General features: G+C 40.6%; 1 protein-coding gene and 1 long non-coding RNA gene across 6 annotated transcripts; both read left to right on the top strand.

Annotated features, from left to right (window-relative positions):
* Nucleotides 1-61,352: 61,352 nt before the first annotated feature.
* Nucleotides 61,353-68,631, top strand: LOC134155059 (uncharacterized). Its single transcript, XR_009961412.1, has 3 exons — nucleotides 61,353-61,471; nucleotides 67,742-67,831; nucleotides 68,536-68,631. It is a non-coding gene; the product is annotated as an uncharacterized LOC134155059 (long non-coding RNA).
* A 197,936-nt stretch (nucleotides 68,632-266,567) lies between these two features.
* SORCS1 (sortilin related VPS10 domain containing receptor 1) lies at nucleotides 266,568-566,706 on the top strand. 5 transcript variants are annotated; one of them, XM_062601963.1, is made up of 28 exons: nucleotides 266,622-267,733; nucleotides 355,590-355,657; nucleotides 392,169-392,268; nucleotides 444,388-444,546; nucleotides 460,321-460,394; nucleotides 479,424-479,488; nucleotides 489,456-489,574; nucleotides 492,446-492,535; nucleotides 497,637-497,816; nucleotides 503,016-503,162; nucleotides 509,723-509,825; nucleotides 510,158-510,234; nucleotides 511,463-511,554; nucleotides 512,472-512,579; nucleotides 513,602-513,719; nucleotides 515,315-515,445; nucleotides 524,384-524,497; nucleotides 525,495-525,666; nucleotides 538,362-538,548; nucleotides 542,455-542,588; nucleotides 544,440-544,563; nucleotides 545,564-545,676; nucleotides 548,373-548,504; nucleotides 557,566-557,665; nucleotides 561,482-561,587; nucleotides 561,757-561,917; nucleotides 563,249-563,367; nucleotides 564,586-566,706. In XM_062601963.1, exons 1-28 carry the CDS (start codon nucleotides 267,104-267,106, stop codon nucleotides 564,640-564,642), a joined length of 3,780 nt encoding a protein of 1,259 aa, XP_062457947.1. In that variant the 5' UTR covers nucleotides 266,622-267,103; the 3' UTR covers nucleotides 564,643-566,706. The 5 variants fall into 5 exon arrangements, with proteins under 5 accessions (XP_062457950.1, XP_062457949.1, XP_062457951.1 ...); XM_062601966.1 differs by lacking the exon at nucleotides 561,757-561,917 and having other exon boundaries at nucleotides 266,568-267,733; XM_062601965.1 differs by lacking the exon at nucleotides 563,249-563,367 and having other exon boundaries at nucleotides 266,568-267,733.
* Nucleotides 566,707-576,716: the final 10,010 nt, after the last annotated feature.

The raw sequence follows: 576,716 nt of genomic DNA, 5'->3' as shown, positions 1-576,716 counted from the left end.
ACCTTAAGTACGAATTGGCCTGGATTTCACCTCTGATATATCAGGAAAACATATTCTTGTCTTAAAAGGACTTCTGTTGTTGAATGCAATGCAATAAACATAGGAATAAAAATCACAGAGTCATGTAAGTGCAGAATAAAAAAAAATCCCACTGTTTTAATGGACCTAAGGGCATCCCCTCCCTGCAGTGGATTTTCTCATCAGCCCTGAATGCAAAGAGAAATCCGTCATGGTACCATCCCATTAAATCTTTGTTTCACCATGCTCAAAACATATCTACCACCGGCATCTATGAGTGCAGGATGATATCAAAGGAGTAAATAGTAGACAGGCACCCATGATAAGCCACATCACACGCTACCCATGCTGCCAGGCTGCTCCAGGCTCTGTGTGAGATGAGTACCACTCTGGGGTAGGGGCACTACATGGATCTGTGACCAGGTGGTACTACTGAGTGAGCTCTGCCCCCATTAGGTAGATAATGCACTCCTCAAATCTTCCTCTCCTGAAGTACGTCTAGCCAAACCTGAGCAGATCCATAAAATCAGCTGAAGAGATTTCTGAAGGACTTAGGAGTGTACCCAGTCTGTGCAGTGGGGGGTAATTTGGACAATCAGTGGAACAAGGGTCAGAACTGTGTCTGAAGCAGGAAGCCAAAGGCAATAATAACTAATATGTATCCATAAAAAATTCATGGGAAATTTCATCTTGGGTAAAAGAGAATGAATAACTATGTTGATTAAGTATTAAAGTTCATTTTATTTTTAGAAGTACTTAGAAAATTGAAAACATCTGGGAACATTATGCAATTCTTTTTACGTAATATCATCCATTTGCATTTCATCAATGCCATCAGTTTAACCCTGACCTGTAAGGAGGCAACCCACAAGACCCATCCTCTTTCTTGCTGGGCTGCAAGCAGTGGTTGGGTTCAGGCACTTTGCTCTCTGTGGGAAAGAAGCATGTATATAAATCATAGAATTATAGAATGGCTCAGGTTGGAAGGGACCTTAAAGCTCATCCAGTTCCAGCCCTCCTGCCATGGGAAGGGATGCTTTCTGCTAGACCAGGTTGCACAAAACCCCATCCAGCCTTGCCTAAATGGTAGTCTATATCAGAGCACAATGCCTAAGCCCTTCTACACATCTGACTTTCAGCATCCTACCAGTAAAGTGTGGAAAGTTTGAGATGTGAGAACTGATTGATCTGTTAAAATGTTGAATCCCGGAGAATTTGCCCTGGGATATTCCATAGGACTAGCTGTGGATTCCATTAAATCACAAGCAAGAATCTTCCAGACAAAGCTTAGAACCTCAAAGATCTTCTGATAGGTAATGCCGTTACTGGGGACATATCACTTGGTATCTGGAGGTAGAAACTTTAGTGCCTTTAAAGGTCTGCTGTCCCTTCTGCAGTGAGAATCCCAGGTCTATTTTACTCAGGAGGTGATGTGGTATTGTTCTTTACATTTTTCTTTAAGGAGGTGGCACACAGAGCCACCAGGAGTAACGACGGCTCAGACTGGGCACGCACGGTTTTGTATCCTCCAAGGGGGTGACTCCTCCAGAGAGCAATTGAGAATGGGCAGGGTAGGTGATGTGGAGCTCCAAGCCCTCCAAAGCAGAGTCCTCCACAGGTCTCTGGCAAAGGGTGGAGCAAAAGGGCAGCAGCTTTTTGGATCGCCTTCCACCTCTAGATTGTTCCCTCTATATGGGAACAAATCCCTGTCCTGCAGGGAACTCTATTCCATGTCCCACAGAGTAATCACCTTTCAATGACAAGGCTCATCCTTCCCTCCCATGCAGAGCAGCTGCCAGCAGGAAGGACGGGGCTTCATTTGTGTGTGTTTGCAAGATAGTGGCATGAGATTAACTCATGTGGGATTTACCAGATGTCTCTCTGTGGAGTAGGCTGCTTTTGGAGAGCAAAAGAATTCTTCAGTCTCTGCCTAACTGGAGGAATGAATCATATACCTGTGCATGCTGCTTTCTTTGAAGGACAAGGTGCCCTGTGGAGATGAGGGTGTTCCTTTCTTTCCTGGAGAATCTCACATCCTCGGAGATCAGAGGAATGGGGAAGAGATGATGCACTGACTTTGCTTTATAGCCTGATTCCTTCCTATCTCTCTGGCAGGTCAGATAAGCCTGGTCTAATCTTGCATTAAAAAGTTTTACCAGTGCTTGCTTCCCCCCCCCCCCCCCCATTTTAACCTCCTTTGCCACTTGCTCTGCCAACAGAAGGCAATGCATCCTTCAAGTGCCTGAAAAAACCTGCTTCTCTGTTGAACAAAAGAAAGTAGATGGGATGAACCAAGAACTATCTGAATCTGAGCACAAAGTCTAATTGCAGCAAGGGCAGTTCAGCTTGCCACACTCATGCTGAGCACTGTTACTCAGCTCTTCATCGTCTTCTGCAGCACTGTCTGGGATGTCCACACAGAGTATGTGGTGCAGGTGGTAGCATGTGCAGGGACAGTGACCTTTGCATGGTGCCACGGGAGCTGAGGGCAGCACTGAGAGTTCCCCTGGAAGAGAGGTTGCTGATTGCCTTGCTGCACCTGAGAAGATGTCTGCATATGTGATGGAAAGCACCCTGCCCAGCGAGTGCTGCGCAGTGTCTGGAGCTCATGGTGACAGATGGGTTGGATGGGTAATGGAGTCTGGTCTTCCTTACTGCCATCCGAGACTCAGATTGATTTGTCCAGCTTGCAATGATGAAGTCATTAATCTTGGTGACACTTGCTGCACAGGTGGCACAAGAGAGTAATTCTTTTTGCACCTGCCAACAGACAGGTCAGATAGCAGGATTTTCACTGCTCATGAAAATGGTGGACCTGATTCCTAAGAAAGGCCTAAAACATAGCCACTAAAGGGATCAGATCAGGAGATGATCTCCCATTGCAATAGACTGAAGGCAAGTAGCTTGTTTCTTGTAGTGAAAGGAAAGCAAAGGATGAAGACTGTTTTTTAGGAGTCCATATCTTTCCCATGACAAGTCTAAAACTAACACAGCAATCCCTGTTATCCACTATACAATGATGGAATGAATCCCACAGGAGAGTACAGCAGGACAACTATCTGGCCAACACAAAAGCACAAGTGCACATCCTGCTATTCAATATAGTCAGCAAAGCTCTTCTTAAAGTGGAGGCATAATTCCAGGGCAGAGGTGCCTTATATCAATGCAGATCCTATTTTGCAATAATAGCATGATATTACATTGTAATGGTATAAAACACTTTTCAGTGACCTGACATTGCCCTTCTTCAGTGTGGCATCAGGTACTTCAGCTCTCTCGGTATTCAGACAACACTTAAGCTTGGTAGGAGTGGGCCTTAAGGAGGAATGGCTTGTACAATAGAAAGTAGAAGTTGTTTCCTAGGAGTTGCTTGTACCAAATGACCCCTTGTTTCTTTGTCATTTCCTGCCATCCCCCCGAGTCAGTACTGAACAAAATGAAACATGAGTCAATAACTTCTAAAACACAAACAACAAAGGCTATCAGGCTGTGACATGGAAGGGAAAGGATAAATGCATTAGAGGAAGTTCAATATTAAGCCTCTGTGTAAAGGTTAAATGTTTAATTTCTGTCCACTGACAATCTACCTATTTTTTTTTATCATGGCTATAACTCTGGAGGAATGAAGTTCAAATAACTGTCTATAAATCGTAGTACAGTCCACTTCTAGCAAGGTTAGAGTTAATAGATTATCGATCAGTGTAACGGTAAGTGGTAAGCTAATTTCTTCCCATCATCTCTCTTACTGGGTAGTTACTTTCTGGGGGCCAAAAGCATAACAGAGCTTTGCGTTGGATTAGCTTGGAGAGTTAAGCAGTATATACCTTCATAGATTCAGCCCAAGATACTATCAGAGCCCTCCACGATTCCTGTAATGATGCTGATGTTCAGACACTTTTCAAAGCTATTTTTTAATTTACCATTGAGACTGGCAAATCCTTTGTGGAGAGCTGGGAAAGGTCTGCAAACACTGAGATAAGAGGACTGTATCTCCCTGTACCGTAGCCCACCAACACCTGTTTGCACTTGACTGATTTCCCAGTTATACAGAATCTTTGCAGTGCTGTGAGGGAGCGTCCCTGGAAGACAGGTTACTGATAGTCTTGCTGCACCTGGGAAGATATTTGCATATGTGATGGAAAGCAGCTTTTGAAACACCAACTGCTGACAATTTTGTGGTTATAAAGAGGATATTAATGGTACTGGAAAAATTATTTGTTCTGTGCACTTCTAAGAATTGGGTGGCTGAAAAAATCGCTGTTCCAACACTGAAAGAACCCCTTGGACATTAAAAATGTCCTTGATTTATCCTGCTGTGTTTGTATGGCCCAGTATCATTTACAGCTTCCAGTTTTTCAGATAAGGAACCTTAAGCTTCTTAGAGTGTGCAAGAGATGGGGAACTCAGAAAGGGGAGGGAGAGGTGCCTGGTGCCACAAAGCACAGTTACCTTGTGGCAAAGCATCTGGCTTTCTGTTGGGACCCTGGGACTTAGATGGACTCAGATCACACTCTGGTCCTTTTGCATCGATTTGGGCTGGGTACCAAGAGTGGATTTGCTGTCCACCATTGATCACCCACTGAAAGTGGGATCAAAGCTTGTAAGTCTGGTGTACAATAATATGATTTATTCCTTATACTAAGGTGTCAATATCAGATCTTCATTTGAAAAAGCTGACTGGATGCATTAATGCTATGCACACATACAAAATGCTAAGGCAACTTGTACTTTCAAGAGCTTGCTATGCCATCCAAAGTGGTGGATGGATGTGAGCTATATTAACGGAAAGTATCCATGGAAAGCAGCATGGGAAATCAGGAATGACCTTTGCTCCACCGAAGCTCAGAAATAAATGTTTTTTCATCCTTTGAAAATTTCTGAGATTAAAACAATTTGTTCTAAGATGGAATGAAAAAATGAAAATCTTGATGAGGTTTTTTTTCCCCATCAAACCAATGAGCTGTAAATAAATACATAAAAAGATAATTTCAAACACTTCATTTTGAGCTCTTGACATTTTCCAACCTTTAATTCCTCTAAACTACAATTCCTCTTAAACTTCATCCCCTCTCTCCTTCCCCCAGTCCCTCAAATTACATTTTGTTGAGGACTTTCTGCCTGGCTCTGTTAATAAGGAGATGTTAATTAGCAACCTCAGACTTAACCAGCAGGCACAGAGCAGCAATGGTTGTTTGCATGGAGTGCATTTAGTTTCCTTCTCTCCATGTCAGGACCTCATAGCTGAGCCATCCTGGCACAGTGATGCGAAATGCTGATGCAAACCCATTTCTGATAGCCTTGGAAGAGGCAGGAAAAGCATCTCTGGCTGCTGCTGCTGATTTGGCATCACAGTTCCCCCTCCAGAAAGATTTTCCTGGGATCTACCAGCAATCCCTGACTTGTACCCCTTGTCCCATAGAGATAGGGACTGACCCCTCTCCTGGCTGTCTCTCTGGAGAAACAAATGGTCTGATTAGAAGACAGTTACTGTTAGAGGTGCAAAGCAGGCTATGAACTTCTACTCATAAGAAGTATCTTCTCTATTTGGCTCTGGGTATCACCACAGTGAGGATAAAAGAGATACCATTTCTCAAAGGGTCAGCCATCTTTTTTTGGTGGCATGTAATTTTCCTAGTGGAAACAGGTGCCTCACACACATGTACACATATACATACACATGCATACGTGCATATGCACATATATAACATGAAACTTGTGTTTGTGTTTGTATTTATGTTCATGCACACACGGAAATGTCAATGTGTGTTTTGTATAGACACAGGACACTTATTTGTTCACAAGGAAAGAAGGAATCAATATGTTTGGACAGCAGAAATGGATTATTCTTAAGTATTCTGCACAAGTTGAAAAAGTTTCTATTTGATGTTGAAGTGAGTCTTTTGTAAAGCTCAGCCCCATCACACTGGTTTGGCTGTAGCCAGCACAATGAAACACAGCTTTCAAACTTTCAGAAGTAAGTGTATGTTTTTCTGCATGTTCCTGGCTTTAAAGCAAGTTTACTGTGTGGAAGTTGGTAAGTGCACGTGGCCTTACTGAATAAAGATGAATACTTTTTGTTGCAGCTTACAATAACAGTGAAGGGGGGCATGAGATGCCCTTGCGATTGCAGACAACCTGTCTTTCCCATCCCAGACTAATTTCTGAAACAATTTCTCTGAGTAATTTTAGATAAAGAGGTGAAGTCTTGAGCACTTTAGTGAACTGTTAAAATCAATTTCTTGCTTCAAGGCAATTGGAAATTTTTTTCTAATGTTTTTTTCTTTTATATTTTTGCCCCCCCCCCGCAGTAATGACATTTATAAAGGAACAGTTGTTTAACGCCTCCTAAATGAGAAAAACTCAACCAACCTTACAGCAAAATTGGGCTGTGAAATTATCCCAAATATCACTGGATTGGAGATGGGCTGCAAATGGTCTTTTCCTGGCATCCTTTGAAATTTTTACAAACTCACGAGGTATACTGAGCTGTGTGTGCATGGATGAGCACATTTATACAAATGATGTACATGAAGTCAGCACCATGTACAAATCCTTCTGTTCCTTACTTGTACTTTTGAAATGCATGCATAGGTGCTGCAGAGTTTTAAGGCCCCTTTCTGCACAGCACCTTGATGTGGTCACAGCATCGCTGGCGTTTACTTCTGTAAAATATATCCAGATGTTTGCCTTGTGGCAAGAGTGGGAGCAAGCTGAAACAGCAGTGAAATAAATTTTGTAAGTAATAAAAAGCCTAATACCTTGTTCCTTTCTTCAGTCCCAATAGTTTCATTGTTTGCTTTGCTTGTCTTGAGGCTGCAAGAAGGAAACCCAAAAGGAGATTTTTTGATGAAGTGCCCCAAATTAATACCACTGCCCTGACACAGCAGCGGCAGCAGCGACATTAAAAAGAAGTAATGCTTAGCTGTGGAGTTTTGTTTTCAGACAGATAACCAAAAGGGATCTTGACGATATATTCAATTACAAGGAGACCTGCTGGTTTGAACAGCAGCCCAGTACAACATGCCTCCGCTGCGGTTGAAGGCACATGAGATTGGAAAGGGCTGGCAAGGAAGAGGGACAGCTCTTGGGGGATGCTGGCTGTCAATATCTCTGCTCCCTGCAGAGTCTCACGGCAGAGCCCTCTGGGCCATGGGGAAGAGCAGGGGGTGTGCAGGGAGCCACAACTGCTGCATACTTGCCTTTCTCTGTGCTCCTCTGTTATACTGTGGGGTGCTGGTCCTGCCACAGGGGCTAAGGGAGTGTTTTTTGAGTGCATCACAGAAACTCTTAAAGCTGCACAAAGTGACAGAGATGCCTCCAACCGTGACATGCACTTGTATCAGATGAAAGTGCCCAGGTATATAATCAGATGACATAAACTTTTTTTGGAGATGCTAGGATAGGCTCCACATGTAGCCTTCTGGTTTTCACTCTCTAGAAGTTAGAATCCTCCTTCATTTGTCTTAATTCGTAACTCCTTGGTGACTCTGTTCTGGATATCACCAACTCAGTCCTTGCTGACTTAACCAAGACATCATCCACCACAAAACCACCACCTGAGTTTCTCTTTTCCAGGAGTTTTTCTGGTTGTTAGCAGTGGGCTAACAAGTACCCATAGTCTGCAGAATCACTATGTTATTTAGTTACATTAAAGTAATCTTCTTAGAAAGGACTTATTGATGACTTAAATGTGCAAATAATATGCTTGTAGAACATTAAAACAGGTCTAATAGGGTAATAATAAATTTCTCTTTTTCAATATGAATGATTAGAAACTTCAGTAGTTAAAAGCTATTAATGTACTCACCATAAAGCATGAAAGTCCACCCTCATGAAACCCTAAATGACAGGATTGCCTATAAATTTTACTGGAGGTGGAAAGAGCAGTAATTACATGGCTGGCATTAGACGTAACACTTTCTGCAGAGGTATCAGCGGCAGGTCTTCACCTCCTGTTTTTAAATGCTATTTTTGGGCATAGCCAGTAGCAAGAGTATACTGTAAATAATATTGTTTTTCATGATGGATTTCTACACAAGCAGGAAGAAAGAGATTTTTGATTAAAAGAAAAATTGGCAAACAGTCAAGTGTAGATGGCTTTGAGAGTGGCAATGCAATAAAGAGCATTGAGCATCTGGTTCAATGTTGTTTGACTGGCCTGTGTGGATGGTGATGGGTAAAAAATCCATTAGCTGCTGGCAGAGAAGTAAGTCTGAGATATTGTTGAGGTACTAGCAGAGATGTATTGCAAAACCACCAAACCCACTGGCATTCTAGCTGATAAGATTAGTGGAACAGACAGGCAATTGGTACTCTCGCACGGAGACTAGTTTGTACCCATATAATCATCTGAGATACCGAATAAATTAAAACCTTTATGAGTTGTTTTCTTTTCCTTGTTCAAACTGGGCAGTGAAATAAGGTGCAGGTACAGCCAGGGTTGCTTCCTGCCTCCCACACAGCAATCATTTTGGGGTATCAATGATACATTCATTCTTCCTCTTTAGCCCTCCTTTGAGCCTCCCATCTAAACCAAGCCCGGCTCGTATTCAGTAAGACACTTCAAAGAAGTATTTCTGTCCTTCTCCAGTTTTATTACTGCAGTGTACTTCTTTCTGACAAAACATGTATTTTTACTTTCAGTTCTCGAAAGAAGTTCATTGGGGCAGGGTGAACAATTGTACTTAGCAGGACTCTTAGAGTAGCAGGGCCTAATTCTCAGGTTGGCAACTTCAAGGGTTTGCAACATGGATTGTAAGGGGAAGAAGATAGGTGGTAGCGCCTTCTGATTTCTAATCAAATAAATGGAGGATATTCAACACAATGTCATATGTTTCTGCTCGAACTAAAATATCTATGAACATACACCTCTTCTACCATTTGAGCTACCTGTCTGCTAGCATTTGGTCACATACATGGAGCAAACCAGAAAACAATCATGACCAGGAATACAGGTGGTTAATTAATGCAAAATACAGAACAATTTGGCTTTGAATATCAATCTTATAAAATATGCAGGTACATATGAAAGTACATGTTAAAAAAAAGGTTTTAGGCTAAATGTAAAAAGTGAAGATCATGACAGGTTGGATAGAAATGTCTCTACATATAACATTTCTTAGGCTTTATGATTTTCTTGTTTAAATGCTGAGTTCTCATTCAGCACAGAAGTCAGGGAACCTGTACTTGGGTGTGGAAGTGATTTTTGAGGGAAAAAGAAACATCATCCTGGAATGTTCAGAACCTCTTGAAATCCTTATACTCTAAAACTTTTCCTGTGATGTCATTGTATCACTATGTCATTATATCAAAAAGCCATCAATCCCCAGTGGTGAAACAGTTGGAAGGATTAAGGTCTTCTGATAAATAGAATGACATAAAGGAAACCTCCACTTGGAAGGTCTTTTGCAGAAAGCATAGATGTGGGCATGGTTCATTAACCCAGTATATCTTTCCCTCTGTCTTCTACATCACTACTTCAATGGTCAAGTTATACGGTGCAGACCTTGGCAATAAATGTTTTGCTCAGAATTATTCAAACAAATAACAGAATGTGTAAAAACTCAGCTCAGGCAAATATGATTTAAGGTCTTGATTTCCTTATTCTAAAAGAAAACTCCCCAGTGAGTGGTAAGAACTGGCAGATTTAGAAGACACATGCACAGACAGAGCTTTGGGGGATCAAACTCTAAGACTGTTAGAACTTGGTCAGAATTTAGAAGCATGTGAGAACCTGCTCAGAGTGAAGGAGACAATACCAATGCCTAAGGGACCACAGGGTAGATACCTGTTTATGATTTATGGTTTCTATCTGCCTGGAAAAGTGGCTTGTATGTTGCCCTAACCCTCACCGTCAAAAATGCTCCTTGTGAGGCTTCATCATCGATGTGATGTATGGTGGCATTACACAGCCCCTTTTCTTATGATAAGCACTTTCCCACTTTCTATGGTGAAAGACTCTTCTTGTGGGATGTTTCTGACATCAAAGATACCACTTGCACTGATTTCCAAGTTGAAAGTATCTTTCCTCCAATCCTGGACCACTTTGTCCCTTACCTGATAGATTTCTGGTTTAACTTGCAATTGTATTTATCTCTACAGAGCATATTGTGAGGTAGTCTGCATAATGACACTTTAAGCTAGATAAAGCTGGATGCTGCATATTGAACACAGCCAAAACCATGCCAGTTACCTTTAAAAACATTGTAGGATCGTTGGCAGATAAATGGGTAGCTGCTCTCAGTGATGTGATGCAATACAACTGCCATGAGCTCAGAGCCCTTGTATTGCCAAATGTCTCAGCATGCAATATGATTAAATACATGCAGCAGCCAACACACAATGGTCTTAAAAAAGGTAAAAAGAAAGCACCCGCTCTTGTCAGTGAATTGCTGCCTTGGAATATCTTGCACAGGGTCATGTTCAAAAGATCTGATGCTTCATCAGTCTGCAAATACATTGATTCCAGCCTTGCTGGAATTTAATAACATGGAAAATGTCCTCTTACCACTGCATTGGGGATATCATAAGCTGTAATTATTTAACGATCCTAATGTTTCAAGTCTCTTTGGATGAATAATTTCCTTGTTGAAAACTGAAACTTCATGTTAACCAAATTGTTCCTATTTGGCTGAGGACTCTTTTTTGGGGGAAAAAAAAAAAGGAACAAAAATATTTGTTTTATTTTGCACAGAAGGCATCAAATTTTTAATTTGATGGGAAAAACCCTGGCTGTGCTTAGCTTAAAAACAAATAAACTAAGGCAAATAGCATGAAACAAGTTATTCATTTTCTGGGTAAATAAAATATTGTACTTCACCAGACAGCTTGTGAAGGAAAACAACATCTGGGATCAACCAAAGGAATATTCTGATTTGATTTTTCTGTATAGTTAAAATGAATAAAACCTGCTTACAAAGCTGTGGGTTTCTGGTCCTTAGAGGGTGTTTCTGAAAGACAGAGGCTCTCTTCATCTCCTTAGCTAGTGTGTTGATTTGCTGGAGCAAGCTCCCTGAGCTGGGCTTACCATGGATGTTGAATGGCTGAAACAGTGTCTCATAGTGAAGTTGAACATTTGCATCCTTGCAGGTCCCTACCAAATGCAGAGATCAGTAACAGGATTCGTGTCAATTTGGTTTTCTAGCCTCAGCTACTAATATAATTTCCCTTACAGTCAATGGAGGGAGAGCGAAAAATTTCCAATGAAGTTTTATATAATCCCAAGACAGATACCTAAAAGATATTGGATCCTTCATGGATATCCCTCTTTGTATCTACCATGTAAGACCTTTGGACATGTCTTTTGGATGGGTAGAAATATCTGAGATGAATCTCATCTTTATGTATTATTTCTTATGCCAGGGAAATTCTTTGCCAGATATTCCTTCTCATTATTTTTACACTAAAAATGATCACCATTAGCAACCTGACATTTTCACTGAGAGGGTCTGATTCTCTTCTTACATGGATATAAAAAAAGGTGCATCTTCATTAAAGCCAACAGATTTTATCTAGTGTGAAGCTGGTCAAAGGCAGTGAAGATCTTATATGATCACTGTACACACAGTATGGGGAATGTCTGAGCACAGGCTTGGAAGGTGTTAAGCATAAAAAGCAATTCATCCATATACCTTTGCAGGATATGGCAAATAATTGTTTCCAGGCAACATGGAATTCACTTTGTATATAGAAAGATTTGGAGTTAATGGGTTTTATTCTCCTCTTACCCTGTACTGCATGGTATTTGCAGTGCAGCTACATCATTTTATTTACTGTATGGACTAGGACCTTTTTCCCCAACATGAAGCTGAGATTCTTGCTTTAAAAGATGGTTGAGAGAAAACAAGTCAACACTACCACTCCCTAAACTTTTCAACCTGTTAGCATGAGATGGGGAAAAGTTACAGGATGCCTTCTACAGCACCTTGCCCTTAACAAGTGATGATGTTAAATATGTGTGTCACAAAAGCTGTGGCATTTCAAACACTCTGATCCCTACCTGTGAAGAGTGTAGTGAAATGAATGAGTGAATCTGCTCTTTGTGTCTGTCTGTACAGCCAAGTAAACACCAATACCAAGGTGAAGGCCAGTGATCCTCCAAGTTAGGATGGGTATGTCGCATCTTCTCTCGGTTTTTTCTCCCCTCTCACCCTTTTGTTTTGTTTGCTCTTGCTCTTTGCGAACAGAAGCTGTTCCTGGCTATGAGTCTGCATGGGACAATAATGGGGTTATCTTTGCTGTTTTTTTTGTTACAGCAAATGAATCTCAAAGAGCAACAATAATAATAATGCAAGGCAGAAAAGGAAAATGATGGCAATTTAGGACAGCATAGCAGAAGGCTGAAGAATTTCATTTTTTGGGGACCTAGCTTGCAATCCTGTCCTTCAAATGTTAGACTCAGGTGTGCATCACAGGGTCTTCATGCAATGATTCAGAGCTGAGGTGTACGATAGACTAATTATACTGTTGGTTGTGGTCCAGTGCTGACTTAAATTTGAAACTTATTAGAGAGTTTATTGGATTGCCAACCCAAGCATTTCTTAGAATAAACAGTTTTGCCTTAATTTTGCTGAAACTTCACGTGCTTATAATATGATGGTTAAAGGCAATAAAATTTCATCATAGTAAATATCATGAGCTTTGAAAGTTCAGTAAGGCAGAACTAATACAGTTTTAAAGCAGAAGACTTTCCTCCAACACATGGAGTTTGCTGAGGAAACCAGCCCTTAGTCCAGCTGGAGGCAGAGAGAGCATAATGGATTTGGTCATAGTGTAACACCAAGATGATGCTGGGGACCTTGGCTCTTGGGCTGTGTCTATGGACAACACCTCTTCCTGCAGCGGCTCCTCTGCAGTGGTGTTTGTGTTTATAAGAGGGAAGAAGCCAAGTACTTGGAATCTTCTGCTCCTGCTGCATCTGAGACTCAGTTTTGACCTGGACTCAGTTCAGGCTTTATTGGAAAGGAAAAATCTGGAACTGGTTGTAAACCTGTGAAGTCGTCTGGATACATAAGCAGGTTTCTAGCTGAACAATAGCAAGCAAATTCTGATCCCATCTATGTATCTACAGCTTTCTGTGGTTCAGGGATTAAGCTTTTTTGTGTTTCTGTTAAAGAAGACTGAAAAATGGGGTTTCATTTGAGGAATTCCGATATTTAAGCACTTCTTACAAATTAGGATGAAAAATACAAAAAATCAAAACTTGGAAAACAAAAACTTCAAACACATATTGATCTATAAATGTCAAGTTGCACTGTTTTATTCTAAGACATTTAGACTGTCTTTGACTGATGGAATTTGTTTGAGTGTATTGACACCTTGGGATTTGGTTATTGGTGCCTGTGCTGGCACCAAAACATATTGTGGTCTTCAGTCCATACTTCAGTTACGCAGAAACGGATTTCAGTCCCTCATGGGGCTTGTAGTCCAATGAGGCCAAAGAATCTGCAATGAATGAAGGAAAAGTAATGGGGCTCACTCTGATCACTCAGGTGCGGAGTTATAGGTTGGCTTTGTCCAATCAAACATTTTCCTTTCCTTTATATAAAATTATTTTCAAATTATCTTTTGGCAGAATATTTAGACTAAGATGGGACTGAGTTCTCTGAGGTTAAGATTTCATCAGGTTTTGTGGTTAACATTGAGGCTACTTACACCTTTTCTGTCTACTATTCAGTTTTCAATGCAGTTTCATGTATCTGTTTATTTTCTGTTTGTGGGAGAAGTAAAACCATGTAGTCACTGTGCTGTCAAGGTTTTTATCCTAATTGGATGTAGTGAACTCATTTTTCACAGTTTGAAACAGATGTGAGTATATTTTTTGCTTTAAGCCCACCTGTGCCTTGTGAATTCCCTCCCTTTTAATCTGTCAGGTTTTGCAGTGGATATTGATATCAGCATTCATAACAGACTTTTGGAGCTGCTATAATAATGACAAGGATTGCAAGGGCAGGCCTCATCTTTTGGTAAGCTGGGTGATAGGATTAGGGAAGCACAGAAGCCTTCTACCCCCTCATTCACCAAAGCATGTTTGGTGTTTTTCAGCTTAATCATTGGGTCTACCAAAGAAATTATTTCTTTTCCACTTGCTTTGTCGCCCATTCAGTAAGACATCAGATACCATCCTGACTCATTTCAGGCAGTGTAGCAAAGATCATTATGGAAGTGAAAGATTTAGGACATTCCCTTTTGTTGTCCCAGAATAAAAATGTCATCAGCAAAATAAAATCCCTCTCTAAATAAGATTATCCTCTGCTTCAGTTACCTATAGTACCTACCCCACTTTTTTATAGTTTCCAAAAAAAATCTGCCCTAATTGCTTAGGTTTGTCTCATACAGATTTCAGGGGGAATGAGGCTGTTGAGCTTTCATATTTTCCAGGGACTCAAGCAGCTGAGCAGAGGAAGGGGGTCTGCAGAAGTCACCTGTGTTAAATGCTGAAGAGAAAGGAAAACAAGAACACAAGTATTGTGAGATCCCTCTCCCCTGGCAGGCATCTCAGGTCTACCCTGGGAACGATGGGGGTCTCACCTGGACATGTAGCATAAAGATATGTAGATACTGGACACGTAACATAAAGATATATAGATACTGGACATGTAACATAAAGATATGTAGATACTGGACATGCGGAGTGAGGAATCCTGCCTTGCTCAACGAAAATCAAGTCACGCCTGAGCTTTCACTCTGAAGAAGGAAACATTGCTCCCCTGTACCTTTTGCTGAACAAGGGATTTGCTCTAACCCTGGTGGAACCTTTGACTCTTGTCCAGGGTGTCGGAATTTGGGTACCATGTTGTGGCCAGGATTGCATCGTCACTCCTGGTTCTGCTCCTGTGTCTTGATGCTCTGTGCTTGCTGTCACATTCTAGGTACATTTCTTATTCAGAGTTAAAACTCCTGAGTGCAAGTGATCTGTTCTTATTGATTTTAAAAGGCTGAACTTTAAATAGCTGCTGTTTAATGTCCTGGAACATTAATATTAGATTAGAAAGATGTCCCTGACTCGTGGCCCTCAACACTGGGAAAAAATACGCATGAAACAATTCTGATCTTCCAGGATCATTTGTGGTAGTATATCCTGCAGTAATGAATTAACGCTGTGGTTAGCATTCCTTTTGCTGGGCTAAAGGGGACTAGAGGGGACAATCTGATCATTTTTCCCAGTTCTCCTCAATCTCAGGAAACTGTTAAGCAAAGACTGAAGTCAGAAGCACCCACAAGAGCATGCATCCTGTGTCTCCAGTCTAACAGTCCAGAAAATACTTGTCAGCATCCCATGACAAGCTTAAGACCTTTTGGGGACGTTAGACCAAAACCCGCAAAGTCTCCTTTGTATCACAGAAGAGAATAATAGAATCACGGATTCATAGAATAGAATCATAGAATAGTTAGGGCTGGAAAGGACCTTAAGATCATCAAGTTCCAACCCCCCTGCCATGGGCAGGGACACCTCACACTAAACCATCTCACCCAAGGCTCTGTCCAACCTGGCCCTGAACACCGCCAGGGATGGAGCATTCACAATTTCCTTCGGCAATCCATTCCAGTGCTTCACCACCCTCACAGGAAAGAACTTCTCCCTTATATCCAATCTAAACTTCCCCTGTTTAAGTTTTAACCCCTTACCCCTTGTCCTATCACTACAGTCCATAATGAAGAGTCCCTCCCCAGCATCCCTATAGCCCCCCTTCAGATACTGGATGGCTGCTATGAGGTCTCCACGCAGCCTTCTCCAGGCTGAGCAGCCCCAACTTTCTCAGCCTGTCTTCATACAGGAGGTGCTCCAGTCCCCTGATCATCCTCGTGGCCCTCCTCTGGACTTGTTCCAACAGTTCCATGTCCTTTTTATGTTGAGGACACCAGAACTGCACACAATACTCCAGGTGAGGTCTCACAAGAGCAGAGTAGAGGGGCAGGATCACCTCCTTCGACCTGCTGGTCACGCTCCTTTTGATGTAGCCCAGGATACGGTTGGCTTTCTGGGCTGTGAGCACACACTGCCAGCTCATGTTAATTTTCTCATCAACCAAAATGTATACCAGGTTGGAAGGGACCTGGTCCAATCTTTATAGGCAAAGCATGACCTAGACTTGATGTCCCACCACCCTGTTCATCTGAGTCTTAATAATGTCTAACAGTGGGGAGTCCACCTCTTCCTTGGGGACTTTATTCCAGTGCTTGATTGTTCTCACTGTGAAAAAATTTTCCTCTTGTGTCCCATCACAATCTCTTCAAAGAGCAGGAAACACCAGAAACTTCTGGTATTTCTTGTTATTTTCCTGTCTTAGCAGTTTTCTCAAACAAGTCTGAACTATGTGTTTATTATTATTACCCCATTTTCTGGTCCAGTAAGTGTGTATGTGTATGCAATATATCTATAATACATATCCATGTATTATATGTATTACGCACACTACCTTAGAGTGGATATGTATATGTGATTTATGTGCATGCATACTCACGTACATTTTAGCTGCTTTCACTTTTCAGTTAAGACCAGTTATTTTTTTAGTCAGTAAACTTTCTAACAGTAGGAGTGTGGCTTTTAGGTTTTATCATGAAATGTTCGTAAATGGTTCCAAATCTCCATTTTCTGCTGCCCCCCAATTCAGATGTTCCCTTCAGGCTCATTTGGCACACAACCATTTTCAGTGCAATTTAGTATACTACCTTTTAAAGCAGCAGGTAGACGGAGTCCTGGATTGGGTTGTGTATTTTCTCTGCATATGGCAAATGTGATCAAATTAGAGTTATTGCATTGTGTCACCAGCTAACTTTCAGGTACTTGAGGGGTTTTTCTTTAATTGTAGCAATCAGGCTTTATAGTCACATCTCACAGATGCAACCCCTTTTGAGTTTTTCCACAGTGTATTATTCTGCTCACTGAATAGTAACTGTTCCAGTAATCACCATATCTCACACAAACTCTTTCTTTCTAAATGTCATTGGTGACTGGAACGATCAAATGAAAGTAAATTGTGCTACAGAAGGACTTAGCAATTAAAAAAGCACAACAAACACCTCACAGCCAAGCAGAACTGCAAACAACTCATTATAATTATTCCAGCCTGTTTGAACCTGCCTTTTACTCACACACTCAGGCAGAGCTGCAAGGCACTTCTTCTCCATCACGGCTGAATCAGTCTTCTGCTGACTTCTTATAACACACTGTAGATAAGAGCTCTTCAGTGGTAATTTGCTTGAGTTCTTAACAAGGAGAGATTTTAGAAAGCACAGACTAGTGTACACAATAAGCTAAATGTATCTATATCTGTAAGTAAGCAGTTCAGAGTGCTGCTTCTTCCACTTTTTTTTCTTCCTTGTGCTTTAGAGACTGAACCAATTAAAGGGTTTGAGTGTGTTTTTTTCTCTTAGTTATTTAAGCTACAAGCTCACACAGTCTGCAAGAGGCTGTTTCCACAGCTGTTCTCCAGGATTTGTGGTTGTGAACCAGGTGGTACTGCAAAAGCCTGAGGCTATATGGTGTTTAGCATTGTGAGCTGTGCTGCTCCGATGGACCATAGTGGTTGACTGAGGTCAGGGCTCTGGCAGTGCCCCAGCAGAGTACCCCAAGTGATTTATAGTTATCACAGGATGTTTGACATGTAATTTGTGTTTGGAGGGTGCAGATAGATTATGGAGTGCTACTTTTAACCTGAGCAAGGGCTTTCCAGAGAGACCAACAGGAGCTCCTCCAGCAGTTTGAGGTCAAAGATGATGGGCAAAGTGAGTCACACACATGCTCTCCTGGGTTTTGAGGGAGTTTAGGTGTCAAGGGACTAATAAAGAGTGAAAGAAGAGGCATTTTGAGAGCAACATCTTGGCTCCATTGTTGTATTCACAAAATAGAGAAATTAGCAGTGTTACACCATGACAACAAAATGAGAAGGTGAGCCTAGCATTGCTGAGGCATGGCAGGGACATGTCTGCAGTTTGCTTTATGAATGGCACAAAAGGCAGTTTGACACTGATCTTTGCACATCATGGCTAGGAATTAAAATATTTGAGGAAGATCTTCTGAAAAGACGTTACCAAATGGTGGCAGTCAGGACGCACTGAGCAAACTCAGTTGTCCATGACAGGCGCTGCATGCCCATTTTAACAGGGACAGTAGGCAAGAATGGTTTAGGTTGTGCACTTTCATGGTTGGGATGAGATGAACCAAGGGGAAAGGTGGGTTGGTTTTGCAATGAGCTGTGCAATAGCTAATGTGCATCCATTTATTTGGACACTGCGGGTGAAATTCATCAGAAGGCCAGGTAGGATCTATGCACCACTTACATCCCACTCAAACCTTTGTGCACCAGAATGAGCTTCACCTTGTCTGACCCATGAAGATACGTGGATACTTAACCCCCTTTCCTTAAGACTTCATTTTTATAACTTGAAACAGCTAGATTTTTCTTTTTCAATAGTAACTTTCCTTGATGTACATCTGTTTCCAGTTTAATACTTACCAGTAACTTGACATGAATGGCAGAGATGTCTTTTGTCTGCAGTTTAATATGGAAGCAACTGAATAATTTTCTTTTATAAAGTGAAATCTATTTCTTCTCAAGTCTTCTGCAACCAAGGTAATGTTTGCAAAATGCTTTGAAGATGAAAAGCACTACAGTATATAAAGTATTATTTTTATATCTTAATCATCTATGCTTTTAAAATTAATATGAAAAAATCCTATGAACACCCAAATGGCCAGTAAAATGGATATCCTCCTTCTAATCCTAATGCTTTCATCTATGAATCCTCTTAATCTTTGAAATTAATTATCGGGATTAAAAATGGGAGATATATTTTCCCAGAACAATCAAATCATTCTGTTGCAAATTTTCATATTCATTGTGCATCATTATTTTAATTCCTTTTGATATTACAACACACATACACATGCACACACACACTCACATTCCTGGATATGACATATTCTGTTGCTTTAAACCAACAGAGAGATCTATTTTGTTGCCTGCTGTCTACAGCCAACAGTGACCCTGTGCAGCAGGAACCTCAGAAGGGAAGGGGGGGCTTGCATCCTCTGCCTCAGGGTCTCCTGTATGGGCAAGGGCCATGACTATTGTCAGCCAGAGCTGAGGAGAGTGCATTCATCCACACATCCAAAAGAACTGACTTATAAAAATGAGACCTTCAACAGACAGGGCATATTCACACTGCTGAATATGTGCCAGTGGAAAGGAATCATTACAGTTACAGAAAGACTTATAAAAATGACAAATTGAGTTTAGCCCAAAGTCCTGTTTCTTTTAGTCTTTGTGAAACCATCTAATTTCCTGCTTCAGTGTCAGAGAACCAAATGTGAGAGTACTTTAATTGCATTGGGGAAGTAAAATGGAAAAAAAGCCCTGATACTTTAATGCCTGACTGGTGATCAGGGCTAGCACACATATTCCTTGACAATAAAAGCAAGGGAAAACTCTCACTGTGGTTGGGTTTTAACACAGTCTTCCACAGACATTGCTGATATTAGGATCCACGCTTGTGGCTCATTTATGTTCAGTACCTACTGCAGGTTTGCACACCTGAGCTCTATTTCCTATAAACTGTTTACAAAGAGAAGTCCTCACACTGTCCAAATTCCCTGACCAGAACCAGTGGGAGAGAAGGGGAGAGGGAACTCTTTTAAAACATTAGTGTCAGTATGTTTTGAAGAGCCTCTACATGCAGCACTCACAACCTGAGGTTTTAAGGAAGTCAATTGAATGGTTCCCTAGGAAGATCTTGCTTTGATGTAACACAGAGAGTTCCTTTTTGTTGCAAAAAATGGCAAGAAGAAAGGGGACAAAGTGTGTGAGCTGAAAAAGAAGAGAGACTGAAATAGAGTCATATCACAGGTGCTGAAAATGGATCTTTTATTGGAGATCACAACAATACAGAATTTCTAATGCAGAAAGGATTTGAGAATAGAAAAGAAGGCATACAGTGTGCAAGAAAGGCACAAGGAGATGTGTCTTTTATTGCCCTTTAATGTTTTTCTGCCCCTCTCATCAGAACAAAAGGAAAGGTCAGGCATGATATGTGGAGATTATTTTGGCAATGCAGGCACTGCTGTAGTGATATGTGACAGACAAAGCATGGAGCTCGTCCACGTGGAAACCTGACAGAAGAATTGTTGGTTTAGAAAATGGCCAGTTGGCTGTGAAAAGAGGTGTATATGTGTGTGGGGAAAGAAAGTAAGACAGGGAAAAGTGGAAAGAGAACCACTCTGCAAAGAGCTGAAATGGGAAAAGCCTGCAAAGTGTTTAAGTTGGAGGGATACTGAGAGTGTGGAGCCATGAAGCTGAGTAGCATGGGGATGGCTGGGTTTCTGTGGGTTACACAAGAAAGTCCTTACAGAGAATCAGATAACTGCATGTGGTCTGGGGGATCTGGGATGAAGGCTCAAAATGTCTCAGAAATGCTTGGTTTGTTCTTGAAGAGTCATTGAAGGAATGAAAACCACGTTCATCAACAACTTGCTATGAATTATTTTTTGCAAATGGATATTACCAAATCTCAGATGCAGACTCTGAAAATTCACAGCTTTGAACTTAAAAAAAATAATACAATTTGGATTATAATTTGAGGAAATCCTGATTTTCTTCTCAATATAGTTACAACAGCAAGTGGCACAGACAAAAGACTTTTCACAGATGCCCTGGCTCTGGATGGTGACAAGACAGCTCAGTATGACCACTGAGTATTTTTGGCCATGGCCTTCTCTGTCTTATTGCTGGCCGAAGGCCAGGAGAACCAGGACACCACAGCATAGGATACAGGAGGGAGAGGGTGATGTTGAGAAATACAGCCTGGTGCAATGTTGCAGTGCCACCAGGAGCAAGGTGGAGTTTGGCTTTGGGAAGTGAAGAGGGAGTTGTGGCATGAGGGAGCGTAGCTGAATGTCCCCATGCATAGATGGAGGTGCCTAACCCCAATGATGTCAAGGGCAGCTGGGCAAAACCTGAAGACTCACATGAGTGTGTGGGGAGGGATGTACCCTTCCACCTGATCAGCAAGTAAGTGTGCTGCTAAGGGATATCAAAGGACAATGAAGGAAGGGAGTTCACAGAGCCATGACCATTTTCTAATTAGTCGTGGAGAGGGAAGGAAAGAAGGAGTTTGAGTAACCTGATATTGCCACATTTTCCAAAGCAGAAAGTTCCCGGTTATCGCTCAAATCAAAATGATAGAGCAAGTCACTACAAAACTGCATCTTGACTTCCTTTCCTCCTGCCTCTCAATGCAGAGAGAGGATTAGCTCTAAGCTCTGATTCCATGGTCAGTGCCTGTACTCACTTTATTGATTCACCTGTTTCCTACTGAGGCTGTGGAAAGTACAGAAAAGCTTATGTAATGAAAGTCAGGAAAAGGATCTGCTCTGATGAGATTCTCCAGAAGACAATACAAGCTCTAATTCCTCTGGTTTAACTTTCTACTTCCAGAGGATTTGCCAAGGTAGGAATTTAATTTTTTTCCATAGACGAATGTATTAATATGTAATAAAAAGCAAAGCCAGATGACACTTCTAGAGAAAGCACCATATTTACATAAACCTTTTGCTGTATTTGAACAGAACAAGATAAATCGAGGGGTTTAACTCAGATGTTTTCTTGTTTTCGAAAAAATAATAATAACAATAAAATACCCGAAAGGCTTCAGCTTCAGAAAATGGGGTTTTGTGTTACTCCATATCCAGTCATCTTGTGTCTTAAAGAATGCATTACATTCTCTTCCCTAGTAATTTGTCTCCTGATTCTGGCTTGTCTTCCTGGCTTGTGCTTGTTGTCAGTAACAGGCACTGGGAGATGGCTTACCGAGAAAGCAGTGCGTCAAAGGAGGCTTTTTCACCTCAGACTGTCTCCTCACACTCTGCCTGCGTGACCAAGACTAAAGCAGTTTTCTTAGCCTTTTCTGAACATTTTCACTCGTGAATGTTTGCTGTTCAGCCCTTTCTATAAGAGGCTCCCCAGGACCTGCGTAATTTTTCCGAGGTTTCTGAAGTCTCACAGTTTATGTGGACTGTTCTGAAGAAAACCAAGAGTTCACTCCCAGGGAAGCAAGAATGAGCTGTAGAACTTTCTGCTGGTGGTGTGTCTGCCTGATGCCAGCTCACTTCCCTTCCGTTTTCCTTCAACAGCCTGTCAAATGTAATCTCTGTCTGAGTGCTGAGGGTCACAGATTTCACCACAACAATAGTCAGAGACTGCAAAAGTCAGAGATGCCATGATACAGCGTCTCCAGCTTCACACACTAAAGAATGGTTTGACTTTAGAAATGCCCTCATGCTAACCCTTTTCACTGGTTTTCTGTTCCCCCCACTTGTACATACCCCATAGAGGTGAGAGCATCAATAAGAGACTGATCAGTTAAAGATCATTTCTTTTCTTACCATTTTGCTTGAAAGCCTGCACAGACACGTTTGCTAACTCTATTTTAGAAGGATATATCAAGTCTCCTACCAGGACTCTGCACAGTCTTTTTCAGTATCTCTTCACTTTCCATTTCCAAGCTTTTAAACAAAAATAAACCAAGATAATGTCAATAAATCATGTTCCCTCCTTTCTAGCTCAGCACCAGTGGAAGACTGTGGTAAGTTATCATGTTTTTAACTACAGACCTGTCTGGCTCTGTCATTTGTCTTGTGTCTCCCACTCTGGTCTGGTTTAAGGCTGAACATTAGCAAATGATGAATGCAGGGCTGTCTCTCCTGGTTTGTACTGGCATTATTAACCCATATTCTCTGAATATTTCATACTGTAATACATTATTAATGAGTTGCTGGAGTTGTGGCAATTGACTCCCAGGTTAGCTGTCCTGTGTGTGTGGGCAGGACAGAAATATTTGCTATTGATAGGTAATCTCTATTTTGTATTCTCAAGGATTTTCATTACCCTTGTGATTGTGAATATTGTAAAGCAGATTATCTAGTATAAATTGGCTATTTCACATGCATTTACACCATTATCTATCCTAATGATGTTTTTTTTTTTTAGGTGGCTATGGTATCATATTTTGATTTACTGTAATTCTAAGAACCAATTGTGTAATGTAACAACTGGCTGTAACATACAGTCAGCTTTCTGTTGATTAAATAATGTTCTATTAACTATTTTCCTCTGTTTCCTTATTCTCTATGTCTATTGTTTTATCCTTTTTTTTTTCCCTGTTTTTATGCTTTTTTCCCTTCAATACATTGCCTCAGAAAACAGCTGCTATAGACAGCAGCAATAGAAAAAGGCAGATCGTGTATTCCTCCCTGGCATGGGCAGCCTTGCATGAGAGAAATCTCTAGAGGTCCAGAGTTCAGTGACTCAGCTGGCAGAGCTGGACTCTGAAGATGTGATGGTTTCTTATTGTGTATGCAAGAGGCAAGGTCTTTGAATTCAGCCTGGAAGTGAGTAAAGATCCACCTTTGTATCATACTGAGTTTTACTGTCTGTTTAGGAGTACATATCACACAGCTGTATGCCTGATGTTTCTCTTGGCAACCCTCACTGAGAAGCAGTTCATAGTGGGTGCCAACACTATATGTACATAGACTATATGTACTTCCTGGGAAACTGAGACATGTCTCCTCTGATCTCCTGACCATGAAGCAGGCTTCATCTTCAGATTGGTATACATGTGATTCACATGGTGTGGTGATAAATGAGCATATTCTGACATATGTTGACTGCTGCTGCTCATCTGTGGGCTTTAGGTTTTCTTGTGTTCTCTTTCTAACTGTATGATTGCTGGAATGGGTGACCAATGCATTTGACAGCAAAGCATTTGACACAGTCTCCCACAGCATCCTCACGGCTAAATTGAGGAAGTGTGGACTGGATGACCAGGTAGTGAGGTGGACTGCGAACTGGCTGAAGGAGAGAAGCCAGAGAGTTGTAGTCTATGGGGCTGAGTCTTGGAGGCCTGTAACAGTGCCTCATTTATTATTTAATATATTCATCAACGATTTAGATTTTTATTGCAAGTTTGCTGATGACACTAAGCTGGGAGGAGTGGCTGACTGTGCTGCCATCCAGCGAGACCTGGACAGGCTGGAGAGTTGGGCAGGGAATAACTTGATGAAATATAACAAGGGAAAGTGTAGAGTCCTGCATCTGGGCAGGAACAACCCCAGGTTCCAGTATAGGTTGGGAAACGACCTGTTAGAGAGCACTGTAGGGGAGAGGGACCTGGGGGTCCTAGTGGACGACAGGATGACCATGAGCCAACACTGTGCCCTTGTGGCTAAGAAGGCCAATGGCATCCTGAGGTGTATTAGAAGGGGGGGTGGTTAGTAGGTCGAGAGAGGTCCTCCTTCCCCTCTACTCTGCCCTGGTGAGACCCCATCTGGAATATTGTGTCCAGTTCTGGGCCCCTCAGTTCAAGAAGGACAGGGAGCTGCTGGAGAGAGTCCAGCGCAGGGCAATGAAGATGATTAAGGGAGTGGAGCATCTCCCTTATGAGGAAAGACCTGGGTCTCTATAGTTTGGAGCTGAGAGGTGACCTTATTAGTGCATGGGGGAGTGGGAAGCAGGCTCTACTCAGTGGCAAACAATCAAGGGGTAATGGGTAAACTGGAACACAAGAGGTTCACTTAAACTTGAGAAGAAACTTCTTCTCAGTGAGGGTGACGGAACTGGAACAGGCTGCCCAGGGAGGTTGTGGAGTCTCCTTCCCTGGAGACATTCAAAACCCGCCTGTGTAACATTATCTAGGTGTTCCTGCTCCGGCAGGGGGATTGGACTAGATGATCTTTTGAGGTCCCTTCCAATCTCTAGCATACTGTGATACTGTGTAATGGCTGTGGGAGATCTCCAAGCAAACAACTGGCACAGATTTCAGGATTTTTATTGCAGAGACTGTACACTGCATTTTGTTCCTTTAAAAAAACAAAATGGCAAACATTTTTTACCCAGTTTAGGCCAAGAAATTCTCCAGAACTTGTCCTCTTTCCTCCCCTGAGCTCCTGTGCATGGTGGAACATGGTCTGTATCACCACTGTCTTCAACCTGCAGAACTGTTCAGTTTTGTGCTCCTAAAAGTTTGCGCTTAGATGCTTCAGTAGAAACTAAAGGAAGGACAAGAAATCTGTGCTGCTTGCACCAGCCTAAGAAGACGAGGTACTAAAATGATGAATTTGGAAACATGAGTACTGAGAAACGGAAAGATGTTTCAGTATCCCCGGTCATATGCTCCTTCCTCCTGCAGCAGAGGGGGCTACACTTCTGTCGTCGAGGAACTGTAACCCCAAAATGAATTATGTTGTCTGCAGCTGTTTGCATATGTACAAAATCATAACAAAGAGATCATCTCCAGGACAGCTCAGGGTCATGGCTGGAGGAGCTGGATTTTTCTGCAGAACATCTGCAGATCCCCCTGCAGTGATGATTACCAAGCTGTGTGTCATGTAATGAGGGTCTAAATATGACTGAGGCTAGAGGCACTGTAGGTAGATGGTTAATGAGGTGCTAATTGAGGGAGAAAAAAGTGAAAGAGGGAAATGAGTAAGGAGGCAGGTTTATCAATTCAGAAGAGTTCTGAAATTTGGAGTATAAATACAGGGTGTTTTTGGCTCCAGCTCCTATTCCTTCATTCTCACCTGTTCAGGAGATTAACCTGTCCTGTGACTCAGCTGGAGACCTCATTGTCCAGCATGACCACTCTAATGGTGCGTACATATGGAGCTCATGTACCATTTCATCTTGTTGCCAGCTCTGCTTACATGGAAGAAGGAAGCAGCTGATGGGGTAAATGTCTGTCAGGAGCTCCTGAGAGGAGCTGTGCTAGAAGTTAACTTCTAGCTGATTCTGTGCTAGAAGTTAACTGATGCCATTGGCTTGCCCCCTTCTCCAGGGGTCTTGGCATCCTCCTGACTTTGGGCTTCAGTGAAGGATGAAGTCTCACATGAAGTAAAGATAGGGCAGGAGAGGTCCATGGGTGGGCAATGTCAGAGCAGAGGCTCTTGGAGCTGCAATCACGTACATAAAAAGCCTTAGAAGTGAGCTGAAATACACCATCCTATACTGTAAAATCATTTAACCTTCCTGTTACTAGTCAGCCATGGCAGAAAAATGAGGATTGATACTTGTTAATCACAGTTTTGGGGGCTATTTGAGACAAGTCTAGGGGGACCCAAAGGAAGTTGTAGATGGTTTGAGTCTACGCTCAAGTCTATCCACTGCTATCTTTTCTCTGCTGTAAAAGCCTCACTGTAAAAGTTGCTTGAGATTGTAGTCTCATTATCTACCTATGCCCATTGCAGGGAAGATCACAGATTCTGTTTCCTTCTTCTGATGGTCTCTCAGTCTCTAAATTGCCCAGTAAGTCAATTATTGTGGGTTCCTCTAACCATCCCATTCCTGTGACAAGCATCTGCCCTCTTTCAACTCCGATGTTAAACGTTCTTCTTGCATTTCTGTCTTGCCAGTACGCTAGGGAATGATACATAGTTGAAAAAACCCACTATTTTCCTCCCTTCTTCTCTCCAATTTTGTCTTCTGAGAATGGTCTTGATGGAAATATTTTACTTGAATGTTGTCAATTTTTATATTAAGACATTATAGACTGTATACCAGCGGACTCAGTTTCTCAATATTATTTAATTTTTATTTGAAATGTTTGATTTTTAAAAAATATAACTAGGGACTAAAACCTAGCAATTTAAATTTCAGTAACAGCATTGGTTCAGAGTTTTCATATGCCATAAATCAGTTCCTGTGGTTTAGTTTCCCTTTCTTTGAAACACAGACTGTGTTACACCCCCAGTTGTTGCAGTGTGGGCAGTAAGATTATGATAATCAATGATCATTCTTTGATTGAATGAGGATACCCATACACATGCAAAATGCTAGCGTTTCATATATTCCTCATGCCTACAATTTCCTCTCGCCTTTCAGGCTGAATGGCACTGAGTTGCTGTTCAAAACAGAATTAGATCCTTTGGGAACAGCAGGATTTCCAAGGTACAACCATGTACAATGAAAGATGTGATAAGTGCTGAAGTTGTTTCCTAAGTGATATGAAGAAAATTAAAATTATACTAGTGCTGATGAAGGTGAGCAGCAAGCCTTAGATTTAAACAAGGAAAATGACAGCATTATCAGTCGGGTATCATGGCAACCAAGGAGCCTAGAATTTGGTGTCAACTTTCCAATCATTGTCTCTTTTCCTGGCATAGCAAGGTACATTTTCCTTTCGGGAATTTAATCCCTTCTCCACTGGAGGTCATTCAAAAATTTAAGCACCTGAACACACTCAAGAACTTAAGGAATCCAGATTGCTCCTGCATACCTGCAGCTATATATTTGTAGAAAACAAAAAGGAAAGAATCACCCCCAAAACCCCACAAAATTAAAACCACTCCCTCCAGACAGCTCTGTCAAAGCCTGGCAGAAAAATCACAGCTGTATAAGGTGCTTTGTTTGTTATTGCAGCATCCTGGTTGATACGAATTTCATGCTCAGTGTTATCCAGTGGCTGGAGTTAAAATACTGTAAATCCAGTTCCTCTCTGGAGACAGCAGAGGCCATTTTTTGCACAGTGAGGCTGAACCAAGGATAGGAGTAAAGCTAGAGCTCTACCATGAAAAGTCAGCTTTGAATTTTACACTTGTCTTCTTGTAGACACATACACATGCTCATGTCTGCATTACAGTCTGGGATGAGAGAACTGCAAAAGGCTTTAAAAGAATGGATTTAGTCAGGGACAACTTCTCTTTGTGGCAGAAAAATGAGATTATGATGTAAAATAAATCAGTGGCAAAATTAGAAAGCAGAAAGTCTGAGATCTGGAATACTTAATCTTTGACCTGTTCTTCAAATGATGACAAGAGCAATCAGGCTACACTGGAATCCTCTTACTCTGTGTGTGATGAACATTTAATGTATTTCTAAATTGCTAACTGGAGGGGATTTTTTGAGACTGGGTTCTTTTTCTGTCTGAGATAAAGACTAAGAACAGCTGCAAGATATAAATTGAAGACTATGGTTGATGCAGATGGGGTACTACCTCTTCCTAGCAGATCCAGGAGGGAACTAATTGCGTCCTTCAAATCACGTGTATAGACAATGCATGCAATTTCTTTTATCATATAGGTATCAGCAGTAGACCAGACAAAGAAGGTTCTTCAGTTTTCCTGTCTGGAGGAGTTTACCTGTCTAATACCATACAAGACAACAATGTGAGACAGTGCTATTACTTTTATGCAAAGCTTTTAACCTCAACTGTATGGCCTATGCATGATCTTTACTCTTCCATTTGTTTATTGAGCTTAAATAACAGATTTGAAAGCCTCTGAATTTTAGTCAGTTTTGTGCTTGCTTTTAAAACCTGATAAAGGATCGATTGAATACTGTTAAAAAAAACCCAGAACCCAAACAAAAACCCCAAACAAAAACGTGTTTGATGTATGATTATTCAGAAAGTCACAGCTGAGTTTAAAATCGTGTTTATACTGAACACATTACTAGGCCAGTGGGAATCGACCGAATTTCTCACCCCACTGCTAAATTTCACTGAATATGAGAGTCACTGAATATAGGTGCATAGACTTACAGACTGGTTTGGGTTGGAAAGGACCTTAAGATCATTCAGTTCCAACCCCCTTCCATATAATTTAATCAGTATCAACCTGGGCTCATCTCTTCTCCAGCAAAACAGAGAACTGGGACAGGACTGCAGGGCTAATTGTGTGTCACCATGGAAAGGTCTCTCACAGAATCTCTCCAAAAGCCAAGCTCTGATGAATAAAGTGGTAGGACACTTGGAATAGTGGCTCTGTTAGATAGGATTGCAGAGTGGTTATCTATGCCTGTCACTTGGAAATGCTCATCACAACATCATCTTCTGTTTCCAAATCCCTTCAGAGAGATAGTATGTGACATATAGTATGTGATACAGGATTCAAGCATCAGTTCAAGCAAAGTGATTTTGTTTCTCTGGAATTTCAGTGTCAGGAGCCTGCATGTGTAACCTGTGCTCAGCTTTATCTGGAAGTTACCAAACATTGCTGTATTTCTCTGGCACAGTGTTTCCGGTGCTTCTGAGTCTGTTGCTGGATATGCCTAGATGTACTTTAATGTGGAAAACAATGCTTTGTATTTAATCCTCCTCCCACACAGACGTGTAACTGCACAGTGTGATCTGGGACCTCGGAGATGGTTTGTGGTCTGAGGACAGGAAAACAAAAGCTGAAGGAGCTTGTTTATTTCTGGATGAGTGACAGAAAGGGCGGTGCTGGGAAGGATGCTGTTTGGAAAGGAGAGAGACATTAATGACATGAGTGGTTGTCAGACGTAATAGTCCCCCAGGGCTATTTTAATTAATGCACGGTGTCTCAGCCTCACATCTGTTGCAGTGTCACTTCCTCCTCCACAACTGCACCTCAGAGAGGGGTTGTGTGTATGAAAGTGGAGATTGGGAGCTTTGCTGATTGCCTTCCACGTGAGAGAAATACATACCTGCTATACCATCTAGCATTCCTCTTAGGGCTGCTACAGTGATAGGATGTATGGAAGGGAGCAGAATTTGGCCCTTTTGGTCCCCCAGAGTGTGTGTTATATCCTTTCAAGGGAGAAGATATCCCTTGGTCTGTTTCTTGTTTGACTTTTCCTTCTCATCTTTATTTAAGGTTCTTATGTTACACAGTATATTTATTGCTGGAAGTTATATGAAGGACAATAAAACCTTTCTGCTTTAAACATAATTACCTCCAAATCAGAAGCAGGAAAAAGCATGTTGTCTCCTATAAATGTGTTGCAGGTCATATGAATCATGTCAAAAGTTGGAATTAGGTAGGGAATCTTGTACAGCGAAGTGCTATATATAATTTCCACATAGGCATTTTCTCTCCAAAAGCTGAAGCCAAAGTATGCTTCCTCCCTGCCACCTCCTCACTTCAATGCCCTCCCCAAACTGCTGTCTGTTCAATGGCACCGCACTTGCTAGAGACTTTAGTCAAGTCCATGCCTCTGTGAAACAGACTGAGAGCAGAGGAGACTTCTTGCTGGTATGAGAAATACTGGACTGAAATAATTTAACAGTAAACATTATGCGACTAATCCTGCATCTCCCGTTTTCTTTTTGACCGGTAGAAAACTGGCAGCTGCCAGACATGGAAAATGATTTTCTAATGTGATTGGTCTGAACCATCCTGCAGTTAAGAGGGCTTTGTCAGTTTTTATTTTTTCAGAGATATTTTACTGCATTGGAAGATACAAAGTGTAGGAAAGTCTTTGCTCTGAGTTTGTCTGGAGTGATTGCCTTCTCTTTGTGACTGATTTTAACAGCAGTTAGCAAGGGAGAATGCTTATACAGTCTGAATTGGTTAGTGAGGAAGATGTAGGATGGATAATTTTCAGATAGATAATTGACTGTACTATCCCCTTCACAGACCTATCACAGGAGAATGAAATAGGGAAACAGAAAGCCTCTGCATTTCTTGCAGGGAGGTTAGTAGAAGGTGTTTTAGGTGAAGTTTATGCCATCAACTGCATTTTTCTTTTGAACTCTTCAGAAACTCAAACCAAAATTCCTAGTTTGTACTGTTACTGCTGCTGCTGGAACATGGTAATTTTTAGGGTATCTAGTCATGGAGGACAACCTGAACGTCCTACGTGCTGTACAAACACCAGCCTTCAGTGGATGAGGTTATAATTAAATATATTCCCACAGATCATGAAATATAACCTGAAGGGATTTAAAACAAACCCTTCCACCCTGAAATACAAGTCTGACTCATCTCAGCACAAGAACTAAACCATGTAAGTGGAGCTGAAAGCAAGCCAATGCAGAAGTTGTGCGGCCAAAGGAATGGCTGTTCAGTTGCGGGTGCATCCATCCCCCACAAGAGATATGTCAAACTCCTCCATCACACTGGTGGAAATCGAATCATGTCAGCTCAAAGATAAGGAGGTTGGTAAGCCTATTGCTGTCTCTATCGAGCTTCAGTTTCCATTTTGACTTCAGCACCCTGCTGTCAGCATTAAGCAGAAGTCTGCAATTTATCTCCCTTGTGACTAGCAATTCAGCTGCAGAGTTGTTCTCAACTTGTTCTCCATCTCCTTTTCATTTTCCCTCTATTAATGCAGTCGCCCTTCCTTCACCCCACTCTGGGGCATCCCATGATTGCTGTTGAAGGAAGACAAATTGATGTGCTATTGCATGGGTGGGCTTTCCACATTACTGACAACACTCGCCTCAGTGTGTGTTCCTTATGTTTTGGACAGTCCTTTCTCCCATTCCTCCTCCACTGCTGTGGAGAGGCCAGGAAGGCTGCAGGGGACAGAAGGTGGTTGTTTTGAGTTGTGGTAGTTTCAAGACACGTGGCATATCCAGCCAACAAGGTGTGAGGTGTGGGCCATGGGATCTGACAGTGAAATCCTGCTGAAATCCCAGAGATCCCTGTCCTAGAGGTCACCTTAGAGTAGTGACATCCCAGGTCCTGGAGACGGGCAACCCTGAGGCCTCTTCTTGTCCAGCAGCATGTTAGCTGTGCTGCAATACCTATTGGAAAGGTGTGGGGATTTTGCTGCTATCATTATAACCAGCCCTTGATAGACACTGACTGTCACTAATGTTAGCACTGAGGAGGCTGGTGTTTCAGCTCATGACACCATTCTGGGTGTATCTGCAATCAGGTTGGAGGTATTTTCTGCTGCGCCTGCAGTCTGACTTCCTCTTTCAGGAAAGGATGAGGATGAGTCAGTATCTTTCTCTGCTGAATTTCAGAGAAGTCTGTAAACTGGCTTGAAAAGGCTTCCCAAATTCAGAGAGCTCATATTAGCTGAGCAGCATCCCTGCTTCTGAGAGAACCTGATTAACTTATGGGCTGCTAATTTCCATGGAAGTATCTTTTGTGAACCAAATCTCCCCCCAGGTCCCTGCCTCTTTGTCAGCAAGCATCAAAAGCTTGTAGTGAAGCCTTGTATTACTAAGATTTCATTACTTACACTAAATATACTCCAGAGCATTTATTAATGTACTGTAAAGCAAAAAGAATAATTAAAAATAAACTAAGCTTGTCAAAGAAATAAGATGCATCTTAGGCTCTGTGATCGTAGCTTCTTTTTTTGATAATTGCCCTTGTTCATTTTGCCATTAATTCAGGGAGTGAAAGAATTGCAGTGCAGTCTGCAAGATATTAGAACAGTTTAATGATGCTTTACCTTAAAAAACAAGGGCCAGCACCTTCATTTTCATAAGTGGGGAGCCAATGACAGAAGCCTTCAAGTCTTTTACATCAGAATTTTAATATCTTAAGTGATTTCAAGAAGAGATTACAAAGGCTCAGACCACTGTTCACAGTCTACCTATTTGAAATAGAATCAGTTCTCAAAACATTTAATGACCGCTTTACAGGCTGAATGGGTGTTTTCTGTTAGGGTAACCCTTTTACTTCTAAAATAGAAGCTTCCAAAATTGTCATTCATAGCCCACATTGCAGGCTCCTTCTTGGCAAAACTTTTCTATGACTCTGTTAAGACAGTGACCAGAATAAAATAAGGACAAGGTTAAAAGCTAACAGATGGAGACCATATTCAGAGATGGTTGGATGTTCCCATGCCCCTATCATGACATCTTTAGAGCTGAGCCTGTACAGAAACAAGAAATGCATTTTAAATTAAATCAAGCTATTATTGTCTTGACCTGTGGAACAGAACTGCATTTGTTTATCTGTCTTTTAGTACCTCTGTCTGACAGGAATATAGGGAGAATTGCCTCAACCCCATTAATGCACTGAAGCTCATTCAGTTGCATCGTTTTCCCAATGGAAAATTAAGGAAATTAAGAAAATAGAAGTGTTTGCAGAAATTTTGCCAATACATGCAGATGGAATTAAAAAAAAAAGCATCATTCATATATAGTAGCTGTTGGGTTTTTTTTTTTGCTCTTATTCAAAATGGTCTTCTCATTTCTGTACTCCAGGGAAAGAGACATTTGCAACCAACCATGTTTGCAACCAGAAGAATAATTAGGAAGAACAACAGCATTTATCTCAGAGCTAGCAGTACATTTTGAGTTTGTTCTCTATGGTGTTTTTTCTTTTGTCCTGACCTAATGGGATGTGTTTCTCAGATGTAAATGATACAGAATGGGGGACTGTTTGTGGAGCAATTACTTTCCAGAAGATGTTTGCATGCTAAAATGCTGCTCTGTTGGTTAAGTTTAGATCATTAAGGAAGAGAATAACCCATCCTGTTCATAAAGATAGGCTTGAATGAAAATATGAGATTCATATGCACTGCCAGCTGTATGCTTTTTTCTGTTTTACCAGCTGAATTCATGTGTGGCAGTGAAAAGTCTTTTATTCCTACTTTACCAGTGTATCACTGCATGACCTTGAGGAAATGCTCATCTCTTATGTCTCCACCTGCTCAAGATCACCCTCCATTCATGAACCCTTTCCAGGAATACTACCTGTATCTTATAGAACAATATTTACTGGCAGGCATTGAAGTACCTAAACAAGTAACACAGGAAAAATTATGTAGGAAAAAATAAGTGGAGAAGGCATCTTCAGGCGATCCTAAGGCCAGAGGTAGAAATGAACACATTTCCACTAACTGGAGAGAATTTTGGTCCAGTAAACTGCCTTGTTGAGATACAGATTGACATTTTTCTGACCCTGGGAAGAAGCTTCCGCCATGACCTCCATGCAGTCTCTCAGGAGAATTTGCATGGCCTCCCTGCAGCCTCCTGCAAGGGATTGAACTGTTGTTCCCAGTGGTCTGATCTTTCATGTCTTTAGCTTCGACAGATAGAACAATGGATAAACAGGTCTCTTGGTCAAGGGAAATCTGATGCAGGGTTTCTCATTCTTGCCTTGTCTGACCAATAGAGGAAGGATGACTTCATCTTTTTGGTCCCCAGTTTGTTCCTGTGGACTCTGGAGTCAAGGTGCAGCCTGTTTGCTGAAGCTTCCTTTTTGGATGTCTAACCACTCTTCCCTATACTTTGTTTTCCTTTTATTTCCCTCCTTTGACACTTTTCCTTTTGGAGCCTGCATTAATATAATCTTTTTTTAGCAGAATCCTGCTCCATGTTTGCATAGTACCTTGCATAGTGAGATCCTGAGGCAACTGTAGCTGACAAAGACGATAAAATCCTTTGAGAAAGGGTAGCAAATTTGTTTCCATGCTACTGAGATGCTTCTTGTTAAACCTTGAAATCTTTTCACCTATGGGTATGAATGAGATGTGGTATTTTTAGTCACAGTTCTCTTAGGATGAATATGGGCAATAGTTCTTGTAAAGTACTGATGCCTTGACAACACAGTAAGCTCAGTCCCTTTCCAGTGTTTTGTATTAAAAAAAAAATTAAATAAAATAGAGTTCTGAGAGGTTAAAAGAGACTTTTATTTTCTTTGCACATTTATTCTAAGATCTGATGTTCCAGATGGGAACAGAGAAAATAAAAATGTGGAGACCCATGATTGTATATTTAAGACAAAGTAACAGAATTTTAAAATGTTTTGTTTTCTGGGAAATTAAATGCTTTTTTTTTTAAATTTTATCTTTATAATTGCATCTGCTGGTTCAGCTGGAGGAGGTGGTCTGCACTGGCTTACAACAAAGACAAGATAAATAGGTTTTTTACAGTGTGCAGCCAAATCAGATTTCCATGCCCCTAAGAAGGAAAGTACTCTAAACCAAGGGGGGAAATCTCATCTGGGGTCAGCATGGGCCCATGTTCAGACTTTCAGCTGTGGCTCCTCTCAAGGCTCTTGCAATCTGGAGTGATACAAACAGCATCCTCCTCAAGGCTGCTTGGACCTGTCTCCTTGTGCAGTCAATGAAGAGAAGAACCTGGAGCATTTCAGTTATGTACATGTGGTATGGAGCTGGAGCATGGCCCACTTCTCATTGCATACAGTCAGACATTCTCCAGTAGGCAGTGAAAGGAATTGATTAAAACCATACTGAACTTGGGTACCAAATCAGCCTCCTAAGGTCTGTACTTGGCTTTCCATGCTGGAGCGGTTTCTTTCTGGAAGCCTTCTGAATGTGTAAGAAATGGTTGTTCTTCTAGGGTCAAATGCTGATGTAAGAAGGGAGAGATGGGTTTATATAGCTGGCTGAGAAAGGAAAAACCTTTGAGGAATGAATGCACAAGAAACCTGCAAGATTTAGACATTGCAAGAATCTAAACTCTACGAGAAGATGCTCAGGTCCTTGGTTGGAGTTGTGGGCAGCACAGCAGTGAGGCTTGCAATAACTGAGAAAGGTAACGATGAGGAAGGTACAAAAGGTGAGCTTTGTTTTAACCTGTGTTTGAACCTGTGCTAACAGCCAGGTAGGAGAGAACCAATGGCTGAGACATAGGCTATGTGAGGGCTGACTCATGGTCGTACTCTTAAGTTTCTCTTTTGAGAAATCAGTGGAGACTTGTGCAAAGATAGCAATGAGGCAGAAGGAAGAGAAGAAGCAGAACAATTAGGGCTGGTTAAGAAGAAACAGAGTTTCCCTTGACTTGTTTTGAGTCTGGTCATCAATTAAACCCAGGTTATTTTAGAAAGAGTTTAAAAGTTCCCACTGCCACATGCTCTGGGGCCACTGGAATGAGATAAATTTTTCAGGCTATTCAGTTTCTCATGGATTGGTCTTTTTTTTTTAATGCATTATGTACACAAACCAGACATCTGTCCACACAGGGGTTATTTAGAAGTTATAGAAGGCATGTTTTCAACCATGAGATGATTTGACTATCCCCTTAAGTGATCAGCAGCCCCAGATTGCTCATCTGTCTTCTCCTCAGGAAGGGAAGGTTCTTTTTTACCCTATTTGCAAAGGTTTGCCTTGTTGCTTTTTTCCTTTTTTTTTTTTTTTCAGGCAATATAATCCTAAAGTCACTCCTCAGTAGCTGGGGAAGCCTGACAGGACACAGCAAGGAAGGAGCAATGTGGTCTGCAGGCTGTTCCAGGTAGTCTGTGTCCCACTTGCCTTTTCCTACCTCATTCAGTGTGGATGTGAACTCATAGGTGAATACACCTCAAGAGTTGTCACTCCCATTCCAAGACCAATGGGTCTTGTGTGTGAGATACCTAATGAGGTATAGCATTTCTAGTCCATTAGATGGCATGACAGGGAGTTGTACTGCCATAGCCAGGGACCTTGCCTTCCACAGGGCCAGGGGCTTTTTCTGCCTGAGAAGCCCCCAGTCTCTGGGCTGGTCTTAGCTGGGATTGGTGGTGTTGGAGAAGTCTGAAGAGCAGGAAGGAAGCTCTGGCATTTCCTGCAGATGTAATGCCATATGCCCTGGATGTGGTCCAAGATTTACAAGGAAGACACAATCATGATCTCCTACCTTGAGGCTTGAAGCAGAACAACTCCGTAGATGTCTGACTAGACTGCATGACAAACCCTACCTACAGCAGTGGAAGCGGTGTCCATGGACTAAGAGTCTTCATCTCAGCCTGTATAAAATCTTGCTTCACATGAACCTCTGTGGAAGAGATTTATGAATTGATAAGTTATTTTGTGGTTGATAATTTAATAGTCTCACTTAACTGCAATAATATCCTTGTTTTTCTTGCCTTACAGTCAAAAGATGACTTTGCTGAAAGCACAGACAAAATTGTCTTATTGCTTTTCTGGGGATGAGTATTGTCAAGATACATATTTCCAAACCAATATAGATCACATTATTCTTTTCAGACCACATCCTTTCTCCTCATGTCCTTGCAAGCAGCCAGGAATATAAGACCTCCAATACAAAGAAAAGTCTGTAACCAACGCCACACTGTCAAAGTACCCCACTTATATGATGCCGATAAATCAGGCAGGCTGAAGCCATTTGTCAAAAAGACATTTACTTAAATCAAATTCACATTGTGTGCAGGGGATGGTTGGGATGTTAGTACTTGCTAAATAATTAATCAGCTCAGGATTTGTTTCAAATACAATGCAGTAACAACAACAAGAACAAAATGAGGCTTTCCGCTAATGTGGCATGAGCATTTGAAGAACATTTAATTATGTCATCCTTTGATCAACACATGCAGCCTTTAAATATAGACAGAGAAAAAGAGTTTCAATGGGGTGGTTAATAACCTTCTTGTCAACCAATACACATTATTAGAAGAAAAAAGAACTTACTGTTTTCTGTCCTATTCTTTTCAGCATGGAAATCACTGTTTTATCTTTGTCTCCTAAATCCCTTGGTGTTTCCAGGCAATATTTCTTGTGGTCTTGGAAAGCTGTGACAAAATCAGTGTGTGTAGTTCAGTGTGTGTATTTCTGATCTCTAACCTATGCTGCACAAAGCCACTAACCCTCACCGTAATACTGAGTATCAGAATCAATCTTTAGGAGTCCTGGAAGAGTGCACTTTACATAACCATGTCTTCCCCCTGAGAAGCTGTTTCACGGCCCCTTGGGTTGGTCAGTTTGTCTAAAGGTACAGCTTCCACAGGGCAAACTGGGGAACTGAAAAGTTCAGTTATTTTGAATTTCAATGTATTGATCCCAAGGCGGTGTGACTACACTGTCCTTTCAACAACAGCTACCAATTAAGAGAACAGCAGGGAATCCATCTTCTCTGCAGCATCAGTGGAGAACCCATCTGCTCCTATCTTTCTGGAGAGACAGCAACATCTCCTGGGGCAGGCTAATACTAATTTCAAACTCAAACATGAGCAAGGTGATCCTTGCATTTACGCTTTTTATCAAAGTTGACATAGATCTGTATGTTTTTTTTCAGGCTTATGAAGCTAGGGGATGAGCCCCTCCCTGAAGGAGTGCTATTTGTTACCCCCATTAATGACTCAGTGGGTTAAGCATATGCCTTGTCAGCGTTCCATAAATTCTGCATTCTACTAGTCTTGTTTCTTTACAGGATCTCTTTTGCTTATCCCAGTATACTATTTATCCCAGTACTTTGTAGGGTTAACAACATGAATACTGTGACATTTTAAATTCATTCCATAAGTTTTTTGAGAATGGAGGCTCACAATGTTATAGGGAAGATTCATGGTCTTCTAGAAAGTGCCCACCTGAAAGATGAAAATGGTTGATGGGATCTCACCTTGTTGTCAGCTGGAACAGGATACTTCTCATTGATATGCTTAAGATGTTACATCTATTTATAACATCTGGCTTGATAATATTTTTAGATACATTTTTTTGTTTTGGTAGATTTAAGAGACCTTTCAATCTGAACCTACCTTGTAGGGTTACAAGCTGCTTACTCTTCATGGGCAGTTCATGGGCGTTGTAAATATGGCGCAAGATCCTTCCCTATTTGAGGGCATGGAACAAGGAGATTCCCATGGGATCTCCCTGACATCTGAAACACTCTCATATTTCAGTACTTGTCACTTGTTTGGTAGCCCACCTTTTGTACTACATTCTCAGAGCACATTTGATACAGACAGAATCTACGCAGGACTTGACTTAAGATGAAGAAATTCATACGTCCGTTTATAGGAAGACAAAGTGAGTTTGAAAGAGGTTAAATGATTATCCACAACTTGAGAATAAATCAAAGGCAGAACCAGGGGCAAGCTCCTGGGGTGCTGACACCTATGCCCAAAAGACAAACATGCATTAAGAAAAGGAGCAGTAAATCAGGCAGTGCTTCCGAGTCCTCTTGATTAAGGAAACAATTTGTACAAATGATTTTCTAGGAATTTATTGCTGATACCTGCTTCCTTTCATGTGATGGAAGAGTGACTTCCACTCTTACTCAGCAGCAACTAGACAGCATGAAACATCAAACTGTAGGAAGTAAGAGGGAATGCTCAATTTAATAAAAAAATCCATGACTTTTTGTTAGAATAAAGAATATTGTGAGGAGCTTTCATTTGTGTGTTAATTTTTTTTCAATTTTCAGAATTATATTTTCATAAGCCCTTTGAGCTGCTCAGCACACTGCAATTCTTGTTAATTTCCTCTTTACCAGGTTTACCGCCCTTAATTATAGCTGAAAGCGATCTTTGTCTCAAGAAGATGAAAACCCTTTGTGAAAATGCATCGATGCAGTTTGTTTCCAAACCCAGATATATTTCCTAATTAGTTGCTTGTTGTAATAGGTTGCATAATTAATGAAAACCCAGGCAAATAGTCAAAGTAATAATTTTCTTTGAACAAATGTACATAAAAAGGAGAAAACTAAACTCTTACTTTAATTAAACTGCTTTGGAAAGGCACTGTCAACATCAAAATGAGTATTAGCCTTTCTGGGCTGTGCAATATTTTACATCTTACCTGTCTGTTAATCAGTTTAGCCAAAAGACCTGACACTGCCAGGAACAAAACCTCTTATTTCAACAAGCTAAGCAGGGTTAGGCTTAATTCATGTTGCATGAAAAATGCTAATGAGAAAGCTTCCTGGGCAACCCCACTTTTCAGTTTGCTCTGATACTACCATGATGCCTATTTAATGACTGGCTGTAATGCCGCAGACCAATGCCAACAGGAATCAATCGGCTCCAGTGACACATTTCCACACTTCCCTTGCAGCAGTTCTGAGTGTCACCAGTTCAGCCTCTTGATCTGACAGAACATGGGCAGCATTCACCCACCAGGCAGGAGGTGGCATCCACTGTTTGGCCCCTGAGACTGACGACTGGTGAGCACTGTGGGATGGAGCAGGGGTGTATGTTGATGTGCTGGTGGGAGGACTGATCTTTTCTCAGTCAAGCTTCAACTCAGTTCCAAGATCTCCTCTGGTTTGGGGATCTTTCCCTGGGTGGCATTGTTCCATTTCTCTCCACTGTTTCATATCTGCTGAGGCAATATTCGTGTACTTCAAGATTTGTAGCTGAGCATGGAGCATGTGTTGTTTCAGGAGACAGATTGATGCTGTGGTTAAAGCAAGCTCAGGGATTTCAGGGCTTTCAACCCTTGTCTCTGACAGGGGAACTGAAGATTTCCCCCCTCTTCTCAGTTTCGAAGTTAGTCGTTTTTCCAGCATGTGCTCTGAAAACATGATCTGGCTTCTCAAGGTTCCTTTAAGGCACCATTATTTCTTACAGCAAAATGCCACAAGATGCTAATAAAACCACTATCCAACAAAAGGATCTGCATGACTTTCATAGGTAAAACACAGCAACTGGAGCCTCCTTCCTCCATTTTGCAGCAAGGAGAAACTTCTCACTACTCAAGAGAGTGCTAAGGCAGAGTCTCTTGAGAGAGGGGTGCTGTTGTCCTTGGTTGAAGACGATCCTGCAGCTCCCTCAAGACCCAGCAAGGATAAGCCTTAAGAACCCCACAGTCTGAAACATGCTCCAAGTATCATCAGCTTTTCTTGGATATGGTATAGGGAATCTCCAGGGATCTTCAAAAGCAGCATCTGCAACTCCATGGTTTTGTTTCTTTGACGTCTAAAGATCAGAGTTGATGTTTGATTTAATGCCATACATTTGTACTCACTCCATTACATTTTTATCATTGAGGTACTGTTTCTGGGACAAATACAACATCCATTAGCAAAGCTCTGCAAGTGACAGATAAGTCTGTTCTGCTTTTTCGTAATGTAGCACCCTCCTGGTTTTTTACAAATGAGAAAAGGAAAAAGGGTGGCACGGCATATTTTGTTCTGTCCTGTTGTATAGGGCAGGCCTGCTTCCTGCCACACAAAGGACAATTGAAACAAAACAGAAGAGAAAATCTAGCCAGAATCCTCCTGTCTTCCCCCTCAACAAAGGACTTTTCCCTTCCCCAAGAACCAGAACATGATTCCTGACTGATGACAAAATAAAGAAAGAGTTGAGATGAGATGACTTAAAGGTAGTTAACTTACTTGGAAGCTTTTGGTACTGTAAGAATTTATGAACAGTAGAAGGGAAAAGAATTCATGGTTGAATTTAGATTCTGAATTCCCCATTGCTACACTGACATTAAATTTTCAGGATGTTTTTGCATGTATAAAACACAACGGCTATCCTGTGGGAAGTATAATTGCAATTAAAAAAAAAGGAAAGAAAATAAGTTATGAGCATACAATCAACCCTTGAGGGAGGGAGCCAATATCTGAGAGAACTGAAGGAATCAAAGCTGCCTGAAATCTTTTAAGGCACAGCTTAGCAAGAAGTTAGGGAGGAAAGGCCAGAGCAGGAGTTTCCAAAATTAAAATGCTAGGAAGTATATTAAGAAAGAAGTAGAACCAGAAATGGGTATAAATGCCCAGAGAAGGATCTAGAGTTCACCAAACACTTTGAAATAAGAGTAAGAGGCCAAAATTAAGAGTCCAAGCTCACCGGAGTAGTGGGAGCAGATTTAAAATGAACAAGAGGAGCTTGTTCTTCAAAAAAATTGTGGTAAACTGGTGTAATTCATTTGCTGGGGATATTCTGGATGCAGACTTACATGGGTTCAAAGGAAAGCTAGAGAAATATTTGGAAAATAGAGATTTTTTTGACTTATTAAATAGGCAGGCCACAGGAGGCGTAGGGAAAACGTTATATATAATTGTGCAGACTTACTTTCCCCTAGGGGCTTGTGTGTTAGATGGTGTCAGAAAGCATGGCTATTCCTGTGGTTTTTTGCTCAAGCTGGTAGCAGCATGAGAATCTGGAATTTGGGTTCATCGCTATTGTAGACAAAAAAGCAAAAGCCTGTTCAAATATCAGCCCTTCTTCATCTTCCCAAATGTTAATAACATGGCACATACAATGTCCATTTGTGAAACTTTTAAAAATGATAGAATCAGGTAAAAAAACATTTTTCACGTCTTTTTTTTTTTTCTCCTTCAGTAAAATTGTTAACTCCTCTAAAGGTCACCACTTAAATGTGAATAGCACAGCGCACAGCAGATAATGTGCTTCTCCTAGGTAGCAGAACTGAAATAAAGGCTGGGAAGGACTGCAGGCAAGGCTGTGGGACAGGAGACAGATATCATGGTTCTCAGTTGTCCATCATGGGTCCCAAATGGGATAAAGGGTACAAACTGTGAATGAGCATCTGAAATCCCCAAATTAAGAGTCTGGCAGTGTTTGGATCTCATTTTTGAGTCCTTCACAGTCCTAAACAGACTTACATGGAGGCATAGAGAAAAACCCACTCAAATCACCTGGCAGCATCACAAACTCATTAAGAAGAGCTAGATAGCACACATCAAAGCCCCAGTAAAGGCTACCATGTTTTCTGAGCAGAATACACTCACTTCACCTGCCTCTAAAGATTTTGTCACCTTTTGGTCATTCCACTCGTAGCTGCCATTTAAACAAGTTTAAGCCTGTCCATTTTCTCTGGGGTGAGACAACCTGAGCTAAAGGATGATATTCAGACTTCTAATCAAACACAGTTCAGCAACAAACCTTGTATCTCTGTTTTGTTACCAGGGAATGAGCAGCTCCTCTGCATTATGGTCCATCTTCTTCAGCCAGCCCTACAGAGACAGGACAATCTAGTGGGATGGCTACACTTTCCACCCTTGAACTTCCAAAGGAAAACAAGGGGTGGGTTTTGGCCAGTAGATCCCTGAGTGGCAGAGACTCCTGGGTGGCTCTGCAGAGACCAACTCATGTTCATCCAACCTTGTTAACGGTATGGTGTCTTCTTCCTGAAATCCAGGTGTAGCCTTTGTGTCACAGGACAGCCATCCTGGGTCTATCGAAGAGCTAATTGTCTGGTGAATGGCTACAACTTCAGGAAAAGGACTTTTATGAAGCCAGGATCCAGGCTTATCATAGTGACTGGTATCAGAGAGGATATTAATTTGTCCCTTCCCTCCCTTATGGCCTGTTTCTCTTACCTTAAGCTGAAAAATCTTCTCAGCAGAGGCAATACCTTGACTATATTTGTAGATCATGTAACTCAAAAGGGATCTCCTCTTGATATATTCTTACAAAGCAAGAAATAATAATGACAACTTTGCTCTGGTATTTAATAAGGTAGAGCCTTCCAATCCTTATTGCAACCTCCAGCTGCGCAGAGTGTAGGGCCAGGAGGGATGATTAGATTATCTAGCTTAACCACCCATAAAACACAGGATACAGAATTGCATTCTCCATCGCAGCACAAATAATAAATAGAATAGTCCAAGGCAAACTCTTAATATCCAATTTTTAATATCAACTACAATATGCATGTAGAGGGAGACATTAAACAAACCCCTGTGTCTATCAATCTACAACCCCCCCGCCAGTACTTCCACATTTCTTATTGCTCACTGGCTTATTTGCTGTGAAGGAGCAAAGTTAATGCTGAGCTCTGAAGCATTTTTAATGTGAACCAGTTTTGTCCTGCAGTTTCATATTAAGCCCCACCCTTCTTCACCCACCTCTGCTCCCCTTTCTTTCTACTCCTTCATTAACTTAAAAATGAAGTGAAAATATGTCCTTTCTATGAAGCAACATTCAGATTAGTTTACTTTAAGTGGAGTTTAGTGCCCAGGCTGCTAGCTTGAAGCCAACCCTGTGAATCACAGGTTTGATTGCTCTGATAGGGCAGGACAATGTTTTGTTTAAAAAACAGGAGGAAATACAAGGTTTTATGGAGAAACTCTATTAAAGTCCTCAACTTGCCTTTGCTTGAGGTCAAAACCTGTACGGTCCCACTGGAATAATGTGAAATTAGAAAATTTCTAACAGCCTTTTTTTTTCCTTTTTTTTTGTTTTTCCCTTTCTTTGTTATTCTCGTCATGTTTATGCCTGGGGTCTTTTTATTTGATCACTGTTCTATTAATGATCTTGAATCAATGAATGAGCAACTATTGACAAAGTAAACCAACAAATAAAAAGGTGAGGAGCAGGAGAAAATAGATGGTGTGGACAAACCACATACCGTGGGGAGCCACATGGACTTATCAGTGAGCCCTTGAGGTAGGAAAAGATGAAGGGTATCTCTTGGTAAGGGAGATCTGCCACAATTAAGACTACTGAGAATAAAGTAAGGCACAAGTGGACATGGCATGTGGAGTCGTGTGGAAAAATCAAATCTGTCCCTCCCTTCTCCCAGCATATTGCATAGCTTCAATCTGTCATTTGGTGCCTGTAGATAATAAATGCAAACAGTTTTACCTGAAGGCTGGGCTTTGGAGACAAGTGTTACAAGTGTTTAGCCACTCAGGACAGAAGAAACCTGGGTGTGATCAAGGTCTGAAAGAAGCCCACCATGAGCACAGTGAAGATCTGGGCTTGTCAGCTGTAGGAATAAGGATCAGAGAGAAGGAATTCACAGGCAAAAAGATTAAGTTAGGTATTATACTTACTATCGCGAGTTTAACAATTTGTCCACAGTCTGTCATTCACAGCAACTCGCTAACACTTCCTTCACGTTGATTTTCAGCAGTCTCCTGTAGCTCCTGGAAATTCATTTCACATCCATTTCTCAGCTTTTCTATCTGTAAAAATGGGAGGCAATACTTATTTGCACACAGTTAAAATTTATAATTAACACCTTAAAACCCCATTGAGGGTCTATTATGATTTACTTTCAATGAATAGGAACACAAAATGAATTAAGGATCGGTCCTTGTGTTTGCAAGGCAAGGTTTTGTTATTGGTTTTGGCTACAGGGCAGTTTCTGTAAGAAGCTGCTAGAAGCTTCCCCTGTGTCTGGTAGGACCTGTGCCTGCTGGTCTCAAGAAGGACCTGCTGCTGGCCAAGCCCAAGCCCATCAGCAATGGTGGCAGTGCCTCTGCGGTAATGTACTTAAGAAAGGGAAAAAGTTGCTGCGCTGGAGCAATTGTAGGCAGAGGGAGGAATGAGAATATGTGAGACAAACAGCTCTGCAGACACCCAAGGTCAGTAAAGAAGAAGGGTAGGAGGTGCTTCAGGCACCAGAGCAGAGATTCCCCTGCAGCCTGTAGTGCAGACCGTGGTGACTGCTGTCCCCTGCAGCTCATGGCGGTCCACAATGGAGCAGATATCCACCTGCAGCCAATGGAAGACCCCACACTGGAGCAGGGGAAGAGAGTGAGGAGTCTGTCCTGGGGAGGAAGGAACAGCAGAGACGTGTGATGAACTGACCACAGCCCCCATTCCCTAGACTCCGGTGCTGCTGGAGCTGAGGAGGAGAATTTGGGAAGAAAGAGGGGGTGGGGGAAGGAGTTCTTCAGATTTGGCTTTACTCCTTATTCTACTCTTATTTGATTGGTAATAAATTAACTAATTTCCTCATATTGAGTCTGTTTTGCTCATGACAGTAACTGGGGATTGATCCGTCCCTGTCATTATCTTGACCCACAAGTCTTTCATTATATTTTTTCTCCCCTGTCCAATTGAGGAGGAGTAATACAGCAACGTCTGATGCCCACCACATTCCTGTAAGTCTCTCCTTTTAAGCTATTTCATATGGAATTTGTATTATTGCACATCAGTAGGACCTGAAACTTCATATTCTGCATGTGTAGATTTATATTTGTTTAAAAATGATTTAATTTTATGCCAGATTTTAGGGGCTTGAGCAGGATTAGGCCTCCATTTTGCTGGATGCTATACAAACATGTGACAAGGACCTCTTCTTGCTGGGGTTTATCATTTTGAACTTTGATGCCACTCCCAGCAAGTTTAGAAATGCAGAGTTAAGCATTAGTTTAAATGCTTTCAATGAAATACCCATGGGCTTAGCTTCCCAGTATTTATATAATCACAGCCTAATTGTTGCTGTTATGCAAAAGAAATTGGGAGTCTTCTTCAGGGGGTGAGGGTAGAAAGACTTCAGAAACTTGCATGGAATGTGAAATTTGAAGGGAAATACAAACTTTCAAGTGACTACATTGATGCAGCTGATGCGTGGTAACCTCTTGTCTCACAGTTATGTCCCTGGATGGTCAAGTCTGTGTTTGTATGGCTCAGGGCCAGTTCACGCACCCAGATTCCCTTCAGCTGTTTTGGGATGCCTCACCTCTTGTCATGTGGGGACAGCTTAAAACTTATGGCAAAATGCTCTTCTTGCTATCAACAGTGCAGGGGAATAGGAGGAGAAAAACTTCCCCAAACTGAGGGTTGGATTTACTGCCAGTGAATTTGGTGCTTTGAGTAGCTCAGTGGTAGGTGGGAAGGAAAAGAGGACAAGAAAGGGAAAAGAAATTGGTTCTTATATTTTCTAGCTCTTTGGCTGTAAAACAAACATCTTCAGAGCCTGAGTGAGGGAGCCTGGGATCCTGGTTCCTGACACCAGCTTTCTTATGTAAAAACAGGAACTTGTCTAGGATGAGATGCACTAAGTCCTGTTCTTCCATGACTTAATGCAAAACAGGCCCAAGCATAGACGAGAGTAGATTATCCACTTGTTCTGGGAATAAAGTGGATGCAAGAGGCTATTGTTATGGTTGCAAAACTAATTTTTCACAGGAAAAAAAGAAAGGGCATAAATTATAAAAGAAAAAGGACATAAATTGTAAAAGTTTAGTTCTGGGGAGAAAAGAGGGTGAAAGAATCCTTTTTTAGCTACAGGAGGTTACACTGTAATGGGTTGAGGACTACTCCCAGCGATTGTCAGGAATCGTTCTGGGATTGGATATTAGCAGAAAGTGAAGGTTATCAGTGGAACATCATCTTAATTTCCTATCATGGTCCCATGCTTTTCCCCTATGCTCTTTCCCCAACAGCACATCTCAAGACACTCTTCACCTGCCTCTGGCTTTATCTCACAGTGATAATCTCTGCCTCCCTTCAACAGTCAATTTAATGCAACCTCAATGCTTGAAAACTGTATTCCTAGAAAGAACAGAAGGGAAACCCAGGGATGACAGTCTCCCAGAGTCCTGTGTCAAGGACTATGAAAAGTCCTTGTAACTCCTTCTTTAAACAGATGCTGGCAAATTACAGCAGTGTCATTTGGTCTTCTGCTTAACAAGCTGCACTCACCCTTTTCTTGCTGTCAGCTCTATTTTCCCTGGGTTTATCAGTTGTCAGATATCTGCCAAAAGGAGCAGATGAAATCTCAGACGTTACTTCCCCACCTCCCTCTACACCCTCTCCTCCACTCAATTCTCCTGTTTGGCCACTCTTCACTTATAAATCGAGTTTGCCTGAAACTGAGTTTGAGGAATTGGTGTCTATTTCTGTGTGGTGGTTATGAATAAAGCTTGGTGTGGGCCTTTCAGTTTTAGATGCCTCTCATTTTTTTCCTGTCAGGTATAAAATGACTCAAAACTGGATTTAAAAGGAAAGGACCACTGATAAATTAGTGCTGGATAAGCTGCAATAGTTATGGCTCTATTGAGAAATGGTAATACGCCAGCGGACGAGCATATCCATGGTTAAAAATATCAGCTTGCTTGAGCACCACATTATTATTTCATAAGAGGTTCTGGTTTATTGAGACTGAGGTAATTAATAGGCCAAGCAGAGTCTGCAGAATCGAGTCTGACTTATGGCACATGCAGGATGCATCTGAAAGCTACTTCAGCCTCTAAATCCATCTCAGGATTAGGGCAGCTCCAAGGAATAACTTTTCTATCCAGAATTTCTATAAATACTGGCTAACACAATCTTCTACCACCCTGGAAGAGAGATTCTGTATCTTTAAATAAATTAAAAGAAAGATATTTAATATCTCAAACTATTATTAAGCATCAAAATTCATAACTGCTAGGAAATTAAGTATTATTAATTTAGATGGATTTGGACTGGTTTAACTCATATTCACAGATTGCTTAAAACTTGTAGAATCTACACTATTTTCTTCAGAATCTGACAATCTCTTTTCTCTCAATAGAGTAAAATAATTCCTTGTAAATAAAATGATTCTCGCAAATAAAACATAGTAAGGAATGAGGACATGGGTTATGGCACAACAAGGACAAGGTTAGAGGTAACTGCTATATGGCCTCAAAGACAGTAGCTATTTTGACTTAATTCTTTGCAAGATGTGAAATACGGAGTCAAGGTTAGTGCTCCTGCAGAGAATGAACATACAGGAAATGGAACTCATTATGTCTGAGGTAGAAGCAAGAATTCGGAAGAACTCAATATGACTGAGCTTTGGGACATCTGGCACTCTCAAAGAAGAAGATGACAGATTTTGGCACAGAAAATGCACTCATGGACTTTTGAAGGAAGAGAGTATTTCAGTGCCAAACAGGAAGCTACTGACATACATCCTAAATGCTAAGGAAGAGAGAAAACTCAAGAAGATGAGGTCTGCACAGGTGACCACAGGAAAACAGGGTCTATTTTGCAAGAAGAAAAAACCAGATTCTGGTGTGTTTAGTCTCAGAAAGTGAAAGACACCAGATGTGAGTCACTGCAGTTGTGATTTAAAAATATCCCACTTATATGGGAAATTACTTAATTTCATATAAATGAAATCACTGCAGTGAAGAGAATCATCATATAAACAGATATTGTCCAAATCAAGTGAACAATGAAATGTGTGTGTTAGATTAAGAGGTAGCCAGTGTTACTGTCTCATTCACCGTGAGAAAAGTGATAACGAACAAGGGAGATACCTGCTGCCTTTCCTTCATGTAACTCAATCCTGATGACAAGAATAACTCACTGGTTATTTATTCTGTGAAATGCAACAGAAGAAAGTAGCTGTGCATGTGTCTTGAGACCTGTGGTGAAAATGCTCGCTAGGATTTTGACTCTGTCTCTTCTTCCAGAAGTCTGATTCTTGATGTCTTTCAAAACAAGGCCGTAAAAAACTTACCAGAATCAATACATTCTTGTCCTGAAAGGGCTGCATTCTATCTCTGGTTAAATATTATAAACCAAAGTACTCCTGATCTTATTTTAATACACAAATCACAGTCTAACCGTGGTTCTGGAATTGCAGCTGACGCCACCGCTTTTTATCTGGGAAACCACATAAAATTAAAATTCAGATCTAGCAAATCGTAATTCAAAACCATATCTAATTCCTTGCTTGTTCCCAGGCCTGTTTGTGAGGCAGCCAGGTGTCCAACTTTTCATCAGCTGCTGCTAATGTGCCAGCAAATGCTGTCACCTGGGGAGGCGAATCACTGGGTGAAAGAGAGGCTGTCATCTCAAAGATACCTCTCCTGGTTTTCTTGTAGGCTCCCACATTTTTGTCCTACTGTAGTTCCCAAACCAGTAAAAAGAGAATACAGCTCCCCAAATCAATGCTGATCTCTTTGGCTGGAAGAGTAGCACAAGCAGCATCTTCCTCTGGATATGTATATGAGAAAAGATTATGACTGCATTGGTTAATGTGCTATATTTGGCAGAGGTAAAGAAAGATAATTGAAATGAACATTCTATTTAAACCAGAAGAAACTTCTTGCAACTGTCTGCTTCCACACTCAGAGCTGTGTTTCTTTTGAATATCAAACCAAGTAGTTTCTTAGGGTATTCAGAATCTTTCACTATGAAAAGGAATACCCAGTCGTCTACTTAGAACTTGCAATTACTGTAGAAATACTAAGGTGTCTTTGTGTACCCCCCAGGAAAAAAATCCTTATCTCAGGTCCCCCAAAGTTACTCAGTTTTGGAGTATCCCAAGTGTTCTTGTTAGTCATTAAAAGTGTATGAGAGAAAATGAATGAAACAGCAACTGAAGTTGCTTCCATTCACAGAACATCTTCTGTCTGCACCCCATTTTTATTCACAGGCTTTTACACCTCCCCCATAAATTGATTTCAGGTCTGTCTTGTACTTTGTATCTCATGTTGAGGCCCTGGAAAAGAGGAAAGTGTTGGACCACAAGATTTGTTTTTTATGTAATTTAATAACTTCAAATCATGTGGGGAACAAGGACTCAAAGAGACGTCCATCAGGCCCACAGTCTCAGCCTGGGTTATTATAAACCTGTCCTCTTATTTTGCTTGCCTATCATTCTTATGGAGGAATGAACTAGAGTGCAAGGATTATCTTTTCCTAACAATAAATTTATTACTTCAGACTAATTCACATTCTCTTCTTAGTGACTACAGTTTAGCATTACTTTTTAAACTAAGCACAGTCTTACTCATCCTAGATTCACCTACATGAGCAGAGATAGAGCTAGCATTATTTTAGATGCAATACTTTCAGTGCATCCCCATGAAAGGACATTTGTGAAGTCACCATTTAACACCCCAGCTCTTTTACTGTCCTCCCTAGTAACTTCATTTCCAATTTTCTTCCACCACAATCTTTCTTCCTGTAACACCTTTAGGCTTTTCAATGCCTAAATATATGTACATATATATACATACTTATATATGTATATAAACCCAGCCCAGATACAGAAGTTGGACAGAGCATTTATTTTTTTCTTCAAATCACTTTACATCTTTTCCAGCTCCCTGAGAACTAGCACTGAAGGTATATTCTTGACATTTCTAGGTCTTGAACTTTTATCAAAGGTGCCTTTTGTATCTGGTTTTCTGTGAAATGCAACAGAAGAAAGTAGCTCTGTATGTATTTCAGGACCGTTACCCTGAAAGTTGTTTCAGTTTTTGTGGGCACACACATTTTAATATTTATCTGTTGCAGAGCAAAGGTGTTTTCCAAATCACCTTAAGAAGTAAACTGCATGGTAATTACCTGTTGGACATATAATCTGGATGTTTAGGTAAAAAGCCACAGAATAAGAAGTCCTGGCATATGCCCTGGAGAGCAGAGTTCCGCATTCTCAGACTGCATCGTGCTTATCCAACATACTTCCTTCTAACACCCACTGATCAGTTCCCTTTCTTATTGGCTTCTTACATAGACTCACTGGATTCTTGGGTCTGGTTTGTCAGGCATTTCCAGTCTTTGGATTGATTCCTGCATTTTGTCAGTAATTTTATTGGTTTGGGAGATTTCCCTGAAGAATCTTGGGCAGGCAGAAGTATATGGTAGAAATCACAGAAGCAGCACCATTCACAGATATGGCTTTGCTTCCACTAATTTCAGTGATGGAGAATCTATCCCCAACCCAGCCAGTATATCCCTATGTTATATATTTGCCATGATTTTCCTCTAATGTCCCTTTAAAAAGTCCCAAGCAGTGTGGCTGCCTCTAATAGAAATTCTACAGTGATTTCCTTTACAAGATTGATGGACAATCAAAAACTGATCAGTTCTCTCTTTTAAGCCCCAGAACTGAAGACCAGTCTTTTATTTGATTAAATTAATGGCTTGCAGGTTTCAAAGAATTAAAAAGTAGTCAGGCTGTGAAATTCACTTTCCTAAGAGAGTCACTCAGTCAAATGTTGTTAGTAGATTTTAGAAGGGCTAGAGATAATATTATGTTAAAAAAACGTAAATTTTACTTGGAGAAAATCAAATCCATTTTGTATTTCAAAGGTGAAATTCTATACTACTGAGGGCTTGGAAGGGTTCTTTTTGCCCTCTTCCCTTCCTCCTCATCTTCAGCGTCATTTAATGTTGAATTTGGTTGACACATACACTTCTGGACTTTGCTTTGTCCAAGGTTTTACTGACCCAGCTTTCACGCGTGCCCTGATGCATCTACCTCAAGTAGAGCAGAGATGTTCATACCATGGCAGCATTCCCCTGGGTTGCTTGTCTGATAAAAGCTGGGCTACTTTTCTAGGTAACAATGCCAAATACACTAGTGTTCTGGTAGCACAGGCAAAAATGGCAGCTCTTGCTCCCTTGTTTCTTAGGTTGCCCTCAAGATATTGAAGTGTTGTCTGAAACTTGGTGAGGGAAGGTGAACACTCTACACAATTTTCTGTCTCAAATGTACCCTATGGACAGGGTATGCCTTTATTTTCTTCTTTCTGTGACTACTTAGGGACATTGTTCTCCCTTATCTCAGCACCAGCAGTGCATCCAAGAAGCAAGGCAAGAGCCATTCCTAGTCAGGGAGCTGTTTAGATGCCTTGCACATATCACCTTCATGGCAGCTCCTAGCTCCAAGGGGCATTTCATATTGACTCAGTCCCATAGCAGGGGATGGGTAGGAGGCAGCATCTCTCCAGCCCCAATGAGCACACTTGCACCAGGTGGGAAAGCATATACAAACCAAATAGCTGTGGCCACATTTTTCCTTTACCATAATCCAGCAAGTAAATAATTTCATTTCCCACAGAAATGTCTTGTAGTTTGGATGGAAAGCTGTGAAATGATGTCACCTTAACCCATTTCAGTATTATAACTGTGTCATCCTCCTCTGTTTATCCCTTGGGATTTGGCTTTTCTCTTGTATAACAGACAGGGTTTTTTGATATGTGGCCTTCAGATAAACTCAAAAAACAAAATGAATAATCTTCAGGCCAGAGAGAAGGAGAGAAAATAAGCACCTGGTTCATTGCAGCAGATGCATACAGCAAGCTCAATTGACATATCCCATGGAGATGTTTGAAACGACAGGGAAATCAGCTCTGCAAATCAATATGCTTTGTAAAAATAAGGCTCAGTCATATCTTGTTGGGCATAATGGAAATTGATTGGCAGTTATCTATTAGCGATAATTTCTGTTTGATGACTTGCCATATGTTATCAAGCTCTAAATCAGGAGGGAGCGCATTAAATGTATAGATTCTGTCATGAAAAAAGTACAGGGTACCAGCAGCATAGCAGAGGATGCAACGCATAATATGCACAATGTCCTTCTAAAATAGATGAATTATTTAATCTACCCTAATTTTAAATATACAGGGGCTGTGTAGCCTGGCAGCGTTACAGATTTGAGGCTCCTAGGGACCCTTTTACTCAGATTTTTTACTTGCTGTCTCTCAGTGACAAGCCATCAGTGAAATGTGTGTAGGCTTTTCAAATAATCTTTCCTTTAAGATTCAATAGGACTTTACATCTGCTGAGGTGAACCTATTAAAGGAGACTTTGTGATACAGTCCAGAGCTCTGCCTGAGTGCTGCAGACTACACAGAGCTCAGGTCTATTTATGGGAAAGTCACCTGGGGAGGAGGGTCATCTGTAAAGCGTTTCCCCCTGCCAATTATAATTACAGTGAGTTGAAGAACAGACCCTGAAACTCAGTGTAAAAAGTTATGAACTTCCAGTCAAGTAAAATACTGACATTCTATTGAAGCCCCATTACTCCAATATACCAACAGGGGCATGGAGCATGAATTCAGTAGTATGAGAGCTGCCTTATTTCATCTTCAGGAACTAAAGATTAAAATTTTGCTTCCTTCTTCAGATTAAAATGCTACCATGACTATACAAAAGATGCTGTGTAACAGTTATGAGTGAACATAGATTAAGGGAGCTCATTGCAGGGAGTGCTGACAGAAGTTTAAATGCTATTTATTTGGGGAAATCCAGGTAGCTAAATTATCCAGCTACCTGAATTACTCAGTTACCTGATGCCTTCTTATGGTAGGAAGAACACGAGATAGAAAAGGCTGAGAGAGAGATCTCTCTTAAGCAACTCTTGCCCTTTGATCATCCTAACTATGGCCTATAGCAATGCTAAATCTGATACTAGAGATTCACCATCTTGAGGACACAAACAGTAAAACCCCAGTACACTGCCACAGGATTATGTGGAGGTCTCCTCATTCATTACATGGTGCTGCACATCCTCAGACTCTTATTTTTAGCTCTTTGGATTTCTGTGGGCTATTCTTTCAGAATTACTAATTTCCTACAAATTACTGAAATCCCGCCCTGAATGGTTTCATATTCATATTCCAAATTCAGAACTGTAGGGCTTTAGAGAAAGCTTCCCATACCCCCTGCGACTCCAGTCCCTCTCTGGTATGCTTGGGGAAGCTCTCTCCTCCACTCTGCTGACTCACCCAAGCAGCTTGACAGAAGCAGAAGCTGTAATGTGAAGCATCTCCATTTTAATTTGAAAACCTAAGCCAAAAAGAAAATGCTTTCATAATTTATATTTAAAAAAAGAGCAGCTGCAATGCTAGATTCCTGAATTTAATAAAATAGGTTGTTAACTAAAACTACAATGTCTGGAATGGCTATTGATTTGCAAGCTTTTGTCCCTGGGTGGGGGAAGGAGGAGAGGAAGAGCTTGACAGTTTCCACTTAGTAGGGAGCTATGCAGGAAAAATTAAGATAATCCCATGAATGCTTTTCCTGCTTGCACTATTTGGGGCCTGATGCTTCAGTGTGGCTTAAATATCCAAGGTGGTTGTATCTGTGAGCGAAAGGCAGTGATTAGTACAGTGTAGGAGAAAAATAGCCTAACTTAATCAGAATTACACCTTTTTGAAGCTAACACTTTGCTAATTATTTCAAGAGTTGAATTATTCTGGCAAGGAATGAGGAGATTTTTAGCCATTCAACACCAAATGACTAATGACTAGTAAATGGATGCCTAATGCTGCCTTTTGCCTTACAGGATTTCTGCAAAACTTCTGCTTATTCACTGGCAAAGAAAAGGTGTCATCTGAGCTCAAGGAAAAAGTCTTATTTCCAGAACAATTGGGTATGAATAAATATGGGGTCAGTAATAATCAGAGCACCATGCTCCTGGAAAAGCTTTCCATGCAAAGCAAAGCATCCTTCCCAGTGCCCTGTTCCCAGAAACCCCTTATATACCACTAGAGAAGCAGATACACATGTGTGGAGGTGGGCAAGGAGCCAGATGCAATCATGGTTTTGAAACAGCTGTATTCGTGCATGAGGTGCTGTGTATGCTTTGTGGTTCCAGCAGGAGTTTGTTCTCAGAGATAACCACACTGGTAAAGGCTAAAGCTTTCAAGTTTTCAATAGCTTTGGGTGAACAGCTTTCCACTCCATTTGCAGGCTGGAGTTGCCAACAGAAGGATTAAAAAATCCCATCTGAGATTACTCTCTTAAGACCAGCAATCCAATTTTGCATACTCCAGAAATCCAGATAAGACTCCAAGCGTCTGGATGCTTTTACCAAATAAGCCCTCTGACATTTATCGAGCTTGTACCTTCACGAGGTACTAAACACTTAAGAGAAAACCGATAAAATAAATCTTTGTGGTATTTGATGCTTTTCTGATCTATTCCCACTTGCCTAAAGACTCAGGAACTGAGGTGAGAGAAAATGTGGCAATGAAATAAAGAAGAAAAGGCTTGCTTGAGGCATGTTAGTGGGCAGTTTGGGGTAAACACGTCAGTTGACCTGCAGAACCACAGAGCTGTGATATACTCAGTGTGGGTTTTGAAGATTACATCTCATTACTGTTAGTCTGCTGTCATTCCTGAGGCTGGGTGCAGGGGAAGTAGATCCAGGGTGTGAGCTACTCTGGCACACGGCACTGCTGCAGGAGACAAGGGAGCTGCCGCTAAGGGAAAGGCAGCCCTGGAAACAACTCAGGCTTCAAAAAACAGTAACTCATTTATTGCCCTATATTCAGAAGGGACTATGAGCAAAACTAATGAAGTTTACACTTGGAGGTAGCCTGGTTTAATTGAAAGATAAATAGTCTGATGGCAGCTCTGTTGTGCAACTGATTAATCAGTCCTCTAGGCTTACATCTGCCCCTGCAAAGTGTCAATAATCACACAGCCTTTGCCTCGTCTCTTTGCATGTATCCAAATGAAGCTGTGACCCCACCAAGGCCCTTTGGGAGCGAGATATTCTCCTCCTGACTCCTTCCCTTTGTACGTGAAGGCTGACTCTCCTTTACGTGCTTGTGCTTTATTTAGGAGCAAAAGATTAGGAACAAAAGATTTACAAAAATATTACTCTTGTGCTTTCTTTAGGCTTGTCATGTTTGCTTTCACAAAACAGAGGGGACTGTCCCTGGAGCACATTGCTGCATGCACAGCTTCAGCAGAGGCTCTGGCACTGAAAACACAGCTCTCTGGAAAGCCCTTGGAGTGCAAGCAGTGTCAGGTCTGCCCCAATGTGAACAGCACTTCTCTGCACCCCCGCTGAGGATATCTGGGGATTATCTAGGTGTCACAAGGAGTAATATTTTGATGTGGCTTAAGTTTTGCTAATGTTTCATTTTATAAAACCCAAATTCTTTTTCTGTTGATTAAACAGATAAAACTATTGGTAGAAAGCATCAGGTTTCAGGCTGAGCTGTATGTCCTGCTTTGCATAGTGGCCTTTTTCATGTGGTCTCTAAAGAGTAAAACATCCAGCAGATATCACCTAAATAACCAAAGTAACCAAATCTGTTATAATATGCAGACATTAACACTAGGCCTCACAGCTGCTCTTGTACAAAGAGCAGTTCCTGGATGTGAGCGCTCCTGAACTGTGGGACAAAACAGAGCTGGCCAGGACTTAACAATGTGAATGAAGAGTGGAGCAGGACACCAGATCCCAAACACCTACTCTCCACCTTCCCACACAATCCCTGATGCTCCCATGCCATCAGCTGTTCTGCTATAGTGCTATGTGAGGAATAGGACCAAATTTCATGTTTTAAATTCCACACAGGGTAAGTGCTTGAAAGAATGCTGTTATAATGGACATCTTAGTGCTGCATTAAAACAGGGTAATTCATCTCTCCCTATGAAGACTTAGAGTGGCATTCAATCTCTTTCTTTAATCCTCTAGATATTTTTCAATGTAAGGTAATGGATTTGGAGGGAATTTGTTTTGGGGATCAAAACAGTTATACAGAAATTATGTCAGTAATGTTTCATCAGTACTGTAATCAGAGAAAATATTTTTCCACAGCATAAAAGAACTAGGCACTGTGCCACTAGAAAGTTTAATTGCTATATGACTTTAAAAGATGGCAATTTAGTCCAAATTAGTGTTATACTAATTTATTTATCAAATTCCAGTATATGTAGTTATGTTCTACAATCCATTTATTCTTGTAAGCTGTGTGGCCCATTAGATGGTGAAGTAGAAGGTCATTAACCTGCATTGCTAGTTCAGATGATGTTATTAGATTGAATTTAGTTTCTTCAGTGGTGGGTGTTGACATTTTAGAGTGCTTTCAGGGTAATTTATCTACAGCCATTCAGTTCTTTGCAGCCATTCAGAAATGTTGTGGATCTAAAATACTGCAAGCCTGATGAAGACAGATTTCTTGGTTCAATTTCAGATGCGGCTTGTCTTTGTGCTTCTGATATTTTTCAAGTTCTTTTTATGAAAGTGGGTTTTATGACACCACTCATGCAAGATATTAAAAAAATAATGTCAGGTCCCATCAAAATCAACAGCTATAACTTAAATACATGAGTTTTAAATATAATAAATTCTAGATTTTTTCTGATGCTTTCTGTGTTTAGAGATGTCAGTATTACATTCGAGGGAACTGTTTTTCCACTACAATTTCTGCTTCCCTTCCAATTAAGCAGATGCAGAGTGGCTGTCCCATGACCTCAGGGCTGAAGCATGACCCAAGCACAACCTTTTGTAAGTGAGACCTAGGAAGGAATAATCTCTAGATTTATTAGTGTAGCTGTGGCCAACAACCCATGACACCTGATAGTATACAAAACAAGTCATGCCTTTCTCAGTGTTGGTAAACTGGTGGAACTTGCACAGGGCAGGAGCTGCCCAAGAGCCTCAGGACTGCCAAGAGGCTCTGCCAGACCAGGGATGGTCCAATATAACGGGTCCTGCCTTCCCCTTGCTGTTGGATTTGCTCGATTATGAACTCAAAGTAGAATACAGCCTTCACAGCCCACAATAAACCTGCCGCCTCTCCTCTGGTCTTCACAAGTCCCTTGGGCCCATGCTGCTGATGGCCATGCTTCAAAGGACGGGCGATGTGAAAACAGCAAGTCCATCTTGGTTAAAATGACACTGAAGAAGGGGACAATGAGAGGGAAAGTTTTAAATATGTGGTGCCCTATATGAGTACACATCTCTTATTTGATTCCCAAACAAAACACAGAGAAAGTACCCAGACAAGGTACAGAAGACACTGTTGATGAGAGCTTGCAAAGTCTCATTCCTTCCTATTGCTTTGCTCTGGTGAAACCTGCAGGGGCCTTTCCACTCATGGCAAGGTTTTTTTCCCCTCCAACTACAAATCCTTCCTAAGCTTCCAAATCTCTTCCTTTTTCAAGAAAACCTTTTAGTCAGCCATTTCAATTTCTTTCTAAAAAATGGTCTTCCCCTCAAATTGCTACAAGAGCAATACCGGGAAAACAGATGACTCTGCACACCCTTAGAAATCCCAACCTCTGACACGGTATGTGCAGATACCATACAACGATGATAGAATGGGTTTTGCAAATAGCTGAAAGGCAGAACCAAAACCAGCTGGTTTGCAAGGGAATCCTTGTCTCTGAGAAGTTTATAAAGAAGATATTCCTGTCTTGTTCTGCTGGCTTTTTCTTTCTTATATTTTTAACAGCTTTCAGTATTACCTGTGCAAGAATCATGATATGGCTGTGGGAAAGAAGAGAGTCTCACCACCCATGTTTGTTTTTAATGATCTTCATGCCTCTTACTGCAAAGAAGACACCACTTGTTTTATTTTTACTGCAGGTCGCACATTTCCCTCCAGTATCCTGAGCACTAGAAAACAGTAGGGACCAAACTGAGGGCTTCTTTTTAAGGGTGTAAGGGCTTCTCTCTTTGGCTCAGAGAGGTGCAGTTTAAGTACCAGTGTCCATGGGGATGGGGTGGTATGGTATACCCCATCCCAACACATCTCTTGCTTAGATGGGCTGGACCCTTGCTCACTTGTCTCAGCTGAGGGATATAGTCTCTTTTAGACTTAAAGATCCCTGAAACAGTATTTTCCTGCCTGATTGCTATCAATTACTTCAAAATGCCTTGTATCTGAAGATCAGGCTATGAAAACCTGTGTTTATCTTGGGAGAGGAAGTTTACAATCCCTTAAATTGCTTTTGTGAAAGATGCTGGGGAACCTGTTTCTCAATTTTCATGCTTTTGCTATCTGCCTGCAGCCCTGCTTGCAGTTTGGGGGGGGGGAGATGAAAGTGTCTCTGAGCCCTGCTGACACCTGTTTGGCTATCTATCTGCGTACTTAAACTGGGAGGGCAACTCAGCACTTCAGGACTTGGAAATGTAACTTCTCAGCTGTTTTGCTGAGCAGATCTGCTTCTAGGCAGGCATTACTGTGGTGGATTGAATCTGGATGCATGCCAGGTGACCACCAAAGCTGGCCTATAGCTCTCCTCCTCATCTGGACATGAGAGAGAAAATATAATGGAAGACTCCTGGGTTGAGATATGGATAGGAAGAGATCACTCACTAATTACCATCACAGGCAAAATAGACTCAACCTGAGGAAATTGGTTTAATTTGTTACCAATCAAATAAGATCAGGATAATGAGAAATGAAACCAAATCTGAAGAACACCTTATCCCCATCCCTCCTGTTTACCCAGGCTTAATTTCACTCCCAAATTCTCTACCTCTTCCCCTTCAGCAGCAAGGAGACGGAGAATGGGGCATACAGAGAGTTCACTACACGTTGACTCTGCTACTACCTCCTCCTCCTGGGAAGGACTCCTCACACTCTTCCCCTGCTCCAGCATGGGGTCCTTCCCACAGCAGACTGTCCTCAATGAACTTCTCCAAAGTGAGTCCTTCCCACAGATTGCAGTTCATCATGAACTCATCCCGTGTGGATTACTTCCATTGGATGCAGTCTTTCAGGAGACTGCTCCAGCATGGGTCCCTGTGGGGTCACAAGTACAGCCAGCAAACCTGTTCCAGCATGTGCTTCCCACAGGTTCACAGCCTCTCTCAGGCATCCTCCTGCTCCAGCATGGGGTTCTCCCTGGGCTGCAGGGGCACATCCTCCTGCTCCACCATAGATCTCCATGGGCTGCAGGGGCACAGCCTGCCTCACCATGGCTGCACGAGGACCTCTGCTCTGGTGCCTGGAGCATCTCCCCCTTCCTTCTGCACTGACTTTGGTATCTGTAGAGCTGTTTTTCTCACATATTCTCACTCTTCTCTCTGTCTGCAATTGCTCCTGTGCAGTAACTTAAGCTGCTTTTTAAATATGTTATCCCTGAGGTGCTGCCACTGTTGCTGATGAGCTCAGTCTTGGCCAGTGGCAGGTTCATCTTGGAGCTGGCATTGGCTTTGTTGGACATAGGGAAGCTTCTGGCAGCTTCTCACAGAAGTCACTCCTGTATCCACCCTCTACTACCAAAACCTTCCACATAAGCCAATTGCTGTCTATTTTCTTCATTAGTTGTGAAAACCATGGAAATAGGGCTCCATTGCTCACTGCATGACTCCTGAATAAACACATACTGTGCAAGGTTTGCCTTTGTAAACAAAATAGTTTTCCCTTTCAGGAGCTGTTTGGATAAAAGCAAGTGTTGTCATGGTCAGATAAATGCTGGCACTCCTTTGGTGGAATTAACTATTCCAGCTTTTATCCTGAACTAAAAATAACAATAAAACACGTGAGTGAGGTGAATAAATCTCAGCTAATCAACTGGACAGCACTCCATAGGTAGTAGGAAAAGAGGGGATTACTAACAATCCCATAGTTATATATAGAAGCATAAATAAAACATACAATTTTGCACTCTTACATTCATGTTTGTTAGAGATACAGAAAATCATAAAATTTCCACTGCTAACTACAGTTTTTGTGTGTGTTTGGGACAGCATAAACTATTTATTAACTGTCGAAAGTAGAAGTACTTGCTAACTTGTCAAAATCTTGTTACATGTTTCTGGGTATGTGTTTGTTCAATAACTAGTTTGATGGAAGTGCATTACACAGGCACAGCTATACTGTAGCTGTTATAGCTGTCACTTTCTCTCTTTCACTGCCTTGATGTTTGGATGAATTTATGAAATCAACAGGCTCGCTTTGGCTTATTTTCTCTCTTGATCCCTTACCATATTATACACAGCTTCTTCTGTGTCAGAATAATAACTAAGAACTGCTCAGGGCTTTTGCAAAGTAATTCTTGCATCAGTTGGGTTGAGTGGACACTGCCTTCTGCGGTGTATGCATGCAGACATATGGAATCAGGCTGCTTTTTCTTCATGTGGTAGCTTCAACTTCAGATTGGGCTATCAAAATTCATGGCATTCAAATGCCACTAAAGAACTCTGCAGGATTCCAGTAGTCTATCATTTTTTTTTCAGACATATTAATTTGATAGTGAATGGATATCACTGAATAGAAAAGAGTGAGACCGCTTTAACCCATCAGTGTAAGCCATGGTGGTACATCTGAAAACTCATCTGGAGAAGGCTGTGGTGTTGGTCTGTGGTGGATGTCAGGTGAAGGAAGTGCTGAAATGATGGTGGAAAATGTGACAAAGTGTAGGGTTTGTTTTAGCAGTGGGAAGATCCACAGAAGGATTATTTCTAGAATATGATAAAGATCAGCTCATCATTAATTCATCAGAATCTTGAGGCAAATTCCTGCTCAGAAAATCTCAAAAATGTGGATTTCCTGAAGTTGGAAGGGAATCTCAGGGAATGACACCTTCTAACTTATTTGACAGACCAGTTCCCTGAATATCTGCCGCCTGCCAATGTCAAAGGCAGGTTACTGGGTTGCGACACCCCTGATAAAACCCTGTTTTCTGTGCCCCATGTACACTCGCCCTGCAGACAAGTCAGTCGTGAAAGTGTGGTGGGGATCTCTGGCTGCTGCCACTGCAATCAACACCTGTGACTCAGTGAGGCAGGTGAAGAGGAGATTCACACAATCACCAATAGATTCCATGCCAGAAAAGCTGTCCAGCAGCTCCAAACTCTCTTTAGTGATCTGCTAGACCAATAGACACCTCTGCAGTGGACAAAGCCCTTCAGCTGGCAGCACTGTCCAGGAGACAAGCACAGCTTCAATGTGTCCAGGTGTAAGTATAGAAATAATGCAAATGCTTTTCTTTCCTTTTCTTCCATTGCTGTTTCAACTCAGCATTGTCTCTGCTCAATAGCAAGACAGCGATTTTGCAGATTTTAAAACACTAATCATAGGCAATTATTTCTAAAAAGATTTGCTTGCAGTAGGCAGACTTTTCTCTTAAGTTGAAAGCCTCGCTGTTCCATTCTTTCTTCTGTTTCGAATTATAATAATTTTCTGCCTTGTGTTCTCTCCCAGCTGAAATTCCTCCTCTTCTGACACAATTTGAATCTAACTAATCTTCAATTGGAAGATTTTTATATATCTTTTATAAATAATCTATAGCAACAAAAGCATTGACAGCAAACACAAAGCAAAACAAGCAGCTGAAGCTGTTTGTGTGTATATCTTAAAATGTAATTCTGGCCTTCACAAGGCAGCAGTCTTTCTTGGTGGACCTATAAAATGAAGCTTATTTTTTACACTTAGAATTTAGGAACAAAGCAGAGAATGCAGATTTTATGGCATAAGTGCAATGAACATACTTATGTTGCTTTCGCACAGCTGTTTATGATTGGAGGAGAGCACACAAATCCTGAAATCCATTTAAATTAGTAGCTTTTTGCCAACATTTTTTCCATGAAATATTCGGAAATTTTGGTACGGAGCTTGTTTGTTTTCATATTTTCTTTTAAATTATCAATACTAAAATGAAATATTTATCGGCTCAGGACAAATTGTTTGATTAATCCTCAAGTGAAATTATTCTACAGCTTTCAAAAATTACAAATTCATTCTTGGTCCATTTCTAAACAGAATGTCAAAGTCCAATTCCCACCCTGTTTTTTTCTGTAACGCTGTGATCCTAGTTTCTGTGCTTTTTACCTACTTTTTGTTCATCGTTCTCCTAAGAGGTGTTAGCTTCTTCTCTCTCCAAACCATTGGTATATTCAGTCTAGATCATAATATTTTGAAAGCTTTTGCTGAATTTTGTTATGAACATGGATAACATAGCTTTTTAGAGTCATGTTATCCAGCCCAGATGGTCTGTTAAGTGTGGCATGGTAAAACCAATTGCCTATGGTATATATATGATATCCTATGGTATAGTTGAAGTGATGTGACCAGGATACACTTCCTTCTGCACCTTGAGTTACCGGGGTCACATTTAGTGTAACGATGTTCAAGGCAGCCATTACCATGGGTGCAAATCAGGGCCTGAACATATCTTTCTGGATCCAGACTTTGAAACCTTAGCAGCTCCTCAGCTCTCACCTACTTTTCAGCTAATAAGTAATAAACATAGCAATTATTTTTGAAATGTGTGAATCTCTTACCATACCATCTGAACATGACACATTGCATTGATCATTGCAACTGAAAGTGTTGATTGTTACTATTTAATTTGTACCAGTTCCCGTCAGAAAGGTATATTTCAAGTGTCTGGTTCCATTTGAGCTGCCCTTGGGTATGTTGCTTAGCCCCTAAAGGTTCTGGGTATCATGTGTAACTTCCTGGCTTTTCCACATCCAGCATATCCTAGGGAAGGAGTATCAGTGTACATGGGAGGGTTGTCCTGCAGTGTCAGGGCATGTTTGCAGATTTCTGACAAAGAAGCCATTATTGCATCTTGCATTCTTTCTCAGTGCTGAAGCTTCAGGACTGATGGCCTCTGTGCCATGGCTGCAGTTGTTGGCTCTAAGGATGTGTTGAAGTGCTTCAGATCCCCACAGGGATGGCAAGGTACCCCACAGTGCAAATGATCCCATCGTTAAACCATCAGTTTTCCTCAGAAGTTCTAGATCTAAATACAAGATTGGGGTTGGACTGAAATAGTTGTGAAGCATGCTGCATGCTTAGCTTCCTAGGTGTCACCCAACGAACAGCTGTTCCAAAAATGGGAAATCACTGCCTTCATTAACCAGGCTGGCTCTTCACCAAAAGAATGGACCATTCTGAAGCACTGGCAGGTCAGAGCAGACAACGAAGGAGAGGACTGCTGCTTCTCTGAACAGGGAGCTTCAATAGATATAAGGCACATTCTACTCATATGTAAAAAGGGTCCTTTTGTGGTACCTTTTTTAGCTCTTTTTTTAATATACTTTCATTAGCAGCACATTCTCTTTTCTGAGTGCGGAATAAAGTCCCATCTTCTGCATATATTAAATTGCAGCTTCTGCTTTCAGCATGATTGCTCCCTCTCTGGACCAGATTCATAATGAGGCTTGCTTTTTAGTTTTGTTTCCACCCCCCCCCCCTTTTTTTTTCCCCTCTCTTCTCAATAAGCTCCTGGTGAAGCAATTCCTGCTGTCATGAACTGAAAATTCATCTACAGACTGCTGCTGGGGATGCTTTTGGGGATCTTTCTCCCCCAGAATTCTCAACTTTCCAATGAAGATAAATAACCACATCTTGCAGCTACAGTTTTTGACTGAATGACAGCTTAAAAGAAGATCCCTGTCAGCTTTCATAACAGAAGAAGAAATTGTTCCAACAATTCTTAGGAAAATGAACAGGCATTTTTTCTGCAAAACTATTTTGCAGCCCTGCTGCTGAATTGCAGCTCACACTGAGGCCCTTCAGGTTGGTTTCTTGTCACAGAAGAAAGGGAGTGACCTGGAGCCATGGTATTTTAGTAGCTTCCCTTGTTATAGCTGCATGAACTTTGAAGTCCTAAATGCAAGGTGAATACAAAAAGCAGGCAGCTGTAATCTCTCTCAGGGATCTTGCTTCCTCAGTTTTTGTATCTGAGGAAGCACCTCTGTATCACAGATTAGTTGTAGTTAGAGAAAGGAAGTTAGAAAACAAATGTTTGTTGCTTGCAATAGCCACCATCCAAGACCTGTGCACCACAGACAGCACTGACACTGCAATCACTTTTGTGGAGACTGTTCAGATGAAAAGCAAAGGTGAGCTGTTGAGTATTTGATCTTAGGGTCCTTTCCAACCCTAACTGTTCTATGATTCTATGATTCAGCTCTTTCTGTGGTGAACTGCATCTCAGCTGCTGTTCAAGAAAGGCTCAAAATGCTTCAGCATCAGCTGGGAATATTTCTCATCATTTTACAGCAATGGAGGCAAGGTGAAAATGGAGAGCTTCTCATACACTTTTTGGCAGTTGTTAGTAAAAGCATCCTATGCACTGGATCCTCTTGCTGAAGTTAATTAGGACATAGCATTTCGAGAGCAGCCCAGGCAAAGAGGTGAGAACTGACCCCTGAGGATGCAGAGGTGTTGAGGGGGAGATTGACCCAATCCAGACTCAGTGTACACTAGCCTTTCTCAAGTTTGGCTGACATATGGCCACATAAAAAACTGCATGGTGAGTTATATTCCCCTGATTGCTCTGACTTGCAACCATGTCCTGTGATACTACCATGAGCACTGCAGGAAATAGAGGAGCATGATGTGGTGTTGTGGGACTGATTATAGAGCACAGTGCAGCTCTGCATGAATAAAGACAAACCGAACTGGGGCTTGAAAGAGGACTTCGGGTTTTATTTACCTAAACAATTCTGATTAATGCTGTTTCTGTAAGTATCAGCATCTCAGATCAAAAGGCAACTGCTCAACAAAATGCTTGCCCTGGAATTTTCACTCTTCAGACTTGATTTTCTTCCTTAAAGATATCGGATTGCCAAATGACAACAGGGAGTGTGCTTTGCATGTGATACAAGCAAGATGAACAGCAAAATATGTTGTGATACTTTTGTTTTTGCTAGGCCTAAAGACTGATAACGTATCTGCTGGTGGCTCTTCATGCTCCAAAAACTCAGGATGTGGCCAGAATAAAAGATGACATCAGTGATCACAGGAGAAAGAGACTTGTCACTTTTTTCCCTATATGAACTTTAATCTGGTTTAGCTACAAAGGCTTCTTTCAAGCGTGGTCTGCTCCTTCAAGGGCAATGGAGATCAAATTCTCTGCTAGTACTGCTGTGGAAATTTACAAGGGGAGTTCGGCACCTGAGAGGAAGGCAGCTTGGCAGTACGGCGGTACCTAGAAAGGTCATGGGGATCCTATCTTTGGGGATCCAGAAACACTAGAAGCAAGAGCTACCTCTGGACGACCACCTGTAAGAGACTCTTATGGGGAAAACTGCATTGGTTGAGTAGTTCTGTATGTCACAGAGCAAGGTGAAGTGATAGAAGACAGAGTGGCCGGTAGAGTCCAGTTACAGAGAAAAGGGGTCTGGAAACTGGGATCCAGGTCACTGAAAATGTAACATTGTCAGAAGACAGGAGATGGAGCAAAGTTAGGTCTGAATGCTTCCACGGATCCGAGTTTCTTCACTTCCACACTTTACTCCCAGGCAGAGATATAACTGAAAATGAAGGGAGAAATACAGGACAAACCAATTGAAGAGCTAGACTTGACCATCAGGCTGCCATAGAGGAGACAGCAAGAGAGAGCATAAGTGGAAGGAACCAAGGCAGGTTTGCAGTGTCAGATTGGCACTACTGCCTTTCCCTGGGAGATCTGGGAGGCTCCCAGGCCAGTAGTTTGCTTACTGTGGTAATGTCCCATGGGTGTGCTCAGTTCTGGGAGGAGTGAAGATGCCAGTCAATGTTGAGAGATGTTAATTATAGTTATTATTAGCTCTGTATTTCTCATTGAATGCTTAGAGTCATACATTTAATTAAATGTAAAAGCAGTACTTTTTACCCCTAAAGGTAGAAGATTTTTTTCTTCCTGAAGTTTATAAGTATTTAAGTGCACAGGAGACACTGCTTACAAGTGGTTCACTGACACCACTTTTACATCCATAGATCTGGACATGTCTATCCTGGCATCCGTTCATAGTTTCCAAAGGGTACTCAGGAGTGTATCCAATTAAATTAAAAAAAGAAAAAACAAAAAAGAAAAAGAATGGGGAAATTCCACACTGCTTCTCTTGCAGAATGATTCCATGGTGAATTTTCCAGATGAGTTACCTCCCCTTCACTCTACTGATGAGTACCAGCCACAGTGCTAAGAAAAGGCTGTATTCATTCCAGCAGGCATGAAGATAGCATAAGTTGGAATTGGTAATGCAGCTCATTTTGGCAGTGCTCTGAATTCTGTGGTCCATCCCCAGACAAGTCTGCTCAGCTTTTGCCAGCCTCAGAAAGATGTAAAACAAGAGGCAAAACCTGAAGTTGCATGGATCCGACCTGAAGTCCTATTCCCTTTTTCTTGTTTCTCCTTGCAATCCTGTTTCTAATGCATATAGTCAGTGTAAAGGAGAGCGGTGCCCACCCAGTTTCATGCTACTTCAGAAATAACCAACTTGTGCAGATAATTAGTCCTGAGTTTTCAAGTAAGAACAAGAAACAGTCTGGATCAAGGCCTTGAATTTTCTGTGATGGTCATGTAAAAGTTATGCCAATAGCAACGGTGTTCCCATTTCACACAGTGTGTTTTGCTGCTTACAAAAATGTTTGCAAGTCTAAACTGTGAGTGGCTATGGACCATAATAAAGGCTTTCCTCTCATTTTGTGGAGTCCAGCAAAGTGGTGATTTATGGGAGAGATTCTTAGTTTCTTTGCGTCTGGGGCTGATAAGGTGTAGTAGCTCATCAGTAACATGGTTCATGCAGTCCAATTAGTGACAATCCCTTACTTGGCACCATGCTGTTTGAATGGTTCTCAGTCAGAAGAATTGACTGGCTCCAATTAACTCTAAGCTTTTCAAGTAAAAATATTTGTAAATAGTTCTGTGCTTCAGCCAACATTTTTATATGACATTAGTGTGGTCAACCTGCTGTTAGACATTTCAAAGCTGCTAATTAGTCTGTCATGTCCAGCCTCATACAGCTTGCACAATTACCATTTTGTCATCTTCCCCACTGACACCAAATGCATTTTAGAAGGTGAAATCCAGATATGCCAAACAGTGAACCTGCACCTGCTTTGTAATGCAAAGAAGGCACTGGGAATCAGGAATGGCCCATAGGGGTTGAGAATTATCCCAAGTGGGGCAAGACCTTGGTTCAGAGAAGAGCCTTATACTCACAGCCCCAAATCAAGCCTGGCAGGGCACCCCCAAGCCAATACCAGAAGTTGGCTGCCTTCTGTGCTACTCAGAACTCTACATACCTGGCATGGACCTGCCTAGTCCCCTCATAGCCAAGGCGCATGTGTCTTTCAAAATTAAGCACCTGCGCTCATTTTTCATAGTTCGTTTCCATATTGTGGCTGACTTAAGCTTAAAGATGACTTTGCAAAAAGCTTCTCAAGCTCGCTTCCTTTGTGATGCCAGTATTAATGTTCCTTCATACTGGTTTGCCTCTGATCTGAGCAGGTTTTCTCAAAGCCTGGGAAGGTGAAAGTTGGCCAGTGTTTGTGTTGGTAGCTGGATGTTCCTCATGGGTATCAGCAAGATTGCAGAAAGGTAATTTGCAATGCAATAAATAAAGGAACTTACTGACTGTGAAATAGATTGAGATATTCCTAAATCCAGTTTCTGTAAAGAGCTGGCATCGATTTTGAGATCCATAACTGGAGAATTCTTACTGTTACGAATGTTCTAACTGCAGTGGTCTGAAACTGAAACAGTCTAGCTCCCAAACACCAAAACTTCCAAGTCCTCAGATGTTCATACAACTGCTTAACTTTTCTTTTAAAAATGAACATAATATAGAGTATATCTTTATTCTTCAGGCAGTTCTTGCAGCAGTTCTAGGGTGGAACAAGCTGGTGTTATGCATAATGTATGGTTTTATGGAAGGTTATGTAAACAGTTTTTTTTTTCTTAAATCACCAAATTCACCTGGAAATATTTAGGCTCCAGGCTTCCTTCTAAACACCACTTTATTGGTTTTGCTGCAGTGTGAAACAGTAGAACAAAATTCTCATGTTATCTGTCTCCAACAGATTTACAATATTGCAAGATTAATTATATTAGCTGCATTTCACGATTCAGTGCATTTGTATTACCATTTCAGGAGCACAATAATCTATCAGCAGCAAACTTCAGGGCATTTACTTTCCATGCCTTGGCATTGTGAACTGCGAAGTATATGAGCTTGCTGATGAGCTGCACATGAGTGCATTCTCCCTTTCCCAACGAAATTTTGATGGTTTTATTCCTTTCAGGGTTGGGCAATATTTTCCTAATTATGATGTGAATACCAGAGTCAGATTCTGATGCCTTTTTACCTCTCAGCTTCTGATGCTGTAAATGATCCCCTTTAAGTAATTGCAGTTCATCGTGGAGGAGGTAAGCAACACAGAGGCTGGATCAATAGAAGTTGGCTAGAGATGATATTCAGCTCAATGTGGAGGCTGTCCTGAGTCACTTTGTATACCCCTCACACATTACAAGACTTCTCTCCATGGTCTGTTCTCTACACCTTAGCTCTAACCACTTCCCAAATAACTCTTTCTGGAATGCACATCACTTGGAATGCATTGCAGCCTGCCTGATATGCACTGTGTGCACTTCAGCATATTGTATCTTTCTCTTTCAGACACAGACCTTTTCCTCGTTCAGACTTGATCTTTTTCTGTGCTTACTCTAGTCATACCAGCATTAGTTTTCAAGCTATAGCACATAGATACTGCTCTGTTTTTACGAAAGGCTTCACAGTCCTTGTTGAGCTCTGGCCTGTCAGTTACAGATGCTTAGCAATTTAAAGCTGCCTCAGGTATGTCCATATTACAGTGATTCTCATCGAGGCTGCAACATAACCATGCCCTAAATTTTATCCTCTTGTCTCCTTACTTATTCCCATTTAAAATACTTTAAACATTTCCAGTCCTTTCTTTACACCAGGGGGATGAGGGGCTGGGTGTGTGCAATGCAGCAGCATTATCTGACCACTGAGAACGCTGGCTGCTAAGAAGCTGACAAATTGCACGTTATGTTCTGGTGTGACTGGGTCTGGCAGAATTTGTTATGTCAATGGCAGTGTTGTGCAAATAGCAACCTGGCTTTTGAACACCTGTGTGGGAATAAGAAGCCTCAAAACAGAGATCTGCTGTGGGAAGTGCCAGAAACGCCATTTCCCTCCTCCAATTCCTCTGATCTCTTTGAGTCCTGTGGGAGTTAAATCTGCCCTGTGGCTCTTTTCAGAAAGTCATGATTTCCTTAAATTGTCACCCTATTTTCCAAAGAAGGAAATATTCAAACAGCAGACAGACATATGCTGCCTACCCTCAGATTCAAACACATGGAATGCCCATCTGCCCACCAAACAGCCACATACTACGCCATCTAAATAAAAACCACCTGGTACTTGATAAAGTGAAAATCCTACTGAACTGATAGTTGGCATAAAAAGTATTATTTCCTTCCCCTCTATTTTCTATTATTACTACATTATAGTTTGCAAATTCCCATCATTTTGAACAATCCAACAGAAAAAAGACCTGAAGCTGAAGTGGGCTGAATGTTTCAAAAAACACATAAATTAGTCCATGTGCATTTTGAGAAAGAAGGTGGTTTGGGACTGCAGAGAATCATTTTTGTTGATGCAGTTGGCTCACAAGTAACCTCAGGCAGGTCATTTTGCCTTGCAGATCCTTAGATTTTAATGGAAAGGATTACAATTTTGCAGTACTTAACTCCTGAGGATAATGATTTTAATTTCGTGTTAAAACATTTCAAAACCGAGGGAGGGACATGTGCTCTGTACATATTGAAGGAAAAACAAAGCTCAGGTCTGATCTCCTTTAGCATTCCTGACATCACAGCTTCAATTTTCCTTCAGTTTACATAGAAGTTCGTTATGATTTTGAACACATTTGTCCATATGTCATTTTCCCACACAAAGATTAAGAACCATGTATTTTGGCTGGGAATGCTATCTTGATGTCTTGAGGACAAACATGTAACAGCTTCATAGATGTGAGTGGAGTTGCATCTCTTGAGACCAGACTCATCTTAGTATATGAACATTTACTTGTAGCAGCTCGTTGGGATGTGGTAGTGAAGAAAGGTCCTGGCCTGCATCTTGGTGCAGACTATTTCTCATATGCAAAGTCAGTTCAGAGTCTGGGAAGACCAGCAAAACACTAATAAATGTTATCATCACGCAGGGTCCAGGGAGCAAGAGATACCAGATTCCAGCTCTTCATCACACTTGTTATTGCATGAAAGTCAGTTTGGATAACACTCTTGAAGAGTATCGCGTCACACATCCAAAACAAAGGGTATGTAAAGCTAATAAATTTCTGTTCAGCTTGTCACTCCTTGGATAACGCAACTTAATATAAAAGGTGCATTTGAAAGTCCACTCAAATGTGTTATTTCTTAATCTTCTCTTGATATTAATTTCTCTTTTTATTATTTCTCTTTTTTTTTTTCCTATGATGTGCAAGTGCCAACATAAGGGAGCATTATAAATCACAGTGAGAAATAAATACTCCCATTTAATCTTGCAGAGGGAGATTAAATTTTCACCGCCTCTAACTTCCGATTATCCCATCATCAACCTATTGAATATTTCAGTAGTTTGATGCTGTGCAGGACTAAAATGGGACCCAAATCACAGCAGACTGTGCTTAGAAAGTCAGGCCTAGATGCCTATTTTGTATGTATGTGCCCACTTCTAGTCACTCTTGTGTCTGATTTTTGCCAGATCTTTCTGATGCTACTCAAAAACCAGGTGGTAGTTCAAGTGTGAGGTGCTCCTCTTTTGAATTATCAAATAAAAGAACATACATATGTGCCATTGTAATTAAAAGGACCTTCATGGCCATCAGGTGAGTTTAGAGACAGCACACAGCATCCTGTACCATGTGCTGAGCAAGAGCGGTCACAGGAGACCTGACATCCTCTACTATCTCACAGACACTTCCAACTCTCCTGCTTTCATACTGCATTTCCCTCTGGGCAGAGATTAAAAACAGAGTCAGTCTCCGTGCTTTCAAGAAGCTCAAAGCAAGAATTGCTTTGGGACAGTGTAAAGGCAGGAGACACCACACCAGGCTTCTTGAGCAGATCTCCCCAGGGACAGCTGGAAGAGCATACTACCTCCTTTAGGCTTCCTTTTAAGGATTCAGGCTGGAAACATGAGGAAGACAGAGGAATGAAATTCCTTTTACTTTCCTTTCCTTAGTAGTAGTGTCTAAAAGGATGACCTTCAGGGTCACAGCCTTTACAGCAGCAGATGGGAAGCTGTAGATGGGGAGTAGTGCACTACTCTAAGTCTCATTGTACATGTTCCTTCCTGAGGATGAAAGAATTATTCAGATGGGTTCAAATTTATTACTTCCACAATGAATTCTGATGCCTGGAATGGTCTTTTTCTATATGAGTGAAGGGAAAAATACAGCATTCCCAAATCATCAAGTCTGCATTTTCCTAGCATTTGTAACTTGGTGTCTCCAGACATCATAATCTCTTTTAGCAAGAGGCTTAGGTCACTTGGATCATTAAACTGAGCTACTTGAAACAAAACCCAAGGTGGTGGCAGCAAATAAGCAGAGGAGCACTGGGCTAAACCATCATTCAGCAAGCACTTCAGTATCAAAAATAGTCTGTAAAGGGTGAGGAATGCCTCCTTGGCCTTCTCTTGAAGGGCAGGAGCTGATCATGCCTACTGGAGATTTCAATGTTGATGGCATGGCTCATAGCGGGAAGGAAGAATAAGCAAAGCTATTTAAGGTGCAGCATTGCAAAACCTGCCTGGGAATGGACTCCCAGAGCAATCATTCATGAATTGTTGTCTGCTTACATGGAGAAGAGGGAAAACATTCCTATTTAAAAAGCAACCTTTTAAAAATTAGACGACCAGACAAATACAAACAGGCCAGCAGATTACTAAGATGCTCTGGGGTTGTCCTAAACTGTTATGAACACGGTCTGAGATGTTGTTTACTCCAGCACAGAGATATTTTTGAGTGGCACTTCACTCATACACTGACATAGCAAAGAAAACAAATGTTAGCTTGCACCAAGTGGAACTGAGGTGAAGGTGGCAATTCAGAACTGTGGTTTGAATGGCTTGGCTTAAAGATACTTGGAGTGGGCAATAAAGAAGGACCCATCAGAGGCAGTCAGCTTTCTAACTCTGGAAAGTTAAAGAAAAGACCAGAAGAAAACTCAGGGCAGATGACAAGATCTATTTCTGCTTTAGGCCAGGGAGAATGTGATTCTAGACCGAGAGCCCAGGTATTAACTGCCAGTCCTGCTAAAGACTCCTGTTTTATTATGGAAACCGTGCAGCTCAGAGTTGAGTGCAGTGCTCTCTTCATGCTGGTTGCCAGTGCAGTGCAGAGAAAGACACTAGTACTGCTGCACTGCAGGATGAAGTCCTCTTTACCTCTGTAGATAACAATCAGTTTAACATGCGAAGTGCAAGGTTTGTTATTGCTGTGTTTTGCAAAAAAGGGACACCTTCATGAAATATACTTGAACTTGGACACTCTACCATATCATGTGCCCATGAAGCTGTGTTCAATCAAGTTAGGTTTTAGGTTTCTCCTGCAGAAACCATTACCATAGTGATTCATAAACTGTTGTTTATAAATAGCAGTTTATAAAGGGGTTCTCTGGTGACATTGCTGTTCTTTTTAGATAACACCTAGGAAAATGCAGTGAGAAATTAGCTAGTTAATGTGCTGTGTGTCAGTACTGCAGATGGATGGTTGATTGTGCTCTTCCCTGCTCTGAATCGCATTGGAGATATTTTGCTTATCAAGGGAGCAGAACTGCTCCCTGCAAACAACATCCTTGTTCATTATTTGTGTACGGAGGCCTGTTTTCACAGCAGGGTCTGTTTGGATCCACTGGGAGGTCAGCATGCATTGTGGTAACATCTTGCTTGGAGGACAGAACAAGGACTCCATCAGCTTGATAGACAAATCAGTCCCCTCATAGGAGTGGTTCAGGCATCCCCAGAAACAATGAGAACTTCAAACATTAGGAAGAGAGATCTTTTGGTCCCCTCATCAATGCAGAAGCTCTCTACTGAAAGCCATGTTTTTTGCTCAGAGCATTGGTGGTCTAATAGGCCACTCAGTTTACAATAGAGATCATAGTGTGTCCATAGTTTGGACATACAAGATTCACTTACTCTGAAGCTCAGAAGCATGCAGGAGATCTATTAGGTTGTCGTGGTTTAAACCCGGTCAGGTAACTCGTTCGCTCACTTCCCCCCCTTTTCTTGCCCTCCCCCTGCTCTCGGAGGGACGGAGAGGAGAATCAAAAAGAATGCAACTCCCACGGGTTGAGATAAGAACAGTTTAGTAACTAAGGTATAACACAAATCACTACTGCTACCACCAATGATAATAATGATAAAGGAAATAACAAGGGAAGAGAATACATCATCTCACCACCAGCCAACCGATAACTCGCCCCCCAGGCCCAACCAAGCTCTGACCGATACCTCCTCCAACCCTGCAGTCTCTCAGCCCTTCCGGCTAACTCCCAGTTACCTCCTGGGCATGACGTGCTGTGGTATGGAATACCTCTTTGGTCAGTTTGGGTCAGGTGTCCTGTCTCTGCTTCCTCCTGGCTTCCCCTCCTCCCTGGCAGAGCATGAGGCTCACAAAGTCCTTGGCCAAACCAAAACATCGCTTGTTATCAGCTCTGTTCCTGAGCTGAAAATCAAAACACTGCACTACACCAGCTACCAAGAAGGGGAAAAATGACTGCTACTGCTGAACCCAGGACATTATCCACCCCTTATTCCATACCATTCACGTCATGCTCAGATCCCACATTTTCAATATACCATCACTCTTATCTCAGTGCACTCTTATCTTAGTGCATGGACCAGTCCCTATAAAGCTGCTGCGTCCATCTGGTCCATGTCAGGCTCCATCTCTTGTAACAGTCTTCCAGAGCAGGAGAGACTGTGTGCAGTGTTCACACTCGTGAATAACCTGGGCAATAATGTCCATTGCTAAGTCCACCCCTCGATCATGAGTCCATCTCTGTGTTGCATCTCTGCTCTGATGGCCTGAAGTGCCATGGGCCCACCAGGCTTAAAATAATTCACTGTCCCCTTCAGCAGTTACTGCAGCTTGTTGCTGGGGACTCCATACAGCTGCCTTCCATCTCCGATGCTTCCAAAGCACTGGAGGGGCCCAGTGGACTAGATACTTGCCCATACTGTCCCACACACCCTGCCACTCATGACTGTCCAGCCTTGGGGAAAATCTCTTGGTCCCCCCATATCCTCGTCTAACCCCAGACAAGACCCAAACCTGACTCTGCTTAACTTTTGAGATCAGACAAAATGGTTGTGGGTAGAACACAGTCTGTGTGTGTGCCAACATGCTGATCCCCATCACAATCAGCAGGCAGGTCCCAAGGATACCCAAAGGCCATTCAAAACCTTCAGAACTCTCAAACGATGCTGCTGTACTTGTCACTGGGGCTGGTGTAGCTGCTGTACTTGTCACTGGGGCTGGTGTAGCTGCTGTGCTTGCCGGCTCTCCCACCACCAGCTTCTCTTTTCCTGAGTCCAGCTCTTCCTCCTCTGCCTTGCTGGGAAATGCTGCGTGGTCTCCTGCATCCTCCTGGGGCTCGGCGGGCGGCTTCCGGGAAATGCTCTCGGCCGTCGCGGGGCTGGGCTCGGCCGCGGGGCTGGGCTCCTCCGCGGGGCTGGGCTCCTCCGCGGGGCTCGGCTCCTCCGCGGGGCTCGGCTCTTCCGCGGGGCTCGGCTCTTCCGCGGGGCTCGGCTCCTCCGCGGGGCTCGGCTCCTCCGCCGCCTTCTCCCGCTGCTCGGCAGCCGCTTCCTTCTGCTCCTCGACCGCCCCGACCTCCTCCACCGGCAGCCGTCCCCTCAGGGCCTCCGGCCCCGCTCCCGCCGCCGCTTGGTCCCCGGGGCCGCTCTCCCGGGCCGCTTCGGCTGCCGCCGGCTCCCGGGGCCGCTCCCCCTCGGCTCCCCGCAGCCTCACGAAGATGGAGAGTAGGGCGAGGGCCAGGACGGTGAAGAGCAGCCGGACGGCCAGGTACAAGTCCACGGCCACGTCCGTCCCGCCCTGCTGCTGGAGCCCGCCCGTATTACAAGCCATTGCCATAAAGCACAGTGAGACAAGAACCTTAGCCCAGGCCCCACACTTGATAAACACTATCACAGCAAATACCGGCTCTACGTAAGTTACAACATTCTGAAGCTGTGAGATCAAGCGAAACAACTCTGAGAGCCAATAAATCAGCATTGTGACGAGTGACTATTAATCCAGTCAAATCTGTTGTTATCTCAACCCTTCGAGCCCCACGTTGGGCGCCATAAAGAACTGTCGTGGTTTAAACCCAGTCAGGTAACTCGTTCGCTCACTTCCCCCCCTTTTCTTGCCCTCCCCCTGCTCTCGGAGGGACGGAGAGGAGAATCAAAAAGAATGCAACTCCCACGGGTTGAGATAAGAACAGTTTAGTAACTAAGGTATAACACAAATCACTACTGCTACCACCAATGATAATAATGATAAAGGAAATAACAAGGGAAGAGAATACATCATCTCACCACCAGCCAACCGATAACTCGCCCCCCAGGCCCAACCAAGCTCTGACCGATACCTCCTCCAACCCTGCAGTCTCTCAGCCCTTCCGGCTAACTCCCAGTTACATCCTGGGCATGACGTGCTGTGGTATGGAATACCTCTTTGGTCAGTTTGGGTCAGGTGTCCTGTCTCTGCTTCCTCCTGGCTTCCCCTCCTCCCTGGCAGAGCATGAGGCTCACAAAGTCCTTGGCCAAACCAAAACATCGCTTGTTATCAGCTCTGTTCCTGAGCTGAAAATCAAAACACTGCACTACACCAGCTACCAAGAAGGGGAAAAATGACTGCTACTGCTGAACCCAGGACATAGGTACAGGATTAAAATCCCCGTTGTATTTAAACTGGGGTTTGGAAGAAGAGGGGAAGGCTTCCAAGGGGGAGCGAAGTGAGAGGAGGCAACCAGTGAAGCTCATTAAGGACTGGCGCCTCTTGGCCCCCTCGCCTTCTCCAGAAAGCCAGGCACTTTGGCTAACACAATCCCTTCCTTTCATGCTCTAGGCTTGTCCCCATTACAGCATTCCCTGAACTGTGTTGGAGACAGTCACAAAGGGCAGCATTATGTCTGGGAAGTGTGTAGCCAGCTCCAGCTGAAAGAGAAAGAGAAGCAAAAGTATTTCTCAGGGACAATGAAAGGGCTTGTAGCTCAGGAAGCTTCCAAGTCCATTAGCATCTGTGGAGGACAATGGCTGTGTGTGGTGGAGATAAGGAAAACGTGGCCTTGCTGGTGGCCCCTGTCCATCACTGGCAGCACTGCTACTGTGGGATGGAGCCTGAATGGGCTGATTCATGGGCAAGCTGACCTACTGTCCTGCTGACAAGCAGAGACCATGGCAGGGTTGTCACCGCTGGGCTGATCTGGGATGTTGAGTACCTTTCTGACCTCTGGCTGTGCCGCAGCCCAGCCCAAAGTCTGTCCTTTTCACTGGTGGGCAAATGAGGGAACGCTTGTCTAAGGGAAACAGTGGCAAATGGTGCAAATTCCCTCTGCAGGCTCAACCCCATCTGCTCCTGTCCTCAGGTTCTGGCTGGTCAGGACGGGCACAGCACTGGGAGTGAGGGAGCCAGCAGGTTTTCTGCTTCTCTCAGGAAAGAGTTTTCTTCTGCGGCTCTCACCTAATGTGGCTTTTTCTAAGCACAACCCATGAAATACTGCTCTGATGTTGGGGAGATTTCATGAAGCAATATGAAGTCTTTGTCAGACAGATGGGACAAATATACCCAGGACTTCATAAAGAGTTTGTCTTTAGTTTTTGTTTGCAAGCACTTGAAAATAGGATGGACTTTTTTTATCAGGAGAGTCTCCTTGCAAGAGAGAAATGGGTTTGTGAACCCAGATGGCCTTTACCATTTACAGGAATGAAAAAGAAGTAAAAAGTACTTTTTAAAGAAAACATTAAGCCATGCTTACATTGCACTGGGAGGGGATCCACTGACCTTTTGATGCTAGGAGCTGAAATTCAGCTTCAGGTCTCTCACAGGAAGAGCTCATCTGGGACTGGGATGCAGTAGGTGGACCCTCCACGTTTGTTTTTCCTGGAAGAAGTCCAGGGAAACACAACACATGGGGTCAGTTTGCCTTTCAACATCAGTCCTGATTTGACCAAACCCATAAATTTAGCTGTGCCTGACCATAAAACGCACTTGTCCAAATATGCAGACAATCTTTGATTGAAGGCATCTTTGGTGGAAACAGGAACATTTTATTCTTGGAGCCAGAGGGAGCAAGACCATCTAGTCTCACCATCAACATGTTTTCTTAACTTTAAATAAGGTTAAGAGAAGGAGTAATTCAAGCGTGGCAAGTCTAATTGGCTACAAGCATAATCCAATAACCTCATTTCACCCATATTGTTAGTTGAGTTAATTGGACCTGCACAGCCACCAGCTAAATATATTGGTGTATGCAAATGGTGAAACTAATTTCCTTCATAAACCTTCCTTCTGCCGAAGTAGGAATTGGGCACAAGGGTGGGGGAAAAAGAAGACTGTGCTGACGTTGTTACTTCAAAAGATCAATTCTCTTCCAATTATTTGCTCTTTCTAGATAGGCAGGATAGAAAATATCATTAGTTCCTTTCAATAGAGAGGGGGAGGGAAGTAATTTCATTCCTGCTTGAAGAGACTGCAGAGCAAAAGTTTCTGAGCCTTTAGTTTTTAGGTGCTTCAAATCCAGACTGGGCTTCACAGTCCCTGGGTCAGGCAGTGAGGGAACCTGCAACAAAATGAGTTCCTGGGTGTTGCAAGGACCAGCATCACCTGGAGGGAAAAGGGTAAGCTGATCTTCACTCTAACATTGAATTCTGCAGGGTCTTTTGCAATAGAGGATTTTAAATTTGTACCATGCTGTGTATCAGCCAAATCCATTTCTGCTGTTAACTTAAAGACCTTCCAAGAACATGTTTCCTGGAGTCTGATGTGGAGGACTGATAATCAGACCATGTATCCAACCATCCATATCTAGAGTAATGGGTAACCTGATCTAGTTGAAGATGTCCCTGATCATTGCAGAGGTGCTGGGTTAAAGATGACCTTTAAAGGTCCCTTCCAACCCAAACCATTCTGTGATTCTATAATAGCTTTTTTGCCATCGCAAGAGGGGACAGTCTTAGGAAGTCAAGAGCTGACCTGAAGCCCCACTGCTGCAGCAAGTGAGGATGTGATGGCAGCAAGGCTCAGTAGCTCCAGAGAAAGGTATGCAAAGCTAACATTGTGGAGGTGAGGAACAGCTTCTACATAGCTGAGTTTTGGCTTAAACGTTTTGGATTAATCCTCAGGATTCCCTATTATTATTCATCTTTTGCTTTGTATTTTCTTTCTGCTGCTTTTAAGCAGTAGGAATCACAACTGCTTCTTTACATCGCACCAGCTCCATGTACCGTCTCTGTTACTCCCACTCACTAAGCTTTGCCTCTTGCAGACTGTAAACTTGCAGGATGTGTACCATCTCTGATGCTCTCTGAGCTTGCACTTACATCATGCCTTCCTCCCACCCCCAAAGCTGGCTGCAACCATCTCTCCTTTAAGTGTAATAGCAGCAGCAGCATGTATTAATCTCAGTTTCCAAGTTTCCATCTTTCATAGGCAGTCCTAAATGAGAAGATGTGCATGTCCTTGGGTGTCTTTCAACTGACTTTGAAGCAGGCCTGAAGTGAATTGGGACTAGCACAGTGTGGGGGAAGGAAAACATGCTGCCTGGGATTACTATTTGAACTCAATAAGGGGATGGGAAGGAAAAGGAAAAAGGAGTTATGAGACAGGACTGAATCATTAATGCTTTCCACACTTACACTTGAATTTCAGCCCCTGCTACTATTCCCAGGGACATCACAACTCATGCACATACATGCAAACACAGGTTTAATTTCAGCAGTAAATGAAGTGATAATGCAAACAGAAAGCTAACAGCAGGGAGGACTATGCTTGGCCAGGTCTGCTGGTGCTACAAGTAATACATATGCACCAGTGCAAAAAACTGGCCCCAGAGAGCAGTTAAGTCTTTCTAGCAGAAACACACACTGAGAAGGCAACTGTAACTTTTAACTACAGCTTCCTACAAAATAAAATGCTGTAGTCTTCTTTAATATTGGAAAGGGGGAGAGATGACGGAGGGTGAAGTGGTACAGAAATCAGGTACAGGGCAGGTTGGAAGCCTGCCTGCTTTTAGCGAACAGAGGCACAGGGGTAAGAAAACATTTCCAATGAAAACAGTAGATCTGCCTGGACTGAATTTTGCACATTTATACCTGGGTGTTGACAATGGGGGAATTGCTCTAGAGTGTTCAAGAGAGTGCTGGGTGGGGAAAGCCATGGCTGAGGAGGTTATGGCATCACCTCTGCCTCTGAGAGCTGAAGAGCTGACACCTGAGAGCTGCTAGCTGAAGGAAAGTGTTTCTGGATTAGCATGGTCCAACATGGGCTGGGCCAGGTCTTGCACTGGAGAAGCCAACAGTGTTCCTGAGCAGTATAAAACAATGCTAGGGATGGCTTTGTCTTGAGAACTGTGAGGTTAAGCCATGACCAACTGTGAGCAGTCTCCTACAGTTGATCTTCACTGGGTCATCCCTAACCTTCATCCTCGAAACAGAAGTCAGTTCCACCCGTGCGAGGTGAGAATAACAGCCCTTCTGAATTGGCTGCAAATGCTCCTTGTAAAATTGACTCAATGCGATTTGAACTTCTCCAGTGGTGGTGAAGCTCTGAGGCAGAAGAGAGTGAGGAGAGCTCCATATGCAGCTCACTTCTGCCTTGTCCTGAAAGGAGCATATTCCCGTTGCTCTGTGGAGGGCAGCAAGAGGGTTTAGGAGAAAGGGCAGTCACTTGCCCTTCTAGCCTCAGTGGCTGCCAGAGTGCTTTTTTGACCATGCAGAGCTGCTTGTCCTACTCAACAGTTAACAGCCAAACTCTGCTGATGCATCCTCGAGCACTCCTAAGAGTGCCAGTAGGGTTTGTGTGGAAACCAGAAACAAGAGATATAGAATCAGAGAGAAAAGGACAAAAAAAGGAAACAAGGAAATAAATCAGAGCAAGGAAAGAGGAAGGACAATAAGAAAGGAAGGAAACAAGAAAGAAAAGAATAGGAAAGGAAAGAAGTGGCAGCAGAGTAGAGAAAGGAGCTTGAAGGTCTTTGTCTGCCCAGACCAGGGGAAGAGAATGCCCACCAGCAATGCACTGGATGCATCCCCTTCTCTCACCCCAGGTCTGCATTTCCATGGCAGGTGCGTGGCCTCAGTCTCTGGGGCCAAGGTGGGTTGGAACAATGTGCAACTGGAGCTGTGAGGACTAGGCAGGGTATTAGTGGGGTGTAATCTTTCCACTGAGGAGCAGCAGAGTTGCATCACTGTTCACTCAGCTCTGACTTGATGCATGCAGGGCTCCCCAGTGTACCCCAGCTAGGGGAAAGAAGAGCACAGCCACTGCTTCCTTTAGAAGGTAGCCCTGTATGATGAACAAAGTCTGATGTCCAGCTTGGCTATGGATCTGAAAGCTGAGCTTGTTTCTTCCTATCAGCCCAGGCTGTGTCACAGTGTCAGGCAGGGCGCTGCTGGTGGGAGTCCCCAGGCAGGAGTCACATGAATTAAATGAGGTGTAAATGCGCAGACAGGGATGATGAGGAGGGTTTGGAGCATTCACTTTTTGCTGGGAAACCTACGCTCCAACTTGAAGCTGCTTCGATGAAAGGTTGTGTTAAAAGCAGCAGTTCAGGTGAATTCCTCCCAGAGGAATTTTTGGACCATACATATTTTTATTTGCCAACATGTCCTTTTCCAATCTTGCAAACAACATTGTTATGTCAGGGTGAGCTTCTGTTTGATGTTCTAGCTCAGTTATCACAAACTGGTGTTTTCATAAGTAAAAATACTATGAAATATATTACAGGTACTACAAAATTCTCAGAATTGATTCTTTCCTGTGAATGTCTGTTAGACAAAAAAAAACAAACCACACCAATAAAACCAGACTCCCAAGATTTTGTTTTTTTTTATCTTGATCTGGTATGGGAATTATATTTGCAGCCTTTAATTCTTTATGACAAAAAGACTCATTTCTTATTCCTGTACTCAGAGTACAGGTAACCTCTGCTCCTGCCTGAAGTAGTTTTAATCTAAGCAGTCTGCCAGAGGGTGTCAATTGACTCATGCAACTGGCACGTCTTTAAAAAAAGGGCTAAATTATGAAAATAAAGAAGATATAAAGTTAGGAGCTAAGGAAAACTCTGAATATTAAGAAAAAGTTTAGTCTTCTCCCTTAGGAACCTGATACTTAGCAAATAACCTACCAGGGAAAAATTGAAACAATGGGAATTTAAGATGGGAAGCATTAAAAAACCTTCCCAGTAACAAACTTTTATACATCAAGACAGCTTTAAAATGTTCTTTTTCTTTCTTTCAACATTTTTCACCTCAGTAGGAGAGTAAGCTTTCTTGTTGCAGAGTCTTAAGCAAACACAGAAATATTTGGAGACCCAAATGACTAGATTAGTGGTGATGCTGTCATTCGCAGCAGTGACAGGAAAGTGTCAGAGTTACAACTTTCTATGGTTTTTAATTGGCCCTGCAATTGTGTTGTCCCAACATTTACCCAAGGGTATGATTAGTAATAATAGGTGACAGCTTCAATTATCCTCAAACATATTAGAAAATATCAGCCCACAGATACAATCTCTAAAAGCACATCTTAAGCTGCTTTTACAAGCCCTCTGTGACAAGAATAAATACAGAGATAAAATTTGGAATTAAGCCATTTACTTATTTTAATCAGGGTTGGGTTTTTTTGTTTTTGTTTTGTAAGCAGCATAGAGACAAATGTTTATGTAACATCAACACTTATCTGAGGATCACCAAACATTGTGTCTGCAGTTTTCCTGAGTTCTTTAATTCAGCCTCTGACACAGGCATGACATTGAGAAGCAAAGTCATCTGACACTGTGTTAATGATATACAGCCCATCAGGCTTTTTGAAGAACAAAAATAAAACCTCCCAATCTCTAAGTTAGATTCAGTAAAAACATAAGGTATCTCACACATCTGAGCCACAGGCTTTCCTTTGTAACCAAATAGAAATCAAGCTTTGTGTCTCCATATGTTTAACTTCTTTCCATCTTTTGGTTGTGTTGTGCATTTGTCTTTTTTTCTGTTTGTTGTTTGCAAACAGTGATTACTTTTCTCCAAAGGAAGAACAGTTGTTCACACCCCAGGAAGAGACATGTGAGTTTAGTGGCTGTGGATTTGGCTTAGAAAAGGATTCAGGAGATATTTTGTCTCCTTGATGCTGACAAACCTTGTACTGCCATGCAACACAAGACATGTAGCGCAGGTGCCAAGGGCCACAACATATGCTTTTCAGTGCCCTCAGCTTTATACCGTGGGGCCAGAAGACATGACCAAGATGACAAGCCAAGGGAAAAGTGCATCCAGTGTCATATCAGATCTTGAAACTAATAATTCTTTATCTAGGATTTTTCCTACTGGTTCTTTACAGTTAACGAATCCACATCTCTGTCTTTCCCTGAAAAGTTCTGGAGGCTTTAATGACATTATTAAAGTAAGTTTAGTGCTGTTTTTTTATAACCTTGGTCTCCATCAGACCATTTAAACCAACGAACAACGTGCATCTTGAGGTGATAACAACTAAGTCAGGGCAATAAATACCACGACATATTTTTGGCCCAGCTAAAAGTTAAAGTTAAAAGTTAAAACAATTGGTTCTTAGACACCAAGAGTACTGCTGTGACAGGTGTGGTGCTGGCAAGAAAAAGAAATGCTGTGTTTGATCCATAAATGATTGAAAGGATCCCAGATCCAAGTGCTCCATCTGTGTTATTTTTAATTAGGATGTCTTACAGGAATAGTGACCATGCAAAAGTCATGAGCTTCCTTGAAAAAAGACAGCTGCAGTCTCCTTACTTGAAATGTTTTTGGGCAGCGTTTCACTTAAGCACGTATTTAACATTCGGTGAATGACTTGTCATGCTGACATATAGCAGATTCCAGAGATACTCAAATCTGGACAAGTGTGCAAATACTTTGCCAGTTCCAGAGCTGGGTCTTTAAAGAATATCTCAGTAGTGAGCTATGATTTGAATTGATTTTATTGATTTTGTGGGTTGTTTTCTTTTTTTTTTCAAGAACCAGGTAGGGTTTCTCTAATCACGAACCTGTAAGGAATGACAAGAAATGAGATCTAAGTATAACATTTGGAATATTGTGTTTGACCATAATACAAAATTTTAAATGTTTGGTTGGTTGGTTTTGCTTTCTCCCCACTAATTATACGAGCCCAAGGTGCAAAACCTCTAATTCTTCCAGAAAAAAATTGCATATTTCAACAAATATATCTGGGGAAATTTGCTATTGAGACAGAATTCCTCTTTGTACTGTCTCATTACACAAAGTTTTTAATTACAATCTAAACAATATTTTGCTCACTTCAGTCCAGCTGGAGAGGAAAAAAAGGAAGAAAGGAAGAAAGGAATAGAAGTAAAGAAAGAGACAAAGAAAGAAAGAAAAAAGAAGAGAGAGAGAGGAAGAGAGGGAGCGACAAGAAAAAGAAAGAAGGGAAGGAAGGGGGGGGGGTGTTATGATGATGGTGTGCATCTGAAAGGATGCTGAGCCCTAAAATATTGCATCTAACATCTTCCTCCTGCTTATTCTGCACTTTGATTATGCGAACATCCTGTTCCTCTCTCTAATGCCACTAAACTGTGCGTCTCATTGATTTCCCATGGCAGCAAAGTCAACACATGCTGCATAAAATACTTATTCCCTTTTATATATTGTTTTAATTTTGCTGCCAGTCATATTCATTGACCACTGCTTTTGGATTGCAAGGCTGAGAGAGGCAAAGCGTTCAATCTTCTCAGTTGTAAATCACTTATTTATTTACTTATCGCCCTCTTTTCTGCCTCTTCTTAACTTTTTTTCTCTTTGTTAGGTTGATTTTTTTTTCTCACTAGTGAAAGTTAGTGGGACTTTGAGTATGTGGATGACGCCATCCCCCTCTGTTGGAACAGCACAGCTGGCACACTGCAGCGGTACTGCGGCTCACAGAGCTCTTCATAGTGAGGTTCTGCGCCTGCTCCACCAACCTATCTATGGGTGGGAAGAAGCTACCCAGCTGCAGCAGTGTAGGCAGCATGCTGAATCCCCATCATATAAATCCACTGGGTAAATGTTGTTACCTTGAACACATTATTTCAGGAGATGGAAATCTGAAAGATGAAAAACTGCATCAAGATGCAAAAGGGGAAAATGAACTTTTGGATATTACAGGAATTAGGGACAAAGAATAAACATTTCTGTAGCTGAGAAGCCTGGATGAGAATCTATCAGGCAGCTGCATTATCAATCTTATTATATTAAGCATAAGTGTAAACACTGAAAAATTCATGAAGCAGAATGAAACAGTAAAGCCTAGTTAAAACCCAGAGCTCCAGTTTGATATATGCAGTGCTGACAGGATAAAGTGAAAGGAAAGAAGAAGCGAGAACAAGGGCAGTTTTACATGCTCTTTTCTTCACAGATTTTTTTAAAGATGATTTGCATTCATGAAGTTTTAGATGCTGGAAAGTGGATCTGTGCGTGTTGCATAGAGCACATCCCAGTGATTCATCCCTGGATGTTCCTTTCCCTCTCCTCTTCATCCCAGAAAGCATTTCCTTTGTTTAGACTATTCAAAAGTATAGCCCTGACGATTATTGGATGAGGACTAGACTTACTAAAAACTAAGACTGTGAGGAAAGATTTTAGACATTAGAAAAGGGAGTCAGACTTTCACATTTGGCTGGGAATTCTTTTGGGAATGAAACCATTAGTGCATGTATTCTAGCTACATGTAATAAGCTTCATAGAGATATTACAATATGAGGGCTATTGCAATGATTGATACCTTGGCCATACTACCAGTAGGCTGCTGAGGATTACACCATCTAGATGTGCATGTGTGTGAGGGCACATGTGTGAGCAAGAAGATTCAATTCCTCTTCACTTTCACTCTGCAGTTGCTACTGAGATTCAGTAGCAAAGGCAGATAAAAACATCCCACTCTCTGAGGATGTGCAGACAATGCCAATAAAAAGGAGAGGAATCTGAGAGTTGAGTCCATAAGTACAAAGAAAGCATAGGGCTTTTTAATACTAAGACTTCAAAGAAATCCTCTGCATACAAAAAGAATGGGGGGGGGGGGATGGGGTGTAAGAAGAGAGAACCAACAAAAGAAGTTAATTGTGGATAAAGACAACTCACTGATGAAAATTTATGGAAACCCTAGCAAAAAAGCCAGTTAGATATTGTATGTGAAAAGAGGACAAATGCGAGTTATACTGGAAGTTATTTGTGCCAAAGAAGACACAGATGTTTTGCTTATGAGGACACATAGGAGGTAAAAGGAATAACTACTTGTGTATATTCAGGGCAATTTCCTTGGTTTGGATAGGAGCGTGTGTGTCTTCTTTCAAAGAACCAGATGTTTTCTTTTTTTTGTGCCTCATTTTCCTTCCTCTAATTTGGGTTTACTTTGCTATTGCCCCTGAGACCCAGATGGATATGGCACAACAACTCATCCTCTTTGCTTAGATGGAGAGAAGGAAACCTCTGAAGGAATTCCTCTTTCCTGTCTTCATGCCCCATTGTTCAGGGCTTAACCTAGGCTGTATGAATACGGGCAGAGAGGTGTCCTCCTGCCAGGGCTTTGTTTAGGCTCCTAAATTTTAGCATGAAGAGAGTTAGGGAAATATAGTCCTCAGGAATCTACTGAGCCACTCCACCCTCGTTCTCCAGAATCTCCATAGATGCATAATAATAGGAGCTGTTTTCCTCCTGAAGCAAGATGCTTGCTTCCTTCATCCTCCACAAGGCATTGGCCTCCGCATCTCTGCTTGCTGAAGAGGGCTTTCTACACTCAAATCAAAACGCCTTTCTTCTTCCTTAACAGCAGGACTAGGACATGAGGCAAAGAAGATAGTCCTGCATGCAGGGAAACACAACAGGATATTTTTTGCCTGGAGGTAAAGAATAAATTTTACTTTACTTTCCAATAAAGCTGTAGTGAAAGAGTTTGGAGTCTATATATAAAATATTTGATGGTGTAGGTGTTGTACTTTCACTTTCCATTAACTGGCATGGGATTTGTAACACATGGTTTCTAACTGCTGGGTTTGAAGATCTGCTACCATTTTAAAAACATGAGGACTTCCACTATACATGGAACTCATCTTAGAGATCTATACTAGCTCTGAAAATACACTGCATATCTTCCAGGTAGGACATAAAAATCTATTTACATGTTATGACATCTGTACTTACAACTTAACAAGAAATCCACTGATTTCAAGGCTGCAAGTCTGAAATAATTGTCTCCTTAATACAGTTGACATTTCTGGACCTTTCTCAGCTTTCATTTGGCTGAGGCATAAAGCAATTTTAAAGGGTTAAAAACTTAATTTAATCTCTTTTGAACTTCTTTCAAGTAGTATGACCTTCTCTGCTGATTATTTTTAGTTATTACATTGACTACATGGCATATATTCAACTTCCAGCAGAATTGTAGCAGGAGCATCGCAGCCTTTTTTCTGTCCTTTATCTAGAATTTTACACCTCATGTCAATCGTTTGGGTTGTTCAATGGGACAGTCACAGACTTCATAGCAAGGCATTTTGCTAGCTTCACTATGGGAGCTTTCATTTTTACCCACACACTTTAAAAATAACTTATTGTCAAGAAAGCGCCATGATGAGAAAAATGTGCTATTTAATGCTGAATAATTGCTATACAGTCTTCTGTCCACATTTTTACACACTGACCTAATCCTGCATGTACACAGGCAATCCAAGATACACACATTTACTTAGCGTTTTTAGGAATCAGAACAAATAAATCAAAGAGAAAGTTTCAGCCTCCTTGATATTCATGATATGCAGTGGAAATACTCTCGGCTGGGTTGAGCCATCTCTCAGGCTGCAAAGATGAGTGAATCAAGGATTTTCTGATCCAAGCCCCATCCAGCTATGGGGAGAGGAGACGCCTCCCTGAAGTGCTTCAAGGAGCAATAATATATTCCAATGAACTATGCTCTTTATGAGAGACATTCAAAAATCTTATATTGCCTTCAAACTGAGATTTAGAAATGGGAAAACTCATCATTTTGGTCATCTTCAGGGTTTTTGATTTGATAGTTCCCTGGAATTCTTTCGTTTTTGCTTGCATGAATAATTTTTAACTGACCTTTCCTTAAGAAATTTCTCTGCAGTTCCAAAATCCTTGAGAAGATGTATGCTCTGGAAACACTACCACACTCTGTCTCCAGGCTCAGTTTTACAGTATGCAGAGTAAAATGCAGGGCAATTGATATTTGTCCCAAGTAACACAGTAAGAGTCGTTGCCCTCGCAGTGATTTTCCACTTAAACTGAAGTCACAACCAACAAAACAGACTGCACAATTTTGTCATTCCTGCTTATTTCTATATAATCTTGAGCAACAAAAAATTTCTTATTTGCTGACTTTTGGGTTATTAAATGTTTTTACAGCTCTGAACTCCTCTTTCCCCCACAAAACATACGTAAAAGATGAGTGATATTTGGTAAAATGTTTGAGGGACAAAAAAATAAAGCTTGGAAACCATTATGATCAGTACCAAAGCAAATTCTTCAGTCCTGCCAAACTCCTAATCATTGTGTCGGTTCTGGTGTTACTCAGGCTAGATCACCAATTACGGAGAGATAATGTGAAAGAAATTACATAGCTACTGGGTCTGATTTTCTATTAGTCTGCAAATTGCAAACATTCTGATTTAGTAGCAGTTTACATTCACTTAGTAGGGGTGTAAAATTGCAGTCTTGTTGGCTTGAAGGAAGATTAATTCATACCAGCTAAGAATCTGGCCCTTAATGTATTTAGTTCAATAAGATGATCTTTTGGTAATGAGCAAATTGATTCTGATAATAACAGAATCAACCCAAGTCACACAGGAAGCAGTTAAGACCAAGAGGTTAGTAAGATTCAGAAAAGAGATTGGCCATTTATGTGGATAATAAGTTTATCTGAAATCAGTCTGACTGTTAACCTCCACCATGCCAATCCTGTAGATGTTGTGAGTTTGACCCAAATCTGATTTTCAGTAAAAGAAAGGCATGAAATATTGGGGAATGTGATTTCCACCCTTACAGTTTTGCTATTCCAAGGGGATCAGGTCTACTGTGGTGTCTGAAAATGATAGTCACCCTCTCAAATATTGAAGAGACACCTCTGTGCCGTAGGTCCCTTTCAGCTTGGGTGATTACATTCTTCCCACTGGATCTTATAGATGTGTATGAAAGGATTGATACTTTTCACTCTGGCCAGGACTTTGTTCTGAGGTGCTGACATTTTAAGAAGAGTTCAGGGGCATCCAGTACTTCCTGGAAGACATTCTACCTGCCACAGGACTGCAACCAAAGTCATACAGGTTTTAATGCACTGAGCCTAAGCTCTGTGGGAGAGAACAAGAAAACTGCAATTCTTGCTTGTAGAATGAAAGTCGTACAAAGTCCGGTGCAGCAGAGGTTAACGTGCAGTCTGTGAGGTCCCTAAGGAGACTGACTTGGTTATTGAATTTATGTACTGGGCTACATTTCAGTCTTTTACTAGCTTCTTGTTTGAGCAGGCGTAAATTCCTCGAAAAGTCATTTTGATTTTTGCATCTGACAAATTACTCCTGTATATCTGCTATTTTTTTCTCTTTCTATCCATATTTTTCTTACAGCGTTGCCTGTTCTTTTTTATCCCAACATTACCATTTTGACAAGTACCAACGTTTAAGTTCAGGCAGAAATCACTATTGAACTGTAGCAGTCCACCCTTTCATTTTAACAATGATCTGGGGGAAACAGATCGCAGCAGGACCTTAATTTCTCTTTTTAGAGCTGTAGCATTTGGGGCTGATGAAGTTCACAGTAAACCTGTCATAAATGAACCTTACCTGATATATATTATCTATCAAGTCAATATAATGAACATCTTGTGGAAACTGCAATCTGTATGCAGTGAGGCAGCAACTAGGAAACTGCTGAGGTTCTGTGCATTTGCACTTGGTGAGTTCAGCCATGAGAAAGTAGAGTCAGGCTTTCACTTAACTTGTCTTCACAGTCATCAAATACAGAGACACAGGCTGCCTGTGGGCCCAAAGAACTGTGCACAGCGCACTGTGAAATGCAATACTTCAGCCTGCCAAGCTGCAAAGCAGCTGTATACCCTTCACTGAATCTTTTGGAAAAAGATGTGCATTTCTTCATGTCCTCAGAAGCTGCTACAGGTATGGGTTTCCTCAGGTCTCTTCTCCTGGGCACAAACAGCTGGAAGTCATAGGGACTGAATTTGTTATCTAAATACTGCATTTTCAGCATGAGCCAGTCTACCGTCTATTACTAAACACGACCTAGGGCAGTTCTGGTGCATAGTTACCTGCAATATTTAAACAAGCAGTGAAAGAATATGATAGCCTATTATTTATCTGAGTTTCTTTAAATTGCTTTTGCTACATACACACTTTTTAATTTTTTTTCTGTATAAAGCTGTTTTTGGTTTGTGGCCATCAGTTGTGAACTGAATGTAATTGTGTTGTGGACTGAATTCCTGGTTTAACATATCAATGTCCTGACACTGGCCAAGAATTGCCAACAGCATCCTGGCCTGTATCAGCAATAGTATGGCCAACAGGGCCAGGGAAGTGATCATCCCCCTGTACTTGTCACTGGTAAGGCTGTACCTTGAATCCTGTGTTCAGTTCTGGGCCCCTCACTAATTGAGTTGCTGGAGTGGTTCCAGAGAAGGACAACGAAGCTGGTGATGGGTCTGAAGCACAAATGTGATGAGGAACAGCTGAGGGAACTGGGGTTTAGTCTGGAGAAAAGAAGGCTGAGGAGGGACATTATTGCTCTCTACAACTACCTGAAAGGAGGCTGTATTAAGGTGTGGGTCAGTCTCTTCTCCCAAGTAAAAAGTGACAGGACAAGACGAAACAGCTTCAAGTTGCACCACGGGAGGTTTAGACTGAATATTAGGAACAATTTCTTCACTGAAAGGGTGATCAGGCACTGGAGCAGCCTGCCCAGGAATGTGGTAGAATCACCATCCCTGGTAGTGTTCAGAAACTGTGTAGACAAGGACTTTAATGACATGGTTTAGTGGTGGCAGTCATGGGGTAAACGTTGGACTTGATCTTTACTGTTTCTTCTAACCTAATTGATTCTATGATTCAGAGGAACCTCGACACACTTGTGAGGTGGGCTGATGCCAACCTCATGAAGTTTAACCATGCCAAGTGCAAGGTCCTACACCTTGGTCGGAGCAATCCCAGGCACAGCTACAGGTTGGGCAGAGAAGAGATTCAGAGCAGCCCTGTGGAGAAGGACTTGGGGGTGTTGGTCGATGAGAAGCTGAACATGAGCCGGCTTCAGTGTGCGCATGCAGCCCAGAAAGCTAACTGTATCCTGGGCTGCATCAGGAGGAGCGTGACCAACAGGTCGAAGGAGGTGATCCTGCCCCTCTACTCTGCTCTTGTGAGACCTCACTTGTATTGTGTGCAGTTCTGGTGTCCTCAACATAAAAAGGACATGGAACTGTTGGAACAAGCCCAGAGGAGGACCACGAGGATGATCAGGGGACTGGAGCACCTCCTGTATGAAGATAGGCTGAGGAAGTTGGGGCTGTTCAGCCTGGAGAAGAGAAGGCTGCGTGGAGACCTCATAGCAGCCTTCCAGTATCTGAAGGGGGCCTATAGGGATGCTGGGGAGGGACTCTTCATTAGGGACTGTAGTGATAGGACAAGGGGTAATGGGTTAAAACTTAAACAGGGGAAGTTTAGATTGGATATAAGGAAGATGTTCTTTCCTGTAAGGGTGGTGAGGCACTGGAATGGGTTGCCCAAGGAAGTTGTGAATGCTCCATCCCTGGCGGTGTTCAAGACCAGGTTGGATGAGGCCTTGGGTGATGTGGTTTAGTGTGAGGTGACCCTGCCCATGTGAGCGGGGTTGGAACTTGATGATCTTAAGGTACTTTCCAACTCTAACTATTTTATGATTCTATGATTCTACTGGTGGCCATTCCAGAAAGGGCTGCTCAGTTTGGTTGAGTGACCTGAGATATTTCTGATTTCCCTGTTCTCTCTGCAAGTTGTTTATTTGCAGCAGCTGAAGCTGAGGAATGTCAGTCATACCTGAAATCCAAACTGCATGCATCAAGTAAGGCTTAAACTTGTGGGTTTGCTTTGTTTGGCTTTCCTCTACAAGTGTTATGACTCAGGGACACTTTTGGGGTTTTTGTTCCTGAGTGAAAGCATGGAAAGGTCTTAAGAAAACAGATGCTTTCAGTGTCTATGCCGAAGTAAGGTCACAAAGAGGACTTCACTTTTACAGTCTGCCTGTGAATTGCTGTGACAGTTGATGCCAGCTGACAAAAGATGTGTCCTTCTGACTCCAAAACATGGAACACAATTGACAGGAGAGCCTAGATTCAGGGCCACATAGTCTCTTGTTACCCAATGCTACACTGTCCATGACAGGATCTGCAGGGTAGATAAGGCTGTCAGTGAGAGATGCAGAACTCAGCTTTCTGAGGGCTTGCAAATGTATAGATGGACTATGAACAGCTAATAAAGTGAAAATTAACGCATGGGATAAAAATAAAGGAAGTGCTTACAGGGTAAAAAGTGTTAAGAATAAAGAACCCATAGTTTAAAAGATCGTTCACTGTCACCTCTTTCTGGACTGTCAAGAGAAGAGGAAGGTCAATGTCTTTCAAAGCAGGCTCATAGAAAAATTAGTGTCTCTCTTAACTGACTGCTGGAATGGAAAGCAGTCAGTGGTCAGCAGCCCATAGCAGCAGTCTGTAACATATTAAGCAACTGAGCAGAAATGCTTCCTGCTAAAATGAATAGGGAATATAAACAGACAGTACAACTGCTTGGAATTCAGGTAGGCAACCAGACACTATCTACAGATGTGTGGGGGAGGTTTCTGGATTTGTTTTCAACTCATAGTTGCAATGACCCAGACCTCAAGAGTATCCAGGCATCATGTTAGCAAGCAATGTTATAATCTCGATAGACAAGGTCTCTCAGCTTTTTATTGCATTGGATGTAAAGCATCTGAATAACAACATGAGCAGCTTGGCTAAAAGTCTGACAAGGAAGAAAAAGTTCCTGCACTTGACGAAACAGTTCAGGAGGTATCCCTCACTTTTCTTGACAGGGATCATGTTTCTCTTTAATATGCAGACTGATCTTCCACAGATTCCTGCATTTCCTTTTCAAGACACATCCACATACCTTTCTATAAAAGATGAGACATGCACAGCTTTAAAGCATGGATTTTAACGACTTTGTTGTCTTGAACTGAATAGGTTTAGGGATTTTCATGAGAACCGAAGAACTGAAACTGCCTCTGTCGTGGAGATATCCAAGTCCTGTCACTGTCAGACCTGGAAATATTACCTGTTCTTGATTAATAGCAGGGTGGAGGGAGTTTATTTCTTCTTCCCGTGCTTCTACTTTGTAATGCATCTTACTCATGTCATTTTAAGGTGTGAGGCACAGTGCCAAATTTCTGGAGTTCAAAAGGAGGGAGTCTGAGGTTTCCTTTAATTTGCAAAAGGCTGCCTACTACTAATTTCATGGAAAACAGATATGTGATGGGGTTTATACAACTCCAGTTTGTCTGGTTTGCATACAAATCAGGGTATGGATAGAAGGAACATGAGCTGAAGTGAACTGTGGCTTACTCTGAGAGATGCAGCTTGCCGAAAAGATACTTTGGGCTCAAAGATGGAGAAAAAAAAGGTTCCCTTCTCAGTCCCAGGGCCTGGGGATATCTTGTAGACCAGAAGCCATCTCCTGGGTTAAGGAACGCTGAGTGTGCTTGTTGGACTGTTTCACAGACCCACAGAAAATAGGACCATTACCCATCAGTGCTACCCACAGGCAGCCCTGCTCAAAATAACCTTTGCATCACACAGTTTTCACTGCAGAAAGGCCATTTCCCCAGCAATTGCTGAATCATCAGCTCCAGTTTACCAGAATAGCTGCTTTCCTTAGCAGAAAGGACCCCATGGCAATTTAAGTTCCTGTCCTGAATGGAGTTTTTATCCCCCTGGTTTCTCAGTTTTTAAATAGATAATGTTGTGTCTCACATTTAAAATGGGTAAACTGAGAGGTGGAAAATGTGTAAGAGTGGGTTTATACACAAGGCTGTACAAGGCAGAACAACCCGCTCTATTATGCCACCCATGTGTGATCAAACTGTATCTCATCCAAAGGCACTTCTTAGATGCGGGAAATTCCAGAGACTGATTCACAGCAACCCTTCACAAGACAGATTTCTCCCCAAACCATGCCTCATTCAACCCATGACTACGTAAACTCATGTCCAATTCTAAGTGCAGCCTCTATTTCCTTATGACGCAAAGGAATTTATCTTCTTTATAAGCTGACAAATAAAGGGAAAAATTAAACTTAATTGTTCTAGAGTGTTTTCTGCCTCTGATATTCAGTTGCAAGATCAAGGATAATATAATTAATGTAGCTAATGGATGGATATGGAAAACAGGCAGATCTATGCACTCATTCTGTTGGTGGTCACTGATCAGTTTTGTAAGCTTATTCGTCTCTGAAGTCTCTCCCTCTCATGAATGAGTCTCTCTCACTGAGGACCACTCTTCAGTACAAAAGTCTTGTGGGTACATTTATAGTTGCAAAGTTCTGGTAGTGAAGATACAACTTGTGTAGCCAAAATAATTCTTTTCCTGGTAGTAAAAATACTTCCCTAAGTGACATAAACTCTACTGACAAATGGGTTCTTTTGCTAAAATGAATTGCATCTGCACAAGGAGTTCTGACATTCAAACTGTACAAAGTTGAATCATTCTATTTTGATTATGAATGAATGGAGCATCTTTCAATGTCAGTGCAGGGGAATCCCAGTGGTACTTGTTATGCAGGAAAATTCAACTGTAAAGTTAAAGTGTAATTTTAAAAATCTCCTTTATTTGAGAGGAAATGTAACAACTCCTATTTTCAGCTCCAGAAAAATGATTTTCCCACCCCTTCAAGGTAAGTTTAGTGACCAGTGTGAAATGAGTCTCTTTATCTCAGTATTTTATTTCTTTCTGTTTGAACCAGTAGATCTTGCAGTGGTGGCAGTGTCCTTTGGCCCAAGGCCAACATCACTGATTGATTGCTCTGGTCTCATCTATGTTTCCTGTGAAAGTTTCCACATGAGTGTAAAAAGGGAATTCTACTCCTAAGTTAGAGGGAATTATGGAATCATACTGTTGGGTGCATCTTACTGATATGGTTCACTATCTCTGTTCATACAACTGATTCCATTTTCTTAGAATCATAGAAGATTCAAAGAATTCTGGTCTCAGAATGTTTCCAGTGATACAGAAATTCAAACAAATTCCACCTGATTTCAGACTCTCTTCATTAATCCTATCAGTGTAGCATTCATAGGTGAATCGTGTCAGAAGGGCTAAAGTAGAATCCACCTCTGGGTCCAAAATGGAGCTCATGCCTTGACCTAGACTTGGACCAAACACCAATCCACTTAGCAAGTTCTAAGAAGAGATCTGATCTTCTGGGCTGGAGAGATTAAAGGTGGCCAGCTGGGATGCTTCTGTCGCTGAGTAGGAAGAGGCTGTTTCTTAATCACAGTGGAAGAACAAAAGTCATGTAAACTTTAGGTCATATGCTCTGAGGCTGCCAAGGAGACAGCTCTTACTGACCTGGTGGGACTGCCAGGATACTGGAGTGGCTGGGAACACATCCAAGCTCTTTGCAGTCAAAGCCCAAAACACACTCCTTTCCTCTGCCAATAGTAACGCTCATAAAAACCATGACAGCTGCTGAATGAGGCCCCGTGTACAGAAAACAACAAGTTAAATATATTTAGCCAATGAAGAGGTGTTACTGGTTAATTCAATTCTTCACGTTTCATAATGTTCACACCACAGTTAATTTGGGATATTATTTCTGCATTAAAACCTTGTTTAGTATCATAGCTGCGTAACACCTACACTGTGCTTTCTGCAGGTTGTACCACAAAGACTCCAGGATATTTATACCTACAGTATGTCGAGGCAGTGGAGTTCATTAAATTCCAACTCAGTGGGGATTTATTATGTTAGAACGAACATTGCCTACAGTACAATAACTCACAGAGATAAGAGGAAACATGCTACTGGTACACGAATTTGCATTTCATAGCTTAGGATTGTAACTGATATAGCAGGTGGCTTAATTGGGAGGCTTAGTTATGTGACTCCACTGAAGGTCATTTTTGCTTAGAATAGATATTGCTTGGACTGTGGAATAACAGAGCCAAGCTGGTGGTGTTTGACTCTAAAGCCGTGTAAACAGTTCAACTGTTTTCCTAGTAAACATTTTCTAGACTATAAAACCCTGTGTTTTGTTTTGCTCATGCTTTTTTGTGTTTGTTTTCGAATAAATGACTCTGAGGTCAGAACATGTATTAAATTAATGAATTTTAAACAAAGATCAAATAATATATGTCCCTTAATGTCTTACTTTTGAAATACATGAAATTGAAACCTAGGAAGGACTTGTAGTCACAGGGAAGGGTGACAATTCAATGCAATTTGTCACAAAGCATGTATGTCAAATGATGCAGTTTGCTAACATTAAGAAAGCAAAGTATTTCTTCTTCTTCAGTCACAGGTTGTGTAAAGGCAACCTCCCTCTTTTAGGATAACACATTCTTCTTGAGTCTTTCATTTAGGAAAAACAAAGTAAGGAAAGAGAGGCCTCTTTGAGAGCCAAAAAATGTCTGTGACTTCTAGATAAATATCCAATGAATTGTCTTTTTCTTTCCAGAAGCAAAAGTCACCTACCATTTCTGTATCGTGGTCACCTCTGTCTGGATCCCCAGCATCAGAAAAAAATTGTCCCTCGTTTGTCTATTGCTAATGTCAATGGAGAAACTCTCATGGACTTCAAAGGAATTAGGATTTGGGCCTTTGAAAATGCTAAGGATGTGGATTTAGGAGGAATCATGCTGCATTCTAGCCATTTAAACTTACTTGTACTTATGTATACCTATTATACTGGAAGATCTCATTCAAAGCAACTCTTTGGAAGTGGCAGGTGCTCATCTCAATGCAAACCCCCCTGGGACTCCCACCTGTATTGAAACATCCAGCAAAAAACGTTTGTCGAAAACACCTCATCCCCCACCTCCCTTCCAGCCTCTGCTGATTTGAACAGTAAAATGCACAGTAATAGACTTCGAGTAAGATTGAAAAAGAGAAAAAATATCTTCCCAGCAGGCAAAATACTGCTGACATTTTTAATAATAATGGAACATAAGAACACAGTAGGGTAAAACTGAAATCCATTTTGCATGTCAAAGAATTGGTTGCATTTGCTTGGGATATTTTACTAGAGTTTTATTTCTTGCAGTGTTACGTTCAAGGTTATGAAAAGTTTTGCTAGGTCTAAATGTTCCTAAAGCTTCGAGATGAAAGAGAGTAAAGCAGAGGAAGTTCTTCCAACTCAGTTTTCAATGAGGAAGTCTTTCCTGAAAAATTTTCCTCTTCCCTCCCAATTTTGCTTTAAATTCATATTTCAGAAGATAAGATGGGGCAGTGCGAAAAAGAGCATTGCTCCAGCATTTTCTTTTTAGAGAGTCCTAGCTGGCATTTGTTCCTTATTTGTTCAATTTGTCTAAACAGTTCCTAAATGCTATGGCAGAACTTAAATGTCTGCAGTCTTGAGCTGAATTTTACTTTGTTTCTTGCTATCATTTCTATATAAACATCTCTTTCCTTTAAACAACCTGACTTTGGGCAAATATGTACAAAGGGAGCTTCATTTTGGGTCTCGATAATCAGTACCAGAGGAACTTCAAAACCTCCTGCAAGGTCACGATAAGCTTCCTAATTAAAAGAAGTTTATCAAGGGATTTCATGTGGGTTCTCACCACATGTCCATGGATTGGAAGGTTGTCAGTAAGCAAGCCCTGGGGAAGGGGAGACAGGACATTCTCTAGGCATGGCAGTTACTCTTCCTGTGTGGACAGACCTATTGATGTGGCTTGGGCTGGCTTTCAGCTTGATGGCAGTAAGGGTGTAGGGGGGTTTGTGGGGAACCACCTTGGGCCATGCCATGGGGACAGGGTGCTCAACATGTCTCAGCTTTGGCCCTCCAAACCTCTTGGCTCTGCAGTATTTATCCACTAGAGGACTGTGTGTCCTCTAAAAAGCCACTAACTGCAACTGAGCCAGCCTTGCCAAGCCATGCTTTCCCCTCATTTTTGGAAGAAAACATCGGCTCAGGAACACTGCTCCCTTTTTTGTGTGCAATTCCACACCAGTGCTCATGAGTGGTTTGGTTTAAAACATCTCCCCACTTTCCAGAATTATTAATTTTTTTTTTTAAAGGAAAATGAACAAAAGGGTGTTGTTTGGTTTTTTTTTTCTTTCAGACCTTCCAGATCACTGAAATAAAAGTGCCATAGCTTAGCTTTTACTTGGAAAAAACCCAGAGCCAAGTCATTTCAATTCTTCAAAGTAAAAAGAGAATGTTTCATAGTGGGAGCTTTCAAAAATAGTTTGTAAGACTCACTTCTCCTCCATTCCCATTTTTTAACATTTTGGAAAATTAAAATGAAACAAAGTAATCAACCTCTTGCCTGCCCCAAGGTACAAATAAACAAGCACCGAAAGCCAAATAGTTTGGGTGTGAGGAAACATTTTTATTTTCACTAGTGATCTGAAAAGGCATTAGTCATCCAGATCCAGTCTTGATAAATGTAGTGCCTTGTTAAACAAAAGAGATTACATTTGAGCTCAAGTTGTGTCGAAATATATGTTTCTCTTCACATTAAATTTATAGGACTACCTGCCATTAAATACAGCCCCGTCTGGGTAAGGCAGGTTGGTGGAGCTTGAAGGTTAACTATGCGATAACTTGTAAAGGCTCCTCTTTATCTGTGGCCCATGGCTCCATGGAAGACTAAAGGTTAATCACAGCTTGTGGAAGTGAGAGCTTTCTCAGCTCCAGTTTTATGCTGCTGGCCTTGTACAGCACCCTTGTAGACAGAAGAAATTCAAATAACAAGTTTAGACAATTTTACCTTTTGTTAGTCATGCTTTGTCAGTGTACATTCAGCAGAAATTTATGAAGTTTTTATTTTCAGATAAGATAGAAATGCAAAATTTACACTGGTTTATCTTCCAGAGCATTAATCAAGGAACAAATCCATCTTCTGGCTCTTTTTGTATGTCTAATCTAGGAAGAAAATGTTTGATGTTTTGTAAGCATCTGTCTGTTCATTTAAATTGCATCCACATGACACGACACATGCTATGTTATTCTTTTTTCTTATTTTTAATATAAAGTCTCACTGTTTTGTGGTGGATTTTTTTAAAGTAGAAACAACCAATTTCAAGAAACCAATAAGTGTTGAACACCAACAAGCTGCAAAGTGCAATAACTATTTTTCCAAAAACATTCACCTATCTCAATTCTGCTCTCTTTTACGCCGGCTTCAATGCCGATTGCAGCTACCGATTGACAAAGTTCATTGGTACTTTTATAAATCAGAACAGAGTATGTCCTACTAGCTAAATGGAAAAATATTGACATTTCCTTTATGATTAAAGGGAATTAATTTGAAAAAATGTAACTACATGGCAGAGATAATTTTTATGTAAAGGTCAGAAATGCAGCTACTGGAATTCTCAGCTACAGAAGCTTCTGAAATAATACAACTATAATATTTCCTGTTTGAGAATATATTTGTGATTGATTAAAAAGGAAGTATTTTGAAAGAATATCTCACACTTAAGGTGTGAGTGATGGTGGTAGAGATTTTCTGGGTTTATCAAAGAACTGATTGATTAATGAAACAAAACTAATCTCTTGTTAATCAGTGTATGTCCTAAAATGGGATAGTGCAGATTAACTCACTACTCATTTTAAGTGTTGCAAAGCTGCAGAGATGCTAGTCTGAGAATAGGTATTCAGAAGAGAAAATTAATCTCTGCTCAAATCAATGGAAGCTTTGACTCATTAAAGGCAGGAAGGACATTTTAATGTGAAGTAAGTAAAGAAGACACCTCCACCCCAAGATCCAGAGGTGGAATTATTTGCAGAAAACAACTAGCAAGTAGTTTTGAATAATGAATACATTCAAGAAACTAATGATCCTTAATGGAACTAAGATTTCATCTATGTCCTGCATGGGCAAATTGGTGACATCGAGACGTGGAAATCAATGTATGTTATTCTGAATTTATTACACATTGTGTGCTAGGCATCTTTTCTTTTGGGGAAGATGTTAAAAAACAATAATTAAAGATTTTAGTAAAGAAGAAAAAACAAACCCAAAAGGCTGTGTAATTCTCACTTCATGAGTTTGATTTTATTGGGATTTGATCAAAGTGAACCATAATTAAAGCGGTAAAAGAAAATCAATTTAAATACAGAAAACTGAGCAGATAACAAGGTGCAGCTTGGTTTTAGGTTGTCAATTGCAAATGACAGTGAAAGTTTAATACCAAACAGCCCTGTGTGTCATTAAGCAGAGCATAGCCAGCATGTATCTTTCGAAGTTTCCACATTATTTTTTTTTTAACACTTTTTTTTTTTTTTTTTTACTGAGTCTTTGACAATCATCTTTTTCTACAGCCTGGAGGCACAAATAAATGCTTCTCTGTTGTTTTCTAACCACATATCCAAGATCCAGTACTAGGAGATCATAGGTTTGCCCCAGCATAAGTCAAGTCTGGAGGAGCCACTCAGTAAATGGACACGAATCTGCACTTGGGTGGAAGGAAACATCATGTGTTCACCTGGGAGTTGCACACAGGAACCTCACATCCTCCTGCCACGACATCATTTGACAAAAAAGAACAATTTTCTAGTATCAGAACTGTTGCAAGGAACAAAATTATTTTATTCTAGGCTTCAGTGTGATGGATGAAGGTGAGTTACTCATTGGACTGGAAGCTGCTGGTTGGCTACAGACCAGTTCTCTTGACCCTTTTACACCCACATGAGCAAACAAGGTAGAAGCAGTGATTACTCTTGCAAAAGGCACACAGATACACAGTGCTGCAAAAGAAAGCAGAGCTTTGCTCAGCAAAAGGAAAATCATTAGCTGAACCGTTTGAAGGAGAAGGAATAGGAAGAAGAATGAGAAAGAAAATAGAATGCTTTTTTAATTTTAGGAATTGACAAATCAGGAAAAACAATGACTTTGGCTAAAACCTGGTTCTAGTTTAATGTGCAAGGGAAGCAGTTAATTTTTTTCAAAGCAATTTATAGGTAACATTGAAAAGGGAAACAGATGGCAATCAATAACCCCGGGAAACTGTGATGTGCAGACAAAAATAACAGGAGGCTACAAATATTAGATAAAAATCCATGCTTGTAAGTCATACAGACTTCTTCCCTGTCAGTTATATTAGGAACCAAAAAATCCCTGCAAAAGATATTTGTTTCATTGGTAGAGAAAGATAATGAAACTCTTTTTGGTGCAGAGAAAGCAGAATTTTCTCAAAGACTACTTTTGTCCTGTAGTTGGAAAGATGCAGGCACTGGAATTATCACACAAAGATGAAGAACTTTCCAATCCGTGAAGAAAATTAGGAAGGTAGGCAATTTCTTTTAGAAGAAAAGATAACAGAGGAGCATCTGTCCACCTGATCTTAGTGTGTAATTAACTGTAACTGGCTAGGGAAACTGCAGAAGGCAAAGGCAGTGCTGATGTTGGACTGACACTGAAAAGAAAAATACAAATACGATGAACTGATAACTACTGGTACATGAAGTAGCACCTAGAGTTACTAGTCTGCTTAGTTAACCTCATATTGTTTCCAGCTACACTGGTGGAAGAGATAAACTAGATTTTCAGGCAATAAACACTGAAAAGACAGGAATATAATTGCCCACAATTAAAGAAGTTATTTGCTAAATTTTAGGGTATTAATGACTAAATGGAAATCATTATCTAGTGAAAGAATCATGGGAAAAAATCCAACATTCTCATTTGCAAGTGGGCGGAACAAAGGTATTTGCAAGAGGAAGGGAAGTCTGGTAACAGAGGCCACTTCGTCATCATAGACAAAGGTTAAGCAACAACTGAAGTTGAGAAGTTTGAAAAATAATTAGAGAATAAGGCAAAGCATATTTCATTTAGTCAAGGATTTTAATGATTGCAAATACTAAAGGCTGTGATAAGTGCACGAGCATCTTCATTCGTAAATCTACAGTGAATTGTTTTCCAAAAACAGATCTGAAAACTCCAGGTTTAGGTGCTGCAAGAATTCAAGCAAGATGGATACAAGCTGCGGCTGACTAAAAGCTATTTCTGCTCATTTGTGTGTGTGTGTCTGTGTGTGGAGGGGAAAGGGGTTTGGAAATTTGGCTGTGCTTTTTATAGACTGCATCGTAAAGAGGAAAAAATGGGAAGTATTAAGAACCTCTTTGCCTGGAGGAGAGATGCACCAAAAGAAGCAAAGGCTGAAGCTGAATTAAGACTCAAAAGAAGCTTTTCAGAATACATGGTAATGATGATTAACCACCAGAACAAAGTACAAGGAAAGGGACAGAAACAAAGTCTCTTCAGATTTTACAGCAAAGTCTGAAAGCTTTTTTTTAGGAGACAAGCTTTAATCTAAGACAAAGAATGCTTTAGTTAAACACAAGTTATTGGACTCAGGGCTGGATAATTGGGTGGCCTAAGATATTTCATTAAGAAAACAGAGATCTCTTTTGACCTTACTCTTGTGAATCTGTGGGTTGGTTGCTGCGCGACTCCTCTTGCAGAGTTTCACCCATTTACTGTTATATTGAAATGAGTAACATGCATTTCATTCCAATTCATTTCCAGTAAAGGGCTGGTTTTGTTTTGAAAAACTTCATGAGACATAAGCTAGCTAGGAACCAGTTGTTTTTCCTAGCTAGCAGATCTCCACTTAATGTCTAACTCCTATCTTTAACCGATCTGATTTTAAACTTCTTGCTATTACCCCTTGTTATGCTGTCCTCTGGCTGACAAAAAAAGTTTCTTTATTATCCGGAAGTACTCCCTGTGCTTCTTTGAAACTAATTTGTCAGATTTTACACTTCCCTTTTTCAAAAAATGAGGTGCATATTAATGGACATTTAAGTCACAAAATGGGACTTTACAAAGGAGCAGTTATGTTTGAATAGAGGTAATAAAAATAATTTCAGTGGATGCATACTAGGACTGAAGACAAGGCGAAGAATGCACAATTATTCATGTATTGAAGACTTTGCACTGTGGGAAATTTTCTTATTAGCAAAAAGCAAGAGCAGGATTTTGAAATGGGCTAATCCCATCCCCGTCAATGTAAGCAGCAAAATTCCCATGGGAATGAAAGGAGCAGTGCTGTGGCAGCACACATCACAGCTTTATACTCCAACCTAAAATATTGTTCTCAGTTTTCCACTTGCTTGGTGTCTTGTGTTGTCATTTACAGCAACATAAAGTGCAGTGTAGGTATAAAAAAACATTAGGTCAGATATTTCTACTCATTTGTATTATCTGTGGCATCTGGCAACCTATTTATATTAGCTTTACATAGCATAAATGAGTGTGTTTATGCAATAGAAACTGCAGTTGTGCTCCCATTATGCTTCTTATTTGTCTTCAGAAAAGTCTTAGCTTTCTTCTTAATACCATCCACGTATGCTGAATTTTCCCCTACTTATGCTTTGCTATAGAAAGTATACAATGTAATGGTTTCTGTTCTCTGTCGGTGTAAAACAAAGAGGTTGACAAGATGATCTTTAAGGTCCCTTCCAACCCTAGCCATTCTATGATTCTATGACTATGCGTCCCACAGTCAATATTGACACTAGTCAGAGCTCATCTTCATCTCTCATAGCAGCACATCACCTCTACTGCCTTTAGTGGATCCAGAAGAACCATGACCCAGTCCTGTTCTTAGAACTAGGTTCCTTGTGTCCTCAGTTATTTAGAGTATTTACATTTCAGATACTTAGTGTATATTTAAAAGATAACGAGGTAAAACGGTTGTGTGCAATGTGTTATCACGAAGTAACTCCCTCACTCTCATTGCCCACACATCAGCTTGCTATAAGCTTGATCAGTTCCTTAAGAATGATAAATAGTGTTAAAATTTGCTGTATTCCTTTCTGCCAGATGCTCTGAAAAGCCTATTAAAAGTCTATAAAACAAGTAAACCAAGTTCAGTTACGCTCTGCACTTTTGTAGCACTGCTGCTAGCACAAAAATTGATTGATTATGCTTTGTGCTGGCCTAAACTAGCCTGTTCACCTGCAAAACACTGCTCTCCTGTACTTTTTTGTTGTCCTCAGCAACATCCTGGTGAGTGTTTTTCTTAGTGCAGGGATTTGTCTGGAATTCTAGACCTTGCTTGCCTCTTTTCCCCTCTGTGTGTTAATCTCATTAAAAGATTCACTCGCGGTTTTAGTGGCATGTCCCCAGCTGCTCTCCAGGGTCCTGCTGCCCCTCTGAGGTTTTCCTGAAGAAAGACGAAACATCGAATCATAGAATGGTTTGGGTTGGAAAGGACCTTAAGATCATCCAGTTCCAACCCCTCTGCCATGGGCAGGGACACCTCACACTAAACCTTGTCACCCAAGGCTTTGTCCAACCTGGCCTTGAACACTGCCAGAGATGGAGCATTCACAACTTCCTTGGGCAACCCATTCCAGTGCCTCACCACCCTTACTGTAAAGAACTTCTTCCTTATATCCAATCTAAACTTCCCCTGCTTAAGTTTGAACCCCTTACCCCTTGTCCTATCACTACAGTCCCTAATGAAGAGTCCCTCCCCAGCATCCTTGTAGGCCCCCTTCAGATACTGGAAGGCTGCTATGAGGTCTCCACGCAGCCTTCTCTTCTCCAGGCTGAACAGCCCCAACTTTCTCAGCCTGTCTTCATACAGGAGGTGCTCCAGCCCCCTGATCATCCTCGTGGCCCTCCTCTGGACTTTTTCCAACAGTTCCATTTCTTCTTATGTTGAAGATATTTCACCTCTTTCCCAGCACAGGGCTCTACATGTAGAAAGATAGTTGTTTTGATAATATTTACTGGGGACTCTTGCTGAGGGAATCAATGTACAGCATTTGAAGTAATAATTCTGGGGAAGGCAGGTGAATAGCTTAGAGCAAAGTTGCCACCTAATCTTGGTAAAGTGAGGTCTTTCTGTGGTGGTTGGTAGAATAATGAAGCAGCTGTGGACATTTTTTTGTCAGGAAGGAATATAAAATGCACATTTGTTTCAGCTATAATTACTACAAGCAGTTAGGCTTGTAATCATATTGAAAATTTTGAGGACAAATGATTTTTAGGAAACATGTAATATAGAATCATTAAACCTAGAAGTGGTTTTGGCTAATGTGAAGTAAATGGGAAAACAAATGTGAATCCTACCACAGATGTATAGACACTAAGGAGACAAACCCTTATGTCACTGTTAAAACATGAGCTAATATCCAAGAGATCTGGAGCAAAAGTAAAAGAGAAATTATGGCACATAATTTGTGCCATGTGGTGCTAGCCACCAACCAAAATGAGAAAGCCAAGGTGGAGCAGAACAGACTAACTTTTGGTGAATGAGAAGAAAGGAAACTGTTGGATAAGGAAAGGAGAAACCCAGTAAGTTAATTGTAAACAATCAAGCAAGAAAAAGGGGAAGGAGAGAATTGAATAAGTGTATAAAATATAAGGAAGTAGAACAACATAAAAACAGGTATCATTTTAATCTGCAAGAGAGCTGGTGGGGGTGGTCAAATTTAAGATATTTGGTGAAAAGGTGCAGGCAAGCAGCTGAGACTCAGTAATCAATGCACAGGTTTGGTGACAGAAAACTTGTGGAGCTTGAGCCGTCCTGGGGAAGCAGAGGGGAGCAGTGCCCCAGGTGCAAGGGAGAGTAAACTTCAATTTTTAAAAGGCAATAAACAGCTTTCGGGAAAAAGAAAGGGTGCTGGAGATTACAGAGAGCCAGAGAACTTCTGCAAGCAGACTTTGAGCATATGGTGAAGGCATAAACAAGCTATTGAGCAAGATTAACCAGCATGAGCGAGTATTGCTTCCAAGAGACATGCCACGTTCCTTGGAGTGAAAAACCCCGAGAGATGTTCACATGTCTGGGAAAATGTCTTGTATGTGCTTGGCTTTACAAATAGCCATCCAGCAAAATACCTACCTCTTTCCAGGAAAAGTGTTCCCAGTGTAGGATGAAAAGCAGATTTGTGCTGTCCTGCTCCCTGTTGTGGCCTGTGAACTGTTGCATGCAGCTCCAATACTGCTGCTGGTACATGAGTCGGTATTTTCATCTTAGTTACCGCAGCCAAACCCTCTTCTCTTTTCACTCCTGCTGCTGCAGGCTGCTGGCTGCAGCTGTTTTTTCATAGCCTCTTCCCAGGTGGTCAGCAAGCTGCTGGTGGTGAGTAAGGGGTGAGAGCCTTTGCTGGGGACAAATGCCAATGACTCCAGGACAGAGGCACATTGTTGTGGAAGACACGCCTTCGGTTTAGGGACAGGACCAGTAGCTGACCTCAGGCAGAGATCTTTACTAATCCTTAACAGGGTGTCTGTCCAGCTTATATAGATTCCATCAAAGGCTGTGAATGAAAGTAGAACAAATGCCTTACAAACACGTGAAAGGGATCCAAATACCAGAAAAATCCCACTGTTGACAGCAATCACTGTCACTCCCAGTCCTCACAAAATGATGCTTGTGCACACTTGTAACAGTGCCAGGGTTGCCCCTGCTTTCTAATAGTCCATGGGGAGTTACTCTTTCCTCTAAAGGAGTGTTACAGCACTGTTTAATTTTGCTTCCACGGCCTGAGTGAGCCTGAACAATGGTGAAATGCTTCCCAAGGGGGTTGGCAGCTTTCTGAAGATAGGAGGCAAAATGCTGCCACTTCAGCATGCTTTTTCATAAACAGTGGAAGACCACTATGTTAGTTGTGATCATATGTGGACCTTATTGGCTGCTCAAATATATCTGATCATCAGCTGGAAAAGTAAGATTTCAACAGTCAGCCTTCCCTCTGCCTTCATCAGTCTCTGTCACTTGCACAAAAATGCAAACCCCATAAAATTATAAATGATTTTTGCTGGCCAGATCTGACTGTATTTCTATGCTCTCATTTCCATTAGCTTTCCCAAGAACTCAGAGTTTTGCAGGAAGTTACATGCAGCAGTGGCTAGGGATATGTTCATGCTGTTAGTTAAGCTTGAGTTCTGTCAAGTAAAATCCATACTTTAAGCCTCAGGCACAACGTATGCTCAAAATGGGAAATACTCTTAAAGTCCTAGGTTTAAGGTCAAAAATACTCCTGCTTATGCCTGATATCACTCCTTTAGTGATTTTGTGCTATTGAGAAATGGAGGAGGAGGGAAACCATGTGAGTTCTTCAAGGCTCCCCTAGCCATAGTGGACAGTGCCTCTGGATCAAGTGATTTGTTCCCTGTGCTCCCAGGTCACTCTCCTAAGACTAGTTTTATGTGATACCCTTATCCCAGATAGCCAGAAAGAGTCAGATATTTTTTATCTAAACAAAAGTGTTTCAGTCCTTTTGTCAAGGAGTTTCTGTCTGAATCTACAGTTGAGTTTAACACATTTTCAAAGTAATGATAATAAATATATTTGTTACATAAAGATAATAATAAATGCATAATTATATATGTAATATATTTAAAATATAAATAAAATAACAAATAGTAATAATAAATAATGGCAACATTGTCTGTTCTCCCCTCAGACACTCTAGTCACCACTGAGATGCATTCTGCTCCCAGAAATAGAGCTAGCTCTTCATCTCTCAACAATGGGTCCTTGCTGACAGGTAAAAGAGGATTTTGGTTTTATCCTGATAACATGAGGTGTACAGCATAGAAAAGAAATCAGAGATTGATAACTGAAAAAAGACTTCATCAAAAGAAGAAAAGCAGGGCACTTATCCAAGATAAATATGTCATACACCCATGCTGAAGCAGAGAGATGTAAGCACACCATAAAGGGCACGTCTAATCAGAACTTCAGACTCTCAATTCTGGTTGATGCTAAAATTACCTTGAATATGAATCAAATGGATAAAGGAGTGGATCACTGGTGTTTGTGATGAGACTGGTGTTGCAGAAAGCCTTCATCTAGATCAAAATGACATTACAATTTGTGCTCTCTTTCTGATGGTCTCCTCAGTTAATTTTAACTAAATATAGGAAAACAAACACTTCTAGCTGTCTCAAGCTGTGGACTTGACCCCATGTCTGTGATGACAGCAGAATTATTTGCAGCACAGCTTTTTTTTCTCAGCATGGGTTGTAGGAGGGCAGTTTCTTTGTATATTTTTGTCAGTAAGGAGTCCTGAACAGGGGAAGATTGCTTTGCTTTTCTCAGGGACATGAAGTTTGTGCCTAATCACGCTTAGCAAATTTGATTCTCAGGAGTGGTCAGTATCCTGTTAATTGTTGAAGACCTAATCCATCATTCATTTTAGATCACTTTACGTTCACATTTAAAGATAAAATTTAAAATAGCTATCACCTAATAAAAGACATTTTTCAGTATCACGAGAAGATATCTATCAGATGAAATGCTACACAACTTCTAGATACTTTTTCTTCATTATATAGCTGACATCAAATTCTGAGTATGTTAATATCTTATATCTCTGGGTTTTTTCCTAACCCCAGACAGTCAAACAAACCATGCTGGAAAGTTGGGGGTTGGATCTGAATTCTGTGGAGGAATGTTAGAACTGATATTCTGCTTCCAGACTAATCAGCATCCTCAAAGATTCAGCAGATAGTACAAAACTAGGGTTTGTATCTGCATCTTTAAGGAGGCTGTCCCAGTTCTGGCCCCTCTCTGCTGTGAGCATCCTTAAAAGATACATCAAACAGCACAACATGAGTTCAAACAACTTTGCTTGTAACTGCAATGAATCTGAAATGTACTGATGAAAGATTTATTAATGTCGTGCAAGGTAGAGTGTCCTTATGTGAGCAGAGACAGTTTGAATCACTGAGTGAGCAGTTCGTCAAAGAAAAATCAGCATGATAATTTCAGAGCCGTGTTCTTAACCTAATTGCAATGGAGGTTAAGTCATCATCTGAGTAGGGCCTTGATAAATGGCAACCACACAAATAAATCAGTAGTAATCTAGGCCTTCCTTTCTTCTCTTGTGGTGGATTAGGATGTGTGGCTCGTGCTGAGATAGAAGCTGGTACCTCCCTTGGATTTTCAGCTATGCTGACTCCAGTGAACTCTAGTCAAGATGTGCTGATAAAACAATTTTCTCTGGGGAGAGACAACCCTTATGGTTTGTGCTTGTGGAGATGCTGGTACAGCAACAGTGACAATTATGACTCAGAAAATGTATTGTGATACTTTTCTAGTGTGAATAAACACACAAATGAACCTAGAGAGTCTCCTAAACCTTAATCATGATACTCTTTCTGACACTGGAGAATATCTGGGGTGTGGGGAGGGTGAGGATCCTCACTAAAAATAATGAAAGGCATGTACAGAACAGTCCTGGGGCCCTTGTAAATATTGCTCTGGGGTTTTGATCCACCACTACAGAATTTCTAAGTGATTATATGGGCCAAATCATTCGACTAATTATTTAATAGATGGACTTCAGTCCAGTTAGCAGGCTGAAATTAATTTCTAATCCTATTTCTAAGTCTGAAATGCAAGTTAATAGTATTGCCTACCATTTGTCAGAGTGAAACACTTTAAAGTGTCTAACAACAGCCTTTTACTGGTTAAAACTCTTCTGATCTTGCACCTCAGTTTTTGAGGTCTTTTTTCTAAGTCCTTCAAAAGATGTAGTTTTGTTCAACACATTTGTTTTAGAGTGACTAACTCATGTATTGTAACTGTACCATCATTCCCAGGCATCACTGGCTTTTTGCCATTTACTCAATAGGCATGAGTCACTTCCATGGCGTAGTATCTGACATTTTTATGCCTGATACTGCCTCCATTCTGACTTATTTTTATATTTTCAGGAGCATATCTTCTCATTGTCTCTCAAATTCTCACTTTCTCCTAAGTTTTCCTGGGTTTCTCTTCCCATTTTGGAGAACCATTACTGTCAGACATTAGGATTACCGAGGAGCTGGTGGCAAAGTAATTTTGTGGACTTCAAAATTTGCCCTAAAACTATGGTCTGTCAAAATGGACAAAACCAGATGATATTAGGCCATTGATAGACTGATTTTACTGGTTTTGAAGCTGACTTTCCATGTGCTTTCTTTGCCTTTACTACACTCAGCCCTGATAAACCGATATTCAGATGCTTCTTCCCACTACTTTTAGCCATTGTGATTGCTTCATTTATTAGCACAGTACGGGGTTTCAGGTCTGAATGTAAGATTCAACTGATATTGTCTCTGGAGCTAGAGTGCCATCAGGCTATAAACTAAAGCTCATCATATGTTGACATTCAGCCCTCTCTGAAAGTCAGATTGGCATGGTAACTCAGCAGGTGTTCTAGTTTTGAATTCAAAGAGGTCTAAGAAGCCTAACAATAAAAATTAAAAACTCATGTATAAGAAATTAACAACAAAAAGCAGCAGCAGGCATAACATCTTCAGGGTGCTGTTTGGTTAACCCCAATTTAACTAAAAGGAGAAATGTCCTCAGTTATTATTTTTACATGACAGAAAAATGGGTACAAAAATTCTCCATGATGAATATTTACTAGGGAAAGTTGTAGACACTCACTGTCCAAGGTCAATCCCGCATTCTATTGCTCCAATATGTGCCATTTATGGTGAAAGAGATACACAATAAAGAGATTGTTTGCACATGGGATATTATAATGACTACCAACAGCTCTCTTTGATAAATGCGAAGTTAGATACAACCACAGTTGCAGTAAATCCCTCCCAGTGATGCTTGCTTTCATGGGTTGCTTTTGTTCTTCATTTCGCTTAATTTTCATAAGCCAGTTTATTTGCCTGCTGAATCTTGGATGCTGAACTTCTCTGTAATGGCTGTATTATTTGCTTCTTGAGTAAAGTTTTCCAAGAGCCGTGGGAATTTTGACTTAACATGATTACCTTTCAAGTTAGTGGTTAAGCATTTATCCAGTTGCTGATGTTTTCCTTCACTGATAACAGTGATATATTTAGAAAATCCTTTCTATCACACCCAATAAACAATATAATATCTAGATTTACTAATATTGAAATGAGAGAGAGAGGAGAGGAGAGGAGAGGAGAGGAGAGGAGAGGAGAGGAGAGGAGAGGAGAGGAGAGGAGAGGAGAGGAGAGGAGAGGAGAGGAGAGGAGAGGGAGAGGGAGTTTAGCAACGTGCTAATCCCAAAGTAAAACACTCCAAGTATGGGTTATTACTACAATTGGTGAAATGGTGGACACAGAACAGAAACTGAGGCATCCTTCCATTATTTTTTATAAAAAATGGCATACTAAGCTCCTTCTATAAGACATATTGCTTTTTCTTTTTCAGAAAATAGGATAATGTGTGTTATTCAGATTTCCTGTCTCCTCCTGAGTGGTGTTTTATTATTGAACTCTTTGGAATAATAATAGAAAATGGACTAAAATATAAAATAGAGAAAGTGGAATCCCATAATAGCACTAACTAGCAATAACCTCTATAACCAGCCACCACAGGTGCTCAAACCTTTTTAATTGCTAACAAGAAGAAATAGCTTTGTCCTTGCGAATACTCATGCAGGGTGTCTACAGAAGTTTACTTCATGTACTCTGGAAGAGAAGGATTAGAGAAGAATGTAAATTGAAAGTAGAAGGAAAATCTGTTGACTGGTTTTAAAATATATATGTCTGACTATTTTCTTTTATTTAGACAAAACAGCTTGTAAGCACAATTCCCATCACAGACTTTATTTTTGCCAGTTAAAGAAGTGCTCACTGCAGATGCACCTTCTGTGTGTTGCATTTCAAACACTTTCAGTGAAAGCTGAAGCCTTTTGCTCTCTTGTCTGAGAGATTTTCTGCCAAAGCATCCAAATTACCCACCAAGGAAAAAATCCCTATCCCCAAAATACCTCAGGCATCCACTATTTAGCTTCCAGCTGTATAGAAGAATACAGCTTGTCAGAAGACACAAAGGTCTGATGAAGAGCAACGATGGGGAATGCATTTCAAAAGGGTCCATTACACCTGGCAGGCAACATTCACTTTTTACCTACAGAAGGTATGAACTGGAAGTATTTGGGAGTTGGAGGAAAAAAATGTGAATGGTTCAAAAGACCCTGAATTTATGTCAGTGGACAACTGTGCAATTCTAACTGGATGTCCTTACTGACTATTGGGTATTTAAAATCTTAATCTTACAGGTATTCTGTAATCCGCCTTGAGAGAGGTAGAAATGACAAAATGTGAAATAAATTGCAGGAATATGATTGTATATACAAAAATTACTGACATAAGTTTTATTTGTAAACATATTCATGTACTCATTTGATTAATGGCATGATTTTGAATGATTTCTGTATTATATTGTATCATTATTGCACTCACAATAAAAAAACAATCCAGAGACCAGACTGGCAGGATCCAGTCTAGGATTCTCTAGTTAATGGCTAGACTAGTGGAAAAACCCATCATCCTGTTAAGTATTCTTTGCTATTTAATATTTTCTAATCCACAGCTTCTATAGATCATTAAGAAACTTTTAATGTAATATTTCCTAGGACAATGAATCCCACAATTTCAGGATTTCTCAATATACTGAAATTTTCCTACTTAAAAAAATAAACTAATTCTTACACACAGATTGGATTATGAAGGTAGGAACTTCTGCACCAGATAGGACATTGGACAAGGACAAGGGCGAAATTTGGGTTCTTTGTCTCCAAATCAGTATTCTGCTGTGTATCAATTTCTCTCTCGTCTTGTTTATATAAATGTCAGTATTTATATAACTAAACTTAAACACACTTGAGAAATGAGATATTTCTTCAGATCTGCTTGTATAACGTCTATTACCCAAAAAACTTCACCTTTGCTTGGGTCTTGAGATGATATTATTCCAGTTTTAGGACTGTGTCAGAGTTCTGTGTTCTAGAAGCTGCTGCTGCTTCTCTTGGAAAGGAGAGGAAGCTTTCTTTCCCAGCTTAATGGATTGAACTGTCTCTCAAGCTTTTATATGATATATCATTGCTAGCACTGTCTCCAAAACAGTAATAAAGAGAAGGCTCAATAGTATTGGCATGATAAAGTGAAAACTATTAATAAAGAAAAGCAAGTCCATCATACTCATTAGATTTAAGTATAAGGGAAAGAATATAGTGTGTGTGTGATGTGGCTGGGGAGTTATATTACGAGGCCAATCAATTTCCTTGCAGAGTTTTTATTGTTGCTGTTGGTGAGTAATTAATATAAATAATGCTGACTGTATTTAAATATTGGGGATACTGGGAAAAATAGTGTAGATGGCAAGCAGATGGATCATTTAATTTATTCCCCAATTACAGCTGACATGTTGGGTATAGAAATCTGTGAGTCATCTATTATTTTTTATGGTCCATTTTACAGCTGTGTTTATTGTTATAATAAATAAATACATTATCTCATTAGGCTGGTATTGTAAAAACCTTGTAAAAGAACAAACATCCTCTTCTTTCAGCACTTCCTCCCCATATCAAGCTATTACAGTCAAAGAGACAGGATGTATTTATACCTTATTAAGAACAAGGTAGATCTCACTTAGCTTGTAAAAGTACAGAGATATCCAGTGAGAATGACTCTCTCAAGTCAAAGTAAATAAATCTGATTCTTTTTAGTGGAGGTAATGGGGAGAATCCTGCTGTATTCTTCCCTTGTTTGACAGAGGAGAAAACATACTGCTCACCGTTGCTTTCCAGGCAGTAAATACACATTGCAAATAAATGTCAGATTGGCAATAAAGTTCATTGTATTTAAGTTTCAGACTATCCATAAAATGGCAGTTTGATGGGGAAAAACAACTGACTCTCACAGTATTTAGAGTTCAGAAGCTTCCTTTCTGAGACTAGCAAAAGAAAGGACATGTCCCATTCAGTCAAAGCCAGCTGGGGTGTGAGGCAGCTGGCTTCAGGGGTGGCACAACAGCAGAGACCTGCTTCTTGCTCTTCTCTGTCTAAGAGACTAAGAAAATTGTGATTGTTTTGGGGAAATGAGGGCAGAGAAAGCACAACGGTTGCAGTCATTATGCTCGCACCTACCTATAGAAACAGCAATCTGACTCTCCAAGCATCTCCATGCCAAGTAATGGGTACCCAGCTCAACTCAAACCTACCCTAAATCGTGGCAGAAGAAACAGCTGGCTGTTAGGCATTTCTTTCTCTAGGGGCAGAATTCAGTTTTCTGCATCCTACTGAGAAGCACTGTGCAGATCAGTGTTCGGAGCGGTCTGGGACTCACGTGTACCTTCTGCGCGCGGCAGAAATCACAGCTCCAAGTTGGAAGGTCAGCAGTCCAGCTGGCAGAGCTCAAGCAGGCTACTCCTGTTGCAGGGTGCCTATCCTCTGCCACTTTTAAAATCCCTGGACAAGTTGCAATCAGGCAGGCTGGCATCTTCTACAGATGAGGTCTTCAATGTTTGGCCAGGAAGGTGGCAGAGGGAACCTGCCAGCTGCTGCCTAGAACCCAGAATCAATAGTTCTCAGGGAGCTGCCAGTTGTCCCTGATCCAATGCAACAGAAATGCTCTTTCTGAAGTAATTCAAGTCTCCCGTTGTAGAACCATAAGTATGCCGAATGCCTTATACAGCACATTCACAAGTGTAGGGATCATTTTTTCTGAGAAGTAGTTGTTCCAGAACCAGGAATTTTTGTTTTAGGAGCTCATAAAAGTTCATTGTGAGAAGTTTCAAAAGTAACTGTGCTCACTGCCTACACAGCAGAACATCTAAGGTTAAGCTTTTATCTTTTGTGACTATGGTAAAAATCCAGTTTTCGCTATGACAATTTTATGTAGGTGACCCAATCCAAAGCTGTATTATCAGCTGATGTGCTGGGAATGTTCATCTGAGGACAACTTAGTCATCCAAAAAAAACCAATGATAACATTTTTCCCCAAGAGGCCTTGTTTTATTTTGGTTTGCTTGACTGGGGACTGGAGAAAGATGGTTCTGAGCAGTCCCAACAGAAACCACAGGGGAAATCATAGAATCATAGAAATCATAGAAATGACCAAGGACACCAAAGAAGAACCTTGAATCTGAGACCCAGATTGCTGCTCCTGCTTTGCTCAGACAAGATGCCAGTCTCCAGGAATAATGAAAAGCGAGAAGTAAGAGAAGAGGTTTGACAACTGTTGTTTATCAGCCTGGAAACAATCAGCCCCCTTATTACTTCTCCCATTCCACAAGACATGACTCTTCATGATGAAGCAGGCTGATACATGTGTTATTTGGGTTTTCACATTACATTTAAAGAGGCAGCAAGAGCCTGAACTTTGCCTGAGAGGTAACCAGCCTGGGGGAAAAAGAATTAAAAACTAAAAGTTGAAGAAAGGCTGTTTTAAGCAGTATTAGTTCCTGGTTGCATAGCACACTCATCAGCTTAATCCCCTGCATGTCACAAGAACAGAGCTTTTCCAGCAAGCAGAGGAACAGCATGTACAAGCAATTTCACGTTATGTTTCTTACTGATGGATCCGTGGTCGCAGCCACTTAGGTCTGCTGCTGATATACATCAGGCTTCCCATCTGATGTATTATGTCTGCCACTGAACTCCTGTCCAAAGGGGATTCCTTGGGGAAGAAGGACTACATCTTTAGGAGATATAAAGGAGCTATGTTATAATTTAAAAAAATACTTTCTGAGAGTTCAGTCAGAAAAATATTGTGGGAGAGAACACAGGACAAATTTGCAGCCACTGATCTTTGACATCAAGATGTTTGCGATGTGTATAAAATTTATCACTCAAGGTGAAAGCCTCGCCTAAAGAAGGGTAAGAAGAATGTTTCTCCACCAGAAAATATGTTCTGCTAGTTATATCCACACTGTGCCAATTCAAATGGAGGATGCAGGTATACTAAATTATACCCACCTAGTGTGATCTGGGTAAAGAAGAGAGACCTGTGGTTCACAAAGTAAATAAAATCTGAATTTCTGCTACTATATGAGCAAATATCTCAACCTAACTATGTTACCCTACAGCCTGCTGGAGGGCTATTACCTGTTCTGTTATCTATGGCTTCCTCCTGCTCACTCGTGTTGCTACTCACAGCTTAATATTTCTCCACACAGCTGTTTTCCCTTAGTTGTTTCTAGCTATAATAAAAGCAAAGATTTAGCAATGTACTTTTGCTTATTTACTTGTGGGATGTGAATGAGGACTTGGTGATTCTCTTAATTGACAGATCTGGCTGCTTCCACAAGCTTTTAAAGAACTGTTGGCTCAGGACAATGTTGATGTCTCCAGTGATGTGCAAACAGGTGTAGGTGTAAATAGAGAGCTGTTGCAGCTGTGCAGGTGCTTCTCTGCTATGAAGCAAGAACATGGAGTAGGCAGCCTGGCTTTGAGCAGACGCTAGCACAATAAAGCACCTCTTTAGCGTGTGCTGGGATTTTTGAGGCAGCAGGAGTGCAGAACCAGGCACTTTACTGTTGTCCATCCTGTACTGGACACTGGGATGCCTGGACCAACATGTGACATCCCTATTGAGAGAGGACAGAAAACATTTGGTTTTGGTTTAAATGGTGTTAAATGCTGTGGGTCAGAGTAGCAAAAGAAAATCTGTCTTCCCTGTGCAGCCAAATATTTTCAGTAAGTTTTGGAGAAGTATGAATGGAATATGCTTATAGAGATGTAGAATTGTACTGCGCATTTGTGTACTGTGCATTATTCTTACTTGTGACAGCATGTTCTCTCTACTTAAATATAATTAACTCACATTTTTTGGGTGTGAAAAATAATCTTATGGAGCATGAGAAAGTAAAATGTTGTACTATCAGCACGGATTCAAGAGGCTGCTCAAAAGAGACACTTTTAAATTTGATTCTGGTCCTCACTGGATCTGCTCAGGACCAAGAAGAAAGCTTGCAAGCAAGAAGGATTTGAGTTCTCACAGCTGAAAACCAAACTCTGCTAACAAGCTGTGAATGGTGGACTCTAATTGAGCTCACTATTTCTTGGATCTACTGCTTGACAAGCCAGAGGAAATTTCCTGGGTACACACATAGTGTACCAAGGCTTGCAGGTTTTACTAAGATTTTTGCATGCATGTCTGCAAGAAGAGAGATGAGGAAGCTGAGCTTGTTTGCAAGCAGGCGACTTTGGTTTCTTACCGATGGCATTTCATTCCCACACTCCATTTCATTCAGGGAATGGCAGGTGGCTGGACTTTGTTTTGCCTCAAAACGCTGGGGAGCTGCATAAGAACTGGGTTTCCGTTCCATCAGGGTGACTGCCACAAAAATACATGGATATAAAGGAAAAAAATAACATGTCAGTCCCTGCCTTACTCTTCTCTCTGCTGAGATGGATTAGATTCAGAAGTCCATTCTTTTTAGTGCTACACCTTCATTTAAAGAGAGCAGAGCTGTGTCCCTTCCATCCTGGGAGATGCCACTTGATATTTCATATCTGATACCTGTCCTTACACAGGGCATCTCTGCATTCAGACAAATTGTTCTCTTGCTCCTGTCTCAGACTCCAGAGGCAAAGGCCACGTGGGGCAGAGAGGTGCTGAGCTCCATTACTAACGTAAGGAGGGACCAGATCTGCTCTGCTCAGCCATGTTGTGCTGTTTTGTTGTCAAGCTCAAACCCCGTGAACCTTTCAGAGATTAAAATTGATGAGATTCTCTGCTGCCACCAGGCTCTTCAGAGCTCACGATTTGCCTGAGCTGCAGTTACTCACAGTGGGAATTGCAGTCAGAAGGTCAGAAAGCTGTTAAGAAAAGAAAGTCTATATTGCTGTTTTCCATTATTTGAAGTCTAATGCTGATACTCAACAACTATAGGTTTGATGAGGCTTTCATGTACCTCAGCAACAATACAGATCATAGAATTAATCCACTGATTTTTTTTTTTCTTTTCTATTGATATGTAAGGGAAGAAAAGGATCTTCCAGTGTATTTTGACATTTTTGGTGTGGGGAACTCTACATTTAAGAGGCTTATGTTAAGAGCCAGTGCGTGATGTTATTCACAGGCTTATGCTGCACCACGCTGATCAGTCAAGATAGAAACACAGGATGCAACTCTCTTGTCTCAACGAACTCGTCTGATTAATTTCCTCTACTGGTATTAATACACCAGCTGCACTATCTCTGTTCAAGGTGAATTTGCATCACAAAGGAATTATTTTATCTCAGCCTGTATAATTTCAAGTGATGTTGGTGGCTCACAGACACTCACTGCCCAAGTTATTGTCCTGGACTGAAACTTTGCAGAGGAATTAGCTCACATCTTGTCAGTGTTATCTGCCTTAGCATTACTTTTTTTTTCCTTTATAGTTCACGCATTCTGAATTTGCCTCAAACCCATGGTGAATGCTGTGCTAATCTTTATCCTCCTGACTTTACACTCAAGAAGAGAAGTGAGGTCCCCTAAAAGACACTATAATTTAGGAGGGGAAGACAGGACTTGCCTGAGAGCTTTCTTAGCCCCTGCCTGGGATGAGGTTCTACCCATTTCCAAAAGAGATTTAAAAGCCCCACCAAGAGACAACAGAAAAATATGCAGAAAATTCATAAAAACCATCAAAGAACTTTTACCAGTGAATTTATGAGCAAATGTTGACCTGCACTTGGAAGCTCTAAACATTCAAATCTTCCCTTGTTTTTGCTATCTACAATCCGTATGTCTCATCCTGTTGTGATCTCTGGCCTCAGGGGTATCTTGTACAAGTTATTTGAGCTTTAAGCAAAGGAAGTAGTGCTTCTCTTCAGGAATTTTGAGTCTGGTTTCCTTTTGGTTTACTGTGCTCTCTGTGCGCTGAGACAGGGAGGGAAGCCAGGAAAAGAAGACGGAGAGGAGATGCTCGGATCTTGACAGCTCTGGGAAAGAGCAAGAGAGCAAGAGAGAGGCAGCTCAGATGGGAAGGAAATATAGAGCTGAGAAACTGAGGCGGGGGGGCGGAACCTCATCTGTGTTATTTGAGTGAGCGTCCCTCTCTCCTCCTGACTTTTTGTATGCTTTGGAAACCAAGTAAATGGGAGCATTCTTCTGAACTGAAATCAGCCTGGTTGCCCTCACTTTGGTGCTTTCAGTTTTATTTCTTCCTAGACATGAGGTTGCCCAAAGCAGACTGTGGATTTCCAAAAAAGCATTTTCAACACTGTTACTCTTCACACGTAAAACAACCATTGCATGTTTGATTTATGAAATAAGTCACATGAGCAAGAGCTCATGTAATGCCTTTTTTGCCTTTCTCCTAATTTATTTCAGAGATCCACCTGCATTCTTTCATCTCATTCTTTTCTTCTACCTATTGAGGCAGCACCAATTTTCTTTGTCAGCACTCACCAACCCTGACCCTAGGCAATGTTTGTAAATGGATTTCCAATACTACAGCACTTATTTTCTATGCTTCACAGACTATTTGCAAGTAGTTTAATCATATACATTATTTTTCTAACCAGGAATTATGATGTTCTCTTTCTGGTTAAATGATACCCAGAACTTGCTCATTTTGGTATATTTGAGATAGGTTTGTTTCTACTGGATCACAGTTTCTACACCTCTGAGAGGAAGTCTTTTGTTTGAGAGCATCAGCAGAGGGAGACAATATGCAGGAGAAGACATTTTTCCTCATAACATGGGGCAGCAAGCTCTAGGTCTTTGGAAAGAATCAGATATTCTCTATTCAGCCACCTGGAATTGTGTCAACGTGCCCAAGTACCAGCTGAAATGATGTGCATGAGAACTGGTAAACTGATTTCACACAGAGACAGCATAAAGAAAATGATTACACAATATGTCAATAGGAACTGGTGACCCAAGGCTGTGGGAAGCATGACTTTGGGCACAGAAACCTGAGCCATGGTGGAGAGAGGGTTTGTGTGAGCTTTACCACCATAGCAAAACCACAGGTCCTATATCTGCTTGCAATTTCTCACCTCTTTCTGCTCTAAATAAACTCTACTGCTTTAGGTTGCTTTTGATGTTTTGATACACGTAACACTAAACAGAAATATCTTTTGGTTCATTGTTATAGACGTTTTATGTTACAATGGTATTTCTATTCATTAATGTGGGGTGAAATGTCAGCTTTTTGCTCCAGTATGCAGTCTTTCACACTGAAAATAGCACGTTTATACCCCCACACTATGTAAAATACAAAACCTGCTATTTTTCATTGTCTGCAGGTGAAAGCATTGTGGGGGATAGGATGGGTGGTGTTTTTGTTTTTGTGGGTTTGTTTTTTGTTGTACGTATTTTACTGCTAAATATTTTTCTGCTTGTAGAAGTCCATTTTCTGTGCGTAAGCAGAAAGGGGTTTCATTCTCCGATACACTAACATCACAACTCAGCACTTTAAGATCAGAATTGCAGAGCTCTCATTGTCAAAAATGTAATTAAAATGAGAGCTGCAGTGCAATGGTCATGAGGACATCAGGGGATAACTACATAGCATTACCACAAGCATTATGATTAACTTCAGACATTTGGCCCAATTTAATACTTATATACTGCAAGCTACTGATATTCCAGTGAAGTCTTTGAAAGATGTTTTCTTCTCTTCGGCTTTAAAGCTTGTGGTAAGAAGCTGCTTTGTATTATTTGCATTCTCATCTAGACTGGAAGAGTGCCTGTTGGACAGCATAGAAACTGCAGCGATTAAAAAGACCCAACAATTGAACCAAAATACAAGCTCTGACAGGCATAAGTCTCCCTTCAAAGACTGCCAATGACCCAGAGCTATTGTCTGAATAACTTGTGCTCAGAGCATTTGAAAACCTCATCTTAACCTACATTTTGTAGACAGAAACCAAGCACTAAAGACAGAAAAAGACTACTAAATTTGCAGCTCACACAAATAAAGCAACAAAGGGGCTTCTGCAAGTAAAATTCTAATTGGGAAATCACAGTCTAGACGCAGCCCCAAATACAAATCCCCCAACCTTCCCAGCCAGCCTTTCTGAGTGCTCTGAAATGCACCTTCACCCTCAGCTAAATCTACCCTAGAAAGCAAGCTGATTTCACTTGTCTCTTATTTATAGGCTTTTTGGCTACATTAACTCCCTTCAGCTGGTCCCAGTGAGTAATACATTTCTCTGGCTTTGTTTTGCAGTAAAATGAACAGGTGCTTGGTTTCATGATCCTGATGACTATTACTGTATGCAAATTATACTGGAAATGGTACGTATGATTTGGGTTGAGGTTTTGCGTTTATGTTGTTATTGTCCAGGACACTGAAAGTTCATCTGTGTTGGTAAAAGAGCTCCTTAGCAGATGTTTCTACATAAGGAGTTCATTGCAGAACTGGGACTAAGTGATGCTGCTGTGGTTGTGTGAGGGCATGTGGACAATTGGAAGGGGATCTCTGGGTTGTGGTTATACTTGAGCTCTGATTGAAGAGAATAGGATCTAAAAGCACCTTATTTGTGAGTATGGTAGCAGGAATATGGACATAAAGTGGACTTAATCTTCTGATAACGCTCCCTCATAGGCAAAGCAGCCTTCATCCTGCTGTTAGGGAGAATTATTAGGTTTCTTGGAAGCCCTTTGATCTCACTGATTTGATCTTGTCCTGTGATGCCTTGCCCCAGCAGCCACCTATGGTATGCTAGTAGCAGCAGGGACCTGTGACACACATGACTGGAAGGAGCATTTTGTTGCGTGTGAGTTCCAACAGCTTTCTCAGCCTGAGCTCAAAACATTGCATGCCAAGATGGGGCTTCTGCTAGCTGAATATGTAAAAGTTGAGCTTCAAGCCACTATAGGCTTTATAATTGCTTATTGCATTAACTTGGATGCACCGTGGAGCATGCTGTGCGTTCCTCTGATTTTATTAATATAAAAAGCTGAAATGACAAATTAAAGGAAAATGAAAGGGATTATCATGACTCCAGGTTAAACATAAGCAACAGGATTCAAAGAGCTCCTGGAGAACAGAGCTCCTCTTTCAATGAAATCTCTCCATTTATAAAACATTTAGAAGGGAAAGGGGAAAATATCTATAAGCCACATCAGGAAAATTACCTTTAAATGGTATGTTTCGCAGGAGTTTCCATAAGGCGTTAGTAGCTCTCCAAGAAACAGAGCCCTTGTTTTTATGTTAATGATAACTGAAATAAAGGCAGAGGGAGGAAAAATGCAGAATGCTCTGCCACATCATCTGGGTTGGTCTGGAATAAGTATCCTTTATTGAAAGTTTTCTCCTGGCTAGTGGCAACTCTTTAAAGGAAATGTTTGTTTTTCTTTGTTGCTTGATGATAACCATTGCTATATGCAGGAGCACAGTGAAGGGGGAAAGATCTGGTTTATTTCATTTTCCTCTGCTACTTCTTGTTTCCTCCCTCTCCCTCCAGGAACCTAAATAATGATAATAAACACAGGAAAAAACCCTCAGGTAACTTACAAATGAAATGCAGGAGTTGTATTTTTATAAATGAGAGTGCAAATGTCACACTGGTAAAATTAGGAAGAAATGTGTGAGTTCCGAGCTTCCCTGAGCTGGAGGGAAAGGCTTGGGAGGTTTGATTTCTGAGCACTGCCCAGAGAAACAACTACAATGGAAATGTCTGTTTTCATTAAAAATGCAAGCCATGAAAAGCTCAAAGCCTGATTACAAGGCCCTAACTTTGACCCCTAATTTAGTTATAATGCTCTAAGAAAAGAATAAATAAAATGTTTCATCTTGAAACATCAGGTACTTGCCATGGCAGGCTGCAATCCACATGTAAATGTCTAATGAAGTTGTTTAGTAACAGCCAACACCACCCTCTATAGCACCAGAATGCGAGAGCAAGAGAAATGGAGAGAAAGGGAATAAAGTAGTTCCTAAAGATGCATAACAACCTGGGGATGTGCTCAATGTTTAAACTTGTGCCCAATGAAGTACTTTCACCAAATGCAGCCAAAACAGAAAGAGGATGTGGACTTCTCCCCCGTTAAACTAATGCCATGGTACATGCTAGTTCAGTTGGGGTCTACGGGATAGGATGAGATCTTAGCTTTTTGCCTCCTGAGTCCATATTTAGGATGTTTTATCACAGGAATGACTCTTTATAGTGTAAAGGAGGATCACAGTGCTCACTGTGCTGGATTTTGCAGCCTGTTCTAATAACCTGTGTGTTCTCTGTGATGCACAAGCTCTAAGCATGGGTCAATAGGCAGCTGCCTTGTGCATCAGACTACTATGGCTAGCAAAAAAGCCAGGCTCATACACTGGAGAAGAATATAAAATAACAATAATATTGGTCATACGTGTTTGTGCTTGAGGGGGAAATGGTGCATTCTGTTTGGTCCTATCCTCAAAATCCAATGGAGTATAATGGTGAGTGTCCTTGGAAAAGTGGGATGTTGAGAGACTGAGGTATACAGGTGAAGACTGTTTCCACTTGTGTTTTTAACCACTAAATTGCCCCCAAATGCACTTTATTTTTGACTATAACTTAATGAAGCATTTCTATTGGTTCCCTGAGTTTTATCATAAGATCATTGCTAGGAGTGGTTACAGCTGCAAATTTAATTGTCTGCTTCTGCATCCTAATGCAAATGTGGAAAGCCTGTGGAGCAGGTGAGCTCATCATTTATCTGTGGAAAAGTTCACTTGCAGTCTGTGTGCTTATAAATCTTCACCCCCTGAACAGCTTTACAAGTGTTTCCAAAATATTCAAAACATTTTGTATCCAGTCTGCTTCTTTGCTGTGCTATTTAGATACCCAATTCACATCAGTGGACCTGCCTCAGGTGACTGCATTTTGTTTTCTATTCCTGGTGTAAAACATTGAAGGAGTTCATTAAAAGAAAATGTCAGATTTTTTCTTAAGCTAGATATTCTTGGGTCTGGTACCCCATCATATTTGAGAAATCATGGCAGTCAGGTGAAGTTCTCAATGACTGGAAAAAGGGAAATGTAACCCCCATTTTCAAGAAGGGGAAAATGGATGACCTGGGGAATTACAGACCAGTCAGTCTCACCTCTGTGCCTGCCAAAATCTTGGAGCAGATTCTCCTGGAAGGCATGCTAAGGCACATGAAAAACAACAAGGTGCTTGGTGACAGCCAGCGAGGCTTCACAAAGGTGAAATCCTGCCTGACCAATTTGGTGGCCTTCTATGATGGGGCTACAGAACTGATGGACAGGGGTAGAGCAGTTGATGTCATCTACCTGGACTTGTGCAAAGCGTTCGACACTGTCCCACATGACATCCTTGTGTCTAAATTGGAGAGACATCAATTTGATGGATGGACCACTTGGTGGATAAAGAACTGGATGGATGGCCGCACACAAAGAGCTGTGGTCAATGGCTCAATGTCCAGCTGGAGACCAGTAACGAGTGGTGTCCCTCAGGGATCGGTGTTGGGACCGGTCTTGTTTGACATCTTTGTCGCTGACATGGACAGTGGGATTGAGTGCGCCCTCAGCAAGTTTGCCAATGACACCAAGCTGTGTGGTTCAGCTGATACCCTGGAGGGAAGGAATGCCATCCAGAGGGACCTGGACACACTTGTGAGGTGGGCTGATGCCGACCTCATGAAGTTTAACCAGGCCAAGTGCAAGGTCCTACAGCTGGGTCGGAGCAATCCCAGCACAGCTACAGGTTGGGCAGAGAAGAGATTCAGAGCAGCCTTGTGGAGAAGGACTTGGGGGTGTTGGTTGATGTGAAACTTAACATGAGCTGGCAGTGTGAGCTTGCAGCCCAGAAAGCCAACTGCTGCATCAAAAGGAGCGTGACCAGCAGGTTGAAGGAGGTGATCCTGCCCCTTTACTCTGCTCTTGTGAGACCTCACCTGGAGTATTGTGTGCAGTTCTGGTGTCCTCAACACATAAAAAGGACATGGAACTGTTGGAACAAGTCCAGAGAAGGGAAATGAGGATGATCAGGGGACTGGAGCACCTCCTGTATGAAGACAGGCTGAGAAAGTTGGGGCTGTTCAGCCTGGAGAAGGGAAGGCTGCGTGGAGACCTCATAGCAGCCTTCCAGTATCTGAAGGGGGCCTACAAGGAAGCTGGGGAGGGGCTCTTCATTAGGGACTGTAGTGACAGGACAAGAGGTAACAGGTTAAAACTTAAACAGGGGAAGTTTAGATTGGATATAAGGAAGAAATTCTTTCCTGTTAGGGTGGTGAGGCACTGGAATAGGTTGCCCAAGGAAGCTATGAATGCTCCATCCCTGGCAGTGTTCAAGGCCAGGTTGGACAGAGCCTTGGGTGATATGGTTTAGTGTGAGGTGTCCCTGCCCATGGCAGGGGGTTTGGAACTTGATGATCTTAAGGTCCTTTCCAACCCTAACTATTCTATGATTCAATGATTTTCTCTGGATATGAACTGAGGATTTAGAATATGGGATTAACTTGGATAGGTGCTATGCTGGACCTTATTTTTGCCAGCAGGGGGGCACTGGTGGAGAATGTGAAGCTCAAGGGCAGCCTTGGCTGCAGTGATCATGAAGTGGTGTTCAAGATATGTAAGACAATGAGAAGGATGTGCAGTACACTTGCTACCCTTGACTTCAGAGGAACAGACTTTGCCCTCTCCAGGGATCTGGTTGATATATTAATACAGGATAAAGCCCTAGCAGGAAGACAGGTGGTTAGTATTCAAGGATCAGCTCCTCTAAGCAATGTGCATGTCAATAAATATTAAACTGTGAAAAAAATGCCAGGAGGCCTTCATGGATGAACAAGGAGCACCTGGACAAACTCAAACACAAAAAGGAATCCTTCAGAGCATGGAAGTAAGGACTGGTAGCCTGGGAGCAACACAGAGAAATCTGAGAAATTGTCCAAGCAGCCAGGGGTCTGGTTAGGAAATCAGAAGCCCTGAAAGCATTATACCTGGCCAGAGATATCAAAAGCAACAAGAGAAGTGTCTGTAGGTATGTAAGTGGCAAAAGGAAGACTAGGGAAAATGTGGGTCCTTTCTGGAAGGAAATGGGAGACCTGGTTACCTGGGATAAAGGGAAAGACAAGGTACTCAGTGACTCTTCTTGCCTCAGTCTTCACTGACAAGTGCTCCTGCCCCACCACCCAAGTCATGGAAGGTAAGGGCAGGCAGTTCTTCCCCTCTATGCCAACGCAAGAGGGAAGTGGAACTGTTGGACTAAGTCCAGGGGAGGCCACGAAGATGCTTAAAGGTCTGGAGTACCTCTACTATTAAGACAAGCTGAGAGAGTTGGGCTTGTTCAGCCTGGAGAAGAGAAAGCTCCAGGGAGACCTTACAGCAGCCTTTCAGTACTTCAAAAGGAGCAGACAAGAAAGCTGGGGATGGACTTTTTATAAGGGCAGGCAGTGACAGGGCAAAGTGGAAGGGCTTTAAAGTGAAAGAGAGTAGATTTAGATTAGACATGAAAAAGAAATTGTTTACTGTGAGGGTGCTGAGGCACTGGCACAGCTTACCCAGAGAAGCTGTGGCTGCCCCATCCCTGGCAGTGTTCAAGGACAGGTTGAACAGGGCTTGGAGCAACCTGGTCCAGTGGAAGGTATCCCTGGTTGTGGCAGGGGGTGGAACTGGTTGAGCTTTAAGGTCCCTTCCAACTCAAACCATTCTGTGAATCCATGATAGGTAAACAGGATTTCGAACACTTTTCTGAACCATCTGAATTTTTAAGGCTCATCTCTTAAATGGATTAAGATCCTTAAATCCATTCTGGAAACATCAGGCCAACCACTGGATTTTAGAAACACAGGTCCTGCTTCTGTAAGAAGAGCTGTAAATGAGCAGTGTTTGAAAAGCAATGAGAAAAAGGAAGGCTCTTTTCTGAAGCATGCTCCAAATGGGAAGGACACTTGTGTAAGTCTTTGGAAATGAATGGGTTATATTGAATAACCCAGAGTCAACAGCTCTGTAGCTCTCTGTGCAGTTCCCACACCTAGCTCTGAAGATGTAAATTCTTTGTGTCTTCTTGTCAGCAGCATTTGTTTGAACCCAGATGAAATATTGTAAAGTTTTCAAAACAAGTTTTGTATTTCATCTTGATAAAAGGCATTCTCCCAGCTGCACAGGTTCAGAAATAGCCTTCCTTTGCCTGCTCAAAGCCATATGCTGCTGGCAGCCCTACCTGATTATTTGATTCTCTTTCTAGATCTTCCTTTTTGGAAATAAAAAGCAATTTCCTTGACTGAAGTGAAAAATAGGTTAGTTTCCCCATTAACAAAGAGAATATTTTGTCTCTAAAGTTAAAATAAACAGAAACCAATGTCTGATCTAGACTCAGCATGCATTTCTACTCTAGACATGGTTAAGATGGCTTTGCATTGAATTCTGATGAAGTTGACAGTGGAATAATTTAAACGTGTAATTTTTCTAGTGTGTTTCAATGTGTTAGCAGTAAAACCTCTTAAACTGAACTTCCTGGGAGTGATGCTTCCTTATAACTGAGCTGACTGCAGTATCTGTCCTGTCCTTTCAGCAAACAGAAGAGAAAATCCTGATATCTGAGTATCAGTCAAAGCCCTTATACAGATAGTGCAAGCTGAATATACATTTATGGAGAGGCTTATTTCCCTCTGTCTGTCTGCTGCCTATAGATGTGAGCTGTGCATGCTTGTTCAGCACAGCAGCAGTTCTCTTCTGTCCCTTGTTGTCTCTCTTGCCTTGCTATTCCAGAGACTAAAGAGGAAATAAAACAGTGAGAAAGCCTTCTGCCAGTATTTCTGAACTGGGTGGAATCAGGAACTATCTGCAGTTCTTACAGTAAAGCCTGAACCTCTTCATTTTCCAGATCACCAGAACCTTGGCCATCTTGAGTTTCCAGATTGATGGCTATTAGATTTCATCCAAAAAAATTAGGATAATTCATTTAATAGGGCATCCTGAGAGTTAAAGATTTGGTTTCTTTCTGCACTGGGGAAAGCAGAAACATTTCATTTTTTTTTGTGTAATGGAAGCATTCTTTCAAATGATGTCTTCTTTTATTATTTTTTTTTCTCTTATCTGATAAGAAATGTCATTGGCCTTCATTATATTGTATTTGAGAAGAATCAATTTGTCTTATTGAAGCAAAATCCTTTTTGAAGAAATCCTTTACTGTGAGGGTGGTGAGGTCTGGCACAGGGTTCCCATAGGAGATGTGACTGCCCCATCCCTGGAAATGTTCAACGCCAGGTTGGATGGGGCTTTGAGGAACCTGGTCTAGTAGAAGTTGGAGGGAGGTTGGAACTGCATGTTTTTTAATGTTCCTCCCAATCTAAACCATTCTATATGTGAATATTTGGACTGCCTCAGGATGAAATACTTCAATAATGTTTCACTGAACGTTTCAACAAAGGGAACATGCTCCTGCCAGACCCTCACACTGAACAGGTGTTTTGTCTAGGGAAACTCACCTGTAAGGGCTAACTTCAAGTTCTTGTTCTTGATTGTTTACAAAACAACTATACCCTCTCCAGGTCAGGGACCATTTCCTCTTGATGCTTAAAAATGCCTTTGGATGCAGTGTAACTTCTGATTTGTAGCTCTAGGGCTATAGGAGTAATTAACAGTTGAAGAATGAAAATGATTTGGTCAATACTTCAGTTCTTATGAACTTTGAACTAGGAGTAGTCTCGCTGGAAAACCAGTGACCTTTCAGTCAGTGTCCATGCTTCTGGAGGCACTCTCACCAAATTATAAGCTACCTTTACAACGTCTTATTCATTGCATACATATTCTTCCCTCTAATATTTTCTGCACCTGATTATTACATATGTTGTTCAATTATGTACCAGAGAGGTAATAATAACAATCTTCAGATAAGTACATTAATATCTGTATTTTTTCCAGAACAGTTCAAACCAGTTCTGTCTTCTCACTGTAAATGTTTAGGAGGTTCCTGTAGATTACTATACTATACTATACTATACTATATGTATTATATTACGCATGATTCAAATGATGGCTATTTAAATGAACAGTAGTTTTCTTTCTTATAAACGTACTTCAATCAGTGCTGTGTTTAGTGAAGCAACATTAATCTCAGGGACTAAAACCTGTAAAACAATGTAATACAAAGAGAAACTGAAATTGAAAACTATGAAAGTCCATGCTACTCTAAATTTAGGAAAAGATGTCATCCTAGATTTGTAGTCAAACGTGCAAAGTGAGAAAGTGTGAATGTTATAAATGGGCAATAAATTAGATTTAAAAAAAACAAACAAACCAACCAAACCTCCAGCATTCTCTCCCTGCTCAGTTTCATGTCAGGTGATATTCCACGTAAAGGAAATTCCCATTCTCTACATCAATAGCATTTTTTTCCACCTTGACAAGAACCACTTAATAATATTAAATGAGAAAAATCTTCAACATTCTCAAACACCCCCCCAAATTCTGCAAACAGTATAAAAATTACTAATGATGTCTTGTTTATTCTGGATTAGGTGTATTAATGAAAACGGAGGATTCATTCAAGAATACCCATTACTGTCTATTTTGTTGTGATGATTTATGTTGGAAGTAGGATGTTTTTCCTTCTTTAGGTCCTTCCAGAATATTTGTTTTACAAACGTGTTGCATAAAAGATCTGCTTTCTAATCATTGTGAGAAATAACTCCATTGTGAAAAGAAGGGGAGAAAGTGTCTAAACCTCTGTAGGTGGAAAATAATTCTAAATTGAATTTTACAAGTCACTGTGGTTTTATTAACACCGATAAAATAAAATAAAGTGAGGAAGAGAAGGAGAGAGAGAAAAGAAATTCAAAATCAATCATATTTTAGTAGAGATTGCTCAGTGACTTGCACAAAACAAAATTAATCTTGTTTGGGAACAACAGGAAGTATATAATAGAAAATAAGCGTAAGATTGATCCTGAAGTTAGACAGCTTTGTTGCCAAGCTGCTTATACACAAAGGAGGAAAAAAATATTCAGCTCATCTCCAATAAATTATTAATCTATTTTTCTTACAATATTGTTAATGTTTGTGTCATAAAAGAAAAAGATCAAAGCAAGTGTATACTCAGCAGCACAGGCTTGGTGCAAAATCTTCTACCATTGGAATAAATACGATTTTTTTATTAGTATGCTATTTATATTGCAAAAAGTTAGATTTATTTCCTATTTCCAGCCCAAGATTTCTGCACAAAATATGTCATGTTCTTGGCACAATCAGAAATCATCAATTTGTTTTCAGTTGATTGGAAAGAAGCTGGGGTCTAGCTCTTTATAATCAAGTGGAATTACAGCCTGTAACAAAAATAATTGGCCTGGCACCAAGTGTGCGTAACTCTCTAGTCAGACACGTGCAACCTGTGGATCCCTTGTGTTTCTCAAACGAGGCTGGTGGTGTCGGTGTTTGCTCTGTTCTGTCCCAAGGGCTCAGCATACAATTGGTGTGGAAAGACACAAATTAAATCCTTGCTGATCTCATTGGAAAAAAGATGTCAGTTGCGTATGAAATGCGTTTCTGTGAGCTACGGGACCCTGTCCTTGTGGATTTCAGCCACTCAGGTGGGTTCTGTTATGCTTTTGGAAGGGACACCTCCTCCCTGGAGGAGGCATTAAGCCACATCTCAGCTCTGCCTGTGGTGCTGATAGGGGTGGAGTGTCTTGCTTATTTCCCCTGGCTTAGTTGGGGTGAGAAAGGCCACCATATCCATCTGCTGCTAGGAAGACAGGCAAGCCCATGCACACAGCACAAGTCTGCAAAAGTATATAAATCTAACCTCAATAGCAGAGAGAGAAAAGATGTGATAACTTGCTTCTGCTTGTTTAAGAGTGGAAATATAAAATTTAGGCAGTAGATGGACATTAACATTTTTTAAAACCATAAACATGGTTTTACTTTTGAGAGGAATGGTCTTAAATATTTTTCACCTATTAGCCATCCTCCCCTTCCGACCCCCAAAAAACACTCTCAAAAAAGTTGATATCTTCTGATTTCCTTCAAGACTTCTATTACAATTTCTGCCATTGCTCACATTTAGAGACCTAAGAAAACATATTCTCTTCCATAAAAGAAAATCTATATTGTTATTCATTTTAATGCAAACACTGTAGTATTTTTAATATTTGAAGAAACTGAATCCTGTGTCAGTTGCAAAGCTCAGTTTCTCCTTTGGCATGGAGAATTGTTCCATTAAGTTGTTTTGCTGCCTGGGAGCTCTGTTGACACTCTTCAGGTACAGACCCTGAAGGAGAGTTAATCTTTCTCCTTCTCTCCTGTTCAATATTTTCCTTGCTTGATAGACAGATTGGCTCTCAAGATTTTTAATGAATGGTGGCACCTTTCAGCTGTAGGTGACGAGTATTGAACCTGGCTTGGGTTAGGAATAACTCAAGAGAACTGTACATAGTTTTTACCTTCTGACGGCTCTTGGGTGATGTCTGCAATATGACCCCCATTTTTAATAGCCACATCTTGAGACCTGACCTTGCAACTGATAGTAATCTCTATTGACATGCTCAAGCACGAGTATGAATTACTCATTGCTTTGGGAAGAGGGTACTCCAAAGCCTGCATGAACTGCAGTGACACATGGAGTGAAATTTTGGAATTCACAGCCTGCCCTAAGTTTCCCTGGTAGATGGTGAGAAGCTGTCACCAGAGTGGTGTGTTCAGCCATTTTCATCAGTATAAACTGCAGAGAGATTTTAATTTTTTTCTTCCTAGCAACTTACTTCATTTGGAAAATACAGTTATTTAGTGCACTGGTTTTGGCTGGGAAAGAGTCAGTTTTCTTCGCTGTAGCTTGTATGGTGTCATGTTTTGGATTTCTGATCAAAACAGTGTTGATAATGTAAGGATGCTTTAGCTATTGCTGAGCAGTACTTACACAGGCATTAAGGCCTTTGCCATTTCCCTTACTTTCTCACTATTGAGTGCACAAGAAGCTGGGAGAGGACACCTGGGACAGCTGGTCCCAACTGACCCAAGGGATATCCCATTTCATGTAATGTCATGGTCAGCAGTAAAATCTGGGGTGAAAAGAGAGGAAGGGGAAGATGTTCTGAGTGACTGTGGATGGTGTTTGTCTTCCCAAGTAACCATTATGTATGATGGAGCCCTGTTTCCCTGGAGATGGCTCAAAACCAGCCTGTGGGTTGGAATTAGGGAATTAATTCCTTAATTAATCTTGAGTGCAGCTTTTGTTTTGCTGACTAAACTGTCTTTATCTCAACCCACAATTTTTCTCGCTTTTACTCTTCAGATTCTCTCCCCCATCCCACCAGAGGGGTGGGGGAGTAAATGGGAGCAAGTGTGTAGGGTTTAACTTCACATCAGGGTTAAACCCCAATTCAGGAACTTGCAGAGGTGTTAGAGGAAACATTACTTTATGCTTGGGCTTCTAGGAGGGATACTTTTGTGTCTATATGTGTGCTCAGTTTTTTCTTAACGTATGTAAGTGCAATGGGTTGTAGATAGCTGTGTTGTATTTGCACATGCGTGTAGAAATGTGATATGTGTGAAGACTCAAGAGCACATCTCCTAAGGTGGGTGGATTTACTGCTGCTATGGTCTAACCTTTTTGAGCAATGCTAAGTCAAGGGCACAACTTGAGGCGGTGTCTCCATATTTACTGGCTCAAAGTGGTGGTGTCCAACCTCATTAACACTCTTGCTGCCCCTTTTTCACAAAATGGCTTTTGGCACTTTTTAACCTCTGGCTTTGCTCCTCCAATTTATAATAGAGTTTCTTTTATCACCCAGGATGGACATGATGATAAAGACACAGCCTTACCCATGTTGGCTGGCACTAGTGCCTTGCCTTTCCATATTCAGTGAAGCTGCTTTTGAGCAGCATCTCCTCCATCTGTTTTTGTAATTCCATTTTCCAGAAATGCAGAACTAGTGGTGGTATATTTAACAATCTTGGTGGATTGCCTTTAACTATCGTATCAGAAATGACACAATCAGGCTCGTAAGGCATGAAGCAAGTCAGTCATCTGTGTCTAATCAGTTTTTTGGAACTCAAGAATGAAGGAAACTTAGATAGTTCCAGAAAAGCAATGGGTTGGATTTACAGAAAGTCTATCATTACAGACCTTCAGAGGGCCTTAGTCCTTATATATATGTATGTATGTGCCATGCTCTTCGTTCCTCTTCCAAACCACTGTATATAAATTTTATGCTTTTGGGAGGTCTCAACCAATTCTGGCTTAAGAGGACATCAGTCTTTCAGACGTGTATGATTTCTTAGTGTTCTTTTGTTTAACTGTCATAAAGAAACCATGTAGCTGTTTGATGTGAGAAATCGTTTTACCTACATGGCAATGACATCGCTTTCTGTCTCTTTTATCTTACAGTTCTCTGAAAGGTCGCAGTGTAGCAATTTATGAGAATCATAATTTTGTCCTTTTTCTGATTAATTTTTCTACTGTAGATTTTTCCAGTCTTGAATTATGCAACTTTTATCTTTTGATTCATGTTCCCCGTTTTTTGCAGCAAGTCTATTGTGGGGGTTTAATTACAGCTGACTTGTAATTGCTGTGTTTTGGGTTTTTTTTTAACTGGAAGTTTGTAATTGCTATATCAGCAAGTAATTCAGTCATATTGTGTAAAACTCAAAATATCAGATGCTGGTTTGGCTTTACTTGAGATACCTTTTTCTTGTTCTTTTGAAAATGATTACATCTTTTTTTCCCACTTGAATGATTTCCTTTTAATTCTTTCTTGATACAAGTTGTTTCTCTTCTCTTTATCTCTCTCTTCCTCTATACTTGGAGATTATAAGGCTCTTTCTTCCCACAACCAGACCATTTCAGAATTTTCCTTTTGCTTCTCCATTGGTTGCTTCAAACAAAGTTGAGTTTTTATGCTTGCCTAATAGATTGTACAGATATATATTAGTAACATTTCAGAAGATGACAGCAAAAATTCTTTGAGATAAATCTCTTCACTAAGATTTCCAAGGCAGCCTTGGTTGTTTGGTTTCCTTTATTGAAAAATCTGAACATCCTTAAAACAAATATCCTGTATTTACCTTCTGAAAATCAGTCTCTTTTTATACACTTTTCATAGTTCAGTATGTGAAAACCTTGTCCTTATCATCATCAGCTACATTAAAATCCTGAGGAATGTTTTCTTAGCTCTCTGTGATGCTCAGACTATGCTTCCAGTCTAACAAAAGGTCTGCCGTTCTTGTTATTGCTACTAAATGCTTCCCAAGCCTGCGGACAGGCCATTAATAGAACTGTGGTAAGTCTCCAGTCCAGAATGATCCATTCTTGCTATCTTTCAGTAACTGCAATATTGCTTGTACATCCCCTGTCATTTAAGAGAATATCCAGTGGAGAAGTGATGCATGAGCAAATGTTACTTAAAAGACAAAAGAGAATCTTGCTCATTAGCAAATGCCATGTGGTGAGGTTATGGTTCAATGAAAAAAAACCTTTTAAATCAATCTCTGCTTCTCTTTTGTCAATTTATAATAACACCACTGCTGGATTGCAACTTTCTCATGTTGGAAGGACAGAGCTTGATGCCATAAACTATGTCTAAATATACATTAGTTACACATTCCCAAGTCCCTGAGCCAACTGAGAGTTATTATTGATTCTGTTTTACATTCTAAACAGATCTGAATCATCATCTGCTTCAAATGTGAGAGTGGGGGAAAACCTATCACAATTACAAAGTGAAATGCAGTTGTCAAGCCTCACTCTTGTACAGAGATGGACACAGTTGGCAGGACAGAGGGAGGGGGATGTGGTAATAAGTGGACTGCAGGTGAGCCTGGGTAATGACCCCTGGTGTGGCTGGTGGGAAGAACCGAACTGGAGAGTGCTTAGCTCTGATGGTGTGTGCCCTTACAGCTTGAGGTGATAAACCAAATGATGGGTGACACAGAGAAGCAGGTGAAGTGTTGTGAGTGGGGAGACTCAGATACAGGCACCTGCCGAGACTCAGCTTTTCTCCTTTGACAAATTGTTTAATCTCTCCGGGTGGGATTCGTCTCATCTAATGTTAGCGATTGAAAGTAACTGCTTAACTACCCGTGGATTTTTTAGTTATGCACTTACTAATAGGAAATGTATGCCAAAACAAAGAAAGGGGAGGTAGGAGAAAGTTGTCCTGTCAGGTTGCACTGCTGGAGATAAAGGCAATAGCTTGAGCTGAAGTTCCCTGGCATCAGTAGGGGGCTTTGCTTTTATTTTCATAGATCTCTAGGGTAAGACTGACAGTCTTCAGCTCTGGACTCTCCTGTGCTTAGGAAAGAGATATTTAACTCTGGGACAAATCTGTCCAGGCAGAGCTTTCTTTAGCCGCTTAAAATTAAATCTTAAGGTCCATTTCTGGAGTGGCTTTTCTATCCTCTGCATTGTCTTGGTGACTCAAAGATCAGAGAGCTGTAACTAGAGGTTTCTGTTTCTCAGGAATAAGTGTTTTTGGCAGTCAACAAAGAATTCCCTTAGCCATCCTTTTGGGAAACAAGTCTGTTTTGCTTCTTGCCCAGCCTAGCAAGAGGGAGTAGATGAGCCTCCATCCAAAAACACGCTAAATATGTGTCAAGCCAGAAACTGTCTCTCTGGACAATGAGGTCCCTGGCAGGGAAGCAAGCTGTCAAGGTTGGACACAATTTGAAGTGTGATAATTAGTGCCATGATCTATCTGACAAATCCTGAACTATAAAAAACAGTACTGATGTCAAAACCGAATCACACATGAAAGCCAGTGACAAAGTATTCTTCTGTGGTTCTGAGCATGTAGGTGTATGTGCTTATATGCCTATGCAAATATTTTTATATGCTTATTTATATGTGTGTGTGTTTGTCTCTGGAAAGTAATCTTTTAATTATGTAAACCAAACTTTGGCCCTGAAGACTAGGAGAAACTTTACAGATAAGATTGAATCACTAAGCTTTTTTTTTATAACGAATCCTTTTTTTTTGTATTTCTAAAGGACGGTGAAACATTCTGCACAAACTCTTATTTTATAGAAAAATCCCCTGTATTTGTCAAGGCTGAAAAATTGCTTGGAAACATTTTATCCACAAGGGGGTCTGCACATTGGGAAAAGTGTGGGAGCAGTAAGAGAGAACAATAATAAAACAGATGCAACTAATCTGAAGAGAAATGTTTTGACAAAGACCTTTGAAAGACTTCAGTGAAGAACTAGGAAAACTCTTAAACATTAAAAAAACCCCAAACTTTAAAATAGACTAGCTATCCTGCAGGGATATCAACACTAAGGACTTCTGGTGGATTTTCAGGTAACACACTGTATTTCCGTATGCTCTGACCATCTTGCTTGCTAGTCAGCAGTGCAGGATGGCTGTGGATTGAGTTTACATGACATGAGATGGCGCCAGGAAGAGATGCATCCTTTGTGTCTGGAAAGATCGTTGCATGTTCAGCATGACCATATAATGCAGAAGCAGTTTGAGATAAACACAATTAACCTAATCCTAGTATTAGTCCTCACTTTCTCAGCTTTCTCAGGTTTCAGTTCACTGACTGGTGCTTTGTGATCCTGACATACCTTCAAACCTGAAACAAACACATAATGAACTGCTGTATTTGTTTGGGATTTTTTTTTGTGAGCCAGTATAAAGCAGAGAGTATGCGGAGTGCTCCAGCACCTAGGGGGTCCTGTTCTGAATTCATGAGAAGCCAAGAAAATTGCCCCACATTCAGACGTCTGGAGGTTAAGCACCCATTGCTAGTTTGCAGGGTCATTGGGAGTGAATGTGGGATGGATGTGAGAGGGTAGGACACCTGTGACGCAAGGGTGAGGGAGTGGGGATGGGCCATTAGAAAAGCAATCAATACACTAATGTTAAACTTGCAATGTGCCTCCCAGAAAGGATGTGGTCTTTTGGTTCTGATGTCTGCAGCATTTCAGCAAAAGCTAAATTTGAAAAGTTTACTTCTCATGTTATGACTTTTACTAAGGTTTACTAAATATTAGCGTGGGAGTTAGAAAAGCTAATTTTTCACCAATATCTTGTAGTGATAGTTATTTTCTTCAGTACTTCTAAGGAAAGAAACAATTTTTCATCTCTGTGCTCTTCACATTATCATACTAGGGATGAGTATTAAAAAAATGACCTATCTTGTTCAGGAAAAACAAATAAGACCTTTGCTAGCTCAACATTAAGAAAAGTGTTGCACTGTACTAGAATAAAAACTGAAAATTTTATCAGAAGGCAAAGAGTGTTTGTCAAAAAATACTGTGTTTATGACCTATAGTGGTGGATTTGCCTTACTAATAATCCATCTGACATATGGATTAGACCTTTTGGAAAAAGGATTAACATTGGCTGCCACTGACAAATACTTTGAACTTATTTGGAAGAGAAATGGGGAAGGCATTAGAGGCTTTCTAATGGCATATTAAAAGGATGTGACCCCCTTCTACCTTTGCCTGCAATTCCTTTGAAACTGAAAGTCAGGCAGAATGAAGCTGGTTCTCAGCTGAAGATCCTATTTGATATCAGAGATACTCACAAGCTAATATGAAGGGCTCAAACTAGTAAGCTTCTAAATAAAACTTCTGTAGGCTGGACACCTTCACAATGTTCTTTGGGATGGCTGGTGGTTTCAAAGGATGCTTGCCATTGAACATGAATGACTCATGAGCATTTAACATATATTTGACGTACCCCCAGTTAGGCTCCTGTTTGGCTTTAATTCTCTTTCTTGATGTGCTTGGGAACACAAGTGCAATTGTCTCTACTACTCAATTCTTTGGAAATGTTAGCAAAAAAGCTGCAGGAGATGGGACAATGATACCCACCTAAACTAAATTGATCTAAATAACATTCATTTTATCTATTTGAAATGGAAAACTTCTTGTAGTTTGAAGGGCAATAGGTGCCTCATTGCCCAAGCCAGACCACATCTGTACAGAAACATGCAGCTTTGGTGAACTGTTAGAGCTGACCTGAGGCATGTCAGTTCTTAGGCACCTAAATTCAGAAAAGTGATCTGAAAAGCCTAGTCTCCTGATGTGGGGGATGTGTTATGGCTTGGGTTTGTTGGAGGGTTGAAAGGAAATAGCCTTGTCCCTCATGCCGTGTTCTCATCAGCCTTTTCTCCTCCTTCCTGAGATGCTGCCAAAACACAATACAACCAGGCTGCAAGTGAAGATTGCAGTGAGCTGCCTGTGCTGCTTCCCCCACCCTCATATGCTGAAAGTAACAATACTGACTCTGTTATGCCTCATTGTATGGACTTAATTTCAACCTGATAGGAATCATAACAAGGACAGCCAAGGTTAGGTCTTAATTTAGGCCAAGATCTGCAGCCTGCTGGGAGAAAAAAAAGTCGTAGCTATCTTGATATTCATCTTTAGAGTACAGCAAAAGAAAGTCAGACCACCCCTGAATGAGAGGCTGATGTGTGGGATAAGATCAGCTGTTGGAGAGAGGACCGTTCCCTGCAGGATTCTACTGTCTCTGGTGTCAACGGGTACATGCAAGTTCAACCTCAGCTTCTTTACACTCCTCATGGAAGCTCTGACCTTCTCCTGACAGATACAGCTCATCCATAGAGTAGTAAATTGAATTTTTGTATGTTTCTGAGAAGTGTTGAGCCAGCTCTGGGTGCATTAAGAGAGATGGACAAAATCCTATTGGCATTGCCGGGGATGCTTGATAACTTGTTCTGGGTTAAGTGCTTAAATTCTGATACTCTATAGATCTAGGCTTAAACTGATGCCATTGTGAGACATTAATAACAAGGTTCTGTCTATTAAATCATTGATCAGTTCTGGTGCTGTCAAAGCCCACAGTATGGGAAAATTGCTGTCTGACAAATAGAAAAAGCTAGAGAAAGTAGAAATTGAGCAACTCAATAGCTTTTGAAATCATGAAATTGATGTCTCAGTAGATACCTGGTGAAGATATGGCTTTTTATAAGGACAAGAAAAGACTTAGTCAAAAAATCCACCGTTTGGGTGGAGATTCATGGAATGGTTGGATGGAAAGCAAAACCCTAATAGCAATAAAAGCAATCCCTAGTTGGCAACATGATTATTACCCATGCCACTGATTACAGCTAGGACTGTATCGCTTGAAGCCCATAGCAACTGTCTTTCCAGGTAACTAGATCTGGATTGTTTGTCCTCAGCCACCCCCTAGTTCTGTCAATGTGTTTTGGAAATGATTTGTCATGCTTTGCTTGGGTGAGGACACTACATCTAGAGACAAGGACACAGGCATTGGTAAGAGGTTGCCTGGTGCATGTGGCTAAAAGGATTCTGTTACTCTAACCAGTGTCTTACATGGCTTCTATCAAATGTGACAGGACAATGTTTCCTTGCAAGTGAATCAGCCGTCCTGCTAGATATGAAAGGTCCGTAATTTGTCCATTACAGACAGAACAGAGACGGCACCTATTCTGTCTGCCTTTAAATCTTTGCCTTCACAACTAGTCTGGCTTGTGAAGATACTGGTCTTAAGTTTAACTTCAGAATCAGCAGAAAACAGCCATTTTCCATTTGTAGGGAGGCACAATGAATGATTGGAATAGGTATAAAAATCACTTTCTGCTTTATGATGTGTGGATTAATGAAAGTATTAAACCATTCTAAATGATAGATAAGGAAATTATTTCCACTGTAGCTTGAAAGAAATAAAACTGCTCTGTCTTAAATTTAAGAGGTTTAAAACTTTGCAAGCTCATCAAAAGTGCATGGGCAACAAAGAGGGGCAAGTTTATAACCATTTATGGATCACCCTAATTTTTTAACATTCATCATTTTTCTGCTTCATTACTGTTAGTGTTTCCCATGAGCTTTGAGAAATCAACTAATTTCACCAGAAAAGAAGAGTAACTACAAGTCAGGCTAATATGCTTTTATGGGCAGTGCTAGCATTTTCCCATTTTATTGCCATTTTGCACTATTAATTTTATATCATTGACATTGTTGTCTTCATTGCTCATGTCTTGCAGGCTTGAAAGGGATTATTTACTGTGCTCAGAGATTCAAGCTGGAACTGAAATGATTCAAATGCATGGTTTAGTTGGACAATACAAGTGCTATAATGTGACTGTTTCTGGCTTTGTACATGGAGGAGAGTGTAGCTTTTTGTTGTTTTCATTTGCAGCTATGATTGATTGTGGCTTGTGTGTGATTGTGTTTGCATTGGAATATGTGCAATCATGAGTGTACCTGTAGATGAATAATGTGTGATCTCTTGTGTAGTTTTATATACTCACATGTAAATAATGTCGACTTGTTAATGTATGATCCTGACTGTATCCATATACTTGTACTAGTGTTTGCATGGAGGTGTAGTTTAATGTATTTGACATAAAGATGTGTGAATTCAAATAAGAGAATGATGCTCTGTGTAGGGTGACTGCAGAACTATTCATGCATACTTTGTGCAATAATAGTTTGCTTGAGCACGGTAATTGCCAAGAGAGTTCACACAGACCATAAACTATTATGATTATTATTATGATCATAAATTATTTCATCTTGAAGAACACCTGGAAAATGGGTCTGTTTGTTGGTGTTTGGAGTTTGTCACGATGTCTTGGAAACTCAGTCCTAAATGGGTAACAGGCTTTTCTTAACCTGATGTGCTGAATAATGACTGGTAGAAAGTGCTCATTTATTGCATTTACGTACGTTTAAAAAGAGGCTGATATGTCTCATGTGGGGCAAGATGTCATGGCTCTAGTGGATGAGTAGAAGAATAGAATTGCAGGGCAAGGGGAGAAGAGCAAGAAGCCATGGTTTCTTCAGTGAAAGTAGTGAAAAACTACCTTTGATCTCCCAAGAAACAGTCTGTTCCCTCCCCAGCTGCTTCCTGTCTTACACAAAACTTTGTGTAGTTTTCTGATGCTCTAACAATTCTCTCTATCCTTTTCAAGAACCAGAAGCCTCTTGACCTCATAAATCCAGACTCAGAATCATAACTGTGCTATTCAGAGTACTAGTTACGTAAAACTGAAGACTCATCTTCTGGATTGTGCACCCTCCTCATATTGCCTGCTCTTGTGAATTTTGATAACACAAGAAACAAATCAAAGCAGGAAAAGAACAACTTTAGCTTTCAAGTCCTGTGTCCTTCAGAATATGTGACACAGAATTTCACCTAGCAAATCTTGTGTCATGCCTGCATAATTAGCAATGGAATTATGAAGTGGAACTGCAGTGATATCTTTAAGACATCTAGAAAGACAAAAGAATTTTAAGCTGTGGCAAATCTGCCGTATCTCTGAGTGTCCTGGATACAGAATATCATCCTTATAAAAAGAATAAAGGAGGATGAAATATAGGCATATATATACTGTGATCAAGGAGAAAACTCTCCAACTCGGTCTTCCCCTTTCTATAATGTAAGGATTTGCTGCTGTTGCAATAGTAGAAATTTCCTACCCGGCAGCAGCATACCATGACTGGGCTTTGACATTCAGTTTCACCAAAGCCAACATCATCCATGTGAAAATTAGCATACTGAAGTGAGATAATTTTTAGCTGATTAATAATACCTTATTTCTAATCAATAGGTCATTTATCTTAGCAAAATTCATTAATGTTTCTTGCTCTTTGCTATATCCATTTTACCCGTACCTAGCACTGGGCAAACCCATTAGAATATTCCGTAATAGCTATGCCAGAAAAATACTACAGTAATCATGAGAGTACTGTCTCAAATCATGACATTGACATTCTCTTGCCCCTCAATACAGTAACTTACAGTTGATCTGACTTCTCCACGTGATGGATCCTGTTGTTCAGATGCTGCTGCTTATCCTGGGGGCTTCAGCTGGCTTTTAATAATTATTATTTTCTAATGCGCTTCCGAGTCTTACACGTAATTAATTAATAGGCATGCTCTGCTCAGCTTGTGTATCACAGGGCCAGCAGTTTCTCAGTCTGCTCCTTCTCACCCAGTTACATCAGCCTGCATTATTTTAGTGATCAAAGATCTCTTGAAGAAACCACATGGAGTTCATTAAGCAGATTATAACATCCAGTCTTCAGTGTCTATTGAATGCCACGGGGATAGCTGAAGGTGGTGTTGACTTGATTAAATAATTATGCATGAGATACTACTTGAATGTTCTAAAAATAAAAATATTTATTTTTACTACTTTAGATTTTCAAATTACGCATGGCTCTACCCTTCAAACCGGGTATATTTGGATCCTTTCACAGGCAGAGTTGGTGTTAATTTAGGTGATCCTTTACTTACAAGAAACATGAACCGAAGTGGTGCTAATTTCTACAGAGTAATACGCATCAGCCATGGCATCTCTGAGCACAGCACTGGAGAGCAGCAAAGCAGAGCCAGAAGCAATAGCTGTCATACTGACCTGTGAGAGTTAAGGTACTGACATAGGCATCTAGGAACTGTGCTGAAACTGCAATTGGTTAAGAGAAAATGATTTCACAAAGCCTCCCACTGGAAAGAAAAAGTCAGTGAGTTTATGGTAAACTTCCTGTTATAAAAAGATTTGAAGAGAAAGCCAGAAATCAAAATTATGAAAGAGAACTTTTTTTAATTATAGCAATATTTCAGTGTATATCATAAAATGATTAATAGAAATGTCACTTACACCTAAACAAGATTCAGTTCTAACAACTAAAATATTCCAGTTATCTGTTTAGCATTTCGGAAAAAAGATAAAAGATATTTAGGAAAATGTCATTCTAAACAAAAGAGAAAAGCAGTGTTTAAAAACCAAAACACAAAAGTGACCATTTAAAGCATTCAGCCTGTACTTAAGGTATTGACAAAATCCTGATACACTTGCGAAGTGCTGCACTTGTGACACACATGATGTTTTGACCAAAAATGGTGTCAGTGTGATAACTTTATGTTATTTCCAGGTTTCCTCAAAGCAAATATCTTTAGCAATGTAAGTTCAGTTGGTTTTGGGGCAGGAGACATCCTGTTTTCCTTTCACCTCAACTTAATTTGTAACTAATGCTGTGAGAGCAGCAGCCACTAACATGAGGTCCATTCTTTTACTGTCAAGCTGAGCTGAAGTGAGCTGAAGTTTGTTTCCTGCTCACATCCCATCAGAGGGCTGGGGAACTTTTGAGTGCAGTAGCAATCCTTAGTCTTTCTACTTATGCAGAAAGCAATTTTATGTCCCCTTATATGACATCATGCGCTCAGAATCAGCCCATCCTAGCCATATTTTATGAAGATGCACTTTTCTGCACATCGGTCAGTAATTTTTCCCCCTTGGCTTGCCATTTCTGACTGGTCAGTTGTTATGGGTCTTGAGCAGAATTTCTTCTCTACCCACAATGGGGTGTGAGGAATTTATCTACAATCTTGCTGGGGAATGACGTAGAGTGAAAATGAACCTTTTCTATAGGATGATCTGGGTGCAGGCTAAAATTATTTATGATGCTATGCTAGTTTCTTCCAAGTCCATTTGTTGTCTGACAGAGATATTCATACTTTCCCAACTACGGTTCACACTGACAGTTTTCCAGGCATCTTCAGGCTATAAGTGATATTGAGAAATGAGACCAGATAAGAGCCAGCTTGTTTTCTGAACCTGGGCAGTGTTAGTTCTTGATCTTTGTAGTATCTCAGTGGATGGGCTGGGAGAACACATAAGTTGTACAGACTACACTCACAGTACCTCAGTGGGCCTGACCTTAAAAATCAATGTCTTCAATGGATTTTGGATCCCAGTGCCTCCCATGGAGATCAAGGGAAGCTAGGAGGAAGCTAATAACTTGTATTTTAAGGTAACCACAGTCCAAATACACAAGAGTGGTAAGAATACAAGTTCCCCTGAGCCTTGTAGTTTGGATCAGGGCTAACCTCTGAATGACACTGGACCAGATCTCTTAGATCAAGCTTCTGGCCATTTCCGATGCTTACTACCCTCTGTAGTGTGGAGCTGCTGTCTGTTACTCACATTCTTTTTCCTCTGTTGTCTCCTCAGTTGTACAGCTCAGGTTTGACAGGGGAAATTCCAATTTGGGATTCACCAGTGACTGTCACAGATCAGTGGCATTTACCCAGGGAGATGTCAAATGGTGTCATGGAGGTGGAAGAAGTGATTCTTAATTTATTGAGGTTAATTTGTGAAATTAGCTTAATTTGCAGTTTATGGCCCTTGACTATCATGAATTGTCCTGTGCAGAAATATTCTTGCTGCCAGCATAATAATTATATCTTTGCACTAACGTGGAAAGATTTCTCTTCTTGCCTTGCTCCAGCATTCTAGTACACTGCCTTCTTCCCATGTCAGGTGAAATTCAACCCTTTTTGGAGCATTCTTTATTAACCTGACTTTGCTCAAATCCTCCAGGGATGTTTAGCTTGGATTTAATATCGTCATGTTAGAATTTGATCTTACACGCTTAGGATAGACACCTTTGTAAGTATACACCATACACATTGCTTAACTGCAAGCCTCAACAATTTCCTTACAGCTAAAATGAAAATAGGAGAAGTGCAGGTGCTGACATGAGCTGTTGCTATGAGCAAGGAATTTTACTTCCTAACTAGATTCTTTGACACTTTGACAGGTCACTTAGACACAGATGCAGATGAATGTAATTACACCCAGGAAGTGATTGCTGAAGTTTTCTTATTGATATGCATACTGGAGTACTGTTAAAATGGGTTCCTTTTTTATTTTCCCTTGAAAAAAATATTCCCCTAGGGATTTATATGCTTTGAGTCAACTTGTCAACCATTATAAAAGGGATGCCATGGAATATCAAATGTGGAGGAGGCTTAGTTGAGTACAGGAAGAAGTGGAGAACTTTTTCTTTATAAAATAAATTAGAAAATGTTTAATTTCTCCTCCATTCATATCCTGAATGTCACCCTGGTGCTGAGTAGAGGCCACCTATGTTGTCCCATACCTACAAGCAAGAAGCCAAGGTCCTGAGAAGAGATTAGGTGTTGATGGATCTAGCAGTAAATGTGTGACACAGTTTTTATACACAACTCATCCTACACTAGACCCACAGGCAGTATGACTCAGTACAGGCACAGCGAGATATCCATGTGTGACTAAGTATAGCAGCTCATGCTTTTTTGCTCTGGGGGACCTTGCTTTGGTATCATGGCCAGCATAATTAAAGGTCATGCAAGCCTTATTGGAATGGGGCACTGATGCTTTTTTTTATTAACACCACTGAAAGTGTAGGAAGAGGAATATGTTAGAAGCATCAGACTGACAACCCATAGGTCCAGAATGGGTGGGTGGCAGCTCAGGGAAGCCATAAGGAGGCTGGGAAAAGCACAGCTAAAATAGCAGACAGTAAGCTGGGCCTTAGGGGAAAATTGCAGGAGAGAAAACAAATTACCACAGCTTTGCTCATTGGTATCTTTCAAGTGGCTGTCCCACAGCTGAATACAGCCTCCCTTCATTAACCCTAAAGGAGGTTGAGTGAAGTAGCATCATTTGCCCATTCCTTATGCTCCAAAATCACTGCTGAGTTTAATACACATGACACTAGCAAGGAAGCAAATTCAGATAGTTCAGTTCATTTCTGGATTTCTGTAATTGTATTCAATATTAAAAAAGATAATACATTGGAGTAAGTGGTCCAGCAACCAAGGGCAAGGGAATTAAAAGTCATGCCGACCCAAACTGGGATAGCCTTCAAATGGGCTGATATTAAGATGGTTGATACGTCTGCAGTGTTTTAAAAGAGTTACTAATAGCTATTTTTCTATCAATGGAAAATGAATTCATAGAATTTGCTCTTTAGGCTCGATGGTGTGATTGCAGGTAAAAATAGTAACTAAAAAGAAAATGTCTTTCCTTGTTCTAAGTCAGAGCTCTGTTAGACTACTGTAAGACCAAATCCTGCAAGGTGCTTGGTAGCTCTCCTTAATGGTGCTAAGCACTTCTTACTAAATCAAAAGTCCAATTGGGCTTTTCCAACAGTTGATGTTGTTCTGTGCTTCTCTGCTCGTAATTGCTCTTGTAAAGAAGAATCAACATATTGAAATGTGCTCCAGCCCACTTGTCAGCCTCTGAAGCAAAATGACAAAGCAATAAATCCTGATTGAAAGCCTGACTTGATGCTCAGACCTGGACTCTTTAATGCTGATGAAAAGATTGATTGGCATGGCAGGGTGAGATACTCACCGTGCAAGTGCAAGCACTGCAGGGTAACTCAGTAACACTCAAACTAAGCCCTGCTCTGGAATGCAAGATGGTCTGATGGCCTCAGTTGAGGCTATGTTTAATTTTCTGTGGGTTTAGAATTAAAATGTAGCAGCAGCTGGAAAGCTATTGTGGAGATGGTGACAAACCTGGAGCAAAGAGTAGGCCGGGTAGTACAGAACTACTTTCCCCCTCTTTCACATCTTTTTCTGGTTTAAAAACAATCCAAACAACCCAAAACCCAAAACTCCCATATTACAACAATAACAGGCTGTTTTATGGGACCAGACCTCTGATTTGAGTGCTGCTTTTTTGATGGTTTTGTTTCTAGCACCCTTTTTGAGAGACAAAGATTTTAAAGGTTTTGAAAAGCTAGGGCTATTGAAGATGTCCTGAAGTGGGTATCCCAATATAGAGCTCCTCAGGTTTATCTGTTTGGAGGGGATTTCTTCACTTTTACAGAAAAGTCTGTGGTTAAGATTCTGACACATCAGAGGCCATTGGGAACATTTCTTCTCTTAGATTCCCCTAGAGTTTTTCAGCCCTGAAACTTGTTTTCTTAAAATCCAGTTGGACTGGGGTCTTTCTGAAAGCTATTCTGTTGCTTATGAAGCAGTTGGGAACTGATAAGAGAATGGATGAAGACAAGAGAAAACTTCCGTTTACTCTCCATGGACTTTGGAGCTACAGGAGAAAATAATTCTTCCCCTCACATCTCTGACATCACTTTGTGCTGCTTGTCATTATAAAATCCCCAAATAGACAAAAAACCCAACCCCACAAATAAAAAATGCTTTGGATGTGGATGAGACCATGACTAATAGCTCACACAAGCTGCAGTCCTGACAACTGGAGAGGAGCTTAGTTACATGATCTGAGAGAAGGGGACATGGAAGTGAAACGTGCAGTCACAGGCAGCTCAGTTTCAGAGAGATTATTGGTTTTGTAGGTTTTTTTACAAAATGCTACAAAATGTTCTTGTCTCTGGCAGTGATGTGAATTAGCTGGGACTGAAACAACCTCATATAATGTGTCGTGTGAGCTGAACCACTTTATTTTGCATTTCCACCATATTTGTTGCTTATGTGCTTGGTCTATACTGTTCATATGTTTTTCAGAGATTTTAATGTGGATATTAAGTGCTTAACACAACAATTCTGCAAAGTTCTCCCCTGACATATGATGTTGCTCAAGATTTAGCAAAATTATTAATAGAAATGAAAGACAATGTCAAAGACTGTTGTGATTCATAATAATGGTGTGATTAATGGTAAAAGTGATAGTAATATCAATGACAGTAGTAGTAGAAACAGATAAGGAAAGAAGGAGAAAACTCTCCCAGGACTCAAATCCTTTCTGCTGTAACACATAAATGATAGGAAAAGCCATACTGAGTATGGTCAGTGACTGCTTGGACCTTTATGCTGTTTTTGCAGTAGTTACTAACATATATATCTCCATATATGTAAGGAAGACCGTAAGGGTAGAAAGCATGCAGTGTTTTTCTTGTATGTGTTCCCAGACCCAGTGACTTATGGGTTAGGAATTTCATGAGCTAGAGATGGCACCTTGTGTTTAATAATCACTTATAAATGTGAATTGTGAATATTTTGGCATGTTCAGTAGCCTGCAGAAAGGAGTTCTAAAGTTTAACTCTGAGCTATGCAACGAAGTTCTGGCTGCTCTGAAACCGTTGCCTTAAATTTCATGCAATGCCCCCTAATTCTTGTATATGGAGAGGCAGAAACTAATCACTCCATATTTTGCTTTGCATGCTTTTGAAGGAATTTCCTTCACTCTGGCAATTCTAAACCATCCAGCTCTAAGCATTAACTGTTTCAGGCTGACAGGAAATCACTAGGGGAATAATATTGAAAATAATATGTATTTGCCATATCAACCAAGTAAGACTCCACTTCCTCCACATTTTCAATCTCCAAATCAGTGAATTATTACTAGATCATAGTAACAAAGATAAAAATAAATAAATGGATAAATAGATTAATAGCAATAAATCCTCCTCCACCATCACCCTTCTTTTCTATGCAGCACATCTAGTTTTCAGCAGCTGTTATTACCTTCTGCTTTCTGAAATGAAATTGGTACATTCTGCTGTAATTTTGTACAGTTGCAGCTTTGTTTTTTTTGTCTTTTTTTTTGTCTATTAGGCTATTGGTGACTTATTGCTAAAAATGAAAAAAGTCCAAGTGAACTAATTTTGTGCATTTAAAAGTCTAACTCTAACAAAAAAGCCATTATGTAAATCAGATGCAGTCTCATCTTGGTGTTGGTTGAGGTACTGGTCATTCCCTTTTGAAAAGGATGAGTCTGACATAGAGGGGATTCAGAAAAGGCTGATCAAAGTATTAGGCACTGGAGAAGACTCCTTCATGAAGAGGCAGGAGAAGAGCACGATAGCTCTATGAGTGTCTAGAAGCTTCTCGGTAAACCAAAGCCCGGCCTTTCAAACCCAATGCAATTATCTAGAAAATATAAGATTCTCTTATGGCATGGCAATTCAATTCAATTAGAAGCTGGGAAATTCAAAACTTACTGAAAGAAATGTTTTTTTGTATGATATGTAATTAGACTTATGAACTCATTGCCACAGGAAATTGCTGAAGTCTAGACAGTTTGAAACCTTAAGAAATAGATTGACCACTTATGTGGAAAAATGAAGATGACAGTGTTCAATGCTAAATAACATAGTGAAGAGATATTATTCTTAGCGATTCATATCTTAAACCAATCTTTCATGCTATGTTCTTCTGCATGAGGCATTGGGATGAAATCTAGATTAGGTACAGAAGGGAAATCATCACTTATATATCTGTCGTGGAATCTTACACCTTTCTTTCTTTGGTTTATTTGCTTTGTCAAATACTGGACCAGATTGTTAGCTTTACCTTAGTATGGCAACGTGTCTGGCTTTACTCAGGAAGGGAGAGATGAGAGAAAGAGGACAAGAGGAGCCCTGTGGCAAGATGGTAGTGTGACTGACAATGGTCATGTGTGCTCTTCACCTGAGCCTGAATTGGAGGCTGCTGTTGCCTTTTACAGTTAGATGCTGAGGTACTGATCCTCACATGGAAGGAGTAAATCTGGGAGGCCATGACCAGTCAAGCCTGTATTGCTGTATGAATGAACGGCTGGAGGTGTGATCAGAAAAGCTGGAAAGGGCTGGATGTCAGTGTATATACTTGAGCATGTATTTTGTTGCCCAATAGCTGCATGAGGTAGTTTTTCTTACCTGTGATGCCACTTTCCAGAGAAACACTGGAAGCACTGCTGTACATCTCCAGCGGGAACTGTGGAGCTATACTGATGGTGTGTCAGCAGATTAGGGTGTTCTAGCTCTTTTCTCTCAAATGATGCTTAATTCACCCATGCATGACCAGCAATGCAACAGCCACTTTCTCACCTGGTGAGCAAATCCTCCTTCTCTTCTAGTCCCAGGAAGTCTTTTGAGCTTCTCCTGACTACTGCACTGTTATGAATGCGTGGTTATCATATGGGAGATATAGACATAGATGCTGACCATCCAATAATTTCTGACATTTCTATCGCAATTCTTTGGTTTCCAGTTTAGCAAAGCCTCCAAATATGTTTAATAATAAGCCTGTGTGAAGTCAATGCAAATCACAAAAATATTAAAGAATCAGCTTCATTTTTAGTGTATCTAAATGTAGTCCACTTCAGCAGTGACAAATTTGTATTGAGCAAGCACTGATACAGGCCTCCAACTTTAAGTACATGTTTATAATCCACTGAAGTGGATTGAGATCAATAGGTTCGAGGAATGTACTTAAAATGAAGAGTATACTTGAGTGCTTGTAGAGTCAAGACCCTGGTAAAGAGCTCATCAAAGGTTTTCCTAGATGCAAAGTTGCACTGATATACATTTTAAAGTGATTTGAAATTGATTGGATCAAACTCATCTGAAAGTTTGGTAAATGTATTTGATAAAAGGATAGGTTAAAGGGGTGAGAGATTTTTCCAAAGCTAGTCAGATTTAAAGGCACTGTAACTTTTCCAGGTCTCCTTGCTCCTATCCTGAAGATAATTGCCCCCAGGACAGAGTGGCAAAACAAACCTGTCCTTCTCCCTTTTTGCAGCCTTCTAGACTAAACTGCCTGGTAAAGTAATTTTGTTCTAAAATCTCAAATAAGGAACAGAAGCAACTGAAATATGTGGTCATGTTCCCTTTCAGTCTTACTGAATTAGTAGCCAGTAACCTCTGACAATGGTCCAGGCAAACAGCCAGGGTGTCAGACCATCTTCATCTGCTCCTGCTGTTCATATCAGTGTGCGTTTTAGAAATGGTGAATAAATGGAAATGAGCCAGTCTGGAGTGTCTTCATGCAGAAATATTTAAAGAAGTCTTACATCAGTTTAACAGGATCAGCAGCCTACAGTCACCCAGACCTCTCAAATTTCTACCTGCAAGACTGGGCTGCGGTTGGGAAGTCACTAGTTTAATATGCTTTATCGAGTGAATGTTTGTTAGACAAACCAGAAACTGTGTGTGCACTTAGCTCACAGCAATCACAGTGTAAACTGTGTTGAATTCATGGTTCACCAGAGCTTCATGTAATGGAAGCACACTCCCTAAGTTTAATAAAAGAACTCATAAAGCCTTTAACATCCTCTCTGCCTGCACACAGAATGTAAGTGACTTTGACATCCTTCTGAATAGGCACCACACTTACACTACATTGCTGATGTCAAAAGAGACCTTATAAATTAGGATGTGGTTCTACAAATCCACACCTTGGGTATTTGTTGCTGCAGTGACTTTCTATTCTATGCAAAGTATTACTATCTATTATTCTCTTTATTTCAGCCCTTAATCCCATTCTCACACTTTTTCTTCTCCTTTTGAAACTTTTATGTAAATGAAAATACATCCTTAAAAATCTCTCGGTATTCATTCTCCCCGCTGTAGCTCCTGGCAACAAAGTCTGCTTCAAGTTGAGTTACTTTTATTAAGCCTTTGATTCTGGGGGAAAGTAAAAACTTATTTTTTTCCCCCATTATTGCCAATATGGGATCATCGTGTGTTTGAGTTCAATCCATTGCCCTGAAAACACACAGATGGTCAATAGTTCATGCAAGAATGCAGCAGACCATGTAAACAAGCGGTTGGATTCAGGCATTATTATTACCAGTGTAGCTCGGTAATAAGGCTAAACCCTTTGAGAAACTGCTCATCGCTATTGTTAACATTCAAGCCTAGTCTAATTTGGGATTTTAAACAGATCTGTAATAAATTGAACTGATGGAAATCTTATTTTTGTTTAAGTTTATGTGTATGTGTGTGTATGCATACAATTGTAAAAGATAATCAGAACTAGTTTGCTATGACAATATGTTGATAATCTTTGTTATGTTTCAGCCATTTTCCGTAAGTTCTAAAGTATATGGGATTTTCTTGGTATGCGTGCTATAAATTACAAGCAATAGGAGATCAGTATACAGTATGTAGACTCCACGAGGAATACCAGACACAAGTAATAGTCCCTCAGTTAATCAGAAGGAAACTGTTCTCTCAGAAGAGAGTTTATTTTATTTGTATTTTATTCTTATTTTTAATAGAATCCTGTCAATTCAGGATTTGAGCACAGGTTTCACTACTGGATTTTACATCTCTCTGGATGCTGTGCACTACTCTTTAGCCCAGCACTGACAGCTTCACAGCTCCGCTGTCTCATTTTTCTACTAAATATTTCATCTAGAGGGATCCCCCCGATGTCCTGAAGAACAGCAGCACTGCTCTTACTCATACTGGCACCTGGCAGCTAATGATTATATTTTAGAAGAATTAATTATGCTTTAAGTTCCTCCCTAGTTTTTTTAACTTCTATAGAGAAATGCAACCACACTGCCTTCATGAGCTGTTGGGATTAGGGAAGGGAAGGAGAAGAAACCAACTTGGTGAAAAGGGAAGCCAGAAAAACAAAGTGGTGCTGGATACAAACTTCATTCACCATAAGTGAAGCTCGGTAATGGTCTTTGACAAAGGAGTCATCAGGGTACTGGTAAGAAAGTGGAAATCACCTTTACATCTTCCTACTCAGGCCTATAGGATAAGGCAGAGAGGTGAAGGGCTGCTCCTGCAGTTCAGACCTTGGACCAGACTTGCTCTGGAAATGCAGAAGGTGAGAAGAATAGCATGACTCCAGTGCTATTCTGCTCCAAGCCTTGAGTAGCAGGGGAACAAATTAAACAATATTAATAATACTCTACAGAGAGCAATGGGGTTTTCTGCTCTGCTGTCTACTTAAAATTCCCCATGTTATTGACAAAGTTGAGATGCCCTGGTTACCTCTTCCTATTTTTAAGTTGTGATGTGGAGAAATGGAGACATGCATAACCACAAACACTCTTGGGCTCTCTAATGGATCAGGAACCACTGAGTTCCCCTAAAATTATGTTTGCACACTGCCTGAGAAGAGACTACCCATCACACTGCACACATGCATCTCTTATCAGACCCCAGTATGTACACTGCCCATTGCAAGACCACTGGAGGCAAGCTGTGGATATGTGAAGTTGCTAACTGGTATATCTGTGTCAGTGACATGGACAGTGGGATTGAGTGCGCCCTCAGCAAATTTGCCGATGACACCAAGCTGTGTGGTTCGGTTGATGCGCTGGAGGGAAGGAATGCCATCCAGAGGGACCTTGACACGCTTGTGAGGTGGGCTGATGCCAACCTCATGAAGTTTAACCACGCCAAGTGCAAGGTCCTACACCTGGGTCGGAGCAATCCCAGGCACAGCTACAGGTTGGGCAGAGAAGAGATTCAGAGCAGCCCTGCGGAGAAGGACTTGGGGGTGTTGGTTGATGAGAAAATGAACATGAGCCGGCTTCAGTGTGCGCTTGCAGCCCAGAAAGCCAACCGCATCCTGGGCTGCATCAAAAGGAGCGAGACCTCACCTGGAGTATTGTGTGCAGTTCTGGTGTCCTCAACATAAAAAGGACATGGAACTGTTGGAACAAGTCCAGAGGAGGAGCATGAGGATGATCAGGGGACCGGAGCACCTCCTGTATGAAGATAGGCTGAGAAAGTTGGGGCTGTTCAGCCTGGAGAAGAGAAGGCTGCATGGAGACCTCATAGCAGCCTTCCAGTATCTGAAGGGGGCCTACAAGGATGCTGGGGAGGGACTCTTCATTATGGACTGTAGTGACAGGACAAGGAGTAACGGGTTAAAACTTAAACAGGGGAAGTTTAGATTGGATATAAGGAAGAAGTTCTTTCCTGTTAGGGTGGTGAGGCACTGGAAGGGTTTGCCCAGGGAAGTTGTGAATCCTCCATCCCTGGCAGTGTTCAAGGCCAGCTTGGACCAAGCCTTGGGTGAGATGGTTTAGTGTGAGGTGTCCCTGTCCATGGCAGGGGGTTGGAACTGAATGATCTTAAGGTCCTTTCCAACCCTAACTATTCTATGATTCTGTGATTCTATGTTTCCAGCAAACCAAAAGTTATCCTTTTGTATTTGCTGTGATGCCATTTGAGGGAGAACTTCCAAGAGATCCAGAAACGAACTGGATTATTTATAAAACTAGAGCCCACTTGCTTTATAAATGGAAGATTAATCATAAAGACCCCAATGGGGGAGATTATGGGAGATTAGTAATAAAGACCTCAGTTCTCACCCTGGAAGGCCCTGACTTATTTTGACTCTGGAAGGCCACAGATTTATGGATCTGGAGGAACATTTCTTGGCGGATATTTCTGCTTACCTTCTCTATGTAAGCATCTGTTGTGGGGTGGAGCTGGGCACAGGACATGGAACTGAAAGGTCTTTTTTTCATACCAGGTATGATTTTCTTATGCATAAACTAACACTGAAGAAAACCAGGAGGGCTGGCTCTGCTTCTAGCAATCCATAGTTACCACTGAATAAACACTGATTAGCCCCAGCTGAGAGCAAGTGCTGGTATGGATTAAATGTCCTACAGCTATGGAACAAGTTGGCAGGTTTGTATTTCTTGTGCAAGCTACAGTCATCCTGTGCCTTAAAACACTCTCTGTGTGCCGGTGTGCTGTGGCATTCCAGCTATGTGCTGCTTGCGTGTGTCATGTTTCTGAAGGGTGATGGGCTACAGGGAGGTGTGTGTGAAGGGGGAAGTCGCATCTTTACCCTTCCAGTGATGATCAAATCAATAGTTATCTCTGCGTGTGAAATCACAGTTGTGTCAATAAAAGCTGAGTTATAGCTTGCTATAACTACGCTGCTGATGCTCCTTCCCTGGTTTTACAGTAATGTTCTCAAATTGTGTGTAATAGTCTGTCGTGGTTTAAACCCAGTCAGGTAATTCGTTCGCTCACTTCCCCCCCTTTTCTTGCCCTCCCCCTGCTCTCGGAGGGACAGAGAGGAGAATCAAAAAGAATGCAACTCCCACGGGTTGAGATAAGAACAGTTTAGTAACTAAGGTATAACACAGATCACTACTGCTGTCTCCCAGCCCTTCCGGCTAACTCCCAGTTACCTCCTGGGCATGATGTGCTGTGGTATGGAATACCTCTTTGGTCAGTTTGGGTCAGGTGTCCTGTCTCTGCTTCCTCCTGGCTTCCCCTCCTCCCTGGCAGACCATGAGGCTCACAAAGTCCTTGGCCAAACCAAAACATCCTTGTTATCAGCTCTGTTCTCGAGCTGAAAGTCAAAACACTGCACTGCACCAGCTACCAAGAAGGGGAAAAATGACTGCTACTGCTGAACCCAGGACATTATCCACCCCTTATTCCATACCATTCACGTCATGCTCAGATCCCACATTTTCAATATACCATCACTCTCATCTCGGTGCACTCTTAACTTAGTGCATGGACCAGTCCCTATAAAGCTGCTGCGTCCATCTGGTCCATGTCAGGCTCCATCTCTTGTAACAGTCTTCCAGAGCAGGAGAGACTGTGTGCAGTGTTCACACTCGTGAATAACCTGGGCAATAGTGTCCATTGCTAAGTCCACCCCTCGATCTTGAGTCCATCTCTGTGTTGAATCTCTGCTCTGATGGCCTGAAGTGCCATGGGCCCACCAGGCTTAAAATAATTCACTGTCCCCTTAAGCAGTTTCTGCAGCTTGTTGCTGGGGACTCCATACAGCTGCCTTCCATCTCCGATGCTGCCAAAGCACTGGAGGGGCCCAGTGGACTAGATACTTGCCCATACTGTCCCACACACCCTGCCACTCATGACTGTCCAGCTTTGGGGAAAATCTCTTGGTCCCCCCATATCGTCGTCTAACCCCAGACAAGACCCAAACCTGACTCTGCTTAACTTTTGAGATCAGACAAAATGGTTGTGGGTAGAACACAGTCTGTGTGTGTGCCAACATGCTGATCCCCATCACAATCAGCAGGCAGGTCCCAAGGACGCCCAAAGGCCATTCAAAACCTTCAGAACTCTCAGTTGATGCTGTTGTACTTGTCACTGGGGCTGGTGTAGCCGCTGTGCTTGCCGGCTCTCCCACCGCCAGCTTCTCTTTTCCTGAGTCCAGCTCTTCCTCCTCCGCCTTGCTGGGAAATGCTGCGTGGTCTCCTGCATCCTCCTGGGGCTCGGCGGGCGGCTTCCGGGAAATGCTCTCGGCCGTCGCGGGGCTCGGCTCTTCCGCGGGGCTCGGCTCCTCCGCGGGGCTCGGCTCCTCCGCCGCCTTCTCCCGCTGCTCGGCAGCCGCTTCCTTCCGCTCCTCGACCGCCCCGACCTCCTCCACCGGCAGCCGTCCCCTCGCGGCCTCCGGCCCCGCTCCCGCCGCCGCTTGGTCCCCGGGGCCGCTCTCCCGGGCCGCTTCGGCTGCCGCCGGCTCCCGGGGCCGCTCCCCCTCGGCTCCCCGCAGCCTCACGAAGATGGAGAGTAGGGTGAGGGCCAGGACGGTGAAGAGCAGCCGGACGGCCAGGTACAAGTCCACGGCCACGTCCGTCCCGCCCTGCTGCTGGAGCCCGCCCGTATTACAAGCCATTGCCATAAAGCACAGTGAGACAAGAACCTTAGCCCAGGCCCCACACTTGATAAACACTAACACAGCAAATACCGGCTCTACGTAAGTTACAACATTCTGAAGCTGTGAGATCAAGCAAAACAACTCTGAGAGCCAATAAATCAGCATTGTGACGAGTGACTATTAATCTGTCAGATCTGTTGTTATCTCAACCCTTCGTGCCCCACGTTGGGCGCCAAAAAGAACTGTCGTGGTTTAAACCAGTCAGGTAATTCATTCGCTCACTTCCCCCCCTTTCTTGCCCTCCCCCTGCTCTCGGAGGGACGGAGAGGAGAATCGAAAAGAATGCAACTCCCACGGGTTGAGATAAGAACAGTTTAGTAACTAAGGTATAACACAGATCACTACTGCTACCACCAATGATAATAATTATAAAGGAAATAACAAGGGAAGAGAATACAACACCTCAGCCCCAGCTGACCGATAACTCGCCCCCCAAGCCCAACCACGCACCAACCCATACCTCCTCCAACCCCGCTGTCTCCCAGCCCTTCTGGCTAACTCCCAGTTACCTCCTGGGCATGACGTGCTGTGGTATGGAATACCTCTTTGGTCAGTTTGGGTCAGGTGTCCTGTCTCTGCTTCCTCCTGGCTTCCCCTCCTCCCTGGCAGACCATGAGGCTCACAAAGTCCTTGGCCAAACCAAAACATCCTTGTTATCAGCTCTGTTCTCGAGCTGAAAGTCAAAACACTGCACTGCACCAGCTACCAAGAAGGGGAAAAATGACTGCTACTGCTGAACCCAGGACATTATCCACCCCTTATTCCATACCATTCACGTCATGCTCAGATCCCACATTTTCAATATACCATCACTCTCATCTCGGTGCACTCTTAACTTAGTGCATGGACCAGTCCCTATAAAGCTGCTGCGTCCATCTGGTCCATGTCAGGCTCCATCTCTTGTAACAGTCTTCCAGAGCAGGAGAGACTGTGTGCAGTGTTCACACTCGTGAATAACCTGGGCAATAGTGTCCATTGCTAAGTCCACCCCTCGATCTTGAGTCCATCTCTGTGTTGAATCTCTGCTCTGATGGCCTGAAGTGCCATGGGCCCACCAGGCTTAAAATAATTCACTGTCCCCTTAAGCAGTTTCTGCAGCTTGTTGCTGGGGACTCCATACAGCTGCCTTCCATCTCCGATGCTGCCAAAGCACTGGAGGGGCCCAGTGGACTAGATACTTGCCCATACTGTCCCACACACCCTGCCACTCATGACTGTCCAGCTTTGGGGAAAATCTCTTGGTCCCCCCATATCGTCGTCTAACCCCAGACAAGACCCAAACCTGACTCTGCTTAACTTTTGAGATCAGACAAAATGGTTGTGGGTAGAACACAGTCTGTGTGTGTGCCAACATGCTGATCCCCATCACAATCAGCAGGCAGGTCCCAAGGACGCCCAAAGGCCATTCAAAACCTTCAGAACTCTCAGTTGATGCTGTTGTACTTGTCACTGGGGCTGGTGTAGCTGCTGTGCTTGCCGGCTCTCCCACCGCCAGCTTCTCTTTTCCTGAGTCCAGCTCTTCCTCCTCCGCCTTGCTGGGAAATGCTGCGTGGTCTCCTGCATCCTCCTGGGGCTCGGCGGGCGGCTTCCGGGAAATGCTCTCGGCCGTCGCGGGGCTCGGCTCTTCCGCGGGGCTCGGCTCCTCCGCGGGGCTCGGCTCCTCCGCCGCCTTCTCCCGCTGCTCGGCAGCCGCTTCCTTCCGCTCCTCGACAGCCCCGGCCTCCTCCACCCGCAGCCGTTCCCTCGCAGCCTCCGGCCCCGCTCCCGCCGCCGCTTGGTCCCCGGGGCCGCTCTCCCGGGCCGCTTCGGCTGCCGCCGGCTCCCGGGGCCGCTCCCCCTCGGCTCCCCGCAGCCTCACGAAGATGGAGAGTAGGGTGAGGGCCAGGACGGTGAAGAGCAGCCGGACGGCCAGGTACAAGTCCACGGCCACGTCCGTCCCGCCCTGCTGCTGGAGCCCGCCCGTATTACAAGCCATTGCCATAAAGCACAGTGAGACAAGAACCTTAGCCCAGGCCCCACACTTGATAAACACTAACACAGCAAATACCGGCTCTACGTAAGTTACAACATTCTGAAGCTGTGAGATCAAGCAAAACAACTCTGAGAGCCAATAAATCAGCATTGTGACGAGTGACTATTAATCTGTCAGATCTGTTGTTATCTCAACCCTTCGTGCCCCACGTTGGGCGCCAAAAAGAACTGTCGTGGTTTAAACCAGTCAGGTAATTCATTCGCTCACTTCCCCCCCTTTCTTGCCCTCCCCCTGCTCTCGGAGGGACGGAGAGGAGAATCGAAAAGAATGCAACTCCCACGGGTTGAGATAAGAACAGTTTAGTAACTAAGGTATAACACAGATCACTACTGCTACCACCAATGATAATAATTATAAAGGAAATAACAAGGGAAGAGAATACAACACCTCAGCCCCAGCTGACCGATAACTCGCCCCCCAAGCCCAACCACGCACCAACCCATACCTCCTCCAACCCCGCTGTCTCCCAGCCCTTCTGGCTAACTCCCAGTTACCTCCTGGGCATGACGTGCTGTGGTATGGAATACCTCTTTGGTCAGTTTGGGTCAGGTGTCCTGTCTCTGCTTCCTCCTGGCTTCCCCTCCTCCCTGGCAGACCATGAGGCTCACAAAGTCCTTGGCCAAACCAAAACATCCTTGTTATCAGCTCTGTTCTCGAGCTGAAAGTCAAAACACTGCACTGCACCAGCTACCAAGAAGGGGAAAAATGACTGCTACTGCTGAACCCAGGACATAGTCCTTTTGTCGAGGCAACACATACAATTGTTTTTGCCATTTTTCCCCTGCAATGCCCCCTTCAGTATATAAGGATTTGTATCTGAATGTACCATGGGCAGTGTTAAAAATCCATATTTACCAAGAAAAGAGAGTACTAACATTTAGAAAACTAAGAGGATGAATCTTCACTGAAGGTACAAAGTCAATCAGGAGACTTGCAGCGATCTGAACATGGGTCATGTTGACCTATGTAAAAATAGAGAGAAAAGACTGAAAGGAAATCAAGTTAGAGGAAAAGGCAGCACGAAAAATAGAAGCTGTAGCTATTAGTTGCAGTAGTGTGAGTTCCTGAAGTGCCTGGGCAGTACTTTGCCTTTCTTTGTCTCCTGTGCACAGGATAGAATCAACCCGTGCACTGCTCTTGCAGTAAATGGGTTAGGTCTGTTTTCTTGAACAGGGAAACTGAATCATGGATCAGAAAAATGTTCAGGACCTAATGAGCCTGTGGCTCTGTTCAATTAATGACCATTATGATGCCTTTTCTCTCTCTTATTGCAACACTTTGGGTGGTGATCATGATCCACTGTTTTATGCCATTACAGAAGCTCTGCATACAGACATGTAGGATAAGCTCATGGTTGAAAAAGAATTCAACTATTTATGTCTTTCATCACCCAGCAGTAACACTTTTGTAACACTTTGCTTTATGTATTCCAGGCTGGGGACCATAAAAGAGAATTTGGATGAACTGCAAAGTAAATACAAGAATATTATACCTCCTTAATTTTCACATTTGTCATGTCCAAGATGTTAGTTGCACAAAAGCATAGGGTGAGGGAAGGAATTTGTTGCCATGTGATCTGGAGATGCTCATGGGGATTTTTCTTATTCTGCAGAGAGATGTCAAGGGAGCAACAGTTAGGATACACAGGAGTGTCATACTCGATTAATTTTCTGAAATTACACTCTGAAGTTGCGTTTAGAAAATGAATTAATATTGGTGAAAAGCACTGATATCCTTGGATAAAGGGCAACAGAGAAGAGCGCATTGTTATTATTAAACTGTTGTAGAAATCCTCTCCTTGGCTTTGACTGAATTATTGCAGTGAGTTTCCTTGGTGATGTGACGTAGAATTTACTGGAGTGTTTGTTGTAAAATTGAAAATGACACTGCCTTTATTAAACAATCTATGGGACTCTTTTTTCTATTCTGCAAAGCAGCTCTGCTAGTGATTCTTATCAAGGGTCCTGAGCCAGGAAAGTGGAGGCTGGTCAGACATCCAGTTTGAGACATCTCAGTTAAAGGAAGGCTGAGGGCAAAATATACATCCCTTGCTTGAGGTAAATGTAATAACTGTAGGTCGATAATGAATGCGGCTGAAGTCTCAATTAACTGCTTATTAAGTTGTTGACTATTGATAACAAAGGAAAGAGTGAAACTGTGTCTCATCGTGCTATTTTATTCCTCAAACTAAGAATGTAAGGTTCAGGAGAAAGAGACCTATGCATAAGTCATCAGTTTAGAGACACATTTGTTGGTACTACCCAAAAGCTGTCACCAATGGCTGTTCATTTATCTGTGTAAAATGAGTTAATGCTTCTAGTCCAGGTTTTTCATAGACAGGTGTCTACATCATAACAAATCTCATCTCAATCAACACTAATTGCTGCTGCTGGCAGCAGCCTCCCAAGAGAGTATTTAGGAAGCAGGCAGGCTGTGGAAGCCAGATCTCCTAGGGTAACAAGCCTAGGGACCAGTAACAGGGCTCACCTTTCAAAAGCTGCCAGTCTCGGATTAGATACAAGTAGTGGAGACTAATATTGTGGTTTGAATTTCACTCATGCCTGAGATATGAGAATGTAGAGATTAAAGATGTCTAGCTTGTTAAGTGTTAGTGCAAATTACTATGCCATCTTTTAAACAGTGCTCTGCTCTGATGCAGCAGGGTGGTAATGTGCTTCACAGCTGAACATCCTACGGCAGCACAGATTTTATCACCTAGGGTGTAGTAGAACCCTTACATTTGCAGTGACTGCAATGCAGCAGTTTTGCTTTGTATAATGGGTTTTACTGGTGTTGTAGCTATGTTAACCTGTGGGGTTTGATGAAGGAGCTACAGGACTAAATGTTTAACTGTGTTCTCTAAGTATACATTGATCTCAAAAAAGAAATTGCATCTTCATAACAATATAATCACTCCATGGTCAAACTAAATTGAGTAAATTTTCTTCTCTTAAATTAATTTCCCTAATGACTGCTTAGTCCTACAAATATTCTTATAGTGGTAACATAAATACATTTGTTTCAATATGGATACTCTCCTGGATAGCCCAACTTGATTGCATGTCACAGTGGATCCAAACTAGGAAGCTGTGATTTCCTTAAATCAGAATGGTTGCTTCTTTGTCACACCAGTAAGAAAAAGCCAGGATCCTTATCAAGAGTTGAGTTCAGGCCTTTTTCATAAAGACAAGAAAAACTCTACAAAGAAATCTACAGGTATGTTAAATATTGATACCTGTGTAGCACTGATGATTTGTAGGTTCTCATTCTGGGATAAGATAGAATAATACATGATGGAAAGAAAGCAGAATTATTATACACTATAGTGTATAATAGTAATAGTATATTTAATGAAGGAAATTTGAATTATTTCCCTATTCAAATAAAAAAATTCTGTTATTATCAATCAGACAGTCTCTGTTTTTGGACATTAAAATTCTTCACTGTTTGACTAAACAGGAATTAAATTTGTTCTGGATGTTCTGGGACATCTTAAAATGTGGCAGGTAATTATTTTATGATTCTCCCTAAACCTTTCTTTGCCACCCTGTAAATTAATGATTTAATATAATACTTAATTTCACACTGCTGCACAGCAGGCCAGACATAGGAGTGGGTTGAACCTTAGATCTGTAAAAACAACAATATCTATTTAGCAGACTGTCTGTGAAGGGCTCTACCCTCTTTATTTGATATTCAGTTTGTGAAATCACCAAGGCATCAGATGCAGAATGGCACAATACATATCAGTACAGATGAGGGCAGAGAGTGAGCCGAAACATGATATTTTGCAAGCAATTTGTTTATTATCTACATCTCCCCAGCCTTCAAGGCAATACAAACCTTGGAGGAGGGAAAGAAAAGCAACTGGATGAATTGAGGTCAACATGTACAAGTTATCATTAAAGATCAATTATTCCTAACCCACTGGTGGTGACCCCAGGAATAAATACTTGCTCCTGGGACTTGCTGAATACTTTACCCCTGGTGTGAGACCTACACTGGATCAGGCTTTGCAGCAGGATTTGAGGCTGTTTCCAGCCCAGTTTCTTACTTTCTCTAAGAAAGTTATTTTTCTTTGCTGCTCTAAGTTCTACAGATCTTTCCCCACTGGAATATGATGTCTTTGCAAAATCAGACCCTTTTTTGTTTTGTTACTTAATCCAAAGAATTAAATTATTTTCTCCGTAGCCTGGAGAAGTCGGAATGGGGCAAATCTGAATGATATAACTCACCAGTGGGCCAGTTCCCTTTCTATTATCCAACATAGAAAACTGGTGATAAAGGGCTGTAGTAAAAGCAACTAAGTCAGCTTAAAATAAATGTGGAATTTTTTTCCTGTTGAGCTATCCCCGTGGATTATTTGGGGTTTTTCCTTGTAATGAGTGCTTGTGAAGATTATGAATGCCAAGAACTGCAACATACCCTGTGCATCTACTCCCTCCAATTACAAGCCATGTACAGTTGGAGAGTGGAGCTACAGCTGCTAATCCCTTCTGACTTCCAGCTGAGTTGAAATGCTCTGTTAATAAATACTAGGTCACAGGTTCATCTCATTCACAGTGAAAAGTGAGTGCTGTCTGCAAACAAACCACCAGCTGCACAACTGAGTCAGGCCAAATTTATTATTCCTTTCAGGTCATCAAGTCATGGTGAATTGCTTCAGAGCCCAGTAGACTCCATCCAAAGTCTGTCTTCAGTTTCAGAGGTCCAAGGTGATTGTGGGACTTATCCATGGTTGTACCTAGGTGACAGCTAAACGTCATCTAGGAGCTGGATGAAAAATAGACCCTGATTCCCTGAAAATCTTTTTGGATTAACTAGCAGCTTTAATTAAGTTTTCAGGTCAGGCTCTGCTTCCTGTTAGCTCATGAAATTGGCTTTGTGACACCAATGTTGCATGAGACATTACATCAGTTAAATGTGTCTGGATTGCGTTGACTTGCTCTTGCTGTCTACATGCTCTGTGCAGAATCCAGAAATGTCTGTTAAAGTTTTCTTTCCTCCTAAATAGATGTCTATTCATACATTCTGCCACTTACTACATATAGATATGTATAGTCTGCTTACAGTTACTTGAAACTGTTGATTTCATATCCAATCATACAGTGCATTTAAACTATTAACATGTTTAGGAAGCTCTATTCCTTTTTGATGCCTTATGCTGAAAGGAAATAATGAAAGGAAACGTGCATTTTTTAGTAGGAGAAATAAGAACTGCTCTCAGGAGACTTTCTCCTTAGATTCTGTGATGAGTAATGCTCCTGTCAATTATTGGGTTATTCAGAAACAAGCTAAAAAAATGCTTAAATTTAGCTTCTTTCGCTCTTTGGATTGATGTTATTTCTACTCCTGTGAAAATAGGTATTCCCAGTGGAAGTGAAGATCTCTCAGCTGGACGACAAATCAATGCCAATTAAGATCACTGTAATGATTAAGGACTTCAAGCCCTGGGTCTTTATTTGAGATTTTACTAATACTTTTGGAAAGATGTATTCAAGGAGTTGTGAAGTTTCCTAAAAATATTAGGTTTGGAACATATCGTATTAGTCACAAAGTGCTAAAATAAGTAATTTTCTTCTTTATAGCTATGGTTTCTTAACATAGTACTATGGGCTAGATTGACTTGATGAATTAACATCCATGACTTAATGCCTGTTCTTGGAGAAAGTAAGGTATTCCATGCTTGTATTGTGGTTTTGTGTGTTTGGCTGGGTTTTTTTTTCAAATCTGTGTTAATTGTTTGATAGTTACATGACTCTTTCTTCAGCAAAATCCCTCTCCCAGGTTGAGAAGTCAGTGTGAGATGTAAAATCTAAATTGATGGCAACAAGGATTTACATCTTGTAATTTAAACACACAAAAATGTATGTTTCTAAAGCAGGTTAATTAGTTAGGAGGATCCTTCTCTACCTTTGGTGTGTTAAAGGATTCCATGTCTCTTTGAAGAGCTGTGAGGGATAGGAGCAGGCTACTCTGGCTTAAAGAATTCTATGTGCTTTTGTCCTGAATTCCACTGCTCTATTCAGTACTGCTGGACTTTCCAGTGATTTACCACAGATGCAACTGCATTACAGTTGTGGAGCAACAAGCTTAGGTTTGAAACTTTCAAATAATTCTGACAGACAGGTAATAACAAGACAAGAGACTATTCCTTGGAACAGTATGGAGTGCTGTGAGCCTCCAGAAATTCATACATGGACGTTTGAGTCTTTGTTTCTCAATTACTTTCACCTGCTCTAGCAAAAGGGCTATGCTCTTGCTGATGTACCTGGGTACAGCATGATGTGTTCCTTTGGAAGCAGGTGAAGCTGTAAAAGTCCCAACAGACAGCAAAGGTCCTAATTTCCTTTCACAGTCAATGGGGTTCATGCCCTTAAAATCCCACTAACTTAAAATGGTTTCTTTTTTGTTGACAAAAAGCTCTACAAACACAAACATTGCATTAAAAGTGCTTCTTGTTTGTAGTAGCTGAAAAGCATCTTGTGGGTGGATGTTGTGTGGACAACTCAAAAATCTGAAAAATAAGAAATGCTTCAGAGAGTTACTCTAAGGCTTTTCCCAAGGTCTCTTTACATCTTCTTCTCTTGAGCCCTTGACAAAACTCAGTCACAGTGCAAATGAAGTCATGTTGGTGAGATTTAAGAAAAAAAGAAATGGAAGAACTTATTTGTTCTCTCCTGGAGGGAAGGTTAGAGAGAGGGAAATAGCAAAAAAATAAAACCACCCAGACCAACAAACAAACAACTTATTAATCTAACTTCACCCTCAGACAGAGGGTTTGGTATTCGCATTATTCAGTGCAATCTGGAATGTAGGATGTAATTCTATGTTGTAAACTTATTTAAAATGAATGAGACTGCCAGCTCACATTCCTTTACCAATATTTTATGTGCCTAACTTTATGGGTTAGTCCCTTACACTTAGTGAATTTCTTAGTCCTGGTGTCATTCTGATTTCAAAAGGAGGAAAAGAAACCAAAGCATCAAGGTTTGTAAAGGTAAGAGATGTCAGCTGAGCCCTTCTTGCCTGCTGTGCTCTGCACTATCACTCTCCCTTCACATCATTTCCTAAGTCCATGTTTTCTTTCTGCTGATGCGGCTGGGGAATGACTGGTCAAGAGAATGAGAACTGAAGCTTGGATCTTCATGTCTAGGCTAAGGATTTCTGTGACCTGAGTGTGGAAAAGTTGTTTCTATGAATTGAATTTTGAGGTACACTGAGCGGGTAGTTTCAGCCCTCACCTACATCACAGCTATCTGTCTGAGCGCAGCCACCATTCCTGGAACATATTGCAGAATACCTCAAGAGAGCCCTGCACTGAGAAAGAGAATAAATTGCTTCTTCACTTGTAGAAGTGGTCCCTAAAGTTCAGTGTAGGAGAGATTTTGCTGCTCCTGTCTATAATAAGGTTAAAAGCTAACTTGATCACATTTTCTAAGTGTCTCCAGTGGGGATATCTAGTATATAGTGCAGAGGTGGGAGAAGACTCATTAATTTTAGACAAAGTCATAACAAGAAACAGTAGCTGGAAATTGAAACTAGATGAATTAAAAATAAAAGTAATATCTTTTTTATTTCTTATTTATTTTCTTAACAGCAGAGATAATTAACAACCTTGGCTGACTGCTCAGATATAAAGGAAGGTTTTCCATCGCGCTCAATGTTTGAATTGCAATGATATTTCTTTCTAAGATGAAAGTTTTAAGCACTTCAGAAATTATTGAGCTGAGTAGAGGAATTCCTAGGTGAAGTGTTGCCATTAATATTATTGAGACTTTGAGGCTGCAGGATCACAACGGGTCTTTTTGGCCTTAAAAAAAGGATCTATAAGCAGCTGTGTGTAATATAACCTTTCAAAGTCGTTTTGTTGAATGGTTGAGCTTTGATGATATTTTTCCTCCGTATTTCTGCATACACCTACACCTCCTTCAGGCTATTTGTGCAGTGTTCTTAATCTCAGTTTTAACTGTACCATAAACTACATCCTCCTTAAAACTGCTGCTGGAAATGAGTGAAATACAGGGAAAAAGCAGATTGTTGTGGTTCTTGTTCTAACACATCTTCAGGCTCTTAGACTGTTTGAACTCCATCCTAACAGATAGCAATGTGTCTTAAATCCAATTTTTTCTTGGAAGAAAGTATTCAAGTCTGGGACTTTTCTTAGCCTATCCTTATTATCCTTGTAGTGTCTAGAGTTTCCTTGTATTGTCCTCTCCCTGTAAATCTACAATCCTTTTAAATGACTTTTCTCATTCTCCACCGGCTCATATCTCCAGCCTCAGTCCAATGAAGTTCTAATGATCTCCTTCCACACTAACCAACTACCCTCACTCAATGTCATCTGCAGGCTAGGGCAGGAAAAGGAGATGAGGCAAAAGAAGGGATCTGTTTAGCACCCGTATCAGGAATCAACACTCATTTTCATAATGAATGTGCCTGTGTTCCTCATCACCGCAGCCTTTCATTAGGAGGATGACAGCTGAGATTTCTACATCTGCTATTTCCATGGTACCCTCAGCAGTAGGTTGCTCAAGGAAAGTTCTCTTTAACCACTGCTGAGAAGCATTGGGTTGTGGGTGGGACTAGGACTGTTTCTGACAAGACAAGGAAGGGGAGAGAATTAAAGCAAATCTTTCTGTGCCTACAGCTTGTCAACTTAGCACTAATACATGTGCTCCTGAACTATTCCTAACTCACTTTTTGTTGGTTTATTTGTATATGTGGTACTTTGTGATGAAGGAAAACTGTCCACCCATCCTCCAGAAATATGGCCACCTCTGGTGGAATGTGACAGGTATTTAGTGCCAACAAGACAACATGACATTTAAGAAACAAAAGTAGGGACCCCCCCAAGATTTCACGGAACTTGGGGAAAACCAAGGAAGTAAAAAAATTGTTACACCATATCTGGAGCCCATATAAGCAGCATACAAACATGGTACCTTCATGTGGCCCAACAGGTTTTTATATGTGTCTAGCTTGTGAAAGTACCAACCACAGTTTTTTAATGACACACTTCAAGATTTTGATATCCTTAATTTACAGGAAAGAATTATTCCTTCAGGAAGGGGGTGGGAGAGCCCACTAGGCTGTATCGACAACTGGCTTGCATGCCATTGCTGTCACTTGGCAGCTGTTGGGGGACTATAAGTAGTCAGCATGAAGGAACAGAGAAGTGCAATTGTTTTTCTTTGCTGATTGGGATTTATCTTGTGAATCTTCTGTCATCTGCTTTGCAGTATAAAGAGTTAAGAGTTGAAAAAAGCAGTGGTTATGTATAGATAGAAACTTCTAGCAGTGACTTACACACATGTATGCACACAGTGTGGCTTGATTCAAGATGAAGAAGCTCTGAGGCTCTGCTTCACACACTTCAGTTTTTCCTGTCTTTGCAGACTTAAGTACCAGGGGAGGTCTCATGTAAACGGGAGACAGAGAAATTATTATCTGTTTATTTTGCTTTCCTTTCAGAGCAGTACAATGAAATCAGCAGAACTCTCCTCCCCTTCTTCTCTTCTTTTCCTAGGAAATAAACCTTCTTTTAGAAAAATTAGAATGCACTGTGGATACAGGAAGGTGACCCTAGGTCTTGGATCTGTTTCCTTCATTAGTAGCAAATCAGCATGTAGTGATTGCTGCTTCTAGTATCAGTGCTGGAGCATTTAACTAGTCAAAAGAGTTTACAGATGCCAGAAGAGAAAGCCGGTGATGCATATAATATATTGCTGGACTCATAAATAGATGAGACAAGGGCTGGTTATTGCTTAGTTCAATATTGTTGTTTAATAGCAACTCTAAATACACTCTGCTGGATTAAATATTGTACTATTAGCTCCAGAGATAATGATCTTCCTAGATTGAATGAGCAACAATCATATTATAGTGTGATGCATTTCTTGGGTCTCCCCATATGTGAGCAGGGTAATTGAGGGGACTAGCAATTCTGCAAGCCATTCTGAGGGTCAAATTCTCTCATTGTACGGGCTCCCCATTACTAGAGAGGCCAGGAGGACTTACTCTATGAATACAAAAGCATTATGTGACCTTGTTTTTTGTATATTTGTAAAGCACCCATCAACGCAGCTTCCCACACTATAGGTATTATCAGTCTCTAATTATAATATATCCATTCCAGTAGCAGCTTCAAAGGTAACCATTTATCTGGGCCTTTCCCTCATCCTTTCATATAGGTAACTGAATGAAGAAATGAGTGGTCTTCTTGTTCATCTTTTTTTTTCTCTCTCGTCTGTCTGAGCTAGAAGAAAAATGCAAAAGGACTCAGCAGAGAAAGGAGCCCTGTTTCTAAAGGAGCAGTAATATCCCTAGAAAATGTCCTGCCCTTAATCCCTGCTGAATACTTCAATGAGAGCATAGACAGCTGGAGTGGAAGTTTTTATGATATTTTAGGAATACATTTTTAGCCATTCAAACAAAAAAGAAATCTAGAGAATGAAAGAAATGTCCACAGTTTACCTTTGCTTGCAACAGCCTGTTCACTTATCTTGTGCATTTGCTGCTAGTGTTCCTCCTTTTCTATTTTTTCATGTTCCCAGTTCCTGTTTTGTTCAGTGCCGTATTTAAATGTTTCATTTAAAGGATTCGAAGTGATTGAGGAGAGGAAATTATATATTTGTGTATATATATGTGTAGGTATATACACAAAGTTCTCAGTAACAAAGCCAAATTTTATATAGATCTTTTCTGTTCCCTGATAATATTTAACCCTTTACTCTCATTACTATTTTAAGTTCAGAACCTTTAGAGAGCAGCCTGATACTGTCTAAATCCACAAAGTCTACCAAAGGCTGGCATCAACAGTCAGCAGAGACTTGCTCTTCAGTTCTGTTTTCTCTCCTCCAAATGACCATTTTATTTTGCATGGTGAACACTTGAGGCCTGCAGAAACTCCACGCAGACATATTGAAGAACATTGTGCTGGTAAGTTATGTGAACCATTTCAAAACATTTTATGTTAAACTCTAGAGCTTTGTGAATCTCTCCACAATTAAATGTAATTCCCCTTAGCTGTTTGGCACTTTCCTAGTGACAGTGGTAAATTAGGAATTATCTAGCAAGGACTATAAACAGTTGTTTAAAGTTTAATTTATACTGATCTAGCTGCAGAATGACCTCTGCAAGTCTTGCTTATTGGGGACATTCTGTGCCTGTACTTACTCTCAGGTTCGTTTCTTTTCTCCCTTTGAAGGTCATCTTCAAGGCAGGTTATCTTTTAGGCCTCCTCCTTCATGAAGATGATGATTTATTTGTATTGCTTCTAAAAACAGATTAGATGCTTCTGATTTGCTTGCTGGTATCTTTTTAGTTTCATCATGGGAGTCTTGCCACTGGATGAACTGTGATTTTGAGTCCTAGTTTTATTTTCTAGATGAAATGAAGGATGAGTTTGAAATGTTTTCCACTTGAAGTGCAAGGACACTTTGGATTCACAAGACTGTTGATACCTGTGAAATTACTTGCAAAGTAATGACTGCTAAGTTCCTGTGGACATACCCAGGTGTAACTGTTGGGTATGTAAACCTTCACATCATTATGAAATAATTTATGATACAGTAGCAGAGATAGATTAAAAGCATAGGTATCTGAATGGGAAGTTTCAGAGATTCCTGATACAAAAGAGGTTTACTTCTTTGCTACCTTGCATTGACTTATGAATTTTTACTTAGCTCCTATTTTTCTATAACATGATTTTTTTTTTCCATTTAGTAGTTTTTAGATTTGTCTTTGTTCCCTGATTGAAGTATGCCTGTTGGTTTGGGATCTTGCTTTCTTTTATTTAAATCCTAAAATGGAATAATAGAATGCAAATTAAACTAGAAATAAAACACACACAAAACTTACACTCTTGCTTCATTGCAGTGCTTTTGAGGAAAAAAATAAACTAGTCAGATCACTGGAGACTATATTAATTTGCACTAATTCAAGACCCAGTTATTTTTGTATCTTCTTTGCTGTGATTTTTTTTTTTTCCCTTAGAAAATCTATCCTTTTTCTCTGAAACCAGAATGCGACTGAAATTCCAGAAGGCATTATATTCCACAGCAGAGAGCAGACAGATATATTCTAAACCACTTGCATGATTTATTTAAAAAAAGTAAAAATACTTTCTTGAATAACTGTAATATAGTGTAATATAAAAGATCATAACATGAAGAGACATCAACCATTAGAAATTATGGAAAGTTATTGAAATTGCTATAGCAGATACTCTTTTTTATGAATGGCACAGCCATTAACACTGAAAGAAATATCTGCCTACCTGAACTGACATCAGAAGGTAACATGCCAGACCTGAAATAAAGGAGCATGTTGTTTTGGAAATGTCTTAGTTGTGGGATTCATTAATTTTAATGCTTGTAGCAACATTAGCCTGCCTGTCTACCTAAAGTAGAAGTAAAAATTTATCTCTGTTTTTTGAGGGGGAAGGAGGAAGGAACTGAAAGAGCAGTGTGGGGGCATAAGATAAAAGTTCACAGCAAGTGGCTTAAAATAAATGTGTACAAAAAAGAGAAGGGTACAGTTATGTATCAGATGTTCATCCACCAAGAAATGATGCTGTGTCACCAAGAACAGAGGACCAACAACAGCACAAAATGACAGGTTTACTTTCAGACCAAGGATGTAGCTGCAACTTATGATGTTGAAAAAAAGTCATTTTAATGCAAGAATAAAGAAAGAGCAAATGGAGAAAGCTGCATCTATTTGTTGGTGGACTAGTCAGTTGTCTCGTACTGCCAAGAACTCTAGTAAGGGCAATAATAGACGTGTCTTTTGATGTGGAGATGTTCTATCATATTTAAAATTATGAGGAAAAAAGATATTATCTGCAACTGTCACCCCATTGATCTGATCCTAGTTCTATATACAGGTTTAGAATGTATTTGGAGGAAAAGAAAAACATAAAGGTCTGCATTTAAATAGAAATCAGGGCAAGACACAACCTAGGCTTGCTAAAAGTTGGTCATACTTAGCAAATGCATTTTTATTTTACTAAGCATTTCTCTAAAATGAAGGAAAAAGCAGGTCTTCTAATTTTCTTTTCAGTAAAGATTTGATATAGGATTACATGAATAGTTGTTAGTTAAAACAAGGAAGATAGGATTGAATAATGAGGGGAGATCTGTATAAAAGAGAATATTAAATGGAGAAGGGTTGGACTAGAAGTAGGCTTCTAGCCAAGTTACTTAAGGACTGTTCTTAGGCTCAGTTTTATGTAATATTTTCACTAGGGACTTTGGTGCTGTAGGAATTTGCTGCTGGTACAAAATTTGGAGGTAGCAGTACAGAGGAGCATTGGGATATTGTTCAAGTGAACTTAATGACCTTCAAGGGGAAGCAATAGAAATAGAAAAAAATTCAAGCTATCAAAAGGCAAGTTCATACACTTTGGGACTAATCATTAGATTTTTCATATTTAGGCTGGGAACTCTAGTGGAAATGATAAAGGAAGAAAAACAAACGCATTAGTTGAGCATAGGATGACTGTGAGTCCTCAACTTGCAGTACTTCAGAAAAGACAAATAGGACCTTTCAGCCAATAAAGGTAAGTAATATCTAATGCAGACAGAAAAATATGAATTCTGTGGCACAAGGCAGTGATACAAAGCAAATCATTGCAGAGTACAAAGCAATGGTGAGACTATCTGGAATACTATGTTGAGCCCTGGTGGCTCCTAGAGGAGAAAGGACAAAGTTCTGGAACAGTTGTAGATAAGGTCTACAAGGAGAGTAAGTTAGGGAAAACTGACACAGGGTGGTTTGGCAGCCACCGTGGAGGCTGAAGAAGAGCAGTATGCATGGGAGGAGGTTAAGGAAACTTTTTCAGGCTGGACCTACCCTGTTTGAAAGCCAGAGTTGTTGAAGTTATAACTTTTTCTCTCTATCTGATTAGATATATGGATATACGCTGCTGCACACATGCGTAGTAGATGCAATGGACAGCAGCAACGGAAGACGCACACCCTACCAGCACAGTGAGACTGAGGCATGCTCTCTGCTTTCCTCTAATCTGAGCTGAGTAATTCTCCCATATGGATGAATAGGGTACTGCAAGCACAGTGTACACCTGGAGACAGAAACCATGCCAATTGCTGCACTGGGTGAGCAGTGTTAGGCTTGTATTTGCTCCCATAATACAGCTTGCCAGAAGCTGTGTTTTTTTTTTTTTCCAGTGGCTTATACTATTAAGTTTCCTCCTTGGGGGATAATCATGGTTCTCCTCTAAACTTCCCCTGCTTCCAGCCTGATGCATCTCAGGATGCATGCTGGACCCAGCATTATATCTCTGGTCAGCTGCCAAACTGTGTATGGGCACTGCATATTAACTTCTATATACCCAGAGAAAGCTTGATTTTTGTGCTTAACTACACTTTTGAGCATTGTGATTCACCTCTGTCTTGTGCTACCTGGCACCTCCTAAGGTGTCATGCCATTATGTCACAGGTTTCAAATAGGGACAACATAATCTCAGTCTGTCATCTCTACTGCTAAAAATTAATTAAACATTATCAAATTAGTCACAGCTTGATGACTATCAGCCTCTTGGTATAATTAAGATACATGAATTATACAAAAGTTTCCACCTACTGGGTAGGCAAGATTTTCTGCCACTTGATATTTTTCTGAATTAATTTTTTGGCTTAATAATAATAGGATAGGCTACAGTGAAGTGTAAAGCATGGCACATGCAAGAAATTCAGTTGCACAAGCACAAGACTATGGCCCAGCAACAGTACTTCTAGAAAGGATTTAATATGGGGTAATAGAACAGGGCTCTGCAACAAAAGCCCTGGGATAATAATCACATTCTCTTCATAGAAGAATAGAATCATCAAATGGTTTGGGTTGGAAGGGACTTTAAAGGTCATCTGATTCCACACCCCTTGCCACAGGCAGAGACACCTCACATATCATAACAGAGACCTTAAAAGATGACCTCAGAGGGCTCTCCACCTTCTCTCTTCCATCATTTCATGTATCTCCAGTAGTGGATACAGTTTGACCAGAAGACTATGAGTTTCCTGGAGAAAGAGTTGTATTTTCTTGTGTGAAGAAAAAAGAGGCATATCTAACTGTATAAACAAATACTGTTGTTCATGAACAACAGCTTGATGCAGAAGACATGCAAGATAACTGTGTTTTCCTCTGGGTCTTTGAAGGCTTCAGGTTATAGAAAAACTGTTTAGGATGGTTTAAGTTGAAATGGACCTCTGAAGGTGATGTCCTGCTTAAGGTTTTGGTAACAGATAATGAGAATCATGGGAAACAAGTTCTGGAGGAGAACTGTCTAACAGATATAAGAAATGTTTAAAATTTGGCTTTTTTCTGGTGAAAAGAGGAGACTGATGGGGAGGTTTTAGTAAAGATTTTGACACTTAATAGATTGCTATAGGAGTTATTGTTTTATTTATGTATATATATTAATGTCCACAGACAAGAAGTAGTTGACTGAAATAGCAGGAATGGAGATTATATATATTAAGATACAAATTAAGAATATATTGTTAGGCAAATATGTTTCCAGGGTAAGCCATATCCTGCCTTAAACTAGGGGAGAAGGACTTCTAAACAGAGAATTTCAGACTTCAGAGAAATTTACAAAAATGGGGCAAACAACTGATAAAATAAAGAGACCAACATATCTACTGAAAATATTATATGGCCCTGGGAAACTGAGATGATTTCACTGCTTTCAAATGCAGTGGGATTCACAGGGCAGGGACTCTGATCATGAAGGACTTTGGTATTTTTCTTCTCTTGGAAAACTGTGTGTGCCTTTTCTTTTGTTCACTACTTAGGCAGCTTGGTGGTCTAATGCATGAAACAAACATGCAGAGAGAGATGAAGTGTAAAAATCTATTTCCAAAGCTGGGGAGTCTCTCACTGATTATCAAGCACTGTGCGTTAGCTAAATTAAGGTGAAATACAGCTTCAAATAGTTCAGGAAAGAAAATTTTCTGATGAAATCAACAAAAGTTCGCACCTCAGGTAAATCTGTTTCTAATAACTTGGTCTTTCAGGCTGCTGTAAATCCTTGGCGAAAGTCAAGGAAATGATAACTGTGCACAAGCAGCGCGTGCCTTACTAGTTCACTGAATCAAGTCTTACAGCTATTACAAAAGACTCCAGAACTTAAAAAAAATGCCACTGTTATGATTGCTTGCTTTATTCTTGGAGGACTTGTCTTCCCTAGGAATCTGTTACAAATTCATCACATCTAACTACACAGGGGAACAGGCATAAACAAAGTATTTTTTCTACCAGGTGAAATTCCTTTTTAACTTGGGAAAGACAAGTTAACAGGTATGACAGCTAACAGTGGGTGAGGACACTCTCATATGGCATCTTCCTTATGGCAGATTTCTTTTTCCAATGGGCCTAGAAAATCCCTTACAACTTGAGGCATATGACTGACTCACACGTCCATTTGTTTTTCCAAGTAAAGGTGCAAAGGATTTATTTTTTCTTCTGATATTTTCTTTTTCTCCTGTGTAGATCTATATTTGATATCTACAATGCTTAATTCACTTGGGAAATTTATATAGTAATTCAAATCACATCCCAAGCTTATAAATGGGTAGTGTTGCTCTGGCAGAGCCAGATATGCAGTGCCAGCTCCTCTATTTATTGTAGCATTCTGTGGCACACAAAGCCAATGAAAAGGTTTGACCGCATACAGATTAGGTTTTCTTCCATTTTTCCACAAACATCCAAGGGAAGGTGTGTGTCAGTGTTTGCACAAATATTTAGAGAGGGTTGATTCAGATTCACTCCAGCTCCTCAGCGTATATGGAGCAGGGTAGGAGGACAAAAGCAGTGCCTTGCAAAGTGACTCCTAAAGAGCATTAACTGGACTTCCAGGCCAGCCAGCAAATGCTGATGAATCCTGAAGGCAACCTAATGATTTTTGTTCAGGAAAGGGGTTGGTGAATGATGGATTTGAAACTGGACCTCCCATCTGTTCCCGATTCATCTTCCACTGAAGCTAAAGAATGAGAATGAGGAATCAGGCAAAAGCTTCATCCAGCTGTCTGGGGATCATGTCACCAAGCCAGACAGCAGTAATTTAACTTTCCTCTCTCGTAAGACCAGTATATACCGGCAGAAATTTATTGTTTCTTCATTACTAAGGATTTACTAGATGCTTTATTGTTCTTGGGGGGGGGGGGGGAAGGCAATATTTCCTGCTTCGTAAATGTGACCTTTCCTTTCTGTGTACTTTTTTAGCCAGCTATATTTTGCTTGTATGAAATAAATGTGTGGAGCATTACAGAGAGGACAAAGTCCTAAGGGAGGATTAATAAGGGTAGACCTGCTTGGTGAAGAATACTTAGCTGTGTTATTACCTAAATCTTCATATAGAATATTTTTGTAGGGCTGTGATATAGCACCAAATGGCTATAGCAAATCACCAGATTGAACTGGGAGGAGGGAGGGCTGGAAAGCAATGAATTTTAGAAAAAAAAAAAGGACCAGATCCTTAATGATTAAATTAGTGATGCTTGCTTGGAGATAACGACACATATATCCATGGAAGTTCTGGCTACAGCAACTGCAGCCAGGGACCTGGGGCTGCAGGAACTCAGGCCCCAGGATGACATGGAGTGTGTACCAAAGACCAGTCAGTTTTCAAGCAACGTAAGTACTTTGGTTTTGCAAAAGGGCAAATCTGCTCTAGATTAGCTCTAATTAGCCTCCTGTCTCTATGGTTGCAACTGAATTGTGTGGGTTTTTTATGCTGTAAATCTCTTTTTGGTCTGTAAAAAGTCTGTCATTTATTTTCAAAGCAGCTGTGTTTTTCTGATAGATAGAGAGACATCTGCTCTGGTTATTGTATCAGCCTAACACATTCATGATGGCTTTCCCACCACTTCACTATGCTATCACCTGCTTTCCTGGCTAGAGGAAGCAAGAAGGGAGGCATCTTTGAAACCTATTAAGATTAAGGATGCTACATGCATGTTGACTCTGAATTAGGTGAAAATATGAACCATCACTTTATGAAATAATCAAACCTTCAAAATAATAACTTTATTCCCTGAAACCAAACAGGTTCCCTATAACATCCAAAGCAGGCTAGGAAAAAAATCCAAAGGAAACTTACATAAAATGAACAAGTTACTTATTGGAAAATTGCTCTCACAGAGTACCAGCTTGTGGTTTCCAATCAATTTAGAAGGCTGTCTTACATTGGGTACACAGGGAGCTGCTTTCAGGACTGATGCTAATTATTATTGTATTAATAAATGACAAATAAGTTAAAATCGATAATTATTTTATTAGCAACTTCTGTGGTGTAGGCAGTATAGCTTACTGATGGTATGAAACCCAGAAAGTCTGCACATACCACAGACACTGAGAAGAATTCAAAATGAGCTTCATAAATCAGAGGAACTGTGTGCAAGAAAAGAAATCTGTGATTCAGTAAGAGCAAATGCAAGGTATCACATAGAAGAAGAGGATTACCTGGCTCAGCAGGCTTTCTGCAGGAGTTGTTGTAAGGCTTCTGTGAGGTTACAAAACAGCAAGAACCGGGAATATCACAAAGGTGCAGAAAACCCAGGTAGCTTTTACCTAAATACAGAGAAACCAGTGTTGTGCATAAAAAACCCCTCAGCTGCAACGCTTCTTTGCTTATGGGCAGCACACTTTGAGAAAAAAGATGGAAAACTGAAATCAGTCTTATGGGTGGCCTTGGAAGTGATCCCAGTATCTAAAAAGAGCCAGACATATGGATTATGGAAACTTCACTGGAGTTTGTATAGAAGAGGTTAGAAAGAATGTCAGAATAGGTGCAAACGTATTAATTTTCCAGTATGACTGGGGAATAGACCAACATATCTCAAAGTCCAGCCATACTGCTTCTAGGTCAATGATTTTATAATTTTTTATTTTTTTTTTATCGCAAGTTGATTTTTCCCCACCTGAAAAGAAAAAGAGATTTTTTCTTTTTTTGTACCTGGATAAATAAAAAAATAAAAAATACATTGTAGCTTTCTGTGAATGAAAATAAGTTAACAATACTAAAACCTATTTTGATCAGAAAACTAGAAGAAATCCATGCTGCATTTTAGAGAGTATCTATACCATTGATAGAATTACACAAGATGAGAGTGCCTGATACTCAAACTTCAGGCATTAAAATGTCAAACCACATCTAATTTGCATAATGTTATTTGTAGCACCGTAATACCAAGAAAATGAAGAAAAATTATTGTGCTAAAGCACAAGGTACTGAACAAATCAGGCTTGGATGAAACCTCTTCGCCACAGAAACAGGAAAGTCCAGTGTAAAGGAGAATATACGATGACCAGCAGCGTGCAAAATAGTGTGAAGTGGGCTGTCTGTCTGCTCTCTTTGCTGGAGATGTCCATTTAGACTTTGCATTTAGAACAACCTCTGCAGGTGAAGTTGCTGCAGTGCAGACTATCAGTCATACCCCAAAGCTGCTTCAAATATTCAGCACTGTCTTAGCTTTTAGGGCTTTCTGATCTCTTATTATGCTCTTGGAGAAAGGTTATAGCAGAAATTAATTTTCAGCCTACTGCTTGAACCCCCTTTTTTATTAAATAATGTTTTTTGCTGTCTATAGCTACTCTTCCTGCTTGTATCTATTAAGGCTTGGTACGGTTGTGATGCTGAGACAGTTTTGTGCCAGCCAATGCAGGAATCGCTTCACTCCTTTCATTACCAGCACAGCAGCATCTATTTTTCAGACATGATGCCAAAAGAGAAATTAACTCCTCTACTAGGTATCCTGCAGCAGCAAGATCAATTACACAAAATCCATGATTTTGGGCTTTAAAGACTCTAGATAGTGCAGATTTTGGAAATTAGATTGAAGTAGTTAAGTGTTGCAAATTTTCTCTCTTGAGCGGCTGTGGCTTGATACAGCTGCTTAAAGGATTCTTTGGCAAATGGATTGCATTTCCTAGTGGGATTTGTGCTGTGAATAAATAAATTTCTATAATCAACTACTGATACTTCTGCAGTCTTCATAGCCCGTCTTTCAACTAAATGCACATGTGCATAAACATTTCTGTTCATTTAAAATCAAGTAAGGCATTGAACTGGCATGAAAACCCCACACCTGGCAAAAAAAACCACATCTTTTTTTACTTTGCCTTGTAAATTTGTGAACTTTGTCAGTGCCTTAGCCTATTTAATGCTAACTATGTGTCAGTCAAATGCAGAGTTTACTTGCCAGTGAGAGTGATCTGGAAATCAGAGGTAGCATCTTGGAACATCTTGCATGCAAAGAGTGATATCCCATCAGCTTTCCAAAGATGTCTAATTTCCTTTTAAAGTCGTTCTGCCACAAATCCAAAGAGCTCTCTTATTTCAAACAGAAGCATAATTAGGGAATGCCAGCCTGGAGGAAAGGGAGCTTGAGGGAAGAAACTCCTCAGGCTAGACAATGAAAGATCTTTAGGCATTATATTTATGCTTAAGCTGATAGTTGAGCTTCCAGAATACTGATAGATTTGGCTGCAGTTTTTGGCACGTCTTTCAGGATATTTTTTGGTTTTGTTTTCTTTGACCTTTGAAAGACCTTGACACTTCATATGCACCAAAATAAGAAAATAACTGAAAATCTGGTCACTTATGTGGTCCCGAAGTGGAAAGAAAACTCTTCTGAAAATACTGTTTTCATAGTAGCCTTTGGCATCAGGCAGAGGGAGAGGGCTGAGGAGCCTCCACAGTTACAGTTTTGGGTCTTAATAGCTTCTGACATAAGACTGCCTGTGAGAAACACTTCCACAGTTGCTGCATGCTGTACACACTTGATGATGCACAATATTGTGACTGCACCACTGTTCTTCCTTAAATAACCTCCTTACTGCTCTTTGAGTCTTAGGATAGCAATGCCAATGCTCCTGTCAACTTGGGAAGTTCACTGCTTGCCAGTGTGAGAATTATCTATGAGCTCATTAGTGCTATCTCTTTGAACATGTTGCTCTTGAACTGCCAGCTCTTATAGGATCTGATCTATTTTCTTGACACAGTTGAAGTAAATAAATAAATACACTACCCAGAGCAAACACATACTCACACTTGATATCGATAATATTCCACATAAATTGTTCTTTCATTTGTTTGCTTTTCTTGTTCTCCATCCTCTTCCCAATTCTCCCAATTATTAATCTTAACCTAGAAACAGAGCTTTGTAGTAATGTTTTCCTAGGTGAGTCTCCACTTTGAAGAAGTGAATGTTATCTTAGAATCATAGAATAGAATCACAGAATAGTTAGGGTTGGAAAGGACCTTAAGATCATCAAGTTCCAGCCCCCCTGCCATGGGCAGGGACACCTCACACTAAACCATATCACCCAAGGCCTCATCCAACCTGGTCTTGAACCTTGCCAGGGATGGAGCATTCACAACTTCCTTGGGCAACCTATTCCAGTGAATCACCACCCTAACAGGAAAGAATTTCCTCCTTATATCCAATCTAAACTTCCTTGTTTAAGTTTTAACCGATTACTCCTTGTCCTATCACTACAGTCCATAATGAAGAAAATGAAGCTTCCATTTGCAGTTATTCTACTGGGCTGTGGTCACATGCACCAGATGCTAAAACTTCCAAGTTTAAAACAAAATAAAACAAAGTAAGGGGCCTGGGCTGGTCTGCCAAATCAGATCCCAAGAACCAAGGTTTTGGTCCTAGTTCTGGCAAAGAGACTGTTGCTGTTTCTGATGGGAGCAGAATCAAGATGGAAAATAAAGGGTTTCCACTCCACTGGAAAGGGATATAATCACACAAAGATGGGAACTTAATTCTCCTCTGTTTTGTGTCTATTGATTATGGGTCGGTAAGACTAGCTTTGTTTTGCTTTTTCATCTGTTTTGTCAGCAAAGATCTCATTCCTCCCTGTAACAGCAATACTTCTGTTTCCTCAAATAGTCTATTACATTAGTAGAAGATAACTACTCCTTTTTCATTAACTCAGTACTGCACTTGATTAAACACAAATTGCCTGGAGCTTACACACATGCACACAAACATGTGCTTATATGTAATCCACCAAAGAAACCTGATCTTCACACAGTTTCCATTTGTTTAACTTTCACGGGCTGAGGCTGAGTCATTTTAAAAGGCAAGGAATTCTCAGTTGTCACTACTCTGTCACAGCAATTTAGGAGCCAGGTAGCTCAGGATCCCAATTGTGGTGATATCAAAGACGTGTTGCTGATTCCTAGGGTAAACCTTTAGTGGGGAATGGTAGGAGAACAACCTCCTCTGCACAGAGCTTGAAGCTAAAACTCTAAGTTTGAGCAAGCAAATATCTCAGTTCCCTCTCTGAACCCCTGACAAGGGGAGTTACTCCCCTTGCATCCTGCCTATTAATACAATCCCTTAATATCTCTTCTCTGTGACTTTCCAGAGAAAAACTCAAAGGTTTTGCCTACTTTTATTCTTGTCCTTTCTTACATCTTCATGTGGTTGATGCCTTTAAATAGGGCCAGCTCTCACAAAATTATCACAAGCCTTTGGAATTTGGAGTTTGTCTTAAATCCTCAGCTGGAGTCAAATGTTGTGGGACCAATTTTAGTTCCACAAAATGAGCTTCTAGCCCTGCTCACACTTTAGACTTTGTTCAAAGCATATTGTGCTAAAACCACATTGTTTTCCAGAGATTTAACAACCTGGAAATGATTTGGTTTTACATGATTGCTTTGAAAGGTGGGAATAAGGCAGTTTGGCAAAGACAAGCTCAAAAGTAGATGACTATTTTCATACAGAAGATGAACTGAGGAGGCTGATTCCTATGGAGTGTGATGGAAGCTTCCTCTGTCCTGTATCTGATTATGAGGATCTTTTGTTGAACTCTGGGAAGCAGGTGAATGGTGCTGCTTAATAAGTACAATTGGTCCCAGAGGTGAATTTCAAATACCTGAAACATCTGATCTGTTGTATACTCTGATGAGTCACTAGCCCACTTTTTCTTTGCATAACAAGAGGGTTTGGGGTGGGTGTATCCTTGTCCAGCTAATGCTGTCTGTAGCTGAATTCCTGAACTCCATGTTGCAAGCAAGGTGTGATTGGGAGGTTGAGCTGTCATTGGCACATCCAGCTGGCATGCTTGTTTAAATCCAGCGTGCTTCTTCAGCAGTACTCCAGCTACTGGTGCCAAAGAGGTGGTGAAATAAGCCACCTCTTAGGTGGAATAAGAAAGCCAGTGGTGGAGGAGGAGCAGTGGATGCCAGGAAAAGGGTGGGGGAAGGTGATAAAAGAAACAATAACATCAATGAATTTTTGATGGCAGTACTTTATGTTCAGCAATTAATGTAGTAAGTACTGCCCAATTGGCATGAACAGGAAAAAAGTTGCAAATAACTCCTTTGACAAATTAAACTCAATTTTCCCCAAGTGTCTTCACCAATTTACAGCCCCAGAAATTACTCCCATGTGTTAATAGCTTCCTTTTTTTCTTAACAGTATATACAGTCAGCATGTCTGCTCTTAAAGGATAGTTATTAGGGTTGGCTTCCCCATCTTAGTGAACCTGTAATTTCACAAATAACACCTATTGCAGCTTCATCTTAGGTAAAGAAATGAGAAAGAAAAAGGAACTGGAAGAGAGCAGGGGAATAATTTCTGTCAAACAAAGGTTTTGGGCCAAATTTTTAGCTACTGAACAATGTAGCAGGCAATGGAAGGCACCGTTCCCAGCCATTTCTGTGTCTTTCCTTCACTGAGGAAACAGGTGCTAAGATTTGTCCAGGCTGTAGACAATGACTGCAAAGTGGTGCTCAAGTGTCACTCAGGAGCACTTGAATTTGTCAGAAGAGATGATTCTCCATCCTTGGTTTATTTTGTGATATCTAGATATTTCTTCAATGGGAAGGCTGGATTTACCAAAGTGTTTTTTAATGCTATGCTCTGTCTGGATGGTCATGAGGTAGAAAAAATGAATGTCTAGCAAATTAATTCCTCTCAGCTTCATCCAACTGGAAGGGGGAACTGCTCAAACAGACCTTGGAGTGGAAGATTTTTCCTTTCTTTGGTTCTTTTACTGTATCTAGTCTCCAGTACAATTCTCTCAGAGAATCAACAGAATACAGCTGGCACAGCCACAGGAAGAGCATCTCTGAACCTTGTCTTGTCTGTACAAGCCAAGGTGGGATATAGTAGTTTGGACACTGTCTGCATTGATACCTTTGCTCTTCACATCTGTTTTTATAGTAGTTATCAATGAAACCCCTCAGTAAGTGACTTTATACCCTCAGGTAGTAGGATAAGCTAATGTACAATTTTGGGGGGTTTCTTTCCTTTTTTTCCCTGTTTTAATTATTTTTATTTTTTTTTTTTTTGCTGTTGGGACTGCATTACCCCTCCAAACATGCATGGCTTGTATACTGAAACTGCCTTGAGCCCAGACAACTTGGCTTATATGTGGAGCTGGCTTATGGTCATGCAAACCTATCTTTACTTCCCCTGTGACCTTACATACATTCTACACTCAATTTCTTGGTTATAATTTGAGCCTGTGTGGTGTCACACTGCCTAGAGGACTAAGGCTTATTAGAGTTGTACCATGTGTTTGAAATCACCTTAATTGGCTAAGAAGGATCTCGAAACACATATCTAGCTGCCAGCCATAATACATCCTGGCCTGTTCCTCTGATATCTCTCTCAGCCTGATAGGCTGAGGCATATCCTGACCTCCTAAGCAAATTCTTCTGAATCCCACTAACCATCTGTAAAATACGTATTTCCATAAGGAGGTATAAAACTAGGGCCAGAAGAGACTTGTAGGTCATGAGGTGCTGTCCCTTGGAATAGCAGGCAGCCATATAGTTTAATTTCTTTCATAAGCTTATCAAAGCTTTTCATCCTGAAAGTAGCTTGGCCTTTCTGGAAGACCCAAAAGGAATTTGAAAGGGCAAAGCATTTGATGATGGTGACCTCACAGGCCTTAGAAACCACATTCTTTATGCCCTTTGGGTTTGCTCCTATGTCTTGAATGCAGCTGGAAATATTGCCATTAGAAGCAATAAATTTAGGGCTTTATGGGGAAAACTCCCCCAACTTTTAAAAAACTTTGTGTCATTCCTCTCGTCTCTCAAACATACAATATTAATAAAGCTTTTTTCCAATGGATGCTTTAGCTTTTGACATCCATGGAAGGATCTCTAAAATATGAGTCTTTCTCCTCCTTTCCCCCTAATAGTTAAAACTTTTATTTGACAAAGAACAATAAGTCTCATGAGAAAAAAAAAAGACAGGAATAATATAGCATTGGGACATGAAGGAGAAACTAAGTTTTTGGTTAGAGCGAGTTTTTGGGTTGAGTAATAAATAGGAACATGGAGATGTTGACAAAGCCACAAGTGAAATGACATTTAGCGGTGTTGCCATCACAAATTCTCAGCAGGAACAAGCTGATGCAGTCTGCTATTTACAGGGAATTCAGAAAAAAACAAAAAAAAAACAAACTGAAATTATTCCTAATATGCATTTTTAAAAACATCACCAGACTCTTGCTTGGCCACTGGTTGAAGGCAGTGCCATGACACACAATTTTCTTCTTCAATAAGTTTTCTTTTTCTGTTTCAGTTCTTTTTCATACCTCTTTCATCTTTTAGCGTAGATGCGGATTCCTGATGATCTAGTTCTACTTGAAAGGAGAGTGGAACTTTTTACAAAGTGTAGGTTTGATTTTAAATATCTTGGAAGCCTGGTTTTTGTCTGTGATGCTGGGAGGGATAGCAAAGTTTTACGTGGTATATGAGAGTTAAGGAACATCTAGACATCATTTAACCATCTGCGTCTATCTTCCAAGCAGTTGATCTAGCCATGGTTTTGTATGCACACAGGATTTTTGCTGAAGTCAGGAATGAACATCGAGAGACATCCCACAGCTTGTTCTGTGAATATGAAAGGTTTACATGGGTTAAAGGGATGTTTTTAGCTATTCTCTCTCCTCTCCATGCCTACAGGAAGCAGCATATGGAAGAAGTCTGTCACCTCAGTGTTAAGCTGTTAGTGGAGTTACAAATTTTTGGTACCTTTTCCCTTTTTGGTTCACAAGATGACTGTAGTGCTCAATCCTGTAATTTTTGTAAGGAATCAAATCTCAGGAGGCATAAAGTCTGGGATGACAGGCAAAAAGGACTTGGTCCTTTAATTTGCTGCCCTTCAATTTCCAGTCAGAAGGAGGAAAAATTCAGTTCTGGTTTACCAGAGGGGAGCCCTTGAACTAGTCTGCATGAAAATTTCCTGCTTTGCTCAAAAATGCTCTGAAAGAAATATTAAAATGACCCAAATATACAGGTACTTATATGAATAATTAGTTGCATTCTGGGCACATCCACTCCCTTGGCAGACCTCACGAAATACCCTCTAGCTGGGTCTTATCAGTGAGAAATGTAACTAAAGAAATTCAAGTTATTCAAGACAATAGTGTGAGAATGTTTAAAACCGTGCTTTTTATATGGTTGCTCATAACAAGAGTGGTTATAAATATGCCCCTTTCCTCCATCTGTTCTCTGCTCACGCACTGGGGGCTGCTGCCGCACCTCAAACAGTATCGCTCCATAAATATATTTAAGGCTTTTTTTCTTTGTATTTGGTTAGTTGTTTAGTTGGGATTTTTGTTTTTTTTTGTTGTTGTTTTTTTTGTTTGGGTTTGTTTCGTTTTCTTGGCTTTTTTTTTCTGGTTTTGTTTTTTTTTTAATTTTTGTTTGCATTTTGTTGTTGGTTTTGTTGTTTTTCTTGTTGTTGTTATTACTGTTCTTTCTTTTTTTTCCAAGTGGAAAGACAACAGGCACTTCTGATAATTAGACGTTGGGAGCCAACCCATCTGTTTCTGTTTATATGCTACCCAAAAACCCATCTATTTTAGAAACACTAACCACCAGCAAGGTCCAGAAGTCCTTTTCAGTAATTACATACTTTTAGTCTTTAGAAAACAGATTTAGGAACCAGCTGACCCTAGAGGAATACCACTTTATAGAGAAGATCTTTGCTAGCAGTAATTGGCCAGCTGGAAATTTCCCTTGGGCAAGTTTAAAACACATCTTCTTTATCTACAATGGAAAAGAAGTTTGTCCTATTATCCTCCTAGACATAAAGATGTACTTTAGCCTCACAGAGAACTTTGAAAACATTCCCATTAGAGATAGCTCCGCTTATGTATGGGAGGGCTCAATATGTTTAGCAATTATTACACAGAGTACATTTGCAGAAGAAAGGGAATTTTGTGGCTTCTCAGTTCATGTATTTCTCAGCCAGATCTGCCATTTGCTGTCACATCTCTAGACTCTTTGCAGCATTTTAGTAAATAATTGAAACACTCGGTCTGACTCTCCACTTTATTTCCAGCCTTCATAGTGGTGGGACTTCATTTAGCATCGCCATTATGTATATCTATCGCCTCCTGGAGGAGGGGTAAAGCACAGAGAGGTTCTGGCTGGCAAGTTGAGCATTGGTAAGGAAAGTTCTGGATTGGAATGAAAATGTTCATTTTTTGGCCAAAATTACAGTGAAGAGGAAGGAAGGAATAATCTCTTTATCAGTTACAACTGACCTCAAGGATATATGATAATATCAGAAGTGAAACCGAGATATTCTAATTTTCAGCATCAGATTTTAATGAAAAGACTATTCTTTTCCTCTGGTATTATCACAGTTAGTTCATAGAAGGACAATTGAAATAAAAAAACATGATTGATTTCAGGTAGGAAAGCAAGCAGCAGGGGCAAGTGAACTTCTGAGCCACAATGCTTTTTTTTTTCTTTCTTTCTATTGTCATTAATAATAATAATTAAAAGGAGGCATAGCTCAGGATACAATATTTCTTTAGGATACAGTATTTCAGAAGATGTATCCTTAAAATTAATGTTGCACAAGTTTTCCTCCAAGTCTCAGCAGCTATTTAACTTTCGATCTCCTTTTTTTGTGCTGGCAGCCAAATCCATGTTTCCTCCATTAAGTGTAAGACCACTTAAGATTGTCTGCTGCCTGTGGCAGACAAGCACAGGGAAGCCTGCTAGAGCAGGGAGCACTCCTGCTGTACGGCTATTATTTCACTCACATCACTCATCCAAATGCAGGTTGAGGTCTCCTGCAATAGAGAAGCAGGATGGAGGTACAGCTCTGAATGCCGAGGACCTGCCCCGTTTGATTTTCCCACATTGGCTGGCAGATGCAACAAAACCTTTTAGTTATGACACTGTTGGTCTTTCAAATGCCTGTAAGATGAAGGCTGCTCTGGCAATGCCTCAAGCGTGAGTTTTCATCAGCCAACATCATTCCAGTATTTTTGTCCAGACTAACACCTATAACAAACCTAACACATTTTAGCTTATGAGTCACTCATGAACTCATCTTCCTGATGGAGAGGCACACATATTTCCTAAGCATCTGAGAAAGAAATGAGCTGTCTATGCGATATTTCCAGAAAAACTCCCTGCTGCTATTTTGTGATTGACCTTGTAAGTAACAACCTATTCTTTCTGCTCCTTGGCAGGACGACTGCACACAACACAAATATCACGTTGCTGGTGAAACATTCACTTGAAAATGCCATTCAAAAGATGCCAGACAAACTAAACAGGGTGGGGTTTTCCAGTGACTTAAGGTGGCTGAAATCTCTTGTGGGAACATAACTGTGTTTTGTTGTGACACAAAATCTTGCTTTGACTTTTTTTTTTTTTTTGATGCATTTTGCCTTGCCCAAATCTTGTCCTAATCTGTCTTCACCTTTTTGTTACTAACATGGTCAAAAAGCTTTTCATGTGGTATTAAAAGTTTCAGCTATTTACCTCTTTTTTATTTTTGCTTTTGAAATAAAACCTTTTATTTCTTTCAGGAGAAAACTTTTCTCCTGCAATTTTTATCCACTTAAAGAAAAATGTTGATGTATTGTTATCCTGCTTTGGTTTAGAACTGAATCCAATCAAGAATCACACACACACACAGACACACACACAAACACCCATGACAAGATGGGAATGTAGTTGTTTTAATAGCGCTTTTGGTCTGCTTGTTGCTGAGGGCACATCCTTTTTCAGTGGTACAATTTTCAAGAAAACATGTTGGATAAACTGTTCAAATGCCAGTGCTGCAAGAAGGGTTGATATGTGGAGGAAAATGGTGCTGAAAAGGTATGTACATCTTGCAGGTATTTCAGGAAGTTTTACTTTGATTCAATTTCAGTGGTGTCTCATGAGCCAAAAGCAGATGGAGCGGCTTGGTTTCATGCTAAAGAAGTCTAATTCACATGCTTCCAGGCTATGTGGTGATGTAAATCAAAACTCTCTAAGTTGATCAGGAGCTTAAATTTGTTTTAAGAGAATACTGTAGATGTAGTCTTAGATACTGCATTCTAGCAACTGACCACTGCTATAGACATAGTCTTCTCTTATATTTTACTACCTTAAAATGTCCTCCACTGCAAATTTTGTACAAAAAGTTAGACAGAGCTTGGCAATAAAGGGTGTCTTATCATGTTTTCCTAATGATCCTGCATTTGTCACACAGAAGGAAAAAAAAAATCACCATTTTTTGTTATTAACAGCAACTGTTGACTGTGCAATGGTAATTGCAATGTGAATTGCTGTGAAAGAAGGGTTATGCATTATTGTTATTAAGAAAACTGTAGCATGATGGAAGCTTTTGTTAAATAAGTCTGAAAGCAAGTTTGGAGAGTTTTATCTTGCTGAGTTTCATCTAAATAAGTGTAATTTCAAGATCTGAGAGACCAAAAATCATACCATTAAATTCCAGAAACATAAATAGTTTTGTCAAGTTATTGGTGGAGCTGTCAATTTGACAGTTTTTTGTAAATGCTGACATGACATGTACATACTTAAGTGGTTTTGCTCTGCAGGAAGTAGATTAATTCAGACTCTTTTTAGCCCCACAGAATGTCATCTTAGGGAGATGGCATTAAATTTACCTGAACATGAAATTAAAATGTGATTGATGTCTTCTTATTTGATGTATGTATAATTTTGTGATACTAGTGAGAGCTGCGTATTTTGAACATAGTGTACAATGAGAATTCAGTTGCAATTAAGATAAATAGAGGATGAGGAAGCAGCTGATAAGGTAGGTCTTTCATGACTAGCTAGCTTTTGTAGTCTCAGAAATGCTTATTAACTGAGGAGGATCTGAGGTAACTCTAGCTATTGAAATTGAACTCTCTTTAGGGAGAGCTGGCACTTGGAGGGCAGTTTCTGAAGACATTGACTTTCTGCCATGTAGTCATTGAAATCTTTTCACATTTACAGTACTACCTTATGCTTTTATAACCCCAAATGTCTACTAGAAGAAAAATTTTGATCGGACCTTTCTAGATCGTTCTTATTTTATGGAGATATTAGCAATACTAGCCTGATAATGTTCAGAAGCAAACCAAAGATAGGGTAGTAAAGTTCAGCTCTGCTGAACTAAAACTGATGCTTCAAGTTCATCTCAGAATGAATCCTTATTTCAGTACTTAAGTACATGTCCCTTTCGTTTCCTTGATGGCTGAGAAGAGATTGCAAGTCACTACTCAGTTGTGTTGAAGACATTTACAAATTATAGTCTTCTAGATAAATCTTGTAGGAAAAGGATTTACATTTCAATATAAATGACAAAAATGAAAGAATTAATGATTTGCACAACTTCTTAAAATAGTTAATGCAAAAACTTCCTGTAATGCAGTGTTCTGGCTGAAAATTAACATGCAGAAATCCAAGACAATTTAAAATTATAGTTCCCATAGCTACTGTAACTCATCTAGCAATGCAGTTAGGCAGTCCTTGATAAAAGTGCATCTGTCTGCGCCTAATTTGGAGTTTTGGAGATGGATGTATTAACTCTTCTGTGGGACAAAGGTAGACAGACAACTTGGTATATTAGTTGCCCAACCACTCCTTAAATAAGTATGAGAGTGACTCCGCTAAGTTATACAATAAAGGTAAAAATTCCATTATCATCTGGAAATGTTATTGCAGAAAAAAAAAGTGCTTCTTATTTAAAATAAAGGAATCTTGTTGGTTGCAGGGTGTTTGGGGAGGGACCTGCAGATGTAGCTGGGATTTGCATGTTGCAAGTGGATGCATAATGTGAAGGTCTAGTCTGTCTTCTGCAGACCACAAACTTCCTTTCTCTTGGGCAATAAATGAGAGAACAAGAATGAAAGAGAGCAAGAATGAAAGAGAACAAGAAAGTTAACATTTCCCTTCCTGTGATCAGATAAAGCTGCCATTCAAAACCTAACTAACAGCAACAGTACTGGGGAAAAGTGAGAAAAAGAAAAAGAAGGATTAACTGTTAGATGTATGTGTTTTCAGTAAAAGTGTCTTCTGAACCTTTGGAGACAAAATAAATCTTACTATCCTGATAGTAGTCTCTGAAATTTGGTGGTCTAGATAGCTCAGGGAAAATGGAATCTTGTATATTTGACAGCATAATTATTATGCTCTGTCAGATTTATACAGCTCTTTCATAAGAAACACTTAATACTTCACACGGATATTACTTTTCCCATCAAATATCACTTTAGAAAAAGTTAATAATTTAAGAACTTTTATATTAAAAAATGGCTAATTCAACAGATGCATCTGATACCGTCATCAGACATTGCATGAAAGCCATTAAAACTTTTCTTTTTTTGCCTTCAATTAAACTCAGTGTTTATGCCAAACCCTCTCAAGCTTGATGATCCTGGATTTCAAGCAGTAGTTTCAAGCTACCCTACAGGGGATAGATGGTTGCTCCCTTCAGCATCATTCTTCCTGAGATTCATAGCCAGTTTACTCTCTTTAAAGTTCGTTTGCCCTGCTGTATTGCTGGCCTTATTAGAAAAAGCCTGTTTTATTTATCTTTCTCTTCAATTTTTGATTATCAGGTTTATCCCAATTTTCTTAGCATAAAAAAATCACCTGTAACGTTAATCACACTGTCAATAAAACTATTTCTTGGAGAAGTAATAAAATCAACCTCTGATACAGTTCTTATGAACTGGAGAAAAGCATGGGCTTCACTGTGAATGTGACAGTTTCTTTAGCTAGTTTAAAAAGTATTTCCTTGATTTAGATGCAACAAATAATTCAGGATACATAGCTTAAAATGGAAGACTTGAGGGGAAAAAGGATAAAAATCTTTCTAAGTATAATTAATTTGATCTTTTTTTTTATTCATAAATGCATGCTGAGTAAAAGCCTGGATAGGACTCCTTCCTTAGAGACAAATTTAAATTAAGATTCATATTTTTCACACTGCAAACATATACACATGTATTTACTTAAACCAAAATGTATATATGTGTAATATGTATGTACATGAGCTTCTTTTCAACTTATTTACCAGTCACCGTAAAGCAAACAAAGTGAAGCCTTGCTGTTTTGGGACCAAATTTGGACAGAATAAATATCAAATGAGTACTGTTTTAGGATATCACTTCGGCTCAAATCTCAGTCTGTGAAGTCAGAGGGAAATCTGGGTAAGAATGAGTAAATAAAAGATTGGTTTTGAAGTGCCTTCCATGGGAATTTGAATATTTCATCATTGATGTTGCAAGTGTTCTTACTCCATCAGGGACACCATTGCCACGTTTGCCTCATTGATTCTCCAGGAAAAACACTGTAATACCACTTCATTCTTCACTAATCTGTGGAAGAGTACAACAGACCGGCTGCAGAACATTAAGTGGAATTAAGGGATGTGTGTAGCATCTTTCTATAGCAGTTCCTGAGGCACTCACCTTCTGCTTTGCACAGGAAATGGTAGATCAGTGCAATACTGAAGCTGCGCTGTTTAGCTCAAGCTGAATGCCACCAGTAGCCAAATGGATAAATTTGATCAGCTTGGGGTGGGGGATGTCATTGATTGTTGCTGCTTTTGAAAATACAAGTGCTTTCTATGACAGGGTTATTTTTCTGCATGTTTGTCTCTTTGAATCTCAGGAGAAGGCAGTGTAAATCATACACCACATAAAAGGTAAGTCCAGTGGGAAGTAGCAGGTTTTGGTAGACAAGACTTTCTTCAAGAGGCGTTGAAAGTGTTTCTCTCCTTTTATCAGGTAGGGAGTTCAGGCATTTACTTTCAGAGGAGTGCTCAGCACTTAAAATTATGTATGACTTGAATTTGCAGTGCTTTTTTTAGGATTCATCAGTTGATACAATAGTGGAGTGCAATACCTAAAATTTTTAGGGGTATGAATCACCTCTCTGGATAGCTTGCTTGATCAGAAGTAGGCAATAACTTAGAATAAGGATCTTACCTGCCTGTGGCAAGTGAGGTGAGTTTCTGAGTTCTGGTTTGTCTGCTGCTAGGACAGAAACCAGCGCAGAAAGCTGAATTTTGATAGCTGCTGATATAAAAACATGGAACTTTTGGGAGGAAAAAAGAGAACCAAACCAACAGTTTTCCTTTGTGAAAATTGGTTCCAGGTGAAGTTCAACTCAAGGAAAGAGGCATGCTGTAAACTTGTGGAGATGGTATTTGCCATCACAGCTGTGTTCGTACCTATGTGGGATGAATGGCAAGCCTGCCTTCAGACTGCACTAACCTCCAATTAATAAAAAATAAAAGAGAGAGTAGCTATGTACAATCAGAAGCATCTGCGCAAACACGCAGCTCCGTAGAGAAAATTGCTTACCTGAGCTGGAGCTGAGGGAGATGGCACTGACCTTGGTACGTATCCCTTTAAATATATGGAGTCATCAAATATATAGTTTTGCTTCAGATACCAGCAGTAAAAAAGAGACATTCCTCCAGAGCTATGAAATGCATTTACCAAGAGACTAAGCAGCATATCAGCCCTTGAAATATGTGGTCTAGTGAGTTTCTTAAGGATATTTGGCCTGCACGGAAAACATTCAGTCATCCTAATCTTCAGGGATTGAGGAAAATGACTGTCAACATGTTGAGGAAAACTGCAGAGTGAATTGAGCCCATCCTTCTACCTTCTGCCTTGGCTGGACAGAAAACCGCTATTAAGAAGAATCAGAGAGGCAAGTGCTGGCACCAATAAAGGGTCTTTGTCACTGAATCCTAACCTGGGGTACATCTTTACTAGATGGTGTTTTGTTTGGCCAGGCCAAGAGTTAAATCCAGATCACTGAAAATGAAAATACTTCTCTAAATTTATAAATTGGTATTGCTATGCTGACAAATGTTTTAATAACCTGTCAGGATTAATTGAAATGCTTATCTAACACTTCCTACATATCCTTTTTAAACATTTAATTCCTTTACTTAGCATCTGTTTCTTGTTCATGTGATGTGTAGATGAGGCAAAGGGTTAAGAAAATCCTATTATTGTGGAAATGAAAAGCTTTCATCTCTTCTTTCCCCCTTCTCTACCAAATCATGGGCAGGTATGTAAAGGCCTTAAATGAAGATGAAGAGGACTGAGCACCATACGTAAGTGCAATGTTTAACAGAGAGAAAATATATGTTGTGTCAAAAGAAAAGAGGTCTTCCAGAGAGAGCTGAATCATCAGTGTGTTTCAGTAAAGGAACACCAGTTTCTACAGCCAATGGTACCCATGCATGTCACAGAGACAACACATCACTGGAGCATTTATGTTTCCAGCCTGACTGTCTGGAGTTGTGATTCTGGGGAGGAAGAAAACATAAAAGAAATAATAGGCAACAGTCCAAGTGGAAATTTAGGATTAAAGGATCAACATTTCTGGAAATTAAGGCTATCATTTATCTTTCTGCTATCAAGAAAGTAACTTTTATTGGATGACAAAGCAAAAGGGTAGCTAGCTTTCAGCTATATCAGTTCAAATAAAAAAGAAACAACATCTAGGAAGGACGGAATAACTGAGCTTTTGGAAGTACAATCCTTTTTTCTCCATCTTTCTTGGTATAACACTTCTAATTTACACTATAACTTTTGATATTTTCGTATTTTTATTATTATCTTCTATATTATTAATATACAAAGGGACCCATAAAGGTTTGGCTGTGTTTGAACTGGAGTCATACTAATACAGAAGGTGAGCTAGCACTTTTTCTTGTCTGCTTCTAACATCTGAACATATGAAATACGCTGTTGCATTTCATCACATTGCAGTGCTATCTCAATACAACACAGACTTGCGGTGTTCTGTTTACACATCACCTTCAAGCAATGGAGCAAACTCAGTGTGGTTATACTTTTGTCAGGAAAAACAATTGCAGTTGCACTTAGACTAATGCCACCAAGTTACAGGCAAACTTTTCTGCTGTGTATTGTACCTGTAACCAAAAGCTTTCACAGCTTTCTGAGTGCAGAGAAGCATGCTGCACAGATACTCTCAATTAAATGTATGCACTGGATAATTTTCTCCTGAAATATGACACTGGTTCCTGCCATATTATTCTTTGGTAAGGTTTCTGTAAGATTGTCCATTTAATAGGTTTGTGCATTGAAGACTGTTTTCTTTAAGACTGTTTCCTTTAGACTAAACCAACTGTTATAACAAGCAATGCCAGATGGATAGTGCACTCTGATCTAGATCTTTTTTTCCCGCAATTGCTAGTTAGCAATTTGCTGCATCTGTGGATGTGAGTTGAGACACAATAATTGTCCACACTGATGCTCTCGGCACAGCCCAGATGCAAAGTGAGAGTTTGAGTTCAGTTACAGCAAACCTGTTTTGTCTCATAATTGGGGTGAGCTAGAAGTCAGCATCTCAATTGCTATGTGCTGGTTGGAGGTGGGAACCGAAGATGCAATATTCTGGCTTGAAAAAGCATAAGTAGATCCTGTCATTCCTTAAATAGCTTTCTGGGAGCTGATGCAATAGCAAAAAGGAAGGCAATGTAAGTCTGATACTGGTTTAACCTATTTCTGGTGGGGAGTGGTCTAGTAAGTAACTGTGCATAGCTATTAATTTTCTTGGTTTTATTTTCTCTTTCTTTTCCTTCTCTGGTTCAACAGCTTCTTTGAAACTGTTCAGGGATGGTGTGACTTACGGAGAAAGGGAACACGTCGAACCAAAAGAAAACATGAAGTACTGTGGAGGTCAGTGCAGAACTCCCAGAGGTTTTATTAACTAAGTAAAATGACTTACATGCCAGCAGCCAAAAGGTAAATTCTCAAGCCTGAGATGATGTAAAAAAGCACCCCATAACAAAACACACACACACACCCCCTCACCTGCATAGGAATGGATGATTGAAATTTTGCAACAGGCATATATGAAAATGGATTCTGTATTAACTCCAGTGGCTGCAAGTTTTTTAAGCAGCTGAATACAGATTACAGCAGAATAAAAAGATGCAGCAATGTGAGGGAAAAAAGAAAAGGTATCTTTCAGAAGTGAAGCTGTTGAAAGCTGTGTGCTGACAAGGGGAGAGACTTGGGAGTTTAATCAAAGGTAAAAAATAAAGCGAAAATATTAAAAGCCACTCTGTTCTGGTACATTTCAGGGTAACATAAGTATTCTAAGTAGTCTTGTAAGAGAAATGTAGCATAAACCAAAGAAGATAGTGTTATTGCTAGAAGGCTTGGGAATGAGGACAGCAGTGTCCAGGTCTGGTGACTAAAATTGAGGAAATACGTGATTGCAGTTGAAGGGAAAGCAGTGCTAAGCAATCACAGATTAGTCCAGATTTCCAAGATTCAACCACACTAAAAAGAGTAAGAAAAGTCAGGCTTATATCTGACTGCAAAAGATAAGAAGAAGCTCCATGGGGACCTACACGTTTCTGATAGAATCACCAAAAACGCTTGAGAAAATGTGATTCAATTACATTATTTAAATAACCTGCAAGTGGGAATGTTTGGCTGGGTGTGTGGAGGAAAGGAATTTCAACTGAAAGCCTTGGACTTTAGAATTACATTGGCAAAATCAGAAAATTAGTTTTTGATGGGTCTGGTCAAAGAGAGAAAGAGACCCATGGAGCTCAGGGGTAAAAATGAACAAGTCTTTGTCAATCTAATAAGCTTTTTTTCTTATTCTTCATAAAACTAAGGCAAAACTGACCAGAAGGTGCCCTTTGGAAGCACAAGCTGAGTGCTTCTTTGCACCTCTCCATTTACACATGACCTGCACTAATTCTGTTTCCTAAAGCTGAATGACAGCATTTCCTTACTGTAGGATCTTGCAAGTTGAATTCAACTTCCCAAGAGACAATGGTTCAGTATTTGTACTGCAATAGTTCATAAATGCTTCTGGAACAATCTAGTGTTGGTCTCCTTGATGTCAGGTTGTGCAGAGCAAACATGGATTTTTCCCTCTCCTAAAGGTGTCACAAACAGCAAAATCAGAAGTTTATCCTGAAAAGGAATTTGTTTCTATATCCCAAATGACTCTCGTCAAGGACTTAAGCTGAGCTTCTTATATGTTTGGAGCATCATTCAGTGCTTCTAAGATACCATAAAAACGTAATAGAAATGTTGTAAAAATGGCTGCTAAATGCAAAGACATCATGTCCCTCACAGGATCTGCAAATCTTTAAAAGCTGGGAGTTATAAAAGCAGAATACTGGTTTTATAACTCTGTTACAGAGTCCATGGTGCTCCTGGAAAAACACCACTTTGCAAGATGAACCTTTGCTCTGAACCAGCAAAGATGCTCTTGTGCTATGCATGTTGTATATGAGAAAACTTCCTTATAATTTTGAACTCTCCAAGGTGGTGAGTTCTCAGTTTTGCCACAGTCCATATTGTGCCCTAAATCACTCAATGGTGCTGAGTATAATGATATTTTTACCATTTTCTGGTTTGCATGGGTAAAGAAAAAGCTCCACTTAAAGAGGTCTTTTTGTATGCTTTAACATATAATACATGAGCTTTGTAAACACTTTAGTGGAAATAAATATGCAAAAGAAAATTTGATATACAGGCTTCTATGTGGTTCTGCAGACATTTCTGATAACTTATCTGCTTTAAGCTGCTGTGGATTGCATTTGTTCTGGTTTTGGTCCAAAGGGAAAAGGTATTCTGATAAGGAAGGAATGATGGGGGGATCTGACAGTACATGTGAAGGGGATAAAAGTCATTAAGCTAATTTTAATTTAGGAGGCTGGTTAATGGAAAAAAAGTCATCCCTAATGGTATTCTGGTCTGTGATTTGCCCTTTTTCTTTATGAGTGAAGGAGGAAGATTAAGCCTTCCAGGACCACGTCAAATACCTGACCATTTAAAAGACAGTGTCTTTGATAACTTCTCTTAGGGAATGGCTAGGAAAGCATCAGAGAGGGAAATAAGCACACATCTGCCATGGGGTCTCATCCAGAACTGAAATTCAGGTAAAAAAATTGAAAGGCCAAAGTTGAGGTTTGAACTTCTGATCCAGACCCACCATTTCTGCTGGTGCCAATCTTTATTTCAGATCAGGTTTGTTTGAAACAAGAACACTTTGAATGTGCATGTGCACCTGAATAGGCACAGTCATCATTCAGTGAATTATGCATTTGGAATGTATTGTCATGAGTTTTGCACTATTTGTTACTTCATGTGGTAAGTTCCCCCTTTAGTAGTTTTTACTAGTAACTTTAAAGCAGTAGGCTCTAATGAATATTTACTATTTAAAGTATTGATATCAGCATTTAGTTAGGAGGGGGATCTGTTTTGGTTTGACCACACTTAGAGCAGTCCAAACATGAAACTTTTCAAATCTTCAAGATGTGTTTCTTGATTTATCCAAATTCCCCATTTACCTAAATGCTTCCTGAAAATCCAGGCATGCTTCATGGTGGAAACTTAGAGAAATCGATGCTTTAATTTTCAGATAACCGTTCAGATCTGCATACAAGTAACCTCATTGCTAAGCACTCCTGATCATAATTTCAAGGATACAGAATCTCTCTTTTTAGTTTTTCTTTTTCTTTCTCTTTTTTTCTTTTTTATTTTTGTGTGTGTGTGGACATCTATAGCTTGTTATGAGTGCAGAGGGAGTGGAGGATGGAAGTGTAATCTGGAAGAAGCTGCGAGAGCATGAAGGCCCTGGTGAGAAGTGACTGGTATCATCTGTTGTTGCTGTTCCAAGCAGCCATAGCGTAAGTGACTTGTGTTTCTTTTGAAAAAGTTCCTCTTATTCCATCTGTTGGCCATACGGGTAAAAACATGTTTTCAGCATTCCCACACCTACTCACTGGCCAACAATCTGTCCTGGCCTAAACACTGCTGCTTACTGTGCCATGGCAAATTGTTCTTAGGAACAACGAAGGAAACCTCTGCCTGCAAAGTGGGCTTTAGGAAAAATCTGAGAAAAATGAACATATGCATCGATCTATTTTCAGCTCATGGGATTCTTTAGTTTACCTCACTGCTCTTTCAGGGGATAGAAAGAGGAATTGTGCTGGGTTTTCAGTCAACTGGACCCATTGAGATAGTTTTCTGAAAAGTGCGCAGACTTGGTATAAACTAGGCTAACCACATTCCAAGTTAAGAAACTAAAAAGGGTCATCTTTTAGAATCCATCTCACACTGGATCATATACATTGATTTAGTGTACTGGAGAGGCTGCTTTTTGATGGGAATCTGTCTTGTGTTTACACTTGAAGTCTTTTGATATTCACTTGAGTGCAGTGCTGGTATCCTCAGAGTGGTTTTCTTCCTGGCTGAGCAAAAGTTGAAGTCCATGCTTGAGCACTATCAGGAGCTTACTGCGTGTTAAGTGGATCCATGCCCTCCATCAATTTGCTCTCAACATATGTACACTGCACACCTGGGAAAAGCAACTGGCATAAACTTCGCTGCCGTAAGCACAGAGTAGACATGTGATCCAGAATCACAAAGGGTTTCAGCAAATTAAACTCTGGTCCTTCCTTCTTTCCATTTCACCAGGCAGAAGATGCGCTTACTGAGACCTTCTGGAACACTCTGTGGCAATTCACATGGTGCAGAGGCAAGCACCAAATCCCTAATTGTGTGCTCTATGAATGAATCTGAAGATCTGATCCAATTGATGTACTGCAGGAAAGCATTTACAAAATTTCTCACTGTCTTATTTGAACTTTGACCTAATTTAATGGTTGCAATTTTCTCCTAAATATCAAATAGTGCTTTTCATGGTTGGTATTCTTTGCTTGTTCCTTTCAGTCCAGATAAAGTGCATATTCCCGTTACAGGGGAAGAGTTTTCACGTTTCCAATAGTGAATTTTCATCTATGGGTATAATGTTTTTAGGTAAATTGTTCTCACAATATGATAATATCATGGTAGCCTTCAGAAGCATTACAATTTTAAGTTTGGAGCTCAATAAATCATTCTACTGTTTATATTCTGCTAGTTAGTGGGAAAATAAACTGTAATATTCTATGCATTCAAAACCAACAAGGACTGAGAAGAGAGTCTAAAGTCCAAAATTTGATTATACTTGGAATATGAACTACACAGTTCAAATATGAGATTTGGGGTCCTGCAAAACCTTGACTGTAATGCTGTTAACTTGCTTCAAAAGCAGTGGGAATCAGAAAAGACTTCCAGAATGAAAAGGGATAACGAGGAAGATGTTTCTTCAGCTGATGCCTCTTTGAGCATTTGGGTGTACTAATTCTCTCCCTGACTTTCTTCACCTGCGTTTTGGAGTGTGTTTTCTTGCTGCACACATCAACCATGCTGCTAGGGTTTTTAAGAGGAAAAAAAAGTGGAGTATTAGTCTTAGACTTTGCAGCATGCTCCTTATGCCATAAAATTACATATAGAGGCAAGATCTGGAAGGCCCTGGATAGTAAGTAATCTGAATCATTCATTATTCTCTTAAGCGTTGGTGCAAACTGCAGGTGCCTAAATTCAGCTAAAGATGTGCTCATGTATACTCTAAACACAACTCTAAGTGGCTATAAAATGTCAATGTTCCATATCAAGGAAGTATGGAATGATATATGGAATGGAATAACACTTTGGTGACTCTGTTTATCTCTGTCTTTACAGAGTTACATGAAATTTCTTATGAAATTAGGACTGTATGTATTGCTGATGAAAGCAATTATTGTGCTGAGCCTATGAGCCTGTGTTTTTCTTCCCTTTCTATGGTGTGCAGAAGTCTGTTTTGCCAGGACAAAGGGAATGCTGCCTGCCTGCATTATTTCTGATAAATACAGAGTCCTTGTTTGCTTCTAGTTATCCTCCAGCTGTGGAGGTAGGTCAACACTTTGCACATGCCTGAATCTTCCTTTTAGACAGCAAGGTATCTTAAAAATCCCAACTATCAAAGGTGGGTGAAAGAACAATGTTCTTATCTAGCAGAGCAAACCTTCCTAATATTCCCCTGCTAATGACTTTCTGGGAGCTGTATCTTGGGGGTGTTTTTTTGCTTTTTCATTATCTCCCCATAGCACAGCAAATACATTGTCCTTAAAGCTTAAATTAGAACCAAGCAAGAGAAGGAGGGAGATGGGTAACACCACAGCCTGGCGTTGCCTCTTTGTCTGGATTTTCAGTTTGAAAATCACTAGGCTAATTTTTATAAGAGAGAAGTTATCCTTGTCAGAGTTTTAATGTCAGTCTGTAGGCTCGCATGACTGTATTGAGAGATCATAGCAAACTCTAGGATACAGTTTTTGGTTTCAAAAAGTGAGGAAACTAATATCCATTTCAGCAGACACAGGAGCTCTTGTTAACAGTCATATTTTTTCCCTCTGGTTACACTGCAGACTGGTATGCTCTTCATGACAAAGGAAAACATTGTTGTTAACTAACATTATGAACATATTTCCTTTTGGTGGAACGTGAGGTTTTATTGCTGTTGCTCCCTGATGCACAAACAAGACTGGGAAGGAAAAAAAATCCCATCATAATAAAACAGATTTATTAAACTGGGGCTATTTGCTTACAGACTGATGCTGAAATTAGAAAAGGCCTTGTTCCCTCTGATAAACTGGTTCTGAGACATACCTTTTATTAAAACTTAACACCTACACAGTCCCCTCTTGCAGTGGTGCAAGATAAAAAGAAAAAGGAAAAAAAACTCCAACCAACCAAAGAAACTAAATAAAGTGAAAGTAACTGTGGATTGCACACTACCTAATACTGACAGGAGGACTTTCATGGTAGAAGAATCAATTAATTAATGAACATCTTTGATTACCTACCCTCAGTGTTTCCTTGCATTATTGTGTCATAAGGTGTTCTAACGTGGCTGAGATGCTCTGTGTGGGTATACTGTGATATTTTGGTTTAGCATTTATAGTGCCCAACTGGGAAAACATTAAAAGTCTATGAGTGTCCTGATGAAACACCTGGAAACAGGAGTCTTAGTATTGATAAGCCCTGCAAATTATGACTGTTAAATAATAGGGAGACTATATGACCTACTGGTCTCCTAAATACTGGGACACCTGCTCAGTTTTCTTCCTTATTCTGCTACATCTGTGTGGTCCTGAGTAAACCTGTCTGTGCTCTTTGTTGTGTTTTTTTTTTCCCCTTGCAGCTTTTGTCTGTCTCCCAGGCTCTCTGGAGGCTAAAAATGCAGGTTTTCTAATAAACTCTTATTACTTTATTCAGCTCTTATTTCATACCAATTTTTTGCCTGGAAATTACATCTACAACTAGGCATTTGTTCTCGATTGTTCTGCAAGATGAAAGCTTTGTCCTTGTGTTGTGAGTCCCAATCGCAGAGATGATTCTGGAGAAAGATTTAGGATTTAAGAGTCTATGTTCATTCTTTGTAACTGAACAAGTTAGAATTGGGTTGCACAGATGACAGCTGATACGGTCTGGGTCCGAAGGTGGCCCATGTCTGTCTTCTACCTTTCTGCCCCTAAAAGTTCATTGAAGTTGGAGGCAACTATTGTATATTCTTTAAGGGCTTTACAATTCTGTACCTAAGCCACCTAATGGAAACCTGACACAGGTTACTATATGCTGTAGTCTTCCTAAAATCCATGGGGTTAACTATAAGAGCTAGCTCTCTAGTGAATGAGATTCTGCAGGGCTCTACAAGATGTCAGAGATGTAACTCAGGCATATAAAAGTGCTAGAGGGACATATAAAGAGAGAGAGGGTGAGGCTAAAATCCGTCCTTTTGCTTGGGGAGTGCCAGGGACACGCTGTAAGTTTATTTAGGAGATGACAAAGACTGTGGAATTTGCAAAGGTTTGTGGTACAGGTCAGCAGTGAGAATCAGCGCATATTCATCCTCTGTGTGTTATAAGAATACCCTGCAACAGTGCCCCTGTGTTGACTTCTCAGAGATGAACAGAAAGTCAGACTTTAGTTTCCCTTTGCCCTCCCTTTCTTGAAAAGCTGCATTCTCATCCCCCAGTCTTAGCTACATTTCATTTCTGCAGTTAGCTGAGTGCTTTGGGAAATGAGTGTCTGAGTCAATGAAGGTTAACAGGTTCAGATCCTTAGCTGGTGTCAAGCAGTATTGCTCCATCGTCGCTGAAGAAATGGTACCAATTTAGGTATTATCCTATTGTATTTCTCCTGAGGACTAGCATTGTAATGGCTTTGTGCTCATTAAATGGTGTCTTCCTTACTCTGCTTTTCCTCACTTCTGTGGAAACACATCAGTTTGAAAGTCCAATCCCTGTAAAATAACATATGTAAGGCAGCTATTCACTGAGTGAAAAATTATCTGGTTGGTTACTGGAATGCATATGAAAATCCCTGTTGGGAAACACTATGTTAAAACTTATTGTTACCAAATCCTCCACATTCTGAATTGGAAACATTGTTAACTGAGGAACTATTTTTCCTTGGCATTTTGTAAGAGGGTCCTAAAGACGTCATGAGGAGAAAGGATGTGGGTGTTGATGACTTTGAAAACAATGAGTCATTCTAGCTCTGGGACAAACATGGCTGGTTCTTTGCCATTCCAGGAGAAATTCCGGCTTCATCTGAATAGGTTTTACTAAGTCCAGGACAGAGAGTTCCTTGCTTGGAGAGCTCAGGCTTTGGGTCACTGTAGTGGGAGGCAGTGGTAGTCAGTGTGGTACAGACTGAATGTGGGAGAGGAGAGCTCAGCAAATTAAAATGCAGGAAGGGCCAGACTGGTTTGCTGCTGTCACCTCACTTTGAGGAGCCAGATGGTCTTTTTTTTTGCCTCAGCTATTATAAGAGCATGTTTTCTTTTAGAGCTTCTTACAAAGAATCCCCCACTGTCCTAAATGACTTGGTATCCTCAGGGCTTGAGGCACTCAGGAAAAGGTGTCCTCTTTCATATATCTCCTGTCTAGTTCCGTGGTAGATCACATATACTAACCTGTGTTCATGCTTTTGCTTCCATCTTGCTGTGGGGAAGCATCAGTTTCTCCTAAGAACTCTGTTAAAATTCAGGAGTACTTGGCTAAGAGACATTCAACCAGTGCTGCTACATGATGTATATAGAGTTTAAATAGAAGTTCAGGGTGGCAGAGGTAGGCAAATTCATGTACAGGATATCCTGAACTCTGTGTAGAAATCATACTTGGTTTTCCTGTCCTTATCCAGACCCCTTTTTTAAGCACACTTTTTCCACACTTGGAAAAAGAAAGATATCTGACCAGAAGATGGATGAGAGCTCTCTCCAGGAGTCAGTCTGAATAATGCTGAGTACCCTGCAGCCCTTTTGCATGTGTATATTATCTCTGTGCCTCTCTTATGCATTACAAGATAATTCTGGGGTTTGAATTAGGTGAACTATTTTTGTTTTGCCTTTTTAAATATTTGATGGCATATTGTTGCTTATTCCATTTGTACCCCCTTTGCGTTCTGAGTTTCTGTGACATCCAGGTCTGTTTCTTAGTTTTCAGGGTTGATTTTTTTTGTTTATTTTGTGGTTTTGTAATGTGACTTTCTCTCTCTGCCTGTCATGATATTTCAGTTATTCATAATCGCTACTATAAGACAAGACATCTCATCTACCTGGATTCTTTTGACATTCCTCATGCTATATATAACTAAATCCATCTAGATGTTGATGTGACACAGGATTTGACAGCACCAGGGAGCTTTCAGAGTCACAGAGCCTACTTTGTTCTCACGATGTTTTCAGAAACTCTTTCACCTATCTGCACAATTAATCCCCGTGAACTCCTGATGGCTATTCTGACTCACCTTTAGATTAAAAGCTAAACATGATAATGACATTTAGGTGAAATTTTTGACTTGCCTTGAAGCAAAATCTTGACAAACTTTGTTTTGAGATGGGGACTGTCTTGTAGTATTCGTGACAGGTATATGCTTTCCAACTAAGAAAACAGGTGAGAGGCTCCTTTATATATTCCTGTGCTTCCAGATTCTAGTGGCACCTATCAGAATGCAGCATAGAGAAAGCCCAGCAACAGATGACAACAACAAAATATCTCACTGCTGAATTAAATACCTCTCTAGCACAGGGAAAGGCACAGCAACAGCATGTCAATGCTGAGCTTTTATGTCCTTATGTGTGTTGTGCCACAGACACTGACACCAGGTCTTTTCCAGGTGCAGATCCCCAGCTGAAATGTCTTGAAATTCAGGGAATTGTGCTTGTGTAAAAAAGCTCTGAGTGACAGCACAGGGGTGATGTGGGAATGTGACAGCAAACACGGTAAGTACTAAAGGTCTAACCTCAGCATTGCTGGCCCTTTTTAAGGTCATTGTCTGATATTTTTTGGTTTATGTAGTAGTCAGTATCCATTTTATTTATTTCTTCTCTACTTATGTACTTTGGCACATTTTTATAAACAGTGGTGACTGGGTCAGGTGGAGGCACTTCAGGGGGAGGAACGGAGCAGTTAAAAGGTGGTCGCAGACTTCACAGCAGGGCAGGAAGAAGAGACCCTCTTCAAGCACTTGCAGAGCTAGCAGCGCCACTCAGCAGTGGGGAGAAGTGGGCATGGACACATAGACAAATGCCTATGGTTAAAGGAGAAACATCCCAGGGAGCAAGCAGGACTGTGATGAGTTTACTGTGCCCCAGAGAGCCTCTTTGCTGACAGCAGCCACACCAGCAACTTTGACCTATGCTCCATCATGTGAAACCCTCCAGGCTGTAAAACTTTCTAACACTCCTTTCTCAACAAGTCACTTTGAGTTGCCTCTTCTTAAAAAAATAATTGCTCTAGTAAAACCTGACTTTTTAGTTTAAAACCTTTTAGGGGAACTCATGAAAGAAAGAATAAGGTACATTGGCTGGTTGATGGGATGCTCTGTGGCTCCAACTTGTTACCAGTGGGATTTTGGGTAAGGGCAGTGAAAGGAAAAAGAGCTAAATGTTTCACCGTAGGGCTGCAGAAAGCTGTACCTGTGAGATACAGCACAGCGTGGACAAAACTTGGGATGCTGTCGCAGTCACAAGGTATCACAAAAGTTATTCAGACACTTTCTCATATGGATGACTGCTTTTTGTAAAATATGAATCATAAAGTCCTTCTCAAGATAGGTAGCATTCACCTTAAAACACATCAAGAGAGTGCAAGGAAATATTGAGATCACTAGCCAAAGAAAAAACAAACATAGCTTGTCTAAATCATGCACAGTCCCTCCTGTCTTCAGATCCAGGTGATTTCTATGCAGTTAGAGATAGCCTAGGGCAAGTGGGAGGAGACAGCACTATGGAGATTTTGGCATGAATTTGGATTGTCTGTCTCTAGTTCCCAGCAGTGTGCTGTCACAGATGCTACTTTATCACTTCCCACAGGCAAAACAAGGACAGGTCTCCTTTCTCTCCCCCCACCCCACCTCTTAATTTTCAGCAACAGTTGCTGTGCTTGAATCCTGCTCCCATTTTTATGACAGTGGAATGTCCTACCTCCTGGCTAATTGGTGCTCTAGCAGCAGGAGATAACGTGTGGAAGCAGCAGAATTCGCTGCCTGTTCAGTATCTGTAGTCTGTTCACATATGTAATTACAATATGAAGTTTAAATGTTATAAAAGTGAGTCCAGATAGCAATTGTTTGAAATATGCACAGGGATATCAAAGCTTGTGTAGTTTCATGATTTCACTTAAAGCTGCCAGCTTATTAGAAACAATCATGAGGAACATGCTTAAAAGAAAGTCCTTTAAAATGTATGTTAAAATTTCAGGGTTGATAGCACTTGATGCATTACAGAGACAATGCTCTCTGAGAGGCTGTTTCCTAAATGAAGTATTTTGCATGTCCAGCTTAACACATGCTTGCATTCACACTGTCCAGAAACATTCTTTTAGTGTAGGCTCAAGAGCTGCTTTTTATCATGTTTTCTGTGTAATGTGCTCTTAGGATCCTGCGCGTATTGACAACTAACCAGATAGACCATCATATCAGCTAGACAATCTCCCTCCTTTCTTTATGAAACTGCTTCTTTCTGGGTCCCAGGCTGGGTGTTGTATGCAAAAGAAACCGAGGTACCCAGGATTTCAATCTGAAATTGTAACCGCCTTAGCTACATCCACAATGCACTGAGATCTACCAGGAGCATCCTCTCAAGACCCTGTCACCTTTTTCTTTGTTAATGGGGAAGGAGCAATGGCAAGAGACAAAGTGTATTCAAAATCTATGCTTGTGGGAATGGTTTATTGACAAAAAGATGGACGTAAACTAATCACCCCACAATAAATTCCTGCCTGCTTCATGCTTTGTTGTTCTATTTCTGTCCTCTCTTGTTCATTCCCATTATCACCCAGGGCATCCCTTTCCCCTTCTCTTGCTCTTCCTGCTCCTGAAACCCCAATCTGCATTTAGTAAATAAAGGGTGAAATGAGTTCTCACCCACCCGACTGTCCCTTCAGGTTTGAAGTGAGAAAGGCTCTGTTGACAATGCAGTGCCCAATTTAAAGCAATATCACCTGTCAGTTTGATAAAAGGCAGGGAAAAAAAAATCCTGTCTTGGCCAAGGGGGGAAAAAAGTGTCATCTAAAATAAATGCTAACCTTAGAAAAAAATGCACACAAACAAATGGCTGGGAATTGTTTTTATGATTCTATTCACTGGGGCTAGTCCTCAAAACATAAATTACTGCTTATTTGTGACTCAAACACAATGGTCAGGAATGAAGCTTGCAGGCTGGCAAAGATGCAGACTTGTTTGCGTTGTTTTTTTATCATAGCCATTGAAATGTGCAGCCTGAAAGGTACGTTTGCAGAACTTTGGGCTCAGCTGTCTCTGTCATCTGATTTTTCTTTCTGTCAGAAAATTCTGTCCTTGCCCTCCTGAGCTTTTGCTCATGTTTCAGCCTATAGAAATGAGAACGGTGTCCTGCTTGTTTGTTTGGTTGTTTTTTTTAAAGTAAACATCTTACTTTATGCTCCAACTTTTTGTTTCATGCTGTAGCAGAGCTGCTTCAAGGAGGAAGGATGTGGCTCTGGTGTTGGTGATTGTTTATGAACACCCTTTTCACCTTCAGTTGCAGATTATCATACAAAAGGCTTTATTACTTGAAGACAGTTCACTACCCCATTGGAAATTAGCTCAGTCACCACCATCCATTAATGATTGCTTCCCCGTACCTACAATTTAGAGGGTTTTCCATCCAGATGACCTGCAACACTTCCCTGAGCAGGAGAGCTGCAAGGCACTCATCTGTGGATGGCAGAATGGGGGCAAATGCTGATGAAGGTTATGTTGCATAACAAGACGCCCATCACAGAGGTGACTCTTCTGGTCTGGGCCCAACTGACCTGTCCATTTAGCCAGAGTATGTGACCAGGGCAAAAGAAGCACAAACCCTACAAATGGGTTCTGGGAATTGACAGCTAGAGCAGGGTTTAGCCAGGTCTCTCCCACATGGCTTGGACAGATGGTTGCAACAGAAGACAAAGTATCTGTGAGATATATAAACAAGTATGTGGTGTTCTGCAGTATATGAAACTGTCATCCAGGAGCTTGTCATCTCCCTTGAGCTGGCTAAGAAAAACATTGCAACAGATACGTGTAAGAGAACACGTATTAATTGGAAAGTGAGACTATGAATTCCATCCTAACAGATGACAAATAAATGTTTCCACCTGAGGGTGGTAAAGGATTGAATGGGCAAGAGATCCAGTCTATGTGTCCTCTAAAGAAGGGACAGTTTAACTTAGAGCAAGACAAATTTATTGGCTAGGCACAATATTACTGTTTTGGACTTGGGCACTGTCATAATTCTTATTATTATTTTGTTAACTATTAGACTGCAGAGAGGGCATCCTAGCTCTCTCACCCTCAGGGTGAGGTTTTGCTCCAAAGCCAGTCTGATTCTGATTTCAGACAAAGGCTTTTACTCAATCTGTAATGCACTGTGATATCCAGCAGGTAGAAACCATTGAGCAAAATTGCTTCCCGCAATGATATATAGAATCATTCAGTCACATCTCTGAGCTATTTAGGGGAAATTATCCATGGGATTGTATCATTAGTTTAAAAGCTCCTTCAATTGTTTTTCTGTCAGGATAATTTTAAACCACACAAGAGTATTAGTTGGAAAAACATATTTGAAAAGGAGTCTAACTCATTCCATATTGCTCAAATCTGGTTTTCAGGTAATATTTTCCTCTTCATTTGTAACCACTCTATAAAGGGGTGGAGAGCAAAGTTCTGTCTCTGAGTTGTCCAGTGCCTTTCTCTCTGAATACAGCTACCCTCTCTTAATTAAATAACTCAACTTTCAAGGGCTTGTAATTCATCCACTAGCCTTGTCTGCCCTTGCTACATCAAAAGAAAAGGAACACTGCTTTGAAAATTTCCAACCACAGTCCTAACTAATAGCAAAATCCATGAAATAACAAAGTGCTAGCGAAGGGAAGACCCTGTTCACATTAATCAGTAATGTGAGCTGTTTTCAAGACAGTTTGCTTAATTAGAAGTATCTATAGTCAGAAAGGAAATTTAAACTAAAGGATGAAACTACTCAAAACTAGAGATGCTCCAACAATCATATTTGTTGTTAAGTATCGATGAGTTGTGAGTCAGTGGAAATACCAAGTTAGAAAGCAAATGAAACTTTCCGTACATCCTGAAAAGTACATGAAATATAAATGAAAAGTTCTGCACATCAAAGAGGAAAAACTGAAATAATAAGAATGGTAAATAGCAATGTGACCTAAAGACTGAAGGAAAGACAACGTAGCCAGGCATGAAGGCATTAGGGGAACTCCCCAGGTGACCTTTGGCAAGTTGCTTTAGCTTTTAGGAATAAAATGAAGTATCATGGCTGTGTTATATACTGAGGTATAAGGGAAAAACCATAACGAACTGGCAGAGTATGAGTACTCTGGCAGTATGTGCTCTCTGTTGCATTTCAGAATGTAGAGTCTGTCTTCAGCTCCATCCTGAGTCTTTCATGACTAGTTTCTCTTTTGAAATTTGAATGCATGTTAAGATAACGGAGACAAGCATTCTGCCCTGGATGGATGACCTGGACTGGCAAACTGCTACCAGAGCAGGCAGGCTGGGATGACACGATGACACAGCTTGCATGTTTGGTTAATCACAGTGATCTTGAGGCACATGGCAGGACCAGTAGCCTTAGCAATGCGGAAGTGTTTTGTAATAACTGCTCCAGGGGCAGATAGTGAAAAGGGATCCCTCTATTTCATCCATACCCAGCTGCACTTTCTTGCTCTTCTATAAGCAACAGTTCTTGACAGGCCTGAGTGTCTTCAGGTAAACAGAAATAATTCCAGCATTTCTAGTCCCAAAATTGCTCTTTCAGTATGAATTGCAAATTAGGTTTTCCCATCGGAGTCCATAAGAATGATCCAAAGTAGTGTGGCATATATTCAGTTAGCAGAAAGATGCAGCTACATGTACCATAGACCATGTTTATCACAAAGAAAGAAACAGAGCTTTTGAAGTCGCCTTGGCCTCGCTTGCTTTCCACCAGAAGGAAGATAAGACACTGTCACGCACTACTGGCAATATGAGTGCTTCTTGAATGAAGTCTGTACCAGAGCAGCAGCATTGATGTTTGAAACACAGACAAGGAGCAAATAACTCTGATCCAAGGAGCATTTCCTTGTGCCTTGTTAATTTTCCGGCAGAAGATACTCAGTAGTTAATAGAAACACATTCTTCTCACCCTGAAATAGCTATAACATCAGACCACAAAAGACAGTCTGTATTTTAAAAGTGTATGCAGGCAAAAGGAGAAGGCCTTGCAAGATGGTGGTTTGTTTTCTGGGAGGAGTCTGGAAATGCATCATTACCATCCTCCTTTCTGTCATCTAATGTGATCCCTCAGCGTTTATGAAGATCAAAAAAACATTAGTCTTACAGGAAATGTCTTTCTGAAATTGGTGCTATCAATCAGAGAAACATCCAATGACAAAACATTTGAAAGCATTAAACTTACATGACCCAAAGGGCACATTTATAGAACTATACACAGAGTCAGATTTCGAGAGCTAACTCCAAGGTGTGCTTCAAATGCCTGCAAGGTGCCAGACAAATAGTAAATAGTAACAAGGAGTTGCTGGAGTCTGGAGAGACTCTGTAGATCAGAGAGTCTGGAATCTATTTTCTAGAGGATTTCTCCAAAACTCTGGATTTGAGTTAAATCTGATTTTTGCAATTTGAGATCTTCTCTGATTAGAAGGGGTGGGATGTAAATACTGCCTGTTCAAAGTCTGAATTTATGCAGCTAGAAAGGAAGGCTGTCCATATCTTCTTTTGTAGACTTCCCTCTCTCCTGTTGCCAATGAGCATTGCAGCAAACTTAGCTGGGACTCAGATCCCTAAACAAGTACATTATGTCATTTTAGATGTCCTAGGACATCCTAGCTACCTTCCAACTGCCAGAAGAACAGATGTCGAACAGATGAGAAAATCATACCTGGCAGCCCTGTGCATGCTCAGCACATTGACATTTGTGCTACTGGCTCTTAACTTCTCTCTCAGTGCTGTTGGAATTAAATCCTGCTAGCCCGCATACAAAACGTACAGATCCAGGTAAAAGCACAGTTCCCTGTCCCCATAGCTGGTGGTGTTAGACAATAAATAGCAAGCTGTTACAAGGAAAGAAGTCCTGCCCATGGACAGAGAGATATTACAGACACTAAATCAGCATGTCCCCAGGATAGACGCTCTGAGTAAAACCAGCAGAAAACGTCAAGTCATACCCAAATATGTGTAACCTGGATGTTACCAATCATGTTGGAGTTCAGTTCAGCTCATTCAGGCTTTTTGGCAGCCTTGGGCAATTTCAGCAGAATAGGAAAGTCTACAAAGAAAGCACCAAAGCATAAAGCATATTTTAGGGTGGCACATTTCAAAGAGAAGTAGATGGAGTTTCTGCATAACTGAGGGGAAAAAAGAAAAGTCTTTGCAACAACAAAATGTTACCAGAGAACAAACAGTTGTGTTATATTCTTGTTCTTAGTTGTGCTTCTTGCAAATCAACCTTACCTGTCTGTGTATTGTGCTACATCCTGGTCACTAATGTTGTAAAAAATTTCAATAGAAAAAAATCTATTGGAAGGACTGTCCTTAATAAAGCCATTTCTCAATCTCCTTGTTGGGAGAGACTTGGGGATGGCTGAATACTCTGCATATGCTCTCTATGAGCTCATTGAAGAATAGGTGCTGGGAGCCTATCAATACATTTTTTTAATGCACTACTAATAATCATCCATTATAGATCTACCTCTGAAAACCACAATGTTATTTCTGTGTTAAACTAAAAAAGCTCTTTTTCTGTCTAAGGACCATTGAGTAGCGATGTGTCCAGTGATCTTGAATACAAGGCCATTTGTCATTTAGTATTGATGGAGAGCAATCCCCCTCATCTGTCCATGGTTAGTAATTATCTCTTTTCAGCGATTTTCCTGACTGCATGACTTTGTGAAAAATTTTCCACCTGCAGTTTAGAAAGGCAATCTCCATTTCATCCTCCAGAGGTGCAATACTCCACGAGAGATCAGGACTTCACCTTGGTTGGGGTACCTTTGCATTAGTAAGAAGTATGTGCTTTGTGCATCTGTCTAACTTGCTTCATCTCAAAAGGCACAAATGTAAACTGTAATTATATATATTCAGGAACAATACCCAGCATGAGCATAAATGTTTATGAGGAAAGATGAATCTCAGAGTTAAATGTAGTATGAGCCTGACTAACTGCAAGCCCTGTGTTTCTTATAGTCACACCTTCCCACTTTGTGAAATCAACATAGGAGTCTTTCATTCTTATCGCAAATCTAGCTGAGTCATTGTAAATAATTACAAAGTTCATGCGATACTTTTTAAGTGATGCTTTTTCAACATTCAGTCACGGTGGCAGTTCGGGATGAGAAGATAGCTTGCAAAAAAATAGGATAGCTCACACGAAAGGCATTACCATAGGAAATGTAACTCTGAGAAGTGCTTGACAGAGTGCAGATGACTTATATATTTGGAAGATGCAAGATGTATAGGAACCGACTTGGTAGGACCCAAGGCAAAAAGTGATAAGTGAACAGCAAATACCCAGAGATGCTACAAGTGTTGAGTGATAGCAACATTTCGGCATAATCCTTCTCGGGAATGGTGTCATATTCTCTGATATATACTGAACTGGTGTCTGGCTTTGCTCTATACCTCAGAAAATATGCAGACAATAAGAGAAAATATTAGTGTGTGTGCATGCATGTGTGAGACAGAGCGAGTGAGAGAGGGAATACCAACCAGTGACCTTTAATGGATGGAGTCAGAAGTAATCAACTTCACATCATAAGATCAACTGAATGTCAGAAGCTTTTCAGAGTGTTTTCAGACTGTTGGAAATTCCTCTTTACCTCTAATTTTTGAGCTTCATAAGTAGGATGATTTCAACACAGCATCTCTTCAAAGTTCCTGTGAACCAGGGCATGAAACACAAAGGAAAAGTTTGTAGACAATGGTGGCTTTGTTCCAGGGTGTTTGCATGTATACGCCTGGAGAATAAACGTTAACAAAATGGAGGTAGTAAAACAGCTAAAAGTAAAAGTAATGTGTTTCATACAATACGCAATAGAAGCCTGTGAAGGTGTGAATGTTTTTCCACTCCTTCCACTCTTCCTCCCCTGCGATTTGATGCTTTTGTATTTTCAATTGTTTCACAAGGCATTTGGTCTTAGACTCTGTTTTGTGGTGGTTTTTTTGGGAGGGGGGGATGTTTTTTTGGTTTGGGGTTTTGGGGGACGTTTTTTTGGTTTGGGGTTTTGGGGGGGAGTTTTTGGCTTTTGTTTTTTTTTTTCTACATAGAAGTTGTTGATTAAAGTATTTGAAATTCTGGAGTAGGCAATACCAGAGCAGAACAAAATGGTTTCATGGGCTCTTCTCACTCTGGGTTTTGCAGGACTAAATATGCCTCTTTACCCTTTTCTCATCTCTATCACCTTCAATTCCAGAAGAAAAACCCTGTTGCTGTGGGTACCAGGTACTGCTGAAGTACTTTCATAACGAAAAAAATTTCTGTGAGGGAGTGGGGGTTTGACTAAGCTGTTGTATTTCACAGGCAAGTCTTGATTGTTCAGAACTTTTTTGTGCTTCACTTCTGAGAGGCTCAGGAGCAGTGCTTCAGCTTCACATATAATAACATGCAAATCACTTAGCACAGTCTAATACAATTCATTGCAAGCACTTTTACAAAGGCATTGTGGCACTACCTAGAAGTCTGAAACTTCTGCTTTCTGGCAAACCTCAGAGCTTCAGCTTTTGGTTAACTTTTGGAATAACCCAAATGGTTTAGTTTCTTGAGTGTCAGTCAGTTGTAATGTGGGTAGATGAACAGTATGATAGATTAAGTGAAATTCTGGTGCATTTTGAGTTTGTTTATGTGGTGTGTGCCCTCCAAAGCTACTCTGTCACTCCCATCCTCAACTGGAAAAGGGAGAGAAAAGAAAAGCTTGTGGGTTGAGGTAAGAACAGGGAGAGATCACTCAGCAATTCCTGTCACAGGCAAACAGACTTGACATGGGGAAATTAGTGTAATTTATTACCAATCAAATTAGACCAGGATAATGAGAAATAAAACCAAATCTTAAAACACCTTCCCCCCCCCCATCCCTTCTTCCTCAGATTAACTCTGTTCCCATTTTCTCTACCTCCTCACCTCCAGCGGCACAGAAGGACAGGGAACACGGATTGTGATTATTTCATCACATGTTGTCTCTGCTGTTCCTTCTTCCTCATGGGAGAACTCCTCACACTCTTCTGCTGATCCAGCAGAGGGTCCACCCTGGGCTGCAGGTGGAGATCTGCTGCTTCATGGACCTCCATGGGCTGCAGTGGCACAGCCTGCCTCACTATGATCTGCACTGTAGGCTGCAAGGGAATCTCTGCTCAGGCACCCGGAGCACTTCCTGCCCTTCTCCTGCACTGACCTGGATTTCTGCAGAGCTGTTTGTCTCACGTATTCTCACTCCTTTCTCCAGCTACAATTGTTCCTGTGCAATAAGTTTTTCCCAATCTTAAATATGTTATTCCAGAGGTGCTGCCACCGTCACTGATGGGCTCAGTCTTGGCCAGTGGTAGGTCCATCTTGGAGCTAGTATTGGCCCTGTTGACATAGGGGAAGCTTCTAGCAGCTTCTCACACAAGCCACCTCCGTATCCCTGCTGCTACCAAAACCTTGCCATGCAAACCCAATGCAGTTTGCAATCTATTGGTTAGTAATTCAGCACTGAATTTTAAAGTAATAGAAATTGACATTTGGACTGAAGGGAACTATGGTTAGGTACCACAGGTCAGACTGACATCTACTGTTTTCATTAGATCATTTGCAGTTGGAGGAACCTGGGAGCCATACCAATGTCTGATGAATATTTAAGGAATCCCAGCAGCACTCTTAGCTCTCTTGATTCTCTCTTGTGTTTACCTCAATTGCTGCTTACTCTTATTGCTAGTGATTGCTCCATAGGGGGAAAGAGGAGTCACTGTAAAAAGAGGTCAGAGAGCTAAGAACAGAGTTAATGGGCAAATTGTCTTGCTCTGTTTTATGTGATGATGGTGTGATCCTGCACACTGGTTAGTTCTTGTCTGGATTTTTGGCAGGGCTGTTTCTCTGGGCTGGTTCTGATGATGCTAGAAAGTTCCTTTCTTCCTTTGCTCAGGATATTTGGCTGAGATTGGAACTGGAGCTCAATGGACAGATTAAGAGAGAAACAAAGGGTCTTTACCTGTGTTAGTGTCTCCTCAGTGAGTATTTTCAGGAAGAAGGAGAAAGGCATAAAAACCCTAGGTGCTTGGAAAGACTCTTCTACTTGCTTGGGCTGCAGATTCAGGACCGTTAAAAACCTCTAAGTTAAAGACATTCTGTGAGCTATCCAAAGGCAAATGCCTGAGCTTCTAGTATACCTCATAGATATGTATCTTTTGACCCAAGAATGATTTTGATTTCATTGACTCCTATCCAAATAGGGGTGCTCCTGAACTTGCAATGTCTCTCCACACATAATGTGCTAGTTTATGTGGGAAGGATGTTCAGATCTGGGGATGAGAAAGGAGCTAAGCTTATCTTCCATCAGCTACCCTGCCTGGAGTATCAGGGGGCTACACTCTCAGTGTGTTCCCAAGTTTACTTTTCTATTTAGACATAGCTATGATATCTCAAAATTAATCCTTGGAATTTTTTGTCATAGACCTACTTTTGATAATCCTTTCATTCATTTCAAACAGAATCGTCATGATCACATGCACCTGTTTTACCATGCAGCAGCTACATCTGTAATCTACAAAGACCTCAGTCTTTTGTAAGCTATAAAGACCTCAAAGTTTAGCACTATTTACATGGCACAACATCTACAACTCCACATTATTGCTGGGTTACTCTCTCCAGAAGTTTGCTAAATGCTCTGTGCAATAGTAAGCAGCTTCTGGCCAGAACATGTTCCTTTTTAACACTCAGGTCATAAACTGCCTATTAAAAGGACATTAAAGCCAAAGCAAATCTATCTGAAGCCTCAAATAGGCACTGGATAAGGCCCACACTAGAGAATATGCTATATAAGCATGCTCATAAATCATTAAAATTAAGATAGAATCTACCATTAATAAGTAAAGTTCAAGGACAGCCTTTATCTTGTTAAATTATCCAAATTTTGCTGTCTATTAGCATACTATTTAGGATGTAAAAATGGCTGTAGGGTTTTTTCACCCTTCTTGTTAATGGCATATTATGCAGAATAAAAAGCCTTAGCAACTGTTCCAGGATGCCATAATAATGCTGGAATTATTCTTTGGGGGAGGTTGTTGTATTAAGCAGCAAGTAATTAATGGTAAATTGCACTGGAAATTCTTGGAAAAAAGACAAATTACATATGCTTTTGTACTCATACCCAGCAAGTCACATGTAATTAACAATATTAAGATAAATATGAGAGGAATTATTAATGATGAGATTAACTTCACATTATAGTGCAAACAGATGTATTTCATCTATGCATGTGGTAGGAATTGAGTTAGTTGTAATTGCTAAAAATATCTGACATTATTGCTTCCTAGAAATTCAGTGCAGGACTATTATTATGCAATCCCTGATACTTGTATTGACTTCTGTCCCTCCAGATCTCAGGTCACAAGATCAGTTTTGCTGGGTGGATTGAGGGGCATTTTATTGAAGCTGCAACTGTTTGACAATATGAAATGCTCATTCTAGATAATGTGGGGCAGAGCTTCAGTAAGCAGCTAGCTGCTGTAACCATGTAATATGGAAAGACTAGCTAAATTGCTAGCATAGAAGGGGGCTGATCCACTTGGCACTGTATTCAGACCAAGTTCATGAGTTAACTCGCCATTAAAAAGAAAGAATAGGTAGGGAATTGCCAGAAAATAAAAAGCAGCACATAACAAGAGAAGGCAACCTTTCAGATGGGAAGTGGAGAAAGGTAGTGTACCCAGATGAAATTTCAAAGGTAAGAGATGGAAGCAGCAGAATAATTTCCTCATCTGAATTTGTCTTCAGTGGTGGTAGTACTTGCTCTAGTGCATTTGTTCTGTGTTTCTGGGATCTTATAGATATGGGAAGAATTCTGCAGATTATTCTTGAATTTAGAAAACCCGTTTTCACCTTCTAACTGTCATTGTCTAACTCAGTTATAAAGTTCAGTTTCTTTGTGCCTCAGTTTTCCCACCGATATGAACTAATAGCTTGATATCCATTCTCAGGTACTTCAGTGTATATTGACAATATGGACTGAGTGCAGCTGGGCTCTCACAAGAGACATACATGGTTTTATTCTTGTTTCCAGGCAGAATCATGTCTACTAATATGATCTGAAGGGCTATTGCCTTGAGGGAATGTTCACATCTCTCAAATTGCTAAAACCATTTCTTCTTTGACCTTTCTGGCCCCTGATATTCCTGCCTCTTTAAGGATCTGATTGAATCCTGCTAAGTCCTGGATCTGACCGGCTATTACAGTAGACTTTATCTGTTCCCACCTTGAAGCAGTCCTTTCACATAATGGCTTTTAATTCCACAGCAAACAGGGCATCACTTTGGTGACAACTGAGAGCATTTTGCTTGTTAAAACTGTCCGCAGGAAGAAAGAGATTTTTGCCTACTTTAGCACAAAGGCATAGGGGGAATGCTTATAAATCCTGTCTCTTTCGACCTCACTGGCACGTACAAAGGAGCAATCACAAGAGCTTCTAGGTTAATTAATCAAGGCTCTCAGAAATGCAGATTCTTAATGTCTTCAGGTGCCTTTCACCTACCCTGTATGTCCTGGTTTGAATCCAGCTGAAATCAGTAGAGATGGAGGGATGCAAGTGACTTCCGCCTGCTTTGTTCAGCAGTGGCAAGAACTGGTGACCTCAGCTGAGCCTTCATTTCACTAGGCAGCTACAGGTTTAATATCAGAGTAGTTATTAACCACCTTGGTGTGCAGGCTTGGGCTGAATGTGTGTAGAAACACAGATACTAGACAGAGCCTCTTCAGGTCATGCTGGAGAGATGCTGGTCCACGATTGACTGAACACTTCAGGTGTCATAGTGTGCTCTGTACCTGCTCTCATTTTCCACTGCTTGCTCTCTTGCGTGTTCCCTCTCTGAGGGAACGGGGAATTAAAGGCTATCATTTTGTCTGTCAATCAAGTAGACTGGTGTCTCTTGTGGGAACCCAAGTGCACTTGAAGTCATTCAGCTTATTTTCTAGCCATAAGAATAATAGAACATTGTTCTACTCTTGAATTATATGTCTCTTCAATTTTTTTTATTTTTATTTTTTTTTTTATAAAGACACTTTGGTGCCTTTTTCAAGGTAAAATAATTATCTTCAAAAGGCAGAGGTGCCAGACTGTGTGTGTTTCCATGGATTTTTAAAGCTTTGCTGTGGGGTCTGTATTTTCTGATATATCTGTGCAGTGCCTGGCATAAAAAGTTGCTGCTCTTCATTAGGTTCTGCAAGTTGGTCCTTGAAGGGAACATGGGGTACTGTATCATCATCTAATGCAATTTTATACATTTTCATGTGTATACACTGCACTTCTGACAAACTAAACCCCTTTATTAGGATTTGAAGAGTCTTCATGCAACCTCAGCCAAAGCAGACACAGAGATAGGAAATTATTATACAGCACAGTGAAGACCATGGCAGATAAGAGGGATCAAAAATATTAGAGAAGAGAGGTCCTTTGGGACAGATTTTCTGTTATTCTTCTTTTACAGTACTGAATTAAGTTGTTCAAACCTACAATGTGAAGGTTATAGGGAGGAAAGCATGCTCCCTGAAACTGTTTAGTGCAGCTTTCCTACCTGTGTGGTATGGTAACAAGATGATTTTTCAGCTGTGTCTGGTGGTTAACACTCACGTTTCTTTGCTGTCCAAGATAGTGCTTTGTTTTCTATTAGACTGCAGGATTTCTGTGGATATTTTTAGTTTCTAATATGCCTGACAACATATAAATGAAAGAGTTTTGGAACCCACACATAAATAACTGACCCCCTAGCATTTTTTTGGGAACCCAAAAGGTTTAGACTTAAAAGCCCTCAGGAAATGCAGCATTATTCATGTATGACCTCGACAGTATGTTGAACTTTTGAATGGTTACATCCGTCAAGCCTGCCTTGATGTCCTCATAGGTAATAACCACTCAGAAGATGCCGAGAATAACGATTTTTTTACTGTGTCCACAAAAGTGCTGCTTTAGCAACTGTAACTTCTGCTTTAAAAGAAGATGTCATCAATGCAAAGGGCAGCTCTATATTTTTCTGTGACTACAGCAGCACCATTACTGTCCAGAAAAATGACAGAGAAATGGATTTACTGTTTTAAGGGCTCCTCAATAAGTCATTGGTTTCAGTGGAGAAGCGTTTGCCTAATTTATTGAGGAAGCAATCAGTCACCAGAAAATACATCCCATACATTAAAGTAAGCCTTTGGGTCTCTGCCCAGCTCAAGCAACTAAACCGACACATCTCTGTTAACAGTAACATAGAGTGGTAGTCCCAGACATTAAGTGGTTTTGGGTTTTTTTGTTAGTGGTTTCATGAACAGCATGGAAATGTTAGCATGGGGAAGACACAAGCCTTGAGAGACATCTGAGAGCACCTTGCACAGAGAAAGGGTTTCTGCTGTGAAGAGAACAGGGAGTTGTGGGCTTACATTGCGAATAAAGGTATCTAGGTCAAGCTTTAGAAAAAGATATCTAACGTGAAGGATCACTATGCTTTTGAAATATTCTAAGTTTACTAAGTACAGTTATTTAACCACTTGGAAGTTTTAAGACCAGGCAGGATATGGTATATCTGTAGGTCATTATAATAGCTTGAGAAGGATATCATTAGGCTAAGCTTTTTTATGCACCTTAGAAGAAACATCTAGACAGAAGCAGGATATTGAGACTTAGAAAGATGAATCTGAAGTCTCATACAGTCAGCTCATAGTAGAGTCATCCTAGCCTTTGTGGCCACAGGCCATTTTCTCAGCTAACAGGATGAAGAAGTGTGTAGTCCATAACCACAAACCATGCCCCTTGTTTCTACTGGATGTCATCCTTCACTGAACTGAATCCACAGTTGAGGCCACACAGAGTGTCCTTTATCCCTGAAAATCTTATTACAGAGGTTTGCTCTAACTGGCTCTCATGACCACTTTACAGATCTCTCTCCTTGGCATCAACATTTCCCCATTCCTTCACTTGCCATAGATGGCAAACCCAGAAGTCAGAAATGGTCTGCATCCTTTCACATATTTTCTGGAGGGCAGGAACTGGGTATAAGTACTAGCTAGTGAACTTAACCACAGGAGATGAAGGAAAGTTAATGCAGACTGACCTGATCCTGCACTGTTGTTCTTAGACAGCAATACATCAGACCATCAGAGAAATGTATTCCTTGACCCTGGGTTGAGGGGAGCAATCACAATGGCTATTAACAAGTCACTGGTGCTGAGCGCTTGTCACCAATCCCACAGCAAGCTCAAGAATATTTTACTGCAAACTGGTCAGCTCTACAATGGTCATTTTGTAGGTGACCTCTGCTCTTACATTAGCTATTTACTTCTTAAGCAGGAAAAAAAAGCTAACTGCAGCAGAATAAATAATATGTTAAATAACTTTATAAGCTATAATAACAGTCTAATGAAAACATTTCCGAGGTTGAGCACTACCGCTTCATATGTGCCTTTTTGATTGCATGTCCTGAATTTGTACTCTAGTGGACAATGGTAGAAGAGGAAAAATGGAGTAATAGACATTCAGTATTGCAAATTTAACTTATTTCACTTCACTGATTTTGATATTTTTCTTAACCGTCATCTCTGAAATATTGTTATGGCTAACATTAACTTTCATTGAAAAGTTGATTTTGACCCCTCATAGCCACAGTGAAAGTGTGAGCTGTGAGCAAAAAGCTGCAAGGCACATTCCTTTTAAAAAATAACAACAAAACTCCCACCAAACTGCAAAACATATTTTTCTTTAACCTTTCTCTTAAACCCATGCCATGATTTTGAAACACGTGATTCCTTGTTGTTGAAATCGTTAGATTAAAAGTACCGTGTATGTCAGCAGGCAAAGAGGTATCACTTCTAACTGTCAGGTCTGTTCTGCAGGGGTGTTGTCATACTATTGATTTCTTTTGAAGTCTGCATCTTTACTATTGACTTTCCTAGCAGCTGAGATATTTCCCGTATTTCTCGTATCAGTCCTGCTGGGACCTGGAGCTGAAGCACAAGCGCTTGCCCTTTCTATTTGTATTGTTGGTGTTTTATAGCAGCTAAATAGCTTAGTTGAATGATTTCTGTAAAAACTGGCTAAAAGGACATTTTTAAACTCAAAACTCAGTTTTCAATTAAATGTTACGGGAGTGTTCAGAAAATGTCTAGTATATTGGGAAAATGTAGTCTTTTGGTCAAAATGTTTAAATTCAAAGTCTTAAATATTGCTTTGCCTTGAGTGCAGAGCCTGTCTTTCTCTTGTCCAGGGTGCACCTCCATCTCTTGCTGCATCTTCAGTAACTGCTCCTGTTCTCATGAGCTCCTGATAGATCATTTGCTTTCCAGAGAAGTACTAATGGTGCATCATAGAAAATGCATTATCCTCAAGATGCTTCATTTACAAAGGCGTTTGAGGCATTTCAGCTACAAGTCCCATGAGGTACTATGAAAGAGCTCCATATCCTTCCTAGTACTTTCTGTAATGGTTCCACTGTGTACACTAATCCTTCCAAGTAGGTGTTTTCAGTTCTGGGATTTTCTCTCTCATTCTATTGATCTGACGAAGTTATTTTTTAAGCTTCCTTGACATATTGTAAACCTTATCTACTCATTCAGGCTTTTGCTGTAGGCCAGGAGCTTGAGAAGGTTGAATTTAATTTTACAGGTGTGAGGGAATGTATTTGAGCTGGTTCTTAGTCAATTTCATGTCTTGTTAATTGATGTTTTATCATTCTCGTACATGCATCCAGAGGGGATCCACATTGGAACCCTTTCTTATGGTGTATAAAATCAATAAAATGACATGAAGTTCATCCCTTTCACCAGTGGAGCCTTCAGTTAAAAAATCAGGGGTCACTAATTGTTCCAGAAGTCTGGTAGAGATCCCAGGAGAGACCTCACCTTGTCAGATACATCGGGTACTAGTTTTCCTATGGGCACATGCCTTCTGTATATGGATCTGCTTGCAGTATTTGACACCTTCTACTGCCATCTTGGGTACGCAGATCTGTGAGAGAGAGTTTATGACCATTTTTTTTCGGAAATGGGAAAATGTCACTTAATGAGTTTCTTAGAAAAAGAAAGAGTGAGTGGTAAGAGAGCACAGAGTTGGTTACAGAGCACATGCTCTGTAGTAGCTGAAATTTCTCCTCCATGGTAGCAATAGCATTACAAAGTTATGGGTTTGCCATAGCCAGACATTTTAATTAGTGGGACTTTATTTGATCTGAGCCTACTAACCATAAAAGAGCCAAGTCTCTATAAATATGGCATAAAAAAATTAACCTGTTAATGCTGATAGAAGTAACTATCTCCTAGGCACAGTCTCCATCCTCCTAAATGACATTCAGTCCATATCACGCATTTGAATACATGTTAAGATACTTCTACGGTATTTTAAGGCCAAAGAGACCATTACAATTGGTGATTTATGCCGTCAGTAAGCGTATGCATTTCAGTAAGCTTACCACATCCCTTTCAGAGATATTTTAGACAATTGCAGTTTATTATGAGTTGTTTTTACTATTACTGAACTACTTATAATGTGGGGGTCAGTAGAAACTTAGTATGGACCTTTTATTTGAAAGCTTTCCTTAAGGGATCATTCATAGTACACACACAGTGTCACTCCGTAAAGGTTCAGTTTAAGCTGATATTAAACTCAACTTCTTTTTAACTAGAGAGTTGAGAAAAGAATTTTACACAGAATTTGCAGGTAACTGAGGTTTTTGTTTCCACTGCGTGTTTTCAACTCAGTTTTTTTTTCTGTTTTATTTACTGGAACATATTTGTCTAGTCAAATCTTAGACTGGATTTGGAAATCTCTTGCTGAATCTCCAAAGACCTGATTGGTGTGAAGATGCTTTTGTCTGAATAAGCACCATGTGTAAAATAAATCTTTTAGTTGTAATTTCCCTTTTGTGATTCCAGTTCATGACCAGCACAGCTTCCTATTGTGCACATTGTGGATATTTCTCAGAGTTTTTACAAAAATACCTTTCATTTGAATGTACCCAGGGCTGGTAATCTTTGATCTATTTCTTCTTTTCCTCTATCTTGTTTCTGTCTTCTGATTTCACTCCTTAAGTTCCTTGCTTTCTTTCCCATGTTGATAGAGGCTCTTCATGAATTTCTATTTCTTTCACATTCCTTCCTTCCCTCCCTGAGTTCCTTTTTTCCTCTTTAGTTTGTTGATTGCTGCTGGGGGCTAAGGTTATAATTTAATCAGCCTGTTCTGCTCTGCTGCCTGAAAAAATCCACCTTCTTCCTCAACATTAAATAATTCTTCAGCTTGCCTGCCTGTCTTTCAGCTTACTCTATTATTATTCTGGAGTCTTGTCCTGCTGGTACAGTGTCCTCTCATCATTCACTGGAAATGCCTTCTTTCCCCTGACCTCCCTACCTTCCTTGCTTCATGCCTTACACTTCTGGGCTTCATGTGACACAATGGAGTGGGATGTCTGCTGTTAGGGATTGCAAAGAGATGATCAACCCCAGGGCCATCTCTTCAGCAGCTGTGTAGATGGTAATACCTTCTCTGCATTTCCTGCGTCGCTAGCTGTAATTTGAAAGTCTGAATTCTCATTTAAAACCTCAAGCCCTTGCAGAATGATAGCTATAGTAAATCAGATGTTGTCTTGTTTTAATGAAATGTAAATGAGAGCCAGTAGTGGGCTAAAAACAACACAGGAGATTGAATGAGCATGAGCAACGAAGAACCATCTGAGCAGGGGGTCTGGGCAGCCTGAAAGATTATTGCAGTTACAGCTTGATTGAGCCTTTGATCATATACCTTAATGGATGTTATTTTTTATGGTGAGTCATCACACAGTATGCTTGTTTCAGGAATGAGGTTAGGGAGGCTTTTATAAATATTTTTACAGTTACGGGCAACAGGTCAGTGCTCAGTTCCTAAGTCTGATATGGATACCTTGTAGGGTGCTCAGCTACTCTTCTAAAATAGCTATACCTTAGTTCTGTAAAATAGCAATGGCAATAATCCTTTTGCTGACCTTGTCCATTTAGACTGTGAACCTTAGGAGCTGTCTGATTGAGCAGCACCTGGGCAGTAGACCTCCTAGTGCAGAAACTGCACAAAACCTTGGATCTAGGATCCAAATGCCTCTTTTGGTTTGTGACTTCGCAGTGTGATGAATCAAAATCTCTAGTTCTGCACTAGAGGTTTTCATGGTCTGCATCTTAGCTGGAACTCAGTTTGGGTTTTTAATCTTGATATTAAGATTTACCTGAAGTCTCATGCCACAAGTAACTTCACTGATATACACAGGACAATACTGGAGAGCAAGGACTTGAAAACAAATGTGAAAAATTGAAGTCCAGGATGTGATAACCTTGAAGCAATTTTGTACACTTTCAATTCGAAGTTACATCTTCTATCCCCGTTTTTTATAATGAAACATAATTATCCACATGTACCTCTGTATCTCTGCTTACCATCCTAAGGGGAGACACTGCTGATGCATTAATCAAAAGTACCTTCAGCCCATAAGCAATAAGGAAACTAAAACTGAGAGATCATTGCACATCACAGAGAACATGTTAAAATTCATCAGCCCAGAGGTTATACAACTTTCAGAAAGAACAGATATGAATTAGGAGGAGTCGCCATTTCTCTACTATGAGCAGATTTGGGAGTCTCGTAAGAATTTCTAATATCAAGAGATTTATGTTTGCAAAAATGTGCCTGGCTGTCTGGTTGCCACAACAGTAAGGACAAGTTTTCGAAAGTATGAAGCACAAATGCAGGCACTGCCTAGGGAAACTGATTGGCTTGGACAATGTAAACAGTCTGGTCCTCTTTCACATTTCACTTCATATGACCTAGCTTCTTCTCTAGAATTATGGCTGCATTTCATTCAACAAAATGCAGAACAGAGATAAAGTGGGGCTTGTTTCAACCAAGCCTTCAGCAAAAAGTTCTGTATCCATCCTCTACAGTTTCAGGAAATAAAAAATCGTTTTGTAATTCCCAGTTTTTAGTGAGGGTATTACTTTTTATCTATCCACTTCTCCTCATGCTTTATGCAGCAAAAAAAGGTATTCTTTCACTGTAATTATCCCAGCCTTATTAGGATATTAGCCTCTTTGTCTACTGATATTTAGAAAATCAATCTTTTTCTTGCCAATATCTAGGATATAATTTTATCATTTCCCAAATAATCACCAAGCCTTCATATGAGAAAATCTGAACTCACACAGAAATATGCTCTCTTTCACATATTTATGTAACCCACTGACTGTGTGTAAGACCTACTCTGGTAGGTCTTACCAGTTCTTATAATATCAGGTTCAATGTCTGGCTTTTGTTATTGAGTGCTGTGCTTCTAGCTCTTGAGGTTGTTAGTTCAGATTTTCTTTTCATGCTATAAAAGATGATGCATCACAGATTTGTACACACACATTTGTTTTTGCATACATGTAAATAACTTTTTCCTCTAGGCATATAATATATTAGAGAATAAAGAATATACTATATTAAGGCATATGCCCTTCTTTTACATAGGTACATAGATGGACACAGCCCTCAACATGTATACTCTCCTATTTTTAATGTGTTCAAGAAGAAAAGTCTTTGTGCCATTCACTACTACTGGGTACCTCTTGATATTTGTTAACCTTTTGTAAAATCTAAGATCCTAAAAGACAAAAAATCTCAGGCAAAAAAGAGTAGAGATGGAGGGTTTTCTTTAAAGATAATAATAAAAAACTACCTTGGAAGAAGGTAGCATATTTCTTATTTCTTTCTCTCTCATTTTCTTTGCAAAACTCATTCAAAACTGAACCACTGATGGTAAGTTAACATGGGTAGGAATGGATTTTAAAATGGATTAAATATCAATTTGAAGTTAACAGCTTAGGAATCAGCCAAATCCACAGAGATTACTGAAACAAACATCAAAAGACACATTTCAGGACAGATAGTGCTAGGAATTAAAAAGGGAATTTGGTATTGATTGTGGGTTGCCTTCTGTGGCAGTCCCATTACTGTTCTAGTTTGAGTAGTCTGAGATTTTCCTCACACTGTTTTCCTCATGTGTTGTATCTTTATGGTTCACTTATTGCTCCTTCCTACTTCTGTATAAAAAATGTTGCTATTTTCCAGTGGGTAGAATAAAGTGGAGAATTGCTGGGAACTCTCCAGAGAAATCCTGATCAGCCCAACCAGCAAGCTCAATTGCAAAAAAAAAACCCATATCCAAAGCAATTTTTTTGGGGGAATTTATCCTAGATGAAATATGAAATATTTCCATATGCTGGAGTATGAAGTTCTCAGAGCTGAAGCGTGAGGTAGCTGATTAGGTCTCAAAGTCAATGGACAAGCATCGGGCATTGGCCTTTTGGGAGGTTCATCTGCTCATTCCTGTGTGTTTTAGGTGACTGATAGACCTTGCAGTAGTGGCACCAGAGAAGAAAGAGTGATGAGTCTTCTTCCTAGGTTCCAAAACACTGAAAACAGAAAGAAGATTTTGGAAAGGGGCTACTGGCTGGATAGGAATTTCTGTAAAACTTACCGTGTGCTTTTTTGGTAAGACGTCAATTTTGCATCATTTCCATCTGTCGTGGTAAATGGAGAAATAATTTTCTAAAGGTCATCATGCTGGCCAGGCTGATCAGGAACAGACTGAAAAACAACATAGAAGGAGGGAAAAGATCAAAGACACATTGGTTTGGCACAAAATTAAGATATTAAGAAACAAGTATAAGAACAAAGAGAATTGAAAACACTGGAGTGTGTTATTATCTATTCTCCAGTCCTGGGAACTTTAGTAACGAACAAATCTAATTTTTCATTTATAAACCTAAATTTGTTTTGATATGTGTTACTAAAGTCTAGTAAGAGTGTTTACTCGATGAAATGGTGAAAGTCAATATTTATAACCAGTTTAGGAACGCTTAAACTGTCAAAGTTTACTTTCTCAAGAATATCATCATCTCTGCCACTGACAGCTTTGAGAATGATCTACATTTACAGATCATACTAAAATATTCTAAGAATAAGATGGACATTTGTTGTTGCTATCAACTACCAATCACCAAGCACAAGAGAACAATATAAACATTTCCTTAAAGATCTCTCAGTAAGGAATATGGGGTGGAAATTTCTATGGGGAGACTGGCATGTTCACACTGATAGTACTAATGTATCCTTTATATTTCACAACAGTTATATTGCACTCAACACCAGGGAATTCTGTATTATGCTGTACATCCACAGGCAAAGACAAATTGATCTGGGAACTGTGAGTGAGGTGTGCATGATCATGTCTTCAATGCAAACTGAGTAAATTCAGAATCATTTATATTTATACCTTGTGCTTTAAAAAGGTCAGATTCTCAGAGCCAGAAACAATTATGAGGTAAATTTGCAGAGAGAAAGCATTTAAATGAAAAAAATGTGAAAAATAATTGGAGCTTGTTTATGAACAGTTTACTAAATGCTAAAAAGTCACAGTCACATGCTTTGAGGGAAACATTATGTTCAAAAAAACCTGCAACTCTGCTTAGAATGAAAAACAAAATAGCCAAATCTGAATGTGTGCTTGTGTGATATATGTATATATAAGTGACAGGTGGAAGCAAAAAGACACGTAGAAATTTGTACAGAAGATATAAAGATAATACAAACATTTTTATGTTTTATTTAAGTATGTCAAAAGCATAAGAAACATAACAATAGCACTGTGGTATTACTGGGACTTCTTAATAATACTGGAATAGAGCTTAGCAAGGTTTTCTGTTCCAGGTGTCAGAGTCAATGAATATGAACATCAGATGATGATCACAATGAAGAAATAATTTCAACTTGAAAAAAAACTAGGATAATGTCAAACAGAACTTTCAAACTCAGCAGATACAGCGAGCTTGCAGCTAAGAAAAAAACAGTTTTCAATGACCATTAATATTGATTAGTTCTAGGAAGGCAAAGCGTATCCCAGAGAACTTGAATAAAATCACAATACCAATATTTGAAAGAAGAAAACAGGATTATTTAGGTAATTACAACTTTGTCAGCCCACCATCAGTTCTGGGCAAAATAAAGGCATGTCTGAGACGTGACTCCAGTAATAAGAATTAATGAAGGGGGAAATAACAAATGACAATCAACATGCTTTAATGAAAAAAAGGTCTTTTTAACTGAATTTATTCTTTTTTTTTTCAAAATAAAATTTCATCACTTTTTTCAGTGTAATGTTGTTAATATAATAGACTTCTCAGGCATTTGGAATGATACTCATATGATGTATTGACTTGTAAGCTAGAGTGATACAAAATCAATGGGACACACATTGAATGCATTGGAACCTTGTTAAAAAATGGATCTCAAACTAATTACAAAAAGAGATTTTTTGTCAAATGTCTGTGTTTCTCACAAGAAACCTGCACTATTCAACAAACATATCAACAACTTGGAAATAAAAAATAGAATGTAATTATGGTTTAAGTCTATAAATAACACAGGCTTGGGGGAGAGCGGAAGGGAACAGATTGCTGGCATCTGAAGATACCAAGCAAATAGCATGTGTTTTGGCTGAGCCAGATCTAAGTTTATATGTCTGAAAAATAAAAATATAGAGTACGCATATAGCATGGAAGACCTCTTAAGGCAGTTGCAGAGAAGTCATGGGGGTCATAACCTTTCTGCTCCCTGAAAAGCAGGGTTGAAAAAGCTAGTGTAATCTTGGAATGTTTAAATGTGAGAGAATTCAGTAGGAGTAGTGAGGTTAAATTAACTTTGCATTTGGCACTGGTGAATTGCTGCTGGGATACTATTTGATTCGGGTGTCTACACTTCAGATGGATATTGATGAACTGGAAGGGATTCAGAAAAGAGCCACATGAATGGTTACAGGCTTGGGAAATGTGTTTTGTTGTGAAATACTGAAGCAACTCTATTTAGTTATCAAAGAAGGCTTAGCAGATGACCTGATTGCAGTCTAAATATATCTACAGTGGGAAGGGAAAGAGCAGAAGGAATAAATTTGATAAGGCTCTGCAACATAACAATTGAAGGTGAAACAATTGCTGGTAGTTAAAAAAAAGTCAAATCCCAACTAAAAATGAAGTGTGAATTTGAATAGTGAGCAAACTAACCACTGCAACAACTTGCTAAGGACTGCAATAGATTTCCTATCATTGGAAGTTTAAAATTCAACATTGGATTTTCTTTTCTTTCCTAAAAATTAAACAAACAAACAACAAAAAAAAACAAACAAAAAACAAAACAAAAAGACAAGAGAAAAGCACTCTGGTTCATGGATTTGCAATCAAAATAGGTCGTGTGAAGACCTGTGCTTTGTGTTACACATGCCATGCTAGACAATCACTGGGGTCCTTTCTGCCCTTAAAAAAAAAAGTAATCTATGAATCTTTTTCTCCATACTGACTTCAGGGGATGAAACTGAGCCAAGAGAAATAGAGCCAGAATATAAAGTAAAACCCTCTAGCAGTGACTTACATTAATTTCTGGAATGGTCTCCCAGGAGCAGAAGGCAGGGAGGGGGCACTTACTAGCTTATTTAAAAGGAAGGTGGTAGATATAAAGGAAGAAATATCTCAGCCTTGAGACAGCAAGTGGGGTAATAAGCTCAGGCATATTTTAATACCCTGGTTTTTAAGCTGTTGAGTATTTAACAGCCACAGGTGGAAATGAAACAGTGTCTTGAACATCTGCTTTATTCTGCAAAGCTATCAATCCCAGATGTTTTTCTGTCCTGATAGGAGAAAGGAAGCCCACCTCTCCGGGCTCTAGTGGTGGTCACTGTTCTCATCACTACTTTATAGTTTAAACTGAGAAATAAAAAGTGGAGTTGGTTGAATAGCTCCCCAGCAGAAACATGAAAGAGTGAAGAGGACACTAAGAGAGTTTCTTTGCCCTGTGTTGAATATGGTTCTGTTTGAAACATTATCCTCATGGTAATTCTTCACCTCCCACCCTGTCTCAATCTGTTTCTTTTAGCATCTTTTTCCATACGTTGCCTGTCTTCCTTTCTAAGGACAGCCTGTGTTTTACTGGGACATAAAAGCAACATGTCTGCCTTAGCCTGGTAGAACAATGTCTGAAGTTCATTGCTATCAGTTTATACCTCCATATGTAAACATTATGGAGGACAACAGGCTATTTCAGTTAAAAGTAAATATTCCCACAGAAAGAAATGGATATAAATTTTCTAAAGCCAACTTTCTGCGCTGTTCTTGCAGAATCTAGAGGAAGGAAAATCCTAAATAGCTTTAAGATAGATTCTAATATTTTTATCAAGTGATTATCTGCAGTATCAAAGAACTGGTGTGGCTGATATTTTTCTCAGGTTGTATGTTTCTGTGAAGCATACTTCCATTTTTACCTGTACATGACATATTCCTCTACCTCAGGAGCTCTCTAGTGGCTGCGTATTTCTTATAGAGCATAAATCCGTAAGTCTAATGTGATTTGTCGTATTTAGAAACTCACTGCTCTCATATTCATGACATGCAAGCATCTTTCACTCAAACACACCCATAAATCCAAACTCACTAATAGGGCTCCTGTATGTTCCTATTTATCAAGGAGTGTAATGGTGACCCTGGACATAGAAGCAAATGGCAGCAATAATGCAGCTGCAGCTTATAAAGTGATAAAAATTCTGGTGTAGACCAGAAAGCTGAAATTTCAAAATTAATAAAAACTTCTCCAAACCTGTATGCTAAAGGCAGTCTTTTACAGTGAGGAGAAAATTAATTTCTCTTAGAAAAAGATGGAGAAATAAACATATCTCTGTTCCCAAACCCAGTTTATGACCACCACAAAGCCTGAAAACATGTTAAGTCTTTATGATCCACAACTTCTAAATTGCCAAACCTTTAGGTTTCTGTCTGCTTGTTTTTCTGTTGGAAAAGAGAAAAGACCAAAAATTATGTGTTGGACTGAAAGGCCATTTTTCTCTAAAAAGAAAAAAAATCAGTGTTGTTATAATACATGTTCAGGCTGTCACAGTTGTCTCAATTTTAGGGATTCTGAGTGTTGGTGGCTCCCTCCAAAAGACATCTGCAGCAGTGACTTGGGATTTTACTCAGGACTGAGATTTCCTGAATGAAAGTTATTATGGAAGTGCTGAGCAATATTTGCTGTAAGCCACAACTACCAGTATTCTTTAACTCTGGTCTCTTAAGCTTGCTGAACTCTGCTGGCTTGCGCTCCAGGTGAAGTTACAGCATTTTTAGTTCTGCAGCTAATTGACTGAGGCTACAGTATTAACTTGCTGTTGATGAGGTTTAATTGAAAGTACAGGGCTTGCTGCATTAACACCATGTTCTGAGCATAAGCAGAGTGCTCATCACAGCCAACTGCGTCATGGGCTAATGCCAGTTCTTCTATCCCAAGCTAAAAAAATGCAGTCATTATGAACAAGAAAACTCAACACTGAGTAATACTTGTCGGGGGGTAGAGGGGGTGGGAAGGAGGGAATCTTTGTGTGTGTGAATGTTTTCTTTCTTTGTTTCAGAACATGTTTCAGAGTCACTTCAGTGTGGCAGGTTGGTAGGTCACCTTGTTCACTAGACCCCAGCATTAAGATTGGATTTGGGTCTAGCTAAAAATCAGTGTAACTCAATACCCATCAGACAGTGGTGACACTTAGGTGTGGTCTTGAATATTTTTTCCATCCCCTTTCTGGAGAAAAGTGAGTATTTAGGTGCCAACAAGCCTGCAACAGTCAGGTTAGGAGCATGGCTGACTCCAGGCTCCCTGCCCAGGAGCTCTGTTTTGTGGGGACATATTGGTTTTGCTTGTACATGATAACTCAGGAGCTTCTGCCCTGTGCGGTTTAAATGTATGTGATTTACATCATCTTAGTGAGGGTGAAGCTCCTCAGGGAGTAGGATGTTGCAATGTGGAGTGCAGCAATGCCAAAATATTTTTAAAGTCTGAGCTTTAGCCAATTACTTTTCAAGGACAGGGTACTCTCGACTCGTTCCCCCTGTCTCTGCAGCAAGCACATCTCTGACTCATCAATATCTTCCCAAAGCCAAATTGATTTCTTTTTTCTTGCCTTTTTTTTTTTTTCTCCTTTCACTTTGGCCACCGAAGTCAAACAAACAAACATGCTTTCCCCTCCCAGCAGGCAGCTTATGACGGGCTGTGTGGCATTACCAGGGTTTGGAAGGTGACTTTCCTCTAAGGTGGCTTTACTCCATAATGCCAGGGACCAGCTTTGCAGAACTTCCCCAGGGCACCCAGGACAATTAGAGCAGAGCCAGGAAGGATTCCCTTTGATCACACCCCAGGTCTCTTGTTAAGCATTTTGTGTAATGCATGTCCATCCTGAGTCCTGCCCCTCATGTCCTGGCACCTCTGGTGATGTTTTGGGATAAATCTAAATGTAGTCCTCTTAGCCTTAATCCTCATATTTTCTGGAGCGATACAGTGAAAAGCTGACAACTTCTGTAAGCTCTACTGTATTTTAACAACCCTCTTGACTGCAAAGAAAAGGAAATTAAGGCATTGATCATATCAGAGTTCTCCAAAGCTGTGCACTCTTCTCTTTGTCCTTTTTAACAGGGTATTCCATCGGTCTTCTCAGAAATAGAGATCAATTTCTGAAGATAAGAGGTACTTGCAAAAATATAGAAAACAGTCTTTTTGGTATTAATCTTGACTTCTTGGAAGTTATTCTGTGGTTTAGTCTGGGCCTTGAGCATGGTGGTAAATGGTCCATCCCTGGCGGTGTTCAGGCTAGGTTGGACAGAGCCTTAGGCAACATCGTCTACTGTGAGGCATCCCTGCATGGGGATTAGAACTAGGTGATTTTAAGGTCCTTTCCAACCCAAACCATTCTATGATTCCATGTTTAGAGGCAGGTTCCTACCACAAAACTGGACCTGGAGTCTAAAGCTTGTACATAGAAAATATGCCTCTGTATAAGCCGAATTCCAAGAATGTGAGATGTTTTCAAAGCATACACTACATTTAGATTCATATTTAAAATGCCCCAAATTCTTAGCTTATTAAATATTTTCTTTTATACTTAGTTTCTATGTACTGTGTATACTACAAAAGACAGCTTGTACAATTCTATTTTTAGCTCAGGAAACCTTATGTTTCTATTTTCTCGATTATGCCAGCACTGACTACAAATCTGCTTCGTGATATGCTTAAAATGGTACTGTGCTCCAGTTTCTGGACAGTAAGAAAATGCTCATAACATTAATGCCTCAGAGACTAGAGCATGGGAAATATCATGGAGGTAAGGATGGGAAGAATCATGGATCTAAATTTTTGCTGATAGTCCTAAAAAGCAGGTCCCTTCCAAACAAGAGTGAAGAATACTTGCAGTTAAAGGAACCTGCCCTCCCTTTTTCCATCTATTTTCCAGGTGGCAGATTGATACAGATTTTCATCCTCCAGGTGTAAATCTGAAGTCATATACTACTGCACGCTCTGCACAAAAATCATTTAGAAAGAAAATAATAATCCTATTTGTTGGATAATTAACAGTAAGCAATATCGTTCTGTGATTTATATTTTCAGTGAAATTCTTTATCGCATAGTAGGACGGACAGAAAATATATTTCAATTATACAGCTATGCATGTCTTTTATATCGGGTAGAAATGTTTTAATAGATGTTTCAGTTATCCATTTATTGATCTGAATGTATTTTTAATATGCAGGCACCAGTCTGTGCTAACTGAGATATATCTGCTTTTCCCTAGCTGAGTTCTACAAATTAAAAATAATTCTTTCCTTCTTTCGATAAGTGGTATATGGTGGGCTTCTGTCTTGTGGGCAGTATGTGCTGTGAGCTGCCTTTTAATTTATAAGATTAATCTGTGCTCACAAAGGCAGATCTCAATGTGAGTAGCAGAATTTGGCTATAGACTGCAGCATAAACAAGATCAGAGAGAACTGTTGACCTAGGTTATTTGCTTTTTCGTCCAATATTTGTGCCTTGCTTTTAGCAGAGGGAAGTCCAAAGCTGAAAATAGTCTTTTTAAATAAAGAGGTTGTTTGCTTCTTCTGCCCTCAAAGGAGATTTCATAGAGATTTTTAAATAAAATTTAAAAAAGAGTGATTTAACCTTTGAGACTCTGGGCTGGACCTTCTTCCTTGTGGTCTCCACAATAGAGGCCACAATCGTCTCTAGGATCAATAAAGATCTATCTGAATATCCTTACTTGCCTGCAGTGACATCCTATGTTTGGGCTAGTTTGAATAACATTATGCTTTTCAGTGTTTGTGATTGCACATATTTAATTTAGATAACTGAATACAGGAGGATTTGCTTCTTATCCATTCCAATTGGGGCCTCACTGGTTCCTGGTTTCAGATGCTTTGTGTCCCAGTAATTCCACAGGTATGGCCTCTGGACCATAATGCACCTCCCATTAAGCACTGGACTTCCATCTGCCACAACCATTTCTAGTCACTTGCAAAAGGATTAAAAATCAGTGAAGAATTTTCTCTTAACTTTATGATGTAGATGGGGTGTGATAAGCACCAAGTTCTGCATTATTTTCCAATGTAGATATTTTGGTCATTTGAGCACTGAGATAACAGGGAACCTTCATCCTGTGATGATCTGATTTACTCCAGCAGTTACCTTTACATTTTGTGTCTCGTTCTCTTTCTTGGTCAAACGGAATCATAATTCCTGCTTTGTAAAGTGCTTCCAGATAACCAGCTCCATGAAAATGCTATGGATTACTTGTGGTCATTTCCTATGCTAGGGTCCTCCAAGAAAATATCATTTCTCCCAGTGAAACTGGAACCTGAGTGTATTGAAGTATCTTTGAGAAGATTGTTTTATAGTAGGGCTAAGGACATATTTCCAAGACTCCCAGCATGAGACTCTAGCAATGAAAACAAAAGTGTGGTGAGATTTGATGCACCAAGACAAAACACAAGAAAACCATCCAAAGGAGGTTTTAACTTATTCACACAAAAGACAGGAACCACAAGGAACAATAACAGTAGAGAAAATAGTGAAAAGAAGATGACTTTGTCATTTTCACCTTGGCAGACAGTGAGCAATGAGTGGAGCCAAGGAGGAAATGAAGGAAATTGTAGGTGCAAATGACAAACTCAATATCAGATAAAATACTGGAGATGTTAGAAGTGTTAAGAATGAAGCTGGAGGGTGGTAAAAGACATGAAAAGTCCTTTGAGTGGTTTGCCAACCAACACAAGAGCGACTGTGACAGATTTTTGAGTGTAGTGAATTTGCTTAAGTAGATGGAGATATTTTTTCTTGTTATTACTTTTTGCCCCCTTCACTTTCAGAATAATGACAAAAAGAATGAGGGGAAAAAAACCACCCTTTTCATCATAGAGAAAAAAGGACATCCCTTGTGCAAAATCTTTCACCTTTGAAACCCAACCTGGAGGCTGTGTCACATATTCTTGATCTCTAGTACTGCATCTTTAAAGAGGGAGATTCATCCAGAGAGCAGGGTGGCTCAATGATCCTCTTCCCTGTATGAATCTACTGGATAACCACCATGACACTGGGAACTGTGTATCCATCATTAGTGGGTAGCATCATCCCCAGAGGGGCTCTGGGAAATAAGAGAGATCTTTCATTTGCAACCCAGAGCACTTCTACTCAGGAAGCTGAGGGAAACAGCATATTTGGACTCCCACCAAGTCAGCACTGTTGATACACCTGTCATTTATCATAGAGCTAGTGTACTGCCACTAGTTTTCTTCCCAAAGCCTGTCATCTCCTGGTTCATACTGGTTTCAGTTGTATGCTGATTATTATTATAGGGCAGAATTTATTCTTCCCCATGCTGATGTTTTATGAAGCATTGACATGCTTTGCCACCTCAGTGCAGGACTGGCTCATAAGGCAGGGAGTTAATATCCTCATTTATACTTGCCCGAAGCTGGGCATACTTTTCTCTTTGCGGAAATATGCCAGCAGGGTGCAAAAAGGATGATTTTCCTACACAATACAAATATGTTCTTTCATTGTTCTATGAACTTGGGGTTCTGAATGCAGAATGCAAGAGCATGTTCTTGCAAATTGAAAAAATGAAGAAAAATGCAAGCTCCAAAGAACTTGCTTTCGTCTCATACTAGGGAGAAAAAAAGAGCTAGTGTCCCTCATGCAATTGGTTGGCCCACAAGTGCAAGGCAAAAGGTGGGAGCACCAGTACGTGTATAAAATAGACTGATTTATTAGTGAACTGTCAATAGTAGTGGTCATAAAGATGGTTACAGAGGAGAAACAGCACGTTGCATTTGGTAATACAGTAAATTAAGAATTGTGAAAAATGTGATCCACTCCTCACTCTTCCAATTTGTATGGCTTTGGAAAATTTGCTTCCTTTCTTTTAACCTGCGTCCCTCTATCTCAGCAAGTTCCTTTGTAATCTCAAGGTTCACCAAACACAACACAAAAAATACACAATTCCATTGATGAACTCTGTCTTATGCTATGATAAACATCATAATGCAATTGAAAGGTTAATCATGCCTTTGTGTTAATCCTCTTGTAAGAAAAACTAGTAATCTCCCAGAACAGAATATATAGGCTATTAACTTGTTCCTAAACCAGTCTTTTAACAGCAGGCCATGGAGCATTAGCAAATAGATATATTTCTCATGGTTTTCTGATTAGTTTTCCCAAACATATTAACAGAAAAGGTATCTGTATGAGCAGAAGTGGAAGTTTTAAATCCTTTCAGATCTATTAAAATGGCATCTTTATAATTGACTATTTCTAGGGCATTTGCTCCTTTATTATGTAGGTACTATGAAGATGACACAATATAATGTTTGCATATAGTGGTGGAAGCATTTTTGTGTGTGACCATGTGTGTGTTAAGTATAATAGTATATTTCTTGAGGGTGGCAATGCTATGCCATTAATTGAAGATAGAAAGTTCTGATGAGCTCTTCAGAGTTAAAAGTGAGGACCATTTCCCTTCTGCAGAGGTAACTTGTTTTGTATTTTGATTTGCTTTGTATTTAGACAATACAGCAATGTCATCCTCTGTAGTTTGAATATATGAGAGTAATGCTGATAACACTGAACAACTAAAACACTGAAGTTTTAGTTGTTCCTAAGTAGCATTTACCCAAATCAAGGACTTTTTAGTTTCCCATGATCTGCCAGTGAGGAGCACAAGAAGCCAGGAGGAAGCAGGGACAGGACACCTGACTCAAACTAGCCAAAGGGGTATTCCATAACACAGCACGTCATATATAAACTGGGGAAATTGGCCAGGAGACACTGATTGCTGCTCAGGATGGGCTGGGCTTCTGTCAGAAGGTGGTAAGCAATTGTACTGTGTCTCTTGTACTTCTTGAGGTTTACTCCTCTCTCTCTTTTTCCTATTATTATTGCTGTTGTTGTTACATTTTACTTTAACATTTAAGTTATTAAACTGATTCCAGTGCTCCTCCCCATCCCATCAGGATAGGGGATGAACAAGTGACTGTATGGTACTTAGTTGCTGGCTGGGGTTAAACCATGGCATGTGCCAAAGGGTCCCTTTCAGAAACTATAGATAATGCAAACCTCCTATTTCCAAAAAGGAAGTTCTGAATTCAGGAATCCAAATACAATGGATGGGCAAGAAATCACAAAGCACTGAATGAACAAAACCAAGACCCAAAAACCAAAAGCAAAAAGCAAAGGAAAAGCCCAGCTACAGTAATGTGTGGCATGTGTGGTCTCTTCTAATTACTAACATACAAGCTTGTTTATGGATGGACTGGAGATAGCAATTGCTTACTGTCAATGCCTTAGCAATCGTGAAACTAATTATAACCCTCCTTAAATGCAAATAATTAAGAGCAAGTATCTTCTCAGCCTTTTATTCATCTGTTTATCATTTTGGAAACAACTGGTTCATCTAGGCATGGGCACATCCGAGCAGGAAAACCAGTCAATAATTACAGAAATCACAGGTGTTCTAAACAGTCCTCACCAGGGGAATTTCTCCCTGGAACTCTGCAGAGGTTTTGCCCTTATTTTTTACAGCATCTGGTAGAACAGTTGGATTTCCCAGGCATAATGCCCATTGTAAGGTCTCTGAAAGTGTTATGCTCCTGCAGTAGGATTTAGTTCCACATTAAGACACATTAATTTAGGTGTCTGAGCATCTAGATGTTCACTGGCTGCCTCTGCAGTCAATGGAGATGTAGTCACTACAGGGAGTGGAGTCAAGAGAGCTGTTCAGTTGACTGAATAGGTGGAAGCTTTAGACAGAGTTGACCACCTTTCCATACTGAGCAGACGTTATTGACTAGATCCCTATCAGTTCTAATGGAAATATAAGCTCTTGGCTAATGCATCAACGAAGTTCTGTTGGAAGAAGTGGCATTTGAGATGTTAAGGTATTCAAGGCATCTGCATACAGCTGGTAAAAACCAAGACCTGCACCATCCTGGAGCAGTGCAGGAGTCCAGGAAAGATAGCACAGTGCATTTGAAATTACTCCACCTGGTACCAAATTCCACCTCTAATCTGGAACTGAATACCTCATCTAGGGTTTTACCATCATGGCCTTTGTGATGGCCCTTGGCTTAAAACACTTGAAATGCTATTCATCTAAATATCTGCATTGTAGACATCTGCCTTTTAAACTGGACATTCCCTGCTCCCTCTGTAGTCTACAGAGAGAAGGGGTACTTTGGGAATATGTTTTATACATCCTACTCTGAAGGAATATTTTAAAATGAAATAAATCATAATCTGGAAGTATCTGTTTCTCTCCAGGGTTTATAAACAGAGTCAGTTTGAAACCCAAGATGATTTTCATCACACCAGCTTAATGAAGCATTTATAACTGCACCCAGTGCCTAGGTTCCCATTAAATCAGTGTCACTCTTCTAAGCGCAGTCTGTTGGGTGTGATCCATCAATTCATCCACAAATTAAGAGAGGTATCCAGTCAGGATGCAGCAAATCATTCCCCAAACTCCAAGGGTGATACTGAGATTGTTTCACTGGTTATAAAGAGAAGGTCTCTCACATTGTATAAGCTGTACTGAGTCTTATAAATTTCGTTACACAGCATCTTCTTGAGCAACTTATTTCCACTTATGTCACCATAAATTTTAATGCCCTTAAGCAGGTGTCAGGAGCCTAAATATTCTGTACTGTGAAGAGCTGAAGGTTGCCTCTCAAGCCTCTGCCATTTATCACCAAATTGTAATGACTCAGAGATTACAGCCAGAATGAGTAAAACCTTCAGGTCTCTGCCTATCCAGTAAAATATGTAGGGTTTTCTTTTTGGTGGAAGTGGGGAGATACACTGGGTTTTTTTAGGATCCAAATACTCTTAAATCAGAGGCTTCAGACAGACATCAAACTGAAAAACATCACTTCTTCAACATTCTAGTCAAAGCACTTAAACAAGAGAATTCCATTGTATGTTTTCTTGTAGAGAAACAAACACACAGACATTTGTCAAAACATTTGTTGTGGTTCATCAGGGCTGACCATGTTAAATGATTACATTTGCATATCAAAGAGCAATGCATGTCTGAGTGGGTTATTACAAGCAAATCATCCAGGAGCATAAGTAGGGTATTGTTGAAGAGGGAGGGCTACCTGTGCCACTTGGCAAGAAGAAGGAAAGGATTAGACAAGAAGATATTGCTGGATTTCTCCTGTAGCATTTGGGTTGCTTGTAGGGTTTTCCATCTTATCAGGTAGGCAGCCTGCACCTGACTGGGTTTACCAAAACACAGCAAGCTGCAGTGACAAGCAACATAAGATACCTCCGGGAGCAGCCCTAAGGTGCTTGCAGCTGCAGGAGCTCTTGAAGAATCCTTTGAAGTCAGAGAGCTTAGAAAGAAGTGATCTGTCGACCCAGTGCTTTTGCCTATGGGAAACAAACATCTAAGCCAGCCCAGGTGTATGGCCACAGAGGAGCAGGAGATGCCTGGTCACGGTCTGCCATGTAGGAGCTCTGGAAAGGGAGCAAGATTGGTTTGGAAAGTTGTCCAACAGAATGCTGGGGACAGGGGCAGTACATTAAAAAACACTGAGGGAGCTGGAAGGCAAATAGAAAAATAACTGATTTCTTTAAAGAGCTGGCTACTTGCTCCATGAAAAGATTTGATGCTTTCAGGTGACATCCTCCTCTTCTTAAAGCATCTGATTGGTGACATGTATTTGGACAATTTGCTCTGAAAAGCAGGAAGCATCATGTGCAACAGTAAATTGCAATCATGATCCCTGCAAATTAACAGTGAATTCATCAGGTGGCCCTCAGTGATAGGTACCAATCCCATTCAATCCTGGAGACAGTTTTGTGTCATTTTTTCCTATGCTGCTAATTTAGACGAATGTTTTTTATTGTTGGTTGTCAGTTTTGCCTGATTAAACAGTAAAGTTATATTTCATTTCCCATCTTTCAGTATGGCACTTAGTGAGGAAAAATACAAATGAATTCACATGTTTAATTGGAGCATAGAAGTATTTCTGGGGGGCTCTGGTTTCAAGAACAAGCATAGGGAGCTATGTAAAAGCACTGATTGGGTTAGTGATTGTGTTAGTGTAAATTCTCTAGTTGTTTGCTCTTTCTATGCGTGGTGAGGAGTTGAGAAAGTTGTTTTTCATTGCCAGCTTATCACTTTCTAGGATTCTGTAAATATCTGCAGGAAAAAAAAACAGTCATACTCCCAAAGCCAGGTTTTTTTTCCTCACTGCCTCATCTTCAGTTCTCTCTCTGGGTTAATTTCCTTCTTCTGTATAATCTTAATCTCACTCTCTCTGACCTACCCACAGAGAAGCGAAGGAAGCCTGAGAAAGAGGGTGGGTGTAAGAAGTCAGTACATGTGCAAATTTAATTGGATACAAGAAGAATGTCAGTCCTAGAAGCTGATCAATCAATCACTGCTGGCAAATACTCTCATGGACTTTCATAAAGGATGAAAAATTGACAGCAAGGGAAAGTCCTTTGTAGGCTTTTTCTAGCTGAGCAGGAAAACAGTTTCACTCTTCTCTCCTGCACTTCAAAATTACATTTTGGTAGACATTGTAATGATGAAGGACACCAGTGGTGTTTGAGCTGGTCAGTGACAGGCTCCTGGATGCTATGGGGAGTTGAGTTCAGTGGAAAAGCCAGTTAAACTTCTTGAAGTAATGAAGGAGCTCCAGACCCTGAAACCACTGTGCATAGCACAGAGCTGTAGGGAAGTCAGAATAAATTACTTGGAGTGAGGTGTATGTTCTGCAGAAAGTGGAGAAGATATTTCAGGTCTGTAGGCTGTAGAGCTTGGGAAAATAGGAAAGCTAAGAAGAAGACAAGCAAGGAGATAGCACAGTAAGAGGAAATTGAGGGGAGGAGAGGGAGAATAAAAACCATAAACTGACAGGCTTTCTGATTTCTGCAGTGATTTTTGACCAAGGACACTACTTTGGTTTCCTACTATGCTGCTCAAGAAAAATAGAGCCTGCGTGCATGTTTTTCAAAATAGAAGAATATATTCTTCTACCAAAGAAAGTACCAGTCTCATACCATCGGTGATTCTGTATTTCTCTCAGAGTAAAAGAACTTCCAGCATACCAGATAATGGATCACAGTCCAAAACAAAAGAAAAATAGATCTTCTGGGCTGAGCAGATACATTTACAATTAGGCTGTTTTTTTCAAGATGCCAAATGTACTCAATCCCCTGATCTTAAAGTACTTGAGGCCAGGATTCATATCTGTGCTGAACTAACACAAGTGCTCCTAAATCCCATTTTTTAAACTCTTTTTTAAAAGAAGAATGTATTTCAGCCGTCTAATTTTCAAAAAGCACCTAAACATCGTGTCTGACAATAGTGCTTGGCCAGGTTTGGAGAGTCCTGCAATGGAGACACTTCTAATTATTGCCTGCACTCTGAGAGCCCTTGTGTTAGCAGCCACTAAACATACCTGAAGTGCTAAATTAGCAGATTTCCTGCTTTGGTGGTAACCTACTTTCTGTTAACTCTTTCCATTTTTTCCTTTTTCCCTGAAATAAACTTAGTGCTGGGAAGCATTGCCATAACAGACAAAATGGCAAAATGCAGATGTCCGCTGTGTCTAAGCACATGAAGGGCTTTGCTAATTATACAGTGCTCTGCAGTAATTGTATAAACAGTTGTAAGGGCAGTCTTAAGGTTATTGGGTATTAAAGCAAAGAGTGAATTGTTGAGCCTGTCTGCGAGTGTTGCCCAATGGGACAGGCAACAAGACAATGAGACATGGAATGATGTGGGATATACTCCTTCCCCTTTTAGGATCAAAAGAACTAAGTGTGATTTCAGAGAGTTATAGTGTCTTCTTTTCTTGCTTTCGAAGTGCAGAAATATTGCAGCCCTTAAAGGAAAAGCAGCATATTCCCATTTATTTCAAGCAGTGGATGAGGAGGGATATGTCCAGAAGGAATTCGAAGTCCCAACTACTTTGTCCAGTGCATTTTAAAAATCTCCTTAGAAAACAATTTCTTAGTTGTTTGGGCATTTTTTTTTTGGTCTGCAAGCAGGTCATTTTTGTCTCTGTTCGATGAGTTTCACTGTTACTGGAATGCAAGCCATCGAACCTGTCTACTCTTTTCTTCATAAGAAGTAAGCCTGTGCAAACCATGAGCCTTAAATCAGAACTTTGCTAAAAGTCCCCTGGCAAGAGGATTCTGGAAAGTTTAGAGGTGAAAATGGCAGATACCTATGAAGTTATTTTGGGAACTCAAGTTGATATAAGGCAAATAATTCAGGAAAGGATTAGGCTTTTACATGAATATGAATAACATCAGCAATTGCACTAGCAAAGAGAAAATTTACAGGGGTTATCAATCCTTATGCTTCAGAGCATAGGGCCATTTCTAGGAAGAAATATTTTCCTGCCTATACAGCCCTTAATCCTCAGAGATCTCAGTGTACGACACCAGCCTTTAAAGCACCTCTGAGTGACTTGGAAGAAGAGGCACAACAAAACTCAGGGTGAGGTGGGATGTGTTTCTTTAGAAGGTTAGAAAGGCAGATGGGCTGGCAATTCCTACTGATCTCTACTAGTTCTGAAGCAGGGACTTAACAGTTTGGCTGTTTTTCTTGGAAACATTGAAAGGTGAATTGCTGTTGCCAACTGGAGGGCAATAACTCTTTTTTCAGCATAGTGTGGGTCTTTGCCAAGTTTCCCTTAGAGTTAAATATGAGAAACCTTTTCATTTCCAACCTTTGGCCTGGTGAGCATTTTACAGAGTCACCGCTAAATCATGAAGCATTGGAAGAAAAGTTCTCCTTTTCTCTAGCTGTACGCATCATCCCCTGAATTGCAAGCTCCATCTCCAGATACTGGCTCCTTATATCCTCCTCTTCCCACTGCAGGGTTACATTCCCTGAGGAAACAAAGGGCCACTAACAGTTTGCACAACTGTGGCGTTAAATCAGTACAGCAAAATTTATGGAAAGATTAAGAGAAACAAGTTTGTACTGTAATGATGCTCTAAATAGTCATTTTCTGTTCCCTTTCTCAGAAGGCAGAGAGGGGAGGGATTTGTCTATCTTGGGTGTAACTCTGCCAAACTACATAGTGCTGTGCTGGGAGTTTGTCCCTTGTAATGTTGTCTTTACTTTACTGAGGGGGTCTTATCTTTGAATTGCTTGAACTACTTGTTCCCCAGCCCAAATGATAAAATAGAGCTTTAGGCTCTGGATGTCCTCCAGGATTTCCAGTAGAAGTAGCTCACTGCAAGAAATACAATACGACCTCATGCTTGCCAACCCTCATTTGCCTTGATGTCTTGAATGCAATATCCTAGATTTCATCAGGAGATTCCTATCCAATATGGGAGGCCGTGAAGCCAAGGGAATTGTTTTGAATTCAAACCCTCTTAAGCACAGCATCATATCATGGTGAAACCACCAGCTGAAATGAAGACTGACAGTTTAATTTCTTGAAGTACTCGAAAAGAAAAGACATCTGCCATGATGGCTACTGGCTTCCACAGGCTGATGGTAATAGACTGTGAGGACCTTTACAGCTAAAGAAATTAATCGTTTTTTCCCCTAACTTACTTGTCATCTTATATATGAGAAAGTATGTTTTTTACAGTCTATAGCATGGCTATTTTGTCTCACTATCTCTGTCTGCCTCTAGCTTCTGCTCTCCATGGATTTTACAAATTTGCCAGTCTAGTCTACCTCAGGATGAGGCAGGAGTGGGTTTGGCCAACACCAGAAGTAAAGACATGAAAAGGTTTGCTCAAAACATTTTTTGTTTTGTTTTAAATAATCATGTCTTAGTTGAATACAAACAGATTGCTTTTAAATAAAATAATAATAATGATGTCAATTATAATATCCCAGAAATAATCTTCCATATGGCATGGCACTTCATAAATGGCTGTTGTCTTCCTTGACTCGGTAAAAATTTTTGATATCTTGACTCTGTGACAAATAAACACCTGAAAGACAAAAAAAAAAAAAAGGATGAAATCTGGGTGCAGACAAATTAACTGGGAATTTCATAAGTATAGAGCCAGAGCAGTCAGGTTATGGGTGCATCTGCAATTGTCACCTTTCTCACCAGAACAGGAGCAGCTTCTTTTACACATCCTAGTCCTCTGTGTGCCTGTGGCATACTTGGATCTCTGCCCCTACTGACTTGCCAGCCCCCCTTCCCAGACAGGGTGTTCAGAGCTGAAGGCTCCCTGCCTCTCTTTGGATTGAGCCAGTCCGTCACATCTCACTTCTCTACTCAGGCAGTTCAGTGAAATTTGTAAAACATCACTGTTCCTGAGACTTATCTCCCTCTTTCAAATGTGGTTGAAACTGGCAAGTGTGTTCAAAAGTAATTAAGGGAGGAATGATGGACAGTTTGACAAGGTACCTTATTTCCTTAGGAAATCAGGCTAAAAAAAGGAGGGGGGGGACACTGTAATGTAAAAATAATAAATTTTTCTGAAACAAAAACTTCTTTTGTTCCCTTGAGCATTAGAGATTAGAAAAAGCTGGAGGAATTTTAAACTCCAATTTAAACTTCAGTGCTTGCACTAGTGGTTTACTGTTGAATTGTCAATTATTTCAGTCTTTTTAATTAACTCTGCTTTTGGGCTCTGGTACAATATTTATTTTGTATTTATTCTGTTTTTAAAGAAAAATACAATGTATTTATTCTGTTTTTAAAGAAAAAATGAAAAGTAGAACTTAAAGGAAATTGTTTTTCCATGGGGAAAAGAAAGCCATGGACATAATTTCATTCAACATTTGAAGTTTGGGTTTTTTAAGGTTTTCCATTAGTGTGGTCTGGCAAACAATGGGAAAATGATTGTAATACATGGTATAGGCTTGTTCTTTCCTGATCAATGCATTATTTATAGGCCTTTTTATCGAGCTCATTTGTATAGGGTTTTTACTCTTGTTTGTTGGAGAACTGAAGGTGGAAAGAGCAGTGTCTGAGACGGCCCATGGTGTGTGTGTATAATTCTTCAGATGGATGTAGCATCTGAAAACAAACTCACAACTGTCCTTAGAGGGAAGAAGAAAAGACTTTGCTGCCTAAAGGCTTGATCACAGAACAGAAAACCTCAGTATCACAGTATATAAAATGCAACAAACATTGATGAATTTGTACATTCCCTGTCAATATAAATGCAGAAGCATGGAGGTTGCAAATTGGTCATAAAGTGCAAAAGAGTTGGAATAAAGAAGTTCTCTTCTTTGGCTTCAGCCACAGAGTTTGCAGGATCATCTTTCCTGCAACACTTTCGTAGCTCCGTGTGTGTGGGTACTTGACTTACATGCTGGGAATTGGATTGGAGAGCTACAGATCTTCAGACTGATCTGAGAAGCAGAGCATCTGTATATTGAGGCTATAACCTTTCATGTTCTTTATGGATTGAGAGAAAAGGATTTTCATGTACACTATTTACTGGGTTAGATACAGAATACTTAAGCAGAGACAGACTGAGACCAGTACTGCATGAAATTGTACACAGATAAAATAAGACTTTATGCTAGAATGTATCTGCCTGAGATTTTCTTCCCCCATATCAAAACAAACAGTTGAATATTTGCCTGGAGTACTGAAGCAGTGGCATCTCTCTCAGGAATTCCTCATGAGCTTTCTGATGCACTAAGCTGAAATCTCCTAAAATCTAGTGTTGAGATAAGATTTTGCAGAATCAGAACCAACAAAAACAACATTTCTGCTGCAGCACAGGACCTTTGAGATGTTTTATTTAACAATTCTGCGAAACTGGATGCCCAAGGTTTGTTTATACATTTCTTTTTCTTCTCTAGGATTTTCAACAGTATTTCAAAATGTTCTGTCATGAAAAAGCAAGGTTAGGAAAAGATTATGCTGCCACTACATTTCAAAACTTTTGAGCACTTCTTTGTTGTAGGACTGTTTCTTGGATATTGTTCTCTTTAAAATTCCTAGGGATGAAAACATAGCAAACATTATCTTGAACAATTTTAATAATGTATGACTGATGAGTAGACGTAGATCTTTTTGTAGCTCTTTAATTGAATTTTTTTTTTTTAATTAGACCTTGTCTTCGAACAATATCCCAAATCACAGTTTTAATCTTTACCAGGAGACAATTTCCTCTCCTTGCACTGTGTTGGTGTCTTTCTGTCACCAGCAATAAATAAATAAATGCCAGTAACCTAACATTTTATTACGTTGCAGTGGAACACTGAAATCAGAACATTCCAGAGTTATGACGAGACCTGAGTTAATCAATGGACATTTGCAGAGGGCAGTCAGGTTCCAGAATTTTTTCTGCGTCTCTTCCCTTCTATATGGAAATTTATCTATAATCAACGTGTCTCCACCATAATTTTGTAAGGAAATAGACAAGTCAAACCCATGCCTGTAGGGTTCTTGTTAGAAATTATGATGTGCCCACTGGGACTCCTGTTGCAAAGAAGGAGGAAGGAGAAACTCTTCTCTTTTTCTTTTGTAATGAGTCCTTATTGGATCATAACAAAAATTGAATTCAAGATCTTCAGTACAGAATTAGAGGAATAACTATTAAGGTGCTAATAGCTGTAAACTCACACATTTGTCTTATACAGACTAACATCTGGGAAGGTGAAATGCCTTTTATTCAAAAATACCCATTTTCACAGCTCCTAACTGCTGTTGTCAAAAAAAGAGAGGGTACCATTGAAAAATCAGAGGGAGAGGGGAGTCATTAACGTGCACACACTTTTTATATCAACACACGTGGTGTGTGTGCATTTACTTCTATACATATCATATACGTGAGGTCTTTATATGTGTGTATATATATATGCACACAAAATGCTCAAAAGGATAGGTGTTCTGCTGTGGAACCATAGGACTCTGGGTATGTCTTATATGTTCAGATGGACCAAAGAGATTTTCCAGTTCATTTTGACCTCTGTATGTCTATAGAGCTGGACTACTGGATTGAATTAAAGTGTGTGTCCTTATGAGCTGATGAAAAATTGTGACGTCTGTGGAAATGCTAAAAGCACACATGTGATGTGTGGAGATAAAATCTAGGCAGAGGGGATCTTTAAAATGCAGGATGGAATAGAGTGGGATAATGAAACAGGGTCACCAAAGTGAGTTATGAAATGATCTTTGTGACTTCTCATTGTATCCATGGATGGTCCTTCAGTTTATATCTGAAATCTTCACCCACTCTGAACTGAGTGGTAAACTAAATAGTTAATTGCTCAAATGTCCTTGTAAAGCTGTAAAAACAGTGACAGTGTTTCTGTCCTCAGGAAGTAGAAGATTAGAAATGTCGTAAAGTAAGAATTGCTTGCAGTCAGTATAGTTCGATATTGAACTGCAGTAATTGCAAAGGCTTTCTCAGGAACAGCCAGGTCTTAAGTATTCATTTGTGCTGCCTTCCCAGACACTTTAGACTATTTTTGGAGCTAAGTGCCTACATGATTGTACTGGGTTCAAGTTGCTTTGGTAGCAATATGGGACTAGATCCAGCCACTGTGCTTCAGGGTGACCGAACTCATCCTTTAGCGCCGTCGTTTAAGCCCAACTGGCAACCCAGAACCACGCAGCCAGTCTCTTACTCCTCCCCCTTCTTCCCCCCACTCCTGGAGGGATGGGGAGGAGAATAGAAAGAATGTGACTTCCATGGGTTGAGATAAGAGCAGTCCAGTAACTACGGTATAGCACAAAACCACTACTGCTACCACCAATAATAATAATGATAAAGCAAATGACAAGGGAAGAGAATACAACCGCTCACCACCTGCCAACCAATACCCAGCCTGACCCTATCAGTGATCTAACCCTTCTGGGTAACTGCCCCCAGTTTATCTAGTGGGCATCACGTGCTGTGGTATGGAATACCTCTTTGGTCAGTTTGGGTCAGGTGTCCTGCCTCTGCTTCCTGCCGGCTTCCCCTCCTCCCTGGCAGAGCATGAGACTCAGAAAGTCCTTGGTCAGAGTAAACATTACTGAGCAGCAACTAAAAACATCGGTGTTATCAGCATTGTTCCCAGGCTGAAAGTCAAAAACACAGCACTGCACCAGCTACTAAGAAGGAGAAAAATGACTGCTGCTGCTGAACCCAGGACATTTAGATAGAAAGAATTTCTGTTACAGTGGCTTTCAACATTTTCCTTGAGAACACTATGTTCATACTTTCACTTGCAACTGCTGAAGTTCCTAGTCTCCACATCTTTTCCTATCAAGCTGGGAACAACACGAGATTGCTTCTGCTGGTTCTGGCCAGCATCGTTGAACCAGAACACAGAGAATTTATTTCTTCCTCACGGTTATTTTTACTGTCTCCTTTTTTTCAGATAAGTAGCAGTGAAGGAAGGGTATGTAGTGGCAGGAGAAGGACTGTTTTGAGAAGTACTTGGTTAGGGGTTTAAATATTTGTCTGCTCCATGTCCCAGGATATTATCTGTGTACTTTCTCCTTACTCAGAATTGCAGTGTTCTTGTGGCAGGTGAAGTGCTGCTTTGTGGGCTGCCAGTCCCTGAAATGGCTAAATCAAAATGCTCTGGTGCATTGAATTTTGGCATTATTATTCAGTAAATTGTGTATCTTTCCCTCATCTTCTCCCACCTGATACGTCTTGTTATTAAACAGCCACTGCCTCTGACACCAGATGAATGCAGCCCAGATATCCAGGCAGAGCAAAGCACACCCAGGAACAGAAGATGCTCCTGAAGCAGCCCTCTCAGAGTGAATGTCTCCAGACACATTAGCAATGCTGCATCCAGAGCTGTTTATCAAGTGCCAGAAGTGGCTCCTGAAGTGCCATTGGGTATGTTTCTAACTCCATTAGACTGTAAAGCAGAGCCAAATCCCAGCAGCAGCAGGAGGTGGGCTGGAAGAGTAAAGACCATACAGGCTAGAGATTAAATCCAGAAGTTATATACCAATGCAAAATCCCCTTAGCTTTTCAGAGAATAATCCTTTGGTCTGCAATATTAATTCACCAGTTTGGAGATGTTTCTCCAACCAAAAAGGTTCGTTCAACCTATGAATTGTGTATTTCTCTAAAGCTTTGATCTGATTTGTGTTTGGGGCATTGCTAACTTCCTGTAACAAAACCATGGCATTTACGGAACTATTTTATTTCACTTGGGTCAATCTGTGCCATGCCCAGAGAGGTCCCCTCACCTGGGCAGAAAAAAATGCTTCATTCTTGAATATTTTTCAGAAATTAAGGATCTGCTCTGAACCTAACAGTCAGTCAGTCTGTTTGGGCTCTTTTACTCAGTTTCTTTCAATGGTTAACTCAGGTCTGCAATGTTCTTTCACTCTGCAGCCCAAAGCATGTGTAGCTTAAGAGCTGTGGCTGTATCACACTTTCAAAGCAAGCTATGGTATTTGTGAAAGTTTTTCAATCATGCTTCAAAGTTCCTTGGGTCAGGTAACACTGGGTAGCTTTTGGTTAACTTTTCTGATAATTACTTCATTTTTACATCTCTGTGGCTAAGAACACACCTTGGTGGGTTTGATGTTGGAACTAGTGAGGAAAGGCCTATACTCAGTGACCACATTCAGAGATTATATGACAACACAACTATGTGATTCCTATTAATTTTCCCCATTTCTTTGACATGGCAACCCTGCTGGCTGCCTTCCTTTTTTGTATGGTCAATCATCCACTGAGCTAAAGTGGGCTAACACCTGGAAAACCCTTCCCTCAAATGGAGAAAATCTGAATGCATTATTTGAACTCAAGATGATTTCAGAATCATCTCCTTATTTTCCATCTTGGAATGTTGTGAACCACTTTAATAACAACAGCTATTGGCATACCTCTGTGGAGGGCTGTGAGTTAAATGCATGTATGGCCTGTTCCAGAGCTCAGAGTAAAGCCTGTGCAGAAATTCCCACTGAGTTTATTAAGCTCGGATAGCTGTGTTACAGCAATTTGCCTGTTGACACCTGGGGAAGGTGGAGCCAGGACAATTTGGCCCATTTTAAAAACGACATTGCTGTCCTTCATAAAAAGCCTGTTTGTTGCTTTGCAATTGCTTCTGGCAAACACTGACAAGTTGGTGGGACTAGTAGGATGGTTTTGGCAAGGTAGCTTGCTTCTTCAGATTCTCCCACCCCTCATTTGTCCATTTTAGCAAGTTTTGCTAAATTGATGGCATTTAAAAAAGAATTAAAAAGTGGAGGAAAATCCAGCAAAACAGAAAGCGGAAATACAAAGGCTTTTATCTTTTTTGTTGAATCGAAGATCTATTATCAAGGGTAAAACCCACAAACAATAACTGCCCAAAAAAAGAGAAAGAAAAAAAGGAAAAAGCTTCCCTCATCTTAGACATACCTACAGAACTAAAGGTTAAGCTGTGAATTGGGAATAGCAAAACAGGCCAATGAAGGAGAAAAACTTGGCAAAACTTCGCTAAGGTCAACATGGCACTGATTTGGAGAGATACAGGGATATGGGAGACACTACTTGAGGACATATGGGCAATTTCCTGGTGAAAGACTGTCTCCAGGTACTGTAAGGCTGAGTGATCTGGCTGTCTACTACCTCTGTTTGCCTCTCTAGCGTCTCCTGGAATAAGCGCAGTCAGGTTTTGCTCAAAAGCTTCATACTGTTGAATAGGTGTGCAACCCCGAAAAGGATTACCATGCCAGAGTTCCTGAGCTTTGTCAGATCTGCAGTCCATCCTCAACCCCTGCAGCTGCAGCAGGCTGTGTTTGGGAGATGTTAGATCTGATGGAGTGGAAACTGAACAAGTAATGGATCCCAAATCACGTCCAGTATCAAAAGCCTCTAAAGCATACTGTGAGTATAATCCTAATCCAGATGTGGCTTCAGGTCTATATTCAGAAAAATCAACTTGCTGATAAAACTGGTAAGGGAGATCATTGAGCCTGGCACAGGTTTCACAGATGGTACCCAATGCCACCAGCTGGGCACCAATGTAAAATTCCAGCCTGATTTCACTGCCTTGTTTCTCATTCCATTCTGATAATTGGCATATGCTCTGTTTATCTACAATAATAGACAGTTTCTTCATCCCTGGCCTTCTCAGTGTGTGATAGGTATAAACTACTGGTTATAAACTCTGAATATTTCAGAATCTGGTGACATTTAAGGGAAAAGATTCCCAAGCTCTTGAGAGAAACACATCACTGAAATAAACAAAGCAGCAAGCACAACCCCCTTGCTGTTAAAGCAATAAAGAAATTAACAGCACACCAGGTTCCAAAACCCCTCTGCTGTTTGGAGATATCTCCCTTTTCCTGTTTTGTTTTTTTTTTTCTAAACTCTCTCTCCCACCAAAATGTATAAAGGTAGCTGCAGTTAAAGGGATGGCAAGAGGCAGGAAAGATATTGCTTCCCCTGAGTTTTATGAAGCTGATATCAATCTTTTTTTTTTTTTCATAAACTTCAGGCCTGTTATTACCCTAAAAGCGTGTTCCACGGCATTTAATGTGACACTGATGAGAATACAAATAAGGGGAAGTGAGGGAGATGGAGGACAGGGAGAGAAAAATCAAATGATGTTAAATGCGAGGACCTGAACAGCACTTCCATATCCATTGCCATTGAGGAGAGTTTAAAAGGCCCATGAAACTGCAGAGCATCTGAATTGTGTTTGGGGGCAGTAAATCAATTTAAGCTTCAGAGGTGAGGGGAAAAAATACGATCTGAGGAAGGTGAGAAAAGAAATTTGGGTTATGGAGGCATGAAAGCTTGCATGTGAGCTAATGAGGCATGCTTTTGCAGAGTGTTGTATGGAAAGTCAGGATATAAATGCCCTTGAAACTGGGATAATTTGGAATGAAAAAAAAAATGCTTTGGATTTTCTGAAGTTTCACCTTGAAGGGTATGAAATGCTGATTAGTTTTATGCCAAGCTTATCCAGTCCTTGACTAGATACTAGCAGATGTGCATAACTAAGTGAAATTCTTGCTCCTGAGAGAAAAGGTTGGATTACTTGTTTTGTTTCTTCTCTGATACATGAATAGCCAATAATTGGCACATTCAGAAGAAACCAAAAGAGGTAATTCTTCATACAGGGTGTATGTATGAAATTCCTTGCTGTAGAACATTGGGAATATGTAGAGATTTCATAGATGCAAGCAGAGACCAGACAAGTTCATGAAGGGAAATCCACTACATATATATACTGCATACATATGAACCATGATTGGATTGGGAAGTCCTTGAGCTGCAAACTGCTGGACATTGGAGAGTATTCTGAAGAAGTACTGCTTCATGACTGTCCAAGGCTTATATTCCTTTGCTGGTATCTGCTTTTTATTGCTCTCAGGAATGTGATTCCAGGTGACAATGACTACATTCGTTGTGAAGATTATCAGCCTTAAAACAGGAACCATCATGATTTTAGGCATGATTAGAGATTATTCTTGGGAGCATGAGGGATTCCATTATACCACACCCCAAGGGGATTTTTGCATGCTGCTTGGAAAGAGTCCACCTTCCTCCTTGGCACACAGGAGACAGCCCCATGAGCAGAAGATGGGATAGGAGAGCAGGTCTCGCCAACATTGTGGACTTTCTTGACACCATTCTTTCATTGCAGCAGGTATTTACAGCAAGGCATTTCATTGTTCAGTGCTAGGCTGAGCCACAGTCAAGTGTGATTTTTGCAGTTACAGACTAGGCTCTTAGATGACATTCATGAGGCCATAGCAGCCTTCCAGTATCTGAAGGGGGCCTATAGGGATGCTGGGGAGGGACTCTTCATTAGAGACTGTAGTGACAGGACAAGAGGTAACGGGTTAAAACTTAAACAGGGGAAGTTTAGATTGGCTATAAGGAGGAAATTCTTTCCTGTGAGGGTGGTGAGGCACTGGAATGGTTTGCCCAGGGAGGTTGTGAATGCTCCATCCCTGGCGGTGTTCAAGGCCAGGTTGGACGAAGCCTTGGGTGATATGGTTTAGTGTGAGGTGTCCCTGCCCATGGCAGGGGGGCTGGAACTAGATGATCTTAAGGTCCTTTCCAACCCTAACTATTCTATGATTCTATGATTCTATGTCTGGAGAGAAAATCTTGACCTATCTCAGTTGAAGATCAGACCTACAGTGCTGTTGACACAGATGGGCTCACCAGCCTGCTGCAGTGATCACTTGGGTTACATGATCCAGCTGTACTGCCACAGGGTAACAAAGTGGGCATTTAGCTAGCTCATGAATTCCCTCCTTTCCCCAAGCTATATCCACAGACTTAATTGCTGTGGGGAAGCTTACAGGATTGTGGAGACCAAGAGGAAGTAACAAATACCATCTCTGAACTGAACCTGGAGAAGTGATGGAGTGCAACTTGGACACGGACTTGAATGCAGTCAGAGCAACAATGTCTTTCTGTTCATCCCAATTTTCCAATAGGATATACCATCAGCTCTTCAGAGAGTAGTTAAGGAATATGAGAGCCAGCTCAACAGTCTTCTGAGAAGTCTGTGTTAACACTTTCAAGAAGTGTTGCTGTGAACATTATGTAGCTGGCATAGTCATAAATTACCTGATACTGCCATAGGAAACAACACTGCAGGTGTCTTCTTGCTAACCCTTCCAGACTCTGTAAATGCTCCATAAATATATTCATTTTCTTGAATGAATTGTGCCGTATGTATTATCAGTTCTCAGTTCATAATGTAATCTCAGGTACCCGGTGCCAAATTTGCATGTATAAGCACAGGAGGAAAATTATCACATTTACAAATTATTATTCCAAATGAGAATTCAGAATCTGCTCATGAAGATTGTACATAATTTTCCACAGGCACAAAATTTTTCATATAATTCAATATACATTTTTATAAGAAAAAAGCTATTACAACACGTTTGTCAAAACAGCTATAATACTATTTAGAAATAAGAAAAAAGTGGTAAAAATTGCCATAGTGAGAGTATGTATGTTTTGAGTTTTGATGAGATGTAAAATTGGCTGAAGTTATTTCTAATTTGTGCTAAAGAAGATCGTCTTGAAATGTCAGTATTTCACGAGCGTTTTCAATAGCTCTTCAAGTGACACAAAGTACTCTCATGTCAACCTTAGAAACTCAAATTATGCAGCTGTTCCTACCTAAGGAATTTTCTTTGCAAAGATCATTCTTAGTTGAGGACCAAAAGAGGACTGTTAGAAAGAAAAAACAAGTTTCAGGACAGATTGGAATTCTGCAAAGCAATGTCTTTCTCATTTTTTTCCTGACTGAATGCTCAGTGAAGGAAGAGGGGATAAATGTTGCAATGTTTTGAAAACAACCAATACCAACAATGTAATTTGAAGGCTTAATCCTGGAACATTTTTGTGGTGAAGTTTTGCCCCAGCCATGTATTTAAGACTAACCTAATGGTGGACAGCTTTCAACTCATCTATGCACAGCCTAACATCTCATAACGCTTGGATAACTTGGACTCTAACTTTCTATGGCAAGGGACTGTGGTCTTTGTTTAGTGAACAATTTGGGATCCCTAAGCTTTTCAGTAATTTGGAATTAATTGGAAGAAAAAGGTACTTCATGATCTTTAGGCTCTTTTTGGGGAGCTCTTCTTGAGAAGTGGAATAGTCAGATGTGTGATTATATGTGGCTTTGGTACATCACATACAGTAGGAAAATCTCTAGATAAATCTGTGCACCAACACTTAACCCTGTGTTTAGGATGTCACATTTTTGAGGAATAAAACCCATCAATTACACGCAAAAAGTTCCACCCCGACACTATCAAATCGTTTCACAAAAGCCCCAGATATTTTTGTTTGCTTGTTTTCCCTGAAAAGCATTTCAATAGTGGAAAGACAACAAAGAATTCCATTACTTTATTTAAATCAAATTCAGCAAGAAACCATCCTGAAATAGCATGGGGTTTGGACATTTTAAGTAAAGGTGGGAAGATCACCAGAGGTGTCCAGGTTGTGCAAAGAAAAGCTATAATGATGGTGTCAATAATGATGTTTGTCTTTCTATAATGGTCCCATAGGACGTTCATGCCATAACAACCCCCAGCTTTTGTCACAAGTTTTTTCCCCAGTTGCTTGTGAATATTTTCAGGTATTTTATGAGCAGAGGTAGTTTGTGCTCTGCCCCTCTCTCCTTCAGGGGATAATGTTTCTGTTTGCTTGATGAACTTCCTCCTGTCCTCATCAAGTCTTTGTTCTCTTAAATAACACAGGGAGCATACTCATTTTCCTTAGAGGCAACGATGACCTGTAAGCAAGCAGCAGGACAGGGAGAGACAGATCAGGTCATGATGTAATTATACCCACTCTCCTGAGAGCACAAATTGATTTATGCCTTCAAAGCGAATAAAAACTTATTTGTGGGATGATTCGGCCAGCACCCAACAGGTGGCAGAGCAATTTTCACTCAACTGAAATTGTATGTTTAAAAAAGGTCCTTCAGGAAATAGAAACAATTTTATTTTATTTTATTACTTAAAACTTGATTCTGGTGAATACTAAAAGACCTATCTAATAGCAGTACACTTTTAAAGTAATGAAATATTTACAGCTGGAGCCTTCAGCAGAGGAACAGTAGAGTATGTTTATTTTGCAGCTCAGTAAATTATATATATACCAAGAATCAAATGGATGTTTTCAGTTGATCATGCTAATCCAAACAAGCTTCCTTTATGCTTTTTAATCTGGAGAATTTGTTTTCCATTCCCATGCACATAATTATCGAAGCATCTATTAAACGCTATAAATAAATCCAGCCCCTAAAATTTGTCTCCAGACTCTAAATACATAGTATGACTGCAGGGCATATAATTTCTCAGCAAAAGCTGGTGGGTTTGTCACTCTCCCTGGGCCCTTAAAGGGAAACTGCAGCAATGGCTAAGTAAATATTTGCTAAATAAGAACATATATATTGAAATTTATGCATAACTGTTGAAAAATATCTGGCAAAATTTCCATCTTTGTACAGTACTAAAGGGTGCATGTAGCTTTCCATAAGCTTTTCCAAGTAAAGGATGGACAAGAGCAGGCTTCATTTTTGACACTTGTTTCCATAACTTTACAGGCGAAAGTCCCAGTCTGGACTTTCTACAACCTGATTCCCCTGAGCATTTGGAAATACAATGAATGCTGTCAGCCAGACAAGCTTTGCTGTTGCTTGAACTCAGCAGAGTTCACCCCAGCATAACTTATTAATTTGAAAAAGGCAACTTGCAAGAGAGTAAAATAAAATTTCAGAAAGCTCAGGAGACCTGAAAACTCAGACAAAATTTCATAAACCTGTTAAAAATATAAGGAACTCAATTTATGTGAGTGTGTGTTTACCTGTACATGAACATTTTTAGTCAGAAATTCCTTGGCTTTCCATCAGCTTTCCAGTTTACACTTTATTATTATTTCAGTGTTCATCAGTCTGGGTACGTAACATGAACTGCAGGATCAAATGCTTCTTGGGTCTCACTGGAGAGCCAGCGGTGCAACCCTGACATCATTCAGATGTAGCCATTCAGTCGGTGGTCACTAAGGTTTGAAGGTGGCTGGGTGTGATGGTACCATTTTCATTCACTGTTTACTGTTGAATCTACTGTTTTAGTGTGAGGTGTCCCTGCCCATGGGAGCGAGGTTGGAGCTAGATGATCTTAAGGTCCTTTCCAACCCTAACTATTCTATGATACTATGAATCTAGTGAACCTCAAGTCTGCTAAGCTGTAAGGAAGAAAAGGCATGGACATTATGACAGACAATAAAAAAGAGAAGTAGAAAGAAAAGGGTCACTCAGCCAGTATCAGACTACTGGTTTGTCACCAGTCCCTCCAGAATCCTAGACCTGCTCTGGGATTTACGGAGAAGAATCCTTATCACCAGTACTACATTTGGATGGTTTTCCTCTCACACTTTTCTCTGTCACTGGAGCAGGGGCAGCCTTTATTAGATGAACATGCCTTTTGCTTCGGCATGGACTGCTGGATCCCCTGTACACATTTATTTCATAGTCAGCCCAGTGCAGTTCGCAAGTTAATCTCCATTAGCCAAAGAAATGCACAAGTTGTTAGTAGCGTATCTTTTAAGAAGTTAAATGAGAAAAAATATCACTAGCAGAAGTGCAGAAAGCAAAAAGCTTGGTATTGCTTAGTTGTTTCTTTCCAGCTGGATTGTTCTCTAATGCTGAATGTTAATTGGAAAATAACAGCATTCCTGCCTGCTTTTAGAAAATCAATATGCGTTTGTCTGTCCCCCTCCCCCATTCAGGTTAATTCATTTCTGAGATATTTTTAGACAAGTGAATAAATAAAAAACAACCCTTTTCCAGTCAAAAATTAATAACTATACCCAGCCAGAACGACCTCCCCAGTGCCGTCATTTCCCTGCTTTCAGTGTTGCTCACTGTTGTCCATGCCAACCGCCTGCCCCAAATCACTTGTTGCCCTTTCCACAAAGCTGGATATGCATCCAATGTTCCTTTGAACTGGCACAAGCTGGAGGATCAATGGCTCTGTTTGGCAGGGGACCAGTTACTGGACATTTTGCAGCAGCAACAGCTTGGCAGTGTTGCCTCAGTACACGGGCATTAACGCCAGTTCACCATTCCCTGTTGACCAAGTGAAAGAGCAAGGCAGAAGAAGAGAGGACAGAACTGGAAATGCAAAGAGGCGAGGTCATATATCATAGACGATGCCTCACAAGATAAACAAACAGTAATTCTAGCAACATTGTTTTGCCTTATTTTTTTTAATGCATAGTTCTGCTTAAATCCCCCTGGATCTAATTAAAACTTTGTTGGCCACCCACCAATCAAGATAATTACATTGTCTGGCAAAAACAACAGCAAGAAAGACCAAATAAGATTGTGCAGAGAGATGCACCTATGTGGCAAAGCAAAACAAACCAAACCTGGAAAACAATCCAGTCCCTATGCCTTGTTTATCTAGTTTTGCCTGTTTTGGAAACTGCAAAAAGAACTGAACTGTGTAAAAGACGTTGAGTTTGCACCACCTCAAAGAGTCCTTCAACAGACGTTGAAGGCAGTAAAATGCCCAGAGTGTGTCAGTGAGGATTTGAAATCACGATCAGGGAATCTTGCAGGAGACCGAGGCATGATGTTAAATATTAAAATGAGCTGACTGCTGGGAGAGACTGAATCAGAAAAGAAGCTCCTACGGCAGTGAAAGAGCAGACACTCAAGATGTGCTATTTAGAGCAGTCACCACTAATAAACCAGGACTTGCTTAAGTTCTTCCCAAGCAAGGTCTGAGATCCTTGACTTATTCCTTGCTCTCTCAAGTTCCCTGGATGCTGCTGCAGTGATAGCTGGCTTTTTCCATGACAGCAAACATATGTAAGTTATGCTGCAAATGAATCTGATCCAAACTTTATTGAAATCAATGAAAAGACTCCCACTGATTGCAATCAGGCATAAATGGACTGAAATGTACACGGAGACTTGGCCAGACTGGAAAATTGAAACAATTTTCAAACAGGATATCAAAGAGTCTTTATTAAAATGTTAAAAATTACTTTGAATTGAACAAATACAAAAGTGAAGCTCACTTGATACCTTTGGAAAAAACATTGTTTCAAATGGAGGAGAAAATCAGAGCGAATCAGACTTGGACTCATATATGCATTTGGAGGGTTCCAAATATTGGCAAGCACAATTTTGGCATGAGAAAAGCAGAAACCCTGAATTATTATTAATTGCATGAAAATATATTCAAATGGAGTTTTTCCCCTATGCTTCCTTGATATGAGAATAGATATTAAACACAGAGAGTAAACACTTCTGAAAATAAATGGAATCTCAGCGAATGCTTGCAATGTAATCGTCATAAACATCGCTTACGAGTTTCATCCACTGCACAGGCTATTTATTGACCTTTGTGTGTATATACATGTATTAGACAGACTTACTGTTTTTTCATCACTCATTTCATAAATGGGATTTTTTAAAAAGAAAATATTTTGACTGAAGATGAAGGGATATCTTTTTTTTTTCTGTTTTAAGACATTAATTGAAAACTGACATAACTTCAGTTCATTTTGAAATTATTTTATAGAACCCACCCCCTTTTACATAGTATCAAATTTAACCTTAACATAAATTAGCATTATCAGGGTCCTGTTTACCAGAACCAAGTATCTGTATATGAGCTTTATATAGCTTAATCTTCCAGGTGCTACACCCACAGATGTCCCAGATAAATTGCTAAGAACTCTGAACCCAGTACCAAACTCATGGAAATAAATCCTTTTATGTTGCAAGGTGTTCTGGCAAGCATCTTAAGTAATTAAAGCCATCTGAATAACTGATTTTTTTTAATTACCTGTCCAAACTGATTTTATAAAAGGGACAAAAGAGATTCAGAAATTAAAGATACATTTCAAGCTGAATGCAACAGTTTGTTCAGCTTGCAAAACAGTATTTCATTTCCCTTTTACGTATATATGTTGACATATATATTTAAAATGTACATACTTTGAAAAATCTTTTGAAAGGCAGGGCAAATTATCTCCAGGATCATTTTGTAAGGAGGAAAAAAAAGAAAGGAAATCCTTCATTTTCAAAGTGCTCAAATGGAATATTTAAAGTTGACTGCTTTGGCTTTGTATTTTGTGTTGAAACACTTCAGAGTAGATTTTGAGCCAGTAGGAGCCTTGTCTTCATTCTGTTCTCCATAGTTAGGAGGACTAGCAGCTTTTTGGTTTTGGTTGGGTTTCTTGTGAGGTTTTTTAAAGAAAGAAAAGAAAACAAAGGAAGAGAGCTGATAATCTCATATAAAACTACATGATTCACAGCTAAAAGATTGAAAACACAGAAATATGTATTTCCTTTGCATTTTCTCCTGATTTTCCACTGCCCATTCCAAAACTTTGTCAGAAGACTGGGGTTTCAGAACTGTCGTGGTTTAAACCCAGTCAGGTAACTCGTTCACTCACTCCCCCCCCTTCTTTCCCTCCCCCTACTCCCAGAGGGACAGAGAGGAGAATTGAAAAGAATGCAACTCCCACGGGTTGAGATAAGAACAGTTTAGTAACTAAGGTATAACACAAATCACTGCTGCTACCACCAATGATAATAATGATAAAGGAAATAACAAGGGAAGAGAGTACAACACCTCAGCACCAGCCGACCGATAACTCGCCCCCCCCAGCCCGACCAAGCACCGACCCATACCTCCTCCAACCCCGCAGTCCCAGCCCTTGCGGGTAACTCCCAGTTACATCCTGGGCATGACGTGCTGTGGTATGGAATACCTCTTTGGTCAGTTTGGGTCAGGTGTCCTGTCTCTGCTTCCTCCTGGCTTCCCCTCTTTCCTGGCAGAGCATGAGGCTCACAAAGTCCTTGGCCAAACCAAAACATCATTGTTATCAGCTCTGTTCCTGAGCTGAAAGTCAAAACACTGCACTGCACCAGCTACCAAGAAGGAGAAAAATGACTGCTACTGCTGAACCCCGGACACGGACTGACACACTATATCTCATAACTACTTCTTCTGCCCTCATTAGAAGGTATAACTTTCTCTGTCCTACCAAGCCACATAATGGTAGATGGATGCCACAGATCAGAGAAGCTGTTGAAGAAGCTACCAGTCTGGAGGGAGAAAAGGTCAGAGGAAGTTTTCCTCTCTTCATCTGTGTTTCTGGCCAGGTAGCTCCTCTCAAACCATTAAAGTTCCAAACAGGAGTGTCTGACTATGCATTGTGATGTTCAGATGTCAATGTCTGTTAGAAAGTGCCACACTGCTTATCATTTAGCAGAAAAATTCATGCAACTAACTTGTTTTAGGCAAAAATGAGCTGGGTTAGTAGAAGCAGCTTTAATTGATAGCCACATCTCTCTCCTGGCTTTGTACTATGGGAGTGTGTGAAAAGCTCTGTTGGTTGATCCGTGAGTGATGCAGTTGTCTCCAGAAAAGGGCTTCTGACCATTACTTAGGAAATGATGCATAAGTGAAGCAGGTCAGAGTTGCCTCACAGAAATTTTTTGCCTGGTCGTGTTTTCAGTTCTGAAATAAAATCCTGTCACTGAGCAAGCTCACATCTTCAATCACCCTCAAAGGTTCTGGGGTGGGTTTTATATGTTTTTTCTTGCAGTAAAAAGGTAGGGTAGAAGAACAATATTTTTCTTCTCTGTCTTCTCTTTTTTCTACTAGGAATTTTATCTTTAGTTGCACCTGGAACTTCTATGTTGTCAACACTTCTGGCTAAGAGAAATCAAGCAAGGTGCAGCAGCAAGAAAACACCATCTGTAATGATGACAAACTATAAACACCATTCACAGGCCATTAAGTTTGTAATCTTTTTCTCTTCATCATTATTCTCTTACCTCCATTAAATTCTTCCACAACCAAGTGAAGAAGCCAAAGGTGACAGCGGTAGAGTGACAGACAAGAATTTTTATTGTCCTGTCGATACAGATAAACCTAGACCTGATAGAATGTCAGGTGAACTTCCTCCGTGATGACTAAAGTTCAGTAATATCTGGAAAAGGGAGAAAATACAAATGATTTTTATGCCTGTTAGGCTTTTAAGAAGATTTATGTCACTGAAGTATCCTGACTTTACGGAAGATGTGTTGAGTGGTATTTATTGTTCACAGGAAACTATTATCCGCACTTGATCAGTCTGCTTAATATCGCAGAATTTCAAGGTTGCAAGGCAACCAGAGGCATCCCACAGCCACGATTCTCTTGAGGAACAGGAAAGGCCTAGGAGATAAGGGAATTAAAATGACGGAACGAACACAGCTAAGCAACTTGCAACTGGTTTTGAACAGCTGCAGAGACCCTCTGTTGGTCATGGGAAGGAAGGTTTTCATTTCCAAACAAGGAAAAGAAGAAAAAGACCATACTGAGAGCCAGATATGCAACAGATACATGTCTATGGTAACCTTCCTCAGTTTTCTCCATGTCCCTTTTGAATGGAGGGCCCACATCAGAAACAGTACTCCATGTTCAGCCTCCTCAGTGCTAAGGAGATCATAATTTGTTCTGATCTCCTGGTGATGCTTTGCCAAAGGCAGATGAATATGCAGTTTGCCTTATTTACAGAAAGAGACCCCAGTGCAATCTCCAGTCCTTTTCCAGTCCAGACTGGTGATCCAGCCAACTTTCAAATCTCTGCCAGTTGCTTTGACCAGCCATACTTCCTCAGTTTACCATGAGACTGCTGCGGGAGCCAGTGTTACAATAGTCAGCTATTTAGTAACAGAAGACAATCAGGTTGGTCAAGCATTATTTGCTTTTGCTAAAGCAATTTTCATTTTTCCTTTTATGTGGTTGGAAATGTCCACAGTGTACATTTCATTTATTGATGGCAAAAACCTTCTGGGTATTATGGGGTTGGCTTTAAAACAGTCAGGATGAAATGTGACAATTGCTGGGTCATCCCTGTGGTTATCATTCATATTGGTGGTAGTGAAGGACTTGACTGCAAGATACACCTCAGGCTTCCTCCTTCCGCTAATGTTTACTAGTTTAAAGGTTGTTATAATAAAACTCATTCTAGCTCTGAGCTCCAGCTCTGATTTTTCTTTAGCTGAGAGCTTAGAGCACTAACTCAGTACGTGCAGTCCTGATATAAGTGCAGGCCTTGCAATTCTACTTTACACTCAAGTAAACTACAAAACCTAGCAGAATCTAAGACCAGCTTTTCAGGGCACCTTTCCAGGTTTCTTGGGCTGCAAAAGGTGATCAAGAGAGAATGCCAGCTTGGAATTCCAAGCAGAAGTTTTTCTCAGTCTTCTATAGCCTGGGGTGTTTTCAGCTTCTAAAGCTCATGGTAAACCCTGACATGGGAGCAGCACTCTGGAGCTCAGGGTGACAGTGGATTGATACCTCTAGATCACAAGGGGAGGGGATCACTGGACCAGTGAAATGCAAGCAGAGCAGAGGAGCAGGTGGCACTAAAGAAGGGGATTAAATAACAGGATCTATAGGCATAGTGACAAAGAGAGCTAGATTCAACATCAGTGTGGATACGGTAGTTGTGCAGCCACATGAGTATTGCTTCAGCACATGACAGGGAGTACAAGCTCATTTGGAGGGGGTGGGAGGCAGTGGTGTGGTGCGTGTGTCATATGCTGCCTTCCTCCCATGGCAAATTCATCCTTGGCTTATCACTGAAATCATTGTGCAAAGCTGGCCCAGGAAGTTTCTGCAGCTGTAAGAGCAGGAAGGAGGTCTGGACCCAAAGAGTAAAATGCAGAGTCTGTGCCATGGGTATGAGGTTTGCCATCTGTGGTGGGATGGTGTGAGAACCCTTGGGATCCAGAAGTGGAAGTGAAACAGAGGAGCCTACAGAGAGATTTTCCAGAGGAGAAAGATCCAGACAGCTCCTATTGTGCCCAGAGAGTGCTGCTGGCTGATAAGCATCATTAGGTATTTCAGTATAAACAGTGCTTTCAGAAAAACTGGAACCAGGTGCTGAGTACTTTCCTGTACTTAGGGGCAATCACACTGATGGAATCTGCTTGCCACCCAGCTCTTCTTGCCAGGTAAATTGCTGTCTGAACTCTCCATCTGAGGATTTAGCAAAGCAAAATGGCTCTTTAAATTATAAAGTGGCAAAATCTTGCACTTCTATTTTTTCTGAGATCACTTTAAACCTCAGTCTTTGCAACAGGCTGCAGCAAGAGGGAGTAAAAGAACAAAAAGCCCTTGCTGTTAATATTTATGGCAACTAAAGCAAACTCGCATCACATTTGCAGATGAATGGGAGCCCCTGTTAAAAGCTGCAGCAGCTTAATTTGGGGATGGCACTGGCTGGGGGCTTGATTGTCTGGAACAACAAAGGAGAGCTTTCATGTTAATTAATTTAGAGGAATTATTAGTGTTAAAAATAAATAGTTCAATCACCGTTCCAAAAATAATCTGAGTGATGGAAATGAAATTCAGTGGAAAGAAGATCGAGATTTTATTTCAGTTCCAGATTTTTTTCAAGCAATTTTTGTCTGCCAAATGCATTGCCCCTAAGTGAAGTCCTAGGGTTTACTTTTGATAATATGTATATAACAATTATCTAAATATTGCTACAAAACAAGCCACACAGGTAAATAATGTCCATTTGTTCAGTGAAATAAGAGTCACTTGGAAATGGTCGTTTTGATGCATATAGTTAATCTCTATTTTATTTGAAGACTGAAGCATCCAGAACCTTAAAAAAATAAAATTAAATTTAAAAAAACTCTCAAAAGAGAGTTGTAAAAAACTGTAAAACTGTATTTACAGTTCAAAACCATTTTTATTTTCCTAAGGGAAACTGCAAGAAGCGCTGTTGTATCCTGATTTGTAATTTCTTTTTGTTTTCAAACAGAGATTCCTTTTGAAGGAATTATGTGTAATGTCAAACTACATTATTCATCACTCACCGTGGCTTGATAGGAATCAATGGAGTAGTGTTCTTGGGCTCTCTTCATTACACAGTCTTAAAAGAGAAAACTGATGACTTAAAATGAGTGTAGATTCATGAAATCCTGATTATACAAATATTTACCAGGGAAAGATTATACTGCTTATCATAGAAGACATTTGAGTGCAAAATAGACCAGGCTGTGCTATGCCCCTGCTCTGTATTGAAACCTCAGCTGGTTAACCCCATCTAATTCTATTTTTTCTCTCCATCCTTTTCCATTCGTCTTTCCCCCTTTCTACTCCATCAAAATGCAGGCAACGTTGGCATACTCCCTGAGTTGCTTCCATCACACAAGTTACATAGTCTAGCATGTTTCAGAAGACAGGGATCCTGAAAAGCCAGGGAATATCCCAGGACTGCATTTTCACAAGTGGTTTCTGACTGCAACTGTGAAACACTCTGGAAGAAAGGATTCTTGCAGATGGTGGATTATTGCAATCACTGTCATAAGGATTTACATCCTCGACCAAGCCCATGTTTCCACCCATCCCTGAATCTGCCCAGTCCCAAATGAAGATTTGTGTACTCATGCACCTTTCATTCTGCTCCTGTTTCTCTCCTCAAGGCTATATAAATCCTTAGGAAGATTCTTGCTCCACTGCAACAGCTACCCAGAACTGCCATCTACTCCCGCCACTAGATTCCTCCTTGTGCTTCCTGACTCTGAAAGTAAGAACCCCTCTTGCAGACTGCTGCCTCTGCAGTAATTCCTCCCTGGCAAAGAGGAACACCCCTTGCCGCTGCTTATCCTGGTAAAGGCAAGGACTGAAGAGGCCAGCTGATACCTGCAGATTTCATTTGTTCTCACAACTTGTTTTATAGTGCCAACAGCTGTCTCCTGTTCCACGACAGACAGGGCTTGCTCCTCTCCCCTCCCTCAAGGCAACACTGGCCTTGTGAAACATAACAGCAGTCTTCTGATCAGGCAGCAATGCAGTTCTGGGAAAACACCTTCCCATCAGAGGCTGCAGCTAGGCATATGGTGTAGTTCTGTGCTATTGAAACATCGGATCAGGTGTAACCTCAGCTCAGAATACCCATGAGTGCAGCCTTTCCTTTCTCATGAGCACGGCCACAGACTTCAGTCACTGCACACCAGCGCTTCTTTTTGGCTGAGTATATGAATTCCAACGCTCCCTCATGACAGCTAAACTGTAGCTCCCAACTCAGAAAGCTACCCCTTACATCAAACGACAGGGGATTATTCTTTTGTGCCAAAGACTCTGGCTCCATATCTCTGACGGCTCAATCATCACATCATTTATGGCAGAAAGAAGGCTGGCAACAAGATTAGATGACGGCAATTTAAAATGTCTTGCTCAAATTAAGTGCAGACCATGAGTATTCAAAAGCACACATAATCAGACTGTAAAATTGAGTACTACAGCATGCCTCAGACAACAAGAGTGTAAATAAGGATTACACAAATTTAAAGAAGATGGGTCCGTCCGTAGCTATTAAACAGAAATAATCAGGCGCGATTTCTGCTGTTGGAAGCTCCTAAACTAGTGATTGCTTGAGACAGTGATGAGGGAAAGGCTGGTACTGTACATCTCTGTCCTATATCCACCCACAACAAAGGTTATGCTGAACAAAAAGTGGCTGTGGCCCTCAGGTCAGATCCGGCATTTTCTCTCCATGACTGAATTGTGTGCATTTGTTGAAGAGCTCTGCAGGTACAGTATACTCACAGCGTATAAGGTGTGCACTATCACAGACACATCCACATTTCTTAGTGGTCACTCATCACAATCCAGAGATAATAATGTGCCTAAATGAGGCAGCTATATTGTTTCCCTCATTAGCCTTAGCCACTCATTGGCATGTAAATCTCTATGACAATCCCAGAAGAAATTTCCCCTGACCTCTTATTAATTTCCCTCTTCCAAGTTCTTTTTCTGCATTGCCCACTCATCTTTTAATTTCATCCCTTTAAAGGCTTTTTAAGAGACTTGTCCTTTAGTGCATCATTTGGGATAGATCCATCTGGTCAATCTACTGTATAGAAAACAAAGAAGTGGAATGATAATAAGGTAGCTCCATTTCCAATCCTCCTTGCTTGGCTGATCACACTGTGACTCAGTTTCCCCATTTATACAGCAAGAGTGGTCTTTGTGAAGAGCTTTGGGCTTGGTAAAGGAAAGGAGCTGTTTAAATGCAAAGCGATAATTATTATACCAGCAGGCTGTAACTAAGAGTAACCATTTAGCTGGGAGATCTGGGAACAGGTATGCAGTTAATTGGTAGATTTAGTTGAGGTCTGGTGGTTACACTGCAGACAATCCATCATTGTTGTAAGCAGCATGAAGTTATGCTCAACCTCAATTACTGTAAGTCTCCCTTCACCTGTGGTCTTGTGCTAATATCCCAAGACGTGTCACCAGTAAACATTTGAGTGAAATCTCTAGAAGAATGTGGAACAAATCGGTAAATCTCTTTCCGTAATGCACTGCCAAAAAATACAATGAAGTCTTCCATGTCAGGAAGGAAATGTCAAAAACATTAATTAAAAACTAAACTCTTCTGGAAATCAAATGGGAAGGAATGAAAGCAGGGAGATGTGATGGAATAAAATCCAGTGGAATAGTCTTAATTCCCACAATTGTGTAGGTCTGTTAAACCTAGGGCCACTGTCCTGCATCAGACAGTGGTGCTGCCTCTGGTAAGTTACCAGTGGCTCCCATGGCCAGCAGACACCAATATCTGCAGAGACTGGTGATCTCCTCTGGCCACTGCTAGTGATTGCTCCTTGTGAAAGAGATCTAGTAAGAGAGGAGCACAGCTCCTGGGGGAGAAACTGCTGGTCCTGAAAATGTGAGACAGCTAGAGCAGAAACGGGTTTTGCTGCTGATAAACCAGTGGTGGGGAATCTCTCTCCCCATCTCCCACCACCAACTGCTGTCATTTCATTTCCAAAATCTTGTCCCTGTCCCCATCAGCATTTATGTGAGTACATCTCTGCCATGCCTGCGAGATTTATTGAAACATCGACAGCTACTGTAAATGACAGTACAGCAAAGCAAAAGCAGAGGAGGGAACAGAGGGGTAGAAATGTGACTTTCTCTCTGTCAAACCAAGCACAGCTGCCTATTCCCAGCAACTGTAGTTGGCAAGTTTCATAGGGACATTTCAGAGCCTGATCAGTCGTTTAAGCCCACTTAATCGAATTAAAATATCTCCTCTGGAAACACTATACACACATGTATGTGTGTATATATGTATGTATTGCTCCTCCACTTTGCACGTTTGCTTCCAAGCCCACATGAGGTGGGTTTAGTATGTTGGGGAGTGGGTTTTAGAGGTTTGAGCTGATGGAAGGGACAGGGTGATTTGAGTTTAAAAGTTGGGGTAAGTCATGGAGTGTTGTGTGTGTGTAATGTGTGTGTGTGGGGGGTGTGAATAACCAATCGCTCACGACACACGCAGGGCGTCCTGGCGGGGCGGCTGCGGGAGGAGTGTGATGCAGAAGCGGCCAAGTGGGAGCAAGCAGAGAGAGAGCGAGCGGGAGAGGAGCGAGCAGAGACTTCCACGGAGGCAGCCGGGAGGAATCACCAGCCAGGATTTGCTCCTCTCTCTCTCCCTCTCTCTCTGATTTCAGTTCAGCTCCTCCCCCGTGTGGTTGTGGCTTTGGCTTCCATCAAACGCCTGATCAGCGACGCCAGTCTTGGGGGGGGAAAGGAAAAAAAAAAAAAAAAAAGGGAAAAAAATAGAGGGGAAAAAAGGGAAAAGTGCAAAAGAAGCAAAAGAAAACAAGGGGCAAAAAAGAGGGGGAAGAGAACAATCTCCCGTGCCCCCGCCGCATCTAACACAGCAGAGTCCGAAACTTTGTGGAGTTCTCGCTGTGTTTACCCCGCGGCGGGTAAATCGGCAGCACCTCGCTCTCTCGCTCCTGCTCTCTCCTTCTTGCTCTTTCTCCCTCGCACTCATCAGCAGTCAGCAGCGATGGAAAAAGTTGCTGGCTGGTACCCAGCCTGGCACGTTGCTCTGCTATACTGGACATGGCTTTTCCTCTTCACTTTTGGCTTTACCAGTGCAGAAATAACTTGCAGATCCTGCCATTCCCAGTTGAAGCCGCAGCAGCAACATCCGCAGCAGGGATTACTAATGCATTTGAGGACCGACAGAGGAGAAAAGGAGCAGAGGAGATTCCCCGGAAAGAAGGGAGATGAGAGAGGGCAAGGGGCCGGGAAGGAGGCGGAGGATGCCGGGCTGCGAGCGACCCTCTCTCCTGCTCCTCCAGGGACGAAATTCAGCGGCTGGGAGACCCGGCGAGTGACCAGGGACACCGAGAAAGTGACCGGGCAGAGCCGGCCCCGAGCGGCGGCGGCAGCGGCTCCTGCCGAGGAGCAACCTCTCCGCGGCCGGGGGTCCCCCGCGGTGGGCAGTCGGCCGGGGTCGGTGCGGCGGCGGCGGGGCCGCAGCCCGCGGGGCGCGGCGGGGCGGGAGCCGGGAGAGAGCGGCGCCGCCCGCTTCGGGCTGGAGGAGCTGCGGCTGGGCAGCACCACCTTCGCCCTCGCCGGCGACTCGGCGCACAACCAAGCCATGGTGCACTGGTCCGGGCACAACAGCAGCGTGAGTACCGCCGCGGCGGGCTGCGGGAGGGAGAGGGGTGCTTTTGTACGCTTTTTCCTCTTTTTTTTTTTTTAAATCCTTTTTTTTTCCCTTTTCCCCTTGTTCTGTGGGGTAGGATGGGGGTGCTGGGTTTTAATTCTTCTTCGAGAGGGAATTTTGCTCCTCCGGGCGACGGGGATTGGCTTCGCTTAGCAGTGTGCAGTGGGGCAGAAGTGCTTCAAAAGGGCCATTCTTCTGGAGCAAAAAATCTTTCCGCCGCCCGCCCGCTGAGCACAGCCCCCTCCAACCAACCCTTTTCTCCTTCAACCCGGAGGCAGAGAAAGATAAACCAGAGCACAGCCCCCTCCAGCCCATTTTTCCCTCCCCCTGGCAGCAGAGAGGGATAAACCACAGCCACCCCCTGTGGCGATCTCCGCTGGGGCAGCCGTCCGTGCACCCTGTCTTCTCCTCGGGGTAACCCCCTCCTGGAGCCTGGGAGGCTCAGCTGCGAGCAAGGCCTGGGAGAGCCCCTCTGGTGCTGCTCCTCCTCCGCCTAGCCCTGGTGGCCCACGTCAGCCCAAGGGCTCATCCCCAGGGCCTTCTGATAGGGAGACGCTGGATGGTTTCAGGACTTCATCTCTGAGGTGCCTCTGTGCAAGGGCTAAAGCTGCTTTTACTCTCTTGTCACCAAGGTGTTAAAATAAGACAGTTCTTGCCTCTTTCCCAGAATAATAGCAGAACACCTCCAAGGTGAGCCAAGCAAAACAAAACCAGCAGTAGCAATAGGTGACTGGTCTCCAAGCTGTATCAATAGTCCTGTCATCAAAGTTACCAAGTTAACTTGAGTGCTGTATCTGTCCTCTATTGCAGAGGCAACCTGGCATCAAGGGCTGAGGCCTGGGGAAGGCAGAGTGAGTTGCCTGGTGGGCTTTCTGCTTGCCATTAACTCTGCTTGTGGAGTAGCAGAAGTGGGGGAAACTGTCTGCCTGAATGCTACAACTTCTGTCACTTTGCCTCTTAGAGACAGCAAACAGAGCACTAGTAAGAGAAAGGGATGCTAATACCACATGCTTGTTGCCTATACAACTTCACAGGAGAAAGGGGGGCTTGGGCTCTTCTCCTTTAAGGTGTCTGCAGCTGTAATGCCATGTGTCTGGCTGCTTGGCAGAAATCCTTCACCTCCTTTTCAGCTTTTAGTCCTAGGAGCCTAGCAACATTCTGAAATAATGGTCTAATCATTATGAATTCCTCGTGGTATAGATTGTAGTGAGGTATATCGCAGCCACCCAATTTAGAATTACAGCAGATGTCATAAGCCCCTCACTGTGGGGTTCAGCCCTACTTAATTGGGACATGGTTTTATGGTTTTATCAGGAGCATTTTAATCAATTAAATGACAGAGGAATACTTGTCATCTCTATTTTGAAGGACTTTCCCCTTTCTTCACAACTCAGTTAGCCTGTCTCTCACGCAGTTGTGAAAAGAGAAGCTGCCCTGTAGTAACTCAGGTCTGTTCAGACAAATTGAATGGAGGCTGATGCTGGTTTAAAGTGACCCATTTGCTAAGAAAAAGCTTTTGATATAAAAAGTCATCCAGCAGGCATCAGTTTTCCTGGTCTATCACTGCAGTTATGTTTCAGCTGTACATTTATTAGGTCAATCACTGCAATTGTTTCATCTGTGCATTTATTAAGACACATGCATTGTTATATATGTGTTTAATTATACATTAAATACATTAATACATTATACATAGGTACACACATCCATGTACCTATGGTTCTGCCCACTGTAGTAGTATGGACTACTAATGCCAGGGACTGATTTACTTCCCTATTATATTTATTATATTTACTAGTGTCTTGGTGTACAAATGTTTTCAGGGAGCTGTGGGGAAATATTTTGCTACTGTCCTTCCCAAGGAGCTGCAGGTTGCATTGCACACGGGGAGATTACTGAGGGCTCTGGCAGTGCTGTGCTATCCTGTCCTGTGATTGCATACCCTTTACAACATGGAATGAAGCTGGGCCTCAGCAGGACTTGGATGCTCAACAGGCTTGTCTGGGCTTAGCTGAAACAATAGTGCATGTTCCAGGAGGTAGCCCAAAGTGGCACTGACCAAATGTCTCTGCATGGGGGTTTTGAGGACTTGTCTGTGGAAGATCTGGGAGTGGGTTGGGGTGAAATGCTTTCTTTAGGGTACAACACATGTCTTTCCGCCTGCACAGGGGTCGCAGGAGATCTCATGATGCTGCTTGTGAGGGATACTGTGTAACCCCAGTGTCCTGGCCACACTCAGCAGTGGCAGCTGCTGGCTTCCTGCCTGTGTGTGTGTCCCTGCCATGGCGGGGGAATGCAACACACCTCATGTTTTCATTCGGTGTGCTCTCTAAATGCTGCTGTCAAACAGCTTTTGCCTTTCACCCAGGCACAGGGGCACTATGAAGACGATCGTAGTTTGTGGCATCTGTGTGAGTACAGGAAAAAAGCAAATCTTAAAATATTTGAAATCTCTTTAGTTTGAAAAGCTGGAAAATTAAAGCACTGTCAGCACCAAGTTTTTCTGTTGCAGTGTATCTAATTCTGTCAGCCTCAGCCTTGTATCTTTATTTTAATAGTGCTTTGGTTATAATTACAGTGCATCTAATGGAGAAGGGACCTCTTAAAGGACTCCTGATTTCTGTGAGCAATTGTTCTTGGTATTTGCAGGTACTTTCAGCCTTGGCTGTGATTTCATGATGAGTGTGTGCACCATCTCACTGACAGCACTGTGCTCTGAGAATAAACTTGCTGTTTGCTTGGCCACAGGTACAATAGGAAGAACAAGCAATAGCCCAGGTATAAATCCACAAATTGTCTTATATCGGGGATTATTTTGGCCCACCAACGAATTTGGGTGCTCCCTGGACAGCTTGCCCTCCAGCACAGTATCCATATCCAGACATTCGAAGTATGCCCAGCTCACACCATAGGCATATACTTCACATGTGCATTAATCCCTCCTTTATACCTTGGCTTTTTCACTGGTGGAGCCAGCAGGAGTTTCCCAGAGGAGAGCATAGGTGTAGGGAGATTGGATATCAGATGGCTGATGGGAAAGAAGCTGGGAGTGTGTCCAGTGTTGTATTAAAACCCAGGTTGGCCATACTTTCTCTGCTCCAGTGGAAATGGGCAAGGCCACACAAGGCTGGCAGCATTTCCACAATCCTGAGCTCTCAGACTGCAAAACAGAGAAGAGTGGCTGCAGCTAAACTGGGTGCTGGAAACACTCATTGGCTTGTTCTGAGCCCCAGACTGTGGGAATCATCCAGGAAGGTGTTAACTAGCCCATGCCAGTAGCCTGCCTGGAACCATTTTGTCAACGCAATAAGAGTATAGACTATTGAGTCTGTGAATGGGTCCTGGAACTGCTTAATTTACGTGCATTGATACATCCTGAGAGATTTTCCACTGGCCTCTGTAGTAACTGGAGTAAAAGATCCTGTAAGGTAAAATCTTTCTCAAATGACACACAAGTGAGAGCTGCCTTTTTGTACCACTTTTTGCAATTCATCACTGGAAAGTGTAGAAGCTGGCATGTTTTCTAGCTCACAGAGATAGCAAAAGTGCTTCCTGATGTGGTATATTCAAACACTCTAGATTTGGAATCCCCATAACTCCCTTAATGCTATGCTATAGACTAGGAGAAAACAGTTAGCAGAGATCTGTGTGAGGAGCTAAACGAGGGGCTTGGTTTAAGTGGAGAGAAGCAAATCTCTAGGAGACGTCCATTATGAACTTTTGGGAAATGGATGGATCAGAGCTCACAAGACACCAAGACTGCTTATGTCCTAGGCTGGCTTGGAGTGAGATTAGTGCCTGACTTGTTCATTTGAAAGTATCCTGGAAAAAGAGCAAAAAACACTGGAGGAGGTCAGAAGGGAGTCTGAATAAGAGCTTTAATGCTATAGCTTGTTCTATAAAGCGTGCTGTGAGGGAAAGCAGCATGGGTTTCACATTTGCTTAATAAGGCAGCTTACTGTTGCCTTGCAGTGGACTGAGTGCTCTCCTGGGCCAGACATTAGCAGAAGTAGAATCATAGAATCATAGAATAGTTAGGGTTGGAAAGGACCTTAAGATCACCCAATTCCAACCCCCCTGCCATGGGCAGGGACACCTCACACTAAACCATCTCACCCACGGCTCTGCCTTGAACACCGCCACGGATGGAGCATTCACAACGTCCCTGGGCAACCCATTCCAGTGCCTCACCACCCTAACAGGAAAGAACTTCTTCCTTATATCCAATCTAAACTTCCCCTGTTTAAGTTTTAACCCGTTACCCCTTGTCTTGTCACAACAGTCCCTAATGAAGAGTCCCTCCCCAGCATCCCTATAGGCCCCCTTCAGATACTGGAAGGCTGCTATGAGGTCTCCACGCAGCCTTCTCTTCTCCAGGCTGAACAGCCCCAACTTCCTCAGCCTGTCTTCATACAGGAGGTGCTACAGGCCCCTGATCATCCTTGTGGCCCTCCTCTGGACTTGTTCCAACAGTTCCATGTCCTTTTTGTGTTGAGGACACCAGAACTGCACACAATACTCCAGGCGAGGTCTCACAAGAGCAGAGTAGAGGGGCAGGATCACCTCCTTCGACCTGCTGGTCACACTCCTTTTGATGCAGCCAAAAGGATACGGTTGGCTTTCTGGGCTGCAAGCGCACACTGAAGCCAGCTCATGTTTCTCATCAACCAGCACCCCCAAGTCCTTCTGCACAGGGCTGCTCTGAATCTCTTTTCTGCCCAACCTGTAGCTGTGCCTGGGATTGCTCCGACCCAGGTGTAGGACCTTGCACTTGGCATGGTTAAACTTCATGAGGTTGGCATCAGCCCACCTCACAAGTCTGTCAAGGCCCCTCTGGATGGCATTCCATCCCTCCAGGGTATCAACTGAACCACACAACTTGGTGTCATTGGCAGATCTCTGGAGATTGGCTTTTACACAGTCACAATACCTTTAAACAGTGGTTCAGATTTCAGTGATTTACGTGCCTGGAAAGACAAAGCGGGGCTTCTCAAAGGTCCTCCACAACAGAAGATCCTCAAAAGACTGATGGAGATGGAGTTTGGACCAGATGCAAAACAATCATGGCCAGAGAGGTTTTACATTCCATCCACAGTAGAAAATCAATACAACTGATGGGTCCAGTGCAGAATGAAACCTGCAAGGTCATCACTGCTATTGTCAGGTGATTACACTAGACAACAGGGGAAGACTTAGGTCTCTTATGGGAGAACTTTTAGGCAAGATGGGACTGTGTTGCAGGCTCTTACTTGACGGGACGAAGTGGGCACATGTAAGGCAGGATAACAATATACCTGTATATTTCCAGTGTGTTGTATTTCCTGCTGGATAAAGTAATTATGAATCACTTGTTGCTGGATTTTGAGTTGAAGTCTTCAAACCTACTTTATAAATTAGGAACTTCAAGAATGGCACAGGGCTGCAGCAGGTACTGTATCCTACAGCCATAAACTGATCAAACTGCATCTTAAAAACAGTTGGGTTTCTTTCAACCCACCATCCTATTGCCTTCTTCCTTTTCTGATAGCTTTATAAGCCTTATTCTCTTGGCTGCTGGAAACTTCTATCTGATTTCTAACATTGCCATTAGGCAATTGAGATACTTTTTTTTCCCCATTTGTGCATGTGCCTTTTATTTAAAGTTATCTTCCCTTCCTGGCACTTACGCCCCCTGGAATTATTTTACAGGCAGTGATCACATTCCCTTTCAGCCTCTGGTTTGCTAAATCAAGCAAGCACTGTTCTTTCTGTATCTGCTTGTAAGACACATTGTGGAAAGTGAACTGTGAATTTCTAGGAGTCAGGTACCTGAGAGCTCGAATTTGAATCAGATTTTTGCTTTTTATGAACACAGTTGCATGCAGATGATAAGAAATGTATTCCCTTTTACAAGTGAGACAGTAAAGGCATGGCAAAAGTGTGTTAAATCACCAGCGTTCCTCTGTTCACACCAGAAAGGGGGATCACAATCAAAATGTCACTTTTCATATCATCTCACTCTGAGACTTCTTTGCTCAGATGCTGTGTTCATGCAGCAGGCTGTAGTTCATAGCCTCTGTCCTTCCCTTGCTGGCAGAGCTGTGGCTCCCGTGTAGAGCTAGGGATGGATGAAGGACCTGCAAACATCATCCAGTGAGTGACTGACATTATGTTGTATGACACTGTGATAGCGCACTGCTCCCTTCCTCCCATGGCAATTGCATTATTATAAAGGAGGAGTTTTAAGGACATGAACATAGATGTGAAACCCACAGCCAGATACACAGTGAGACACACAGTGAGGAATGATCTCACTGTCAATCACTTTGCATTTAGATTGGTTCCTAAGGTGCAGGAAGCAAGTCCCCAAAAGGATTTATCTGAGGAACATGCCTGCATTAAAATACTTCAGTGAGATGTAGTATGAGCTGGTTACATATTACAACAATATATAATAGTATTAATAGTATTATGCACCAGATGCAGACACTATTTCAGGCTAATCTCTTGCTAGAGCTAATGAGAATATATTTAGTAAGGGCTGAATAAAAAGTGAGGAAACAAAAATGAGGATTTAAACCAGAAAAAAATCAAGTAAAAAAAAATAGTATTGCTAAAAGTTCCCTGTTTCAGATTTTGGTCTTCTGAACTAGATTTACTGCTGTGTAGATCAAAGATACTTTACATCCATTGTAGATATGAAGCATCCTTTAAAACAAGCCTTCAGTGAGAGAAGACACTGGACAATTTCCTGTAAGTGTGAGTAGGACTTTATTTAACCGGAATGTTTTGAGGTGTGTGGGTTTTTTGAGGGTGTGTGCATTTGATTTAGCAAAAATGAGTCAATAGCCATAGTATGTCTTTCTTCTGTGTTGCTGTCCATCTCTAGATATATTTCTTGACTGCATAAAACGTAGGCTTTTCATATACAGAATATGAAATCGGATATTTGGGAAATCATTAATAAGAATAGCTGTGCACTGAGAGAAAGCAGTAGGTGAAAGAGAATCCATGAGGACAAGAAGAAAGTCTTGTCTCTATGAATCTGGTCTCTGTGAAAGAGTTTGGAAGATGGTGAGGAGCATCCAACCCAGACTTGACAGGTGGGATATGCAAGTCCTATCACGAGGGGAGATTAAGGAGAATAATGGAAGAGCACTGACAGTTGCAACTGACATTCCTGCAATATCGAGAGGCTATAAACTATATAAAGCAATAGGGTTATAGTTTTCAATCTTTTTAATACTGTACTTTATAAAAGAAAAGTTTTATTTCCCTTTCCTCCTGACCAAAGAAGACTTTTGTATTTCCCTGACCTGGCAGTCATGAAGGGGTCTGTCCAGAGGGGGAAGCAACAAGGTCAGAAGTCCTTAATTCATTCTGGAAAGGTTAGAGACCATTCTGACCCATTCAGTTGTGGTTCAGCTTTACATGTGAAGGGCTGTAAGTTTAGCATCAGACAATCTTGGACAATTTTGTCTCCTCTGGGCCTTTCTTGCTATGCCAGACTGAATACAACAACAATACAACATTGTGCAGAGCTCCAGCGAGGGGAGTGAAACTGCCCCATCAAAGACTTCTTCCTCTGGAAAATGCTGTTGTAGCTTGGCCAGAGCATTTTGTAGGTTCACACTAATTTCCTTTTGATCTCAAGGCTCCTGAGAAGCAGCCCCAAACAAGCTAAAATCATGAAAGCTTACATGTAATGCCTTTTTCATTGTTTTGTTTCAAGGCAGCATTTTTTTGAATGGATTTCCGATTCTTTCATTCTATATTTAAAAATGATCCAGTGATACAAAAACCTTGATGCAGTGTCCCACACAGAGGCATCTGGTGACATTTGAGATGGCATTGCCTCTAGCTACTGCTTCACAGGGCAGGAGCATCCTGTGAGTCCTGTATCCTAATCTGGTGTGCAGGCCTGGGAATGATAGAGCATCTAAAACTATATTTGCCTATATTTGGGTATTATAAAAGCTGTGTTTACTGGTCCCTGTTCATCCAAAGCCAAAGCTACACTCAGGTTTTCATTTCATAGGAGGAGAAAAAGTACCAGACTGATAGAAGGCACTTCTCTCTTTTTTTATATATCTGGCCAGCAAACCAAGAAATCAATGACTCCCACAGCTCTAATTGACATTTCTATGTGAAATGAAAATGGGCCTTGATTCCAATTCAAATGGCAGCATTGGGTGATAGACTAATTATTTTGGAATTTTAAATGCATATAAAGGTTGATGCAGTAAAATGATTTTCAGCCACTTGCAATTTTTTTGGCTGTCTCTTAAATCAAACAACAGTTAACATGAGAGCACTTAATCCCTAATTCTCTGTGCTGGTAACACAATAACACTTTTACTTGGTACCACACTTTGTCTCCTTGACGAACATAAAAGGAAAGTGCTTTAAGATGGAAATGGATATCTAAGGATATGTCCTAAAATGTAATTCCTTTCTTTCAGAGGGTCCCCAAGAACTTAATTTAACCTCACATTCTGTCCCTAATTAGGGGGGTGATGTTCTCGTGTGATAGCACACTGGGACTGAGAGCTACCTCTGAACTTCTCCCCCATGTGCTGCCTTGCCAGGGCTGTGCTCAGGGCAGGCTGTGCCGAGATGCCTCTGATATGGGGCGAGAGGGAAAGAGAGATTTAGGCAGTGGGGGGAAAAAGGTGGGAAGTCAGACCTATTTCTGCTGCTATGGAGGGATGTCAGTGCTAAGTATCCCCACCAAGAGCAGCCCATGCTGGGGCAGGGCCCCTGGTGCTCTCTCCCTGTGCTGTGGTTAGGGGCAGAACTGCTGCAGGGGTAGCAAAGTGAAGGGAGTTACAGGTCTTGTGATTTTTCTTTTCCTGGAAGGAAAACTCAGAGATAGCCCAGAGGAGACAAAGCCCACCCCAAGTGAGTGGCAGGGTGGGATAAAGGGGTTGAGCCATGCTGTGTTGCTGGTAAGTGTGGCTGAGGAACCTCAAGGCAAGATAAAGAGACCACAGAGTGTAAGGGAGTAAATTACATGATACCAGCAAACATCACCCACCTTCATTCCCAGAGAGGTTGTCCAATAAAGAAAAATAGCCGAGTTTCCCCCTAGTATTGCATTTTCTGATGCAGAAGCAGCAAGGCAGGGAAGAGACTCTTGGGCTGTCTGGGCTGGTAAAAATACTGGAGTGCAGCTAGTACAAAACGATATGGCTGGTGTTGAGAGAGGGTGTCTGAAATTCATCAAGACAGCTTTCAGACTGCCCTCAGGAATACATCCTCCCCTGGCCTGTTTATCACTTCTTGCTGCCCCTTGGAGCCTAAGAGCCCATTTACAGTCTTCCATGCTTTGCACAAATATGGTAAATCAAGAGATGAAGGAGAATAGATAGAAAGGGATGATTTGCCATTGGCATTTCAAGGCAGACGTGTTCCCAAGGCATGGGAGGGCCGGTTTGGGGTTGATTTTTCTGGTTGGAGGGTGTTCAGCTACACATAGGAAGCTTTTGATTCCTTAAACACTGCTCCCAACTCACCATTGGTGCTCATGTGCTATTTGTGTTAGGTTTTATATCACCTTTGCTGATGATTATTGAAGGACAGCCGTGCCAACAGCTCTTGCAGATCATTTTCATGCAGGTCTTCAGGAGGAAATAAAAGGCTCTTTAGAAAATCTCAGGCTATTTAGATAACCCAACAGAGACATCCCATGTCTTTCCCCAACTGTCTTTTCCTCCCTCACCTCTCCCACTGCATTTAAGGTTGATTTATATAACAAACGTAGGGTTGTTTTTCTCTTCATAAATTGTCCCTGCTCAATATGTGATTTTCTCAGGTGCACTTTTATTTTAATCAGAGGGGGGATAAAGGAATCATAAAATTCCTGATTCAGAAATCTGTGGGAAATTCTTCAGTAATGGCGGAATGGGGCCCATTTAATCATTTGGAATAGATTTGCATGGAAAAAAAAATATTTTAAATCCAAGGTATATTTTCAATAGATGAAAAAGGTCATCTGCTCCCTTTCTCTGTGTGTGCCTCGGTTGGTATAAACCTTTAGAAAGAGCTTAATGTTCCCTGCCTTGGCTAAGAGTGTTGCCAGTACCTTTCACAGAATATATCTGAAAACAGACCAAGGAGAAACGAATTCCACTGGATATTCAAATGGAATATTCAAGGTCCTTAGTTTTTGGAAAATTTACCTGCGTGTAAATGTAAATATATTTTTATGTGTAAAAAAAACATGCTTGTAGTGAAAATCAAGCTGTAAATGCCAAAGAACATGATATGGAAAGTTAATTTGTTTTCTGTTGAGTTTAGGTTCCAATTTCCAAGAAGAAAACTACGTTTCTATAGATGAAAGATAAAAGCTTTAAATTAATCATTATTGGAAACAATCAGATTTTGGAAACGGCTACCTGCCAATAAATTTTAGATTGTACATTGTTTGCATGAAACTCAATAGATTTTTTCCATAGGAAAGGAGAAACAGGTAAATAAAAGACACATGAGCAAAACAGCAGATGCATTAAACTTAATACCTGGGCTAGAGATAATAATATAGAACTGGACTTAGCCTGGATCCAGTGACCTAGTGTCTCTACAGAAGAGCTGCTGAAGTTTAGCAATAACAATTTAGGCTGTTGTAACCCAAAGATGCTTTGATGAAGATCTGCATCTGTTTAAATGACAAATGTCTGTTTAATTGTGTATCTCCTGAAAAACAAAATGAAACAAAACAAACCAAAACATTCTCTGGCTCATTTTCATCTTTTGGATGAAAAGCTCCAACATCAGTGTTGTCTTCTATTTCATTTTCAATTTTTATAAGTTAAAATGTGGCCTTTCTTTTTTCTTCAAAATTCCCCATCCATTCCCAAACAACTCATTTTAAAGGAATAAATGTGGCTGATTCCAGCTGCCTCTAACCACAGGCTGTGCCTGTAGCTGCAAGCTAAGCAGGATAGCAGGGTCCTGCCAGGCCACCTGTGATGGAGAGAACTGGACCGTGGACACTTATAAGAGCTGAAGCAAGAAACCCAGCTATGCATTACTGTGCCATCAGCCGGGGTCCTGCCATCTTTTCTTCCTCATGAAAACACTGGATTCTGCAATCACTGAAATCCCTGTTATTTTCATCATGCTGCAAGCTGGGATCCCACCAGATAATCTCAACCACCCCTGTGCCTCCCTCTCCCATAGGAACGTGAGTTCTTCCTTCCTGCAACACTGGCGTGCTCCATCCTCCTTACCAGCCACCCACAGCCCTGTCTGTTGATGCTGTTGCCTGGCGACCACCCTGTGATGGACAGCTTGGAGGGAAGCGATGATTAAACCTGAACTGGCTTCTGAAAGCAGCGATCGTTATTGTAATGCGATAAGCAGTGACAGCTGAGACAGCAGCACATTTGGAGTATGATTCCTAAAAGCCCATAAAACAATAAACACATGAGGAAAGAGCCACACTCACCTGTGTGTGTAGGTGTACGAGTGCTGATGCTTTCCCTTGATGCAGAAGGGCTGGGGAAGGGAAGTGTTTCTCTATTAATGAAAGGCAAACATAACCCTAATAATTGTCACGATGAAGAGGCCTGCCCACGAGCCAGTGCAGCTTGCATTGACAGAGTAGCTGTCAAACATCTCAGCTACTCTGGCAGGCCAAGGCAGCAATTAAATGTGATGCTGCAGGTGTTAGCGACAGGGAGCTGTACAGACAGCAGGAATATCCTATATGCAAAGAGGAACATGCTGAAGCTTCTATGGTGGTCCTGCTAGGTCCACCTGCTTTTTTCCCTCCTGATTTCCAGATGGGTAAGACAAGTAGAAGCACAAGGATGAATGGTGGACTCAGTGCTGACAGGAAATACATGTGGCTGTATGACAACAGTACCTGGTTTAGGGAACTGCACATAACATCTTCCAGCATCAACTTGGAGACTCCTGTCCTGTTAGCCTTTCTTCCAAATCCAGGTGACACCAAGTGTTGCTCTTGCAGAACAAATTCGGAAACAAGAACACATGCACCTTAAAGACTGGTAAGCCAGGACTCTGAAGAAATGGGTCCCTTCTAGTTGCGATATCTGAAGAAAGACCCGTTCATTAGGTTGGAGGATAAAAAGCTATCTAGGTTTTCTTTGGGTTTGTGGTTGGGTTTTTTGTTTGTTTTTTTTTTGTTTTGTTTGGGGGTTTTGTTTGGTTTTTAGGGTTTTTTTTTGTTTGATTGGGTTTGGTTTTGTGTGTGTGTGTGTGTTTGGGATGGGCCAGTTCTGCAGCAACTGAACTGGAGCTCTGTGGCTTTAGTTATTAAAGTTTCAGTAAGATACAGGTTCCTATAGTCTCTTCCCTATTACACAGTCAAAGCCTTCCTGAAAAACTTCTGTAGAAAACATAGTGTTTCCTTTTTTCTTCAGCTTCCTTTGACTTCATTCCTTATAACACAACTCAGAATCAGGCCAGGAGCTGTGATTGCAATAGGGTACTTGCATAGTTGAGGAGCTGCTGGCCAGGATACAGCTGAGGTCTGACAAACCTCAGCATCTCCAAATTACAGAGATGTGGGCCAGTTTTGCCACCTTTGCTCTGAAGCCCAGAAATACTGGATTTACATCCCCTCCATTTATTATTTTGTTGTTGTTTTCAAGTGTAACAGGCTGTAGGGAATTTAAGTGTTGTCACTGTTCAGGACTCATTACAATGTTAAAGCCTATCTTTATGATTTCCCCATGCACATAGGGTGTGGATCCACGCAAAATCCAGTGGAGCAAGTAACATATACTGATGGTTTTTCTGATTTGTGCATGGATTTGGAATGGGCCAGTGGATTTGGAGGGGAGGAAAAAAGAGTTTGTAGTGCTTCCCACTTTCTTCTCAATATTTCCATTCAGTTTTATCCCAAGTTAGAATTGATTTCTGCTGTTCTGTCCTGTTTTGGTTCAGGTCCCTTTCAGCCACCCTCTTGGCAGGTTCATTACATCCGTATTTTCGCAGATGTAGAAAGACCAGTGGGGGTAAAGTACAGCTTCAGTGCAGGTAAACATCACATTTCTCTTAGAGTTAACCAAAGATATGCTGCTGTTTCTTCCAACTTTTAAAGTGATGTCGAGTGTAGTAAGTATTTCCAGGAAAAGTCTGTGCTCTGGATGGTCTTCGTATGCTTTGATGGCTGCTCATGTCCTTTAAAAGTTGCTGTCAATGTCTTTGCTTAGTACAGCAGCACTGATTTTCTTCAGTGCTGTTTAAATTTTTAAGGGACACGTTTCAGCAAGGCATCTGAGTGATGGCTTTAAAGTGAAATAAGAAAACAAACTCCAAAGTACTTTACAGAGATCCTTCCAAGAAGAGTTAAGAAGTGCTCCTGTCAGACTAAAGAGAAAGAAGCACATGCATGTAAATAGAAGAAAATTTCATTGCCTGCCTTGCTCTATCCTTTCCATATCTCCATTGTGTCTGGCACCATCTCAGAATGAAATGGTTGAGGAGGAATGTTGAGTCTGTGTCTTCCAGCCTTTTCCACTCATGTAAATCAGGATTCACTTGAAGCCAAGAACTGCTTTGTGGCAAGCAGAAAGAGAATCTATCTATTCCTTTCTAAAGCTGAGTTATTGAAAGACCAGGCAGAAAGAGTAATTTCTGAGAAATCCTGTGTTTGACAAGGTGGATTTTGATGAGAAACAAACCTTTATGAGCAAGTAGGGGAAAGAGATACTTTGAGAAATTTTATGAGCAGCAGAGAATATAGTACAAAGGAATCAGCGTCTCATTATAGAATGTTACTCAGGAAACCTGCACTTGATCTTTTATATAGAGAGCATTTTGTTTAAATAAGGACGTACATGGAGATCTTTATTTGAGGGAGTTCAGAGTAAAGGAAAGATGTCTGTAATTTGGTGCCTCTGCTTAAATACATGGAATTTTGTGGTTGACAATTGACCTGAGATGATACGGTATCAATTAAATTTTAACCCATTAGTAAATTTGTCCTTCTAAGAAGCTGCTCAAATGAGCCAGAAATATGTTATACGATAGCAGCTGCTAGAAGATGAAAATATGTCATTGTAGAAATACATGGTATAATGAAGCATGGGAAATGAATGCAGTATCTCAGTAAGGACAAAAGAAGATAGATGACACACAGGTTTAAATATTCACCTTCTGTGTTGAATTTACGAAGGACAGATGACGTCAGTAAATTGAAAATGCCACTGAGACACATAAATCATTAAACATAACTATTAAAGCCACTTGGGGAAAGAAAGTTGTCAACAGAGTGTGCCACTAAAAAATATAGTTTAGTCAAAATCAGAAAATTTCTTGGGGGTATGTCATTTTCAGTGACATTTGCTACATTAAAATATCAACCAAAATTGTCTGCATTCTGATAGTGTCAAAAACAGTAGTGAGAAGCATTCCCAGTTGACTTCTGCTTTGGCACCAAGATTATGACAAGATATTAATGCTTTATCATGGATGCATCTTTTATACGGAATATATATGAATATGTGGAGTATATGGGACGCTACATGATACATTATCCCATTCCCAGGAGGTGTAAAGCTCATTGCTCTTCTACTCTCTTTCACCTTCCCTTCCGTGAAAGGGCCCTACGAACAAGCTGTATTCTTTCTCCCTCCTCAAGAGATTTTTACCTTCTCTCTGCTATGTCTCTTTATTTTCATGGTGGGTACCACCGAAGGTTTTTTGCTGACGGTAACAAGTTCTTTGTCCGTGAAGGTACTCAGGGAGACGAACTGGTGGGTAGTCTCAAAGGCAATACAATGTTTTCCTTTCTGAGCCAGTACTTGTGGGGATTTTATCACTGATAACCCCTGGAGTGTGCCGACCATTTCTCTATATGTTTTAAATTAATGTTCAATGTTCTGACATTATATCCAAAGGAAATGCTTTGGTGCTGTTGATTATCAGCTGAAAGATGTTTACTGATACTAATTTTCATAGGAAATTTAATGGTTTTACCTTTCCCTCTTGGAACAGAAACCAAGCATTAGCCTGTCTGAATCCCTCACGTAACAGAAAAATGCTGGCTCCTCACACATTTAGATAAGAGAATGTAGCTTGGAAGGCAGCTTTTAAATGAATCTTGGCAATTTTTGCATTCTATAAAATGATCCTCATTGGCTGCTACAAAGTTACGGTGAAGGTAACTTAAATATCAAATATTCCTTTTTGTTCGTGAAACAGTCTCAGCTTTGCTAAGGACAGCTGTATGGAAAGTAAGAAGTGCAGCAGTTCAGCCATTTCTTAACTAGCCAGAAACAAACGGGGAGAATAGATGCCAAGAGAAACATTTGGAAACCCAAATAGCTCTTTTTCATTGTTCAGATCTCTTCACTGATGAGCTGATTGACAGCTGCGATTCTAAGGTATGCGATTTCCACCCAAGCAGGAGCCTCCAAAAGGTGTTAATTGCAGACATTGTTTTAGTGTTTAACAACACAACGATGTTTTCTCTTTGTTAATTGCAAATCCTGTGCAGTGTTCCTTTAGGAGCACTGAAATGCTTTCGAAACAAATACTTGATTCCTGGCTCTAAATACTGACAGTCTCAGCCATGATCTGGGAGACACATGCAGTCACCACTGCAGAAACACCTACAAGGAATGTTCTGGATTGCTTTATGTAGGAGTCAGGGAACTTGGTTGCAGTGGTCTCTTTTTTAGGCAGGAGGTAGACCAGATAGTTGGTTCTTCCTTAAATGTGTGAACAGGCAACAAGTAGCAGCAAAAACATGAAGTTTACTAAAGCATTGGTTATGTGATTGCTCAGTTCAGCCTCATAAAGTTTTTTTTTTGTGATTTATATAATTAACTTTTAAAAGGTAAATAATAATAATAAAGGCAGAACAGATGGGCACAAACACAAGACATGAGCATTGATTCTCGGGTGTGGTGAGGCGGTTGAAGGCAATTAGAAGAAAGCCCTCAGGGTGTAAATTTGCCCTTGAAAGAAAGGCAGGCAGGGGTCTCAGGTGACTGTGATTTCATCTTTGCAGGTGGAAGAAATAAGTGATTAAGGAGGAGAAAGATGAGATATAAGGGGTAAGCGTAGGGGGGTGAGGGTCTCTTGTAGGGCTCTATGAAGTTGTGGGTAGTTTGTGGAAGAATAGCTTTTTTTTCCTAGTAGAGAAGCTGATCTGTAGTTGTTTGTAAGCTTTGGAAAAAGCATATGCTGAGTGATCTCAGCAACTGAAGAACAACGCTGTGGTCTGAAGTGTTTCCTATCAGAGGCATCAAGGAAGAAATGTGTCCTCAGTAGGTAGGAAGCAGCTCGGCTGGGGGGGTTGTGGTAAGTGGAGCAAGAGAGAAGACTTAGCAAAATAGGGAAGGGTAATGCTGGGAAGAAACGTGCCTGAAAAATGCAGGGAATGGAGTAACAGCTTGGAGTTGCTGGTAGAGTAAAATAATGTGATGGTGTCAGAAAGCAAGCTTTGTGGGGGACATGGGCCTGAGAAGTGAAAGAGCAGGCAATGGAAAAAAGTGGAAACAAAACAAGGTTTGTGGGCTGCAATAATGTAAATCAAAGCAGTTGGTTTTAAGGGTGGTTTTAGTTCTGGAATCGGCTAAGAAAGATATGCTAGAGGTGAAAGAACATTTCACTAGTCAAGATGCAGACAGATGGATTGATTTAATTAAAACACAGGAGCATGAGCTTTTTGAGAAGGAGTGTGGATTTTCTGTTGGGGATTTTGGACTTAAATGATGTGGAAGTACTGGCTGGTAACAAAGAGGCAGAAAAAGGATAAAAGCCAGGTTAAAAGTGAAGAAGCCTGATTATGTGCTGGTGAGTGAAACAGCTCGGAGGAGGAGATAAGGAAATAAATTGGCATATATTAAAATTGCTAGCCAAAATCTAATATTCAGTGAGCAAAAAGTTGCTGGAGGGTGGGACAGAGATGGAAGAGTTTACTCAAAAGGAGTTTCCCATGCTGTGACTTTCCCTGCATGTGCTGTGCTATTTGTTCTCAGCATCTTTGAATGAAAGGCATCTCTTAGCCACCACCTGTGGAGATTTGACATGAGCCAGCCAGCAAGTCATGTTGGATGCATCTGGTTTAATTGTATTTCAGTGCTTAGAGTCAGAGCATAATATGTAAACAAGACCCTCTTCAGGGATGTAGGCAATTACACAAATTGGTGTGGAGACATTTTGCCAGAAGAGATGTATTTTGTTTACCTTCTTGAATTTGGCAGGGAATGGCCTTGCTACTTGCAGAGGTACAAGTTCTTATAGCTGGAGAGTTGCTGTTTGGGCTCAGAAAGGAATTAAATAATTGGCCACCACAAATGCCTGTAGCCTAGCAGCCTATGTTTTCAGAAGGATGATGTAAGCCAAACCAGAGGCCTTCAGACCCTCCTGTACGCTTGTGACAAAAGCTAATGTGGACAAAGGATTGTCCTGGTCTCAGTGGGGAATTCTGATAGTGCATTCTTGCCTTTTGAGCATGCAGTCGTAGAAACAAGCTGTCCTGTGGCTGATGATGCAATTGCAGCAGATTGGAGGCTTAGACCCCAGGAAGGCCCTGTTCAGCAGGGGAGAGGCACTGCTGTACATAATCTTGGCATGCAGCAAGTTACCCAAAGTACCTGTATTTGCCTTAGCTTATGTTGATTGGCATTTAAACTTAATTTTGTGTCAAGATGAGAAACCCTCGTGTGAACAGTTTAATGTGTGGCAACTCCTTAAGTTGTACTAGTGTGACTACTTTTGAATCCTCAGATTTTTCCAGCTGAAGCTTTTGCATGTCTGCCCACAGAAGTTTGCACTGCAGCATTGCTGCTCAGTGGTTTGTTGGTTGTGGGATTTTTAAACTGGTGTTGGCAGCCTGCGGCAAGGGGTTGATCTTAAATAAGTTGGTATGTTATAAAAGGCACACAGGCAGCTTCTAGCATCTGATATCCTGCAGTATGTCATCTCAAGGGGGCTGGGAGTCTGGTCTGAACAGGAATCACAACACCACTTCCCAGCTGCTGTGGGTCTTTTCAGCTTCTGTCAAAGGTGATTTCTCCCATTCCTATTGATACATACATATGTGTGTGTGTATGTATTATACACCCCCCCATTCCAATTTCTTTAACTTGTGAAAAGGAGGCATGGCTCGGCTTACTTCTCTTGAAGATCTGCCAACACCCACATTAACCCACAAGTGTCTTTCTGGCCAGTGTTTTGGCAAGAGACCTATCTTCACACTGCATAGTTCCTTCTGGAGAGCAGAAGGGACAGATTTTTTGCACTGCTGTTCACAGTTCCACTTAGAACATTTTCAGATTTGTCCATTGAGGTCGAAAGGGTTTTTCTGCACAAATTCCTGAACTTTCTGCGTGTTTTCTATAGAATCATAGAATAGTTAGGGTTGGAAGGGACCTTAAGATCATCCAGTTCCAACCCCCCTGCATAGGCAGGGACACCTCACACTAAACCATCTCACCAAAGGCTCTGTCCAACCTGGCCTTGAATACCGCCAGGGATGCAGTGTTCACGACCTCCCTGGGCAGCCCATTCCAGTGCATCACCACCCTCACAGTAAAGAACTTCTTCCTTATATCCAATCTAAACTTCCCCTGTTTAAGTTTTAACCCGTTACCCCTGTCCTATCACTACAGTCTCTAATGAAGAGTCCCTCCCCAGCATCCTTGTAGGCCCCCTTCAGATACTGGAAGGCTGCTATGAGGTCTCCATGCAGCCTTCTCTTCTCCAGGCTGAACAGCCCCAACTTTCTCAGCCTGTCTTCATACAGGAGGTGCTCCAGTCCCCTGATCATCCTTGTGGCCCTTCTCTGGACTTGTTCCAACAGTTCCATGTCCTTTTTATGTTAAGGACACCAGAACTGCACACAATACTCCAGGTGAGGTCTCACAAGAGCAGAGTAGAGGGGCAGGATCACCTCCTTTGACCTGCTGGTCATGATTCTTTTGGTGCAGCCCAGTATATTGAGGTGGCAGGCTTTCCTTGTCAGCCTCTTCAGGTTAGGAACTGACTTGTTTAAGGCATTATCCATATGTTTATTATCCATATGTTTATTATCCATATTATCCATATGTTTAGGAACATATCCATTTCAGCATACCCCTTACTTTCTAAATAAATTAGAAGTGTTTGCTTTGGAATAGAAAAATGGTATTTTAAGGGTGTATAGGAGAAATACTTATTTCCAGCTTAGTCCTGTTATCAGAAATTAAATTCTTCAGTAATCCCATCCATTATGCAAAGTGAGAACATCATGAGAACCATGCAGAAACCTTGAAAAGACTCTTCCAGTTGGTCTCCTTTGCCACTGAACATTGTTTTCCCTACTGCACGCATAAGCAGAATGTAGGTCTGTTGACATAGCCACAGCTAGCTACAACCTGCCATTGACACCACTTCTGTTGCCTCATGCAGAAGGTGAATTCTAGCCAGGATGAAATATTTTCCTAATTAAAAAACATTAAATGATCTCCATCTACCTTTTCCCCAATGAGCAATGCAATTGAATTATCATTAGAGCTTGTACCGAACCTTTGATAACAATGGAGTCATTTGTATTAAATTCAGCCTTAGTTTTCTTATTCCACCAAGTCCTATCATTGTGTTCATTGTACTTTGAAGTCATAGCAAGCTTCCCTCTCCGGCTATTCACCTGATTTATTTCAGCCCTAACACTAGCTCCAAAATTCTTTTTAAATTTGTTTCTGAACAAAAGGACTAAAATCGGAGTCTCCTAAATGAAAGACATGAGGCAGTTATGGTTCCATTCATTTGCTTGTATCTATTTGCTGTATCTAGAGAGCTATTGTTATGCATGCAGTACTGGAAAATAATAATACTAATGAAAAATAATAATTCTCCCAGGGCTTGCTGTCAATAGCAACAATCCAAAGAGAACTCAAGCCTAGAAAGCGAGTGATGATATTTCAGTTCTGCTGCTAAACTTTAATGCTTTCTGGATGCGAGAAGAGATAAGAGAAGACAGGAGCTAGAGGGATCTGCTCAGTCTCTGAAGCTGGCTGCTCGTGTGTAGTGAATAGGGTCATTCAGCTGTAGACTGGACCCCTTCTGTGGAGATATGCCAGCTGCTCAATGATGTGTGACTTTGAGCGTTGTTATAAAGGGGTGGTAACTTATGTGGGAACTCTGCCTCCTCATGGCCCTTCTGTCTTGCTCCCCTTTCCCTAGGAAACACTTTCTGACTTGGGGCCATGCAACAGCTGAAGTTTTATCTCTTGAACAGGGCTGAGGCAGGAGCTCAAGAGCTTAGAGACATATTTGAGTGAACTTGGTGTGTGTGAAAGGGTTATAAAACTGTTGGAGGTTGTTTGTGACTGGGGACTCTGTGGATGATGCTGAGTGTACAGTGGGATGTTACTGCTGCCTTTATTCCTTCAGATATCACACATTTGACTGGCTTCTGAGAACTGACCTTTCCCAAAGAAGAAATTAAAACTTCTTGTTGGCATCCAGTTTGAGTTGGATCAGGGTCAGCGTTGGTGATGAACTTGGCCTTGTAGGAGTGATAGTTCTTCAGGCTACATGGATTGTCCTCACTCTGAAGAAGATTGTTTTTTTTCAGCCTAGATGAATAAAAAAAACCCAACAGTCTAAGTTCTATGAAAAGCCTGGGTGTTTAAAGCTTACTGTCTCTGTGTTAGACTCCTCTGAAAACAGAGAACAGAAGAGCTGGGCAGGTGGGATTAGTTTACTTTTTCTGATAAAAGCAAATTAATTTTAATGCTGGCTAAAATTGCATCCATTTTCTCTTGGTAAATGAACCATAAGACACATTGTCAGAAGTGAGCCTTCCATAATGACTGTGGTTAATATTTTAGAGCCATTTTCTCTGTGGATCAGAGCTTAGACTCGGGTATGTGAGAATCGGCAATATATGCTGTACATTAGCTTGATTTCTATTCATTTGCAGCTCAAGAGAATTCTTCCCTTCCCCCATGCTAATTTTGGAATACTCAAGTTCTCCAGAGCAAGGGATTTGTGTTTGATTTCATACCCAGGTATATGTGTATTTACTGTGGGAGTGTTGTCTCGGGCAGAAGCTTGTGTGCTTGTAGGTCTATGCTGAGGCTTGTGAAATCTCAGTTCAGTTATCTGCTGTGCTGCAGAGTTCCTGTGTGTTTTCCAGAGAATCCTTGTACCTTGTGGTGACTTAGTTTCCTGAATTGCAGCATGCATATTAAAATCCTTGCTTTACTTCCCATTAGCCCAAAATCTCTTAAAAGGCTGTGGTGCATTAAGATAAAGGGGGAAGATATCCTAGGGTTCATTGGCAAAGCATCTACTCTAGTCATACATAATTCTTTCCAAAGACTCACTTTGGGTGTTGCTTCTACTCTCCTGATTTTTGTTCTCTGAGCATGGCAGTCAACTTGAATATAGGTGTGCAAGAAGCATTCATATTGATTTCTGGATGTGCCTGCTGAATTAGGTAAGAACCATTTCTGCAGCAGTTAGTTCTATGAAGCTCATGTAAGTAATTGCTCCTACTGTCCTGACTTGGTCCTGTCCCGTCCTGGTTCAAGAAAGGGACAAAAGTTGTGGCTTGGGAGCCATATGGCAAGTTGGACCCCAGGAGGCGATAGGGTGGCTGAGGCAGCTATGGAACCAAGATCACAGTGTGATGTGGCTAATCAAGTTTCTCAGCCTGAATGTTTACTGTGGGAGTGAGTGGGAAGAGACTAGTGAGAGGAGGTTATTGTGCACAGCACTTCCGCTAGTGTATTTCTCTTCAGACTTGGATTCTGTAGATTATTTAAGGAAGAATTAGTCTTACTTGCTGAAGGACAGCTGGTTGAATTGTGTAAATGCAAATTCCTGTGGTCTCAGGAATACTGAGCATACCAAGGTGTGTGCCCTGACTGCTTGGGTCTACTGGTCATCTTCCTTGGGTTTCCCCCACTGCTGCATCTATTCTGTACTGCACAGTACAGGCAACACTGGGACCAGCTACAAAGGGCTCAACACATGCATAGACAGCGTGTCTTCCCAACCCCATATGAATCTCAAGACAGAACGGCTTCCTGAAATGCCAGGCAAAGGATGGCTTTTGTCTCATGTTTTCCTCCTGTGCTGGCCATTTTCTGCAAAGATGGTCTTTGGCCAGATCCCACTTGTACTGACCTTGAGTGCTGCTTCATTTGGAGAGAACATGAATGACTGAATGCAGTTTCCATTTGTGATGTACTCTAAAGGGCTCTTTTTTGCCTGATTCCTGCTCTCACTTTCCTGGAATAAAACATGACATTTAAGACCTCTGCTGTTAAAGCCCCATCTGTGTCTGACTGCCTGGGTTTCCCATTATTTTCTAGTCCTAATGCTTAAACCAGTGCAGCCAAGTAAACTACATAGTGCTTAAAAATGACTTGGCCATAATATTAGTTCTTAACATCTGCTTTGGTACTGCTTGGGGTCTGGAACAACTGAATAGCCCTTGTGGCTGGCAAAGCTGTAGGTGAGAAAATACAGCAGGAATATTAAAGTTTTAAGACAGCCACTTGGGAATTTAAGTTGAGACAAATTATGCTGTGAATGTAGGATAATGGCCTGAGTCTACGATGAGAAGTTAATAGGACAAATGCAACAGCTTTGGTGTGCTAATAAAAATAATTGGGCACAGACAAGATAATAGTTTTCCTAAGAGCTCTTGAAAAAAACGTATTTGTTAACATTGCAATTATTCTCAATAAAGTAGTTTTCTCCTACTTACACATTCTGCTGTCTTGCCTCTTTTTTTCCCCCCTCCAGATTAGGGAAGTGAATTTCTTTCTTAATTATCCAGTTCTCAAGCCCTGATGTAGGTTTCTAACACTTGGAGGTATATTTAACTAGGTTCTTGTTTATGAAGTTGAGGGGGTGGAAAACGGGGAAATGTGGAAAATATATTTACCTCCAGTAGGTCCTTAGTGAAAGCATACTGTTGTACTGATTGATAACCAGTAATGCCAAGCAACTGTTGTTTCTACAACTTGGGTGTTGTATTTATTCCAGAGAAGTGACAGAAGATGGAAGCAGTTATTTCTGCTGTTTTCCCTTGATATGCCATTATGGTTTCCTTGAAAAACCATTACAAGTTTAATACTTTTCATCCTTATTCACATAAGGAAAAGGGTTCTGGAAAGACTCGGGAAAGGCTTCAGGAAGTTGGCACTTAATGAAAAAAAATTAGGAAGCAGCAGCAACCCAGCTGGGTGAGCCAGAATTCTCATTTTACATCTTTATTATGGGATTCCCCAGGGCTCCTGCTGGGTCTCTGCTCTTTGCTTTCTCTGCCCCATTTCACAGCTCTGTTACTGCAGCATTGCCACAAAAGAAACCCACCTTTTAATTTACGAATATCTGAGAAAGGAATTATCAGCACCATCTATTGGGGAAATAGAGGTATTGGTTTCTTCACTGATTTGAATATGTGAAGTCTTACGGATTTTTTGCTTGCTTTTTATTTTTAGCTATAGCTTAAAGTGAAAATGTGCCTAGATGGCCTGCTTGGTTTTTAACTTACAGCAGCCTGGAGTCTGTGCTTGGGGGATTGTGCCTTATTTTAAAAGATACCTTCAAGAAATGCAGTGAACCATTTAAGTGGGGGCAAGCAGACAAAGATTCAAATGTCAGAATGCTACCTTAGCCATGGCAGGTTCTGTCACATCAACAGGACAAGGGCAACAACTGAGAAACAATTTGCAGCCGAGTAGATAGGCATGTCTAATGCCTTGAGTCAATCTAGGCTAGTGTGTCTGAGACATTTGGGTGAAAAATGGGATAGTTGACCTTCTTCATCTTTTTAGAACAAGGAAAACTCTATAGTGTTAAGAAAAAGCATAGGAATCAGTATTGTTAGCAGAAGACTAACCTCAAGGCATGTTTTGGGGTTGGAGAGTCATGATCTGAAGTAATTTTAGGACAAACATGGTTTGACTGGTATGGAGACTCCTGATCAGATTAGTGGCCTTCCTAGCATGTTTCAGGCGATTTGTGTGTGTGGAGCCTATTGAGAACTTCTGCTGTGAAGTTTTCTCTGAACACACTTATTCTACTGCAATGTGGGTTTCTTGCTGTTTTGCTGGTACTTCTACTCATGGCATTTTTGTGCTGTTCCTAGTGCTGTATACCTTTTGAGGTGCTTTTGTCTTTTCCCTATGTTCCTCCTTGAATAACAGGTAATTACTTGCTGGGAGCACCATGCTGGCAGGCCAAGGTTCAAATCCCGCTATTAATAAGCAATGATACTACAAGAACACACTAGGTAGCAGTCTCTTCTGTCAACGAGGTCTGATCTCTGCTGCTGTAAGACATATGTAGCCCCTGAAACGGCGGACCAGGTCTGTTTTATTTCTGGTTTTAAATGGCTTGCCCTGCAATATTTGTTGGAGAACACTTAAATCTTTCTGTCCTTGAAAAATCTTTCCTAAATGTCCAGCATAATTATATTTAGATCCTGTTTATCTGCTTGCAATTCTGCCAATGCAGTCTGTTAAACTTCACTCTGTAGTATTTGCACTGCCTTCTTCTATTTGGAAATAAAAGTTGTATCCTTTGGTAGTCTCTATTTTGGTTGGTAAATAAGCAAATGTCTTTTATGGCATGGCCACATGATTGCAGCTAACTGAATTAGCGCTTTAAGAAGCTAAGGCCTCACAGGTAACTCAGTCAGTAAAAGTTTAGCTTTTTGAACACTGGACAAATATTCCAGACTTTCTGCATAGCTATTGGAGAGACCCAGGCATTGCCTATCACAAATTCCTATTTCAGTGATAAGATAGCTAGATTTCAGATAGTTAACACCTTAATATTTGATGACTGTTAGCTAGATGAATGCCATTCTGAGAGTATGGGAGGATTAAACAGGAGAGAAGGGAGCATAGAACTGTGCTACCTTTTGGAGTGTGGACTTGTTATAGACACGAAAGGGCTGTTAAGATGTGTGGATAGTGTAAGCTGGATGCCTTTGACTTTGATCCTATGGGCTAGAGGGAATTGCAGCACTCCTGAAATGCAAAGTGCGGAATTGCTTATGCAGTGACAACCTCCAGCTCCTTCACTCCGATTTTCAATGATCCTAGTGGCAGGTTTTCTTGCATGCTTCCCTTGAGAGCTGTGTGCTTGGTCTAATTGATTGACCCATTAGCAAAGCAAATTTCTCTTGCTATTCAGCCAAAATTTTCCTTCTGCTTAATTTCAGCCCATCACTCCTAGTTATGCCCCCTGTGAGCCTGCCTGAGCTACCTCTGCCACACTACAGCTTTATTGATCTTGGCTCCGTGCAAGTAATTCTTGACTGACTGAGCTTACTATTGGCAGTACCAGGGCAGCGATGGTACTGGGGAGAACTTGTTTCTTGCCTTTTCTTCCATGGGGCTGGAAGAGAGGAATGAAGTGAAAGGCTTTGATATTGTTCAGTAAACTTTCTGAGCAGCCGATGAAGTGATTTCAGAGTTTTCCCCAAGTCTTCAGATATTTGAATTTGCAGAGCTCTGTGTGTGTGTGTGTGTGATGTTGTGTGCAGATACCCAGGCCACTGGATGTTGGAGCAGGTGTCCTGAGATCAGAAGTTGCCTCATAAGTATTTGGCCTCTGTAAGATTTCTAGAGAGTAGTTCTTATATTCCTGTAAGTCAGCACATGGATGTGTTTTATGGGGACAGGAGAGGGTTAATGTCTGGGGAAAGTGCTTGTCTGCAAGTGTTTGGCTGAGAAAACCTGTTGCTGTGTGGAAGAAAGGCATCAGGAGAACTGACCACCAAACTTCATACCCTGTGATCCCAGTCCTTGTGAACTGGGGGATGATAATCACCCCTGGACTTCCTCACACCTCATTTAGATCTGCCTTGTACGGGGTAGATTTCCCTCTCACTATGAGCTTTGTGCTGGTGAGTTTATTCTGCTTCTGGGGGTGCCGCTCATCTGAGTGGTTGAAAAGAAAAAGGATTGGTGTTGCTAGATTGCCAAGTTCCATGCACATATGCTTCCTGTGCCTCGTTTACTCCTGGATGCAGCAAGATCTCTTTCCCAGAGGTACTGTAGTGGAAAGGGAGAGAATAGTATTTCTTTTGGTGAGGTTTAATTTGAAGGCCATTTGCAAGACATTTTGGGCAGCCTGCTTGTGCTATGGTGGAGGCTGCTTGTAGGTACTTCTCTGAGCTCATTGGAAAACAGAACGACAGGATAGTTAGAGGAGCAATATTAGTAAGAGTTGTAAAACTAAACCCATGGATCAAATTGTTTACTGTGTAGGTGAAGCTAGGGGAGCATGTGTGGGGTAATATATGCTGGTAATATACAACCATTCTGTGGAAAAACAGCATATACTCATCTGTACTGTTACTTTCCCCATGGAGTTTGTTGAAGCACCAGCAAAAAAAATGTAGTTCTCAAGCCTTAGGCATTACACAGTATTTAAAAGCTGAGGTATAAAACTCCCTGTTTTAGGATACAGCCACCCTGTCAATGCAAGGAGATGAGCGAAGCACATAAAAATTGCAGCAGCCTGCTGCTGAAATGCCGGTGGACCCTGAGCCACCAGAGGCTGGCTGTGTGAGTATATTAATAAATGTGAGCTGTGCACCTTTCCGCTGTGACTGCAGAACCAAAGCCAAGCCAATTATTTACCCATCAGAGTGAGGTTACGGTGTCCCTCCTCCCCTCTTCTCTATCCATTCTTTTGTTTTTGCATTGTTTTGCTGAGAGTGTAAATGCAGCCGTGATTAATTGCCTTGCTGACCTGATTCTGTCTCTACATGGGATCTGCTTATATCAAAATGCTCCAGCCCGAATGACTAAAGTGTGTCAAAGTGTGGTGATTAAAGAATTATACATCCTATTCTCAACTCTCTGTTTCTTTGGACAGAAGCCCAGACAAGGGGTGGGGGAGAGAAGGGTGAAAAATAAAAAAGAAAAATAATAAGGCTAAATTCAGGGAGAGGAACTTTCAATATTTTTCTCCCATTTTATTGAGAAGAGAAGATTGATAACAAACATTAGTGAGAAAAAATTACAGTGATTTGTATAGATTCCCAGGTGGGCAAGTTTAACATTAATAAAATACTATAGGCTGCTCTATCATAGAACTGTTGTACGGATCATAAAATGAAAGGGCTTTATATATAAGCAGGGGAGTGTGTGTGCTCTTATAATATTGAGGCGTCTCTAATACTAATAGATTAAAATCCTGTGATGGGCTGGAATAGTGAAGTGTTTAACTGCCTGGTAATGCTGTAGATGTTCACTCTGGGAGAGGATGCACCTGGCAAACTCTTATTCAGATACCAAAGCAAACCCATTGGGTCTCGCTGAAATGACCCCATAGCCACCAGTCAGTGCCTTAAACCCAGCAGCTCAGGTGCCCTGTTTGTTTCTGTTGAGGTTGTCAGCAAGCTGTGCACCCTTGTGGCTCTTGTAGGTGTAAGTGTGGCACAGCACATCAGAGTTGACAGCTTAAGTGCTTTCTCCCTGCTGCTCTAGAGTCTGTGGCAGGAACTGTGCAAAACTGAAAAACAACTAAATAGAAATAAACACTTCATGATGAGAATCTTTTATGTGGTGTTTTAAAAATAAGTTTCTTTGGGGTTTCTGTAATGACTGGTTTTATTTTATTGCAGATGATGCTGAGTGATAGGCTGGGTGATGCTGCCTTGTGCTGGCTTGCCAACAGTCATCTGTCTCTGCTATGGTGGGAGAGGAGCTGATGCTCCCTCCTGATCCTGGGACGTTTTTCTGGTGATTGCTCTAGTTTACAGCAAGCACATCCTGGTTTGGAACTCTAAAATGGTAGAGGGAAAGCAGAGATGAGTTGCATCGTGATGCAATACTATCCCCTGCTGCCTTGATGCACTGACTTTGGCCATGCTGCCAGGCAGGTGAAGTGAATCTAATTCAAAGTTTAGTCCTCCTGTGTACTTCAGGCATATCTTAGTTTCCTCAATTTAGTATATTTAAATTAGCACTAAGATAAAAGGGCAGGCAAATTTGTGGTGATGGTATTTAGCCAATAAATTCCCGTTGGCTTCATGTTTCATTCTCCAGAGTGATAAACTAATGTGGCATACTGGACATCTGCTTTCCTTTAACACATGCAGAACTGATGAATTGCTAGTTTAATTATTTCTAGGAATTTAAAAAATGAAGTATTTTTTTTCTTCCAGTATTAAATACTTCAAATACCATCACTTTTTTTAGGAAAGGAAGATAACATTTACTGCAAAATCATATTTGTTTTGACAGTGTTGTATATTTTGGTCATGAGAAATGAAGTAAGTTGAATGCTTGATTTCCTTCTCTTTATTTTGGCTAAAATTCCTGTTTCTGTTTTTAGTTAAAGAACAGTATCATCCTAACCCTGTTACTCTTTCTGATTTTTTGCCCTTACCCATTTCCAGTTTTTCCTACTGTAAGTATTTAAGAAATACAAAATGCAAAACTAGTCTCTATTCTCCGTTTGTCTCTACATTCTCACCTATATTCTAAATGATGGTTTGAAATGAGATGTAAAGAAACATTTATTTATTTTTTTTTTCAAACAAGGTCAAAGTAAAATTCAGTCTAGAAATCAAATAAATCAAAATTCAATGAAGAAATTTGAATTAACACTTTCAGAGAGTATTTTTCTCTGTGTTTTCCTGGAAAAGAAAGCTTGGTTGGAAAAAAAAATTGGTTTTCTGTCCAACTCTTATTACTAATAACAAAGGGGACTTTCAGAAGGAAAAATTATATTGATGCTTCACTTAGTTTCTACATTTTGTTTGTCTTTTGAGTCAGATGATTGACTGATGCCTCTCAGAGCTGGAACTTGGGATGTTTTGGTTCAGTTTCCTGTTCCATCATAGTGTTCCTGTTTAGGATCAAATGAATTAATTTCTCAAGCTGGGATGTATTTTTAATCCATGCTTATCCTGCAGCCAGCACACAGCAGTTCCTTACTGTGCTTGGGTTTTTGAATCCTATGGAGAGCAGTGCAGCATCTGACTCTGACAGAATATATTTATTGGTTTTGGTCCTTTCTCATAAACTAGTTTTTACTGCTTGCTGTGAGTTCTCTTACACTTTGAGTTCACTTCAATATATGGGAGTCTTTTGTCGTGTGCTGTGGACCAAGGAAAGTAAACTGAGAAAGGACATTGAAGGACTGTGTATGCGTACACTCATGGGTTTTCCTAAGCATGAGCTGTGGGTTGCAATATGTTGGAGGGGTGGGGAGGGATGTTCAGTCTTGCCCATGACAAAGATTGGACAGTTGATTGGAAATCATTGAAGAGAAGCTCAGTAGAAGGGGGAAATCTACACAAATGTTCAGATTTGAAGCAAGAGTTCTCATTACACCTTTAATTTTTTTTTTCTCTTCTAGGCAATTTCTGTTCAAGCAGACCAAGTGGTCATGTGTTTCAGATGCCTGTATTCTGGGGGGAACCAATCTCTGCTCTTTCTTGACCAGAAAGCAAGAACGGAATTAGGGCACCTAATTCTGTTGATTCAGTTTGTAGCTTGTTGGCCCTGCTGGGCAACTTCTAGCATGTTGCTAGACTGGTGTGCCAGTTCTCTGAGGCAGCAGCTTTGCATAGGACTGTACGTTTGTTTTGGACTCTCTGGGTCAATAGTCTGCATACCTTGCTGATAAGCAGGTAAAAATACAAAGCACGTAACACCCGGGACTGGCTGAATCTTTTCTGTCCTTTTCATCCTTCAGTCAGTCCTTCCTTCCTAACTTTATGTGGCTTCAGCCTGGTATAGCAGTTTTTAGGAACCAGAAGTTAGGTGCTACTGCTTTAGGTGCTGCTGTTAAGCATTTATTATCCCCAATTTTAAGACTGCTAACCATGTACTTTCCTTTGAAAAAAAGGGAATCTGTGGTGGGTGAAAAGCTCTGTAAAGCCATTATTTCCCCCAAGAAGTAAAGATTAATGCTTCTGTATAGCCTCTGTTGTTATTCAGACAGCTTTAGAACAGCTGTGCTAAAAGTGAAACCATGGGTTGTCACTTCTAAAATGGTGGTGCTGAAAGACAAGAAAGGAAAAGAATGGCAGATGTTTATCTCCATGTTTATACCAAATTTTAGTGCATCCATCGCTCAGTGCTATCAAGACTTGTGGAGGAAAGATAAGATTTACTGGTGGCTGTTAGCACAACCCACCCGGTGCATAAATATGTTCATAAAACTCTGGGGAGTCTTGGTCTATCAAAATGAAATAGTCAGAAAGGATCATGGGCCTCCCAGCTATGGAGCAGATGAGCTCTTTGTGGGAGGTCAGTTCTCCATGATCACTGTAAATTGCATGAAGCTCCTGGTGGCTTTATTCCCCCCACCAACTCCCCTCCATTCAGTGAAGGACTGAGAGGCAGAAATCAAGAAAGCAGAGACTTGCAGTAGAGGAGGAGTAAAAGACAAGGAGTAAGATGTGCTTTATGTGTTTTTTGCCTCCAGTCTTAAGCCATCAACGGAGCTATGGCAGTTGGACTAGCAGTAGGCTGCTCGGATAATGCTTGAAAGGGGAAGTAGGGATTGTGACAGGGGAAAAAAGCTCAGCCAAAGAACTGAAGTAACCTATAAGCAGTTGAACAATGAGAAAATTTGACTTATGATAACATCTACAAGTGCTGAGCAGTAGCAGTAATCACTTGACTGGATCACTGGCTTGGCTTCTGTTCCTAGACTTTGAGGCTGCCAGCCACCTTCGCTGCGAGGGTTGCTCTGTTGCTGTCTGCCAGGGTCCCCAAGCTTCCCCAGTGAGCTGCTCCCCAGCCAGGCAGACCCTTGCCTCTATTGAGAACTTGGGATCCTGTTACAAGCAGCAGATCATGAGCACAACATAGTTCCTGGACTTGCCCATGTTACATGTGTCCAGAAGATGAGGTTGCCTTCAGGCATCCTGATGCAGAAGATCAGTTTCTTTGAACACTTTGCAACTTGCCATTGTCTGAAGCACAAATGTGGTTTAATAGAAGAAAAAAAGAGCCCCTCCTAACAACCCTGACTGAAATGTTTTACACTCAGAGTCAATTCTACTCTAGGGAGTTTTTTATTCACCCCATTCCTCCTCCTGAACAGGATGTCTTTAAGAACGCATTGTATAATCCAGGCGAAGTCTTTGACTTTTAAACAGCAGGTACTCAATGTGACTGTGTATTTGCTTCACCACAGTAAGAAATTCTTCTTTGCATCCACTTGTTACTGACGTTGCTTGGAAGCAGCACTGCATGTACTTCCTTTTCTCAAAGATGCTGTAAAATTCAGTCTTTGGTAAGTTAAAAACCAGTTGTTGCCTTAACTTCTGAATGACTCAGCTGGGTGAGGATCATCTGCAGAGAAAACACTGTTCCTTGTGCTTAATTGAACCAGTGTGTTAGGCTGAACACATTTAATTTCAGTAGTGTTAAAGCTCCTTGGGTGCATTAACTAGGTGTCATGGTTTAAGCCTGACTGGTAACTAAGAACAATGCAGCAGTTCCTTCACCTCCCCTTTTTGTCCCCCCTCCAGGTGGGATGGGGAGGAGAATTAAATGAATGTAAAACCCATGGGCTGAGATAAGAACAGTCTAGTAACTAAGGTTACAAAACTACTACTAGTACCACCAATAATAATAAATAATAATAAGGAAAATAACAAGGGGAGAGAATCTAAAACCAAAAGGGGAAAGGAAAGTTAAAAAAAACCAATAAACACAAGTGGTGCACAATACAATTGCTCACCACCTGCTGACCGACACCCAGCCCCACCTGAGCAGAGATGGATCCCTTCTAGGTGATTCACCCCAGTTTATATAATGGCATGATGTGCTGTGGTACAGAATACCCCTTGGGCTAGTTTGGTCAGGTGTCCTGTATCTGCTTCCTCATGGCTTCCTGTGCCCCTCCTCACTGCAGAGCATGAGACTGAAAAGTCCTTGATCAGAGTAAGCACTACTTAGCAACAGGTATAACATGGGTGTGTTATCAGCATCATTCTTAGGCTAAAACCAAAACAGAGGACTGCACCAGCTACTAGGAAGTAAAAAAACAACTGTTACAGCCGAACCCAGGACACTAGGATTTATCCAACTTCCTTTGTAATTAATTTTTATTAATGCATTTTAATTAAAGTAACCATACAAGGCTGAAAGCGGACTCAATGTATTTTGGCCTTTTTAAACAGTGGCATGCTGCAGTTGCCCTGCTAACAGCATTAGCTGTGGGCTCTTCTCATCACAAGAGCCCCACATACTATCGTGGGGCCAGATAATGAAGCCGATGTGCTGTGCTTTGCCTTTGGGTGAATGGACATGTGTCTAGCCCCAGCTCTGTGTGCAAGTTGAAATCCAGAAGTTAATTTCTTTGGTGAGCTGTATGGCCTCATGGAGCACCAGTATTTGAATAGCTCAACAAAAGCCTGTTCTACACTGTCAGTCATCCCATAGTTTGCCTAGTCCAGCTATGGATGACTCCATTTTTAGTGACAAATTTATGCAGTCTAACAGAATTAAAGTGTATGTCTTCACTTATGTTTTCTGATCTGTTTCATCTTTGTCACACTCCCATATCTACTCAAACACAGACCTTTTCCTTTCTTTGATTCTATGCCTTATTTGTATTCCATGTTGTTTGCCTTGTTAAAAGTATTATTTAAACATAATGATTTACCAGAAGTACTATTTTAATGAGCAATAGATTTCATAGCTCAAGGTGTGTCCTCCTATAGTTCTGATTTCTCATGGGCACTGAAATTATTCCATGCAAAACATATCTGATGTTTTAGTTATGCACAGTCCAGCTTTCCAGCTGCTGGAGAGGCAGACTGTGACTAACATTTACCATCTTTTATAGCATTGGGAGATGTAAAGTTAGGGATGGGAGGATCTGTTTTGTTTTGTATTCTCTTATGTTTTCATGTTTGGTCCCAAAGGTACTATCCACCTACCTCTAGCCAGGTGGAAAGCAATGCTCTGACTTCAGGTGCTTTGGAGCTTAAGAGAAAGCATGTGGCTGGAAACTGAAAAGAAAACCACAATTTGGCAATAAAAATAAACCCTACATGAAGGGGTTCTTTAACATGAAGTCCTAATTATCAGGGACAACAGCCTGAAAGAAGGACAAGCTTTTTTTTACCACTTCCCTGGACATCTGCAGAAGGAACTCCATCTGCTCTGAGTTTCAGGTTTGCATCCAAGACCAGACTCATTGCCCATATGAAGTCAGCAAGGCTGGCCCTGGAGGATGCTTTTTCCAGAGCCTGTGCTGGGATGGCTGAAGCTGGTTTGTGAGATACAGGCTTTGCAGTCAGAGGTTAGTGAGCTGCTGTGTGCCCAGTGTTTACAACTGCTCTTGCACCCAGCTATAAAGCCTAGCCTAGACATAGCTGTGGTCCGTGCAAAACCAGAGCAGAGGTGCAACTGAGCAGACTTGCTGTGAGATGTGGCTGTCTTCAAATTGAGCCAAAGTGGGAAGAGGTTCAGGACAAATCAGAACTTGCCAGTTTCATCATAGTGTACTAACTGGCCTCCTGTGCTGCTGGGGCTATCTGGGTTTTTGTGCTGTGGAACTGCTGTAAAGTCTGGCAAATAGGACTCAATTTGAGTCCCTTTATTAGAGAAAAAGATCAGAAAGGTGAGACTCATGGGTTCATGTGCTGCACCTCCTGTGTGGTCATGGGTAACTCGATTAACTGCTCAGTGCTTCAGTGCAAGCCATCTGTAACATAAGCATCATGATACTTACCTGCTTCTGAGGGCCATTTACTTAATTAAATTGCTGAGATCCTCAGGTAAGAGATATATTAAACAGGTAGTTCTGTGCACAGTAGAAGTAATGGGGCTTGGTTTCCAATGGCTTTGTCTTGTGGTTCATTGCCAGCTCTGACTGAAACTTTCCCCCTGGGCCAGGACTTCATGAGAGTTTTCTTTCTCTTTCTAATTCTCTCTCCAGGATTCGCAGGTGTTCGATAAAAGGTAAGCTTGGCCTTTTCTTTGGAAAGGGCGCTCCCAGGGGATGTTCCTTGGATGTCTCTTTTCTGCCCAGCTGCTTGGTGCCTTTTTTTAGAGATTTCTCTGTGTTACTGCAGCTGTAAAAGTTGGTCCAAGTCCGTAGGTCTGAGCAGTGCAGCAGGAGGGGAAAATTCACAGGGATGCTTGCAAAACCCTCGCTTGCTTTGGAAAGCATGTGGAAACCTGAGCATGACAGTGCAGACCTGTTGCTTACAGATGATGGAAGAGCAGTGAAATGATGAGGCAGGCAGTGGGGTTCAGGTGTCCAACTTGGGAACTATTAGAGTTGTGACCAAGGCTCCTAAATCACTTGGACACTTTATGTGCTCCAGTGCTGTCATAAGGATGCCTACATCCTCTTCTCCTTTTTAATTGTTCCCTTTGCATCTGGACCCATTCCAGTGAGGAAAATGTGGTTTATGGATTTTTCCTGAGTTGTGAAGGCCCAGGAGAGCCTGTCAAAAGCAGTTAGCTGATCCCAGGTCTCGTGTGTTAATAGCTCTGCTGCAGCTCCCTTTCCCGTAACTCCTTCCTGCTGACAGGCTGCCCTATTGGAGTTCTGTAGGATTTTCTTCAGCTGTTCCAGCTTTTGTGCACACTGCCTTCTGGGACTTCCACAGGCTGTGGATAATGCACCTTGGCACCCCACTTTAAATTGGGCTGGGGAACGCATTGCAAATCTAGGAGAGTATCTGGGGACTCGCTCACTGCAAAGGGAGTCTGAAGGAGCTTGAGATGCAGATCAGGGAATGAGGGGAATATATCTGGTGGGCTGTATTTGAATGTGAGAATCACTGCATCTGCATCCTTTAGGCAGTACTCCTGTCATGGTTAAGCTTGTTATCAAGTCAGCTCAGGAGTTTACCTTTTCCCTGTTATAGTCTGAGTGAAGCACAGTGAGAAATGAGCTCCTCTGAGCTATGTTTCTGTTTCCTTGGGTGCTGCTCAGCTGAAGCCGGGAATAAAGTGACTGTAGGGTGTAAATGCAGAGTAACATCATTTACTGGTGGAGGAATCCATGGGTGCAGGAATTACACTGCAGATGCAGAGTCTGGCTTTTGGGCTTGCAGCTGCAGTGAGCATGAGTAATGAATAGACAGTTAATTGAAAGCTAAAGTAGCTATTTACTGACAGTATAGTCTTGCCTTTTCTCTTATGTGTAATCTGTGTGAGATCACTCAAAGTAAGCCTCTTTGACCCAACTTGTTTCCAATATTTGTTTGTTTTCCCTCTTCCAGCTGAATTTTTATGTCATGCTTTTCATTCTTTTTCTTTTTTTTGATGCCAGATTCTTGTGTTGTTGATCCTCACTGTCAAACTGCATCAGTGATGGGAAAATTGATTCTTTCACTGAGCCAGTAAAATTCTGCTAATCTCCACTCAAGTGATCACAATTTTAGAGAACAGGGATGCAAGAAGGACTGCTTGGATAAAGAAGAGTTTACAGGTCTGGGCAAAAGGAGTTTTAAAATTCTTTTGGGATACCTAATGATTGAGTCCAGGAAAAGAGGCAAATATTTGTGGGATCTCATTGAATAAGGCTACTTAAGTCTGTTTGAATTCTTTTCAGGGCTGAGGGGTTCATTCCTTGAAAGAATAATGTGGTTGATAATGCTCCTACTGGCTGAGTTGCTGACTGGTAGTTTGTACCTGCTCAGCTTTTTTGTATTTAAATACACTGTCTTATGAATATGTAGTGTCAATGCTTTCATTTAGAAAATCACATTGGTTGCAAGTGTAGAACAGGAAAGCATTTTACTGAGAAGATGAAGTTTTCTCATGTGGGAGATTATAGAAAACAGCACAATAACACTTTAGTATTCTGATGATGTAGCTGCTCATGGCCTCTGACTCGAAAAGCTCCCCATAAGCTAATGCAGAATGTGATTACTGAGCAGAAGCCCTGACAGTGTGTGTGTGGTTACAGTATTGACAGCATCCTAAACACAGCTAATATAGGAACTGCTTGGGATCAGTTGCCAGTAGAGCTGGCTGGCGTTTCTTTCATTAATATTAAAAATAATTAACAGTATGTGAAAGTTTTTGGTTTTATTTGTTTTTGTTTTGTTCTCCAAAATGTCAAAAAAACTGGGGGAGAACTGAAGTGAAATATAGGTCTCTTGCTACTTACGTAGAAGCTTCATGCCCCATTCCCAATCTGTCTACAGATAGAAAGTGAGGCCAAGAAGACCTTTCCAACTGAGCTGCCAGAGATGGAGGTAGGCAGGCCACCTTCAGTGAAATCCATGAGTACACTTAAAAGAGCTTGTATAGCTGAGAGGAAGAAATGGGGGCACTCTACTTCCATCAGCAATCTTGGATACCACTAATCAGCTTTACTAGGCAGTTATTGGTTTTATTTAAATATATATTCCCCTGGTACAAAATCAGTTTTAGATGCAGAAGGAGGAGGATTCTGAAAATGATCTATGGAAAATTCATTTTAAGAATGTCCCCAACTGCAAATTATTCTGATACAAAATTCCCAACCAGTGAGTAATTTTCTTCAAATATTTGAAGAGCAGTCAATCACAAGAAGTGTCTTAGGAAAGGATTTTGCTTTAATGAGGCTCAAAGTATGCGGTAAGGATGGTTAGAACAGCTCTTTAGCTGCTTAATATCTGGGCGCCATGCTAATAAACACTTCAGAAATGCCAGAAGCTCAGAATAGACTTGCGTTAGTATTTATATTGAAGAAGTGTCCAGGACATAAAAGAAGGACCCAGTGTTGTAGATGCTAGACAAGGGATGATTTATACTTGGAAGGTACTTATGGTTACAAGTAAACCCAGGAAGGATGGAAATGGAAGAGCGCTGACAGAAATGATGGGCAGGTGACCAAGGTATGCTGGGAACACAGGCCTGGCTGTTGAGCCCAAGGAATTCTCAAGTGGTGCCCCAGGGAAGGGGAGAGGTGAAACTGTCAGAATGATCACAAAAAAACTGTAAGCCTGACAAAAAAGGAGTCAGATGGGCTATTAACAGTAGTTTTAAAAGTGGATCCAGGGATGTTTACGGCAGCAATTTCATTGCTTGGAAACATGGAATTTTAATATCTTAGTTTTGTTTAATATATACAGTTGTGTCTCCAGGGAATTAAAGCAGCAAAAATTATTTGGATTTGTTTGCATTTATATTACTGTTCATAAACTGACTTTCCTTTTGTTTGTGTTGTTTTGATTAATTTTCTGGATTGAAGCTGTACATGAAAAATGTTTCAAGCCATGTAAGGGGCAGGCTTTTGTTTGGTAGAAGCATTTTTGCAATTGGTAATTAAATCCCTTTGCTGTCTTGGAGCTCTGGGTCTGCAGGCTGGGCTGGAAAGTGCCAGATTGTCCAAGTTTGGAAAGATCATTGAATCACAGAATGGTTTGGGTTGGAAGGCACCTTAAAGCTCATCCAGTTCCACCCCCTGCCATGGGCAGGGACACCTTCCACTGGACCAGGTTGCACCAAGCCCTGTCCAACCTGGCCTTGAACACTGCCAGGGATGGGGCAGCCACAGCTTCTCTGGGCACCCTGTGCCAGTGCCTCAGCACCCTTACAGTAAAGAATTTATTTCTAATGTCTAATCTCAATCTCTCTTCTGTCAGTTTAAAGCCATTCCCCTTTTTCCTATTACTACATGTCCTTGTGAAAAGTCCCTCCCCAGGTTTCATGTAGGTCCCATTTACGTACTGGAAGCTACTTGAAGGTCTCCCTGGAGCCTTCTCTTCTCCAGGCTTTCATTTTCTTTCTTGTGCCAGCTTGAGACACACCAGGATGGCTTGCCTCACCCAAGATGGTGGAAATGAAATGTTCTGTTATTAAAGTAAGTCCTGGAAAATTGAAGTGATGCGCCATTTACTAAAGATGGACACTGCTGGACAAAGTATGCAAAATAATTGAAACCTCAGCCAAAGCATTAATTATTCACTAGTGTTCTAATAAGAAATCAAGGTCAGTTGAGAGGGAAGTCAAGATCATTTACGGTAAGCTTTTGTTGCACTCTGGTAGAAGAAATGCTCCTTCCCTCAAGACCACTTTTTTTATTCCCCTGAAGAATACACTTCCGAGTGTCTTGAACTGGATGAAGCTTTATTGTAGTGCTCAGAGGACCTGGGTTCTGGCTCTGCTTGTCTGATGCAGAAGATAAGCTGGTTTGAGCATTCAGTGGCCCATCAGATGTGCTTCCATAGAGGATCCCTGCAAGGGGGTTAAAGTAGAGCAGTCTACTCAGCTATATATTGCTGCATCAGGGCAGGAGCCAGGTTACTTGGCTTGACATGTCATGCTGAAGAAAGCTCTTATCTTAGATGGCTGTGGAAGACAACCACGTGGGGCAGTGGCAACAGTGCATCCTCTGTGCCTCTGTCTGAGTAGCCAAGCAAATTTAATATGTGTACTGACCATCCCTAGCCTAAAAACTAGGATTTGGGGTTTTGGTTGGGAAGTCTGCAATGTCCTCATGAGTTCCAGTGCTTCCAAATTAAAACCTTGTTCATTCAAACTAAGCCTTCAAGCTGTTGATACTAAGCTGCTACAAATACCACCTTTCAATGGGGAGGTGGCTTGGCTTCGGCAGATTTGGCCTTAGTTTTCAATTCTGTTCATGCATGCGCAGCATTAAGAGCTTGAATTGATGGAATAGCTGAGGAGCAGAGGTTACCATTTCAGCTGTCTTGCAGATCCCATATTCAAACATGTAATGTGGTGCTACAGCAGCATTTGTGCTTGTTTGTTGTTTTGTTTTTTTAACTGGAAAGTACAACCTACTTAACAAAATGTTACCAACATAGCAGCTGCTCAGAAAATTGGCCTATAAATATCACCTACTGAATGTGACAAGGGATCTGCAGATGCTGTTTGTGATATGTGCGCTCTTCCTGTCCAGGATGGGACTTCAGCTTGCTGCAGGTGAGCTGCTGTAGTCATTTAAAAGGAAGCCATGGCTGGCAATAAATCAGGAGCAGCCTGAGCAGTGGGAGTGGAATCTCCAGAGAATCACAGCATGGCTGTGCATTGCTTTGGGTTGTAAATATCACTACTTCTGCCCATACAGAACTACTAAAATAAGCTTTGGAACTGAAGGGATACATGGCCCAAGTGTTTGCAGAAGAAGAAGGGCTTGTTAAGGGGATGTGTGCAGTGGGACAGTGCTGAGAAGGAAGAGGGAAGGGAAGGTTTGAACAGAGGGAACAAAAAGTCTAGAAGAATGAGCAGAGTGGGTGAAATTTCTAAGAAAATGAAGAATCCAAACCCTGAGATTTCCACAGATTAATAAGGATTGTTTGCACTGTGCCTCAAGGGATGGCTTTAAACTCCTTGGGGGCAGTCAGATTAGACAACCTGAACAATTCCTTTAGGCGATGAAAATCCACAAACTGAGCAACTTGTCCCAAAGGGCTTGCATCGAGACGAGATCAAGTAAAGCAGTGTAGGGTAAGTGATGTACCCTGGTTACCAGCAGAGTTGTGAGTAGTCCCTTACTCTCTGGCTCTTCCATTCTGCACTCAGTCCACCCTGCTTGCAAGGCAGTCGTTCACATTCATCACTGCACCAGTGTTCTTTCTTAACCTGGGGGGGGAGCAAACAGTCAAAACCCCAGAAACCCTCCCCAACCACCACCACCAAAACAAACAAACAAAAAAAAACAAAAAAAGAAAACAAACTCTGAAAAACTCAACAGGAAAAATAATAATTAGTTTATTGATTTATTTTAAGGAAATAACAACCTTGCTTCTGAGGGTGTTCAAGCTCTCACTTTCTGAAGATACAAGCAGCCTGTCTGTTTGGAAACTGAATGAACCCCCCAATTCCTTCTTTTTTTGAATGGAAGCCAAATAACACTGCAGTACAAACCCAGCAGCACTTCATGGTGAGAAAGGGCAGCTTGGAGTAAGGTGCTAAATAACACTATACAGGTAAATAAATGAGCTGACAACAGTAAGCCCAGAGAATGCATCACATGTTGTGCTCTGTCTTACTGGAGAAGGATTTACTATGTGGGGAAATGTGCAAAACAGCACTAGTGCATATTTCAGGAGTGGTCCTCAGTAAATGGTTTTGAACTAAGTCTGCATCACTACTGGAGCTGTAGGGAACTCGGCACAGTGATGGAGGGACCCTTACTGTATGTTTGACAAAGCCATTTTATCTGTGTTTTATTCTTTTAGTGCATGTGTTCTATTTAGTGCTAGCTTTCCAAAGAAAAATTTAGTGCTTCATAAAAAATAAAAAGGAGGGGAAGCCCCCAAACATAGCTAGAAATAAATGCCCTCAAAATTCACTTTTTTTTTTTTTTTTTGCTAAAAATTGTTCAATTTGAAAGGATGTCAAAATGCTTCTTGACTTTGTAGCTTGTGTGACTTAAGGTCCCTTTCTCTCAGGGTCTGCAGTGCTCACCCCCAGGATGAACTTTTCAGATGAACTGTATCCACGTTGCACTTAGATGATTTCATCTCCTTCCATCCATTATCACACTTTCCACCGACATTACATGGGACTACCCTTGGTATGGCACATAGCTGTTACACCTTATGAAGAGACCAGCATTTTTAAAGTCAGTTACCTCTTTTGCCACAATACATATGCTTGGTATTACCAACAGCTATTTTTTTTTCCAGAAAGATATCTGAAGTTCAAGTGAGGAGCAAACATCCTTTGAAATCCAGTCCTTATAAATGAATATAAACTTTACTGTTGATGGCAGGTTGGTTTTCCCCTTGCTTGTCTGAAAGTATGGCACAAAAAGAAAACAGTTGCTTTCTCAAAAAGCCTGATACAAAGCTCTCAAACATTACTGGAACGATTCTTGTCTCCTAATGAGCTGTAGATCAGGCCTTCATTAGGTTAACAGGCTGAATGAAACAGTGCTGAGTGTGCCTTTCATTAAAAACTTTCTTGAAGTAGAATAGAAAGTTCCCCCCAATTGTATTTGTTAAGAAGATGGACCTAGCCGAGGCTACTTCCTTAAATTTATCATTGGCAATATGTATGAAGTTCTTGGTGGAAGGTCTGAATTACCTTTGATTATGGTAAAATTTTTTTCAGCTTTAATTAAACATAGATAGAAGTTCTTCCTTCGTAATTATTCCTTGGGATAATTATTTTAGAGTGGGTACATTTTATAAGAAGTGTTTCTCAGGGATTCAGTCTTGGCAGAGACAGGAGTGATGGGAGCAAAATGGGACAGAAAGTAATTTTACCACTTGATAATAAAGTTTTGTCTAATTTTTAGAGTTAAACTTACTGTGTTCTTAGCTGCTGCTGAATTAAGAGTTGCTGAATGAAATGTTCACACAAAGCACTTGGGTCTCAAGGAGCTTCTGCCTAAGTTCTGGTGCAAAATGCTATTTGGATTTGTTCTTTTTCACTGTGGCTGCAGTCCAGGCTTTGTGTCCTGGGCTCTGCAGGTACCAGAGTAAGCCCCCTTCTTCCAGGAGTGTTCAGTGTTCAGCAAAGATGAGCCTTTAATGTTAAGATTTTTTTTGTCAAGAAAATCGTAGAATCATAGAATGGTTTGGGTTGGAAAGTACCTTAAGATCATTCAGTTCCTACCCCCCTGCCATGGGCAGGGGCACCTCACCCTAGACCATATTGCCCAAGGCTCTTGTCTAACCCGGCCTTCAACACTGCGGTCCTGGGTAGTCATAGCTGCATTGCAATGAGTATTTAAATTCATGTAAAATCAGGCTAAGCAGTTTTATACTCCCGTTTAGTTTGGATAACACAAAGGCAGTACTGTCATCTCTCCTGGAGTGGAAGGTTCAAATGAAAGTAGAGAGCAACCAGATGGACTAAGCTTTTTAAGGAAAGCTTGTAGCCAAAAGAGAATTGAGGCAAGTTCTCCAGCGTATGTAGTTTATGACTTAAAGCAGAGCTGGCTTCTCTTTCTATTGTTTCTCAGAGTTTCTTCCATTCTTTTTTCCTCTGCAGTTTGTTCTGTTGCACCTATTTTAGTAATGTGACAGAAGGTTGTTTTTTTTCCTGTTTTTAAGTCTACTGTGATCAGTTACAGCTGTGTTAAATAAGGCTGGTACTGCTTTGCCTTACAATTGTATTCTGACTTGGCACAGAACAGCATTCATCTTCACAGTAATGAGTAATTAATGACTCCACACTGTTCCCTAAAAAGCATGAAGTAAATGTAATTGTCCTCATTATGTTGATTACAAAACTAAAGTGATATAAAAACTTTCTAGTTAAGGTAACGAGGCCTTAGTATCATCCTGTGGTTAGGTGCTGAAGTAAGAGTTAACCTTGTAAGAGAAGTTTCTTGCTAACATCAGTGGGAATTGGGAATTATTCTCAGACGTCTGTATGTTGACGTTTCATTGACTGTACTCTTGCTGCAATGTTGATATTGCTGAAATGTTCAGGCTGTAAGAAAGGTAAAGTGGAGATCAGATACAGAAGAGTGTTTTCTTGTCCTGTAATGCGGTCTTGCTCTTTCTTGGCCTCAAAAAAAATTATTGATCTTCAGGTACTGTTGTTGCTAGACCAAAAACTGTATATTTAAGCTGCTGTTTTCTGCTGACTGGCTTTGAGTTTCACATAGTGTGTGGAATGCTGGCTGAAGTAGTAATCCTACAACAGGGAAACCTGTCAAGTGTAGCTATTAGGTATAAATATCCAGCAACACAGAGGCAATGCAAAAGTGTGAGCGTGTTTTGTTTAGAAGCATTTCATTTAGTATTTAGTATTAGCCTGTATTCAACTGGGACACATAAGATTGGATGTGGAGTCTGTTACAGACACCATGCCAGCAACATGCAAGAGCCCTCCTTGGAGCTGCTTGTCTTTATACTTTGAGTGTAATGGGAGTCTGCACAATTACAGAGCATTGTGAATGGGCAACAAACATTTGGAGAACTAAAACGATCTTGGCTTAATTCTGTCTTAAGCAACAAGTGGCATCTACTGTGGAAAAATTACTTTGCTCCAAATGACCTAAGATATCTTAGAGATTGTATACACGCAAATCTTCCCTGAACTGCCAACACAATCTTTAGATACAGTTACCAGCAATTCTGCTAAACCCAAATTGTTGCGTGCTCTATATTTTGTTTGTTCCCAAATTAAAAGAGTAGGGGAGACTTCTTCCTTAAAATCTGCAGGTATGATTTCCCTTGTGTAGATAGTATTCTTCTGTGTGACAGTTTAATCTGGAAACTGATGATAATGTTTTCATACTTGCATGAAAAGCTTATGAACACTTAAAAGCCTGTGCAGTCTGCAGACCTATTCTTGCCACATCTCTCCTGACAGGTGAGATGTACTTCTTTTTAGACCACCTGTTTCAAAGGGTTTTATTCATGTAGTGGATAACTGAGGAAAATCAACTGCTTGAAAGACAGAAAGAGTTTGACTTCACTCTTTGATCAGGAAGAGAAAGGGCCATTCAGTCACAACTGTATCTAGATCCTTGGAGATCTTTCTGTAACAGAGTCCAACTTAAATCACCCACTGAAATGCAGAGTAGGAAGAGAGGGGTCATCAGTGATTACCATACCACCTTTGTGAGGTTTTCCATTCCTACTCACGTTATTGAAGTTGACAGCAGTCCAGAATCAGGCTTACATCTTCAGGCTATGGATGGTACTTTTCCAGCATCCCATAACACTGTCATGTAGAAGTAGATATTAAAGATACCTGAAGTAGTTGGCACTTGTTATGAATAAGCAGTCCTGCTCATTTTTTTAAAAAAAAGCAAATGCATGCTTGAGCTGACCCGTGATAGACTTCCTTGATATTGCATCAAAAATCCTTTTCACTGAAAAACTGGAGCTGTCGTATACCTTGTCTAAAGCACCAAAGAAAAAGCACAAACTTACTCGGCTAACCCTGCTGTTCATTCTGTTAGTACATGGTTACCTAGGAAAAACGTGCCCCAGGTAAGACGATTTTTTGAAATGCATATTGATCACAGAGACCAGTGGGAGCTGTGGAGACCAGTGATGAGTGGCATTCCTCAGGGGGACTGGTGCTGTTTAACATCCGTGTTAGTGACATGGACAGTGGGATTGAGAGCACCCTCAGCAAGTTTGCTGACAACACTGAACTGTGTGGTGCAGTTGACATGCTGGAAGGAAGGGATGTCCTGCAGAGAGATCTTGACACACTTGAGAGCTGGGCCTGTATGAGTGTCATGAAGTTCAACAAGGCCAAGTGCAAGGTCAGCACATGGGTAGGGTATTTGCTAGTCACATCATTTGTTAGGTCACAAATTAAACCTGGCATTGGGTTAAAAACATCACCCTGGACTGGAAAATATTTTGCATTTAGATGGTTTTATTTCTAGAGTAAGTAATTGGAAAGTTTTTTACTAGTATATTGTAGTTTCATAGATGTACTGAAATGAGATATGCAAGTAAAATATACCCATATGCTGAGTTGTAATGACATCTTCAGGTTGTTTCTTTTAGCTATATTAATTTATAAACAAAATTATAACGAGACCGTGTATAGAGGAGACCTTGGAGTTGTGTTTATGTAGCCAAGGATATGAAGACATAACACATAACACACCAGTCCATAGAATCATAGAATAGTTAGGGTTGGAAAGGACCTTAAGATCATCTAGTTCCGACCCCCCTGCCATGGGCAGGGACACCTCACACTAAACCATGTCACCCAAGGCTCTGTCCAAGCTGGCCTTGAACACTGCCAGGGATGGAGCATTCACAGCTTCCCTGGGCAACCCATTCCAGTGCCTCACCACCCTTACAGTACAGAACTTTTTCCTTATATCCAATCTAAACTTCCCCTGTTTAAGTTTTAACCCAATACCCCTTGTCCTATCACTACAGTCCCTAATGAAGAGTCCCTCCCCAGCATCCCTATAGGCCCCCTTCAGATACTGGAAGGCTGCTATGAGGTCTCCACGCAGCCTTCTCTTCTCCAGGCTGAACAGCCCCAACTTCCTCAGCCTCTCTTCATACAGGAGGTGCTCCAGTCCCCTGATCATCCTCGTGGCCCTCCTCTGGACTTGTTCCAACAGTTCCATGTCCTTTTTGTGCTGAGGACACCAGTCCAATGAAAATGACTCGTACTGATAATTTTATATAAACCACATTGTAACAGTTTGCAGGTGAAGGATACATAGGCTCTTGATGAATGCAGTGCAAGCTATCTGGAAAAAGCTGCTCTGCTCAAATTGTGGATTAAGTGGGTGGAGATCACTTTGGTGAAGGCACATGACAAGTGTTTTGCCTAGAAATACTTGATGTGTCAAGGGAGTGCTTCAGTCTTGCTCTGGCTCCTTAGCTCCAATGCACAGAGATAAGTAGGATGGAAGAGCTTTCAGCAGTGGCAGGGGAGCCATTTTAAGCAAAGCTGGATCTTTTTTTCCCCAGTGTGTTAACCTCAATTCAGTTCGAGTACTTAGAAGAGCAAATTAAATTCACCATTGCTAAATTCTCCTCCTGTAGCAAGGGTCAGGAAGGGTCTGGGGACTTCATGTTTGAGTTAATGCCAAACTGTACAAACACTGTTGTGGGAGGTAAGGGGAAAGTGAGGTGATGTCCCCATGAGTCAAGGTCCGCAATGTTGTACTTGCTTTGTCACAACCAAAAATACAGTGGAAAAAGCCATCGGAACCAAGGTGCAATCTAGACTCGGAATTTTCTGAACTTCCAGATTTTTTTTCGATATGCAAGATGCGTAGCTCTTTTTCCTGTCTCCTAGTAAAACGTAATTATAGCAATACCAGGCATTTCTACATTATGATCACAACCATTATGTCTTTTCATGTGAGTACTGAAAGCTGTCAGTTTTCAATGCTCTTCTCTGACCAGGAATAGCGCTACTAGGCCATTTATGCTCAGAGTAATTGCTCTTGTTAAGAAATTCTCTTGAGTGGGCAGAAAATGTCGTGGAAAAGGAGGCATTGTTTTGGGAAATTGTAGCTGTCTTCTTTCAAGGTATCATCAAAAGAAAGTCTACGTTTACCATTTCCTATCGAAAAAAGAACTCTTTTTAAGTTACTAATGGGATTTGTTTTCAAATATGTTTTAACAGATTTCTCTAAAGCCTCTGCTTCTGACTTAAATACTGCTCTAAAGCCTTGTTTGCTGGTGCGACAGTAAGGCGACAGTAAGCTGACAGACCAATAGAAAACAAAGGGTTTATCTAACATGGATTATGTGAGGGGCTTTTCGTGCATGCATTGTTGCGGCTTAGGAGGAAAAAATACATCCTGGACATACTTCATATTTTCATTGATTAGATTTGTTGGTCTCAGAGGCAGGTAGCAACATAAAATGATTGCTTTATATTAAAATGCCTGAAGCACTATTGCACTTTCTAGCAGTGCTGAGGCACAGCTTTTGCTTTCTAGGCTATATTAGGGTGTTTCTTTTGCAAACTGCATTATGCCAACAAAATGTTTACCAGGCGGGGAGAATGCTTTTCCAGTCTGGTTTAAGATCTTGTAATTTAAGTTTTCAAATGCAAAGTCTGGAAGCACAGAAGGAAATAGAGCTTCAGAACTGTGTGATTTTGCAGGAGGTAGGAGTACCTGCCCAGCGTAAGTGTAGACTTTTTCTGGTCTTAATGAGGTGGGTAGCCAGCATCATTGAAGACTTCTGAATCTTGAGCTATGTGAATGTGGCTTCTGTGATACTGAAGAGTTCAGGTGATAAATCTAGCACTTGTTTTCTCCTCCCACCCAAGTTAAAAAAAAACAAGGGGAAAACAGACAGCCTTGTTCATCTCAAATGAGGCTATAGTGCTGATACATTTTTCAGGGTGTTCTCTTCTTGGAATATAAGGCCTGAAGTCATACTAGTCAGTAGTAGTATGTTTTTGGTCACACTAAGATAAATCGGTATCACTAGAGCTCTTGATGTTCCAAGGGTTTGACCATCAGAGTAGTGGGGGAAGGGATATATCTGACATACAAGGAACTGAATCAGAGGTCTACATATGCTGAGAATTTTGAGCCTGAAACATCCATAGGTTTTCATAAAAATATCAGATCCAGTGTATTTGTTATCAGGGTCAAGCTATGGTATATCACACTCTTAGTGAGATCTGGTTAGCCAGATCGCAGTGTATCTGTGTTTTCTTCCCAGTCATCTTTAACTTTCCCTGTTTTGTTGTTGTTTTTTTTTTTCCTGAGCTGATTATTCTGACCACCATTTCTGTCATTACTGTCTGTCATTTTAAGTGATGGGCTAAGGGCCAATATTTAAGGTCAGGGCCGTGAACATCTGACTTCCTTTGAGAGTGAGCTGGTTGAGCAGGAAGAATATTGATTCACTGAGTAGATCAACCGAAAACAAGGAGATTTTTTTCAAATGCTTTTGACCTAATAGCATCCAACTAGCTCTCTACTTGAGGCATGCTAATGAAAGGCTAGATCGTATCTTGTATGAATCATGCATCAAAATACATGATTTGAAAAAGCAGCCCAGAGGCTAGCTGCAGACAGCTGGGTGTGTGTCTTAGCCAGGAGTTAGGACTAGATAGTTTTCTAGAAAATGCAGAAATGAGTGAATTCGACTCCTAATTCAAAGTGGGAATTGATTCATCTCCACAGCTACTTGAGTGGATTGCAAATTAAATAGGAGTGTACAAACAAAAGCAGAATCCACTGTTTTACCTAAAACTTTATGATCTAATTCACATAAATGGAGGCTGCAACTTATTCTTCCCTCAAATGAATCTTTTGATTTAGGACAAAATTGCTTTCCCCCATATGTGTAACCCTGAGCAAACAGACTTCATCATTGGGTAACAGCATCAGTTACAGAGCACTGAAAACTTCCCAAGCTACTCAGAGATCATAGATGATGATGCAAAAAAGCACTCTCCTGTTCCCTAAAAAACAAAACCCAAGATGGTTCCATCATGCCTCTTATGACTGGCATTTAAAAAGGTCCTAAGTGAGTTCAAATTTCTATCTACTAGCTGGAGTCTACTGGTTTCTGATTACCTGAAACACTTGAATTCTATATTTCTGTCCCTGGTCTGAATGAGTAATGTGGAAATGTTGAAGCAGGTTTTTGTATGATGAACAGTAATAGGGAGAGAAGAAAAATAGTTATCTAAAAAGACCTTTAGATGGTCTTGGCCAAATTTAACTTCCTTGGAAAATCCTAGCTACAAATAACAGAAACAGCCTATTCTACAGAAGGAGGAAAGTGCCATGCAAGAAACATCCTAATCGCTCTGATACTTTTATCCTTGCACATGAAGAATTTATGCTCAGGAAGTTGGTTTCACTGTGACGGGCAGCTATTTGTTGAGAAAGTTCAGCATTGGTCCTTTCAAAGCTATCAGAGTCCTTCCTGTTGCCATTTTCAGAATAAATAGATGGGAAATGAAGAAAAGCTCAGGCATTTTTGTAAGGGCATCTAATAGAAATGCTGCTACCTTCTTTGATTTATTTATTTCTGTTAAGTCTGTTAGGAAGCTCATGAAATGCTGCTGACTAGCAGAATGCTATTGCTGTTCATACTTAAGCATTTCAATATAGATGAGCAAAAAAGTATAGTATAAATGATGAAAAGGTGTTGCACTGGAAATGAGGGCAAAAGGATAATGAACAAAGCGAAGGCAATTTTGACAAACCTCTCTAGGAGAAGCTTCTGGCAGTCAAAGCCACTTTCTATTGTAGCATGGCACCTTTTCTGTTCTGACAGTTTCAGGACCACATACTAAGCCAGCCTGAGAATGTGGTGAGGCTGGAATGTATCTGACTTGATGGAGGTGGGTTTAACTACATATCTATCACCTGTCTCCACTCCTTGTTGATGAGCACTAACACAGCCCAGGTTTTGCCTGTGGTTCTGGATGTGGTATTTCAGATTGTTATAATCCAGCCATCCCCTGCCCACCCTTAGAAGAAAGATGTGAGGTGATTTTTTGTTCCAAAATGAAATAGTTTTGTTCCACTGAGAGCAAGGAAAAACAAGAACAGTTCCTTTTTTCATCTCCCTTAAAGGGTGCCAAACGCAAACTGAATTTCTTAAGAGAATCTGCAGCATTGCCAGTCTTGGTACCCTCCCCATCTTTATCACCAACCTCTGATTTGCAAATGTGGAAAGCATGGCTTTGGTTTGTAATGACTGTCTTTTTCTTCCCTCTTCCCTGCTCTGCTGGGGAGAGAAAACATGTTGGTGGGTTTTGGTTGTGCATGGGTTTAGTTTGTTTTGGATGTTTGTGTGCATGGCTTCACTATTTACTCTTGCAGAGCTGCTCCACAAAGTAGAGTAAGTCAGATATCTCCTGGTCACACACCTCACAGAGGTGCTTAGACAAACATAAAAGGAGCTGTACATACCAGTTAGGGGAAAGAAAAACAGTTTAAGCTTCTTTTGGGGTATATGAGTATTGGTTTGAGGGTTATCTGACTTTGATGTGAACTCATCATGTCTTTGGGCAGCAGGGGGCATGCCTGGAAAAGAGGACAGAATCATATACCTACTTGATTATGCTTGTCTCCTTATCTCTCTTCCTAGGGAACTAAAAAGAAAAGGCTTAAGGGGCATCCCCAACTGCTGGAAGACTTGAAAGGTTTAGACCAGCTAAATTAAGACATGTTAGAGTTCACAACCAACTGAAGGATCAGTCTAGATAGCACTTGCTAACCAGTCATTTTTGATTCTCAGTGAAAAAAAATCAGAGGTAAAAATCATAGGCATGAAAAAAATCATAGGTAAATTGTAAGGTAGCTTTTTGTCATGACTAGAATTAGGTAAAATTCATATCCCTTGCTGCAAAGAAAGATGATGTCACAATCCAAATTGTATCATCATATGTTGTCAGCATGAGTGTTAAAAATGAAACTAGCCAAAGCCCTTATGGGCATAGGTCTTAAAATATTTAATCTGTAACAACAGAGAGCAAATACAGGACTAGAAATAAGGAGGGAAACTAACATTTCTGAAAAAGGATCTAGCAATTTGCTGGCATCAGTGTATTACAGACAGAACTCTGGCAGGAGGGAGCACAGCTATCCAGCTCTCAAGGTATGCCTACTGCAGTGCCAAACAGAGAGGTACTTGAAAGTAATGTTCCCTTCCTAGCATGATACTGAAATTATGCTAATTATTCTTACTTCTTGAAAGGGCGACTTAGCTCAGGAGTAGAGTCATGCAGAAGGGCTACCTAGCTTACAGGGTCTCAGTTACTTTCTTTTCACCTGAGGCCATTTGGACATGGTGAGGAAAGACTGAGGGAGCTGGGTCTCTATAGTTTGGAGGAGACTGAGGGGTGACCTTATAAGTGTCTATAAATATATAAAGGGGGAGTGTCACGAGGATGGAGCCAGGCTCTACTCAGTGGCAAACAATGATAGGACGAGGGGTAATGGGTACAAACTGGAACACAAGAGGTTCCACTTAAACTTGAGAAGAAACTTCTTCTCAGTGAGGGTGACGGAACACTGGAACAGGCTGCCCAGGGAGGTTGTGGAGTCTCCTTCCCTGGAGACATTGAAAACCCACCTGGACACATTCCTGTGTAACATTATCTAGGTGTTCCTGCTCCGGCAGGGGGATTGGACTAGATGATCTTTTGAGGTCCCTTCCAATCTCTAGCATACTGTGACATATTGGCTTGTTCAAGCAGAGTGGGTTCAGATACCTCTGTATCTTCACACTTTGCCCTTAGCTATTGCCAACTTTCAGGGAAAAGAACAAGCAATGTGTAATTAGCTTTTTCTTTTTGTTTGTTTCTGTGTGTTTTTTTGTTTGTTTTCACAGGCTCTGATTTCACTAGCTGTTGTAAGGAAACTAAACAGAGAACTCTCTAATCTCTTGCCTCTTTAAACTCAGGACAGACAGCGAGCTGCATCTTTTAGTGGGAGATGTTTTGTCTCTGCCAATTACTTCCCAGCTGGGAAGAGTATCCAACAAGCTGTTACTTTTGCTCATATTATGTATTATTGGCTACTTTAATTTTTTTTTTTTTTGTGGTAATGGCCTGTTTCTGCATAGAGAAGTGTTATGGTTTCCTGGGAAAAGCAAAAATCATATTACTGATTTAGTTACATTAGAAACAAGTTTAAATGGTATGACTAAGTAAGCATTAGAACAAGTGGTCTAAAGGCTGTGGTAGATTTACTGTCTCACAAAACCTTCATCAGGATTGATACTTCTCTATAAGAGATTTTCCAGCCCAAAGGAGCTGTTTTAATGTGAGACTGCAAAGGGTGTTCTTTGATCTGCATTACAAAAAAAGGCAGAAACCACCATTATAATAACCTTAAAGGCCATGGGTCTGATTAAATTGCAATGGTTCAGTAGACAGTAAGAATCTCAGTAGTCTTTTCTATGTCCAATGCTGGTACAACTGAGAGTTTGCCTAAGAGACTGTGGAAGTTTCTGGAACAGCCAACTCTTATATTAAAAAAAAAAATTATGTTAAGCAAAAGCTAAAAATTTAATTTCCCTCCCCTTCCTCCCCCTATCCCCCAGGTTTTTTTTCCTCTTGTACCTCTCAAATGTAAACTTTGTTTTTCCCTTTCCAGTTTTGCAATGGTGATGTGTTCCTCCTGGATCACTCTTCCCTGAATCTACTTCCCTTGCTGTCAACATCATTACCATATCACGATGTTGCAGCTTGGCAACACTTGTGATTGTGGAGGCAGAAAGGTGAAACCTTGGGAAAGACGCAGTAGGTTAGAAAAAATATGTGTAATAAAATATTTTTGATATACATATATAAAATATATGTATATATATAAATATATTTTTTATATACAAATACAGACTCTGTATATGATTGAACAAGATGTTTAGTGATTTTGCTAACTTATGGGCTTCAGATAGTGATTCTGAAGAGGAATAAAGAAACTGATTGGATCTGAGCTGATGGCCTTTGATCTCCGGGGCTGATGAGCAATGAACAGTTGCTTCATTCCCTATTTTTGTTACTTTATTTTTAATCACTTAAACCCTTACGTTTTAAGTTACACATGCACACACAAAGTAACCCGTTCTTTGCACTGATTTTTTTTCTTGTAACTTCTGACTGGATGTATTAACCAGAAGGTTAAAATGTTGCATTGCACAAAACATTAAAAGAATCCGAAAACCCTGTTTCTTATGTATAGTTTAAGACAAGTATAGATGCTTTCATATATGGAGACAGTGAAGAGCTCAGTGCTTTGGGAAAGACATGACAATTTAAAGCTTTTAAATTTCTAATCTTAAGAAAATATGGAATTGTAGGAAAGTAGAGCTGGAAGAGATCATGAGTGATCACGTAGCTCAGCTCTGCCCTGTGGCAAGAGCAACTCAACCTGAACTGTTTCTGACAGAAGTGCATCCAGTCTATTCTTCAAGATGTTCAGGCTACTGATAATAGATGCTCCACAGAAAGTCTCAGTAATTTATTCTCATGCTTTATTGCTGTAGGGAGAGTTTCTCTTAGTATCTAGGTTACATTTTCTTTGTAGGTATTCTAGGTTATGATTCCTGTTGTGTCCACCGCAAACCTGGAGAAGACTTCCCCCCTCCCCTCTTTGCAACAGCCCTGCTGAAATCTATCCTAGACAGGGTTAAGGTGATGCATTAGGATGGTTTAAAATACTTTTAGTTCTTAGATTCACCACCTTAAAAAGATGTAGCATGGGAGAGGAAAGAAAAGCATCAAAATATGATCTGGTTTGTACAATTCAACAAATTCAAAAGTAAAGACCAGCCCTCCTGACTCCTGATCGGATTCCTTGCCTGTTACGCAAGTCTGTCTTCTTTACCTAAAAAGTACTGAGGCACACATGAGGGGCACTTGTCATTAAAGCAGCCTATTTTAGGGATGGTCATTTGGTCAATTTTGAATTCAGGTCCTGGTGGTTCTGTGCAAGCCAGATTGCATGAGATTCGAGCCAGCACTGCAGTAGCTCTGAATGATGGGGAATAGAAAGAGACATATAGCCTATACATGGTGAAGAGAGGCACTGAAAAGAGATGCTGCTAAAATCCTAAAAGCTGTCTCTGAAATTCCATCATTTTTTATTGCATAATTAAGCACTATTGCTGACACGTTGTCCCTTATGATTCCCTTTAAGTTGGAGCATCTGGCCGGGTGTAGCACAAGAACACAGTTTTCTTTTCCCTATACAACGGAGTTTTGATTAATTAATCATTGCTTCAGTTTGAATAATACATTAAAGATGCACTTGAATGTTCTAGGAAAAAAGTAAAATACATCCCCCCCAACACAAAAGGAAATACTGCTCTGGCTTGTGAAAGATGTGCTCTTTAAATAGCGAAACAGTTGTAAAGGTAAATGTGTTACCGGTCAGCCTGTATTTCTCTTCCTGTTTGTTTTTTGTGCGTTTGACTTAGGGACAGTCACTTGCACCAGCATGCACAAAAATATGAACTTTACACAATAATATTAAAGAATGGTACAGTTATGATGAACATACATTTTGAATCAGTGTATTGCTATATTAAACCAAAAGGAATTATGAAACTTGTACATTGATGGCAGCTGTCCATACTTGTGGCCTCACAATTCCTGTTTCATGCTGATACAACCACAAGAAGTTGGGTACTTTTCATCTGAAAAGTTCTACTCTGCTTTCAAAAGTGCAGGGTTTGTGTTTGCTCAGCACTGAACCTGCTGCTTCAGCAGCTATTGCCAGTCCCAAGGTTGTATAGGGACCTTAATTCCATGCTGTGCACAACTCCCCTACAGTCTGGAAGCAATGAGACACAATTTCTGAAAGCACAGGGAAAAAATGCTTTGCACCCAAAAAACAGGCTTTTCTGGCGGTGTGATTTGTTTTCTCATTATCTAACTGTGGTCAGTATCTTCAAAAGAGGGAGTCACCCAATAGTTGCTATCATACTGCATGTAGGCTTTTAAAGTTGTAGGTGCTCAGTTCTTGAAGATCTGGCTGTTAACTCATGAACTGAGATTTTTAAAGGAATGTTTAGGGTCAGCCTAAGCTTGTCTTTACATCATTTAAGCTTTCTGGAGTTGCTCAGTGTTTTCTGTAGAAAGCCAGAGAAGCAGCATGTTGATGTTGGATCTGGCATATTCGTGTGTCCTGTAAATACGACTGCAATCCTGTTGTATTGGCACTTTAAAAAGAAGTGTTAGTAGCGTTAAGGATAGAAGAGGTAACATGATGCTGAGTGTGGAAATGAGACCTGGTGCCTGGGTAATTCCAATTGTTGAGGAGCTGGGGTGCAGGAAGAGCTAGCTAAAAAAAATCCTGGCTATGCAGACCGGAGGCAGCTCTTGTACCTAACCTCTAGAGAGTAAGTGCTTCCTTGTCTCTAAAGGAAGGACTGTGGGGATATCGATACCCAGTGCAAAACTGATGTCACTTCTAGTGTGCCTTGTGAGTGGTAACAGCACCAAGGTACAGGATGCATCTGAAGGCTTAATTTGGGTCTGTCTTCCTAGGTGACCGAGCAGGAGAGCTTTCCAGTCTTTGCATTGGGCCAATCCTGCTGTTAGATGTGACACTTGGCCAAAAGCCCCTGCTCTGAAAGCCAACAAAGTGGAGCCCAAATAACCACTTGATCTCACTAGATGGGGTGGAGGCACTGCTGGATTTTACCCTGAGAGGTTCTTGTAAGAGCTTTCCTCCCTCCCTGCCCCCTTTAATCCATTTTCAAGCCTAGCAATGCCTCATGTTTACCCAGCAGGCCCACATGAAAAGGTCAGTTTTATTTCTTTGACCTTTTTCAGCTCAGTAAACATTGGCAGCTGGAGGTCCTCACTGTAGTCATGTCAGCTGCAGTGAAATGGTGTTGCAGGTAATGACATGCATACAGAGCATCTCTGACCTCTGATGTTGTTTCCCATCACAGTAGTCATCCCAAAATTTTAGCCACTGCAGAAGTGTTGAGACCAATTTGCTTTCAAGGAGCTTGTGGGTGGGTTTTCTTTCCTTTTCCTTTTGGCATTGTTTGGGTTTCCCTGTTTTTGAGTTAAGGTCTTAAATATTCACATTTTCAAGTTACAGGTGTAATGGTTGCCGCTAGCGTGTAGCCCTGGGTTTTGTCCTTGATGTATTACTGCCAGTTTGTTAGGATAGGAGGAAAATGTTTTTCTTGACAATTAGTTTCTTAACCTTTTATTTGAACTGGGAGATGCTGTCAGGGACCTGAATGGGCTGATGTCCGGTGAGGGTGGAGGGGAAAGAGAAGTAGTACGAGGTACCCACTGAAACTTGGATTGAGACCTTATAACCAGCACCAACCAGAAACAATTATTGAAATCAATGCCACTGCTATGGAAGTGCAGAGGCAAGCATGACCACCATCAGTAGCAAAGGTTTGTCCTGCTTCCATTTCAGATGTTTGTCTCTAGCATCTTTGGTCCCTGTCTGAACCTTCTTCCAAAAACAGAAGTTAAAGCGGTATCCATGTCTCCAATGTCAAACTTAATCTGTGGCCGTGTGTTATGCTCAGCACAAATCCTGTAAGTCCCATCAGTGGGAACGCTCATGGGAAGTGATGAAAAGCAAGATGTCATATTGTGTTCAACTTTTAAGAGGTTCAAGGTGGAGTGATAGCTGCACAATTCCTGTTAGACAAGTGATGTTTTCCTACCTGTCCTGTGCAAAGCTGAACCTTATTTATTACCTTTGATTTCTGATGAACATTAATATCTCTGCTTATTGAATTACAGCCAACGTTCAATCTGCAGAGTGTTTTTAATTTTCTGGAATGTAGTGAAGACTTTGTTTTGATAAATTTTGACAAAATTTGGACAAATTTTACGGCTTGATTAGTACCATACAAAATACAAGACTTTGTGTGGTATAGAAAGTCTCTACTGTGTCAAATATGTTACTGAACTTTCAACAAGCACAATAACCTTAGAAGTAATTTCTGGGTAGTGATGGGAACACTCCTGGGTAATCTGTAAGTACTTTTGTCCCTTGTTAATACCTCATTTTGATTGTTGCATTTTTAATACTTGGGTTAAGACAGTGACATGCTCTGATCATTTCTGTAGAATGCGTGAACATCTGTTTTTTGTTGTGGTTTAGTGGTGTTTGCTGTTGGCTGGGGATGAAAGGAGAGATCAAATGGTTTGAAGTTAACTTTTTTTGGTCTTTCAAAGTTGCCTTTGTTCATTCGCTATAACCCGGGAACTGAGCAGCAATTCTAACTGTGACTGACAAGCAATGAGGGGGGAAGAAAAGGTAAGTGATGATACATTAATTGTGCTAGCTCAGCAGTGGCAAAGTCTTGCGATTGCTCCTTAAGATTGTCCATGCTTTACCTAATGGAGAGATGAGGTTGCAAAAAGAAGGTACTTCATTATGCGCAGAGCAATCCAAGTATGCTGCATGCTGATTAGGGATTTGCTGCTTGCCCAGAAGCTGAAAAGTGTTTGGCATCTGCAGCCTGGTGACCCGAGGGCAAGAACATGGATTCTCTGACCTGTGTCAGCTCAAAGTAGTAAAAAGTGAAACCCCTATGCACATTGATCATGGAAACCTGAACAGGAGCCCACACATTTTAACAGGTCACAGTTTGGCTTCCCCTACCTTGCCCTTCCTCTCTTCCTTGAATATTCTGTGGTTTCATATAGTAACAATGGTGGTTACTTTGTGCCGTTAAACAATAATGTCAAGGAAAGGCAGTTCCACCCTGTGTATTTAATGATATATGTTTAAAGATATCATTATAGCTGGCAAGCATCAGGGTCTAGGGAGAACTTGGATAGCTCAGGGTACAAAAGTGGGTGATTAAATAATCTGAAAGCATGTACAATTGATTGCTTGCTCTGTTAGTGAAGTACTTTTGCAAGCCTGATGAATATTGTTTCATGCAATGTGCTGTATGCAGCTGGCTAAAGGTTTCTTTAAATACTTACCACATCTCCCGTGCGTGTTGGAGGGACTGTGCACCCAGCTCTGGAGAATGGAGAGCTCAGTCTCTGCTACACTTGCTCTGAACAAATACAGTTTTAAATGAAAACGCCTCTTCTGTGTTTCGAGTTAGGCGAGGAAAATGTGCCCTGCTGTAAAAACTAGTGCCTGAGCTCCTGCTGGACATATAGGAGATGGTACAACTTCCAAAGGATAAGCCAGAAAATGTATTAAATGGATTTTGTAGGAACAGATTATTTTTTCCCTCTAGGACTGCCTCTGTTATTGTGCTGAGAAAGTGTTGGGATGACCAACTTAAATTCCTGAAGTTTAACTCAATTTCTGAGACATGAAGCCTACCCTTAGTGAATAACACACTTCTGACCATATAATAATTTCAGTTAAAAACTAGACTGAAGGTAAGGTGATGGTAAATACCCCATCCCCCTGTCTTGAATCTGGGGTTTCGTGCCAGTCTTGCTCAGTGTGTATTCTGGTGTCTACGCCCTCAATTGCCAGTCACTCCACATCAAGGAGGTTGCTTCTGTGGTCTGTTTGCTAAAAGTCTTACTGGTCTCAGTTTTCTTGTTTTTCTTCTTTGCTTGGGGAGATTCTGGCTTAACATTGTATAATGTATTTTGGCTTAGGAAATTCTTGGCACTAAGATGATAGTTAATCTAGGTGTTCACAAGCCCCTCTTTCCTAATTCAACATGCAATGACTCTGCATGTCATTGCAGCATCCACTGCTGAAATGACGTAGTGGAATGCTGCTGCTAAAAAGAGGCACGAGTACACTGAATTTCCACTAGAGCAAGCAGAGAACCTGGGGGAAAAATGGGATAAATATGCTGGTGGTGTTATCTAGGGATAAATTGCGTCTGCTTAGGCCCTTTTAAAGCAAAGGGAGGAATCTGCAGAGGCAAATAGCAATTACCTCAATGGGAATAGGGCCAGGGCATCAGGATTAACATTAGTGAAAAAATGCAATATGATGGATCTTTATTGATTCTTGGGGTTAGGACCTTGGCTTTACATCTGATCTGAAACAAAGCAAGTCCTGAAGCAGAACACAAGATGGTTTGTTTCAGTGTTCAATGAAAAAGATGCTGCCTGGTTATTTTGTAAATAAATTCTGCTGTCTGTCCTTACACTACTGGAAGGGTGCACAAAGTGAAGTACTTGCCATACCTTCTTTGACATATTCTAGTCCCAGTTGGGAGCAGGACATATATGGTGCCTTTGCTCTGTCCTGGGCTCACAGTTGTCCTGTGTTCTTATGGCAATGTGGGCCTGTTTCTAGGTACTATAGCATGTTCAAACCTGGTCACGCTTGCAGGTGTGCAGTTCATTAGCCTTGATCTATCTGTGCTCAGTGGCTGTAGAGATGACTTTTACCAAGATATCATCAGTGTAAAACCTAATTTATATAGCAAGCTTCCAGCCCCCTGTGGGGGGAAAACTAAACTTGCTTAAGCAGCTTATTTTCACACAGGGAAGTTTCAGTTTAGTATCCTAAAGGCGATAATGTGTAGAAGAGCCTCAGCTTTTCTAACCATTGAACTGCAAATCTCCTCTATTGAAAGCTTCAATGGACCTGATCAATTCATTTGTAATCTCTCTAAGCATGAATAAAAATGTTACTCGTCTGATTAGCCTGTTTTATAGCACGTCAAAAGCCTTGATAAAACTGGTCAATGCAATAAATACCTAATGAGCACTGAACCTCTTCCTTGGCAAATAAATAAATAAATCATAGCACAAACTCTAGGTAATGCTTTCAGTCAATCAGCATAAATCCTTCTTTGGCTGCAGAAATGAAGCTTGAGATAATAAAATGTAGTGGCTTTGGATGTGCTACACTGATTACATGATTTCTTTTCCCCCACAGTAATAGGGACAAACACAAGTCACTTCCCTTTTCCAGTTTAAATGCAGTCTGCTGGTCATTTCACATCCTCTTCTAGCCAGCAGTTCTTGCAGCATTGCTATTTTAATGTTTTAAAGGAATGTGCCTTGCTGGTACTGAGTTTGACTAAATCACTTTCACAAGGTACACTCAGCGATGGATAGCTTGAGACTCCAGAAGGAAGCCTTTTATTTGCTTGTGGTCCTGTTGCCATTTCTTAACTCACACCCCCACAGCTAGTTACATAAGTGATCTTGTTGGTACTAGCAGGTTTATTCTTGGAATAATTATTTGGAGGTGTAATATACCAAAGTGTCATGACAGGAGAGGATGCTGTCTTGATAATTGCTGTAGGAAAATATTTGAGAGAATACTGGAGCTGTAGAATGAAGAGGATACCTTAATGTTTGTCATCCCTCTGATCTCTTCTTAATATGGCTACGACCACTTGGTGCAGGTAGTCTGAAAGCAATAAAGAGATCTCAGCATGGTTCATGATAGGTGATCCATGTTAAACTCCTGTTCCTTGTATTAACCTTTCCTGGTCATTGTACTGTGCCTTGATGCGCTTTGTTCTTTCATAGCAGCTCAGGCTTATGGATGATTTATTGAAATCCTGTGTGTGTGTTAATTAAACCACAATAAAAGTGGCTGTGACCATTTGTCCTGGGTTCAGCAGTAGCAGTCATTTTTCCCCTTCTTGGTAGCTGGTGCAGTGCAATGTTTTGACTTTCAGCTCGGGAACAGAGCTGATAACAAAGATGTTTTGGTTTGGCCAAGGACTTTGTGAGCCTCATACCCTGCCAGGGAGGAGGGGAAGCCAGGAGGAAGCAGAGACAGGACACCTGACCCAAACTGACCAAAGAGGTATTCCATACGACAGCACGTCATGCCCAGGATGTAACTGGGAGTTAGCCGGAAGGGCTGGGACACTGAGGGGTTGGAGGAGGTATCGGTTGGAGCTTGGTTGGGCCTGGGGGGCGAGTTATCGGTCAGCTGGGGCTGAGGTGTTGTTTTCTCTTCCCTTGTTATTTCCTTTATCATTATTATCATTGGTGGTAGCAGTAGTGATTTGTGTTATACCTTAGTTACTAAACTGTTCTTATCTCAACCCGTGGGAGTTGCATTCTTTTCGATTCTCCTCTCCGTCCCTCCGGGAGCAGGGGGAGGGCAAGAAAAAGGGGGGGAAGTGAGTGAACGAATTACCTGACTGGGTTTAAACCACGACACCATTCTTGCTGGTGGTCTGAAAGATGTGCTGAATTGATCAAGCTGCTAAGGACTCTAGCAGTGAGAATAAAAGTATTTGGTTTTGTGCAGAGTGGTTTGTATCCCATGCTAATTTGCTTTTGTTTCTTCAGATTCTTATTTTAAGATGCCTGCAGCACACTGGCTCAGTCCTTGGTATTACTGTGTCAACAGTGAAAATGTGGGAGATTTTAAGCGTATGCTTTTCAGGTTGTAGTGTAGCCTCAGCGTGTTCCCCTGCAGCCACCTGAGCCTTCACAAGTGGCATGGAGGAGCAGAAAAAAACCTCTGCACTTCCGCTGAATGTGGTTGAATCAGATCTTTGTGGAAAGCGATGAAGTCATAATTCGGATTTTTTTAGTGCCTATTAATGACTCAGTTACTTGTTTTTCATAAGCACAGAATTTGGCTCTTCTCTCTCTTCTTCAGATCCTATTGGAAATTCACTTCTGACATCCTTCTTCATTTGCTAGATTTAACCGAAATTAGCAAATGCTTTCTCAAATAGGTTCTGTTCCAAATAGGAGCATTTTAAAGATCACCAGTAATGTCTTGAGTTTTACTCATTGTCATAATATATGGACTACAAATGTCAAATTCTTCAAACTTTCATAGAGCCTATGTGTAATATCAGTAGTAAATTTGCAAGGCTTTTTCTGGCAGCTTTTAAGAGATTCCATGACTAATCCAACCTTCTGCAGTATAGCTAATTAAAAAAAATGAAGTAGCAGACTTCCAAGTAAAGCTGGAAGAAAATATTCATCATTTCTTTTTTTCCACCAAGAATGGTGTTGATCTGGCAACACCCACGGTTTCTCAAGCTCATTAAGTTTCACCAAATTCATATAAATAACTCCACAGCAGCAGATCAGAATGCTTTGTCTTTATTAACAACAACAAACAAGAGTATTTGAATGAGGGGAAAAAATGGTTTTGTGCACAATAATAATTATTATTTAATTTTTTGTTTACACAAACTTTCTGCCTCTAAAATACATGAAAAAGAAATGAGGAGGGATGTCCCTGGGTTTTGCACTGATTTCATGAGATTGGTTTTCACACACACAAATACAAATTTATAAAGAGGTTTTTACATACATGTACCCATTACATGTATAACTGTCTAGAAAATGTAGTAAATTTGCAGGTTAAGATTCAGGCTTATTTGTTTTTTTAAGGAAAGGATTCATGCAAAGGCTAGCTTGGGTTTTTGTTTATTTGTCAGATGACACTGAAATTAGCATTTTGTGTGTACATTTTGCCCTTTTCCTGCGAAAATATCTTGGTTAATAGCCTGCCCATAAATGGGATGAAGCATAAGTGCAAAAATGTTCTTTGGCTTACAGAAAGGAAAGGCAACCTTTCCTGTAGCTGGGGCAATCTGCTTTCTCTGAGTCCACAGTGCAAAAACTGTCACTGTTTGTCCTGACCATTCTGATGCGATCTTAAACAGGGTCTGAAATTCCCATCCCAATACTTAAGACTGCAGTGCAAACAGAAGACTTGCTTTCAAAAGCATTTATGTATTGGTGTCTTGCTTAGTTTTGTGCCAGTCTTTTGACAATCACTGGGGATGTTTGAGTATCTGTTTCCCTGTTGCTTAGCACATCTTTCTTGCTATTAATATTATGACATCTATTGTCTTTGTGATTATACCCCATGACAAATTGCCAAGCAGTGCATTGTATAAAAAGTAGCCTTTTTTCCTCTCTAATAGATGTAAAAGTAGTGCTCAAATTCATTATGTAGGAAATGGCTTTTGGGCCCAGTGACTTGGCCAACATGAGGCACATAAATCCTTCCTAACTTGGTTGTCCGTGTCAGTGATGCATTTAAAAATTGCGAGAATTAATTTCATGATTCACATAAGCCATTTCTGTTGAAGGCCACCATCTGCTAGTGACTGGATGCTCAGGGCAGTTCTTTGTTGATGGGTTCCGTTAGTCAGGAAGACAGTTGTAGCTTCCTTGAAAGCATATTTTAGCTATTTTGGGAGATTTTGAAGACCTCTTTCCCAAAGCCAAGGTGAGCGTGTCAAGAGTTGAGTTTGGTCACCAGCCATGAGGACAACGGAAAAACAACCCAGAGACCTGTGACTGTTGTATCTCTTTGCTGGACTGTCGGCAAACAATTTTGAAGGAGTGTGGGTTTTTCTGGCCAGCCCTTGGAAGACATGACAAGGAGAACAGGTCTCTATCTCACACTCCTGGAAGATTGTGTCAGAGGTGAGTTCTGCAGTATGTGTCTTATCTGAAGTCTCTGGCATGTTTTCAGAGTAAACTGATGTTTACTTGTAGTAAACAAAAAGGTCACTTGATGTTACAGTCAGCCCTAGCAAAGTAATACCCAGCAGCCCAGCGTGGGCAGCTATCCTGACAATAGCAAAGCAGGGCTGCTCCAGGAATAGAAGGAGCTGAAATGTTAGAAAATACATGGGGATGATTTGTATCAAAGGTTTGCAGAAATGAACTTGTTGGGCTGGAATAAGTATTGGAAAAGCTATACTAATGAAAACCTCCTTGGTGATGGTCCACAGACTGTCTGATCTGTGACAGTAGGGTACCAGTGCTATCACCTACTGAAAGGGTTAATGTAGTGTAGGATTTCCTGATGGAGGATGAGATGATAATTTAAGAACTTGCATACCCTTGCTGTTTGCACTAATAAATTGGGTTTGAGCCACTGTTCTGGTTTATGATGCTGTCCTTGGAAAAGTCTGTTGTACAGTTGCTTAGGAGGGAGCATAATGGCTTATGACAACAGCACCTGAAGTCCTCTCATGGAATGAATTCCCAGGAGGACTTAATCATACAAAGCTAATATTGCTTAGCTAGTGATAATGTCATGCTGTCAGGCTGAGTTATATGGATTGTTGTGGCAAATGCCTGACTGCTTAATTTTAATTCAATGTAAATAAAAGTGGTGTCAAGCATATATTGTGAATAAGAAATGGCTTTGCATGTGAAAATATTAATGGGGGACTGATCAGCCAAAATGGCATGACCACCGCTTTTCTTAGTCATGTCTGGCAGCACTGCTGAGGAAATGAGTGATCTGCATCTCAGCTGTGAAATAGTGCTGTAAGCTCTTGAGAAGACCTTGAGCAGAAGGAAATTATCTCTAGATGTGTGGATGTAAACCAAAAACAAACCAACCAAACAGAAATAGAAGAGGCCAAAATGAAGAGGAAAAGCAGCGATACAGGAGTATGAAGTGTACCAGAGTCAGTGTCAGTACTGCAGGCTTGCCTTTCTCCAACGATTTCAAGGGAAGCTCAGGGCTCCTGATACCACCCAGACTTATGCAAGAAAGTTTAGTGCCTTCTGCTTTAACTGATGAGTGAGCTGAGACAGGGCGAAGGGAAGCACCACCCTGAAGCGAACAGGGGGTTAAACACTGATGTGTTCTCTCAAAGCACTCGGGTTTGTAATTGAGGTCCTCCATAGGTTATGAAGGCAGAACCCAAGTGTGGGTGTGATGTGCTCAGATTTGTTTATGGGGTTTAATTTTCCCTACTGAATGAATCCATCAGTAAAATTATTTCTATTTCCTGTAAGCCTAGTATACAAAGAGAGACAATTAGCTGCATGTTTATATTAGTAAGGGTATTGCTAACAAATTGCTTCTATTTCTGTAGTAAGGCAGTTAGGCTTGTTTATAACTTATCCTCTACCCCCCAAAAAAAATCCAAATATATATGTAAATGAAGTGAATCACTTAAGCCTCTGTCAAGTTGCCAGTTCAAACCTACTTACTGTGGGCACATCTCCCTTTATCATCAGAACCTGGTTGCTCACTTTGGACTCAGTCCACAGACTTTCCTTTTTGCCTTTCAGGTTGCGCGTAAGCAGTTAATCACATTACAACAAATAAATGACTCCAAGTTGCTGTAGGTTGTTAGATTATTTACTTTTTTAGTAGGTTGTTACTCCCGAGCATTTTGAGGGAGAAACTCTGATGTGAATATTCATGAAAATACTAAAAAGTGAGAAGATAGTTCTGTTATTTATGTTTCAGGAAGAAACCGCAACCTTGCTTTCATCATATTGAGTTACAGCAATTGCATAGTGGACTGCAATAATTTAATTACATGGGTTATGAAGAAAAGGATTGTTCTCTGGCTAGAGTGCTGTGTTGGAGTTATAAGTGCTCTGTTCTGTGCTGTACACCTTGTTTGACCTGGGCAAATCATTCTCCTTTAGTTTTTCCACTTGTGCTGAATAGGGATAGTAATTACCCACTTCACAGAGGAGGGCATGTGGCTGAAATTAATTAATATTTATAATGTGTTTGGGTTTCCCTGATGAGGTTTGTACCTCTGTTGCTACAAACAGTTATTTCTGGGTTTTGGCTTGTGTGTGTGCATACGGTGTACAAATGCTGGCTCTAGCCAAAAAATAGTAAGGTGCAGTCTTAAGAATAACATTCCTTGGCACTTATATAAATTCAATTAATTGCTAAAGATTTTAAAGCATTAATGCAGCTGGTACTGGCTTTGTTACTGCAATGTAATCGCTCTGTGGAAAGCTAGAAAGTAAATAGCAAGGAAGAAGGCTTATGGTGGTTTCTAATGGAAGGGGTAAAAATATTGGCCCTCAGGGACAGCCCTCGGAGAAAAGACGACTTTAGGACATTGAACATAGTTCATCCGAAACCTTAAACATGACTGAAAATCTGGTCACCTTATTGACTTCAGTGATGAATAGTTGGAAGAAACTGAAATGCCAGTTAAGCCCTAAATGCTTAATTTACAATTTGGTAGTAAGTAGAAGATGTTATAAATCATATCGACGAGCATGTTAAAGATCATATCAATAGGTATGTACCAAGTACATCACACATATCTTGGTGTAATAGCCAGAGGATTTATTTTTAGCTGGATTTCTATGCCAGCTGTAATTTCTGCCAAACTATTTTATATCAGTTACATAAATCCAGTGAAACCTAATAAAATGCCTCACTTTTCAGAATGTTTGCTGGAAAGCAAATTCAGGTAAATGTGTTCAAGAGTGAGACCTTAGTAAAAAACAGTGTGGTGAATCAGTTGCCTTACGATGTCAAACAAAACTTCTCAGCACAAGAGGCCCACTGATGACAAACCTGCACTGGTTGTGCATTGCAACCAGTAACACTCAGTTTTAGCAGCAGGTTGAGTTAAGCAGAGGCTTAAATCTTGTCAGGAAAACTGTCCTTGGAATTAAATATGTTTTTATTCATTTTGTCAATTTGGGATGATATCAAGGAGATGTTCAATGTAAAGAATGTGTTTAAGTGCTTTGCTGAATCCAGGCCATAATGGCCAAGATCTTCACCTTTCATTGTAATGATAGGTAGCCTCTACCAGGTGAATTACTTCTCCTCTGCTTGAAACACTAAACTTTTGAGCCAGCCTTAACCGTAACACAGATTTTTCAGATAGGTACTCTAGCGTTTTCCATAGAGTCTCGTTGATGCTGTCAGTGAATCCTATTTAATTCATCTATCCAAGGAGGGCTCCAGAGAGCTCCTGTTTTCTCATCCTGGAGTGGGTTTTTATTTTCTAATAACTTCTCCCTGAATTTTGACTCTGATTAGCAGCGTGCCTGCATTTTAATAAATGATCTTAAAGAGCTCCCTTCTGTCTTCCCCCAGCAGTTAATTACACTGTGTAAATATGCACACAGCCCTATTACTGATGTTAATCCCAGTGCTGATAAAGCCGGACAGGAAAGTCTAGAAATGAATTGGAATAAGGATAAGCACAGGTCTTTCATTAGCCCAACTAAAAGTAATCACAGATCTCTTGCTGATAATACGCATCTTCCAGGTAGAGGACTAATTACTTCTGGCAGTGCTGTGCTACATCGCAGAGATAACTTTATTGTAATCCTGCAGTGATCTAATGATTGCACATACCAGTAGCTGCTTTTCCCCACTTTCTCTCCTTGATGATGTGACCTTAGAGGTTTTGAACCTTCGTACTGCATCTTGTAGTAGTATTTGTTATTCCCCTCTCACCACCCCTAGTTTCTCCTCCGTTGTTTGCTATGATGTTGTACACAACGCAGGGATATAAATTGGTTTGTTACATGTGTCCAGTTTTAGTTGTCTTAAAGACAAGCAAGTGGAGAAGGCCTTGTATGGATTGCCTGAGAAAAACAATTGGGGACATTAAAAGGTTGCAGTGTCCTTCACTTAAAAAAACTGGTATCCAATTAAGTTATTTTGTCCAAGGTGGATCACCAGACTCAGCCTGAAGCATTCAACATCAGTGTGTTAATTGGCAAAACTGAAGGAGCTTTCAAGCTGAAGTAATTTTTATTACAAACCCCCCAACATTCCATATATGCCATTTACATGGAATTCCTTTAATATAGCTTTTGAATAGAGATATTTGATATTGTTTGAATAGAAAAAGAGCAAACGGTTCAGCTGAGAACGGATCAATGCAATAACTTCTTGTTGCTGTATGTTTGGTTCAAAACACACTGTCAGTGAAAAATTAGCCAGCTTTTATTGACAGCCCAGTTCAGGGTCCTTTGAATGCATCTCTCAGGAAGTGCTAGTTTAGAACTACCAGAGGTATGAGCAAGTGTAGCTGTATGGTATTGAGCAATAAGCTTTGTGGATGCACTTGTCTGCTTACCATGGTCATCACTTTTCTTTCTTGAGGTGTTAACTCCCATATCTGTTGGTAGAGCAGTTGCACCGCTACTGAAAAACACTGCCATTTTGAGTAACATATTTTTTGCCTGCAGATAAAAGCCCTCTCTGTGAGCTTGTGTGAAAGATTTCTCCAAGTACTTGTGTGTGCAGATGAAGAAAGTTGCCAGAATAGGAGGCTGAAGCATACGTGATGAGATGTGGCATTTAAAAATCTCCCTGAGGCCGACAAGGTCCGGAGATGAGTGGTCTGTTCTTATTTACAGCTTAATAATATGTGTTGAAGTAAATACTGGTTGTGATTTGGGGCCCAGCTTGATGCTGTGTTGGAGATAAAAACCCCACATTTATAACAGCTTGACCAAATTTTTATCTATGTCCACAACCTCTTTAGCTTTTTTCCTGTGCGATGTGGTCTCATGTGCTTGCATTAGACTCTCACGGTTTTATGGACCTGCCTTCCTTTTCTGACTGCAATGAAATACTTTCTTGTTTCCTGAAAGCATAGCAGGGTTTGGTTATATGACTATTCCTTGGTCATAGCATCACACTGAGTCTTGGCTGTTTGCTTTTAAATAAGATGGTGCTTGGTATTTTATTCTTGTTCCAAATCAAAGCAATTTGGAGGGATTTGTGTCTAGACTGTAAACAGTTTACTTCAATGACTGTTACAGCATTTACAAAACTTGCACACTGGAATGCAATTTAACGAATTATTAAAGACATCAATCTTATGATAAACATGAAGCCAAAGTATTGAGAACTGAAAAAAAAATCATGGAAGCTGACTTGTATTTTAACTGATGCTAAGAAATTAGTATCAGATTTTGTCTGTGCAGTTAGTTTCTCTACAGTGGTTGCAAAGACTCAGTCCAGAGGAAATATTTCTGAAATTTCATGAGATTTTAACCTAACTCATTTGCACAGCACCTTATTCAAATTTCTAGAAATAGTCTATTTCAATTCTCACAAAAAAACTTCATGACTTTTCTCATATAGTGCAAACTGTGGTGCTTCCTTTTGGGAAGGGTGATGGTAATAACATCAGTAGGTAAGGTGTGAGATTGCAAAGAAACAGAAGTGCAGAAAAGGAAAAGCTGGTTACTAAGAGACACCTGCTCCACAGAGCTGTGTAACTACAGAAATGTAGTTTTCTGGTGTGAGACCTGGGGGTGATTTGGCTGTGTAAGGCAGGGGCTTGGAACATCTGGCCTGAGATTTCTAGTTCACAGTGAAGATTCTAAGCTGCTTATCATGGGCAAGTCAATTATGCCCAGTAACTAAGGGCAGTTAGATAATGTGCTACCTTGCAGTATGGTGTCTCAAAGAAAACTGGGATCAGATGGCAGATGTGTGTCTGTCTTGCAAGCAATAGGTTTTGTAGGCAGCTCTATGATATCCCCTCCTGTGTCTTTTCATGCCCAGCAGCATCCCAATCAGCACCACTTCCACACTCCTTTTACATGAAATGACCAAAGTCTATAGGGAAGTTTTTACTGCTCAGTGCATGTAAAACTACAACTCATGATAGAACCCAAGCTAAGCACTGCTAATGTGCACATGATAATATATTTGGCCATGAAGATGAATTGGATATGTCTATCTTTCTCTGAAACTATGAAGTATAAGGCCTCTCTGAGACCTGTAGGCTTGCATTTAAACCACTACTGCATTTCAAACTAAGGATTCAGCAGAATCTCTCACATGAGACTTACAGTGCTCTGCTGTCTAATGGAAACAGCCTATTCATCTTAATGTGCAAACGATGAGGTTCAGGTATCCTGTTTGGATAGGACTACAGAAACTGGGGATTTGAAGTGCAAGCTTATGGTGCTGGTCATTGATTTTGTACAGCTGATTTTTATTTCCATTATTTAGATATTTTAAACTACAGAGCTGCCTAAAATACCATTCTTGTGTTGTGTTGCTCCAGTGGCCCTCTGAATGATGCTGCAGGTCTGAAGATAGTTTGTTTCCTACAGACAGTTGCATTCTCAAAACTTGCATTTGGAAGAAGAGCAGGCTCTGGTATTGCTATACAGATTCTGAGGTGATTTCAGTTTAAAACAGGAAGAAAAATTACTTTTGATATCTGATTTTAGGACTGTGATAAGTCTTCTGCCCACTTTACAGGCAAAGAGCTAATAAATGTCAGTGTTATAGCCAGTGAAAATATCAGGGAATGAAACACAAAGAAACAGTCCACAAATACAGTTTAATTTTTTATTTGATGTTGCTGCCGTCTGTTTTCCTTGAACATCAGCACTTAGACACTCATCATCTCACCTCATCTTTTGCATGTCTGACGAGTTGAAAGTCACCTAGGAGATGCGACATGCCGAGTTCTTACTCGCTTTGTATTTTCACATGTACATCTGCATCCTTTTGTTTCCACATATCTAAAGCTATATCCCTTCAAAGAAGGGAGAGAGGAAACACTGACTAATTTGTGTAGTTGTTTTTTTTCTCTTTCAGAAACAAATTTCTGGGACCTTGTTCCTTCATTCCCTTAGAAAGACAGACAACAGCTGCCAATAGAAGGTGACTCAGAAGTGCAAATGACAGGCTGGGAGAAGCTAGATTTGGGTAGAAAAGAAGACAGACAATTTTACACACAGAATGAAGGTTGAACCCGGCTTTTTTGTTTTTTTTTTGTTTTTGTTTTTTCTTATCGCTTGCTTTATTTCTTTAGTACCGTGCATAAAATGATTTGTCCTGTAAGTGGAAAGCAAAGGCGAATAACGTTTCTGATTTAACACGTTAGGGCGAGGTGGAAAAAACCAGCCACAGATGTTTTTAGTTGCCTAATTTACTATTGAGAATGAGGGACAGAAAGCCTGCTGAGGGACTGGGTCTCTGTGGTAGCTGGAATAACTGATGATATCTTGGCTGTTTGAAATGTTAAGTATTAGACAGCTCAGGGTAGAACTGGTTGTGAACCCTGTGCTGGAAGGGATTTTGTTATATGTTTTCATATTTTGTTGGTTTGGGGTTTTATCTGGGGGGGGAGGAGGGAAGGATGGAGCAGTTCTAAGGAAAATGGGTAAGTGGTGAAAACAGCTGTTTGGAGATTTATATATGTATATATATATATAAAGCTTTTGTATACTTTCTTCAGAAATAGTGAATGAGACCATACTTTTTTAATGTAAAGATAAACAAGTTAGGTTGAAATTGAATGGTGTGCTTAAACGGAGTTTAGATTGAATGTTTTTACTCTAACCAAACCATCTGCATTTAAAAGCAATTAAGAACCTGCAGTCATAATAATTATTTACTTAAGAAAAAAAAAAGATAAATTAAATATGGCATTTTGTTTAGTAAGTAGAAAGTATTTTGTTTAATTGCAGAGCAGTTGCCCTCAGTCTAGAGACTGCTGATAACTATATTCACATAACCAAGGATGTAAGTCTGTGCTAAAAGTCCTTTGCATATGTAGATTTGTTGATGTATTATACTGGTCAAATACTCTTTAAACATAAATGGCTGTGTTGACAACATGGGGATGTGCACTGCTGTGATTGAAGTAGCATTGCTGTCCTTGCTGCCCCTTGACCAAGTTTGACCAGCGCAATCAATATAGCTGTTAAGTGCTTCCTTGGGGACCTCTGCACATGCAGGGTCATGTGGCTGGTCAGTGCAGGCAGGCAAGCAGAAACATAAACATATCTGACATTCTGAATTGGATCTGAAGCTAAGCTGAGAAAATCAGTATTTTTCACTCCTATTTTTTTCCATCAAAATTCAGAAGATATTTCTTGATTTATACCTGTAAAAAACCTGACAAACTTTATTTTGAATGGTATGACTCGATCTTTCTGAAAGCTTTTCTCCTGCCTGTTGCATGTGTTTTGGTTTTGTTCTATTTTTATTTTCCTATGGGGGCCTTCCTTCCTCTTCCTATTCCATTTTCCTGTATCTATCTTCTTTTCTACCAAGTAATACAGAAAAGGGTTTTAGAAGGGCAAAGAACAGTGAGTAACACTTTTCTATTTCCTACAAGTGGTGAGACTTATTTAATGTGAGAGACAGACTTGTTCGAGTCAGACTCGATCTTCTGCCCCTCACTTCCAAAAAAATCCTAAACCCAAACAACCCCAAAATCTTCTGAATCTTTACTGTGAATTGTTGGTTATATATATATGGAAGGAGGAACTATATTAATCAGCTTTGCAAGTCATCCAGAATTGAAACAGTAATTTGCTCCTGTGCAAATGCAAACTGCTTGTCACCATAAAGCTACATCCCCTTGCTAGCTATACTGTGCGTTTTTCAAAGTACTCGCAGGCAGAAATCAGAACTTGTGTCCTTAGGAAGTGAAAAAGAAGAAAGTGAATTTGTTATTCAGCAAAACAGCGGTATCTCTGAAATGAACATGCATCTCCAGAAAAAACGTGGTCTATTGCCCTTCCTGCTTACCAGTCTTTCAGCCACTAAAAGTTTTAAGGCCAGATTAAAAAAATAATGATAATTGGATATGCAGATCACTGCATAAGCAACATGCTCATGCCATGCTGCGTCTAATTTGTGCATGGAATCAGTGTAATTGCCAGCACAAGTTGGGTAATTGAGTGTGGAAGTTATGACCATCATTTCCTCATCTGCACCAGCTGAAATGAAAATCAGTCATGCTTTATTTACATAGTGGCCTTTTCCACAATAAATTACTCTTTGGTGTAGATGAACTCGGTGGGACCAGTAGTCAGTCTTTGCTGTGACAGCATGTGGTTTCAGAAGTCCAAGGGCAGTGAGTACAGTTGGTCTGGTAAAGACAACTGAGTATCGGAGAGGTTTTCTCCTAAAACATACGTGCTGTTCAACCAGAAGCTGCTCTGTTCTCTCCTGATTTTTTCCACACATTCTCCCAATTAGGAGATGAAGGCATTTTTTGAGTCTCTTGAACTTGTGTGACTGCTCTCCTGTGACTGATGTTGGCATTTTAATGATTCCTATTGAGCAAGAATGAAGACAAACGTCAGTGGGGGGCAGCTCTATTACCTGGCAGTACTTACAGGAGTGCCCCTCTGAGGAGGAGGTCGGCAGGGTTTGGCAGAGGCACTGGGAGTGATTACTGGGGTTTCCTGGATCCAGCAGCATCAGGCTGCTGTTTGTGCCATTCTGCGTTTCCAGTGCTGCTGCTGTGGCCGGATGGAATGGTCTGAGCTGTGTGCAGCTAATGGCAAGGGTTGCATTCAATTTGTGCCTTTCTTTATGCTAGGCATAGAATTCCTTGTCACTGTGCTGGTTTGACATGAGCAATTACTTTGCTTTCTGCATGTAGAGGGAGGAAGGAATAAGGAAAACTAGAAGGAAACAAACAACAAAAAAACTCTTTGGCTCTGCCTTACTGCAGGGTGTCTGCTTTTTCCTGGTGAGATCGGTATTGGTGAACCAGAGTTATTGCCTGAAGATCTGTTTCTTCACAAGCAAAATGTTCTGGTTCATTTTGTGCTGATATTTTCTGCACCTTTTCAAACTGTGCTAGAAATTTAACATGGAGCTAACAGTAAATAACATGTTTTCTCTGTGGAGGAAAATAAAGCCAAAGGACTTAATTTTTTTAATTTTTTTTAAATTTTTTTAATTTTATTTTTGGAACAATGTGACATTTTTCTTTTTCAGCCTAGTTTTGCTTTAATAATCTTCTAAAATGCTTAACATCCTTTTTTTCTATTGACGAAGAAACTGATTTAAAAAGAGGAAGAGTAAAGCAGTTTTTGTGGCAAGATTTTACTGGTTTAAGGACATGTCAGCCAGTTACAGCTGAGTAGTCTTTAATCTTTAGATGTGTTTGTGCAGTGATAATCCCTTGTAAAATGCTAGGAAGCTCATTACTTACAGCTGAATTTTATTTTGGGTTGTCACAAGTAAATCTGTGGAGCTGATACCTTTTCACGCTGGCTGTGACTTACCCCAGAAAAAGGGAAAGCTACAGGCTGGTAATGCTTGGTCTTGGTATTACATCTTCGCCATTCAAAAAAATCTTGACAGCTTTCAGGTTCATGAGACTTTTCCCAGATGAAAGATACATATGTTTATATCTGCTTCATGAGTGTTTTTAAAGTCATACTGCCTACCTTTCTAACACAAATGGGAAAGCAAGCTTTTTTATTTCATAAAATTGCATATAAGCCCATGCAGTAGTATCAGGCAGCTTTACAGTACCAGAGACTGCAAGACCCATGATAAAACTGAGGGAGCTTATTCATGGGGAAGGTAACATACAGCATTGCTTTCCCAGTCACCCTCCACTATCAGTCATTTATTTCCTGCAAGCATGGTGCAAATAACACCCTTAGGAAGTGGCTTTCATTCGTCTTTCTGACACACTTAATTTTAATAAATTTGGTCTAATGGAATTTCTTTTTTTTGTTTCATTTGGGACGGGGGGAGCCTTCAAATGTGTGCACTGAGCTTTCTCTGCAGTGGAAAATGAATAAGGGAAATCCCTTGGGGGAGAACTGAGCTTCCTGTAGCTTATAAATCTTTTTTTGGATGTCCTAGACAGTGCTGTTTGTGCAGTGGAAGAGTTGCAGCCCTTGGGTATGTTATCTCTTTGATTTGGGCTTTTCTAGTTGTAGTGAGGCAAATCTTTGAGTGAAGGAAATTTGAGGTAATAATTCATGATGCTTTGCTGCTTTCTACTGGGTAAAGATCTGTTCCTCAGAATGCGTTATCCCACTTGTAGGAATTTTTCAGAATGTCTTTCCTTCCCTGAATGATGTTCCCAACTGGTGGAAATTATTTGTGCTCCACTGGAAACCTATAGAGTGGCACCAGTTTGTCTGTTACTTCTTTAATCTCTTTAGGAAATACATGCTGTTAGTAGTGCTTATAGTACAATCTGAGCTACTTGATTAACAGCAAGCCAAGGGTAGAGGCTAATAATCTGCTTTCCCTACTGAGCTTTATGGATCAGGCTGCTGAGGATAGAGGTGGTAGGTGACATGATGAGAATATTTTTCTTTCATAAGACTTATTTATTCAGTTGCTTGGGTAGCTCAAAGGCAGAAATATAGAAATACCATTCTTCCTGAGAACAGGTGTTGAGCAAGCAGAAGAGATGGAAGGAAGAAACTGTATGTGCTTCCCTGGAGGCACACGTGTCAAATGTAAAACATGAGTCAAAGGGAATGGAATATAAAGCTTCATTCCATACCTGTGTCTTGATAAATGGCTGACTACAATTGTAAGACAAATTAGTTCAGTAGATGGGTCACTGAACTGGTGATAGGGCTAAAAGTTTCTCTTAGAAGAGAAACCTCCTGAATTATTTCTGTAATGAATGAATCTATGCTATTTCTCTAGTGTTTTGGGGGATAACAGCTTGCAGATGAAAGAGGTATGGAAGCAATATCCAGCTTTGGGGCTAAATTCAGGTTTCTAAAGCCCCTTCTTAGTTGAGGCCAAAGGCAGGTTGGTTTGGTATAGGATGAAGTTTAATAAGGCTGAGTGGAAAGATCAGTGGACTAGAATTTGGGAATGCAGTGCTGGAAAATCAGAAATGCAAGTGGGAGGAAGATGCTTATTTGGCTGTTATTTGCATTCAGAAATAAAGTTTCTTGTGTAAGGAAAGGACTGTGAGAGGATAGAGAAATAATTTGCAAGCTGTTAAGTGCTTCTGAAATGAAGTATCTAAACCAGTGCTTTAGTGCTGCCAGAGTATCTGTCACTTACCAGAGCTTCAAGTGTCTGGATCCCTTGTCAGACCTTGAATCTTGCCCATTGAGCTTGGGAATCAGTAATTCTATATTTGTAGAAAGGAACTCGTATGATGTTAATCTGCTGTGGAAGGACACACGGAAATCCTGAAACTCCAAAGTTTTCAGTCTTAAAACATTTGTACTACACGGACTGGACTATTCAGAAGAGCTCAAAATAGGTGTCTTCCAGCTTTCACTGTTGCATTGATACAGCTGATGAAACAATACAGTTCTCTGCCGTGTGTTGAGAGGAATGGGCCATTTTTTGATGTTACACCTTCCAGGCAGGCTGGTTAATTTTGTTGATAAGCATTAATAGCATTTTGTTTAATTTTTAGGAATTTTGAAAATTACATTCGCCAAAACCAACAGGGGGCCCAGGATGTGTGGGCTAGTTCCAGGATCAAGGTGCTATCCCGTAAGGAAATTTTCCTTGCACCTGTGTGTTGGTCTGCTTTTGTTTAACGTAAGTTTGTCCCAAAACATAGCTAAAGGAGTTGAAGGGAGTGATGAAGAGATGAAGGGTCTTGTGCTTTTTTAGAGATCAAAAGTACTCTCACTAGTGGAATGACTGTATCTTGTTGTTTCTTAACATCATGTCTGGAAGTCCAAAAGGGCATCTGATTCCACAGGATGATTTTAATCATCATTGTTCCACCTGGAAGATAGCACTTGTCAGCTGTCATAAAAAAAGGCCAGTGATTTGGGTGCTGCAGTTCTGGTAATGGGCTTTCACCCAGTAGTCTTTTATTCCTGGCTTTGCCCTCTGCTGAGAGAGGAAGTCAGGAATTTACTCAGCTTTTTCATTCCAAAAAGACTGCATGAAATCCCCAAATTTAAATAGTTTATATATAGTAAAATAAGGCTACCTCCGTCTACATTCCACATGACAGTGAATGATGAGGAGGAGGAGAAAGGAAGATAAAGGTCACCAGTCACTTGGCACTACTGTGCCTCTCCTATGCTTTCTGCTAAAGCCTTGAGGATACAGGCAGGAGGCAGCTTAGGTTTATTATCCTTCAGTTAACAGGATCTTAGTCACACATCTTAATAAGAGTTTTGAGTGTTGGTTTGTAATATGCTTTGACTTCCCCTCCTTTTGAGTTAGCTTCCAGATAAAATGCATGCCAAGGGGAAGATGTGAGGTGCAATTTACCATCCTGCCCTTTAGTTTTAAGAGATGAATCCTCTAAAGGAGACAGGCACGTGCCTTTCTTTTTATTTTATAACTAGGAGGCAGTTGAAATCTAGTGAGTTCTCTTCCTGACAGATAGGAAGAACCCCAGGTCAGAATGTCTTGTGATTGTCTTATCTTCCTTTAATACCCTCATGCTTCCTTGTTCTGCTCAAGGGGTGCAGTTCCAATCCCTCACTGCTTGGTGGAAAACCTCCATCTGCTCCATTAGTTCTACTCTCTCCCCCTTTTTCCCTCCAGCATGGTTAAAAAATATAGTAGGAGAAATAAGAGACTGGAATTTGCAGCGTGGGAACGGTGTAGAGCGTAATGAGGACCTGTTTAAAAAATAAAAACCTTAGGGTTTATCTTATTTTTTTATTAACTTGAGGGGACTGTCATTTCGGCTGCAGTGCTGCTTGAAAGTTTCTCAGGCCTAATATCTTCCCTAAAGGTATTTAGCATTAATATCCCTTGACTTATATAGTAGTTATAAATAGTATAGCCCATTAAAAGATGGAATCATTCAGTCCTGTTGGACTCCTTCCCAAAGACTGTGAGCTGAATGTGCTTTGAACCTTGTGAAGGTAAATATCAGATACACTCTTTGTATATGGAGGTTGTAGCTTAATACAAGCTGCCTTTGCACTTCAGTCAGTGGTTAGTCTGCAGCTGGTGCAGATAACTGCTCATGTGCAGCTGATTTGATCTTTTGACTGGAGACTCAGTAGCAGGCTTTCTGTCCTGTATGACTCTGTCTTTCTGACAGTCCTATCACTCTTCAGCTTTTTCTGTGTGTGTGTGTCTGTGCTCTAAATAAGATCAGGAAAATGAGAATAATCTAACCATTTTGTCTGGAGGATGTTTGCCCTCATCAGGTAGATGTCTATCTCCCCATCACAATGTTAGTTTCAGGTTTCTCAAGTGATGGAGCATGAATCCTGTCTTTTGACCACAGACAGTTGCTTTATTTTGACATAATAGACATGATTTAAATTTTTCTATGGGGATATGACCATGCAGCTCCATTTTAAGGTTGGTGTGATCTGCTGCTTGAGGAAGTTTGCATCGGTGCTGCAGCAGATGTTCTCAGTTTCTAAAAGTATTGTTTTAACAATGCCCGTTTCATGGGGATCCTAGGTGGAAATGCAGCAAGAGGCCCCACTTGGTGGTTGCAGCTCTCTGAGGTGCAAACTTTATATGTTGTTATTATAGCAGTGCTTGTGCTTGTTACTAGTGTTGTCCTGGCTGGCTGTTGAAGTTGATGATGCCAATGGGATCTGGTTCATCTTTAGCTGGTGGCTGTAAATTGGATGGGGAGGTAGGGAGGAAGAGGAAAAGAAACAATCTGTACTCCACGTTTTAATGCCAGGGCTTTTTTGGTGTGTTTTTATTTATTTATTTATAACTAATTTTTATTTTTTATTCATTCCCCACCCCCAAAATAACTGGGATGGATCTTACTTTGAATATATCCTACTTCCTTTAAGAAGCTGTTTTTGACTAAGTCCTGCCTGCTTCGCTAAAATACAACAGTTTTTATTCTGACAGTATCAACCTGTTTTACAGAATATAGAGCCCCAGTGAGAATAGACCTTTAACAGGAATTTATATCCCAAGTCTGAAATGTGCACTTTGTCTGTTATGATCCCTGGGTGCCTATTAAGGGATTACGTACATCTTAACGTCCCAAGTTTTTTTCCATAAACAAATGAAACCTTTGAATCTGAGGTTCAAGGAATATGCACAGAGGAAATGTGGTTTAACAGGTCTTTGGGGAGAAAGAGATAAGGTGGGAAAGTGAAGAATTGATGACCTACTAACTGTTTCAATTTCCCATCTTGAATTATTGACAACACATGACATTACAACCTTACAAATTACGGTCAATAAATAGCTCAGAAAATATGACCTTTGCATTACAATTGGTCTCAATATGCCTTCCAGCTTATTACAAACAGCTGCTCCTGGCATATTTTGTTGCAGCTGGAGTGGGTGAAGGAATGCAAGGAACTAAAGAACTTCCTTGGGTAATGAGGCAAATCTCTGGGTGATGGCTGAAATGTCTCTTGTTTGAGACTGGGCTCACTCCTCTGAAGTTTTGGGGTCATCTAATTTTCAGTGATAAAGACATCTAATTAATTAACATTAGTTGTCTTTATGTTCTGCCCTGCCTCTTTCTAGATCAAGTGATGATTCTGTTTGTAGATTCTAGAAAGTGCTATGTTACTCTTAATTCCTCCCACTTTCTTGACTGGTGACCAGTGAGTGCAAGCTGAATGGGTGGTTTGTCTCATTTGTTCATGACAAAGCAAGTGCATTAAATTCTTGCTTTGTTTTGTTGTTCATGTGATTAACACACTAAAGTAAGTGTTGTGCTGAATCTGGCCCTGAGATTTCTGCTGATATGGGACAAGCTGTGAACACAAGGACTTGATTTTGCATCTTTTCTTCTTAGCGCTATTGAGGAGTAACAAGACACCAAATTAGTGTTGGCAGCCAGAAAACTCATAAGGCACTTTCTGAATCATAGGCCTGAGCCAAATTAATTTCTAATTTAATTCCATTAACAAAGGGTCACTGTAAGAGGAGACCTACTATGTTTGTTTATGGAGTGATGCATTTTATTGTCATTTGCTAGTGTAAGATGCATAGGGAGTGCTAGAAGAGTGTTTTCAGGGGGAAAACTAGATGTCCTGAACACATGTAACAGAAGACTGCTGAATACATACGACTTTTTGCACCAAGTTTGTTGTTTTTTTTTTTTTTCTCAGTTTCTGGGAAACATACCTTATGTCTGTTAGTATAGTGTTGTTCATCACTGACTGAAAATCAGTCAAAAAAGTGTGTTCCCATCTGTGGTGATGCAAAAAGATGGAAGGATTAGAGAAAGAATAGAAAGCTTGAATTTGACTCATACCTTGTTAGAGATAGGGTGGAAGTTGTGATTTAAAGTTAGAGCAGGTTAGAATCTTATGAAGTCTATCTCTCCATGCACTCAAGGACAGGGAAGAATGATTTCATCAGAGCAAGTATTCCCTCCCTGCCTTCTGTAAAAAACTCTTTTAAACTTTGCATGCTTGACATGTGTAATAAAACCAACCTACAGTGCAGAGCTGTTATTAGGAGTGATCAGTTAAGTTTTCAGGCACTTTGGGGACCTAAAAATGAAAGGTACTTACGGTCATAAGTTTCACTACCCTTTCTGCGCCCCGATGAAAGTTTTAAAGATTCAGTTTCTTCTCTGGGGTGAGAGGGAGGCAGTCTATTATTCAAGGATGTCATCCTTAACTCTCGCGTAGTTTCCTTGTGGCCATGCATCACCCCTCGCTAATTCTGTCAAGGAGTATCTTTTGCTTGTGACAGAGTGCTAAACAGTGATTTATTGCTTGAATACACATTGCATTCATGAAAGTCATTTGTTTAAATAGTAAAGTGCTAAATAAATTATTCATTGAATGGTAATTTTTCACTTTTATATTCTGTAGTGAGCTCCAGAATAACCAATCTGGATATTGTATATACCACATGTATATACACAGTTTTCTTGTGTGTATCCCTGCATACCCAGGCCTCCCCTAGGACATGTTTCCCAAGGAAATACCTAGTTTCAGCCTTTCAACTTTGTTGCCCTTTATGATATTTTTCCTCTTCATTCTTTCTTCACACAGAGCTGTGTGAATTATGTTCAAGTAGAAGCTTGGATTGCTGGTTTGGGAAATACTGTGTGTGTTTGGAGTTTATGGGTATTTCTAAATCCTTCAGAAACTTCGGGGTCTTAACCAGGGAGGCACTACCATAAATACAGCTTGCAAAGCAGAATCCTAATGGCTGAGTGGTATGTTTCCATGAAGTCTCTTCTTGCATGCTCCCTCTTGTTCTGCAAGTGTTGTATGCTGCTCTCTTTTAGCTGCCAGTGCATGTAAGATCAGGTGTCTGAGACTCAGCAGCAGCTAGTTTTTACTTGCAGGTATGCTTCAGAAATGGCTTCTCAGCGCTTAAAATCTTTGTCTCTTGGCAAAGCCCAGAGCCTCCAGAATGTCTCTGAGTGTTTCAATAGCAAGCCCAAGAGCTGGCCAGGCACAGAACAGCTTAGTGCTTTTCTGCGGTTGACCCTTTCACCCTTTCTTGGGTGTCCACTCTAAATCACTGGCAGTAACTGCATGTTTAAGCAAGAACTACTGATTGACAGCGAATATAATAGAGTGTAAGAGAAGAAATTTCCTTCCAAGTAGTTTAGGGCTTCACCCTTCTCTGGTCTTAATTCTGAAATAATCCCCCAAAGGCCTATGCGGGTATTCAGTGACATGAATAAACAGAAGACGTGCACAGAGCTCTCATGCTAATGGCTTTTAAGCATCAATGCAATTATAGTGTGTAATCGATTCTCTCTATACTAACTTTTGTCTTCTGAAAAGAGACCTTGTCTCTCTCTTAACTGTTTGCCTTTGTATTAAAACATTTAAAGATAACGGGTGATTTTTTTCCCCCTTGTTTTTCTCTTCCTTTACCTCTTTCCTGCCTATTTCTGCCACTGGAAGAAAATCTGTCATTACATTTACTTTGCAACCTGACTATCTCTGCTTTCTGTTTTTAATTCATTAATCACACATAGAGTTGCTCAGAAATATTTCTGTGAAAGGGGAATTTGTGAAAATGGGTTTCAGTGTTGGAAAAAGGGCTTGAAAGGAGGGAATTGGTCCTTTTCTGAGCCAGGAAAAGCCATCACTCAGTGTCTTGACCTTTGGGCTTTAGCTATTACAGAAACACAATTTTCTTCTCTGTGCATTGGTGGTGGTAGTATTTTAAATTCTTCTTAGACTGAGTAAATTTGTTTCATTTTGTTGACAAGCATGAAGGTTAGGGCTATCTTTAAAAGATTTGAGGAAGAGAGACGCCTCCTTTTGCCTCTCTTCATTGTAGTTCATACTGTTGTCTCCTCTAAATGTTGTCACCATGCTGGGGATCCCTGTAAATTGAGTATAAAAGAAACTGCCATACATATTGCTCATACTGATTGAATTATACAAGAATAAGAAAGGAAATACTAGGATCCATGTTTGGCGAGCGCTGAGTTGCCTACCAGTGGATTTTATAGATACCAAAAGTATGTATAACTATAAACAGATTTAGACAAACTCATGAGGGCTGAAGCTACCTGTAGTTGCTATAAGAACAAAAGAATTGTCATACTGGGCTATATTCCCTCTCTAACAGAGGCTAAAATTGCATGCCTGGGAAAGCTTGCACAAACATTGTGCTAGATATATTTTTATTTAGTTGACCTTAGTGCACATCTCTTCCCTGAACTCCTATCTCCCCTTGAGCTGATGTTGTTTTCAGGGTCCAGAATATGTGGTGGAAAGGAATTTTCTTACTCATGTAGATGTGATATTTTGAACCTACCAGTTTCACTTGCTGTGCTGGGTCTTGTGTATTCAAAATCAGTAAATAATCAATTTGGGACACTTGTGACTTTACAGATTTCTTTCATATCTCATTTGTTGTTCTTTTTTGGATTGAAAGTTGGAGTAATTTCTTACTTAAAAAAAAGGCCAGTCCACATCTTTGATCATCCTTGCTTGCTTTCTCTGATCTTTTTATTAATAGGCACAATAGTAATATTAGTTTCTGAATTAAGAAGAGTATAATCTGCTTATTGCTGAAAATAAGAGAAAGAATCACCCTCTACATAGACAATTTTTAATGCTTCCTCCTTAAACATCTGCTGTTGCCTCCTGTCACAGATGGGATACTGGGCAATATCAGGCCTCTTTTATGTCCACTGAAGGATGTAGAACAATGAAAGAATTTTTAGTTTACAGATTCTTCATAATAGGCTGTAGGGAGATGGGGTGTCAGTAATCTAGCTCTGTAACCATGTGGCTGTCCTTCTCTGTCATCATACTTTTCTCCTTTTCCTTTGCTTGCTGATGTGTTTATATAGGGAAGCAGTTGATCCGCAGTCCAGCCAGAAAGCAAATCACAGTCTTCATGCATCCATAGCTCTTGCTACTTGCATAGTTGTTAGAGACCCTGATACTTGCTGACTGGTATAAAATTGCTAAATAATAATAATACAAAGAACAAGGTTTGTACAAGTAATTTGCCCCAAACAATGAGTTCTCTCAAGTTTGTCTTTTTCTATTCATGAGCAGCCTGTAAAACTCTGTCATGAATTATTCAGACTTATTTTTGAATTTATTTGAAAACATTTTCTCACAGAGATGCCTTGCCAAACAGCTCACTGAGAATATTCCTCAGTTCTGGTTGTGTTTTCCTTTTTTTTTAGCTCAGTCCTAAAGTTCTGTGCTGTACTGGGAAGGTGTAGATGAAGAAGGGAACAGATAGGTGTTGCCCAATTATTTGTAGTGGTTGATTGAATGGTGCATACTCTCAAACACTGCAGTCTAGCCCGAGAAACATGGTTTATTAACACATAATGCATAAGAAAGTCCTTTGGCTTCCTGCTCAATTATAGGAGACCAACAGGGTTGTGAAAACTTAATTTAGTGCTTCTTTGTTATTGACTTATGCTCCTGCTAACTAGGCGATGGAAAGGATCTCTAGAGTTTAATAAGGGATTCATGGATCACTGCACATTGAGGTGTACTTAAACTGTCTTGATTGTGGCTGGATGTTTGTTTCTCTCTTCCCAATCAGAAGGCAATGTGACAGTTTTATCAGGAGGGTCTTGTAAAGGATAGCTACAGCATTACCGTTTTTACACGGCTATATTTATTACAATAACTTATTAACAAAATGTTGTTATATTGAAGACTGCTTGTGTTCTGTGCATCTGTGAGACAGTCCCTATGCCTAAACATTTGCAGATCATAACAATGGAGCAAGCAAACTGCACATGCAGTGTGTTGAGTCCCAGAAGCTCTGGATGTATTTGTGTTGCATGCTTCTTGCATGGGTGGAGAGTGAAGATTGTTGTCTCCCACCAGAGAGGGAAGACTGTTGTGACACCTCTTTCTCAAACTGTGGCACATCCTGAAGATCAGGTCATAGTGTTGAGTGTGTAGCTGGCACATGAATGAAACAAGAAGCTTTCTATCAATAGAGCACTAATGTTGGGAGTTCATGAAGACCCTAAGTTATCCTATGCTGGAAATTGATATACTCTTAAGGCTTGAGACATAATAGTCCATGGTGCTGTGTAAGAAGTCAGGACAGAATGGCATCCTGAAAGCTTTCACTGGGCTGCAGGGTGGTAGGGCGGGGGGAGCAGCATGGAAATCATACCTTCTTTTTTTTTCCCTGCTATTTCAGTAATCAGATGTCTGATCACTGCACTAAGAGTCTACAGAAGAAACCGATTCTCAGACTGATTCACAAAGCTGCTCTAAGTGGTTTGCAGTCAGGTATTAGAAATATTTTATCTATTTATTATTTCAAACAGTTTTGACAAACTGTTGAGCAAGGAGCAGTCTGTACACAAGTAATTTCGTGCAAGCTGCTAAGGGAATCCCATAGAGCAGATCTTCCTGGCAGAGTTTTAGGTCAGTGTAGAGCTAACATTGTAAAAATTGAGCCCTAGGAGTTGTAGGCAACACCTTTAAAAATTTGTGTTCTTCTGTTTGAGAAATAAAGAAAAGGTGAGACAATGTTTTTCATTTCATTACTGTGCTTCTTCACAGCCCCTATTCTGACATTTAGAACAACATAATATGCATGTCTCTGTTCATTAAGTTCCTTCGTACTAGGCAGTGACAGCCACAGAGAGGAAAAAAATAAAGAAAAAGAAACAATCTTAAACACGAACTAACCTTTGCAGGCTAAATAACAACGAAATGAGAACAGCAAAGAAGAAATATGTTTTCTGAAAAAGTAAATAGAACCAAAATCATTGACTTGCATAGGTTATTCAAATATCATTACAAAGGGGAAAAGAGAATACTGAACTCTGGGGCAGAAATAACTAATTTTCCGCCCAGTGACTTGTTTGTTTTGCACATACATGTTTGAGGAGATCTGTTGCTGGTGTTTGAAACACAGTGAATGACACAAGGAGGCTGCTGAAACTAGATGGACTTGAAGATGTTTGTGAGCTGATATATGTCCACAAAAATGAGACAGCTTCCTATAGAAAAGCCCTTTTGTGTTTTGGAAATAGGGTATCTGCACCAGGTGGCGATATCTAAGCTATTGCCCAACAAACTTGTGCATAATTATGCTGCAGCATGGTGTCAAATATTAGCATGGAAGTGTTGAATGCTAAGATTTTATCCTAAATTTACTCAGTAAAGCAGGTATAGCAATATCATTTATGGCTCTAGATGTAGCTAGTCTGCAACTAACATATATATTTGGATTGGTCCAGGGATGCCTCTACAGAAGGATTGTTAAAGCTACGTCAAAAAGTGTGATGGAATGCAGCTGGGTTCTTGCCCCCCCCCCCCGTAAATTCCAAGACAGCTACAGCACTTTAAGATTGTGTGGGTTTTAATGAAATATCTGAGGGAATTAAAAGGAACAAGAAAGACTTTTCAGCTCTCTGGAAGTGAAATATTTTGATTTCCCTTATTGGCACTTCCAATTTTTTGTCTTTTCATGTTCTTTTGGGGATATCAATTACATTTTCTTTTTTTTCCCCTCAAGCAAGGATGTTAAAATTCTCAATGGATTTCTCTTTCATGGAAGTTTTGAGATTTGTTATTTTCCTCGGAAAAAAAAAGGAAAAAATCTGAGTAATTTGTGAAAAATTACTCTCAGTCTGTTTGACATCAGTAATTGCACACCGTGAATCTTAGTCGTCCATAAAATTAGCCTGATTCTAATTTTTAGGTTTTACATATGGGGAAAATGTTTCTTGATTTTTGTATGATATTCCGTGACATTACATCAGCCAGTGGCAAAGAATGGGAGAAAAAAAACCCCACTGTTTTTCCTATTTACTCTTCCCAATTTCTATGCCTGCTATCTTCAGGTCTGCCTCTAAACCTACCAGATGTCAAAATATTCATTAGGGGAAATATTAATCAGTTACTGACATCTCTAGTTCTTCTCGTAAGCAGAGAAGAGGGCCAAGAGAACACAAGACTTGGAGAAAAATGTAAGTAACTGTCCAGTTGCTTTGTAGATTTAAAGGAGGCTCAAAGCCAAGGGTATGTGCAACTTCCATGTCATGTCTCCAAGAAGGCCTCCATGCAGGGCACTGAACCTTATTGAATTCACTGCTACCTTTGATTGGGAGAGTTGTTATTCAGAAGGGTTTTATGTACACACCCTTTCCCCTTCCTTTTTCTCCCCATGTAATCTTTATTTATTTAAGTAAGGGATTTACAGACCTGTTCAGGGGGTGCTGCGAGGGATGTCAGTGACGCAGCTCTGTATCTGGAGCAGACAGCTGCCCTGCTGTCGCTGATAAGCATTCCTGGGCGGGTGGAGATTGAAATTTAGCACTTCTAAAGCCCTAATTGGCACAAGCCTTCGCGAAGCATATGTGCCCGCTGCAGCTCTGCCATCTGATGTCTCAGCAGGTGGCTGGCGCTTTGCACGTTGTCCGCCTCTTCAAAGAGGGATCCTCCAGGCTAGAAAGAAGCACCTCCGGGACAGCCGTGGGATTGTGCATTTTGGGGAGCGCAGGGGATATCTGTGTCAGAGAGATGGAACGCCTCTTCTATGAGGAACCGCTGAGTTGGGACTGCTCAACCTGGAGAGGAGAAGACTCCAGGGAGACCTTTAATTCTTAAAAGGGATCTATAAGAAAGATGGGGAAAGACTTTTTAGCAAGGCCTGTTGCAATGGGTTATGGGGTAATGTTTTAAACTAAAAGAGGGGAGATTCAGGCTGGATGTGAGGAAAAAAATCTTTACAAGCAAGGTGGCAAAATACTGGAATAGGTTGGATGCAGTTCTGGGCGACCTGATCTAGATAACGTCCTTGCTCATTGCAGGGGTTTGGACCAGATGACCTTTAAAGGTCCCTTCCAACCCAAACTATTCTATGATTCTATGTCAGGGTGCCCTGGGAAGCAGCAGAGGGGAGGGTTCATGACTGCTGTGTGAGCCCACCCTCATTGTAGCAGGGGATGCATGTTGTCCTCTGGGTCTGGCAAGCAGGGGCTATTTCAGGGGAAAATAACACTTGAAGGATTGGGGCCACTGCATTGCCCTAGTTGCCACAGAGTGGGTGTTGCTGGGGGACATGGTGTGTCCAGGGCACCTGGAGGTGGCTTGCCATTGTGGGGACATGGGGCATGACTGGCAGGGGCAAATGTAAGTGGGCCACTGAGGAAATCAGGACCTAGGAGCACACTGGGGCATCATGGAGGAGTTGAGAGCTGTGGGGCAGGCTTATGGTCCCTGCTCAGGGAGCCTCAGGGCTGCCCCCTGCACCGCCATGGCGAGGCCCCCCCATGAACCTCAGGGGCAGCAGAGTTAAGCCTTGCAGCCAGGGCTTGTCCCATGCCCAGCCAGGGAGAGGGGAAGGCTGCAGGCAACCGTGGGCTTCGGGCACATCCCTGGGGATGCTCTTCCACAGTCTTAATTTCTTTGCGGGGTCATTTGTGCAGTGTCCCTGAGAAGCAGAGTCAGGGTGTCTGCTCTCTGCCTTGTCTTCTGCCTGATGGGGTTTGCATTTTTTAACAGCCTGAGTTTGCAGCCAGTTATTTGTCAATAGCAGGATGAGTCTCTTATTTTAGTCATAAAGATTAAAATGGGAACAGATAATAAGAAAGTCTGCTTTTCTTCTGGTGATGGTTGGCCCTGGTAAGGCACTCTTTTTTTTTGTGGTGCCTTTCCCATCTCCCCTATCAGCTGCATGTAACTTGTGTTCATGCAGATAGGAAATGCTTTGGGCAGCCTCTCCCCATGCTGTGAGTGATTTAACACAGTTGTGCTGCTGAAACAGATGTCTGTCAGATGTGTGTGCTCTGTCCCCTATACCTTTCTCTAATGCTGTAACTACATGCTTGCTTATGTTCTCAGGTCCCACGTTGCCAAGCTTTTTCTGCTCTGTCTCATATGCTGAGCATAATTTCAAAGACAGTTCCTGGTGTGGCTGGTTCAGGGCTATTGGGTGTGTAAAAGGTAGGATAACTTTTAGCTTTGGAAATGGCAGTTGCGAGTTCTGTTCCTATACCCCAGTGCAAGCAGCCATGTGGCTATTCCTCTGCCATGCTGGTGCCAGCTTGCACAGGGACTGAATTTTCTCCAGTCCTTTGCTTCTCTGCCAAATTGGCTGTGGTTGGCAAGGTTGTCAAGGGGGCAGGGGGATGTGTATCTGTGAGCCTTATTTCTTAGGAACCCGGGCTGAAAATAATAAGAGATACATAGATCATGGGTTTTGTCAGGGGAGAAGTGTTGCGCTTCTAATTTACTGTGGTTTTAATGGGATAGAGAGGAGGATAAGATATACAGTGATCAGGCAGGGAGAAATGCAAAATAAATTAGTAGCAATAGTAATGGTTTAGTAGTTTTTCCCAAATGTCAGAAGCCCATCATCTTGAAAGTCAGGAATTATTTTTTAAGACATTAACAAAAGAGCAGGTTGAAAGGTTTTGCTGGAAATTCTTTTTGCTAAAGTTGCTTTCCTTCCTCTGGTAAGATAATTTTATTCTGGAAGTGTCTGTTTTGGCAGGAGGGAAAAGATGTTTATCAAAAGAGCTAAAAAACTCCTAAATGTGGAGTTTCATGATGACTAAATGTAAAACTTTTCACCGAAGCCGTAGAAATGTTGGTGATTAGAGACGTTTGGAGGTCCCCAGTTCAACCTCTTACTGAAAACAGGGTTATCATCAACTATAGATTAGGTCTCTCTATATATTATAATATTACGTGTATATGTATTATATAATATATATTACAATAATTAGGTATCTTATGTTGTAATACATAATATATATTAATACTTATAATATGCATTAGGTCTACTTTCAAGGATGGAAGCTTTACAGATGTTCTGGGTAGCCTTATCCCAGTGTTGAACTGTTTTCCTTACAGAGATTTGTTTTCCTGGTGTCCAGCCTGAGTCTTCTAGGCAAAAACTGGTGATTGTTTGCTTGTATTATATCATCTGCTACAACCAAAAAGAGTTTGAGAGTTTGACTGGAGACATATATGTGGGTTATCTGCACACCAGAGCTGTGAAAAAGGTCAGCAGTTTCAGTACTTGTGAAACAGCAGAAAGGAATCACTATTTCTACTGCATACAGCAGATCTCATCCTGTATCCTGAAACATTGTCTAGCATGCCAGCTCCTTTCCACTGCACTCTGCCTCCTGGGGTTAAGGGAAGAACCTGTTGGTGATATCATGCAGAGGAGCTGAGCAAGAAAAGGTCTGATTGGCACAATCTTTGCAAATACTTCCCATGTCAGTTTAGGCAAATGCTTTTAACAATTCATTCAATTATGTTAAGCACCCATTAAAGGAATCATAAACTCTCCCTGGGGTCATTTCAGTTCTATGAGATTGTAATTGTTTGAGACTAACCATGATTTCTTCTTTTGCCTTCAGGTGATTCTAATTCTGACAAAGCTGTATGACTACAACCTGGGAAGCATCACAGAGAGCTCTCTTTGGAGGTATGAAGATAAATTGAGTTAATAATTACCACCTTACTTAAATAGGAAGAGCTGATACCTTTCTTTTATTGAATTTAATTGGATTTTTAATAATATGCCAGAAGGTTTGTAGCTAAATCCCCTCTCTCTTACTTCTTTCATACTCAAGGACAAAGAGGCTGAAGTTTGTCTTATTTCAGCTAGATAACCTATTTCATGAATGGGCCATCATTTGATTTCCCCTTTTCCATCTTATTCAAAATCAAATCAAGCAATTGGTTTATCTTTAGGGGAACTAAATGGCTTTAAGTCCTTTTTTATAATGAGTCTTATGGCTGTCTGCTGTCCAGATGATCCTTATGAAAACTCTGGGCTACTAAGACTAGGGGAATACTTCTGAGTGAGTATGCAATGTCTGTTTATTCGGAATTGATAGTACTAGTACCAGATAATGGATTTCCATTTGTGTGATGTTGACTACTAAACTGATTTATAGAGAATGCCATGATACTTTCAAGATTTCAAGACATATAATGCACTCTGTGAGCCAAAGGAAAGAGCTGGGCTATGGTCAGTTCCTTCAGGCTTTTATTTGGATTCAATGAGAACAGATGGGGCCTGTTTTCATCTTTCTGATAAATGGATCTAACAGGTGTTTACATCACATATCCCTAGTGGTACTTTCATGAACTGTAAGGGATGAAAAAGGTTTTCTAGTGGCTCCATCTGTGAAACTTTGGAGGGAAATAGTAGTTTTGTATGGAGGCGGACAGGCTGCCGTCTTGATACAAAAAAACGTTGAGTGTTTGAAACCAAAACTTCTTGTTAGTTAGCTAACTTCTTGTTAGGATGAACTTGCTTTGGTAAGTTTGTTTAGGAAAGTTTTTTTTTGTTTCCAGTGAAGAATTTTTGGTCAGAAGTAAAACAAATAATCTTTCTGTTCATGGAACTGGTCCGGGGTTTAAGAGAATGACAGAGGAGGAAATTGACATGAAGTATATTCTAAATTTGAGCTAGTGTTGTACCCACTGGCCTGAAGAAATATAAAAACCCAAACAAAAAAGACCAAACCAAGAAAAGAAAAATAAATGTGGTGCCCCCTCCCCGAAACAGCAGGTGGAAAACTCAGAAGTATTAGTATTTTGTGTGGTTGGATAAATGGTTTCTTATCCTCCCATAGGGGGAAAATCAGACCTTTCCATTTCATATATGTCGCTGCTATGGCTAGACATCAAAAATGGTCCTAAAAAAATATATATATTAATGGTCCTGCCATCAAAAATGGTAGGTTTTTCTACTGCCTTTGTCTTTACTGTGGTATATACGCCATAATAAAGGGTTTTTCAGGACTGTGGCTTCGGCAATATTTTTCTGAAGGGGGTTCATAAATATGAAATACACTTGGGTTTTGTTTGGGGTTTTGTTGTTTTTTGTTTTTTTTTTTCTTATTACCCTCAGTCATTTCACCCTGTGAAATATTTATCTCTGTTTCATCAATCACTGAGGAAGAAATGGCATTTCAGCATGTGGAGACACCTCCTTACCCATTGCTGGCAGTGAGATATTTGTTTAGGACTGAAAGCAGAAGATAGATCAGAGTGGAAAACATGCTTCTTGTGAGGTATATGAATATGGGCACAAAATTGTGCAGATAACTTGATGCTGTTGTCTTGTTTCAGAGCTAGTTTCAGTGAAGCATGCCACAATGTCATAAATCTTACCCGAATTAAAAGAGAAGGGGCTAGGGATGTCACTGGAGGATGTACCAGAAGCTGGGGCCTTGGCAACATTAGCGGTCCTAGAGCTAGTGGGTGTAATGTACTGTTCTGGACTTTATACAGTCCTAATGTCAGAATGTGATTAATAACATAGGAATAACCTGATTATTTTGTCTAGCCCAGTATCCTATTACCAAAAAGCAGTCCAAGAAAGAATATATGAACACAGTTATATCTGACACTTCCTCCTAGTATTCTCCTAGCATTCATTCTCGAGGTCAAAGTTGAGGGTCCTTCCTCAAACCTTCAGTTTAAGCTCTCTCAAGGTGTGAATAATCTTTTAGTTTTAGTACACAGCAGGGGATTAATACCCCGTGAGCCAATATCTCTTGGAGTGTGTCGAAATCTTTAGTACTTATGACATCTTAGAGCAAGGAATTCTATAGATCATTTGAGAAACCACTTGTCTTACTTTGACCCCATCAGCTTTACTCACTTGGTGCACATCACATCAGGACTTGATTATGGTTGCATGGCCAACTATCCAGAATCCCTGGGCAAATGGGATTGGGAAATGTTGAAGGAGAGCCAGGATAGCTCAAATCAACCCATTTGTCTTTGCCATGCTCCATTATTCTTGATGGGGTCTTCAGTGCTCATGACTGGTCTGAAAGCTGCTAGTGCACTTCATTGTCATTCCTCGATCCTGTTGCCTTACGTAAGCCTTGGGTGATTGTGCTCTGTCCCAAGTCTGGCTCTGCTGTAAGATCCCCACTCACCACGCAGGCATGCCTTCAGGTCACTAATAAATATCCCTATGAAGATCCTGGGACAGCTTCTCTGTTCTCAGCATGATGGAAAGAAATGAGAAGATGGGCATATCTTGTCATTCAATGCACCTGACAGAGAGGTTATTAGCTGTTGCTCCTCCTGGCTGCTTAAGTGACACGTTAATTTAAATCTCCCTGCTTGTTTGAAAAGGATAGAAAAAAATAGAATTGAGAGAAGGGGAGAAACATATCTTGCACTTTAATTTATTTCATGCGTCTAGGTTTGATTCTGGGGAATGGAAGAAAGCATGATCTCATGCTCTGAACTCTTTCTTATGACAAGAGGCTTGTTTCTGAAGTACAGAGGAGAAAGACAGGTTGTTCTGCAGATACCCACAACTGAAATACCTGCCTTGAATATATGAAAAAGAAATACCACTTTTGCCTCCTGTGCCGAGTACATATTCAAAAGGTTGATGAATTATGAGGGGCTCTTTAGAAGCATGTCACAGACTTGAGTCATTTATGCTATAGCTGGTTCTAAGTACATCTGTCATTTGAAGGTGTAGTTGGGTGATTTAAGCAGTCTTGTGGCTGCTGGTACTGTAGCCATCTATATCACAGCTATGCTGTCACCTACAAGATATGAATCTGTCTTCTTTATAAACACACTACTACCTGCTCAGATGGCATTTCTTTGTAATTTTTCAGCCAGTTTAACTACAACTGGCTGCAGCATTAATGGATGGAGATCTTCCTTCTAGAACTACCAGTGAATTAAGAGACCACTGGCAAGACATGAAGGGACGAACTGCAGTAAAGAGGAAAGAGACAGGGAGAATCTATACAACCTTCTACAGTGCTAAGGCTTTGTGCTCACCGAGCTTTGGATGGCAAGTGAGCTGCTGCTTCTGTGCAAGGTAAATGAGGTTTTGCGTCAGGCTGGGCCTGACTTTAATTATGCTGTTATCCTCTCAGCAGACTATTTCCACAGTTTTAGTTGAGGGCTTTTTTTTAATTTTTTGTTGTTCTTTTTATAGAAGAGAAAGAAAATGGAAGAGAAAACATTATCTGTCACTGAACATTTAACTGAGTGTACTGAATTTATTTCTCTTCCTCTCCTAGGTATCTCTCAGATCACAAAGAGGATTAAGCTGTAAGAGTTAGATGGTTTTTACCACTAGAGTAAGATAAGCTTACATTCCTGATAAATACAAATGTCAGAATAGTGACTATGGTATCCAGGAACTGCAGACAGCTGTGGGGGAGGACTAATCTTTCTTTCTGTTTGTGTAAATATGATGCTCTGGAAAGATGTGCATGCAAAACACTTTCCCTTAGGACCTTGAGATGCTGACAAGTAATGAGTGCTGCCATTTACCTCTGCTTTCTTATAACTCTCTATTTGGTCAGGAATGAGTAAGTTCATGGAACTTGCTGTAAAAATAGCAGTAATTAAATTTTGCTTTTCAGCCAGTAAGTAGGAAGATGTGGAGTTTGTTTGGTTTGTGAGCGTTTATGTTTTGAATCATTATCTGTTGGTGTGTTAGTTCTGGAAGTTATTGATGATATTCCAACTCTCCAGCACTGTGTCTGAACTCTGAGCTCCCCAGTTCAGGAATGCTTAACACTTCCAACTGGTCCTTCACTGCTCCTGGTTTCTGCAATAAAGAAACGTTAGCACATATGCCATAAAGAAATCTCAAGGACTTCAAAAATTACCTGTGCCTTATATAGATCTAGCTTTAACTTCCCATATGTAAAGCAAGGAAGCAGAGGATGATAACAGTTGCCTTCTTCCTCCTTCCCCCCACCTCCCCCAAAGAGCTTAGAATGGATTTAGCTAACTAGCATCTACAGTATTTTGAAGATTGGCTGGTGATAAATATTATAGATGTCACATCAAGATAAAAATTCTCAGAACTCCAAGGCTCTGTTTCTAGCTTTTTCATGGCTTTTTTGTTTAACCTTAAACTAGTACTTTAACCCCTCTACCACTTTTATTCATTCCTGCCTTCCAACACCACCGCTTCACATCGTCTTGCAACTCTGTCCCTTCAAGAAGTACGTGTGCCAGAGAAGAATCCGAACCTTCAGGGTGTCGCTACCTCTCGGTTTAGGAATAACCTCGTTTATTACAAGGGACAGTTTGATGAAATGCAGAATTTGCTGTCCTTACTGTGTTCTTATCCTCTTTGACTTTCAGCCACTGCTGAAGATGAGATACTGGGCTAAGTCAGACCACAGTACTTGGTACTAAGGTCTAAGTCTGTGTATTGGGTAGTCCCATAATCACCATTGATGGGTTTGCAGTAGTATGTTAGATAATGAAACACAACTATGGAACCACAGGCATGTGTTCTTTTCTCTTGTAGCTGCTCTAGGGATAAAAGCCTCAGGGAGAGAGGTAAGTGTAGATTGAGGACTATATCTGAATCCAACCTTGCAGTATTAGCCGTATGATCAATTTGACATTTTCCTCTCCTTTGAATCCTATTGTTTGAAAATTCTTGGCTGTGAGTATATGGTTATAAATACTACAAATGTTTTGAAGCCTCGCATATTTAGGTTTCTGCATGCATTTTTTTTGGCTCCTTCTGTGTAAGAATGCCCTCTCTACAGATCAGAGCTATAGCCACTCATGTCATCTTCAGTATTGTTGTGTTTGCAGAGATTTTCTTCTCTAGACTAAAGAGATAACGCAACAGGAGACTTGAAATATTCTCAGTATTTGCTTACTTCCTTTGAGGGAAATTTCTAGGGTATGTCTGTTATTGTATTCATTATTCTCCTGCAAGTTTTATCTTGGCTTCTTACTTCTGTTTGGCAGATGGGCTGTTCTCAATTCACATTTATTTTCTACCTGCTGAGCCACATTAATAAGGTCATAACGTGTGGCTTAGTGACACAGCGTGCTCTGCAACAGCAGATTAAGGTCTTTTAGCTGAAGTAGGTAGGAGAAGCAAATCCATATGAGAGGAACTGACAAAGTGAGGGGAATGAAACTCTCATTAAGCACATTTTAACCAGCAGTTTTGTGGGGAAGTGTAACTTGAAAAGGACTGTTTGAAATGCTTTTATCTATAAATATGGTGTTTCAGTTGCTCAGTGTAAGTTGCTTTTCTTAACTGAGTATCAGAGCTTGATAAATGCTGCTACATTATCTCCTATGGGCATTTACTGAAATCGTAACAATGACGTTTTCTTTTGTCTTTTATTTTACTTTCTTTTTATTTTCGATCCTGCAAACATATGAACTACTGGCTGATGCGTATATAGATGCTGGAGGGTACCTGGGGGAGAGGGAAAGAATGAGTTTGCACGCTCAGCTCTTCACGTAGGAAGCAGTATCTTTTTACAGTTTGATCGCAGCGGGAGATCTGCTTGCACTGGAAGCAGGTTTAGAACATGTATTTTATGCACTGATGGAGTGTGGAGCTGAGTGCAGCCTTTTTCTTGCGTGATGGGACATTCTGTTCAGCCATCAGGACCCAGTGGGACCTCACAGTTTCTATAGGTATAAGTTTTTTACATGAGAGGGCTCATTTTACCCATGTGACTAACAGTAATAAAAACTTCTAGCACAGACAACTCTTTCAGTTGGTTGCCAATGCTTCCTGGGATGTTTGGCTTGCTATCAGGAAGAGCTCCAGTGAAACTGGGGAGGCTAAAACAACCAACCAAGTTAAGAAAAAAAACACCTGAAGAAGAAAATAAACCAAAAAAGACCTACCTAGGAAGCAACCCACAGCAGATGCTGAAAGAGGTCCAAGTTTAGCAGGAAACTTAAATGTCACTGAATTTTACTACATTCTTACCTTCCCTGAAGAATGAGGGCCAGTATAACTCTTGCATTTTGTGGCATAATGTGTTGTTGTTTAATCAATCTCAAATAAGTTCTGCCCTGATGTGGCTTAAGAATCATACCCTGATATTTGATGGTATTAGATTTGGTTGAGGATTTAGTAATGTGCTGCACATTTTCTGGTCTGTGTGGATAAAATACACAGCACTAATGACAATGCAAATTTATTAAGCATATTAAAAATGAGTTCTCTGTTGCAGTCACGAAATGTAGGAGTGTTATCAAGTAAATAAAATAGAACCCCAATCCATTTTCTGCATGAAAAACCATGTAACTCAAGATAATGAATATTAATTCTGACATATATTATCAATATACTGTAAATAACAGATGCACAATGTTCATGCCACTTTATGGACATACAGTATTTAAATGCAGTTTGTCATGCTTGTTCTGCAAATTAGAAGATGAACTTGGCACATCTGTTTCCTAGACTGTACCTGCTTGCACAGATGATATTGGTAAAACATAGCAGAACTTTCTCTGTTTACGGTCCATTGAGTTCATCTGTCTGCTGAGGCTATGTGAGAACTGCAGACAAGCTAGACTGGATCTGATATATAAGAGTAAAGATAAACAACACGGCAGTTAGCAGTTCATAAACAGGAGGTAAAACATCCTTTATCTTCTGATATTTCCATCCCTTTTGTATCTATGCAGTCACCCTTCCTTTTGCAAAACTGGGTAAAGAATGAATTTGGGCTAAGCCTGGGTAAGCAAAAACCAGCTCCAGCTGAGTGAGTTATACTAGCTTGGGATCTGAACTCTTAAGATCTGTAGAGTCAGGTTGCAAATATTTCTGCATTTACACCATGGGAATTATCCAGGTAAACATTCAAAGTTTACTGTTACTACAGAAAGAGTCAGATGTGTCAGTAGGTCTCTTTTCAAGGACTTAATGAAACACCTAGAAATGATGTGTTGTAAAAATGGATATTTAAATATATGCAATGGTATGTTTGTTGTGTAGCATAAATTTACTGCTGTTTACACTAAAACATAGCAGTGTGTTTGGACAGGTACTTTCTTCTCTAACCTACCAAATGATAATTGGACAAAACAGAAAAGGAGAAATAAAGCCCACAAGTAATCAGCTTGTGTCTTCAGTAGTGACAGCAAAGCCAGCTTTTGAGTGTGATCCTGCTGACAGCTCCTGTGCCTTGGAGTACAGTGTTCTCAGCAGCAGAAGGTTTTTCTTTCTCATGTCAGAGCTTAGTGAGGGGAGGAAGAAAGTAGGACATCAATGCATGAGTTGTTCGTTAGGAGGGCACAGAGTCCCTTAGGAAGACCCCAGGGCTACTGGGTGAGACTCCAGATCTGTGTGTGTGTGTGTGTGCACCAGTATTATTAGTGAGAGCTATACTTTGCAGGGAGCTGGATCAATTAAGACAAAAAAAGTTCGTTTTGCCTATTGTCATTGGGAGGTACTGCTGAAGACCTATGTACTCAGCACTGAAAAAGTTTGTGCTTTGTATGACGGGGCAACTTGAGTGAGATTCAATTCCTGGTGAGCAAGAAATCAGTTTGCAGCTTGATTTCCCCTTATGAAAGTTTGGAGAAGGCATTTCCTGTCCTGGGTAGCAGCCTCCCATTGCTATTGCATCGAGTCATTTCACTGCTGAGATATGTGAAGCGGTGAGTGAAGATGTCCTGTCGATTATGAACATCAATTGTAATGCACTCTAAACCGATACAGTGCTTTGCCAATGGGAGGTAAAAAGCCTTCCTTCTCTCTTTCACCCATTATTTTCCCTTAACCCCTAGTGAGTTTCTTCTGTAAGGAAGTTGCATGAATTTCCCTAGCATGCATTTTAATGTGTGCTGTGTAGTTGAGTGTGAAGATAAAACCTCTTTTCAATGATCTTACAATCCCAATAGTGTGTCTATGAGAAATGCTGAGTTGAAAATTAATAGAGATTTAGAGATGACACATGTATTGTGTATCATACTATTTCATAAGGAGAGATAGACTGATATCTGATCTTCTCTCAAGGCAAAATTCTTGCAGAAAGACAGTGTTCATTCTACTAATGTGCTTTTACTGCTGTATTTATACACATATCTGTGTATGAGTTCCCATCCATTTCCTTCAAGCCTGAGCTCCTGGAGTCAGGTGATTGCTCAGTCTCAGCTTTTCTGTGGTGGAAGAAAGCCCCACTTTCAGGTTCTTGTATAGTGAAGAGAAAAATGAATGACTTCAGCTGTTGTACAGATGAGAAAGCCCAAACAGAATCTTCACATTTGGTCCTTGAGAGCCAAGCAGAGCCTTGCGTGCCAAGCAGAGCCTTGAGCCTGGCTTTCCTGCAAGCCAGCTGAATGTTGATTGTTGGCTTATGTGTTCATAATTTCTAAAACCAAAACAACCAAGGAAAACCAAACTTCTTGCTCTTCTGCTGATGAATAAAAGCTTTTGGTTTGTTTTTTTTTCTTTAACTTCTGATAAAACTTGATGGTTTTGCTCTTTGGCGGTGGTGGTGATGGTACAAAGTTGTGCTCCCTCCTAAGGTGGAACAGGATGAGCTGAGACACCCCCTCAGAGTTAATTGGGAACCAGGTATGTTCCATATATAGGGAGAAATGCAGCTGGATCGAAAGGACACAGGCACTAAAAGGCAGCCTGAGGAGATGGCAGGTTCCTTGTCATGCATTAAAAGCTGCTGCTGATCTTGAGTCCCCAAGAGGTTTTTTTGCTAAGCTGCAGGCTTTAAAATCTGCACAGCACTCAGCTGCCAATCTGTTGGCCTTGTAACCTCTGGGGAGAAAGGGACTGCAATCAAAATCAGTGTGGCATTGTCCTTATACATTTGAATACAAAATCTGTTTTAAATAAGCTAAAAGGGAAACAAGAAGCCAGAAGACCTGTGCGCTAAATAACCTTTCTGTAAGACAGGAGGATGAAAGGAAGCTGTAGACAGGTCTAAGCTCCCATTGTGCTTTACCAAGTCACTGTGTTCTTACCGATAGTTCGGGTATGTTTACATTGTCCCAGGCTGTCTCAGCTCCAAAGGATCAGTCTGGGAGGCTGAAACCCACACATTTTTGGTCTCTTCTATTCCTTTCCTTGCTTCTAGGAAGTAGCATATCTTCTGTTTAGTGCTGTGGAATGAGAACCGCAGCTGCGAGCTCTAGCCTCCCTACATACAGCTTTAGGCAAACTTCTTCACCATTGCATGTGTGTGTAATGGGGTTATGCTACCTGTCCATCTGTAGTAAATGGATGAAACTGGCTAATAGAACCAATCCTGGAAGAGTTAGAGGGGAAACACAACTGTATAAGCCTACAGTCTCTATTTGTGGCTGAAGCCTAACAGAGGTTTGGCCTATGCTTTGCCAAGTGTGTGGCATATTCTCATTCAGTACTGAAGAGGACCTAGAGAAACTCTTGGATATCTTTTGCAGGGTGGTTTGTCATCTTTGGGTCAATGTATGGTATTTTTAGTTTGGATTTTGCTTGAACAGAGTTTAATCCTTGCATAAAGATAAGAAATAGCCAGTTCTCTTTCCAAGGAAGGAAAATCAACAGAGGTGTTTTAGGACCATAGATTGTGTGGCATTGCTGGGAAGAACTAGTAGATGGGAAAAGCAATCGTATTAAATTTTTATTAATTTCTCTTTTAACAGTTGTTTCTTTATGAAGATATGAAACAACATTTTTCCTAATTGTGTTTACAACTCAGCTCCTCTGTTCTTGTGTTTTCTGGAATGTGAGAGAGGTAGAACTACAATGTTGTTTCCTCCTTAATGCATGGCACCTCAGCCTAAATGGAAGCAACACAGTGCACCATAAATGCTAGACAGCTATTACCGGTATTAAACTCCCAGTGCAAAACCTACTACCTTTGGGATTGTCCTGGGTTCAGCAGTAGCACTCATTTTTCCCCTTCTTGGTAGCTGGTGCAGTGCAGTGTTTTGACTTTCAGCTTGGGAACAGAGCTGATAGTGATGTTTAGGTTTGGCCAAGGACTTTGTGAGCCTCATGCTCTGCCAGGGAGGAGGGGAAGCTGGGAGGAAGCAGAGACAGGACACCTGACCCAAACTGACCAAAGAGGTATTCCATACCACAGCACGTCATGCCCAGGATGTAACTGGGAGTTAGCCGGAAGGGCTGGGAGACTGCAGGGTTGGAGGAGGTATCGGTCAGAGCTTGGTCGGGCTGGGGGGGCGAGTTATCGGTCGGCTGGTGGTGAGATGATGTATTCTCTTCCCTTGTTATTTCCTCTATCATTATTATCATTGGTGGTAGCAGTAGTGATCTGTGTTATACCTTAGTTACTAAACTGTTCTTATCTCAACCCGTGGGAGTTGCATTCTTTTCGATTCTCCTCTCCGTCCCTCCGAGAGCAGGGGGAGGGCAAGAAAAGGGGGGGAAGTGAGCGAACGAATTACCTGACTGGGTTTAAACCACGACAGTTCTTTTTGGCGCCCAACGTGGGGCACGAAGGGTTGAGATAACGACAGATCTGACCGGATTAATAGCCACTCATCACAATGACGATTTATTGGCTCTCAGAGTTGTTCTTGTTGATCTCACAGCTTCAGAATGTTGTAACTTACGTAGAGCCGGTATTTGCTGTGTTAGTGTTTATCAAGTATGGGGCCTGGGCTAAGGTTCTTGTCTCACTGTGCTTTATGGCAATGGCTTGTAATACGGGCGGGCTCCAGCAGCAGGGCGGGACGGACGTGGCCTTGGACTTGTACGTGGCCGTCCGGCTGCTCTTCACCGTCCTGGCCCTCACCCTACTCTCCATCTTCGTGAGGCTGCGGGGAGCTGAGGGGGAGCGGCCCCGGGAGCCGGCGGCAGCCGAAGCGGCCCGGGAGAGCGGCCCCGGGGACCAAGCGGCGGCGGGAGCGGGGCCGGAGGCCGCGAGGGGACGGCTGCCGGTGGAGGAGGTCGGGGCGGTCGAGGAGCAGAAGGAGGCGGCTGCCGAGCAGCGGGAGAAGGCGGCGGAGGAGCCGAGCCCCGCGGAGGAGCCCAGCCCCGCGACGGCCGAGAGCATTCCACGGAAGCCGCCCGCCGAGCCCCAGGAGGATGCAGGAGACCACGCAGCATTTCCCAGCAAGGCAGAGGAGGAAGAGCTGGACTCAGGAAAAGAGAAGCTGGCGGTGGGAGAGCCGGCAAGCACAGCAGCTGCACCGGCCCCAGTGACAAGTACAGCAGCATCAACTGAGAGTTCTGAAGGTTTTGAATGGCCTTTGGGTATCCCTGGGACCTGCCTGCTGATTGTGGTGGGGATCAGCATGTTGGCACACACACAGGCTGTGTTCTACCCACAACCATTTTGTCTGATCTCAAAAGTTAAGCAGAGTCAGGTTTGGGTCTTGTCTGGGGTTAGACGAGGATATGGGGGGACCAAGAGGTTTTCCCCAAGGCTGGACAGCCAGGAGTGGCAGGGTGTGTGGGAGAGTATGGGCAAGTATCTAGTCCACTGGGCCCCTCCAGTGCTTTGGAAGCGTCGGAGATGGAAGGCAGCTGTATGGAGTCCCCAGCAACAAGCTGCAGAAACTGCTGAAGGGGACAATGAATTATTTTGAGCCTGGTGGGCCCATGGCACTTCAGGCCATCAGAGCAAAGATGCAACATAGATATGGACTCATGATCGAGGGGTGGACTTAGCAATGGACACTATTGCCCAGGTTATTCACGAGTGTGAACACTGCGCACAGTCTCTCCTGCTCTGGAAGACTGTTACAAGAGATGGAGCCTGACATCATGGACCAGATGGACTCAGCAGCTTTATAGGGACTGGTCCATGCACTAAGATAAGCGTGCACTGAGATAAGAGTGATGGTATATTGAAAATGTGGGATCTGAGCATGACGTGAATGGTATGGAATAAGGGGTGGATAATGTCCTGGGTTCAGCAGTAGCACTCATTTTTCCCCTTCTTGGTAGCTGGTGCAGTGCAGTGTTTTGACTTTCAGCTTGGGAACAGAGCTGATAGTGATGTTTAGGTTTGGCCAAGGACTTTGTGAGCCTCATGCTCTGCCAGGGAGGAGGGGAAGCTGGGAGGAAGCAGAGACAGGACACCTGACCCAAACTGACCAAAGAGGTATTCCATACCACAGCACGTCATGCCCAGGATGTAACTGGGAGTTAGCCGGAAGGGCTGGGAGACTGCAGGGTTGGAGGAGGTATCGGTCAGAGCTTGGTCGGGCTGGGGGGGCGAGTTATCGGTCGGCTGGTGGTGAGATGATGTATTCTCTTCCCTTGTTATTTCCTCTATCATTATTATCATTGGTGGTAGCAGTAGTGATTTGTGTTATACCTTAGTTACTAAACTGTTCTTATCTCAACCCGTGGGAGTTGCATTCTTTTCGATTCTCCTCTCCGTCCCTCCGAGAGCAGGGGGAGGGCAAGAAAAGGGGGGGAAGTGAGCGAACGAATTACCTGACTGGGTTTAAACCACGACAGGGATAATCTTTCTTTCTTGCCCCACTAAAGAAAACAGTTTATGCCCTGAAACATGAGTTCTGATGGTGAGTTGCCATATTAACATTAATATCTAGTTAAAAATGTAAGTTTTATATATATTTTATAGACTATTAAATTACTGTCCCTTTCCAGTAAGCACATCTGTGGCTTGCAAGAGCCTGACCTCCTTTTTCTAGGAGCAGTGTGCACTGACTACTGGCATTGTGGAAATATAATTTCTCTTCACTTCCATGCCAATGCTCTAGTGACGATGCGCTCTCTTGTTACGAGGCAGCATAAAATTTAGAGGCTAGTCACGATGAAGGTAGTAAGAAAGTCAGGCCTCAGTAAATTTCCTTTCTAAGTGTTCCCTTTTCAAAGGTAAATGGTCTTATTCTTTGTAATCTCTCTGTGTATGTTAACAGCTTTCACAATGCTAACTCTTTTGTAAGAAAAGCATATTACAATCCCAGACTGCTTTATCTCTGGTAAAGGAGCCAAAGGAGGAAGAAGCCAATATACTTTTTATTTTGAAACTCCACCAGCTACTCAGCACACATGAACTGTAAATTCTAGATGTGGATGCTACTCAAAGAAGCAAGCATGATGTCACAAGTGTTTTAATAGCTTTTGATGTATTTCCTTAAGTGCTTTATTAAGATGATGCACAACAGCATTTGGAAGCCAAATGCAGTCTTAGTAGAGTCTTGGAGGAGTTATTTTCAATCTCCTGACTTTTCTTCCTCAACACAGTAATTTGTTTGACTGGGACAGAAGGACCCTGGATCCAGAAAGGATTGTACTTCTTGCTTAGTGTTTCTTTGTGAGTGAATCAGCCCAGTTTGTGATCTGAGTGAGTAGGGGTATGAATGAACTTACTGTGATAGTGAGAGCTGCATGGTTCAGAAAGCAGGATACTGACTGGGGTTGGGAGATTTGTGTTCTGTCACTTGTATGGGTTTGTGCCTTGTAGATGGTGAAATATTTGGTTAGGCATAATGAAAAATCAGCAAATTCATGTGTATCAAAAGTCAGCTGCAAGGATTCCTTTCCTAGCAAGATATTTCTAATGACATTCTACAAGGTTAGTTCTAGGTGCAGTGATATAGGACATTTTTACCATTAGTCTAGTGACAAATCTGGTATAATTTTCCAGGTTTTAAGACAGGTAGGGTAGTGAATCAAAAAGAGACCTGAGGGTAGTCACAGTGAGCAAATGGATTACATGGTAAGCTAGGCTCATTTGAAGTAATGTATTTCAGTCTAGAAAAGCATAATAGTAGGACAAAGGCTGAAGGCTGTACTTACAGGGCTATATACTGTCTAGTTACAATGTGGAGAAGAGCTGCGATTGGACAGTGTGTAGGAGCTGGAATAAGCAAAACTGGACTTTACATCCCATTATGAAGGGGCCAAAATGCACTGATTTGATCAATGGCTATGTAAGCTGAGGAGCCAGGAGTTACTTAGTTTTTCTTTTTTTAATTAAAACTCTGAAATGTTTCTTTTAAGATACTGGTTTGGCACAAAGGGCTTTCTGTGATAACATACAATTTTTAGCAAAACTCTACACCCAGGATGAGGTTTCTGGGCAGAATTGAAAGAGAAATGAAAAGTGCAACACTGTGTTGCACTGCTTAGGATGCTTCTGTGCTCCAGAAACAATCTAAATATGCCCATGAAGGATGCTGTCTGTAGACCACAAAGTTACAGAATCCCAACTGTTGGATGCTGGGAGAGTGTTTGGAGGAAATACTAATTCATGCTTCCTTAGTTTTCGCACAGGTATCTGTTGTTAACCACCTTCAGGGACAGGTGCTGAGCTAAATCAACTTGTGCTCTGACACAAGATGCTGATGATGTGGTAGAACAGAACTCTGTATAGGTAAATGTACACATTGGAAACATTGCTATTGTGATGTAGTTACACCTCATAGCTAAACTTGCTCACTTCCATTTTGCAATTAATTTTACGTAAATTCATCCCAAATTATTTGATTCAGCACAAGGCTAACTTGAAGTGCTGATTTGAATTAAAGAATAGACATAAAATTAAACATATCTGAAACATGCTCTTAAGGTCATGCACATCACAGATTCTTAAAACTGCAAGTGAACCAAGCTTGGTGTCTCTAAGAGTAAAGGTGAAATGAAGGGAAAAAACCCACCATCACAAATGGGCGCAATAAGGTGGGCAAAAGATTACTCAGACCAGATAAAAGATGACAAGCACTGACATGAGATGGGGGAGGCAATCTAGTTTCTGAAGCAAAGATTATATATGGTTAAGATTAGTGGGGTTGCATGGGGAGTCAGCTCTTCTGCTTGTGGAAACTGTTATGCATTCACTCCCTGAATCCAACTGTACCACTTTCCACTTGCTGTTAATCTGCTCCAGAAATGAATTCTGGACACTCACAAAACCAGTATCACCTCTCTTGTTAGGCTTTTCTTCTTATTATTTTGATATCTGGTATTACCATTTTGTGTTTTGATAATGCTATAAAGCTAAGTAAAGAGAAAAGATGGTTGAAAATACTTCAAGTGTAGCTATAAAGTCTACTCAGTCTATGTCCTATTAGAAAGTAATGGTCAGTATTTTAATAAGTATAAATACATTGTCCAGCCCTTCTATTAGCATAATTAAAAAGGCATTGTTTGGCAGTTGACTTCTCTTGCATTCAGTTGCTCGTTATTGCTTCAGAAGAAACATGCTGAGTCAATTAGTTTAGAAAGAAGATGGAATAAACCTTTCAGAGTGAACAAGGCTTGTTAATTTGCAGAATTTCAGTTTAAATTGCTTGAAAAGAACTAGCGTTGAGATACAATAGCCTAGCTTTATGTGTGTGGAGTAACTCCTAGAATGCTGGTTAGTGCCCTGAAAAAAAGGAGGGTAATGTGGAGTGTTTTGGTATGGGAGATCTAGAATTGTTCATTAAATGGATTCCGGTGACAGAGGAGCTGCATGTTGCACCTTTCTTCAAAACCAAATCAAAAAATCCAAGTGTGTGTCATTTAGCTGAGGTAAGGTCTGAGGCTATTTACTCCTGTTGCAACAGCTGGCACTCTACCCTTTTTTTATTATAAGTAATCCCATCAAGTCAGTAAGAATTGAACATTGAACAAGGGAGGTAGGTAACTTCAGTTGTATGAAGGGCTATTTTGGACCAAATCAGAGATTGGTTACACCCAGTACCTTGTCTTCAGTGTGAACCTGCAGCAGATAAGTGTGTAAGAACAAGGCCAAGCATGTGTCACTTTCCTGATACAGCCTTCCAGCTAATACTGACTTCTGGCTCCAGGCCTTTATATAGCAGAAGTGCTTAATAGGAGTATTTACTAGCCCTTGGTGGGTGTGTTTATGGGGATGGGGGGTTATTTCTCCTTCTTAAGAATGCATCCATCATTGGAAGCAATACAGACTTTCAGCATCCAGAACGGTGGACAGCTGAAAAGCACCAAGTGGTGGTTGGCATGTGTCAACTGCAGTGACAGCTGAATTAATGCTTGGGAAGTGAGAAGTCTTCTCTGCCTTTAGCAGTCCTGTTTCTTTTCCTCACACTTCTTTATATATGTGAGTCCTGCTGTGTGATGAAAGCAAAGTCACCCAGCTGTATTTTATCTTATAAAATGAACTGGCCACTCACTGTGTTGGATAGAGTACCCTATGGAAGTGAAAAAGAAGTAAATGACACAAAATTGCACTTGTGTGTAGCCTTTAGGGCACAGAACTCCATATGGCAGATGGAGAACAGAGTGTCTTTGAGTTTTATTGATTGCTGTTTAAGCATTGCCGTATCCTCTTAATGAATGGAGAGGGTAAAGAAGATAACTTTGGAAAACTCCATTAAGTAGTAAGAAAAAAAAATTCTGGTTCTTTAGTAAGCTTGTGCTGCACTGATTTGTACCATGGTGCCTATTAGAAAAAAGGAGGCATGGAAGAATAAAGCACTGGTGATCTTGAACTGTGCATTGCTTCCAGGCTGGCCATATTGTTCCTACCATCTCAGAAATATTTTTCTCTACAGAGAGATGGCAGTGGCTTTGACTCTGAAGACCCAGCTGCTTGGAATACATGGTACATCAGTGACTCCTATTTAATTGGTGTGCTTGAACCTACAATAGGGATGTTATTGGCTTGTTAATTAATTTAATTTTCTGAATTAACTTAGTGATGACTGCCCTGCCTTCTTCTGCATGAATGTTGCTATAGAGAATTGAATCTACCTCCTCCTTCCCTGTTTGATAGGTCTGATTACCCATGAGAGAGAACCCCTCCAAAAGTACCTGTAAAAACCTTGGTCAGAAAGGAAAAAGCAGAGGGAATGTAGATTCTAGCAAGCCGTGTCTTTTCTGTTGTGGGAAAGAAATCTGAAAGGCAGCTTCTGTATGTCCTAGGCATTCACCACCTTATAGGATGAGTCAGTCTCTACTGACTGCAAGGTATCTTTTTAGTGATGGAGGGAAAAGTCAGGGAAAAGGGGAATCATGTAGGTATTGACAGTACTACTTTCAGTGGCTCCAGGTAATATCATGCGTGGGATGATGCCAACTCTTATTCTGTCTACCTGCCCTTGTGCAGCAGCCCCTCTCCCTCCTTAAAGATTGAGCATTGACACCTATGCTAGTAACTTTAAGTATCTATTTTTGATGGAGGGATTTCTGTTACTTTGGAAAACCCAGAGAAGTTATAGTTCAGTCTGGCACATAGGGAAACTACATGAGATGTGTGGGGTAGATCTAGCTGCATAGTTCCATTACTTTTGGCACCTGTTATATTTCACATAGAAACTGATACCTTCCAGCTGCATTTAATGAGCTCAAATCCATCCAGAAAGGGGAAAGGATGCCGAGTGAATCAGCAACATCTCAGATGCCTTGAGCCTTAATTTTCACGTGTATTTGGCCTACACTTGACAGTCATCATGTCTGCCTTAACAATATCCCCCTGGGCATTGTCATGCTGTCCTCCCACATAGGTTTGTCCCTTCCTTTCCTTTCTAAAGTGCTGCTTCTCTGGACTCCCTGTTTCAGTCACTTCCTTTGTTAGTTTGAAGAAGTTTTAAGTCTTGCTCTGAAAGCTACGTAATACATTTATATTTTCTTATGGGATATCACATAAAAGCTCAGAACTTTTCTGAATGTGGGTGTCATAAACATTTGTCTTCTCAATCACTAAACCTCTAACAAGCTTTTATGTAATTATATATGATAATTATACAGACTCTCCTGTAAACTGTCATTAAGTCTGTTGAAAGGCTTGTACAGATTTCAGTAAGCCTTCATTACCAGGTTTTCTTATCCAAAGAGACAGAATGTTCTTTTCTGCTCTCTTTTGTCTTTTCTGTACCATAGTAAGTACACAAAGCTGTTATAAATTGAATAAGTATTTGTTAAAATAGTATGCTCCTTTCTGTTTGTACCTCCCATGGAGGCAGCTCTCGTACTGGGACTCTTGCAGCAGAGTATCACACAAATCAGGTAGATACAGCAGGTGAGCCCAATGCAGTGGTGAAGGGCTGCTGGCACATGAGGCAATGACTCACAGTTCACAGCCCTATTTCTTGGAGAAGTTACCACCATCTACTGTTGGCATCTGATTCCCAGGAAAGATTCAAGGTATATGAAGAGGTGGTAAAGTTAATAGCAGAGATTAGTGGCCTCAGAGTTGATAATCAAACTCAGTTGCCTCAATAGCATGAATAGATTATTGTCCAAGGGATTGGAGATGCTAAGGCAGAGGTAAATTCTAAGGAAGAATTTGGCAAAGGCTAAAGGACTTTTATTTCTTTTTCTTCTTTTAAAATATCTGATTGGCAGCTGCTGTGCTGTGTGAGGTCAGATGGATGCAGGTGGCTACTCTTGATCAATGGAATCACCATGCCCTTTCTGGGAGACAAAAGGGAGAAAAAATTCACCAGGCACCCCACAGTAACTGTTAGACTTTCCAGACCAAGCCTAGCTCCTGGTCTTCAGCAGGAGGGGGCCATGGTCTCTCTCTTGCTCTGAGGTTCTGTGTAGTGGGTGCAGGTGGTTGCCCTGATTTTTAAGTCACCAGCTGTGCCTGGTATGTGGCTGTAACACTGCTGTACTGCTGTGGCAGAGACCTGTGGGTGGGAGATGAATCCCATCTGCTCAGATTATGAGGTGGCAGTAGTCCTGCTAACAGGCGGAAGCTTGCTGCTGCTAATACACTGAGTTCACACAGCAGTGTTCGGAGACTCAGCTATTTCTTAAATATTGCTCTGTGATGTCTACATGAAAAAAAAGAAAGATAGGATAAACTGCCAAGACGCCAAGATTCTGTGTAGGAGCAAGGCTGGCAGCATAAGTTTTCTACTGACAGAATCCTGCAAAAATGGGGTAGTTACACTCAAGGAACTGAATTTGCTGGCCTCTGAATTGGATAGGACTTGTAAGCACTATCAAATGGAGCTAGTGCCCAGTGATACAGTAAGGAGTGTTGTAGTTAGTGTTGCCTTTCTGCCAGAGTCACAAGTAGACAAGTAATGTCTTCATTCAGCATCAAAAGACTGTTCCATTAGTTGAAATAATAGACTAGGAGTGAGTTTGTCTGGAGATAAAGAACAGAGAGACAGTCTCCAGGCAGGAGTGTATATGATTTACTTAGTGTTTCTGTTTCAGCACTGTCATTTGCTGTATTCAGGCTGACTTTCTGGGATTAATAATTTATTATGCTTAGCTACTAGTGCTTCCCCTACAGTAGACTCTTTACTACTGAGTTGCCCACAGCAGACTGGTGGTCTTAATCAATTGCCTCAAGAATTGCTTCTGTCTGTCTTCACTCCTAATTTTCTAAAGCAAACTTTACTCTTAGCTGCTGCTTCACTTCCTGAGCCTTTTTACTCCGTCAGACAAAGACTTATTCCAGCAGGTCCCAAAGGGGTGGTTTCTTAATTCCCAAGTTCATTTTGAAATAATTCCCCAGCTGGTACCCATCACTAGTGTGCTGATTAGCTGACAACTATGTCTAATTAGCTAAGCTGGTATCCTCTGTCCTGAATACCCAAAGGAGATGTTTTATTTGAAGCTTTTATTTAGATGAGCTAGGAGTTAATCATTATGCAGAAGTCCAGTGGCTGAGGGCAGTTCAGCTTCTGATCTAGCCGAATAGCTTTGATTCCTGGAGGCAGAAGAGGCTTTGTGTTTCAGGGCGACAGTGTGAGTTTTCCGTTTGTCCCTCTCTTTTACCCTACAGAATAAGATTCCTTCTCCTGCTTACTTTAACACAGCCCTCAGAAGATACATTTGTGCTCTTTCAGGCTCAAATGCAGAGATGTAATAGCTGGCATTTTGCCCTGGTTGTAAATTTTGTGTGGCTAGTTGAGCAACATCACATGTAGGAATGGTGACATGAGTTAAGTATCTCTTTTCCTCTGAAGAGAAACTCAGTAAAGCAGAACTGGGACCTAATGCACATGAATTCCCAAAGGACTGTAAATATCTGGAATGTAGAAGCGGGAATGTAAGAGTTTCATGGTCCCAGCACTAGCTGTATTTCCAGTACTGGCCAGGAAGAGCTCCCAGCACCGATGGCTGCATCTGTCCTGCAGAATTCAATTATCTTCCTGAGTCTTGGCCAAAATACAGTTTTTGTTCTTCCATGCTTATTAATGTGGCTGAAGAAATTTGGTAACATTTTCTTTTGTTGTCTTTAAACCACTGGTGAACACAAAGGTAAGCTTCCTTAAAATTATGATCTTAAGATCCTTTCCAACCCTAGCTATTCAATGATTCTGTAATCCTAAAATTAAGCTTTTTTTGTTTAAACAGTAAGAGGAAACATTTAGAAAGTATACTGTAAATCTTAATTTGATGAAAAACATTTTTGAGCATGCAGTTGCTCTCACCTTCTACTCTCCTTCATCACTGACAAAACCATAAAGCCAGTCTTGGGACACTAGTCCCTTTGGTGGCTGTCCTTTGCAGGGTTTGGAAATGTTTGTCCTACTTACACACCTTCTTGAGGCATTTTCAGGGTCTCTTGCAGACACAGTTGCTCCTTCATCAGGAGCAAGGTCAAAGCACTTCCTCTACCTGATTCTGTCAATGATCCTTAAGTGCAATTAAAGAAGTAGCTTTTCCTGAGCCATCTTTCCTCTTCAGGAGCAGCTTCCCTCTTAAATACCGCTAGTCTGTTCTTACAGCAAACACCCCACAGACCAAGCCAGAGGAAAGTATGACAGAACAGCTCCACATCTAGTCCATCTTCTATACTACAATTTGAAATTATTAGCAGCTCAGGAATCCACTTAAATGTGTAGTTTTTTAAACCATTAATAACTTTAGGATATTGCCATTAAGTCTTGACATAAAATAATAAAAAAACCACAGGACCTTTATTTCATTCTCCAACACTTCTGTTTTACTTTGATAAATAAAACATTCCTACAAAAATATACTTATTTTAGTATATTCTCACACTGCCACCCAGGCTGAGTTTCATGACTCTCAGCAACCTCACACAGTGTTGATAACTTGATCGACCACTGCTGTGCTGTGCCCGAATGAGTCAGTTTTCCATTTTCAAAGTAGCTTTGCTAATTTCCTGCAACCACACATTTCTCATATAAAACCTGCCTTACTTCCTGAGGTTTGTCATGGCCCTACCTCAGAGCCATAGTTGGCTCTGATACAACTCTGAGGCAAAAAAGACCTGTCATCTTCAACTACTGTTTCCAATCACCTGACCTAAATGATTCTGTAGATATAAGGGCATTCTTTGCAGAACCTCTTTGTAGATTTTGTTTGTTGATCCTCTGCAATAAAGCTGGAAGAGTCAGTCCAGTTTTAGCGGCACCCTGCATTTGATTTTTATTATCTGTATCCTGCTGATAGTTGAGATTATCCAGGCTATTCCTTTTCCTTCCATTTTATGGACCAGTAAATCCTTTTTGTTAGACTGGAAATGCGCAGAGTTTCATTTTTATTTTAATGAACTGCTGCTGGGAGAGTCCTTCCCTTTTTGAACCCAATCACTTTGTCAGCTTGATTAGTCAAATTGCTGGTGAATCTATTTCTTTCCTCCATAATCATGAGTGTAGCTGAATTATTAAACATCTCTTTGCCCTACACGCAAGCAGAGTTCGAAAGCTGAAGGAGAGCATCACCCACAATGATTAGTAGTATAGTAGCTCAGAGAGCCCTCTTCAGATGGAGGAGGCTCCTAAATTGAAATTCTGCATCATTCAAGAATGACTATCTCAGTGTCTGCCTTGCCATAAAAGAAGATTTGATTGAAACTAATTTCAGTGTATTGGTGGTTGCTGCAATAACAGCCCCAACTGTTGTTTTCATGCTCAGAGAGCTACCAGTGCATCAGTACTTTACCTGATTATTTTGCTGTATGCTGTCTTCTCCTTCCACCAAAGCATGGACCTTTCACGTCTCAGGTGGCTGTCTTCCCAGAACTCATCTGATCCTTCTGATGTTTTGCCAGCAAATTCCATTCAGAAGTCTTTCTGAAAAGTTTTGCTTTGGCAGGTTGCCGTTCTCTAAAACAAAAATATGTGTCTGAAACCTTTCCAAGTTGACTGAATTGAGTTTCAGTTTTATCCATGAGCTTTCAATGTGTGTGGGGCTAGGTTTTTTTGGTGTTTTGGGTTTGTTTGCTTGCTCGTTTTTCCCAACCACCCCTTCTAGGCAGAAGCACAAGTGTCTGAAATAACGAAGATTGTTCAGGCATTGACTGTACATATGTCAAAGATGCTCTTCGAGGCCTCTCCAGGACTCCTGGAGAGCTTAGGAGTTGACAGGTGAAATTCACACCATGAACCTACTTAACTGGGCGAAAAAGTGGAATTTCTGTTTTATGAGGAATTTGGTATTTCTGAAACTGTAGTGTCAAACATGATAGCAACTGTGAAAGCTGTCGCTAAACGGATGATGTCATTCAGCCACCCAGTTGGTTGTGAAGGTTGGACATGTCCTCGGAAGATGTTTAGATTCTGTCCAGAAACTGTTATCTGATATAAAATATCCTTAGGGAAAATGTTATTTTCAATGAAAAAATGTACTAGGATACATGATGTTCTTGTATGGGTGGGACAACAACAGGAGGTCTTAATCTTGGTAACGGGTAAGGCAGTACCTGCCGCATTCAGGACCTCTGCTACAGTGAACCCTTTTAATAAAGACAATATCTTGTAGAAGAGCTGTCTGGGTGAATGCTATAGGGCACTCGTCTTCCTAGGCTGGAGGCAGGACCAATTGGAGGAATGGGGCTATTACTGAGAGTGCCACCGAGATAGCATTACATGTATCATCACCTCTCTGCTTAACATGCTGCTGCTGGAAAGCTGAACTGCCTCTGACAGGCACAGGAGTAATAATAAATCCTCATGGGACACATGCATGATAACCCATTCCCGTAGCACACAAGGTTGTTCACATTTTGTTCCTGTGCTGCAGCAATTAGACATGGGAAGTCTGACTTGTCAGCAGCTTGCCTAAACGCTCCAGCTCTGCCTTCACTACTTTCTGTGGTGTGGTCTGGTTCCAGTCCTTCAACAGTAGGGCAGGAATATGTCAGTTTTGACAGTGTGACTGAGCAGCCTTTGGGCTGGCTGTACAGGGAGGCATCAGTGAACTTTCTCCCTTGGGCACCTGATACTTTTCTCATTTGATTGACATGCTTCTGCTGAAGCTGGCTTGAGAAGTGTTTGCCTTCGAAATAAGTGGAGCAAATTCTAATTTGTCTGGAATGGGCCCTCCTGTTAAATGTTAAACTGACCTTTTCAAGAGAAATTTACTTGATAATTCTAAGTGAAGCCCTGCTTTGAGCTAGACCTGTCACTACAACATGATTAAATTCACTTAAATGTACATCAGTTGCACATATTATTAATGGAAATTGAAATCAGCCTAAATGGTAACCATAAATTTTAAAACGGGGGAAGAGGATAGCGATAGAAAAAAGCCACAAATGATGTGAAGGTTAAGGTGCCTTATTCACCCAAAGATTAGATGGGCTGAACAAGGAACTTTATTTTGAAGCAGTGAAAAAATCACTGTCATCTTTTTTTGTGTGTGTATTTACAGAGCTCTAATTCTAATCCACCAAAGAAGGGGGATTCAGTTCCTTTTTGGCAGGGGTTTGATCTGTGAAGACTTAAATTAACTGGTTACAGTTCCTGGTCTTATTTCACCTGCTACTGGACCTTTAAGCAACAAATCCTCAGAATTCTGTTTGATAGATGGTGGAGGAATGTGTGTGTAGATAGTGCTGAAAGTGGGATTTGGGGCATACCTGTGCTACAGGAATGTCTGCTCCCCAGTTGATCGGCACATTTAAAATCTTGCGCCTGTTCTTGCCTCGTTTCCCTTCCCCACCATCCAGCATGACAGTTCCAGTGACTGGCTATTGTGTCTGGCTGTTACTTAAAGTGTCTGTTCTAATTGGGCCCTAATAAATCAAAACTAAATTGAAGACCTGCCACTTATGGGCATTTATCAGTGACTTTCCATCAAGCTGAAGGACAGGACTTGGCAGGTATCTTCCAGACAAACGTCCACGGACATATGAAGGTTCTTTTTGAGGGTGTTGTCTTTATGTAGCTGCGTGAACTTTGTTGGTCAAAGTGCAAAATTGATCCTTTTGTAATTAATAACTCTTGTTCTACCAGACCTGGCTTCCACACAGGTGAATTAGCATGGCTTTTTCCAGCTGTTTCAGGATATACACTACTTCCATGTGGAGCGAAATAATGGTCCATAAATATAGCCAGGTGAGCTGAGGGCTAGGAGCTAAGTAGGCTGCACTGCCCCCAGCTTGTAAGTGAACACTTAAGATCTCGTGTGTCCAGCATATGATGGATAATTTTCTTTTCAATTAATGCTACCTCCACTTGCTATGATAACAATATGGGTGGGCACGTGTAATATATACCACCACCTGCCTGCTGTCCAGTATGGGACATGTACTGCAGCCTGTTGGAGTCCATTGCACTAGCCGTTGCATGGTTGTCTTAGCACAAAGCAGTAGTATACCTGGAAATGGTGGATTCTGGTGGATGTAGGTTGTGGTATTACATGTAAATTTGGGGGTTTATGTGGCTTTTGTGGTCATGTGTGAGATTTGGTGGTCGGTGTAGCTGAAATTTGGTTTCTGAGCATGTTGGATACCCTTTTTTTAAGGGAATTAGTGGTGGCTGAGGATGATATGTCTATTATAAGAAGGTAGAAGGCCTTCACAGGTACTTGGCTGAATTCCTGTTGTAGCATTATTTTAATGACTGGATTATATAATTAATGTCTTCATGCTCCCATAGCTTTGGAAAGACATTTATTTTCTAATTTTAATTCCAAATAAATTAAAACCAGATACCTTGGCAGGGGGAGGGGGATTCTTCTGATTGATTTCCGTTTTATTATTTTTTTATTACTCAGTTGAATATAAGTTGTGAGTAATGACGAATATGGCCCGTCAGTAAGAATTTTAGTATCAAGGAATCTTTTCAAGATGTTTCAATCTGCAGTCTTTATTTTCTCACAAACAGAAAATATAATTGATACAAGATGTTTTTGCAATGCAGGGCAAAATAATAGCTTGATCTTGTGGAAGATGTTTCTGATATGGAATTTATAGCTTAGCTTTAACTTTCTTTTATCATTTACCAGTAACATAAAAGAAAGATCTCACTTTATCTGTAGCTGGCACTGACTTAAAGATGATTTTCAAAATCAAAGAACCAGAAGAGCTGAGCTCTTTTCTAGACTATCAGCCTGCAATTCTTCTATGCACAAATGTCAGTGTATCAGTTTGCTAATAGACTGTTTGAACACCTCACCTTGACCACATCTTGCTCTATTCTTAGTGCATAGCACATGTTCCTGACCATTTTTTCTGCAGAGTGATTGGGAGCATGTATTCTCCTCAGGCATAGGAAATGGTATTAATCTTCTGCTGTGTACTTTCATTTCATTTCTTGTAAAAAATCCATCTCTGCTCCTGGAGTTGACCTAAGGTTAGATGTCAAAGGAACAAATTACTGTCACTTCCTTGATACCCCAAGAGTAGCTATAAATAGCAAGCTTTATGACCCCACTGATCCTTGAGATATAAAATGATAAACATGCTTCTACCAACCAAGAGGAAAAACTAAAGCTGTGTGTCTCTGGCTGATGTATATTATTTGAAACCAACACAACCAGTACAGCTTCATCGTTGTTATGGTCTCAAAAGGAAGAAAGTAACACTCGTATTTGCCTGCTTCAAAGCATTAATTAGTGATTCTCGGGTACAGTAATCCACTAGCAAAGCTTTTAAATCCAGCAAAAACAAATTCTTAAGTGATGTGGTACAGTAACAGTCTAGCTAACAGCTTAGCCTATGCACTACTAGGATGCGGAGAACTAATTGAAACCTTTTCAGTGGAACAGTTTTCTGCTGGGAAATGCAGCATTAGTCAGATAAATCTTGACAGAAAATGTCAGAATGATTTGAAATTGAAAGTGTATTTTGTTTGATTTTTCTCCTTGTTTTATTTGAGCTTTTTCCTGTGTAGTGACAGCCAGACTGTGTTATAAAGTATTCAGTTGAATGGATAACACTGGGGGTAGTGGGATGAAGGACTATCATTTTTTTTGTCTTTTCACTTAATCCCTTTTTGCTCTCTATTCTTATTCTATTCAGATTTTGGGAATCATGCTAGTTTAAAACAGGGAAAAAAGAATTGTTAATGTTGCCTCAGGGATGGGAATTCCATCTTCCAACTAACTTTAATATAAATTAATACATGAGGCACGTTTATATCTGGTTTCAAAATGCTACTAGTCCTTGGGAATTACTCCATTATAACAACTAAGGGGCTTGGACAATGATTTTGAAAATAATGTCTTGGGCTGTCTGGATCTTTTAAGCTTTGTAGCTGTTGACTTGCTCTGACAAGCCAGAATGAAGATTGCATAATGTGTTGCAAATGCTTGCATGGTCTAAGCTAGAAAGCCTCTTCTGCAGGGTATGTACTGAAAGCCATAGAAAACCTGAAACATTTTTATGACACAATAAAACTCTTTCTTGCTGTTAATTGGAGAGTGGCTAAAGCAGTTTTCTGTATGTATAATGTGACTATGGATGCTAACATAGCTCTTCTGAGCTAGTATGTCAAGTGTGCACAGCCTGCTGTAACGGTGTATTTCCTTTTTGCCTGGCAACACCCACCTTTTCAACAAAGCTGCAATGACCTCAGTGTTATGATGGGTTGGGGAGTGTAGGACGTGCATGGCTGTCTCGCCTCCCTGATTAATGAAGAAGTTTCCTGTTGCTCTGCCCTCAAGCTACAAAATCCATTAACCACCCTTTGGGGTGCCTGAAATTTATTCTGGCCATTACCATCAATTAGAAAGTTAATAGCATGATGATTACTGGGCTACAGTCCTAGCTATTTGTGTGATTTACATCAGACTGGGGTGGAAATGGGAAAATGCAACATACAACCACTTTATAAGCTACAATTTGGTATTAAGGTTGCGATGACATTAGTATGCCCCATGTAAACGTACTGCAAGAAGAATAATTAGTCATTCTCAATTTGTCTATTTTTAAAGGCAGCTTTTAATTTAAATGTAGGGGAAAACAACTTTAATATCCATCATAACTAAGCTGAGATATTTTTTTGTTGATGGCTATAAGCCTTGAATAGGTGGACGTATGGGAATGGCTTCACTCTGAGTTGCAGTGTTGTCTGATGTCAAATACTCTGATGAAAGAAGGGTGGAAATTTGCATCCTAGCCATCTTGCTTGTTTTGACATACAAGTCAGGAGACAAGGAGATCTTCCACGTGAGTGATCTTCCACTTGTAGTTCACTGATCCCCAAAAGTGTCCCTGTGGTATCAAGGAACAAGTTTGTTACCAGTAAACTTTCATTCCTTTTTTTCAGTGTCTGGTCCTTCATTGCAAATAATGCTGTGATGGCAAATGGAAAAAAACTCTGAAAAACAGTACTGTGGACTTAGGGAAGGAGGAAAAGCTTGGAGTGTACATACAGTCAGATGCACAAGCTTAAATAACGTATCAGCTTTTGCTGTATATTAGCTCTGAAAAATTAGTGGTCCTACTGGAGTTACTGATCCTTCCCATATGCACTTGGCATAGTGGCACAATGTCTCTTAGAAAAAACAGGAGAGATTGCACTAGGGTTTCATCCAGAGCACCACTATTGCCTCTTGAGTCTTTAACTGAGAGGTTCATGTAGAAGTCTTGCTTTAATGGCTCTCCCTTTGTACTTTCTGCAGGCTTTCACCTAGCATTGGATTAGAATAGAGTGGTTATGAATGCTAGCATCCCTACACTATTCTTCTGTCAGTGAAGGGCTGGAGCTGAGCCTTTCAGGGAAGCTGGAAGGGAGATTTGAGAGGGAGAACCCTGGAGAGTCCTCCTCTGCTGCTCAAGCAGTGGATATGAAAGCCCCAGTTCCTTCAACTGACACTTTATCTTGGCCTCAGTGGCAACATCTAGACTTGCTGAGGGTCTGTTAGCCAGGCAGAATATGTGGTAGTAAGTCCGCAGTTATTTTGCCACAAATGCAGACCTCTGCCCTAGATGTCCCATCTCCTTTCACAGAGCTAATCCTGCAAGTGGTCATTTAGCACAGCACTATTTGAGAAGAGCTCCAGAATGTAGCTGTGGTCCCCAGAATGGGGTCATCCATAACAAAACCCTGGATTTACAGTCCATTCCTACAAAACAGTGCCTAGAAAACACTTTCAGGGCAGAGTCCAGTCAAATCTCAGTGTGTCAGTTTGCACACAAAAAGTTGGGAATTGTACATTTGAAATAAAAATCGTCAAGTCTTGCATTCTGACAGCGAAGATCCTTCTGATTTCCTGGAAGCAGCTGCTTCCAATCCAGCATAAGTTGATTGTTGATGCTGTCCAGTTCCATGTTTACAGTGCTACATCTCCATAGTAAATACTTTGGATTAACTGAAAGTGTGATCATGATCTGACCTCTGATCAGCAAGCACGGGAGTGGGGAAGCTGAATATGGATTTTATCAACTGCCAGAACCTTTTGTTCTAAGCCTGATGGCAGGAGAAACCAGTGTACTGTGCAGTAAAAAAGGTATTATTGGTCAAACAAGACAGGACAGACATCTAAAATTAGAGAATCAGTTAAGGGGTGGGTGTGTGTCAACAACAATATCAAGTGTATTATTCCCATCTAATCCAAATTTGATCTTTTATTCTGCTGAAGTATTCGATCTTGCTCTTTTCTTTGGGTATCCAACCTTTACACAGCAATTTCTCTGCAGCCTGAAGGTAAAAAAGCCCATCTGCACAATACAGTAGAATCCAGCTTCTGCTGAAAAAGACAGTAGCATCAGAAACTGATGTAGAAAAAGCTCTTTAATGTCAGCTTGCAAGTGCAAGATGCCTCTGGATTCTTAAACATGAATGCTTGATCTGAGTTATGGTCCATGGTTAGTTTGGTAAAATGGAAGGCTCTGAAGGGATATTATGCAATGGGATATGTGTGTCATCAGAGCTAAAGCATTTAGATATGTCCACACAGGAGTTTTGGCTTTAGCTTATTTTATTTTGATTCTTTACTTTTGATGATCTATGCCACAGACTATCTCTTTCCTAGATTTTCATTTCCAGTGAATTTAGTAGGTGTTTCCAAGAACAACCTTGGTAAGCAACGGAGACTAGTTTGTTCTAAGGGTTGTTCACCATAGATATTACAGATGTGATTAATCTCTGCCAAGAATGCTGTGCTTTAGCAGAAAAGATGTGAGCTAGTATTTAGCAGTTCACAGAGGGAAAAGGTTTGTATCATAGCACAGACAATAGAGATGTTAATAGGAGTGTGGATGGCTATGAAAGGGTGAGATATACCTACAGCTTGCATCAACAGATGGAAGTTTTCTATGTGGCTATAATTTCTGGCAGGTCCTTTACTAAATATATGCAAATGAATTGATGGTTGTTACTTTGGGTATGATAGAGACAGAAGAACAGGTATTCTCTGCTTAGGATGCTAACTTGAGTCGCTGTCAACTGAAATATCAGTGAAGGCAGGTTACCCAAATTTGGGTTTCTTCAATCGTTACTTTAAGGAGCATAGGAGGTTCCATGTGAACATCAGGAAATTTCTTCTAAGGATTCTGTGATAAACAATTTATCTGGGTCATCTACAGATAACCCCTCCTGGCCTCCCATCCCTCTATTTCCTTTCTTTATGATTTGAGTAAGATTTTGAATAAATATCCAATGCAATATGTAAACTCTGAATTGAATGACAAAATATGAACTGCTTCTCCTGTATGTCATATCTTTTAAATTATTTATAGCAATAATCAGCTGAACTACATTAAGCCAAAATTGAAAAATTTTGAGTATGTTTCTGTTCATTTAGATTACTCCAAATAAAACTTGATTAAAAAGGAGAAGAAAAAAAATTGAATTAATTTAACTGATTATGCAAAGAAATGTCAATTCTATAGTTTCCTATTGTTTCTTTGTAATTTTTTTACCCCTTCTTGTCCTCCAAGTAATTTTGATGGCTTCTGTAGGTGGGAAACTGTATTATGTGATGAGAAAATCCTTTCCATAAGGGAAAAAACATACAGACTTCAGTAAACTCATCTAAAACTTCATAGCTTCATTTCTAGCAAAATCTACAGTTGCAAACTGGAAGCAAAACATTTTCAAAGTGGAAGTTCAAATCTGTTTCAAAATGTACCTATATTTAGTTTTGTATTCCTTTTGACATTGATATTAAGGCTCATTCCAAGCCTTATTTGCACACACAAACCCTCAGAAAACTTATGCTGTCAGGATTGAGTGGGAAGTTAGTGAAGCCTGAGGGGACTTGCATTTTGCTTTGTTAGAGGCTTCCTTCAAACATAAGATTAATTATCTAGTCTTTCCCTCTGTTTCCCCTGTCTAGAAAGTGGGAACACTAATACTTGCCAACCTGCTGAGGGCCTCATGAGGAAAAAATATCATCAGAAATACATTCACTTAGGGAGCAAGACATGTGGATCCCTTGAGTTTTGAAGTCTCTCTTTTTTCTTTACCCTGGAGATGTCTTTAAAAGTTAATTTCAACCTCCCAGGCTAAATTTGAAGTGTTTTAGTGCAGTGACATGTGCAGTGCCATTATAGACATTTAAAGAAATGCTAACCGACTCTTGGGCTTGTCACTGCTGTCAGAATGCTTAGCACTGCCCCCACGAACCAAAATCAGGAAGGCAAAAAAGCCTCCCTAAATTATCTCTGCTTTAGCTTAATCCATGCTTAAAGCAAATGAGCTATAGCTAAAAATCAGCCAAGACTCATTAATAAAGTAAGAAGAGGCCAAGTAAGGCATAAAGAAACCGTTCAGCTGGTCCCAAGCTGCAGAAGGACCTTTAGCAGAGGCCTGGGGTGCTCAGTGGGATGCAGAAGATTTAAATAGAAGTCCTCTTTCCTGCCTTAAAAAGTTCATTCCAAGTGTGACCTCGGGACAGAAATGTGTACAAATGAGGACAAGATCTTCCTCCTTGCTGCATGAAAACTGTGTCTAAGGGCACAGGGTTTACTGTGTTTACATCTTGCAATTGCTCTTCAACATGGAGACGTAAAACTCCTTTCAAAATGTGTCAGCCTCTATGAGCTAAGGAAACAGGCTCCATTAGAAATGGGACAGACCTTAGGGAATTATTTATACAATGAGTTAGACAGTCACTTGTGAGAATCGTCTAGGTGAAACAAGGTAATTTGTAAAGCAAGAGTAGCTTTCTACAAAAATAAAGAATAGGATAAAAAGTTCTCCTGAGAGAAAAGCTGAGATCAGACATTGTTACCTTCTGGAAAAAAACATACCAGGTTTATACATGAAAGAGTTAAATCAAAACAGGCATCAGAACAAAAAGTGTTATTTATCAATGGCTTGTGAAAGGCTTAATAGGAAGGACATATAAAGTTAAATGGTTAGGTGTTGAAGAAGATTTTGACATTACTAGCTTTTGTGAAACATGGTGGCATGGCAAAAATCAATGGGAAACTTTAGTAGTTGGCTATAAAACCATAAAGGAAAGAGTTTCAATTTAAGTGGTGGGGGAATAGCAACTCAGCCTAGAAAGATTCCCTGAAACAAAGAACTCAGAAGTCACAAAGAGGAGAGTAAGTGCAGCCTGTGACTCCACAGTTCTGCCTTCTGTGATCTGAAAGCCTTGCATCTAAAAATCTGCTCATGTAGAGATTAATACAATAGTAACTGGCAAACCCTGTGCTCAGCTGGCCAGTCCCTTTGGTGGCAAACCAGGTGGCAAACTTAGTTATGTGGGAGGTTGGAACAGGTGATCTAATAATCATTGCAGTTTCTTAAAATACCTGGTGGCAGGGATGAATTAATGTGCGGAAGGAGAAACAGGCTAGAGCCCATCTCTTCACACTGCTCCTGCTCACGACAGGCTACCCTGCTCTGCTGCTCCATAACCACATCCCAGATGCTTCTGGTCCTGCCCCCAGGGCTGGCTGCCACTTGGACAGCAGTTAGAGCAGCAAATTAAACTGTGAAGCAGGAAGAATGAGGACATGGTACACTGACAGTCCTCTCATGGTGGAGGTGGGGGGAGCAGTCACACTAATATATGAAAACCAGAGGTAATGGGTGGAAAAAGGAAAACAATAGTAAATGGTGCTAATTAAAATGATTGCTTCTTAATGATGTGTATTATAACAAGAGCTTCATCTATTAACATGTCTTTCATGGGAAGAAAGCTGCACTCTAATAGGCAGGACACATGATGTTGCACAGCTTAAAGTCTGCATGTGTTTTTCTTTTTTCTTGGCCGTCGAGTGTTCCAGAAAGGTATTGTTGCAAAAGGAACCTTGACCAAACAATCAACTGGTTGATTCTTCAAGTCTTCAGCTGCTTACGTAAAATAAGTACAGACAGCCTTAAATTTGTAACAAAGGAGCGTAAACTGCAGCTTGCTAGGGAATTAATTTAATCAATATATTCCAACTGACAGTTGTCTGAATTTCAGTCTGCACTTCTTGAGAAAGATGAAAATTTCCGTAGGGTACATGCTACTGGTTGATTCAGAATGCCTATTATGATTGTGAAATATTGCTAGGAATGGATTGAGATATATTCGGGACAGTAGGTGGACTAATGGAATTCAGTGACTTTATTTAAAACGTGCGGGAGTTTATTATAATACTGTAATAGAAATGTCATTTACCCTGATGGGAAGAGAGGGAAAAACCCTGTCAATGAATAATAATGAAGTTATTTAAATGTCAACTTTCTTGCAAATAGTTTGTAAAATATAAATTATTCTACGTGTTTCCAGTTTTGTTTTAATTTATTACTCGGGGAAGTCAGAGCTTCAGTCCCACAGTTTCTGTAGTTTTTTTATACTGCGAAATGAGCTAGTCTTAATTAAAATGTTGTGTGTTTGCAGAAATCAATCTGCTTTACTGAAAAAAACAAGGAGTCTGATTCTAAACAGCTACTGGTAAAATTTGGGATTTAATGGAACCAATTAGCAATAAAATGGTGGGACAGGTCTGAAGTTCAGAATCGAGACTACTCTGTTTCTGAATATTATTCTTTTACAAAGTATTGTCTGTGTTTCAGCAACATCCACAATGTGCTAATACATCTTCTTCCATATTTAGACTTGCACATATATCAAATGTCTCTGCAGACCTTCCTATTTCAAACTCCTCTGGATTTATTTTGACTTAGCCTGTAACTGTACCAAACCAAAATGAAACAATTTACACGGGGATTTAAACTAATTTGAAGAAACATGTATAAACACCCCCTTCCCCTAAACAATATCAGAAACCATTGCAACATGCATGTCTACACAAGGACTAATAAGATAGGGATTACTGTTCAGTCGTTACACATAGTTATTTCAGTAACTGTGGCTTTTTGGCAGATGATTCAGAAGGTTTAGAGTTTTATTTTTATATTTTCAACTCTACAGGTCTTGGGTTTAGTCCTTCCATATGATTTATCCAGGTATTTGCTTGCTCGGCTCGTGTTATACAGATGCACTGAAACTGAGTTCTCTCTGTAGAGCTTCAGAGAAGTAGCCTATCACACAACGTGTGGGTGATGTTGGTTGATACATATCCATTCCCCTTCAGATAAATGGGATTGAATTTGCTGATGCTGTTACTGCCTGCACCCTGCTGAGGTGCATCCGTCTTTTGCAATGCTTCCAGGTTAGGCTGGCTTCCTGGATCACCAAATGGCTGTGGCATTTTCCTGGGTTAGGAGTCTCATGCTGTTTTATACACACATTTAATAAGACAAATTAAGAGCTCATTATCTAAGGGCTGCTAATCAATGCTTGTATACATACACACACACACGCATATATATATATATAAAAATATAAGCTGAATGCAGGTTGGTGATACTCCTTGGATTAGATACCAACAGAGGCTTCATGTACACAGTGTTTTATTCAATACAATAATTTCAGTGCTCTGCGTGTGTATTTTCACCATTTTTATTTTTTATTTTTTGTTAAAACGCCTCTAGATGCCTGTCTGCTCTAACTAGGCAGGTAGAAGGACTGGCTATTGCTAGTTTAGAAGGTGATATTGAGAGTAAGATCTACTAGTAGTGCCTTTGGTTGCTTGTATATTTGTTCATCTGCAAAAAAGATGTTTTTCTAAGCTTTCCAATCTTTCAGTTGCTTTTATGGATGTTGACAGAAGCACACATTTCCATCTGTATGTAACATTACCTGTAAATAAAGCTATGAATGCAAAATAATTGCCTAGAGATTTGAAGAAAGAAATGGATGGCAATTCTGACTAAGATTAGCATTTACAATAGCCCTTCTACATCTGTTTGTCTGTGCTGTGGCAGGGATACTGGCTGCTTTTCTTTAATGATTTCAAAGCAAGCTTTTTTTTATGTCAGATTTTCTTCACTCCTGTCCCCCTTTGAAGGGTCCCATTTTGAAATCACTGTCACTGGTGTAAAGAAGAGCTTCATCACTTCATTAGTTATTTTTTCCTACCTTGGATGTCAGACTTAGTCCTTAAAACCCTTACATGTCATTGTCAGCCCAAGCATCACAAAGGAAAAGTTTTGGGTTTTAGGCAGGCCACAGTGGAAATGCTAATTTCTGAGAAGGCTGGGTTGTGAGGTGGAGAGGTAACCAAAGTGAACCAGCAGTCCTTGGTAGGGCTGTGTTCAGCATCCTGCTGTGACTCCCTTTACCTGAATGCTGGAATGCCTCTGAAATCCTCAGTAACTGAAATAACTGTAACTGTATCCACCTCTTCCTCAGACCTAATTCAGCGTTAATGTTCTAACCAGGGGTGCATATGTTTATTGGGAGGAGAAGAAAACGCTATGTTCAGTCTTATATGACCAAGTCAGGTACATGCAAATGCTTCTGTGAAGTTCCTGAATAGAAAAATTCAGCTTTAATGCAAATCCACATTTTAGTGCTATTCATCTTAATGGATAAAACCCCAAGATGCTGTCATCTTGTTTTATACACTGATTGCAAAATCTGAAATCCCAGAAACTGTGATATAAATGTAGGTGTGGAACCTGATCCAGAAATCCAACAATCTCCACACTCCAGGTTAAAGAAAATAAATAAATATAGACATTAAGCATCTTAAATACGTTTGTGAATTTAGCCATTGCTTTCCAGATAGAGTAAAACCTGGAAATGATGGGTTCCAAAGTTTGCTTCAGAATGACTGGTTTTGGAGTGGTTAGCAGAAGGGAAAATTCATGTTACTGCTTGCAAATGAAGTTCTGTATGGACCAATTTGTACATTTTAAAGACAAGTTGCAGTTTTGTGGTCTGCAAAAGTATCTTATACTTTTAAATGTCTCTGTTACCCAGATTCATGTAATTTTGCTGCAATTTGTGGATACCAAGTGTACTGATTTGGGCTAAATCCCCTGGTTATTGGGACATAATTCAGGCAAGCACGAGTTTCATAATGAACAAAACCTCTGCTAGTAATTGATCTTGGTTCTAGTCACACAGTATCACAGTATGCTAGAGATTGGAAGGGACCTCAAAAGATCATCTAGTCCAATCTCCCTGCCGGAGCAGGAACACCTAGATAATGTTACATGTTAAGAGTAGATGTTACAGGAACTCTTCACAGCCTTTCTTGTTTTGTTCTCTGTTGACTACCCTTGTATCAGAAATATATAATTTTCTCTACTGAAGAGTGGATCTTGAAGCAAGAGTAAAGCAGAAGTGTCCATACTCTCTGCTACTCCATGTGAAAAAGCCTTATAAATTGTAGGTGTAATGCTCATGTAGTTAGGTTTTCAAATGGATGTCAGTGTTTTTCACAGAAACTGAACTCGAATTTCACTGCACAATCAGCTGGAACAACTACTATAGAATATGCTGAGAAAAGACTCTTAACAAAATTAGTCTAATCTTGGAGTGTACAGTGAACTGATATCTTTAGTCTCTTGCTGTCTGCTATTTGGCTTTTCTGACAATCATCAGCATTTTCTATACATAAAATTTAGCATTTCTTATTGTACATATTTATTTTAAAATGCTTTGGGAAGATGCTGGTTTAATTTTTCCTAATCTAATTTAAATGTAAATTATAAGCACTCACATGATTCTGTGTGTATATAATTAAGTATCATTATATACTACATGAATCATTCAAAAAGCTCTAGAGAGCCATTCTGCTATGTAAAGCATGACTTATGTTGAAAAGCTGCCAAATGACTTGTGGTTTTGTGATTAAGTGTTTGTACTTATGAAATCTCTATTTGAATTGCAGGTCAACAGATTATGGGACAACATATGAGAAATTGAATGATAAAGTTGGTCTGAAGACTATTTTGAGCTACTTGTATGTTTGTCCAACAAACAAACGTAAGGTAGGTGATAATGTGATTGGCTCATTTTGACTTTATGATGCAATTTAAGTCCTGGTGATCTCTCACGTTTTCCTCAATATCTGTTACTGTCTAAATAGCTCAAACGTCTCTCCTTCTGTCTCCCTCCTGTTGAAAAAAATATGTAGCTTTATCAAAACACAAGCCAGCTTGTAGCATCTATACTACCTACCAGTGTAGTTTAGGGAATATATGTTAGCAAAAGATAGTCATTAAATGGATAGGTATCATGTGTTTAATTTTTTGCTTACCTTCTGGGTGGTGATGATTTTGTGGTCTGAAACTGAGACTCATTAAAATGGCAGAAATGCATCTATAGTGGCCAGATTGTATGTAACATTATTTGTCATTTAAGTGCTCCCAATAGTGAACTGAACAGGATTTGACAAATTCCTGCAGAGAAAATGCCTTCAGAAGCCCAGAAGGTTTTAATCATGCAAGCACCCTACTGACTAACAATTTTCTGAGAATTTATAATGCTGACATAGTCATAAAAGGAATTTGATGCTGCCTTTGAAATATGGTTTTGACAAAATTTTTCTTATTTTAAGGTGTACAGTAGGAAGTGCTGAAGTGCTGAGGCACAGTTCATAATGATGGTGAAGACTTGTTTTCTCACATATGCTAGTAAACAATATTGTTCTTAAAGGCTCTCCTTCACATGCTGTTTAAAAAAAAGAGTTAACCCCACTTATTTGGCGATAGGTAATCATTACTGTTGGTTTTTGGTGTGAAAACTAAGAAGTAATTTAAGTCATCTGAAATTACTAGCAATTTCTTTTCAGATTTCCTGATATGTTGGGCCAGAAAAAAAATGAATGAAAATAAAACCAAAACATGATTACATAAATGGTAGTGGTGACACAGTTGTCTTCTTGATTTCTTAGCTGTGAGGTTACAATGCACCCACAGTTGGTGGAAGGCCCAACTCCAGTTCTTTACCAGAGGGAGTATCAACCTGGCTAGGGTAGTTTTCTCTCCTTGCTTTCTGTCTGAGTGGTTAGTTCAAGTTACTACAGACAAACCAGAATTGCATTAGCAGAAAATGCTAGTGAATGCTCATTTCTGAAAGAGGCTGGACAGCTGAGGTCACTATGTTGCTGTTTTTATGATATTGAAACATTTATGTATTCTTTAAGATAGACTATGAAAGAAAGAGGGAGCTGTCCTAACTAGAGAGAGGAGAATGCTTAGCTTTGTTCTGTTGTAAGTCATTTTTAAGCCTTTGTTCAAAAGAAACAGGCACTTGTAGGCATTAGTTGTTTGACCTGTTAAGAAATTGTTACCTGATGTCACCTGCTTTTCTCCAGTTGACTGTAAATGGAAGTCCATGCCACCAGCTGAGAGGTAGTCACGTCAGGGTATACTACCGATTCCCCCACTTGAACCTTTGAATAATGTTTTGTCATAACCAAAGAAGCTTTGACTGATCGTAGAATCATAGAATGGTTTGGGTTGTAAAGGACCTTAAGATCATCTAGTTCCAAACCCCTGCCATGGGCAGGTATGCCTTATACTAGACCATGTCACCCAAGGCTCTGTCCAGCCTGGCCCTGAACACTGCCAGGGATGCAGCATTTACCAAGGATGTTCAAGGACTTTCTCCCTTCCTTTGTTAAGTGACCATCTGTAAACAGTGGAACATAAAACTAGAGTGGACTTTTGGGATCATGCATTCCACTTTGTTACAGGCAGGTGCCTCATGTGATCCTAAGAAGACAGCTTTCAGGTGCCCTCTTAATGAGTTGTAGCTGTGGGATTTCAGTCCTTACCTATTATGATGAATTCAGTTTTTTGCTGGAAGACCCTTATTAAAAAAGAAATTGGCTACCACTTGCCTTTGTAATGCCACTTGATTGATTCATCATACCTGCCTACATTGCTAGGCAAAGACGTGGAGAGATAAAAGATTGTAATCAAAACAAACAAGAAACAGCATGGGTTCAAGTCTCCTGTTGAGTCAGATTAAGTTGGGATTGAATGGTCCTAAATTAATGGAGAGATGTCATCTCATTGCAGCTGACCCCGGTTAAATTTTGAAGTTTTTCACTAGAAGCTGAAGAATGAAATTATCAGATCACTCAAATGTTCTTCAGGTTTGAGGTTTGAAATGTTGGTCTCTTGGCACAGAAGCTGCACTGTGTAGGGTATATATGTAATTGTGCCTGTTTTTTGTTGGAGAGTAATAATACTGTTTAGAAGTAAGAATGGTTTTAGTTAGCAAAATCTTACATGATCCCTTATCTGTTGTGGTGCAGAGAAACCTAAGAAGGAACTAAGGGATTTGCAAGCATGTTAAGCCATCATAAGTGCAGGCTAGCTTGAAAATCCCTCACCACCTCTGGCTGCACCTTCTTACTGCCTTTCCTGCACTGCCAGCCTTGTTTGTGTAGCCATCTGGTAAACTGGATTGAGGACTAACCTAGCTGACAACTAATCCCCTTCCAGCTCAGAAAACAGATGAAAGGAAAAAGCTTTCAAGTGGAAGGATGGAACTGCCTGTTTTGGCAGTAGACTGCACTAAAGTTGGCCTATAATCAGCGTGGGACAGTGCCAAAGGAAAGCTGCAACACCTGGGATGAAAGGACTTGTGTAATTGTCTAAGATGCAATTTTCCAAAATTTATTTCAGTGGAAGCAGAGTTAAGCTTTCAGGGAGAACTTTTGGAGGCCCTGCTTATGCTGTCTGCCTCTGTAGAACATCAGGCTATTCCTTGAATAAACATTTAGCTTTAGTCATCTAGCTAGTCCCCCATGTTTAAGAGGGCACGGGGAAGAGAGTGTAGACCTGTATTGTATTTTCACATTAAAATACTTTAACAGTGAAAACAAAAATACTAAAACTCAGGGTCTTTACCCAGAAGCAGTGGCAGATGATAAGTTGACTATGAGCCAGGAGTGTGCTCTTGCAGCCACGAGGGCCAATAGTATCCTGGGGTGCATCGGGAGAAGTGTGAGCAGCAGGTTGAGGGAGGTGATCCTCCCACTCTACTTGACCCTGGGGAGGCTACATCTGGAGAACTGTGTTCAGTTCTGGGCTCTTCAGTGCAAGACAGACAAGAAGCTACTGGAGACGGTCCAGTGATGGGCCACAAGGATGATCAGGGGTCTGAAACATCTCTCTTATGAGGAGAGATTGTGGCAGCTGGCCTGTTTAGTTTAGAGGAGACTGAGAGGGGTTCTCATGAACGCATATAAATATCTGAAAGGCGGGTGCGGATGGTGCCAGCCACTTTACAGTGGTGCCCAGCAACAGGCTGAGGAGCAATGACCGTCAACTGAAACTGGCCACTGGCTGGGTGGGTAGCTGCAGCCATTCTTTTAAATCTATTTCTCAACTACTATAAAATCCATGAATTTTATAACCTGCATACTGTCTGTCTGAGAGGTTTATGTGTTTCTGCAGTTAATACCAGGCCAGTGCTGCCAGTGTATCTTCCCTAAATATTTGTTGCATGTGATAAGCAATTTTTCTGACTGCACCTGCAGCCTTCAATGTTCTTTGTTCCGTAAGTTATTCCTTAACAGAAAGAAAAGGCCTTTTCACTTGAGGAAAAGAAATGGTGCATTTTTTTTACCCTGCAGCTATTGGACAAGAGACCTTGCTACAAGTGATTCAAGGAGAGGGGGAATAAATATCCTTTTAGCACATGCTTAACTTTTAGGAATAGTCCCATTGAAACAGAAGGTAAATGTTGAACTTTGCTGACTCAAGGCTGATTGTTTCTAAACTAAAAACCAAGTGTATCTTGTACATAGTCTTGTCTGTTCCTTGCAAAGCAGAGCAGTTGGAACAAGGAGCTGTAGAATACATGTAATGGGATTTATTCAAATAATTAATATATTTGTTCATGAATTTCTGATTATTTTCACATTCTGGAAAAGAACACAGCAATGTGCATTGAATAATTTTTGTTGTAATTTATTTGCTCTTCTCCGACTAGAAAAAATTAATCTATAAATAGACAGGATTTGCAGAGGTTCTCACAGTCTATGAATGCCAATTTCTTTCTGAAAGCTTCTGAGTTCCAGTTCTTTTCTCTTTATTGAACAGAATTAAATCAGTTAAGGAGACATTGCAGGCAATGTCAGATTACAAAAGGGTGTTTTGAAAATAAAAATGAGAACAAAGTCAACTGTTATTTACAGTTTAAACCGATGACATATTGCTGTTGCTGGTATTTTCTGAATTACAGTATTTTCATATGGAAATTGCAGGAAACAGTAACATAGTGATGTATATGCCCTGGCAATAAGAGAGGTGGAAACCCTATTTTTCAGTATTCCTTCTTTCTCTGAATTACTGTACTACGTGGCTGTATGAGTGATGACACAGACCAGGGGGAGAAAAAATTGTAACTCATGGATCTTGGCAAATACACAGAGTCAGTTTGAGTATTTGTCAACAAGTCTCCAGACGGAAGAATCCCCAATGTGCAATAAATCCCTAGGCTTAGGTATGTCAACATTGGCTGATTTGTTAGGTTCATAGAGCCTTTTGTGAAGCGGGAATAAAATTATTTAAATACTTTCACATGAAGAAATAGCATTTGGGAATAATGCACTGGTGGGTGAAAAATTAAACTAAAATAGAAATGCAGGTAGGTGCCTTGAAAATCCATTTTTGCAAATGTTTGTCATTCACTGTCTTAGAAAATCACATGCACTAAGTTTCATGGTCTGTTTTTAAACCTTTCCGACAGGTTGCTTTTAAGCATTGCATGGAAAAATCATAGACCTATGCAAATGAAAAGTGAATGAGTGGTGGTGGGGACTCTGCAATTGATTTAACTAGAGGTTTCCTTTGACTCAGAAAATGCTGATGGCTGATTTAGACTCTGTATCCTTGTACGAAGTATACTGTGCTCTTTGCAAAGAGCCAGTTTGTGCAGCGCACTCCTTTTTTTGTACTTTCAAATCCCTTGTACCCATCTTCTGCTAATTAATGAAATGCTGAGTGATAGTATTTGCCAGCAACTTTTATACTATTAGTGGGACTGGTGAATCAGATACTTCTTGTGGGCTTGAATTTTTGTGTTAGTTTTGCTGTTGCTGTTGTTTTCTCTCCTTGCTCTCTGCAGGCCTGGCTTAAATTTTCCCTTTATTTCTCCACCTGTTCAGATTTTAATTGATATGTGGTACAGTGTCCTCTTTTCTTTCTCTCTAAAGATTAACATATTACTGGTGCCTCCCTCTTCTTTTATATTTAGTGGTCATGATTAGCACCTTTATTACAGGGTGTTAAGCACTATCCTGTTGTGCATGTAGGGCCAAGATAATGGATATTCATTGTAAACATAATTGCATGGTTTTCAGTGCTGGTAGATGTCTGTCCACTTCAAATTCATTTCTGTAAATGAGTTTTAAATGAAAGAAATTGTGGCCTACCCTTCTGTTCTTTCTAGCATTGGGTGGTGGACAGCATAATTGACAAATGTTTCTATCAGTCAAGGCAGGAGATCTACCCTTATCAGCTGAAATGGGAGTTATTGAGTGCTGTTTTTTATCCTGTGGTATTAGAGACTTTTGCTTGCTTCAGGGAGGTTCTGGTTTTGGAATGTAGGTTGCCTGTTTGTAGAAAGGGTAGCCCTTTATACAAAATGTGTGCTTTACACTGGCCTGTGCATCTGCTCTTCTGAGAGTTGGGGAGAATGTCTGTGGAGATGAGTATTTCCACCTGACCTTGCTGTTTCATAGACGCTCCTACCCTCAGTTGCTAAAATCGGATTGGGAACACATGTGGAAATGCTCTCTCACTGGCCCGTCTCACCATGGAAACTTTCAGAATGTGATAGCAAGTCTGGATTTTTTTACTCAATGAAAAACAATTATTTCCAGTGGTGTTCTCCTTGTAGGCCTCTATAAATCTTGGTGTGAAGACTTTATATCTGAGAGGTTAGAGCTCAGCAGAGCTCCAAACACACCTCACTTTAGCCACTGAGCCAGATCCTGTCGCTTGTCAAAGGATGGCATCCTTAGCAAATTAGGCACAGTGGGAGACCCAAGGTCTGCGGTGGATCAGTCATGCCAGTAACCCAAAGTGCTATTGCAGTCCACTCTTGCAGGGAAAGAATCAATTATTCTGTTGCCCTCCTCTTTCATTTGGAAGGAAAGGTCCTTGTTAGCTGCAGTCTGTGAGTGCAGCCTTCAAAGAGAGTCATGAGACCAAAAAGGCGTTGTCTCACAGATGTGCATGGTGTTTTGTTTGAGTGGGTTTTTTTGTTATTGGTTTGTTTTGTTTTGTTTTTTTTTTTAATGAGGTAGTGCCCAGGAGATTTCAAGGAGATGTTTAAGGAAGGTCTTCGCTTACAATTTGAAAGGCAAGATCTATCTTGTACTCAAGTGTTTAGCAGAGTGAAATACAAGTTTCATCAAGTGAAAACTTCTGTTTGGATTAAGCCCCATGTTGCATAGGAAGGTATATGAAGAAGACACCAGATTTGTTTTAAATGTCTTCTACGCAGTGACCACAGGAAATGCTGCTTCATAGTGTCACCTTTCAAAGAGAATGGTTTGGAGGAAGGGAGTCAAGAATGGGGGTGGAATTCATCTGCTCTTTTTGCTGACCTGATAGGCAGTGTGGAGTACACAAGCCTTTCCCCAATGGTTTCCCAATTGGAGAATATAGGGATTCTTCATCACTTGCATTTTTTTTTTATAGAAACACAGTGGTCTAAATCTGTTTCAGCAGTTTTGACTAGAATTTCTCCTCCTGATCAGAAATGAGTTGAAATCGTGAATATGGAAGGGTCAGAATTATTATCTTGGATGACAGGAGTGGTTCAGTGGACTTCTGATAACACTATTCACATGTAAACAGTTCACTACCCACAGGAAGAGGAATGTCTTGCCTCATGAATTAAGCAATTTTTCATATCTGCAGTTCAGCAATAATGATGAAGTAAGTCTACTGCTATTAAAAGCTACTGTCAGTGGTACCTGGAAAGTTTTATATCTTTATGATAGTTCATATATTACAATCTTCGTTTCTGCATGTAGTATCTTTAGATTCAAGACTAATGTTTTTACCTGTACACCAGGTAGTCAAGTATAGACGATGGCCTTTTCTGCCCCCTGCCCCACATGAGAATAAGAATAAAGCCAACATTTTTTGTTAGTTTAGAAAGGTGGATTGTTCCTCTAACCTTTTGGATAGGATGTAACATATCTGCAGTTCAGTAGAGTTTCCCTGGAGTCAATGAAGGCCTGTAAAGTGGCAGTGACTGAAGAGCTGGTCTTGAATTGTTAGTCTTTAACACTAAGTTCATAGGAAACCAAAAATTAACAAGCATTTGGTCCCTGTTAACAAAGTGAAGGCAGAGTGCCATCTTTCAAATTGAGTATTTTGACTTTTGAATTGTCTGGCAGTATTCACTACCAAACTTTCTGATTTATGGCTATAGTATATGACAACTCTCACAGTAGCCATTAAATAGAAAGCCCTTGCCATTATTCTACATCCATATCTCTTCTTGGATATGAATTGAAATCAAAGCCCATTTATTCCACTTCTGCTCTTCTAAGTATATCAAAAATAGTGTCAGTTTTGACATTTTCCCACTCAAAGTAGTACTACAGTATGCTGTTGTATCTCACAGAAGTCTCCAAGGACGTGCTGAGTGCTGAAACTAATGATAGGGAAGTATGAGTCATGGAATTCAGCTTTAAAGCTAAGGTTCACCCAGGCTGAGGGGGGGTTCAAAAGTGTTCTTTCCATTCTGATTCTGACCCCTGTTTTCTATAAACTGGACAATTAAAATTTATGCAAGATAATCTCTTGTTGAATGTCCATAAATTCTTTTATCACTTTTTCATTCCTCATCAGTTTATCAAATATTCTGGAACAGATGATATCCCTTTTGGCAATGGAGGATAATATCCTTTCAGTTTAGAGAGTAGAGGTGTGATATGTTGTTAGTTGCAGCCCAAATACAGGCAGCTGGGATTGATGGTAGTGCAGGAATGTGTCTAACTACAGAGCAGACCTGTCTTACTGTCAAACTTGTAGCTCCATCCATTTCCGTAAATAGGACAGAGTGTTTAAACCAGGAAGAAAACAGTTGCCATAATATTGATTTTTTTTTTTTCTATGAAAAACTAGCCCCAACCAGTTGAAAATCCATTTGTTCAGTGTCCCATAAAGTTGGACTGAAAATATGTACAGCAGAGTTGTTTTCATTTACCTTCTGGATTTTGAGCCATTAAACATACATACCTAAATCTCACTTTTATATCTTTTCACTGCTCTGTTGTTGTAGGAACGTACTTCTTTGGTCATGAAATGTGGAAATTTTCTTGTTACTATATGACTTCAGAAGTTGGCCTTAAAGGGAAAAATAGCATAGTACTGTGGCATAACTGTATGGTGGCTGTTTTGTTGGGGATTGGAACTGGCAATGTAAATAATACAAAATGGATGCATATTGACCATAACTCTGAACTCAACTCTCCCTTGCCAGGCCTTGGCTTTCAGATGGGTACAGGTCACCCACAAATCTGCACAAGCCCCATTTTCCTGTGATGGAGTCTCTTCTACCATGTTGAGAAACACTGAATTCTGATCAGTGGTTCTATAGAGTTTTTTTAGGGGTAAGTGACAGTAAAGGAGAGAAAGCTGTTGAGGAAGTAGAACAGCGATAATGGTGATATTAGGAGACAGTGCTGGGGGCAGTGTAGATTGACATCAACTGAGTAGACTGAAGTATGTTCATAAAGAGCTATCACAGGACTTGTTGCTACATGGATCAAGCCTTAGGCCACTGTTTACCAAACATTTCTTTATTATTAGGGGATGCTTATCTGACCACGGTGAATGTTCAGGGCATGTTTGTACCATCATAGGGGGGTTGTGTATGTTTGCTAAAAAGAACATATGAGGATTTGAGATAAATACTTGGTAGTAAATTTTGAGCATGACCAACTGTTCCCCTAAATTTGGGAGCCAAAACATTGTTTTGCTGCCTTTTCTTAAACTGTCAGTGCAGTTAAGAAACTGGAGTTGGTGGAACATTTTCAAAAGCTAAGAAATGTTTAAATTAACACATTATTTGACAAGAATGAATCAAATTTGTGACGTGTTCTATTGCCTATAGAACATTATGAATAATGGAGTTAGCTATTTAGAGTAAGAAAAAATTTCATACTGATTGAAAATACTTATTCCTATTCAAACCATTATTTTTTTTTTCTGCGGAGGTCATCCAAGGCTTTTCTGTCTTGAAGAGATTAATGTTAAATTGACAATGCTTTGGGGCTGAAAGGCTAAAATAATTTTGTTTTGAAACATTGCCCTGTTAAATTCTTAAGTTTACCAAGTTAAAACCTACTGAAAACAGTGGAAATTAATGATACTTAAATTACATTTTTAATCACTTTTCTGATTCCTTTGTTGTTAAAAGTCTGCCCTTAATTGTTTCAATAGAGTAAAATACTGAATTCTCAGCAGCCAGCAGCTGCATGGTACTTAGTTGCTGGCTAGGCTTAACCAATGGCACCTCTGTACGTATGTATTTAGATCTCTGTATGCCCCTGTGTACACATAAAATGTCTTCATAGTCTCCAGTCCCATAGATCTGATTCCTTCGTCAGAGGAAATAAGGAGAATTAGAAGGGAATTCAGTGGACAACAAATGGCAATAGAAAAAAGAGGGGAGAATGTTACTCAAAGTTTAAGTAATTTATAATAGCTGAGCAATTTGGATGTAGCAAAAACTTTCAGACTTTAGTCCTAGACAGTCTTCAGGAATATGCACAAAAATAGTGAGAATAAACTGTGGTCTAGTCCTTGCATCCTAAATTCCCTGTGTGATGTCATTTCTCAGGGCTTTGACTCTCCTGTTGAATGATGAGATGCTTATGTACTTGTATGAATATTATTTTTTTTCACACAGACAGATAGAAAGCAATGGGATGTATTTCCAATGAAACTGCACATTCAGCAAGAGAACCTGCCTCAGTTTTTGATGACTAATTTTGCTCCAAATTTAGGATGTGTCTCTTCAGCAGACATCATTTCAAACAAAATAAAATTCACTTTTCCCTGCTTTAGGGCTCTTTTGTGCAGCAAATTTTGAACATTATTTTGGTGTGTTTGTCTTCTTCAGCCATAATATGTTTTAGAGGATTTAGCCTTGAGCATATAGTGTGAATACTGAGTTCTCTGTTTGCTCATAGGTTCAACACTTTCTGTGAAGTCTACTCTGGAGCATGTTATCTGCTCTGGATGTAGCCTTCTGGTGAAGACAATCCATTAGAAGTAGTTCCTTAATAGTAGGTGTGGCAGTGGGTTTACAGCTGTTTTAGGACATTATGCAGTGCTGAGAACTTAACATATTATTGTGATGTATCCTCTTGCATCAAGCCCAAGGTTCTTTTGTTTTATTTATAAGTTAAGAATTTATTAGTAGAGAGGTAGAGATTGTTTTTTTTTTCCCATGTTTGAATAGCATCTGCTCCTTTAGTTTCTGGTGCACAACTTATCTCCCATTTATTACTAATGTTAAATAATGAATGTGATAGCATATCAAATTGAAAGACAGCAATCTGTGCATAGTTTTTGGCATTTAGGGAAGAAATGCAAAAACATCCATATGCCCTCTCTAATGTAATCTTGTTCAGCTCCCAGAAAGTAAAGAACTATTGCAAATGAACTGAAGGCAGCCAAATAGTATCAACTGGGGAAGAAAATGTAGCAGCCTCTCTGCCTGCATCTTGAGACCCAAGGTCATTTACAGATTTTGTGTGAATGGGTACTTGAGAAGAGATATTGTCAGTCCTAGTTTGTGAATATGTTCATGTATATGTTTTGCTAAAGTCAGAAAATAATCACTGCGAAGACAGGAGCTGAACACAGGAATTTGATTGAAATCCTAGCCACAAAATCATTTTTCCTCCTGATTCATGTAATTCTGGAAGACCTGTTCTCCTTTTTATACCATTCCTTCCCAGCAGGGAATCCTAAACTGCATCCTGTTTGTGCACATTTGTACCCTTCATTTATAGTGCTTGCAAAAAAAAAAAAAAAAAAAAGTTAAAATCTTTTCACCACAAAAAAAGAGCAAAAATGAAGAAAGAAACCTCATTCAAAGCCTGCCTGGGAGATGAGTAGCCCTAGGCCGTTGCAAGAGGGATAGAGGAAGCTTAAGTCGCTCATCTAATGCAGCAGTGGGGCAGAGTTCACACATTATCTGCTGCCTCAGATCCCTGCTTTTCTAACAGCACTGTGCACTGCAATATTCCTTTTGTATCTTGAAAATACATTTCTCCCACACCTTTAGAAAATGTCTGTCATTTCGAACCTTGGAGCTGAGAGCTATCTTGGAAGTCACTTCCCTTGTTAAAGTGTTTCACCGTTCTCTTTTTATAATACCTCTACCAGCAAAACTCTTCCATATGTTCCAGGATGCCAAACCTTACCTTTCAGTACTGTTTCAAGTGTGTTACTGACATTTACAAGCTCTCACAGGAGCATTCAGTCAATTCCCACCAAAGACTCCCATTGTTCCAAGGAGACTGACCTTCCCCCTTGAGCACTAATTAAAATCTATCAATTCTATTCCCACAGTGCTTGCTGTAATTGGAGCTTTGACTTTTTGCCAGGTAGAACTTGTTGGGGTTTTGTCTTTATTTCTGAAACTTTGCTAATGATAGCAAGAGTGAAAGTTCCAAAACATATGTACATACTTTGAGGAAAACAACATAGTTTTAATGGGGCTCTCTTTTAATTGTTGTTAGGAGTATAAGAAAAATCCAAGTGAAAATAGGTATGTTACATGATGGCTTGCTTTTTTTGTTTGTTTTTTTTTTGGTTCAGCTAATGTGCTCCAATTACTCTACAGAAAAGATTTGCCAGCAACAGAAGGACAAATGTGCTAGGTCCTTGCTAGTACTTAACTACTGTGCACTGAAAGTTGAGGGGAGAAAGGTGGAGAGCTGTGTACCTGTCAAATGTCTTGAGACTCAAGGCCTGTCCTTTCTTGTACTACAAACCACTAGAAACAGAGACTGTAAATACTGCATTGCTAGTTTAAAATTCATGCATATTAATTCTTTCCACCAATTTATGTTTCCTCTTTCGGCTGAAATTTGTGAGGGTAGAAGTTATTGCTGATGGAGTCTGGAAAGTTTTTTCTGTATTGAATGTGCCTGGAGAGCTATTCAGACATCTGCCAGAATATGTTTTCTGTGAAAAATCAGGATTTTGAAAAATGTGTTCAGGTGTCTGATTTTTGTCATGTCTTCTTGTTTGGGATCCTTGAGGTTATATGAAAATTCTGTATGCTCAGCCTGTTGTCAAATCCTCAATGGTACTTAATGAAAAAAGTTATCTTGATATTAATCACGGAAGGAAATTCAGTTTTAAGACCAGCATAATATACAGGCTTATGGTATAGATGGATGGGTATAAACCAGATATTAGGAAGTTGTCCAGAGTTTTCTAAATCATTATAATGATGAAGAGTTATGAAAAATCTAGTGTCTGTCAGTTTGCACAAACCTAATTACAAGACAATTTGATTTGCATGGAAAATGCCGTCTTGTGTATAAGCCAGTGTAATACCTGCCAGTATCTTACTATCTGATAACAACAAAGCCAATTCTGGTTCCTTTTGCTTTCTGCTTTTGGAGTAAGGCAGCTTGATTTTGTTGCTTATTCACTTGTTTTCTTTTAATGTTCTAGCAAGCTAGTGGACCATACTTTGACATTTTTGTGCAGGGTGATTTATGTGCCTTCATGACCAAGTCAAATAATCGCCAACACCTAAATTTACCAGCTGGCACCAAATAACTTTACACTTGTCACATAAGTCACAGGTAGTTCTAGAAATGTATGTGGGTAACACCAAGAATTAATTTTTGCTTCACCTACAAAACTCTGTGTGGTACCTTGAACAACTAGAATGATCAACAGTGGTTTTCCACAGCTCATATTCTACCTTTAGGGGAATTCGATGAAACATTAAAATTTCTTCCTCATAGTAACTTGAAAGTGTCGGGTTTTTTGCCCACTAGATGGGATTTAAAGGTACCAGACCTGTGTGAACGGCCACTGAGTAGGCTCACTGTTGAGAGGAAACAAGAGTGAAACATTTCTTTTCTGGGCCAAGAAAGAGCCCAAGTCCTAGGAAGGAGTTGCATTTTGGTTTCACATGTACCTTTAATCTTAAGGTTTCTATCTCTCTGCAGATTTGGACAACCGCATTTCCACCATCTTCTCTAGAACAAAGATAACAATTGAAAACACTGAGGGTCCTTTACTTCTTTCTGGACTTTTAATGCTCTTTCTGCTTGCTTGTTTGCTTCTACCAGTTCCAGAATGTGAATCACGCTCAAGGTTGATTTTTATGTCTAATAAACCTGGAAAAATAAAACTTTCTGGACTGAGAGCTTTATTATCTGCAGGAACAGGTTTGTCAAGCCCCGCTAGATACTATTTCATATATTATGGGGAAATAAAAAAATATCAAAAAGTAAAAAGAAAAAGTATTTTATAGAAGGGTTTGAGATTTCCCTGGGATAAACTAAACTCTCTACTCTTTTTCTCTCTCCTGGCCATCAGAAGAGGTAAGTAAAAGATTATGACTTAGGACGTAAGCCCTCAGAGATAAATGCAAATTTTCTATCATTTGAAGCCAGCAGGAGGCAACTAGGTTTGCACAATCAAGAGGCAGTTTATCATCTGTGCCATTATGTGCTTTAACATTACAAATCCAAAGCAGTACCATTTAATTATTAAGTCTTTTATTACATGGGGGATAAAAACAACATTGATTAATTATAGCCCACATCAAGAGAAGTGGAAATATTCAGGCTTTCCTGTATTCAGGCTTTCCTAAGAAGACTAAGAGGTAGAATTCACCTCAGCTTTTTCACTTTCCCTAAAAGTTTCCTTCATATCTGTAAAGAACCATTGAAGATGATCATGGAGGGGCAAAAAAAAAAGGGTCCATGAACCTCTTTCTAATGAACAATAATAGAAGAAAATATGTCATAGGCTTTATGGGGTTGAATAGTGCCTAACCTGAGATTATTGGCATCTAAAAAGACTTTGGCCTGAAGCTTGTAATCACATTTTTATTACATTTCTGATTTATGTCTTCACCTTCTGTAAGCTTTTCTGGCTGGGTTAGTCTGAGTTTGGGTTTTTGCTTAACTTCCACATCATTTTCTTTGCTACCAAGCTACTGCTCTGACAGCTAGGAAAAGCCAGCATATAGCAATTCTCTAGAAACAGCTGCCTTACTCTGAGAAATCTCCCACTCTGTCTTCACATCGCAAAATCTGACAGGAGGTGTCATTGACTGTGTTAGAAGAGAGGTAGCAGATACTAGAGGTTAGGACTTTGCACCTGGGTTTGTGCCATACTAAGACAGGTATTTCACTTGAAGCATTTTTAAGTGCCTTAGGAGTGTATCTACTGGTTTCCTGACTTTGCAGTCAGCTTGAAAATAACTTTGAAATATATGAACCACCTTGCCCATCCAAATGAGCTAATAATTCCAGTTCTAGGTAATCAGAAAGTCCCTCTTCAGCTTTAATCTTACCATGTTTGCAGGCATATGCAGTTAACTCACTGACATCATATGCCTAAGCTGCTGGCTATCTTGATCCCATTGCTCTTATGCAGGTCATGTATTGCAATAAGCATTTTTCCCTTTACAACAAAATGAAGTTGGAAGGGTCATCTTTACAGGCAAAAATTGGACAGGAAATTAAAATCATCTGATATGAATTTGGTGTGCAGGTGAAGCCCGTAGCTACGATCACTGTTTACACTGGATAGGCGTACTTCACTTCCCACAGTAACTCTGTTAAATAAATAGCCAAAGAAAATTTATAAAAGCTATTCTTTCTAGTGGTTGATAATGATCAAGCAGAGTCTTCTAACTGGATAGCAGCAGGTACTAAGCTTGTCACAGCAGAGACACAGTAGAGACCACAAACCCAGAGGAAACAAAATCAAGGTGGATGTATTAGTTTTTAGCTGTGTCAACCTGCCTGTTTACTTGACCCTGTAATTAGGATCATGTCATTAGCTGTTCAGATCAAGGCTGTGATTACAGATGTAGTAAACAAGGGGTAGGAATAAAAGAAAAAAAAAAAATGCTGCAAAGCAATAGGTCATTTTTGGGAGTGTTCCAGGTTCCAACACTTGTCCACTGCTCAGTCTGTTTTTGTGACATTAGAGCCCCTAAAATCATGCTACATACCCCTGTTCTTAGGTATGGCTGCCTCCTCACTCAGGATCTTTCAAGAACGAGCCCGAGTCCTCTCTAAGGGTGAGATCTGCAAACATGCTGAGTGTGTGCTAAAAGAAAACTCTGAGAGAAAACAAACCATTTCTTTTTCAGGGTTTCAGGATTCACTTGCTTTTGGCAAGGATATTCTAAGCTAATAGCATGCAATTGATCATCTCCGGATGGTTGATGTTGATTAGAAAAGCCAACAACAAAGTGGCTCTTTGAGGTTGTTGATGGTGTTTGCATGGTGATGCAGGCAGGATCTTCAGGCAGCATCAGTTTGGCTGTTTTTTCCACCATTTGGGATAACAGATGCAGTGTGACAAGTCTGCATATTCAGCAGTGTAGCCTCACGGAGCTAAGTCAGGAGGACTCAAGGTTTAGATTCTTTATCTAGCTCCCCAAAGACACTGTAGATATAGCCAAATTTATATACATAGTTATAACTTGATAGGGGACCTCAATCATAAAACCACTTATGGGTTGATGAGGAGAATCCCAAGATGAATATGAGTGTGTCTTTTTTGCAGCTGACTTCTACAAATGATGGCCTGGCACAGCCCAAGGTAGCATTCAGCTAATACTGCTACCACCAAAAGAGGCATGGACTTCACTATAGCCTGTCAGAAACTTGTAGTGCTTTTCTTATGTGACTAAAGCCTGTGTCAATGTATCTCAACTGATGTCAGTATTCAAGTTAGATGAATTATATTCATATCTGTAGAAGTCTTATCTCCCAGAGCAGTGGGAAGGTGATTTTAAGAAATACAAGATTTTTTAATAATCTAAAATTTAAGTAATCTGGGTTTATTTCTTTATCTGCTTCCCAATTTGCCACATATTGACGTTTTTGCACTTGGAAGTGCTAGCTCTTGACTTCTGCAAAACTGAAATGTGTTTAACTGAGAAATGCTCAGAGTTTCTTTGGGTGAGGTGCTGTATAAGTGCAAACAATTTTTATTAATAGTCAATTCATGTGCATAATAAAAAAAATAGGTTTCCACTATAAAGAAGGTTATATTATTCAATATATCTAAATTACAGCCACAGTAAAACTGCAAGTATAGGTTCTGCTTGGAATTATATGAATAGGTGCTACATTATACTATATACTCTTGTACGTTATGGCTTTGTGAGAGATATATTGTCTGTACACTCAAGATGGAAAAACATGTCTTTCACTAAAAAGACATTTCCTAGGCAGGATGCACTAGTCTTTTATGAAAACATGAATAAGTGAAGCAGATTCATTGAAAGGATAATGAGAAAACATTATTTTTGCTGGAGTGGAGGACAGTTTTAAAATAAAAGTCACTCCCCTGAGCAGCATCTCTCTAGGTCATCTGTTTTCAATTTCTAAGCAGTGAAAGGGCTATTCTGTCCTTAAAATGCAAAACCTCTGGGAAAAATAATAAATGTCTCATCCTTTTGAAAAATCCATCCCTAAATGTCATAAAATATTACTCTGTAATCTGTCAAATCATTCCCACTGAAGTCTCCTGTGGTCCATCTTGAGTTTAAAGTGAAATTAGCTCCCATGTTTCTTCCTTCTGGGTCAGACCTTCATCCCATGCAGGTTGTTTCCCAGGCGTTCTCCCGGGACAGGGTGTTTCATCGTCAGACATGGCATTAATGGTGATGAATGTGTAATGGCAGCAGTGATTTTCAGAGAAAGAGAGGGCAAGCACCCAGCTCTCAGCAAGTGCCTTCAGTGAATACTCTTTATATGCAAGTCTCCTTTTTAATGTACTTCAATCCAGATAAAATGTTCCAATTTGCTGATTTATAGAGAGCAGCATCAAAGATAAGTGTTTCCCCCCTGCTTGAATGTGTGGAAGAGCCCCTTTCTGCCTTCAGTCTGTGAATATTTGTAATTATCTTAGTCATCAGCAGGTGGAAATGTGTTTTTGGCTATCTTTGCTGCTTTGGCAACCCAAAAGAGCACTGAATCCCTCTGAGCTAGATTGGTGTTCTTATTTATGACTGCACAAGAGCACGTCTTGCTTTCTTCTCTGGACTGTGCTGCTTATACATCAGTCAGGTCATTGGTAGTGCCTGGGTTTCAGTGGACTTGATGTTTTAACAGCTCATCATGACCTTGCAGGGCAATGAAAAGGTGAGAGGCTTCAAGTAGTCACCCAGTAAGTGAGAATACAGTGGATACAGGGGTGGTAGGTTAAGTTCACCCTGGCTGAAGCTGCCTCTATTCCTCTCAGACCACTGGAGGACCCAACACAGAGACAGGATATCCAGACCCGCTCCTCTCAGCCCTCTGAGGGCAGGCAGGTAGGTACTGCTTGACAGTACAGTGATCACAGGGCAAGCTCAGCCTCCATCTCTAGCTTCTTTTTTAACTTGATGACAGCCACCTATGAATAGTTTGGCAGGGAAAGGTGCTACAATCTTCACTGTCCATTTAGCTCTTTGCTTTAAGTTGGTTACAAGAGGTTTATTGATTACCAAGTGCAGTCTGTGCTGTGATGGTGACATGCACAGTAAGGATTCAGACACCTTCGCAAATTACTTCATGTGAAACATCAAAATGAGTGGAGAATGACTATTCTCATCACTCTGGGCATTAGAAAGGTTCTTAAGTACTGCCCACTGTTATCAGTTCCAAAGGCCTTTTATTCATGTTCTTCAAGATGTGCTTCTCTTTCCAACCTGTCTTTCAGCTGTTTCTTGGAAAATGCCTATCCCACCACCTTGATCCCCAAAGTCATTTTCAGTGCCAGAGCTCTGTGAACGCATTACAGATCATGATGAGCTTAGTTTAAATTGACCAACTGAAGTGTTGAAAATATATCGTTGGGTAATAACCTGTATAAGATACTCCTTTTCTTCCTGATTCACCCCTTTTCTGTAACCCCTGCATCGCTTTAATGTTAGAGCGAGTAGAGCTTCAAACCTCATCTTTACTGTCTTCCAGACCTTGCTTGCCCAGTTGTGTGTCTTTTCTGTTTGCCTTCTCAGTGGCCTTGGGTATTTTCCGTTGAAAGCAAGGGAGGAATCTTGGCATCATTCAGGGAACAGGGAGAAGGAGGGGGAGGAGGGAACGCTCAGGGATTTTTATGCATCTGACTTCTTTTGCTCTTAGTGGCTAATTGCTCCTCTCTTCAAAGGCTTGCCAAGAAAAAAAAAGTGAAGAACTGAGCAATATCTCATCACTGCTACATCATTTGACTGTCTTTTTTTAAATTTTCCCCAAGTAGCAAAAGTATTTAAGAGGGGCTTGGCACTGAGCAGCCTGCACTCCTGGCACACAGCAAATTGTGCTGCTGTTTAAGCAGGCAAGCTGGGGTGAGAGAGCTCTCTGTGGGGTGAGAACATGCCTTTTTGAGGGTAGATGTGTTTGATGGGCTGCGTTGTGGATGTGTTTCCATATTTGTTAACATATGGATTGAGAAGAAGAATTTAAACCTAGTGACAAGGAGGTTTTAGATTGAAAAGAGTTGTTCAGAGTGTCTTTAGCTTGGATTTTTCAGAAAGACTTTTCACTGTCAATTCTTTTTTGATCAGTGATGTCCCCCCACCAAGCACACGCACGCAAATGCGTGCAAACACATCTGAAAAAGCCAGTGTCAGTTTTGTCTTCTGATTTTTTGCAGAGTCTTTTATGGACTAATTATCTAAATCTGTATGCTAAAGCATTACTTCATCTACTCCTGAAAATAATTTTGATTAGTACTTATAGAGGACTTCCCCCCTCCCCCCCCCCCTCACCCCGCCAGGACAGGGAAGTCATGGAAGATGAAAAATACTGCTTTGCCAAGGGTGACAGAGTCTTTGTGAAAGACAACTTCAGTGCAGAATAGAAATAGTAATTAAAAGTAGAGAAAAAGAAGGAATCTGAAGGATCTGTTAGTAAAGGTAATCCTAAGGGAAGAGAGAATGTCAAATCCTGGTCTCTAGAGTCCATGCATTATGAATTTTATGCTGTGTAGATGTGTTCAGTGAGAAGCAGACTGTGTGACTTCTCTAAAGCTAAGAAAAAGTGAAGGTTTTCAGATCTTTCCTTCTGATGAAGGAAAAACATGAACATCTTTACGAAGCAGTGATATAAAAAGAAACAAAATTCTCTGTTTCCTTTCTCCATTGTACCTGAAATATATCATCTTCGAGGTCGAAATATATTTAAGCCTATTTAAGAGGATGTGGTGAAACTACAAAAATGTTTGTGAGGAAATGAAGGAGGAAATAATCTCTCTCTGAAGCTTCAGGGGAAATTTAGGCAGAGAAAGTAATTAGCCAAGCTAAAAAAAATGCCTGAGAGAACAAAAATTGCCAGCATTGTTCCATACAGTGTTTTGAGAACTTTAATGAATGCAAGTGGTTCTCACAGTAGTTTTAAGTGTAGTATGGAGGCTTGCAGTAAAAACACCCAAACCAGGCAAGCAACCAAGCCTTATAACTACAACAAAATTGCAAGTATTCTGGGGGGGAGGGAGCTTTACTGATTAAATATTTCTCATAAATACGTAATCCACAGTTAAGATATTTGGGGAGGGTAAGTATATTTACTGGTTATACAATGGGAAATTTGCTGATACTTCAGTGTTCACTTAGTAAAAGCATTTATTAAGTCTCAAAAGCTGAATATAGATGGGACTTTGCATATGTGAGAGAAACTACTTTAATATGTTCACTGCTTAGTTCCAGATTCAGGAACATAAAGAAGGAAAGGGAGTCTTCATCTCTCCTACTCCACCACCTTGACATGACCTTGCTTGTTGCAGTATTAAGAATATGCCCATTTAAAAACCATTTGTTCCATGGCCATAAAATGTCCCTATACTATATAACTATGTCATGTAATATGTGTTAAAGTCGCTACAATAAAAGGTAGGATAGGAAAGGAGGAAAGGCAAAAAGAAATAAGAAACCCGAAAGTTCTTTACACAATAATATTTGATTATTAGACTATAGCCTTGTTAAGCTGAGTAATTACTAGAATAATTAATGTGTTTTTCTCTGATTTTAATTGTGATTATAGCCGGGGTAATTTGAAAAACACAGGTTTAATTATCATGTTAAACAAGATCCTTTTACCCTTCTTAAATTACCATTATTAATTTAGTACAATATTAAGGTCTTTGGTGAAAATGAGAACAAGGTTCATTATAAATCAAAAATTAAGGATGTACAGAGAAGAGTACTACGTGAATTGGAATCAAAACTTGGGAAAAGAGAATCAGAGCATATCCTGGGAATGGTTTACAAGCTTATAAAAGCAAATATATCAAAGTTTGCTGTAAGCCATGGATTTCATTTTTAATCACTCTTCCACTGTTTGAACATCATCCACATAGACTCTCACTTGGTTAACATTCATTTTACGAGTCTCAGATCTTGATCCAAAATCTACTGAAGTCAATAAAAAGACTCACTTTGAATGCAAGATTAAATTATTCTTATTAGCATGTCACAAGCAGTATTCCCACCATTGCAGCAAGGAAAACCAGATTACAACAAAATATATGGCAAGAAAGTGAGATTTTCTTTTTAAGCTTGCAGATGATCTGAGCTCACAGGTAACACACTGGTCTTCATTTCAATAGGTGTTAGAACCCAAAAGCTTTTGAGGTGTTTCAGGGATTCCCCCTATATGAATAATTTTTTATATTTCAATCCAATTTGTACTGAAGCCCTGTACATAAGCCCACATATTCATGTGTTAGTTTCACATGCTCAAATACTGCTGTGGTTTCCCAACCAGAGACTGGTGCAAGATCCACTGTATTGGAAAGATAAATAAATGAAATATATATAAAATACTCATGGTGGTTTTGTAGTCAACAATGAACACATTACCAGGAAACCAGTGCTGCAGTCAACAACAGCTAACATCCTGTATATCAGTCCTAGGTTCTTCTTGTACACTTGACATCCACCATAAAACTTAGTAGAGTGTAACCATTTGCAAAAAGGTGATGTCTCATGGAATAATCTCTGCTGATGTCAAAAGAAAATGCCAGTAACATCACTTGAAAAGAGAGCTTTAAAGATGTTGGCCAGCCAAGCAATCGGACCCAGGTATTCAATAGGTTAACCTTGTTTACCCATGTGCTCATTCACACATTTACTGCTGTGTGCACATACATTGTGGTATCTAATTTTTCTATGTGTATGTAGAATTTCTTTTACATCCGAAAGAAATCTGTAGTGGTTATCCTGTTTGCATTAAGTTCAAAGTTGCTGTTGTCTCCTACATCCAATTTTATGTATGAGATAAAAGAACTACTGTGGTCTCTTCTGCCCTTAACATCTATATGTGAATGGTCAGGACCAGATAACTGATGGTTAACGGTCTAAAAACATTAAATAATTTGTCTACATCTGTAACACTACTGGTGAAATGGGAATCTGAATCCCAGTGTAAATCCTAGCCTTTTGTCCTATGAATTTGACAATGCTTTTTTTGTCTCAGAAGGTTTCAGATTCAGTTAAAATGCTGTTGAGACATGTGCTAAATCAGTGGAAGGTCAGCAGCATATAGGAAGCTGATGGAAGCCAAGCAATGGAGAGCACCACACTTGTGATTAGACTGAATCACGTGACTGCAATTCCTTGTGTTTAATTTTTTATTAATTAAAAATAATAAATTATTTTTATCAAACTCAGCTGAAGGGAACATTTGTGGATGATATATACATTAATAGTTAATGGCATGACTTGCAACAGTGATAATTTACCCAGTACATTCCAGAGACGGTTGTAAGTAAGTGTGACACTGATGGAAAACACACACATGCATACATACAGTCATACTAATGGAATACACATACATATAGTCACAGAGATACAAATATGTACCAAAGGAGAAAGGGCAGACTTCTGGGTGCTAATGACCAGCTGTCCCAGCCCTCAGAGTGGTGTATCAGTTTTTCATCCCACAGACATTATATACTAGAGGAGAGGGAAGCACTGGGATGGTTTTGCATTTTTGAGTTTGGTAATGGTTCCCAGTCATTGAAAGATAGAGTTGACAGGCTCTCTAACAGCACTGATCTGGTTTTCAGTGAAGTCTCTTCTTGCTCATTTCCTCCCAGTCAGGGTTTAGTCTACACACTGGACCGTGAAGCAGTATAACACCATTTCTGACTGCATGCCATTGAATTTCTTGCAGTTGAATTGCCTGCCACTTTTCGGGTATCACTGGTCTCCTGGGTGATATTCTAATCTGTAGACGAAGAGATCGAAATGTATTTATCCTGCTTGCTATTGTTTTGTTTCATCATAGACTTCATTTGTGTGTTATGTGAAGTCACTGAAGTCAGGATCAATGAGAGTCCATAGATGCCTATCTCCCCTGGTTTCACAGGAGTTAAATAGGAGCTGGATTCCTTCTTTCCTTTAGTCTGTGCCAAAATCTGCTGCTGGCCTAAGTATCTGATAAGTTGGGACACAGGTGGAAAGTGCTCTGGAGGTCTCCTCACTTCTTATCTCTTATCTTGTCAAGGTTTCAGAACTGTCGCTTTTCTGATCAGAAAGGTAAATATTAACAGTTATAGTAGTTACTCAGATACTGCGGTAATGGATAGATAGATTCATAGATATACATAGCTGTATTCTTTACTGTTAATTTAGTAGTGCTTTGCCTGTATTTACCCACACTTAGGTATGCACTGAACTCTGCTTCCCTCTGGCTTCCTCTTTGTTGTTGTGGAGTGAGCCACATGCCTGATGTTCTAAACCAGCGAAACTAAGTGTCTGCCTTGCTGATTTCCAAGTCACTGCAAGCGCAGGTCCATGGGGACACTGAGTCCTTTCCTGTGAATTAGGGTTTATTTTCTTTTGAAGTATTAATACTAAAGAAGAGGAGGAGGAGATGTCTTCTTCAGCTGCCTTAGGTCGTTTACTATTTTAATACATTGCTGTGGATTAAGAGGACTGCTGAAGGGCAAAATGGCAACCTCCTCTTTGAGCCAGATGACTGGCTGTATAGGTAGTGAACATTAGAAAGGAGAAACAGCTCCATCCATCCTATGACTCTGTCTAAGTCATAAGGAGACATAAAGCTAATTTATATCAGGGCAGGGTTTTCTATGCAGGTTGTGTCAAAACCTGGCCAATTCTTTTTGCGTTCCTAATACACTGCATTTCCTAGCTATCTGCAGAGCTAATGTTCTTATTCAGGCTTTCAGCATCTCATGTCTCAATTATTGCAATGTCCTGTCCCCTGGCCCTGACAAATGTGTCATGGCCATCTCTGATTCATTCAGAATGCAGCTGCAGAAGTCAGACACCTACCTTTCTACTTTAGCCATATGACACATCTTTTTCAAAACGCTCCCCAGCTTGTTACTCTAAAAATAGGGCTGCCAGCCTTTGCTTTCCCGATCTCACTACCTTTGCCATACCTCGGTGTGTATTAGGAGGTCAGCTGCTGCCTCCATTAACCTGTAACGCTGGTTTCCACTTCTGCCTACAACCTTTTCAGTTAAGTGCCTTTATAGGGTTTCTCGGTGTGCCCCTTGTTATGGGAGGAGATGCTTTCCAGGGAACATCCACTACCCTGTGCCAGTACTGTCCTTAAAACAGGGGGGATCCTCTCTTTATTATTTTTTTTCTTTCTTCTGTCACTCATACAAAACTGTGAGCATAGGTGGGTTTGGGCTTTTTGTTTGTACCTTTGCAGGCACTGTACTTTGTTTTGTTGATGTTTGCACGTTAACTAGAGCAATAGACTCCTGAACTGTGGTTGGGTTGCTGAGATTCTGAGTTAACACAAGTAACAATTAATGAAGTAGTTGGAAAGAGCTATATGAAGTGATGATCCAGACAGGGAACTGGCAATTATCTGTCTGCTGGAACAGAAATGAGAGGGGAAAAAAAGATGGTAAAAGTGAAGGAACCAGCGAAAGGAAGTAGAGAAAGGATGGAGTTGAGGTGGGGGAGGGATTGAGAGGATTAACAAGAGGGATTTGCAGAATCACAGGTAGGGGGTTCTTGCAAAACCAAGCTGTTATTTTTTTGTTTGATGAGGACACAATGAATTAAATAATTTGCATAACATTCCCAGGACCTCCAGCTTAATCCTTACAGTTCTGAAAGATTCTTTGTTTCAGGGGGATTAAATTCTGTAAAGAATTTAGGGCCGGGTCTACAAGAAGGGTTAGCACCAGCTCATTTTTCTTTTGACTGGTGGGAGTTACATAGTTAGGCTTTAAATAAGTAGCCTTTTGTGGAGTGAAGATTTCATTCTTTTTTATGGTTTTTATGTAAGATCGATGTTTCATTTTTTCTGAAGTGAGAGATGGAGGAAACATAATTTTGGGTCAAAAATCTTGTTAGATTTCCTCCTGGGCATCGGTTCTGGGTAGAATTAAGCATGTTATGATTAATTTTTATTAAACTGCTGAAATTTGCAAAACAAAGTAATGCTTTGGGACATATTTTGAAGTGGTTAAAATAAAACATTTAGGCCTTCCTGATGTTTATTTTTTCCCTGAAAATGTTTCAGATGAAACTGGTTTCTGAGACTGCCAATATATCTGACTTTACAGTGGCTCTACTGAAACTTTGAAACACACAAAATACTTGCAACAAAATATGTCCATTTGTGCTTTTTAGAAAGCAGAGCCACATATCAGTCAGTATAGTTGTGAGATGCAAGCTTTTCCTTGGATGTCTTGAGCATGTCCTGCATGTTGCTTTTTGACAGTCTGTTGTTTCATCTGCTTTCTTCCTGGTTTTGATTTAGATTTGTGACATTATCCCTGTATTGTGAGTAACTTTTACAGGGAATTAACTAAATGGTTGGTAAGTGAGAGGGACAATCTGAATGATACCAGTTTTGTCACCATAGTATTTGATGATTTTTTTTTAATTTCTTTTCACTAGCTGCTGTAATTGTCCTTGCACACAAAAATGTTTATCTTTAGGAGCAGACATGGTTCTGCTCTTAAGGGAGGACCATCTGTGATTCATGGTGTTGCATGACACAGGATTCTCATTGTCTCAGGAGGATTATGCACTCCCATCTTATCTCTGATGTATCCATATTGGCTTCATCCACATCCAACTATTTTTTAGAGGTTAAAAGTAAGAAAAGCAAACACAAACTTGCAGCTTCCTTAGATGGTCTTAAAACCAACTCCAATGAAGCCCTATGAAACATTATTTGCTAAGTCAAACCAGCTCTGTTTGGACTGGGAGGAAGTTCTTTGCTGTGAGGGTGGTGAGACACTCGAGCAGGGTGCTCAGAATGGCTGTGGCTGCCCCATCCCTGGCAGTGTTCAAGTCCAGGTTGGATGGGGCTTGGAGCAACCTGATCTAGTGGAAGGTGCCTCTGCCTGTGGCTGCAGGGCTGGAACCAGATGATCCCTTCCAACCATTCTATGATTCTGTATTCTGTCAGAGCTGATTATTACAGGGTCTTTCAAATCATTTTTGTGTAACGCATGCTCTACTCCACATTCTCTGCTAATCCTACACCTGCTCCTCCTAATTTCACCCTATTTAGAGGTATAGACAATACATTCTATTTACTGGTTTGTTAATATGTCTAGACATGGGCTACCAAGCCTGTCTGAGGACAGATGAAATCTGATGAAGTTGTAATGGAGGGGAAAAAATTAGAATCAACTTCTGAAATGCAGCTTGGTTGCTCTAAGATCTGTGTATTGCTGGTCTTGCTCTTTTTTAGGTAGTTTTGGAGGAATTTCTCAGGGGAATTCAATTTAATGTCTTCAGTGTTGCTTATAACTATGATTTTTTTCTTCAGTAGCTGAATGCTCATGGGGAGTGTCTTCATGCTGCAAATATTCCCTGCTTTTAGAGGTTTTTTTTTCCACTAACATTGAAAGATCATGTATTTTTCCCTCTTAGAAAAACAGAGAAAAGAAAGAAAAAGGAGAAAATGTGCTTCAGGCTAGTACGTACCCTGAAGCTATTTATACTGACTTGGAAATGTATTTAAGGCCTAGCAAGTTAGAACATCTTACATATTAAAATGCTGACCAATTTGTAAAGCAAACATTTTCTTCTAAAAATGCTGTATTTTCACAAAATATTGATATTTTATTTGCACGTTTTTGATGTGTTTATTTACATTCTCCCAAATACGGGAATATCTGTTATATAAAATAGGTTAAACTCTTTTAACTACTTCTTGTTCTATTAGATTTTTGCTTTTTATAAAACAGCATCATTAAAAAGTTAGGCCAGTGGAGCATCTTCCCGACAATGTTTTCAGTAACAGAAACTCATGAAGCATATTCTAAAGGTTTGGGCCAGACCATCAGCTGCATGACTTCTAGTACATGAGCACAGATAGAATCAAATTGACTTTCATAATTCTGTAACAGAAACCTCTCTCTTACATGCTGACCTTAAGCTGATTTACACTAATTTTATACTTGAGTGGCAATATGGAGTTATAGTCACAGGCATACAGTTTTATGGAGCTAATTTACCAAGCTGATAGGTGAACAACTAATGAATTGGTTAGCATCACCATCCATGCATGTTCTCCTAACTTGGCAATACGAAGTGACAGAACTTAGTTTAGGTCAAAGGAAAAAATGCTTAAACTAAGTCTAATTATCCTGGGTGTACTGGGGATAAAAGTATGTGCATAGACAGGTAAATGGTTCAGGTAACATACAGTAAGTTAAGTTGGGATGAAACAACTGCAAGTCTGAAGAGTTATTCCTGGCTTATCTTAGTGTAACCAAGATTAAAATAAGGTGACAATTCTTTAAAAAAAACCAACCCATGAAAATTGAGACTGGGTTTTATGAAGTATTGATTTTTAGTTATCTGTGAGAAGGGACCCTTAAAATGAGGCCAAGTGTAAAATTTTCTCTTCCAGGGTAGCAGAATTTTAGGCTCTCATATCTCACAATTTGTAGAGGATGAGGTGAGAACTGAAGCTGGATGAGAAATAGCAGTCAGAAGCCGTGAATATAATATAAAGAGTATCTAACAGAATATCTAACAAGTTCTCGCTTCTGTAGTCCTGGCTCTTGCATAACACTGTTGGTCTCTTTGTTGTCATCTCTCATTGTAGTAATAATTTAAGCTGTCTGGGACAAGGACCTCATGTTTGTAACTGTGGTGCCTCTGAGGCTGTATAAATAGTGCTCTGATTGGAAAGCAGAGAATTCCATGTTTCCAAAGCAACAAAAGTTTAGGCTGGATGCCCTTTGAAATATTGAATCCTATATCTGTCACCATCCCTTTGATTAGTTCTGTTTTTTTGGCACTATTCTAGAGCTTAATGTCTGGGGCCTTCTGATACTGAAGGCTCTCATCTTTAGTATATAGAGTATGAGTTAGGGTGGAAAGGGAATGAGATTAGATTGGAAAGACCCTAATTCTCATCTGAAGAAGAGCTAATTCTTCTGGGTCTGAAAAAGAATTTGGGGTGATTAAGTAGTATTGATGCAACCTGACATGATGATTTGCTTCTAAATAAAACCTTATTCTGGTATGAATTGAACTAGCCATTCACCTTTCAAGTAAAGGGACAAAACAGTCTTACAAAGCATGCTCACCTTACCTTGTGTAGGCCTGTTAAAATTGCAAAGCTATGAGATTATCATTTTTGACTCTGTGTAATGAAGACCACAGAGTTATCTGGAGAATAGTTCAGCTATCAAATGAAAGGTGAAATTCCACTGCAGCCTAAGCCATCTTGTGTCAGGTTACTGTCCTCCTGTGTCCTCCTTCACACCCTACTCAATAGTTGTGTTTCCCATTTGTTCTAGCATTAGGGTTATGTAACCCTACAGTGGGCTGGTTCAGGTTGATAAACAAGCAGGGAGGTTGAGTCGAGTGAGTGTCAATGATAGCACAAGAGGAGGGGCAAGCAAATCTTCAGCTAGAGGCAGAGGAGTCAGGAAGATCCTAATATCTGTGACTTGTGTCAGATTATATTGATGTACTATTAGGTTTTTCTAAGGCAGTATCTAAAAAAAAGTTTCTCTGCTGGTCCAGAGGTTCCAGAGCTGCATGTATGAGGTGTCCGATGTGGAGCAATGTGACTACTCTTCTCCCCATCATTTCCCATTAGAGAAACAGATGATGAAGCCAAAATAAACTCAGAATTCCAGTTTCTTTATTCTTCTTCCATACTTGTTTTGCCTTGTTAGTTGTTGTCACTGTTGTGAGGGAGCTTGAGAAGAAAAATGTCAATATGGACAGGACACACTGAGCTGGAGTCTCCTTAATTAGCCTTCAGCCAGCTTTCTGAAAGACTCCAGTGAGAAGAGCGTACCTAGCGACTACATTCGCAGACATCAGTGTGGTTTTTACGGTGCCTCTTAGGCAACCCACAGCTAAATGTGGAAGCTGGCATTGTTCTCCTACTTGGATTTTGCTCTGGTTCTTCTCAGAGCCTTAGTATAAGAAGGTTGAAATCACTGAGTTTTCTGGAGTTCTGCCACGTTCGTCACTATTTAAATTGTTCGAGTGACTTTATTACACTGGAGAGAACATGGACAAGGCAGATCTGGACATAATAAAAGGGGGAAAGCTGTGCCAGATCGGCACCTGAATCAAAGCAGAATTTAGTCATCTGACATCTGTTCCACTTGCCAGATTAAAAAAAAAAGTAATTAGCTCAGATACATGCCTGCAAAAAACCTACAAATGTGTCAGTAAGACTGCAAGGCAGGTGCTCTGGAGCTAGGGGAAAAATCCACATACAACTGCTGACCAAATGCTTATAACTTAAATAATTGTTTGAGAGGGTATACAGAATCTGATAACAAACTTCCTAGAGGTTTGGTTGGCATACAAAGTAGGCTTTCTTTTCAAAGGCTTTTAAAATTTGTTTCAATGGGTGAGAAAAGCTGGCTGATGTTTTAGAATTAACCAAGAGCTGATGTAAAAGCTATCTCATCCACAGCCCTTGAACGTTCACTGGAGTTTAAATCTCTGGTGAATTTTCTGCTATAGCTACATAGTAGCCTAATATTTCTGTCAGAACAGATTTGCAAATGACCCATAAACCTAAGAAGAAATTACAGCTGAAAGGATGCTCTGAGCAATATAGCTCTCTTTAGTGACTTTTTGTCTAAATCTGAGTCATTGATGAAGTTTTCTGGATGCAACTTCTATTCAAGCCTAATAGGGAAATCAGGACATGTGGAGGAGTAAACATTGGTTTAAGAAAAGCAGTTAATTATTATCATATAGTAATGAGGCTTTATTGGCTTCCATGACAGTTGGTCTAGGCTGTAGAGAGAGTAGTTTTCAGAATCTCTCTAAAGAAGGCAGCTGTCCAGAAGCCCGAGAATAGAACATACTATCCACTGCATCTCATCTACGCAGAGTAAGCCAGGCAGCAATACAGTGACAAATCTGATTATTGATAAAATTTTAAATGACTTGGTCAGCGGTCTTAGAAAACTTAGAATGGTAGAATAATAGAATAATTGAGGTTGGAAAAGATCTTTAAAGTCATTGAGTCCTACCATTAACCCAGCACTGCCAATTCCACCACTAAACCATTTTTTTTAAGTACCTTCAGGGATGGTTACTCAACCACGTCCCTGAGCAGCCTGTTCCAATGCTTGGCAACTCTTTCAGTGAAGAATTTTTTCCTAATATTTTTCCTACCCACTCTAAACCTTCCCTGGTGTAACTTGAAGCAATTTCATCTTGTCCTATAGCTTGTTACTTGGGAGATGGACTCTCGCCTTGCTACAACCTCCTTTCAGGTAGTTGTACAGAGCAATAAGTGCTCCTCTGAGCCTTCTTTTCTCCAGGCTAAACAGCTTTTAGTTCCCTCAGCCACTCCTTGTAAGACCTGTGCTCCAGACCCTTCACCAGCTTTGTTGCTCTTTTGTGGACACGCTCCAGCACCTCAGTATCACTTTTGTAATGAGGGGCCTAGAACTGAGCACAGGATTTGAGGTGCAGCCTCACCAGTGCCCAGACTATTTCTGATACAGTCCAGGATGCTGTTGGCCTTCTTGCCTGCCTGGGCACAAGCTGGCCCATGTTCAGCCATCTGTCTGCCAGCACCCCCAGGTCCTTTTCAACCTAGCAGCTTTCCAGCCACTCTTCCCCAAGACTGTAACATTGGATGGGGCTCAGGAACTTTGGAACTTAACAAGAAGACAAAACATATATCAAATAAATTAAATATCCTTTAAAACGTAGCTATGGAACCGATGACCTGAAGGAACCATTCCACCTCCAACTTCTAGTTAAGTGTAATCTCTGACTCAGACTTTGTCTCAGACTGGGACGCTCAGCTGGATGAATTTTAACTTTTTTAAAAGGAGACAATTGATTTATCCAAAACTATTCAGAGACTGGAATGTAAATGTCACAAAGTTCATTTTGTTAAGAACTCTTTCCTTGACAGTATGTCTATAAACTGATTGTTCCCTAAAGAAGACACTTGGCCCAGAACTATGAGATAGGAAGAGGGATAGTATTCTGTTGAAGATACTGTACTCAAGCATTTGAGGTTTGGCACAGGCTTTCTTAAGTCTTTTAACAAATGTGCTGTTTAATTGCTTTGTGCCTCATCTTTCCATGATTAAAACTGAAGGTGAGAACTTTTGCTCTACTTAAGCCATTTAAAGGATAACTGACTAAATGCATGTGAGGTAATCAAATATTCTGGAGATCATTTGACCCATAGAAATCAATGGTAGATAGATGTAGTTATCATTTTGAAATTGATGTAAATTTGATGCTAATTATTTTTGAAGTAAAAATTTAAACTTCACAAATCAGTTACAGAAATGTTAATAATTTCTCTGATTTTGAATGTTAACAATTGAGCACGCCATTATCTATTAGAATTTGGGGAAACTGGGAATGAGAACTCTGACACTTTTTTGATAGATTAGGTACAATAGAATAATATCATGAGAACTGATTTGGCCACAGAACTGATGGACAGGGGTAGAGCAGTTGATGTCATCTACCTGGACTTGTGTAAAGCGTTCAACACTGTCCCACACAACATCCTTGTCTCTAAATTGGAGAGACATCAATTTGATGGATGGACCACTCGGTGGATAAAGAACTGGCAGGATGGCCGCACACAAAGAGTTGTGGTCAATGGCTCAGTGTCCAGCTGGAGACCAGTAATGAGTGGTGTCACTCAGGGATTGGTGTTGGGACCAGTCTTGTTCAACATCTTTGTCGCTGACATGGACAGTGGGATTGAGTGCGCCCTCAGCAAATTTGCCGATGACACCAAGCTGTGTGGTTCGGTTGATACGCTGGAGGGAAGGAATGGCATCCAGAGGGACCTCGACATGCTTGTGAGGTGGGCTGATGCCAACCTCATGAAGTTTAACCATGCCAAGTGCAAGGTCCTACACCTGGGTCGGAGCAATCCCAGGCACAGCTACAGGTTGGGCAGAGAAGAGATTCAGAGCAGCCCTGCAGAGAAGGACTTGGGGGTGTTGGTCGATGAGGAAATGAACATGAGCTGGCTTCCGTGTGCGCTTGCAGCTCAGAAAGCCAACCATATCCTGGGCTGCATCAAAAGGAGCGTGACCAGCAGGTTGAAGGAGGTGATCCTGCCCCTCTACTCTGCTCTTGTGAGACCTCACCTGGAGTATTGTGTGCAGTTCTGGTGTCCTCAACATAGAAAGGACATGGAACTGTTGGAACAAGCCCAGAGGAGAACATGAGGATGATCAGGGGACTGGAGCACCTCCCGTATGAAGACAGGCTGAGAAAGGTGGGGCTGTTCAGCCTGGAGAAGAGAAGGCTGCGTAGAGACCTCATAGCAGCCTTCCAGTATCTGAAGCGGTCCTATAGGGATGCTGGGGAGGGACTCTTCATTAGGGACTGTTGTGACAAGACAAGGGGTAACGGGTTAAAACTTAAACAGGGGATATAAGGAAGATGTTTTTTACTGTAAAGGTGGTGAGGCACTGGAATGGGTTGCCCAGGGAGGTTGTGAATGCTCCATCCCTGGCAGTGTTCAAGACCAGGTTGGACAAGGAATTGGGTGAGATGGTTTAGTGTGAGGTCTCCTGTCCATGGGAGGGGGGTTGGAAATTGATGATCTTAAGATCCTTTCCAAACCTAACTATTCTATGATTCTATGATTAAGGAAATACTTTTCAAATAATTTATTCAATAAAAAGCCTTAGCAAAATCTGCTATTTGTCATGTTCCTAGCTCTAATTCTGCTTTTTTTATAGTGACAGTTCAACTGATGAGGGCAGCAAATACCTTGTTGGAGACTCAAGAAGATTAAGCAATTATGTGAAAAAGAATGTCTTCGCCACATTCAGTAATTATTACAAAATCACACCACTTGTAATCCTGAGCACTTTTTGATGGCCAACTATAGTCAGGAGGAACATCTTTTAGGTTATTGAAGTGATAATGTATATCTCTCGTATCTTCATTTTCAGGGATCTGGATGTTCAGCATATGCTAGGGGCTCTTTTAGGCAGTTCTTTTATTCTCCTTAAACTTAATGTAGCCTCAAGAGAAGGCTTCTCCTGCTGGTAGACTAAGGGAAGCAGAAAATTCAGCATGAACTCTCTCTCTATGTGCTCTGGTTTAATTCACAGCCAAGCATTCCTTTAGCAGGGCTAATGCATCATCTGGAGATGAATACATTTTCTGAATGATCCATTTATCTTTAAAACCTGAGCTTGATAAGGTATTTATGAGCAGGGGCTGTGGTTAGAGCTGGTTGCCAAGGCCACTAACACTGTTAAGTTTTTTGCCTCTGTTTCTTTCTGACTGCCAGTCCTCAACTGTTTTTTTTTATTCCTGGTTATGTCTCCATAACATACTACTCAAGCACCTTGGACTGTCAATTTCTTATGTTAACTAGTGCACACTCACTCTTAGTGTGTGATAAATTTCATGGTGCTTACTGCTTAGTGAAAATGAGGGAAAATATGTACACATGGGCAACTATGTGTGAGAAAAAAAGGACAGTTATCGTGCCTTGTGGGAATTGACTTATAGAGCTATAGTTTTTACTTCTTTTCTAGCCTTTTTAGTACATACAATTTTTTAATTCACCCAAGCATGTGGAGTGAAACTGGTGTGTTTCATTGGTATGATCCCTGTTTTCAGGATCTTATAGTGTGTAGTGCATGAACAAATTATAATTGACACTTTTATGGCTTGAGCTGACTAGGACAGCAAATGATCCAGCATAGCTGGGACTTCACAATGGTGTTTGGCTTCCCCTCTGTTTTCCCTTTTTTCTGCACCAGCCATATTTGTTGTGAAAGGCTTTGCATTTAGTTCTGGTACTTTTGTCTTAACTGATTAAGTCTGTTCTGAAATTTCATAGTGGTAAATGCTCTATCCCTGGCAGTGCTCAAGGCCAGGTTGGACAGAGCCTTGGGTAACATGGTCTAGTGTGACTCCTAGGGCAGGAGTTTTGGAACTACATGATCTTAAGGTCCTTTCTAACCCTAACTGTTCTATGATCCTATACAATGCAGTCCTCCTCCTTGGCCTCTGACTTACCTGAACCCTTTCTGTAGTAAAGTTCTTTGATCCTGTTAACCTCAGCTTTATGCTTTTCCCTGTGCTAGTGTGATCTCGGCAATGTGTCTGGAACACATTCTTTCCATCACTGGCATATCACATCTTGTTTCCTTTACTTGTGGCATCTACTGCCATCTGAAATTATATGTTTTAAACCTACACACCAAAAATCTTACAGAGAAGTCAGTTGTGCGTCTTATGCTATTGCCCGCTATGGCAGTGGAGGTAGTGTTCCTAGTGGCCAGAACAGTCTAGCATTTGCTTTTTGCTTGTGAATTTATCATGGCTACAGGAAGCTTAAGAAGAGGCTACTTTACATGTTGAGTGCAAACTGTAGAACTGTTGCTAGGAATATCAAATCAACTAACTTCTTCTGCATCACTGAGCAACTGACAGACCTGGATGTGAATACATGTCTATATCTGGAGTATATCCTCCAGGAATTAGTGCAGTAAAATAGTTGGTATTATATGATCTTGTTTGAGGGTTCTTGAATAGTAAGAAATGGTAGCTCAGGTGTCACCTAGTATCCATTACGCATTATAGAAATAACAAATTATTAGTAGGCAGCTCAAGAGTTCTACAGCATATTAACTGTAAGCATCTAAGTATTGGGAACATCAGTTTTTAATGTAGGGGTTGGGCAGGGCAGGGACAACTGGAGAAATACATATTGGATATTAGGCAGCAGGTGGACTAAAAAGAAATGGGCAACACTGGAATTTGTTGTGGCTGATAATACAATCATTCCTAACTTATTTTCCCTATCACCAGAAGCAGCCTCATTACAATCTGAATTGTGTCATTAGAAATACTATTGATCAAGTTCCCATTCCTAGTCATTGGCCTTCAACAGCCATTGTTGCATGAGTTATCTGTGCTGCTGAAACTGATACTGATCATTGGCTTCTGATAACAAGAATGCATCTCCATCTTTAAAGCTAGCTAGCTCATTCAGTTAAATTTGTCTATACTCTCCAAAGTTAGGCTTGAGCTGTCACATGGTTTAACTTCCCCAGCTGTTTGAAGCCATTAAAACATTATAGGTTGAGTCTAATAGCCCTTTGTCATCTCATGAGTAATAGCACTGTTTGAAGTCATTAGTGGTTCAACCTCTCAAACATTAATTGAAGTTTGGTTAGCAGACACCCAAATACCTGACATGAAGTATGATACAGAAGGACAATTTGTGCTCTCAAAGAACTTTTCGGAGAGTAGAAGCATAAGGTGATTTTTGAGTTTGACTCCAGAATGACATCAAGTCACTAAAAAAAATCAGAAATTCTAGTGTTCTCTTCAAACAGTCAATTTTAAAATTGTTTTTACGTGTGATTCCTCTCTTTGCTATTGCAGAATTACTTCTCTACAGCTTTGGCAATCAGTCTGCTAATGGGTAGGATTTTGATTTATCAAGATCATCTACACAGCTAGGAGTCTTTTATTCCTTTAAAAAAAGGCTAAAATGGGACTATGTTTTTATGTCCTTCCTCATATGCTGTATTTTAAGTAGAAAGATAAGTTCTGTTGTAGCAACATTCAGACAAAAATCCAGCAATGCTTTACTCTAGTTTGGTTCTAATAACTATTATAGAAGGGCAATTAACCCTAATGTCTGCCATGCAAGAAAGCTTTCTTGCAAGCCTCACAGCTGTGTGATTGCTAAAAGCTTTAGTCATACTATTTAAAAAGCCAAGGAGGGATATAGATTAACCTTTGCATCAGGCTTCTCAGGATGTCCCTGGAGGTACAGACAGGTGACATTCAGTCTTAAAGAAGGCTTTATTTAGAGGTGGTAACATTAGGTGGACTACTTCAGCAAAATAAGTGCTCTTAAAAGAACATGGAGCCTACTTTTGTTCTCATTGATCAACTTTGCACTGGATGATGAAGATAGGAATGTATAGGCTCAGTTGGTTCAACCACTCATAATGCCATTAACTTCTGATCATGCTTTATTAGCTGCAGTAAGCTTTTCCACCAGCTGAATTTCTGTGAAAAAGTTGGTTTCTGTCTATACTGAACCAATTGATCATGCGTGTCATGGTGGTATATGAAGACAAACCAAGAATGCTGCTCTTTTGCTTTAGACATTATAAATGTAGGTTAGATCATGCACTGAAGGTGAGGTATTAACAAAATCCCAGCACACTGATGCAGCATATTCATTTTGTCACTTTTATTTGAAAGCTTTGAGGAAATTACTTTTTTTTTAGAAGAGGGCAAATTGCATGAAAAGAGAAAGATGAGCGTCAAGGAGGAGAAGCATCGGCGACTCTGAATGGAGTAGTAGTAGCATAAGAGCACCTTTTTACATTGTCATCTGTCTTAGATGTCATATAGTATGTGCAAGAAGGGAAATGAGGCATGGGGCATCATTTCCTCGTGAATATTTTATCCCTCATGCTCCTTCAACATATGGATGTGACCCAGAACAGCTTTCAGATACACGTGTCTGAATAAGCTCAGTAAGTCATCTCTGTGAAAAACAGCTATACAGCTGAACAACGGTGACCTTGCATAATGTGAGCTTAATACTCATATTACAGTTGCTGAAATTTCACAGGGTGGTCTGTAACACTGTAGTTCCATTTGAGACCCAGTATTATGGTAACCAGAGGGTAATAGCAGAATTATAAGATTTAATACAGTAGCTACCTAAGTGCATATGTGAAAGACTGGGTAAGAGTGTTACACAGTGACTCTACATAACAATTCAACCATTATACCAAAACTGGAAATCTAAAAAGTGTTTTGTGCTATTGCTTAGGAAACTGCATTGAATTTCCTCAACAAAAAACAATACGGAAAGTAAAGAGAATTATTTGTTGTTGGAGTTGGAATTCTTTTCAGGCACATTCAGTGTGGATAATTTGACTTTACTAACTGCAGCAACAAAAATAAAAAGCTAAACTAACAACTTTCAAGCAGATGCTAATTCCCCAATTGTTCATGCAACATGGAACATAATTTGAAGTGATTATGAAATTAATGCATTAATACAAAAATGCTTTGGAGAGAAGCAAATCAGATAAATGTGCATAAAAGGAACTAGCTGTAGACATAATTTGTGAAGCTGTGCTTTATTCTCAGTCAGAGGGGAAAAAATAAAACTAAAGAGATATCTTAAAGAACATTTCAGAATTACCATGTAAGAAACCAAAATGAAACAAAGCTTGGAGCTTCAGCAAAACCAATGTGTAGAGACTGCTTTAGAATTAAATCATACAGAAAGCATCATGTCATATATTTGGGAAAGGAACACTTGCTTAAGCGAATAAGGAAGAATTTCCAGCTGTATGAGCGTGTATCCTGGATAAAGATTCCAGCCTAGAAGCTGGAAGTAGATGGTAGAAAAGAACTGTGCCTTGAATCTGAAGAGAATTTATACTGAATGGCGAGAACTGGATAATTAATAGACAAGGTTGAGGAACTGTCTTTGGTGTTTTCTCCTCTAAGTGCATGCTTGTTTCCTTACTGTAACTAGCAGAGAAAGAACCTACCCTCCACTGCCTTCATTCACAACCTAGATTCTAAGTGCACCTTTCCCACATTGTGCCAGCTTTATTGTATTATCTTTGATATTTCTGTAACAATGTTTTGAAATTAACTTCAGTGGCCCAGGAGAGCTTCATCATGTGGCTTGAAATGTTTGGTCTGGTTTAGTGAACCTGTTTGTTAAACTTGCAGGGGATTTCATTGCTTACTTTCACCACAAAGTAGTTTCTTTCTGTTTTTCCTTCCCACCAACATGGGGTAGGAAAGTTATCCTGGTGCACACCCTCAAGCAGGAGACTTCATTCATTCTGAACTCCTTTCCCTGCTTTTTTTTTCCATGTCCATACCTAAAAATGCAGAAGTAGCAGAACCAGATGTACTATGCCAAAGTTTATAGTGATCCAGCAAATGTATGCTCAGCTATCATCATCCGTTGCATGGATGTGGGTTGAAAGATAGATAATTGCTTGAAAGGAATTTCATTTAAATCTAGTCATAAAATATCACCAAGAGCCATTAAATTATGTAGCCATGTCCCAAAAGAAAAGAGGTGTAACCCTTAGTGCAGTATTGTGGTGCCAGTTCTTATATGATTTTGTCAGGAGTCTTATGATATATACCTTTTCTAACATTGGCAGCTGGTAGAATAAATATTAAATTGAAAAGAATTTAAGTTTTGTTAAAATAAAGTTTCTAGATCTCAGAGTTCTACAGAAAAACGTTAAGAATTAATGCAAACACTACGTGACGAAACCTTATTTTCTCACCCCAAGAACAGACAAAAGGTAAGCAAAATCTTGGATGAAATGAGATTTTTGTTAATGATTCTTTGGAGCCAGATTCTTGTTTTTCCGGTAGTAAGTTTGAAGAAACTGTAGAAATCTTTATAAAATACATCAACAAAATAATTAGAAAAAAAAAATAAGTCCACAAGCTGAAGAATAACATTTATTTTTTAGGCAGTAAGTTTAAGTAAGTTTACTGTTTTTATACTGTATATGAGTTTTTGTTTTCTTTCTCATAGGTTCCCTACAATTTCAGGGAAATAAGAAGTCTCAAATGTAAATTACTTTTTTTAAAATATTGATAACTATTGGGAAAAACGGTACTTTTACTTGTTCTCTTCCTGTTCCCCCACCCCCATATATCTTTGGTAAAAATGTCATAATCCAAGTTCTATCTTGTTACGCTTTCTGTTAAGGTTGTACTTTTTTACTTTCAAAACATGAGAGTAGCACACACTAAAGGATCTGGTACTTGCATCAGAGAGGTCACTAATTGCAATGAAGTCCCTCCCAAGAATTAGGGCAACGCAGTTGAAAGAAAACTAGGAGTTTCTTAGCAGGTCTACCTGGTTCAAACAGCTACTGTTTGAAGTTATTACTGGGTTACAGCAATTTGTAAGCGCTCTTTTTGCTGGAGGCACTAAACCCTCACCTGAGAAGTGGTGGACTGGTTTAAGTGCTTTGGATGAAATCAGCCATGTTTATTGAACAGTTTCAGCTGGTGGATTTTAGGTGAAATAGGATGAGAGTTTTTGTAAGGAATGGAGGAATAAGAACTTGTGCAGAGAAATGCCTATAATAATAATAACAGATAATAATATCCTTGGGACCATCAGGGCACCTCTGCCCACAGTCTGAGGTGCATGTAGTTTTGTGATGTTTCTTCGCTTTTGTTTTTTTCAGTTTGAGTATGCTGTGAAACACAGGCAAGGGTAAGAGCCTCTGAAATACTAAACCGTACAGTGCCACATGGGTGCCAGGGCTGGCCAGAAGCAAGTGGCATGGGTTGAAACAGTTGGCTATGAACAAAGTGTTTAGTGAATTGACCATCTGTCCAAGCTTGGCATAACTGTGATATAGCAGAGATCATCAGCAGAACCATCAACTATGTTATGTTTACTATGTTAACACTTTTAGCATTCATGGCCACAGACTTTTCACCATTCCCATCTCTTCTGTCAGTTTTCTGAAATATCCCTGACACAGGAAATGGATTTCACAGTGTAATGGAGTTGCATGTGGTAGAGGCATGGGGAAGGTCAGGTAGATCTGAAACAGATCTTTGAGCAACTTGATCTCGTGAAAGATGTCACTACCCATGGTAGGGGGATTGGACTAGGTGATCTTCAAAGATCCCTTCTAATTCAACCCATACTATAATTCTATGATCTGTGGTTATCATTGCATGCACTGGCATACACTGGCAGTGCAAGAGATATCTTTGTACCAAAATGTTTGAAGTGAGACTTGTCTTGTTGCCTTTTGTGGCAGCATTAAAGTGTAATGTTCCTCTCACTTCTTCTCATTTGTGGAAAGCTGGGAGAGAGTAGGAGCTGATTTATTCTGGGCTGAAAAGTGTACAGTTGCTGTACCGGTCAGTCCATTTATCCTTATTCCAGTAGCCAGTATATTACTGTGTCTCTGATTGCACCTCCTTTTCTATTCATCTTCCTTCCTACCATAATAGTTGTGTCTAGGTGAGTCTGAGTCTTTCTTGTAGTGGCATAGTCGCTCTTAATACAGCATTTTTATAGAGAATGTGTGTATAGCTTGGGAGAGAGGCTGACAGGGAACCACCTGAGAATGTCTCTTCCTAGAAAAAAAATGTACTGTAGGGGTATATGAAAGAGCCATAACTAGGGGAAATGGAAAACAGCAATCTAAAAAATGAATATAATGAGAAGCTTCTTTTACAATGAGGTTAATTTACTTTGGAGTAGTCTCCCTTGTAAGCTTGATAAAAGATTCATGCAAGGATTTGAGTGTTCATGAGGCCTAATAAAAATAAACAGACCAGAAACTCCTGAAATTATTGGTCTCTCAGGCCAGGTAAGTTCCTGATAACCCTCTTGTAGATGGGACTTGAAACCTTGAGCAGTTTGTCTGGCTATCAACTCATCCATTTTCACAATGTATTAAGACATTTTTCTTGCCTCAGGCTATCCCTGTTTGTACCCCAATAATGGGGTACACTCCAATGTCTATATCCAATGAATATGTGTCTATAAACTTCACAGCTCAGGGTGTGTTAGTTATCCTTGCTTTTAGGTTATTTTCAGTGTCTTTCAGGATTAAGTTCAAAGCACTTGAAGTCCAAGTGCATTTTAGAGGATATGACAAGAAATGGAAAAGAAGATCGTGTGTATTGTGAGTTTATCACTAACTCACCCTTCAGGGAAAAAATTGCTCCCTTAGTGTCCCTCTTCTCCCTGTCTCCTTCATAGCTCTGATTGGGTTACGATACTGTCGGGCCAAGAGTCTGCTCTTATTTTGATTAGGATTAACGACCCTTAGGGCCCAGTATTTGGGGGTGAAAGATGCTATTGTTTGTAATACGCTTACAGTGCAAGTGGCTTCTTTCTTTTTCTGCCATTGATAGATTAGTGGAGGTTGTCCAAATAGTTTTTCCTCTTGATGTGTGCACTTTCCTTCTCTACCACGAAGTTGTGAAGATTAACTAATTAATCTCATGAGATTCTTTAATGAAAGGAGTGCCTTACTGAGCAAAAGAACAAAGTACAGGCAATATGCATGAATGCAGCTCATTCCAGACCTCTACAAAGCTGAGGTTTCTTTTCTCCTCTGAGCAAGTAAGACTGTAAGAATGCCTCAGATGATTTTTTTCCTTGTTCAGTACAATGCAGAACATCTGTTGCAAAAGAACAGATGATTAATAATTGAAACTAGATTGTGCTGTCCAAAACAAAGTGCCTTTCCTGAGTTTTTTGTCTTTGTTTCATTTCTTCTTAAAATATAGCAATCAAATACAATCATTGTTATGAAATAGATTTTATTCCAGAATGAAGCTTCTACAGTGTTTTGCTTAGATTTTAAGGAATAGATTTTCAAGCTGGTTTGGGTGTTGAAACTTTTTATGTCAGATATATGTAGACGAAGGAAAGGCAGTGTGTAATAATAAATAAGAATAGGAGAGTTTTTTTTCATGTCAGGCTACTAAATTAGACACAAAAAGGCTGTGAAATGAGAAGATGAAAATCTGGATTTTGAGGGAGATTTGAAAAACAGAGAAGCTTAATCTTTTCATGTTCCTTCCCCCAGAAACTGATTACTTCAGAGCTAATGTTTATGCATGTGATTAGGAGCTGAGCCTGACAAATTCTATTTTCAGCACTGCTACAGGTTCATGGCAGGTGAAACTAACCTTGGTGCTTTGGGTTCATACAGCACTTCTAGCTTTCAAAGCTCTTATTAAGATAGACCTATAACTTTAAAGTAATGTCAAATTGAGGGTGTTCTTTGTTCTAAACCTGACATTATAACCCCAACATTTACAATTAACACTGAATGGAAACTGAACAGTTTCAGATTGGACAGGCCCAAAGAATCTCCATGAACCTCCATGAATGAGGGTACTTAAATATTGACAGGACAAGGTCCTGAGTATCTATCTGTACTTTTGAAACAGGCTCAATAGGTTGGAGTAAAAGAACGGGCTCCAGAGGCTGGAGTAAAAGACCTCCAGAGGTTTTCACCTACCTATATTAAATAATTTTAAATCACTTAATAATTTAAGGTAAAGCAAAAGTGTCTCTGAAACATCCTGCAGTAATCTACTAAGTTACCTTAATAAAAGGTTTTCTTCATTGTTTTTAGCATTACGTTTCTATTTTTGCATAAGGATGACCCAAATAAGAGTCCTGTTTTACAGTACACATTAAGACAATAATTCAATTAACTCAAGTAAGGACAAAACATAGAGTCTTTATTTTCATTTAATTGTTGAGTAATGGAAATAGAAGCTGTACTTAAAAAGGCTAAGATTTAAAAATGATGCTAATCTTCAGGGATTCCTTTCTCCCCTTCTCCCCCTCTCTCCTTCTCCCTCTCATCTTTTTTCCTCCTTTATTCAAGTATTACCTCAAAGCAAAGGCATGTATTTTAAGAATTCACCCTAGCTGTTGGGATTGCAAATACTCTTGGGAAGGTAAAGGTTGACGTTTCTCTCTGTTCAGTCCAGCCCACAAGCAGTGACTCAGCACCACACAAAAAAACTGAAGATGTGGGAACTTCACTTTTAATAGAAAAAAAAAGTAGTTGGATCTTTTTGGGTCTAGTCCAAGGTCAGGCACTTGCTAATGGGGCTCCTGTCAAAGCTCAGCCACAGGGAGAAAAGGCTGTAGGTAGCAACCTGTCCACTTGATGAACACCCCCACACTGATGAGCTACCAGTAATGAACCAGGCTGTGTGTGGGTGCACTGCCCTCTTTTGGATTTTGATAGAAACAGGATCAGTCCCATTCCATCTGGTACTTGGATGTTTTCAGAGCTGAAGTTTAGAGTAAGGAGTGGTTGTTACTGTGTAGTGTTTTCTCTTAGAAGAATTCTCCTCCAACACCTCTGGTGTCTTTATACCTGTATTCATATTAGCGGAAAGAACAACTTAATCACATCCGCACGTATGTCTCAGCCTCATGTTTCCTTTCCGTGAGTCTACATTGCATTGACCCAAACCTATACCTGTGACTTTGGCAATATTAAAATTCAGATAATGTGAAGAAACCACATTAAACTGGGATTAGTCTAAGTAGAGAAAGCTGAGAAACAGTAGTGGCAGTTGTTAATACAGTTAATACAACATGCTGATTTGTGTTTGCTATGTTGAAGATAAAGTCACTAATACTTTTTCACTGGCATACAGACAAAAGTCATGTACTAATGAAAATCTATTGCTATGTACCATGCTTGAAAAAGAAACACTGAAATGTCAGCTGACTAGTAAGGGTATAATTATCACTGAAAATCATAACAATAGTTGTAATCACAGTATCACAGTATGCTAGAGATTGGAAGGGACCTCAAAGGATCATCTAGTCCATTCCCCCTGGCGGAGCAGGAACACCTAGATAACGTTACACAGGAATGTGTCCAGGCGAGTTTTGAATGTCTCCAGGGAAGAGACATTCAAATCCTGGAATTGTGCTAAACACACAGAGAAAAAGTTTTTGTTCAACTTGAATGTTTAGATATTGAGAGAATTAAAACATTTTTCTTTCATTAGAAAAAAAATATAAAATTAATAAAAATAAAAAAATACTAATTATTTCAGTCAATATGAGAAGGAGCAGTGAGCTGCAATGACCTGTACCAACCTTGTTCACCTGTAACAACCAGATACAAGTTTTTATAGCTCACACTTATTAATCAGTAACTTTTTACCAATTTTTAAAACAAGTCCATTAAAAAAATAAATCTGGATATGACTCCAAATATAGTGCTCAACCAAAATGGGCTACAGACAAAAAGCAGAGAATTGGACAGTTTATAATATAAATGTTTGAGGCAATGTTTCTTAAATCTTGCAACAGAAGGAAGACATCATGTTTAGCCAATGCGGCCAATTGATGGTCTTATTCAGTGCATAGGGTAACAGCACTACTCTAGTTTCTAAGAATGTAATTTTAATAGGTGTGTTTGCTAAGGCAGCTGGTGGGGTTTTCCATTTGATTAGGAAGTCTTTAAAAACGGATGAAATGTCTTGCTTGTTTGTTGTTTTTTTTTTCTGCTTAGCATGTGTATGTGGTGGGGTTCAGTGGCTTTTCAATGCTCTTTGCTTAGCCACTTAAGTGTATGCTGTAAAAAAGAGTAAAATCACTCATACTATTAGTAGTTAAAACCTTTGAACAGGACATTGTGCAGGAGAGTTACTGGTGTGGAGAAGGAAAGGTGACCTGGAGAAGCCTCTGAGGAAACCTTATAGCAGTCTTCCAGTACCTTAAGGGGGGGGGGGGGGGACGGGGACTATAAGAAAACTACAGAGAGGCTTTTTTCAAGGTCATGTAGTGACTGGACAAGGTGGAATGGCTTTAAACTGAAAGAGGGTAGATTTAGATCAGATATTAGGAAAAAATTCTTTACTGTGAGGGAGGTGAGGCGCTGGCACAGGTTGTTCCAAGAAATTGTGGCTGTCCCATTCCTTGAGGTGTTGAAGGCCAGGTTGAACAGGGCTTTGAGCAACCTAGTGGAAGGTGTCCACTGACTGTGGCAAGGTGCTGGAACTGGAAGAGCTTTAAGGTCCCTTCCAACCCAAACCATTCTCTGACTCTATGGCCTCTCATGTATTCTGTGAGAACTTCCATATGTAAATGCAAGCTATTTTTCTGCCTATGGTATCTTGGTTTCAGGGTGGCAGACATATACTTAAGGTAAAAACTTTTTCCAAAATTTCTCCTCTTCCTTTTGAGATCGTTTTGGACTTTCACTAAATAATAGGTTTATTCTGTATAACTGAAGAGGCAATCAGCAGATTTTTGGAAGTGCCTGTTTATGTCTCTGTCTGAAGCTTGGATAAGGGGGAGTTACACAGTGTTTCTTTTATTTTTGTAAGTTGTTGTCGATGCATACATTGTCTCATCCCATATGATTCCCACAGATAATTAAAATTAGAACATTCATTGGCTGTTTTCTTTTGTGGTCATGTTTGGCCTCTAATTAACTTCTTTCCTAATGCAGAACAGGTAAATGGTCATTAGCCAGCTTTTCATTTCAAACCACATTCATCAAGATGCCAGATGCAATTTTTAACAATTCTTCCATTAGGAACACTGTACAATCCCAGCTTTCAAAAATACTGGCAGCTGATAATTTTTCTCTCTTTAAAGATAAATCTTTCTCAAAAGATAGTCCTTTGCCATCTAGCATTATGCTGACAAGAGATTGTTTTATCACTCAGTGAGCACTAAATCTTTCATGTGTGCAAACAAGATTAATTCACCAGCTGAACCTCACCACATGAGTTTTCTTACCTTTAAGCAAACAAGATTTAAGGAAGACAGTGGTATCCTATATGGACCCTCCTGTGGGTTCTTTTGGGAAATGATGCTAGAGTTTCCACTGTCCAGATCTGGACTGAGTCTGAATCTGAATTGCACTGTCTCGTAATCATGAGTATAGTTTTATTCGGGTGAGACTTGGAATATGTTACCTTCTGTGTCAGCAAAGTGCAGACTGATTTAATGAGTTTGGGTTATGTGTGTTTGTGTAAGAACCTTTTTATTCTAAAGTTGCTGGGTTATAGCTGCAAAATCACTTTTCCACAGACCTTTTCCTTGTATTGAAGTGGTCATTCTGAGACCATTCCAAACCAGGTCATCATTCAAAGGCAACATCTTTTTTTCCCTTCAGTGTTGAAAGTGTAATTGTTACTGAAGTCTTTTCTTTCCCTACAAAAATTACTGTGCTAAGTTAACAAGAACTTCTGGCAATAAAACACTTTACAGTGCCTTGATTGAATTATTAGTGTATTATATTAATGGGATCTTAATGAAATTGCTCGGCAACTAACCTTGTCTTTAGTTGGAGGTAGAGACAGCTTAAAAATGGTCAGCTCTAGTTCATTTAATGTTTTCATCTCGGTGCTAATACTGTTAGCCAATTTATTTAAAGCAGAGACTTGAGCCAGATTGTGGTGGTATTACTTATGAATGCAGTTCTACAGCAGCTGATGCTAGCTCATGAGTAAAGCTTATTAAACTTTGTAAGGCTTTGGTGTCCTCTTTCTCTGTTAATTATCCAAATAAATGTTCGAGTTATTTCTTTATGGTAATTTTGTTCCTCTAATTTTCTATAAAGTAGTATTGCATTCATTTCAGAATGCCATGGACAAAGCAGTTCCTTTATTTGGCTTGTTTCATTTTATTTCTTATTCTAGATCTTAAAAAGCTTAAGAAATGAACTAGGTTGATTAGTTAAAAGCAGGGTATGTTGCTTTGTAATGTGTGTGTGAATTCCTGAGTCTGGAGAATCAGGTTCTCTTTTTACACAATCTTTATGCCTTGCAAATGGCAATCTAAATTCAGAAGTGTTATACAAAGTGGCAGAAATTACATTTCATTATGCTGGGACTCCATAGCACTGGTGCTTTTGCAGTCAGTTACCATATTAAAAATTACCAAACCCCAGAGAAGCTGGAAAAAATGCAGCTGTTTAGAGTAGTTAAGTAGCGAATGCACTGCTTTTGTGAAGAGTAGGACATTTCTGCTCTTCCTTGCTGATTTCCTCTTTTTCTGTACTTCACCTACATTTTCCTGTGAGAAATTGTATTTGTTTCATAGGGGTCACCAGTGTTTGGTCTGTGCAAGAAGCAGGTAATAGGTGAGGAAGGTGAAGGTTCTTTCAGGAGATTTGAACCTGTTTGCATTTCATCCCTATTTCTGGTCAGGTGATATAACTCAGATCTGTTGATACATCAGAATTAAATTAAAGCATGTGTCGATCACAGACTCATAGAATGGTTTGGGTTGGAAGGGATGTTAAAGATCATTTATTTCCAGCCCTGTTGCTGTGGGCAGGGACGTCTTCCTGTAGACCTGGATGAATCTATGAAACACATTTATAATATTTTCCTAATATTATTTCGCTGCTACTAGGCTCTTTCCTACAAAATATTAAAGAAAATTTGGTCTGAGTGCATATATGAGGAGCTAAAATAAAGATTGAGAGCAGTTCTGGACTTGTCTTAACTAAGCCACTGGATGTAGTATTCAGGGCTCTTGTTAAGGATCACAATTCCATCTGTGGAAGCAAAATCAGAATTCTCTTGTGAAGTGTTCTGGAGGTTTTTTTTTGTGAGGACAGCAAATATCCACATAACTGTCAAGGGCAATCTGCCATCAGCAGAGTTAGCACCAACGAGGGGTGAAAATAGTGTGGATTGCTTAAGATCTATAAATTTTGGTTTGTGTTCATTTGTCACTTCTAGGGAAAACAAACCAAGTCTCTCCCTTTTCAGGGGATGGATGATTAATGCATGTCTTGCATTTGGTTGAAAAAGACTGTGTCAACTTTCTTGGTTCTTTTTTTCATAGAGGAAAAAATGATTCCACAGCATTAGAAAGTGCAGTGTGTGCTTGCCGTGCCTGGTGTGAGTAAGCAGATTTTGATCACTGATGAGCACTGATCTGAACAGAGAGCAGTTACTTTTGCTGGGGAGAAGTAGAGTCTTGGCTTACCCTCACTCTTCATTTTTTTTGGATATTTTTATGTTAATGTTGTCATAAGACAACAATAAACAAGACCAGAGGCACTCTAAGGTTGCTCTGCCTTTACTAAGTGACTTTGCTGACTTTGAGAGGCAGATATGTATGTCTCTCTTTACTTCTGCGTTAACAGCTTTATTGTGTGATGCCGGAATCAGAGGTAGTTTAAAAACTGTTAAGATAAAGATGATAGACCCAATTCTTTACAAAAGAAATTGCAAGATTGGCCCACCTGCGCTGATAAGATTGTTATTGTTTATAATTTTCATTCACTCTCTAGTGACATATATAAGAACAGCCATGCTAAATCAGACTGATTCTTAACCAGTCTCACTCCTCCATAAAACCAATTTCTTGTCCACAGAACAGTCCACCCATCAAATCCATTAGAAGGATGGTGTAGGGGACTGTGTCAAAGGCCTTATAGAATTCCAGATACCATCATTAGTTCTTCCCTTGTCATGTCATCTGTGTTCTATATCTCATTCTTGATTTCATTTGATGCTTATGAGTTTCAAATTATGAGAGAGTGAATAATTATTTTCTAAGCATTTCCAGGCCATTCATAGTTTTGTAGACTTTGGTCAAATTGTCTCTCATTTATGTCTTTTGGAAGTTGAATAGTTCATTTATTTGCTGATTGTATGAAAAAATGTTTCCTAGTTTTCTTCAATCACCTCTTCTGTGTTTTCTACCATAGCCTTTTTGTTGTTGTTGTTAAGGTGGAGGATGAGAATAACACCCAATGTAAAAGTTGTGGGAACACTGCAATGGCCTAATAGCATTATTTATTATGCTTGTTTAATTCTCTCCTGATAATTCCTACTGGTGTAATTGAAGGTTTTTTGATCTGAGGACTGAGTTTCTATTTTCACAGACCCCTTCACTGAAACCTGCAAACTCCTTTCCTGAAAGGAATTATCTTCTCAGAGACTATTGTTCTGTCTGTTATGCTGGGATTGCTTTTCTCTATCTGTGTTGTTTTTTTGGTTTTGGGGGGTTTTTGTTTGTTTTTGGTTTTTTCCTCTTTTTTTTCTTCATACATTATCACTGAATTTCACCTGTCATTTTAGTGCTCAGGTACTCAGTATTGTGCAATCCTTTTACAGATCTTCATAGCTGACTTTTGTCTTCATCATTCTGAATGCATTACTGCCATCAGCAAACTTTGTCACTTATCTTTCCTTCTTCTTTCCAGATCATTTATGAATAAATTGAACTCCACAAAATATTAGGAAAATTCCAAATGAACATGTCCTTCCATTGCAGAAATGGAAAGATTTCCATGAAGTTTGATGCTGATCTTCTAACCATAAAGTAAACTATGGAAAGGCCTTTTTCCATAGACAATTTCAGACCTTTTGGCTAGGGAACCTCTCAAAAGTCCTGCTAGATATCTTTCCCTATGGCCTCTAAGAACCTGGATAGATATGCGGTGTGATTTTCCTGTGCAAAAGTCATGTTGATTCTGCAGTGATGTCCAGAAACCAGTGTTAGCTGGGAAAGCAGTAATATGTTATATTAGGCATTGTAGAAATAAATCAAGAAGATAGCTCCTTTGATGAGCTCACACTTAAGGGAATCCTGCAGTGAAGTCAGAAATATACAAATAATGTCTTTCTAATCTCTTATCTTAGATATTCTTAAATATTAATGTTTACGACTTCTAAATTTACATTTACTTTGTTATTCTTGCTGGTTTTATTTCCCATGCTTTTCTTGTTCAACATGTGTGTGTCCACTTTTTTTTCTGTATAGGCAACTATATCAAGTCAGTGGGTAATAGACTACTTCAAAGCAGAAATTGACTTCTTTTATCGCAAAATTTACTTATTCTGTATTTCATATGCTGCAACAACAGCAAAGATTAATGCCATTGTACTTTCCCTCCTTACTCATTGATGCTTCAGGCAACTTAGGCAATAAAACTAAGCTAATGCGGCTGCAACTGCGTTACCGCATAGTGCAGTTCAGTGGAAGCGGGTTTGTAGAAAGAAATGGTTGATGTTGAAATGACACCTTATCTGCAGTATGGGCATTTTGGAGGCAGAGGATCTGACTTTAGAGTGTCACTAACCTGATACTCTGAAGTAACTGTCCAGTAGTGGTTGGATATGCTATCTTTTGGGCTTGTAGCTCTGATTGTTTACAAGAAGAAATGTTGTAATTAAATTTGCTTTTCTTATCTTGTAAGAAGCATGGTGCTTTGACTATGATGTGAGTAGTGACTGTTCAGTCAACCCTAGCTTGTTTTCTTTTACGGTATCTGTGCAAAGTAATCGGCAATACATAGGACAACGATGAAGCAGATAATGATGTCCTAAGCACTGAAAGTTGGTCTTACAGTTAACAATTTGACTAGTGGCTAGATTAATCTGTCAACTCCCTCCCCTGTCTCCAGCTCTCTGTATGCTCTTGCATAAACCTGTGGCAGTTCTGCACAGTTTGATGACATCTAAACCACTACTGCTATTGTCACATATAGCAAAACTCATGTCCTGGAACACTTCGCATGTGCAAAATAGCTGGCTATTACAATGCAACATCTAAGGCTTCTGGAGACCTGAAAAGGTCAGGTATCTATCTGGTAGATACATAAAATAACAGTAGGAATAGCCTAGGGCAGTAGTTAGCACATTAAAGCCAAAGTCAGCAGTGCTGGCAAGTCTGTTCAGGCACTTAAATTTTATTGATTGAATGAGGAATTAGGTGCTTCAGTGCCTCAAGAGCTTGTCCCTCAATTCCCTTTCTAAGAAATGGAGATAAGAGCACTTGCAGACTTCAGAGGAGTGGCCTGACAGAAAATGTGTTAAGGCAGTGATATGCTTGGATGCGACAGTGATGAGGTCAGCTGAGTTCCTTATGCAGGTAGAAGGAAATACGTGAGACTAGAGTGGATCTTGATTAACAACTCGCCTTAGAGGCACAATGCAAAGTCAATGACAAGACTCTTATTAACTTCAGGGAGCTTGGATCAAGCTCATTGATTTGTGCTTATTTCTGCTCCAGTTGCTGTAGTCCAAATTAATGCTGTGCTGTGATATTTTCAAATACCAACATAAACAAAATCCACTCAAGAAGGAAGTCATAAAAACAGGAAAATCATAATGCTTGAATCATTGTACTGAATCAATAAATGTTAACCATAGGAACATTGTCCCAGAAATCAGTCTGGTAAGAAACAAGAACCAACTGATAAACATCACAGTAAGTTTTTGGCTTCAGAAGCTAGGTAGGCTACTTAGTGACAGTAGATAATCTATATATTGACGTTTTGATTATTGATATTTTCTGTGTAGTTTCTATCATGAAATCTTCAGTTTAGGAGCCATATCAGTGATATGCTTGATGTATTTGGAAATGTTAAATGGAAATAAGAGTGATTAATAATGCATGTTTTCTTCACAAGATTTCAAAAATAAATCAGAGATGCAAAAGGAGACTATACCTTTATGCTACAATTGAAACATTGCCCTGTTTTACATTCAAGATAGTGTGATGATGTAACAGGTTTATGAAGAAGCCCAAACTTCCAAATCACAGGCCAAATTGTTACCAAGGGTTTTTATATGCTGCCAAGGGTTTTTCTAGAGATAGATAAAACCTCTGGCAGTTACCCAATAATGAAGGACATTTCCTGTGTAGATTGTATGTGTATTTACACCTTTGCATACAAATAGCTCTTTAGTATCTGGTGTCTATCAATACTTATGGCTCCCTGTACTTCATAGGTAATGAGTTAAGTTGTGTCTAACCCTGCCTGCCTAAGTGAAAGAGAACAAAATGGAGTGCCTGATTTTTGCAGCGCCCAAACCCAAATAGGAATTTGCTCTGAGAAATGCCAGGTGGGGTTCCTTTAATTTCAAGCTTGCCTAGGAACATCTTGGTGTTTGCCATTTGCAAAGCAACGGCAGCACCAATACTTGAAGCAAACAAACAAAAAAAAACAACCCAAAGTTAATGATTCAAGGCTTTAATACCTTCCCAGGCAAATATTCTTCAGAGCTCTTCATGTTTGTCATTCATAGTGCCTCATTCCCATTCCTTAAGGGTATTAGTCTGTTGCTTGCTGAAATACTGGAATGATCTCTTTTTACTGCTCAAACCTATATATTTTCTCATGCAGGGACACATGAGAGGAGTACCTCATTATTCTCTCTGATTCATCAGCAATGCAGAGCAATTAATACCATAGTTAATGGGGAGAACTAGCTACTACAACTGCAAACTGTATATCTTCTGCCACTCCTAAACTAACAAAGCTAGAAAGCAACTTTACTATGTGGAGATTATTTTTGGTACTCTACCAAATCTGTAATTCACAGCACCACAGAAACTGGAGATGGAAAGAACCCAGCATGTTATCAAATGATTTCTCCTGCCAAAGCAAGATGGCTTGTTGCAGACAGCCAGGTTATAACGTTCCAGGCAATAAAACTGTCACATTTCTTTAAACTCTGTCAAAGTCTAACAAACCTCACCATTAGTGATCATTCTGTGTGTGTATCTCTGTCCTCTTCCTGTGTCTCTCTTTTCCTTAACACCTAACTTTTTGTCTGCCCCTCCAATAGATTATTCATGAGGACACTAGCAGCCCACTGTGGCTGTCTGGTAATTCAGTAAGTTTGCACTCTGGGGAATTTCAGGTTTGATTTTTTGTATAACCTAAGTATAGCTTCATTAAGTCTGTTTAACTACTGGTAAAGTTATTTTGCCTATTTGATCATATGTTATGTGCTTATATACATAGCTGACATGTACTTGTTCTCCTTACTGAAAGATTAGCTATGCTTAGTTTTGGCATTACGTTCAAACACTTTGAAATAGATGTATTTAATAAGCTTACGTGCAGTTCCTAGCTGCTTATTTTTCCATCTGATGTCTCTTCACCACTGTATTTTCATCTTTCCCTACCATATAGATTATGCTGCTGACCGATCCAGAAGTTGAGAGCAGCTTATTAATCAGTTCTGATGAAGGGGCTACCTATCAAAAATACCGCCTGAACTTCTACATCAACAGTCTGCTCTTCCACCCCAAGAAAGAAGATTGGATCTTAGCATACAGCCAAGATCAGAAGGTAAGAATCTTTGGCAGCATTTTGCTTTGTTTTACTTAGTAAGAACCTAGGGTTTTCCCACCTCTCTATGTAACATCTGCAGAGCACTCAGGAAAGTCTTTGAGGTGATACCAGGGTAGTCTTTGGAAATACTGAACTGGTATTTCCAAGCAGGAAACATGGAGTAAGCCTCAGTGTAAAGGGCAAAGTAAAGGACATGGGCAACTATGGTGTTCTTGGGACCTAGCCCTATATGTGGGCCTGGCAGTCTGCGTTTATTCATCAGTCCTTTTGGCAACACCGAGTGACAGTGGGCAGAGAATACAGCTAGGATCCTTCATGATAGGAATAACAACCTCTAATGAGGCTTTTTGTCCTCTTAACAATTCTTTCTCTAGCCTAGCACCAGCTCCAAGAACAGTATGAGACACTTCTTGTTCCTATCTGGTTGGCATATTTTCAAGTAGCCTTTGATTTCTAAGAGAAAAGTAGCAGTGAATCAATTTTCTTTGAAGTCCAGTTACTTCAGTAGGGGTAATCCATCAGCCAAATAAATACGCTGTGAGATTTGCCTTGATTTTTTGCTGACCAACTTGAGACAATAAAACAGGACTACATTGTAAGATACCACATTGTCAGACTTTTTGGAAATCAGGAACATCAATACTCACAAATCAGTCATCTTCCAATGAAGGACTTTATAGAGCTCAGTCTGTTTATTTGAAGAAAAAGCAGATGGAAGGGAAACTATGTTGTTGTGCATAAATATCTCCATAGGGGAATACAAAACATAGGAGTAACGATTTTGATCTAGTAAAAAAAAGCCCTTCTAACAAGAACTGATGGCTAGAAGTCAGTGGTAGATAAACTCAGCTGTGAAGTAACTAGTCGTTGGAGCAAACTGTTTTGAGAAATGGCAGATTTACTGGCATTTTGATATTTTGAGTAAAACTGGAAAAAAGACCAAAACAATTTGTTGACTTCCCAACAGGCATAAAGAGTGAAATATCTTGGCATCTAGTGTATAAGCCTTTATACAAAGGAGTTTGGTGGTCTCTTTTTATTTTACATATGATGAATCTATGAGAATCTGAATCAATAATAAAAGTAACAGCTGCATTGCTCAGGTTATACGTTAATGTAAAAATCAACATTAATGTTTGAATTCCACGATGTTTTCTGTCTGTGTATATGAATTCATTTTACAAACATTAGCCTACTTTAGGCTTTTTTTTTACTATTACTGTAAGCCTGAGAAAATAAAGGCAAAAGTAAAGCTAAATAAGTAGGCAAGGTCACAAAGTGATCTTACAGGAATTTTTGGAATAGAAATTAAGCCTGTGCTTTAAACTCAAAACCAGTATCCTTCGAGGACTCTAGCTTTATAGCCTTCCCACCTATGAGAAATGCTCACCTAATCCTTTTTGTAGAGTCAATTGCATGTAATGTTTTTCATTCACCCCTCTCAGAGCATTTTGTGGTATTTTATAATACGCATTGTAAGCTGTTCAGAGGAAGGTGCAGATTAAATTTCTGGATGTTTAGTATGTAATTAGAAGAGATCAAAATATTTCATTTCCCTTGTGGCTGTTGAACTCTCTGGGCTTATACGAAGCTGAACAGAATCTGGTCACTGCTGTCTTTTAGGACCCATTGGAATGAAAGTTGTTGCGTATTAGGAAATTTATGACATGAAGATCAATTAAACTTTCAGTGGCAAATTTGCCAAATAAAAGTAGGATATAGTAGAAAATAAATTTCAGCTGTTGTGGTATTCAGCGCTCAGGAAATAATTTTGAATTAGAGTCCATACAGCTAATGCTCATCTAATTTATGGTAGATGGCTACCAGCACATATATTGTCACTATTCCATAGGAAACTCCCACTCTTCTATAGAATCCTAAAAAAACAGTTCATTACTGTGGTTGCAAGAGAAAAATCGTGTAAGACAAGGTCTGTAGATCTGTAGCAATAAACTCTAAAATAGACTTTAAAAAGTACCCTGTATGGGTATGAGTCACAGGCCTGGCTTCTACTTTAAAGCCTAATGGGTACATTTTCTGACTTGAATAAGCTTTGGTCAAGAACCGTAGAGGGTAACTAGCAGGCAAAGAGTATTAATCAGCTTGGGCTAAATTAAATATAACTTGAACTAAGGGTCAAGTTCAGCCTGTGGCTAAGTGTAAATGACTCCCATTGGTTTCGTGCTTGTATATCCAAAGGCAGAATTTTCTCAGAGTAATTAAGGGGTCCTGCAGGTATTTAGATAATTGCAATGGGACTTGTTGGGTATTTTGGAACAAATGACACTCGCATTTGCTATTTCATGGTCTCGTACTTAAGGCCATACGTAGGAAATTTATTTCTTGGATTCCAGGCACTGTGTACACGCTAAGAGTCACACAAGGAAGCAAGGGGAATGCATCTCCATGGCATGGAATTTACATTTTTATATCACTGACTTTGATGACACTGATTGAAGAGGTTGTGAAGGTTTTGTTTGTGGGGGCCATAAGGAGTAAGTAGGACTTTGACCAGTTAGCATTGTTGCAGTAATTTAATTTTGCTGTTGACAGCCAGGAGGGAGGTGAGAATCAAACAGAAAATACATTCACATGCTTCTAGCAAGTCACATCATTGCTGTCATCCAATTGCATCTTGTCAATGCAGCAGGTGGGACCAGGAAAATCAGGTGGTGAATAGAGCAAGAGCTGGAGAGAAAGGAATCCCACTATGTTTGGACTGTTTGGTTCTCAGAAGTTGTTAATCCAATTCAGGACTGATGAGGGCAAACCCAATAGTCAGTGTACGCCCTTCATTGGTTATTTGTAATGAGCAGGAAATGGGTCATATAGCATTATCCCTTAATCTCATCACAGCCCACTGAGTCTGTCAGTATAAGAACTACAGATCATCTTTTGTGTAGTTGAATACAGATTTACTCAATGGTAGGGAAATCTGTGTTAACTGAAGTAATTTTATGTCCCAGTTTCTTGGGTGTTGGGTATGTGGGAATGTTGTAATGACTGGGGTTCAGCTGCTGAGCAACAACTCATTAAGCTTCAGCAAATCCTTTCCTTTGTACACATATCTCTCCCCCATGTCTCTGCCTTGGGCAGCAGACTTGAATTACCACTACTGACAGACCAGTCCCTTATTCAGTCATGACTTTTTCCTGCCAGTGTCAAGAAAAAGAGAGCAGCAAACCATCTGCCGCCTGCATTAATTGCTTCATGATTGTACTCACTGTTCTGGCTTAAAGTACATTTGATTCTTACCACATAATTGTAGCGGTGCTGCATGCTCCTCCATTTTCTGTGTAAGAGGAGTTACAAATCAGGAGGAAACTTCAGACACAGTATGGCATTGCTTGTGAAGCAAGAGCTTGTTGGAGGTCTTGTACATGTGAGCTCTTGTGGATTTAATCAGCATGCTTGTAGGATGAGGGGCTGTATTTTATGGGATTATTGCTTATGCATTACCATCTAATCTTCAAAAGTGGTTTGCTGTGTAATCAGAGGGTGGGATGTAAGAGCCCCTGCTTCATGTGGCTATATCTTCTGCATTCAGATGGGTCAGACACACAGAGGAATGGGTAGCAATCAGCCATGAATAACAGAGCTCCTTGGAGAGATGAAATACAGATGAAATTGGGAAATACAAGTCTGATGGGCAAAATGCAGGTTTGTAATTGCCCAGCTCAGGAATAAATGTGCAGAGGCACTCAAGCAGTGAAAAGCAGAAACAGAGGCTGAAGAAACAGGTTTCAAATGGAGTTGTTGTTGTTGTTGTTGCTTCTGCTCTCTTATTTTAAATGAACTCTTAAAAAGGAAGCTACCCCAGACTAAAGGAGCTCTGTCAATGCAGCAATAATAAATGAAGAGGTTTACATTTCCTTTTTTTTTTTTACTTCCTTTTTTTTTTTTTTTCCTTTCATTTTGGCCTTTCCCATATATCTTATTCCACCTGTCTACCTTTATTTACTGTGAATGTTATGGTGGAGATGAGTGAATTAGGGACTGATACTTGGCCGTATAGCTAAAGTTTAGCAAATCAGGATTTTGTTGCTTGTTGCATATCTTCTGTCATCAGGCCATGTCATGTTCAGTTTCTTACAGTAAAGGAGGTCCACTCCTCATGCATTCAAGTGGAAAAGAAAGGTGTTCTCACATAAGGATTGATAGAGGAACCACTTAGAATAATGATGCATATTGCCACAGGATGCCTGTGTGAGAGAGCAAGCCAGCTCCTAAAAGTACCTTCAGCCCCATCTGTCCATGTGTTTGGCCTAAAGGTGTGTTTAACAAGAAAGTATCTGCCATAGAGATAGCCAGAATTTACTCTTCAAGATGTGATGGACTATTCTTGATGCACTTCATAATCCTAGAACCTCTCATTTCACTGCATTAGGATCTAACTTTGAGGGTCACCCTCTTTCGAAAAGGGTCAGAGCAAGACCTCCTGAAGTTCCTTTCAACCTAAATTATTCTGTTTCTATTGACACCCTCTCAGTTTCAGTGGTAACAGTCACAGAGTACAGAGACTAGAGAAGGGGGAATAAAATCCAGGTTTATTTTATCAGAAATTGCATCATAGCTTTTTTTAAACAATTGCCGTTAACATGAGGTGACAGAATTTTAGGATGTTGTTTTTTTTCTTCCCACACTGCTTACGACATTTAGAGGACTATTCATGTGGGCTACTGTTAGCTGAGGGAGGATAATCCCATCTAAAATTAATGGAGAGGGAAAAAGCTTCTCTAGTGATAAGCATTAGCCACTTTGAATCATCCTCTAGAAAAGATGATCTCTTTTGACAGACTACAGACACAACCAGGGAGCTAGTTTGCATGAAGCTAACATTAGCCTATGTGAATAACTCCCCCTTTCCCTACGGCATTATTCCTGCAACAGTCTGCACTATTTGTGTTAATATTTGCAGCACCACTAATCAAGCAAGCCAGTTTTCCAGCAGACTTAATTCTCTTTGACACATATGGCTGAAGTTGAAAAATAATAAGGAATTTGCATGTTAAAAGTTGTTTGTCCCAGCCTTTGCAGCGTTGCACTTTCTTCATGAACTTAGATAGCCTGTCTGGGTTACCAGCACTTGTGCTAGGGATGGGAAGGGCCTTCCACACAAAGGCCTTGTGAGCTCTTGTCCCTTTTCTTAAGACTTTCCATGTGGCATGTTTCTAACAAGCAAACAGCCATGCACAGAAATATCCGTGTTTGTAGGTAGGGCTGTGCATGCCATTTGTGTGAAGACCTTAAGCACAGACACTTGATGGGCATCCTGATGACACATCTTGCACACAATTCTTCATGAATATGCCTTATTATCTCTAGGCATACTGATAAGCATTTGATGTCAACAAGCATGCTGAAAATGAACAAGGAAAGGACACCAGAACTATTCATCTGGCTGTTACTAGTTTTCCTTCTTTCTTCTCAGACCATCAGTTCACCAACATTGTCTCAGTAAGAATAATGGTGTCAGATGGCTGTTGGCTTTTTTTTTTTAATGGGCCATAAGCCTGTGTACAAACTGTGTCATGAAATATGCTTTCCTAGACCACCCGTCAGTCTTTTACAGACCTCACTAAGCATAATATGCTGGGCTAACAATTTAAAATAGAGAATCAAATTAAAGTGGGAGTAATCTCTAACATTCTTCCCTCCTCTAATAAGGAATAAAAAGTAAAAAAGAAAAAATCAACTAGCAGAGTCCAGTGGCAGCCTGGCAGTCTAAAGAAGAAGATAGATTTCTGGGCAAGGAGTGTGATCAGTGAACAGAAGGAAAGACTCTCGAGCAGTAATCACTGTGCTCTTTACCACTGACTCACTCATCTTTAGGCAAATCAATATGTTCTTGCTTATCCATCTGTATAAATATCAGTCCTCTGTACCCCTAGAGAACTTGCTCTTTTGCTGCTTTGGAATCCTTGGATGAATTCTTACAGCTACAAGCAGGTTTGTCATTCCTCTGCAAGATTTTACTGTGCTCTACATAACTCTGGTTTTCCTACTTCCATGGGAAAAAATTACTTTTTTCCTTTCCATCAGAGTTGGAGATTTCATTGGATTCAGAAAAAAACAATGTACTCCGTATCACTGGGTGTACAACTGATCTCTGTGGTGTTAAGCAACTCCATTCATTTTCCTGTGGATGATTCACCTTTCCTTTCTCTGTCTGTCATTTGTTTTGGCTGTACTCTCCAACGTGTCTCCAGTTTCTTATTATACAAAGTGCTGTCAACACTAAATTCACTTGGAGGCATAGGTTATAATATAATGCAAAAGATAATAATAATTTACTTTTAAATTTAAAGCTATGCTTGTGTGAAATTTCTGACACTTTGCCCTCAATTCTGCTGTAGTAAGTCTTGTCTGTTCTGTCTCATTCTAATACAGAGTCACAGAATGGTTGGAGTTGGAAGGGACTGCTGCAGATCATCTAGTCCAAGCCCCCCCCCTCCGCCCCAAAGCAGATTGATCTAGAGCAGGTTGTGTAGAATCATAGCCAGGCACCACTTCTCTGGGCAACCTATTCCAGTTCTCAGTCACTCTCAAAATAAAGAAGTTTTCCTCATAATCAGTTGGAACTTCCTGTGTTTCAGTTTGTGCCCATTGTCCCTTATCCTGTTGCTGGGCATCACTGAAGAGTCTGACCCCATCCTCTTGTATGCATTAATGAGATTCCCTCTCAGTCTTTTCCAGACTAAACAGGCCTAGCTTTCTCAGCTTTTCCTCATAAGAGGAATGTTCCAGTCCTTTTCATAGTTCTATGATCCACTTTTCAAAACACAACTGCATCTGTTTAGTGCAATTATCTAAGCAGTTATTAACCTACCTCCTAAAGTTAAAACTCAACAGAAAACAAGCGCAGGATACCCTGTTACCTGTTACAGAGAGAGTATTTATTTAACAGAAAATAGAATTAGCCTTGAGGACAGCATACTAAGTGGAGTGGTAAATTCATCAGCCCTTGGACTTGTGATTGGATGTCTTTCCAAATGATAAAATCTCTTTAAGCCATCAGTTGTTGGCCTGAATAATTCTCTTTACTGCTTGAGTTACTAGTAAAGGTTCTGCAGCATCTGTTAGGAAGAGAACAGACAGGTGATACTAGTGGTTCTTTCTGGCTTTATATATGCCAGGCAGATTCCTTTGAATATCTGCTGGTAAAAATGTGTTTCCAGTCACTTTTTTAATATGGGAGTTTAATGCACTGGAGACATCATGCTAATGCAGTTACTTGCAAGCTGCCACAAAACCAGAACACCAGCTGATGTGGCTCATATCTGAGAATGCGTGAGGAGTTATTGAGGGATAGGTAGGAAGAAAGCTTAAGGTCATCTCCAGGATGCTTTGATCTGATGAACATGCACAAAAGTAAATGCTGTGTTACAACCATTCTGAGCAAGTCTATGTGACAGTAGTGCGTAGTCCATCAGCAAAAGCAGACGCAGAGCTGCAGACTTCACTGGTGTTTGAGTGTTTGAGCTCTCACTGTTGAGAGCAGCGGGTACCTGAAAGCTTTATCACTCTGATGTGTTTCCAACAGCATTCAATAAACACTGATTATTGGATAACCTGATTGATGGCTTCTGTGTGGCTTGATTAATGCATTGCTGCAAATTAAAATGTTCAAAGTCTATTCAGTGTCCTGTGAACTTCAGTGCTTCAAGGATATTTAAGCATGTAAACACTGGAAACATCATAGATCGGGGAAGTAAATGACTATCAGCCTTGTAGCTCATTTTTGTATCCTGGATTATGAGTCTTATGCTTTGTTCTGTGAAGAAATTATCATGCATGGTTTCAAAGTCTTTGTTTCTACAAAACATTCTGTTCTATTAAATTCAGTATTGGAAGAGAATAGCCTGGTAGATGTCTCTTCTAGAAGAATAGTGTGATCCAGGGAATAGCAGCATACCTCCCAGCCTTTGACTGCTCAAAATAAAAATTGCCCTGCACAGTAATTTTTATTCAGTATAAATGGAGATAAGAACAACTTCATTTCAAATCTGGCCTCTTCAGAAAGACTTGTCTTTACCCAGTTTGACTTTGTTAAGTTTTAGTTAAAGCTAAACTGTGCTTTGGGAGTGTTGTGTTCTTTGGTGAAAATGAGATAAATTAAAAAAAGAAAAACAGATACTCAAGATGAAGAAAAAGTGATCTCTCAAAATCTATACGTGGTTCATCAGTAAAAAAAATACAATCTGTGTCTTAGGTGCACTGCTGTTTTGGGGATTTTTGTCCCTTCAAATTCTATTTGAAGGCATGAGAATGAAACCTGATGAATGTTAGTCATCTCATAGAAACACCAGGAAGTGTAAGAGGCAAGAAGTCAGCATATGTGAATAAACTATCAGGAGGATAGGCCAGTAGGAACCTTCTCAGGGAATTGGAGGTGAACTTGAATCAAACCCTGTGCTTTCGAAGATGCTCTGAGCTTTTTTTCCTGTAGCATGTGGGGTTTTGTAGGTCAATACTGTAGTGCAGGCTGAATTGCTTTGGTCAGGTTTGTGTGCAAGAAGGATGAGTGGAGCTTTTATGGAAACTAGAGGAGAAAGGAAGTAAACTTTGGTGAATACCAAGGTTGGTAAATGCAATTAACATATAAGCTTAGATTCACTGCCTTGTTCCATCAGAACTTGTTTAGGGCAAATAAGTAAAAGCAAAATTAGATTCAATGCCTTGTTCCATCAGAACTTGTTTAGGGCAAATAAGTAAAAGCAAAATAATGGGAGCTACTTCCTTACTCAAATTATCTCCTTCGTGTTGCTTCCAGCATGCAATTTAAATCACCTTTTCTTTAACCAGATTCTGAATTTCCATGTGCATAATGTTTTTTGCATAAGATGAAATCAGTGTTTAAAACTGAAGATCCTCATCAGCATAGGAAGCACATGGAGCTACCATGTGATTTAAGATCACGATGTGAAGAAGCATCAGAACCAAATATAACCTGTTCCCTGTCCCCCTGAGCTGCAAGGGGGGAGGAGGCAGAGAAATTGGGAGTCAAGTTAAGTCAGGGAAGAAGGGAGGATTGGAAGGAAGGTGGTTTAAGATTTGGTTTTATTTCTCATTACCCTACTCTGATTTGATTGATAATAAATTAAGCTAATTTCCCCAAGTTGAGTCTGTTTTTCCCATGATGGTAATTGATGAATGATCTCCCAGTCCTATATCAACTCACAAGGCTTTCATTGTATTTTCTCATCCCTGTCCAGTTGAGGAGGGGAAAGATAAAGCAGATTTGGTAGGCAGCTGGCATCCAGTCAGGGTCAGCCAACCTCAGTAAACTTGCTTTCAAAGTCAGATGTTAAATAAGGAAATGTTTCATAGATGTAAATGATACATAGGTTACTTTATGTGTAAGTTTTTGGTATGGTGAGTTTGCTGAGTATACAGGTAGCAGAGTTACCCACTGGCTCTGGCGAGTACTGAGCTTGTTGAAACTGGGGAGTAATCACAGAATAGTCAGGGTTGGAAAGGACCTTAAGATCTTCTAGTTCCATCCCCCCTGCCATGGGCAGGGACACCTCACACTAAACCATCTCACCCAAGGCTTTGCCCAGCTTGGCCTTGAACACTGCCAGGGATGGAGCATTCACAGCTTCCTTGGGCAGCCCATTCCAGTGCCTCACCACCCTAACAGTCAAGAACTTCTTCCTCATATCCAATCTAAACTTCCCCTGTTTAAGTTTTAACCTGTTACCCCTTGTCCTATCACTACAGTCCCTAATGAAGAGTCCCTCCCCAGCATCCCTGTAGGCCCCCTTCAGATACTGGAAGGCTGTAATGGGGATTTACTAGCACCATGTGGTTGCTGCCATGCTTTTTTTACCCATTACGTTCAACAGCCAAATAACTCAACTGCCTCATAAGAACCAGATTTTTGGCTGGGAAAATCTCAGGGAAAATCCAGTGTTTGTAACAGAAACAAGTGGTGCATAGTACAATTTTATTGAAGTGCTTGTCCAGGTGAAATACTTTATGAAACTGTTAAAGCTCATTTTGTTTGTCCTAAAGATGTGGGTTTACGTCAGGAGATCTCAACTTCATAATTCAGTCAAACCTGGATAGACAAGCAGGGGTCTGTAGGTCATAATCTCATACCTTTGGTTATTACATGAGAATGAATCAAATTTATGTGATGCCTAGGGAACATTAGGCCCTCAAAGATCATATTTTAGCTACTTGTTTTGGAGCTTTTAAATGCATATAGACTAATATTACAATACAAAGCAAAATAAGACTGCCAGTAAATTAAAAAGAGGTGAGTCCTCAGTTAATGTAGTTTGGTTTAGCTCCATAAAAGTGAGTGAAGGTCTGATGGTTTATAGCAATTGTGACTCCTACACAATCCCTCTGGGGGAGGTATTTTAAGGATGAGTCTGTATATTATACATTAATGTTTCTCTAGTTTTTCAGTGGAAATATGCAATGTTTCCCTGTAAAATGGTGAGAAGATTGTGGTTTTTACAGCTTTTATTAGTTATTGCTCACTAAGGTGTGTCCATTGGAAAAACTATTGAAGGTGTTGATTACTTTCTGTATCCTGTTTTTGATAGCCCAGTACTATAACATATGTTGGACATATATATGCTTTATATATATATAAAATGCAAGTTAACAAACTTCACTGATATTAATGCTGGTGTTCAAATGTGATAGTATTTCAGAGACTTATAAAACAAGCCATTGATGAACAACAAGAAGAATGTAATCAATGGTATCTAAATGTTGTCTGAGTCCTGTGAATTATTGAAAGCTGTGTTTGAAGCCAGTGTAATGTGGGAATCTTTGTTTTGTCTTCTCAGGCATTTCCAACAGTAGCCACCTTGTTCCAGTGGAAAGTATAAAACTCCTAGATTGCTATGCTGATTTGTGGATGAAGCACAAAACTGTTAGAAATAATATGGGAAAATCATCCAACTTCCACCATTTTGAATATTTTTAATATCTGTTGTAGGGAAAATTTGGCTTCTCTGCACTTATATTTGAGCTTAGAGCCCCAGCAACCTTTATATTGGGTAAACATACGCTACAATAAATGATTTCTACTCTAAAGATCTTAAAAATCTGAGTGAAGGGAATATGTGTAGGAGGTACAGTGCATGGGGTAAACTAGGGAAGAATAAAATAGATCTAGTCAAACAATGGAAGGGGACAGATCTTTTACAGTTGTAAACTAGCACACAGTACACTATGATAAATGTTCATTCTATGCAATGCAAGCCAGAGGGCAAAGAAAGATATATGGCAAAATGTATTTAGACTGATTTGGAAAATAGAGGGGTTTGTGAAACTAAGATCTTTAGAGCTTTCTGCTTTGAGAGATTTTCCGAAGCTGAAGTGAAGAAAAAAAGGAGTTCTTTTTCCTAGTACACGCTTTCCCTTTTAGAAGTGGTGTTTCAGTCTAGATCAGTCGTAGTCAAATAAAATTCCAATTATTCTTAATGGAACATTTTGGAAAAACATAACTTTTTCTCCCTACATTTTCTGGAATTTTGGTTTGTTTTTTCTTTAATAGTGCAGCTGTCAAACAAAAACTGAAAAAGCCCATCAAATTTGACTAATTTCTCTTAAATATTTTACTTTCACTCAGAATTTATATTTACATCTTCTCCCTCTTCATCAAATGCTTTGTTTTTTTTTAACTACAGACATTTCTAAAATATTCTATTTTGCATCTGTATTTTGATTGGATTATAGGAAAATTATCCTTAAATTAAAACCAATGTTTTTTGTTTTTTAAAAAATGTCTATTTATTAAAGAATGTTTTGATTATCTCAAGTTGAAAATGTTATCAATGAATATAGGCTAAAAAGCAAAAAGAAAAGAAAAGAATCTAAAATTTGTGCTGGAAAGATCAGGAAATTAGAAGGGAAAGAGAACTGCATCCTGCAGTTTCTCAGATATCCCAAAGTATTTTAAGGTGAAGCTTACGCTATCACTATTAAATAAATACAAGAGCAGCTCTTACATTTCTCACACAGGTTGGAAAACAAGTAAAAGATGGTGAGTAGGACATGTATATGGTTTGGGGTAGGTAAGGAAAGTTTTCAGGTGTCAGTTTTCCCTACTCCAGAAGGTAATATTGTCATGTTGTGAGAAAGCTCTTTCCATAGCTGGAGGATTGTCTTGCAGTTCTGAGGGTTCACTTGACTCTCTGCTTAGCCTTAGAAGGTATTTGTAACAACTCAGAAGATATCTGGGACAGGCTTTCCTTTTCCCTTGCATTTCTGTGTCCCCACATAAAAGAGGTAGGTGGTATGTTTATACTTCACAGAATATTAGGATTTTTAAAAGCAAACCAAGCAAAACCAGACTGTTAATGATTTTTAAGTACTTGGGTATTGCACAGGAAAATAAATATACAAGAGAAGAGGAAGCAAGAAGGGGATAATTTCCTGATGAACAAGGGTCAAATCTGAGAGATCAGTACGAGATTTTACTTCATTGCAGTTTTGTCTCACTGAAAACAAATGCCAGATCACTACTTGCCCCTCAGATGAAAACATACATTGAAATTGTAATAGGTTCCTTTTCTATTTGTGGTTGAAAAAAAGAAGTGTCGTAAAGAACATTATCTAACTTAACAATGAAAATTGTCATCAGATGGCAGTGCTTGCCAAAGAAAATAAAATGTCACCTCTGAAAGACTGCATGCATGAGTCTGTCTCAAGAAGTCCCAGGAGGGAAGGGGGCTTTTATAATAACAACAAAATATGATGCTAGGTTTAAAAAATACCCATACAAGCACTATAATTGCTAAATGGGGAAAAATAATCCCAGCTCTATCATAACTGGTACTTGAGAAAAGCCTAGCCTCCAAATATTGCTTTATATCTGGTCCAACCAAATAAACTCAGTCTAAATTGAATAATACTTTTTCCTTTTTTGTCGGGGTTGACACATAAGGTGGGGAATTTCCCCTTTGCTAAAGGTACATTTATGCTTCTTGTGCTGCTGTGAGTCATTAAAGGCTGGGACTGGCGCTGAGATAATGGCAAAGGAGAAAAATCCTTCTAAAGCCTGGTTTTTAAACTGTCTCATCAGAGACAATGACAGCTTTGGGTGTAGTTTCCCAGGGAGCTGATATTTCCCTTTAAGAACTGTTACCTTTTCTCATGCTGTCTCCAGCTCACTGGGCACTGGCTTCTAATTTGAGGCCAATCCTGACAGGAGAATTGCTATATCTGTTTCCTCCCTTTGAAACAAACTTAAAAAGTCTTGCATTTCTCCACTTTCTGCCTGAATCACGTCTCATTCACGGCACACACTAAGAGAAATCAGGGCTGTCTGGGTTCTTTAAGCATCAAAGCTGCTGTTCTGCTGGCGGAGTTGTTGGATGCACCAGGTGAACAGCCCCTCTGAAAAGCTGTGGAGAAAGAACAGGGCAGAGGAAACTGTGGCATGGGGGCCCTTTCAGCCATCTGGATCTGTCGGCACGGAGAAGGATGCTACACAAGCACAGGGAAGATTTTTGCAGGCTGTAATTAGTTCATCCTGGATACTGGTGCTATCAGTAGAGGGGATAACCTGTTAAAATTTGTGCTCAGGGGGACTAGAAATGGAATAGAGTGAGGGATACAAAACAGGAAAACGAGGATCTGCTGTGGTGAATTCAGCTATCTGGAAAGCTTACATCCTACACATCCCTGGCCTGGAAACACAGAAGCTTTTGCTGAGTTGTTTGGATTGCTTCCTATTCTTAATTAAAGAATGATAAAACTTAAATTACTGTATGTCAAAAACATATTACTTAGCATGGAAGAAAACCTACTTTCCCATGAAACAGAAAACATTGCCATTGGAGAGAGAGATTGACAATAGCTTATAGTTATTATGTTTTTATTTTTGCAGCAATTGCAAAAGCAGGTCTAAAAAAATGGATTTTGAATGTGAAGGGGGAAAATACCTCCTGGAATGGTAAAGTTCTCAATTAGGTCACCTAAAAGCACTTTATAAAAGTCATTGTTAAGTGTTCCAAAAGATTTTCTTTAATTTTCAAAACGGAAAGTTTTGCCTTAGTTATAGTTAGTATCTCCTAAAGTTCCAAATAAAAATATGTTTAGAATCTTCTACTTAAGGTACAAGAATAGACTCATCACTGTAGTTTTAAAATTGGATGCATTTCTACCCACAAAGCTAAACATTTTTTCCTTTTCTTACCCTCATTATCTTCTATTCCCTCTTCTCTCTCTCTTCTATGATGGTGCTCAAGAGAAAGGGAGATGAGAAAGAGAGGTGAATTTTTTACCTTTCATATTTTAAAGTAGGTTTTCACATATGTCAGTCTGCCATTTACGCAAAAGTTGTTGTAATTGGTTTCTCCATGTCCTTCCAAGAGTTTACAGCAGGGAAGCTGAGGCATATAGGGGTTTGTGTTGGGAGTGTAATGCAGAATAAGAAGTAAATCTCAATGTTTTTTACATCCTGGTCTCATATTTCTTACAAAACATTCAAGTCATCTTTCTGATCAACACAAAGCTTTTAAATCACCTTCTTTTCTTCTCAGTCATTCTCAAAGACATTCTCTTCCCTGCCAATCCACTGCCACTGCTGGTTCCAAAAATATTTGTCAAGGTTAGCCCATAAAGATTCAGATTGTTTGCATTTTTATGCAAGACCCCTGAAGTGGTGTCATGAAAATGCTGATTGTGCTTCAAAAAAGGGGTCCAACATCTTCTTTGCCAGAAAAGGGGACTGGCCAAATCTGTCAAGCAAGGGAGGGAGGGGAAATCAGATGAATCTGCAAAAAAAGTTTAGGGCTTACTGCTTCAGAGTGCTTCCATATGAGAAATTTGAAGTTAAATGAAGCAAAAGAAAGAACCCAAGTGATCCTTCCCTCTACTGTCCTTCTGAGAATTACCTGATGGCAGCATTTATGGAGAGCAGCTGTTTGTAAGCGCTCTATAACGGTAACATTTGTACATCATTCCACAAAGACATGTCGAAGTATTTCTAATACCTGTAACATGCCTTTTTGCTGACCTTTCTCGGCCTGGTTTGGTATTTATCATGGAAAGATTTTCTGAAATGATTGATGTATTTGGATATTGTTTGTGTAACCAAACTAGGAGAAGGTGTCATGTTGTCTGCAGAAGGACAGGAGCAAAGGGAGAATAGCTGGTTTCCATGGTACACATAACTGGTGCTATTTAAACTTATTCAGACCTTCAAGAGAAGTTTGGACGTGTTAGAGCATCTTTTTCGTACCAGATCAAATAAGCTCTCTAGGGATAGCTTCTGGTAACTAGAAAGAGAAAACCTTCTAGCATAGCATCAAGGAAGGCAACTGTGTTTATTTGTTGTCAGAGCTATGCTAGTATATTAAAATGCTGCATTATACTTTACACTTGGGGTCCAACACAAGTTTAAAAAAGTAAAAGGTGGCCTTCCCACACCCCATGATGTTGTTACATGGGAGTACTGTGAATATCTAGATGATAATTTTTCTGTCATGGCAGGTTGTTGGGAGTACAGCAATCTCTCAGGTAATACCAGCCGTGTCCCATGTCACACAGCTCAGTATTGCTGTGTTCTGTAATCTCTCAGGTAATACCAGCCGTGTCCCATGTCACACAGCTCGGTATTGCCTCTGCCAATAGAAAGCAGCATGGACACTTTTCAGCTGCCCCAGGTATGTCCCTTTGAGACTGGAGGGCATAAAAGTCCAACTCACTATCTCAGAAGTGATACAGGCTTCTTTGCATTAATTTCTCTATTATCTTTCAGGTTTGAAATGATTCATGACTGTTTGTTTTTGTCTCCAGTTATTCAGTTCAGTGGAGTTTGGCAGAAGATGGCTGCTTCTTCACGAGCAAGTTGCACCAAACAGATTCTACTGGTAAGAGCAAAAATGTCTTCCTCATTTCCTAGGCACAGCTTCCTTATACATGCAGAGGTGTTGAAATGGGGGCTTGAAGGCAGTGTTGCTGAATGCAGTCTGCACTGCTGGTTTGTTGAGGTTAATTTAGAACTGGTATGAAAGTGGCATTATTTCTCCTGTAATGTACAGCACTTGAAAATGAGTCTTTGATCTAAGGATGATGCACAACTGAAAAATACTGAATAATAGTCTTGCTGTGTGTAAGAGTGAGACGTCTTCCAGTGGCCAGTGTTATGCTTTTAACCGCTGTTAGACCTACTTCAGTCCTTGAAGGTGAGCAAGTTAATGAACATTGAACTAGGCACTGCACTACAGTTCTTCATTATGAGCTTAAATCACTCTACAGTATTGCTTCTAAGCAGCAATGCAAGATTTTCCAGTCAGATTTCAAGCTGTATGAATCAGCCATGTGTAAGTTCTTGCTGAATCTTTGAATGTCAGTCATGGCAACAGCAAAACTGTTTGCAAATTTGATGCCAGAGTTACCTTAAAGAAATATCATAGCTTTTTGTCATTGTTGCAAGCTTAACTCTTTCTGCATTAACTTCTGCTATATAGTTTATATCTAAATTCACTTAGGGACATATTCTACATGAATATGACAGAATCTGAGCATCTCACAATTTTGAATATGGGGACATCAGTAATGGATGATTTGACTACAGATGCAAACCCTTGTAGAGGTCACAACCACTGTACAATAGCTCTGAATGTAGGTACAAACTTTATTCTGCAGTTCTTTACTACTAGGATGTTTCTTTGTATTTTGAGTCTTGCCTCCTTCAGTTTCAATCATCACAGACTTACCCAGCAATTCAGGTGTACTGAGCCTCTTCTCATGATCCTGATTGCAGGCAGATCTCTTTGCATTTGCTTTCCATAGCAGTGATTTGCATACCCAGTGTAAAGCTCTGTAACTGTGCTTGCAGTAAAATACATATCTGAAACACCTCCATGCTGTCACTCAATAGCAATTAGTGTAACTTTGACTAATGTGGAAAAGAAAGCTGAGGAAGGAAAGAAACATTGGACTGCAAATATGGTTGTCATATTCTAAATAAACAATGTTTAATTTTTTATATTTCAGTTTACTCCTCTTTTAGCTTACACTGGTGTAAATCTGTGACACTTCTCATGAGCTCTTTATTGAGGCAGCAGTCTACCTGTGAGCAGAAGTTGGTACTTGTCCTATGAATCTGTCCTTTAAAAGAGACTCCCATGGTAGCTTCTAAACTATAAGTTTGTGCCAAACCCACAGGTTTTGAATATATAAATATTCAGGAGTGGTTCTGTCAAATATTTTCTTTTAATTTACGAAAGAAATAAGAGGTCTAGATCAAATTTACTTCTGAAGTTGAATTTGTGTTTGGTCTGCAAAGGATATACCAGAGATTTTGTTTACTGCCTCTGCTTTTAAATCCTTTTCTCAGAACCTGTGTTAGCTGAAGCTTTTGCAAACTAAATTCCATCTTTAATTTAAAGCTTTTTTTTGTGTGTGAGTGTCTGCATAGACAGGCATGTATATATTTCTATTACTCCCTATTCTTTCCTGAAGGACTCCTATCAGGACTTCAAAATGTCAGATGTAAACACACAGCCCCACACAACACTTGTTGTTTTTTTTTTTTTCTGGGCTAATAAGAATAGAAAGTCCTAGAAATCTAGGGACCCAGTCTTTGAGCCACCCAACAAATTGTACTCACTGAAGAGGGTCAGAGAGCTGGAAAGAATGCCCTTATTCCTAGTGTCCTATCTCCTGCACGGCACTCCAAGCCTTTGAAATTTTCCCATCATTACTTACAGTTGTGAATTGAGCTGATAGGTGCCTGCAATAAGAATAATGATGAAAATGATAATTTTCCCTTTCCACAGAGTTCAAACTTTGAAGGCCTCTTAGAACCTAAAAAATAAGTGAACTCAGGCTTGGAGCTTCAGAGGCAAAGAGTAAGATGAAACAATGTTCCAACCACCCATTTAATTCCCTACAGCCATAGACAAAACATGAAACTGCAAGTCTGTATTTTCACCTTGAACAAAATGCCCCTTGAATAACACACCTCAGTATAAGCTAGACTGTGTTTCTGCTGTCAAAAGTAAAAATTATACAACTTGTGGAGACAGCTGTGCCTCATTCTGGCTTATTTGTTATGATCATCATCACCTTGGAAAATAAATACTGCTAGCTGCAGTGATATGGACATTGTCCTCAAAGCCATCCATAGTAGAAAACAGAGCTGTGCATGTGTAATTGAGAATATGTATACCACAGATAGCAACACTGGGCTTTTCTATGCGTTTCCATTTCTGTGCAGTCAATTAAGTACCTGAACACAAAACAAGCCCTGAAGTGCTGAATCAGAAGGGCAGCCCTTTGCACGCAGAGCCTGGCCACTGCTGGCTCCCCATGCAAGAAAAACAATAAAGACTGGAACATAAGAGGGTGCAGATGTGTCGTTGAAATCCAAACTTCTACAGCAACATCTGTCTGGTCAGTGCTGATGTATAAGTTAGGTAGACTTGCTCAGTGTCCTGTGGTTGGTTTGTTGTTGCTTTTGTTTGTTTGTTGTTTAATTGGCTTGGAAATATGCAGAGTCTAATCAACCTGAAAAGTGAGAAGACTGACTTTACTTCTAAAGATCAGAAATGAATAGAGAAGGAAAATGTCCCAAAGTCACAACTTCCCAAAGAAGGCAGACTGTGGGCATCCTCTCTTTCTGTTCCTGGTGCATTCTTTAAATCAAATTGGTTTGAAGGGATAAACCAGGACAAAGCTGTTATTTTCTGGAGAATGAGGCCTATATGCGGATATCTAAGAAAAGCTGAAGAGTTGCTTTAATACAGAATGCTTCCAGGACTATCTAAAGCAGGACTTTCCTAAGATCAAGAAGACACAAAGCAAAACCTTTGGCATCTGTCCTCCTGGAGGATGCATTTACTTAATGATGCTTCTTTTGACAAGGAAGGAACATCTGGAAGACTTTAAAGACTTTTAAATGGATTTGAATGACTGATGAAAGCAAAGATGCATTTTCCCAATTGGTCACTGGTATTTTAATTGGCATTTTTACTCTGTCATGTGGTCTTGTAAATAGTTTGTGGGTCACTCTTCAGTTTGCAGATAAATACCACTGAACTTGCCAGTTTTAGTCTTGAGAAGGCTCTGCCTGGAAATGCTGTCTGAGAAGCTGTAGTGTTTTTACAGCTGCATTTCTTGTATCTGTTTCCAAGATAATTTTCTTCTTTATTCATTTATTTTTGGCTGCTTTGTGAAACACTCTTTCCTGCTACCACCCCAGGGAAATTTAAACCCCTGAAGAACAACATTAAAGCAATCTGCTGATGCTTACTGCATAACTGAGAAAATATTCTGTGTAGCGGTAACACAGCTCCTTATAGTTCATATGTATTTTGTACTCTTTTATCTCTGTTTCATTAAGGGGAGTCATTAGTATGAAAATAGAGTATTTATTTATTGAGTGCTTTCCTGTTCCTTCCTTTTCATTCTTCCACCTCATTCATTCTTCTTGAGCTCTAAGTGATGTCCTGACATCCACACTTGTGATGAAAATGATAGTAATGTTGCTTTGTGGAGGAAGATATCAGATGGGTAATGAGCAGATCAACCTTTTAAATAAGTGACTACAGTTTTCTTATCTAAAAAACCCAACAAAACAACCCAAACCAAAGCAAAACCAAAACAAAACAAAAGGAGGGAGGGAAAAAGGATCCATAATTCTCTGTCTCATTAAAAGGTTGTAAGGACATGTGTGCTTGTCAGGTTTTAGTGATGGGCTACTGTATACACTTGAGACTTCTAATTGTTAAGTCCAGGTACTCTACCAGACCTTTTTTGCATAAACTAGGTATGTGTAAGTGTTATACCGAGGAAAGCATAAGCCACTCAAAGAATCAGTTGTATGTTATGTATCTGATGGAAACATAAAAGAATTCACACTGCATACAGCCCCAAGGCACTGCAGTTCTGCACTGTATCAGCAGTTTTCATGGGGTTTATTATTTCTTTGGTAGGTTCTGGAGATTTTGCTATTAAATGTAGTGTGACAGGAAAATGTGTGAAAATCATCAAGGTACTTGGTAATTGTGGAACTGTGCTCTATGAAAATATCCTAATTACTTCGAAGGACCACTCCAAGCAGTAATAGTTCAGCAGGGCAGGATGGAAGCAGCAAGTTAACATGGGTTATGCTGATAGCACAATGTCTACTAATGCAGTTCGCATTAGGGGAAGAGAATGCAGTAGATGTTAGTTAGAAGAGTTGGATAAATGCTTTATCTAAATAATTGTGAGTTTATTTTTGTGATACTTGGTGATTCTTCACATACATTACGGTGGTATTTGCTTGCAAAGATGCTGGTTTGTCGCAAATACAAATGTGAACACGGTGAATCAGTCATATTGGGAATTACTTTACTTTTTCTTGCTTTTTTAAAGGGGTCCAGCTGTCTAGTCAAAGTTCAATAGTGATCCCCTTCTGACTTGCAAATCCAAACATTCGTGACCAGTAGTTCCAAAAGACCATTCAAAGTGCATACAGTTCAGTGTGGTCAAAGTACGTATGCAGAAAATGCTCATTAAAATGTAGATTTTTATTCTGGTCCTCAGATTATGTCATGCCTTGAAACACAAATGATTTTCTGGCAGTCAGCAAGTCAACGTGTCACAATTAGAGCATGTCCAAAAGAAAATAAAAATAAAAGGTTAAAAAGGTTGTTAAAATGTCTACAAAATATTATGGGGGAGGGAGGGTGTTAGTGAAAATGAGACGTTTTCTGAAAAGATTCTCAGCTAATTCTAATCATAACCTAGCCTTGAAAAACTTGGGGGGGAATAAAGCTGAATGATAAAAATGTCTTAAAAACTAGCATAGTTTTAAAGAAAAGCCCAGCCAGTAAATATTATCACCAAGCTATAATCATTAACTGTATCAGTGCTATTTATTTTCTTATTGTTGTTACTTATTTGGGTGTTGCACCCAGATGAGTGAGTAGGAGAAATACAAAAGAAATACCACTCCATACTTTGAGAAGATCAGAGAGCTGTAAATATCAGAGCACTGGAGCACCTCTCCAATGAAGGCAGACTGAAAGAGTTGGGATTGTTCAGCCTGGAGGAGAAAAGGCTTCAGGGAGACCTTAGAGCAGCTTCCACTACCTATGGGGGACCTACAAGAGAAACAGAAAGGCTCCACTGGTGCAAAGACTGTAGTCATAGGACAAGGGTAATATTTTTAAACTTAAAGTGGGTAGGTTGATGTTAGATATAAGGAAGAAATTCTTACTGTGAGGGGTTGGTGAGATACTTGCCCAGACAAGTACCCCATGCTTGAAAGTGTTCAAAGTTAAGATGGATAGGGCTTCGAACAACCAGATGTAGTGAAAGATGTCCCAGCCCATGGCAGGGGGTTGGACTAGTTTATCTTTAGAGGTCCATTCCAACCAAAACCATTTTATGATTTTAAGATAACTGTCTTGATTAGACAAAATGTACAGTTCAGGGCTTTCATGTGCAACATAGCGTATTACATTGATTAGAAGTAAAAACATATCATAGCATATCTCGTTTCCGATAGGGTCATGTGTCCATGATGTTAATGATTTACTGAAGGAATTACAGGAGATATGTCAGTTTGGTAAGGCATGTTGCTAAGTATCCACTCTGACTTTTGTGTTGGCTTTTTTTTCTGAGTACAAGGAGAAGAAAAGGGATGCAGATATTTTAAAAAAGCAGACAACCAACTTTTCCCCTCAAACAATACAAATACACACACACAATGAAAGGGAGAAAAAGATAAACTGGTAAGCAGCTGGAAGGACAGATGAATAGGTATTTGTGTTACTTTTATGGGCAAAGGCAAAGAAAGTTAATCTTCAGAATAGAGTTATAGAGTATACAGCTTTTCTTTTCCAGAGAATACTAGAGAGCATGTTTTAAAACCCCGACTGTGTTCATTGAGCAGGTGAAAGAGCTGAAAATCAAGTGAAAAGAAGTGTCAAAGCCCTGTTGGAGAGATCTGGGCGAACCATCTCAGTGTTCTTGTCAGATCTTGGCTTGGTGAGATTTGCATGCCCACCCAGGTGGGCTGAGACAATTTATTTGGCATTGTATCTGGGCTGTTTACAAATGATGCTGCATATCGCTGAAGACCTTTTAATCACTGTAGGGCAACTGCTGGAGGCTGACGAGGAAGATGCCAATCAAAGAGCATTGTGACAGCCTGTCCAGAAAATCATCCACTTGATCTAATACACAATGCATACCTGATGCTTTGAAGTGTACTAGAAATTTAATTAAAATATATGTATTACATAGCTTCAGTAGGATGAAGATGGGCACATCACAAGGGGACTCAGGACAGTTGTTAAGGTTTAAACCCAGTCAGGTAATTCGTTCGCTCACTTCCCCCCCTTTCTTGCCCTCCCCCTGCTCTCGGAGGGACGGAGAGGAGAATCGAAAAGAATGCAACTCCCACGGGTTGAGATAAGAACAGTTTAGTAACTAAGGTATAACACAAATCACTACTGCTACCACCAATGATAATAATGATAAAGGAAATAACAAGGGAAGAGAATACATCATCTCACCACCAGCCAACCGATAACTCACCCCCCCAGCCCGACCAAGTTCTGACCGATACCTCCTCCAACCCTGCAGTCTCCCAGCCCTTCCGGCTAACTCCCAGTTACATCCTGGGCATGATGTGCTGTGGTATGGAATACCTCTTTGGTCAGTTTGGGTCAGGTGTCCTGTCTCTGCTTCCTCCTGGCTTCCCCTCCTCCCTGGCAGAGCATGAGGCTCACAAAGTCCTTGGCCAAACCAAAATATACTTGTTATCAGCTCTGTTCCTGAGCTGAAAGTCAAAACACTGCACTGCACCAGCTACCAAGAAGGGGAAAAAATGACTGCTACTGCTGAACCCAGGACATAATCCACCCCTTATTCCATACCATTCACGTCATGTTCAGATCCCACGTTTTCAATATACCATCACTCTTATCTTAGTGCATGGACCAGTCCCTATAAAGCTGCTGTGTCCATCTGGTCCATGATGTCAGGCTCCATCTCTTGTAACAGTCTTCCAGAGCAGGAGAGACTGTGTGCAGTGTTCACACTCGTGAATAACCTGGGCAATAGTGTCCATTGCTAAGTCCACCCCTCGATCATGAGTCCATCTCTTTTGCATCTCTGCCCTGATGGCCTGAAGTGCCATGGGCCCACCAGGCTCAAAATAATTCACTGTCCCCTTCAGCAGTTTCTGCAGCTTGTTGCTGGGGACTCCATACAGCTGCCTTCCATCTCCAATGCTTCCAAAGCACTGGAGGGGCCCAGTGGACTAGATACTTGCCCATACTGTCCCACACACCCTGCCACTCATGGCTGTGCAGCCTTGGGGAAAACCTCTTGGTCCCCCTGTATTGTCGTCTAACCCCAGACAAGACCCAAACCCGACTCTGCTTAACTTTTGAGATCAGACAAAATGGTTGTGGGTAAAACACAGTCTGTGTGTGTGCCAACATGCTGATCCCCATCACAATCAGCAGGCAGGTCCCAAGGATACCCAAAGGCCATTCAAAACCTTCAGAACTCTCAGTTGATGCTGCTGTGCTTGTCACTGGGGCTGGTGTAGCTGCTGTACTTGTCACTGGGGCTGGTGCAGCTGCTGTGCTTGCCGGCTCTCCCACCGCCAGCTTCTCTTTTCCTGAGTCCAGCTCTTCCTCCTCTGCCTTGCTGGGAAATGCTGCGCGGTCTCCGGCATCCTCCTGGGGCTCGGGGGACGGCTTCCGGGAAATGCTCTCGGCCGTCGCGGGGCTCGGCTCCTCCGCGGGGCTCGGTTCGGCCGCGGGGCTCGGCTCGGCCGCGGGGCTCGGCTCTTCCGCGGGGCTCGGCTCCTCCGCCGCCTTCTCCCGCTGCTCTGCAGCCCCTTCCTTCTGCTCCTCAACCACTCCGGCCTCCCCCACCGGCCGCCGTCCCCTCGCGGCCTCCGGCCCCGCTCCCGCCGCCGCTTGGTCCCCGGGGCCGCTCTCCCGGGCCGCTTCGGCTGCCGCCGGCTCCCGGGGCCGCTCCCCCTCAGCTCCCCACAGCCTCACGAAGATGGAGGCGAGGGTGAGGGCCAGGACGGTGAAGAGCAGCCGGACGGCCAGGTACAAGTCCACGGCCACGTCCGTCCCGCCCTGCTGCTGGAGCCCGCCCGTATTACAAGCCATTGCCATAAAGCACAGTGAGACAAGAACCTTAGCCCAGGCCCCATACTTGATAAACACTAACACAGCAAATACCGGCTCTAAGTAAGTTACAACATTCTGAAGCTGTGAGATCAACAAGAACAACTCTGAGAGCCAATAAATCAGCATTGTGACGAGTGACTATTAATCCAGTCAGATCTGTCGTTATCTCAACCCTTCGTGCCCCACGTTGGGCGCCAAAAAGAACTGTTAAGGTTTAAACCCAGTCAGGTAATTCGTTCGCTCACTTCCCCCCCCTTTCTTGCCCTCCCCCTGCTCTCGGAGGGACGGAGAGGAGAATCGAAAAGAATGCAACTCCCACGGGTTGAGATAAGAACAGTTTAGTAACTAAGGTATAACACAAATCACTACTGCTACCACCAATGATAATAATGATAAAGGAAATAACAAGGGAAGAGAATACATCATCTCACCACCAGCCAACCGATAACTCACCCCCCCAGCCCGACCAAGTTCTGACCGATACCTCCTCCAACCCTGCAGTCTCCCAGCCCTTCCGGCTAACTCCCAGTTACATCCTGGGCATGATGTGCTGTGGTATGGAATACCTCTTTGGTCAGTTTGGGTCAGGTGTCCTGTCTCTGCTTCCTCCTGGCTTCCCCTCCTCCCTGGCAGAGCATGAGGCTCACAAAGTCCTTGGCCAAACCAAAATATACTTGTTATCAGCTCTGTTCCTGAGCTGAAAGTCAAAACACTGCACTGCACCAGCTACCAAGAAGGGGAAAAAATGACTGCTACTGCTGAACCCAGGACAACAGTTTTCAGGAGATCTGAATTAAGCAGCTGACTGATAGGGAATAGCAAAAGTAGTAAATTTTGCTTGTTTTCTATATTAATTTTTTTCTGAATTGAAGACCACATTTGCTTCCGGTTTGGCTCTGGGAGAAAATCAGACTGAAGGTCTGAGCCTCTATAACACAGGCTGCTATTATCTTGCTAACGTATTTAGGCAGCTTCATGTCTGCCAGCTTAAAGATACAAATGAACTGCAGCAAACAACGCTGCCAGGGGCCAGAGTGAAGAGCAAATCTACAACTGTGCCTTTCCTTGGCCCTTACAATGCTGCTACTGCTAACATTTCTGATGGTGAGTAACACATAGTAGAGCACTTTGCCACTAGTCAGTGCCTTTGACATTGACTGTTTTCGTATCAGAAAGGTCAGTGTTACATCCTGTGCAGCCAGGGTGCAAGGAAGCATACTCTCAGTTGCCAGTGTTCACTAAATACCCCACTGGCTTTTCAATGGATTTAGTGAAAACCTCTGCTTACAGTTCTCAGCTAGACCCTGATGTTGCTCTACCTGTTTGGTACAAACAAAGCCTGAAATCTCTCAGATTTATCTTGAGAATTAAGATTTTATGCCTGTCTGGCTTCCAGAGATACAAACTTGCCAGCCCCGTGTGTGTCAGCAAGGACAGGAAAAACACTTGAAGCATCCTCTTTCCATTGCTATTAAAAACCCATTTAGAATCTTTGGATTTGTGATAAGTTTTAGTTCTTAAGAAATTGAGATCCAAAATACACTTTTATTCCCTGGACAAGGCTGAGAAAATTGCCCAAAGTCACACAGCAGAGGCTGATAGCCCTCTGGTAATAACCAGATCCTCTGGTCCTAGTAGTCCCTTGACAGAACATGTCACTCATAATCAAATCAAGATTTGTCACAGCAAAATATAACTCCTCAGTCCTAAATCCTTAGCTTGGCAGGGTTCCACCATGCATGAGAATAAACCTCCTCAACCTCGTTAGATTATCATGGGGATAGAATAGTAACTTGAATGTTCTCTTGGAGGTCATAACTGAATAGAATCTTGACCATTTACATGGCTCTCTCCCCTTCTCCCCTTAGAGTCTTATCCTCCAGTAACATGTTATAGAAACACTGCAAAGATCTGATAAAACCTGTCTTTCCCTGTACTTATTCTGGCACAGGGAAACTGGTGATGATTCCAGTACAGTGTTACCCAAGCTTGCTGCTTGTAAACAACAGAGCTGACTTTAGGCTATTTAGATTTGTGTTGTTTATAAATGCCATGCCAGTATCCTGTGCTGCATGGAATGACTGGCTGGAGTCTGTGCTGGCTTGGGACTCTGCACTGTATTACTCTGAATAGGACAAAAATGCCTCTTACCTCCCTGTATCCTCAAGCCTTAATGCAGTGGGTGCTCTAGTTTTGCATATCCACAGATTTTGTTCATTTTCTGAGAGGTTTAGATAGACAGGAAAACCAAGATTGACTGAAATGAGCTTTGCAGTGCAAAACAGATTTTCGTAACAAAAGCATTAGATCCTTGAGGTAATTGCAGAGACAATGTTGGCATTGAAATAAAAATAAAGGTGTGACAATAATTTTTTTTGTTTATACGTTGCATGTGTATAGAATTTGGCAAATGCTGCAATCCTGTTTATGTTGGCTAAATTGTGTCCCTACCCATGGCAGGGGGATTTGAGCTAGGTGATCTTTAAGGTCCCTTACAAACCAAAACATTCTGATTCACTTGAATAAGCCTTTCTGTACTGAGAGGCCCCAGTCTGATGGATGCATAAGTTGGTGTGTTTTGGTTTTCCCTATTCGCTAGATTTATCTTAAAAAAAATCATCCAGAGATACTTCATAAATAAGTACAGACTCCCATGAGCTTCAACGTCAATCTCATCCACTTCCCCCCATTTGAGATCTGCAGAAGTAGGCAAGCATCTGGATACCATGTTAAAAATCTTGATTTGAGGGCTAGTCTATAGGAGAAGCTGCAGTGCTATGCAGTATGTCTGGAACATGGAACATGTCAGTCTTCAGAAGGCATTGGACTAAGCAGCTGATTTCTCCATATGCACCTATAAAGGTCAGCCCTTGAGGCAGTTGCATGGTATAGTTACCTCTGGATTTCTCTGTATCTATGTCAGGAAGTTTTCACTGCTGTTTTCTGTTGTATGTTTAATGAGCAGCATACTGTGTTACCAGAGTTGACTTGGCATTCTTGCTTTAATTGACTTCCTGGCCTCCTCCAGAGCATACTGACTGGGCCACAGCACTCCAAAAGGCCAGAAACATGCATCTTAACACAGTGGGAAACCATGATCGTATTAGACTGTAATAGCAGAGAAGCAGTAAATAAGGTAGGTTTGGTCCACTATATCAGGTAGCCGAGTTCAGGGGCTTTAACTAGAGGGGGCCTTCCTCCTTCTCTCCTTTCAACCCAGTAGGATGTCTTAAGTTTCCTGCAATATATAAAAAAAGAGATATAGGACATGAGAACTATCCTAAAATCAGGATTTAATCCTGGTAACTGAATTCTATCCACTTAGTTTAGATCCTTATTTTAAGAAATTCCTCCCACCCAGCATTACCAGCAATAGATACCTATCTCCCTGAGAATTTGCATCAGTCTATTTCAGAGTTTTAGGAAGTTTCCTCTCTGAAGCATCCCACAAAGGGCTGTGGCGTTACTGCAGTGGAGGAGAAGGCTTGGTTTGCTGCTGGCCTCAAAGCTGTAGGGTATGTGGACATCATGAGGTGGAAGGCTGTGGATAATCCCACTCTAGGCTTAAAAAGTTATGGTGAGAGTAAAAGTGACTACCCATATCCTGGAAATCACATCACCCGTTTACCTGCTTATCTATTTTAGTGTTAATAGCAAGAGCCACCATTTTTTCTGGGTCAGTGTTGTGAGGTGGCACAACTAGAAGTTGGGCTTTACTCACTGCACTGCTATTTTTTCATCAGTTCTAGGGAAAAGGTGACAAACTACATAAAGCATAGCACAGGATGGATTTGGCCCAGTGGCTGCCAGTTGAATTGCACAAAATTGTATCGTTTCATCTAATTGGACAATGTGGGAAAGAATAGTGCAGAGATGTAGCAGGGAAAATCTAATTAGATTATTGACAGGGGAGATTTATTGGCCAGATATAAAGAAATGAAATGCTGATTTATGCCTGTCTGGAATCTGGTCCTTTGTTTCTAAATCATGTCTAGATAGTATTGTTAAGAGATGTTTAAAGCTAGATAGCAATCTTTACAGTGTGTTCCAGGAATAGTAAAATGTGTAAAATTTCACATAATAGGGACTAAACAAACCACAAGAATTCCCTCTCACACTAAGCTCAGTGGGGCCAGATTCACTCACCTCTGCAAACTAAGAAAAAGGAACGGAGAGTATCTGCAAAGTCATTATGGAGTCAGTGTAGTAGTAAAAGAGAAAGGAGCCTGGAGGACTCTCAAGCTCTTTTTTTGTCTTTGCCACATAAAAACTGTGTGCTCTTGGTCAAATCAATGAGGTCCCTGTGCTCTTGACTAATCAGTGGAGTTTATCTATATAGCTGAGAACAAAAAATTTTCCTCAGCCCTGCTTTCTAACTTGGTCTGCTGGTCTTGTACTTTTCCATAGGTCTTGAACAAATCAGTAGCACACAGCGAAGGTTACTTAAAGGTTGATTGTCAAGTACTTTTGTATCTTTGGGCAAAAAGCTCCTTGTTCAGTGCCATGTGTTACTATTTTTATGAATGGCAATTAGGATTTAGAGTGTTACAGAAGCATCAGTGGGATGAAAAAAAATGATGCTACTGAGGACTCCGTGGACGTCATCCACTCTTGTTGTTTTCACACTGTCCTTTGAAACAAAAACCTGCTATTCAATAAGTTGGAATAACCTGTCAATTTTTTAACATGAAGGAGCACAATGTGTCCCAGAGGCAGTGGGGGAGCTGATTTTGCCTTGGCAAGATTTACGATAAGGGATTCTCATGAGTGCTGAGGCGAAAGGAAGATAAATCCCCAAAGGCAATTTTTACCAATAATTGAATTACAAAGCCATTATCATGTGCTGAAAAGAGCAACTTTATGGCTCTATTGTGACAGGATAAAGCTTGTTAGAATATTTATGTTCATAGGACAACTTTGGCATAAGGATCTTTGAGAGTATGTTCTCTCTTCCACCTGTTGCAGCTAATTAGCCTTTCTGTGTAATGCAGTATATGTAAAGATGGAGGTGTGCTTAAATTGGGGTTGGGAAGAAGGAATTCTGAAGGTCAGGAGACATCTCAAAAGAAATAACACAGTAAGCACAAAGTCATCTGCAGAATGCAGCTAGAGTCTAAAGTCCAGAAGGAGAAAGAATCAGGACAGGTTTCAGGAAGCGAATAGAGGGCAAAGAGGCAAATGATGAGGGGTCAGTCAGGATTTTTGAAGGGATGTGCTGCTTTTCTGTTTGGTGTTGTGTTGCAGCCACTTCTGACCTACTCTTGAGTCAGTGTCAGTCAGCTCAAAATGCCCAGAACTAGGTGAATCTCATTCCTCCCACCTTACTAGAGTTGTGCTGTTATCTGTTATTTGTCTGCCATCCTTTGCTGCATGAACAAATCATACCTTATTCCCTTCAAAAGAAGGTGAGGGATGGTTGTAGGAGTCCTGATTCTGCATTTGTTCATTTCCTCTGAGATGTGGGAAAGCAGCATAAGAGCTCTGTTCTCATATAAAGAACAAATGACATTCACACTGGTTCTGTCTGTGAAAAGGGCATAGCATTTCTGTTCTTCCAGCTTTCATTCTGGGCCATTTGCATTGGAGATTCTGTAAAATAACATTGTCATTTATTGCTTAGCTTGAAAGACCTTTGATCTTGACTGGTGTGATCATATATGGTACAAGGAATACATATGAAATGTTTGGCATCAGTCTTCTTGTGCATGTAGTCGCAGACTGTGTCTGAAGTCAAGTATCCAAAACCAAGGGCACCCAGCCAGAATGCACAAGCCCTTGAGATGGAGCCTTGATTGTCTGGTGCTTCAAGTTCTTTGTTTATTAAAAATGGCGCTTTGAAGTTAAATACACCAAGTGGAAGCTTTTGCTGTCTTCACAATGATGCCTTTTTGCAGTTCAGAGTGGTCTGACTGCCTTGCAAACCTCATCAGTTCCCAGCATCCATAAACAATTGCTTTTGTCCCTAGAAGTGAAAAAAGATAGAAGAGGTGGAAACCCCAGGATAACAGGGTCTCTATTGAATTTCCTTGGCTCACAAGAGCTGACAGGCCAAGGAAGCCAAGGTTTTAGAAATGTTTCAGACAGAGAGATGGCGAGGGGTTGGTCACTACAGAAATATGCCAACTAGCATTAGCTGTGCAATGTGAAGTGCCAGGCTGCTTTTGTTTTGTTCAGACTAGTTCTAAACCAGAGGAAGATTCGGGGTCTTTTCTCTGTGCTGCTTCTCACGGTAGATGTAGAATCTGCATTGAGCAATTACTGCACTGCAGCCAGTGATATCGATTTGTGGAGCTCTCAAGTGCAGATCGTGATTAAAATTTTAGAAAGCAACTTTGTGATAGGACTGTGGGGGTCCTACATTTTTAGTAATGTGAGCATCTTCTGCATAAAGGCAGTGGGGTCACTGCCTTGCTCTCCTCTTGGCTTTTTAAATCCTCATTTTTTTAAAATCCTCATTTTCTTCAAAGATTTTTTTTAATGTCTTTTTTTTCTTTTTCTTTTTTTTTTTTTTCAAAACACGCAGACGATTATACCAGCAAAACTCAAAAAGCTAATCCCCAAAATACAATAGGCAGCATTCAGCAAAACCTGTTGCAAGCGTATCCCTGGTGTACTGAAGTTTCAGGGAGTATTACAGAAAGCCTGAGATTAAAGGGACGGACAAAGGGCATGCTGGCATTTTACCATAAAATGAAAACATAGACCACAGCAAGAAGAAAAGTTTGTGGATATATAAGTGATTGGTCTTTGAGAATGAATGCTGAAAGGAAAGAATAGAATTGAGAAATATGAGAAGAAAGTGCTGCCAGCTTAGTTAACAAAAATTGCTCAAAATAGGACATGGCCAAGTTTTGGACTGCTGTTTAATTTTAGATGAATTCCTGAGAGAAATCAGAAACTCCATGGGTCCCAGAGTGTTGTTCATCCGTACCCTTGATGTTTGTAGGATATTTGGTTTACAAGCTATCAAAGCACAGTGCTTTTCCTTGCTTAGCTTGTGAAGTGTAGCTTGACCAGGTTGCTTTGTCTATGCACACAAAAGATAATGAAGTAGAGCAGGCAGTTGTATCATGTTAGATTCATTGAGTTTGAGGCTCTGGTGTTACCTAGGGCAAATCCAGCATGTAGTTTCCTCTTCCATATGTGAAACTTGTATTTATTGATCACTCTAGTTTTGGTATAAGAACCTTTGAACCCAGGCATCAGTCAGGACTGGAATTTCTTTGTAATCAGTTAGGTTTATTCATTTTGTTTTATACTAATGTTATGGGCTTAACACTGTTATTTAATAATACTAGGCTTGTAGATGTACAGTGTCTTCCTAAGCTTCTAGGGATGATTATTTATTTTTTCCCCCAACCAAATGAAAAAGCCAAGAAAATTCACTAATAGTGTAGCTGCATGCTCAGTGGTGGTGTGATAGATCTGGTTGACATACTAAAAGTTGAAGATTTCAGATATATATTCCACAGTTCCTAACACCTTGTTTCCAGTAGGTGCTTTAAGAACTGATTTTCCTATGCATGTAAAAGGATGTTCCTGTCCTATAGGGTGCATGTTCTCAGGTACAATGTAACCAAGAGGATGATATTTATCTCCCCTACATGCTCACTGTGGTCAGTATTGCATCCTGAATGTCTTGTAGGCTTTTACACTCATATAGTAAGTAATAAAGCTGAGGTAAGCTATATAAACCATATAAAACTCTCAGAGAAGGCAGCCCAGGACATTCTTTTTCTCCTTTACTTACAGTCCATAATTTATCAGTAATTCATGTTTTGAAATGTAGGTAAACATATTTCAGGTCTGTTGTGTTACCTGCTTCAGGACCTTTATGTGATTGACAGAACATGTGATTGACTGTAGCATAGCATCTTACATTCAATGGAGAGAAACAGCTGTTTCTGGGCTAAAGCTTGTGTTCTCATGAAGTCATATTAACACCGTTCAGATGAACCACTGTGCAAAACTGCCTGTTTCTCCTCACTGCCTGCAAAAAGTGTTGTGTGTGATTTGCTCAGAGTTAAATATCTCTAGTATATAACTGGGTAAGATGGACATTATTTTATATGGCTTTTCAGGTGGTAAGGAGGGATGTATATAGAAATATCACAGGGCTGCCATGGAACAAGACAGCATGATACAAGAAAATAAGACATTAAAAAGTTTTGGTCAGAAAATTTTCAGCAGAACCCAGATGGGAGTGATATGCTTCTGGATGTCAGCTGTGTACAGCTAATACTGAGTTCAGCAGATATGTCTTTGTATTTTGCCTGTCCTTTGCAACTGGTTGTTTGTGTTATTTATATTATGGGTCTGAGCGTGACCTTGTGTTGTCACAAGTAAATTAAGCCATTATATATCAAACCAATGAAATATGTATTTTCTATGGGAGGAAGAAAGATCTAGCAGATAGGAAGACCTAGATATGGTTCTTTCCTCTACCTCGGATGTCCTGTTTGACTTTAGGAACTCTCTTAGATTGTCTGCACCTCAGTTTTCATCATTTGTCATCATTTTTCCAATTTACAGAGGTTAGGAGATGTCAAAAGAAAGAAAGCCCTTGAATAGATGAATAATGTTTATCACGAGTTATGTTTCAGCCATCCTTGTTTTGTACATCCTTGGGACAACTGATGGCTTAATTCTTCCTTGAATTGAAGTTTCTGCAGTTCCAGTAACTGACTGTCACAGTGTGAAAGTAAGTAATATGCAGGTCACTACAGCTGTAGCCTTCTAGCTTTCAGGGCTTAGTGGGTCCAGATATTTATATGCTGCTTTTAAGGCATTTAAAAGTTTGATGTAAATTATAGCTAATATCACAAGTGAAAACAGCAATCACGTCCCATCCATCAGTGAGGCATCTCATTCTGAAATAGCTGACTTTCCCCAAGAAGATGCAGAAGAGGAGCATCAGAATAGCACTATGAAGGGGAAACTCACAAAGAACCTGACTGCAGACTCACAGGCTTTTACTAGAACAGCAAGTTCTTTGCTGGATGAATACCATCATTGCATCTTTCTGAGGAGACTGTGCTTAAGTCTGTGGAATATAATCCTTGTTTCTTTGGAGAGTTCACATCCCCATGGGGCTGTGTGAGGTCAGGAGGAGGAATGTGTTGCAAATCTGTTCTGTGTCTTCTGTAATAGCCCAGTTCCAGGTGTGCTTAAAGCCAGCTTGAATAAACAAGAATAAAAAGGAGATATGCTAAATTACAAGCTTAGGCCTTCTGCAGTTTTTAAGAGGTGTTTGTCATTGGCATCTGTCTACCTTGAACTGAATTATAACTAGCAGGTCCAGCATTTTGTCTCTAAATGTGTTAAAGTTGGCAAGTGAAGGAAGAATGCTTTAGGAAGCTACTCCCTTCCCACCCATGTGGTATCAATTATCAGGAAGCAGATATTTTAAATATAAGTTGACAGGAGAAAGACCTTGCCATAAATGCTATTAAAAATGGAGAAGAGGTGAAAGCAATGCTGGCTCAGAGTCTTTGAAACTTCCATTCCCCAGCAAAGGAGAACAAATATATCCAAACCTTTTTGAGCTAGAGAATTGCTACAGATCTTGTCAAGCATAGCTAAGGATTAATCAGGACACAAATAGTCTTGTTAACATTTTTATAATGGTTATTAGGTAATGTGCATGATGATTAAGGGCTGGAGCTGCCTCTGATTGCAGTCAGTGGGAACAGAATGAAGGTCTAAATTGCTGTTTGAACTTCACTTTTGATTTTCTGAAAAATAATGAGGTTTTGAACAGAACAACATCTAATTTATCACTAGAAATGAATGTTTCTCTTCCCTCATTCAACTAGTAACTTGGAGGTCAGGCAGCTAACAAGAAACTGGCTGTTTAACCTTTAGCCGTAGTCTAGGATTATGACCTGGATGATAGGACCAGAAACAAGACTGATTGTCAGAGATGCTGCTAAGGCTGCCTTTTAATGGGATTAGCACACACTTGCAGCCTCTACTGCCATAATTCAGACTGTCTACAAAACCACAGGCCATTTGAACAGTCCCAGGGAGTTGTTGAGGCCAGCAGTGGCAGTGCAGGGGAACCTAAAAATGGAAGCAAAGCTTGAGTCCAAGAACCCCTTATTTGCAGTGCTCATTGACTTTATGTTGTTGCTTGTTAATTCAGAGTGAATGAACAGTCATTTTTTGAATCGGTCTGAAATTTCTTTTATTAATGGAACATTGTTTTTATTAGATCAGAAGTGATAAAATGTCCTGAGATGAAGTGGGCTTTTAAAATATCTTAATTAATGAGGGAACATTGATCATTAAGAGTGTCACTTAAGCAAATGTGCATAAAATGTCCAATATAAAGGAACAGCTATAATTAGTATGCTGGCAAACACTATTATCCCATCAATGAAAGTCTTCTTTATCCCACCCAGAACTGAAATGCATGGTTCTGACCAAACTAGGAGACACATAAACATGTCAGGCACCAAGAAGAACAGAAACAAGTTTCCAGGCAGAAATAAGTGAAGTACAGGGATCAGAAATAAAGAATTCATAAGTACAACGGCATTGACTTCATAAAATGGTAGATTTTTTTTCAAATGTTCAAGTTTATTTTAGGGAAAACTCCAAAGTGCTTTCAACATGATCAGCTCTTACTTGTGAGTATGAGTTTAGGTCCAGTTAAATAGGACCTCCTGTGGAATTAATATCTCAGACATTCATCGTATCTGTTGTTTTTTAATGCCTTTGTATCAATTTGTACTTTTACAGGTCTATGGTGGGGTCTGGTAGAGAGCCTGATCTCGTTCACCTGGAGGCAAAGACAGTGGATGGTCGTAAGTACATCAGCTTTCAAATATTGCGGTATGGCCTGCAGCAGCAGCAGTGTGGCAGCAGGGCCAGGGCAGTGATTGTGCCGCTGCACTGGGCACTGGTGAGGCTGCACCTCGAACCCTGTGTTCAGCTCTGGGCTCCTCACTGCAAGAGAGACCTCGAGGTGCTGGAGTGGGGCCATAGAAGGCAACGGAGCTGGTGCAGGGCCTGGAGCACAAGTGTGATGGGGAACGGCTGAGGGACCTGGGGTTGTTTAGTTTGGAGAAGAGAAGGCTCAGGCGGAACCTTATCGCTCCCTACAACTGCCTGACAGGAGGATGGAGCCAGGAGGGGCTGGTCTCTGCTCCCAAGGAACAAGGGATGGGACAAGAGGAAATGACCTCAGTCTGCACCAGGGGAGGTTTAGATGGAGATGAGGAACAATTCCTTCCCCAAAGGGTGCTCAGGCATTGGAACAGGCTGCCCAGGGCAGTGCTGGAGTCACTGTCCCTGGAAGAGGCCCTCAGTGACATGGGTTAGTGGTGGCCGTGGCAGTGCTGAGGTAAGGGTTGGACCTGATGATCTCAAAGGTCTTTTCCAACCATGTTGATTCTATGGCTCTGGACTGCCCTTACATTCTTGTAACCAGGCAGTATCATGATGGAAATCTGGCTTATATTTAGTGATTCACTCATTTAATATGAGGGGTTTGACTGATTCAGGGCAGGTTTGCAAGAAGAGAAGCTTTTCCAGCAAGGCAAAAAGTTGGAACAGGCTGTGAAAGGAGCTGAGAACACAGTAAGGAAGAACAGATGATAAGGAGTAATTGGCATTAGTGTATACCGCACTTTTTTTTTTCTTCCTATGTGATTTTGTTCATGGGAACATGGCATTGGAGAGAAGTTCCTGGGTTGCAGAGTCTAGCTGCTGTTGTTTCACACAGTGCATAATATCCCCTGGTTCATAGCTTTAGAGTTTTAACAGACCAGGGATACTCTGCCTTAGGTACTACCTTTGAAAATATGTCATTTATCTAACTTCAGAAACCTTTTAATGATCAGCTTAAGTGTATTCTTTACTGTTGTTGCTTGTCCTGTCACTGTCCTTCACTTTCATCAGCTCCTCTCCCTCCTTGCTTAGCCTCTTGAGGGGCTTTTCTCCATTCCAGGAACCTTCTTTACCTGCAACTCCAAAATATTCTCCTAATTGGCTGTAGATTCTCTCAGGCACCTTAAGCCTCCCACTGGCCTTTTCTCCTCCCACCCATGCTTACTCAAGGTTTACCTTTGAGCTCCACTGCTTTTGCAGATCTTCCTCCATGGATTTATTTTCCGCAACACTGGATTGCCTCAGGAAGGCATCAGACCAAAAGCCTGACTGCTATAGAGCTTGTCATTGTAATTCCATATTGTTTCCTCTGTAAATAGCAGCTTTGCTGCAACAGAACAAGCGAATATTTACCATTTGCAATATATAGCTATTAATGATGCAGTGAATTAATGCCTTTAAAACTGATAAAATTCTCTCTAAATTGTACCCCCAAATGCAGTGGTATTACTTAAAATGTGCATTTTGTCATTGGAAACTGACTGAAAAAGTAACTGTAAGGTAACCTGGGGTTTAGCTCATTGAAATTTAGCATGAAAGAGAATTTTTTGGAAGATGAATTTTGACAAGAAGTAGTTGCAATATAAACCATAAAGTTTAAAAAGTCTTTCCATTTCAAGATATTCAAGATTAGTAAAAGTGAAAGAATGTATTATCTGTTTCTTTTCCTTTATGATCTCTGATTCTTATTATTTCTCCTGTCAAATTCACTTACATGGACATGGCAACAAAACTGGGAACATGAGGCTTTCTCTGGACATGCTAAATGAGAAGGAAATATTCCAACAGAGCTGTGTGTTTCAGCACAAAATATTAGCGGTTTAAGGCGTTAAGAATTTGGGGTCATTGAGATGAGGCACTACAGTCGATGTTTAAGGATCTATATTCTTGTGCTGCTTTCAAGGGATGTTCAGCTCATAGTGGGCACAGAAAGTGCCATGCCCCAAATGCCTTAAATGAGTTTGAGTTCTTAGGCTGTAATATGAACATTTTGAGTTCTTAGGCTGTAAATGAACATTTTGCACAGCTGTTGCATATTTCTGCAAAAGACTTCTTGACTGCTTAACAAATTAGTAAGCTTTATGACAGTATATATATAGTAAGCTTTTAAGGTGGAAAACAAAAAACAGGTAGATGAAACTGGCCTCACTGAAGACTCAGGCATGTTAGTAAAGAATTATGGAATAAAAAGTTATTGCTCATCAACTGAACTCTAATAACTGATTCTGTGTGCTTATATTGGCTTAGTTGTGAGGCAGCATAACTGAAGTTTTTCTGTTAGTGAGGCTGTGACAGATCTACTGATGTAAATACAGCAGTGGTGCCAAACTTTCAGCCAGTGTGACCCCTCTTGCAAACCACTCATTCAGCTGGTGCTTCTCCTCATGAGTCAGAAAAGTCCCCAGTTCAGCACATTGCCAGTATAATAAAGTGTGTTGGATTTTCAGTAAGTGCATACTGTTTTGCCTGTAGTTCTGGGAAGCATTGGTCTCTGGCAGAGGACTGTGGTGGGTAGCTGGAAGCAGTAACCTTGGAACATAGCACAGCATTTTTTGCCAGAAGAAATTTGCTAGCATTGCAGGATTTTGGGACTGAGACAGGTTGAGTGTGCTCATGGCCCATTACTCTAGCTACCATGACCAACTTCATGTGTATAGGTCTGGTAGCTACTAAAGCCTTCTTCTAAGAACCAAATCAGTTTCCTTTTCCTGGATGAAGTAACCATGATCCTCCAATGGATGAACAGATGTTTCTCCTCCGGAAAGAAGGTGCGTGACTGCCACTGGGGTGATTGGCGGAAGCGTGCTGAAGTGAGAAAGTTACATTTTTATCAAGCTGAGGGTAACTGGCAAGTAATTTTTTGTGGGATCTTTTGTGTTGGTTTTTGGGTTTGGGTTTGTTTTCTCTTCGTGCATTTACTTATTTATACTTTGTTTGGAATATCTCTTTTGAGAGTTAACCAAGTGTGAAAATCCAATAAAGGGATTGAATTTGCGCAGGTAGACTTGCCAAAACAAGGCAGGGAGAAAGGTGGGAAGAAAGGGGAGCAGTGTGGAAACAGCCACACAATCGGTACAATAAAATAAAAGATCCTGAAGTGGAAAAATAAGGGCTAAGCAAAAACCTGATGAACTCAGTACAGATAAGAAAAAACACCGCATTCTTGTGCTGGTATCTTTTCCAGCAGGAGCTGAGTAGTGCAACTTCAGCTTTAGGTGGGAAGAAGTAGAAATGTCAGCAGAATATGATGTTAGCCCATCTCCCTGGCAGGGTTGTTTGAGAACATCTGTCAGCAACAACCTTAGTATTGGGCTTTCCCTGCTAGAAAACCAATAACTCTCTATCTCTTCTCCATGCTTATGATCTGTCTGTGCATTTTATTTATTGTGTTCATATACATAATGTAAAAGGTTTACAAGGCCCAAAATAAGAGTGTCTTAGCAGGCATAAATCAGTATAACTTCAGTAGCATGAGTTACACCTGCTCAGGATCTGGCTAACAATATTGTACCTGAACACAAGTTCTCACTACTGTTTTTTCTTTCCTCAGAACCAGAAAAACTCTGGACTCCTGAACACAGTGTGTCTGATCAAACTAGGGTGCAAGTAGTAATGAACAAAATGAGTACAGACTCTGCAATTTGGTTGTATTGACTGAGATAGATTTGCAGGGCTAAACATTGCCATTTATATTTTTAATCCTGCTGCGTAATTTTGGAGAGTACTGGGCAAATTTTATCTTCTCAAGTATGATTTATTTTTTTTTATTATTATTTAAAGGCTTCAGGCCCAATCTGCGTCAAGCTGGGGCTGAGAACAAAGTGGTAAAACTGATTTTTCTGGTTGGAAGAAGTTCATATGAACCTTATCTTACATTTCCATTTGTACACTTGGGTGTCCCTCATGTTCCACTTTGATTTTGGAACAGGATCAAAGGCAAACCAGCAAAGTCAACAGGAATAGTGGATAATTTTTGCCTGTTTTCAGGTCAACATCCCAGTAATACATTAATCCCCTACCATTCTTAACCACACAATAAGCTTCTCTTTGTTATGTTCACCACTATAGATAGCAAGCAGAGTGACTGGTGGAAGTTAAACCTAGGTTTGCTAAAATGCAGCTTGAAGTGATTCCTTCACTGTCCATTAATTAATGACATATAGGGTTTAGGTTTTTAAAGAATATACAAGTCCTGAAAAATCCTTAGTTATGGGCTTATCTCATTTGAGCTAGAGAAGGTTATCTCAGTATTCAAGCTAATGGAAACGGGAGGTAATTTTTAATCAGGTGATGCCTCGAGAAGAATCCAGGCTGTTGGTGAGGATTAGAAAGATGGATTCCTACAAGGCATTTGGAGATTAACTGGGTACCCACTGAGCCCTCCAGAGAATGGCAAAGCTGACTCAGAGGATGTGTGAGTGACAGTTTCTATAGGTGCATGTCAAGAAAGCCAACTCTTACATATATGAGTGTCCCAGGCCGAAAGTCAAAAACACAGCACTGCACCAGCTACTAAGAAGGAGAAAAAAATGACTGCTACTGCTGAACCCAGGACAATGAGATATGCATTCACTTATGTAGATAGATGCTGACTGATTTTGAGTTTTTAATTTAGAAATTTATTTTTTTCTTCTTAAGTATAGGTGAAAGAAGCTAGAGGGTTTTCTAATATGCTGGCAAAAATGTAGAGAACTCCTGATATTTGAAAAGTACTTTTGATTCCTTTGCTTTTCTTCTGTTGCTCTTATTTACATGGCAACTTTTCATATGGAAAGGTGTCATGGTTTAAACCCAGTCAGGTAACTCGTTCACTCACTCCCCCCCTTCTTTCCCTCCCCCTACTCCCGGAGGGACGGAGAGGAGAATCGAAAAGAATGCAACTCCTACGGGTTGAGATAAGAACAGTTTAGTAACTAAGGTATAACACAGATCACTACTGCTACCACCAATGATAATAATGGTAAAGGAAATAACAAGGGAAGAGAATACAACACCTCAGCACCAGCCGACCGATAACTTGCCCCCCCTCAGCCCGAACAAGCACCGACTGATACCTCCTCCAACCCTGCCATCTCCCAGCCCTTCCAGCTCACTCCCAGTTACATCCTGGGCATGACGTGCTGTGGTATGGAATACCTCTTTGGTCAGTTTGGGTCAGGTGTCCTGTCTCTGCTTCCTCCTGGCTCCCCCTCCTCCCTGGCAGAGCATGAGGCTCACAAAGTCCTTGGCCAAACCAAAACATCGCTATCAGCTCTGTTCCCAGGCCGAAAGTCAAAACACTGCACTGCACCAGCTACCAAGAAGGAGAAACATGACTGCTACTGCTGAACCCAGGACAAAAGGTAATTTAGGTGCTGCTGTGATTGCAAGACCAAAGCCTCACCTGGTGTCAGCAGGCATACTCTGCTTGCTGATCAACATCTGGCCAATAGTGTCTGAATCACAAAGTTGTGCTAAGACTTTAATTTCTGTTTTCACAGAAGGTTGCTAGGAAGAATAATCACTGCTGTGGAAAAAAAACAAGTAGGCAGCCTGGCCTGGCAATCTTTTGCTAACATGGCTAGAGTGGTGAATTAATTCCCATAGTGCCTAAACCTGTGCAGTGATTTTTTTTTATTATTTTTATTTTTTCCTGGTTCTTATTAGTATTTTTTCTTGATCACAATTGATATTTGTCCTGGAGAATAACATCTGTTACCTTCTGCAGTTATAGGCTTATGCTATAAATGGCAGAGGATATAAGTCCCCATGTAGAGAAAAATTCCTGACTATGACATGCAAGGAAGAAAGAGTAGCAGCAGGACAAAACCAGATGTGTGAGTAGTTAGTAAATGGGATGGCTTTATTTCACTGATCTTCATTAGTGGTTAATTGCTTTGTAGTTGCTCAGTCCTGAAGAGTCCTGAATATATTTCCATATTACAAATGTTTCACAAATCGACATTCAGACCAGATGGACATGGAGAAAGAACAGTTATTTTGTGTGCTTCTCAAAAAAAAAAGGAGTAGAAAGATTAAATTAGGGGAGAACATTTAATTAAATTGTGTAACTCATTGCCAGGGGAGGTTGTGAATGCTGAAGGTGTACTTGGACTACCAAGACAACCGGACAAATTCTTATGACCTTTTCTAGGCTTCTGTTATTAGTCACTGTTGGAGAGGGGTTACAGGCCTGGATCTTTCAGTGACATATGTTGTTACTGTGTTCTTGGGGTTCAGGATGCCAGACATCCTTCAAAAGCTGAAACTATCCCTAATGTCTAAGCTACTCAATTATGAACTGGGATACTCCATAGAAAATCTGGAAGACAAACAAGTCATAGATTATGTGGATGTTTTTTGCATAAACTCGTGATTCGTTCTTAATGAATTTATTTGTAAAGATAATACATTCCTCAATACATTAAAGACAAGACAAATAAAATTTATACATTTTCAGTGAGTACAGTAAGTATTTTCTCTGATTCTTCTTGTGATCAAATCAGGTTTTCAAAAGATCTACATGCAGGCATAGACTAGAAAGCAATGAGTATTAGGTTTGATATACTGTCCAAAATAGCACTCAGCAACAAGTATCCTGAAGAAAGTCCTACTCTGCTTTAGGAAGGGGTTTGAAACTCTACTGTGTACATTTGCAGAGGCTCACCAACCTCCAGTAACAACCTACAACCATCCATCTCCACCATCTGAGCCAAGAAATGTCTCAGGGATAGAGGGGATGCATTTCCCTTGGGAACATATTAACATGGAGATTGAGCTAAACAGAAAAGACTAAAATATTTCATGGCACAGTGTCCCTCTGGGTCTCAGCTTTTGCTGTGTGTTAGCATTTGCAATTCTCTTTCACCACTGAAAGATTAATTTTGTCAGAGCTTTCCCTTACAAGATGTCTCCTTCATTCTTGTGGTTTTGTGACTTCTTGCTTCCGCTTCAGAAATAGCTGCTGTTGCCCGAGAAGAATCCTACCCTAGGTGTCTAAACCTGTCAAAATCAAAGTGTCTGGGGGTGTAAGAGCTGGGAGTTGCTATGTTCTTCTCTCCAGGCACAGCGTGACTTTTTTGTTGTATATTAAAAACAGCAGCTGTTGTTGGAGGTGAGGTTTCTGGAAATGAAAAGCATAATGTACTAATTACCTATTGCAGGGAAAACATCTGTGTGGGAAAACTAATGAAATTAATTCCAGAGCCTAGCAACTGAATACATTAATTGACATTAATTAATGCTAAATTACAAAGCTCTGCCAATGGAATCACATAAATTGTCCACAAGAATAAAATGCCCCCCTCCCCCCCCCAAAAAAAAATCCTTGTATTAACTTGAACACAGCAAAACTTCCCTTAGGAAAAAGGAGGGATCCAGGCACTACAAGAAGCCTGGTTTTCCTTCTTTCTTTCTCCGGTAGCAGAGGGAGCTTTTCTTGGTGTGCCCATCTCAGGGTTTGGCTGTTTGGAAGGTTAGCTTAAGCAATTTCAGTGCTCTGCCCTTTAGTAGTTATTACTGGCATTTTAGAATTGGAGCTGTGGAGAATTGCACTGTAAAAATTCACAAGAATTGCCTTAGTAAATCTTCATCAGTGGTGCAATCACTGCTGCACAGACTCCTGAGATCACAGCAGAAATAGACATAGTCCCCATTCCTCTGTTAAAACAGGATCAAAAAAACTTACCTCTGCTGGATGTCAACCTGGCCTGCTCTTTAAAGTCTCTTGTGGAGGAGATCCCTTAATTTTCTTTGCTGTCTGGTCCCAGCAGCCACCCATCATGCCACCTCCCTGTGCTCTCAGGATAGATAACCCAGTGGCACTGCAGTCTGTGTTTCCCAGACAGCTGGTGTGCCTTGTGGAAGTAAAAGGAAAGAATGGTGTTGAGGGCAAAAAAGGAAACAGGGTGGGAAATGGAGATCTGATATTATATAGCTCTGTGCTGGGCTGATTCAATCCCATGTGTGAAAAGCCACCCAGTCTTGGCAAAAACTCAGGGGATGGTGAAGTCAGACATTTCAACTGTGATGCTGCTTTGTTTAAGCTCAGGATTGCCAGGAGTTTCACTCGGGAACCTTCTTGAGAGAGAATGAGAGACCCCATCTGCAGTACTGTGTTCAAATCTAGAGTCCCAGTGAGGGTGGTGTAAACACTGGAACAGATTGCCTGGAGTGGTGACAGATGCCCCCATCCCTGGAAGTGTTCAAGGTCAGGCTGGATGGGGCTTTGAGAAACCTGGTGTAGTTGAAGATGTCCCTGCTCATTGCAGGGGTGTTGAAACTAGATGGCCTTTGAATGTACCCCTTCCAACCCACGCCATTCTTCTATGAATTGTGGGGGTAGGTGTAGGGAGCTGTCCTTCATGATACAGTGGACTGAATTAAACAGGAGCAGAAATTGTTTGTGTTGCAGGTGAAGAGATGCATGCCTATTCTTCATCTTATGACAAAGAGGGGACATGCTGCACCACACTGTACTACTGAGTGGTGGAAGAGTCTCTGGCCCCCTTGTCACCCTCCTTCCTGGGAGAAGAGAGACAGAGGGCTGAACAGCTTAGAAAGAGAACTTTCCTGAGCTCACTGGAATGAGCAGGCTGAGTTATGTCGTTCCCTGCCCTCTCGTGGCTAATGTGGGAAAAATCATGTCCCTCTGAAGGAAAATGCATTTCGATCATCCTGTCCGGGGTGTATTAATGAATGTTTTGCAGTGAGCTGCAAAAGCATAAAATGTTATAAACTGCAATGACTAATAATATTTAACATGCTATATATTCCAAGAACTCTGCAAATGCTGGGGGAAAATCATCCCTCACCAAACTTTCCTGATGGTTCATTACCCTGCATGTCTGTTTCAAGCAGAAGTCAACAGCCCTTAGAAGGAAAGGAAAGAAATGTCAAATGATAGATTTTAATTAAAACCAAGATTAAATATGAGATGGTAAAAATCCAGCCAATTCTATTTCAGTGTAAAATGCTGCTTCTCTAATCAGAAGCTGGTAATTATATAAAAAAGGGGCTGTGCCTCTCCAAGAAAAAAGATCAGAAGTAGTTCTAACATTGAATACCATATAGTGTTTCTGTCCTATACATGCTAAATGCTAAAATGCCAGAATCCATCTTCCTGTAAATCGGCTTTGTTATTAAGCAAAGTGCAACTTCTTAATTGATCTGAAAGAGCCCAGATTTAATACTGAGAATCTGGTTCTGTATTCTAGGATAAACTAACACCATGAAGAAATTAGAATTGGTTTTTCTTCAGGTGACGGATAATGACATGAGCACCCTGCGGGCCTTCAGAATAGGAGATGAGGGCATCTCATACAGTGACAGTGGATGAGATGGCTTTAGGGCTGCATTTAGGGCTGCATTTACTTTGAAACATATGATTGATTGAAACTGCTAAGGCTTCTAGTTTCAAGAGAGTGTGGAATGATTGCCCGAGTTGCCAGAGTGCACCTACCCACACTGTCAAGGGGGAACTAGGTAAAACCTCTGAACTGGAGGTGGTCTGAATTACTTTCCAAGGTGACCTCTGCAGAGTCGTAAGTGCTGTAGGGAACACAGAAGCATGCCATGGAAGGGGTTGTCAGTGGTGACACTATGGGACAGGTTTCAGCATACCTGTGTATGCTCCAGACCTTGGCCATGTTCTGAATAAACTCAGGATGTGACCATGGAGAAGCCATCATGCTCTACAGAAAATCCTACCCCGCGGGGATGACAGAGAAACCGTAGAGGTTCAGTACAGAGAGCATCTCTCCTGCAGAATAGACTCACATCTTCAGATCCACTGTTCCTTTGTGAGTCAAAGGACTTGGGTTGCCTCAGCTGTTAGGTTTGTGACAGTCGGAAGAGTCTGTGCTCAGGATCTCATGTGTCTTGGTTTTGTTCTTTTCCTTGCAGATGCCCAGTACATCACCTGCAAGATGCAGAACTGCAGTGAAGCCACTCACGGCAAACCATTTCCCGGCTATATTGACCATAACTCCCTGATTGTCCAGGATGATTATGTCTTTGTTCAGGTGCAGAACACCCTCTTATTTATGCTATTTTGTATTCTATTATTCTATATTATATTCTTTTCTCTTCCGTTCCTTTGCATATGTGTGCTTGTGTGTTAGCTCCCAAGTAATCGGACAGCACTGGATCCAAATAATAAAGGCACTGAGTGAACTGAAGAAGTTCATTACAGTGCTAATAGCCTTCCTTTTACTTCCAGTAACTTGTCACTCTAGGGTCATAGAGTTCCTGCCTGGAGCGTCCACCCTATGTACTGGAGTGCTCTGTGCCACTCCCTACAATGCTGTCAGCAGTCTATGGTTACTGCTCTAACCTCCCAGCTTGAAGTGATGTGTCAGTCATCTGTTTTTAAAGGGAATAGACCAGAACGTTTTTAAGCATGAGAGTGAAGTAGAAAAGGAGGGAGGGAGTCAGAGGAAGAATCAAAGAAGGAGTAATCAGGCTTTATTGTTATGCCTCACTTGTGATTACAGTGAAAAGGCTGAAGATGAGATGTGCTCATCCAAATGGTGTTCCAGGTGGGACCTTATGAATACATAACTACTGTGGGTTTCATTAGGCTGCCACCATTGTCCATTTAATAGCAGTTGAAGAGGACAAAAATAACAACAGCATTTCAGGGAACATAGAGGTGAACTGGAAATCATTGGGACTGAACAGGTTTTCCAGACAGTTTATATTCTGCTATGCTTGGGAGTGGAGGGAAGAGAGAGGACTGATATTTTAAATTGGGTGAGTTGATTGCTAATTACTTTAAGTTAATGAACTCAGTCATAAACTCTAGTCTAAATCATTCACTAATAAATCTGGGTGACATACATTTCAGAACAGCTTTTGTGCCTAGTGTGTCTGAAGCATAAAAGAAATGTTTCTGTGGTAAGAAAAACAGGGGCACGCATCACTGTTCATCCATGCTCTCTCATTTCAGAATGACTGTGTGTTTGTGTCTTGAACTGCATAATTTCTCTTCATATGTGAATTGATTCATTAATTCATCACTTGATTTTGTGCTCTTCAAGATTGTTAGTCTTCTATGTTCTGACCTGATTTTACACACTGTAAAGAATCAACCCCTTTGCCTCATCTAAAGTTAATACTGGGGAGATTGTCTGCCTTTCTGTATAGCCCTTGTACTTCGATGCATTTTTCTTTCTCTCTATATAAACTGCTGTATAGCGTTCCCAGTGCTGTCAGTTTTCAGCTTTCTTCCACCTTTGTGCTAGCTGCATGGTGCAAGGATGAAGGAGCATATGAGGAGAGGCAGCCTTTTATGATGTTCCCCTTAATGCCCAGTGGGACTTTGCACAACCTTATACATTCGTGTTCATAATGCAGTTTGAGAGGGTATCATGTAATATTTGGATTTTGAAAGCTCCCATTTTAATCCTTAGATATCTTAAGATTCTTAAATATAACAGGTCAAAGAGACAGTACTTGCCAATCATTAATAGTTGATACTTACAGGTATGAAATAAGTATACTGTAATCCCTGGAAACAACCTATGCTTTGTTCAAAGTAGACAGTGAATTCACTGGCAGGTAATTTAAAATGGGATTCTTCAGGTGGTTACATATTTATCGGGATGTATCTGACTGGCAAGGAACAGCTAAATAACATTCTGTGGCTGATGTTGGGCTTTGCCTTATCCCGGCACTGTTCTGCAGATGATGAATAGTCCTAAACCTACCAGACTGTAAAAGCTTGGAAAAATAGATGAACACCCTGAGCATCCTCCCCAGGCCTTCTCTACCTTCCTTGATCTCTATCTAACTTTTCTGCAGTAAGGCTGCATTCTTATTTGGAATGCGAATTAGTAGGCTGAAAAGCATGAGAATAGGGGAATGTGAGTTTATTTCTCCCACTACACCATATTTTATTTATAAATTCACACTCTCGTAAATAATGCTTCTGGACTTCCTCCCCCTAACTTTTGCCCAGTTCCCTTAAAAAAAAAATAATAAAAAAATAAAAAGTTGAAGAGATTTAAAATAAGAAATAGTTATTATTTTACTTCATCTGGTATGAACCCATCCTCTGTCTATCTTGCATTTTAAACTACTGCAGTGCATTTTAAAACACTTACTACTAAAGAAAAGTCTTGATAAGACCAGATATCAGGCAATTAAAGCAAATATATACATACAGATATAGGAATATTTGTTCTTCAGTATCTTTCATCCAAAGATTTCAAAGTACTTTACAAACATTGATTATACCTCAGCAGCCCTTAAAGCCAGATAACATTGATGACTTTTTTTCTTTCAATTTCACACCCCTTTAATATGTGATAGGAAATGAAACCTCACATTGCTTCAACCCAGCATTTTCAAGGTCTTGTCATCAGTATTTAAAGACTTAAATAAATGGCCAGATTCTCAGAAATACTAAATCAACTGAGCTGTGAATGCTTAGCTGATCTTGTAACAGATACATCTGATGGCTTGTGTGGGGCCACACAGGAACCAAAGCTGGAGGCAGAAATAGAAATCAATCTTCATGTCTGCAAATCTGCTAATCTAACCAATAGCCTATACAGCAGCTCTGCAGACAGCAGAGACTGTATTGTGGTAAAGCAGAAGAGAGCTATGGTATCAGCAGATGACATAATGGTCCAAGTGAAGCCAGGACTTCCCTTTCTTCAGTCTTGTACCTGAAATTCTGGCCTTTGTCTCCCTTTGCAGATAATAGGTTTTCTCTTGCTTTCTTTTTCAGCCACTGTCAGTCGGATCAATGTTTATTCATCTACTGTAATAGTGCGGCAGTTTTAAGCCATTGCCACCAACGCAGTGGTATTTCTTAGCTTGATATTTTCCCTGATAAGAAAAAAATATTTTATAAAATCCTGATAATAACATGCCTGCTTCTCTCATAGCTGACATCAGGAGGGAGACCGCATTATTACGTTTCTTATAGGAGGAATGCATTTACACAGATGAGGCTGCCAAAGTACTCCTTGCCCAAGGTAAGTTGTTGCTGAAATGCCCATATGAACCTACAGTTACTTTGACTGTACAGAAATTCTTGAATCCAACACCAGTAACTACAAGATGACATGTAATGAGTGAAAAAATTCTTCTTTAACAGAACATTTGCAAGCAAGAAAGGACTGGAAACAAAGTCAGCTCTATGGTTAGTCAAGGACATGAGCATGAAATGTAGATGGATACCACAGCCCATGTTAATTACCATTTCTTTATGGTTAGTTAATTAAGTTTTAGAGGGGATGCTCTTTTCTTTTTCACCTTTTTTTTGGTCTTAAAATTCCCTTCTCCTGTCCCTAGCCTGTGGGTTGCTTTTTGTGCTCTGCCTCATTAGCAGATTTTAATGGGAACCAAGCAAAGAGATGTCTTTGTGTGTCTGCTCCATATCTTCCCTCATTAAGAACAATGGTGAATTAGCATTGGAGCTTGAAAGGCTATTGCTGCCTTCTAGAGCTGAATTTTTTTAAAGACCTATCTGAAATGTTAGCTCCATTTTGAAGAAATCACCATTTTGCAGCTGGGCTTCTAACACTCCTAACTGCTAACAAAGACAGAGGGGTTTTTTTTAGGCCTTTTCATTCTTGAGATAGTCTGGCTTCAATGAAATTTAAGCTCAAAGGTAGCAAAAGATCTTTTGGATTCTGTTTGAGGTCTAACATCTATCTGGAGACAAATGCATTCCCAGAAGGTAAGCAAAGAATGTCAAAAGGAAGAGGAGAAAGTGCACGGTCAGCCTGTTCCTAGTAGTTGAAAGTGTATCAGATTTTGTAGGTGGAAATATTCAAAGGGATAATTCAGCTAATATCATAGCAGGCTTTGATTCCTCAAACCAGCTGATCTGTTTATAGTAGATTGGCTGGGTGACCTTCATATAAGCACACTGCAGCTGAAACACTGACCTTCAATACTCTACCTTGCTTACTTTGCTGTTGTACCCTTTGCTTCTGTTTACATCACCTGAAAGCCTAGTTTACAGGACATTGAGGACACTACTAGAAGGGATGGGTCTTCTTGGCTCTGACACAGGAGATCTGTGATCTGCCCCAAAATCTTCATTCTCATTTAAAGATCGGTTGGTTTGAAACTTCCTGCCCAAGCAGAAAGGAATTACTCAGATCAGATTTAAATAATTGTTATTTGAAGTAGCCCTTAGCAAAGGAGTTGCATTTTTAGCATGATTATTCTAACACCCACATCAAAATTGTCATTTACAGGTGATTCAAACCACCTGTAGAGAAGCTGCTTGCTTTGAACTTGTTACCTGCTTTAGCCTAGGCTTTTCCAAATGGTCACCTTCCCAAATAGATCTCTGGAGAGGCAGGGAAAATACACTGCAATTAAATTGCAGTGTATTCTCAGAGAATAGAAATCGGAGCAGTACAATGATGCTATTTGACCCAAAGAAAAAGGCAGATATATAAGGAGATAAGATGCTTTGTCACAATCTCAGGATATCTTCAAAGACTGAAGAGCTACATTTGGCTTGGAAGAAGCTACAGTGGAGCTGTGGCTGTCTAGAAGGCTGCTATCAAAGCAAGATAGCTGCTTTTATTAAAAATGCACAAAGCATTATACTATTCGAGGAATTGAAACATAGAGTTTCTCTTATGCTTAAATTCTCTTTTATCTTCTTCAGCTAAGAGAGAGGGGCCAAATATGGTAAACAGTACTAAGCGACTTCTGAAATTGGAGATGGAAATATCAAGCTTTTTGTCTCTCCATGTTACTCTTCATAAGATAAAGGGGTGTGAAGGCAGGCAGCTTTGGCAGGTGATACTGCTGCTCAGGCAGGAATAGCGTACAGCAAATCAAAACTAAAATATTCTTGTTGGTATTGATAGCCTGGTAGCCAGTTTGATTAAAAGCCTAAATGAACTTGAAACTCTGTCCTATACAAGAAGTTCCCTACATATGTCTATATTGGTTAACTGTGTAAATGGTCATTCTTGAGGCCTGTTAATTTCTGCAGTGATATTGATCTGTGGGTTGGTGCTACCTATTCTGTACCACAGCAGCACAGTGTGGGCTCTGTCACAGACCCTGGTATGTCACTCATGATAATCCCCTTAGATGTACACACAGGATATATTCATTCCATTTTAGACCAATGTATTGTGCAGACATCTGTAAATACTGAAGCAAACCAACCAATTTCTCTTTTAAAAAAGACCTGTCCTTAACTTGTGCTGGGCTGAATACTGATGGAATGGCTGTGTGTGATACCTCTGTTTTAAATTTATCACCTTCTTTCAATCTGAGGATGCACATCCTGATGAAAGAAGCAATAACCACAAGAAAATCCTTAAATACAGACCTTAAAAAGAGCTGACAGTCCCAGTAATTGACAGGATAATACAGGCATTACACATTCCTGCTATTTAACTTGCCAGGAAGGAAAGTTCCTTGACCAATTTCAAAAAGAGCAATTGAAGCATGTTTATTAATTCAGAAAGCCTTTAGTCATGTGAGTAAGCACCTGATCAAACCCATGCGTAGATTTGGGCTCTTACTTTTGTCTTTGGAAAGGCAAGAGGGACAGGTAGTAGAATACCATATGAATGTATTTCCACTATCTATTGGCAAAGAGAGAGAAAAACTCGGCCTCTCATAAGGCAAATGCAAGGGGAGCCCCTGAAGTTGACTGAGAAATGTGGCTTGCTTCACATTCCTGTCCTCTTCCCTTTCCGCAGGGAGGTGAAACGTACATTTCTTGTAGTAGTGGAAGATGCAGTGAAGCTCTTGCTCCATATCAAGGGATTTTTTTAATTATTATTCCTTCCCCCTAAAAAAACAACCCTCACCCTGAAAAAAAAAAATAAATAGTAGTGAATGTGATATGCACATTAATTTTCATTTTTCCAATGTGGAAACCAGAAAATTCCTGATGTCGGTCAAAGATCTCTTTGATGACCATATATTGATCCCTTCTTGTTAAAGCTTTGCATGTTTACTGCATCTATTGAACAAGGCCATATTAAGAAGAAAAGTTAATTGATCCCCAAACGCAAACAGTTGGAATACTGTCTTTTTTTTTTCTGCACTAATAATATATATGCTATGTAATATATAATAAAATATATGCTAATTCTGTCTCAATCTCTGCTTCTCCAGGCTTAAATTCCTTCAGCCTTACCAGGATCTTCTTTAGACTTGAATCTTACAGCATGATGTGATCAAACTCAGGAAGCATCCAGTGAATAAATTAACTTATTTGCTTAAGCATTCATGTAATTGCTTTTAGTTTTCCCTGGTGTTGATCAAAATATCTTTTACCTCTCTCCCCTAGTTATTACAAAACTATTTATTAAAATGGTAAGTTAATGAAACTGTACATTCACCAGACAGAGTAAATTTTACATATAATCTCTATCTATGTTTAAATAGAGAGGGCTGGCCATGTGTTTATCGACATATTCAGAAGTTTAAACTTGAGATTAGAGCTGCGCTATCCAATGTTGCCTGGAGCACACTGGGAACACCTACTCATGAGGGTAGATCTACATGATACAGGGTGACAGTCTGAAATAAGGAGCTGCTGACAAACAGCTGTGGCACTAACTTCTACTAGCACAGCTGGAACTAAGAGAGGATATCTATTTAGAATCACAATTAGTAGAAGGCAGTGGGACTTATATTGCCTTTCATGATGCCTCAGGATTTAAGCCAATCTGTTCCTCCATAAAACCAGACCATCTTCTGGGACGTATTTTATTTCAGCGCAAAGAAACAAGTAAATCAAGTGAATATTCATCCACTGCATACTCAGGTGTGGATCTGGATGAGCAAACAACTGTTCCGAATCTTAACTTCACTTTCAAATTTATAGATCAGATTTCTTCATTATATTATTTTTCATCTTTTTGTTGCAAGGGTCCATCTGAAGTTGTTAATTTCTCCTACAAAACCACCAGAAAGTCAGTTGCCAAGGCTATTATTGACAGACGGAAGAAGTAGCATCAGATTCCAAAGAGCATATTTTCTGATAAAGTTCCCAGTTTTGCATATAGAAAGCTCTGGCTAAGATTCATGGAAGCAGAATAACTCTGGGATATCTGCCCAAACCAGACAGAATAGCTGAATCTTCTGGGAATCACCTAGTGCAAAAACCACTGCATTTAGTTTCCTACCTCCACAGATTTTTGTGGCACCAAAGAACTCAGAATGCCTATGCTAGGCAGATAGAACCTAGGAATTTCATTATAAAAATCTCTCTTAATGGCTTTTCCTACTGGATAGTAATTTCTTCAGACATTGAAAGATGGAGTTGGGTTTCATAGTTTCTGGGTTTTCCTTAATTATACAATCTTTTCATCGCTTCCTGCCTGCCGGAGCACACAGATCAAACAGAGTAAAACAAAACCTTAGTCACACTAATGATCTAACGAAAAATCTGCTCTCTACATCTAGCAAGGATTCGGGTTGTCTTTCTGTTACCTTTCTTGGGGGTTTGTTTGGGGTATTTGCGGTGTGTGGTGTATTTAGCGCAGTGGCTTCCAGTCAATACCGTCATTAGAAATAAGAAGTAACAGCAGCACTGGCTGCAGACATTGACCCATTAGATCTTCCTTGTATCGGTTCCCAAGCATGCTTGGTTTCTGAATGCTAGACAAGAAGCATATGTTTCAGATGCTGTTTTTTCTAATTAAAAAACCCAACAAAACCAAACAAAACAAAACCCCAAACAAAACAAAATATATTTTAACATCTGTGATTCCACAGCCACAAGTGGAATCACTCAGATGCCAGAAAACCCACCAAAATGACCAACAAATAAACATCATCACCACCCCCCAACAAAGCATTAAAATGAAAGTGTTGGTGGGGGAGTGCTGCTTTGTAACACTTTTACTGCCAATGTAAATGTTCAGTTAACACCTCTTCATTAATTACCGCTTTGAAAACTGGCAGGAGAGCTGGTGTAAAATATTCCTGGATGGAATTATCTGCTTACAGGAGTGTTGTCTACGGTTTCTGATTAAACTAGCCTAAATATATCCCTTGCTCCTCCACAATTACTTTCGTGCCCTTGGAAATGACAGGACAGAGCTCCTTCTAGTAACCTTCCTCTCTTTCTTTCCCCAGGACATGCATGTTATCAGCACAGATGAGAATCAGGTGTTTGCAGCTGTACAAGAGTGGAACCAGAACGACACATACAATCTGTATATCTCAGACACCCGAGGGGTGTACTTCACCCTGGCCTTGGAAAATGTCAAGAGTAGTCAAGGGCTGGAGGGGAATGTGATGATTGACCTCTATGAGGTATGTCATGACTCCAAACGTCTCATTCTTATTTCAGGAGCTCATGTGATGCCAGTACCATTTCCTTCATGCACATCACTCTTGTAACATGCATGTGAACAGCAGAGCCAAAAAGCGACTCCTCCTTTTACTTTAGGCCACAGTGCTATCAGCTGAGTTTCAAGGCCAGATTTTACACAGGTGTTCGGTTTAGACCCAGCCTAATATTATGAACAGATTAACTGCTGTACTCTCCTACAGATACTCAGGTGAGGAATAGCTCATGGCTCTGTCATGCAATGGAATATGTATTGTATCAGAAGATGTAGTGGAATAGTTCATTCAGTGCCTAAGAGGAGCTCTTTAATTTTCTTAGCCAAAATCTTGCTGACCCACATTGGTCCAGCCTATGGCTCTGAAAGCTCCCAACACTCTGAATAGATTCATTGTCCAATTTTTGTGGCACTTCTGACAGCCTAATCTCTTGGTTTAGAAGTAAGGAGAGACAGCAGTTTTCAGTTGATGCTGTCACTTTCCTCAGCTTGGACTATTCTGGGAACTGAAGTGGTTTTTAGATACACCCTCTTGGGCTATCCCATGAGCATGGAATCTCTCCTACCCCATTTTGATGTCCATTTTACCCCTGAGCCTTTTGCTGAGCAAGTACATATTTCCTGAGCTCACTTGTAAGAAGGACAATATACATTGTTTTTATGACAGCTGATCCTAAGATTTTTAATGTGTCCTTGTACTTCTCTTGCTCTGCGGCCTGTTTTATTTCTGGAGATGGCACTCAGCTAAGTAGAAACTCAATCCTCAGCTGCTCTTTGGAGGGTCAGCTTCTCTTTTGAGGTCTCCTCCACAGATTTTCTGACCATGAAAAGGGCCATGAACCAGAACTGAGTTCCTTTGAAAATAAAGCATTTCCCCATCGCCATCTGAATATTAGCTCTGCTGTATAGTTTTGCTTTCAGATGTCCTTTACTTGGAAACACCTTGAATTGTTCAGAGAGCCCAAGTGTTATACATAAATGCAGATGAACTGTAGGAGGATGGGCACTGGCATTTCAGGAGCTTTTTACTATTAATCTCTCTGCAGCACTGGCAGCCTGTGGAAAAACTGTTGGCTCTTATTACTGTCAGCTTGAGAAACAGTTTTACTGCATTATATAATGGTGTCCTGCATCCTGGGGGGGGGGGGGGGGGGGGGGGGGGGTGGAATTACCACCTTTGTTTTGTTTTATTAAGCTGACAGAACACAGTAACCTGGATTGAAATCGATGGCATCAGACTTCTAGCATCATATCTGCTGATTATATAGGTAGAAAGATATTGGCTGACACTGAACCTGGCACAAGCCTTCCTTTAAATTTGATGTTCTAGCTAGAAGGGAAGAAAGCCAGCCACTGTGATTCTCCAAGTAGTGTTGCTGCAAATGATGAATGCTCTAGGAGTAAATGGAGATGAAGATGAAAGAAAAAAAATATAGATAAATTAAAACAAAATTGAGAGATTACAAAATTAGTCCTTCCATGGTGACAGGGGTATATTTAGAACAGGAAGATTGAGGAGACACCAGAGAAAAAAAGGCTGATAAAATTGGGGCTGTTCAGCCTGGAGAAGAGAGCTTTTTGCAAACAGCTGGAAATAGGCCCACAGTTACAGCCTCTGGTTCTCATGGGGAACTCAAACCACCCTAACATCTGCTGGAGGAGCAAACTGTCCAGGAGGTTCCTGGAAGATATTGATGGTTACCTTCTGAGACAGGTGATGGAGAACCCAACAAGGAGAGGTGTGCTGCTGGAACATATACTAACAAACAAGGAAAGACTGGTTGGTGATGTGAAAGTTGAGGACAGCCTGGGCTACAATAACCATAAGATCATGAAGTTCAGTTTCATGTTAGGAAGAAGCAGGGCTATAAGTAAGATCTCAACCCTGGACTTCAGGAGAGCTAACTTTAGCCTCTTTAGGGAATTTCTTGGAAGAATCTCATGGGAACAAGCCCTACAGGGAAGAGGAGTCCAAGAGAGCTGGTTAATATTCAAGGCTCTCTTGTCCAGGCTCAAGAATGGTGCATCTCCATGGGCAAGAAATCGAGCAAAGGGACCAGGAGACATTCATGAATAAACTAGGAACTCCTGTTAAAACTCAAGCACAAGTGGGAGATATACAGGAGGTGGAAGCACAGACAGACTAGTTGGCATGAATATAGGGATGTTGTCAGAGTATGCAGAAATATAATACAAGAAGATGGGGCTAGATTCTTCTTGGTGGTACCAGGCAACAGGATGAGAGACAATGGGAAGAAACTCAAAACACAGGAAGTTCTACCTGAACATGAGGAAAGACTTCTTTTCTGTGAGGGTGACTGAACACTGGAATGGGTTGTCCAGAGAGATTGTGGAGGTAGTTAAGAGCTATCTGGACACAATTCTGAATAATGTGCTCTAGGTGACTCTGCTTGAGCAGGGAGGTTGGAGTAGGTGACCTCTGGTGGTCCCTCCCAACCTCAAGCATTCTGTGATTCTGTGAAAAAAAATCTGATCAATGCTGCTCATGGAATTGCACTGGGCATGAAAAGAAAATAGAGACTCTTTCATGGTGCTTCATCATTTTCTCCTTGTAAGTTTTCAGGAGCCTTTCACTCAGAAGTTGCTATGTCAGTGTGTGAGCTCTTCTGCTGCTGGACCTTGTAGAGAATGGGGAGACCACTATTCTCCCTCTGCATGTTGGACAGAGCAGGGTATGAGAATAACTCTTCTCTCCACCTCCTTGCAGTAATATTTCATGAGTAGCACACTAGACTCAGCATTAAGTGGGTCTGTAGTCACAAAAGGGCTGTCCTAAAAATGACCTCCTAGAGAATGGGAAGAGTGAGAAATCGCTGGCCATTGGGTCTGAGTGCCTTTTCTAGTTCCTGCACCTCTCCAGTGATGTGCTATGGCTCTTCTTGGCTCTGTATTTGGACTGGTCTGCAGCAAGACAATCCTGCCTATGGGAATCCATGCCTGAAGTGATAACAGACTGTGAGAAGATGTGGCTATAGCTATGATATATAAGCCTATCACTCTAGAACTTATTTTTTTAGCAGTATACCTCTTGGATAAGAATTATATGTTTGACGTACGAAGTTGATGATGGAGAGTGAAGAATGTGTTTTGAGTTGTGTCCTTGAGTGTCTTGCATGAATCTTTCTAAAAATGTCAACAGCATTTGTATCCACACACATTGGATTCGGGGCGGTGAGGACTGTCTACAATGCCTCTGTGGAAGCTGACAACGTGTTTTTCTTTCTGACCACTGGTGGTCAGGTACTTACTTACATGAGTCTGCCTTTCTTGTGATTGTTCAAACAGCGAGGATAAACAGATCATTGTGTGCATCATGGTTGTGTATATACGATAGGAATATCTCCTCCACCTGAGGGCACACAAACACCTGTAGTGTGTGCGGTCTCTTTTTTAAGATAAAGCTGTCCAAGACTGACAGTGTAACTTACACTTTGCTTTCTTGAGAAAGGAATCTGAGTCTCAGCCCATGACTGGAATCATAAAAAGAAAGATTCACAGGATTTCACAACACTTTTATCACCTGATATATAAAATGCTCTTTAATCATTTATGGCCAGCATTTCACAGGGACTATATAATACAGCTATTTCAGGACAACAGCAAAACAAAGTACAAATGGAGCTATAGGCTCTGGCCTCTGGTAGTAAAGGCAGAACTATGTTATTTTTCCAGCCCAGTCTTACCATGCAGTATCACTTGAAGACAAAGTGTCCTCATCATTTTAAGGTGCCTTTTGACTACAGCAAATCCTGAATACTTGGTTGGGTGGGACAAATCCAGCTAAGAAATTGAAAATATTATCTTTTTATGCTACTAATGACAGTAAATTAGTTAACTGCTTAATTTAAAGACTACTGCCCTTTATAACAAGTCATGTCTAAGACTTTAAATAACTTCAAATGAAATTCAGTGCTATTGCTCAAGCAGGAAACTGCTATTCAGAATGAGTACACCAGTGTACTGTACTAATGCACTGTACACTGGTAGTCCCACAGCTTGTGACTTGAAGAGCAATAAGGTCCTATTCACCGGGAGCTGTAGCATCCAGATCCAGACACATAATTATATTAGCTGAGCTGGAACAAGCTCCAAATTTGCTGTGTAACCATTTGCCGTGTAACGCCATCTAAGTAAGAATGTGTATAGATAAAAAGATGAATAATTCTGTGCACTAATTCTAGGTGGATGACTGAACAGACTTGTTGGAAACAAAAAAATTTCTTGTTTCCCCCCTCCTTCTCCCAATTTTGCTTCCCTTTTTGTTGCAGCACTCAGATCACAGAATGACAGCCCAACAAATTCATTCACAAGCTGCAGTAGCTATTGGGCTATTGATTTTCAGTGTGCTGAGAAGAAGGGAACATTCTGCAGTGTGAGTTGTGGTATGAGGTTGACTTTTTTTTTCTCCCCACTATGACACTTCTGGGCTTGGTTCCAATGTTAGTCTGTTAGCATCACGTCTTTACAAAATCCTCCTGCAGGTCTGTGGATTAAAGCTGTTGGGTAAAACACCAGGAAAAATAAATCTCATTGCTAGCTCTATCACTATCATTCTGGGTGGCCTTGCTTGAGTCACCAGTGCTTTGGTTTCCTCAAAATATGAAGCAGTAATAAAAATACTTCTGTGCCCCTATTTATCCCATTGAAACGCCGACAATTAAGAAATACACTGGGATCCTTAGATGAAATGTCTTAAGCAGGCTGTATGAGAACAGTAGCACTGAACTGCAAGTTTATGTATGTGTTGCATTTCTTTGCAAGGCCAAAATTGCTTCTGTTTCCTCCTGTGGCAGTGCAAGAGACAAATAGTTGCCCTGTGCATATTGTATCTTTCAGGGGAAAGGATGCCCACACAGTTGAGAGATTGTCACGTTACAGATAATTCTATCGACACCTTAACATGTTCCCATGCTGATTCTGAAATATAAGTTTTCTTTTCCATCTGTGAACTTTCCACCTGTGATAGTGTTATCTTGTCCCTAGCACCTCAGTTTGCCTTCCTTTGATGTTCCTTGGCAATTCTTGCCCTGATATCCACCACACTGACACAGCCATCAGGTCCCTGTTGGCTTTGACAGGGCAAAAGAGACGTGCACAGAACCTGCAAAGGCTTGATGTATTTTTCAGCCATGTCAATTTTTCCTAGGTAGCAGGGATAAAGGGGATGTTCTTGGCTAACAAGAAGATTGACAACCAAGTGAAAACTTTCATCACCTACAATAAAGGGAGAGACTGGAGTTTGTTGCAGGCTCCAAACACTGATCTGAGAGGAAACCCTGTTCACTGTCTCCTGGTAAGTACTGAGGGGGGAACTTGGGTGGTGGCAGCATCCGAGAACAATCCTTTTCAACAAAGTAACACAAGAAGGAGAGGGCAGCAGTGTGCAAATACGGCATCTTAAAAGTGCAGTGCATCAGGTTTGCTCTGCCAGGTGGTATTGCAAGAGCTGGCATTGTAATTTAGCTGAATTCTATTAAATTTCTGGAAGCACCGTAGGTCAGCTTCCGGCTGCCCAAGAGATGGTCTCCGCTTAAGCAGCAGGTAAAGCTGGATGCTGTTTCTGCGCAGTTGATTCTCTGGACACTAGATGGGGGGAGTGAGCTATTGTAGCTCAGGAACTTTCAAGGTCCTAATAGCTTGAGGCAGGCTCAAATGAAAGAAGAGCTCTGATTTCTTTCAGGCCACTCTGTTGGCAATATTAATATTTATCATTTTCTCAGAGCTCAGAAGTGAGCGTTGGGTGTATATGGTATCTGTATCTGTACTTATTAATATAGATCCACATATAGACGAGTCTTTAATCATCATTATATGCTAACAGTTTCCAAGAGTGAAAATGAAATATAAGCAGTGTGAATAGAATTGGAGATGTCTGTCAAATTAGAAAGTTTAGATTGATCTTGACATGTTTTTCAGCTGATATAATCTGTACGCATTAGTGTAATAATAGCAAGAACCCAAGACTTTGGGATTCTCGATAGCTTTTATGTTACACAAATTCTAATATGATTCCAGGCAGAATCAGAGGCACTATTGAGATTGCTCTTCCTCCTGCAGTCCTGTACCCACATGTTGTTCTCCATCAGAAAAAAAAAAAAAACAACCAACAAACCAAACCCCCCAAAAATGTTTCTCATGTTGAGGCTGCAAGCTTGTTAGAATCTGAATCAGCATTATGTTTTGTGCATTGTGGCGAGTAGATGAATGCTACATTAATCTCTTAACAACCCCATGCATTATTGTAAGAGCAACGAATAAATAACTTGATATTTGAAGGCTGTGCAAGTAATTGATTTTTGATTGAGCCAAGATGCAAGCCTTTCATTTTCTGTCCAGTATGAAAAAATTAATAGGCAGGACTGCAGGTCAAACAAAAGAGTTATTTCAGAACATGACTAAATTTGTTTGGGTTTGTTTTCTTCTGACAAGTCTTTAAAAATTATAAGTAAGAACTTTTTAAAATTAAATCTGAGGGTTGAAAACCAAAAAGATGACATTCAGAAAACTTTGCACACACAAAACAACTGAATTGTTTTGGAAAGGCCTATGTGTAGAAGCTGTTGTGTTTCAAATAGGCTGTGATTAAGTTTGACTCAAGGGAACATATTTAAACCCCACACCTTGACTTTGTCAAACTATGACCAATTTTGTCAGAAACCCAAGATTTTTGTTATATATTATGATAGTGTAATATTTTAAGGAGCTGGCAGGGCAGAAAAAATAAAAACCGTTCAAGCAGGTAAAATAAAGTAAACTTTATTCTTTTTCCATGTATTTGAAGTTTGAGTTCTGAGAAATGGTCTTCTTTGTATTGTTGTGCACTGATCAAGAGAGCTATGACTAGCCATTGTAGATAGAAATGAGCCAAAGGTACTGTTCTGTGGGGTCCTTATGGACCAGTCATTTGCAGGTACTGCATATTTTATGGACAAGGTATGTTCTCACTGTAGTTATCCATGGTGTAGTGGAAGTGGTTGTATGACTGTGTATAAACCAGGACTGGATGGCTCTTATGGACAGAGGGCATTACAGCTCCATTAAGCCTTCCTATCCATACTGTATCTGCTACTATACTCTTGGGCACCTAAGAACACAATTCATTTCATTTCAAATTAGATATGCCTGGATGAGCTGGCATTCCTTTAAGGATGGTAAACTTGAACAACCCAGGCAAGGAGTCATGATCAGTGGCAGCAGTTTGGGCATTTGTAGGGACACAGTGAGAACTGACACAGAGAAGCTCTTGGTTCTCTGTGTATTGTTTTTATATCCTTGTAGTTCCACTGTGCACAACCGCTATTTAAACACTGGTTTGTTTTTATGTTGCACCCTGTGCAATCATGTACTTGCTCTGAGAATTGCTCCACTTGTGCAAGCCCAATGTAGACTTGCCATCCTGTCTGCATGGGAAAGTGACCGCTTCCTAAATGTTCAGTGACTTGGGCTGGGGTGGGCATCACAGATCCTTGGGGATCTGTAGAAATGGGTCCATGATTTCAAGGTGGTAAGGCAAAAATCGTCAGTGGACTTAAAATGTGTAGCTCAGCTTTTGCCCTTCCAGAAGGAGAGTGTAAAGGAACTTAGCCCTTCCCTGTGATAAGGCCAGAGGAATGTATAGCCCTGTTTATTTTTCCTGTTCCCTTAACATCAGGTAAAACAGGCAAGAGGCCTCTTTCATGATCTGAGCCTGTCTGAGCATTCCTTGTTGCTTAGGCTGTCACAAATTAGTGGAATGTTAATAGAGCAGGGATCATCAGCTGAGCATACAGGGTCTCCAGTGGCCACCTTACAGCTTTGCAAGAAAGCAAATACATAAATCGGAACTAAACTGACTTGTTAGGTCTTTTACAGGAACAGGCAGCCTGCTGGCAAGAGAAAGGGAAGATACGGGTACAGAAAATACATCAAAACCATGAAGTAAAATAACAGCCCTGCAAAGGAGAGCCAAGCTAACTAAAAATCTGATTTGGGTTTCTCATCCAATAGTGGGGGAATATGAAGGCGTAATATGGAATGTGAGAATTCAAGAAATGATAGAGAACACGGAAGTTGGGAGTGGTAGGGCTATTTTTTAAACAAAAACACTGGAAAGGTATGTCAGGAAATAAGTCCTGGAAATAAGTCAGGGATCCATAAGAGTGTTCTGCTGAGGAATTGTCACCTGCTCTGGAGCAGTTCTGTTTCTTGTCCGTGTGACATAGATGTAGTATTTAAACGGTTCACAAAGTTCGCTCACCTCTTTAGTCACACTGTCTACCCCTGCATCACCAGAAGTTTTACCTCTTTACATCAGCTCCTTTATCTACTACTTATTGCTGTTCCTTATGGCATAGCTAAGTGAACTCTTAATAATCCATTGTACATCTAGCTTAGCTCCCAGCCTTACTCCATGGCAGAAACTAATGCTCTCACACACTGCTGGCTTTCAGCCTAATTGTCTCTAGCAATAGCTAGGGACCCAGCAGTGACATATGTTCCAGCTTGTTGGCAGAATGGGATCTACCAAAGTGACAGGATGGTCCCCAGCCTGCTAGTGTAATGCTGTGTCCTCTGTGCATCTGGTCTTTAAACCTAAAGTAAGGGAGAGTTAATGCAGAAATAAGTACATAGCAGCTAAGTTGGCAGCTAAAGAGGTTAAGAGAGAATCTGGTTGAAACACAAGGCAAGCCAGACGGAACCGTCCCTCTACTGACAGTACGCTCGAGGTGCTTTTTTCAAAGCAACTGAAAGAATTTCTTTGCATGTTTTGTGAGATGGCTATGAATAATGAGATTAGAGGGGAAAATGAAATTCTACATAATCCCAAGGTTTTATTTTTCTTGTTTATATATTTTCTAAGCTGAATAAACTTAATCATCATAAAACAGCTGCCAATGTGTTATACACCAAAGATGCTAGTTTTATTTGATACTTGTATTGTGATGTGGTTATCTGAGGAATAGCTCTATCTTAAAAGTTATGGGCATCTCTCTAGGAGATGGAATCAATTAGCTTTCAGGGGTGGTCTTGTGGTTAAAACACAGGGCTGAATCTCAGGAGAATCTTGATTCAGTTTTTAGGCTGTCTCAAATCTCCTATGCGAACCTTGGGCAAGTCACTTATTTTCTGTGTGTCTCCCTTCTCCAGGCATCTGTTTATTCCTTCCCACATTTTGTTATTCATGTCTATTTGCATTACAAGGATTTCAGGACAAAGACCCATTTCTCATAAGGAGGGGGGCATTTATGCCATCTGCTGTATAATAATTTAAGCATCTAAGTGAGGTGTTTTGAATATCTGTCCTGGAAGTGTTTATCTCTCATCATTGCTCCCTGCTATTGCAGGTGAGAAAATACTGTGACTACCCTTAGGTTTGGGAATGGTGCCTAGCATCATTCTTGTGTTCTAATGCTTTGCGCCACTCCTGATCAGGTACAGTCACTAATAGCCCTTTTGTACATGTCTTACCACTTGAGACAGTTCAGGTGTGCTTTGCAGAGCAGCAAAGAAGTGGATGTTTATGAGGAATTTTACTGAGGACTGATGAGCCTCCAGAGAGGGGAGCATAAAAGTGCTGGCCTGAAAATGCTAGAGAGCAAGTAATGAAACCAGCATGATTGTAAGAACTATGCCAGTGAGCAGAGCAATGAGCTATGTCATTCATGCTTTACCTTCTACCTAGGTTTTAAATGCTCCATGGCAGTGGTTGCCTTTCCTTTGGTGTCTGTGCATCAGCTAGCACAGCTGGGTGCTGAACAATGACAGGGAAACCCAAAATTGGTGATTCTGATGATAACTATTTCAGTAGCCTGTTGGTAATAGCAAAGGGAATAAAGACAATTCATGGAAATACTAAAAAACAAAGCTGAGATATCTGTATATTAGTTAAGCTGTGGGAGCTAAAGGAGGAGTACAAACCAGTCTGGAAAACTATTTGTTGATGAACCATTTAAGGACACAGATGAAGAAGGTGTACATCAGGGATGGCAATAAGAATACTTCCACAGTAATGATACAAGATGCCATGGGCAGTAGCTTTAGGTGTTTGGCTAGAGTGGTTTATTTTTACACCATACCCACTTGACACTAGAGACTATAAACTGCATTCCAACCGATAAGAAGTCATACCACTAAAAATACAGGTGACCTGGCTCTTAATGCTTGGGATATGTATTCCATTTCTGTGTACTATGTCTGCAAAATGAGACAAATTTGAAAGAAAACTTCTGGTAGCACAAAGATTTGGGTTGAGCAAGGTCTAATCTCTGTCAGAGTGGGGAATTGGCTGAGTTGCTGCCATTAGCTACTGTCTTCAAAATGCTGAACTGGACTTGGAATATGTTAGCTTTAAAAATATGTTCTGTATTTAGTCTTTTCACAATGTATTAAAATGTAAAAGGGAAGAATTCATGCTCTTGCAAATACTTTTCCACTTTTTGCATGCATGTCAGCTCGATTTGGATCCCACTCCCTCCCTGCGCCCCCGGGCTGCTCTAGCGGCTGCCCTCACAAGACTGTCAGCTAGAGTTAGGCTGCTCAGTACATTCCACTTGGCAGGCTGTATTCCCTTCTGCACAAACTGTGTCCCCTTTTCCTGTCTCACATAAGTGAGAACTTCATCCCTCTTCACCACCCTCATTTGTCTTTGCCAGAAAAAAAAAAAGTCTTGCCATTCTCCACTGGGGGATTTTCATTTCAGATTCATAGACACCTACTTTGCCATGGGATGGATAAGTGGTCTTCCTCCAGTGATCTGTGGGGCTTGGTCTCCTACAGAGGAAACCCACAAAACTTCAGGGGCTGCAGACCTAGCCTTTAGGCAGCTGGTATTAAAAAGACCTGCCTGCATAGAGCATGTGGGTCATTCTGCATAGCCTCTCCTGCTCATCTGGGAGAGGTGTGCAAGGTGAAGCATGGGCTTTGCTGTGTTTGTGTTCCTGTCTGATGTCCCCCTTGTCTGGGTCAGTTTGTTTCAGGTTCTTTGTCAGTATTTTTCCACCTCCCTTCCGTTAGCATATATCATTAAAAGATTTTCGTGAGGTTTATAAGAAAAAAATGCTGAAAGTAAAACCCAAGAGAAGGCAAAAATTATCAGAAATTTTCAGAAATCATCACATTACAAATCTGGAGGGAATTGTAATGAAAATTTTGGAAATCTGCCTGTCTGTCTTACCTTCTTGCTCAGCTCATTTATTCTATACCAGTCTTGTTATCTAGTATTTGACATACAAAATCAATAACAGGTGAGGTTTCCATGGATGTATTTGTTTTGAAATCTCAAAGGTCACATCCCGATGGGGCAATGAAGCGTTGTTTCAAACAGCTTTTAAACTAACACTTTCTAGTCCTGGTATTTATTCTTAGTGCAGTGCAGAAGTCATAAGTCAAAAATAGTCAGGAACTGTCCACTTTAAGTTGTTTCTTATGGATAATTAATGGTCACTCAACACCATACCATAGGGTTATATTGCTTTTTGTTGTGTGCTTTAGCACTGCTGCTCTGAGAGTCACTTGATCATATCTGCAGCCTTGCTTGCTTCTCAAGAGAGCTAGCCACCTGGAGAGCTAGGTAGTCATTACCATTGCCTGCCCTCACAAGCCAGGTTGCCTCCCTTGTTGGTTTGGCCTCAAAGATCTTGTCCTTGTGATAGAGTTTCAGCCTGGTGAATCGATTTCCCAGTGGGAATGGGCAGCATCAGAAAATGGTAACAAAGCTCTTTCAACAGAACCAGGACAATGGTTTTATCTTTCTAAAGGTGAATGCAGTAATTAGGAAGTAATACAAAATGACACTATATTTCTAAGCCTGTAGAAATATGGGCATGCATTTCATGTTGTGTCTGCTTTTTACTTTTATTTCCCCTTTCTCCATAGCCCTATTGCTCCCTTCATCTTCACCTGAAGGTCTCAGAGAATCCCTATACCTCAGGAAACATTGCCAGCCGAGACACTGCCCCCAGTATTATTGTAGCATCAGGTATGAAATGTTTAAAGATTGCCTGGTATAATGTGCAAACACTGACAAAATCTTGTGTTTGTGATGGGTGTGGGGGGTTTTGAGTGGCTCTTGGGGTGTCACACCACAGGTACTGGGAAGGAAGGCAGCCTACCAAATGGATCTTTTACATATATACTTTTTCTTCACGATGAAAGTCTTTCCCTTTCCTTCTCTTCATTCCCCCCCTCTTTCACTTCCCCAAAGTAGAAGTGCTGTAACTGCAAAAGGTAAATACATACATTTACTCCCCTGGACTGCTAATTTTAGTGTTTCTTAGAGTGTAGCATTACTAATCAATATTCATCTTACAGGTAATATAGGCACTGAACTATCAGACAAGGACATCAGCATGTTTGTTTCTTCTGATGCTGGGAACACTTGGAGACAGGTAAATGACACAGAATCACAGATTTAAATCATAAGCGTAGGAAATTGTCGTCAAAGTAGGTTCAAACTAATTTTTATTTCTTTTTTTTTAAATTTTTTTTTTCCTAATTTTTGTTTCTTTTGGTTCAGAGTAGCTTTTTGTAAAACTTTGCAAAAGGGTAAACTTCCCTTCTGAGAGGTAGAGAGGTACTCAAAGAAAAAAGACTGGATATGTTGTTAGACTTCATATAACTGAAAAGTATTTTTATAATTCTTCTCAGAATTTGACTTCAGTTTAACCCTCTAGCTAAAAGAATTAGTTAAAATATGAATACTAAGGGGAGAGAATGTGTTTCCTTTTACAGCTGTACATCCCTTGTACCTATCAAACCATTTTTCTCTTTGTCCATTATCATACTTTTGTAAGATCAGCAGTTACCCTGGTCTACCTTCCCCCACTCTATGTTTCTTTGGACAGCTCACTTTAGGTGGGCCACCTAAATTGAGTTGTCCAAAGTTCAGTGTCCATATAAACAGATTATGTTGCCTTGTTTTAAGCTAATGGAGAAAAAGACGAAATTCAGTTCCTCTTTTTTTGAAGCTACATCTCTCTCTGTTAATTGTGGAAAAAGACTGGATGATGAAGTTAAATCAGATTCCTAATATTCAGTGGAATAACACCTGTTAAAAAAGCATTGCTGCTCTTTAATGTGTTTATCCTTAGAACAGGAAGTTCTGTGATTTATATTTTCTGTATGGGATATCAAATCATGAAAAGAAAGAGTGACTTTCTCAGACAAATGCTGCTATATAAACTAGAGCAGATGTTTGCAGAAAGTCAGTTCAGAAAGACACAGGAGGACCAGATCTTTTTAAATGTTTGATATGCCAAAAATCTCATTATTTTAATGTTTGTCCAGCCCTCATTTTTCCATCTACATCACTTATGTGAGATAAGGCCAGATATGTGTAAACAGATGAGGTTCTTCAAACAAAAATCTGTCACTGAAAGAAAGGGAATTGTTGATCCTTTCAAAAATTCATTTTTCTAACTTTCTCTGAAGCAGAGAGGGGGAAAAAAAGAACCAAACAATAAAAAACAAAACCCAGGAACTGTTTCAATACAGAATATCCTGCTTTGTAATTTTCTTATCATTTACCTGTCCTCCATCATGATTGTACTTAAAGAACCATGACATTTTCTTGACACTAAGGAAAACAGGTTCAAATATATGTTTTTTTTTCCCCAGATCTTTGAGGAAGAGCACAGTGTTCTGTATCTGGATCAAGGTGGAGTGCTGGTTGCCATGAAACACACATCTCTGCCTATCAGACATCTCTGGTAATGACTCCATGTGTGCTGAATATCTGCTGTACCTCTTTTCAGGTGCCAGGAAGTAGGCAGTTAGACTGTATTCAGAGTTTGTGTAGCTACAATGTAGAAGATATCAGTTAAGATACTAGTAAAAGCAGACAAAGCTAAGAAATCCCAGCAATTCCAATTTCAACTCACCCAGATCTGAGATATTATAAATGTAAATCTACAACTTCCCTGGTTTACCACAGCTTGGCTTATTGAGTTTGATTTGTACCTGGATTATGTCTTTGTCTCTTTTTAAGTTACCAAAGAACTCATTATTTTCAAAATTATTGATAAAGTTGTCTTCTATGTGGCAGGCAGCACTTAAGAGCCAGAATTTCATTGAATAGATTCAGGGCTATATAGGCAAAACCACTAAAGTGTCCCCACTAGTTAGCACTCTTGAGTTACTGCGGTAAGTAAATACAATTTGTGCTGTTAGGCATTAATTACTTCTGCTACAGTTGGTGTCATATCAATATCTGAAACACACAGACCCAAATCTTAAGAAGTGATGAGTACTTCTAGGCGTTCACTTAGACCTACCACCAGGAAGACTGCTGGCCAAAAGAGGCAAAGATCTTGTGCTCCAGTAATCTAACCTCCTTAAAATGTCTTATGTTGGGGACCCAAAAATAAGATGCTCAAAATCACTTGGTTTATTTAAAAAAAAAAATCAAAAATACCAGCCCTAGGCTACATTTTGCCCTAAAAGCGTCAGTGCTTTGATTTATGATGCTTCCCAAAGCCACAGTTTTTTAAAGGACTACAGATGAAGTATCCAAGAATAGAACCTGCTTTCCACTTCTCCGTAGCAGCTGTAGTAGACTAGAGAGTCTCCTCAAGTAAAGTAGAAGGAGAATAAGAAAAGACGACATTAATTCTGCTTTCTCCACTAGGTTAAGTTTTGATGAAGGGAGATCTTGGAGCAAGTACAGTTTCACATCCCTCCCACTGTTTGTAGATGGAGTTTTAGGGGAACCTGGAGAGGAAACTCTCATCATGACGTAAGTGAGCATGCCATTGTGCTGCTGTTGATTGGAAGTACATCATAAATATCTTATGAGGGTTTCTTGTAACATAATAGACTTTTTGGTTAGGGACCAAACCAAGTACAGTCTGAAGCCAGCAGCATGCAGTCTTCTGTTGCTAAATCATCAATGTTTATCTGTGATATGATTGAAAGAATGACAACATGGTTCCTTGCAAGCTGCAAAACATTATCATTTAGCTTATCAGCATGAAACCTGACTCCTCATATTGAATGTGATTTAAAGCAGAGTTACTCTTGACAGATGAATATTTGAAAGAGAAACTGTGGGATATTTTTATAACTCTGTTTTTGCTGCTACTTTCTTTAAAAAAAAAAAAAACAACCAAAACCTGAGACACAGAAAAATAAAGACATTCTTTTGTAAAAATGAATGACAAAATGTTGCCTGGAGCAACTCATGAAAAATTATGTTTAGTTTCAGTGTGGTATGCTGAGTTCTGCATGTTGAATAAAGCTGAATTCACTCTGCCAGAAACTGTGACATTTTACCTGAGATCAGGTTTACAAAAACAGGAGGAAAATTCAGTTTCTGTCTGTGAAAAATGGACCAAGCTGAAATAAACAGAATATGTGGCTCAGAAACTGACCTGAGTTCATGGAAATGTATGAAGAATTTTCCCTTCAGGTTCTGAATTTAATTTGTGTGGAAGGGATTCCCAATGCTTATAATTGAGATATCAGACTCCTATAGGTATAACTGTGTCCAGCCCCACACCAAGTCTTCTCTGTATGGTCATTCTGGATCTTGACATAAGTGGGAGGATCTTCATCCACAGAGTAAAAGCTACATGCAAATTTTGAGAGGCTTGTAGATATTTAGCAGCCTAAGTTTCACTCTATCAGTCAAGGAAAATCAGTGGCACTCCTAAAGGAATTAGTCTCCGTTAGAAATATGTGGGTGACTGTACCTCTGTCAGTATCAGACTCCATCTGGTGCTACCTTTTAATGTATGCCATTTCTGCTGTGTTCTGTAGAGTGTTTGGACATTTCAGCCACCGCTCAGAGTGGCAGCTGGTGAAAGTAGACTACAAGTCCATTTTTGATCGGAGATGTGACGAAGAGGACTACAGGCCTTGGCAGCTCCATAGCCAGGTGAAAAGCGAGGAGGGTGGGATCTGACATGAAGTAGCTAACGATCCTACAGTTAAAGATCAGCAGATTCAATGTCTTTTCCTGTTTGGTGTATCAGATTGTTCCCTACTGGATGAGTCTCTTGTTTCATGTGTGTTGGCTTCAGATTGCACTCTCTGAGCCCTGAAGGATGAACAGCTGTCTTCTGGGTTTTGTTCTCAATGCAGGCAATTAGCTCAGACTTGTCCAGGGTTGAAGAACACAACAGCAGAAGCACTGCCACTGAAAGAGTTCTGAACTCCTTCATACCTACATCTCTCATCCAATTTCCCTATCCTTACCTCCTTGCTCTTCCCTCCGTCCTTCTGTTGCCCTGTCCTTTGCATTGTGAATGCAGCTGCAGCATCACTCCCAGAACCATTTCTTAAGTGCCCAGCAAGGTAATTTGCTCTGCACAGTGACTGTACCTCCCTTGGGGCACCTTCGGAGCTCCCCCAAGTTTGACACAATGGCCTGCGTTATATCAGGTTAGAATAAAATATAGCACAAATTTTGTGGTTATATAAACACCAAAGGCTCCACTGAAGTCTAAAGCAAAACATCCATTTATATCATCAAAGGTTATCTTTGTATATATATCTTGCTGGGCAAGAATTTAATAATGAATATGAAATGAAAGTAGCTTGACTCAGACTAGCTGCTCACACAAGGCACAACTCCACACTAAAAATACCAGTTATGACTTAGATCTTTAGATTTTAAAAATCAGTACAGCTTCCTTGAAGTTCAAGGAGGCACAGCTTTTTACACCAGTTGCCATTTGGGCCCTTTTGTTTCATGGGCAAATCAAAACCATGAGAAGTTTCTCTTTTCGACAACAGTTTTAACAGCATGAAAGGTAACAAGTGAGACTCCACTGTATTTTGTTCTTTGCTTTCTTGTGCTTGCATAAGTAAAAATGCCAAGGATTTTGCTGTCTATTTTTGAGGATGTTGGCTTTTCAGCTTACAGAACTATTTTTAGGAAGGCTGCTGTGGACTCGCGCCTTTTCATTTCCTTTCCATTGAGATTGCGAGGCTGAGCATTGTTCCCTAGATGGAAATATTTAGCAGAGAACTGAGGATAAGAGTGAAAAGTCATCGCTCCATCCACATAGCAAATCATACCCTGATCAACTGAGCTCATAGTCCATGGAAAGTATTTACACATATAACTAGTTTCTGCTGAACAGAATTATTGCCAGAGATCAGGCCAAGGAAATAGACCTGCTCTGTGTCTCAGATTGCAGAGGGATCATACCGTGTTTTCAGTTGCTGTGAAACCTAATCTATAAATGAGAAATGGGCCTGGATCAATTGCTCATTGGCTTTGGAGCAAATTCAGAACTGAATCAGATACGTAAGTAACCTCAGATCATTTCTTAGTGTGTATCGGAAAAGCCGTTTTAATTTCAGTTAAAGCTTCAGTAGCTTTAATTAGGTGCCATGTACTGACATGGCATTTGACTTCCCATCCTCTTCCCTTGAGTCACAGCTCCCATTGCACAGGCTTGGCAAAATGGGGTGATACAAATAGCCTGGTGGGTGTCAGAGAGATATTTTTGGTTTTGTTTCCAGGGAGAAGCTTGCATCATGGGAGCAAAAAGGATCTACAAGAAGCGCAAGTCAGAGAAGAAATGCATGCAAGGAAAATATGCTGGGGCTATGACCTCGGAGCCATGTGTGTGCACAGAGGCAGATTTTGACTGGTGAGCAATGGGCACAAGAACTGTGTGCCTTATATCACACTGATGTAGAGCTCACTAGAGAGGCTATAGGCTTGCAGAAAGTAGAAAATAGTAAATGTATAACTGGCCAAATAGGTTGCTCCCCAGGTATGTCAAAAGAAGGAAAGGTGGAATAGATATTTGTAATTTGTGAAGGCTCCCACAAAATTGATTCTGAACTCACCATTTTCCAGGTCACATCTGAGCTCTGTGCAATATTAAGGTAAAAGGTCCATTTAGCACATCTAACCTCAGCAATGACCAGGGGTGGCTGTGAAAGCAGTGTGCAAGATGTGACATATATAATGTGTGTACAAAATGAAAGCAATTCTTCATGCATGCACACATATATATGTATATATGTGTAAAAGTAAACACGTGCATATGCAAAATAGGCCTTCAGCTTCTGGATATCAAGTATTAGGTAATTCCAGGGTAATTTGTTATACTTGGTCCACCATTTTTGATAGTATGATTTGGGTTAATCTCCTCCTGAAGCATCTTCTTCTCTGCTGTATGCTGTGGGAAATGAAGTCTATTGGTGAGCTATGAATGACGTGATGAAATGTTCAGCTTCTAGTTTCATTTCAAGATTCCTGTCGACTCACAGCAATTTGCACAAAAAAAAGCAGGGAACCACATTACTGAAATCTTTCTACCAGCTGTTTTCTCCAAGGCTGAGACAGTCCTAAGTATCTCAGAAGAGAGAAATGGTGGCTCTTTGGCAGTGCTGGTAAACCCCTTGTTCATCACCCAGCTAGATCTATGCCATGTTATTAATTAAACCCAAAATCTGTTGCATGCACCCTGAAGAGGTTCATCTCACAAATATGTTGTTTCTTGCTATATGAGTCCACTCCAGGACCATGGAAATCCACAGTGTTTCCCTTCTTACCCTCCCATAACTGTAATTATGTCAAATATCCTGTATAAAATCACAGAATCACAAGAGGCTTTTCCATGTGACAAAAAGAGTAAATCTTCTTGCACCAAAGAATAAAAAATGAGTACACTTGGGCACTGATTCTCTGAATATGGTTTCCTGATGATTTTCTCATCTTCCACTGCATTCTTTGTTAGGGAGAAGATACCTCAGTTCTGCATGTAGTTCATCATTTAGGTGCCCAAAGGTCCTGGATTTTGACCGTATAACGTACCTCTCGCAATGTAAAAAAGATAGCCAACCAGAAAATAACCCACATGAACAGAAATAACATTCCTTAAAGATTTTGACCCTCCTGTAGAGAATACAGTACAAAGCTGTGTCAAGTTCATGGCCAGGCTCAATAAAATTACCAATGGGATTGACTCATGATGGTTAAACCCATTACACTTGTAAGGGGGCACACTCTTGAAACACTTCTGATCAAAAGAAGTTCCTTCCAGAATATATGTTTTTATTTAATTAAATTTGACTGTGTGCTTTGTTACTACAAACCTTTGTTGCTAGGTACAGAGCAAAAGTACCATGGTGACATTTACGGGGGAAACAAGCTTTTCTGCCTTTTGCATTCATTTTAAGGAAGATTTCTCCAAAAGATCTGAGTTGTGAGAGAATCTCTAACAGAAAGCTTGGATAGTTGGGGCTGTATGTCAGATTCTCACAGTTTACATGCACCGACAAGACCCCTCAAATCTGTTGTAAGAAGCAGAATCAGGAGTTTGTGATGAAAGTGATTTGCCTGAGAAAAATATCTGCAAAAATACTGCAGGTTTCTGTGCTGCCTTGACCGACAGAAAACCTTACTGACCTAGGAGGGCTTTCCTCCTTCTGATGGAATCAGGTTTGGTTTAGAGCAGACTGTACTGATCCCCTCCAATTCTTTCTGAGCTCCGTTATCCCTGCAGTCCTCGGATCTGGATTTTTACTTTATCCATTTCAACTTCCTTCCCCACCACCTCTGAGGGAAAAAAAGACCGAAACCTTGTTTTAAGCATCCAGTTCAGAAATATTTACCAGCAATATTCATCACTTATTTATCTACTTAACAAAGTCAGGAGCTATTTTGACATAGATTTGCCTGAGAAGGACAGAAAAGCCACAGGGAACAGAACACAGAGGTTTACCAAGGAAGGAGAAAAGAAATGGCAATTCTGCTTATCAGCCCAGTTTTATTGTGCTAAGAAATGCAAAGCTGCTGCTGTACTGTAGCACTCAGTGCCTGCCTTGTTGAACTCTGCACTAGGCTTCACTGCCAATGCACCCCGCAGAATATGGTCCAAAGAGGCATTTGGACGAAAATCAGTGAAAGAATTCTTGCTGCGGAAGTATGTCGTCTGTGGGGTCCTTCCTGCAAAAGGAAGAAACACTTTCTCGTCCTCACTCATGACAATTCAGCACTGCTTTTGAACTCTCTAGTTCTCTTATTTTTTTTTGCTGGGCAGGGCTTTTAACTGAAGGAGATTGAAGGGGACATGTATCCGCCAGGCAGAGAGAAGCCCCTTAGATGGCTGCGCTTGATTTTGCAATCTTGAAATAAACTGGGCAGCTTTTTATATTAACTTCAGTGGTTACAGGACCTGGCATTGTATAAAGAATCAAAGATGACAATAATCCCTGCCTCTGTCAGAGCAGGACTTTCGTTGCTTTTTAAACACTAAATTTGTATGGAGGAAATTATCTGAGCTTGTCAGAGCTTGGAGAACAAAAGATCTCTGTGTGGTCAGGTAAAGTGGAGGAAAAAAAACAATCCCAAAACAACAGTGTTATTCCTGTTAATCCTGCAAGTGTTTTTTTTATTTTTATCAGTTCAGGGAGGGAAATTGATGGTTATGAAAGATATAAAGATTTTATAAAGCTTTTTCTCCTTGCGGTGCCATAAAACTCCAGGGTTCATTTCTAATCTGTATTCCATGGTAGTTCTCTCTCAGATAAAAGGGCATAGCAACAAAACTGAGTGACATTAGAAATCACTGTAGTTTCTCCAGCCTTGGGAACCTGAACTCTTCTGACAGTAGACATCTCATATAATGGGCTAGAACCGAAACTAGAGGGGAGACAGGGCTGAACCGCAGGTATTTATTCTCCATGCAGGGCTGAGGCTCGCAGCCAGAGGGCAATATTGCTTCAGGAATAGGGTGGAGTGGAACTGTGCGGAAACCCGCGGCAAATCTGTCCTAGCAACGGCCTAGAAACGAGAAAGTCGTTCTTCATTTAATTGATCTGTAAATGGTGTAAATGGATGACACCACTACTTGTGTGTTATTAAAGCATTAATTTACCAGGTTCCTTACGTTGTGTTCCTTCCCACCATTTGAGCATTATTACGGCAATATCTCTTCGATAGAAACACTTCCTAGACACAGATGGAAGTGTTTTGTGGTGTTCATTCTTCAGCTACCTGTCTCCCAGGTCCTTTAATAGAAACTTTCAGTAGTGGTAGTCTCACTACCAGTATTCCCTCTGAACCCACTGTCATTAATGCTGAGGGCGTCTTCTATCGGTATTCCCATATCTCACCTTTGTGGGAAGTATAAGCCTTTTGGTACTGGTTCTAGTGACTTTGTATAGCCACAGAGGCACAAAGGAGCCTTAGTGCAGTTGAGAGTCAGGCCTATTTATTTCACCGATGATATCAGTAAGGATCTGGCTAGCCCTTTTTCTATTGTATTAAATAAATGAGACACTTAAATGAGGCCTGCCTAGTAGGTTTATTTTTTATGCTAAAACACTGGAGTCCTGCACCATGAGAAACTGTCCTGACAAACCATGGGGGTGCAGAAGGCAGAATGTGATCAGGTTCTCTTGGCTTCATGTGTTACCTCTCATCATGTGAGGCAGGCACCAGTTCTGAAATACACATACATTTGCACCCTCAGGTTAACTATCTTTGTTTTATCACTGAGGTAGGCTTGGTTAGCTAATGAATAGCAATTTGGAATGAATTTTTAGTTCATTTTGAAAGCTTGTGGAAAACGCAGATTCACCATGCAAAGTCTACAGTGTATCTCTGCATCTTTACAGTCCTAGTTTTCTACCAGGCATGGACTTACTGGAAAGTTTCTGAGGATTTTAGGGTCCCTATTAACATGAGATGGTACTGGTTGACTCCAAATACTTTGATGTGATTATAATCATATGTCTTCATCAATCCATAATTCAAACTGCATCTGACTCCATCCTTCTCTGTGATAAATCCCGTGTCAGATCCTGTAGAACTGGAAAGGAAGCACAGCTCCCCAAATAAACACTCGCATCATAGTTCAGTATTAGAAAATGGTATTAAAAGAGTAAGAAGGCGGTAAGACTTTTTCACAGCTGTGGCCAGAGTTATTTTTTTCCACAAGTGCTTTTGGAAACTGCAGAACAAAGGTGACTGGAATCACAAAAACCTCAATTCACCCCATTCAATGTCTGAAAAGTTCAGAAAGCACAGCATACAAAATAGCACGCAGCATTTTCAGTTTCTGGCATAGCTGATGTTAAGGTGAAGCTGTTAGTGTCGAGGAAGTCCTGTGGTTGCATGTTAAGTCACGTCTTGATTTTTAGAAGGTATGAGTGTGGCAGTCACTCATCTGACTTGACTTGTTATTTCTGCATCTTAAAATAACAGTATTTTAATAATTTCACATGGATTTACAGTTCTTCCATGACATTATGTTTGTCAGGTCTGTATTCAAACTGCAGATTTCCTTAAGGGATTTCTTTTCCTTTGATTATTACCTGTGCTGCAAATCATAGAATCACAGAATAGTTAGGGTTGGAAAGGACCTTAAGATCATCAAGTTCCAATGCCCCTGCCACGGGCAGGGACACCTCACAGTATACCATGCCACCCAAGGCTCTGTCCAACCCAGCCTTAAACACCACCAGGAATGGAACATTCACAACTTCTGTGGGCAGCCCATTCCAGTGCCTCACCACCCTCACAGTCAAGAACTTCCTCCTTGTATCCAATCTAAACTTCCCCTGTTTAAGTTTTAACCCATTACACCTTGTCTCCTGTCACTACAGTCCCTAATGAAGAGTCCCTCCCCAGCATCCCTATAGGCCCCCTTCAGATACTGGAAGGCTGCTATGAGGTCTCCATAATCTTAGATAAGGGAATTTACTGTGAACTTTGAGCAAGGATACAGAACTTCTGGAATGAATTTATATCTGTCTCTAATTACAGAGAAGGACTTACAGTCCTACTTGACTAAAACAAGTAGGATTTCAGTTTAAACCAGTAAAAGTGGTCAGGGTAAATCTATCATCAGTGAGAGCCAGAACATAGTCTTCTTCATACTGTTGAAACAATCCCTGCTGGTAAGTGTTCCACTCTTTTTTTATAGGCACATTATCTATTTTACCTGACTTCTTTTCAGGCAGGCACAAAATATCATCACTATATGCAAATTCCAATTCCCAGTCACCAGGCAATGACTTGGCTAGCTGATTGCGGTCTAAAGCTGATGCCTTTCTCTGTCTCCAGATTTTGCTATACTATGGCAATCCAACTGATGCTAATGCTTGTTGATTGCTACAAAGCCTGTTGTGCCAAATTGTAAGCAGCAATTTGTTGTCAGCATCAGTGTTCTGCATGCACCAGCCTGTAGCCAAGGAATTCATTAGATTCCGAGACTGTGGAGGTGAAAGGCGGCTGGTGCATCTGCAAAGAGATACGGAACAGCAACTGATGTCGTTTACTGGGATGATATTTCTGTAGGGCCTTAATGAGCCAGACGATTTGCAAGCCTGAAAACAACACTGTGAAACTTCTGTGCTTAGAACTATGTCTGCTGTGAAAATTCGTGTTATTTCATTCTCTTGACTTTGAGAATTATGGTCCAAGTATAGTCAAGCATAGCTAAGTCAAACTTGGCTTGTCCAGATGTGAAGGTACTAATAGGAAACAAAATTATGGCACAAGTCTAGATGCATGTATAGTGAAAAATCCCAGAGCAATACTACTGTGTCAAATTGGACTGTAGGCACTGATCCCCTCTGAGGCAGTGTCATCTGACTGATCACAGAACACTGTGTGTGTACAGTGTGGCAGCTTTTTAATCAGTGACAAATGATGACTTCAGAATATAGTGCTGCAGAGTGTTGACCAATTACAAAAATACAGGAGTCCCACTTGTATGTAAATATTTGTTTTCTCTAAGCAAATCAGAATGGTATTATTCTTCATTATAAAATGTATTCTGAAGCTATAGTGTTCGTATTCCAATAAAGATGATTGGAGAAGCACATGGCAGTGGGAGAATACGTTGGCTGATGCTTGCAAAGCAATTAAGCAACATTCAGTCACAAGCATATGAGTAAATAGATTGATGAAAATTCAGTCAAAAAAAATGAGGAAAAGACCATTTAGGTCAGCTACTTCATTGCTGTTTCCTACACTATGTTCTCAATTACTGATATCCCAAGAACCACAGCTGCCAAAATGTTCCTTTGGAACATTGTGCAGTCTAATAGTTGTTTAGGAGTTTTCCCAAATGATATGCAGCTTTAATTTTCTTTTGCTTAATGTCATCTTTTAAGTTCCCCTTTTTCTAGATTGCCTCAAAACATTTTTTTTCCTTAGTTCAGAAGGGAAAGTTACAGGCAGGAGTAAAAAAGATGACAAAATTCTTCTAAGTGTTCTGCTTTTGATAACAAATGTGTGAAATTTAAAAAAAATAAATTGCAAAATATTCCCACATTGTTCTTCTTGGTCTCATACCTTAGGTCAGTACCAGACTTCCTAAAGTTGTTTATAATGATTCATTAAATTTTTGTCTTAGACCATTATGCTTTAGTCCAGAAAGAAAGACATTTGAATTAAGTCTTCATTATGTTAAACATTCTCGTTGTTAATATTATTCTACAAATATAATTGATCACATTGCTGCTTATTAGGAGATGCTGAATCTGGCAGCCTGATAGAGGCGAGGCTGCTGCAGTTTCATGTCCCCTGATCCAAGCAGTAGTAAGGTTGAGTGTTTGTTCTTGATAGGCACACATGTGATGCACTTACAGTACATATATGCAAATATACACATCTGGTGGCACAGACTAGCACAAACAGAAAACACAGCGCTCGCACAAACACCAGTTGCCTCATCCTGTTCCCCTCTCAGGTTCATCAGGATGAAATCCCATTTGTGGAAAATATGTGCACAATATATGCAATATTGATCCCACCATTACCTGGTCTTAGACACACAGGTCTGTCCAGTATCTAGCCCCTGGATGCTTTGTCTCCCCGTTTGCTGACGACTAGATATCTCCAGTTGTCTCATGGCAAAACATGATATACATGCATGTAACAGGTCTCACAAGCAGGTCCAGATGTATATGGCTTTACACCAGTAGCCATTCCCTCAGACTTCTTGATCTCTTTAATTACTAGCTCAATATCCAGCCCTTTCTTATGACCCCAGCAGCAACTAGCTCCCATGTCGTTTATGCTACTCACTGGCATCTCCCATTGATGATCTGGTAGGTCTCACCCTGGCCATGGGCTGATGGCTGTGCTATGACAGGCTTGGGAGGAATTGGGGTAGGGTCTCCACTGGCTCTGATCAAATTATTGTGCTTCCTCCACCTCCAGTTTTTCTCTCTGATTCTTTACATATACAGAGATGAGCCTTTAATTACATAATCTAATGGTGCCCTAATCCTCATTTCCTAGAGCATCAGGGTACTTCATACAAAAACATTAAAGTTAATAAGCAGAAAAAGTGCTTTACAAAGAAGTACAACTTTAAGACCAAGGATCATGTTGCAACTGGAATATTGGAATGGAGTTGGTGGACTCTGTATAGCAGTTCTCAGAAATGACATAGAATCATAGAATCGTAGAATAGTTAGGGTTGGAAAAGACCTTAAGGTCATCTAGTTCCAACCCCCCTCCCATGGGCAGTGACACCTCACACTAAACCATGTCACCCAAGGCTTCTTCCAACCTGTCCTTGAACACTGCCACAGATGGAGCATTCACAACTTCCCTGGGCAGCCCATTCCAGTGCCTCACAACCCTTACAGTAAAGAACTTCTTCCTTATATGCAATCTGAACTTCCCCTGTTTAAGTTTTAACCCATTACCCCTTGTCCTATCACTACAGTCCCTAATGAAGAGTCCCTCCCTAGCATCCTTATAGGCCCCATATCCGCTTAGCTTCTCCATTATGGGCTATGGAGAAAGTTTAGTAACAGGAGTAAAAGTGATTTTCAACAAAACAGTTCTCATTACTTAACAGCTGTAGAGTAAACCCACATGTGAATGGAGTACTGATTAAAGATGGGTTTTGTTTGTTTATTTGATCCACAATAACAATTTTCATAGGGTCTTTGTTTACTTGAGTTCAAAACTAATTTGAACTGTTCTTTAGTGAAACAAAAGCCGATTTAGTCATAGCTAAACCCAAACTGGGACAAAAGATTATAGTTAGCTAATTGTTTTTAAAGCAATTTTTTGGTAGCATTTCCTCTTCCAAACAAAAATAGAATTGAAGATTGCATCCTTCTTTTCCATTACCAAATACACTGTTAATGCCTTCAGCTCAGGGCTCTCTCAGGGCTGTAAATTTTCCTCTATCGCTCATGTGATATACTTTCCAGATGCAATTAACTTTTTAGCACTTAAATTTTCTAAGATATAACTGAGACAGAAGTGATTGAACTTAGCTTAGATCCTACCTTTTGTTATATTTTAGTCTAGAGTTGAACCCAAGAAGCACTGTTAGACTGGGGATGGAGAGCACTTCATGCAATAGCTCATAAACTAACTGGTCTGGTTCTGCTTGTTTATACTGGGACATGTGCAAGGTAACTGTACCACCCCCCAGAAAAGCTAAACCAGGATGAAGAATCTGTTCTAGGAATGAGAAGATAAGAAATCTTAGTAAATAGGTTGAGTAAACCCAAAACTTGTATCAATAATAGCATTAACTAACACCTGTATTTTTCTTTTTGTTTTTAATGTGACCATTTCTTTTAATGCTCAAACAGTGATTATGGATATGAACGTCACAGCAATGGGAAGTGTTTACCAGCATTTTGGTATAACCCATCTTCCTTGTCGAAAGACTGTAGCCTTGGACAGAGTTATCTCAACAGCACTGGGTAAGTGACACACCAAACTTTATTTAGCTAGAGCACCTATAGGACTTTAACCCTATGACAACAACAGATTGCACTTACTATAGGCGCCTCAAAGCTGCCTGAAGCCCTTGAGACCTCTTTTTCACTGATTTTGTGGGGGTGTAGTCAGAACTTCAGATCTCCATCATGTATGGTCCAGAGCTTTCTATGAAAAATGGTTTAAGTAAACTTGGGGGGAAAATTGAACGGCCAAGGCCAAATCATTAAAGTCTCTGAAAAGACTCCTTTTGAAATCATGTGGGATCAGGTGAAGCAGAAATGGTGGAAAACCAATTAGAAGAAAGAGATTAATTGATAAATGTGTGAACTGAAGTAATAGATGGGCAGCTAGCCTGAACGCTGATTATTCCTTGGCCTTCTTGGAAGTCAATGGAGGATGTAGTTTAAGTTACGATGCTGACCTCAAGCATCATTTCTGATGCAAGTGATTGAACCAACCAAAGGAATCCAAGCTATTTTTTCTTTTTCTACACTTAAAGATAGTCAGGATTTGCTTTTTTCTTCAACACTTATTTTTGTAGCTCTTGAAAGTTGAAGCCACAGAGAGGGGCCTCACAGCTGGTTGAATTAGAGAGTATGTGAGAAGAGCTGTTAAACTATGCCTAACAGTATAATAACTGAATACATTTCTGTGCTGTATGTGTATATCATATATTTATAACTTTATAGTTATTTAGCACATAATATAGAGAAGAATATAATTTTATGTTTTGGTTTATTAATATGTGGTATATAGGTGTGTTATGCAGGAAAATATTACATGCCATTAAGAACAGTATTAACTACTTGTATCATACTTGTATGCATATGAAGCGTGCTTGGCTGAGACAAATGCTAAAATATATTTGGGAATCTGTTCTCTTCCAATCCTTTTAGTCCTCAAAACTTCCTCCCTGTTCCCAGTTAACCCTGTTACTCTCTGTCGCCATCTTCCATAGGCTTCTATCTTCCTTTTCAGGTACCGAAAAGTTGTTTCTAATAACTGCACGGATGGTGTGAGAGAACGGTACACAGCAAAACCACAGCAATGCCCTGGCAAAGCCCCCCAGGGCCTTCGCATAATTACATCTGATGGCAAACTGACAGCCGAGCAAGGGCACAACGTCACTTTTCTGGTACAACTGGAGGAGGTAGGGTCTATTTTTATGTTGCATCCCAGGCCCCGTGGGTGTATTTGAGTCTGATTCATGCTAGACAAAGTTTGCAGAGTGGTGAAGAGGTGAGCCAAAAAAGTATGGGATAAAGTTTGTCAGCTCCACAGTGTAGCTGGGTAGATTTTGCCCTAAAATGTGACAAGTGATGTATGGAAATGACTGTAACAGTATTGGAGTGCATAGGGTGATATCAAGAGAGACCTTGATAAAAACTGGGAACTGGTTTGGTTTGGGAATTTTACAGTAAAACTGGAGAGCACAGGTTTGAATCCCAATCGCTACCCTTAACTGTGCTTTTGACTTCTTTCTGCGTTTGAAATTGAATTTCCATTTTTATTTGACACTGACTTTCAACCAAACATGGCTAATGTTGCAATCTAATGTGCAGATCTGTTCTCATCACAAAAGTTGGCACATATTCTTTAGGTGTTTGTGGATGAAATCTCAAGATGTCAGCAGCAGCATTAAGTCTGAGATCGACTGCAAATGTGAGCTCAGAGTGATCAGAGCCTATGTTTTTGTTACATCTGTAACTTAACTTGATGTGTCATTGTTCTCCTCTGTTCTGTTTTTGAATCCTTAGGAGAAGATGTTTAAAACCTTTTGGGCTGTTTTTTTTCTCCTCAGCACTTCTTCATCCATGTTCAATTGTAGGTGCCCAAATAATAACATTCACAAAGTAACTGTTTTCTCTTTTTCCTTATGCAATTTAATCTCTTTAAGCTTCTACCCTTTTTCATGTGTAGCTGGTTAATAAATCCTAAAACAGCTATGCTTTTCCACTACATCTCCTTGCAGCTTAGAGCATTCATGGAAATTACTTCTGACCATCTCCATAGTAAATGTCATCTATAGTGAGGAAAGAGAAATGAGGATGACCTCTGGAGCTAGTTTTGTAGGGGTGTGTTGGGGTTTTTACATCTCTATTATTGACGCTTTTCCCAGCAAACAGGTGTCCTTATTTGTAAAGGCAATAGTGTATAATAAATCATATCTAACCTGAAGCAGTTGTTTGACCTGAATGTTCATTTTCTCCAAAATGGGATCACTTTATTTCAGTGTTGACAATCATACAACATTACTGCTCTAGTTGCAGTCATAACAGGATAAACATATAAATTCATCTGGATAAATTATCGATTTTTGTGTTTTTGAAGATGAAGAATAAAAAGTCCAAATCAAGATTCAAAGCCTTTAGGCTTTAAAAAAAAAAAAAATTAAAAAATCAATGAAGTTTTCATTGCATTGCCTTTCTAGTCTCAGCAAAGTTTTAAAACAAATTGAGAGAAAGAGATAGGTAATATGAGAAGTCATACACAAAGCTATCAAAGAATAGTGCCAGTAGTGAGAGGGAGAAACCACCACCCACAGTGTGAGAAGCTCAGGACAAATGTCTTGCTCTTCCTTCTGTGAGTGTTTCAGCTCACACATCCTGTAAGTATACCCTGATCACTCTGTCATACAGGGATCTGCTGTGAGTTGTTCTGTCTTATCTGTTGATTCCGATCTTTTTTGATGCCCTGTTTCAGTAGTCATCAGAGTCAGGAAGCAACACCTTCTCCATTAGGAGATGATGTCTCTCTCATGCTGCCTATCAAGAGTGTAAAGTATGTTTTGATGAGTGAGTGAGCTTCTGAAGAGATCTAAAGGGGAGCTTTCTTTTACTGTATCTGATAAGGAAGAGGTTAGGAATTCCTGTGAAGGCTGGAACAGTATTGATCAACCTCCATTCTTTCCGATTACTCTCCCTGCTAGATGCAACTCGACCTGCTCCTAGATTTGTCAATATAAAGAGCAACCAACAAAGCTTTTCAGTGAATTCGACACAATCTTGCAATGATTCTGTTCAGTTGATATGCTGGAAGGAAGGAATGCCATCCAGAGGGACCTTGACACACTTGTGAGGTGGGCTGATGCCAACCTTATGAAGTTTAACCATGACAAGTGCAAGGTCCTACACCTGGGTCAGAGCATTTTTGGCTGATTTTGGGCTGATGTTGCAGCAAAAAAAAACATTCCACAAAGATGAAAATTTGGCTATTTGTAAGCTATAGGAGAATAAACTGTGTTTATAGCAGTATAATTGTACATACATGTTTTTTATTGAATTAACTGTTTGAGTAGCAAAAATCACACTACTCACTAGAAACATTAAACAACCCAGCAAAAGAACAACCACCCTTTTATATAATAGATACTGATTTCACAGAATCACAGAATAATTGAGGTTAGAAGGAATCTGTGGAGATTTAGTCCAACCCCACTTCTCCAAGGGAATTTTTTTTTTTCCCCTTGCAAACATGGCCGTGGTATCACAAAGCAACTTGCCATTTTCCATTTAGTTCTGCCCCGCACGAGTGTACAGCGTAGTACAATCCAGGATGTTCCACATCCACAAAATCTCTGATAGTCCATTTTTGCTGAAAAGAAGGCATCAGGCAAAGTTAAAAGAGGCTGGATATGTCTCTGTATGCATGCATGGTTTTTCCCAATGGCATGTGAAGAAAGTATGTCCTATTCAAAATATGCAGGGACTGTGAGAATGAAGACCTTGGACCCACTGTAGGAGAGACCATCTTAAGAACCTGAACGTGCACAAGTCCATGGGACCTGATGAAATCCATCCATGAGTCCTGAAGGAGCTGGTGAATGAAGTTGCCAGCCACTGTCCATCATATTTGAGAAATCATGGCAGTCAGCTGAAGTTCTGGATGACTGGAATAAGGGAAATATAACCCCCATTTTCAAGAACGGGAAATGGATGACCCGGGGAATTACAGACCAGTCAGTCTCACCTGTGCCTGGCAAAATCTTGGAGCAGATTCTCCTGGAAGGCATGCTAAGGCACATGAAAACCAACAAGGTGCTTGGTGACAGCCAGCATGGCTTCACTAAGGGGAAATCCTGCCTGACCAATTTGGTAGCCTTCTATGATGGGGCTACAGAACTGATGGACAAGGGTAGAGCAGTTGATGTCATCTACCTGCACTTGTGCAAAGTGTTCGACACTGTCCCACACGACATCCCTGTCTCTAAATTGGAGCGACATCAATTTGATGGATGGACCACTCGGTGGATAAAGAACTGGCTGGATGGCTGCACACAGAGTTGTGGTCAATGGCTCAATGTCCGGCTGGAGACCAGTAACGAGTGGTGTCCCTCACGGATCGGTGTTGGGACCGGTCTTGTTTAACATCTTCGTCGCTGACATGGACAGTGGGATTGAGTGCGTCCTCAGCAAGTTTGCCGATGACACCAAGCTGTGTGGTTCGGTTGATACCCTGGAGGGAAGGAATGCCATCCAGAGGGACCTTGACACGCTTGTGAGGTGGGCTGATGCCAACCTCATGAAGTTTAACCATGCCAAGTGCAAGGTCCTACACCTGGGTTGGAGCAACCCCAGGCACAGCTACAGGTTGGGCAGAGAAGAGATTCAGAGCAACCCTGTGGAGAAGGACTTGGGGGTGTTGGTCGATGAGGAAATGAACATGAGTCGGCTTCAGTGTGCACTCACAGCCCAGAAAGCCAACCATATCCTGGGCTGCATCAAGAGGAGCGTGACCAGCAGGTTGAAGGAGGTGATCCTGCCCCTCTACTCTGCTCTCATGAGACCTCACCTGGAGTATTGTGTGCAGTTCTGGTGTCCTCAACATAAAAAGGACATGCAACTGTTGGAGCAAGCTCAGAGGAGGACATGAGGATGATCAGGGGACTGGAGCACCTCCTGTATGAAGACAAGGCTGAGAAATTTGGGGTTGTTCAGCCTGGAGAAGGCTGCCGGGAGACCTCATAGCAGCCTTCCAGTATCTGAAGAGGGGCTACAAGGATGCTGGGGATGGACTCTTCATTAGAGACTGTAGTGATAGGACAAGGGGTAACGGGTTCAAACTTAAACAGGGGAAGTTTAGACTGGATATAAGGAAGAACTTCTTTACTGTAAGGTTGGTGAGGCACTGGAATGGGTTGCCTAGGCAAGTTGTGAATGTTCCATCCCTGGCAGTGTTCAAGGCCAGGTTGGAAGAAGCCTTGGGTGACATGGTTTAGTGTGAGGTGTCCCTGCCTATGGGAAGGGGGCTGGAATTAGATGATCTTAAGGTCCTTTCCAACCCTAACTATTCTATGATTCTATTCAACCCTTGTCTTCTGTAGTGGGGGTCAGTATTTTAAGTGCTACACTTGATGAGGACTCTTCCTTTAGCTTGTGTCATAGTTAATATCTTTTAGGATGTAAAAAAAAAAGTGGCCTCTGCTTGTCTCCTAGTTCCTTTGCATCTTAACATCTCTTCTATCCCTCTGAGACTGTTTGAAGCCTTCAGATCTGCAGAGCTGCAGCCTCCCATCTCCCTTTTGAGCCAAGGTACAAGAGTTCATTTGATATTTGTACTCCTATTATATTTCTAGGGCTTTCCGATCCATCTAAGGATCCACCTGGGTCTGAAAAGAAGAGTGAACCACAGAGGCAGGCTCACTGGAGGTCCTGAAAAGTCACTGCATCTCTGTATGGAATGGTTTGCTAAGAGAGTAGGGGGAGGCAAATAGCAGCAGTAAAGACCTGATGTGTTCACTCCGGTGTGGGAATCCAGGGCAGGAGCCATGGTGCAGGGTTTTGTTGTAGATCTTGCTTGTGCCTGCAGTGATGTTGAAGGCTGGGGACTGTGTCATTCTGACAATAACACAATATCAATAAAAGATATTGTCCTGGGTTCAGCAGTAGCAGTCATGTTTCTCCTTCGTGGTAGCTGGTGCAGTGCTGTGTTTTGACTTCCAGCCTGAGAACAGTGTTGGTGAAGCCGATGTTTTCAGTTGTTGCTAAGTGATGTTTACCCAGACCAAGGACTTTGTGAGGCTCATGCTCTGCCAGGGAGGAGGGGAAGCTGTGAGGAAGCAGAGATGGGGCGCCTGACCCGGGTTAGCCAGGGAGGTATTCCATACCACAGCACGTCATGCCTGGGGTGGGGGGTGACTGGGAGTTACCCGGAAGAACACGGGCTTCCGGGTGGAACTCGTTTTCTTGGCCGGTGGTATCGTATTCTCTTCCCTTGTTATTTTCCCTTATCATTGTTGTAGTTGATAGTAGCGGTGGTGATTTGTGTTGTACATTGGTTGCTGGACTGTTTTTGTCTCAACCCGTAGGAGTTGCACTCTTTCAATCCCCCTCCCCGTTCCTCCAGGAGCGGGGAAGGGAGAGCCCCGGTGCGGGGGGGGGCGGGCGGCCCTCGATTGTTGTCAGCTTGGCACCAGTCACTGGGAGTGAGTGAACAAGTTGCCTGACTGGGTTTAAACCACGACAGATATCTAAGGAGAAACAAAGACAAGGCATTCAGAAGTGTTCTGCTATTGAGGAAGGCAGAAAAGGAAAATAATTATTGAACCTGTGCAAGCAAAGGCACCAAAACCATCACTGCGTAGAGCATTGCTGATTCCTGAGATTCTGGCCCAGTTTCTCTAACCCTGACTCACAATAAAATTTTCCTGTAAAGAATTTATGTTTGGTAGCACATAAATATCATTAAAAGGAAACCCAACCAACAGCTCATATTTAAATGATCTGAGTGTAAGTATGCTTTCCAAAGTAGCCTAACTATTTTGTCACCTTTTAGGATTTCTAAAACTGTTTGCAATGTCACCTCACACTTAATATCTTTGTCTCATTACTGGAAAGGTTTCCCCACATTAGTTCTCCTATTAATCTGGGTATAATCATCATGATGTTTTTATTCTGTGACAACAGCCAGGAAGCATCAATGCTTCCTTTTATAATTATCATATGTCCCATTTTAAAAAGCACTGCAAAAGTGTTTAATAAGGAGAGGACCATACTTAATATGTAACTGGTAATTTTGTTCTTAAATTTCTATTGAGCTAAGCAGAATAGTAGCAGCATCTTTACCACTAAATGGCAGCACAGGAGAAAACTAGTTATGCTTAAAAACAAATTTTTCTATTGCCTCAAAATCCTGCCAGTTTAAATGTTAATCTTTCGCCCTGGCACGGGCTGTATGCCCAGACTCAAGGCTAGTACGTCTAACACTGCAGCGTTCAACAATAGAGTTGTTCTCAGCCTAAGCAGCATGAATCCTTACTTTATTTTTGCACAGCAACAACAGGTCTCCCAAACCAAAAATTACAAATCCATTTTTCCTACTGAAGTTCTTCAACCCAATGTCCTTGACATATTTTGCTGCTCTGTTGTAGAAAATAGAGGAATTTTATTAAGTGTATTGTTTCTGCGTGTTTTCCTCATCACATGGTCATGTAGGTCTCTTGCCTGTCACAAACCCAATTGTTATTTGTGTGTTTGAGTTATTTGTTAGAGCATCAGACGCTTGTGCTTTCAGCAGAGACACCGAAAGCTGCAGCCTCCAGAACAACACTATTCAGCACAATGGCTTTCAGACTTGTTTCATCTGATTGCTCATACATCTTTGCTGAGGAGATGGACAGTAAAGACATTCAGAGTAGAAAGGTTCAGGGATTTGGCTCTTTCATTACAGATAAGTCACAGAGAAACTGCCTCCTCAAATTTATTTTTTACCTTGATAAAATGACAACCAAGGTTCTTTGACATTCCAGATCTGCCTCAGTTCTCACTTGACAAAGTCACTTGACTGGGAGTAGGCTTTGGCTTGCTTTTGACTACTTGCTGCTGCTATATGATGTTTGGATTAGACTAAGGTGTGAGGAAAGCTCATTTGTTCCTACAGTTCAAGCTATGGGCTAGAATTCAGGCAATCTAAACTCATTCCTGAGCCTCACTCTGAGCTCCTTCTGCACGACTTTGAGTAAGAAACCTAAACCTTTTGCTTTTTCATTCCCCCATTTGATATTCCCTCATTTGAAAATAGAGCTTTGTTTTCTCTCTCATGCCCTCCATGCCTTTCATTTATGTTTTGAATGCATGTAAGGCCAGGGAAGGAACTCTCACTTAAAATCACTAAGGTACATTGTGTCTCAGATGCCTTTCAGGTGCATTTAATGAGCCCAGGTATGTTGCCAGGGGGACAATACCATTATCGTTTCCCACCTCAGCACTGTCATTTGGTGCAATTCAGAATTCAACTCAGCTGAAGTCTCTGGAGATGAGCTTAGCATTAGGATTGGTTTGATTGTTGATGTATTCAAATTAAAGATGCAAAGTTAGTAGTACTTAAAAGCATAGTCTGTTCTTTTTCATGGCATCCTACTGCGTTCCCTCTCTTGATATCACAAGTTAGTTTGTAACGATTACAGAAATAGGAAACCTTCATCATAACTTTCAGTGCCCATGCTGAATCATGGCTGTTTATCTTACTAATATCATCACATTGCTGTTAATAACACATAGATGAAAGACCAGCACATCCCCTCTCCCCTACCCCTGATTTCTCAATTACAGTCGTATTTGCTGCATTACTGATGATGACAAGCTGGTTGGGAGAAATCAGTTACTTTCATGCATTTTTAAATTCACTGCTGAAGTTCCATGAAGATGTGTGAACATTGACCTAACCCCTCATGATGACACACAGTACTGCAGTCTACTAATGTACTTCCAGTCACACAACTTGAATTATTCTGCATAATCCTGAGAGGCTGTGCTTATTGATTCCTGTGGAGCACAAGATTTAGTCCTGTAGAACAAGCTCATAGCTGATTTGAGCTAGAATAATTGGCAGCCAGAATGAATGCTTTGATTAGGAAAATTAACTGGTTTGGTGTAGAAAAAGAAGCACATGTGAAAAGCATCAAGCTATTTGCTCTGATAAAAGGCACATTTCTCTTCAGTTTCTGATGTTAAAATGTTAAAAACATCTCTCTGAAAGCAGGAATTTACACAGGAATGCATGTTCTTCAGTACTTGATCAAGTTGGACTTGAATATCTGTTTAAAATTAACCATATGCTTTAAACAGACATAGGCTAAAGTTATCCCATGTGTAGATGTTCAACTGAAACACAAATGTCTTTGATGGATGTTTCCTGGTGGTGACAGGAACATGCCAGAAAGGGTTAATCGAAAGGAAGCACAAAACATTAATCTGTTAAGACAATCCAACAGCAGCAGTGTCTATCTCTTGCAAAGGATAATTAAATCTATTATCAACATGTGTAAGGAAGACACACAAGTCAGTGCATAATTGAAGGCTTAAAAATGAAATCTGAAACACGGGAACCAAAATTTAAAACCTTGAACTGCATTTCACTGTTTAAATAAGTACAAGTATTGGAAGTCAGTAAGGAAAATTAATTATTACTGCCCTCTGGGCAAGATTCAGAGAGAATGAGAGAAAATCCATCTGGTGGTTCTCACATACACCAAAATACTGAGAGTTGCATAAAAGTAATCAAAATGTAAAAGTATTGTTGCAAACTGTACAGGCTGCTTCTTGATATACCCTGAGGCAGGAAACTTCACAGTGGTTTTTTGAGCATCCAGGCCCTGTGTACACTTACTATTTTGGCAAGATACAGGAAAAATGTGCATAGGGGTAGGAAAAGAGTTGGGGGGAATCTTTTGCATCTGCTTGGAAGCCACTGGATATTTAGTGAGAAAATCCCCTAGAAAACAGTAAATTCATGATTTACATTTTACTAACAAATATAAAGGTAGAGGACATAATATGGGAGCTTAGGAAACTTGGTTTTGATTCCCAGGGTTTCTTTTCAGGCTAAAGAGTACTCATGCTTGAAGTTCAGCATATGCTTAAGTCTTTGGCTGGACTAAAGCTTTTATCAAGATGGCAGCCTATTTCAGGTTATATCCAAGCTTGTGAATATTGTATATATCTAGTACAAAGTATAAAACATCCATCAGAAGTTCTTTCAATTTTTCAGCAGCTGTAATTGGTTCTTGACTAGCTTAGTGTGATTAAGATACAGGAGCTGAATGCAGAGATATCAACACAAGCAGCCAGCTTGGCATATTTCTCCCTTGATGCCTAAGAACACTGGCATTAAAGACCTCTTACAGTGAAGGCCACAGAGGCTGCCCAAACATAGCACCATGCTGATCGCACTGATTTGTTTCACTGTGACTGCAGAAGTAATGCAGGGAACTTTGTGTCTGCCCGAATTGAGCCAAAAGCTTCAGAAAAACTTTATGATGTAGTATTGGGCTTGACAAAAGGATGATGAGAAGCTGGAAAAAGCAACAGGAGAGATTTTTTGCAAGATATATGTATATGGATCAAATTGTTGCAAAATAAAACCTCTCTTCATAGAATCAAATAGAATCACAGAATCAACTAGGTTTGAAAAGACCTTTAAGATCATCAAGTCTAACCATTACCCCAGGACTGCCAAGACCACCACTAAACCATGTCACTGAGGGCCTCACCTATACAGGTTTTGATCACTTCCAGGAACGGTGATTCTACCACTTTCCTGGGCAGCCTGTTCCAATACCTGATCACCTCACTCGCTAAAACAGCCCCTTGGAAGTGGCTCTGAAGAGTTGTCTGAGACAGAGGCACTGCAGTTGATGTTGATCACATATGGGATGTATGGGAAAGGTTTTTATTTTGGCTCACCTGCTTTCTCTTCCTTTCTTATTCTGCCTGTGCTCTTAGCTGGCACAGATGAAACATTAAAACACATCAAAACCCAGTCTCTTTGTTTTCCTGACTTTTTTTTTCTCCCACTTCCTAAGCTAGAATTTAAAATGTCAGCTTTTCAAAATATGGTATTTTCAGTTAAGTGGTGTAGCCTGGATCTTTCTGAATGGAAAATGTATTTCCAGTTCACAGGGTTTTAACACAAACCAGGAAAGGCCAAGACAAATGAAAAAGACAGGGGGAACAGCAGCTGAAGCTCTTCTCTAATTAGATTTTCAGATGTCTCTGTCAGTATTTTTCTCCCTGGGGAATTTGAAAAAAAAATTGAAATCTAAACCTTGTGTGCCTTAGAAATGGGTCCCTTCCCTGGCAGTACCTGTGGGCACTGGGGGTTTCATGGCTTTGGACAAAATGAAGACAAGAAAAAAAAATCATTAGAGCACAGAGTTTGACACTTGCAGATTCAGGGGTGTTCTAAAATGCTGTCAGCCTTTTCATCTTCCTCTGCTACCTCAAATATGCAGAGGGATATACTTTGACCTGAAACAGACTTCAACTGCACGACCTTAAATATACTCTGAAAGGACAAAGCCGGGAGGGTCCCTGTGTGGTGCAGTTTTAACCATGTGAACAGCAGTGTGGCTTTACTCTTTGAAGATATCATCTCTTTTTCAGTAGGAAAAGATGTCTAAAACCCTGGTGGTGATGCACCTAGAAGACCTGGGAGAGCATCTAAGGGTACTTCAGAGGTCTCTGTCTTTGGTCTGAGTCCAGCACTATGCTCGAAAGAATATATTCCCGCTCTGAAAGAGGTTTAGAGCTGAGGAGCTCATGTGTGTTCACTTCCTTCTGTGGAGGCATATCCCATTTGATGCTTTCTCTTGTCTTGGTCAAACAGACAGGAGTGCCCAAACCACTGCATCATGTTTGAAACTGCATACCCTCTTTCAAATAACTCAGTTCAATGAAGGGCATAACTGTACTTAAGACCATCTCCTCTGTTCCCCATGGCTCTTCATGAGGACTTGCCCGGTCCCCTTAATTGATCCTCTGTGCAACACAGGTAAGAGTCCTTGGCTCAGCGATTTGTGTCACAAAGAACATAAGCAGGTGGTTAAACTTCCAGTAAAGCATCCAATGGAGAACTTGAGGAGAGCCTTGGTGAATGGAGGCCTTAGTATTTTGCATTGCTCAAGCACCTTTCTTAGGTTTGACAATATGTCGTTGAGAACTCCAGGTATTACCACGTTAATTACTAAGAAAAACTTAGTTGAGAACTACCCAAGGCCAGTCTGGAGCTGAGTTCAAATGCAGTCTAACCACTACAGCTTCAGTCTATAAAAAGAGAGGATCTGGGAGAATTTCTCTCTTGCCATCCCCAGGTATAGCTCTGGTCTTCCTGCTTTCCATTCAGGCAAGGACTATTTCTGACTTCACACCAAGTTATAAAAAGACCGAGAGAACATGAGGAATATAAAGGCTTATGTTACAATTCCCTCCCATAGTCACACATAAAATTTCCCTTTCTGATGTGGAAACCTGCCTAATGCCAGTCATTTACTTGAGTAGTTTTCATTGCAATTGGGCATGCAGAGGACTGCTTCCCTCTCAAGGGAAAAACAAAATAAAGCCAAAAATCAAACAAAATTAAAAAAAAAAAGTCAAGCCAATCAAATCAGTTCAATCTCCTTTCAGCCAGTTTTATGAACTGCCCTCAGCTATTAATTTACCATCATTCTTCCAGACAGTGGCAGTTGCTTCAGCGCACCAGGCTGTGGAGTGAACTGCTCCATAACAACAGCCAGCAAGCGTGAACATAGCATCATGCAGACACACTGAGGGCAACATTCACAAGGAGTAAAAGTGCTTAAAGTTAAGACAAGGTACAGCATCTTACCTAAAAGTGAGAGGGTCTATAGCAGCCACATTTGTTATACAGGTCAGTGTCGGTTGTGTAATTATTCAGATGTCAGAAACTGCCCCTATCATAAGCGTATCACTGCCTTGTCATACGATAAAATGTTAAAAGTGTTTTATGTGTGTGTGACATAGGTTAAATGGACTTTTGTATGCAAGCATGACTCACTTTCCAGTCTCTTAAATAGACTTAAAAAAAATATTAAACAATTACTTTTTATTTGTGAAGCAGAATAAAGAAATGGCATTGTTTCCCTCTTTGGGGTTTTAAAAGCCTTTTGGGCTGGGTGACTGATGTAGAGTTTGATGAAGCTGCATGTTCCAGGCTGGAATTCAGTTTCAGGGGTGGAAGATAGAAGCCTGTTTCAGGATTGTTCTGTTTGTTTCCCAGCTGTGATTTTTCTGTATTTGTTGTAATTTATGGTAGCAGTTCTGAAACATGCTAGATTAGCAGCCCAGGAGAATAATGTCACAAATTGGCATTCTGAGTTACACCACAAACCTACTGTGCTGGGATTATCTCTAGGCAGGAGGAGAAAAGTTTAATCAGGTCTGTCAGTTCATTAGCCTTTCCCTTCTGAGGTGGGCACAAAGGGTCCCACTTAGTGTCAGTAGTGTTGGTAGCTGTCCTGAAATAAATACAAATCCAGCTCATTTTAAATCGGGCCACTGAGCAAGTCATAAGCTGCTGTAAGCTGTCATTATCATGTGAAGCTGAAGCAGTTCTCTTGACACCCCACCCCTTTGATATAGTTGACCTTTCCCTGAAGACTTCTCAGTTTTATCTTTCTGCTTTTTATGGTTTTAAATACAAAAGCTCACACTGTAGGTTGTTCAAAAGGCTCCCAAGGCAATCTCAATAGCTACCCATGTCCTGAGTGCTTGCTGACATGAGCACCATTCCTCTCTACAACTCTGCTCCTCACTGTTAGGAAGCCCAGGGGAAGGAAACAGCATACTTTCCAGAAGATCCCCTAGTACCCCTGATGATTGGGAAAGCCAGGGCTACACCTTGGAGGACACCTTCACAGTGCAATTGAGTCAGTCTCAAGAACGGGTCACTTTCTCTTCACTGAATATAGAGCAAGTCGATGAAATGACCACCTTTCTCCTGGTAACAGCAGACCTTGTGACTATCCACTGGTTGGTCTAGGTCACCCCACTGATCCAGTCTCTCAAAAGAAAAGCAGAGTTGATTCTGACCCTTTCTCTATCACCACAGGGAGACCTCCAGAGATCCCTCATTCAGGTGGATTTTGGAGATGGCATCGCTGTGTCATATGCCAATCTCAGCTCGACAGAAGATGGGATCAAGCACATCTACCAGAACGTGGGCATATTCCGAGTGATTGTGATGGTGGAAAACAGCCTGGGTTCTGACAATGCTGTCCTCTACCTGCATGTAACGTGTATGTATGTTTGTACTCACTGTTCGCTGCTGTCATTATAGATGACATTTGGGGCTTTGCAGCTGAGAGCAGAGTGGTGGGGTCTGATGAGTGTTTGTCCTCCAGCAGAGGACTCCAGACTGAGAGGAGTCACAAGCAAAAGTGACATTTGCTTTTTAAATTCTATTCCACCTCTAATTTTGGGTATTCTAATTTAGGGCACCTCAAAGGAGTGTCCGGCCCTTTCTGAGGCACACCTTCATTAGCATGTTTACCCTTCTAGAAAAACAAAGACATTGAGGATCTTGAATCACTTTTCAAAGCCTTGACTTTCAGTTTGTACATGTATTTTGCCTGCTAATGAAATACAACCACCTCTGGGATGGAAAACAGTACATTTCAGTCTTTCTGTTGTCATAGGAACCAAAATCATGGTGTTAAAGAGTATTACAAGAAAAAATATTATCTTCACATTGCTCTTCTGCTGTTCTTTTTAACCTCTTTATACTTCAGCTCTGATTTTCAACTGAAATGTATCTCAAGTCCTTGCATAAAAACACCAACGTGTTCTTTCATATTAATTCCAGCACATGGTTATGAATGCAAAAGGGTCAACCTAGTACTGAAATTTTGTAACATCCCTAATGAATTTTGTTTGGAGCATCATTTTCCTTACACAGTGTGTGTGTGGCGGAGGGGGTGTCAGTGATTTATGTTTCAACTGTGTGCTTCTGTGCCAGATTGATTGGGAAAAAAAGGGGAAATTCCAAAACTTGAAGTTATTATAACAGGAATGCCACTGACCCTGTACCAAATTAACCCCACATAATGTCTAGATAATTTAGCACATTCCATATATTGTAACTCTAGTTTTGGAGTTAATTGGTACAGCATGAAAGCAGCTGCCTCTTCAGTGGAAGAGGGCAGCTCTTTAACAGTGCACTGTCATATCAACAGATGGGAGCAGTGGGAGGTATAACTGTGGGAGATAGGAGGTTTATGAGGGAGCACTAGAGAAGCAGGAGCAAGGATCTCCCTTCAGAAAGACCTTTGGCTGGCAGGTGTCCAGCCTTCATTCTCACTCATAGCGGCTTTCTGGTTTATAGCTGGTTTAATCCGTTTTCTTGTGACATTGGAAGCTTAAGAACCATTTTGATTGTTTAAGCAGTAGATGAAATAAACAATATTCAGACACATTTGTGTGATTTAGCATCTGATTTGAATAGGTAATACCAGCACAAGACTTAAAATACTGCATGATCATTGCAGCCAGGCCCAGATTACATGTGTCTGAGCCCCTACAGAAGTGACAGCTCCAAAGGCTATGTCTCACCTTTCTCTACATGACAAGAATTAGGGACTTCAAAACAGGTTGCAGACCAAGCATATTGTCACTCAGACTAGCAATAGATTGGCTGAGGGCAGAGATGTACAGTAAATCCAGACCCCTGCAAAGCCTGACACCTAGATCCACAAATTTTCTAAATCCTGTTTAAATGCTTCCATTGCCAGTCAGCTTTTTGCTTGGGGTGTATGAGCTTAGCCTTTGGAGCTAAGTAAAATGTCTGTCCTTACAATAGACACACTGTATTGCTAAGATCCACAGAAAAGAAGTGTGCAGCCTGAGCAGGGGAATGGCTTGTTGCCTTGTTTCAGTGTTAATACATGAGTATGTGGAGTCAGATCTGGTCCTTCTATGTAGCCAGCCACCCTTCTCTGTAGCCTGCAGCCTTGCTGAGGGGAGAGCTGCAGCCAATGAATCACAGTGGTTGTGATCTCAAACATGGGTAAAGCCTCCATCCCATGCTCTCCTCATCCTGCTGCAGCTGCAGGGCCAGTGCACATCAGCAGTGCCTTTGTTGCACTTGGCCCAGGGATACAGAAATGCAGGTTATTGGAAGGCAGGAGCATTTTGGAGTGGGTGGAAAGTAAATTCTATATAAACTGCTTCTCCAGCCAGTCATCTGTCTCTGAACTGCCCTGACAGGCCAAAATTTTCCCCTAGAAAGTTAGTTACACATTTGCCTGAATGCTCCAGAATAATGTCACCTGTCCAAGTGAGTATCTTGAGAAGCTTCTCTCTTTCTGTTGTCCGGGACTTGTACCCAGTTTTTTCCTGGGGCAGGAGAAGGTTTGTAATCTCCATAGCCCTGCATGAAGCTCAGAAATGAATTCTCTTCAAATTGATGTGGGAGAGAGCAGTCTTCTAACAAGCTAAGGGCCTATCCAGAGTGAGCTATCCCCATCTGCTGGCCAGATAACAGTTCAGCATTTCAGCCTCTTTGACCCATCAGCTATGTGCACAGAAATACTTAGGCAGATTTGGCTTCCTTTAGCTATTCTTTCATGTTCTTTCCTAGCTGACACGTGGTGAAGGTCCAAGGAGATGCTGGGCATGCTCTGTCATTTGGGACACGTTCAGAGCAGTTATGTTCGAGTGTATCAGGCTTCACATGGGCTCCATTGTCACTTTTGTCACTGCATCAGGTGTTAGGAAATGTATTCCTTTAGAGGACTGTGCTGACATTGGGCATTTGGCAAACATCCCAAAGGATACCAGAGCTGCAAAATATCTATCCTGGCAAAATGCTGTTTTTCAGGTCTCAGAGTCTTGCTGAAAGCAGGCACAGCCTTATCATGGAAAGGTATCTGAGCAGGGGAATGCCATTAAAATCATAAGGGTGAAATTCTGGCTCCTCATGAATTTTCAAGAAGACTGTTGACTGCGGATTATAAAAGAGAAAATGAGCCATGGTCTGGCCTATAGAAGGCTTTAGTTAGTCTGATCGTGGATAACTCCTCAGTGGGCTGCTTCAGGTTAAGCAGTGCCTGTGTCTGCGGCTCAGAATAAACTGCATTTCAGTAGTAAGTCAGAAACACTGGTCCTTGTTTATTCTGGCATTGTTTATGCAGTCTGATTTTGAAAAATGTTTTCATATCGCTCTGTGCCTGTGTGTGCTCTGTAGGGGTATAGGGTGCTTTCTCCAAAATAGGTAGTGTTCCTTTGGGTTGAGAAACAAGATCTAAGTGGTGATGTGTGCATGGGATATGTCCTGAAAAATCCTCTCCTGAAATATATAAAATCCTTTAGTAGTGCATCTCCACTGCATATGGACAGTTAATCCTCCCAGGCTGTATTTTTTGCTTATCGTCACAGGGGAGCTTGCGGATGTGGGACATGTAGGTGTGGCCTTAATTTGTTTAAGAAACCCATATCCCCTGGGGTTTCTTTCTTTTTCTTTCTCCGTCACTCAGGACAATTGCTTTGTTCTCTAAGTGAACAGTCAGAAGACATTTTAAAAAATAATCTATAGAACAAGATGTAACAACAAAGGCCCGTCTGTCTCCAGAAGATGGGAAATGTGTAACCCTGGGCATAATGTCACTTGTCGAATGAATTATATTCTGTTTATACTAAAGAAATAAAAGAGTTCATTGAGGAAAAGGAGGGAGTACAAGGTAACGTTAAAATTAAGGCACTCAGTGAATAGCTACCTTCAGATAGAGTTCAGCTGGTATAAGCAGATACACCACTGCTGAAGTTCACCAAATCATGGCAGTTTGCGTCAGCAGAGATGCTTCATGATCACTGAAGCGATTTGTCTTGCACATCTTTATGTCTTGCTGGTGAAGGCCATATTCACATAAGGGCTCTGCCCCTATTGTTTAAGTCATATATAAAATCCCTTAGCATATGATATTTATCCAATTTTTTCAGGTCCAAATACATGGGTAGCTCCTGTTCTATGAGGAACAGATTTAAGCTTTCCTCTCTAGAAACAGCACCAAGCTGAAACATTAACTGCCATGCCCCACAGTGACCAGGACGATGTCTTTCCCCTAAACCAGTGGGTTTCCTCCAGTTCCATTCTCCCCCAGGTTATTTCAGATGGAGGAGGGACTCACCTACCTCTTCTGTCTCTGCAGGCCCCTTGGAACATGTTCACTTATCTCTACCATTTGTCACCACAAAGAACAAGGAGGTCAACGCCACAGCACTACTGTGGCCAAGCCAAGTGGGGACACTTACTTATGTCTGGTGGTTTGAGAACAACACGGAGGTTTGTATTCCCTGTGGACTGAGGTCAGAATAATCCTGGAGGAGCTCTCTGACTGTGGAGGGAGGGAGAGAGGGATCTGGGAATGCTTCTAAATAGTCATGGAAGAAAATTATAATCCAGAGACTAGGAAACTAATGATTCTTTGATATATCAGTGATGGAATGCAAGAACTGCTTTGTGTTCATTGCTGTGACTTAGCTGTAGGATTTGTTGCCATTTCATGCAAATTGCCAATAGCTATGCAAATTGCCAATAGCTTTCTTCCTGCATTTTCATCAAAGTGGATGTTGTGAACCAAAATCCAGAAGAGTTTCTAAATATGTTTTCCTCCACCATCCATTCTTCAAAAACAAGAAATCTCAGGGATTTGGGTTTTTTTGTTTTTTGTTTTTTTTTTTGAGAAACCAACCTTTCAAACTGATGCTGCTGTTATATCTGGAAGTGACTTTACATAGCCCTACAGTTTAAACCTCATTTCTCTGGTGACTAACAAGGGAAGAGACTGCCATCAGCTCTATGCCTCCCCTTAAATATCCTGAGCCTAATCCTGAGCCCCCACACTGTATGCTAAACCACATGTGCAAGAAGACCTAATTATCATGTGCTGCTGGTGGATAAAATGGTTCCAAACACACCTCCCTGCCTTTGGGCTCCACTCAGATATAAGAACAGTATGCAACACATTCCACTGCCTCTATGCTTGCGGTGCAGAAAAATCTGCATAGGCAGTGTAACTGTCATTTTACATATCTTTGTGGCTGAAGTACCTGGAGACCCTGACTAGTTTCTGAGGGGAGAAATGCACATGGATTTTGTAGAGCCAGAAGGGACTTTCAACCACGCATGGTTATCTTCTGTATAATGCAGGTCCAAGGGTTTCATCAGTACCTTCTGCTCGATTTAACTCTTTGTGATTAAGGCAGAACCTGACTTCTTTTTTTGTGTTAATAGTTCCCCTCTGATGATGTAGAATTTATTGCTTCTTTTTCTTACCTGCTCCCCAGCTATTTCCCCACAGCTAATTATCCTGATCTTTGAACACATGAACTGTGTTTGTAGTCAGAATGTATCTAGCTTCAGTTTCAAGCTGTTGGATCTTGTTATGTCTTTGTTTGTAGATTAAAGAACTCTCAGTACTATCAGAAATCATCTTCCCCTAGAGGTACTTACAGGCTGTGATTGTCACTTTTTAACCTTCCCTCTGATCTACTAAGCTCATAAGTGATCAGAGTTGATCTAACTCTGTTCTTGTCGAAGTGAGAGTTTTACTACAGACTACAATGGCAACAGAGTTTAACTTAATACTGGGTGCTTTGAAGTTCTCACCCAGTTCATTAACAAGCAGAGACGTAAGTTAGAGCAGAGACTCTGCAAGAGGGCACAACTCATTGATAAATTGGTTGCATACCGAAGCAAGGTGAGGGGATCTGTGTTCTCACTAAACACCATCACTTACCAAAAATGACATCTCCATGTCTAAAGATAATAAATGAGAAATCTTAATTTGCCTCCTGGTTCTGTCACAACCTCTTTGAGTTGTGGCAGAGCAAACAAATGACTTAGAGCTAATTCTGGGAAAGGAGTGTGACACCTGAGCACCTGATCTTAAAACTTATCTCCTTTGGAAATTACAGGTACCTCAGATTAAATTTCAGGAGGACATCCTCATCTGGATTCCTGGGTCCTCCCCAGAAAATTGGCTTACAAGTCTTGGGACCCCTTCTATGTCTTAAATTTCTCAGCTGGAACTAACTCCCCAACCCATCCCAATAAGATAGAGAGCCAAACTCACATTTGCTTTTCATTTCCAGTCAAATTAACTTAATTTCTCTTTTTCTGATATGTTTGCAGCCACTGATCACATTGGAAGGGAGCATCACATTCACATTTTCTGTGGAAGGGATGAATACCATCACTGTTCAGGTCTCAGCAGGGAACACAATTCTTCAGGACACAAAAACTATTGCTGTGTATGGTGAGTTCTTCCCCCTTCATTTCACATGGGATTCTCCATAGTCAAGAGCTGGAGAGCCAGATTATCTGGCAGCAACATGAGGTCTTTATTCTAGTATGCTTTGAGTGAGATGGCAAGTTCAGTTCCAGTGTTATCAGTTCAGCATAACATCTCTGAAGGCCACTGACTGGCACTGGTCTAAACTGGGATGACTGCAGAACATTGATCTCCTTCGTAGAGCCCTCCCATCTGCTCTGTCACTATTTGGTCATCCTTACATAACTGTCAAAATGTTAGGTTGTTTTGCAAGCTGGTTTTCCCCCTTCTTGGCCAGCAGAGGCCTCTTAACTCATGCAAAAGCTGCTTAGCTTGAAAAACAATTCAGTGCTGTGTGCTGTAGTTCTGTACAGAAATCTGTACTGATTTGATACTGTACTCAGGCCTCAGAAGCAGTCAGGGCACACAAATATGAGCGTAGATGGAGCTTAAGAACCACAGGGAATCTCAGTTTTAGCTTTTTATACTAAGCACACGGTCATAATGATCAATGCAGAATCTCTCTTAGCAGCAACAGAGATTCAGAAGTGTGTTTTCCAAGGCTAGTCCTCTCCCACCTTTATCCCTGTCCCCTTCCAGTTAAGATTTCAAGTATCTGGGGCATGTCTATGAGTGTACAATCACAGCTTACTTTCACAGGGCTTGCCTGCCTCAGAAGTCAAAGAGAATGTAGCATTTACTTTATGTTCCCAACACAGTTCCCTTTCCACTGCTGTTCATCCATTGAAGTAAGGAGTGATCACCTTTTTCAGTTTCATGACACTAAAGCAGTGAATCTCTCAGATTCTCCAAATCTCTCAATGAACCTCTGGGACACACTGCTGGATTCTCTGACAGTCTGTGCATCACTGCAGACTGTTTAAGTAAAACATGAGCTGCAGCAGGTTTCACTAGGTTTTGCCCATTCATTTGGCACCAAGGCATTTTACAGTCTTTACTCACCACCATGCCATTGTATCTGCAGAGCAATTTCAGTCCCTGCGGTTATCATTTTCTCCGAACCTGGATGACTACAACCCAGATATCCCAGAGTGGAGAAGAGACATCAGTAGAGTAGTCAAGAGAGCTCTGGTGGAGGTAAGCAATATGCATAACCTGTGTTACAATCATTCTAATTTCTGCTTTTTTGCCTACATTACAACTAGATCAGCTGTTCTCTCAAGGCGTCTCTGTTTCTACCAGCTATAAAAGGAGACTCAGCTAGTGCTTGAGGACAGAATGCTAAATTTTAGACAGGTTAAATTATCCCATCCTGTGACAATCTGCTGCTCAGAATCAGGCTTCAATATGTTCTTTTTAATGACAGCAGATTATGTGGCTGAAGAGTTGGATTTCAAACTGAGAGGGTAAAAAAGTCAGCAGAGACAGCTGGGGTTTCTCAGCTCAGGGAAAAAAACATGGTGAAAAAAACCTCTTTGAAACAGGGTTTCTGCTTTGTAAAAATAATGATACTCAGATTTGGAAGGGATACAAGGCTTATAGCTATTATTAGTAAGCTTATATGGTCATTCATGGCATCATCTATGCAAAAAAACTGGAAAGACGTTGTGCACTCATCAGGTGCACGCAAACCCATCTGGATTGTTTCTGAGATTTTTTTCTTCAGTTTGCCCAAAAGACAGAAGGTGAGGAGGAAAGGAGCAAAAAAGAATTGGAGCTTCTTCTTCTGACTTATTTATATCTGTATCAAGTATTCAAGGATCTATTTATCTTCAGGATGAATTTTCGGAACATAAACAACTCAATAAAACAAAATCAAGCAAAAAAATATAAAACTACAGTATCAGGTCTACATTCAAAAAGCAGAACAGTGAAAACACAGCCTTTTTGTTGTTGGAGTAAAAAAATAAAATTGATAGCTAATTATCCCTCTATATAGCTAAATGATTCAGCTTAAACAAGCCTTTGTGAGAAGTTCCTGTAAAAATTAAAGATAAAGCCAATAGATTTTTACAGCAATTAAGTAAACTGTATAAAAATGAGTTGAATAACTAAATAATTCAATAGGAAATTATAGCTGTGTTATAGAATTTTTATGAACTTTTATTAAAGTATTACATTCTTATTACAAAGTACCATAGACTTGGATAAAAATTCTGCATAAGAAATTACAGTTCTCTACTAAAATCTCTGTGTGTAAGGATGATTTCATATTAGCACAAAATATCCTATTTTGTATTACGATCATTATTATTTGCTCACATCATTGACTTTCTGAGTCTTGTCTCCCACTTTTGATGAATACACAAATGAACTGAGTAGATCAGCTGAAAAGCTTCCAGACAAAAAAAAAAACTAAAAATCATTCCCAGCCTCTGAAAAGGAAGACTTTTTAAACTGGTAGTACTGTGTCTTTTTCTTGACATCTTGGAACAACCTGTTAGGCAAGCACAAATAATGCAAGCCCTGGCTTCACAGAATACCTGAAAAGAATGTATGAGACCTTCATGTTATATTTCTTCTACATCCACATTAGAAAAAACCCAAGCCAACAACAGCAACACTACATGCTTTTCCTTGGTGTGCTGTGGAAGAGAAGGGTTCCCTTTTCATAGCTCCACAGGGTATTCCCTGCACTGTCAGCAGTCACACATGGGATGGCCACAGACCAAGCTCAGGTAATGGTGATTTGTAATCAGGTTTGCTGCCTCCTTGTCCTCCATCCATCATTTCCTTCAATGAGCAGCTGCTCCAAGACTTTGCTTTTGAACCACTAGGGAGAAGGATTCATGAGGTTTAGGTCCAGTTAATGTCTGAGAGGGTTGCAAGTCCTGACTGCAGGGGAATATCTGTGTTGCATCCAGCTGCTGTGGTCTGTCTCATATCTGAGAGCACTCTTTCTTTTCCTTTAAAAGTGATCTAAATTCAGCACTTGGAAACAGATAATCCACAATACAAAGAGTCAGTGGAGGAAGACTGAGCAAACTGTTTCTCCTCCTTTCAACTCACAAAACTTCCTGAAGGCTAAACTAGCTCCTTTCTGTAGAATAACTCTGCAGCCTGGTTCTGTAATGTCATGGTAGCAGCAGCTGAAACACACGAGCAGACCTGACCCTGGTAGGGATGCCTGTGGGGTACTTTTTTTCTGAATTTTGGCTAATTTTTGTTGAAGAGCTTTGAGTTTTAACTGCTTACTTAAGATTTTCAGCCAATGAGAGAAAAAAATAAAAATTTGCAGATTAATACAATCTTTAACACTTAAAAAATAATAAAATGGTCCTCATTAACTTGTGGAATTGACCCAGGATGTGAACTATTAAGAATGTCTTTGGCTTTTGGGATTCAAACTTGATTCATCATCTTCTCTCTCCCTGAGTCTCCGCAAAGCTTTTAAGATGTTTTGGCTAATCATACCTCTAAAATGCAGCTCTGCCCACATATTCTTGCCCAGTAATATATGGTTTCTTACAGCTGACTAAATGAACAACCTTGGGGACTAACTTGGTATACTCAGGTAACTTTAAAATAGCTAAATTTAGACAAAGCAAATCATACCATATGCAACTGTTAATTATGAGCTCCTTATAGCACGCCTTATAATCACTGTTGCCTTAGGACCCTGCATATTTTACTGGAGAATGATAAAATAGCTTAGATCAGGAAATCATGAATCCCTGACATTTTACCTGCAGTAGATTTTAACAAGATTTTCCCTGTTGTACCAGATATACCCTACATCATTTGTATGAGTACTGTGATGCCTTAGGAAAGAAGCTCTCATCATTCAGTGCCATCCCCAACGTTTATCTGACCATTATTTGTCTATGTATCAGGCAACAGGTATTTCAAGCAAGCATATTCTGGTCGCAGTGCTCCCTGGTCTACCCACATCTGCTGAACTCTTCATTTTACCAAATCGAGATGCCACAGGAGAAAATAAAAGAGCATCAGCAGACCTAGAGCAGGTATTGTGTCTATTACATGGGGAATTGTATTTATGCATTTGTGAAATAGCCTTTTTGGGGATTTATAATAGAGGATGGAAAAAATAATTGTGGTACAAATGCATCTGATTCACTGGGGTCTAAACAATGACTGTGATACATGCTCCATCCTCTGGGATTTTTTGTTAGGGTTTTGTTTTATTTTGCTTTGTATTATTTCAATAGGGAATTTTTCTTCCAAACACTGGAAAAAGGTTTTGGAGCTGTATTTAGGAGGTGAGACTCCTATTTGGGTTCCCTTAAGTAATATTAAATTGGTATACATTTGTATGATGTCGTGTCCTTAGAAGTTTCATTCTACTTCCTGGAAGTAGGAAGAAGGCAGGAAGGATATAGGACATGACTTCTGCCAACATGAACTGAAGTAGCCTCATAAGGCAAAGTTTATGAGGCTGTGAAAAGTCTAGAAAGCACTGAAGGACAAAGCTGGGTGGTAGGCCTGGGCAGATTGAACTTTGTTACTTTAATGCACAGGGATGGGGGTGGATTATCCATCTCCCCTCTTAATGATACTGGTAGTGGGGTTCAGCCACTATAGATTGTTTTCTCTGTGCAAGGCTGAGGTAGGTTGTGACAACTGGAGGAGTAGTATACCACCCTGCAGACACAAAAGATCCTGCCAACCAGGTGGGCCAAGCATGGCTTAAAGATAAAACACTGTGCTGAGCAAAAATACTGGACTATCTCTCAGTTTGTTACCTCATATTCCAGGTGCAAAGATAACTATCCCTGAGTATCCATGTTGGTATGGACTATATAAGTATTGGGGTAGAGGGTGTCATCAGCTCACAACAGCCTCAGTGCTACAGTGAAATCCTCAGAGTTACTGGATGCCAGCTGCTCCACTGGATGGCGCAAGGGGTGTAGCATTTCTCTTTGGATTTGTCCCTCAATTTGTGAATCAATGGAGTCTTCCCATCAGTGCATGTATCAACAGTATTTTCTTCTTTTTGTATTCTTGTCTTCTCATAGCCTTTTCATCTGCCTGACCTGTTACTGCCTGTTGCTGCTGCCTCTTGTAGTGGTCTAAAGCCCTATTAACTTAACTTTGGGCCTCAAACCACTAGGTAACTGTATCCTTAAGCTTTCCCCTGCTCAGCATCCTTAGCCATTGTCTTTTATTGACAAATGACTTTCCTCTGCAATTTTCACCACCCATGTACTAAACAAAAAAAATGGAGATTTACTGATCTGCAAAATCTTTTCTCCCTTTTCTTCTTCATCCCCCTTCTCCTTTCCTCCATCACAAATTGGCAAGGAAGCCAGTCCATAAACTTTCAAATTTACAGCTGACCTTGCCCCTCTCCGGCACTCAGCAGCTTATTGTATTTTGCCAGTTGCTCCCTCTCTTTGCCCCTTTCTTTCTTCCCCCTGCACAAATGAAGTCTCTGTGGCTGTGCAGAAAGGAAGCCCTGACAGTGGTCTCATGGCCCTTTTTATGGACAAGAAAGAAATGTAATTTTCAATGGGACTCCAGAAACTTCTCTGGCATCCTGCAGGGTCCAAATGGTAACCTTTGAAAAGAGAAACTATTTCCCATTTGCAGCTCACTGTTTCTTATGGAGAAGTATCTCCCCTGCTCCCATCAGGATGATCAGAATGTTTTTCTTACTAGTCTGCAGCTCCTTCCTTCCACTTCCTAATTACTTCAATAGGAAATGGCATTATTTTCACTGGGAAGGGCTTAAGGAGGGCCTCAAAAGGTGTCTTTGGCCTCAGCTTTGAAGCATATTCTGTTACTGTCACTGTTTTGTCATCCATTTGTCCTGTGATCCTTCACTATCCCTTTCCCAAAGTGTTTCAGAGAAACTTCTCCCTATGCCTGAAGTCACTGGGATGAGTACTGAGAGCAGATGCTTTTGCTGATGGCAATTTATTTTGCTTCTTAGGTACTCTGTAATGTGTAATGTTCTCTTCCAGTAGGAACAGAAATCTGTTTTGTGCTCATAAGCACGCAACAAGCTATTCAAAAGCATGTATATGAGTTTGTGGGCTTGCAGGTGCACACCCAAAGGAGTTATATTTCTGTATGATTTTTTTCTAATTACTTTAAACTATACAGGAACAAAAATGGAACTAGTTTGCACAAACACTGCAATAGAATAAGATTTCTTCAGGAAACACTTAATTATATAGGTCTTTTTTTCATGATGGTGTATCATATGTAGAAGTTACTCTCCAAACCTGACACAAACCTGGCGAGCCTATCCAGAGACAAAGTGACAAATAGTTTCTGTCCCTGGAAAATGTGCAGTCAGAATAAATCAGGTGGAAAGGAGTTGCAGAAATTAATGTTTCTATTCTGCAAAATCCCTTGTATCAATACTCGAGGGAGGGAAAACCTAGCTCATTGTCAAAATCAACGTTGGTTAAGCTGAATGAAATACCACAGAAGGACAGAAAACCCACCATGCACACTGTAGGCATGGATTTACCAGGAGAATGGATTATTCTATAGACACCTCCCTCTTTTCCCCTCTTACTAGAGCCTCCTAAACTCCGCACGTATGCATGTCATCATATGATCCGGGTATAGGGATACAGCCTTGAATCCACCATATTCGCATGCCAGGTACCAGAACAGAGGCAAGGGACACACTATGGTGTACACTTGGTTCCCCTGCTTGGTTTCACAGTAACTGAAGACAGTGTACCTACCTGCTTAAAAATGTAGAAATAATTGGGAGTCGTAAAATGCTGGTGTTTGATTTGCGTGTTGTCACTGCAACACCATTAAAATATACCAAATCTTAGAGAAACAGCTACCCAGATTGCCATTGGCCACCTGGCTGGCATGCAATTGTTACATCACCTTTATGGACAGGATGATTACAGAACTCAGATCCACTGCTTCAAAAGCACTGAATTTTTCTCTTCAGGGAAGGACAAACCTCTAATTAATTGCATTTCAAGTAATTTTTGAGTAATTTATAGTACTAATCCAATTCAAAATTAACGCGTAAGAATATATTCTTAAAATTCAGTAGAGGGCAGTGATACAAACACACAGATTCATACTCAGTTTATTTCAGTGCACAGTTTTACTCAATAGGAAGATTCTGAAGGCCTATCTTATTTATACTTTTCACAAGTTGTCTTCTTCTTGTTTTTTAGTTAGGGGCTTTTTGTCAAACATAGCAAACATGTCTGCTGTTAGTCAAATGAGATGTAAGCAGAAGATACATGAGAATTCTAAAGTGATGCTTTCACACCAAATCAAGGTTTCCATGTTTTCTTGTGTTTCCCTTTAATTCTCCATTTGCATGCTTTTACTATTCAAAATAACTGTAAAAGCTGCATGCAAAATAGAAGTAGGAGCAACTAGTTAATGGCATTTGAAGCCATTAATCTTTTCTCTGGGAAGAGCTACCAGCAACGTAGCAAGCATGATGGAGTCTTTAGCAAACAGCAACACAAGCTGATTTGTAGCCAGGTGTGCTCAAGATGTTGCAGCTGTGGCCAGTATCTGTATCCAGCCAAAGAGATGGAGAATGACATGAATAGCTGAATATCAAATGGACAGTGATGAACCGAGATGAGATACCTCTGGTGAATTTAACACTGTGGAGAGTGGCATTCAGGAAGCCTGTATGTGTATGCACCTTAGGATTCTTTCCTTAAAGCAGATTTAGTTTTAACTTCTGCTTCATTATAGCTGATGGAGCTTCTATCTTTTTTTTCTGTATGTATTCTTTTCACTCACTCTCCTAAGCTTGAGTATTTTAGCATATTTACTTTCACTACTTTTCTTTCCTCTGATGTATTTCAGATATGCCTGTCATCTAAATATTTTAGCAACAAGATCATGACAGTTAATGCTTTCAAATCTTAACAGAAAATGGTGCCAATCTGTCATGGAAATTAAATTGCAGGCAGGGGGGTAAATCATCTAGTGTTTACTAGCGAGAGTTTTTTTAACATCTGTACCTTTGTATGCAGACCATCTTCCACTGGGTGCTTAGGGAAGGTTGAGACAGTCTCTAAGAACTAAAGGCAGGCGTGGAAAGAATGAAATAATATGAACCAGAAGACCTTGTACGAAGGGATCTTTTCGTTAGCCAGCTGTTTTTGATCAGCTGCTTATGTGCTGTAGAAGAAGCTGTCTATATAGCTTGTCTTAATATCTTTGAGTTAACTCCTGCTGTATGGCTATCAGCCCTCTTGCCTTCTCATCTTTTGCTCAGTGTATGGAGCAGCCCTTGATTCTCAAGTCTCCTTCTGATCACCTTTGCTCATTTACAATGGATCCTGGCTTTTACATCCAGGTTCATATCTTCTGGTCAGCTCTTGCCCCAAAGTAACATGGGAACGTCTTTTGCTTTGTGCTCTCACAGTATCTCTGGATACTAATGGCAACTTGAATTTAATATCTGTCTTAAAAGATCTCAAGAAATTCCTGATGGACCCCCTATGTCAGTGATTATGCTCTTCTCAGTGCTAAGCAAGCAAGCTCTGGAGGTCTCATGTAAAGTAAACAAGATATGCAGGGTGAGTGGCACAATTTAAAGTAATTCGCATTTGCCCTGACTCCTGATTCACTTTTTTAATGTCAGTTCAAGTTGCTTCCTACCAATCAATGTGCATAATTCTTTCCTTAGTTGTTTATTGATTTACTCAATGAGTTGAAGTGTAACAGTCATTAGTTGAGATGCTTGCACAGTATCTATAAAATTATCTAGATTCCAAGCTGGTACATACTGGCACAGTTGAATCACATTCAATTAGTCTAAACCAATTTACACCAGAGGTTTCAAAATTCAATAAGGGTATGGGAAATGACCTTCTGAGTGATAATTCTGCTTCTTGGTGCACATGGTTCTTTCAAAGTCCTGATTCTGACAAAATGCTAAGAGAAGCCAAATTAATTTTTGTTTTGTTCCATTTTTAAATTGGAATCTCTTTTTTTTTTTCCTTCACAAATTGTCTGTTATTATTATTCATTATGTGTCCTTTGATGAAAAATGGTACATGAAGAATGGTTTCTGTTACTGAATTATTTTTGCACATCATGCTTAATTCTGCAAATGAAGCAGATAAAGTCAATGAGGCTCAGTTAAGGACCAAAACTAATTCTGAAAGCTAATTATTTTCACAAGGGAGACACTTGAAGACTATAAATGAGGAGGTTGCTATTCTGAGAAGTTTAGTCTTCAGCTGAGTTAGTTGCATCTCCAGGAGTGAGAGAGAAACAGGGACAGGCCTGAGGCCAGCCTGCTCTCTAATTGAAGGTCTAGCTGTTCAACCATTACATAGCTATTTTTTAAACAGGCCAAAGTATTTTGATATTTCCTTACTTGCTTTTTAAACAAAAATGCATCCATGGTACTGCTTTGAATGCAGAAATAAAGGGAAGCACAGGACCCAAAATGTTTGCCATTGAAACCTTTTCATTATCTCAGTGACTAAGATCAGGCTTTGTGTGGGGATTTACTTCAGAGACGCTTTATGTTGTAAACAAATTCAGTGAGTCAGAACCACTCTTGGTTAAAGTCTGATAACTGAGTTAGACATAGACTTGATACAACAAGAAAAGCCAAAGAGGCACTTCTCCAGTCTCGAAGTGAGTGTCATAAGTGATCTACAGTTCACAGATCCCCTCAGGACCATGTGAGGACCAGAAACATTGTCAGGTTCAGCTTTGGAGAGCAGTGTACAATCACAGTGGCCCTTTAGCTGTGTGTAACCTGCTTGTTGACTTCAAATAATGATGTTTGTAAACCACTGTGTATGGTTTCTATTTCAGATATTTTTAGAAGTACAGAAGTGAATTTTTCTCCCTCTCTCTATACTATCTATATGTCTATTTCAAAGAGAATCAGACTTTCCACATAAAGCAAAATGAAAATATTGTACCAAGCAAGCAAACATTTTAAAAACATGTTGGAATGCATCTGTTCTTCCCTCAGAAGTGTGTGTCGGGAATCTCCAGAGCTGCCTGAGGAAGGCAGATGTCTGAATCTCACAAGAACTTCTGGCACTTTTGAAAGCCTCAGTCTGTTACTCATTTTTTTACTTGTTCAGATTCCATAAAGACTCAGGCAAGAAAGCTGCACCCAGAAAAGCCACTGGGAGAGCATATAATTAATTGAGCCAAGGAAATCTGCTGTATACTCTCAGAAGCATGAGCAATTGCTTCCTGTTTTGACACTTCGCAGATAGTCCTGGAACAGTGACGGCTATTTCAGGCTTCTGATGAGATAATGATGGTTTCAGGCAGAAATAATTTTATTCTGAGTTGCATTTGTATAGGGTATAGTACAATGAAGTCCTTATTCATGATGAGGTAACAATGCAATACCGTAATAATAAGCTTCAGTTGTGATTGTTTCTCTCTGCCTTTCTTCCTTTTTCTTGCTACCACTCTTACTGCCGCTCTCCTTCCTATTATTCTTTGTCACCAGCTCGACAGACAAGAATGTTGGTTGAGCTTTCTCTCACATGCTCAATTCACCTGCTGGGAGGTTTCCACAGCACCTCTCAGCTGTAATGTAAACATTGCAGCTTAGCAATTACCTGACTGTAAAGCATTACTATAAACAGTGCTATTGTTTTGCCCTTTTCACTCTGCACTGCAGGAGTCCTCTAGCAGGCAAGGTGAGATCTCAGTGTTCCTTCATGTCATTGGTGTCCAACAAAGTCTATGGTCCCTTCTCGTGCTGACTTTCTCAAGCTTCTGCTATGCTTCCGTTTCTTGTCCAAATCCTTGATGAAACCATTCTCCAATACTAGATAGCAATATTTGCTAGCTGCATTCTGAGTTATACATCACGTTAAGCCTCTTTTTGTCTAGAAGGTATCATGCATGGTTATTACCACTACTATTTCCCTGACCACTTTTTGTAGCTATCACAATGTTTTGAAGAGGAATGGCACAATGTGGTTGGCTTTTTTCTTCAGTTTACTGTCCTGTGGTGGCTTTTTTTCAGTTCCCCCAGCAGCCTCAGGACCTCAGAGCAGAAAGGAACATAATTCTTGCAGGGGTATGGAGGTCATGTTTGGGACTGGAAATGGCCAGAATACTTTTCCCTTTATTTCCACAAGCCATTAACGTACCTGGGTTATGGCATGTCGATCTGCATCTTTTGCTCCAGTTTTAGAAATGAAGCACTCATTATATTCGTCAGTCTTGGTTATTAATATGCTAAAATTCTTAAAGAGGGATATAATTTGCTTCCCAGGCTTTCTTCATGTACGGCTCATCTTTGTGTCACTGTCCCTGCTGCTCTGAGCTCAGCAGATGGCTCTTTGTAAGCAGGTGGTACTTTTTTCTTGCTATTGGAAGAAATATATTTACTGCTTATTCTGGCACCCATAAAAAAAATTGTAAACTTTAAAGAGATGTATTAAAAAATATAAATAAAATGCCTGTAAGAGTTATTGCCAAATTGATATTGTACCAAAGGCACCTATTCAAGTGATCAGCAGCCAGAAATGAAGTGCATAAGCCAAGAGTATTGAAAGAGCCATTAAGAATGTTAAAAAAAAAAATGAAAAGGGCAGATAAATCTCATACTCTGATGAATGATAGCCTGAGAACATCTAATCATATCTGGGTAGCGTTTACTGAAATAATTCAACCAGACAAAAATGAAGAACATGAAAAAGATGGTGTAAAAATTATTGGAATGTTCTTTTTTTCTGACAATCTTTCATTAATCTTCAAGATGGAATAAGAATTTATTTAAAACAAATTAAATTAAGCGGTGAGCACTAGTATACAGTTTCTCTTGATCTTGGTATGGGTATAAGAGCATGTTGTCAGCAACTGCATAATGAGGGTTATGGGGTGCCAGTGGTTTTTCTTTGCAGTTTTCCCACCACTTTTCCCTAATAAAGCAACATGCAGAACAGTGGCTATGTTCAACTGGAAAATTGGTCACTGCTGTAAGAAAATATGAAATACATGAGACATCTAACAAATGAACATACAAAAGAAACACAACAAATTTCTAACTCCATGTCTATAGGCTTCCATTCCTTGATTCATGTGTCTGGACTTTTTGCTTTTAATGGCAACATGCCTAGAACTCCTTGGATGTAATTAAGAGTGATATGGAGATAGTGGCTCTGTGAATATTGTGGCAAACTGACTTAAAAATATGAATGTTTACCAACAGATTGGACCAAAGTTGGCTTCCTCACTGTGCAAATACAGAACTCATAGGGTCTTGTCTGAGCAAATACTCATCTTTTCTGTTGTGTTCTTTAAGGAGGAGTAGCCTGCTTCATTTCTGCTAAAGCTCTTGTCATCAGAGTTCTGGTAAAATAATCTAATAATCTAAAAGCTCTGTAGAATGTCTCTCCCATGAAAGAGAGAATGTAAGAGCATGTTCTCTCTGTGCGTGACCCATACGAATAGATGGAACATGGGTTTTGTTTAAGCCACACTATGTAGTCAGTAAATGTTTTCAGATTTGAGCTGGGTTTGGTACACGCTTACAGATTAGGGAGCAGCTGGCTTGAACTCACAGCTTCATGAAATTAGATTTATTTTTAGGACTTGAAATTAAGGTGCAAGGTGGGGTAAGGACTTTTTGATTCAGGTGTATCACGTGTTATGAACATGCTCTAAGATCATGGAACTGGCCATTCAACAATCAAAATGTTATTTGTAATGAGTGGATGAGTGTTACCAATCAAAATGCTTCTCTTTGCTTGAATAGTAAACGTAATTCACCTATGTGCTGATGCTGGCTGGTCCTGCAGATACTTGTACTTGGGGGCATAATGAGTCCTCTGGGACTCAGTTCCTTTTGCTGCTGGGCTGCTCTTCCAGAGGTGTGACAGGGCAGCTTGTTGCTATCAGTCATTGCTAACTGTACGCAAACTGCTCGAGAGATAGTGCAGATGTTCAGCTTTCACAAACTCCCTCTCTGTAAGGTGAAAGGAAATTGTGCTCGGAAAGTCTGGTGCCTCTGCAAAATCTTTGCTTTGCTTTCAGCTTCATTCCCTACCACCTACTGGCAATTTAAAACAATGATCAAGAAACAAATACATTTCTTATTTTCTCCTTTTTTTCCAGATTTCAGAAAGACTGATTCAGAAACTGAACCAAAACCTGGTCCATTTTGAGTTGAAGCCAGGAGTTCGAATCCTTGTCCATGCTGCCCATTTAACAACAGGTCGGTATCCTCTTTCTGTGTACACCCTTTGTTGCATCTATCACAGCCACCAATATATTCCTTGATGGTAGTAGCGTGCTACCAGCTGTATTTTAAACATTTCTTATTTTTATATTGCAATAACAGATCAGTGTATGGACAGACATTAAAATGCCTGCTCCACCTCCCCTTTCTTTATCATGACAAAAAGATATAGTGGCTTTGCATTTACAACTAATCCTTTTGCTTACTGATGTGCAAGAATTTGCTTCTGTTGATGGAAATGCAGTATAAGTATCAGTAGAAATGCATACTTCTGGGCTGCCTCTGAAATATTCAACAGCTGAGTAGTACCACGGCATATTCAGCCTGGATCACACAGTGCAAAGGTTACCAGCTAGCCCTGGATTTATTCAGCTATTTTAGAGTCAACAAACATTCTAAGCCACTAAGCACATTTCAGGAGCTGTTCAGCAATCTGAAAGACTAGAATCAATTTTCATATTGCACAAACATAAGATTAGGCAGTTCGGACTTCAACTAATCCTATATTAAAATGAACCATCTCCAAAGTCCTGATATTTAATTACAAGAGTATCTGTCTATTCTGTATGCTAAACCCTCATTTAACAGCACAGGCCCTATTTAACAAGAGGTAGGATTTATTACAAGAGATAGGAGGGTGGTGAGGCACTGGAACAGGTTGCCCAGAGAAGATGTTTATGTCCATCCCTGGCAGTATTCAAAGCCAGGTTGGATGGGGCTTGGAGCAACCTGGTCTAGTGGAAGGTGCCCCTGCCAATGACAGCAGGGTTGGAACTAGATGATCTTTAAGGTCCTTTCCAACCCAAACCAGTGTATGATTCTAACAAATCTATTCCCAGGAATTCCTTTTCTCCAGGAGCTGCTAATGATACTGATCAGTTGGTATCATCTTCTTTTCTTAACTTTCAAATTAAAAGCCTCAGTTTCCTTGTACTGGCAAAATGGCTTTTTATGGTGTGAACAGGTCTGCCCAAGCTGGTGTCTGTCCACATGAATTTTCAACAATAACCAGTGATTCTATACGTACTTTTAGAAAATGCTCAGTGGCCATCTCATAAAGGAAACATATCTAAAAGCATCTTAATGTGAGCTTCAGATACAGCATTACCTGCAGAGGGTGCTTGGCTTAGACATGCTCTTTCTGCTAACCAGAAATGCATGTTTTTGTTTGTATTTACACACATCCCAGGAACGAGTACTTTTTAGCCATAATAGATGCAAACACACATTTGTGTAGGTGGGTTTTGTTGTATTTGTCTTCGAAGCCACTGGTGAGATATGAGTGATTGCTGTAAACAGGCTTCACAGTGTCCTATAGGAACACTACAAGATTTTGTCTCTTGCAGAAATATGATTCAGTAAGAATTCAAAATGAGTCTGAACTGCCAAACTAGACATTTAAAAGCCCAGAGAGCAGCTACTGTAAGGTCTTTGAGGAAGTATGGGTCCTTATCCATCTGCAGAGGTCATGACTTAGTTCCCCGTCTAAATAAAAGGCCCAATTTCACAACATCACAACTTGGGAATAGTTTAGAATTTGACAGAACACCAAAAGAGAGTTTTAGATCACTCCTGAAAACTATTGTTTTGGTTGACAAGGAAGAATTGTCCTTTTGAAATCCAATTTTATAAAAAAAAAAGAAAGAAATAAAGCAGGGAAACCTGGAACACAAGCCAATACTAGAAGGAATCTCTAGAAAATGTGATCCAGGGGGAAGCACATGATGCAGAGGTTCTGTTCTGGTCCATGGTATCCCTTCTTTCTGAGCCTTTTCACTGTGACTCTGTATTGAACTCTGGGCTGAAGTTGACTAAACCGAAAAGCTCAGCATTTGTTTTTGTAAGCACACATGTATGTATACATATGCCTACATTTATGTTCCCATGCCTCTCTGCACAAAAGTGCAGTTATGTAAACTAGCTTGGTGTGGGTATTCAAGCAGAACCTGTAGAAATGAAACTCTGTGTGGTGTGAGTTGTATGTGAGCATGTGCCTTCCCTAGAGCGCAAAAGGATGACAGGCATTGGCCTCAGCACATTTCACACCTCCTTCTACTTTGTTCAGGCCACACTGAAGGGTGGATTAATTTACAGCAACTGTGGGCAACTGATTGCAATTCACTCATGGTGTTTATTCCTTCTCATGAAAAAACCCAAGCAACAACAACGTCCCCAACCCAACAGACAAGAACCTCAATTCTAAGGCAGAGTAAAATATGCTAATATTCCTCATAAAGCAATTAAATAGCTGTTTATTACCGGGCTCTCAGTACAGCATCATAACAAGAACATTGATGCTGAGTCTGAGTCGGTCAGATAGCCAATTTGTCATCCCACAGAACTGCAGAGACCCACAAAATACAGACGCAAAGGAGGATAGAGTAGAGGTTTGTGAGGAATTCCTATTAATAGATCTTTTAATCCCAGTTCCTCACCTTCCTGAGGATAACCTGCTTCATGTGGGAAGGAGGAGTCTTTTTACTTCTCTTTTGGCTTTATCAGGCTGAGTGTGACAGCTGAAAATGTGTATGTGATGTGTGTGGCTGAGTATTGCCTGTGTGTGCGTTTTCTTGTGTCTTCTGGCTCTGTTTTAGGATGAGTCTGTTCAGTGCATGTGAAGTGGGAGAGAGAAAGAGGATGTGCATGATGGGTATGGTTCAAGTTAACTTTCACTGCCTTGCAGAGGAAGACACTGCCTACCCCTTGTTCTGTATGTGATGCCAGATAGAGACAGTCAGTGAGGCTGTATCTACTGTGAACATTAGCCCTGTATAACGTCACAGCTACAGCTGTATATCTGACTACAGTATGTGCTATTACTGTCTGCATGAACAACTGAGACCACTGGACCTATATGTGTCCTTTTTGGATGCTAGATGCCTTTCAGTTTGTGTGTGTGTGTGTGAGTGATGGGAACTCTCTTTTAATACGATTTACTTTGTATTTCTGGGAAAACCATGCTCCTGGCTGTCTTATGTGGCCTTATTTAGCAAGCAGCTATGAAAACGTGGTGAGCAAAACTAAGGAGAAGCACAGCGAAACTTTTGCTTGATTAGGGTTGGTTTTGGTGGTGGTTTTTTAACTTGAAACTCTGCACACTCTTGCATGGAAGACTTCTAGAAGAGAAAGCAGGGCACCGAGAGAAAGAGTAGAACACGTTCAGAAGAATAGGAAAGAGATAAAGGAAGAAACTTAAAATGTCAGAGATGTGAGAAGAGCTTCCCATGGTAACACATGGATGCTGAGGCAGTGTCTGTGAAGGGCGCTGCACTTCTGCTTGGGAAGGAGCAGGACTGAGCAGAGAACAATACATTTGGTGAGCATTGTTGCTTCATTACAACTGAGGCATCAGTTGCTCATTATTCACTATCCATTGGGAGCTACCCAAACTAGCTCTAAGCAAAACAGAAAATCAACATGACAAGTTAGCCCACAGGCAGCTCCAGGATAGTCCAGAAAATGGTGGGTTTGGTACCCAAATGACCTTATTTGCAACTACTGTGGGGGACTGTCTGCAGTATAGGAGAGTATGGTTGAGTCAGTCCTTTCAGGCCAGAGGAGAGAGGCCTCTAAGGAGAAAGCTATGGGACTTCACGTGAAGGGATAGATTGAGCCCTGCAAATGGTCTGAACCCAGGTTTCTTCCCAGGTGGATTAGAAAGGGAGAGAAGCCCTGGAGACATCTGCGCAGATGCTACAATTGCAATAAGGGGAGGATGAGCTATGTTTCTGGAGGCAGAAACTTGTTGCTGAAGTCTGGGGGTGGCTGTAACCTTCTCTCCCTCTCTTGCAGCTCCCCTTGTGGACCTCACTCCCAGTCACAGTGGTTCAGCTATGCTGATGCTCCTCTCTGTTGTTTTTGTGGGACTAGCTGTCTTTGTAATCTACAAGTTCAAAAGGTATGACCCTCCATGAGCCATTTCCTTCTCCCCATTGCTGCCTTTCACTGAGGTATTTGGGTTTTGTTGGGTTTTCTTTTTTGCAGTGATTTGTTTCTTGGTTTGTAAAAGCTGATGCTACATCATATGCCAGAGTACCCCACAATGATGGTTTCTGTTAATGTTTTAGGAAGATTCCTGGCCTTAATATATATGCACAGATGCAGAATGAAAAAGATCAAGAGATGGTCAGTCCAGTCAGTCAGAGGGAAAGCATACCTAATATCCCTCAAAGTGAGCTGATGAGCCCTGAGCAACTAGTAGATGAGAAGTTGGAAGTCCAGCCCATAGGTAAATAACTTGCAGCATCCCACAGCTGGTCAGACTCTGACTTATAATTGGCTAACCCTTTTCTCAGCCTCCCGCCTTCCCATATTCCTGCACACTCCTTCCCCTGTCCTCTTCTGCTGCAACATTAGTTTTGCTACAGGAAACTTTGCTTACTCTTCCCTTTCCCTCACTGCCATGTGATGAAAGGGAGGGGAACAATTTTAGGCTTTTTCTCTCTCCTAGTTGCTCTGTGTAGATCCCTTCCCCTTCTTAAAAATCCTGCCAGCTCTTAACTTGCACTATAAGGCAATTTAATTTATTTTGCTGGGGCTGATGTAGTTGCGGGTCTAAACCCCACATCCAGGAGGACTTCAGCCACCCTCACCTGGAACATGGAGGTGAGCAGGTGATTTGGTAAGTCATATCTAAAAGCTATGATGTTTTGACTGCTCTGGCCTTTGTGCTGTGCCAGACCTTATTGCCAGCAGCAATGCTAGCCTGGCTGATTCCCAGGGATACTGAGCAAAACCTGGGATCTCAGCAATGGACAGCTGGGTTTGCCCTCAGGCTGATATCTCCTACAGGCCTCTGTGGTTGAAAATTTGCAAAGCAGGCTTTCACAGGACCTAAAGTGAATAGACTTCAAGGGGGCATACTGAGATCAGTAACACATTCGCTCATGCTTATACGTCTTCTGTTACCCTGACTACAGATAAAGGGTTGGGATGGAGCCAGAGGTGTTTCAGCCTGGGTATGTGTTCAGGTAAAGCTGGCATTGCTTAGGCATTGCTCAGGCATGGCTCAGTTTAACCTGTGGGGTGACAATTCTGCAGGACCAGACCAGAGGTACAGTACAGGACCCCTGCAAATAAGGACATGGACCTACTTTAGAGGAATTAAAGTTTACAGCTGTTTCGACTTATGCAGGAGTGAGACATAGTTGTAACTGAGATCCCTTATTTGCACAATTTCATCAGCTTAACCAAACCTTAGATTCCACTTGGGGATGTCCCTAAAATATATGGGAGTATTCACTAAAGCAGCCTGGGAGTCATAGCTACTGCTGAGAGGGAGCAAGGGGAAGGGCAATTAAAGGAGGGAATGTGATGTGCTAAGATTGTGGCCTGTGAAATAACCTGGTAGAAAAGAGAAGAAGTCTCTTGATGAAACTACTGTCTAAGTTGGAAGCCCCACTGCAGTCAATACTGATCTCACCTGTTCACTAAGGAGAGATCTGATAGCTATTAAAAGCTTTTAAGTAGCTATTTATCAGCAGACCTGGACATCCAGGCTTAGCAGGATACAGGATGAAGTGAGGGGACCAACCTTCCCATGTGGTGTTCCCCATACAGAGCAACCTCAGGCCACAGTCCAGAACCCAAGGAAAGGAAATGCAACCAAGGTAGTCTGGACAGAGGACTTCCAAAAGGCTTGTGGATCACCAAGAGGTTTCAAGCCAAGACGCGGAGCGGTGGGTCCTAAACTTTAACAATTCTTTTTTGTTTGTTTGTTTGGTTTTTTTTCTTTTTTTCCCTCAGAAGCCTCCAAGGCAAACTTGGTGCTAAGGGAGAAACACCCAATTTCAGGTCAGGAACCCTCTTTCTATAATTAAGATGGGCTTTGAGCTTACCCTTTCTAAAAGAATGAAAAGCGTATGGTTCATGCTGTTCAGGGGTAGGGAAATGTTTTCACAGGTCACTGAGACAGAAGTGGCAGGAGTCAGTCACTTGCTAGCTCTACTCAAGATACCTTCAAAACTGCTCTTGCTGGTGCTGGAAACTAAACCCTTGAAGCCTTTTGGGGGTAGGTTTTCATTTGGTGTAACTGTAGCATTTCTGGCTTTCTACAATCGCCAGCATTTTGTGTGTTTCTCAGCCATGATACTGGACACTATTGAATCAGAAATTAGCCTTTTATAACTCCTTGGTTTACACCTGTAACTGTGAAAGGTAAATGTGTGGGATAAATGGCGTCAATTCTCTATCAAAAGGAATCAGTCCAACAATCAGAGATCATTGAGAAAATGAAAAGGTCTGGACATAGGTATGAACAGAATAGGAAGTGCAAGGGCTCTTCACTCTCCTATACAACCACCTCATCTGTTTCTGGAAAAGAGCAATTTCTTTTAAAATGAGTTTTCTTTCTTTTGGGAAAACAAAACAAGACTGTAATTGGGTGTTTCTCTTTTGTATGCTTGTTCAGAAGCCAGGTTTTTTGAACTCCTTTGACTAACATTCAGGGATCCTTCCTTGGAGGAATCTGAATGAATGTCGCTAGATGATTTAATTTTATCTCCAGACTGGCAGCAAAACCCCATGGTTCCTATTTTCTTGATGTGAGTAGTTTAGGCTCTTCTTTTGCAAATGCAAAGCTTAAGGTTATTTGTGAAATCTCCAACATCTTATCATTTCAAATGAGTTTCCTCTGAGGACCACAACTCCTCCTTCCCTCCACCCCTCTGCTCTGGCCTCTCCCTCTTCAAAATGCATTAATCATCTTCATTAGCAAAAGAACAGGACATCACCTTCAGTGTTTTAAATGACAGGAAAACATTTCTGGGAAGAACTTGTCTGTCTGGAACAGTTGAATCCCAAAGGCAAACAAGGTGATACCTTCTAACATGTTCCTTGGCTAATCACACTTGTTATTTACTGACTCTTATTTTGTTCTCCTTTTTTTTTTGCCGCAGGAAGTATTTCCACAGCTGCTGAGCCCCAGAGCACAAAAGAAATCCCTACCTATGTAAATGGTTGAATTGAGGACACCGATGCATATCTATATCTAAAAAAATTAGGGAGAGCTCACTGCATTTGGACTTTTTAATTCTTCGGATGACAAAGGGTTTTTAGCTTTAAGCCTGTGCATGTGGACATTATACTGAGACCATAGTGGAACTGCATTGTACAGGTGTTCAATTTTAGTGGGGTGGGTGGGGGGAGAGGATCTGGTACCACTATTCACTCCTGCGGCCCTTCCCCTCACCCTTCCACTCTCTTTTTTCGGATCTGTCTCTAATTTGTAGAAAATTCATAATGGTATAGCCAAGAATATGCATGGGGGTCACTTCTTTAGGGAGAGGGGTGGGCTGGGATGTGGGGGGAGAAGTGCTGGGGGAGGTGGGAGGGGATGTTTAGGGTTCTTGGCTTTAGATTTAACTGCTCTTTTAGCACTTTGGGCTGCGGGAGGGCTAGCCGCCCCAGCAGACTTTCATAGGACACACACGAAAAATCACACTGGAGTTTCAAAGCACTGAAAGTATTCTTGGTCAGTCTGGTTTGTCTTTGTTTGGACTCTGCCCTTCATTCCTCTAGCTGCAGCTGCTGCCTGTGCCCCACGGCTGCGAGGAGGCTGGGTGCAATTTTGGGTGATCCCAACCACAAGGCCAGGCTCTTTCTTAAACAGCTTTTTTAGCCTACTCACACCAAGGCATCCCACTGATACCACTGTTGAAAGATAACTTTTTGCCTCCTAACCTTGAATGGGACAGAACTAGCATGCTTTACAAGGAGGGAGGTCTGTCCATACTGCAGTTGCAGAAGTTTATTGCCAGCATGGACTTACACTGTACTTTGTACCAGCCTTACGCCTTCAATTTTGTCTAAGAGAAAGCCCTAGTAACACCCTCAACTGCATTTAGTGCTGATGTTTGGATTTGTCTGGGGAAGCCCCAGGAGATCTTGCCTTTGGGAGTCACCCCAGGGCTTGTCAGTTTTTGAGAGACACCTTGCCCATAGAACAGGGAGCAGGAAAAGGTCTATGCACAGTTTCCTATGGCCTTCTTGGCAGCCCACCTTGGTTGGAGATATGGACAAATTCCTTCCACTCTGGGCAAAGGAGGGAGAATTTGGCCTGAGATTGTTGCCATGCATGTTGAGCCCCAGCACCACAGGACTACTCTTGCACAAGATCTATTTTCTTACCAATAAGCTTGTATCTTACACTGAAATCAGAAATGAGGTTGCAGGATATGTTCACGTAGAATATGAAAGGGAACAGCAGGTAAACAAGTTTAGCATACATCGAACAAGTACTCCCATGACACTGGCTGTCCACAAATTAATCCGTGGTCATTACAGCTGTTGATTTCCAACCCAACTCAGGTAAACCTAGCACCAGGACTTTGGTTTGAAGTGCAAAGAGAAAAAGATAGTAACCAATGTACACTTAACTGTGTTAGGTGAAGGGAAATAGAGACCAGTGTAGCACATGTAGGAGGCATACTGATTCTTGACAGGAGTGAATTTTGGTCAGTAGACATTGTGCACATCAAGCTGAGTCAAAACCAGGAGAAAGCAATGTTGCTGGTGTTGCCCAGAGTCCCTGGGCAGGGGGTTCATAGTGGTGGTGGGTTTGAATTTCACAAATTGGATATAAGCCCAAATCAACTTGCTGGCAAAGAAAAAAAGTGATACCAAGTGAACACTAGACACATTGTAGTTAAAGGATAATCATTGAACAGAGTCCTCTGCCTCTTTCTGTTGTTTCTCTGAAGACAGGTACAGAAACACAGCAGTTTGGATTTGCTGTTGTCTTTGCAACTACAGCTTTATGAAAGATGGGCAAGTATTGGCAGCAACTGTACAATAGTCCCCACTGAAGTCCAACATTAGCCAACTTATTTTTATAGTAAGCCAATCAAAAAGTTTTCTTATAGTGTTGGAACTATTTCTAATTTTAAAATCACTTTTTTTGATGTACTTTTTCATTTTCTTTTCCCCTTTCGTTAAATACAATGTAGCGTAATGTATAATTGCTATTGTTTATTGCTTTTACAGTCATATTTATTAAACAGATAATGTCTCTAAATGAAGGTCCATGGTTTTGTTGCTCATTTTAGGTCTCTGTCCTTGTCTTGGGTCACTAACATTAAAACAGTAGGAAGTTAGAAAACCTCACTTGGAGTATTGTGTACAGTTCTGGTGTCCACAGCATAAAAAGGACATGGAGCTCTTGGAACAAGTCCAGAGGAGGGCCACGAGGATGATCAGGGGACTGGAGCACCTCCTGTATGAAGACAGGCTGAGAAAGTTGGGGCTGTTCAGCCTGGAGAAGAGAAGGCTGCGTGGAGACCTCATAGCAGCCTTCCAGTATCTGAAGGCGCCCTATAGGGATGCTGGAGAGGGAACTTCATTAGGGACTGTAGTGATAGAACAAGGGGTAATGGGTTAAAACTTAAGCAGGGGAAGTTTAGATTGGATATAAGGAGGAAATTCTTTACTGTGAGGGTGGTGAGGCACTGGAATAGGCTGCCAGGAGAAGTTGTGAATGCTCCATCCCTGGCAGTGTTCAAGGCCAGGTTGGACGAAGCCTTGGGTGACATGGTTTAGTGTGAGGTGTCCCTGCCCATGGCAGGGGGGTTGGAACTGGATGATCTTAAGGTCCTTTCCAACCCTAACTATTCTGTGATTCTAGGTTGATAACTGCAAAAGGAGTTTTCAGTAGAAGCAGGAGAGGGTGGTGATAGTGTTCTGGAAAACTAGTTCCTAGAAGCAAGATGCCAATATGAAAGTAAATTTCTCCTCAGTCAAAGTGCTTTATAAAGTGAAGCTTGGTACTGTTATCTCCATTTTATGTACAAGGAAGCTACGGGATGCAGAGGTGCAATGCTGGTTTCCGAAGAAGCAATTGTAGAGCTCTAAGCAGCTCCCTGAAACTCCAGCTCTGTTCCCTGCCCATGGTTATCCTTCCCCATACACGCTGTCTTTTAAAGGTTCCTTTAAAATACCTTTTATGACTACCATTTGCCAACACTGACAGAGCAAAGTTTAAATTATTCATATTACTGATTAATCAGGTTTACATGTAAAAAAAAAATGAAGCATGGAAGTTTCCGTCAGCTTGCAGGCTGACAGTGGATGCATATTGCTGAGAAAAAGGAAGAAAACATAGCTTCTCTGCTTTACAATTCAGGATGCAACCATCAGATCATTCTGCCTCTTACAACTGGCTCCTTGTTCAGTTCTCTAGCTTTTTTTGTACCCTTGGCATAAGAATTTATATGTACACATAGACAGTCAAAGATCTGGGTTTCAGGCATCGTCAGCAAACAAGGCCATGGTATTGCATATCATGTCCAGGAACGACGAGTTTGCTTATTGGAGGAGTATGTAGTTTTCACATCCTGGGCAAATCACAGCATAATCACAATTACCAGCCTAAGGGAGACGCTGCAACCTTTCTCCACCTTTCATTTTCAGGCTGGATATGCTGCTGGCACAGCCGTGGCCGTAGCGCAGGTGACTCGGAGATGTGTGAGTAGGCATAATCTGCTTTTATAGTTTAAGTGCCCACCTGAATTAGCAGGCATCTGTTCTGGCCATAAAGAGTAAGTCTGGATTTGGCAAGCATCTCTAAAGCATTTTCATATCATTTTCTTCAGCCTGTGTGTCCTGAGGCAGAGACTGATTGTTATTTGTAGTTGTTGTTTTCTGGTTGTATAACAACACAGTGATTTACTGCTAATGGCTGATCACTGAGACAATAAACAAAAAATATATCAAATACTTATAAAATCCAGTGTAAATTTTCTCTGAGAATATTATCATACCTTGAGAGAATAAATAATATCCTTCATATCCTTTGTCAGAAGGAGTGGGGAGTTAAAATATGGTTAATAACTGAAATAAAGTATTTTTCTAATTTGTTGTTGATTCTCTACCATCATCTTAACTGTCATAAAACAGACATATGGATGGGACAGGTGTACTGGCTTCAGAGAGATTTCTGCTTCTTCACCTAGCAGGACATTTGTGCTAAGATGCTGGACTGCCTCTCCTGAAATCAGTAGGAGTTAGTGTTTAAATACTTTTGGGGATCTGAGCCTCAGATATCGTTAAGATGTGGCTCTGTTTAATTGCTTAAACTTTTGCTGGAAAGCAAGACTCTCAGAGCACTTGCTGAAATGGGTATGCAAATAAAGCAGGAATTTCCAGTGACCCCAAATGAACCCTTTCTTTGTCCTGTCAACTTCTGCTGAGAATTTCTAGCAATTGCATTTAGTCTGGTACCTAGAGCTGATAGCAAGAGATTAGTATTTTTTCTGTGTGCTGTTACCTCTCATTGAATGCACGGAAAGATTTCTCACCACATTGTGTCTCTAGATACATTCAATGTTTTAAACATTACCCCTGATTGCAGAGCTACCATGTTTATGACATTAAAAAAGAGAATTTATTTTTCCTTTGGAGATGCTGCTCTTGTATTTCTCCATGAAGCAGAATAACAAAGCATGTGTATAAACAATGCTTGAGCTGGAACAAATCCTTTACTTTACAATGTTGGTATGATCATATGGTCATAATACCCAGAAGATGTAAGTCAAGTCATTTTCTAATTGACAAGATCAAAGTGCTATTATGTACCAACTCATCAGCCTAAGAGATATGTTTCATCTGTGATTTTACCTTTAGCTTCTTCCTTTCCCTTACTGGAGGAATATAGCTGTCTATTATTGTCCACTGTGCTGAAAGCAGGACATAGAGAAAACCTGTGTTATGTATTTCTCAGTGTGAGAATTTCAAGATGTTTGCATCGTTATACAGTCACCCCAGTGCTAGGTGCTCTATGCAGTAGAGGTGACTTTGTAACTTGATAAAGTGATCAACATAAGGGAACAAATTTTCTCACCACCTCTGTATTGCATATCGAGTCTTGCATTGTAATCTTGGGCCATTTTAACAAGTGGACCTTAATCAGACCTTTTCTACATGAAGAAAAAACACCTCAGCACTCTGTATGGGAGCTCTGAATGATATGGCCAGCACAACATCTAAACAGACCAACTCAGGATAGGATTAATGACTTGGGTTCTTAGATGTACAGACATGCATGGGAGACCGGCCAGCTTTCCAGGGAAGTAGCTCCATGCTGTTTTTCTGTGCAAAGGCTTGCTTTCTGCTGGGATACATTAGAGATTTGAAGTTTGTGCTAGTTTATGTGGTTTTCTCTAGGAATTTAATAAGCTTTTGTTAGCGGAGAGAGTACCATAACTGAAATACATCTAGTCAAATATCAAACCTCCACCCTGAGGGCTTAGAGAGTAGGACCATGCTTGGGTTTATATAATGATTTCCCACCAAGCTGTAATAGCGCAGCCACGTGTAAGCAGAATGGGAGCCAGACAACTGTTGCATTTCCTCAATTTTGCTGCTGCTGTATCGCATCCAGCCATTGTGGACACAATTATCACTAAGAGTTGGCAGAATATTGCTTATGTTTTGCTTAATATTCAAATTAGTTGTATAAAAGGACCCCAACTAGAACCATTAATGTGACAAGCAAGGCGCTGTATCCAGTAAACTGCAGAGAAAAAAAGATATAATCCTAAAGGTTTGTAGTTTTTATAATCTTTTATGGAGAAGCCCTGAGAGACAAAGGTACAGGAGAAAGAATGCAGAAAAACTGTTGAGACTCATGACTGCCTGTTTTCAGTACAAAGAGATGTAAGAAACCCCCTCCTCCCTTTTTTGCTACAGAGTCCTCCTCTGGCCTTCCCTAGGCAGAACTGGATGTGTTTGTAGACACTGGTGGTGTTTCTGAGGTTGCAGCTACCCTCGCAAACTATTGCTCCCCAGCCCGAAAGCGTGGGCCACTGGTCCCATGGACCACACCGTTCCTTATCGTGCCCCCCAGAGGCAGCTGGAGGGTAGAGCTTTGACATGCTAATTGGACTGACAGCTGCCTCCGCTCTGGCTGCTTGCTGCAAGTAGATGAATAATGCATGCAGCATATTTAAATGTAGAATGTGGTGCTACAATGTGGTTTCAGGGAGAAGCCCTTTGGCTATTAACCCTGCCTGCATCGGAGAAAACATCCTTATTCTGTCGCTGCAAAGAAAGCCTGAACTGAGGGCTGAACCCTTACCCCCACATCAGAATGGTCTGGGATGCAGCATGTCTCCACCTTTGCTGCATGTGCGGTGCGCTCCAGATTGGGAAACCCTCCTGATGCTAAGGCACAATCAGTGCAGAGTCCTGCTCTTGGCATTTCGGGTGAAACTGGAAACCTTCTGTAAGCTTCTAAAGCACGTCTGATTGCCCACTTGGAGTGATTCCTGCCTGGTGTCACCTCAGGTGAGTGGGTGAGACTCAGCACTGTAGAAAAGTGGATGCTGTACCTCATGTGCAATATTTACACTAGATGTTTCGCCACAAAACCTCATTTTTTTTTCCCTCCCACTTCCCACACCTGTCTAGTCCCACCCAAGGAGGCTACAACGTGTCTGGGGCAGAGCCATGAGGTTTCTGCCATTTCTTCTGTACCGTTATTCATGAGGTGAAGCTGTTTGGTCTGCACTGCAATCCCCTAACTAACTTATGTGTTTCTCTGGGAAGTACTTGCTCAAGAGATCCAGAAGAAACACTAATGAAAGTACAACCAAACTCCTTCTTCAGACCCTGCTGCAGAGCCACAGGACTGGAGAAACTGACCTCTGAGACTGATTTCTTGGGCAAAATCTTAGAGTGGGCTGTTTATGGAGTTGGTTTTCCCCTGCTGCCACATTTGCTTGTGTAGATAAAAGTGTTTTCCACTACAGATAAACTTGCAGGAGTATCACTTGGTTAATTATTTATGTTCCATTAGTGACTATAGGCCCTGGCATTACTAACTGTCACAGGATGAAAAACAGCTTGTGCCCAAAATAATTTGGAGCTCAGGGAGGAGATTTTCAAAGCCACAGAAAGCAGTTAGTTTCCCAGCTGATGTTTACACTTCAAAAAACATTTCCTTAATGGGTAAGAGAGAGGCCCTTCCTGAGTCCAGAGGCTTTTCTTCCTCACTTGAAGTACTAAAACACAGCAGTTGGGTTACGAGTCTCACTTGCCATCACATTGCCTGAACCAGGATCAGAGTCAGCATGCCCATCTAAGCTCAGATGTAGCTGCAGAGGGAAGCTTTGTAGTTAGGCTGCTGACAGTACCCCATCAGAAAGGCTGACCTGCCCATCCACACCGACTCATTATTCATTACTGGATTTTTCCTCACTCCCTGTTTTCATGTCACATTGACCTGAAAACTTACTGCATTGCCTCCTGCTTTGGGTCTTCCTCTCATTCCATGAGGGTACCCAGAAAGCCTACAGCCTTCAGCTGATCTCGTCTTTTATCCGTAAAACAGAATCACTTATTTATTTTGCAGTGGGTTTAAAGGTTCTTCATCCTTTTGATAAAGTTATAAGAACAGCTCATTTCTTCTAAGGCACAATCAGGGTTATTGGAGTTAACTTCGGGGGAAAATAAACACTAGTTTATTTTCAGCAACACTTGGTTGCTGAAACTCCTCAAAGCACTCAGTGTATGTTATGATCTAGGAGGATTACATCTAGCAGCTCTTAAGAAAAATGAAATTATGATCCATCCCTAGCTATCTATTTTGCTTTCCTCTTAATAGAAACATTTTTATTAATTAAAAGCAGTGCTTCTTTTCCCTATAATTATTGCACTTTTTTTTTTTTTAATATCACAGAATGTTCTGGTTTCAGGGAGAAGAAATATACCTTTCACCTTTAGTTTTTCTTGAACTTTTCCTTCATCCATATAATACTTCCCATAATTACCCTTTTCAATAGAGATGCTAATGCGGAAGGCAGCTAACATTATTTTGTCAACTTCTTTGAACGAGATGCTAAAAATATATCATTGTATTGGCTCCCTTTTGAATTTTAGATATCCACACTGTGCATGGCAAGATACTAACATGCATTTTTCTTAAACTTGCAGCGGAAGAAAGCTTCAGCTCTTGAGAAACAAATAGATCACAAGGAGAAGTGATGAGTATTTCTGCCTCTGGAGTAGGCTCCCATTTTCAGATCCTACTATGTTTTCCCTAGTTTTCATGGGCAATCATGCACAAATTAAATGATAGAGAAGCTAGGACTTGAGCACTTGGGGAAATAATGATCATCATAATTAAAAAAAAAAGCTCTCTTTTTTCTCCTTTTCTTTATTAGATGATGAATAATCATCATTAACATCATGACTATAGAGAATCTCCACCAGCTATCTACAGACACCTGCTGGTTGGACTAACTGGACACTAACTAGCCTTTGATTTTGGCATCTTTGATTATTTCAGTGCTTTTCCAATGGACAGTTATGTGTACAGTTAAAAAGAGACTTTAGAAGCATTCTCAGGACCCCTTGTGTGAGTTCTAGTCATATATTTCAAAGAATTAAAAAGGCTTTCTTTTTCTTGAAGAACAGATGAATTTGTTATAAACCCAGCTTTGAGAGACCATCAGAGCTACCAAGGCCCGTTGTCATACAGAATTTGGCAGCAGATCTGAAAGATTAAAGTATTTACCCTGTGAATATTTCCACTCACTTGGACCTTCTTCACACCCTTATCCTGTGGGCATAACCCAGGATAGAAAAGCTGTGGGAATAAACACCACTACCGAGGTACCACATGATACTGGCAAAAGGTATCTGCAGAAAGTAAGGTGCCTCTAGGGAAAGAGACTGTCCTGTGAGCTATTGTTCTCTCCTGTAATCCACAGGAACTCCTTTCCTCATTGTCTTGTCTGGTGTTGCTCTGATGCAATGGCTTGAGGCGACAGGGAACCTGATGTGATGGTTCATGTGGTCCCTTCCCATCCTATACACCTATGCTATCTTCTCCAGCCTCCTTTGTCACAGGCATTGTAGCTGAATAATTAGCTGGGATGGCAAAAGGGAGGGAATGGAGACACATGGTGAGGGTAGAGAGTTTTGTTGAAGAGTTACATATCTGTGTGAAACCTTTCGGCTTTCCCTTAGCATCAGCAGCTGCATCAGTTGGTAGCTTTGAGAAGGACTGATGCCATTTAGATTACCATTGCAGTGAAGCAAACCTTCAGCTAAACGTAAGGTGTTGAAGGCAGTAAATCACACAGAGATCATCACCAGGTTCAGCTGAGCAAGTTTGGCTTGAAATGGTTATCAGGAAAGATCCTTTAGCCAGGAAGACTCAGAGATCTGCTCCCTGGTAGAAGTGCTGCTTGGAGTTCAGCACCCCATGTTCACCTACCAGAAATCCTATCAGCTAATAAATGGTGTCACTGATTTCTCACACTGCTGCAAAGTCTCCTCTACAAAGCTTTTTCCAAATGCTTCTGCCCAGAAAACTTCACCGCTCTTTCCAAGCTGACAACTTTGTTGATTAATTGCTAAGACAGCAAGGAAGGAGTGTTGTGCACAACCCTCTCAGCACACATTGCAAATAACACCATTCTAACACCAGATATCTTAGTTTTCCAAAAATGAAGTGACATTGGAGAAAGCTAAACAATTTGTCACATTATTTTCTTTAAAATATTGCTATTTTATTAAGAAACCAGAAGCTGTATCTTTTTAGTCAAATAGTTCTCATTTTCTTTTTTTTTTTCTAAAACAGCATCTTAAAGCCTTTTAGAACCACAATAAACAGGAAAAATAGAAGCCCAGTTCCCTTTATCAGCATATTTCCTATTAAAGATTGCCAGACTGCCTTCCCTTCTGCATCTTGTTCAATCCTAAAACACCAGTATATTAACAGTTTGTAGATTCTGAGGTAATACCATCATTATAAATATGCATAAATGCAGCCAGAAGGTTCCTCCAAGAAGAATCCTCTCTGAACACTGAGGATGATTGCTAGCAATTTTTTTGTTTGTTTGACTAGAGTTCTCAGTTGTTGCAAACGTGGTCATGATTATCATATTAATGAGCAAACACAATAATTACCAAAAGACAAACCTGCAGGTTACTACTGGATTGAAGTTAGTAAAGAATCCCATTCCTAATTAAATTCACCAGAATATTTCCTTAGCCTGAAGACTCTTGTTTTTTTAAAATCCCTTTCAGCCAAATACCTACTTAACTAATTTCAAATTAAATATCTTAGTCAAGATATTTCTCTGGGAATTGCATTTGAATATTATTATAATATTATCTAGAGAAATGTTTTCTTCTCAGCTATAAAAAAAAAGTAAATAAAACATTCTTTTCAATGGGATTTTAATTTATTTTTCTTAAAGTGAATTCAGCGCTTGGCCACCTTGCAAACCAACATCCTTCATTTACCCTCAGACTGCAAGTGCTATAAACCCTGTTCACAGAGTTCATCAATGTACCTAGGTCATAATTAGCAACATCTCTATCTTTGCTTCTCGCAAATGCTCCATCGTTGCTTTAAGTCCAAATTGCTGCTATCTCTTTCAAAGAATAGTAAATTATCTGAAGAACTAGGGTTTGGGGACAGGAGAAACCAAACTGCGCACTATCTGAGGGATATTCTGCCATGTGTTTTCTTCTTCGCTTGTTGTTTTTTTTTATTGTCTGTTTTACTTTTAATATGTTGGTTTCACTGGAATGGGACAGCTCTGTTTATCCTCACCTCTTTATTCACCAGAGCAGTGACAAATCTGTCTCTGCTGCTGAGGTGTTCATAGGAGCCAGCAGTGCTTGCTAAAAAGAGCCCAGGAGAGCTCATGTGAGTCTGTCTGTTCTGTTCCCTGCCATTTTGAAGCGCAGCAAAGACAGTTTAGCTCTCAGTCTGAGATCTTTTCCAAAATAATGAACCATAGGAAGAATCTTCTGGAACTCAGTGCTGCAGGTGCTAGGGCTGGGAAGCCCCTCAGGTGAGCCTGTGTAGCCCTGCAGATGCAGTAAGCTGCTGTGGGATGCACTGGGTCATGTCTGCATCAATGTGATGACACGGGCAGGGCAATGAGCCAAAGGGAAATGCAGATAGGTTCCCACAGGTTTGTTTTTGTCTTGTATATACGCTGTTTTCCATAACTCTTTGTCGTGGTTTAAACCAGTCAGGTAACCCGTTCATTCACTCCCCCCCCCTTCTTTCCCTCGCCCTACCCGGAGGGACAGAGAGGAGAATCGAAAAGAATGCAACTCCCACGGGTTGAGATAAGAACAGTTTAGTAACTAAGGTATAACACAGATCACTACTGCTACCACCAATGATAATAATGATAAAGGAAATAACAAGGGAAGAGAATACAACACCTTACCACCAGCTGACTGATAACTTGCCCCCCCCCAAGCCCGACCAAGCTCTGACCAATGCCTCCTCCAACCCTGCAGTCTCCCAGCCCTTCCGGCTAACTCCCAGTTACATCCTGGGCATGACGTGCTGTGGTATGGAATACCTCTTTGGTCAGTTTGGGTCAGGTGTCCTGTCTCTGCTTCCTCCCAGGTTCCCGTCCTCCCTGGCAGAGCATGAGGCTCACAAAGTCCTTGGCCAAACCAAAACATCCTTGTTATCAGCTCTGTTCCCTGGCCGAAAGTCAAAACACTGCACTGCACCAGCTACCAAGAAGGAGAAACATGACTGCTACTGCTGAACCCAGGACACTCTTCCATCTCTTGTTGCAGTTATACCACAAGACATCATCCAGAAAGGATTGTCAGGGGTTGTTTCAAGAACGGCCTTTTTGTAAAGATGCTTTTATGGCAAGAGGAATTTGTAGTCAACCCAAGCTCATCCTGATCAGATTCATCCACCACGGCAGTTAAAGCATGAGGTAGAAGCTCTTGAAGGTATCCCCCTTCTCAGCCTGCTCCTGATTCCAACCAGCAAAGAGACAGTGAAGACAGAGTGACTGTCTTGAGCAATAAAAAAATGCAAACTAGAAAATTCCAGTCCAAATCCTGCTTTGAGCTTAGTGATGACTAACTGAGCTGGGAAATTTCCTTTAGAAAGCCATCTAGTCTTAATTAAAGCACTTGTGTCTTTCTGGTGTGAAGATTCACTTTAAGAAGAAAGTAAATTACATGAGAAAATTCACAGTATTTTAGAGGGTTCTGCAGAGCTTCCTCATGACAAACCGGATAATGAACAAGAGCA

The sequence above is a fragment of the Pezoporus occidentalis genome, unplaced genomic scaffold (genome assembly GCF_034315485.1).
Source record: "Pezoporus occidentalis ecotype Australia unplaced genomic scaffold, CSIRO_AGI_Poc_V1 ctg73, whole genome shotgun sequence".
Classification (NCBI taxonomy): domain Eukaryota; kingdom Metazoa; phylum Chordata; class Aves; order Psittaciformes; family Psittacidae; genus Pezoporus; species Pezoporus occidentalis.
Note: the sequence above shows the minus strand (reverse complement) of the source record. Positions and strands in the feature narration are given on the sequence as shown.

Coding starts and splice junctions, on each gene's coding strand:
- SORCS1 (XM_062601963.1), top strand. CDS start 267,104: ATGGAAAAAGTTGCTGGCTGGTACCCAGCCTGGCACGTTGCTCTGCTA. Junction 513,720..515,314: donor CTTGGCAGCTCCATAGCCAG/GTGAAAAGCGAG, acceptor TTTTGTTTCCAG/GGAGAAGCTTGCATCATGGG. Junction 561,918..563,248: donor GTTGGAAGTCCAGCCCATAG/GTAAATAACTTG, acceptor TTCCCCATACAG/AGCAACCTCAGGCCACAGTC.